Source organism: Mobula birostris, chromosome 7, assembly GCF_030028105.1.
Source record: "Mobula birostris isolate sMobBir1 chromosome 7, sMobBir1.hap1, whole genome shotgun sequence".
NCBI classification, from domain to species: Eukaryota; Metazoa; Chordata; class Chondrichthyes; order Myliobatiformes; family Myliobatidae; genus Mobula; species Mobula birostris.
The window spans coordinates 175717234-176244055 of record NC_092376.1 but is presented as its reverse complement, the minus strand read 5'-3'; the positions used below and the strand labels follow the sequence as shown (position 1 = coordinate 176244055).

Here is a 526822-nt window from a genome sequence, read left to right as displayed (position 1 = left end):
GAAGGATCCTAAGGGGAGTAAGGGGAGGCCGTGGCTGACAAGGGAAGTAATGGACAGTATAAAAATAAAAGAGAAGTATAACATAGCAAAGACGAGTGGGAAGCCGGAGGATTGGCAAACTTTTAAAGAACAACAGAAGGTAACTAAAAAGGCAATACACGGAGAAAAAATGAGGTACGAAGGTAAACTAGCCAAGAATATAAAGGAGGATAGTAAAAGCTTCTTTAGGTATGTGAAAAGGAAAAAAATAGTTAAGACCAAAATTGGGCCCTTGAAGACAGAAGCGGGTGAATTTATTACGGGGAACAAGGAAGTGGCAGACGAGTTGAATAGGTACTTTGGATCTGCCTTCACTAGGGAAGACACAAACAATCTCCCAGATGTAATAGTGGCCAAAAGACCTAGGGTAATGGATGAATTGAAAGAAATTTATATTAGGTGGGAAGTGGTGTTGGATAGGCTGTTGGGTCTGAAGGCTGATAAGTCCCCGGGACCTGATGGTCTGCATCTCAGGGTACTTTAGAAATCATGGACACATTGGTAATCATTTTCCAATGTTCTATAGATTCAGGATCAGTTCCTGTGGATTGGAGGGTGGCTAATGTTGTCCCTCTCTTCAAGAAGGGAGGAAGAGAGAAAACAGGGAATTATAGACCGGTTAGCCTGACGTTGGTGGTGGGAAAGATGCTGGAGTCAATTATAAAAGATGAAATTACGACACATCTGGATAGCAGTAACAGGATTGGTCCGAGTCAGCATGGATTTACGAAGGGGAAATCGTGCTTGACTAATCTTCTGGAATTTTTTGAGGATGTAAATATGAAAATAGACAAGGGAGATCCAGTGGATGTAGTGTACCTGGACTTTCAGAAAGCCTTTGATAAAGTCCCACAGAGGAGATTAGTGGGCAAAATTAGGACACATGGTATTGGGGGCAGAGTACTGACATGGATTGAAAATTGGCTGGCTGACAGGAAACAAAGAGTAGCGATTAATGGGTCCCTTTCGGAATGGCAGGCGGTGACCAGTGGGGTACCGCAGGGTTCAGTGCTGGGACTGCAGCTGTTTACAATATATATTAATGATTTAGATGAGGGAATTAAAAGTAACATTAGCAAATTTGCTGATGACACAAAGCTGGGAGGCAGTGTGAAATGTGAGGAGGATGATATGAGAATGCAGGGTGACTTGGACAGGCTGGGTGAGTGGGCAGCTGCATGGCAGATGCAGTTTAATGTGGATAAATGTGAGGTTATCCACTTTGGTGGTAAGAACGGGAAGGCAGATTATTATCTAAATGGAGTCAAGTTAGGAAAAGGGGAAGCACAATGAGACCTAGGTGTTCTTGTACATCAGTCACTGAAAGTAAGCATGCAGGTACAGCAGGCAGTGAAGAAAGCTAATGGCATGCTGGCCTTCATAACAAGGGGAATTGAGTATAAGAGCAAAGGGGTCCTTCTGCAGCTGTACAGGGCCCTGGTGAGACCACACCTGGAGTACTGTGTGCAGTTTTGGTCTCCAAATTTGAGGAAGGACATTCTTGCTATTGAGGGAGTGCAGCGTAGGTTCACAAGGTTAATTCCCGGGATAGCGGGACTGTCATATGTCGAAAGATTGGAGCGATTGGGCTTGTATACTCTGGAATTTGGAAAGCTGAGATGGGATCTTATTGAAACATATAAGATTATTAAGGGATTGGACACGCTGGAGGCAGGAAGCATGTTCCCGCTGATGAGTGAGTCCAGAACCAGAGGCTACAGTTTAAGAATAAGGGGTAGGCCATTTAGAACGGAGTTGAGGAAAAACTTTTTCACCTAGAGAGTGGTGGATGTACGGAATGCTGTGCCCCAGAAGGCTGTGGAGGCCAAATCTCTGGATGCTTTCAAGAAAGAGATGGATAGAGCTCTTAAAGATAGTAGAATCAAAGGTTATGGGGATAAGGCAGGAACTGGATACTGATTGTGGATGATCAGCCATGATCACAGTGAATGGCGGTGCTGGCTGGAAGGGCCGAATGGCCTACTCCTGCACCTGTTGTCTATAAGGTGTCAGCGCTGATGCATGGGGATGCTGCGCTGCATGCTCCAACAAATGGTGTGAGCGGTTGTCTTGAACGTTTTTGTTGTGATCGCAAAGCCCTGTTAGACATTTGTAATGTACAAAATTGTGAGGTTGATTCACTGATCTGTTGACGAGACCGACGGCGGGGGAACCACTTGGCCTCGGTTGTGGCACGGACCAGGCCCTTGTGCCTTGGAGTTGTCTGCGGCAGCCACCGGGAAGGAGATACCAGAGCTGGCTGCGAGCCACTGGATCCTGTGCTGGGCTGGGGACAGGCCCCTCCAGTGTTCGCTCAGCGGAAGACAAGCTGGATTGCTTTCATCTGCAGCTGCACTTGTGTGAGATGAGGAACTGTTGCGTGCTTGTTCTTGCAGAAACCTGGCTCCAGGACTGCATCCCATGCACCATCAATGTACAGGCCATGACACTCAGAGGCTTGGGCTATTTTACTATTTTTAAAATATATTTTTGTAAGTATGTTTTTCTGCTGTAAATGCTGTGTGTACCTTGGCCCTGGAGAAACTCTGCTTTTTTTGACTGTATAAAGTGGGCATGCAAAAGTTTGGGCACCCCTGGTCAAAATTTCTGTTACTGTGAATATTTAAATGAGTAGAAGATGAACTGATCTCCAAAAGTCATAAGGTTAAAGATGAAACATTCTTTTCAACATTTTAAGCAAGATTAGTGTATTATTTTTGTTTTGTACAATTTTAGAGTGAAAAAAAAGAAAGGAGCACCATGCAGAAGTTTGGGCACCTCAAGAGATTTGAGCTCTCAGATAACTTTTACCAAGGTCTCCGACCTTAATTAGCTTGTTAGGGCTATGGCTTGTTCACAGTCATCATTAGGAAAGGCCAGGTGATACAAATTTCAAAGCTTTATAAATACCCTGACTCCTCAAACCTTGTCCCAACAATCAGCAGCCATGGGCTCCTCTAAGCAGCTGCCCAGCACTCTGAAAATTAAAATAAATGATGCCCACAAAGCAGGAGAAGGCTATAAGAAGATAGCAAAGCGTTTTCAAGTAGCTGTTTCCTCAATTCGTAGTGTAATTAAGAAATGGCTGTTAACAGGAACGGTGGAGGTCAAGTTGAGGTCTGGAAGACCAAGAAAACTTTCCGGGAGAACTGCTCATAGGATTGCTGGAAAGGCAAATCAAAACCCCTGTTTGACTGCAAAAGACCTTCAGGAAGATTTAGCAGACTCTGGAGTGGTGGTGCACTGTTCTACTGTGCAGCGACACCTGCACAAATATGACCTTCATGGAAGAGTCATCAGAAGAAAACCTTTCCTGCGTCCTCACCTCAAAATTCAGCATCAGAAGTTTGCAAAGGAACATCTAAACAAGCCTGATGCATTTTGGAAACAAGTCTGTGGACTGATGAAGTTAAAATAGAACTTTATGGCCAGAATGAGCAAAGGTATGTTTGGAGAAAAAAGGGTGCAGTATTTCATGAAAAGAACACCTCTCCAACTGTTAAGCACGAGGGTGGATCGATCATGCTTTGGGCTTGTGTTCCTCTCCACATCCACTCTACTGAGGCCTTTCAATATTTGACAGGTTTGAATAAGATCCTCACTCATTCTTCTAAACTCCAGTGAGTACAGGCCCAGAGCCATCAAATGCTCCTCATATATTAATCCTTTTATTCATGCGATCATTCTCATGAACTTCCTCTGAACCCTTTCCAATTCCAGCACATCTTTTCTTAGATAGGTGGCCCAAACTGCTCAAAAAGCAAAAGCCTTGCTTTTATTTATTTATTACTTACAGTGCCTATAAAAAGTATCCCCTCACCCCCAGAAGTTTTTATGTTTGATTGTTTTACAACATTGAATCACAGTGGATTTAATTTGGCTTTTTTAATATTGTTCAACAGGAAAAAGACTCTTTCGTGTCAAAGTGAAAACAGATCTCTACAAAGTGATCTAAATTAATTACAAATATAAACACAAAATAATTACATGCACCGTGATTCAATTTTGTAAAACAATAAAACATGAAAACTCCTAAGGGGGACAAATACTTTTTATAGGCTCGATATTTATTGAGATACAGCATGGAAAAGCCCCTTCTGGCTCTTCGAACCCTGCCATCCAGCACTCCAAATTTAACCCTCGCCTAATCACAGGGCGATTTACTGTGATCAGTTAACTTGCCAACCAGTATGTCTTTGGACTGTGGAAGGGAACTGGAGCACGCAGAGAATGTACAAACTCCTTACAGGCTGCGGTGGGAATTGAACCCAGGCTGCCTGTACTATAAAGCACTGTGCTAACCATGCCGCCCCAGAGAAAAACTCTCATTACATTCTAGTCCTTTTGAGATCGCGATCGAACCTGCATCCAGGGAGATGTGAAATCAGTTCAAAAGTAGTGATTAACTGGGAGTTACTTTGAAACATCACAGGAAGAAATTTAGACCACATTAAACCAGTTCACATCCATAAGTTTATATATATATACCAGAGCATTTCACTTACATATAAAAATGTTTGCAATCTTTTATAATTCCAAATCTGCTAGACAGTAAGGTGCGTAGACAGTAAAGTTTGATGTGGTAAGTGTACATGTTACATCTCAAATGGAGAAAGCAGGATTAAAGGTGTATATTGTGCAGTGACAAGTTAAAAAAGGCTGATTTCAGAACGGTTAAATCTAACATTGGAGTGCTTGTTAAGAAGAACAGGGTTTTTGCCCTTTGCTTCCATTACCCACAATGCATTGTTTGTTTAATATATCTTCAGGTGCACACTTTTATTTAGAGATACAGCGTGGCCAACGAGCCGCCCTGCCAAGCAAGCCAGCGATTTAATCCTAGCCTATCACAGGACAATTTACAATGATCTATTAACCTACTAACTGGTACGTCTTTGGACTGTGGGAGGAAACTGGAGCACTTGGAGGAAACCCACACGGTCATGAGGAGAACGTACAAACTCCTCACAGAGGACGCTGGAATTGAACTCTGAAATGCCCCACACTGTAATAGTGTTGCGCTAACTGCTGTACTACCATGACGCTCTATTTTAGACCATTGATAACCAGATTCCATTCAGTACTGACAATCACAAAACGTAGCCTGGAGTCAATCATGTTAGAATTCAGTCCTTACAGAAATTATAAATTAAAACCAGTCTTGGTCTACATTACTTGCAGTCCATTCAAGCCATACCCGCCAATCCCATTCTCCTCTCTTTCCCGTGTAGTCTCTTACCCATGCTCACTCATTTGGCACCGACTCCCTTTTGAATTTTTTTTTCCTCTTGGTTCTCTCCACCCCTCTCCCATCGGGCAGAAGATACAAAAACCTGAAAGCACGTCCCACCAGACCCAAGGACAGCTCCTACCCCACTGTTATCAGACTCTTGAACAGACCTTTAATACAATAAGATGGACCTCACAATCTTCCACCTTATTGTCTGCCTGCACTGCACTTACTCTGTAACTGTGACACTTTATTCTGCATTGTTATTGTTTTCCCTTGTTCTACCTCAGTGCACTGTGTAATGATCTGATCTGTATGAACAATGTGCAAGACAAGCTTTTCACTGTGTCTCAGTACATGTGACAATAATAAACCAATGCCAATTCCAGTGGCATATCCACTAATCTTTAGGATGTGGGAGAAAACTGACACACCAGGTCATAGAGAGAACATGCAGACTCCACACTCACACACACTCACACTGAGCTCCAGAGACTAAGACTGAACCTAGGTCACTGGTGGTACGTTGTAGAAACAGTAGCCACTGTGACACTTTGTCATTTGCCTGGATTCAGATGTGCATCAAATGGTTTGCAACCCATGTTTTGTACCTTTGGTTAAAGATTAAAGATTAGCTTTATTTGTCACATTTACATCAAAACTTACAGTGAAATGCATCGTTTGCATCAACAACCAACACCATCTGGGAATATGTTGGGGGCAGCCCACAAAGGTCGCCACTTGGCACCAGCATAGCACGTCCACAACTCACTAATCCTGACCCGTACATCTCTGGACTGTGGGAGGAAACCAGAGCACCCGGAGGAAACCCACACGGTCACAGGGAGAACGTACAGACAGCAGGGAGAATTGAACTCCAATTGCAGGCGCTGTGAAGTGTTACGTTAACCGCTATGCTACTATATGGCCTTGCACTTGAGCGCATTACAATAAACTCGACTTTAAATTTGAACTTTTTTTTACTCAGAGGGTGGTGGGTGGTGGGTAGATGGAATGAGTAGGGGTTTCCAACCTTGTTTTACGCCATGGACCCCTACCATTAACCAAGGGGTCTGCAGACACCAGGGTGTGAACCCCTAGTGTAAAGATGCATGGGCTGAACACAGGTAAATCGCCTGGCTCAGGTTAACAGCTTGCTGCCTCTTAAAAGAAAACCGAGATCTTAACCTCAGGTAGTCCTATTTGCCAGCGAATGGGTTATATCCCTCTAAGCCAGGGATTCCCCCAGCTAATGGTAGGGGTCCAAAGCATTAAAAAGCATTGGGAACTTACTGCTTTAAACCTTACGGAGAGGAACCTGTCAATAAACACTCACAAAGAGCAAACATTACGGGATCTTCTGCTGTGATCACACCACTCCATGAAGCAATTGCAGAACCCGAAAGGTCGAACGTTCCTTTCCTCCCACCAATGCTGGTCAAGCCATTGAGTTCCTCCTCCTCCTCCTCCTTCTTCTTCTTCTGCTTCTGAGCCCATCACCCCTACTTGAGCATAGGCCATTAACAGCAGCTCTCCAGAATCCTCTGTCCTGGAACGGTCTTTTACGTTGTCTCCAGGTGTAGTCCATCTTCTTGGCCTTTCCTTCCTCTCCCAGGGATGATGCCTTCAGAGCTTCTGCTGGCGTCTCTGTAGCTCTGGGTTTTCATGGGATGGGTTTGCTAACCGCATGCCCAACCCTCCCACTTTTCCACCAGCTTTGGGATCATCATGACAGAGTCAGCTGAATTCCTCCACATTCACTGCTCCAGATCCCAGCATCTTCTATCCCTTGCGTCTCCAGTAACATGGGAAACCTCCTTATAGCTGTGTAGCCAAGGTTCCCAAAACTGGCCCTTTCTGCAAAGGATTTCAACTGAATTTAATCCTGGGTGTCCACTTGTCTGGTCATAGGGGAGAGCTTCAGCCAAAGGTGATCCATCACCTTGTCACAGAGGAGTGATCTTGGAATAGGTTAACAGATTGGCACAACGTTGTGGGCCTGTGTAAAGCAGAGCAGTGGCCAAGGGCAGGCGAGGGAAGTGGTGATAGGAGAGGTAGAGGAGGGGGTGGTCATGTGATGGAGGATTGGAAAAATGGACAGTGGCTTACTGATGGTCAGTAAGGCAAGAGCTGAATGAAAACCTTAAAGAGAACGGTCCTCCAGAATTAAAGCACTGGTGATCGGGGTCCAAGGTGAAATAGAGCCAGTGATCTTTAGTACAAGGTACTTTTGCACCTTTTTCTGAGTATCAAGAATCACTAATAATAATTTCTCACCCATAACCATTGCAGAGGTGGGCGGGGCAGGAGAGGTGAGCTGCCATCTTGAACCACTATGGTCCTTCTGAGGAAGGTGCCTATCCCCCACGTGCTAATGGGGAGGGAATTCCACGATTTAGGCTCAGTGCTAATGGGGAGGAAGTTCCACGATTTAGGCTCAGTGCTAATGGGGAGGGAGGCCCACGATTTAGGCTCAGTGCTAATAGGGAGAGAGGGACAGTAATGCACTTCCGAGCCAGGACAGTCCGGGACCTGGAGGTGAATCTGTGGAATTCGTTGCCACAGGCAGTTGTGGAGACCAAGTTGGTGAGTATATTCAAAGCAGAAGCTGATAGGTACATGGAGAAGGCAGGGAAATGGGTTGAGAGGGATAATAAATCAGCCATGATGGAATGGCAGAGCAGACTATTTGGGATGAATGGCCTAATTCTGCTCCTACATCTTATGATCTTGTGAAACTGGTACTGTGGGAGGGTTGGGGGTAGATTTTCCAATGCATCTGCTGCCTTTGTCCTTGGCATCTTTGGTGGGTTTGTGAGGTTTTGTTGGAGGGGTCCGGACAAGTAATCACAAAGCACCCTCCAGAAAATGGCAGTGGGGCGGGCAGCGAATGCCTGGGGTAGTAGAGGGACTAATAGTGCAGCAGAATGGACTTGAGAGGGGTTCTATACCGACCACAGTGGAATGGTGGAGCAGACTCGATTGACCAAATGGCCTAATTATGCTCCTATGACATGGTTAGGAATTCAACCTAGCTAAAAATGCTGTCCCTCTCCGCTGAGTGTTTCTGGCATTTTAATTCCTGGTTTCCTGCCTCTCCCAGTGTGCATACACCTTATTGTCTGCCTGCACTGCACTTTCTCTGTAACTGTGACACTTTATTCTGCATCCTGTTACTGTTTTACCTTGTTCTACCTCAATACACTGTAATGATCTGATCTGTGTGAAGAGTGCGCAAGGCAGGAGTCGGACCAGATGATCGGAGGATGGCAAATGTTATTCCTTTGTTCAAGAAAGGAAGTAGGGACAACACAGGGAATTACAGACCAGAGAGTCTTACTTCAGTGGTGGGCAAAGTATTGGAGTGAATTCTTAGAGACAGGACTTACGAGCATTTGGAGAAGCATTGTCTGATTCGGGATAGACGGCATGGCTTTGTGAGGGGCAGGTCGTGCCTCATGAGCCTGATTGATTTCTGTGAGGACGCGATAAAGCACATTGATGAAGGTAGAGCAGTGGATGTGGTGTAGACAGATTTTAATCAGGCGTTTTATAAGTTTCCCCATTCAGAAGGTCAGGAGGCATGGGGTGCAGGGAAACTTGGCGGCGTGGATTCAGAATTGGTTTGTCCATGGTAGGCACATAGGTTAACAGGTTGGCACATTGTGAAACTCTGCCATGGACGGTCCCAAGCCTGGCAGCGAAAGGAGAAGGGTTGGACATGGGGCTAATAATCCCATTCTGTAAAACCCCCGTGCTGCAGAAACGACAGCAGAAGCTCTGAAGACCTCATCCCTATGAGTGCAAGGAGAAGATGGACCACACCCAGGGACAACGTGAAAGACTGACCCAGGACAGGGGACACCGTCGAGCTGCTGTCAGTGGCCTGTGGCCCAGAAGGGGTGGTGAGCTCAACTAACTGAACTACAAACTTGCAGGCTGAGGAGTCTGTCCTGTTCTCTGTTATCCCAATGCACCGTGTCTCAGCACGCGACAATAATGAATCAATGCCAATTATAGATGGACTCCAGCTCAAAATCAACTTTGCATCTTATTGTCGGCCTGCACTGCACTCTCTCTGTAACACTCTATTCCGTGTCCTGTTACTGTTTTACCTTGTTCTACCTCAATGCACTGTAATGATCTGATCTAGAACACCAGACACATAGAACAAGTACAGGAGTAGTCCTTCTAGTCCTCATTGTTGTGCTGAACCACTTAAGTTAGTAAATAAACTACTCCCTCTGCCTACACAATGTCCGTATTCTTCTATTTCCCTCACATCCATGTGCCCATCTAAACGCCTCTTAAAAGTTCCTAATGTTTCAACCTCTGCCACCATTCTAGGCCGTGCACTCCGGGCACCCACTACTCTCTGTGTGAAAAAAACTTGCCCCTCACATCTCCTTTGAAATTACCCCCTCTCATCTTAAATGCATCCCCTCTGGTATTAGGCATATCAACCCTGGGAAAAAGATACTGTCTGTCCACTCTATCTATGTCTCTCATAATCTTATAAACCTCTATCTGATCTCCCTCAGCCTCCGCAACTCCAGCGGAAACAACCCAAGTTTGTCCAACCTCATGTTTAGCCCATGACCTCTAATCCAGACAGCATCCTGGTGAACCTCTTCTGCACCCTCTCCAAAGCCTCAGCATCCTTCCTATAGCGTGGCGACCAGAACTGTATGCAACAGTCCAGCTGTGGCCTACCTAGAGTTTTATAAAGCTGCAACAGAACTTGCTGACTTTTGAACTCAGCACTTGACTAACAAAGGCAAGTGTGTCATACACCTTCTCAACCACCCTATCTGTATAAACAGTATGCTAAAGACAAGCTTTTCACTGTATCTTGGTACATGACCAATAACCCAAATCCAATGGTTCCCTTCTCGTCTTCATTGACCCTCTTCTATTTTGCCTCCTTAGGGAAGTTCAGATGGGATAAACACGCCTTCACTGCCCTCCCTCAATAAGCTCCTCTTCACTCATTCTGCCATTTAGATCTCCCGCTCTCTGCCCTGTAACGGACGATCACAGCCACTTAAAGCACACCCGATTTCCAAGTTTGCTCCCTCCTGGGCCTGCCTCCGTGGACGCCGCCTGCCTTACCGTGCACCCTCTAGCGTGGTCTGGTTTGGTGTCAGATCCCACTCCTTTGGAACCCCGACACAGACAGTCCCAAGTTCCGGCTGTGAACGGACGAGGGTTGGGCAAAAGGCTAGCGACCCCCATCCGGTAACCCAGTGTGACAGAAATGCCAACAAAAGCTCTAAGGACCTCGTCCCTGGGAGAGGAAGGAGAAAATAGGTAACACCTGGCAACAACATGGCCAGGGACAAAGGAACCTGGCAAGCTGCTGTTGGCAGCCTGTGCCCCAGTAAGCCAATCCCTTAGCCTCGCTTCACCGCCTGACATCTATTCCGTCCCCACCGTGCGTCTCCATCTCTCCAGGCGGTGGGGGCAGTGTTTTAATCACTGCTCACTCTGCCTCACCCTGCTCCCTGTCCACCCCCTGGGGCAGAAGTTGTGGTAGCCAGGGGACCGGGGTCCGGAGCCCTCTGGCCCTAGTGAGAACTCAGAGTCGGTCAGGGAGCGACGGTAGAGCCGGAGTGGGGAGCGGACGTTAGCGGTGGGGGAGAGAGAGCCGGGCGAGGGCGGGGTGGTGAGGGGCGACAGGCAGTCACTGCGAGGGCTGAAGGGGGAGAGAATCTCCGACGGGCTGCCGGGGGAGGTGGCCGATCTGCTCAGCTTCTTGCGGCGGGCGGCACTGACCACGTTCTTGGCCAGCAGGTCCTTCAGTCGCTGGCCCTCGCTCGGGCCAGGCGCTTGCTCAGTGGGCGGGGTGCAGCTGTTGGGTGGCAGTGAATAGGAGGGGGTCTGGGGACTCTGCGGAGTGGAATCGCTTGCCCGGTCAGGCTGGATGGTCTCCAGGTAGGGCCTGGGGATGCTTGTTCTCTGAATGATGGTGGTCTTCCAGGGTGGAGTCACTGGAGATGTCCAACCCTGCTGGGAGAAGGAAAGAAGACATTAGATCTCCTAATTCCACTTACAAACAGAGCAAAGACCTGTTCTATGGACATCACAGGAACAAGCCTCCCCTTTTAAACTTCTCACGGCCTCAGTAAACCAACCAGCATAATCAGGCAGAAGATACAAAAGCCTGAAAGCACGTCCCACCAGGATCAAGGACAGCTTCTACCCCACTGTTATCAGACTATTGAACAGATCTCTGGTACGATAAGATGGACTCTTGGTCTCACAATCTACCTCGTTATGACCTTACACCTTGTTGTCTGCCTGCACTACACTTTCTCTGTAACTGTGACACTCTATTCTGCATTCTGTTATTGTTTTCCCTTGTTCTACCTCAATGCACCGTGTAATGATCTGCTCTGTATGAACAGAGTGCAATAACAAACCAAGTTAACAAAACTCTTTACAGTCAATCATGATAGAAAAGGCTGAAAGCACATTCCACCAGGCAGAAGGACAACCTCTATCCCACTGTTGTCAGACTCTCAAACGGACTTCTGGTATAATAAGATGGACTCTTGGCCTCACAATCTACCTCATTATGATCTTGCACCTGAGATTTACCTGAACTGCACTTTTTTGGTAATTTTTACTCTTTAAAGATGAACCCTATTTGTCACATGCACATCAAAACACTGAAATATACAGTGAAGTGCATCAGTTGTGCTGAGGATATGCCGGGGGAAGCCCATAAATGTCGCCAGATTTCTGACGCCAACATAGCATGCCCACATTCTACTAAGCCTCACCATATGCCTTTGGACTGTGGGAGGAAACCGGGGCACCCAGAGGAAACCCACACGGTCACAGGGAGAACAGACAAGCTCCTTACAGACAGTGGCAGGAATTGAACCTCAATCTTACAGCCATCGCACTGTAAAGCGTTACCCCAACTACTATGTTACTGCACCGTTCTGAACACTTTATTCTGCACTGTTATTGTTTTACCTTGTTCTACCTCAATGTACTGTGTAACGATCTGATCTGAGCACTATGCAAGAGCAACTTTCCACTGTATCTTAGACCTCTATCAGATCTCCACCCAGCTGCGCCACTGCAGAGAAAACAACCAAGTTTATCCAACCTCTCATTATTGCACATGCCCTCTAATCCAGGCAACATCCTGGTGAACCTCTTCTGCACCCTCTCCAAAGCCTCGACATCCTTCCTATAGCGGGGCGAGCCGAACTGTACACAATCCAGGCAGCATCCTGGTAAATCTCTTCTTCAGTCTCTCCAAGCCTCGATGTCCTTCCTGTACCGGGGTGACCAGAATTGCACAAAATACTCCATGTGAAAGCCTATCCAAAGTTTGGCCATAACACGACCTCCTGACTCTTATACTCAATGCCCGCACTAAGGAAGACAAGCATGTCATGTGCTTTCCTTATCACCCTATCAACTTCTATGGCCACATTCAGCAAGCTGTGGACTTGGACCCCAAGGCCCCTTTGCTGTTGAAGTGCAACGCCTCACATTAAACTTCAGCTGCCACCTCTCCACCCATATCTGCCCATTTTCTCCACCTGCGCCCTTCATAATTTTACACAACTCCATTAGGTCTTCCCTCAGCCCTCTCGGTTCCAAACAATCCCCGCCTCTCCAATCATTCCTCTTTCTAGACATTGATTAGATCCTTGTAAAACTCCTCTGCATCCCCTCTAATCAACCTCATCTCTCCTGTAGCGTGGTGACCAGAACTGTGGGCTGTGCAAAAGCTGATGTGCAACTAGGGTAACCTTCTTGCTCTGATATTCTCAGCCTCAGATAGTGAAGGGACAACATCCTATGTGTGTTTTTCAACCACCTTACTGACCCTCTTCTTGTTACTGACAGGCAAACACTGGGGCTGAGCCATGTGAGGAGATATTTAAGTTGGTGACCAAAGGCTTGTTCCGATTTTAACAAGAACTTATAAGTGAGGTAGAGAAGCAGAAAATTTGAGCATCGATCTCTGGAAACTGAAGACGGGGATCTTAGAGGTTTATCTGGGTAATTCCCTCTTCTCATTATGACCATCAGGGAGGAGGTACAGGAGCCTGAAGACCCACACTCAATGGTCCAGGAACAGTCTCTTCCACTCCGTTATCAGATTTCTGAACTATCATGAACACATGATCCCTATCTTTTTCTGCCCTATTTATTTTGTAATTCATAGTAATTTTATGTATCACTCTGTACTGCTGCCACAAAACAGCAGATTTCTCAACATATGAGTGGCTATCCAGAGACTTTTTCCCATGGCAGAAATGGCTGATATACATAAATGGCAAAATTTTAAGGTGATTGGAGGAAAGTACAGGGGGAATGTCAGAGATATCTATGGGGTGGTGGGTGTGTGGAACACACTGCCAGGGGTGGTGGTAGAGGCAGATACATTAGGGACATTTAAGAAACTCTTAGATAGGCACATGGGTGACAGAAAAATGGAGGGCTATGTGGGAGGGAAGGGTTAGATTTTTCTTGGAGTAGGTTTAAAGGTCAGCACTACATTGCGGGCTGAAGGGCCTGTACTGTGCTGTAGTGTTCTGTGTTCTATGAGTTGTTATTGTTCCATTCCGCGCTTGCGGCACGTCAGGTGGCAATCTTGCCGTTTCTGTGGTATTTTTGTCTGTTTTTTATGAGGCTGAGTTGCTCGCTCAACACTCAGCCCAGCATGGGTGGAAAGCTGCAAGGAGCCAGCCGGACTCCAACTAGGACCACCTGCCTTGCAGTCCCGTGCAAAGCCATGACAGCACCAGCTGAGTGTTCTGTGAATGTGGAGGTTACAACTGGCCAGTCAGGGTGTTATGACAGGCGTTCTAACCCAATGATTAACTTCAGCTCTTCTGCCGAGCATTTGTAAGCAAGTGCGCGAGCTGCCGCCCAACTCCACTCTCTTGCTTGGTCTAGTATCCTCGATATCTGACAGCCTCAGCCCTTAATGGGTTTAGCCGTGACTGCACCCACAGCTCTGTGTGGGAGAGGACACTGAGGCCCCATATTATCTCAGTCTAAAATGGACAAATGGATAGGTTTCTTCTTGCTGCTGCCATTGGGAAGAAGATATGGGAAGTTCAGGACCCGCACCATTGGGTTCAGCAACAGTCCTTAGCCCTCAACCATCAGGCTCTTGAACCAGAGAGACAACTTCACTCAGCTTCACTCGCCCCATCAGTGAACCGTTCCCTAACCTAAGGACTCAGTTTCAAGGACTCTTCATCTCACGTTCTCGATATTTATTGCTATTGATTATCACTATTTTTGTTGTCTTTTGCACATTGGTTGTTTGTCCTGTTGGATGTGGTCTTTCACTGATTCTATTGTGGTTCTTGAACTTACTGAGTATGCCTGCAAGAAAACATACCTCCAGGTTGTATATGGTGACATATATGTAAGACCATAAGACCGTTAGGTATTTGAAGAATTAGGCCATTTGGCCCATCGAGTCTGTTCTGCCACTTCATCGCGACTAATCCAATTTTCCTCTCAGCCCCAGTATCCTGCCTTCTCCTCTTAACCCTTCATGTCCTGTCCAATCAATAATATAGCAACCTCTGCCTTATATATACACATAAAGACATGGCCTCCATAGCTGCCTGTGGCAAAGAATTCCATAGATTCACCACTCTCTGGCTGAAGAAATTCATCCTCATCTCCGTTCTAAAAGGATGCCCATCTGTTCTGAGGCTGTATGCTCTGGTCTTAGATTCTCCCACCATAGGAGACAACCTCTCCACATCCACTCTATCAAGGTCTTTCACCATTCAAAAGATTCAATGAGGTCACCCCTCATTCTTCTGAATTCCAGTGAATACAGGTCCAGAGCCATCAAACGCTCTTCGTATGACAAACTATTCCAAAGTGGAATCATTTTTGTGAACCTCTTTTGAACCCTCTCCAGTTTCAGCACATCCTTTCTAAGATATGGGGTCCAAATCTGCTCACAATACTCCAGGTGAGGGCTCACCATAATCCAAATCATTGACACACAATGTGAAAAGAATCGGTCCCAACACACACCCCTGTGGAACACCGCTAGTCACCGGAAGCCAACCAGAGAAGTCTCCCTTTATTCCCACTCTATGCCTCCTGCCAATCAGCCACTGCTTTATCCATGCCAGGTTCTTTCCTGCTCGTAGCTTGTTAGGCAGCCTCATGTGTGGCACCTTGTCAAAGGACTGATTCTTCTTTGTCTATCCTGCTTGTTATTTCTTCAAAGAATTCCAACAAATTTGTCAGGCAAGATTTTCCCTTGAGGAAGACATACTGACCACGGCCTATTTTATCATGTGCCTCCAAGTACCCTGAGACCTCATCATTAATAATCAACTCCAACATCTTCCCAACCACTGAGGTCAGACTAACTAGCCTATAGTTTCCTTTCTTCTGCCTTTCTCCTTCTTGAAGAGTGGAGTGACATTTGCAATTTTCCAGTCTTCTAGAATCACTCCAGAATCTAATGATTCTTGAAAGATCATTATCAATCTCTTCAGCCACCTCTTTCAGAAACCTGGGGTGTACACCACCTGGTCCAGGTGACTTATTTACCCTCAGACCTTTTAGTTTTCCAGGAACCTTCTGTCTAATTATGGTAACTTCACACACTTCATGCCCCGACACTTGGAACATCCACCATACTGCTAGTGTCTTCCATAGTGAAGACTGATGTGAAATACTTATTCAGTTTGTCCACCATTTCCTCGTACCCACCCCCCCCCCATTACTACCTCTTCAGCATCACTTTCCAGTGGTCCAAAAGTTGACTCTTGCCTCTCTTTTGCACCTTATGTATCTGAAAAAACTTTTGGCATCATCTTTAATATTATTAGTCAGCTTACTTTCATATTCCATATTTCCCTTTTTAATGACTTCTGTTGATTTTTAAAAGCTTCCCAATCCTCTAACTTCCCACTAATTTTTGCTCTCTTATATGCCCTCTCTTTGGCTTTCATGTTGGCTTTGATTTCTCTTGTTAGCCATGGTTGTGTCATCTTTCCTTTAGAATACTTCTTCCTCTTTGGGATGCATATATCCTGTGCCTTCCAAACTGCTTCCAGAAATTCCAGCCATTGCTGCTCTGCCATCATCCCTGCCAGTGTTCTTTGCCATTTCTGGCCACCTCCTCTCTCATGCCTCTGTAATTCCCTTTACTCCACGTAATATTGATACATCTGACTTTAGCTTCTCCTATTCTCAAATTTCAGGATGAATTTGATCATATTATGATTACTTTCCCCTAAAATTTCTTTTACCTTAAGTTCTCTAATCAATTCTGGTTCATTGCACAAGAACCAATCCAGAATAGCTAATCCTCTAGTGGGCTCAACCACAGGCTGCTCTAAAAAGTCATCTTGTAGGCACTCTTAAAATTCTCCTTCTTGTAATCCAGTACCAATTTGATTTTCCGACCCATCACCTCTTATTAATGATTTGAGTTCACTTTTTACCAACAGAGCAATGCCACCCCCTCTGCCTTCCTGCCTGCCATTCGATACAATGTGTATGCTTGACCATTAAAGTCCTAGCTACAATCTTTCAGCCATGACTCAGTGATGCCTACAACATGATAGCTGCCAATCTTTTAACTATGCTACAAGTTCTGTACCTTATTCCATACTCTGTAAGCATTCAGATACAACACCTTCAGTCCTGTATTCACCCTCCCTGATTCTGTCCACCTTTTACATTGTAACTCATCCTGTTGACTGCAATTTTGCCCTATAAACAGCCTCTCCTCACTACACATTGCCTGGTTTGTAAACCAGCTACCTCATCTTCAGCACTATCATCCGCCTTTCCTGCGATACTTTTTGCATTGAAATACAGGCAGCTCAGGACACTTGTCACACCATGCTCAACCTTTTGATTCCTAACTTTGTCTGAGGTCGTACCAACATCTGCCTCCACAACCTCTCCACTAACTGTTGTGGCACTCTGGTTCCCATCCCCCTGCAACTCTAGTTTAAACCCCACCGTGCAGCATTAACAAACCTTCCCGCTAGCATATTAGTCCCCATCCAGTTCAGTGTGCAAACTGTTCCTTCCATACAGGTCCCACCTTCCCTGGAAGAGAGCCCGATGATCCAAAACCCTTATGCCCTCCCTCCTACACCAACTCCTTAGCCATGATTTAAACTGTATAACCTTCCTAGTTCTGGCCTCACTAGCGCATGGTACATGTAGCAATCCTAAAACTCCCTATGCAGAATCTCGTCACTCGTCCCACCCATGTCATTGGTACCTACATAGAACATATTAACCCTCCTACTTAAGGATGCTGAGGACTCAGTCCAAGATATCGCAGACCCTGGCACATGGGAGGCAATATGCCATCCAAGAATCTCGTTCTTACCTGTTGTTGAGGGTATGGCCACAGGGGTACTCTGCACTGGCTCCTTAACCCCCTTCCCCTACCTGACTGTCATCCAGATTCCTGTGTCCTGCACCTTGGGTGTAACTACCTCTCTATATATCCTATCTATCACCCCCTCAGCCTCCCAAATGATCTGGAATTCATCCAGTTCCAGTTCAGGCTCCTTAACGCGGGTTGTTAGAAGCTGCAGTTTTCACAGTTGCAGTCATCAGGGACACCGGAGGTCTCCCTGTCTCCCCACATCCCACAGGAAGAGCATTTCACTATCCTGCCTGGCATCTCTACTGTCTGAGCTGGGCAGATATAAAGAAGGAAAAGAGTTTGAGCTTTTCTTTCCTTCACTTTCTCTGAGAGAGCTGCCTTTCTGTGAAAGACACTTGAGGGCTAAAGCCTTAAGGTCACGACTCTGACTACACAATGATGGCCGCTGCACTTGCCCCTGCCCTTCTTTATCCTCGGGCTGCGGACCTGACTGAAGTCCCTTCCTCTCCTAACTTCCGATATCTGGATTGGCCACTGGTCAAAGCCCTATATACTTTCATAATAAATTTACTTTGAGCTTTGTAATTTTCCTGAGACCTCTGTCGAGCTTTACATACTATCTTCTTGAGCACCAAACCACAACAAATAGCTCTCCTTCATTAGGAGTTAAAGAACATGTGATGGTATGATGCCGAATACTCCAGCAAATTTCTACAAGGGTACGGTGGAGAGGATTCTGACCGGTTGCATCACCGTCTGGTGTGGAGGGAGCCACGGCACAGGATCAGAAACAGCTGCAGAGGCTGTAAACTCAGTCAGTCCATCATGGGCACAACCCTTCCCACCACCAAGGGCATCTCCAAAATGAGATGCCTCAAGAAGGTGGCAGCAGTCGTGAAGGACCCTGCCCATCCAGGACCTCCTCTTCTCATTAATATAATACCATCAGAGAGGAGGTACAGCGGTTTGAGGGGACACACGCACTTGACCTTGTTATGACCTTGACGTTGTAAGACTATTGAGTGACAAGATGGACTCTTGTCCTCACAATCTGCCTTGTTATGACCTTGTACCTTATTGTCTGCCTGCACTGCACTTTCTCTGTAACTGTGACACTTTATTCTGCATTCTGTTATTGTTTTCCCTTGTTCTACCTCGACGCACTGTGTAATGATCTGATCTGTATGAACAGTGTGCACGACAAGCTTCTCACAGAATCTTGGTACGTGTGACAATAATAAACCAATTCACCAATTTAAAGCAGACCTTTCACATCCTTGACTTTATCATCCAGTCCTTTTTTCGCCCTGGCGAGTAGTGAGAACAGTAACTACGAAACAGTGTCTTCACAAAGGCAGCGTCTGTCATTAAGGACCCCCACCACCCAGGACATGCCCTCTTCTCATTGCTACCATCAGGGAGGGGTACAGAAGCCTGAAGACACACACTCAGTGTTTCAGGAACAGCTTCTTCCCCTCCGCCACCCGATTTCTGAAAGGACAAAGGACCCATGTACACTAGCTCACTGATTTTTTTCTTTTGCTCTCTTTTTCCAGTTATAATTTCATTTTATACATCTTTCTTATTGCAATTTATAGATTCTTAAATTATGTATTGCAAGGTATTGCTACCACAAAATAACATATTTCACAACATATACCACAGCAGCTGTCACCATGGAACGTCACCAGCGCCATATCGGATATCAAAGCTGATTCTGCACCTCAACCACGACCACCAGTCTTTTCCCTCATCCCCTATCCTTAATATTTTTTCATTTTCTGTTGCAGAGTCACTGTGGAAAGTGAATGTGATAGCGAGCGAGAGAGAGAGAGCTCTTGGAGTAAAAGTCATTAGGTTGTGAATGAGGCCGATAGACACGAAGAGGACAGGAAGAGAGAGAGAGAGAGAGATTGAAAGAAATAGCTTTATTAAAGTGCAGAGTACAATCCAAATGAGGTACAGTAGAATTTATAGATTACAGGAGAAACCGATAAGGCCACAAGCCACAGGCGTACAATTGGGCTATTCGGCCCACATCATGGCTGATTTATTATCCTTCTCAATCCCGTTCTCATATCTTCTCCCCGTAACATCTGACACCCTGACTAGTCAAGAACCCAAGAGGAACAGAATCACAATTCATTGCAAAATATTCAGTAAATTACAGAAAGAGAATAAAAAGCAAGATGAAGGGTTTTTAGCAGAGTGAATTACCCAGCAAGTCAAGCAGAAATACATTTACTCCAGGGTCACAATGACTGCAAAAGTTTGGGGGACACTGCTACAAGTTCCAGATCCTGAACAGGTCGGATCCCAAACCTTGCACATAATTTAATGTTGTTCATTCACAAAATTTCAACCTGCAAAGCCCCCACCCCATCCTCTCACTGGCCCAAACATGAAACCCTGTCTCTCACACTGGAGTCTGTGCTCAGCTTGGGCCACCTTGCTACAGGAGAGATGACACGGAGTCAAAAGGCCACAGAGGAGATTTACGAGGATGTTGCCGGGACTTGAGGGACAGAGATGGTGGGAGAAGTTGAGCAGGGTAGGACTTTATTCCTTGAAGATAGAGGGGTAACCTTACACAGGGATATAAAACCATGAGGGTCTGGATGCAATGAGTGTGTACAGTCTTTTCCACAGGTAAAGGGAATCAAATATTCTCTCACCCCCACCCCCCCCCATTCTCCTGGCTTCAGAGGGCTCAGCCTCTGAATAGAGGGACGTCCATTTTGTACACAGATGAGGAGGAATTTCCTTAGCCAGAGGCTGGTGAATCTGTGGAATTCATTGTCACAATTTGCTGTGGAGGCCAGGTGACTGAATGTGTTTAAGACAGAGGTTGATAGATTTTTGATCAGTCAGGGTGTGAAAGCGAAAGCTTATGGAGAGAGGGCAGGAGGTTGGGGTTGAGAGAGAAATGGATCAGTATGATGAAATAGCAGAGCAGACCTAATTCTGCTCCGATGTCTTATGGTGTAAATATGGATAAGTACTGTACCTGGATGGGAGGGATATGGAGAACTATGGTCCAGGTGCGGGTCGATGGGACCAGGCAGAATACCAGTTCGGCATGGACTAGAATGGCCCTGTTTCTGTGGTATGATGAGAGGACATAGGTTTAAGGTGAGAGGGGAAGAGATTTAAAAGGGTTTTAAGGGGCAACTTTTTCACACAGAGAGTGATGGGTATCTGGAACGAGGTGGTTGAGGCAGGTATCATAATATTAAAAGGTGTTTGGACAGGGACACAGACAGGAAAGATTAAAAGGTGTTTGGAGAGGTACACAGACAGGAAAGGTTAAAAGGTGTTTGGACAGGTACACAGGAAAGGTTAAAAGGTGTTTGGAGAGGTACACAGACAGGAAAGGTTAAAAGGTGTTTGGACAGGTACACAGGAAAGGTTTAAAGGTGTTTGGACAGGTACACAGACAGGAAAGGTTAAAAGGTGTTTGGACAGGTACAGAGGAAAGGTTTAAAGGTGTTTGGACAGGTACACAGACAGGAAAGGTTAAAAGGTGTTTGGACAGGTACACAGGAAAGGTTAAAAGGTGTTTGGACAGGGACACAGATAGGAAAGGTTAAAAGGTGTTTGGACAGGGACACAGATAGGAAAGGTTAAAGGGTGTTTGGAGAGATACACAGACAGGGAAGGTTAAAAGGTGTTTGGACAGGGACACAGATAGGAAAGGTTAAAGGGTGTTTGGACAGGTACACAGATAGGAAAGGTTAAAGGGTGTTTGGACAGGTACACAGATAGGAAAGGTTAAAAGGTGTTTGGACAGGGACACAGATAGGAAAGGTTAAAGGGTGTTTGGAGAGATACACAGACAGGGAAGCTCAAAAGGCACAACAACTGGTACATGGATAGAAAGGTTTGGACCAGAGGTTCCCAACCTTTTTTATACCATGGGCCAATACCATTAGCCGATGAGTCCATGGACTCCAAGTTGGGAATCCTGGCAAAGTGAAGCTGAGTTGGCCAGTTTGGTCGGGATGGTCGAGATGGACGGAAGGGCCTGTTTCTGTGCTGTCTGGCTCTATGATTCCTGCACACCCTCCTTCCCCACTTCAGTCAGTGTAAAGTAAGCTCACTATGGTTTACAAGAGATCCCACATTCCAAAGATATACGGGTTAGGGTCAGTGAGTGAAGCCCAGCAGCACATCCTTGGCCCTGTGAACCACACTGCCCAGTAACCCACCGATTTAACCCCAGCCTAATCACAGGACAATTTACAATGACCAATTAACCCGCCAACCGGTACGCCTTTGTGGGAGGAAACTGGAGCATCGGCAGGAAACCCTGGCATATACAGGAAGGAGCGTATAAACCTTTCTTACAATGAACCCCAGAAGTGAACTCGAATCCTGACGTCCCATGCTATGGTAGCATCGAGCTAGCCGACGCGCTACAGTGGCGCCCCTTCAACGAAAATTTGTCAACACAAGTGGCATTTCACTCCATGTACATGTGACAAATAAAGATGATCTTGTTCTAAAATTTCTTTACGTGGAAGCCTCGAAGGGAAGTTTCTGGGGGGAGGCGTCAGATATGCGGAAGGGAGGGGTGGGGAGAAGAGGGAGGCTGGGACGGAGTAGTGGCTTCACAAGAGACGGCAGACACTGGAATGTGGGGCGACACACAATCTGCCGGTCGAACTCAGCAGGCCGAGAGGCATCCACAGGGAACACTGAGAGCCGAGAGCCTGGGTCAGCACTGACTGAAAGAAAAAGCAGGGAGAGCCCGTAGGAGGCGGCGAGGGGAAAAGGCGGAACAACTTATGCCGGAGGAACTCAGCAGGCCAGGCAGCATCTACGGAAAAGAGTAAACAGTCAGCTTTTCAGACTGACACCCTTCTTCAGGCAGCGTCAATGGAGGGAAATGGGCATTCGATGTGCCATACCGAGACTGAAGGTGGAAAGATAGTCAGTATAAAGTGATTGGGGGAAGTGGTGGAGTAAGAGCTGGGAGGTGATGGGTTGATAGGGAGATGGAGGAGTGGGGAGCGGGAATAGTGACGGAGGCTGGGAGATTCTCCTGCCTTCTCCCCATAACCTTCCATACCCTTATGAATAAAGAACCTATCAACCTCTGCTTTACAACCATGTGGAGGATGCGATGAGAGTGGGCCTGAGTACATGAGGAGATAATGTGTGCGAGGTATGCATGCACACCTGGGAGAGGGAGGGGAGGGGCAGAAGGGAGGAGGAGAAGATGAAAGGAGTGGAGAGCGCAGAGGGAGTAGGGAAAGAAGATGGGAGAAAGAGGAGCTGGCCCGCCTCCAGAGGGACAGCTGAGGCCAGGGTGGGGCCGACTGCTCCATTCGGGCTGGCACTGGGTACACTGTTCTCCAAACTCTACACCATTGGGTACGTAAACCGCCCCATCCTCAGACAGATGCATTCCCTTCCTACACCCCACGGGAACATGCACACGCCATTAACACTCCCTTTCAGAGAGACAGGCCACAAGGCCTCCACACCTGGGCCTCGAGTCCGGCTCTCCGTGCCGAGAAGGTGGGCCGCGGGGCCTGCGTTGCTTCTGACGACCTGGGGGCAGTTGGTGGAAGCGTGGCTCTGTCAGGAGGGGAGGCATGCACCGGCTGGAACTCCTGGCTTCGGTTTTCACTGGTAGTGAACCCATTAAGCCTCAGGCGTTGTGGCTTTGCGGCAGTTGGAGGAGGAGGTGATGGCTTTGAGTTGAGTTTGGTGCCTGTGGCCATGGGTGGAGGCGAGAAGACAATGGAGGTCGAGCTGAGGTGGCGGCGGCCCGATGAGGGAGCCGCCTTGATGTCGGAGGCTGAGGCCTCGGGCTTGGTGCTGCATTTCCAGCCAGCGGGCAGTGAGGCAGTGGGTGAGGGAGGCCGTGGCGGTGGGGTTGGGGCTTCCAGCGTATAACGTTCCATCCGTGTTTGGCGCCGGGCAAACAGCTCAGCCCCTTTGCCCCGCACCTCAGCCAGGCCATGTGGAGTGGTGACGGGCCTGCGGGTAGGCCGCAGCTCGGGTGGCTTCAGGCACGAGGCCCATTCAGGTGACGGCCGCTCCTCACCCGCGGTGACGGCTGGGGCCGGGGCTGGAGCCGGGCCCTTGGCCTGTGCCAGCATGCAGGCTTCAGCACCCAGGCCCAGCCCTTCATCTCCTCCAGCTTCTCCTCTGCCTCCTCCCTCAGCCTTGCGCTGCACGTCGGCGCCGTGGACCAACGACAGCAGCTCAGGGTTGGGTGCTAGCCTTGGCCTCTCGTGGAAAGTGAACATTGGCTTCCAGCCAGCCTTCCGTATCTTCGACTGTTCCAGGATGCCTGTTCGGCCGGGTGGCAATGGTGGGGTTGGCAGAGGAGGCCGAGCAAAGCACGAGGCCTCGGCATCCCTCCGGGCCTCGACAGGCATCTCCAAGTAGGCCTGAGCAGGTGGCGGCCTCACTGGAGTCAGAGGGGCCTCAGGTCCTGTTTCAGACTGGCGGTTCTCCACCTGCACCACAGCCTCGGCCTCGGCTGCCACCTCTTTCACCTCCTCCTCCTCCTCCATGCTGGCCCGCTGCTCAAAGTAAGGCACGGCAGCCTCCTCGTCAGCTACACGGGCCCGGGGTTGGCCAGCGTCTCCATCCAGCAGTCTGCCGGCCCTGGGGCTGCCCAAGGTAAGCTCGTCAACCCTCTGCTTGCGGCGGTTGAATAGCAGGACCCCCTTGGAGCTGGGGCCAGGCGGGGAGCTGAGCTGGGCGGCAATCTTTTGGCCCTGGAGCTGGGTCCCTCTTGTCTCCTCCTCGCTGGCACCCTGGGGACCTGTGGGAGGGACAAAAGCCAAGGTTAATCACTCGCAGACACCAGAATCGTCTCAACCCCCCCACCAAAAAAACACTGCATACTTATGGAGGGGTGAGGGGTCCCCATCCTGGACCAACACAACAGCCCCAGACTCCAGATAACCCTCTACGCCTACCTACCGAATATTGAATAGAGTGGCTGTGGAGAGGCTGTTTCCTTTAGGGGGGGAGTTAGGACCAGAGGGCACAGCCTCAGAATAGAGGGACGTCCACTTAGAGCAGAGATGAGGAGGAATTTCTTCAGTCAGAGGGTGACCTCAATTCACACCACAAAAAGGCGGCTCACAGGCTCAGCTCTGGAAGGAATGTTGATTGCATTGATCGTATCCAAGAGAAAAATGTGATTAACACAGTAATTTATAGTTCTGTTTGTTTTCTTTGCTACCAGCAAGTCGTCACCACAAGACATAGGAGCAGAATTGGGCCATTCAGCCCATCGAGTCTGCTCTGCCGTTCCATCATGTCTGATCCCAGATCCCACTCAACCCCGTACACCTGCCTTCTCGCCATATCCTTTGATCCCCTGACCGATCAGGAAACGATCAACTTCCGCCTTAAATATACACACTTACTTGGCCCCCACTGCAGTCTAAGGCAGAGCATTCCACAGATTCGCTACTCTCTGGTGGAAAAATTCCTCCTTACCTCTGTTCTAAAAGGTCACCCTTCAATTTTCAGGCTATGTCCTCTAGTTCTGGATACCCCCACCAGAGGAAACATCTTCTCCAGGTCCACCTTATCTAGTCCTTTCAACATTCGGTAGGTTTCATGAGATCTCTCTGCATTCTAAATTCCAGTGAGTACAGGCCCAAAGCTGCCAAACGCTCTTCATATGTTAACCCCTTCATTCCCGGAATCATCCTCATGAACCTCCTCTAGACTCTCTCCAATGACAACACATCCTCTCTGAGATATGGTGCCCACAACTGTTGACAATACTCCAAGTGTGGCCTGACTGGTATCTTATAAAGGGTCAGCATTATCTCCTTGCTTTTATATTCTATTCCCTTTGAAATAAATGCCAACATTGCATTTGCCTTCTTTACCACAGACTCAACCTGGAAATTAACCTTCTGGGAGTCTTGCACGAGGACTCCCAAGTCCCTCTGCACCTCTGATGTTTGAACCTTCTCCCCATTTAGATAATAGTCCACACTATTGTTCCTTTTACCAAAATGCATTGTCATATATTTCCCAACACTGTAATCCATCTGCCACTTTTTGCCCATTCTTCCGATTTGTCTAAGTCCTACTGTAATTGCATTGCTTCCTCAGCACTAACTACCCCTCCATCTTTGTATTATCTGCAAACTTTGCCACAAATCAGTGACAAACAATGTGAAAAGTAGCAGTCCCAATACTGACCCCTGAGGAACACCACTAGTCACTGGCAGCCAACCAGAAAAGCCCCCTTTATTCCCACTCACTGCCTCCTGCCTGTCAGCCATTCCTCTATCCATGCCAGTATCTTTCCTGTAAAGCCACAGGATTTTATCTTGTTAAGCAGCCTCGTGTGTGGCATCTTATCAAATGCCTTCTGCCTCTCCTCTAAATGACATCCACTGCCTCTCCTTTGTCCGCCTTGCCTGTTACTTCCTCGAGGAACTCGAACAGATTTGTCAGGCAAGATTTCCCTTTACGGAAACCATGCTGAGTTTCACTTATTTTATCATTAGTCTGCAGGTACCCTGAAACCTCATCCTTAATAACAGACTCCAACACTTTCCCAACCACTGAGGTTAGGCTAACTGGCCTATAATTTCCTTTCTTCTGTCTTCCTCCCTTCTTAAAGAATGGAGTGACATTTGCAATCTTCCAGTCTTCTGGAGCCATGCTAGAATAAAGATCATGACCAATGCATCTGATATCTCTTCAGCAACCTCTCTCAGGACTCTGGGATCTAGTCCATCTGGTCCAGGTGACTTCTCCACCTTAAGACCTTTGAGTTTGCCTCACACTCTTTCCTTTGTGGCACTCACTCCTGCTCCCTGACACTCACACACCTCCGGCACACCGCTAGTGTCTTCCACAGTGCAGACTGATGCAAAGTACTCATTAAGCTCATTCGCCATTTCTTTGACCCTTATTACTACCTCACCAGCATCATTTTCCAGTGGTCCAATATCAACTCTCACCTCCCTTTAACTCTTAACATAACTGAAAATACTTTTAGTATCCTGCTTTATGTTATTTGATAGTTTGCCCTCATATTTCATCTTCTCCCTTCTTGTAGCTTTTTTAGTTGCCTTTTTGTTGGATTTTAAAAGCTTCCCAATCATCCAACTTCTCACTCACTTTTGCTACATTATATGCCCTTTCCTTGGCTTTTATGCAGTCTTTAACTTCCTTTGTCAGCCACGGCTGCCTCGCCCTGCCACTTGAGAACAACTTCTACTGTGGGACATATCAATCCTGTGCCTTGTGATTGATTCCCAGAAACTTCAGCCATCTCTGCTCTGTCGTCATCCCCACCAGTATCCTCCTCCAATCCACCTGGGCAAGCTCCTCTCTCATGCCTCTGTAATTCCCTCTATTCCATTGGGATACTGATCCATGGAATGATGCTTGTCACTCTCAAATTTGCAGTATGAATTTGATCATATTATGATCACAGTCTCCTAAGGGTTCCTTTACGTTAAGCTCCCTAATAAAACCCAGATTACTACACAACACCCAATCTAAGAGAGCCTTTCCCCCGAGTAGGCTCAAGCACAAGCTGCTCTGAAAAGCCATCTCACAGGCACTCAACAAATTCCCTCTCTTGCGATCTGACACCAACCTGATTTTCCCAATCACTTTGCATATTGAAGTCCCCCGTTACAATAATCTCATTACCTTTATTACGTGCCTTTTCCAGTTCCCTCTGGAATCTCAACCCCAACATCTTGACTACTATTTGGAGGCCTATATATGATTCCCATAATGGTTTTCCTTTATCTTTGCAGCTTCTTAACTCCACCCACAAAGATTCAACATTTTCTAACCCTATGTCACCTCTTTCTAAAGATGTAGTTCCATTTCTTACCAACAGAGCCACACCACCGCCTATGCCTTCCTGCCTGGCCTTTCAGTATCCTTTGAAGTTACACTCCCAACTACGGCCTTCTTTCAGCCACGACACAGTGATGCCCACGACATCATACGGACCAAACTCTAATTGTGCCACGCGTTTGTCCACCTTATTCCGAATGCTACGCGCATTTAAATACAGCCATCTTAAACTGGAAGTTAAACAGGTCAGGACTTTATGTCCTGGGGCGTAGGAGGAGAACGAGGGGAGATTTGATCGAGGTATACTATTTATTTATTTACTTGTTTATTTCGCGATACAGCGTGAGTAGACCCTTTCAGTTCTTGGAGCCATGCTGCCCCAGCAAATCCAATTTAACCCTAAACTAATCACGGGACGATTTACAAAGACCACTGAACCTACCCAGTACACCTTTGGGCTGTGGGAGGAAACCAAAACACGCGGAGAAAACCCACACGTTCCACGGGGAGAACGTACAGAGACTCCTTATAGAAAGACACCGGGATTGAACTCCGAGCTCCGACGCTCCGAGCTGTAATAGCGTCACGCACACCGCTACGCTCCTGTGTGCCCCTGAATGACGGGTATGCGCGTGGGTAACTGCAAGCAGGCTTTTCTGCAGAGGGTTGAGTGAGACGATTCTAGGGTCATGGTCTAAGGGTGAAAGGTGAAATATGAAGGCCCCTTTCCTCCCTCCCACCCACCCACTCACACAGGCAGTTCTCCATCCCCAGCACAGGAGACCTTCCGTTGGCAGACCTCACTCGCACTTCAGCCGAGGCCTGCTTGTGGTAAATTGGTTCATTACTGTCACATGTAACAACCTGCCCTGCATTCTGCCTGGACGTTATACAGTGCATCGAGGCGGCGCAGAATCGGGGTTATTGTGACCGACACAAGCAAGGACGTAATGCTGAGGTTTTATGAGGCACCGGTACGACTGCATTTGGAGCACTGAGAGCATTTTTGGGCCGCTTATCGAAGAAAGTATGTGCTGGCTTTGGAGGTGATTGGGAATGACTCTGGGAATGAAAGGGTCAACTTATGAGGAGCATTTGATGGCTCTGGGTCTGTACTGACTGGAGCTTAGAAGAATGAGGAGGATCTCACTGAAACCTATCGAATATTGAAAGCCCTTGATAGAGTGGATGTGGAGACGTCTCCTATGCTGGGGGAATCTAGGTCCAGAGGGCACAGCCTCAGAACAGAGAGACATCCATTTAGAGCAGAGATGAGGAGGAGTTTCTTTAGTCAGAGGGCAGTGAATCTGTGGAATTCATCGCCACGACGTCTGTGGAGGGGAGGTCACTGAGTATATTTAAAGCAAAGGATGATAGGTTCTTGATTAGTCAGAGCGTCAAAGGTTACAGAGAGAAGCCTGGAGATTGGGGCTGAGGGATAACAAATCACCCATGATGGAATGGCAGAGCAGACTCGATGGGCTGAATGGCCTCATTCTGCTTATGGTCGTATTGTCAAAGAGCACCAAGGAAGCACAAGGGAAAAGAGACAATCAGATAGACTGGTTATCCACATAAAGTCCATGAACGGGGAGCTGATTCTAGCAGGCTTTGGCTCTCTATCCAAGGATACCAGCTCCCAGCACTGAGGCATGTCTGCCTTAATCCTCATAATTTTTTTATTGATTCATCACAGAAAACTTCCTGTCCAGATGCATCACAGCTTTGTACGGCAACGGCTCAGCCCGTAACCACAGGAAACCGCAGAGAGTTGTAGACACAGCTCAGCACGTCACAGAAACCAGCCTCCCCTCTATGGACTCTGTCTACACTTCTCACTGTCTCATTATGATCTTGCATCTTATTTCACCCACTAACCCACCCCTCCACACCCCCAACCACCACGACTTTATCATTTCCTGTCAGAGTCACCTTCTGTACAGACACTCCTGTGCCCAGCATCACTTTATGGACGTACAATCTATGTATACAGTATAAACTATCTTATGTATTTATATTTATTGTGTGTTTTTTATTATTATTGTGGTCTTTATTGTGGTTTTTTTGCGCTGCATCGGATCCAGAATGACAATTATTTCACTCCCCTTTGCGTTTGTGTACTGAGAATAACATTAAACAATCTTGAACCTTGACCCTTGCCTATCTTGTTATTGTTTTTCCCGTTCTACCTCAATGCCCTGTGTAGTGAATCAATCAGTATGAACAGTGTGCGAGATGAGCTTTGCACTGTATCTCACTACAGCACAGTACGGGCCTTTCGGCCCGCCATGTTGTGCCGACTCTTTACCCTACTCTAAAATCACTGTAACCCTTCCCTCCCACATAGCCCTCCGTTTTTCTATCACCCATGTGCTGATCTAAGTCTTTTAAAAGTCTCTAATGTATCTGCCTCTACCACCACCCCAGGCAGCTCATTCCACACACCCGCCACTCTCTGTGTAAAAAACTTACCTCTGACATCCCCCCTATATATTCCTTGAACCAGTTTAAAATTATACTCCCCCCGTCCCCATATCAGCTATTTCCACCCTTGGAAAAAGTCTCTGACTGTCCACTCGAACTGAGCCTCTTATAATCTTGTACACCTGTATCTCGTACACCCTCCTTCACTCCAAAGAGAAAAGGCCTAGCTCTCTCAACCGCAGACATGCTCTCTAGTCCAGCCAGCCTCACAGTACATGTGGCAATAAAAAATCCATTTCCAATTGCTTTAGCTCCCGAATCAGCAAAGTGAAGTGGCTTCTCGCTCTCGTCTTGTGTCCATATTTACCTCTGCACCAACGTCACTAAAACATCTGCTTGTTTTTGCATTGTCTCCTGAACATCCTTTGCCTGCAGGTATCCTGCGCTGAACGGTGCTGCACAAATGCATGCCCAGCATCTCTTCAAAAGTTGATGCCTCAAAATGTCGGCGTCCATTATTAAGGACCCCCATCACCCAGGTCATGCCCTGTTCTCATCGCGACCGTCAGGGAGGAGGTACAGCAGCCCGAAGGCACACACTTAACGATTCAGGAACAGCTTCTTCGCCTCTGCCATCCGAATGGTCCTTAAACCCATGAACACTGCTGTACCTCACTTTCTTTCCTGCTTTTTGCACTATGTATTTATTTAAATATAATGAACAAGTAAATAAATACCCAAGTTACGAGTAAGCTTATTAGTCATAGTCATAGTCATACTTCATCGATCCCGGGGGAAATTGGTTTTCGTTACAGTTGCACCATAAATAATTAAATAGTAATAAAACCATAAATAATTAAATAGTAATATGTAAATTATGCCAGGAAATAAGTCCAGGACCAGCCTATTGGCTCAGGGTGTCTGACCCTCCAAGGGAGGAGTTGTAAAGTTTGATGGCCACAGGCAGGAATGACTTCCTATGACGCTCTGTGTTGCATCTCGGTGGAATGAGTCTCTGGCTGAATGTACTCCTGTGCCCACCCAGTACATTATGTAGTGGATGGGAGACATTGACCAAGATGGCTTGCAACTTGGACAGCATCTTCTTTTCAGACACCACCGTCAGAGAGTCCAGTTCCATCCCCACAACACCACTGTACATAGTACATATATCTCACCATATACAACCCTAAGATTAATTTTCTTGTGGGCATTCACAGTAAATCCAAGAAACACAATCGAATCAATGAAAGGCCAGACACAAGAGGACCCGTGTGCAGGAGACAACAAACTCCAAATACACAAATAAAGAACAAGAAAAATAATGATAAATAAGCAATAAATAACGAGAACATGAGGTGAAGAATCTTTAAAAGTGAGTCCATAGTTTGTGGGAACTGTCCAGTGATGGGGCAAGTGAACTTGAGTGAATTTATTCCCTCTGGTTCAGGAGCCTGATGGTTGAGGGGTAATAACTGCTCCTGAACCTGGTGGTGTGAGTCCTGAGGCTCTGTGCCTCCTTCCTGATGACAGCAGTGAGAAGAGAGCGTGACCTGGGTGGTGGGGGTCCCTGATGGATGCTGCTTTCCTGTGACAGCGTTTCATGTAGATGTGCTCATGAGATATATATATATATACACACACACTTAGATATAATTAAATATTAAATATGTATTCCTTGCTGTAATTTATAGTTTTTAATGTATTGCAGTGTACTGCTACCGCAAAACAAATTTCACGATACTGTACTGTATACGCCAGTGAATATGATTCTGAATGGGTTGCCCCCCAGCTCTGCAGATGTCAGTACTACCAGCAGATGGCGCCACATACACAGGGAGGGCGAAACTGAGCGTCTGGTTCAGGCTGTCTCTGCCGCAGAATTAAATAGCAGAAAACAGCGAACCATTAAACGCCGCTAACCTGTCAGTAAGCGAGTCTTCAGAACGCGCACAGTCCCCGAGGAGGCGGACAACTCCTGTCTCTTCTGTTGGGAAAATAATCTCATCTAATATAATAGTGTTAAAACAGATTTCTCCTCACTACAGTCCTAATTAATAACATTTCAAAACCTATTTACCACAGTTCTCTCTCTAAAGACAAAAAAAACTTCTGATTTAACATAGCATCTAATTAATCGGAGAAATTTTATTTCATAATTAGTTCCAATTTAACGTCGGTGCCAAATTTATAACTTTTTAAAAAAGTCTTGAAACATTCTAAAGTTTATTAAGCAACGATATTTTTAACATTTACTTTTGTAAAGATCTTTATTTACTGTTTCTGTTGTTTAAAAAAATCAATGTAGGATCAGTTATTCAGTCCTAAACTTTTTTTTCTGTTCCTTACCTTCGCCTCTCAGTTGAGATCAAACGTTAAAAGTTGTCCACTGCCCTTTGGAAATCAGAAACGCCCTTTTTATCTTGCCAGGGTGCTATTAGATCGCCGGCAACAGATGTATGCGTCTGTCAAACTAACTTGCTGTACGGCGCAATGAAATCACCGGAGCGGATTAAATAGCAAAGAATCTCAAACGAACTGAATCGCGATCCAAACTTGCAGTGTTCCAGAAACCAAACCCAGACAGCGACGATTATTCCCCTCCCGGGTCATAGCGCCCGCCCTGTTACACGCCTCCTCTTAAAGCAACGAAATGCGCAACGCTAGTATTATTTTTAATTTTGATCCCAGCTCTTAAATATGTTTCAGACTGGGCTGATCTAAAATTATTTTCATTACAGGAAGACAACGTGCATTTTCGCATATTTGAGCGTTTGATGGATCTGGGCTTGTACTCGCTAGAGTTTAGAAGAATGAAGAAAGATCTCATTGAAAACTATTGAATTTTAAAAGGTCCAGATACGGTGGACATGTAGAAGATATTTCCTACCGTAGGGGAGTCTAGGACTAGAGGGCACAGCCTCAGAATAGAGGGACGTCCGTTTAGAACAGAGATGAGGAGGAATTTCTTTAGCCAGATGGTGGTGAATCTGTGGAATTCATTGCCACAGATGGTGGTGGAGGCCAAATCACTGGGAATATTTAAAGCAGAGGTTGATAGGTTCTTGCTTAGTAAGGTTAGCAGGAGATCAGTGAAAGGTTAATGGGGAGGAGGCAGGAGAATGGGGTTGAGAGAGATAAAAAATCAGCCACGAAAGGCAGAGCAGACTTGATAGGCTGAATGGCCTAATTCTGCTCTGATGGCTTATGGTCTTAAATGGCAGGCAATGAGGGGAATGTTTCAATTTCTTGAAAGTGGCATCACAGATAGATAGGGTCATAAAGAGAGTTTTTGGCATATTGGCCTTCATAAGTCAATGTATTGAGTACAGGAAATGGGATGCTATGTTGAAGTTGTTCAAGACGTTGGTGAGGCCTACTTTGGAGTATTGTGAGCAAGAGAAAATCTGCAGATGCTGGAAGTCCAAGCAACACACAAAATTCTGGAGGAACTTAGCAGGTCAGGCAGCATCTGTGGGAAAGAGTACAGTTGAAGGGTCTTGGCCCAAAACGTCGACTGTACTTTTTTCCACAGATGCTGCCCAGTCTAAAGAGTTCCTCCAGCATTTTGTTAGAGTACCGTGTGCAGTTTTGGTAACCTACCTACAGGAAAGACGTCAAAAAGGGGTTGAAAGAGTGCAGAGGAAGTTTCCACGATGTTGCTGGTCTTGAGGATCGGAGTTATCAGGAGAGGTTGAACAGGTTCAGACTTTATTTCCTGGAGTGTAGGAGAGTGAGGGGAGATTTGATAGAGGTATATTCAAGCAGGCTTTTCCCACGGAGGTTTGGAGAGATGACAACTATAGGTCATGGGTTAAGGGTGAAAGGTGAAATGTTTAAGGGGAACCTGAGGGAGAACTTTTTCACTCAGAGGGTGGTGAGAGTGTGGAACGAGCTGCCAGTGCAAGTGATAGATGTGGGGTTTGATTTCAACACTTAAGAGAGGTTTGGATAGGTAAGTGAATGGGAGGGGTGTGGAAGCCGATGGTCCAGGTGCAGGTTGATGGGACCAGGCAGGAGGACACTTTGGCACTTACTGGATGGGCTGAAGGGCCTATTTCTGCTCTATAACTCCATATCATTCGTTGTAGCTTTTCCTAGTGAGATAGACTAGGCACTGTGCTTCCTGCTTTCACAGAACATGGAACAGTATAGCACAGGAAAACAGACCGCTCGGCTGAGCATGTCGGTGCTGACCAGGATGCAAAATCAAAACTGCACAGTCTACATCTCTCCATTCCCTGTCTGTCATTGGGTCTGTCTGACTGCCTCTTATACACCTCTTTTGTATCTGCTTTCAACACTCCCCTGCCAACATGTCCCAGGCACCCAGCAGTCCCTGTGTTAAAAAATAATTGCCTCGTAAATCTCCTTTTAAACTTTTCCCCTTGTGCCTGATAGCTGTGCACATTCCCACAACAATTTGACATTCCTACCCTGGAATAAAGACTGGCTATCCAGACAGCCCCAGGCAACACACATAAAATGCCAGAGGAACACAGCAGGTCAGGCAGCATCTATGGAGGGGAATACGTAAATAATGTTATCTCTCTCTCTCTCTCTGTAATTCTACCTCAGTCACTCCCCACCTCACTTTCTACATGTTTTTCTGTCTCTCTCGTAATCTCCCTCTCTCTGTATCACACACTGTCTCTCTCTCTCTATCTCTCTCTCTCTCTCTCTCTCTATGTATACCTTTTTCTCTGTAACTTCTTCTCTCTGCAGGTACTGGAAATCCAGAGGAAAACACACTAAATGCTGAAGGAACTCAGCAGGCCAGGCAGCATTTAAGGAGGTAAACAAACTATCGACATTCTCTCTCTTTTACTGTCTCTCCCTCTCTATCTCTTTCCCTGTAGCTCTATCCCACTTTATAAACACAAGAGACTCTGCAAATGCTAGAAATTTTGTGCAACACACTCAAAACACAGGAACTCAGCAAGTCAGGCAGCGTCTATAGAAGGAAATACTGCTGAATATAAATTCGGGAAGGTAGGAACAACAGTATTTTAAAAACTTCTAATCTGTAAATATCTAAAGAAATGGGATCTAGGCAAATTATATTTATTAGATAATTGTTCAAAAGACATGAAACAATTATCCAAAAATAGATCACAAAATCTTAATAAACCTTTAGTTTTCCAAGCCAAATAGGCTTGATCCATGATAGAGGGTTAAAAAAACAAATAATAGGACTTGCTAGAATAAAATGATTCAGCCCAATAAATTTTCAAAATTGAAACCATATTTGTAAAGTATATTTTACTATTGGGTTAACCATTTATTTATGCAATTTAGAAAGAGGAAAGGGAGAGGGAAATACTGTTGATGTGTTGGGCCAAGACCCTTCATCAGGAAAGTCAAAGGGCCTGAACTGAACTGTACTGTTGTATGTTCTGTGTACCACGTTCTACGCATGGCTGTTTCTTGAATCGTGCTTTCACAGTTACTGAGACACACAGAACAGCAGGGAGGTTACTCTACAGTATCTGAGTCCAATGTTTATCCCCTTGCCCATGTTACTTAACATATTCAAAGTTCAAAGTAAATTTTATTATCAGAGTACATAAATGTCACCTCATATAACCCTGAGATTCACTTTCTTCAGGCATGCTCAGCAAATCTATAGAACAGTAACAGGATCAATAAAAGATCGAGTAGAGCACAGAAGACAACAAGCTGTGCAAATGCAAATATAAATAAGTAACGAGAACATGACCTAACAAGATAAAGGGTCTTTACAGTGCAATCATTGGTTGTGGGAACATCTCAATGGACAGACAAGTGAATGCAGTTATCCCTTTTGTTCAAGAGCCTGATGGTTGGCCAACCTGGCAGGGTCCCATCTCAAGAGAGAATGAAACCATTGATTCACCAGTTCAGCCCCGTCCATCATAGACACAGTCCTCTCCACCACTGACAGCATCTACAGGAGACTACCGTCCATAACCTGCTGAAGAATTCCAGCTCCCCACAACCACTTATATTTATCAATATCTTACTGGTGTTTGGGAGCATTTTGCCGTGTGAAAATGAGGCACCAATTAGCTGGGTATTCATTGGCTGTGAAGCATTCAGGGGTGGAGGAAGCTGGGACAGATGTTATTCTGACTGGCTGCATTACCGTCTGGTATCAGTGGTGAGGAGGGTGGGGGTTTCTTCTGCACAGGACTGAAAGAAGCTACAGAAAGTTGTAAAATTAGTCAGCTCCATCTTGGGTACTAGCCTTCGTAGTATCCAGGACATCTTCAAGGAGCAGTGCCTCAGAAAGGCAGCGTCCATTATTAACGACCCCCTTCACTCAGGACAGGCCCTGACCATCAGGAAGGAGGTGCAGGAGCCTGAAAGCACACACTGAGTGATTCAGGAACAGCTTCCTCCCCTCTGGGATGTGATTTCTAAATGGACATTGAACTCATGAACATTACCTCACTTTTTAAATTATTTCTGTTTTTGCATTATTTTAAATATACTATTATATATATAATTACTGTAATTCAGTTTTTTCTCTATTATCATGTGCTGCATTGTACTGCTGCCGCAGACAACAAATTTCACGACACGTGTGGACATTGTTATACTTGATTCTGATTGATACTGCTTTACTATTCTCACTTGTTCCAGAGCAGTTTTGCTTCGGAACGACATCTAAACTTTGATAAACTTCCGCAGATGTGTGATGGAGAGTACATCGACTGTTGCATCACAGCCCGGTATGGTACCAATGGCTTGTACAGAAAATCCTACGGAAAGTAATGGACACGGCCCAGTCCGTCACGGGAAAAGCCCTGCCCAGCACTGAGCCCTTCTATGTGAAACGGTGTCGTAGGAAAGCAGCCTCTATCATCAGGGATCTCCACCACCAGGACACGCTCGCTTCTTGCTACTGAGATCAGCAAGGAGGTACAGGAGCCGCAGGACCCTCACCACCAGGTTCAGAAACAGTTATTACCCCTCAACCATCAGGCTTGTGAACCAGAGGGGATAACTTCACTCGACTTCACTCACCCCATCACTGAACTGTTCCCACAACTAATGGACTCATTTTTCAAGGACTCTTCATCTCATGTTCTCGATTTATTCATTATTTATGTATTTATTTGCTTATTATTATTATTACTTCTTATTTGTAATTGTACAATCTTTTGCACATTAGTTGTTTCTTTGTCTTTGCTTTGTGGTCTTTCACTGGCTCTGTTGTTGCTTTGTATCTATGTGAATGCCTGCAATTAAATGAATTTCAGGATTGTATATGGTGACACATAGGTACTTTAACAATAAACTTACCTTGAACTTATAACATAGAAGAACATAGAAACATAGAAAATAGGTGCAGGAGTAGGCCATTTGGCCCTTCGAGCCTGCACTGCCATTCAGTATGATCATGGCTGATCATCCAACTCAGAACCCTGTACCAGCCTTCCCCCCCCCATACCCCCGATCCCTTTAACCACAAGGGCCATATCTAACTCCCTTTTTTTTTAAATTTTATTTTTATTTGGATAAGGAATTCACAAATATCATGTAATTTTTTCACACATATAACCTTTTCCATTTTTTTATGTGTATAAAACTACAATTATTTATACATTCTTAAGTACACATTGAGATGATATAAAAGGAAAATAAACATTTAAATAGGTAATTATGTACTGTGGTAAATCTAACCTATTAGGCTAAGTAATGGTATTAGTTGTTAAGAAAAATGGTAATAATAGTTTCCATATAACCCTTCTGGACCATTTCCACTGGTCCAAACTGGCCTCAACTGTTTCCTGTGGCAGAGAATTCCACAGATTCACCACTCTGTGTGAAGAAGTTTTTCCTAATTTCGGTCCTAAAAGGCTTCCCCTTTATCCTCAAACTGTGACCCCTCGTTCTGGACTTCCCCAACATTGGGAACAATCTTCCTGCATCTAGCCTGTCCAATCCCTTTAGAATTTTATACATTTCAATCAGATCCCTCCTCAATCTTCTAAATTCCAGGGAGTATTAGCCTAGTCGATTCAGTCTTTCATCATATGAAAGTCCTGCCATCCCAGGAATCATTCTGGTATTCAATCAATCAATCATTAACAGTAGCAATGCAGAATAAAGTGTAAGAATCACAGAGAAAGTGTGTGTGGGTAAATAATAATGTGCAAAATTATAATGAGATAGAATGTGAGGCTGAGAGTCCAAGCTATCGTACCAGAGGTCCATTCGAGAATCTGATAACAACAGGATAGAAGCTGTATTTGAGCCTAGTGGTATGAGATTTTCTGCCCGATGGGAGAGGGGAGGAAAGAGAATGTCTGGGGTGGGTGGGGTTTTTGATTGTGCTGGCTGCTGTACTGACGCATTGAGAAGTGTAGACAGAGTCCATGGAGGGGAGGCTGGTTTCTGTGACGCGCTGAGCTGTGTCCACAACTCTCTGCAGTTTCCTGTGGTCATGGGCAGAGCCGTTGCCGTACCGAGCTGGGATGCATCCGGATAGGATGCAGTCCACGGCGCGTCGATAAGAATGTGAGTTCTCTGCCTCTGCGACGAATGTACACTCAGAGCAGACTCACTTTATTAGTACATCCCATACCTAATAAAGTGGCCATTGTGTATGCCTGACGTCTTCTACTGCTGTAGGTTTGACATATTCTGTATTCAGAAATGCTGTTGTAACTTGTGGCTACTTGAGTTACTATCAACTTCCTATCAGCTTCAAAGTTCAAGGTTCAAGTTCAAAACTTGAACCAGTCTGGCCATTCTCCTCTGACCTCTCTCATTAACAAGGTGTTTTCACCCACAGAACTGCCGCTCACTGGATGTTACATGTTTTTTTGTTTCTCGCACCATTCTCTGTGAACTCTAAACTGTTGTGCGTGAAAATCTCAGGAGATCAGCAGTTTCTGGAATACTCCAACCACCCCGTCTGGCACCAACAATCATTCCACGGTCAAAATCACTTAGATCCCCATTCTGACATTTGGTCTGAACAACTGAACCTCTTGACCATGCCTGCATGCTTTTATGCATCGATTTGCTGCCACATGATTGGCTGATTAGATATTTGCATTAACCAGCAGGTGTACAGGTGTACCTAATAAAGTGGCCACTGAGTGTGTAAATAGCAAGATCAAGCACTTAGTTATTTTTTTATTTGCAGAGTTTGTCTGTTGCATATTGGTTGTTTGTCAGTCCCTGTTTCTGTATAGTTTTTCAATGATTCTGTTGTACAGTATTTCTTTATTTTCCTGTAAATGCTACAAGAAGATGAATCTTGAGACAGTTTACCCAGGACATGCCCCCTTCTCATTTCTACCCCTGGGGAGGAGGTACAGGATCCTGAAGACCCACACTCAGCGACTCAGGAACAGATTCTTCTCTGCCATCCGATTTCTGAATGGACATTGAACCCAGGAACTACCTCCCCACTTTTCCACTTTCTGCACTATTTGTTTAATTTATCATATTTATAGATACTTGTTATTGTCATTTATAGTATTTTCTTATGATGTATTGCTCTGTACTGTGGCCGGAAAACAACAAATTTCACGACATATGCCGGAAATATTAAATCTGATTCTGACTCTGACATATGCACTTTGATAATAAATTTACTCTGAATTTTGAAGAAATCCATGGATTTAAGGGTTTCTCGTTCCAATGTTCTAGAGATTACATGCTGTAAAACTAAAGCTCCCAAATTCACTCCTCTTTTGGCTGTCCAAGTGCCACGTGCCGTCTCCCTTGTAACTTTAATTGTCTAGTGACGTGACGCACGCCTAGCTGGTTTACAATGTCAGTACTTTGCTGACCAGTGTTTAACAAGCGCACTGTCGTTTGCAGTTTGTCACCAGTCACAGAGAAAAGCAAACTATTGTTCCAGGAGACACGTGGCTCTTGGAATATTTGTTCTCTCTAATCCTCCAGCCCTCATCTGCCAGATTAAATCACCAGATGTAATACCCTAGAGTGGTTTAAATTAGCAGCGTCGATGATCCCTTTTAAATACTGTATGTTCTCCTCTCCCATTACAAATCCGTACTTTCACCTCTAACTCGAGGGTTCCCAGCCTGGGGTTCACAGTCCCTCGGATAATGGTAAGCGTCCATGACATAAAGAAGGAAGGGAACTCCTGTCTTAAATTTATTTTGATATAATTCTTCATTCTTTATAATTGTTGAATGTTGTTTTTTGTTCAACACACCACACACCGACACACCACAGCAAATTCCTAATCCATGTAAATGTGTATATCGAATAAAGTTGATCCTTGATCCCTATTCACCTTGTGTGTCTATGCCCTTCATGATTATAGGAACTTCTATAAGGTCATCCTTGCCCTCGTATACTCCAGGGAAAGACAAGTTGCAACAGGTTCGTTCCTGCATTGGCAGATTTGGTGGATGATAAAATCGTGTAGATTAGTCCTGTCTAGGCCTCAGCCTCTCAGAGTCATAGAGCTGTACACCATAGAAACAGGCCCTTCAGCCCATCACATCTATGTTGGCCATCATGCCTATCTACACTAATGCCACTTGCCTGCATGAACTCTACAGCACTGTGCAAAAGCCTTAGGCATGTATATATACAGTATATCGAGGTTGCCTAACACTTCTGCACAATGCTGTAGTACAGTGCCTATAAAAAGTATTCACCGTCCTTGGAAAGTTTCATGTTTTATTGTTTTACAACATTGAGCCACAGTGGACTTAATTCGGCTTTTTTGACACTGATCGACAGAAAAAGACTTTTGTGTCAAAGTGAAACTAGATCTCTACAAATTAATTACAAATGTAAAACACAAAATAATTGATTGCATAAGTAGTCAAGAACATAAGAAATAGGAGCAGGAGTCAGCCACCTAGTCCGTCAAGCCTGCTCGGCCATTCAATAAGATCATGGCTGATCTGGCCATGGACTCATCTCCACCTACTTGTCTTTTCCCCGTAACCTTTAATTTCCCCTTCAAGTCAGTATTTAGCAGATGCACCTTTGGCAGCAATTACAGCCTTGAGTCTGTGTGGATAGGTCTCTATCAGCTCTGCACACCTGGCTACTGCATATTTTCCCCACTCTTCGTGACAGAGCTTGAGCAGTTCTGTCAGATTGCAGGGGGATCGTGAGTGAACAGCCCTTTTCAAGACCAGCCACAAATTCTCAATTGGATTGAGGTCTGGACTCTGACTTGGCCACTCCAGGACATTAACCTTTTAAGCCATTCCTGTGTAGCTTTGGCTTTATGCTTGGGGTCATTGTCTTGATGGAAAACAAATCTTCTGCCAAGTCACAGTTCTCTTGCAGACTGCATCAGGTTTTCCTCCAGGATTTCCCTGTATTTTGCTGCATTCATTTTACCCTCTACCTTCTCAAGCCACCCGGGGCTGCTACAGTGAAGCATCCCCACAGCACGATGCAGCCACCACCATGCTTCACAGTAGGGATGGTGTGTTTACAATGATGTCCAGTGTTTGGTTTATGCCAGACATAATGTTCAGACTGAAAGCTTAATTTTGGTTTAATCAGACCACAGAACTTTCTTCTAACTGACTCCAGAGTCTCCCACATGCCTTCTGGCAAACTGTAGCCAAGATTTCATGTGAGTTTTTTTTTCAACAGTGGCTTTCTCTTTCCAACTCTCCCATAAAGCTGTGACTGGTGAAGCACCCAGGTAACAGTTGTTGTATGTACAGTCTCTCTCATCTCAGCCACTGAAGCTTGTAACTCCTCCAGAGTTGTCATAGGTCTCTCGGTGGCCTCCCTCACTAGTCCCCTTCTTGCACGGTCACTCAGTTTTAGAGGACGGCCTGTTCTAGGCAGATTTACAGCTGAGCCATATTCTTTCCATTTCTTGATGATTGACTCAACTGTACTCCAGGGGATATTCAGTGACTTGGAAATTTTCTTGTATCCATCTCCTGACTTGCGCTTTTCAATAACCTTTTTGTGGAGCTGCTTGGAGAATTATTTTGTCTTCATGGTGTAGCTTTTGCCAGGATACTGACTCACCAGCAGTCAGTCTTTCCAGATACAGGTGTATTTTCACTACAATCAATTGAAACAACTTGACTGCACACAGTGATCTCCATTTAAATAATTATGTGACTTCTAAAACCAATGGGCTGCACCTGTGATACTTTTGTATGTCATATTAAAGGGGATAAATACTTATGAGACACTGGGAGGTGATAGGTGAGACCAGGTGAGAGGGAAGGGGGGTGGGGGTGGGGGGATGAAGTGAGACACTGGGAGGTGATAGGTGAGACCAGGTGAGGGGGAAGGTGGGTGGGGTGGGGGAGGGGGATGAAGTGAGACACTGGGAGGTGATAGGTGAGACCAGGTGAGGGGGAAGGTGGGTGGGGAGGGGGGATGAAGTGAGACACTGGGAGGTGATAGGTGAGACCAGATGAGGGGGAAGGTATGGGGATGGGGATGGGGGTGGGGGTGGGGGTGGGGGAGGGGGATGTAGTGAGACACTGGGAGGTGATAGGTGAGACCAGGTGAGGGGGAAGGTAGGTGGGTGGGTGGGGAGGGAGGGAGGGGCGATGAAGTGAGGCACTGGGAGGTGATAGATGGAAGATATAAATGGCTAAAGAAGAAGGAATCTGATAGGAGAGGAGAGTGGACCATGGGAGAAAGGGAGGGAGGAGGGTCACCAGAGGGAGTTGATGGGCAAGTGAGGAGAAGAGAAGGGGTGAGATGGGAGCCAGAATGAGAAATGGAAGAGAGAGAGGTGGAAATGGGGGAAGAAATTACTAGAAGCTAGAGAAATCAATGTTCGTGCCATCAGGTTGAAGGCTAACACCCCCCCACTTCACATTCTGGTTTCTGCCCCTCCCTTTCCAGTCCTGAAGGGGTATGACCCATAACATCAACTGTTTATTTCTCTCCTTAGGCACTTTTCCCTCTCACCTGAAAACAATGCCCTTCAGTTGTTGGTTCCCTTTCCCTGAGAAGAAGACTGTACGTGCTCGCCTATCTACGTCCTGTACAATTTTATAAACCTTGAGACCTTTTGATGGTCGGGGTCAACTATGGATGTTGCATCCCGCCGGTCTACACGATACACAAGCCAGGCAGTTCGATACGGAGAGCAAGTGGTGCCCATGTAGCAAGCTGCCCCTCTCCACGCTGCTGATGAGTCCAAAGAGACCGATACAGTCTGGTACCAGTGGTGCCACAGGAGTTGTCATCAGCATTCAACCCAACATCAGACTAGCTCAGGAACTCCATCTCTAGACTTTCCCTCAGGGTTTACTCCCGAAGCCTTCCCCATGGCTGGGTATAGCCGCAAGGTTTGAGATCAGAGATTTCCTTCTCCTGGATGACCCGCCAGCCATAGCTGACGTGACCCGTCTGCCCAATGTGACTGGTTTTAAGGTGCCAGTAAACCGCCTTTGCCCCTTCTCCTGTCAGTAGAAATAGTTCCATCAGGCTTCGTAGCTAAGCCAAATGTGAAGGCCAGGATCTGCACTTGGCCATCAGAGACTATTTGAGAGGCACGCCAGTGGGAGCTTATCTCTACCACCACTGCAGGCAGTAACAATCTTCAGGAACCTTGGTCTCCTACGCTCCAAAGAGCAAAGTCCCAGCCTGCCCAACCCTCTCCCTAGAAGTCAGGCCCTTGAGTTCTGGCAGCGTTTGGAATGCTCTTTGAACTCTCTCCGACTTAATAACGTTCTTACTGAAGTAGGTGACCGCCACTGTAGAGAATCCTACCGTTCAAAGTTTAGTATGCCTCCTCAAGGTTGTCACTGAGGCTAGCATTCTTTAAGGTTAAGGTTGAGGATTGGGATGACCCCTTTGGCGGTGCGCTTAATTGGTCTTTTTCATATTGGAGGCAATTCTCTAAGAGATACAATGAACCTTTTGATGTTCCTCAGGGAAGCTGTCTTGGCCCCTGCTCGTCTCCTTACACATACTCCCCTTCAGAGACATCATTCAAGAACATAAACTTTATTTGCACAGCTGTACGGAAGACATATAATTGTATATCTCGGTTGGGCCTGATGACAGCAATAAACAAGTCAATGAGCAACAATTCTAAAAACTAAGTGAAGATAACACTAAAGTACTTCTGGCTGGTCCAAAAGCTAAGAGATAAACTTCTAGATAAATTTTCCAACTTGGCTTCCTTTGTAAAACCAGAAGTAATGAGCCTGCGTGTTATCTTTGATTCCGATTTGAATTTTAAATCCCACAAAGAAAGTGAGCAGAGCAGCATTTCTACACTTAACAAATATTGCAAAGGTATGTTCGCTTCTGTCACATAATGACGCTGAAAAGCTAATTCACACTTTTATTTTAAATAGATTAGATCACCGCAAGGCACTTCTTACTGGCCTTCCAGAGCAATCTATTGACAAACTTCAACTCATTCGGTACACCGCTGCGAGACTTTTAACTGAAACAGGATGAAGGAACATTCCATTCCTGTATGAGCTACTCTGCAATGGCTTCCTGAATCTTTTAAAAATTATTTATAAGTTCTCTCACTTGTTTTTAAAGCTCTCAATGGTCTGGGATCACGGAATCGTTTTTGTTTTATAATCCAGCGAGCTGCCTTAACGACTATCGCCCAGTAGCTCTCACATCTACGGTGATGAAGTGCTTCAAGAGGTTGGCTATGGCTAGAATTAACTCCTGTCTCAGCACGGACCCACTGTAATTTGCCAATTGCCACAATAAATCCACGGGAAACGCGATCTCATTGGTTTCTTCGGGTGCCGTGGATTATCTGGACAATACTAATACTTATGTCAGGCTGCAATTTATTGACTCGCACAGAACTCAGCAGGCCAGGCAGCATCTAGGGAAAAGAGTGCAGTCGACACTTCAGGCCGAGACCCTTCACCAGGACTGGAGACAAAAAGAGGAGGAGTGAGGGTGAGGAGGTGGGGGGGAGGGGAAGGGGGAAGAAACACAAAGTGATAGGTGAAACCGGGAGGTGGGGGGGGTGAAGTAAAGAGCGGGGAAGTTGATTGGTGAAAGAGATACAGGGCTGGAGAAAGGGGAATCTGATAGGAGAGGACAGAAGGCCACGGAAGAAAGGGAAGGGGGAGGAGCACCAGAGGGAGGTGATGGGCAGGTCCGGAGATAAGGTCGAAGAGGGAAGTGGGAATGGGGAATGGTGATGGCATTACCAGAAGTTAGAGAAGTCGATGTTCATGCCATCAGGTTGGAGGCTACCCAGATGGAATATAAGGTGTTGCTCCTCCAACCTGAGTGTGGCCTCTTTGTGACAGTAGAGGAGGCCACAGACTGACACTTTGGGTTGGGAATGGGATGTGGAATTAAAGTGGCCTCTGGGCAATCCCACTTTTTCTGGTGGACGGAGTGCAGGTGCTCGACAAAGCAGTCTCCCAATCTACGTCGGGTCTCACCAATACACAGGAGGCCACACTGGGAGCACCAGGTACAGAAGATGACCCCAACATTCTCACAGGTGAAGTTAAAAATGCAAACACGAGGAATTCTGCAGATGCCGGAAATTCAAGCAACACACATCAAAGTTGCTGGTGAACGCAGCAGGCCAGGCAGCATCTCTAGGAAGAGGTACAGTCGACGTTTCAGGCCGAGACCCTTTGTCAGGACTAACTGAAGAAAGGGTTAGCGTTCACCAGCAACTTTGATGTGTGTCACAGATGAAGTGTTGCTTCGCCTGGAAGTACTGTTCGGTGCTCTAAGTGGTAGTGAGGGAGGAGTTGAAGGACATCTTCCAGGTGAGGCGACACTTCACCTGTGAGTCCGTTGGGGTCATTTACTGTATAGAACATAGAACAGTACAGTCCCTTTGGCCCACGATGTTGTGCCTACTCCAAGATCAATCCAACCTTTGCCTCCCACATAGTCTTCCACTGGGGGCAGCACCAATACAGTGTTACTACCATCTTTGAGCTGTTTTATGTTCTCTCCTGTTATTACCACCCACCTCCACCTTCCCCTTTAGAGCCTTCATGGTGAAAAATTTCTTCTGGATTTACCAGTAGATCAAAGAGACGTCAGGAGTGACAGCCCATCACTCGGCTCCTCAAAACCCTTCTGATCGAGGAGACCGTGTCGTCCCTCTTTAATGCACATCCCTGTCTAACTCCTCGGTTTCTGTCAGCGTCACAGAACATTACAACAGTGATATTGCCCAGCCCCACGTATAAAGCAGATAATGGTAGCACGTGTTCCTACAATGAAGGTGTGTCCCCTCACTACCAAAGGTCAAAGTTCAAAGTAAATTTATTATCGATGTATGCATTTGCAACCATATACAGTGTCACCTTCAGATTAATTTTCCTGCAGGGATTTATAGGAAAATAAAGAAATACAATGGAGTTTCTTACAAACTATACATAGACAAAGACTAACGAGCAACAAATGTGCAAAAAAGCCAAACCTGTGCAAATAAATAATGAATAATAAATAAATAATACTGAGAGCATGAGTTGTAGAGTCCTGTCCGTGACAGAGAGTCCATTGGGTTGAGGAATCAGTTCAAAGTTGGTGTGAATGAAGTTATTCCCTCTGGTTCAGGAGCCTGATGGTTGAGGGGTAATAACTGTTTCTGAACCTGGTGGTGTGAGTCCTGAGGCTCCTGTACCTCCTTCCTGATGGCAGCAGCGAGAAGAGAGCGTGACCTGGGCAATGAGGGCCCTTGGTAATGGATGCTGCTTTCTTGTGGCAGCACCTTGTAGATGTGCTCAGTGGCCACTCCAATAGTACAACGGTTTACAGCGTGAGCCCCCTCAGAACCTCCCCTCCCTCAGTACCACCCCTCCCACGGCGAGACCCTCCCTCAGTACCACCCCTCCCACAGTGAGACCCTCCCTCAGTACCACCCCTCCCACAGTTTGACCCACCCTCAGTACCACCGCCCCACAGTGTGAACCCATTCGGTACCACCCCTCCCACAGTGTGACCTCATTCGGTACCACCCCTCCCACAGTGTGACACTCCCTCAGTACTGCCCCTCCCACAGTGTGACTCTCCCTCAGTACCACCCTCTCACACAGTGTGACCCTCCCTCAGTACCACCCTCTCACACAGTGTGACTCTCCCTCAGTACCACCCCTCCCACAGTGTGACCCTCCCTCAGTACCGCCCCTCCCACAATACCACCCCTCCCTCAGTACTGCCCCTCCCTCAATACCACTTCTCCCTCAGTACCACCCCCCCACAGTGTGATGCTCCCTCAGTACCGCCCCTCCCACAATACCACCCCTCCCTCAGTACTGCCCCTCCCTCAGTACCACCCCTCCCACAGTGTGACCCTCCCTCAGTCCTGCCCCTCTCACAGTTCTGTGCTCACATGGGACTCTGGGACTTTTATTGTGAATAGCCCAGGATTTAGTGAGCTCCCATTGTCAGGTCAGCTGTGAGCTTCTAGTGATCTGTGCATGCACGGTGTGAGGTACCTACTTTTACTGCCTGGAGTCCGCCAAGGTTCGATCTGTCCATTTCCACCCAGATTCCGCGTCCGAGAACACTTCTCTTCGCTCGCTTCCAGCGAGCAGTGGGCAGGGAGGGAGTTTTCCTCTGCCTCCCTGGTCACCATCTCGCTGATAGTGGGACATGTTGCTCTGTATCCAAAGATACCAGCTGGGGAACTCTGCCTGTCCACGTCCGTCTCTCCAACCTTATGTTCATCCACGTCCTCCCAGCTCCTGGCATCCGATGGAGGTGAGTCAGCCTCTCCCGTGGACCATCCAGACTTCGGACTCTGTCTGATGTAACTGTACACACGTACATCACCCTCCACCTGCATCTGCCTGGGGTCTTCCGAACAGACAAGCCAACAGGAGACAACAGAACGTTCTCGTCCAGGCTCCAACGTCTGGCTATGGAAGAAAAGACCTTCAACAGGAATCGAGTTTTCTTTCTGATTGCCTCAACTGTACTGCCTGAATTTGTTGGTGTGCGCACCTCCAATCTGGCTTCAGAGTGTTGGGAATGACTCACTTCAGTTGTCTGGCAAAGGAGATACCAGTAGGGTCCGCGTCTTCAGGAGACAAGCTGTAGGAGAGGCGGGAAATGAAAGAATGGTTTAATGAAGTTTGTGTGGATATTTTATCTTGTTTTCAAGATCAAATTCAAGTTTAATTGTCGTTCAACCAGACATGAATACAGCCGCATGAAATGGTGTTACTCCAGGGCCAAGATGCTAAACACAGTACCAACAGTTATTCACAGCACAATGCTTGTACAGCACATATACAATATCAGAAAAATATAGTCTCACAAAAAAATATATAGTCCACGATTGTTGCAGCAGTGTGCAGTCGAATGTCACACAGCTTGTCTTCCACCGAGCAAACACTGGAGGGCAGCACCAACACCAGTGTGGACTCCGCACCACACCACCTCTGGGACCAGCTCCGCCGCTGGTCCCACCAATGAACAGTGAATCAGACCTGCCAGCGGTCCACAGTGCCGACGCATTCCACGTGTCTGTTCAAGGGCACTGCTGTCTCCATAGCAGGCCATAATGCAACCAAACAGTGTCACCATCTGACGATGCTTGTGAGTTCCTCCAGTACTTCGTGTGTGTTCATCTGGATTTCTAGCATCCGCAAGATCTTATGTTTCTCTTTCGTATTCGCCTCTACCACCACCCCCAGGCAGCACATTCCAGGCACACACCACTCTCCATGTAAAAAACTGCCCTTCACATCTCCTTTGAAACTACCCCTTCTCACCTTAGATGCATGCTCCTGGTATTAGGCGTTTCAACCCTGGGAAAAAGATACTGTCTGTCTACCATATCTATGCCTCTTGTAATCTTCTATCAAGAAAGAAAGATTCGGTTTATTTGTCATGTGTAGACTGAAACATCAAAACACAGTGAAGTGTGTTGCTTGCGTCAACAACCAGGATGTCCTGGGGGCAGCCCGCAAGTGTTGCCGTGCGTCCAGTGTAACATAGCGTTCCCACGACTCACCAACCCTAACCCGTACATCTTCTCGGAACGTGGGAGGAAACCGGAGCATTTGGAGGAAACCCAGCAGGTCACTGAGATAACATACAAGCTCCTTACAGAGAATGGACCGTGAGCTTACGATCACTGGTGCTGTAACAGCGTCATGCTCTCCGCTACGCGAGTGAGCCACACTTCAGCCTCCTTTCAGCCCTGCCGCTCCAGAGAAAACATAGTCATAGTCATACTTTATTGATCCTGGGGGAAATTGGTTTTCGTTACAGTTGCACCATAAATAATGAATAGTAATAGAACCATAAATAGTTAAACCAGCCTATTTGCTCAGGGTGTCCGACCCTCCAAGGGAGGAGTTGTAAAGTTTGATGGCCACAGGCAGGAATGACTTCCTATGACGCTCCGTGTTGCATCTCGGTGGAATGAGTCTCTGGCTGAATGTACTCCTGTGCCCAACCAGTACATTATGTAGTGGATGGGAGACATTGACCAAGATGGCATGCAACTTGGACAGCATCCTCTTTTCAGACACCACCGTCAGAGAGTCCAGTTCCATCCCCACAACATCACTGGCCTTACGAATGAGTTTGTTGATTCTGTTGGTGTCTGCTACCCTCAGCCTGCTGCCCCAGCACACAACAGCAAACATGATAGCACTGGCCACCACAGACTCGTAGAACATCCTCAGCATCGTCCGACAGATGCTAAAGGACCTCAGTCTCCTCAGGAAATAGAGACAGCTCTGACCCTTCTTGTAGACAGCCTCAGTGTTCTTTGACCAGTCCAGTTTATCGTCAATTCGTATCCCCAGGTATTTGTAATCCTCCACCATATCCACACTGACCCCCTGGATGGAAACAGGGGTCACCGGGACCTTAGCTCTCCTCAGGTCTACCACCAGCTCCTTAGTCTTTTTCACATTAAGCTGCAGATAATTCTGCTCACACCTTGTGACAAAGTTTCCTACCGTAGCCCTGTACTCAGCCTCGTCTCCCTTGCTGATGCACCAACTATGGCAGAGTCATCCGAAAACTTCTGAAGATGACAAGACTCTGTACAGTAGTTGAACTCCGAGGCCCCAAGGTCCCTCTGAATATCAGTGCTGTTTTAAAGATTGGCTTTAGTTAACACACATACATCGAAATATCAAAACATACAGAGAAATGCATGCAACACACATCAAAGTTGCTGGTGAACGCAGCAGGCCAGGCAGCATCTCTAGGAAGAGGTACAGTCAACATTTACAATCGTACCTCTTCCTAGAGATGCTGCCTGGCCTGCTGCATTCATCAGCAACTTTGGTGTGTGTTGCTTGAATTTCCAGCATCTGCAGAATTCCTCGTGTTTACGTAGAGAAATGCATTACTTGATTCAATGGTCGAGGATGTGCTGGGGGCAGCCCACAAGTGTCATCAGGCTTCAGGCACATTGCAGCATGCCCACAGTTCATCATCCCTATCCGATACACCTTTAGGATTCCGGAGAACCACAACTCATCATCCCTTTCCGGTACATCTTTAGGATGCGGGAGAAAACTGGAACACCTGAAAGAGACCCACATGGAAACGCCATTGTTCCGCCTCGATTTTTCTGGTTTTATTTCAGGCGTGCCGCAATTGTTTTGCTTTTCAAAGGCTAATGGAGATGTGGTTCTGACAGGACTGACTTTGTCACCTGACTTGGTACGTCATCAAGGACTCGCGCAAATTTCTACGGATGTAATGTGGAGAGCGTTCTGACCAGTTGCATCACCGTTTAGTGTGGAGGGGTCGCTGCACAGAATCGGAAAAAGCTGCAGAAAGTTGTAAATTCAGTCAGCTCCATCATGGGCACTGACCTCCCCCATCCCCCCAACGTCCCACCACCATCAACCCTCCCTCAGCATCGAAGACATCTTCGAAAGGCGATGTCTCAGAAGGCTGACATCTGTTATGAAGGACCCTAGTCACCCAGGACATGCCCTCTTTTCATCAGGGAAGAGGTACAGGAACCTGAAGACACACACCCACCATTTCAGGAACAGCTTCCTCCCCTCCACCGTCCAACTTCTGAACGGACAATGAACACTAACGAGGACTAACGAAGGGTCCTGACGAAGGGTCTCGGCCTGAAACGTCGACTGTACCTCTTCCTACAGATGCTGCCTGGCCTGCTGCGTTCACCAGCAACTTTGATGTGTGTTGTTTGAATTTCCAGCATCTGCAGAATTCCTGTTGTTTGCAAAATTTCACAAAATATGCTGGTGATATTAAATCTGATTCTGATTTTGATTCACCCTCTTAACTGTTCTCTTTCCAAAGTTCCAAGGTTGGGAGTGCCTTCCTGCAGGGAGGGGATGTGAGGGATCATGGTCCTGCCCTCCCACTGCCAGTCAGCGCACCTCCTCTGACCGCAGAAACCATGGTAAAGCTCTGTGAGAGGAGACGTCAGCAGAGACACAACCTCTCTGAAGGTTGTTTACCCCTGGGGGCACCTTTCGGTTAGTAGCTTATTCATTATTTATCTATCTGTGCAGGGGTTTCCAACCTTTGTTATGCCACGGGCTTCAGAGACACAGAACTGAACAGGCCCAACCAGCCTCACTGCCCAGCAACCGCCCGATTTAACCCCAGCCTAATCACAGGACAATTTACAAAGACCAATTAACTTACTAACCAGAATGTATTTGGAGTGTGGGAGGAAACTGGAGCACCTGGAGGAAACCCACACGCTCAGAGGGAGGACATACAAACTTCATACAAGGACGCTGAAACTGAACTCTGAACCCTGACAAGCCAAGTTGCAATACTGTAGTGTCGCGTTAACCGCTACATTACCGTGATGTGCCAGGTTTCCTATCATCCCGTGTACCAAGGTACAGTGAAAATGTTTGTTTTGTATGCCACCCATACAGGTCAGATCATTACACAGTGCATTGAGGTAGAACAAGGGAAAACAATAACAGAATGCAGAATAAAGTGTCACAATTACAGAGAAAGTGCAGTGCAGGCAGACAATAAGGTGCAAGGTCATAACGAGGTAGATTGTGAGGTCAAGAAACCATCTTATCGTGCCAGGAAACCATTCAATAGTCTGATAACAGTGGGCTAGAAGCTGTCCTTGGGCCTGGTGGGACGTGCTTTAAGGCTTTTGTATCTTCTGCCCGATGGGAGGGAGAGGGGGGAAGAGAGAATGTTTGGGGTGGGGTCTTTGATTCTGCTGGCTGCTTTACTGAGACAGTGAGAAGTGTAGACAGAGTCCATGGAGGGGAGGCTGGTTTCTGTGGTGTGCTGAGCTGTGTCCACAACTCTCTGCAGTTTCCTGTGGTCTCGGACAGAGCAGTGGCTGGACCTAGCAGGGTGCATCCGGAGAAGATGTTTCTGTGGTGCATTGATTGAATTTGGCGAGGGTCCAAGGGGCATGGCAAATTTCTGAGGTGTATCCGGGGAGGATGTTTTTGTGGTGCATTGATAGAAATTGGTGAGGGTCAAAGGGACACGGCAAATTTCTGTGCAACTGACACAAAATGCTGGATGAACTGAGTAAGTCAGGCAGCATCTATGGACGGGTATAAACAGATGGCATTTTGGGAATATCTTCTTCCCTTCCACCATTAGATTTCTGAACAGACAATGAACCCATGAACATCTGAGACAGAAGATATTTATCATCAGCTGCCATGCTAAACGTTACCAGAACATCTGCTACTGGTCTTTACCTGCCTCCCACACATTCAGTTTAACATACTTCTCATATTTTGCATATGTTTTCAAAGTTAAAAAAGTTCAAAGCAAATTTATTATCGAAGTACATATATGTCATCATTTACAACCCTGAGATTCATTCTCTTATGGGCATTCACAGTACTTACAAAGAAACAAAAAAAACTAATAATAGTAAATTTAAAATCAATAAATATCAAGAACATGAGATGGAGAGTCTTTGAAAGTGAGTGCATAGGTTGTGGGAACAGTTCAGTTTTGGGGTGAGTGAAGTTATCTTCTCTAGTTCAAGCTTCGAGAAGCTGTTCCGCCCAAAGGATGAAAGGTTAGAGCAAGAACTCTTCCGGGGAAAAATTCTCCCCCTAATGGACAAGCAGGCTCGAGGGCTGAGTGGCCTAATTCTGCCCCTGTGTCTGATGGTCTAAATCCCCAGCATGCCGGAGCTGTCGATGAGATCACAGTTAGACAGCACTTCGGCCTAACATATCTGTGACAACAATCGCGCACACACACATCTCTACTGCCTGAGCTGTGGAGAGAGAGGGGACAGGCTGGGACCGTTTTCCCTGAGGCACGGGAGACTGAGTGAGGGGTGACATCATAGAGGTTCATAACATCATGAAGGGTGTGGATAATGTGACTGGCGAATTCCTCTGCTTTCTGAGGAGGTTGAAAAGAGCTGGGCTTTACACATCTTTTATTCACCTTCTTCTACAGATGCGCAGTAGAGAATATCCAAACATAATGCATCACTACATGGTGCAGAAACTGCACTGCAGAGGATGAGAAGGCTCAACAACAGGTGGTCAAGCTGCCAAACACATCTCCAGCTCTAGCCTACCCACCATCAAGGACATATATACAGAGAGGTACCGGGAAAGAGTCAGTAACGTCATGAAGGATCCCACCCACCCTGGTCATAGACTGTTTGTCCCACTCCCATCAGGGAGGAGGCTACGTAGCATCCACACCAGGACCACCAGACTCAAAAACAGTGACTTTCCCCCAAGCAGTAAGGCTGGTCAACACCTCCACCCACTAACCCACCCCTCCACACCCCCAACCACCGCTACTTTATCATTTCCTGTTAGAGTCACCTTGTGTACAGACACTCCTGTGCCTAGTGTCACTTTATGGACATACAATCAATCTATGTACTTAAATAATTTTATGTATTTATATATTTTTTAATTATTATTGTGTTTTTTATGCTGCATCAGATCCAGAGTAAAATTATTTCATTCTCCTTTACACTTGTGTACTGGAAGTTACATTAAACAGTTTTGAATCTTGATTTTTCCAGAGAAAAATTCTTCCCTTAATGGCAGAGCAGACTTTATTGGCTACTTGGCCTAATTCTGCTCCTGTGTTTTACGGCTTTATGGTCTAAGTCCCCAGATGGAGGGAACTGTCTAGGACACTGATATCAGAGTCAGACGTCCCTTCGGCCTACCGTATCCATGACAATCATCTCAACTGCTTGAGTTATAAGGAGAGGCCGGATTGGATGGGACTGGAGCGCAGGAGACGTTGGAGAGGTTCAGGCCATCATGAGGAGTGTGGATAAGGTGACTGGTCACAGACTCTTCACCAGCGTAGTAAAACTAGAGAGTCAAGCTTTAAGCTGAGAGGGGAAAGATTTTAAGGAGTTTTGAGGATCAAGTTTTCGCACAGTGAGTGATGTGTGGATGGAATGATCTGGCGGAGGAAGAGGTAGAAATGAGGACAACTTAATTGTTTAAACCAGCAGTACCAGGCCATTTGGCCCATCGAGTCTGCCCCACCATTCCACCATGGCTGATTTATCATCCTCTCAACCCTCCTCTCCTGCCTTCTCCCCGTTAACCTTTGACACCCTGACCAAACAAAAACCTATCAAACTCTGCTTTAAACGTACCCAATGATTAGGCCTCCACAGCCGTCTGTGGCAATGAATTCCACAGATTCACCACCTTCTGGCTAAAGAAATTCCTCCTCACCTCTGTTGGAAAGGAACATCCTCCTGTTCTGAGGCTGTGCCCTTTGGTTCTAGATTCCCCCCACCATAGGAAACATCCCTCTCCACATCCATTCAATATTCAAGAGGCGTTAATGAGATGCCCTCCATCCCACCTCCCCCCTGTCCTTCTAAACTCCAGCGAGTACAGGCCCAGAACCATCAAACACCCCTCATGCATTAACCCTTTCATTCCTGGGATCATTTTCTTGAACTCCTCTCCAATGCCATCACATCCTTTCTTAGATAAGGGGCCCAAAACTGCTCACAATACTACAAGTGGGGCCTGAGGCCTTATAAAGCCTCAGCCTGGATCCCAGTAGACATGAACAACATTGCAGGTTCAGAGGAACCTCCTGTTTCTTCGCACTGGTTGTCAAAACAAACAAAGTCACTGTAATATTCTTGTGAATATTATCAGCACCCTTCCCAGATTAATCACATCCTGCCTCCAGCTGGGCAGCCGGAACTGCACACAATTAATTCTTCAAGAGTGGTCACACCAAGAACTTGGGACGGCACGGTTGCTTAGCAGCAATCATGGCACTTTACAGCACCAGCGATTGGGACTCAAGTCCTCCCATTGTCTGGAAGGAGTTTGTACGTTCTTCCTGTCACTATGTGGGTTTCCTCCCACTGTCCAATCACAGTGAGGATTAGTAAATTGTGGGCATGCTATGTTGGTGCCAGAGCATGTCAGCACTCGCGGGCTGCCCCCAGCACATCCTCACACTGTGTGAATCTTTAACATGAACAACATATTTCATTCTATGTTTCCTGTGACAAATAGTTAATATTTATCTGATCTTTATTACTCATCTGAACTTCCCTTACAATCGAAATCAGATCCACCACTTCTGCTGGCAGCTTGTTCCACACTCTCACCACCCTCTGAGTGAAGGAGCTCCCCCTCAGGTTCCTCTTAGACATTTCACCTTTCACCCTTAACCCATGACTTCTAGGTCTAGTTTCGCCCAACCTTAGTGGGAAAAGCCTGCTTGCTTTCACCTTCCATTGGTCAGGATTGACCATGGACGTTGCATCCCGGCCGTCTACATGATACACAAGCCAGGGCAGTACGATATGGGGAGCGAGCTGTTGCCCATGCAGCGGGCTCCCCCTCTCCATGCAGCCGATGAATCCAAAGGAACGGCAGAGACTGATACAGTTTGGCACCAGCGGCGTTGCAAGAGTTGCCAGTCAGCACTGAACTCAATGTACGACTGCCTTAGGGACTCCAGCTCTGGATTTTTCCCTGGGGGTTTACTCCCGAAGCCTTCCCCATGAATGGGTATAGCCGCAGGGCAGCGGAGGTTTGAGATCAGAGTTTTGCTTCTCCAAAATGAGCTGCCAACCACAGCTGATGAGCCCCTTTTTCCCCAAAGCAACTGGTTTTAAGGTGCCAGTAGCTCACTTTTGTCCCTTCTCCTGTCAGTAGAAATGGTTTCCCCAGGCTTAATAACTAAGCCACACACGATGGCCGGGAGATGGACTTGGCTGTCTGAAGCTATCTGAGTCACACACTAGTGGGAGGATTTTAATGGTAGGTAGTGGGAATTTATCCCCATTACCACCCAGGCTATAACAACTAGAGGGAACCACCCTATCTATATCACTCATAATTGTGCAAATCTTCCCTCATTCTCCTATGCTCTAGAGGGTAAACTTGCCCTGTTCAGCATGGAAAGGGGCTCATTGTCCATGCCAGCGTGACCCAGCGTAAACTTGCCCTGTTCAGCATGGAAAGAGGCTCTTTGTCCATGCCAGCGTGACCCAGCGTAAACTTGCCCGGTTCAGCATGGAAGGAGGCTCTTTGTCCGTGTCCGTGCTGGGCTGAGGGCGAGCCCCTCCGACTAGTGCTGCTGTCCAGTGGATAACAAGCTGGAGCGTCTGTGACTGACCCAGCGTGAGATGAGGAACTGCTGAGTGCTTGTTCTTACAGAAACATGGCTCCAGGACAACATCAATCTGCAGGCCATGACACTCAGTGACTTGGGCTATATTGATTTTCTTTGTTTCTCTCCTATTGTAATTACATGGCATATACTGTATATGTCTTGTGTGTGACTGTTGGCTCTGTGTTTTTCACGTTGATCCCGGAGTAACACTGGCTCTTTTGGCTGTATTCAGGTACGGTTGAATGATAATTAAACTTGTCTACTTGAGCCAGTCCCATTTCCTTGTGTTAAGTCCATGCTCCTCTCAATCTTTTGAACATCTCATGTAAGTGTACTCGCTGGAGTTTAGAAGAAAGAAGGGGGAATCTCATTGAAATCCATTGGATAGGAATATTCCACTGTTTACTCTTTTCCAGAGATGCTACCTGGCCTGCTGAGTTCCTCCAGCATTTTGTGTGTATTGCTCAAATATTGAAAGGGCTCAATGGAGAGGATGTTTCCTGTCGTGGCTGAGTCTAGGACCAGAGGGCACAGCCTCAGGATAGAACAAAGATGAGAAGGAATTTCTTCAGCCAGTGGATGGTGAATCTGGGGAACTCATTGTTACAGACAACTGTGGAAGCCAAATTGTTTGGTATATTTAAAATGGAGGTTGATAGGTTCTTGATTAGTCAGGGTGTTAAAGATTACAGGGAGAAGGCAGGAGGATGGGGCTGAGAAGGAAAATAAATCAGCCATGATAGAATGGCAGAGCAGACTCGATGGGCTGAATGGCCTCATTCTGCTCCTATGCCTTATGGTCTTATGGTCAGTCACAGGCACAGAACTGCTGTCCGCTGCTGTGGACAAACTCTCTGACACCGTTTCCATTCCTGAGGAAATTGCATCAATTTAGCCGGAATGCACTGGGGAGATTAAACCGCAGACTTGCGGGTTCAGCTTGTCGTGTCCTCTTCTGAGCATTTGTCAGAAGGTACAAAAGTCTCAAGGTAGCGGGGAGGGGCAGGAGCACGTTCGCAGGTGATAGGTGAGACCAGGTACATGGGTGGGGGAGGGAGGGATGGTGAGAAGCTGGGAGGTGATAGGTAGAAAAGGCAAAGGGCTAAAGAAGAAGGAATCTGATAGGAGAGGAGAGTGGACCATGGGAAAAGGGGAAAAAGGAGAAGCACCAAGGGGAGGTGAGAGGCAGGAGAGCTCAAGGGGTAAGATGCCAGAGTGGAAAATAGAAGAAGAGATTCTGCAGATATTGGAAATCTTGCACAACACACAGACCAGATAGCCTGACCTCAGTGGTTGGAAAGATGTTAGAGTCAATTGTTGAGGATGAGGTTATAGAGTACTTGGTGACACAGGACAAGATAGGACAAAGACAGTAGGGTTTCCTTCAGGGAAAATCCTGCCAAACGAACCTGTTGGAATTCTTTGAGGAGATTACAAGTCGGATAGATAAAGGGGATGGAGTGGATGTTGTATATTTGGATTTTCAGAAGGCCTTTGACAAGGTGCCACACATGAGGCTGCTTACCAAGTTATGTGCCCAAGGTATTACAGGAAAGTTATTAACATGGTTAGAGCATTGGCTGATTGGTAGGAGGCAGCAAGTGGGAATAAAAGGATCCTTTTCTGGTTGGCTGCCAGTGACTAGTGGTATTCTGCAGGGGTCGGTGTTGGGACCACTTCTTTTTATGCTGTATATGAATAATTTAGATGATGGAATAGATGGCTTTGTTGCCAAGTTTGCAGATGATACAAAGATTGGTGGAGGGGCAGATAGTGTTAAAGAAACAGGTAGGATGCAGGAGGACTTAGATAGATTAGGAGAATGGGCAAGAAAGTGACAAATGAAATATAATGTTGAAAAATGCATGGCCATGCACTTTGGTTGTAGAACTAAATGTGCAGACTATTTTCTAAATGGGGAGAAAATCCAGGAATCTGAGATGCAGAGGGACTTGGGAGTCCTTGTGCAGAACACCCTGAAGGTTAACTTGCAGGTTGAGTCTGTGGTGAGGAAGACAAATGCAATGTTAGCATTCATTTCAAGAGGTCTAGAATACAAGAGCAGGGATGTGATGCTGAGGCTTTATAAGGCACGGGTGAGGCCTCACCTTGAGTACTGTGAACAGTTTTGGGCCCCTCATCTAAGAAAAGATGTTCTGGCATTGGAGAGAGTTCAGAGGAGGTTCACAAGGATTATTCCGGGAATGAAACGGTTACCATATGGGGAACATTTGATGGCTCTGGGTCTGTACTCATTGGAATTCAGAAGGATGAGGGGGGATCTCATTGAAACCTTTCGAATGTTGAAAGGCCTGGACAGAGTAGATGTGGAAAGGATGTTTCCCGTGGTGGGGGAGTCTAGGACAAGAGGGCACAGCCTCAGGATAAGAGGGGTGCCCTTTCAAAACAGAGATGCGGAGAAATTTCTTTAGCCAAAGGGTGGTGAGTTTGTGGAATTTGTTGCCACAGCAGCTGTGGAGGCCAGGTCATTGGGTGTATTTAAGGCAGAAATTGATAGGTTCTTGATTGGACATGGCATCAAAGGTTACGGGGAGAAGGCCAGAAACCGGGGTTGAGGAGGAGAAAAAGAGGATCAGCCATGATTGAATGGCGAAGCAGACTCGATGGGCCAGACGGCCTAATTCTGCTCCTATGTCGTATGGTCTTATGGTCCTTTAATGCTGGAGGAACTCTGCAGATCAGGCAGCTTCTTATGGAAAGGAATAAAGAGTCGAAGTTTCGGGCCAAAGTCTGACTGTTACATCTTCCCTCAAATGTTAAGTGGGCAGGGTATGACACCCCGACACTCTCTGATGTAAATGAAAACAGGCTGTCTCTTCAGCAGTAACTGAGACCTCTCCTCTGGGCTTTAAATCTACAGATGGAATCTATTGAATGTCTAATTAGAGGTGGCAGGCTTCCCACTGGATAATTGGATCAAACAGTTGAAGGCAACATGAACGATCTGGGGTGACCCTTGGGGTTTGCAAGACCATAAAATCCTCATTAGCCAAGTAGTGCCCAGCGATTTCTGCATTCAGCGATGCTCTCCTGCACACCACTGTTGTAATGTGTGAGTTATTGTCGCCTCCCTGTCAGCTTGAACCAGTCTGGCCATTCTCCCTTGACCTCTTTCATTAACAAAGTGTTTTCACCCACAGAACTGCCGCTCACTGGATGTTTCTTGTTTCTCACACCATTCTCTGTAAACTCCAGAATGCGTGAAAATCCCAGGAGATCAGCAGTTTCTGAGATACTCAAACCACCCCGTCTGGCACCAAAAATCATTTCATAGTCAAAGTCACAATTCTTCCCCATTCTGATGATTGGTCTGAACAACTGAACCTCTTGATCATGTCTGCATTGAGTTGCTGCCACATGATTGGCTGATGAGATAATTGCATTAAAAGCAGGTGCACCAGTGTACAGGTGTACCTTTGTACAGGTATGCAGGTGTAGCTTTGTACAGGCGTACAGGTATACAGGTGTACCTTTGTACAGGTATACAGATATACAGGTGTACCTGGTGGATGTTACTATATTTATTTAATTATTTGAATGCCGAGTGGAACAAGGTCCCTTCCGGACCTTCGAACCGTGCTGCTCAGCAATCCCCGCTATAACCCTAATCACAGAACAACTTACAATGTACCAGCTGGGACGTCTTTCAGCTGTGGCTGCTCCAGAGCCCCCAGAGTAAACCCAGGCGGTCACGGGGAGAACGTACAAACTCCTTACAGACAGCGGAGGGATTTGAACCCGGGTCACTGGTGCTGTAAATTATTGTGCTAACCGCTATACCACCGTGCCGTCTGAGAGTCATTTTCTCGCAGACATTCACAGTAGAACAAAGAAATACACAGAATCTACAAAAAACTACACACAAAAACTGACAAACAACCAATGAGCAAAAGAAGACAAAATCTGTAAATACAAAACCAAACACACAAATAAATAAATAATACTGAGAACGTGAGTTGTAAAGACATTGAAAGTGAGACTGTAGTTATGGAATCAGTTCAGTGTTGGGGCCGGTGAAGTTATCCACCCTGGTTCAGGAGCCTGATGGCTGTAGGGTAATAACTGTTCCTGAAGAATAAACGATGAACAATGCCTCAAAAAGGCGTCATCTATCGCTAAGGACCCCCAGCACCCAGGACATGCCTTTTTCTCATCACTACCATCAGGAAGGAGGTACGGGAGCCCGAAAGCACACACTCAACGATTCAGGAACAGCTTCTTCCCCTCTGCCATCCGATTCCTAAATGGACATTGAACCCATGAAAACTACCCACCTTCTTTTTAAATTGATGCACTACTTATTTAATTTAACTATATAATATAATATAATAATTTATTTACTGTAATTCACGTTTTTTCTCTGTTATTATGTATTGCATTGTACGGCTGCCACAAAGACAACACATTTCATGGCCTATGTCGGTGATATTAAACCTGATTCTGATACAGGTTCTGAACCTAGTGGTGTGGGACCAGAGGCTTCTGTACCTTCTTCCTGATGGCAGCCCCAAGAAGAGGGCACGGTCTGGGTTGTGGGGGTCCCTGATAATGGACACTGCTTTCCTGAGGCTTAAACAAAGTCCCAAACTAAGGGACAAACTTATCAGTTTAGGACTGAGGTGTGGAGAATTTCCCACAAGCTGAGGTTGTCTGAGTTTAGATAAGTGAAACTGTAGATAATGAGTTATTAATATCTTGGTGCTGAAGAAGCATAATGCAAGGCCAACGTTCAAAGTAAATTTGTTATCGCAGTATATATATATACCGTCATATCCTGCCGAGACTCACTTACTTGCTGGCATTTACAGGAGGATAAACACATACAGTAGAATCAATGAAAGACTACCCACAAACAAGGACAGACAAGCAACCAACTTGCAAAAAAAAAGACAAATTGTGGAAATAAAAAGTAATTTTTAAAAAATGAGTTGCCAAGAGTGTTTGAAAGTGAGTCCACAGGTTCAGGAATCAGTTCAGCGTTGAGATGAGTTCAGTTATCCACGCTGGTTCAGAAGCCTGATGGTTGAGGGGTGATAACTGTTTCTGAACCTGGTGGTGTGGGACCTGGGGCTCCTGTGCCTCCTTCCTGATCGTAGCAGCGAGGAGCGAGCATGGCCCGGGTGGTGGGCCATGTACGTGACTGAGAGGGATTCATGACTGGTTAGAACCCGGAGCCAGAGAGTCTGAAAGTTTCTGAACTTCACGTTCTTTCCCTGGAAGACAAATCAGTTTGCCTTCAGCTGTGTCATCATGGGTCACTGCCTCAAAAGGTCAAGGGTTCAAGGGCCTCAGGGCACCTAAATCTAGGCTGGGCTCCTAGCAAGCAAGGTGCTGGAGCAAGTCAGCAGGTCAGTCAGCATCTATGGAGAGCAATAAACATTGACATTTTGGGGAAGATGCCAGAATAAGAAGTTTGTGTGTGGGGGCGGGTGTGGGAACACAAGCTGGAAGGTGACAGGAAATGGACTGCTGACACTCTCTGGGACTGGAAAGAGAGAGGACAGGCGCCCAGATGGAAGGGTAGAGGGAGGGGAAGCATGCGTTAGCAGGTGATAGGTGAATGCAGGTGAGGGGGAGAGGTAGGAACATGGGGAAGGGGGGGAGTGGGAATAATGTACCTTGATATGTTTGACAATATCAATTAGTAACAAATACTGAGCTTCACCAGACTGCTTCCTGGGGTAAAGTGATTTACAGATTAGTTTCATTTGTCACATGTGCATCAAAACAGTAAAGCATTAAAAAAGTGAAATGTCTCATTTGGGTCAACTACCAACGCAGTCCAAGGATGGTTTGGGGACAGCCTGCAAATGTTTCAATGCTTCCTGTGCCACTGCTCACTAACCCTCACCGATATGTCTTTGGACTGTGGGAGGAAACCGGAGCACCCGGAGGAAACCCACGTGGTCACGGGGAGAACGTACAAACTCCTCAGAGACAGCGGAGGAACTGAACCCCAATCGATGAACACTGGCACTATAATAGTGTTATGCTAACCTCTACACTACCATGCTGCCTCATTACAGGAGAGGGTGCTGAGGAGATTTACCAGGATGCTGCCTGGATTAGAGATCAAGTCTTATGAGGATAGATTGAGCGAGTTAGGGCTTTTATCCTTGGAGTGAAGGAGGATGAGAGGTGACTTGATAGAGGTGTACAAGATGATAAGAGGCAGAGATGGAGTGGACAGTCAGAGACTTTTTACCAGGGCGGAAATGGATAATATGAAGGGGGGCTAATTTTACAGTGATTGGAGAAAAGTATCGGGGGATATCTCTTACTCACTCTTCCTTCAGTTAGTCCTGATGAAGGGTCTCGGCCTGAAACATTGACTGTACCGCTTCCTAGGGATGCTGCCTGGCCTGCTGCGTTCACCAGCAACTTTGATGTGTGAGGGATATCAGAGGCAGGTTTGTTTACACAGAGAGTGGTGTGTGTGTGTGTGTGTGTGTGTGTGTGTGTGTGTGTGTGTGTGTGTGTGTGTGTGTGTGTGTGTGTGTGTGTGTCTGTGTCTGTGTGTGTGAGTGTGTGTGTGTGTGAGAGTGTGTGTGTGTGTGTGTGTGTGTGTGTGTGTGTGTGTGTCTGTGTGTGTGTGTGTCTCTGCCGGGGGACATGAGGTACATTTAAGAGACCCTCAGATAGGAACGTGGATGATAGAAAGTGGGGTCTACGTGGGAGGGAAGCTACAGAAATGCCAGCAGATGCTCCGAAGATCTCATCCCGGGGAGAGGAAGGATCTTTGTCGATGTGCGACACCTGGGGACAACGTGAAAGTCTGACCCAGGATGGAGGTCTCTGGTGAGCTGCTGTTGGCAGCCCAGGCTACTGTAGGAGAGATGGGCGTAACTGACTGACTAATGTGGGAGGGAAGGGTTAGATTGATCTTGGCGTTTGTTAAAGGGTCGGCACAACATTGTGGGCCGAAAGGCCTGAGCTGTGGTGTTCTATTCTACGTTCTAACTCCAACATCTGTCCAGAGGGTGAGCAATCACTGAGCTCAGCACCTCCTCACCGTGCACTCTCCATTCTTGTAGTACACCTGTGCTCTCCCCAGAGCAGAGAATAAACCACAGGAGGAATTCAGCAGCTCGAGCAGCGTCAGAGGAGGTAGAAGGTCGGTTGACATTTTGGGTCGAGGCCCTGACCATTCAGAGCATCGAGATGCAAGTCCATGATGTGAAATGTTGACCATCTCTCTCCCTCCACAGATGCTGCCTGACCTGCTGAGTTCCTCCCAAAATGTGTTGTTTTAACTTTCTCTGCTGTTGCCCGGCCACTAGAGGGCACATGACTGCATCAGCACAGTGGTCTTAAAGTCACCTCCCGCATATCACACTGATCACCTCAACCGTGAGGGTCTGCCTTGGGAGGGTTCCTTCAGTCATCAACCCAAAGCTCTGGAACACCCCCACTGAACCTCTCCCTTCGTTTCTAAAGTCCATCCTCTTTGATCGGGGCTTTGCTCACCCAATCAGTCCACCCTGGTTATCGAGGGGTTTACCAATACCACACCATTTACCAAGGGCTTTACTAATACCACACCCAGTTATCAAGGGGTTACTAATGCTACACCTGGGGGTTAATAAAAAGTACATCTGGTTATGAGGGGGTTATTAATACTACACCTGGTTATAGAGGTGTTTACTAAAACTACACCTAGTTACCAAGAGGTTACCAATACTACACCAGGTTATGGAGGGGTTCACTAATACCATATAGACCTGGTTACCTCTTCTCATCGCTACCATCAAGGAGGAGGTACAGGAGCCTAAAGACACATACTTTATGTTTCAGGAACAGCTACTTCCCCTCACCATCAGATCTCTGAATGGGCAATGAACCCATGAACATTACTTCACTATTATATATATAAATTTATTCATTATTGTAATTTTTGCATGTATTGCAGTATGCTGCTGCCACAAAACAATGAATTTTACAACCTATATCAGTGATAGTAAACCTGATTCAGTGGCCGTCTTGGGGCAGGGGGGCTGTATCTTATATTTTAGTGAGCCCCACTTTGACTTGGCTGCTCTTCCAGGACCCCAGCACTCCAGTCCAATCCCAGAATCCAGGCTGAGTTCCTGGCTCACTGCACTGTGCTCCTCTTATTCTACACTGTCATCAGCGACAGCATCCTCACGTCAGACATCACTGTCTGGTTTGGTGACTCCATCTTCCCCAGGACATCCTGGTGTAATTCTACACTCTCATCACACACAGCATCCTCACGTCAGACATCACTGTCTGGTTTGGTGATTCCATCTTCCCCAGGACACCCTGGTGTAATTCTACACTCTCATCACACACAGCATCCTCACGTCAGCCATCACTGTCTGGTTTGGTGATTCCATCTTCCCCAGGACACCCTGGTGTAATTCTACACTCTCATCACACACAGCATCCTCACGTCAGCCATCACTGTCTGGTTTGGTGATTCCATCTTCCCCAGGACATCCTGGTGTAATTCTACACTCTCATCACACACAGCATCCTCACGTCAGACATCACTGTCTGGTTTGGTGATTACATCTTCCCCAGGACACCCTGGTGTAATTCTACACTCTAATCACACACAGCATCCTCACGTCATCCTCCTTGGGTGGTGTAGGGCTAACTAGAATGATTGATCAGATTAACTGCCTGAGGGAAGGAATTTTTAAAATGGTGTGAAGTTCTTGTTGGGTGGTGGTGTGGAGATACGTCTCTACCAAAGGAGGTGCAAGGCGCTCCTTCCCTCCGCTAGCTCTGCTAGCTTGCAGGTCACCCTAGGACAAGGTGTAGCACCTACCTAGCCCCCGATCAGGGTCACGTGAAGCCACGGGATTAGGTGGTGGATGGTCGTATGAGCAGTCGGTGCAGATCAAAATCCTGGTTATGTGACTGCTGACACCAGGCAGACAATCTCTGAGGAGTATTGATAATGGCTGGAATCATCTGTCTTGTAAAGTCACTGCCCAGAAGGCAGCAATGACAAACCACTTCTGTAGAAAAATTTGCCAAGAACAATCATGGTCATGGAAAGACCATGATCACCCATGTCAACACCACACAGCACAGAATGATGAAGACCTCCCTCTTAGTATCACCCCCATCACTACTCTGTAATCTGGAGGAGAGGAGAAGATGGCGGCACGACGCAGCTCACAGCAGCCACTCCGGTGGTGATGTCTGTTATCTGTCAAGTAGGGTGCCGTGCACAATCCTGATTTGATGGGGACGGACGTGACAGCACGGAGGAACATCTGGAGAAACTTCTGAAATGCCTGCTTCGCTGCTGCTGCTACTGTGTGGTCCAGAATCTCCGGAGGGGAAGGCCCCGCGTCCTCGGCTTTGCTTGTTGCTCGGCGGCCGGGGTGGGGTTGAAGTGCTCAGTGTCGGAGGGCTGGTCGGAAGCTCGAAGTTTTCGGACGGACTGAGAGTCCGCTGCGGTCGGGTGCTTCCAATGGCGCTGCATCGGCAAGATTGCGGCGCTTGGAGGTTCATGGCAGGGAGAATTTCTCCCTCCTACCACCTGCGTGAGGTGATGGGGCTATTGGGACTTCGAGACTTTTGTTTTACCGTGCCCATGATCTGCTCGTTATCAAATTACAGTTTTGCTTTGCACTGTTGTAACTATATGTTATAATTATGTGGTTTTGTCAGTTTTAGTCTTGGTTTGTCTTGTGTTTCTTGTGAGATCATTCTGGAAGAACATTGTATCATTTTTTAAAGCATGAATTTCTAAATGACAATAAACGAGGACTGAGTGTCCTCATAATCTAATCTAAATACTTTAAACCATTGTTTATAACGTTGTTGGCAGTGTAAACACACACTGGTATTCAGGTACAGTATTTATGGACATTTTATTCCATATCCATGCTTCTGGAATTATTTTTATACAATTCTTTACTTATTGAATGTTGTATTTAGTTGTATGTTATACCCTGACCAACACAGCACAGCAAACTCCTAACACACGTCAGTGTATGTGGTGCATAAAGATAATCCCTGATCCTTGGTCATTCTCCATTGCCGCACTCCTCCAGCCTGGAACACTGAAGAGCAGAGGGCCTCGTTCCTCTCTGAGCTACGTTGTTACAGGGAGTTTTCTAGCTTCAGGTTACCGCAGAGTAACAGCAGCCTGCAATGATATAGCACCACGCTTCTCAGGAACAGCACCAAGCGAATACAGGTGTTCAGCCATGTGGGGAGGTATTTAAATTGGTGACTAAGAGGCTTGTTCAGACTTTAGCGAGACCTTATGAGTGAGGTAGAGAGGCAAAAAAGAAATTTACAGCATAGATCCCTGCTAGATGAAGTCAGGGATCTTTGTGGTTTATTGACCATTTGAGTCTGAAGATACACACACAACGTTTCAGGAACAGCTTCTTTCCCTCCACCACCAGATTTCTGAATGGAGACTGAACCCATCGACACTACCTTTCTTTGACCCGCTTATTTAGTAATCCATATTAATTTTATGCCTGCACTGTATTGCTGCTGCAAAACAAAACGGATTATTTTATTTTTTAAATTATTATTTATAGACACAGTGTGGAACAGGCCTTTCCAACCCAATAAGCCACACAGCCCAGCCCACAACTCACCGATTTAACCCGAGGCTAATCACAGGACAACCCACAATGACCATTTAACCTACTAACACCTACGCCTTTGGACTGTACCCAGAGGAAACGCTCGCACACTCAGGAAGACGGCCCCAGGATTAAAATCTGAACTCGGACACGCTGAGCTGTAACAGTGCCACATGAACCACCACATTGTTATATCAGTGAATACGGCCCAGTCCATCACGGGTAAAGCCCTCCCCTGCATTGAGCACATCTACATGAAACACTGTGGCAGGAAAGCAGCATCCATCACCAGGGACCTCCTTCATTCAGGCCACGCTCTCTTCTCACTGCTGCCTTGAGGAAGGAGATACTGGAGCCTCAGGACCACACCACCAGGTTCAGGAACAGCTATTACCCCTCAACCATCAGGCTGTTGTTACCTACCTCATGGATATCTTGCGACTGTCTTGTGTGGATGATGTAATGGTCTTTTGGAGGTCACCTTATGTAATTTTCCCGCCGATGTGAGGTCACGTGATGACATGTGCACCACGGGTATAAAAGGAGATCCCTGGGGTGATGCAGTTAGTTTTCCAGTTAGAACGTTAGCCAGAGACTCCACTCCGCTGCATTTTTGTTTTATGATCCAGTTTCAATTTTAAAACAGAGTTTTACGCCCTATTATAAGGTACAAAAGTGTTGGGCCGGCAGTTTAACCAATCGCTGCCAGGTTTGTTGATGTATCTTTTCAGTAGTGTTGGAGAGTGAAGACAGGAACCTGAAGGAGTCGTTCGACGGTTGAAAGGATCGACCATCATTGAATTTGTTCAAGAAAGAGTGATCTGCATGAGATAGCCTCTGCTAAAAGCGGCGGAAAAGGCTGTGCTGGATCTAGTATTAAAAGGTAAAGGTCAGTGTCTTTAAACCGTTTTATTTCCATCGTTGTGAATCCTGCGGACAAGGCAGGATCCGGCTGGGACTGGCGTGATGTCGTATCTTCGAGGAATTTTGTACTTCAGGAAAGTCTCTCCTAATTGACTGTATAAATCTCTTGGACTTTCGAATTTACCATTCTAAGAACTGTGTTTGAATTTACCACTTTAAGAACTGTTTTCGCACTTATCACTTTAAGAACTAGTACTGAGAGGCAGTTTGTTAAATGGCCGCATAGCAGTTAACTTCCGGTTAAGATTTTCGTTTGTTTAATTTTTTTATATTGGGCAGAGTTTAATAAATGTTTGATTGTTTTTATAAAACCTGACTCAATTCAATTCTATATTCATTGTTGCCGGTCACCTGACACTGTGGGGATAACTTCACCCACCTTAGAACTTAACTGATTGCACAACCTATAGATTCGCTTTCAAAGACTCTTTACAACTCATTCTGTATTTGCACAGTTTGTATTCTTTTGCACATTGGTTGTTTGTCAGTCTTTGTGTGTCGTTTTTCATTGATTCTGTTGTATTTCTTTGTTCTACTGTGAATGCTCACAAGAAAGCAAATCTCAGGGTTGTATACAGTGACATATATGTACTTTGGTCATAAATTTCCTTTGACTTTAACCTAATCCCACAGAGGATCTATCTGGGCACAACACATTGGTGCAATCACAAAGCAGGCACAACAGTGTCTCTACTTCATTAGGAGTTTGAGGAGATCTGGTATCTCGACGAAGACTCCAGCAAATTTCTACCATGGAGAACATTCTGAGTGGTTGTATCATCATCAGGTACGGAGGGCCACTGCGCAGGACGGCGAGGGGTGTGAGCTCAGTCAGCCCCATCATGGGCAAAGCCCTCCCCACCATTGAGGACATCTTCAACAGGTGGTTCCTCAAGAAGGTGGCATCTGTCACTAAGGAGCCTTCTGGGACATGCCCTCTTCTCGTTAATACCATCGGGGGGAGGTACAGGACATGCCCTCTTCTCGTTAATACCATCTGGGGGAGATACAGGACACGCCCTCTTCTCGTTAATACCATCAGGGGGAGGTACAGGACATGCCCTCTTCTCGTTAATACCATCGGCGTGGGAGGTACAGGAGCCTGAAGACACACACTCAACGTTTCAGGAACAGCTTCTCCGCCTCTGCCGTCAGATTTCTGAATGGACAGTGAACCCACGAACCCACACATCCTTATTCTATTTTTGCACTATTTATTTATTTTGTCATTTATAGTAACTTTATGTCTTCGCTCAGTACTGCTGCCACAAAATGACAATTCTCACATCATATTAGACAGAGCTAATAAACCCGATTCTGATTTGAATATTTCATCAGCATGCCAGCCAGAATTCACTTTTGTGTATTTCATTCCTCTTAATTACTTGTGGCACAGGACTCCATTCAGCCCATTGAACCCATCGAAATTCCTGTCCCCCACTAATTTTACCTGAAACTATTCCCCTCACACTCCCATCAATGCCCCCAAACAGAGACACAGATTCCACCCCTCACCCACCAGCTGGGCCAATTTACACACTAACCCCGCACATTATTCCTGACAACTCTGGACAATGTTTCTCACCCTCTGCATGCCACCATGTCTAACAAAGGAGCACTTTCAGTAACAGATGAAGACAACTGCGCTACGCCGAAGCTATACGAGGTCATTCTTACCCTCAGCCATTAGGCTCTATAATGAGTCGACCTCCAGCCGGGGAAGTGATGACCCCCTCCTGTTAGACTGTTTGTGGTAACTTATTATTTTATTAATTGTTACTTCTCTTCTAATATTTGTATATCTGTGCACTTGTAATGCTACTGTGATCTGTAATTTCCTTTGGGATCAATAAAGTATCTATCTATCTATCTATCTATTGGGATGTGGGATCAATAAAGTTTCTATCTATCTATCTATCGATTGGGATGTGGGATCAATAAAGTACCTATCTATCTATCGATCGGGATGTGAGAGGAAGCTGAAGCATCCTATATTCCATTGTTATAAGACTATTGAACCATTGCCTGGTACAACAAAACAGATTCTTGTCATCACAATCTACCTCAGTGTGGTCCTTGCACCTTATTGTCTGCCTGCACTGCACTTTCTCGGTAACTGTGACACTTTATTCTGCATTCTGTTATTGTTTTCCCTTGTTCTACCTCAATGCACCGTGTAATGATCTGATCTGTGTGAACAGACTGCAAGACAAGCTTTTCACTGTATCTCGGTACGTGGGTTAATAATAAACCAATTTACTGATTACCGCGAGGCTTCCAGAAAGAAGATGGGATACAGTCACTGAACACTCCAGCACAAAAACAGGCTCTTCAGCCCATCTAGTCCATGCTGAACCATTAATCTGCCTGGTTCCATCAACTTGCACCTGGACCATAGACCCCATATCCCTTCCATCCATGTACCTATCCAAATTTCCCTTCAATGTTGCAATCGAACCTGCATCCATCACTTACACTGGCAGCTCGTTCCACCCTCTCACCATCCTCTGAGTGAAGAAATTCACCCTCAGGTTCCCCTTAAACATTTCACCCTTCACCCATAATCTCAGTGGAAGAAGCCTGCTTGCCTTTACCCTATCTACACCCCTTATAACTTTGTATACCTCTGTCAAATCTCCCCTCAATCTTCTACACGCCAGGGAAAAAAAGTCCTAACCCATTCAATCGTTCCCTTTAACTCAAGTCCCCCAGTCCTGGCAACAACCCTGTGAACTTTCTCTGTGCTCTTTCAATCTTATAGGTACCTTTCCTGTAGGTGGGTGACCAGAACATCACACAATAGTCCAACTACACACAGTACTTTGAATACGTGGGATGTGGGAGAAAAATAGATCATCCTGCTATTCGATTGTCATGAGTATTGAACGGTTACCTAGTACGATAAGATGGAATGTTGACCTCACACTCTAACTCGTTTTAACCTTGCAACTTATTGACTGCTTGCACTGCATTTTCACTGTAACTGTATCACTTTATTCTGTTATTGCTTTCCCTTGTTCTCCCTCAGCACAATGATGTGATGAAATGATTTGTATGGATGGCATACAAAACAATCTTTTTCACTGTGCCTCGGTACACATGACAAAATTAAGAAATTTACAGATTACTGTGAGGCTTGAATCAGGAAATTCGACTGCTCTTACTTGGTTTGGACTGTACCTGACCCACCTTCTCAAGATTCAGGATGACAGCTTCCCAGCAATTATTATCCAACTCTAACTGGCAATGACTGACCCGGCCCAACAGAATCTGTAAAACAACAGATAGAGACACAATGATCGACCCGGCCCTGGCAAACCTTTGTAACTTACTTTATTTTACTTAGAAATGCATCGTGGTCAGGCCTTCCTGCCCAAGGAGCCAAACCGCTCAACAACCTACCTATTTAACCCTAGCTGAGTCACAAGTTTGGTTCCTCAAGGGCCCCTCTTCTCTCTTCTCTAATTCCCCACTCTGGCCTCTTACCTCTTCTCCTCACCTGCCCATCACCTCCCCCTGGTTCCCCCCCCTCCTTTCCTTCCTCCCATTTCCATTCTCCTCTCCAATCAGATTCCTTCTCCTCCAGCCCTTCACTGCTTCCACCTATCACCTCCCAGCTCCTTGCTTCATGCACCCTGCCCCACGCACCGGGCTTCACCTATCACATCCTAGCTTGTCGTCCCCCTCCCCACCGCACCCCACCTTCTTATTCTGATTTCTCCCCCCTTCCTTTCCAGTCCTGATGTAGCGTCTCGGCCCAAAAAGTCAACCGTTTACTCTTTTCCATAGATGTTCCCTGGCCTGCTGAGTTCCTCCAGCATGGTGTGTGTGTTGATCTGGATTTCCAGCATCTCAAGAATCTCTTGGTTTATTATATTCCAATACTCGTTTCCACCTTGAATATTCCATGCAGCAGGGCCATTGTCTGCTGAGTCCTAGCCAGTGTTCGAAAACTTGACACCACGCATTCTGTCAGCGATAGCCAGCTGCTTCTTTCAGAACCTTTATCATCAGCGACCCAGCTCAGGCCGAAGAGCAGCAGGGACAAGAAGCCTTGGATCCGGGCAGAAAGCAGACAAGCAAGAGCCACAGAAAGATTACAGGGCAGATCCAGGCAAGATGACCGAAGGTCTGCAAAGCACTTTTGCCTGATCCGGGACTCTCCGTCCCGGGCAGCGAAGGGTTCAATTACGTGGATATGTTGCACAGACTGGGAATGAGTCCAGGGATCTGATTGAGGTGCTCTAAGTCCATTAAAGGAGGTAAAAGAATTCAGAGAGAGGTGTGTGAGAAGTAGAAAGAGGGAAGAGAGTGAGAGGGATGAGATAGAGAGAGAGAGAGAGGGAGAAAAAGAGGGAGAGAGAGGGAGAAAAAGAGGGAGAGAGAGGGAGAAAAAGAGGGAGAGAGAGGGAGAAAAAGAGGGAGAGAGAGCGCACGAGAAAGAGGGGAGAAAGAGGGAGAGAACAGAGAAAACAGGAGAACGAGACAAAGAGAAAGAAAAAGTGATTAAGATTAAAGGCGAGAAAATTTGCAAATGCTGGAAATCCGAACAACACACACAGGATGCTGGAGGAAGTCAGCAGGCCAGGCAGCGTCTATGGAAAGGAGTACAGTCGACATTTCGGGCCAAGAGCCTTCATCAGCACTGGAAAGAAGAAGGGGAGGTCAGAGTAAGAAGGTTGGGGGAGAGTAGGAAGAAGTACAAGGTGGTGGGTGATAGGTGAAACGAACAGGAGCTGGGAGGGGTGATGCAAAAAGCTGGGAAGTTCATTAGTGAAAGAGATAAAGGGTTGGAGAATGGGAAATCTGACAGGGGAGGACAGAAGGCCGTGGAAGAAAGGGAAGGGGAGGAGCACCAGAGGGAGGTGATGGGCAGGTAAGGAGATAAGGTGAGAGAGGGAAACAGGAATGGGAATGGTGAAGGAGAGGAGGGAAGGGACCATTACTGGACGTTTAAGAAAACGATGTTCATGCCATCAGGTTGGAGGCTACCCAAATGGAATGGAAGGCTCCTCCAGCCTGAGACTGGCCTCATCCTGGCAGTAGAGGAGCCAGGGACTGATGTGTCAGAACGGGAATGGGAAGCAGAATTAAAATGGGTGGCCACCAGGAGATCTGGTTTTTTGTGTCCGATGGAGCCAATTAAAGATTAGCTTTACTTGTCTCATGTACATTGAGATATCGAAACACACAGCGAAATACATCGTTTGCGTCAATGACCAACACAGTTCGAGGACGTGCGGGGGGCGGCTCGCAATGCTGCCATGCTGCTGGTACCAACATAGCATGCCCACCTTTACTCGCCCTAACCGGTACGTCTTTGGAATGTGGGAGGAAACCAGAGCACCAGGAGGAAACCACGCGGTCACAGGGAGAACGTACAAACTGCATTCAGACATCAGCGGGAATTGAATGTTCAGTGAACCGCCACACTACCGTGATACTATTGCAGACATAAAGTGAACACGTGTGTGGGTGAGTGGGCCAGTGGACTGGGGAGTGATCCAGAGACAAGAGGTCCAGTTCCCTGTACAGACAAGTTCAGGTAATGTATTTAATAAATCAGGAATCTGAAGAAATGATCAGCTGTTAGGGTTGTTGCCTCACGTACACAGTTATACGGTTGAACAGCAGACCCTTCAGCCCTTTTCTTTCATGCCAACTCTGATGCCTACCGACATCATGAAGGACTGTCACCATGCCCACTTCTCATTGCCACCATCAGGAAGGAGGTACAGGAGCCTGAAGGCACACACTCAATGTTTAAGCAGCAGAAATCTTCCCCTCAGAGTTTGGAACAGTCCATGAACACCACTGTACCGCACTATTTTTTGCATAAACACACACAAAATGCCGGAGGAACTCAGCAGGTCAGGCAGCATCTATGGAGAGGAATAAGTAGTTGACATTTCGGACTGAGACTCTTCATCACTATCTTTGCACTATCTATTTTATATATATTTCTTATCGCAACTTACAATAATTTTTTAAAATTTCACAACACACATCAGTGATCATAAGCCTGATTCTGAATCTGAGAAACAGAAAGATGACAGTCTCAGAATGTTGAGTGTCTCCATCCGTACAGATGCTGACTTATGGCAAATGACATGCTCTGTAACCCTCTGCTGTTTGATTACATTCAACGTAGTGAAAGGTCTAACTCTCCTTTCTGCTTCCATTTTCCACATTTCTGTGTGAGGGACAAGTTTTAAGTCTCTTTGGGGAGATTTGGTATGTCACCAAAGACACTCGGAAATTTCACGGAGAGCATTCTAACTGATTGCATCATTGTCTGATATGGAGGGGCCGCGGCACGGGATTGAAAAAGCCGCCAAAAGTTGCAAATGCAGCCATCTCCATCATGGGCGCAAGCCTCCCCATCACCCAGGACGTGCCCTCTTCTCGTTACTACCCTCAGTGAGGTGGTACAGGAGCCTGAAGACACACACTCAATGTTTCAAAGCACAAAGTAAATTTATTATCAAAGTACATACATGGCACCATATACAACCCTGAGATTCATTTTCTTACGAGCATATTCGATAAATCTGTAGATGAATAACCATAACAGAGTCAATGAAAGACCACGCCAACTTGGGTGTTCTACTAGTTTTACGAACCCCTCCGCCATCAGGTTTCTGAAGAGACAATGAACTCACGAACACAACCTCACTATTTTTCCTCTCTTTACACAACTTATTTAATCTCATTTAACTTTATATAAGAGGAAATCGGCAGATGTTGGAAATCCGGAGCAACACACACAAAATGCTGGAGGAACTCAGCAGGTCAGGCAGCGTCTACGGAGAAGGGCACAGCCGACGTTTCGGTCCAAAACCCTTCAGCATATACATGTTTTTTTTAATTGTTTTTTATTACTATATTCTGCAATGTACTGCTGCAGCATAAAAACAAACGACACGACGGATTCAGAGTTGGACCCCTGCTTGATAAGCACCGTTACGGACACTGCAAACCTGCAGTGCCTCTATCCCAGGCGGCCAGCTCAACGCGTGCAGCCTGGGTGGAAGTGCTCCTGTGGTTTTACAGCACGCTCCTTGGGGGGACGCACTGCGAGTGGAACAGGACTTTGCGCCGTTACAAGGGCGAGCGAGCGAGCAGGGGTGGGGGGCAGAGAGTGAATAAAAGGCTGCAAAACCTCATTTGAAAGGAATGATTATGAGACCATGTGCGATCAGTTAGAGGGTTTTTACAAGCTCTGATTGGAATTTGGTGCAAATGGGAAGCATTTAGAGCTTAACATGGGCACCTTGCTTCAATAAAGGTACTTTATTCCGGCACAAGTCCAAAACTGAGGCTGTTGTTGGAGAATGCCAGGTCTGTACATAAGCCAACACAGTGGCTTGTTCCAAATACAGCCCATTCTACATAGTTCAACAACAATCTTCTTTTTCTCTCTCTCTCGCTCATTCTCCTATTTTGGGCAGATATTTTTCCAGGCATCAGAAGCCATCCCGGTTATTCCTACCCTTGCTGTGTCAATCCAAGGCTATCCGGACAACTGGAACTCTGATGCAGTCTCCTCTACAATGGCACCTTCGCTCCATCTGAAACAAGCAAGATTTCCCAGAGGCCAATCATTTTAATTCCAATCCCCACTCCCATTCCAATATGTCAGCCCGTGGCCTCCACTATGGCATAAGGAGGCCACTCACAGGTTGGAGGAGCCACAATTCATATTCCATCTGGGTGGCCTCCAACTTGACGGCATGAGTAACTCTAAATTCAGTAAATTTTCACCCCACCCCTTCCCACTTCTTTCATTCCCTGCTTTGACTCACCTCTTATCTCTTCTCCGCACCTGCCCATCACCTCCCCCCGGTGCCCCTTCTCCTTCCCTTTCTCCATCGATCCTCTCCTATCAGATTCCTTCTTCTCCAGCCTTTCACCTTTTCCACCTATCACCCGTCAGCAGGTTCTCCTTTCCCTCCCCACCTTCTTAATCTGGCTTCTCCCTCCTTCCCTGCCAGTCCTGATGAAGGGTCTCGGCCCGTGTGTTTATTCCTTTACATAGATGCTGCCTGACCGGCAGAGCTCACCCAGCATTTCGTGTGTGTTTCTCTATATCCTGACAATCTATACGAAGAAATATACCTGGTTTATCCCGTAATCACTAATGCGACCTTAAGTTGCTGTCTCGGACGCCTTGGGCTGAGGTCTACCCTCTTACATTCAAGCCCCAGCAAGGGAGAATTTACATCAACATTCAGAGAATTACGCAACACCAGTCGAGGATGTACCTCAATGTGGGGCGAGGGGTTACTGAGGGAGGGTCACACTGTGGGAGGGGCGGTACTGAGGGAGGGTCACACTGTGGGGGGGGGGTGGTACTGAGGGAGGGTCACACTGTGGGAGGGGTGGTACTGAGGGAGAGTCACTCTGAAAGAGGGTGGTACTGAGGGAGGGTCACACTGTGGGAGGGGTGGTACTGAGGGAGGGTCACACTGAGGGAGGGGTGGTACTGAGGGAGGGTCACACTGTGGGAGGGGTGGTACTGAGGGAGGGTCTCACTGAGGGAGGGGTGGGACTGAGGGAGAGTCACTCTGAAAGAGGGTGGTACTGAGGGAGGGTCACACTGTGGGAGGGGTGGTACTGAGGGAGGGTCACACTGAGGGAGGGGTGGTACTGAGAGAGGGTCACACTGTGGGGGGTGGTACTGAGGGAGAGTCACTCTGAAAGAGGGTGGTACTGAGGGAGGGTCACACTGTGGGAGGGGTGGTACTGAGGGAGGGTCACACTGTGGGAGGGGTGGGACTGAGGGAGAGTCACTCTGAAAGAGGGTGGTACTGAGGGAGGGTCACACTGTGGGAGGGGTGGGACTGAGGTCAGGCCCCACTTGGAGTATTGTGCACAGCTACGATCGCCCCATTACTGAAGGTGGTGGAGGTTTTGGAGACGATGCACAAGAGTTTCACCAGGATGTTGTCTGTTTTACAAAGTATCAGCTACAAGGAGAGGATGGACAAAGTTAGATTGTTTTGTTCTGGAGCTGCAGAGGCTGAGGGGGAGAACCAGTATTTTTAAATTGTGAGAGGTGTAGATAGGATAAATGGGCAGAATGTTTTCTCTGGGGTACAAATGTCAAGTATAATACTGATCATAGAACATAGAACAGTACAGGGCAAGGAACTTGGCAGGTCAGGCAGCATCTTTGGAAAGGAGTAAGGAGTCGATGTTTGGGGCTGAGACCCTTCATCAGGACAGGAAAAGAATAGATGAGATAGTACAGGTTAGTACAGGCCCTTTGGCCCAAGACATTGTGCTGATCTTTTAACCTATTCCAAGATCAATCGAACCCTTCCCTCCACACATCCCATGTGCTGATCCAGAGTCTCTTAAATGTCCCTAAGTACATCACTGTGCAAATTCCTTAGGCACAGATATATAGCTAGCGTGCCTAAGATTTTTGTGCGGTACTGTAGGAATTTTATGAATTGCTCTGTACTGATGCTGCAAAGATAAAACAAATTTCATGACAGATGTGAGTGATGATAAACCTGATTCTGATATGGGTCTCTGTTGTGGACTGAGAGTGGGAAGGGGACAGGGAGAGGGGAATCGTGGTTGGAAAAGGTGAGGGGAGAGGGGAGGGAGCAGGAAGCACCAGAGAGACGTTCTGTAATGATCAATAAACCGATTGCTTGTAATCAAATGACCTTGCCTGGTGTCTCTGGGCTGGGTGTGTCTGCATCACGCACACCCTCCGTCCCTGGCACTCCTTCTCTGCCACCTGTCCCACACCCCTCCCACAGCGCCCTACCCTCACCATTCCCAACATTCTCTGTTCCCGCCAGATTTACAAACTTGCTCTCTGCTCCACGTTGCCAAATACAGTACGGTGCAAAATTCTTAAGCGCCCTAGCTGTGTATACCGCGTGTGCCTAAGACTTTTGCACAGTACTGTACTAGACAACATGCATTTATGGTGAGGGGCATCAAAGGTGGCGCGAGGGGCAAGTCCGTTTACACAGCGAGTGTTGGGTGCCTGCAATATGCTGGCGGGGTGGTGGTGGAGAGGTGTTTAAGAAGCTTTTAGATCCATGAAAATGAAGGAAATGGAGGGATGTGGGTCAAGTGTGGGCAGAGGCATTAGTTTAATTCAGCGTCACGTTTCACATAGGCATTTTGGGCTGAAGGGCCTGTGCTATACTGCTCTGTGTTCTGTTTGAATTGGTATGTCACCAAAGACACTCGCAAACTTCTACAGATGTACTGTGGAAAGCATCCTGACTGGCTCATCACTGTCCTGCACGGGGGCTGGGGCATGGCTACCGCACAGAGTGAAAATAAGCTGCAGAGAGTAGCAAACATAGTCAGCTCCATCATGGGCACTAACCTCTGTAGATTGCAGGGCATCTTCAAGGAGTGATGCCTCAAATAGGCACAATCCATCATGAAGTCTCCCCATCACTCAGGACATGCCCTGTTCTCAGGGACAGACACACACTCGATGATTCCAGAACAGATTCTTCCCCTCTGTCATCAGATTTCTGAATGACCATAAGATAGGGACAGAATAAGACCATTCGGCCCATCAAGTTTGCTTTGCCATTTTATCATGGCTGATCCAATTTTCCTCTCAGCTCCAATCACCTGTATCCCTTCATGCCCTGACTAATCAAGAATCTATTTACCTCTGCCTTAAAAATACATAAAGAATGGGTATTGAATCCATGAACACTACCTCACCACTTTTTAATTTTTATTTTTGCACTAATTATTTAATGTAACTATTTATATATATATATATACACACACCTACAGCAATTCCCTTTTTAAAAATTATTTTGTATTGCAATGTACTGCTGTCACAAAGACACCAAGTTCCACAATACACGTCAGATATATTAAACCTGGTTCTGATTCTACGTTCTCCCACTCTCAGCACTTCTCTCCCAGGTGAAACTCTGCCACGATGGAATGCAGAGGAGGCAGGTGTGGGTCTTTATTGGTTGTAAAAAACTCTTTAAGCTATTAGCCAATAAATAGAGCACTCAGACACAGCTGCTTCAGAACGAGGAGAATTGAACATCTGGAAAGACTTTGCAGAGAAGGTCAGAGGTGAGAGAGCAAACAAGTTCAGAGGATAGCTGGGTCATTACCTGGCAGAGGGAACCGAAGCTGGAATCAGAAAGCACTAGGGATTCTGCAGGTGCCGGAAATCCAGAGCAACACACACAACATGCTGGAGAAACTCAGCAGGCCAGGCAGCATCTATGGAGAGGAATAAACATTTGACGTTTCGGGACTTCAGGACTGGAAAGGAAGGGGGAAGAAGCTAGAATAGGAGGGTGGGGGGGGGGAAAGAAGGCACGATAAAAGGTGATAGGTGAACTCAGTTGGGTGGGGGGAATGAGGTAAGAAGCTGGGAGGTGATAGGTGGAAGAAGTTAAGGACTGAAGAAGAAGGAATCTGATAGGAGAGGACAGTGAACCATGGGAGAAAAGAAAGGAGGAGGGGCACCGAGGGGAGATGATAGGCAGGTGAGGAGAAGAGGTAGGAGGCCAGAGTGGTTTATTATTGTCACATGCACAGTGAGAAACTTGTCTTGCACACTGTTCGTACAGATCAGATCATTACACAGTGCATTGAGGTAGAACAAGGTAAAGCAACAACAGAATGCAGAATGAAGTGTCACAATTACAGAAAGAGTGCAGTGCAGGCAGACAATAAGGTGCAAGATCAAAATGAGGTAGATTGTGAGGTCAAGAGTCCATCTTATCATACTTGGGGACTGGTCAACAGTCTGATAACAGTGGGGTAGAAGCTGTCCTTGAGCCTGCTGGGACGTGCTTTCAGGCTTTTGTATCTTCTGCCCGATGGGAGAGGGGGGGAAGAGAGAATGTCTGAGGTGGGTGGGGTTTTTGATTCTGCTGGCTGCTTTACTGAGACAGTGAGAAGTATAGACAGAGTCCATGGAGGGGAGGCTGGTTTCTGTGACGTGCAGAGCTGTGTCCACAACTCTCTGCAGTTTCCTGTGGTCACGGGCAGAGCAGTTGCCAGACCGAGCTGTGAACTCCCTGCTACCACCCAGTACACATTATTTATGACAATGCCAGCGGCAGTATACAGTTATGAGTTTAACTATTGAACATATATTCACTATGACAACTTGTACATCCACAGAATTTTTTATTACCCATTAATATTGTTGTGTTAATATTTAATGTGCCGTGTGTGACTGTAGGTACTATGTTTTGTACCTTAGTCCATGAGGAACGTTGTTTCATTTAGCTGCATATATGTGTAGTGTTGAACATCAGACATCCAGATAGATTGCACTGCCCTACCCCTCACTCCGAGAACCATAAGACAGGAGCGCTGATTAATGGAGAACCTATCAACCTCCGCTTTAAATACACCCAGTGACTTGGCCCCCACAGCCCTCTGTGGCAATGAATTCCACAGATTCACCACCCTTTGCCTAAAGAAATTCCTTCTCATCTGTTCTAAATGGACATCCTTCTATTCTGAGGCTGGGCCCTCTGGTCCTAGACTCCCCCACTATAGGAAACACCTCCCCTCCTCCTTCCCCACTCCCACTTCACCCCTGTGGGGAGAGGTTTGGGGACGGGGATGGGTAAGAGGATGTTCGAAGTGTTGATTGTCCTTTCCTCTCTGCCCAAAGATGTTGTGTTTCTTCAGCATTACTCGTGTTCCTCTAGTGACAGAGGTTCTGCAGCCCAAAGAGTTAACAGCAGGGCAGAAGAACCACTTCACAAAATGTTCCACAAAGTGGGCACCATGGCAGAGTAGTGATGAGCACCACACTACTGCAGCTTGGGGCGTCGGGGTTTGGAGTTCCATTCCAGCGACGACTGTGAGGAGGTTTTACGTTCTCCCCATGGAACGCATGAGGCCCCTCCGGGTGCTCCGGTTTCCTACCACAGTCCAAAGACACACCGGCTAGTAGGTTAATTGGTCATTGTAAGTTATCCCATGATTAGGCTAGGATTCGATAGATGGGTTGCTGGACAGGGCAGCTCATTGGGCTGGAAGGGGCTGTTCCACACTGAATCTCTAAATAAATACAGTACTGTGCATCTTTGGCATCTTAGATTTTCCATCTTAGATTTTTGACGTGGTTTCAGATGGTCTGGCCTCCACCGAGCCCTGATCTCAACATCATCGAGGCTGTCTGGGATGACTGAGACAGACAGAAGCAAGCAAGACAGACAAAGTCCACAGAAGAATTTTGGCAAGTTCTCTAAGATGCTTGGAACAACCTACCAGATGATTTTCTTATAAAACTGCACAGCAGCGTACCTAAGGAAATTGATGCAGCTTTAAAGGCAAAGGGTAGTCACACCAAATATTGACTTGATTTAGTATTTTTACGGTTTACTGCTCTTCATAGTAATTTTATTGATATTTAGAAACTCATCATTTCATTATTTTTGAAAGCACCTTCACCTTACAGAATTGCTTTACACATGCCTAAGACTTTTGCACAGTACTGTAAATAATTACATTATTATATAAGAGCCAAAGAATTGGTTGCTCTGGAAATGATGGATTGTCGTCAAGGGAGTCACAGAGGATGGAGTTCAATAGAGTCAGCAACAGATCTTTTTAGAACCAAAGCTGTGCACTATAGAGTTTCTCTTGTTGCAGAGAGTGTGTCATGGAGTCATAGAACACTACAGCACAGAAACAGGCCCCTCGGCCCATCCAGTCCATTCTGAACTAGTCCCATCGACCCACACCCAGACCATGGTCCTCCAAAAAGCTCCCATCATGTACCTATCCAAACTTCTCTTAATTGATGAAATCCACCACTTCCACTGGCAGCTCGTTCCACACTCTCACCACCCTCTGAGCGAAGAAAATCCCCCTCAAGTTTCCCTTCAGTATTTCATCTTTCACCCTTAACCCATGACCTCTAGTTGTAGTCCCCCCCAACCTCAGTGGACAAAGTCTGCTTGCATTTACTCTATCTATTCCCTTCATTCTCTGACCCTCTAGGGAATAAAGTCGTAACCAATTCAACCTCAGATCCTCAAGTTGCAGTAACATCCTTGTAAATTTTGTTTGCACTCTTTCAATCTTATTTACACCTTTTCTGCAGGTAGGTGACCAGAACTGCATGTAGTACTCCAAATTATCCCTCACCAATATCCTATATAACTTCATCATAACGTCTAGCTCCTGTATTCAATACATTGATATGAAGGCCAATATGCCAAAAGCTCTCTTTTTGCCCTTATCTAACTGTGACACAACTTTCAGGAAATTATGGTCTGCATTTGCAGATCCCTCCTTTTGTAAGACAGTGAAGGTGTAAGTGGGGATGGGTTGAACAAATGGGCTATGGATATAGGGATCAGAAGGGACGAGGCAAAGACTTTGGCCACACAGTGGACGACAGACTTGACCCGACAACACACAGAACCTCTCAATTTGCAACTTCTCAGATTCAGATTCATTTATTTCTCGCACATGCAGTGAAATGTGTAATCTGTGTTAACAACCAACACACACAAAGATGTGCTGGGGGCAGCCCACAAGTGTCACCACACATTCCGGTGCCAGCACAGCCTGTTCACAATGTTCAGCAGATCAACACAAACAAAACAACACCAACAGCGAAACAACCCCTTTCCCACCCACTCACACACGTAGACAGATCTCCAGCCACAGAACAGCCCTATCTGGGCCTCCAACAACCAGTCTACGGCCCTAGAATCATAGACTCGAGCTTGGAGATTCTACCTCCCAATGCATTGACTTTAGCCTTCAACTTCATAGCCTTCCCCCCTCCCCCACCCACCCACCTTCCCCCTCACCTGGTCTCACCTATCACCTCCCAGTGTCTCACTTCATCCCCCCTCCCCCACCCACCCACCTTCCCCCTCACCTGGTCTCACCTATCACCTCCCAGTGTCTCACTTCATCCCCCCTCCCCCACCTACCTTCCCCCTCACCTGGTCTCACCTATCACCTCCCAGTGTCTCACTTCATCCCCCTCTCCCACCCACCCACCTTCCCCCTCACCTGGTCTCACCTATCACCTCCCAGTGTCTCACTTCATCCCCCTCCCCCACCCACCCACCTTCCCCCTCATTTGGTCTCACCTATCACCTCCCAGTGTCTCACTTCATCCCCCTCCCCACCCACCTTCCCCCTCACCTGGTCTCACCTATCACCTCCCAGTGTCTCACTTCATCCCCCTCCCCGACCCACCCACCTTCCCCCTCACCTGGTCTCACCTATCAGTGTCTCACTTCATCCCCCTCCCTCCCCCACCTTCCCCCTCACCTGGTCTCACCTGTCACCTCCCAGTATCTCACTTCAACCCCCTCCCCCACCCACCCACCTTCCCCCTCACCTGGTCTCACCTATCACCTCCCAGTGTCTCACTTCATCCCTCTCCCCACCCACCCACCTTCCCCCTCACCTGGTCTCGTCTATCACCTCCCAGTGTCTCACTTCATCCCCCTTCCCCCTCACCTGGTCTCACCTGTCACCTCCCAGCTTGTACTCCTTCCACCTTCCTATTCTGGCTCCCTCCTGCTTCCTTTCAAGGCCCAGGGTACATTTATTCTCAAAGTATGTATACAGTACAGAACTCTGAGATCCGCCTTCTCCCAACAGCCACAAACAAAGAAAACCCTGGAAGCTGTTCAGAAAAAACCAACAACACCCTCCGCAAAAAAAACACAAATCACACAAATAGCAACAAGAACATCAAACCCCACCCCTCATGTGGAAGAAAAGTCTAGTGGTACAAATGCAACAAGAAAGGACAGATGAAAACACAGAATATAAAAACATAAAACTGAAAGAGTCCGATTGAACTACAGTCCCGAGAGGGGTCTCAGTCTGAAGCATCGCCTGTTTATTCATCTCCACTGATGCTGCCTGACCTGCTGAGTTCCTCCGGCATTTTGTCTGCGTTTTGCTCCGGGTTTCCAGCATCTGCAAGAATCTCGTGTGACACGGAACCTGCAATCATCTATATCAGGTTACAGGTATCACACTCATTATATCAACGCCGACACTGAACGCAGCAGTCAATGGATGCATTGATCTCGCTCTCGATTGACTTGTATTTATCTGCTGCCAAGGTGGGTGATGTTATAACTGAAGGAAGGAACTCCAGCATTCAATCTTAAAATGGCAAACAACATCTTCCCCCCAGTCCATGAGACTACTGAACTCCCTGCCACCACCCAGGTCACCACGGCAATAGCTTTACACTATGCACCTCATGATAAATATCAGCATTCTTGAATATATTTTATTATTTGTTAATTGTTTGTGGTAATATAACTTCATGTATTACATGTGAGTTATATGTAAGATCATAAGACACAGCAGCAGAATTAGGCCATCTGGCCCATTGTGTCTGCTCCGACATTCAATCATGGCTGATCCTTTTTCTCCTCCTCCTCAACCCCAGTTCCCGGCCTTCTCCCCGTAGCCTTTGATGCCATGTCCAATCAAGAACCTGTCAATCTTTGCCTTAAATACAATCAACGACCTGGCCGCCACAACTGCATGTGGCAACAACTTCCACAAATTCACCACCCTTTGGCTAAAGAAATTTCTCTGCATCTCTGTTTTGAAGGGGTGCCCCTCTATCCTGAGGCTGTGCTCTCTTGTCCTAGACTCCCCCACCATGGGAAACATCCTTTCCACATCTACTCTGTCTCGGCCTTTCAACATTCAAAAGGTTTCCGTGAGATCCCCCCTCATGCTTCTGAATTCCAGCAAGTACAGACCCAGCGCCATCAAACATTCCTCGTATGATAACCCTTTCATTCCTGGAATCCTCCCTGTGAACCTCTTCTGGACCCTCTCCAATGCCAGCACATCTTTTCTAAGATGAGGGGCCCAAAACGTGTTCACAATACTCAAGATGAGGCCTCACTCATGCCCTATAAAGCCTTAGCATCACATCATTTCTAGACCTCTTGAAATGAATGCTAACATTGCATTTGCCTTCCTCACCACCATCTCAACCTGCAAGTTAACCTTCAGGGTGTTCTACACAAGGACTCGCAAGTCCCTTTTCATCTCAGATTTTTGGATTTTCTCTTGGAAAAAATAGTCTGCACATTTATTTCTACTACCAAAGTACATGACCATGCATTTTCCATCATTACATTTCATTTGCCACCTTCTTGCCTGTTCTCCTAATCTGTCTAAGTCCTTCCGCACCCTACCTGTTTCCTCAACATGACCTGCCCCTCCACCAATCTTCGTATCATCTGCAAACGTGGCAACAAAGCCGTCTATTCCATCATCTAAATAATTGATCTACAGCATAAAAAGAAGTGGTCCCTACGCCGACCCCTGCGGAACACCACTAGTCACTGGCAGCCAACCAGAAAACGATCCTTTTATTCCCACTTGCCGCCTCCTACCAATCAGCCAATGCTCTAACCATGTTAGTAACTTTCTTGCAATACCGTGGGCTCTTAACTTGGTAAGCAGCCCCTTGTCAAAGGCCTTCTGAAAGTCCAAATATACAAAATCCACTGCATCCCCTTTATCTAACCTACTTGTAATCCCCTCAAAGAATTCCAACAGATTTGTCAGGCAGGATTTTCCCTGCAGGAAAGCATGCTGACTTTGTACTATCTTGTCCTATGTCACATCTTTCTACGTATTTGATGCCATTCTTTACCAGCCGAGCCACGCCATTCACTCTGCCAACCTTCCTATCCCTCCAATATAACATGTAACCTCGGACATTCAGCTCCCAACTACAGCCGTCCTTCAGTCACAATTCAGTGACGGCCACAACATCATACCTGGCAATCTGTAATATTGCAACAAGATCATTGGGATGTAATGTTGAATTTGTATAAGGCATTGGTAAGGCCAAATCTGGAGTATTGTGTACAGTTCTGGTCACCAAATTATAGGAAAGATGTCAATAAAATTGAGAGAGTAGAGAGGAGGTTTACTAAGATGTTGCCTGGGTTTCATCTCCTAAATTATAGAGAAAGGTTGAACAAGTTAGGTCTTTATTCTTTGGAGTGTAGAAGGTTGAGGGGAGACTTGATAGAGGTGTTTAAAATTATGAGGGGGATTGATAGAGTTGACGTGGTTAGACTTTTTCCATTGAGAGTGGGGAAGATTCAAACAAGAGGACATGGGTTGAGAATTAGAGGACAAAAGTTTAGAGGTAACATGAGGGGGAACTTCTTTACTCAGAGTGGTAGCTTCTTCCAGCAGAAGTGGTTGAGGCAGGTCCTATGTTGTCGTTTAAAGTTAAATTGGATAGATATATGGACAGGAAAGGAATGGAGGGTTATGGGCTGAGTGCAGGTCGGTGGAATAGGATAGGATAAGAGTTCGGCACGGACTAGAAGGGCCGAGATGGCCTGTTTCCGTGCTGTAATTGTTATATGGTTATATCATCCATCTTATTTCTTATGCTACGTGCATTTAGATGCAACACCTTGAGTACTGTATTTGCTGTCCTTTCTGATTCTGCATCCCTAATGTTTTGATACCTAGCTGCAACTAAGTCCCATCACCTGCCTGCCCTTCCTAACAGTCTGACCGCACACTATCTTTACTTTTTTACCATCTGTCCTATCCTGAGTCCCTTCACTCCAGTTCCAACCCTCCTGCCAAATTAACTTAAATCCTCCCCAACAGCTCTAACAAACCTGCCCGCAAGAATATTGGTCCCCCTCGGGTTCAGGTGCAACCTGTCACTTTTGAACAAGTCATGCCTCCCTCAGACAAGATCCCAATGATCCAAGAACCTGAAGCTCTGCCCCCTGCACCAGCTTCTCAGACACGCATTTATCTGCCAAATCATCCTGTTTCTACCCTCACTGGAGCGTGGCACAGGCAGCAATCCAAAAATTACTACCCAGGATGTCCTGCTTCTCAGCTTTCTACCTAGCTATCTAAATTCTTTTTTCAGGACTTCATTGCTTTTCCTTCCTATGTCATTGGTACCAATATGTACCAAGACATCCAGTTGCTCTCCCTTCCTCTCCAAAATACTGTGGACACGATCTGAGATATCCCTGACCCTGGCACCTGGGAGGCAACATACTATCTGGTTGTCCCATTCATGTCCACAGAATTTCCTGTCTGTCCCTCTCACTATCGAGTCCCCTATCACTACCGCACCCTTCTTCTCTCTCTTTCTCTTCTGCACCACGGACCCGTGATCAGTGTCTGTAGCCCGGTCGCCGTGACGTTCCCCCGGGAGGTCATCCCCACAAAAGTACCCAAAGCGGTATGCTTGTTTCTGAGGGGAATGGTCACAGGGGGGCTCTTCCCTAACTGCCTGTTTTCATTTCTCCTGACGGCCGTCCAGCTACTTGCCTCCTGTAACTTCAGGGTGACGACTTCACTGTAACTCTGATCGCAGACCTCCTCACTGTCCTGTACAAGCCAAACGTCATCCAGTTGCCGCTCCAGATCCCTAACACGGTCTTCAAGGAGCTGCAGTCAGATGAACTTCACGTAGATGTAGTCCCCCAGGAGACTCCGGGTCTCCCAGTTCTCCAACATCCGGCACGAAGAGCACACCACAGCCATTTAAATGGTACATTAAGCGAGGGGGGAAAAACCTAAAAGGAAACCTTAAACACGAGGAAATCTGCAGATGCTGGAATTTCAAGCAACACACATAAAAGCTGCTGGTGAACGCAGCAGTCCAGGCAGCATCTCTAGGAAGAGGTACAGTCGACGTTTCAGGCCAAGACCCTTCGTCAGGACTAACTGAAGGAAGAGCTAGTAAGAGATTTGAAAGTTGGAGGGGGAGGGAGAGATCCGAAATGAGAGGAGAAGACAGGAGGGGGAGGGATGGAGCCAAGAGCTGGACAGGTGATTGGCAAAAGGGATATGAGAGGATCATGGGACAGGAGGCCCAGGGAGAAAGAAAGGGGGGGGAACCCAGAGGATGGGCAAGGGGTATAGTGAGAGGGACAGAGGAAGAAAAAGGAGAGAGAGAAAAAGAATGTGCGTATATAAATAAATAAAGGATGGGGTACGAGGTTAGTCCTGATGAAGGGTTTCGGCCCGAAACGTCAACCGTACCTCTTCCTAGAGATGCTGCCTGGCCTGCTGCGTCCACCAGCAACTTTAAAGGAAACCTTATCAGACACTTTACACAGAACCAACAGCTCCTCCGCGCTGAAGCCCCTGCTGAGCCGAAGCCTGTTGCTTCTACTCTCGCCACTGGCTTACTCCTGACAATGGCTGCTCCGCTTATCCCTTCTGTACTTTCATTTAGTTCACAGAGTTCTGCTGATGCTGCTGATAGGCCCCTACAAGGTAGTGTGTAGAGCACCTTGGTCCGGAGGAACGTTGTTTCGTTTGGTGGTATCCATGTGGATGGTTGAATGAGAATAAACTGAACTTACATCGTCAGCAAGACCAAGGAAGTGATTGTGGACTTCAGGAAGGGGAAGAGAGGAAACACACACCAGTCCTCATTGAGGGATGAGCAGCGGAAAGGATGAGCACTTTCATGTTCCTGGGTGTCAATATATATATTGTGTGGCTGTATTTTACCGATATCGTATATGCTTACTGCTCTCTTACACGTGCTTTGTGCTGTGTATGACTGTTGGTGCTGTGTTTTGCACCTTGACCCCGGAGGAACACTGTTTTGTTTGGTTGCATTCATGTATGGTTGAATGACAATTAAACTTGAACTTGAACATCTTTGAAGGTCCACCCTAGGTCCAAGATATCGGTGCCATCATGAAGGCATGCCTGTGGCTATCCGCCATTAGGAGTTTGAGGAGATTTGGTAAGTCACCAAGGACTCGAGCACATTTCTACAGGTGTACCGTGGAGATCCGTCTGACTGACTGCGCCACCAGTGCACAGGACTGGAAAACGCTGCAGAGGGTTCTAAACTTATCCAATTCCCTCACAGGTACGAGCCTCTCCACCATCGAGGACAAGCTCGAGAAGGAGGAAGAGCCCTCACCATCCAGGACAAGCTCCTCCCTGATGGTAGTAATGAGATAAGGCCATGTTCTGGATGGGGAGTGCCCTTCATGATGGATGCCACCTTCTAACCCATCCCTCCTACACAGCCCTTCACTATTCCATCATCCATTCGCCTATCCAAGACTCTCTTAAATATCCCTATCATATCTACCTCTACCACACACCCACCACTCTCAGTGTAAAAAAACCTAACTCTAACATCCCCCCCCAATAATACTTTCCTCCAATCACCTTAAAATTGTGCCTCCTTGTATTAGCCATTTCCAACCTGGGAAAAAGTTTCGGCATGTCCACGTTATCTATCCCTCATCTTGTATAGCTCTATCAAGTCATCTCTCATCCTCCTCTCCCAAGAGAAAAGCCCGAGCTCACTCAAACTATCCTCATAAGACACACTCTCTAATCCAGGCAGCCTCCTGGTAAATCTCCTCTGCACCCTCTCGAAATCTTCCATGTCCTTCCTATAATGAGGCGACCAGAACTGAACACAATGCTCCAAGTGTGGTCTAACCAGAGTTTTATAGAGCTGCAACATTACCTCATGGCTCTTAAACTCAATTCCCTGAACAAAGTTATGATTTTGGATATTTCAAAATTCATATTATGCTCATCTCCCACGCGAAGGAAATAGATTTAGCAGATTGTACTCTTCACTCTCATGAAGTAGTTCATTCCAGCTCTGTATAACCACAAGTTTCCCTGACTCCAATCTGCCTTGAAACCTGATCAGGAGACAGCGAGAGTTTAACATCACTGGGAGCACTGGAGAGGGGAAAGGACAAGAGCAGAGCAATGCGGGAGTGATGCCGACAGGGTGTGAGAACACTCCTTGGAAAGAGAGTGGGAGTAAGCTGCGGGCACCATTGCAGATAGGATGATATAGGGTGGGGAGGATGAGCAACTGACCACATTACGGACAATAGTGTGGGGCAATACTCGAAGATCCAGCACCGCACAATGGGCTGAACAGCCTCATTCTGGGTCTGGAATTCTAATTTCTTCACAGCAACTTACTGAGCACGTCACACATGACCTCAATCAAAAGGTATTTGGACACAATCTCTCCACTAATCTGCTTTGCAATAAATCACATCACATTTTAATGACTGAACTGTTCTAATAATTGAGCAAACTAGGGCTTTTCTCTTTGGAACAAAGGAGGGTGAGAAGAGACTTGATAGAGAAGTACAAGATGCTAAGAGGTATAGTTCAAGTGGACAACAAAAGACTTTTTCCCAGGATGGCAGTGGCTAATACCAGGGGGCATAATTTTAATGTGTTTGGAGGGAAGTGTCAGGGGAATGTCAGAGGTAGAATTGTTTACACTGAGAATAGTGGGTGTGTGGAACGTGCTGCCGGGGCGGTGGTGGAGGCAGATACAATAGAAACATTTAGAACACTCTTAGATAGGCACATGGATGAAAGGAAAATGGAGCATTACGTGGGAGGGAAGGGTTAGATTGATCTTAGAGTTAGTTATAAGGCTGGCACAACATAGTGGGCCGAAGGGTTGGTACTGTGCTGCACTATTCTATGTTGTTTGCAAGTTTCTAATTCTCTGTGCTTTCTGCTCGCTGACTTACATAGGTAACCGTTCATTGCTCATTGACAGCTAACAGTGCTGGTCTCTCCAGTAACCTGCCCTGTCCTCTTGTTACCTGGATCTTGCTCATAACTCCGCTGTCCCGCTCCAAATTGCACCCAGTACTGTTTACAAACTGCACCCAATTCACTGGTATCCACATCGGCAACAACCTGGCTCTTTGAAAGTTTGTCATTCTTGTCCTTCCATGAAATCATAAGGCAAAGGAGCAGAATGAGGCCATCCAGCCCATTGGGTCTGCTCCTCCATTCCACCACGGCTGATTTATGCTCCCTCTTCGTGGGCATGCTGTACTCTGTGTCCTATGTTCCACGTTCTACATTCTGTGTCCTACGTACCACACGCTGCGTCCTGCGGTCTGTGTTTTAACATCCCTGTGAAATGAGGGTTAGAATAGCCAGAGGGGATTAATAATAATAATAAACTTAATGGATATTGCCACTCCAACCACATATAACTTACCAAAATCAATAAGTGAAAAACACCAGAAATATGCTGAACTAAAAGAGGAAATTGAAAGACTTCGGAACATGAAGAGGGTATACACTGTCCCAATAGTAATATCTACAGCTGGTACCATCCCAAAGTCACTACACAATAGCATTAAACAACTAGACCAACCAGCAATATTTGTGTAAATCTCCAGAAAGCCACAATACTAAACACCACTAGAGTAGTCTGAAATTCCCTATAGCAATGGACCAATGGATGTGCTTGGCTATGCAATATCTCAGGTTTTGTGCTGGCGCGTGTGTCCTTGAGCAAGGCACTTAACCACACATTGCTCTGCGACGACACCGGTGCCAAGCTGTATGGGTCCTAATGCCCTTCCCTTGGACAACATCGGTGGTGTGGAGAGGGGAGACCTGCACCATGGGCAACTGCTGGTCTTCCATACAACCTTGCCCAGGCCTGCGCCCTGGAAACCTTCCAAGGCGCAAATCCATGGTCTCATGAGATTAATGGATGCCTATATCTCAGGTTTAACCAGCATGAGCTGAAAAAAATATAATAATAATAGTAACTTCAGAGAGCTTTTTTCATGCAAATGAGGTAGTTCAAAGAGCAAACATGAAAATAAAAATCAGAAAGATGTTCATTAAAATCCAAGTTAAATAAATAAGTTTTGAGCTGGCCTTTGAAGTTAAGAACTGAATCTGCATCCCTTTTAGATATTGCAATCCACACTTTAGGAGTGTAGTTCAGAAAAGCTGAGCTGACCATCATCTTTTGAGGGAGAGTGTTTAAATTTAAGAGACTGGCAGAAGAATTCTGGAGAGCTTCAGCAGGATTACAAAACAAAAAATGATTCTGTGATGTGCCCCAGTTCCAGACTATTAAAAACAAGTAAGAGAACTTTAAAATCAATTGTAAAAGATACAAGAAGCCAATTATTTTTTGTGGAAGGTTGTTTAGGTTTAAGAGATATTTATAAGATATCTCCGCACCACCTTCTCGAGGCATCTGGGCATGGTTAATAAACACGGGCATTGGCAGACATGCCTAAATTGCAACTCCAAATTAAGTACAGAATATAACTTGCCTCTGCCTGTTATCCTTTGTTCTGATGGGAAGACTCAGACTGGATCTGCAAGAATTAGTTTAATGCGCTCAGGAGGGATGGGCGCAGTTCTTGAAGATTGAACCTTTCGCAATCCCGTTCTGCCAGAAGCATCTACTGGATGAACCACATCTTGAGATTCCCTGCTGCCACAGACGGCAGTCTCCAGACACTTTGACTCGCTCTGTGTGAGATGGTGAAACTGCCGAGATTAAAGGCTACAGTGGAGAGGTTTTAAATGACTATGTATTGCAATGTAGGTCCCTTAGCCAGGGGAGCTAGCGGAGATACACTCCCACTGCCTATTAAATGCTCCCAATGGCGTGTGTCTCAACTAGCCTCTGACGACCAAGTGCAGCTCCTCGCCTTCATATCGCACTGCCCTGGCATGTTCACTGGTTTGCGTATCTCGTAGACAGCAGGGAAGCAATGTCCATGTTCATTGTCGACCCCAACCAATGGAGGGCCTTCTGATAGGTGGAGACAACATCCCTGTGGTAGTCAGGAGCCGAACTGAAGAAGTAATTGTGTTTCTAACCAAGCTGTTCCAGTTCAGTTACAACATCTGTATCTACCAGATATGTGGCCAAGGTAATTCCTGATCAAAAATAAGCAGAATAAAATCAAACTGACTACAGGTTATCATGGAAGACATCCCAACTGGATGCATCGCAGTGGAATGACATCAATGATAGTCCTGCCTCGTCCAACCCTATAGACACCTCGCCAAGAAGGCTCACCTACTCTGCTTCCTCGGGAGGCTAAAGAAATCTGGTATGTCCTCCTCGACCCTCACCAATTTGTATTGATGCACCATAGAGAGCATCCTATCCAGAGATACCATGGCTTGATTTGGCAACTGCTTTTCCTGTGACTGCAAGGAACTGCAGAGAGTTGTGGACACAGCTCAGCACATCACGGAAACCAGTCTCCCCTCCATGGACTCTGTCTACACTTCTCAGTGCCTCAGTAAAGCAGCCAGCAGAATCAAAGACCCCACCCTCCCCAGACATTCTCCCTTCCCCTCTCTCCCATCGGGCAGAAGCTACAAAAGCCTGAAAGCACATCCCACCAGGCCCAAGGACAGCTTCTACCCCACTGTTATCAGACTATTGAATAGTTCCCTAGTACAACAAGATAGGCTCTTGACCTCACAATCTACCTTGTTATGACCTTATTGTCTGCCTGCTCTGCACTTTGTCTGTAACTGTAACACTTTATTCTGCATTCTGTTATTGTTTTCCCTTGTTCTACCTCAATGCATTGTGTAATGATCTGATCTGTATGGATGACGTACAAACAAAGAACATCGGTACATGTGATATTAATAAACTAATTGACCAGTTTACTCTCCAAGCTGACATTGAATCCTGTTTTGTGCACGGTTAGGGGTCTATACATTCTCAGAATTCTGATCCTAGTCTGTGCTCTCTCCCCACTGCACTTTCTCTGTCTGTAACACTTTCATCTGCACTCCTGTTGCGGTTTTACCTTGTTCTTCCGGGGTGGAGATACGTCTCTACCAAAGGAGGTGTAAAGCATGCCTTTCCTCCCCTAGCCTGCAGGTCACCCTTGGGGTGTAACACCTGCTTAGCACCCCCCCCGAATCCCCCCCCCCCATTCAACACCACGTGAAGCCATGGGAGCAGGTGGTGGATGGTCGTATGAGCAGCTGGTGCAGATCACAAGCCTTGGTTATGCGACCACTGGCGCCAGGCAGACAATCTCTGAAGAGTATTGATAATGGTTTGTAAAGACACTGCCCAGAAGTAGGCAGTAGCAAACCACTTCTGTAGAAAAATTTGCCAAGAACAATGATGGTCAAGGCCCTGATCGCCCATGTCATATAACACAGCAGATAATGAACAAACCTCAGTACATTGTGGTAACAAAATGGTACTAATCAAAACATTCTTTTTCCTTAGTATATGTAACAATAATAAACAAATTTAACAATTTACCAATGAGTTTAATGCCATTGAAGGGAGCACACTCCAGTGTACAGTAGTTAATGGAGGTCAATCATCCCAACCACAGGACATCACTGACAGACTGCCTCAGGGCAGAGTTCAGCCCCTGACCACCTTCGGCCTCTTGGTCAGTGCCCTTCCTTCCACGCAAGGCCAGAGGTGGGACATTGGCTGATGTCCAGGCTCCTGCATCTCCTCCCCGAAAAGGAGTAACAAGAAGAGGGCACAGCCCAGGTGGTGTGGATCCTTAATAATGGATGCCCCCTCCAGGAGGCATTGAAGATGTCCTCGATGGAGGAGATGGAGTTGCCTGTTTGTCAAAGTCTCCATACCAGCCTGTGATCCAACCAGTCAGAATGCTCTCCATCTTTTGAAAATGTTTACAGCAGTGGTGCTAGACCAAAAGGTAAGAGGGCTTAAAGGTCTTAGTTGTCAACATCACCAATAGCCTGCCCTGGCCCGACTACATAGATATCATGACCAGGAAATCTCACTAGGACCTCACGAGGCTGAAGAGATTTGACGTGTCGCCATCGACCCTTACAATTTTTACTGATGCAGCATAGAAAGCATTTGATCTGGATGTATCGAGAGTGGCATGATAGTGCGGCGGTTCATGGATCATTCAGAAATCTGGTGGCTGAGGAGAAGAAGCTGTCCCTGAATTATTGAGTGTTGGTCTTCAGGCTCTCTGATGGTAGCAATGAGACAAGGGCATGGCCCAGGCGATGGGGACCTTAAGTGATCGAAACGTGGATTCGATCAGACCATTGAAACAGAATTGCTGAGCCCTAACTAAAAGCCTTTTCTTACTTAAGCCTATCACCCACACTGGGGTGTCAACCACCGACAGCAGCTTGCCAGAGTCCTCTGTGTTAGGCTAGTCTTTGCAGTTGTAGCCCATCCAAGATCCTTCCTCTCTCGGGGATGGGGTCTTGGGAGCTTCTTGTAGCTCTGGGCCAGCCCTCCTCCTCTTGCAGCCGGGCTTGGGACCGTCCATGGCAGAGTTCAGAGCCCCTGGATTGCATTTGCTGCTGTCTGTTGAGTTTGCCCGTTCACTGTGTGGCCATTTGGGTTTCCACTGAGTTCTCTGGATTCCAAAGGCGTAAGTTGTGGGCATGGTACCGTGTGTTGGTTAGGTTAGGGTTAGTTAGTAAGTTGTGGGCATGGTACCGTGTGTTGGCCCCCCAGCACATCCTTGGTCTGTGTTGGTTATTGACACAACTGACGCATTTTGCTGTATGTTTCCATGTACGTGTGACAAATAAAGCTAAGCCTTGTCTTTTCAATTCCATTTGTGACCCTCAGCAGAAGCAGCCCAGGTCTGTGCCAGGCTTTGGATAGGTCTGCCCCCACTGCACAGGATCAGAAGGGCTGTAGTCTCAGCCACCTCCATCACAGCCAGAAGCCCCCCCAGCATCGAGGACATCTTCAAGCAGCAGTGCCTCAGGAAGGGGCGTGCATCCTGGAGGACCTTCACCATCCAGGACATGCCCCTTCTTGTTTTGTCAACAGGGAGGAGATACAGGAGTGTTGTAGAAAAAAAACATGGTGTACTCTTTTTTGTGCTGTTAATTTAGTCATTTATAATCATTTCATGTCCTTGCACTGCACCGTTGCTACAAAGCAACACATTTCATGACATCTGTCAGCAATAATAAACCTGATTCTGCGTCTGAGCTGATGGAGATTGTCGGGATATTATTACTGGATTAACATTGTCACGCATACTGAGATCTAGTGAAAAAGTTTTATTCCGCGTGCCGTCCTGATGGGGAGGTCTTAATTGTTCCCATTTGCTTGAACCACAATAACCTCCCTGTTCCTTTCTCCTCTGCCCCCCCCAGGACACAGACTTCTCCAGGAACTTTGATGTGTGTTGTCTGAAGTTCCAGCATCTGCAGAATTCCTCGTGTTTACACAGACTTCTCTTGTAAGGCTGAAATTTAACGTCCCTCCCTGGTTGCCCTGGTAAGCTATCTTCTAGAACCGAAGGCCAACCGGAATCCCCTGACAGAATCTGTTCCCATGTCCCCATTCCCTCTAATAGTCTTGTTCTTTGGTCGTATTAACCCAAGCCCACAGGACATGTCCTTTTCTCATTGTTACCGTCAGGGGGGAGGTACAGGAGCCTGAAGACCCACACTCAAAGTTTCTTTCTCTCCATCAGATTTCTGGTTGGACAATTAACCCATCAACACTACCTCGCTGCTTGTCTTTTGCACTATTTATTTATTTTGGAACTTATAGTAATATTTTATGTATTGCACTGCACTACTGCCACAAAATATATCTCATGACATATGTCAGTGATAATGAACCTGATTCTGATTCTGAAGTCAAGTCACCAAAGTGACAAGTATTCACCATCTCCACAGGGGACATAAAAGATTTCAGATGCTGGAATTATGAGCAAAAATCAGACTACTGGAAGACCTCAGCAGGTCGAGCAGGATCTAGGGAGGGAGAAGAAGTGATAGGAACAGCTGAGACCCTGCATCAGGACCTGAAACGTCCCAGTCCATCACGGGTAAAGCCCCCTCCGCCACTGAGCACATCTACATGGAGTGTTGTCACAGGAAAGCAGCATCCATCATCAAAGACACCTCACCACCCAGGCCATGCTCTCTTCTCACTGCTGCCATCAGGAAGAAGGTACAGGAGCCTCAGGACTCACATCGCCAGGTTTAGAAACAGTTATTATCCCTCAACCATCAGGCTCTTGAACCAAAGGGGATAATTTCACTCACCCCGACACTGAACTGTTCCCACAGCCTATGGACTCACTGTCAAGGACTCTTCATCTCATGTTCTTGATATTTATTGTGTATTTATTATTATTATTTCTTTTTTTCCTTTGTTTTTACACAGTTTGTTGTCCTTTGCACGTTGAGTCCTGGCATTTCCTGGTGGCGCCTTGTGAACTGCCTGTCAGCCCTTGTGTAGAATCTGTGATGCAAGGTATCGACCCAAACCCTCAACCATCCCTCTGCCCCAAGGACGTGAGGGCTTGTACAGCAATTCATATTAGACTCAGCTCTCCAGGAGAAAAGACAGATACCAATCACCTTATCTCTACCCCTCAGCAACTCATAATCATTAGAAGACTTGGTAGGCACGAGGGTGAGCAGGTGGGAGGGAGGATCAGGGCTGATATTGTTGCTTGTTGTGTTCTGCTGAACACTGTGGGCACGCTGTGTTGGCACCAGAATGTGTGGCGACACTTGTGGGCTGCCCCCAGCACACACTTGGGTTGTGTTGGTTCCTGACACAAATGACACATCTCACTGTTCTAATCACCCAGGACATGTTCTCCTGTCATTGCTACCATCAGGGAGGAGGTACAGGAGCTGAACACACACACTCAATGTTTCAGGAACAGCTTCTTCCCCTCTGCTATCAGATTTCTGAGTGGAAAATGAACCCATGAACACTTCCTCACTATTCTTTACCTTTATTTGCTCTCTGTTCACACTATTTAATTAATTTCCTTTATATATTTATTTCTCATTTTTAGTAATTTATAGTTTTATAATATATAATATATAACATCTAGTAACATATAGCTTTGAAATTATGTACTGCAATTTACTGCTGCCACAAAACAATAAATTTCATGATGTACACCAATACTGTTAAATCTGATTGGATTTGGATGTACACATGATAAAAAAAAATAAGTGTATCTGTGTTGTATTTAATTAGGAGTTGTTGGTTTAGTTAGTTGGGCTTTGTGGCAGAAAGGTCTTTCATATGCTGTACTGTTCTACATATGGAGACAAAGGGAGGTGAAAGGATTTCAGGATGGAAACCTGGCCCTAGGAATACTCTGATCTGCATCAGGATTTCAGGATGGAAATCTGCCTCGGGAACGCTGTGAGTTGGTCAGGATTTCAGGATGGAAATTTGCCTCGGGATCACTGTGATCTGGTCAGGGTTTCAGGATGGAAACCTGACTCAGGATCACTGTGATCTGGTCAGGATTTCAGGATGGAAACCTGCCTCGGGAACGCTGTGATCTGGTCAGGATTTCAGGATGGAAACCTGCCTCGGGAACGCTGTGAGCTGGTCAGGATTTCAGGATGGAAACTTGCCTCGGGATCACTGTGATCTGGTCAGGGTTTCAGGATGGAAACCTGACTCAGGATCACTGTGATCTGGTCAGGATTTCAGGATGGAAACCTGCCTCGGGAATGCTGTGATCTGGTCAGGATTTCAGGATGGAAACCTGCCTCGGGAACGCTGTGATCTGGTCAGGATTTCAGGATGGAAACCTGCCTCGGGAACGCTGTGAGCTGGTCAGGATTTCAGGGTGGAAACCTGCCTCGGGAACGTTGCGAATTCGCTCACGATTTCAGGATGGAAACCTGCCTCGGGAACGCTGTGAGCTGGGTTCCTCCAGCAGTTCACCTTATTTTGCTTCAGATTCCAGCATCTGCTTTTTTCTGCGTCTCTGAGGTTATAAAAATCTGACCCACGAGAGAGTCAGTATTACAAACTCTTGCCGGGCAAATAATCTTTTCCTTAATGTCAACAAGACAAAGGAGATAGTTATCGACTTCAGGAGAACTCACACCCCAATTGACATCAGCGGCACAGCAGTAGAACTGCAAGCAGTTTCAAACTCTGGGGGTGCTCATCTCGCACAACCTCTCATGGTCCCAGAACACATCCTACACAATCAAGAAAGGTCATTAATGCCTCCACTTTCTGAGGAGGCTGAAGAGAGCTGGACTATACATATCTATGCTCATGTTACTCTACAGATATGCAGCAGAGAGCATTGTAACAAGCTGCATCACTGCTAGGTACAGAAACTATGCTATGGCGGACAGGAAGGCTCGACAACGGGTGGTCAAAACTGCCCAAGCATCTCCGACACCAGTCTACCCACCATGGACATATATACAGAGAGGTGCCGGAAAGGGGCCAGTAACGTCATGAAGGATCCCACCCACCCTGCTCATGGACTGTTTGTCCCACTCCCATCAGGGAGGAGGCTACGTAGCATCCACACCAGGACCACCAGACTCAAAAACAGTGACTTTCCCCAAGCAGTAAGGCTGATCAACACCTCCACCCACTAACCCACCCCTCCACGCCCCCAACCACCACTGCTTTATCATTTCCTGTCAGTCACCTTATGTACAGACACTCCTGTGCCCACTCTTACTTTATGGACATGTAGTACAATTAATCTATGTATTTAAACTATCTAATGCATCTGTATTTGTTGTGTTGTTTTAGTTAATGCGCTTTTATTTTGTGTTTTTTGTGCTGTATCAGATCTGGAGAAGCAAATTTTTTGTTCTCCTTTACACTTGTGTATTGGAAATAACATTAAACAATCATGATAACAAGGCTGGGAGACCAAGTTTCTTTCTCGGAGGCAGCATGGAATAATCCTGGGATAGGTGAAACCAAATTTTGCTTCAAGCGACAGAGATGTCCCAAACCACACTTTGCAAACTTGGCTGAGTTCACACGGCAGATGTGACCCAACACGTCTGTACAGACACCCCTATGAATCAGTGAAATTTACCCTTGGCTTTGACTTACAGCCGAAAAGAGTTTTACGGAGTCAGAATGATCACTCAGATCTTTTCAGATAACAGAAAACAGATGGAAAATGAGTGATTTTTATCTCTCCTGCTTCCTCTTCCCATCTGTGGGTCAGTCTGTACCTGATCACAGAGCAGTGTGTAGACAGAGGTCAGACAGGAATGGAGGGAGAGGAGGAAGCAGTTTATTCTGGGGTTCAACAGGCAGGGAAGAAAGGAGACTGCAAATCCCGAGTTATAGAACATAGGACAGTACAGCACAGTACAGGCCCTTCAGCCCACAATGTTGTACTGACCTATATACATATTCTACGAACAATCTAACCCTTCCTCCTACACAGCCCATAACCCTCCATTTTCCTATCATCCCACTGCTTATCTAAGAGTTTCTTAAATGTCCTTAATGTATCTAATCTCCTTAATGTCCCAATGCATATATATTTTTTAAAAATATGAATAAACACAGAACACTACAGCACAGTACAGGCCCTTCAGCCCACAATGCTGTGCCAGCCTTTTAATCTCCAAGATTAATCTAACCCTTCACTCCCACATAGCCTTCCATTTTTCTATCATCCACCTGCCCATCTAAGAGTTTCTTATTTCCCACAATGTACCTGCCTCGACCACCACCCCTGGCAGTCTGTCTTACACATCCAAAACTCCCTGTGTGAAAATCCCTACCTCGGACATCCCCCCTATACTTTCCACCAATTACTTTACAATTATGCCTCCTCGTGTTATTTCCCGATTTCCTCTCACATCCAATCCTTTTCAAGTTCAAGTTTATCGTCATTCAACCGTACATATGTATGTGGCTAAACAAAACAATTCCTTCTGGACCAAGGTGCACTGCACAACACAGTACGTATAACCCACACACAACTCTACACATGTATACCACCAAATGAAACAATGTTCCTCTGGACTAGGGTACACAACACAGCATATTTGACTCACACACATAACACAAAGTAGTATTACCACAAGTAAATTAACAAATAATAAGGTGCATTTACCATACAAGTTAAAAAGTAAACAGTATAATGCTACTGGTGCTTCATACTTGATGAGACCTGGGTGGTGGCAGGGAGTTTATAGTCTCACAGCCTGGGTGAAGAAGCTGTTTCCCATCCTACAATCCTTCTCCTAATGCTACAGTACCTTCTGCCTGATGGTTGGGGGTCAAAGAGATTGTTGGACATATGGGAAGGATCATTGACAATGTTAAGTGCCCTCTGGACACAACTCTCTGGATAAATATCTCTGATAGGTGGAAGAGAGACCCTGAGGATCCCCTCAGGAGTCCTCATTATCCTTTGTCAGATGCCCAACAATTTCTGTACCCGTGATGCAGTTGGTCAGGACACTCCCAATGTGGCGGCTGTAAAAATTGGTTAGAAATGGAGGAGGGGGGCGCTTTTTAACCTACTCCAGGATCAATCTAACCCTCCCCCCTCCCCTCCCCTCCCCTCCCACATAGCCCTTCATTTTTCCTGTCATCCATGCACCTATCTAAGAGTCTCTTAAATGTCCGGAATGTATCTGCCTCAACCACCACCCCTGGTGTTTCAAAAACCTCCCTCTGACATCACCCCGCCCCACCACTTTCATCCAATATGTTTCAATAATATGCTCCACCCTTTCCCCTAAGCTCCAGCGAGAGCCACCAAACGTCCCTCATACGTTAGACCATAAGACCATAAGACAAAGCAGAAGTCAGCCATTCGGCCCAACGAGACTGCTCCACCATTTTATCATGAGCTGATCCATTCTCCCATTTAGTTCCACTCCCCCGCCTTCTCACCATATCCTTTGAAGCCCTGGCTGCTCAGGTACCTATCAATCTCTGCCTTAAATACACCCAATGACTTGGCCTCCACTGCTGCCCGTGGCAACAAATTCCATAGATTCACCACCCTCTGGCTAAAAAAATTTCTTCGCATTTCTGTTCCGAATGGGCGCCCTTCAATCCTTAAGTCATGCCCTGTCGTACTAGACTCCCCCATCATGGGAAACAACTTTGCCATATTCACTCTGTCCATGCCTTTCAACATTTGAAATGTTTCTATAAGGTCTCCCCTCAATTCTTCTAAACTCCAAGGAATACAGTCCAAGAGTGGAGAAACGTTCCTCATATGTTAACCCTCTCATTCCCAGAATCATTCTAGTGAATCTTCTTGGTACCCTCTCCAACGTCAGCACATCCTTTCTTAAATAAGGAGACCAAAACTGCCCACAGTACTCCAAGTGAGGTCTCACCAGCGCCTTATAGAGCCTCAACATCACATCCCTGCTCATATACTCTAGAAATGAATGCCAACATTGCATTCGCCTTCTTCACTACCGACTCAACCTGGAGGTTAACCTTAAGGGTATCCTGTACAAGGACTCCCAAGTCCTGTTGCATCTCAGAACTTTGAATTCTCTCCCCATTTAAATATTAGTCTGCCCATTTATTTCTTCTGCCAAAGTGCATAACCACACACTTTCCAACATTGTATTTCATTTGCCAATTCTTTGCCCATTCTCCCAATCGATCCAAGTCTCTCTACAGACTCTCCGTTTCCTCAGCACTACCGGCCCCTCCATCTATCTTTAACCCTTTTATTCCCGGGATCATTCTCGTGAACCTCGCCTGGACCCTGGTCGAACGGCAGAGAGGTCACTCAGTGGACAGAGGAGACAGGAGAGACAGAGAGGGTGGGTCTCCGGAGAAACGCAGAGACGCCGAGGAACTCAGCGGGTCAGGCAGTAACCGTGGAGGTACACGGACTCGCCGTCTGGTACGGAGGGGCCACTGCTCAGGATCAGAAAAAGCTTCAGAAAGTTGTAAACTCTGTCAGCTCCATCATGGGCAATCAAGGCGGTGCCTCAAAAAAATCCATCATTAAGGACCCCCATCACCCAGGACATGTCTTCCTCTTGATATTAAACCCGATTCTGATTATCTCCTCTGAGAAAGATTACCCGGTCTCCTTACCTCACCGACCTCCTTGCGCTAGACACCTCAACCCTCACCCCCATCCCACCCTCCCCCCTCCCCCGTCTCCTCGCCCATCTGTCCCTCTGTTTGTATCGTATCGTCTGCATATTCTGGCCCCGAACAGGTAAATAATTCTCGGGCGAGCCCCGCTCGCGGCTGCAAGGTATTTGAGGGGCAGCATGGGTGTGTCGGGCCGAAAGCCGCGATCGGACTCTTGTGTTGCTGACTATGTGGGCCTGACGAAGGGTCTCGGCACTGTTTATTCCCCCTCCAGGGATGCTGCCCGACCTGCCGAGTTCCCCCAGCAGTTTGCGCGTTCTGTGTCGAGCCGGGGCTCGCCCTGTCCTCGCCAGCGCGCCTCCCCCGCTGTTTCCAGCCCGGTTTCTGCCTGCGAACCCGCTCCGTACGCACCGCTGACATCCTACCTGGTCGGTTCCAAAGGGGCCGTGTAGCTCGGAGCCGAGACACAGAAAGTGAGTGAGTGGGTGAGAGAGAGAGACAGACAGCCAGACAGACAGACAGATGTGTGGCTTCTGTTAGCGGTAAGTCTGTCTCTCCCTCTTCGCTGCCACTTACACAGGCGGGGAGGAGAGTGCGGAGGGGAGGGAGGTGAATCTGAAACACTATTTCCTTTGTTGACCTAGTTAGCAGTCCAACTGGGGTTAAAAAAATCCAAACTAGTTACAGCTGCCGTAGGGTTGCTGACACCTCTCGCTCTCTCTGACTCTCTCGCTCTCTCTCTCCTTCTCTCTCTCCCTCTCCCCCTCCCTCTTTCTCTCTCTGTCTCTCTTGCCCCTCTCTCCTCTTTCTTTCTCTCTCTCGAAAATATCTTTCTTAGAGAGGAGAGCCAAAAAGAACTCAGAATTTTTAGATCCACATTCAAGATAGTTTAATGTAATTTCCAGTGCACAGGATGAAGGAGTTGAAATAATTGTTGCTCCAGATTTAATGGAGCACAAAAACACAATAAGATGAAGATTGCAATAATAATAGAAAAACACAATAAATATGAATACATGATATCTTATACACATAGATTGTATGTCCATAAAGTGACACTAGGTTCAGAAGGTGACTCTGACATGAAATGATAAAGTAGTGGAGGGCTGGGTTAGTGGGTGGAGGTGTTGGTCAGCCTTACTGCTGAGGGAAAGTCACTATTTTTGAGTCTGGTGGTCCTGGGGTGGCCCACCTGATTGGAGTGGGACAGACAGTCCATGATCATATCTTCTCTGCTGAATATGTCTTTGTTAGAGAAGAAAGCAAATGACCTCAGAGTTTTAAAATGTTTGGGTTACAAGGTTTGAAGAGCTCAAACCTTTACAGTGGTGAGAGGGGACGAGCGAGAACTTGTCTTGAAGTTAGTCATCGCTCTGTGTCTTGGCCAGGTTACCAGCTGGTAGCTGAAGGGTTTTAACTTTCGTTGGTTGCTCATGAGTGCCTTAACCTCTCTAGTGAGACCGTATCTCCCACACCAACAGTGGGATCAGCCCGTCTTTCCCCTTGGTTAGCTCATGGGGAAAATATCAAAATCGGAGAGAAAAGAGAGCCCACCCCAGGACTCCCTAAGAAGAGGTTTAGGAGGCTGCTGCCAGGACTATGGGGCCTGGGTTACAGGGAGAGCTTGTCCAGGCCCAGTCTTCATTCCTTGGAGTGTAGGAGATGGAGGGGAGAGGCCACCTTACAGAACTGTTAGAATTATGAGAGGCATAAGGTAAGAGTATTTTCCCCAGGGTAGGGAAGTCCAAAACTAGGGGGCATAGATGTAGGGTAAGAGGGAAAAGATCTAAAAGGGACCTGAGGGGCAACGTCTCCACCCAGAAGGTGGTGAGTTTACAGAACGAGCTGCCAGAGACAGTGGTTGAGAAGCACTTGGACAGGTACATGGAGGGGCAGGGCCTGGAGAAATCTAAAATGCTGAGGAGGCTTGATTTGTCACCTAAAACACTCACAAATTCCTACAGATGCTCAGCGGAGAGCATCCTCACTGGTTGCATCACTGTCTGATATGGGGGGTGTTACTCCACAGGATCGGAATAAGCTGCAGAGAGTTGTAAGGTCAGTCAGCTCCATCACGGGCACTAGCCTCCCCAGCATCCAGAACATCTTCAAGGAGCGGTGCCTCAAAACAGCAGCGTCAATCATTAAGGACCCCATCACCCAGGACATGCCCTCTTCTCATTGCCACCATCAGGGAGGAGGTACAGGAGCCTGAAGACACTCACTCAATGATTCAGGAACAGCTTCTTCCCCTCTACCATCCGATTTCTGAATGGGCATTGAACCCATGAACACTACCTCACTATTTTCTAATTATTATTTTTTGCACTACTTATTAATTTAACTATTTAAAAATAAATATATTTATACCTTCACAGTTTTGTCTCTATAATCGTGTATTGCATTGTGCTGCTGCCGCAAAGTTAACAAATTTCATGACGCATGGCAGAGACACTAAACCTGATTCTGAATCATCAGTCAGGCTGTTAAAGTTTAAGGTGTACAAGACGATAAGAGGCATAGATCATTGGACCGCAGAGATATTTTCCCAGGGTGGAAATGGCTAAGGCGAGGGAGCATAACTTCAAAGTGACTGGAGGAAAGTGTAGGGGGGATTACAGAGGTAATTTTTTTTACACAGAGTATATGCATGTGTGCAACACACTGCCAGGGGTGGTGGTAAAGGCAGATACACAGAGACATAGAAAACCTGCAACACAATGCAGACCCTGCGGCCCACAAAGCTGTGCCGAACATGTCCTTGCCTTAGAAATTACCTAGGGTTATCCATAACCCTCTGTTTTTCTGAGCTCCATGTACCTGTCCAGGAGCCTCTTAAAAGACTCTATTGTATCCGCCTCCACCACTATCGCTGGCAGCCCATTCCACGCACTCACCACTCTCTGCGTAAAAAACTTACCCTTAATGTAAACTACATTAGGGACATTTACGAGACTTTTAAACAGGCACATGGATAATAGAAACATGCAGGATTATGTGGGAGGGAAGGGTTGGATTAATTTTGAGTATGGTTAAATGGTCAGCACAACATCGTGGGCCAAAGGAACTGCACTGTGCTGTACTGTTCTCGGTTTTATGAGTACAAGCTGGCAGGTGACAGGTGTGGCTGAGTCCATCTTATGGTACTAGGTTATCGTTCAATCATGGGGGTGAGTCTAGGACCAGAAGGCACGATGTCAGAATACAAGAACATCCGTTTAGAAGAGAGATGAGGACTCAGCCAGAGCGTGGTGAATCAGTGGAATTCTTTGCCACAGACGGCTGTGGAGGACAAATCATTGGGTGTAATTAGGGCAGAGGACGATAGGTTCTTCATTAGTGAGGGGTCAAAGGTTACGGGGAGAAGGCAAGAGAATGGGATTGAGGGGATAATAAATCAGCCATGACAGAATGGCAGGGCCCTCGATGGGTTGAGTGGCTTAATTCTGCTCCTATATCTTATGGTCAATGGTCAATAGTCTTCCAACAAAGTGCTCTCAGGGATAAGAGTATATCAATATAACCACAGCTGTGCTGTTAATAAGCCTAATTATCTGCATATTTCTGAAGTTAGGTGAGTTGGAAAAAGTCTGCGTAATAACCCTGATTCATTTGAGCTTTATGACATATTTAATAACAAACTGTTTTTGCTTGCAGGAGTCCCAGAGGGTGCAGGTCTTAACGAGATGCCGGCTCCATATCCTCACACGGTGTTGCTTGCCAAATGCTGAAACAAAGAAATGTTCTATTTTTGTCGTCTTGGCTAATTACCTGGCTCAGCACACTGGAGGTTCATTTCTTGCTGTTAGATTTTCCGGTCTGGACCACAAGACATAATAGCAGAATCGGGCCATTCAGCCCGTCCAGTCTGCAACGCCATTCCATCATGGCTGATTCATTGTCCCTCTCAACCCCATTCTGGGCTGCCTTCTCCCTGTAACCCTTGATGCCCTCATTAATCAAGAACTATTTTCAGGAGCAGCCTCTTCCCTTCACCATCAGATTTCTGAATGGACATTGACCCCATGTACACTTCCTTTTTCTTTTTTTTACGCTCTTTTTGCACTAGTTAGTTTAATGTTTTAACATACAGTATTTCTTACTGTAATTTATAGTTTATTATTATGCATTGCATTGTACTGCTGCCACAAAATAACAAATTTCACATATGCCAGTGATATTAAGCCTGATTGTTATTCTGAAGCTATCAACCTCTGCTTTAGATACACCCAATGACTTGGCCTCCACGGCTGTTTATGGCAATAAATTTCACAGATTCACTACTCTCTGGCTACAGAAATTCCTCCTCATCTCTGTTCCAATGGGATATCCTTGCATTATGAGGCTGTGCCCTCTGGTCCTAGACTTCCTCATTCCATCTGCGAAGCCTCCAACTTCATGGCATGAACATCGGTTTCTTGAACACCACCCCCCCACTTTCCTTCACCATTCCCCGCTCCCTTTTCCCTCCCTCACCTTATCCCCTTATCTGCCGATCACCTCTCTCTGGTGCTTCTCTTTCTTCCATGGCTTTTTGTCCTCTCCTAGCAGATTCCCCCTTCTCCAACCCTTTATCTCTTTCACCAATCAACTTCCCAGCTCTTTAATTCACCTTCCTTCCTTCCTGGTGTCATCTGTTGCTTTGTGTTTCTTCCTCCCCCCCCCACCTTCTAACCCTGACTCCTCATCATTTTTTTACTCCCGTCCTGATGAAGGGTCTCGGCCCAAAACATCAACTGTTTACTCTTTTCCATTGATGCTGCCTGACCTGCTGAGTTCCTCCAGCATCTGCTGAATTTCTCTTGTTTGTGATAGGAACTATCCTCTCCACATCCACTCTATCAAGGCCTTTCAATATTTGGTAAGTTTCAACGAGATCCGCTCTCATTCCTCTGAACTCCAGTGACTACAAGCCTAGACAGAGATGAGAATCTGTCTACACATCCCACTGCCCCAGAAAACCAGCCAGCAGAATCAAGGATCACTTCCACTCACACATTCTCTCTTCTGCCCTCTCTTTCGGGCAGAAGATATTGAGCAGAATGAGGCTGAAGAAATTCCTCCTCATCTCTGTTCTAAAGGAACCATCTGATTGGCCTATCAGAGTTCTCTTTGGGAACTAGTCGACTTGATCAGCGTTTCTGATCTGACTATCGTTCCCGATTGCACTTAATATAAAAAGGGGACATCCCTGTATTTTGAAGCTGTGCCCTCTGGTCCTAGACTCCCTCCCTCTCCACCTCCGCTCTATCCAGGCCGTTCAATATCAGACAGGTCCACGGTTGCGTGTGAGTTGGTCCATAGATCTTCATTGACGAGTTAGGGTTATGGTTGCATCAGTGGCAGATTTGTATTTCAATCTGATTTCCCATTTCCGTTATGGTGAAGGACGGGTGAGGAGATTCCCATTCTGACATGCCAGTCCATGTTCTTCTCTACCGCCACAATGAGGCCACTCTCAGGGTAGAGGAGCCACGGCCAGTGTAACCTCCAACCCGATGACCTGAACATCAAGTCCTCCAACTCTCGGTAATTTCTTCACGCCCCTCTCTCTTTCCATTCCCCATTCTGGCTCTTCTCCCACCTCCCTCTGGTGGCCTTCCACCTTCACTTTCTCCCACGGTCCACTCTCCACTCCTATCAGATTCCTTCATCGTCAGCCCTTTATCTCTTCCACCTATCCACCTCCCAACTTCTCACTTCCCCTCCCTTCACCCACTCACTCAGATCCCTCCTCCTCCACCCACCAACCTTCCCCAAGAAGGATTTCAAGAGGAATAGTGTATAAGAGTAAGGAGGTGTTGATGAGGCTCTATGGGGCACTGGTGAGACCACATTTGGAATACTGTGTGCAGTTTTGGGCCCCCTATCTTAGAAGGGATGTACTGATGTTGGAGAGAGTTCAGAGAAGATTTACAGGATGATTCCTGGAATGCTGGGGCTAACATGTGAGGAGCGGTTGTCAGCTCCTGGATTGTATTCATTAGAGTATAGAAGAATGAGAGGGGATTTCATAGAAACATTTCGAGTGTTGAAAGGGTTGGACAGAGTAGATATGGAAAGGTTGTTTCCCTTGGTGGGTGAGTCCAGGACAAGAGGCCATAGTCTAGGATTAGAGGGTACCCAGTTAAAACAGAGATGAGGAGAAATTTTTTTAGCCAGAGGGTCGTGGACTTGTGGAATTCGTTGCCACATACAGCTGTGGAGGCCCGATCATTGAGGGTGTTTAAGGAGGAGATTGACAGGTATCTAATTAGTCAGGGTATCAAGGGGTATGGGGAAAAAGCCAGAAATTGGAACTAGATGGGTAAATAGTTTAGTTCATGGGGGAGCTGTGGAGCAGACTCGATGGGCCAAATGGCCTACTTCTGCTCCTTTGTCTTGTCTTGTCTTGTGAACCCTTCCCCTGGTTTCACCTATCACCTGCCAGCCTTTATTTCTTCCCCTTCCCCACCCTATTCCGGCTTCTTTCCCCATTCTTTCCAGTCCTGAGGTGAGGGCCTGGGTTGAAAACATTTCTGTAGACGCACCTGACCTGCTGAATTCCTCCAGCATTTTGTGTGTGCTGACCCTGTTCAAGAATCTGATGATTGTAAGAAAATAACTGTTCCTGAAACGAAACACACGTGATTCTGCAGACGTTAGAAATCCAGACGTGAGCTCCTCCAGCACTTTGTATGTGTTCCTGAACCTGGTGGAGTGGGTCTACAGGCTTCTGTACCAGCTGCCCAATGACAGTATCCAGAAGAGGACATGGTCCATAAGGTGGGGATCTTTGATGATCAATCGATACCATCGTCTTCAGGCAGCACCTCCTGTAGATGCTGCCACTGGTCGGGAGGGCTGTGTCTACTCTCTTCAGCCTCTTGTGTTCCTGTGCATCCAAAATACCGTATCAGCCTGGCAATGAATCAAAGCTGAGCTCACTTATTCCAGGTTAGGTTGGCCATTGGTTAGAATGGACGAGTTGGGCCGAAGGGTCTGTTTCTGTGTTGCAGAAGTCAGTGAGGGCCTGGAGTTGTAAGGATTGGGGCAGGCCCATCTCGTGAGATCAATGAGGGATTTTGACAGTGGGAATTCACGAAAAGCAGATGGAATAAATGTTGGAACAAAGTGTTTCAGAACTCCCTGCTGAGAAGCCTGCCTTTAATCTTTCGATTATTCCCAGTCCTTTCGTCCCCAAAGAACCGTTTCTCTCCATCCATCTAATATATTCTCATTAAAATCCCAAAACCTAATTATATCGACACTTAATATTCCAGTGAACACAACCCAGGTTGTGCAGTCTCTGTAATTCTATCTCCAGTAGTATTCCATTTATTTATTTATTTTAAATGTCAGACTTGCATGTCGCAACCAAGGATTCAGCGGTGGAGTCTGGGCACCCTCGCAGGTGGGCAGCTGAACGGGGTTGACAATAACACTTGTGATAGACTGCACGTTCCAGTCTATTAGAGTTTCGCTGTGTTTGTATTTAACTCCCTTCCTTTCATTTCAGTCTTGTCAAGTCTGGACCAAAGCATAGCCTCGACAATGTTCCCAGCTTATTCCCAGCAATGTTCCAGGAACGTTCCGCATTCCAGGAAAGTAGATAACAATTTAGATCAATGCTATAAATGAGCAGCATTAGTTCATTGTTAAGATATTGCTTCCAAGCTGCAGTGACAATGGTAGGCTTTATTTTAAGAGTTTTAGTCTTCGTTTGAGTTTCCTTTTGTGCTGTACAGTTCTTATTAGACGTCAGTGACGTGTTCTTTCTGCTGCTATGCCTGTCCTCTGCACTTGGGCCAACACCGAACAGCGTGGAGCAGGCCCTTCTGACCGTCAGCCCTGTACTTAACAACAGCCTAATCCGAGGACAATTTACAATGGACAATTAACCTACGTCCACCGGAGCACCAGGGGACACCCACACACTCACGGAGAGAAGGTACAAACCTCTTACAGAAGATGTCAGAATTCAACTCCAATACCTCAAGCTGTAATAGTTTCGCACTAACCACTATGCCACGGTAGCGCCCATAGAAAATCACCGCTTAATATTCTAGTGAATACAACCTTAATATTTCCAGTGAATAGAAAGCTTTTGGCACATTGACCTTCATAAATCAACGTATTGAATACAGGAGATGGGATGTTATGTTGAACTTGTATAAGACGTTGGTGTGGCCTCATTTGGAGTACTGTGTGCAGTTTTGGCCACCTACCTACAGGAAATATGTAAATAAGACTGAAAACAAACAGAGAAAATTTATAAGGATGTTACCAGGACTTGAGGACCTGAATTAAAGGGAAAGATTGAACAGGTTCGGACTTTATTCCCAGGAGTGTAGGCGATCGAAGGGAGATTTGATAGAAGTATACAAAATTATGAGGGGTATAAACAGGGTAAATGCAAGCAGGCTTTTTCCACTGAGGTTTGGTGAGACTAGAACTAGGGGTCATGGGTTAAGGGTGAAAGGTGAAATGTTTAAGGGCAACTTCTTCACTCAGAGGGTAGTGGGAGTGGAATGAGCTGTCAGTGGGAGTGGCGGATGCAGGTGCAATTGTAACACTGAAGATAAACTTGGATAGGTACATGGATGGGAGGGGGATGGAGGGCTGTGGTACAGGTGCAGGCTGATGGGATGAGGCAGGTTAATGGTTTGGCACTGGCTAGATGGGCTGAAGGGTCTGCTTTTGTTGTGCAGTGTTCTATAACTCCATGACTCTAACCCAGGTAGTGGAGCCTCTCTAATTCTATCCCTATTAGTAATGACACTGTATTATTCTGGCAAACACACCCAATGGAAGTCCCAGTTGTATAAAACAGCACCCCATCTCTTGTCAGTTTCCAGAGCTGGAGACTGAAGCAGACACATTCGGGAGTGAAATTCACACCCCGCGCCCCCCCCCCAACGTTCCTCCAGGAGGACCCCAATCCTGTCGTAGGGTCTGGAGGCCTGTGTGCCTCAGTGACCTATAGAGCTATGCTGGCTGGAGTCAGGGCTTTATGCTTTGGCTCTTGGTAGGGTCGCCCATGCCAAACAGGTCAAAGGGCAGAGGCCAGACTAAGAGCGGTCCACCAGGGGGTCAAATGTTTCCATCCAGGGGGTCAGTGTGTACATGGTGGAGGATTACAAAATACCTGGGGATACGAATTGACTATAAACTGAACTGGTCAAAGAACACTGGGGCTGTCTACAAGAAGGGTCAGAGCCATCTCTATTTCCTGAGGAGACTGAGGTCCTTTAACATCTGCCGGACGATGCTGAGGATGTTCTATGAGTCTGTGGTGGCCAGGGCTATCATGTTTGCTGTTGTGTGCTGGGGCAGCAGGCTGAGGGTAGCAGACACCAACAGAATCAACAAACTCATTCGTAAGGTCAGTGATGTTGTGGGGATGGAACTGGACTCTCTGACGGTGGTGTCTGAAAAGAGGATGCTGTCTAAGTTGCATGCCATCTTGGACAATGTCTCCCATCCACTACATAACGTACTGGGTGGGCACAGGAGTACATTCAGCCAGAGACTCATTCCACCGAGATGCAACACAGAGCGTCATAGGAAGTCATTCCTGCCTGTGGCCATCAAACTTTACAACTCCTCTCTTGGAGGGTCAGACACCCTGAGCCAATAGGCTGGTCCTGGACATTTCATAATTTCCAGGCATAATTTACATATTACTATTTAACTATCTATGGTTTTATTACTACTTAGTTATTCATGGTGCAACTGTAACGAAAACCAATTTCCCCCGGGATCAATAAAGTATGACTATGACTATGACAGTCCTCCAGGTTCGGGGGTTCAGCTCAGGGCTAACACCCCCGACTGGTCAAACAAAACTGTTACAGAAAGAGCAAGGAAGAATCATTCTACCTCTGAGTGTGACGGTATTCCTGAGTCTCCAGTAGTGAAAACGGAGAGGAAGCCACTGGCATGTTGAAGGAAGTCATGAACATTGACAAGACCAAGACCAAAATGGCCAAGAGCTGGTAGAGAAGGAGGATGTTCATTGCTGCCGTAAGTGCGAGAGGCATAACGGGCAGTAAGAAAGTACACCCCTCACTTTACTGATCCCCCGGAAATGGTGAGGGAGGGATCCAATTTTGCTGTTGTTTTGCTGGGGTCTGCAAGGGATCTCACACCAAGATTAAGGCAGACGATTGAGACAATCCCTAAGGAAACTTAACCTCATGAATAGCTTCTGTATACCTAAGTTCAAGCAGAGGCAGTGCACATGCTCCTGTCTACATCAATGGTGCTGACATTGTGAGGGCTGACAGCTTTAGGTTCCTAGTAGTGAACATCAGCAAATGCCTCTCCTGGTCCAACTTCATTGATGTCAGAGCCAGGAAAGTTCACCAATGCCTCTGCTTCATCAGGAGGACAAAGAAATTCAGCTCGTCCTCATCGACGCTTCACAATGTTCAGCAGTGCACCATAGACAGTATCCTATTGGGATGCGTCACAGCTCAGTACGGCAACTGCTCTGTCCGAGACCACAGGAAACTGCAGAGAGTTGTGGACACAGCTCAGCACGTCACAGAAACCAGCCTCCCCTCCATGGACTCTGTCTACACTTCTCACTGTCTCAGTAAAGCAGCCAACAGAATCAAATACCCCATCCACCCCAGACATTCTCTCTTCCCCCCTCTCCCATCGGGCAGAAGATACAAAAGCCTGAAAGCAATTACCACCAGGCTCAAGGGCAGCTTCTATCCCAGGGTTAGCAAATGCTTAAACTGAATTCTTGTGTGATAAGATGGTCTCTTGGCCTCACAAACTACCTCGTTATGACCTTGCACCTTGTCGTCTGCCTGCACTGCACTCTCTCTGTAACTGTGACACTTTATTCTGCATTCTGTTATTGTTTTACCTGGTTCTACTTCAATGCACTGTGTAATGATCGGATCTGTATGCACAGTGTACAAGACAAGCTTTTCACTGTATCTCGGTATGTGACAATAATAATCCAATTCCAATTCCAATATCATTGTTCCTTCATTGTCACTGGGTATAAAAGCTGGAACCCCCTCCCTAAACAGCACCATGGGAGCACCTTTCCCAGAGGCTGAAGTGGCCCAGCCACAACTTGTGAAGGGTGGGTGTTTTGTTGTTGTTGTTGGTGTGTTGCTCTGCTGAACATTGTCGACATGCTATGTTGGTGCCAGAATGTTGGCAACAGTTGTGGGCTGCCCCCAGTGTATCCTGAGGTTGTGTTGGTTATTAACAAAGACAACCCATTTCACCATACGTTTCGATGTACTTGTGATAAATAAATCTGAATCCTCCCATAATTTGACTTTTTTTTTGTCTAAGGAGACACGACAGCAGCTAGATTTCTTTTGGAGTTTGAGGAGATCTGCTGTGTCAGCAAAGACACTTGCAAGTTTGTACAGATTTCCCAGGAGAGCATTCCAACTGGTTGCATCACTATCCGGTACGGACGGGCCGCTTCACAGGATTAGGAAAAAGCTGCAGAACGTTGCAAGCTCAGCCAGCTCCTTCACAGATACTCGTCTCCCCAGTATCAAGGACATCCTCAGAAGGCCATGCCTCAAAAAGGCAGCATCCATCATTAAGGATCCCCATCACCTGGGAAATGTCCTCTTCTCATTGCTTCCGTCAGGGAGGAGGTACAGGAGCCTGATGACACACACTCAATGATTCAGGAACAGCTACTTCCCCTCGACTGTCAGATTCCTGAATAAACATTGAACCCATGAACACTACCTCACAGTTTCCTTTTCTTTTGTTTTGCTCTCATTTTACACTACTAACTTAAATTACTTTCAAAAACATACGTCTTATTGTAATTTATAGTTTTATTATTATGCATTGCCCAGTACTGCTGTTATGTAACATCAGATTTCACAACGTATGCCAGAAATGTGCCTGAGGAAACAACCCAGAGTTGTCCACCCTTTTGTGCCCTATCACATCCTGAGGTTATGCTGGTCGCTAATGCAAATGACAACATTTCGCTGCATGTTTTCAGGTATATGTGATAAATAAATGAATTTGAAAAAGTTCAAAGTACATTTATTATCACAGTACACAAACATTATACAATCTTGAGATTCGTTTCCTTACAGGCAACCACAAAACAAGAAATCCAAAAGAACCCATAAAAAAATCCAACAAACACCCAATGTGCAGAGAGAGAAAGGTAATACAGACCGTGCAAACAATGAAAACAAACAAACAACATTCAGAGCGGAAGAATGCAAGTGAGTCCACAGGCATGAAGCCCAGAGCAGCCGGTGGAGGCTCTCAGCCTCCGTTCACACTCAGCGGAGCAGGCCCTCAGCCTCCGCTCACACTCAGTAGAGCACAGACATCCCACCCTGCGAAAACTCATTTCAGGGAGGTAGCACCATCAATTTGCGGGAGACTTCCGAGAGAGGTAGGATGTCTGCAATAGAGTAGCTCCTGAGCAGCTAGCCAGCTAGTTTAAATAACGTTAGCTATGCTAATGAACGAATGACACCTGTTAAACTCACCTCAACATGTCTTTTACAGTCTTAACCCACCACGGGCAATAGAAAAGTCACTGTTGCAAACAGTGCAGCGAGCAACACTGTCATTATTTATGACCCCTATTAGGCAGGGGTACACTTCAGTGTAGTCTGGGGTGACGTACGTTTCATATTTTCTTTTTTTGGAACACTCTGCCACTCTGACTTTTTTTGGAACTCTCTCGCGCTTGCTTTCTCGCTGTTGCTCTTGCTCTCTCTTTCTCTCGCACATGCTCTCACACGCTCTCTCGTGGTCACTCTCACTCGTGCTTACTTTCTTGCTCTCGCTCACTCTCTCTCTCGTGCACGCTCTCACGCTCTCTTTCTCGCTCTTGCTCTTGCTCTCTCTCTCGCGTGCGCGTGCGCTCTCACGCTCTCTCTTGTGGTCGCTCTCACTCGCACTTGCTTTCTCGCTCTTGTGCTCGCTGACCCTCAAAAAAATTGATTTCCCTGATATTGTATATAATTTGCAGGCACCAGGGAGCCACTATTAATATGTGGGAACTTCCGGGAGAGGTGGGATGTCTGGGAGCAGGCCCTCAGCCTCAGTTCACACTCAGCGGAGCAGGCCCACAGCCTCAGCCTCAGTTCACACTCAGCGGACGAGGCCCTCAGCCTCAGTTCACCCTCAGTGGACGAGGCCATCAGCAGCCTCAGTTCACACTCAGCAGAGGAGGCCCTCAGCCTCAGTTCACACTCAGCGGAGCAGGCTCACAGCCTCAGCCTCAGTTCACACTCAGCGGACGAGGCCCTCAGCCTCAGCCTCAGTTCACACTCAGCAGAGCAGGCCCACAGCCTCAGTTCACACTCAGCGGAGCAGGCCCACAGCCTCAGTTCACACTCAGCGGAGGAGGCCCTCAGCCTCAGTTCACACTCAGCGGAGCAGGCCCACAGCCTCAGTTCACACTCAGCGGAGGAGGCCCTCAGCCTCAGTTCACACTCAGCGGAGCAGGCCCACAGCCTCAGTTCACACTCAGCGGAGCAGGCCCACAGCCTCAGCCTCAGTTCACACTCAGCAGACGAGGCCCTCAGCCTCAGTTCACACTCAGCGGAGCAGGCCCACAGCCTCAGTTCACACTCAGCGGAGCAGGCCCACAGCCTCAGCCTCAGTTCACACTCAGCGGAGCAGGCCCACAGCCTCAGTTCACACTCAGCGGACGAGGCCCTCAGCCTCAGTTCACACTCAGCGGAGAAGGTCCTCAGCTTCAGCTTCAGTTCATACACTGGAGCAGGCCCACAGCCTCAGAGTGCAATGTCTCAGAAGTGCGAGTAGGACCAGCCTGACCCTTGCCTCCGGTCCTGTCACCCTGCCTTTTTAATCCATCCAGCCCAGCGTTTAAATCATCTTTTAAGTCTGAATATTAAATGATTCATTGGTCGGTGATGCCCAGATTCCGAATACGAATTTTAAAAGAGTGCAAATTTGGCATTGATTAGGGACAGGGTTATGGAATGGAGGAGAAGGTTTGAATCTGGAGTCATTGTCAGAGTAACACCACGCCTGGCAAGAAACAGGCAGAAAGATTCCTGAGGCTTTAAAGCCTGATATAAATTCCCCTTGTTTTCTGCAGTTTATACGAGGTACAAGTAGCTCTTTCTGTGAGCAATTCCAGACATATGGCTGCAAATTAAATCCAAATGTGAATTTCTACCAGCATTATTGTATTTCAAAGCAAATGGGTTTGTCCTTGAAAGGAACTGTCTGTGAGAATGAATAACTCGCTCTGTGTATTCTGTATTTTTGCAAATTCTCCAGTGGATCTGGAGGACTCCAGCCGACAGGACAGATAACAGCTCAAGGGTCATTGTACAAATCTCAGCGTCAGGACTGGAGACCAGTGGCAGTGTTCCTGGAAATTCCAAAATTCCTTCAGATATTTTGTGTGTGTGTGTGTGTGTGTGTGTGTTTGTTTGAAAGAGTGTGTGTGTGAGAGTGTGCACGTCTATGAATGTGTGTGTGAGTGTGCCTCTGTGTGTATGTGTGTGAGAGTGAGAGAGAGAAAGAGTGTGTGTGAGTGAGTGAGAGAGAGACACACACTGTTTGTGTATATATGTATCCTTAACGGTGTATTGGGTTCTGCCTGTGCACAGTTGTAATGTGTCTAAACATCTGCACAATCATCTTTGTGCACGTGTGTTTGTGAATGTGTGAGTGCTTGTCTGTAAGTGGCTGTGTGCTTGTGATGTGAGTGTGTGTAAGTGTGAGTGTGTGTGTGTAAGTGTGAGAGTGTGTGTGTGTGTGTGTGTGTGTGTCTGTGTGTGTCTGTATGTGTATGTGTGTGTAAGTGTGAGAGTGTGTGTAAGTGTGAGTGTGCGTGTGTGTAAGTGTGAGAGTGTGTGTAAGTGCGAGTGCGTGTGTGTGTGTGTGTGTGTGTGTGTGTGTGTGCGCGAGTGTGTGTATCTGAATGGGAGAAGGTACAGACCAAAACTCAACACCTTAGCAGCAGCTTCTTCCACTCCACTGTCGGGTTTCTGAATGGTCCACGGACATGATCTCATTTCTCTTTCTTTTTCACTATTTATTGATTTTGTAACATATTTATGTCCTTGCACCATACTGCCACAAAACAATATACATACACTCTTTATTAATGCAGGTATTTAATCAGCCAATCATGTGGCAGCATTTCAATGTATAAAAGCATGCAGACATGGTCAAGAGGTTCAGCTGTTGTTCAGACCAAACATCAGAATGGGGAAGAAATGTGATCTAAGTGACTTTGACTGTGGACTAATTGTTGGTGCCAGAGAGGGTGGTTTGAGTATCTTGGAAACTGCTGATCTCCTGGGATTTTCACTCACAACAGTCTCTGGAGTTTACAGAGAATGGTGCAAAAACAAAGAAAAACATCCAGTGAGTGGCAGTTCTGTGGGTGGAAATGCCTTGTTAATGAGAGAGTTCAGAGGAGAATGATCAGATGGGTTCAAGCTGACAGGAGAGCAACAGTAACTCAAATAGCAACACATTACAACAGTGGTGTGCGAAAGAGGGAGAGTCACATTGAGTCAGAATCACCTGATTCTGACCTTGTATTCCACCAGTCCTGATGAAGGGTCTCAGCCCCAAACATTGACTGTTTATTCCTCTCCATAGATGCTGTCTGACTTGCTGAGTTCCTCCAGCAATTTGTGTGTGTTGTTTTGGGTTTCCAGACACTGTACTGGAACCACTCAGAGAATTGAGCAGACACATTCCTTTCCTTGAGAAAGGAATGGCCCGACCCATCACCCTTGACTTTTCTCCACTTCTCAAACCTGAGGAAAGGCCTTACCCTGTCAATCCCTTCTATTTCAAACCGCCATGAGGTCACCTCCAAATCTGGTGAAATCCACTCAGTTATTCCTCCAAAGAGTTCCTGAACAATGTTAGATTAGATTATGAGGACACTCAGTCCTCATTTATTGTCATGTAGAAACGCATGCATTAAAAAATGATACAACGTTCCTCCAGAATGATATCACACAGGACAAACCAAGACTAAAACTGATAAAACCACATAATTATAACATATAGTTACAACAGTGCAAACCAATACCATAATTTGATAAAGAGCAGATCATGGGCACGGTAAAAAAAAGTCTCAAAGTCCCGATAGACTCATCAGTTGGTGGCAGACCTAAGGAGAGCTAAGGTACCGGTGACACCTGTTTCCATCCAGGTGGTCAGTGTGGACATGGTGGAGGATTACAAATACCTGGGGATACGAATTGACAATAAACTGGACTGGTCAAAGAACACTGAGGCTGTCTACAAGAAGGGTCAGAGCCATCTCTATTTCCTGAGGAGACTGAGGTCCTTTAACATCTGCCGGACGATGCTGAGGATGTTCTACGAGTCTGTGGTGGCCAGGGCTATCATGTTTGCTGTTGTGTGCTGGGGCAGCAGGCTGAGGGTAGCAGACACCATCAGAATCAACAAACTCATTCATAAGGCCAGTGATGTTGTGGGGATGGAACTGGACTCTCTGACAGTGGTGTCTGAAAAGAGGATGCTGTCTAAGTTGCATGCCATCTTGGTCAATGTCTCCCATCCACTACATAATGTACTGGGTGGGCACAGGAGTACATTCAGCCAGAGACTCATTCCACTGAGATGCAGCACAGAGCGTCATAGGAAGTCATTCCTGCCTGTGGCCATCAAACTTTACAACTCCTCCCTTGGACCGTCAGACACCCTGAGCCGATAGGCTGGTCCTGGACTTATTTCATAATTTACTGGCATAATTTACATATTACTATTTAACTATTTATGGTTCTATTACTATTTATTATTTATGGTGCAACTGTAACGAAAACCAATTTCCCCCCGGATCAATAAAGTATGACTATGACTATGACTATGACTATCATCTCACGCAGGCAGCAGAAGGGAGAAATTTTCCCTGCCATGGACCTCCAAGTGTCACCAACTTGCCGGTGCAGCACCATTGGGAGCACCTGCCCACAGCGGACTCTGAGTCCGTCCGAAAACTTCAAGCCTCCGACACAGCCTCTTCGAGCACCATCCTCGGCTGAGCCCCTCGACCCCGCCCCAGCTGCCAAGCAACAAGCAAAGCTGAGGACTCGGGGCCTTCCCCTCTGGAGATTTCAGACCACACAGTAGCAGCGGCAGCGAAGCAGGCATTTCAGAAGTTTCACCAGATGTTCCTCCGTGCTCTCACGTCTGCCTCCATCAAATCAGGATTGTGCATGGCCTCCTACTTCACCATAACAGACGTCACCACCGGAGTGACCGCTGCGAGTTGCATCGCGTTGCCATCTTCTCCTCCCGCCGATACAAAGCTTACAAACCTGGGACAGGGAATCATTGGATGTGTGATCAGGTTCTGCTCTAAGTCCATCTACAAGTTCACAGACAACACCACCATGGTGGGTCATCTCTCAGAATGTGAATCAGGTTTAACATCACTGGCAAATGTGAAATTTGTTGTTTTGTGGCAGCAGTATATTACAATATATAATAATAATAACTATAAATTACAATAAGTATATAATTTTAATATATTTTAATGGATATTTTATTCAATTATATGTATATTTGTGTGTGTGTGTGTGTGTGTAATTAAATAAATAGTGCAAAAAAAGAGCAAAAAATACATAGTGAGTTCATTGTCCATTCAGAAATCTGATGGTGAAGGGGAAGAAGCTGTTCCTGAATTGTTGAGTGTGGGTCTTCAGGTTCCTGTACCTCCTCCCTGATGGTAACAATGAGAAGAGAGCATGTCCTGGATGTCGAGGGCCCTTAATGATAGATGCCGCCTTTTTGAGATATTGCATTTTGAAGATGTCATGGATGCTAGGAAGACTAATACCCATGATGAAGCTGCCTGAGTTTACAACTTCGTGAAAAAAACATCTCAAACTATGACGAGTTGGAGTACAGGAAGGAGATAGAGAGCTTAGTTACACATTGTTATGACAACAGCCTTTCCCTCAATGTCAACAGAACAAAAGAGCTGGTCAATGACTTCAGGAAATTGGGTCCCGCTTACACCAGCGGCGTTGGGGTGGAGATGTAAGAGAGCTTCATGTTGCTTCATATAAACATCACCAATAGCCGGTCCCAGTCAAAACATGTTGATACTACGGACAAGAAAACTCATAACTGCATCCACTTCTTCAGGAGGCTAAAGTAATTTGGCTGGTTCCCTTAATCTCTCACCGATTTTTATTGTTGCACCATAGCTAACATAGATAACATAGTTCTACCTTGGAATTATCAAAGGTGGTGATGAATCAGCACACAGGGGGGAGACTGAAAATTTGGCTGAGTAGTGTAATACCAACAACCTCTCCCTCAACGCCTGCAGCCCAAGGAACTGATTGTAGATTTCAGGAGAGGGAAACGGGAGGTCCATGAGCCAGTAATCATCAGAGGGTCTGAGGTGGAGGGGGTCAGTAACGTTAAATTCCTGGGTATTACTATTTTACAGGGCCTGTCCTGGACCCAACAGATGAATGCAATTGTGAAGAAAGCACAGCAGTGCTTCTATCTCCTCAGGAGTCTGCGGGGATACGGCATGACATCTAAAACGTTGGGAAGGTGCTAGTGCCTCGGGACTCGCGTCACCAGGTTCAAGAACAGTTACTACCCCTCACCCTCAGGCTTTTGAGTAACACTCACCTGCCTATCCGCTGAGATGTTCCCACAACCAATTATCTCACTTTAAAGACTCTTTATCTTCTTATTTCATGTTCCTGTTATTAATTTATATTTGCATTTGCACAGTTTGTTGTCTTCTGCACTCTGGTTGATCTTTCACTGACCCTGTTATAGTTACTATTCTATTGATTTGCCGAGTATGCCCGCAGGAGAATAAATCTCAGGTTGCATGTGGAGACATTTGTGTACCCTGATAATAAAATTTACTTTGGACTTTGGATGCATCATGGATTGGCGCAGCTACTGCTTTGCCCGAGACCATCAGAAACTGCAAAGAGTTGTGACACAGCTCGGTGCATTATAGCAACCAGCCTCCCCTCCATGGACTCTGTCTACACTTCTCCCTGTCTCAGTAAAACAGCCAACATATTCAAAGACCCCACCCACCCCAGACATTCTCTCTTCCCCCCCTCTCCCATCGGGCAGAAGATACAAAAGCCTGAAAGCTCGTCCCACCAGGCTCAAGGACAGCTTCTATCCCGCTGTTATAACAATATTGAATGGTTCTCTGGTATGGTAAGATGAACTCCTGACCTCACAATCTACTTCATTATGACCTTGCACCTTATTATCTGCCTGCACTGCACTTTCTCTGTAACTGTGACACTTTATTCTTCATTCTGTTATTGTTTTACCTTGTACTACCTCAATGCACTGTGTAATGAAATAATCTGAACGGTCGGTATACAAAACAAAGATTTTCACTGTACCTCAGAACATGTGACAAGAAAGAACCTGTTGGTTCTTTGTACTCATAGCCAGGTGGGGATGAGCTCCCAATAGCGTGCACCTCAAATGGCCTCTGACACCCAATTCCATCTGCTGGCCTTCACGTGTGGCTTAGCTACTAAACCTGACAGAACCGTTTCTACTGATAGGAGAAGGGGCAAAGGTGGGTTACTGGTGCCTTAAAACTTAGGGCAGATGGGGCTCGTCAGCAGTGGTTGACAGTTCGCCTCGGAGAAGGAAAACTCTGATCTCAAACCTCCACTGCCTTCTGACCATACCCACTCATGGGGAAGGCTTTGGGAATAAACCCTGAGGGGAAGATCCGGAGCTGGAGTCGCTAACGCAGTCCTACGTTGTGTTCAACACTTGACTGGCAACTCCCACAATGCCGCCAGATCCAAACTTTCTGCCGTCCCTTTCGATTCATCGGCTGCGTGGAGAGGGGGAGCCTACTGCCCGGGCAACAGCTCGCTCTCCCTACCGTACTGTCCTGGCTTGTGTATCACGTAGACGGCTGAGATGCAACATCCATGGTGGACCCTGCCCAACGGATGGCCAATTATGGACTGCTGCCGATGTGGAGAGCAGGATTAGTGGTGAGGGGAGCCAGGGTCATCGGCAGGGAGCTACAATCACTGCACATCCCTTTCTCAGCGAGACTCAGATTTAGCAGAGTAAACATACCAGTGAAGGAAGGAGATAGGAGCATTGTGTGTGAGAGCTTCACCTTGTCAGAACTTGTTGGATTAAACAGATGCTTCAGTCTGTTTTAGGGTGCGCCTTCTGATCAAAGAAGCTTTTGTTTCGGGCTTCTCCCCGCCCTTTTGGAAGGAGTTGATCGTGTAGCCTGGTGCTGCACTCTCCCCACTCCTGCCCTTGGTGTTTCGACAGTGAGGAGCCGGGGAATAGGCATGCATTGGGTTAGAATTGCCAAGTCTTAACTCTGTCCTTGTCCAACTGTGTATCTGAGTGTGGAATGTGTAGAATCCCAGCACACTGTGGTGCAACTGGATATGTCCCAATGCAATCCAGTGTGGCCTAGTGCAGTCCAGTGTAGCCTAATGTAACCTAATGTACCTGGTGTGACCTGGTCAGTTAGGATAGGTCCTGCTGTGGTCTAGCATTTCCTAGTGTGGCCTAACGTGTTCTGGTGTGGCCTAGAATGGCATAGTGCATCTTAGAGCATGCTAGTGAGGCCAAGAGTGTCCTTGTGCAGTCTCGCGTGGCCTTAGCATTTCCTTGCATATGCTAGTGAGGCCCAATGTGTCCTAGTATTTCCTCATTAGGTCTGTTATATCCTGGGGTGGCCTTCTGCAATCTGGTGTGGTCTAGTGTACCCTAGTGTGGCCTGTGTGGCCTAGTGTATCCTAGTGTGTCATAGAGAGTCCTGGTGTATATTAGTGCAGCCTAGTGTGTCCTAGTGCCACGAATGCAATGACATAATCCCTTCCCTTCCTATGACAGGGTTCTGTTCCTGAGAACTCTTCAAAACCAGAGTAGTTTGCAAGCTGGAAATGTGGCCCATGGCAATATATTTAAATTTTAAAAATTGGCTATCCAAATGCAATGTGTAAATAAACCAGGGAAATAAACTTAACCCATTAGATATTGCTGAGAATTGAGTTTCCAATGGGCAGAAGATGCCTGCAATACTGCAGTAGTCAGCAAGTCCATCCAGCTCGTGTCCCACATGTAGGTTTGCTCGTGTGTATAAGGGGAAGCTGATTTCCATAATGTGCTGTGCTGTGTCCAAAACTCTCCTCTTTCAGTCCTGATGAAGGGTCTTAACCCAATACATCGGCTGTTTATTCCCCTCCGTAGCTGCTGCCTGGCCCGCTGCGTTCCTGCAGTGGTTTGTGTGCGTGTTACTCTTGATTCTGGCTTCTGCAGAATCCGGCTGTACAAATTGTTGGGTTGGCCGCACGTATTGCGTGTTGTGCAGTTCTGGTTGTCACTGAGCAGAGAAGCAGTGCAGAAAGTATGCTGCTGGAACTGGAGGACCTGATTTATGAGGAGAGAACAGACAGGCTGGGACAATTGCCTTTGGAGAGAAGGAGCTGAGGGGTGACCTTATAGAAGTTGATAAAATAATAAAGGCTGTAGGTAAGGTGGGTGGTGACGGTACTTTTCTCAGTATGGAGAGTCTGAGAAAAAGACCATAAGACATTCGGCCCTTTGAGTCTGATCTGCCATTCCATCATGGCTGATTTATTTTCCCTCTCAATCCCATTCTCCTGCCCTCTCCCCAAAACGTTTGACCCCAGACTAATCAAGAACTTAGCAGCCTCTGCTTTAAATATACCCGATGACTTGGCCTCCACAACTGTTGCGGTAATAAATTCCACAGATTTTCACCACTCTCAGACTAAAGGAATTCCTTCTCATCTTTGTTCTAAATGAACGTCCCTCTATTCTGATATTGTGCCCTCTGGTCCTAGACTCCCCCAGTAGTGGAAATATCTGGCCCTAGACTCCCCCAGTAGTGGAAATATCTGGTCCTAGACTCCCCCAGTAGTGGAAATATCTGGTCCTAGACTCCCCCAGTAGTGGAAATATCTGGTCCTAGACTCCCCCAGTAGTGGAAATATCTGGTCCTAGACTCCCCCAGTAGTGGAAATATCTGGTCCTAGACTCCCCCAGTAGTGGAAATATCTGGTCCTAGACTCCCCCAGTAGTGGAAATATCTGGTCCTAGACTCCCCCAGTAGTGGAAATATCTGGTCCTAGACTCCCCCAGTAGTGGAAATATCTGGTCCTAGACTCCCCCAGTAGTGGAAATATCTGGTCCTAGACTCCCCCAGTAGTGGAAATATCTGGTCCTAGACTCCCCCAGTAGTGGAAATATCTATTTTATCTAGGCGTTTCAATATCTGATAGCTTTCAATCAGCTCCTCTCCCATTCTTCTGAACTGCACTGAGTGCAGGCCCAGAGCCATCAAACGTGACTCATATGTTAACCCTTTCATTTCCAGAGTCACTCTCATGAACCTCCTTTGGACCCTCTCCAATGCCAGTGGTTCTTTTCTTAGATAAGGGGCCCCAAACTGCTCACAATATTCCAAGTGCAGTCTCACCAATGTCTCATAGAGCCTTGCACCTTATAGTCTATCTGCATTCAGCTTTCTCCCAGTTTTGGAAACATCCTCTCCACGTCCACTCCATCTAATGTTTATATTTCAATATCGAATATTGAAATATAAATCTTTCAATATTCAATAGGTTTCAATGAGATCCCACCACATTCTCTGGTCTAAAGGGACGTCCCTCTATTCTGAGGCTGTCCCCTCTGATCCTTGACTCCCCCATTATTTGAAGCTTGGAAGTTCATTCTTCTAAATTCCAGTGAGTACAGGCCCAGAGCCACCAAAAGCTCCTTATTCATTAACCCTTTCAGTCCCGAATCCAAAGTACATGTTTAGGATGAGAGGGGAAACTTTTCAAGGTGTTCTGAGGATAGTGTGTAGGAGGTGGATACAATTAGCCTACCTTTTAGCTTTCTTTATGTGTCACATGTACATTGAAACATACAGGAACTCGCCTCGTTGCGTCAACAGCCAACACAGTCTGAGGATGTGCTGGGGGCAGCCCACAAGGGTCGCCACACTTCTATAGCATACCCGGACTCACTAACCCTAACCCGTACGTCTTTGGATGTGGGGGAAACTGAGGCACCGGGAGAAAGCCTATGCGGTCACGGGGAGAACGTACAAACTCCTTACAGATTGTGGCGGGAATCAGAGTCCAATCTGCGATTGCCAGTGCAGTAAAGTGAGCACACCAGCTGCTATGCTACCATACAAGAGTCTGATAACAGCAGAATTATATAGCAGTTCTTCATCCTGGTGGTACATACGTTCAAGTTTTTCGTAAGACTATAACATACAGGAGCAGAAATGGCCATTTGGCCTGTTGACTCAGGTCCGTCATTCAATCATGATTGTCTTTTTTAACACCCCCCCCCCCCATTCTCACACCTTCTCCCAGTAACCCTTAACTCCCTCATGAAACTGCTTACCATGGGCACCAGTCTAAACATCACCAGGGCCTTTGAATCTTGTCCAGGCAGAGTAGATTTCTTACAGGAGTTCAGCTCCCAGGAGACCCTTGTTATTACTGCCTGGAATGAGCCAATTCCTTCCCTGTGTAAACAGCAGGATATCTCAGCATGGACAGTTATGTTCATTGGAAAGCTACCCTCTGTATCATAAACATAGGCTTCCTGTCACACTCCTGATAGGCCTTGGCCCCCAAGGAGCATGACCTCATGGTATACAAGTTCTTTTCCATTATATTCCTCCAATAATTATATTTTACAGCCCAGTCTTTTAGCCCTGCCCTGGGTATAACAAGGTACACCCGTACACTTGCTCATTAATGCAACCCATCATGTGGCAGCAACTCAGTGTAAAATCATGCAGACATGGTCAAGAGGTTCAGTTGTTGTTCAGACCAAACGTCAAAATGGGGAAGAAATGTGATCTAAATGACTTTGACCATGGAATGATTGTTGGTGCCAGATGGGGTGGTTTGAGTATCTCAGAAAATGCTGATCTTCTGGGACTTCCACACACAACAGTCTCTAGAGTTTACAGAAAATGGTGTGAGAACCAAAAGATACCCAGTGAGCGGCAGTTCGGTGGGCAAAAGTGCCTTGTTAATGAGAGAGGTCAGAGGAGAATGGCCAGACTGGTTCAAGCTCACAGGAAGGTGACAGTAACTCAAATAACCACATATTATAACAATGGGGTCTCTGAACATCTCTGAACGCACAATATATCAAACCTTGAAGTGGACGGGCTACAGCAGCAGAAGACCACAAACCTACACTCAATGGCCACTTTATTAGGTACAGGAGGTATCTAATGAGGTGGCCAGTAAATGTACATAGAATCCTGTTCTCCTGGCTGTCAACACTGACCACTCCTCCTTCACTGACCCTTTACCGCAAAGAGTTTTGTATACAGCCCAGTCCAGCACCCAAACCAGCTTCGGGAGAATTATTTTACTTCCTCAGGAGTCTAAAGAAACTTGGTGTGTCCCCTGGACCCTCACCAATTTTTATCGATGCACCGCAGAAAACATCCTATTCTGATGCACTCTGCTCGGTACGGCAACGGCTCTGCCCGTGACCACAGGAAACTGCAGAGAGTTGTGGACACAGCTCAGCACGTCACAGAAACCAGCCTCCCCTCCATGGAGTCTGTCTACACTTCTTACTGTCTCAGTAAAGCAGCCAGCAGAATCAAAGACCCCACCCACCCCAGACATTGTCTCTTCCCCCCTCCCATCAGGCAGAATATACAAAAGCCTGAAAGTATGTACCACTAGGCTCAAGGACAATGTCTACCCCACTGTTATCAGACCATTAAATGGTTTCTTAGTACGATAAGATGGACTCTTGACCTCACAATCTACCTTGTTGTGACCTTGCACCTTATTGTCTGCCTGCACTGCACTTTCTCTGTAACTGTGACACTCTATTCTGCATTCTGTTATTGCTTTACCTTGTTCTACCTTAATGTCCTGTGTAATGATCTGATCTGTGTGAACAGCAAGCTTTTCCACTGTATCTTGATACACGTGACACTGATAAACAATTTATCAATTTAGTCATCTTCAGCCTTGTGAATCTTTAATATAATCTCTCTCGGTCTTGGAATAGCAACAAGTCTTCTGGATCAAAGACCCCTTTTCTTCAACTCTACTGTATAAAGTTCATGTAGTACTGTCCTGTTCCTGATATCAGATATCTCTTTAAAAAGCTAGTCTGTACAAGATGGGCTGGATAGCTGGAGCTGTTTCTTTGTAAAGGGAACAGGGAGAAAGTGAGTGAAGACAAGCCTGTGGGATCGTGCAGTGGAGGCATGCTCATGACAGCCAGTCTCACCCATTCATTCATGAACAAATCCATTCTGGCAGAAGCAGTGACATCATTTGCAATCAAAAACCGCCAGGAAGTGCGGTGCCTGCAGATAAGCCAAGCCAGCTCAAAACAGTCAGCTTCCGAACTGTCAGGAATGTCAGCAGCTCACCAGGCTAATCAGAGTGACAGGTTAATCTGGCTGTGCGGTGTATTCAGGCCACACACTTTCCCTCTCTTTCTCTGTGTCTTTCTCTCCCTCTCCCTTCCTTTCTTTCTCTCTTTGGCAGTCTGTCTGTCTCTGTTTCCATCTCCCTCCCTCTTTTTTCACTTTTTTCATTCTTTCTCTTCATACTCTCTCTCTCTCTCTTTGTCTTGTTTCCTTTCTCGGTCTCTCTCTCTCTTTCTCTTCAGTTCTGGTTGCGCTGCTATAGGAAAGATGTCATTCAGCTGGAAAAAGTGCAGTGGAGGTTTATGAGGATGTTGCTGAAACTGGAGGAACTGAGCGACGGAGAGAGGGTGGGCAGTTTTGGAGAAGGTGACCGTACAGAGGTGTACGAAACCACGAAGGGCACAGTCAGTGTGAATGCACACAGCCTGTTTCCCCAGAGCTGGGGAAATTAACGAGAGGGCAGTGGTTTAGGGTGAGAGGGGAAACATTTAATTGGAACCTGAGGGGCAGCTTTTCCACCAAGAGGGTGGTCAGTACACGGAACGAGCTGCCGGAGGAACTGCTTCACACAGGTACATTAACAACATTTAAAAGACACTTGGACAGACGGATCGAGGGATGGGAAAGGTTGGGGGTATATGAGCCAAACTGTGGAACGAGTTGCCAGCGGAAGTGATGGATGCGGGCGATTTCACCATTTAAGAGAAATTTGGATAGGTATGTGGATAGGAGGAATGTGGAGGGCAATTGCCTGGGGGCAGGTCGATAGAACTAGGCAGATGAATGGTTCGGCATGGACTAGATGGGCTGAAAGGCCTCTTTCTGTACTGTAGAACTCAATGACTCTAACACAGGCAAATGCAACTGGATTAGATGGGAATCTTTGTTGGCTTGGGACAGCTGACCCAAAGGATCTGTTTCCAAACAGTGGAACTGCGAGCCGTTTCAGACTCCTGGGAGTGCTCATCTCACACAAATTCCCATGGTCCCAGAACACATCCTACACAGTCAGGGAAGCTCACCAACACCTCTACTTTCTGAGGAGGCTGAAGAGAGCTAGGCTTTGCACATCTATACTCAAGTCATTCTACAGATTCACAGTAGAGAGCATCCTAACAAGCTGCATCACTGCTTGGTACAGAAAAAGTGCTGCAGCAGACAAGAAGGCTCTACAATGGGTAGTCAAAACTGCCGAATGCTCCCCTGGCACCAGCCTATCTGCCATGAAGGACCTATATACGGAAGGTAACATCATGAAAGATCCCACCCTCCCTGCTCATGGACTGTTTGTCCCACTCCCATCAGGGAGGAGGCTACGTAGCATCCACACCAGGACCACCAGACTCAAAAACTGTTTCTTTCCCCAAGCAGTAAGGCTGATCAACACCTCCACACCCCCAACCACCACTACTTCATTATTTAAGTCAGTCACCTTGTCGTCATAGTCATAGTCATAGTCATACTTTATTGATCCCAGGGGAAATTGGTTACAGTTGCACCATAAATAATAAATAGTAATAAAATCATAAATAGTTAAATAGTAATAATGTAAATTACGCCAGTAAATTATGAAATAAGTCCAGGACCAGCCTATTGGTTCAGGGTATCTGACCCTCCAAGGCAGGAGTTGTAAAGTTTGATGGCCACAGGCAGGAATGACTTCCTATGACGCTCTGTGTTGCATCTCGGTGGAATGAGTCTCTGGCTGAATGTACTCCTGTGCCCACCCAGTACATTATGTAATGGATGGGAGATATTGTCCAAGATGGCATGTAACTTGGACAGCATCCTCTTTTCAGACACCACCGTCAGAGAGTCCAGTTCCATCCCCACAACATCACTGGCCTTACGAATGAGTTTGTTGATTCTGTTGGTGTTTGCCACCCTCAGCCTGCTGCCCCAGCACACAACAGCAAACATGATAGCACTGGCCACCACAGACACGTAGAACATCCTCAGCATCGTCCGGCAGCCTAACGTCACTTTATGGACAGATAATCAATCTATTTATATAAGCTAACTCATGTATTTATATTCTAGTGTGCTTATTATTATTGTTGTTGTGTTCTTTATCTTATTTTGTGTTTGTTTGTGCTGAATCTGATCGAGAGTAACAATTACTTCATTCTCCTTTACTCTTGTGTACTGGGAATGTTATTAAACAATCCTTAATCTTGAATCTTGAAGTCGTGCAGAGAGTGAGTGAATGTAAGTATTTGAAATAATGGCATCCATCTGCTCTCTCGCTGGAGACCAGAGCTAGTTTCAACTCTTCAGTGTCCTGTCCGGCATATTAAATCATGATTTATGGGGTTAGGTGTTCAGAGCGATGACAGGAAACACTTCTTTACACAAAGAGAAGAGGATATTTGGATGTCTTTCCCTCAAAACTACTGTTGAAGGTGAACGTTTCCGCATCAGAATCAGAATCAGGTTTAATATCACTGGCATATGTTGTGAAATTTTTTGACATTGCAATACATAATAATGATAACTATAAATTACAAAAAGAAGTATAAATAAAAATATAACTTAAATAAGTAGTACAAAAAGAGAGGGAAAATAGTAGGGTAGTGTTCATGGGATCAATGCCCATTCAGAAATCTGATGGCAGAGGGGAAGAAACTGTTTCTGAAGCTTTGAGTGAGTGTCTCCAGGCTCCTGTACCTCCTCCCAAATGGTAACAATGAGAAGAGGGCATGTCCTGGTTGAAGGGGGGGTCGTTAATGATGGATGCCACTTTTTTGAGGCATTTGAAACGTGTCCTCGAATGCTGGACTTTACAACTTTCTGCAGCTTTTTCTGATCCTGTGCTTTGGAGACTCCATACCAGACAGTGATATAACCATGTAAACACGAGGAATTCTGCAGACGCTGGAAATTCAAGCAACATACATCAAAGATGCTGGTGAACGCAGCAGGCCAGGCAGCATCTCTAGGAAGAGGTACAGTCGAGGTTTCTGGCCGAGACCCTTCGTCCTGACGAAGGGTCTCGGCCTGAAACATCGACTGTACCTCTTCCTAGAGATGCTGTCTGGCCTGCTGCGTTCACCAGCAACTTGATGTGTGTTGAGTGACATAACCAGTTAGAATGCTCTCCATGGTACATCTGTAGAAATTGGAATGAATCTCTGGTGACATCCAATTGATGAAAATGAAGATTGATAGCCTTGTGTTGGCTGTGGATCAGTGGCCAGCAGCTTCTTTTAAGGCACCAATTAGTTTTGATCTAATTGCACAACATACGCAATTAGTTCATACCAAATATGTATCTGAATGGGTTAAAAAAAAAGCTCAAGAAACGATGTTTTATTTGTCACGTGTTTATTGAAGCATCAAAACATACGGTGAAATGTGTTGTCTGCATCAGTGACCAAAACAGTCCAAGGATAATAAATCAGCCATGGTGGAATGACTGAACAGACTTGATGGGCCGAGTGGCCTAATTCTACTCCTATGTCTTATGGTTGAAAACATTGTGCAGGTTAGACCCAATGTTATTATCAATGTGAATTATCATCCAGACGTGATACGTCCTGGGCAAATCCTTCATAGTTCAAAAGCTGGACAAGTGCACGGCTTCCCAGAGCCCTCGCTGCCAGCTGCCAGCTGCCCACTGCCCATCCATGTGAGCACAGCTGAGAAGGAAAGCCGCTCAGGGTTTGCCCCAAACCGGAGTGAGAGGCCCCACCACTCACTCACTCATAGAGTAAATGTCTTTCTTTTTGCCCGTTTACACACCAGGGGTGAAACAGCCTTTTTGTGAGCGCAGCAGGCCAGGCAGCATCTCTAGGAAGAGGTACAGTCGACGTTTCGGGCCGAGACCGGGACGTCGGCTGTACCTCTTCCTAGAGATGCTGTCTGGCCTGCTGCGTTCACCAGCAACTTTTATGTGTGGTGCTTGAAATTCCAGCATCTGCAGATTTCCTCGTGTTAGCCTTCTTGTGTGGAGGTTTTGAGAGACTGTATGTTCTCTCCATGTCCATGTGTTACAGACTTCAAGGACTGAATGCCCTCGTCCAGTTTCTGGAAAGAGTAAAATTTTCTGTAAAGTTCTTTGTATCTTGCAAATGAACGAGGAAGGTATTACAGAAGTGCATCTCCCTCTTTGGAGTTTGTAGTGACTGGCAGATAATTACATCAGGAGATATTACTGTCTCTGGGAGATATTGTGGAAGCCACGTCATTGGTGTATTTAAAGCAGAGATGGATAGGTTCTTGATAAGTAAGGGTGTCTGGAGAAGGCAGGAAAAATGGGGTTGAGGTAGAAAATTAGCATGTTGGTTAGTATAACATTATTACCGTGCCAGCGCCCTGGGTTCAATTCCCCCCACTGTCTGTAAGGCCTTTATACGTTCTCTCCGTGTGTGTGGGTGGGTGTTACTGTGCTGTCTCTCTAAAGAAAAACAAATTCATTCATTTAACCTCTCTGTGAAACCTGATGATGTGGCCTTAATTTAAAGCTCAAATGATATTTTGCCTCTGGGCTTTGTTAGGGCCTGATTTGCAAAAGAGAATAATTGTAAAAGATAATTAATTGCATTTAAACACTGATCAGAATAGTGCATTTTATATGAATCCATGGAGAGCAGGATTTTTTCACTCTTTCCAGAGCTTGTTTGATTGCCAAGCCACCCAAAGTTTAAGGTCTCTTCTGCAGGCAATTACTTCTCCCCTGACAAATGATTTCCGGATTTTGTTTACTTGTCAGATCTTTGCTGTGTCCTTCTTGATAAAGAATGAGATTCTTTCCAAAATCCCTGACCATAAATCACAGTTAGATTGGGACAACAGTTCAGAAGGGGGCCTGAATGAAAATATGCTTCCAAATCCACTGATAAACCAGGGAAGGACTACAAGACCATAAGACCATAGGAGCAAAGTTAGGCCATTCGGCCTATCAAGTCTGATCCATCATGTCTGATTTATTATCCCCCTCAACCCCATTCTCCTGCCCTCTCCCTGTAACCTTTGACACCCTGACTAATCAGGAACCTATCAAACTCCACTTTAAATTTACCCAATGACTTAGCCTCCACAGCTGTCTGTGGTAATGAATTCCACAGATTCACCGCACTCAGATTAATGGAATTCCTTCTCATCTCTGTTCTAAATGGACGTCCCTCAATTCTGAGGCTGTGCCCTCTGGTCCTAGACTCCCCCACTGTAGCAAATAACCTCTCTACCTCCACTCTACCTAGGCCTTTCAATATTTGATAGATTTCAATGAGATTCCCCCTCATTCTACTGAACTCCAGGAGTACAGGCCCCAGGGTCATCAAACTCTCCTCGTACATTCCCGGAATCATTCTCGTGAGCCTCCTCTAGACCCTCTCCAATGCCAGCACATCTTTTCTTAGATAAGAGGCACAAAACTGCTCACAATACTCCAAGGAAGTGTGGATGACAAAAGACCAAATATTTACTGAAGTGGTCGAAGAAGGATACCTCGCTACAAGAGCCCAACACTCTCAAAACACAGTCCTTCCCGGTCAGCATCTCTCCCAATATTCAAGTCAAGGTCACGTTCATTGTCTAATGTGTTATGAATTCCACGGGTTCCTGTAGATGCTTCCCAGGACAAATACTGGCAAACGGCGTGAGCTTGAATGGGCACCCTGGTCGGCGTGAGGACTAGCTGGCAGATAGCATTGTCATTGGGAGTGGTGTAGAAGGTTGTCGAAGTTCAAGTTTAATTGTCATTCAACCATACAGCCAAACGAGCAACCTTCCTCGGGGGACAAGCTGCAAAACACGGTGCCAACCATCGTACACAGCGTCAGCATCATTGTGTGCCGTGTTGTGGGACCTGGATGGCCATGGTCTTCTATCCATCTCTAATCTGCGAGGGATTTCTGCCTGTGGGGACGTAGCCCCTCACACTGCTGTTCCCATTCCCTTCTCTATCCATGACCTTGATTGATCTTGGCAAATTTTTCGGAAGTGGTTTGCCATTGCCTTCTTTTGGTCAGCGTCTTTATAAGGTGGGTGACCCCGGCCATTATCAATACTCTTCAGTGGTCACATAACCAGGACTTGTGATCTGCACCGGCTGCTCATACGACCATCCACCACCTGCTCCCATGGCTTCATGTGACCATGATCAGCGGGGGGTGGGGGGAGGTGGGAGTTGCAGGGTAAGCAAGTGCTACACCTTGCCCAAGGGTGACCTACAAGCAAGCAGAGGGAAGAAGCACTTTACACCATCTTTGGCAGAGACATCTCCACCCCACCATCCATGGATTAGAGGACATGAGCTATAAAGACAGTTTAGACAAACTTGGGATGTTTTCTCTGGAGTGCTGGAGGCTGAGAGGAGATGAGACAGAAGTTTATAAAATTATGAGAGGCAAAGATAGGGTAGACAGTCATAATCTCTCTACCAATGTCTAGAGCAGGGGTTCCCAACCTTTTTTATGCCTTGGGCCAATACCATTAAGCAAGGGGTCCATGGACCCCAGATTGGAAACCTCTGCTAGAGGGCATGCATTTGAGGGGGAAACGTTCAAAGCAGATTGCATGGAGCAAGATTTTTCCAGAGGGTGGTGAGCGCCTGGGGTGGTGGTGAAGGCAGAATCGATAGAGGTGTTTAAGAGGCTCGTGAATATACAGAGAATGGACGGATATGGATCATGTGCAGGCAGAACAGATTAGTGTAATTAGGCATTATTTGCATAATTAGTTTGGCACAGCGTTGTGCATTGAAGAGTCTGTCCCAGTGCTGTACTGTTCTATGTTCTATGTTCTAATTGCCCCTACGTCAACTGCCAAAGAGAGTTCCAATTTTTTCTTGGCCTTTGTGCTAAGAGGTTCTCCCAAAGGACTGGCTCTGGCTTTTGGATGTTATGATAGGAAGTAATGTTTTGCTCGAGGCTGTGGGTGTGGGAGGGTCCCCCAGCGACAAGATGTGGCTGATTTTCTTCAGACTTGGCGTGAGATTCTTACCGTTCTTTTCCAATCCCTGCTTGCTCTCATTCCTCTCTCTGTCTCTGCATTCAACATGTTTCTCTCTGTCTGATTTCTTGATCTGATGTTGGAGAACTTCCCGGCCTTGGGTTTCCCATGGAATATCTCTAACTCTCATTTCCCGTGTAAAAGTGTTACAGTGTTTTATGACTCTATGAATCACGATCCAGTTTTGGAGATTCGGAGATTCGCCTGGCAGAATTGGGGAAGATTCTGCGAGTGGAGATACTCTAAATCATCTTCCCATGGGTCAGAATCCCAGATCAGAACGGAACAGAAAAGGGCCATAGGGCCCATCAAGATCATGCTGAACTGCCCCATCCCAGACCATAGCCCTCCATTACATAATAACATAAGACCATAAAATATGGGAGCAGAATTAGGCCATTTGGCCCATTGACTCTGCTCCGTCATTTCATCGTGGCTGATCCAATTTTCCTCTCAGCACCAAACCCCTGCCTTTTCCCCGTATCCCTTCATGCCTTGACCAATCAAGAATCTATCAACCTCTTCTTTAAATATACATAAAGACTTGGCCTCCACAGCTGCCAGTAGCAAAGGATTCCACAGATCCTCCTCATCTGTGTTCTAAAAGGACGCCCCTCTATTCTGAGGCTGTGTCCTCTGGTCTGAGACTCTCCCACCATAGGAATTATCCTCTCCACATCCACTCTATCAAGGCCTTTCACCACTTGATAGGTTTCAATGAGGTCACCCCTCATTCTTCTGAATTCTAGTGAACACTTTTCATATGACAAGCTGTTTAATCCTAGAATCACTTTCATGAACCTCCTTTGAACCCATTTCAGTTTCAGCACATCCTTTCTAAGATAAGGGACCCAAACCTGCTCATAATATGCCAAGAGAGGCCTCACCAGTACTTTATAAAGTTTCAGCATTACATCCTTGTTTTTAGATTCTAGTCCTCTAGAAAGTTAACCTTTAGGGAGTCCTGCACAAGAACTCTCAAGTCCCCTTGGACCTCAGGTTTTTTGTATTTTCTCTCCATTTAGAAAATAACCAACTCTTTCACTTCTACCAAAGTGCATGACCATACACTTCCCGACACTGTATTCTATCTGCCATTTCTTTGCCCATTCTCCTAATCTGTCTTCTTTCTATAGCCTCTCTATTTCCTCAAAACTACCTGCCCTTCCAGCTATCTTCACATTGTCTGCAAAATTTGCAACAAAGCCATCAATTCCATTATCCAAATCATTGACATATAACATAAAAGATTCGGTTCCAACTCACACCTCTGTGGAACACTACTAGTCATTAGCAGCCAGTCAGAAAAGGCTCCATTTATTCCCACTCTTTGTTTCCAGCCAATCAGCTTCTGCTTTACCCATGCTAGAATCTTTCCTGTAAAAGGAGATGTCAGGGGTAAGTTTTTTACGCAGAGAGTGGTGAGTGCGTGGAATGGGCTGTCGGCAACGGTAGTGGAGATGGATGGTTTTAAGAGGCTCCTAGATAGGTACATGGAGCTTATAAAAATAGAGAGCCCTAGGTAATTTCTAAAGTAAGTACATGTCCGACACAGCATTGTGGGCCGAAGGGCCTGTATTGTGCTGTAGATTTTCTATGTTTCTATGTTTTTATGTTCCATGTTCCTAATACCATGCATTCGTAGCTTGTTAAGCAGCCTCATGTGCAGCATCTTGTCAAGGACCTTCTGAATATCCAAGTACACAACATCCACTGATTTTCCTTTGTCTATCCTGCTTGTTATTTCTTCAAAGAATACCAACAGATTTGTCAGGCAGGATTTTCCCTTGAGGAAACTGTGCTGACTACAACCTATTTTATCATATGCTCAGAAGTACCCTGAGAGCTCATCCTTAATAATCGATTCCAACATCTTCCCAACCACTGAGGTCAGACTAACTAGCCTTCCTCCAGAGTGGTGTGGCACTTGCAATTTTCCAGACTTCCAGAACCATTCCAGGATCTAGCAATTCTTGAAAGATCATTACTAATGTCTCCATGATCTCTTCAGCTACCTCTTTCAGAACTCTGAGGTGTAGTCCGTCTGGTCCAGGTCCACTTTCAGAACTCTGAGGTGTAGTCCGTCTGGTCCAGGTCCACTTTCAGAACTCTGAGGTGTAGTCCGTCTGGTCCAGGTCCACTTTCAGAACTCTGAGGTGTAGTCCGTCTGGTCCAGGTCCACTTTCAGAACTCTGAGGTGTAGTCCGTCTGGTCCAGGTCCACTTTCAGAACTCTGAGGTGTAGTCCGTCTGGTCCAGGTCCACTTTCAGAACTCTGAGGTGTAGTCCGTCTGGTCCAGATCCACTTTCAGAACTCTGAGATGTAGTCCGTCTGGTCCAGGTCCACTTTCAGAACTCTGAGGTGTAGTCCGTCTGGTCCAGGTCCACTTTCAGAACTCTGAGGTGTAGTCCGTCTGGTCCAGGTCCACTTTCAGAACTCTGAGATGTAGTCTGTCTGGTCCAGGTCCACTTTCAGAACTCTGAGGTGTAGTTCGTCTGGTCCAGGTCCACTTTCAGAACTCTGAGGTGTAGTCCGTCTGGTCCAGGTCCACTTTCAGAACTCTGAGGTGTAGTCCGTCTGGTCCAGGTCCACTTTCAGAACTCTGAGGTGTAGTCCGTCTGGTCCAGGTCCACTTTCAGAACTCTGAGATGTAGTCTGTCTGGTCCAGGTCCACTTTCAGAACTCTGAGGTGTAGTTCGTCTGGTCCAGGTCCACTTTCAGAACTCTGAGGTGCAGTCCGTCTGGTCCAGGTCCACTTTCAGAACTCTGAGGTGTAGTCCGTCTGGTCCAGGTCCACTTTCAGAACTCTGAGGTGTAGTCCGTCTGGTCCAAGTCCACTTTCAGACCTTTCAGTTTCTCAAGAACCTTCTCTGTAGTTATGGTAACTTCACACACTTCAAGCCCTCTGACATCTAGGACTTCTACCATACTGCTAGTGTCTTCCACGGTGCAAACTGATGCAAAATACTTATTCAGTTCATCTGCAATTTCCTTGTTCCCATTACTACCTCTCCAGTATCGTTTTTCAACAGAATGATGTCCACTCTTGCCTTTATGAATCTGAAGAAACTTTTGGTATCTCCTTCAATATTATTGGCTAGCTTACTTCCGTATTCCATCTTTACCTTCTTAATGATCTTTTAGATGTCTTCTGTTGGTTTTTAAAAACTTCTCAATCCTCGAATTTACCACTAATTTTTGCTCTATTATATGCCCTCTCTTTGGCTGTTACGTTGGCTTTGACGTCCCTTGCTAGCCATGGTTGTGTGATCTTTACTTTATAATACTCCTCCTCTTTGGAATGCACAGTATATATCCTGTGCCATCTGAATTGCTTTCAGAAAGTTCAGCCATTACTGCTCTGCCGTAATCCCTGCCAGTATTCTTTTCCAATCAATTCTGGCCAACTCCTCTCTCATGTCTCTGTAATTACCTTTACTCCACTGTAATACTAACACATCTGAAACCCCTCCCATCCAGGTACTTATCCAAACTTCTCTTAAATGTTGAAATCAAATCCACATCTACCACTTCCACTGGCAGCTCATTCCACACTGTCTCCACCCTCTGAGTGAAGATGTTCTCCTCAGATTCCCCTTAAACCTTTCACCTTTCACCCTTAACCCATGACCTCTGTTTCCAGTCTCACCCAACCTCAGTGGAAAAAGCCTGCTTGCATTTACTCTATCTATACCCCTCATAATTCTGTATACCTCCATCAAATCTCCTCTCATGCTCTACGCTCCAGGGAATAAAGTCATAACGTGTTCAACCTCTCCCTATAATTCTGGGAAACATCTTTGTAAATTTTCCCTGCACTCTTTCAACACCTACCATAAACGCTGCCTGGGCAGGGTGAAAAGCATGATTAAAGATGCATCTCACCCTAACCATGGACTTTTTACTCTCCTCTCATCCGGTAGGCACTACAGGAGCCTCTGCTCCTGCACCAGCAGACACAGGAAGAGCTTCTTCCCTGAGGCTGTGACCCTGCTGAACCTCACATCACAGCGCTAAGCAGTATTGCACCCATATTGTACTGTCTCAGTACTTTTATATTTTTGTGCTGTAGCACTTACTTTTTATTCCATAGGCATCCATTAGTCTCGTGAGACCATGGATTTGTGCCTTGGAAGGCCTGGGCAAGGTTGTATGGAAGACCAGCAGTTGCCCATGCTGCAAGTCTCCCCTCTCCATGCTACCAATGTTGTCCAAGGGAATAACTTACTTTTTATTCGCAGTTATTTTGTAAATAACACTATTCTTTGCATTTCTGGTTAGATGCAAATTGCATTCATTGGCTTTGTACCTGTACTTGGCACAATGACAATAAAGTTGAATCTAATCTAATCTGTCCTGTAGGTGGGTCACCAGAACTGCAGACAGTACTCTGAAGTGTAGAACAAGGTGAAAGAGTATCAGCACAGAATGGTTCTTGGGTGTAGAGCTGAGGTGTGGTGATCTATAGGTGTATGGACCTCCGACACGGATGCAAAGTCAGATTAACTGGGTGCCACAGTAGCGTAGCGTGATGTTATTACACTCAGGGCATTGGTGTTCCGAGTTCAACTCCTACATCATCCGTGAGGAGTTTGCGCTTTCTTCCCGTGGCTACGTGGGCTTCCTCCGGGTGCTCCGGTTTCCTCCCAGTGTCCAAAGACGCACCAGTTAACAGGTTAATTGGTCGCTGTAAATTGTCCGGTGATTAGGCTAGTGTTAAATCGAAGCTAGCTAGACAGGCGGCTCATTACGCTGTTCCATGCTGTACCTCCAACAATCTAACTAATAGGCTCCTCTTTGGTCATCACGAACACCGAACGCTTGCTGTACCTCAAACTTCTGCGTTTGTACGTACACTTAGTGGCCATTTTACTACCTGTAGACCTGATTGTTAATGCAAAAATCTTATCAGCCAATCACGTGGCAGCAGCTCAAAGCATAGAAGCATGCAGACATGGTCAAGAGGTTCAGTTGTTGTTCAAACCAAACATCAGAATGGGGAAGAAATGTGATCGCAGTGACTTTGACTGTGGAATGATTGTTGGTGCCAGACAGGGTGGTTTGAGTATCTCAGAAACTGCTGATTTCCTGGGATCTTCACACACAACAGTCTCAAGAGCTTACAAGAAATGGTGCAAAAAACAAAAAAAAAAGCACCCAGTGAGCGTCAGTTCTGTGGGTGAAAATGCCTTGTTAATGAGAGAGGTCAGAGGAGAATGGCCAGGCTGGTTCAGACTGACAGTAACTCAAATAATCACGCGTTACAACAGTGGTGTGCAGAAGAGCATCTCTGAACACACAACACGTCAAACCTTGAAATCGGTGGGCTACAGCAGCAGAAGAGAGTTTGGACAAACGTGGTTTGTTTTCTATGGAACGGTGGAGGCCGAGGGGAGATCTGATAGAGGTTTATAAGATTACGAGAGGATGGGTAGAGCAGACAGACAGTATCTGCTTCCCAGGGTAGGAATGTCTAATACAAGAAGGCATACATTTAAGGTGAGAGGGGGTAATTTCAAAGGAGGTGTGGGGGCAAGTCTTTTACGCAGAGATTGGTGGGTGTCTGGAATGAGCTGCCTGGGGTGATGGTAGAGGCAGATACATTAGAGACTTTTAAGAGACGTTTAGATAGGCAGATGGATGTGAGGAAAATGGAAGGATATGGACATTGTGTAGGCAGAAGGGATTCATTTAGTTGGCCACTTGATTGCTAATTTAATTGGTTCGGCACAGAGTTGTAGGCCAAAGGGCCTGTACCTGTGCTGTACTGGTCTACGTTCTGAGACTATGAACAGACGTTTAGTGGCCACTTTATTAGGGACAGGAGGAACCTGATGAAGTGCTACTGAGTGTAAGTGTCTCAAAAAAATGCTCTGATTTTAGAGGGAGCCTGTCTCCATCTCCCTGTTCTAGACGTCTAAATGAGTGCATTTGTCTAAATAAACCCAGAGCCCCACTTTCATGTGTTTGTACAAGGCAGAAGAGCGAAATTCATTCTGGGGAAAGAACAGAGAGAGTTTTGTTTGACTTCAGATGTATAACAAGCTCCAATTAAGGCCATGACTGAAGGAAAATGGTGGTTTTCAATGTGGAACGTTTCACAAGGGGGTGAAATATGTCCAGATGAATCATGCTCAAATGGACGAAACTGCATCTATTCCAATTGGCGTAAACTGAACTGTAGATCTTTAACTCTTTCACTGCCTGCATCATTTGGACTAACACACACAAAATGCTGGAGGAACTCAGCAGGTCGGGCAGCATCTATGGAAGAGAATAAACAGTCATTGTTATCTCTTCCTCTCTTTCTCTGTGATTCTGTCTCAATCACTCTCCACATCTCTCAGTCCCTCTCTCTGTATCTGTATTACACTCTCGCTCTCTCTTTCTCTGTAGACCTACCTTTATAAACACCAATGTTTCTGCAAATGCTGGAAATCTTGCACAATACACAAAATGCTGGAGGACCTCAGCAAGTCAGGCAGCATCTATGGAGGGAAATAAACAGTCGACATTATCTCTCTCTCTCCCCCCCCTTCTCTGTAACTATCTCTATCTCTCTTCATTTCACTCCATATTTTTCTCTCTCTATCTTTCTCTCCCTTTACCTCTCTCTCTATCTCTCTCTCTGTCTCTCTCTCTCTATCTCTCTCTTCTCTCTGTCTATCTCCCTCTCTATCTCTCCCTCTCTCTCTCTCTGTCTATCTCTATCTCTCTCTCTCTCCCTCACTCTCTCTCTGTATCACTGGATGGGAGGAAACCAGAGTACCTCTTGCACAATAGTAAGAGCAACAAGATGGCGTGGTCTAGTTGGTGGGGATCTTTGAGGGAGCGCCTCCTGTAGATACTACAGACGGTGGGGAGGAGTGTTTCACTGACGGTGGGGAGGAGTGTTTCACTGACAGTGGGGAGGGGTGTCTCCGTGATGGTGGGGAGGGGTGTTTCACTGACGGTGGGGAGGGGTGTTTCCATGACGGTGGGGAGGAGTGTTTCCGTGACGGTGGGGAGGGGTGTTTCACTGACGGTGGGGAGGGGTGTTTCCGCGATGGTGGGGAGGGGTGTTTCCCTGACAGTGGGGAGGGGTGTTTCACTGATGGTGGGGAGGGGTGTTTCCGCAATGGTGGGGAGGGGTGTTTCACTGACAGTAGGGAGGGGTGTTTCCGTGACGGTGGGGAGGGGTGTTTCACTGACGGTGGGGAGGGGTGTTTCCATGACGGTGGGGAGGGGTGTTTCACTGACAGTAGGGAGGGGTGTTTCCGTGACGGTGGGGAGGGGTGTTTCCCTGACGGTGGGGAGGAGTGTTTCACTGACAGTAGGGAGGGGTGTTTCACTGACGGTGGGGAGGGGTGTTTCCCTGACAGTGGGGAGGGGTGTTTCCGTGACGGTGGGGAGGGGTGTTTCACTGACAGTAGGGAGGGGTGTTTCACTGATGGTGGGGAGGGGTGTTTCCCTGACGGTGGGGAGGAGTGTTTCACTGACAGTAGGGAGGGGTGTTTCCGTGACGGTGGGGAGGGGTGTTTCACTGACGGTGGGGAGGGGTGTTTCCGCGATGGTGGGGAGGGGTGTTTCCCTGACGGTGGGGAGGAGTGTTTCACTGACAGTAGGGAGGGGTGTTTCCGTGACGGTGGGGAGGGGTGTTTCACTGACGGTGGGGAGGGGTGTTTCCGCGATGGTGGGGAGGGGTGTTTCCCTGACAGTGGGGAGGGGTGTTTCACTGACAGTAGGAAGGGGTGTTTCCGTGACGGTGGGGAGGGGTGTTTCACTGACGGTGGGGAGGGGTGTTTCCGCAATGGTGGGGAGGGGTGTTTCACTGACAGTAGGGAGGGGTGTTTCCGTGACGGTGGGGAGAGGTGTTTCACTGACGGTGGGGAGGGGTGTTTCCATGACGGTGGGGAGGGGTGTTTCACTGACGGTGGGGAGGGGTGTTTCACTGACAGTAGGGAGGGGTGTTTCCGTGACGGTGGGAAGGGGTGTTTCCGCGATGGTGGGGAGGGGTGTTTCCCTGACAGTGGGGAGGAGTGTTTCCGCAATGGTGGGGAGGGGTGTTTCCGTGACGGTGGGGAGGAGTGTTTCCGTGATGGCGGGGAGGAGTGTTTCACTGACGGTGGGGAGGGGTGTCTCTGTGACGGTGGGGAGGAGTGTTTCCGTGATGGCGGGGAGGAGTGTTTCACTGACGGTGGGGAGGGGTGTCTCTGTGACGGTGGGGAGGAGTGTTTCACTGACAGTAGGGAGGAGTGTTTCCGTGATGGCGGGGAGGAGTGTTTCACTGACAGTAGGGAGGGGTGTTTCCGTGACGGTGGGGAGGAGTGTTTCACTGACGGTGGGGAGGAGTGTTTCCGTGACGGTGGGGAGGAGTGTTTCACTGACGGTGGGGAGGGGTGTCTCTGTGACGGTGGGGAGGAGTGTTTCCGTGACGGTGGGGAGGGGTGTTTCACTGACGGTGGGGAGGGGTGTCTCCGTGACGGTGGGGTGGGGTGTTTCACTGACGGTGGGGAGGAGTGTTTCCGTGACGGTGGGGAGGGGTGTTTCACTGACGGTGGGGAGGGGTGTTTCCCTGACAGTGGGGAGGGGTGTTTCCGTGACGGTGGGGAGGAGTGTTTCCGTGACGGTGGGGAGGGGTGTTTCACTGACGGTGGGGAGGGGTGTTTCCGCAATGGTGGGGAGGGGTGTTTCCGTGACGGTGGGGAGGAGTGTTTCCGTGATGGCGGGGAGGAGTGTTTCACTGACGGTGGGGAGGGGTGTCTCTGTGACGGTGGGGAGGAGTGTTTCACTGACGGTGGGGAGGAGTGTTTCCGTGATGGCGGGGAGGAGTGTTTCACTGACAGTAGGGAGGGGTGTTTCCGTGACGGTGGGGAGGAGTGTTTCACTGACGGTGGGGAGGAGTGTTTCCGTGACGGTGGGGAGGAGTGTTTCACTGACGGTGGGGAGGGGTGTCTCTGTGACGGTGGGGAGGAGTGTTTCCGTGACGGTGGGGAGGGGTGTTTCACTGACGGTGGGGAGGGGTGTCTCCGTGACGGTGGGGTGGGGTGTTTCACTGACGGTGGGGAGGAGTGTTTCCGTGACGGTGGGGAGGAGTGTTTCACTGACGGTGGGGAGGGGTGTCTCTGTGACGGTGGGGAGGAGTGTTTCCGTGACGGTGGGGAGGGGTGTTTCACTGACGGTGGGGAGGGGTGTCTCCGTGACGGTGGGGTGGGGTGTTTCACTGACGGTGGGGAGGAGTGTTTCCGTGACGGTGGGGAGGGGTGTTTCACTGACGGTGGGGAGGGGTGTCTCCGTGACGGTGGGGAGGGGTGTTTCACTGACGGTGGGGAGGGGTGTCTCCGTGACGGTGGGGTGGGGTGTTTCACTGACGGTGGGGAGGAGTGTTTCCGTGACGGTGGGGAGGGGTGTTTCCGTGAGGTTTCTGGCTGAGTCGACTACTCTCTGCAGTTTCTTACGTTGCAGCACATTCGAAATCCTGTATCAGGCTGTGATGCAACCAGTCAGGATAATATCAACATTACACCTAAGAACTTAAAACCACAGCAGCACAGCCCCTTCAGCCCCTTCAGCCCATGGTGTTGTGCCAGCCACTTAACGTCAGTCTAACCCTTCCCTCCCACAGAACCCTCCATTTTCCTATCATCCTTGTGCCCACCTAAAAGTTCCTTAAACGTCCCTAATGTATCTGCCCCTACCATCACCCAAGCAGGGTGTTCCACACACCCACCACTCTCTGTGTGAAAAACCAACCTATGACACCCCTGCCATGCTCCAATCACCTTGAAATGATGCCCCTGGTATTAGCCATTTCTGCCTGGGGAGAAGGTCTCTGGCTGTCCACTCATCAAAGCCTCTATCAAGTCACCCCTCATCCTCCTTCACTCCAAAGAGAAAAACCCTAGCGCACTCAATCCATCCTCATTAGGAGGTTATAGATGAAGACAGGTGTGCTGGAGAAGAGGGAATTTGATAGGAAAACATATTCCATCTAGGTAGCCTCTAACCTGCTGGCATGAGCATCCATTTCTTCTTCCGGTAACTTTTTTTTCTTTTTTTCTTCTATTCCCCACTCTGGCCTCTGACTTCTTCATCTCACCTGCCTATCCCCTCCCTCAGGTCCCCTCCTTCTTCCCTTTCTCCCATGGTCCACTCTCCTCTCCAATCAGATTCCTTCCTTTCCTGCCCTTGACCTTTCTCACTCACCCGGCTTCACCTTTTAGCTAGCCTCCATCCCCTCCCCCCACCTTTTATTCCGGCATCTTCCCTCTTCCTTTCCAGTCCTGAAGAAAGGTCTCTGCTTGGAAAGTCAACTATTTATTCAACGCTGCCTGACCTGCTGAGTTCCTCCAGCATTTTGTGTCAGTTGTCCTTTCCTATAACACTTGCACCACACAACACGTTTGTTGTGCTTTTAAACTCAAGGTTGAAATTTAAACAAGCTGTGACTGGTTTCTGACTCCCCAGAATCTCTGCTCCGTAACATGTTTTTTTCCATTGCTCAGTATATCCTGTTTGTGTTCTAGTTATACAGCTTCGAAACAGGCCCTTCAGCCCATCTTATCCATGTTGATCATGATGTCCCACCTACAGTAATCCCATTTGCCTGTGTTTGATCCATGTCCCCCTCAACCTTTCAGACCCCAAGGTCAATTGGAGCCCAAAGCTTGATTGGAAATCCACGCTAAAGGCCCAATGGCCAAGTCTGCGAATCTTTGGGACTGTGAAACCACGAGTCCGGAGGGGGCCGAAGGCAGAAGACAGCTCGCCCTGGGGTTAGATGTCTTTGGACTGTGGGAGGAAACCAGAGCACCTGGAGGAAACCCATGCAGCCACATAGACAAACAGTTCCGGAAATGAACTCTGAACCCCAGGATCCCCCTGAGCTGTGACAGCAATGCGCTAACTGCTACACTACCGTGCTTTGTGCTTGTTGTGCTCTGTGTTGACCTGCTTAGCGCTGTGGGAATGAATGTTACGTTGGCACAGGAACGTGGGCGAGACTTGCTGGCTGCCCCCAGCACACCCTTGAGCCTGTTGGGTGTTAATACAAACCACACATTTGCCACATGTTTGTATGTACCTGTGAAAATAAGTGAAGCTGAAACTGTATGTAAATCTGAATTGATAAATGCAAATGTCTTTTAAACGTTTTTATTGCACTTGACTCAACCACTTGCTCTGGCAAACAGTTTTATCTACCCATCAGTCTCTGTGTGTAAAACTTGCACCTCACGCCTCCTTTAAATTATCCATGCAAATTTAAACTCCACGGTATTATCATTTCAGAGAATCAGTCCTGCCCCAGAACGTAAGTGCAATTACAGAGAAAGTGTGGCAGCACCTCTACTTTCTTAGAAGATTGCGAAGGTTTGGCATGACGTCCAAAACTTTGACAAACTTCTAGAGATGTGGCGTGGAGAGTATATTGGGTGCGGTCTTTCACTGATCCAATTCTGTTTCTTGTATTCACTGTGACTGCCTGCAAGAAAATGAATCTTCCTTTCCTTGAAATGAAAATGTACTTTGATAATAAAGTTACTTTGAACTTTGAGCTTTAATTCATAACCAGTACATATCTGGAATGTGGGAGGAAACAAGAGTGCCTGGAGCAGATAAGATGAAAGCATGCAGCTTTTTTTTCCCAGAGCTGGGGAATTAGAGAGATGCAGGTTTAAGGTGAGGGGGGAAAGACTCCAGAGGAACCTGAGGGGCAACTCGGGTTTACCCAGAAGGTGGTCTGCCTGTGGAATAAGCTGCCAGAGGAAGTGACTGAGGCGGGTACGTTAACAGCTTTTAAAAGGCATTCGGACAGGTACACAGAGGTTTGGAGGTAGGTGAGCCAAACTGTGGAACGAGCTGCCAGCAGAAGTGATGGATGCAGATTTGATTGCAGCATCTAAGAGTAATTTGGATAAGTACCTGAATGGGAGGGACATGGAGGCTTACGGTTCAGGGGTGGGCCGATGGGAGTAGGCAGATGAATATTTTGGCACGTAACGTCGACAGTTTATTCATTTCCATAGATGCTGCCTGACCTGCTGAGTTTGTATGTGTTGCCTTGGTTTAAGGTGAGAGGTGAGAGATTTCATAGGGACCTGAGGGACAACATTTTCACCCAGTGAGTGGTTAGCGTATGGAAGGAGCAGCCAGAGGAAGTGGCTGAGGCAGGTACATTAACAATATTTAAACAGTGGTTGGACAGGTACATGGATAGGAAAAATTTAGAGGGAAACAGACAATATGCAGGCAAATCAAACTAGCTTTGTTGGGCATCTTGGTAGGTATGGACTTGTTGGGCCGAACGGCCTGTTTTTATCCTATTCGACACAATGAATTTATAAGGTTACTGTTCTGCTTCCTTCACTTTGGGGAAAACAGTCCCTGCCTGTCTAGTCTCTTCTTATAACACAAGCCCTCCGGCCCTGGTAACACCACAGCTCAGAAAAGGCCCTTCAGCCCATCTAGTCTGTGCTAAACTGATTTTCTGCCTAGTACCATCATCCCACAACCAGACTGTAGCCCTCCAAAACCCTCCCATCCATGTACCTCTCCAAATTTCTCTTAAAAGTTGCAATCGAACCCATATTCGCCACTTCCACTGGCAGATCGTTCCATACTCCCACCACCTTCTGAGTGAAGAAGATCCCCCTCAGGTTCCCTTTAAACATTTCACCTTTCACCCTTAACCCATGACCTCTAGTAGTCCCACCCATCCTCAGTGGAAAAAGCCTGCTTGCATTTACCCTCCCTATACCCCGCATAATTTTGCATAACTCTATGAAATCTCCTCTCAATCTCGTACTTCAGGAAGTGAAGTCCTAACCTATTCAACCCTTCACTATAACTCAGATCCTCCAGTCCCAGCAACATCCTTGTAAATTTTATCTATGCTCTTTCAATCTTATTGATATCTTTCCTGTATGTAGGTGACCAGAACTGCATGCAATACACAGAATTAGGCCTCACCAACATCTTATACAACTTGTTGTACAAGGGAACTATTTAATAATTTGTTACCAGACTATCATACCTCTCATATACCTCTCTAGTTCACTGGTTCATTGGAGAGACCGATGGCGGGGGAACTGCGTGGCCTCGGTTGTAACGCAAACTGGGCCCTTGTGCCAGAGGGTCGCCTGTTGCAGCTACCCAGAGGAGACACCGCAGGTAGTGTGGGAGACCGCAAAGGCTCAGTGGGTGCGCTGGAGTCCATGCTGGGTTGGGGTCTGGCCCCCTCCCTTCGGTGCTGCCCTCCAGGGTCCGCTGGGTGGAAGACAAGCTGGATTGGATTCATCTGTAGCTGCATTTGTGCATGATGACCAGACTGTGGTGGGCTTGCTCTAGATGACAACATCCATGCACCATCTGCTCTACAGACATGACCTCCACTTGGACTCCACTATGCATTTTGGTGACTGTGCAGTATATGGGCCTTTGCTGTGTGTGACTGTCGGTACTGTGTTTTGCACCTTGACCCGGGGGAACACTGCTTCATTTGGCTGTATTCATGGGTATTCATGTATGGTTGAATGATGATTAAACTTGAACTTGTTGTTTGTGCTTTAGAGATTGACCCTTATTTATTCACTGTTTAAATCAGTTAAGGAATAAAGAAACATTACAGGTACAGAACAGTTTTCCCGCTTGCTCAGATAAGACACAGCTGTCCCAGATGTTGGGTTTGGATCAAGCTCTTGTGCATTTTGAAACACATCACTTACCAGAAGAAAATACTACAAATTACCCCTTGTGTCAAAACATTTAAGGATTGCTTCCTTTAAACATGTTGTTGCAAATTCCTCCAAACAGCTGGGTATCCAAAAGGCCTAACCTCACAATGCCACTACAGAATTTAGCCTAGTTCCCCATCCACTCACCAAACCACATGCCTGGGTCTGTTCTCACTTCTCCCCACAGCTGGCTATCTGCAAGGTCTAACCTCATAGCCCTGCTACAGAGTCCAACCCAGTTCCCTGTTCCCTCAACAAACCCACAGCCTGGGCCCTGTTATAACTGCTCCAAACAGCTGGGTGTCCTCAAGGTCTAACCTGACTGTCCCACTACAGAGTCCGGCCTAGTTCCCCGTCCCCTCACCAAACCATAGCCTGGGTCCTGTTCTCGCTGTTCAGGGCTATGGAGGGGACGGTGTAGCGGGGGTGTGGGGCATCAGTAACCGCAGCTCACAAACAGGACACAGAGCTGAAGGAATATCTCCTTCTGTGAGGGAAGTGGCCCCCTCAACATGAGCCCTGTGGCCTAATGGGATCCTGGTGTGCACTGCATGAACACAGACCAGGCTGAGATGATACCGTCTGTGTAGGTTGTGCCTGTAATCAGAGGCCCGGGATATACACAGGCCTGAAGTCTGGCATAGACGCAGGCCTAGGATTCTAGTGTATACACACAGGGGATTCCCATGCGTACACAGGTAGGGGATTCTAAAATTAGAGGCAACAGGAGAATAAAGGAGGATATGAGGGAGTGGGAAAATGGAACGAGCTGCCAGAGGAAGTTGAAGAGTAGGTACAATCACAACAGTTAAAAATCACTTGGGCAGGTCCATGGATAAGAAAAGTTTAAAAGAGTATGGGCCAAACAGAGGAAAGTGGAACTAGTATGGTTGATTTGGGCTGAAGGGCCTGATTCCACGCTGTATTTGGGTAATTACCTATCGGGCCAAATGACTTTGCAGACTGCTGCCATGAGCCTCGCAGTTCCAGAGAACCCGGTTCAGTCCCGGCCTTGGCCACTGTCTGAGTGGTATTTGTATGTCCTCCCTGTGACCGTGTGTGTTCCCCACAGGTGCTCCGCTTTGTTCCCCCATCCCAAAGGATCGAGAATCAGTGGGTTAATTGGCCGCTGGCTGTGTCAATGTCAGTCAGGGGGAATTGATGGGAGTGCTGGGAAAAGCAACATGGGATTAGCGTAGATACGTTGTCGACACACGGCTGAAGTGCCTCTTTTCAGCAGTCTCTTCGACTCCCAGATCTGGATTTACAGCTCAACACCACCTCATTGTCATAGTTCTCCAGATCAACTCATTGTCTCTCCCCTCCTTCCCTTACTGACTCGCTACCTCTCTCTCTCTCCCCCCTGTTCTCTCTTTTCCCTCTTTTCCCTATCCCTCTCCATCCCTCACTTTCCCTATACCCTCCCTCTCTCATTCTCTCTCACTCTCTCACACCCACTCTCTCTCTTTCTTTCTCTCCCTCCCTTTCTCTCTTTCCCTATCCCTCTCTCACTCTTCTCACTCTCACTCACTCACTCTCTCATTCCCTTTCTCTTTCTCGTGCTGTCACTCACTCTCTCACCCTTTCTCTTTATCTCTCCCTCCCTCTCTCTGTCCCTCTCCTCTTTCTCTCTCTCTCACTCTCCCTCCCTCTCTCTCTCTCCGTCACCCTCTTGGGAAACTGCAAGGTCTGAAGGGGGATAAGTCACCTGGACCAGATGGTGTACACCCCAGAGTTCTGAAAGAGATCATGGAAGCACCAACAGAATCAACAAACTCATTCGTAAGGCCAGCGATGTTGTGGGGGTGGAACTGGACTCTCTCATGGTGGTGTCTGAAGAGAGGATGCTGTCTAAGTTGCATGCCATCTTGGACAATGTCTCCCATCCACTACATAATGTACTGGGTGGGCACAGGAGTACATTCAGCCAGAGACTCATTCCACTGAGATGCAGCACAGAGCGTCATAGGAAGTCATTCCTGCCTGTGGCCATCAAACTTTACAACTCCTCCCTTGGAGGGTCAGACACCCTGAGCCAATAGGCTGGTCCTGGACTTATTTCCTGGCATAATTTACATATTACTATTTAACTATTTATGGTTTTATTACTATTTAATTATTTATGGTGCAACTGTAATGAAAGCCAATTTCCCCCGGGATCATTAAAGTATGACTATGACTATTAGTAATGATCTTTACCGGAAGACTGGAAAATTGCAAATACCACTCCACTCTTCAAGAAGGGAGAGAGGCAGAAGAAAGGAAACTATAGGCCAGTTAGTCTGACCTCAGTGGCTGGGAAGATGTTGGAGTTGATTATTAATGATGAGGTCTCAGGGTACTTGGAGGCACATGATAAAATAGGCCATAATCAGCATGGTTTCCTCAAGGGAAAATCTTGCCTGACAAATCTTTGAAGAAATAACAAGCAGGATAGACAAACAACTGTTGCGTACATGAATTTTCAGAAGGCCTTTGACAAAGTGCCACACATGAGGCTGCTTAACAAGCTACGAGCCCATGGTATTACAGGAAAGATTCTAGCATGGATAAAGCAGTGGCTGATTGGCAGGAGGCAAAGAGTGGGAATAAAGGGAGCCTTTTCTGGTTGGCTGCAGTGACTAGCGGTGTTCCACAGCGATCTGTGTTGGGATTGATTCTTTTTACGTTATATGTCAATGATTTGGATGATGAGATTGATGGCTTTATTGCAAAGTTTGCAGATGATATGAAGATAGGTGGCGGGGCAGGTCATTTTGAAGAAGCAGAGAGGCTACAGAAGGACATAGACAGATCAGAAGAATGGGCAAAGAAGTAGCAGATGGCATACAGTGTTGGGAAGTGTATGGTCATACACTTTGGTCAAAGAAATGAAAGGGTTGACTATTAGAAAATACAAAAAAACTGAGGTGCAAAAGAACTTAGGAGTCCTTGTGCAGGATTCCCTAAAGGTTAATTTGCAGGTGGAGTCTTTGGTGAGGAAGGTAAATGCAATGTCAGCATTCATTTCTAGAGGACTAGAATATGAAAGCAAAAGATGTAATGTTGAGGCTTTATAAAGCACTGGTGAGGCCTCACTTGGTGTATTGTGAGCAGTTTTGAGCCCCTTTTCTAAGAAAGGATGTGCTGAAGCTGGAGAGAGTTCAAAGGAGATTCAGGAAAATGATTCCAGGATTGAATGGCTTGTCATGTGAAGAGTGTTTGATGGCTCTGAGCCTGTATTCACTGGAATTCAGAAGAATGAGGGATGACAGTGAAACCTATTGAATGGTGAAAGGCCTTGATAAAGTGGATATGGAGAGGATGTTTCCTCTGCTGGGAGGGTCTAAGACTGGAGGGAACAGTCTCAGAATAGAGATAAGGAGGAATTTTTTTAGCCAAAGAGTTGTAAATCTGAGGAATTCGTTGCTCCAGGCAGCTGTTTAGGCCAAGTCTGTATGTACATTTAAGACAGCAGTCGATAGATTCTTGATTGGTCAGGGCATGAAGGGATACTGGGGGGATGTGCGAGGAGGTGGATGTAGGAGATTGGAGCAGTGAGGAAAATTGAATCAGGCAGAGCAGACTCAATGGGCCAAATGGCCTAATTCTGCTCCAATGTTTAATGGTTTTACTCTCTCTCTCTCTCTCTCTCTCTCTCTCTCTCTCTCTCTATCCACCCCCCCAAATGTTTTATGTGAACCCGGCCCTCTCCCTGTCTGTTCCTCGCACCTTTACTTTGTGTCTGACTGTGTTGTGAGACACACCCCGGCTAACATTTCACCACATGGCAATCGCCCACAAAGCTGCTTCCATCATCTCCGTGTGTTTTATAATCTTTGTTCTTCATGACAACAGCTGGCAGAATGAAAGGGCTAGGTTCAGTTTCCTGTTCAAACAACCTAATTGGAAGCCAAAAAAAAAGTTATACTTCTGCCAAGTATTCCTCCCACATCCTCCAGCAGCAACGCATTGCAATAGACACAGCCCAGCCGCCTTCTGTATAATAAAACATACCAAAGAGAGAAAGTTTGCCATTTCAAAAGCCTCTTGTGACCCCACCAACTACGAAGTGTTTTATGGTCAGCGAGAGACAGATCAGCTGGCTGAGTGCTGTCGCAATAACAACCTTGTGCTCAAAGTCAGTAAAACCACGGCCTTTGCGGACTTCACGCTGGGGAAATTAAGAGAACACACAACTGATTACAAAAGAAGCTGGTCTGGAAACACTGATGCCCAAGAACGGAAAAGACTAAAATATGTGGTGGACACGGCCCAGTCCATCACGGGTAAATCCCTGCCCACCATTGAGCACATCTACGTGGAGCACTGTTGCAGGAAAGCAGCATCCACCATCAATGGTGCCCATGGTCCAGCCCATGCGCTCTTCGCGTTGCTGCCAGTGGGACGGAGCTACAGGAGCCTCATGTCCCACAGCGCCAGGTCCAACCACCAGGCTTTGAACCAGACGAGATAACTCTGAACTGATTCTGTAACTCACTTGCAAAGACTTTCAACAGCTCATGTTCTCAGTATTTTCCTTTCACTATTTACACAGTTTGCCTTCTTTTACACATGGGTTGTTTGTCAGTCTTTGTGTGTCGTTTCTCATTGTTTCTATTGTATGTATCAGTCCTTCTGTGAATGCCTGTAAGAAAATTAATCTGAAGGTAGTGAATGGTAACATATACAGTACATAAATTTCAACCATAAGCTCACAAGTCATCAGAGCAGAATTAGGCCATTTGGCCATCAAGTCTATCCCATCATTTACACTGAGAAACCATCATCCCACATCTACTCTGCCAAGCCTCACCTGAACTGTAGCAGCTTCTCTGATCTTGCAAGTGGTTTAAATTCAGAAGTTCAAATTAAATTTATTATCGCAGTACATACACGTCACCATATACAACCCTGAGATTCATTTTCTTGTGGGCATACACGGTAATTAGAAAGAAACATAAAGGAATTGATGAAAACCCACATGACTGACAAACAGAATGCAAAAGACAACAAATTGTGCAAATACAAAAAATGAATAACAATAATAACAGTAATTATAATAAATAAGCACTAATTATCAAGAACACGAGATGAAGAATCCTTGAAAGTGAGCCCAGTGGTTAGGGAACAGTTCAGTGACAGACGAGTGACGTTGAGTGAAGTTATTCCCTTTGGCTTAAGAGCCTCTGTCTGATACTGTGGGTCCTAAGGCTTCTGCACCTTCTTCCTGATGGCAGCCGTGAGAAGAGAGCACGGCCTGGCTGGTGGGGGACCCTGATGCTGGATGCTGCTTTCCTACGACAGCGCTCTGTGCCCAAAGGTAGAGAGAGCTTCACCCGTGATGGACTGGGCTCTAGTCACTACTTTTTGCAGGATTTTCTGTCCAAGGGCATTGGTGTTTCAGTATCAGGCCGTGACGCAACCAGTTGATATACTCTCCACTACTCATCTATGGAAGTTTGTCAAAGTTTTAGATGACATGGTGTCTGTGGGTGGCGGGGTGGAGATATGTCTGTACAAAAGGAGGTGTAATGTGCTCCTTCCCTCTGCTCGGTCTACAGGTCACCCGTGGGCTCAGCCCCTGATCAGGGCCAGGTGAAGCCACGGGAGCAGGGGCAGGATGGTCGTGTGAGCAGCTGGTGCAGACCACAAGTCCTGGCGCCCGGGAGACAGTCTCAGAGGAGTTTTCATACTGGCTGGGGCCACCCCTCTTGGAAAGACACTGCCCAGGAGAAATCAATGGGAAACCATTTCTGAAAAATTTGCCAAGAACGATTATGGTCATGAGAACATGGTCGCCCACGTCACACGACACGGCCCATAATGACGATGATGAAGGTGTCTGTGGCTGCATTATTGTCCATCAAACTGAAGTTCCATCAAATTAACTGAGGAATTTTGTCTTCCATAACACCAAATACATGCCAACAGAACATTCAAGATTAAAAGTGTATTTATTATCAATGAATGTATAAATTATTGAGATTTGATTGCTTACAGGCAATCGTAAAGCAAGGAACCTGAAAGAACACAAAGAAAATAAAACCAACCCCCAGTGCCCACAGAGAAAGAAAAAAAACAAAACAAATCACGCAAACAACAGAAGCAAGCAACAACACCAGCCTTCTGAACCAAATTAAGTCCTTAGATCCAAATCCCTGGAGCAACTCAGAGTAGGCCCAAGGCCTCAGTATTCAGTTCATCATATTAGTGGGGTAGATCACCACAAAGTTCGCAGACACAAAGCACAGTGGTCGGGAGCAGTCTCACAATCTTAGCGTTGTAGAGAAAGGAGCCCCCAGACTATCTGAGACGGCATTTAAATTGTCCGAAACTCGCACTGGGACCTGGCCCCACTGCAACAAATCATCCCAGGCCTGGATTTCACTGCCGGAGAAGCTATTCTCAACCTCTCCAAATCAGCTCAGCACTTAGAGCGATCTATCTTCACCCAACTCTCGACGTCCTGCCTTTCTGGATGGTCTGGGGCAGCGTTTAGGTGGTGCAAACAATGCATTGTGGGAAGCATTCGGTCCATGGCGGCAGACAAGAAGAGCCTGGACCCGACCCCTTCTGGGACAGGCAAGCGTCACATCAGTGCATAAACAGCTCCATGTCCTGCCAGTACCCAGGCCAATCGAAGCATTTACGCAGCCTGCCCAACGTCTTTGCGACCCAAAATAGCCAGCCCCCACCAGCCCGTTGTCCAAACCGCAGCACCGTGGCGCAGAGCCCCCCGGGGGACCACCAGTGGAAAGAAACGTCTTTCACCATCGGAAAACCGCTACCATCCGAACAGCAACCTGTCATGCACCTCCAGCGTGCCCCACTGAGAGTATAGAGCTTTGGTCTCTGGATCCAGCGCAGAGACCGCTGCCCGCTCTATCCACCGTCCCACGCTCAGCCGCCTCCTCATTCAGGCCAGCACGGCATCGCTCTCCTGCTCACTGTACAGCCACTGGTCGAGGCTGGGGAAGTCCACCTTGCCCCCGGCTACCACCTGAGGCCCAGCCACCATCACTTGTCCCTGGTTCCACTGCGTTGCGTTGGGCTGCTGCGGAGTGTGCTGCATTGCAGCAGGCCGCTGTGAGAACGGTGGTGGTTGTTGCTGGGCCTGCCTGGAGCTGCCTTGCTGGAGAGCTGAGGTTTCAGGCACTGAGGTAGTGTGTCCTCTGTGACACATCCACACCCTCCTGCCCCACGCCTCTCCCTCACCCCGGCCGGAGAGCAGGTCCAGCCCAATGATGCAGGACTCCTGGATGTCAGCGAGCCACACCTCGTGCTCCACTCTGTTTTTCCTCGCTGCGATGCACAGCCTCCTCTTCCCTTGCATCGCCACACAGTCACTGCTGTCGTCCACCCAGGCGGGGATGGTTTCAGTATCAGTAGCTACATTCTTCCTATGACGCTATCAATAGCGTCATAGGAACACATTCCTGCCTGTGGGCATCAAACTTACAACTCCTCCCTTGGAGGGTCAGACACCCTGAGCCAATAGGCTGGCCCTGGACCTATTTCATAATTTACTGGCATAATTTACATATTACTATTTAACTATTTATGGTTCTATTACTATTTATTATTTATGGTGCAACTGTAATGAAAATTCCCCCGGGATTAATAAAGTATGACTATGAATATAACTACATTTAATGTCAGAGAAATGTGTACAATATACATTCTGAAATTCTTTTTCTTCACAAACATTCACGAAAACATAGGAGTGCCCCAGAGAATGAATAATAGTTAAATGTTAGAACTCCAAAGCCCCCCCACTCCCCCTCCCACACACAAGCAACAGCAAAGCAACATACCCCTCCTCTACCAGCAAAAAAGCATCTGCACCCTCCACCGAGCACGCAAGCAAGCAGCAAAGCATCAATAAACACACAGACTTGCAGTACTCCAAAGGCTACTCGTTCACCCAGTATTCAACATACTACAGGCTCTCTCTCTCCCTAATAAGGGAAAAAGAGGTGTCCCTATTTCACAGCGAGAGGGGGGGGACATAACAAAATAACTCGCTGATTTATGGTGTTAAAAGTCTGTTGCATTGCTTTTTCCGAGCCCTGTGCCCAAAGGACTCGTGTCTCTGGGCACACAGCCAGCAGCCAGCTCACTGCTTTTGATCTTCCGATGGCTGGTCTGCGTTGGGGAGGACACCCGGATGGATGATGGGGATGGTTGACCCCGTGTCCACCAACGCACGGCATCTGATACCCTCCACCGTGCCTTCCACGTATAGTCAGTCCTTGCTCTTCACCCAAACAGACCACCTGGAGAGGCGACAAAGGGGGGATTCTGCTGGCGGTCTCGTACGGCACCGCCCGCGTGGTGTTTCCCAATGGCTGTGCTGGCCAACGGCGTGGCAGTCTGAGCTGCGAAGGCCCCGTGGTCATGCTGCTCAGTCAGCATTAGGCCGAGGAGGGTTCGTGGGACTGAGGTATCACTGTATCTGGGGAGGCTCAAGGTGGACCTTGTGGCGTTAATTGCAGGGGCCCATTGGTCCTCCTCTTTCTCCAGTGGCATTGATGGTGCCTGCCGCACTGCCTGTCCTCCCATGGCTATGGCGTCTTAGATTCCCCAGCATGGGCCGCGAGGGAGGCAGGGTTGGGAGCCAGGATACACCCGCCCCGTTGGGGTTCCCTAGGAAGGCATGATACTCCATCCCCAGGATCCTCCTCCGGGTCAGCGTCCCATCTTTGGGAGCCCGGCCCAGGGGTGTCGGGGAGGTATACCGCCCCGTCCCTCGACTTATTCACCGATTCTTAAGGTGCTCCACCTGACGTCGTGTAGCTCTTCAATTCTGCCATCAATTTCTAATCCCTATCCTGACACTAGTGTGGTGAGCTTTTGGTCTATGGTGACACACAAGACGAGCTTGTTTATCTCAACTGCCTTTTTTATGACAACAAGCGCAATAACAAACAGAGCACCATCACTCCATGACAGCCCACTCAGTCTCATACAGATGGGGCAGGTGATTATTACTCACCCCGGTTACAGTCAGGGTCCCCCATAAACACACATGTGAATAACTGTGTAACCCAAGCTAAAATGTATCAAGAAATGATCTTGAACCTCTCACCATAATCCCACAAAAATGTTTTAGACGAGAACAATAAGTAGCGCTGGCTGCTAGGAATGCTGGGAGAGCTGTCGACCACGCCTCCGGAGTGCCACGGTATTGTGTCTCATAATAGGACCCGTACCCCACTGCAGGCCCAGAACACACCGCCCAGCGATTCGGTTCGGACCTGGCTTTCGCTGCCAAAGAAACCATTTGATAGGTGAGGGGGATGAACTGGGAGGGGATCGGTGGAAGAAGTAAAGGGCTGGAGAAAAGGGAAGCTGTTAGGAGAGGAGAGTGGGCCATGGGAGAAAGGGAAGGAGGAGGCGCAGAAGGTTGCTGTTTTTCAGATGCCAACATAGCATGCCCACAACTCACTAAACCTAATTAGACCATACGACCATAATTTATAGGAGCAGAATTAGCCCATCATTTCATGGGCTGCTCCACCATTTCATCATGATTGATCCATTTTTCCTCTCAGCCCCAGTCTCCTGCCTTCTCCCCGTACCCCTTCATGCCCTGACTGATCAAGAATCTATCAACCTCTACCTGAAGTATACATAAAGACTTGGCCTCCACAACTGCCTGTGGCAACGAATTCCACAGATTCACCACTCTCTGGTTAAAGAAACTCCTCCTCTTCTCCATTCTAAAAGGACACCCCTCTATTCTAAGGATGTGTTCTCTGGTCCGAGACTCTCCTACCATCTCCACATCCTCTACTCTATCAAGGCATTTCACCATTCGATAGGTTTCAATGAGGACACCCCCTATTCTTCTGAATTCCAGTGAATTCAGGCCCAGAGCCATTAAACGTTCTTCATATGACAAGCCATTCAATTCTGGAATCATTTTTGTGAATCTCCTTTGAACCTTCTCCAGTTTCAGCACACCCTTTCTAAGATAAGGGACCCAAAACTTCTCACAGTACTCCAAGTGAGGCATCACCAGTCGTTTATAAAGTCTCAACATTACATCTTGCTTTTAAATTCTAGTCCTCTTGAAATGAATGCTAACATCAAATTTGCCTTCCTCACCACAGACTCAACTTGTATATTAACCTTGAGAAAATCCTGCACAAGGACTCCCAATCCCTTTGTGCCTCAGATTTTTGTATTTTCTCTCCATTTATAAAATAGTCAACCCTATCATTTCTTCTACCACTGTGCATGACAATACACTTCCAGCCACTATATTCCATCTGCTATTTCTTTGCCCATTCTCCTAATCTGTCTCAGTCCTTCTGTAGCCTCTCTACTTCCTTAAAACTACCAGCCCCTCCACCTGTCTTAGTATTGTCAGCAAATTTTGCAACAAAGCCATCAATTCCATTATCCAAATCATAATAAAATAAATAGAATCGGTCCCAACATAGAAGACCCCTGTGGAACACCACTAGTCACCGGCAGCCAACCAGAAAAGGATCCCTTTATTCCCACTCTTTGTCTCCTGCCAATCAGCCACTGCTTTATCCATGATAGAATCTTTCCTGTAATACCATGGGCTCATAGTTTGTTAAGCTGCCTCATGTGCGGCACCTTGTCAAAGGCCTTCTGAAAATCCAAGTACACATCAAATGATTCTCCTTTGTCTATCCTGCTTGTTACTTCTTCAAAGAATTTCAACAGATTTGTCAGGCAAGGTTTTCCCTTGAGGAAACCGCACTGACTATGGCCTATTTTATCATGTGCCTCCAAGTACCCCGAAACCATTTCCTTAACATTCTTTAACACCTTCCCAACGACTGAGGTCAGACTAACTCCTTATAATTTCCATTCTTCTGCCTCTCTCCTTTCTTAAAGAGTGGACTGGTATTTGCAATTCTCCATTCTTCTGAAACCATTCCAGAATCTAGTGATACTTGAAAGATCATTACTAATGCCTCCACAATCTCTTCAGCAACCTCTTTCAGAACTCTGGGGTGTACACCATCTGGTCCAGGTGACTTATCTACCTTCAGACCTTTCAGCTTCCCAAGAACCTTCTCTCTAGTTATGGTAACTTCACACACTTCATGTCCCCGGACACCTGGAACTTCCACCGTACTGCTAGTGTCCTCCACAGTGCAGACTGATGCAAAATAATTATTCAGTTCGTCTGCAATTTCCTTGTCCCGCATTACTACCTCTCCAGCATTATTCTCCAGCAGTCCGGTATCCACTCCCACCTCTAATTTACACTTTATATATCTGAAGAAACTTTTGCTATCCTCTTTAATGTTGTTGGCGAGCTTACTTTTGTATTCTATCGTTACCTTCTTAATGACCTTTTTTAGTTGCCTTCTGTTGGCTTGTAAAAGTTTCAGAATCCTCTAACTTCCCACTAATTTTGCCCTATTATATGCCCTCTCTTTGGCTTTTATGTTGGCTTTGACTTCTCTTTTTAGCCACAGTTGTGTCATCTTTCCTTTAGAATACTTCTTCCTTTTTGGGATGTATATATCCTGTGCCTTCCGAATTACTTCCAGAAATTCCCGGAATTTTTGCCATCATCCCTGCCAGTGTTCTTTTCCAATCAATTCTAGCCAACTCTTCTTTCATGCCTCTGTAATTCTCTTTACTCCACTGTAATACTGATACACTTCTCCTTCTCAAATTTCAGGATAAATTTGATTGTATTATAATCAAAAAACACGAGGAGTTCTGCAGATGCTGGAAATTCAAGCAACACACATCAAAGTTGCTGGTGAACGCAGCAGGTCAGGCAGCATCTCTAGGAAGAGGTACAGTTGACATTTCGGGCCGAGACCCTTCATCAGGACTAACTGAAGGAAGAGCTAGTAAGTTCATATCAGTTACCCCTAAGAGTTCTTTAACCTTAAACTCTCTAATCAATTCCAGTTCATTGTGCAACACTCAATCCAGAATAGCTGATCCCCTAGTGGGCTTAACCAGGGAACTGCTCTAAAAAGCCATCTTGTAGCCACTCCAGGAATTCTCCCTCCTGGAATCCTAGATTTTCCCAATCTACCTGCTTATTGAAATCCCCCATGATTATTGTAACATTGCCCTTTTGACATCCATTTTCTATCTCCCATTGTAATTTGTAGGGCATATCTTTAATACTGTTTGGGAGTCTGTATACAACTCCCATCATGGTCTTTTTACTTAGCTCTATCCACAATGATTTAACTCCTTCCCAATCTATGTCACCTCTTTCGAATGATTTGATTTCATTTTTTACCAACAGAGCATTCAAATATAACACCTTCAGTCCTGTATTCACCCTTTTCAATTTTGTAATTGTACACTGGTATGTGGGAGGAAACCAAAGCACCCAGAGGAAACCCACACAGTCACGGGGTGAACTCCTTACAGACAGCTGCGGAAATTAATTGCGACCACTGGTGTTGTAATGTTGCAACGAACGAGGCGAACCCAAACACAGGACACAGGCACGGAGATTGAGTTAGGATGCAGGCGCGGGCGTGAGTGTTGAACGGCAAATGGGAGGGAGTGCAGGAAAGCAGGAAGCAGGCAGAACTTATCTTGACACGGAGCGTAGAAGGAAAAATGTCAGACAAAACTTCTCTTAGCACGGAGAGACCGAGTTTCACAGACAAGTCTCGGTGCTGAAGCAAAACGTAGAACACACAATCCTAAGCGGCCAGGAAACATTAATTACCACACTGGCAAAACCAACGATCTGGCAACTAGTGAGTGCAAAGCCAGGGTTATAATGCTGCAGGTCTTGATGACAACCAGGTGTGTCGCCATCAAGGAAATTAGGAGAAAATGGAGAATTAACGGTCGGGACCGTGACATGAAAAGCATTGAACTAATTGCTAAAATGCCCTGCTGTCTCTGTGGTTTTCACAGAAGTCTGGAGGATTGTGCGCAGTTCTAGTCGCCCAGCTGGGGAGGGTGCTGAAAAGATTCATGAGGATGTTACAGTGACTTTGTTTGTTTTGACAACCAGTGTGAAGAAACAGGAGGTTCCCTTGAACCTGCGTATTGTTCATGTCTTCCAAGTTCCCGGTGTCAATATCTCTGAAGATCTACCCCAGGCCCAAAATATTGATGCAATTACAAAGAAGGCATGACAGAGGCCTTAGTTCATTTGGAGTTTGAGGGGATTTGGTATGTTACCAAATATTCTCACGAATTTCTACAGACGCACCATTCTAACTGGTTGCACAATATCAGTTTTGGAGGCCACTTCACAAGAATAATGGAGCCACTTGTGTTAAGCCCCCTGCAGCTTTTTCCGATCCCGTGCACTGGCCCCTCCATACCAGAAGGTGATGCAACCAGTTAGAGTCTCTCCATGGTATATCTGTAGGAATTTGCTGGAGTCTTTGATGTCATACCAACTCACCTCAAGCTCCTAATGAAATAGGACACTTCTCAAGCTCTCAATCTCCTCACTAACTTTCAATTCCCTGGCCCTAACTGCCTTTTTTTCACCATGGATGTCCAGTCCCTACACACTTCTATCCGCCATCGAGAAGGCCTTAAAGCTCTCCACTTGTTTCTTAATAAAAGAACCAACCAGTTCCTTTCCACCAACACCCTCCTCCATCTGGCAAAACTAGACCTCAGTCTCAATAATTTCTCCTTCAGCTCCTCCCACTTTCTCCAGACTTGAGGGGTAGCCATGGGCACCCGCATGGGCCCCAGCCACTTCTGGTTCTTCGTTGGTTTTGTAGACCAGTCCATGTTCCAAGCCTTCTCCAGTAATGCTCCCCAGCTCTCCCTCTGCGACGTTGACAGCTGCATTTGTGCTGCTTCAAGCACCCATGCTGAGCTCATCGATATCACCAACTTCGCCTCTAACTTCTGCCCCTCCCTTAAATTCTCTTGGTCCATTTCTGGCACTTCTCTCCCCTTTCCATCTTTCCGTCTCCAACTTTGGAGACAAACTATTGACCGACATTTTTTATAAACATACAGATTCCCACGGTTACCTTGACTACACCTCTCCCCCCCCCACCCCCCCGGTCTCCTGTGAAAATGCTACTCCCTTTTCACAGTTCCTTCATCTCCACCACATCTCTTCCCAGGCTGTGGGTTTCAGTTCCAGGACCTTTCTTTAAAGAACGGAGTTTCTCTTCCTCCACCATAGTTGCTGCCCTGACCCACATCTCCTCCATTTCCCAGACATCCGCGCTTACCCCATCTTCCCACTGCCTAAACAATAATAGAGTTCCTCTTGTACTTATCTACCACCCCAACAGCCTCCGCATCCAACACATTATCCTCCACAATTCCCACCATCTCCAAAGGGATCCTACCACTAAACATACCTTTACCTCACCCCCACCCCCCACTTTCCACAGGGATCGCTCCCTGCACGATTCCGTTGTCCATTTGTCCCTCCCCACTAATCTCCCTCCTGGCACTTCTCCCTGCAGGCAGCCCAGGTGCTACACTTGCCCATATACCTCCTCCCTCGACTCCAGTCAGGGCCCCAGACAGTCTTTCCAGGTGAAGCAACACTCCCGTGGCAAACTCCCGTCTGTTGTGCCTGGCGCTCCCATTGCAGCCTCCGGTGAAACCTGTTGTAAATTGGACGACTGAATCATCGAGCACCTGCACGCCATCCGTCAAAAGCTGAACTTTCCTGGTGGCAAGATATTTTAATTCTGATTCTCATTTCCATTCCGACATGTTGGCCCATGGCCTCCTCTTGTGCTGGGACGAGGCCACCTTCAGGGGGTGGAGGAGCAGCACCTCGTATTCTGTCTGGGTAGCCTCCAATCGGGATAGCGTGAGCATTGACTTCTCGTTCCAGTAAACAAATATTCCCTCCCCCACCCCTCCTCTTCTATTCCTCACTCTGGCCTCTTACCTCGTCTCCTCACCTCCTCCTGTGTCCCCTCCTCCTTCCCTTCCTCCCATCAGATTCCTTCCTCTCCAGTCTTTGACCTTTCCCATCCTCCTGGTCTCACCTGTCACCTTTTATCTATCCTCCATCCCCTCCTCCCACCCACCTTCTTATTCTGGCATATCTCCCCTCCTTTCCAGTCCTGATGAAGGGTCTCAGCCCGAAACATCAACTGTTTATTCCCCTCCGTAGATGCGGCCTGACCTGCTGAGTTCCTCCAGGATTTGTGTGTGTTACTCTGAATGAAATATTGCCTATCCCCCTCACATACCTGCCCCAGATTCTGCTCCTCACTCACACACCAGGGGAGATCAGCAGCTGACTGGCCCACTGACCAGCGTCTCTCTGGGATGTGCTGGGAGGAAACGTGAGGGGAAATTAGGAGAGAACGTGCAAACTCAGCACACAGGCAGTGCCAGGGGTGGGGATCGAACCCCGGGATCTGGGGTTGTGAGACATCGGCTGCATTCGCTGCACCTCCATGCCACGACCTTTGTCTGCAGAAAACATCACAGCCGCACAGTGCACAGGGGGAGTGAGCAGATACAACGCTGTCACTCAGGAGGTTGTTAGACAGACAAAACGATATTCAAGTATTGATTACTGAATATTGAAAGACCGAGATAGAGTGGGTGTGGGGAGGATGTTTCCTGTGGAGGGGGAGTCTAGGACCAGAGGACACAGCCTCAGAAAAGAAAGATATCCCTTTAGAACAGTGACAAGGAGGAATTTCTTTAGTCAGAGGGTGGTGAATTTGTGGAGGCCAAGAATTTGTAGGTATATTGAATGGAAAAGCAGATCAAATGGCCTAATTCTGCTCCTATGTCTTGTGGTCTTACGGAATATGCAGGGAATGGAGGAATACTACTCTCACTGTTAGAAGGACTCCTTCCACCTAGGCCATACTCTCTTCTTCCTACTTCCATCAGGCAGGAGATACAGAAACCTTAGGACCCACACCGCCAGGTTCAGGAACGGTTGTTACCCTCAACCATCAGGCTCCTGAACTGGTGTGGATAACTTCACTCACCCCAGCATTGAACTAATTCCACACCCTACTGGCTCACTTTTAAGGGCTTCACAACTCAGGTTTTCAGTCACTTTTGCACAATATGTCTGCTTTTGCACATCGGCCATTTGTCACTTCGTTTATGTAGAGTCTTTATAAATTCTATTGTAAGTTTTTTGCTTCCCTGTAAAAGTCTGCAAGCAGGATCCTGTCAGTCCTTGAGTCAGTGGGGGGGGGAGGAGTGGGGGGTTTGAAGAGGCAACATCTGAAAATCATGTCATCCGACCAGCAAGCTGCTGGTCTCTGCTCTTGTTATTGCAGAAGCCATCTCTTTCTCCGTCGATGGAGAGCGAGTCTGAGATTGCGAAATGCTGGGTTATGGATTAGAGTTTTCGATGGACTGTTTTCAAGATCTCTCTGGGGGCTTTAGCCTTTGCTTGCATGGTGGAGGGGGGGGGTGCTCCTGTTGCTGCTTGTGCATGGGGGTGAGGGGTCGATTTGGGATTCAGTCATTCAATGGGGGTTCCTTGTTTGGTGGATGTCTGTGAAGAGTAAGAATTTCAGGTTGCATACTGTATACATTCTCTGACATTAAATGGAACCATTTGAACCATTTGAGAATGCTTGGTAGCATTTGGTGACAGGTACGTACTTCAATAATAAATTTACTTTGAATATGGACTATATGCAGGCAGAAGAGATTAGTTCAACTTGACATCACGATCAGTATATACAGTGTGGGCTGAAAGGCTGTTCCTGTGCTGTACTGTTCTACGTTCTATAGATAATTATGCATCCCCTAGTCACCCCCACCAGAGCTGGGTCCGCAGACCCATGAGATCATCCTTAGTTCACTGTCAAACACACAGAGACTGTCAGGGGACCCAGCAGGCCAGGCGGCATCGATGCAAATGAATACACAGTCGACGTTTCAGACCGACATAACTTCATCAGGATTGTAAAAGAAGAGGGTAGAAGCCAGAATGAGAGGTTGTGGAGGAGGAGGGGAAAGCAGACGACAAGCTAGCAGCTGGCAGGACCATGCGTGAAAGAGAAGGAGGCAGGGCATGAGGGAGGTGATGGGCAGTGAGGAGAAGAGAGGGTGGGTGGGGGGGGGAGAACCAGAATGAGGAATGGAAAAGGAGGGGAGGGTGAGGGGGAGAAATGACCAGAAGTTAGACAAGTTGATGTTCATGCCATGGAGCTGGAGGACACATCTATGGAATATGAGGAATTGCTCCTCCAGCCGGAGAGTGACCTCACCGTGGCTGAAGAGGGGCTATGAACCCCTCCAGAGGCGCTGCCTGGCCTGCTGAGTTCCTCCAGCATTTTGCGGTGCGTTGCTCTGGATTTCCATCACCTGCAGAATCTCCTGTGTTTCTCCTCTCTGTGAGCCACTCCTCCATTCATCACCTCCGAATCCCTGAGCCAGAAGCTAAATTAACACACCCAAAGAAACTATTTCCCCTAACAACAGAGCAACATTTAATTTATATTGTTTCTGGAATCAAAAACAGAACCTTATACTTCGGAAAGCCTTTGATTTCAGGCAGTTAGGCGTTAAAAGGAACAATTTCTGCCCGGGGCCTTTGCTTAACCCTCACGCAATGTCACTAAAACAGATTATCTTGTCATCATCACATTCTCCTGAAATTGTCCTGTTTCCTACAAGTGGCATCAATCCCTTTGACAGTAAAGGGCTCTGCTGGAGTTTGTGAAAGGATTGTGGAAGAATTGGCCTTGCCTTGCTTCTCCCGGGCATGTTCTTCCAACAGAGTCAGAATCAGGTTCAATACCATCGGCATATGTTGTGAGATGTGCTGTTTTGCAGCAACAGTAGATGGTAATATATACTAATAAAAATCATGCATTTTAATAACATGTATATTAAAAAATAAATTAAATAGGTAGTGCAAAAGAGAGGGAAAGAAGTGAGGTAGTGTTCTCGGTTCATTGTCCATTCAGATAGCTGATGGCAGAGGGGAAGAAGCTGTTCCTGAAAAGTTGAGTGTGGGTCTTCAGGCTCCTGTGCCTCCTCCTTGATGGTAGCAATGAGAAGAGGGCATGTCCTGGGTGGTGGGGGTCCTTAATGATGGACACAGCAATTCTGAGGCATTGCCTTTTGAAGATGTCCTTGATGCTAGGGAGGTTAGTGTCCATGATGGAGCTGGCTGACTTTTCAACTTTCTGTACCTTTATAGACAATAGACAACAGGTGCAGGAGTAGGCCATTCAGCCCTTCAAGCCAGCACCACCATTCACTGTGATCATGGCTGATCATCCACAATCAGTACCCTTTTCCTGCCTTCTCCCCATATCCCTTCACTCCGCTATCTTTAAGAGCTCTATCTAACTCGTTTTTGAAAGAATCCAGAGAATTGGCCTCCACTGCCTTCTGAGGCAGAGCATTCCACAGAACCACAACCCTCTGTGTGAAAAAGCTTTTCCTCAACTCTGTTCTAAATAATATAATTATTATTATATGATAGCTATAATCTATAAATGGTTATAGAGTTTACGAATGATATCTAATGATAAAATTAAACGCGCTTGGGAATTGGAACTTCAAGAGTCATTTTCAGATAATCAATGGAGTAAAATTTTGCATTTGGTTAACAACTCATCTATCTATTTGTGCCCGTCATTCCTTGATACAGCTCAAGATAGTGCACCAGGCCCATATGTCAAAGGATAAACAAGCGCATATTTTCTCCAATATCAATCCTATTCGTGACAGATGTAATACTGAGCTGGCCATTATAAGTCATGTGTATTGGTCTTGTATAAAGCTACATAACTTTTGGAGAGATGTTTTTAAAACACTATCAAGAGTTTTGGACCTGGATCTACAACCTCACTTGCTTACAGCAATTTTTGGGATTATCCCATAGGAAGCAGGAAATATTCCTGTTTCCGCTCAACGTATGATAGCCTTTTCAACCTTACTGGCTAGGAGAGCCATTTAATTGAAGTGGAAGGATTCTAATCCACCTACGATCTTTTACTCGCTCTCCTCCACCATGTCCTGTTTAAGTTTAGAGAAAATAAGGAGTCGGACATTTGATACATCCTTTAAATTTGAACAAATCTGGCGACTTTTTATCCAATATTTTCAATTAATTTGATTTATTACTCTTCCAAGTTTTTTTCAAGGTTTTAGATTTGATCAGAAAGTTTCTCTCTGCTCTTTTTTTGGTTGTATCCTCAAAGTAGGCTGCCCTGTGCCTTATTTTTGTTGTTTTGTTTGTTCCGTTTTATTATATAGTGTAGTGGTTTTTTTTCTATTTAAAACCCAGTGTTTTTTTTTTCCTTTCTGCTTTTAACTGGTAAAAGGAGAATTGTTATTTTCTTTTTTTTTATTATATATTTTATACTAGTTTAACAATATCTATGATTTTGACAGTGTCTATTTTAATCTTGGTTACTGATATATATATTTGAACTAATTCTCTTCTTGATTGTAGCAATGTTTTTTTAATCAATAAAAAGATTAATAAAGGAAGAAAGAAGGCATACGGTGCATTGGCCTTCATCAATCGCGGGATTGCATTTAGGAGCCGAGAGGTAATGTTGCAGCTATATAGGACCCTGGTCAGACCCCACTTGGAGTACTGTGCTCAGTTCTGGTCACCTCACTACAGGAAGGATGTGGAAACCATAGAGAGGGTGCAGAGGAGATTTACGAGGATGTTGCCTGGATTGGGGAGCATGCCTTATGAGAATAGGTTGAGTGAACTCGGGCTTTTCTCCTTGGAGCAACAGAGGATGAGAGGTGACCTGATAGAGGTGTACAAGATAATGAGAGGCATTCAATGTGTGGATAATTAGAGGCTTTTCCCCAGGGCTGAAATGCTAGCACAAGAGGGCACAGTTTAAGGTACTTGGAAGTAGGTACAGAGGAGATGTCAGGGGTAAGTTTTTTACGCAGAGAGTGGTGAGTGCGTGGAACGGGCTGCCGGCGGTGGTGATGGAAGTGGAATTGATAGGGTCTTTTAAGAGACTCCTGGATGGCTACATGGAGCTTAGCAAAATGGAGGGGCTATGGGTAAAGCCTAGATAGTTCTAAGGTAGGGACATGTTCAGCACAGCTTTGTGGGCCGAAGGGCCTGTATTGTGATGTATGTTTTCTATGTTTCTGTGTCCCACACCACCAGGTTCAGAAGCAGTTATTACCCTGCAACCATCAGGCTCTGGAACCAGCGTGGATAACTCCACTCACCTCAACACTGAACTGATTCCACAACTACTCACTATTATTTATTTGCAGTTTGTCTTCTCGTGCACATTGTTTATTTGTCAGTTTTTGTTTGTGTACAGGTTTTCATAAATCCTATTGTATTTTGTTTTGTTCCTATGAGGCCCACAAGAGAACCAATCTCCAGTTGGTATATGGTAACATATACATACAATGAAAATAAGTTTACTTTGAGCTTTGAACTTTGAGATAGATTGTGGAGGTCAGGCGTTAGTTTTATTGCAATAGGGAACCATTCAATGGTCTGATAACAGTGGGGTAGAATTTGTCCTTGAGCCTGGTGGGACGAGCTTTCAGGCTTTTGTATCTTCTGCCCGATGGGAGAGGGGAGAAGAGAGAATGTCTGGGGTGGGTGGGGTCTTCGATTCTGCTGGCTGCTTTACTGAGACAGTGAGGAGTGTAGACAGAGTCCATGGAGGGGAGGCTGGTTTCTGTGATGTGTCCACAACTCTCTGCAGTTTCTTGCGATCACGGGCAGAGCAGTTGTCAGATGAAGATGCGATGCATCTGGATAGGATGTTTTCTGTGGAGCATTAGTAAAATTGGTGAGGGTCAAAGAGGTCATACCAAATTTCCTTTACCTCCTGAGGAAGTAGAGGTGTTGGTGAGCTTTCTTGGCCATGTGGCCTATGTGGTCGGACGAGGACAGGCTATAGGTGATGTTCACTCTGAGGAACTTGAAACCCTCAACTCTCTCAGCTTCAACAACTCTGATGTAAACAGGAGCATGCAGATCACCCATCCCCTTCCAGAAGCCAATGACCAGTCCTTTCATTTTGTCAACAATCTTCATCTTCATTCTTCAACTTTGAGGGATCTACAGGCATGGACCCCAAGAACTTATAAGCATAACATTTTTCGCCAGAGCCTGCACTAGTATAAATTGATTATTCCATGGATTTGGAGATGAATGCTTCCTCTCATGCATCAGACTGGCTCCTCTTTTATCACCTCTAAACTTAATGTAAACGGTTTGTGTTTTTTCCACCAGGATTTTGAGGTTGTTTAATATTTGTGTGGCAGCAAACATTTTAATCTATAATTCATCTCCCATAACAACCGAAGGCTTTACTGAACCTGTGTGTGACTCTCTGCTCTATTTGTCCTCTGTAATCCTTATCTTGCCTTGCTAAAGCTTTATCACGTCAGCACAGAACACATAAACCCTTTCAATCAGAAGCTATGACTCTTTTCCATCAAAGAAAAAAGGATGGAAAGAACGTCGATGACAGGTCAATATCGCAACCCTCCATCTCTGAAACATCCTGATAACACCGCACGCAGCTTAATCAGTGTTTCCAGAACAACCTGGATTTGGTTAGTTGGTCATTTTGTTATAACTTCAGATTTACTGTAATGTCTCAGCCTTAAGTCGTATAATCAAATAAACTATTCTATACTACCCAGCATTAACAAATACACACAGTACTATGCGAACGTCCCAGGGCCAGGCTAGTGACATACAGCCAGAGTGATGAGACCCATCGCTACCCTCCACAATGGGGAGACCTGTCGTAAATTGAGGGACCACTTCATCAAGCACCTCCACTCCTTCTGCCAGAAGCAGAACTTCCCTGTGGCCAAACATTTTAATTCTGATTCCCAATCCCATTCTGACATGTTGGTCAATGGCTTCTTCTGGGCCACTCTCAGGGTGGAGGAGCAACACCTCATATTCTGCCTGTGTAGCTTCCAAACTGATGGCATGAAAATTGGTAAGATATTTTCCCTCCCTTTCCCCTCTTATTCTATTCCCCATTCTGGTTTCTTACATCTTCTCACCGGCCTATCATTTCTCCCTGGTTCCCCTTCTCCTTCCCTTTCTCCCATGGTCCACTCTCCACTCCTATCGGATTTCTTCTTCTCCCTCCTTTAACCTTTCCCACCCACCTGGATTCACCTATCACCTTCTAGCTTATCCTCCTGCCCCTCTGTTGTCAGTGAGGAAACAGATTCGGTAGGTCTCAAAGGCAAGGACTCTGGACACACAGTCTTGGTAGTAAAGGGTTTTATTTACAGAAAGCAAACATTGGAAAATGGCAACAGAAGCAACAGGCATATGGGCACAATTTACAGCAGTCGTGGGAAAAGTCAGATCAGCAATAGAACACAGGCAGACAATTTGTAACGAACATGGGAAAATCGCGTGTGAACAAAGTATACACACGCACACACATACAACCAAGGGAAAAGTCAATACAATACCCGTCACTCCTTGACCCTGTGCAGGCATGGCTCTATGCTATTAGGGACAATAATCAACGGTCCCAACCCTATTCAATGCACAGCTCACCAACAGTTTCTCCAGCGCCGTTCCACAGTTCTCAGCCTGGAGTGAAGCAGGATGGTCCCTCGGAGATGGCAACGAGAGAGAATCCAGCACACGTGGCACCCTTTTAGTGCAGGAGGGCTGGAGGGTCCAGCCCAGGTAATTCACAGGGGGGCCAATGGCTCGGTGCCAGCAGAGTTAAGCTGATTACAAAGGCCAATTGCCCGAGGCTAATTAAAGGGCCAATGGTGAGGTGTGCATTGATGGGCGAGGAGGGGGTCAAACCTTGTTTGGCAGGTGGCGTGTCTTCCGACCAGGTAGTGGACAGTGCTGTCACGTGACAGTCCCGACCCCTCCAATACAGAAGGTAACAGGGATCTGTCTGACCTTGCTGTACGTTCTGTGGAAGTCAGGAAAAGCATATTGTTTTTAAAGATATTACCAGACAGAGGAGCGGTCCAAAAGTGAGACCTTTAATGGAAAAACATCTGGTTGATATTAGTACTAAGGGCACTGACCCAACACAAATTACCAGGCTTTTGGACGGAACAGAATTGCTGAAACTTATCCCAGCCATTGTCCAATGCAACTGGAGGAACTTGAGAGTCAGGAAACATCTATGGAGGGAAATAGACAATCGACTTGTCGGGTTGAGACCCTTCACTTGAAATGTCGACTGCCCACTTCCCTCTTGACCTCACAATCTACCTTGTTATGACCTTGTACCTTATTGTCTGCCTGCACTGCGCTCTCTCAGTAACTGTGACACCACATTCTGCATTCTGTTATTGTTTTACCTTGTTCTACATCAGTGCACTGTGTAATGATCTGATCTGTATGAACAGTGTACGAGACAAGTTTTTCACTGTGTTTCTAAGTACATCTGATAATAATAGACCAATTCCAATTCCATAAATCTTCCCTAGCCCACTGAATTCCTCCAGCAATTTGTGTGTGTTGCTCCAGATTTCCAACATCTGCAGAATCTCCTGAGTCTGCAGCCAATCTCTGAATGACTTGGCCCAAATCATACCCAATGACTTGGCCTCATCAGACATATCCGTCAATGAATCCTACAAATTCGTCACCTTTTGGCTGAAGAAATTCCTCCAAATCTCCATTCCAATGTGAGTTCCTTTTATTCTGAGACCGTGTCCTCTGGTTCTAGACTCCCTAACTACAGGAAACATCCACTTCTTGTCCGTTCTATCTAGACCTTTCAACATTCGATAGGTTTCACTAAAATCCCCCCAATTCTTCTAAACTCCAGCGAGTACAGGCCCAGAGCCATCAAGCACTCCTCATATGTTAACTCTTTCATTCCTGGAATTATTTTGTGAACCTTCTCTGGAATTTCTCCAATAACAGTGCATCTTTTCTTAGATATGAGGCCCAAAACTGCTCACAATACTCCAAGTGTGACCTGACCAATATCTTACAGAGCCTCGGCGTCACGTCTTATATTCTAGTCCTCTCGAAATTAATACTAACATTGCATTTACATTTGCCTTTCTTAGCAGCAGCTAACAGTTAAACTGGGGGATGAATTAAGAGGCCAGTATTGAAGGAGGATTGAGATCTCAGTTGCAAGGCGAGAGGAGGTGGAGAAAAAGTGGAGGGGTGGCAGATGGAGGTGTAGTGACAGGGAGGCAGTGAGAAGGAATAACATCAAGGATAAGGTAGTGGAAACCATCTCAATGTTATAACACATAACACTTAATACAAGGAAATAGCATCTCCTCCTTGCTGACAATTAACTCGGGCACATCTCAAGTATGGGTGCTTAGCCCGCTGCTCTACTCTCTCTATACCCATGACAGTGTTGTCAACAGAACCTCAGATGGTGACGGAGAGGGGTACAGGAGTGATCAATCAGCTGGTTGAGTGGTGTCACAACAACTTTGCACAATGTCAATACGACCGAGGAAATGAATGTGAACTTCAGGAAGAGGAAGTCGAGGAAACACACACCAGTCCTCATCCAGGGGTCAGCAGCTTCAAGCCAACATCTCTGAAGATCCATCGTAGTCCCAACATAGTGATGCAGTCACAAAGAATTACAAATTTCCTTCTTCATGATTACATCGATGTGTTGGACCCGGGTCAGATCCTCCGTGGGCTTAGGTTAAAATCAAAATTAAAGTCAAAGAAAATTTATTGTCACAGCATGTATGTATCAGCATGTACAACACTGAGATTCATTTTCTGTAGGCACTTACAGGAACATGCAGAAATAGAACAGAACCCATGAAAAACTATATATAAGCAAAGAGTGACTAACAACCAACGTAGTCTGTGAGCCCCCAGGACCCCAAATTTGGGCCACCAGTACCATCTGGGGGAAATAATTCTTACAGTGATTTTTGGCAAGGTATACACCCCTAGTGCTAGAAAATATGTGATAGCATTGCAGCGGTGGTAGCTTTCTGTGAGGGGGTCTGGGAGTTGCACCTCCATGCTATAAGAAACATGATCCCATGGTGCTTTGCCTATGATAAGATGAATTATGCCAGGTACCTGTCCCCTTACTTTGCTCAGATGATGAATCTCCCAGAGAAGAATCCTTCTGTGTATGAGGCCTTCAAGACAGGCCAATTCTCAGTGCAGCTGTCAAGTAACAACCCCTTTGGGCAGATCTCTGTGAATAAAGACACACAGACTCCTGGAGGCACATCACGGTTCAGCCTGAATGCTGGAGCTATCAAGCGTTACTACATAACAGCTGAGCACCACAGTGCATTCCTGGGACAGTTAAGGGAGATGGTGCAGGGCAACAAATCAGAGCTTTGTCACGCAGAGCTACAGCAGCCAAGAATCCAGGACGATGAGGAAGCAGTTTCAGCAGAGGTTAGCCTCATACATGCGTGGGTCAACCCATTTGCTGAGAAGTGGGACCTCATTAGCATCTCTACAGCAAAGGCAGCCCCCAAGGACATTGCCTCCGACCTGATGAAGGCATATGAGATTGGTGAGCAATGCTATGCAACCTTCAAGGACGAGAGACTACAGGAAGACCCACCAGCAAAGAAATTCCATGACCCAATGAAAACCAACAAGCTGAAAACATTCAGTGATATGTGTAAGAAGAGAGAAGTGAAATCAAATGGGAGGGCGATCATCTTGAAAGCAGATAGGTCTTTGTTTAGACGCATCATAGTGATGGTGCAAGGGTGCAGTCTACGTATGGAGGATATCCTTTCTCATCCCCTTGGACCATTGCCCTGGGCCCTGCCACACCAGAACGATTGCTGAGAAAGACAAGTAAAGCTACTTTAGCCACAACCTTGCAGAAAAATGTAGCAGTAGAAGAGCAACTCCCAGGAAACTCTGCTACAGTGGTTGATGGAATGAACTTGGTCCAAAGAGTGAAAGGTGATCAAGTTACTTTCAGAGATGTTGCCACAACAATTCTGGTATGGCTCTGAGGGAAGGCAGTCAGAGTAGCAGAATAGATGTTGTGTTTGACACATACAGGGAGAACTCTATCAAGAATAGTGAAAGATCTCTACGGGGTGAAGAGACTGGACATGAGTTGCAAGGTATCACAGGCACACAGATGGTGAGGCAGTGGAGGAGCTTCCTGACCAAAGTCAGTAACAAAAATAGTCTCATTAGCTTCATAGTCCCTGCATGGAGGAAGGCGGAGTACAGAGCAAAGCTACAGGAGAAGATTCTGTTTGCAACTGGGAATGACAAATGTTACAGAATCACATCTCAAGACAGTGAGGAGGTGTCAGCTCTTCAGTGTCAACAAGAAGAAGCAGATGGCCGCCTACTTCTCCATGCTGCCCATGCCACCAATCTGTAGTGATCTGCTCAGAAGACACAAATGTCTTTACCATGTCTTTAGCATTTTGTGACAAGGTTGAGGCCCCATTGTTCCAGAAGTGTGGCACTAGAACCCGTACAAGGCTTGTAGACATCAGGAAGGTTGCTGCCACTGTTGGCATAGAGGTTTGTAGGGCTCTCATCGGGTTGGACGCATATACAGGATGTGAGACTGTAAGCGCTTTTGCAGGCAAAGGGAAGACAAGTGCCCCAAAACTTCTGACCAGCAACAGGGAAACTCGGGACACATTCTTAGAGTTGGGTCAGGAATGGGACCTCTCCCCAGAACTGATGGACAAACTGGAGGCATTTACATGTCTCCAGTATGCCCCTAAAGCATCGACTACCAAGGTCAATGAGCTCAGGTATCACCTTTTCTGTGCCAAAAAAGGTGAAATCGAAAGTCATCAACTCCCACCATGCAAGGACTGCTTAATAAAACATGCACAGTGAGCCAACTACCAGGCTGATAGATGGAGAAGATGTTTGGAGAAGGACCCACGAGTGCCAAACCGTGCTGGCAGAGGATGGAAGATGGAGAGAGAAGAGGAAACTGAACAGTTGGTGGTGTACTGGATGGAAGGCCAGCCAGCACCCGATGCCATCCTGGATCTACTGGCCTGTAACTGTCCAAAAAAATGTTCACTCCACTCCCAAGATGTATGTGTGTTGCAAATGGCCTCAGGTGTACTGACATGTGTAGATTGGCAGACTGTGAGAACCAGGCAACCACCTCAGAGAGTGTGGAAAGTTCAGATGAAGATGTGGAAGACATGGAAGACTTGGAGAATTATTATGATTATTAATAGGTTACGAAATTATGGAAAACAAAGTATGGAAAGCAGTCTTTGATTAAATATATTCATTTTACAACCAAATGTGGCCTAGGTTATGGCTGTATGGAACCCCACATTTGAATTATTGTACAGTAATTCTATATGGTATGACAAAAGCTTAAGATTGTTTTGATTTGATACAATAATATGGAAAATATCATGACATTGATAAAACTCCAGAAATCTCTCCAAGTGAGGTTTTTTACCTTTTGGGGGGGAGGGTAACATTTTCTGCTGTACTGATGTTAATATGGAATATATACAAAAAGTGATTACTTATTTGAAGTAATAAAGCTACCACTGGTGCAATGCTATCACATATTTTCTAACTCTAGAGATGTGTACATTGCCAAAAATCACTGTGAGCATTATTCCCCTCAGATGGTATCGACCAACCCTGCTGGCTCACGGACTAAAGTGCAGAAGAAGACAAGTTGTACAAATGTATAACACTGAGAACATGAGTTGGAAAGCCCTTGAAAATGAGTCCATAGGTTGTGGAATCAGTTAAGAGTTGTGGTGAGTGACTTTATCAAGAGCTCGATTTTTGTAGGGAAATAACTGTTCTTGAAACTAGTGGTGTGGGACCTAAGGCTTCCTTCCCGCCTGATGGTAGTAGCAAGACAAGAACACGAGCTGGATGGTGAGAACTTCCAAGCAGTGAGATTAGTATTCCTCCATTCCTTCATATTCCATAAGACCACAAGATATAGGAGCAGAATTAGGCCATTCAGCCCATTGAGTCTGCTCCACCATTTGATAATGGCTGCTTTATTACCTCTCTCAACCCCATTCTCCTGTCTTCTCCCAGTAACCTTTAATGCCCGGACTAACCAAGAACCTATCAACCTCTGCTTTAAATATCCCCATTGACCTGGCCTGCACAGCCATTTGGAGAAATGAAATCCACCGTCTGGCTGAAGAAGTTCCTCCTCATCTCTGTTCCTAATGGACATTCCTTTATTCTGAGGCTGTGCCCTCTGGTACAAGACTCCCCCACTACAGGGAGCATCCTCTCCACATCCACTATAGTGAGGCGTTTCAATATTCGGTATTCAATATTTCAATATCCTTGTGTCTATCGAACAATCGCTTGAGTGACAGTATCGTATCTGCTTCCGCCACCACCCCCGACCCCGCCCCGTTGACCGTGTGGCTGCAATACGTTCTACGAACAAAAGTGTGCCTCGGTGGCACAGCAGGAGAGCCACCGCCTCACAACCCCAGAGACCTGAGTTCGATACCGATCTGTGGAGATGTCAGTGTGCTGCTCAAGTCTTGAGGAAATCAATAAGAAAGTGGGAGTGGATATATTTCATTAGGAATTTGAAGAGATTTGGTACGATATCAAAGACACTTGCAAATTTCTACAGATGTACTGTGGAGACTAACTAGTTGCATCACCAGCTGGTTTGGAAGAGCCACTGCACAGAATCTAAAAAAGCTCCAGAAAGTTGTAGGAACATAGAAATATAGAAAACCTACAGCACAATACAGGCCCTTCGGCCCACAATGCTGTGCTGAAAATCTACTTACTTAGAAATTACCTAGAGTTACTCATAGCTCTCTATTTTTCTAAGCTCCGTGTACCTATCCAGGAGTCTCTTAAAAGACCCTATCGTATCCTCCTCCATCACCGTTGCCGACAGCCCATTCCACACGCTCACCACTCTCTGCGTAAAAAACTTACTCCTGACATTTCCTCTGTACCTACTTCCAAGCACCTTAAAACTGTGCCCTCTCGTGTTAGCCATTTCAGCCTGGGAAAAAGCCTCTGACTATCCACACGATCAATGCCTCTCATCATCGTATACACCTCTATCAGGTCACCTCTCATCCTCCGTCGCTCCGAGGAAAAAAGGCCAAGTTCACTCAACCTATTCTCATAAGGCATGCTCCCCAATCCAGGCAGCATCCTTGTAAATCTCCTCTCCACCCTTTCTATAGTTTGCACATCCTTCCTGTAGTGAGGTGACCAGAACTGAGCAGAGTACTCCAAGTGGGGTCTGACCAGGATCCCATATAGCTGTAACATTACCTCTCGGCTCTTGAACTCAATCCCACAGTTAATGAAGGCCAATGCACTGTATGCCTTCTTAACCACAGAGTCAACCTGCTCAGCTGCTTTGAGCAGCCTATGGACTCGAACTCCAAGATCCCTCTGATCCTCCACACTGCCAAGAGTCTTACCATTAATGCTATATTCTGCCATCATATTTGACCTACCAAAATGAACCACCTCACACTTATCTGGGTTGAACTCCATCTGCCACTTCTCAGCTCAGTTTTGCATTCTGTCAATGTCCCGTTGTAACCTCTGACAGCCCTCCACACTATCCACAACACCCCCAACCTTTGTGTTATCAGCAAATTTACTAACCCATCTCTCCAGTTCCTCATCCAGGTCATTTATAAAAACCACAAAGAGAAGGGGTCCCAGAACAGATCCCTGAGGCACACCACTGGTCACTGACCTCCATGCAGAATATGACCCGTCTACAACCACTCCTTGCCTTCTGTGGGCAAGCCAGTTCTGGATCCACAAAGCAATGTCCCCTTGGATCCCATGCCCCCTTACTTTCTCAATAAACCTTGCACGGGGTACCTTATCAAATGCCTTGCTGAAATCCATATACACTACATCTACTGCTCTACCTTCATCAATTTTTAAATTCTTCACCACTTTTTAAAAAAGGAGGGCGAGAGAAACCGGGGAATTATAGACCGGTTAGCCTAACGTCGATGGTGGGGAGACTGCTGGAGTCAGTTATCAAAGATGTGATAACAGCACATTTGGAAAGCGGTGAAATCATCGGACAAAGTCAGCATGGATTTGTGAAAGAAAAATCATGTCTGACGAATCTCATGGAATTTTTTGAGGATGTAACTAGTAGAGTGGATAGGGGAGAACCAGTGGATGTGGTATATTTGGATTTTCAAAAGGCTTTTGACAAGGTCCCACACAGGAGATTAGTGTGCAAACTTAAAGCACACGGTATTGGGGGTAAGGTATTGATGTGGATGGAGAATTGGTTAGCAGACAGGAAGCAAAGAGTGGGAATAAACGGGACCTTTTCAGAATGGCAGGCAGTGACTAGTGGGGTACCGCAAGGCTCAGTGCTGGGACCCCAGTTGTTTACAATATATATTAATGACTTGGATGAGGGAATTAAATGCAGCATCTCCAAGTTTGCGGATGACACGAAGCTGGGTGGCAGTGTTAGCTTGAGGAGGATGCTAAGAGGATGCAGAGTGACTTGGATAGGTTGGGTGAGTGGGCAAATTCATGGCAGATGCAATTTAATGTGGATAAATGTGAAGTTATCCACTTTGGTGACAAAAATAGGAAAACAGATTATTATCTGACTGGTGGCCGATTAGGAAAAGGGGAGGTGCAACGAGACCTGGGTGTCATTATACACCAGTCATTGAAAGTGGGCATGCAGGTACAGCAGGCGGTGAAAAAGGCGAATGGTATGCTGGCATTTATAGTGAGAGGATTCGAGTACAGGAGCAGGGAGGTACTACTGCAGTTGTACAAGACCTTGGTGAGACCACACCTGGAGTATTGTGTGCAGTTTTGGTCCCCTAATCTGAGGAAAGACATCCTTGCCATAGAGGGAGTACAAAGAAGGTTCACCAGATTGATTCCTGGGATGGCAGGACTTTCATATGAAGAAAGACTGGATGAACTAGGCTTGTACTCGTTAGAATTTAGAAGATTGAGGGGGGATCTGATTGAAACGTATAAAATCCTAAAGGGATTGGACAGGCTAGATGCAGGAAGATTGTTCCCGATGTTGGGGAAGTCCAGAACGAGGGGTCACAGTTTGAGGATAAAGGGGAAGCCTTTTAGGACCAAGATTAGGAAAAACTTCTTCACACAGGGAGTGGTGAATCTGTGGAATTCTCTGCCACAGGAAACAGTTGAGGCCAGTTCATTGGCTATATTTAAGAGGGAGTTAGATATGGCCCTTGTGGCTACGGGGGTCAGGGGGTATGGAGGGAAGGCTGGGGCGGGGTTCTTAGTTGGATGATCAGCCATGATCATAATAAATGGCGGTGCAGGCTCGAAGGGCCAAATGGCCTACTCCTGCACCTATTTTCTGTGTTTCTATGTTTCTAATGTGTTTAGTCACATCCTCAAAAAAATTCAGTCAGGCTCATAAGGCACGACCTGCCTTTGACAAAGCCATGCTGACCATTCCTAATCATATTATGCCTCTCCAAATGATCATAAATCCTGCCTCTCAGGATCTTCTCCATCAACTTACCAACCACTGAAATAAGACTTACTGGTCTACGATTTTCTGGGCTATCTCTACTCCCTTTCTTGAATAAGGGAACAACATCTGCAATCCTCCAATCCTCCAGAACCTCTCCCTTCCCCATTGAAGATGCAAAGATCATCGCCAGAGGCTCAGCAATCTCCTCCCTGGCCTACCATAGTAGTCTGGGATATATGTCGTCCAGTCCCAGTGACTTATCCAACTTGATGCTTTTCAAATCTCCAGCACATCCTCTTTCTTAATGTCTATATGCTCAAGCTTTTCAGTCCGCTGTAAGTCATCCCTACAATCGCCATGGTCCTTTTCCGTAGTGAGTGCTGAAGCAAAGTATTCATTAAGTAGAAACATAGAAACATAGAAAATAGGTGCAGGAGTAGGCCATTCGGCCCTTCGAGCCTGCACCGCCATTCAGTACGATCATGGCTGATCATCCAACTCAGAACCCTATACCTGCCTTCTCTCCATACCCCCGATCCCTTTAGTCACAAGGGCCTTATCTAACTCCTCTTAAATATAGCCAATGAACTGGCCTCAACTGTTTCCTGTGGCAGAGAATTCCACAGATTCACCACTCTCTGTGTGAAGTAGTTTTTCCTCATCTCGGTCCTAAAAGGCTTCCCCTTTATCCTCAAACTGTGACCCCTCGTTCTGGACTTCCCCATCATCGGGAACAATCTTCCTGCATCTAGCCTGTCCAATCCCTTTAGAATTTTATATGTTTCAATAAGATCCCCCCTCAATCTTCTAAATTCCAGAGAGTATAAGCCTAGTTGATCCAGTCTTTCATCATATGAAAGTCCTGCCATCCCAGGAATCAATCTGGTGAACCTTCTTTGTACTCCCTCTATGGCAAGAATGTCTTTCCTCAGATTAGGAGACCAAAACTGCACACAATACTCCAGGTGTGGTCTCACCAAGGCCTTGTACAACTGAAGTACCTCCCTGCTCCTGTACTCGAATCCTCTTGCTATAAATGCCAGCATACCATTCGCCTTTTTCACCGCCTGCTGTACCTGCATGCCCACTTTCAATGACTGGTGTACAATGACACCCAGGTCTCGTTGCACCTCCCCTTTTCCTAATCGGCCACCATTCAGATAATAATCTGTTTTCCTGTTCTTGCCACCAAAGTGGATCTCACATTTATCCACATTAAATTGCATCTGCCATGAATTTGCCCACTCACCCAACCTATCAAAGTCATCCTGCATCCTCTTAGCATTCTCCTCACAGCTAACACTGCCACCCAGCTTCGTGTCATCCGCAAACTTGGAGATGCTGCATTAAATTCCCTCGTCCTCTGTTATCTCCTCTGGTTCCACACACACTTTTCCACTGTCACACTTGATTGGTCCTATTTTCTTACGTCTTATCCTCTTGCTCTTCACATACTTGTAGAATGCCTTGGGGTTTTCCTTAATCCTGCTCACCAAGGCCTTCTCATGGCCCCTTCTGGCTCTCCTAATTTCTTTCTTAAACTCCTTCCTGCTAGCCTTACAATCTTCTAGATCTCTATCACTACCTAGTTTTGTGAACCTTTCGCAAGCTTTTCTTTTCTTCTTGACCTGATTTTCAACAGCCTTTGTACACCACGGTTCCTGTACCCTACCATCCTTTCCCTGTCTCATTGGAACGTACCTATGCAAATATCACCTGAGCATTTACCATATTTCTGCCGTACATTTCCCTGAAAACATCTGCTCCCAATTTATGCTTCCAAGTTCCTGCCTGATTGCTTCATATTTTCCCTTACTCTAATTAAGCATTTTCCTAACTTGTCTGCTCCTATCCCTCTCCAATGCTATGTAAACTCGGCCACCTCGATTATGAGCACTAGCCACCCCCAGTATCGAGGAGACCTTCAAAAGGCAATGCCTCCTGAAGACCCACACTCAACGTTTGAGGAACAGCTTCTTCCCTCTGATTTCTGAACTGACAATGAAGTCATGAACGAGCATTCGGTCGATATGTCCCATGTCGTATTTCATGGGCGTTCCTGGTCTTTCCACGAACATCATTGTTCTTGGCAAATTTTTCAACAGAAGTGGTTTGCTTTGCTGCCTTCTGGGCAGTGTCTCTACAAGATGGGTGACCCCAGCCAATATCAACATACTTCAGAGACTGCCTGCCTGGTGCCAGTGGTCGCATAACCAGGACTTGCAATATGCACTGGCTGCTCATACGACCTGCAGGATAGTGGAAGGAAGGAGCGCCTTACACCTCCTGTGGTCAAGACACATCTCTACCCCTACCTCACTATTTTCGCTGTCTACTTGCACTACTGATTTTAGATTATGAGAACACTCAGTCCTCATTTATTGTCATTTAGAAATGCATACATGCATTAAGAAATGATACAATGTTTCTCCAGAGTGATATCACAGAAAACAGGACAAACCAAAGACTAACACTGACAGAACCACATAATTATCACATATAGTTACAGCAGTGCAAAGCAATACCATAATTTGATAAAGAACAAACCATGGGCACGGTAAAAATAGTCTCAAAGTCCCCGAGCCGATCAACTCCCGAGTCCCTGACAGCAGCGGCAAAAGGGACTTTGCCCTAAACCTCCATAAACTGCCATAAACCTAAACCGTCAACTTGCCGATGCCTTGGAAGCAGCCGACCACAGCCGACACTGAGTCCATCCGTCCGAAAACTTTGAGACTCCGACCAGCCTCTCCGATACAGCCTCTCGAGCACCTTCGACCTCGCCCCGGCCGCTGAAACACGCAAAGCCGAGGATTTCAGGGCCTTCTGCTCCGGAGATTCCGGTTACCACACAGTAGCAGTGGCAGCAAAGCGGGCATTTCAGAAGTTTTACAGACGTTCCTCTGTACCCTCACATCTGTCTCCATCAAATCAGGATTGTGCACAGTCCCCTACTTGACAGATAACAGATATCATTCACCGGAGAGGCCGCGCGTGCTGCCGTCACGTCGCCATCTTCTCCTCTCCTCTGCATAACTGATAACTCACCTCTCATTTAATTCATTTTTTGTGTATATTCTTGTATTTACAGTGCCTGTAAAAATTATTCAACCCCCCCCTTGGAAATTTTCATGTTTTATTGTTTTACAACATTGAATCGCAGTGGTTTTAATTTGGCCTTTTTTTTTACACTGATCAACAGAAAAAGACTCTTTTGTGTCAAAATGTAAACAGATCTCTATAAAGTGATCTAAATTAATTACAAGTATAAAACACAAAATAATTGACTGCATAAGTATTAACCCCTCCCCTTTGATGTAACACACCAAATCATCACTGGAGCAGCCAATTGGTTTTATAAGTCACATAATTAGTTAAATGGTGATTACCTGTGTGCAGTCAAGGTGTTTCAATTGATTGTAGTAAAAATACTTCTGTATGCAGAAGGTCCAACTGCAAGGCTGGTTGTGCTTGAGGAATGAGTGTTGGACGTTGTGAGTAGGAGAGCGGGAGTTGATTGTGGAGCTCACTGGAAAATGGCGGAGAGAGAGGACATCAAGGAAAGAGCCAAGCTGTTGAAGGAAGTTTTTGGCGAAAGTGGAAGAAAACTAGATATGGAGGTCGGCAGGAAAGAGGAATGGAATGGAAAGAGGAAGAAAAGAAAGCAGAGGTACGGGATATCAAACTCTGAGGAATCAGCTGATGATCCAAACAGGATCATTTGATGGAGACAGATGTGAGGGTACAGAGGAACGTCTGTAAAACTTCTGAAAACAATGGAAAGAAGATGAGATTAAAGTAATTATAAAACAATGATCAGTCTGTAAAACAATGGAAAGAAGATGAGATTAAAGTAATTATAAAACTAATTGAAGATGGGGCGTCTTTTGGTGATTGGAACCCCATTCGTTTGACAAAGATGCTCAACAAAATTATAGACGAGATTAAAAGAGCAAAGATTTTATGAAATGGATCGCTATTAGTGATTTGTTGGGATAGTGCTCAGCAAGGCAAAGTGATAAGATTAAGTAAAATAGACGGCAAAGAAGTACAATGCTCAATAAAGTGGACTAGGGGAGTTATTTCGGGGATACTAACAGAAGTTACTATGGATGAGATTAAACAGAACGTAAAAGGAGCAAAAGTTATTGAGGCCAAACGTTTGAAAGTTACAGGAAACGGGAAAAAGTGTGATAGTTTATCGGTAATGACTAACTTTGATGAAGAGAGATTGCTGACTAATGTTTACTTAGGGTATATGTGTTAGGCGGTTAGAATATATATACCACCACCTTTAAGATGCTATAAATGTCAGAAATTTGGGCACATTGTGGCAGTCTGCAGCGGAAAACAAAGATGTGGGAGATGCGCTGGAGAACATGAATATGGGAAATGAGAAACGGGCGCTGGGCTGAAATGCTGCAATTGTGGCGAGGAACAGCGCAGCTTATCGAGGGTGCATTTATAGCAAGAAGGCGGCTGAGATACAACATGTAAAAGTAACTCAAGGAATCAGTTATGCAGAAGCAGTGAAAGAATTCGCTGAAAAAAGGCTGTCAAGCAAACAAATACAGGGAATAATAAACTGGTGAATTGTGAGGGCTGTAATATGAAAAATAAGGATACACTATTAATGAGTAGAAAGGATTTCATACTTTTTATGGTGGATACAATTAATTGTTCAGTGCAAACAAGCAAAAGAACTGAAAAAATTAAAATTATTGTCAAGTCTGCAGAAAAGTATCTTGGCATTAAAGGAATTAGGTGGGAAGAAGTCAAAGAAACGCTGAATGGAGGATCCAACAGTTCACAGGCAGGGGAGATGGAATCTTAATGGCAGTATATTTATCGCAAATGGTCAAGAATTTAAGAAATATGTTTCAGAACTTCAGGAAAATTCTCAGATTTTATGGTTGAAGCCCAGGGTAAATGTGCAGAACTCCAACAACAAATCGAAGTACCTGGCAAGAACAACTGTGAGTTGGAAAAGAGATTGGAAAATGGAGGAAATTATTACAAGGATACAAAAGGAAAAGGAATTTGTTGCAAAGTGAATTATCTACATTTAGATTATGAAATGGAAACATGGAAGCAAATGAAGAAGAACTCTGAGGTCTCAGTAAACAGCTGCAGGCTACGATCCAAGAAAAGGAAAACCTGAAAAAGCAGATAGACTTGGAAAAACAGCAATTTTTAAAGTATAACGTGCGATAATTACTATTCTTTAACAAGACGATTTTAGTTTTACAAGTGACGTAGATGAAATCAATGTAATTGAGGTGATGCAACTACGTGAAAACGTGACAAAATTAGGGGAGAATAACAGTTTACGGCATTATCTAATGAGCATATTAAGCATTCATGAGGAATTGCAACTACAGAGTGATGCTAATAGAGAACTGCAGGCTGACCTAGATTGTCTAAAGTAGAGAACTCCAGGACATATTTGGTTGGAACACAAGAAGTCTAGTAGGGAGCGACAATGTGCTGAAAAACTGGTTGCCAACCGCCATAAAACAAAAAAGAAGAAGAAGAAGAAGGTCCAACTGCTGGTGAGTCAGTATCCTGGCAAAAATGACACCATAAAGGCAAAAGAACACTCCAAGCAACACCGTGAAAAGGTTATTGAAAAGGACAAGTCAGGAGATGGATACAAGAAAATTTCCAAGTAACTGAATATCCCCTGGAGTACAGTTAAGTCAATCATCAAGTGGGAACTAGTGAGGGAGGCCACCAAGAGACCTATGACAACTCTGGAGGAGTTACGAGCTTCAGTGGCTCAGATAGGAGAGACCGTGCGTACAACAACTGTTGCCTGGGTGCTTCATCAGTCGCAGCTTTATGGGAGAGTGGCAAAGAGAAAGCCACTGTTTTAAAAAAAACACACATGAAATCTCAGCTAGAGTGTACCAGAAGGCATTTGGGAGACTCTGAAGTCAGCTGGAAGAAGGTTTTATTGTCTGATGAAACCAAAATTGTGCTTTTTGGCCATCAGACTAAGTGCTATTTTCAGCCTAAGCCAAACACTGCACATCATCAAAAACACACCATCCCTACCGTGAAGCATGGTGGTGGCTGCATCATGCTGTGGGGATGCTTCACTGCAGCAGGCCCTGGCAGACTTGTAAAAGCAGAGGGTAAAGTGAATGCAGCAAAGTACAGGGAAATCCTGGAGGAAAACCTGATGCAGTCTGCAAGGGAATCGTGACTTTGGAGAAAATTTGTTTTCCACTTTGACAAGAAAGAGACTTCTCTGTTGATCAGTGTCAAAAACACCAAATTAAATGCAATGTGATTCAATGGTGTAAAACAATAAACATGAACAATTCTCGGGGTGGGGGAGGATATGAATACTTTGTTTGGATACTGTGTATTTCATATATTGCACTGTACTGCACCCACAATGACAAATTTCACCACATAACACATTGATCTGGCTTCTCTCAATGGGCGATCGGTAAATGGTTGGAGGCAGTGAACCTGTTTCCATCCTGTAGAATTTGCTGACGTCATGGCTGGAGAATTCAAATACAATCGTTGGGCTCAGCCAGAAGAGAAGGTGGAGAGATGCAAGTTGTTTCATCTTGAAACATGAGAAGTGTTAAACCACGTGAGGAACTTCAGATCACCAAGTAACTGTGTGGGGTCTGACAGAACCAGCCCCTCTACACTAGGCCCAGAGCGATGGAAAAAACAAGGTGAGAGGCATCAAATCCAACAGCTAGTCACCCTATCCTCACTCCAGCATTCCAGAGGCAGTGAGCTCTTCGCCAGAGACTTTTTCAGACTGCACAGACCTGACAGTCTGAGACCTCCGCAGCACGATGCCCCAGCATCAAATGCCTTTGCCAATCTAGGAATTTCTTAAATGGCTCTAATGTATCTGTCTCTACCACCACCCCAGCAGAGCATTCCACACACCCACCACTCCCTGTGTAAAATACCTACCTCTGACAATCCCTGATGCTTTCCTCCAATCACCTTAAAATTATGCCCCCTTGTATCAGGCATTACTGCCCTGGGGAAACTCTCTGAATGTCCACTCAATCCATGCCTCTTACCATCTTGTACACCTCTGTCAAGTCACCTCTCATCTTTCTTCGCTCCAAAAAGAAAAGCCCGAGCTCACTCAACCTGTCCTCATGACGCGCTCTCTAATCCAGGCAGCATCCTGGTAAATCTCCTCTGCACCCTCTCTAAAGCTTCCTCATCCTTCCTGTAATGAGGTGACCAGAACCGAACACAATATCCCAAGTGTGGTCCTGCCAGATTGTTATGGAGCTACAACACTACCTCACGGCACTTGCGCTCACTCCCCCGACTAATGAAGGCCCCAACTAGGAACGTGCTGCCGGGGGTGGTGGTAGAGGCAGATAAACCAGGGACATTTGAGAATCTCTTGAACAGGCACATGGATGATAGAAATTGGGGGGGCTGGGCCGGCTGGTGGCGCAATGACATCGGCGCCGGACCCGGGAGCGGAGGTTCCCGGGTTCGAAACCAGTCGGGTCCACTCCCGGGTACACTTTCCATCTCTGCCTGGTTGAGTGTCGAGATCGCAACTTGAGCTCGTAAAGTAAAAGGGAGAAAGACTACGAAAATGTCTGTGTGAGGAATGGCACGCCACACAGTCTCTCTCTCTCGCTCCGCGCCTTGTAAAAGCCATGAAAAAGACATCATCACGGACGGACGCACAGACTCGCACGCATGCAGGCACGCGCAAAAAAAAAGTAAAGAAATTGGGGGGCTGTTTAGGAGGGAGGGAAGAGTTAGATTGATTATGTTACCAGATACAACCTTGAGATTCTTTTTCTTGCACAAGACCACAACCGGTTTCAGCAGCTCAGTAGAAGGAAGTGGATCAAGGAGACACAGGTCTAAAATGTTCGACAGAGGTGCAGAGAATCTGTGGGGACAAAGCTGGTTATGATGTGGAACTGTGTACCAGGAAGCAGACAAAACCAAAGGGGAATAGAGGAGGTTTTAGAAACAGAACAATTTCTATGTTACAGGGGGAATGGGAATGAACATCAAACATAAAGCTGGATGGTTGTGTAGCCGTTACTGTGACAGTGAATGGGGTTCAATTCCCACTGCTGTCTGTAAGGAGTTTGTACGTTCTCCCCGTCACCATGCAGGTTTCCTCCGGGTGCTCTGGTTTCCTCCCAGAGTCCAAAGACGGACGGGTCAGTAGCTTAATTGGTCATGTGTGTGTAATTGGGCAGCACGGGCTTGTCACGTTGGGTCAGAAAGGGCCCATTACCGTGCTGACTCTCTAAAACTTGGTAAAGTTCTGCAGAGAACCGCTCCTTCAGCCCACAATGTTGTGCCAAACTTTGAAACTACTTCAGGATCAATCTAACCCTTCCCTCCCACATAACCCTCCGTTTTCCTATCATCCATGTGCCTGTCTAAGAGTCTCTTATGCATCTGCCACTACCAGCACCCCTGGCAGGACGTTCCATGTACCCACCACTGTCTGTGTGACGTCCCCCCTGTACTCTCCTCTAATCACCTGAACATGATGCCCTGGTATTAGGCAGATGCAGTGGCTATTGCTGCCCGAGGAAGAAGTCTCTGGCTGTCCACTCAAACTAAGCTTCTTATTATTTTATAGTCTTCTATCAAGGCACCTCTAATCTTCCGCTCAGTATCTCCACTTATACCAAGGCACATAAACACACACGTACTGGCACATACCTTTGCTAGCAATATTAAACCTGATTCTGATTGTGAAGGTTGAACCTCCCTCTGACACTCCCTCCTACACTTTCCTCCAGACACCTTAAAAGTATACCCTCTTGTTTTCGCCATTTCCACCCTGGCTGTCTTCTTATCTCCTTGTACACTTCTATCAAGTTACCGCTCATCTTCCTCTGCTCTCAAACAATAGTGTGTGTGGCTGTGTGTTCATTCACAGGACAGCCTCCAGATTCTCTAGAGCAGTTTCACACATCTCAGAACTGAGAGCAAGCTATTTCATCCCTACTGTGTTAATAATAAGACCATAGGATACGGGAGCAGAATTAAGCCATTTGGCCCATCAACTCATTTTATCCGTTTCCCTCTCAGCCTTATCTCTGTTCTAAATGGACATCCCTCTATTCTGAGGCTGTGCCCTCTGGTCCTAGACTCACTCACTGTAGGAGACATCCTCTCCTTCTCCCCATAACCTTTGACACTCTGACTAATCAAAAACCTATCAACCTCCACTCTAAATATACCCAGTGTCTTCACAGCCGTCTGTGGCAATGAATTCCACAGATTCACCACCTTCTGACTGAAGAAATTCCTCCTCATCACAGTTCAAAATGGATATTCCTCTATTCTGAGGCTGTGCTCTCTGGTCCTAAACTCGCCCACTACAGGAAACATCCTCTCCACATCAGCTCTATCTAGGCCTTTCAATATTTGATAGGTTTCAATGAGATCCCCCCTCATTCTTCTAAACTCCAGCAAGTACAGGCCCAGAGCTATCAAATACTCCTCTGTGTTAACCCTTTCATTCCCAGGATTATTTCATGAACTTCCTTTGGACCTTCTCCAATGCCAGCATGTACTTTCTTGGATAAGGAGCACAAAAATGCTCACGATTCTTCTCTCTATACCCATGACTGTGTGGCTAGGCATAGCTCAAATGTTATCTTTAAACTTGCTTAAATTTGTTACCTCTAAATTGTCGGCAGAATCTCAGATGGAGACGACAAGGTGTATAGGAGCAAGATATGCCTGCTAGTGGAGTGATGTCCCAGCAACAATTTTGTACTCAACGTCAGTAAGACGAAAGAGCAGATTGTGGACTTCAGGAAAGGTAAAACGAAGGAACACAAACCAATCCTCATAGAGGGATCAGAAGTGGAGAGAGTGAGCAGCTTCAAGTTCCTGGGTGTCAAGATCTCTGAGGATCTAACCTGGTCCCAACATATTGAAGCTATAAAGAAGGCAAGACAAAGTGTCTATACTCTATTAGGAGTTTGAGGAGATTTGTTGAAAACTTCTACAGGTGTACCATGGAGAACATTCCGACAGGCTGTATTACTGTCTGGAATGGGGGAGGGTGGGGGCACTAGTGCACAGAATTGAAAGAAGCTACTGAAAGTTGTAAAATTATCAGCTCCATCTTGGGTACTGGCCTCCGTAGTATCTAAGACAGCTTCAAGGAACGATGCCTTAGGAAGGAAGCATCCATTATTAAGGACCCCCACCACCCAGAACTTGCCTCTTCTCATTGTTACCGTCAGGAAGGAGGTACAGGAGCCTGAAGACACACACTCAGTGATTCAGGAACAGTATCTTCCCCTCTGCCATCCTATTCCTAAATGGACATTGAGCCCATGAACACTACCTGGCCTGCTGCGTCCACCAGCCTAGAGATGCCGCCTGGCCTGCTGTGTTCACCAGCAACTTTGATGTGTGTTGCTTGAATTTCCAGCATCTGCAGAATTCCTCGTGTTTACATTTTTAAATTCACTACTGCGAAGCCTCTTCCGTGATGCCTACACTGAAGAAGTTTAAATCTTCTCTTCGACGGGAGTTCAGTGAAACCATCTCTCACTGCTCCCCATCTGTAATTTCTTCGGCTCTTCAACTTTTTGACCACATTTTGACTCAGACTTGCATTTCGGATCTCCCCCTCCCCCTCCCACTTTCAAATCTCTTACTAACTCTTCCTTCAGTTAGTCCTGACGAAGGGTCTCGGCCTGAAACGTCGACTGTACCTCTTCCGAGAGATGCTGCCTGGCCTGCTGCGTTCACCAGCAACTTTGATGCGTGTTGCTCACTACTTTATTTGTTTTGTTTTTGCACTACTTAGATTAACTATTTAATAGACAAATTATTGTAATTGAGTTTTTTCTCTATATTTTTCATTGTGGGTATGCTAAGTTGGAGCTAGGGATTGTGGCAACACTTGCAGGCTGGCCCCAGCACATCCTGAGGTTGTTAACAGAACTTAAGCATTTCACCGCATGTCCTGATGAAGGGTCTCAGCCCGAAAACGTCAACTGCTTATTCCTCTCCGCAGATGCTGCCTGACCTGCTGAGCTCCTCCAGAGGTTTGCCTGTGATGTATATGTGACACATAAATGAATCTAAATATGAGTCGTTCCGACACACTCTGCTCAGGAAACATCCAAGCCCGGAGTCAGATCACTCTGGGCAGCAATCCTCCACGTTGCAGGCAAGATCTCAGCACATGAGAATTTGCCACAGGGTGCCGGTCCCAAGTCGTTACTCAGCAGGATATTATTCTTGGCCTGAGCCCCTCCCACCAGCTCTCACAACAGCGAGGATCGGAGGCACCACAACTGTCTTCACTCCTTCGGAGAGTGAGGGAGGAAGGGAATCTGCCATTTCCCAGCTTTTTGAGAAGGTTAAGTGAAGAGTGTTGGCTCGTGGCCAAGTGGTTAAGGCGTCGGTCGAGCCTCAGCTGAGGCAGCGTGTTGTGTCCTTGAGCAAGGCACTTAACTACACATTGCTCTGCGACGACACCGGTGCCAAGCTGTATGGGTCCTAATGCCCTTCCCTTGGACAACATTGGTGTCGTGGAGAGGGGAGACTTGCAGCATGGGCAACTGCTGGTCTTCCATACAACCTTGCCCAGGCCTGCGCCCTGGAAACCTTCCAAGGTGCAAATCCATGGTCTCACGAGACTAACAGATGCCTGTAAATGAAGAGAATTTGTTCTAAAAGAGACACAGCACAGAACAGGCCCACTCAACCCACCAAGCTGCTAACAACTGGACCCATCTTTTTAATCACAGGACAACTTACCATGACCAATTAACCTACTAACCGGTATGTTGTTGGACTGTGGGAGGAAACCACAGCACCCTGAGGAAACCGCTGTTGGTCACTCCTTACAGATGGCACCGGAATTGAAGGCTGAACTCCAGCCCTCCCAGCTCTGTAATGGAGTCTGTGGCGCCCAAGATAGACTCCAAGTGGACGTGGAGAAGATATTTCCTGTACTGGGAGAGTCTAGAAGCAAAGGGCACAGCCTCAGAATAGAATGACATCGCTTTGGAACAGAGATGAGCAGGGGTTTCTCCAGCCAGAGGGTGGAATTCAGTGCTGCAGGTGGCTGAGGAGGCCAAGTCATTGGGTATATTTATAGCACTGATTAGTCAGGATGTCAAAGGTCACAAGGAGAAGGCAGGAGAATGGGATTGAGAGGGATAATAAATCAGCCAGAATGGAATGGCAGAGAAGAACTGATGGGCCAAATGGCCTAATTCTGCTCCTATATCTTATAGTCTTATGATCCCATGGCGAGTCACCGTCATACAGTTATACTGTATGGAACAGGCCCTTCAGCCCAACTCATCCTTGCCAACTGTGTTCAATATCCAAGATTCAAGGTTGTCTAATGTCATTTCTTGTACACAAGTGCAAAGGAGGATGAAATAATTGTGACTCTGGATCCGATGTAGCACAAAGTAAAACACAATGAGATAAAGAACACAATAATAAAAAGCACAATAAATATAAATACATAAGTTAGCCTGCATACACAGATAGACTGTATGTCCATAAAGTGACACTAGGCACAGGAGTGTCTGTACACAAGATGACAGACAGGAATTGATAAAGTAGTGGTGGTTGGTGGGGGTGGTGGAGGGGTGGGTTGGTGGGTGAAGATGGTGATCAGCCTGACTGCTTGTGACTGACCTAATCGCATCTGACCGTGTTTGGCCTGAAGTCCTCTAAACCTCTCCTCTCTAGTATATATGCAGCTTTTTTTGAAACGCTGGCCTCTCTGGTGAATGATATCTGTAATCTGTCAAGTAGGGGACCGTGCACAATTCTGATTTGATGGAGACAGATGTGACAGTACGGAGGAACATCTGGAAAACTTCTGAAATGCCCGCTTCGCTGCCGCTGCTACTGTGTGGTAACCGGAATCTCCGGAACAGAAGGCCCCGAAATCCTTGGCTTTGCTTGTTTCAGCAGCCAGGGAGAGATCAAAGGTGCTTGGCAGAGGATGGCACTCGGGAGGCTGTATCGGAGAGGCTGGTCGGAGGCTCAAAGTTTTCGGACGGATGGACTCAGTGTCGGCTGTGGTCGGCTGCTTCCAAGGTATCGGCAAGTTGACGGTGCCTGGAGGTTTATGGCCCGGAGTTTCTCCCTTTCGCCGCCTGCTATCAGGGGGCTCGGGAGTCGATCGACTCGGGGACTTTGAGACTTTTTTTACCGTGCCCATGGTTTGCTCTTTATCAAATTATGGTATTGCTTTGCACTGCTGTAACTATATGTTATAATTATGTAGTTCTGTCAGTGTTAGTCTTTGGTTTGTCCTGTTTTCTGTGATATCACTCTGGAGAAACATTGTATCATTTCTTAATGCATGTATGCATTTCTAAATGACAATAAAAGAGGACTGAGTGTTCTCATAATCTAATCTAATCTAATCATGTGCCCATCTCAATCACTGTCTCTGGCAGTTTACTCCAAATACACAATACCCTTCGAATGAAGAAGATGCTCCTGAAAACCAGAATAGGGAATAGAAAAAAGAGCGAAGGAGGGAGATGGGAGAGATTATGAGAAGCTGGAAAAGTTGATGTTCATGCCATCAGATTGGAGGCTACCCAGGCAGAATACGTGACGTTGTTTCTCCATCCTGAGTAACCTCCTGCTCCTCTTAGCCCTCCACAAGTTTGGACTCTAACCCCCTTTGTACTGAACATCCTCATGTCATTTTGTGTGACCCTGTCTGCCTGTGCAAAAACAGCTACTTTCCCCAAGCAGTGAGGCTGATCAACACCTCCACCCACTAATTCCACCACTAATTTAGTATTTCCCATCAGTCACTTTATGGACACAAAATCAATCTCTGTATATAAGCTACTATACTAATTATGTTTTTATTATTATTGTGTTCTTTATCTTTTGTGTTTTTTTGTGTTGCTTTTGATCCGGAGTAACAATTACTTTGTTCTCCTTTACCCCAGTGTACAAGAAATGACATTAAACCATGTTGAATCTTGAAGCATGGCGGTAGAGAAGGCCGTGGGCAGACATGTTGGAATGGAAGTACGAAGTCGAATTGAAATAGATGCCACCGGGAGATCCTGCTTTTTGTGTGAAGATGCTTGACACATTGTTAGCACGAAACGCAAGAGATTCTGCAGATGCTGGAAATCCAGATCAATACACACAAAATGCTGGAGGAACTCAGCAGGTCAGGCAGCATCTATGAGGAGGAATAAACAGTCGACGTTTTGGGCCAAGACCTTTCATCAAGGCCTTCAGCATTTTATGTGTGTACATTATTTACCACATTGCTTGGTAGGATCAGTCAGGTTTCTGTTGTGCATGCACACTGCAGCCTAAGGTGCTGATCAAACGTGTGTGGGAAATAGGGTTGCCAACTTTCTCACTCCCAAATAAGGGACAAAAGTAGCAGTCAAATACAGGACACTTGTGTTTACCCCGAGAAAGACTACCATGACCATGAAGCCTTGCGCGGGCACCTGTGAGCGCATTGCTCATGCGTTTACGTGCCGATTTTTTTCTACAAATCGGTTTTGGCTTAATCTTCCCGACTACACTGTACATACATTATTTCTACTTTATATAGGCTGTGTATTTATCATATCATTCCTGTTTTAACTATATGTTAGTGTTATTATTTTAGGTTTTATGTGTTATTTGGTATGATTTTGTAGGTTATTTTTTGGGTCTGGGAACGCTCAAAAATTTTTCCCATATAAATTAATGGTAATTGCTTCTTCGCTTTACCCCGTTTCGGCCCGGAAGGTTTCATAGGAACGCTCTACCTTAGCGGGGGAAATACGGGACAAGGGCGGCCCCGTATGGGACAAACCAATTTAGCCCAATATACGGGATGGCCTGGCTAATACGGGACAGTTGGCAACCCTAGTGGGAACTTGGCCAGCTCTGGAAACCAGGCCGAAAGCCTTACTGGATTTCACAACAGGTTAAGTTCTTCTTGAGCACTGAAATTCAAAGTTCAAAGTAAATTTATTACCTTGGAGAGGAGAAGATGGCAACGCGACGCAGCTCACAGCGGCCACTCCGGTGGTGATGTCTGTTATTCGTCAAGTAGGGTGCCGTGCACAATCCTGATTTGATGGAGACGGACGTGAGAGCACGGAGGAACATCTGGTGAAACTTCTGAAATGCCTGCTTCACTGCTGCTGCTACTGTGTGGTCCAGAATCTCCGGAGGGGAAGGCCCCGAGTCCTCGGCTTTGCTTGTTGCTCGGCGGCCGGGGCGGGGTTGAAGTGCTCGGCAGAGGATGGTTCTCAGAGTGGCTGTATCACAGGGGCTGGTCGGAGGCTTGAAGTTTTCGGACGGACTCAGAGTCCGCTGCGGTCTGGTGCTTCCAATGGTGCTGCATCGGCGAGTTGGCGGCGCTTGGAGGTTCATGGCAGGGAGAGTTTCTCCCTTCTGTCGCCTGCGTGAGATGATAAGGCTATTGAGACTTTTGTTTTACCGGTCCATGGTCTGCTCTTTATCAAATTACAGTTTTGCTTTGCACTGTTGTAACTATATGTTATAATTATGTGGTTTTGTCAGTTTTAGTCTTGGTTTGTCCTGTGTTTCTTGTAATATCATTCTGGAGGAACATTGTATCATTTCTTAATGCATGTATTTCTAAATGACAATAAACGAGGACTGAGTGTCCTCATAATCTAATCAAAGTATATATATATGTCACCATATACAACCCTGAGAATCATTTTCTTGCAGGCATTCACAGTAAGTAGAAAGAAACACAATACGATCAATGAAAGACTGCATCCAACAGGACAGACAACAACCAGTATGCAAAGGACAACAGATAGTGCAAATACAAAAAGAGAAAAAATATATATTTTAAGAAATAATAATGATAAATAAGCAATAACTATTGAGAACATGACTTGAAGAGTCTTTGAAAGTGAGTCCATAGGTTGTGGGAACCTTTCAGTGATGGGGCGAGTGAAGCTGAGTGAAGTTACACACACAAAATGCTGGAGGAATTCAGCAGGCCAGGCAGCATCTATGCAAAAGAGTGCAGTCGACGTTTCCGGCCAAAACCCTTCGGCAGTCTTACAGCATTTCGTATATGTTGGATTTCTAGCATCTGAAGATTTTCCCTTCTTTTTGAACGTAGTTAGCCTCTTTGGTTGAGGGGTAATAACTATTTACAAGGATGTTGCCTGAATTGGAGAGCATGCCTTTTGAGAATAGGTTGAGTGAAGTTGGGCTTTTCTCCTTCATGCGATGGAGGATGAGAGGTGACCTGATAGAGGTGTATAAGATGATGAGAGGCATTGATCATGTGGATAGTCAGAGGCTTTTTCCCAGGGTGGGTGGGTTGCCAGCGGCGGCGTTGGTGGAAGCAGATACGATAGGGTCTTTTAAGAGACTCTTGGGTAGGTACATGGAGCTTAGAAGATCAAGGGCTCTGCAGTAGGGAAATTCTAGGCAGTTTCTAGAGTAGGTTACATGGTCGGCACAACACTGTGGGCCGAAGGGCCTGTAATGTGCCGTAGATTTCTATTCCTGAACCTGGTGGTGTGGATCCTGAAGGTCCCGTACCTTCTTCCTGATGGCAGCAGCAAGGGGAGAGCATGGCCTGGGTGATGGCGGACCCTGATGATGGATGCTGCTTTCCTGCGACAGTACTCTGTGTAGAAGCGCTCAGTGGACCTTACCATCGGTAGAGACGGATGGAGACAGCAGCTTGCCACCGCTGGCATTGTGCTTGGTTCGATATTTGACTTGAGACACAGGCAGTTCTTGTGCAGCAAGCTTACAGCGTAGGAGAATGTCCCGGCAACCTCGCAGAGAACAAGGTGGGTCTGAGAATCAGAATCTGGTTTATTATCACCGAGATATGTTGGGACATTTGGCGTCTTGCAGCAGCAATACATAAAAAGTTCTCCAAGTTACAGTGAGAAATATAAAAACGTAAGTAGTGCAAGAAGAGAGCAAAAAAATAGTGTTCATGGGTTTACAGACCGTTCCGATATCCGATGGCAGAGGGGAAGAAGCTGTTTTAAAAACTCTGAGTGCCTGTCTTCAGGCTCCTGCACCACCTTCCTGATGGTGGAAATGAGAAGGGGGTATGTCCTGGGTTGTGGGGGTCCTTCGTGATGGATGTAGATCATGCACCTCGTGTAGATGCTGTCAGGGGTGGGGAGGGATGTGCCTGTAGCGGACCAGGCTGTGTCCACCTCTCTCTGCAGCCTCTAGTGTTCCTGTGCATTGGAACTGCCATACCACGTCAGGATGGTTTCAATGGTGGCACTGTAGAAATCTGTAAACTGGTCAGATCACCATTTCTGTATCCCTCATAGTCCCAATGAGGAGTCTTGACCTGAAACATCGACCGTTTATTCCTCTCCACAGATGCTGCCTGACCTGTTGAGTCCCTCCAGCATTTTGTGTGTGCTGCTCTTGACGTGCAGCATCTGCAGAATCGTGTGTGTTTACTGTACACCCCTCATACTGAACCCTCTGGCCAGCTCTGTAGAACTAGTGCAGTGACAACCTCGGAGTGGACAGCCAGAGTGGATACGAGGGGGCATAACTTGAATGAGAGGAGCTGGTGTCACAGCAACAACCTTACACCCAACATCAGTGAGCAGTCATAATGTTGCATCTACTCAAAGACTTACTTGTTTTTCTTCTAAATGTCCAGTAACAATAAAAGCACTGACCCGCTGATAAGCCATCTTTTCTGGAAAATGCATCCAAGGAATGTGAGTGATATCCTGGCCGTACAGACAGGGTCTGCTGTAAGTGGTAACAGATGTGCTTAGGCCATGGGGTGGTGTTTACAGTTCTGGCACAGGAATATCTCTCAACATACTTGTACTGATTGAACTATTGTGTATGTGCCATGGCTCGCCGCACAAAATTAGGGCTCCTGGAAAAGGGAGACTGGAGCAGGGCACGCAAACTGGGTCACGAGAGGCTTAATGCCAGCTGATCTGGGTCTGAGGTTACCGAGGTAACAAAGGCGCTGTGTTACTGGGCAGTGACCTCGACAGCCCCACTCGTGACCCTCACCAAAGTTAAGTCATCGCCACACACTCTGTCTACACTTTTCACTGCCTCAGTAAAGCAGACAGCATAATAAAAAACCCCACCCTCCCCAGACATTCTCTCTTCTCCCCTCTCCCGTCAGACAGAAGATTCAAAAGCCTGAAAGCACATCCCACCAGGCTCAAGGACAGCTTCTATCCCTCTGTTATGGGACTCCTGAATGTTTTTTTTTAAGTGATTTAGAGATACAGCAGGGTAACAAGTCCCTTCGGCCTAACAATCCCATGACACCCAATTACACCCATGTGGCCAATTAGCCCACTAACCCGTGCATCTTTGGACTGTCGGAGGAAACCAGAACACCCAAAGGAAGCCCGCGCAGTCACGGGGAGAGCGTACAAACTCCTTACAGACAGCAGCAGGAATTAAACATGGCTTGATAGTGCTGTAAAGCGTTCTGCTAACCACACGTGAGCCACCCTATAGCCACCGGAACGGTTCTCTAGTACAATAAGATGGACTCTTGACCTCACAATCTACCTCGTTATGACCTTGTACTTTATCGGTTATTGCTCTGCACTTTCTCTGTAACTGTGACACTTTATTCTGCATTCTGTTATAGTTTTCCCTTGTTCTATCTCAGTGCACTGTGTAATGATCTGATCTGTGTGAACAGTCTGCAAGACAGATAGCCAATCCATCCCAGCCATTGGTTTTCCCTTGGACCATCTCGATGTTCTGATGGAATAGAATGATTATCATGGATCAGTATTAGAACTGAATATTGGTTTATTATCGACACGTGCTGAGAGACAGTGACAAGCTTGTCTTGCACACTGTTCATACAGATCAGTTACAGAGAAAGTGAAATGCAGGTAGACAATAAGGTGCAAATTCATAAAGAGGTAGATTGTGAGGTCAAGAGTCTGTCTTATTGTACTACGAAACCACTCAATAGTCTGTAACAGAGGGGTAGAAGCTGTCCTTGGGCCTGGTGGGACGAGCTTTCAGGCTTTTGTATCTTCTGTCCCATGGGAGAGGGGAGATGAGAGAATGTCTGGGGTGGGTGAGGTCTTTGATTCTGCTGGCTGCTTTACAGAGGCAGCAAGAAGTGTAGACAGAGACTATGTTGATGACTTAACTTTGGCAGGAGTCACAAGTGGGGCTGTCGAGGTCACTGCCCGGTAACACAGCGCCTTTGTTACCTCGGCAAACTCAGTCCCAGATCAGCTGGCAATGATCCTCTCATGACCCAGTTTGCGTGCCCTGCTCCAGTCTCCCCTTTCCAGAAGCCCTAATTTTGTGCGGCGAGCCATGGCACATACACAATAGTTCAATCAGTACAAGTATGTTGAGAGATATTTCTGTGCCAGAACTGTAAACACCACCCCATGGCCTAAACACATCTGTTACCACTTACAGCAAACTCGGTCTGTACGGTCGGAATATCACTCACATTCCTTGGATGTGTTTTAATACAGAGTTTTATATTGGCTCAGGGGGAACACAGAGAGTCAGAACGAGGTAAAACAATAGGGCTGCACTGTAGGATAGTGATTAGCACAATGGTTTACGGTACAGGCAACCCGAGTTCAATTCCCAATGCTCCTGTAAGGAACTTGTATGTTTGCCCCTTGTTGCGTGGGTTTCCTCTGGGTGCTCTGGTTCCCTCCCACAGCCCAAAAAACATAGAAACATAGAAAGCCTACAGCACAATACAGGCCCTCTGGCCCACAAAGTTCTGCCGAACATGTCTCGACCTTGGAAATTACTAGGCTTACCCATAGTCTATTTTTTTAACCATTATAATTAGTAGTTAATTGCCATTAGTAGGTTAATTGGTCATTGTAAATTGTTCTGTGAATAGGCCAGGGTTAAATTGGGGGATTGCTGGGCTGCGCAGTTTGAGGAATCACAAGGGCCTATTCCACCCCTGTATCTCAATCAATCAATAAATGAATGAATAACAATGCAGAATACAGTGTAAAAGCTACCCAAAAAAGTGCAGTGCAGGTAAACAATAAGGTGCAAGATCATAACAAGGTAGATTGTGAGACTAGGAGTCCACCCTGTGATACAGGAAGTCCATATGTCCAGGGTAGGTGGGGTCTTTGATGATGGGTCTTTACTGAGAGAGTGAGAAGTGTAGACAGAGTCCATGGAGGGGAGGCTGGTTTCTGTGACGTGCCGAGCCGTGTCCACAAGGCTCTGCAGTTTCCTGTGGTCACGGGCAGTGCAGTTGTTGGACCGAGCCGGGATGCATCCCGATAGGATACTGTCAGTGGTGTATCAATAACAGCTGGCCAGGGTCAAAGGGGACATGCCGAATTTCTTTAGCCTCCTGAGGAAGGTGAGCTTTTGGTGAGCAGAAAACCACATGGTCGCAGAATCAGAATCAGGTTTATTATCATCATCATATGTCATGAAATTTGTTGTTTTGTGACAGCAGTACCGTGCAATACACAAAAAATAAATAAAAAATATAAATACTATAAATTACAGTAAGAAATATATATTTTAAAAAATTAAGCAGTACAAAGAGAGAGCTAAAAACAGTGATGTACTGTTCATGGGTTCATTGTGCATACAGAAATCTGATGGCAGAGGGGAAGAAACTGTTCCTAAAACACAGAGTTCTGTCCTCAGTATCTCCTCCCTGACGTTGGTAATGAGAAGAGGACATGTCCTGAACGTTGATGATCCTTCGTGATGGACGCCACCTTCGAGAGGCCTCGAATTTTGAAGGTGTCCTCAATACTGAGGAGGCTGGTGCCCATGATGGAGCTGGCTGAGTTTACAGCTTTCCTGATCCTGTGCAATGACCCCCTCCAGGGATGCGACCCAAAACCACTTTCTCAGTTGCCAATGAGCAACTGAGAAAGGAATAAGGTTGCTTCCATCGTACGCCGCTGTGATCAGTCCTATCACCATTAAATGTTTCAAACCCCACAGCGCCTACGGTCAATCCTGTCACCATTGACTAGTTTCTAAAGTTTCAATCCTTCGCAACCATCCATCAAAACAGAGGGGTGACCCCAAAGAATGAACAACAGTTAACTGTTAGAACCCCAAAGTCCCCTCTAGCTCCCCTCTTTTCCCATGCATAAGCGGTAGCAAGCAAAACAGCAAATGTGGTCAGTCCAGTCGCCATTGACTAGCTCAACCTCCATGGTCTCTGTGGTCAGTCCAGTTGCCATTGACTAATTCAGCCCCCATGGTCTCTGTGGTCAGTCCAGTTGCCTTTGACTAATTCAACCCCCATGGTCTCCGTGGTCAGTCCCATCGCCATTGACTAGTTCACCCCCCCCCCACAGCATCTGTGGTCAGACCCATCACCAATGACTCGTTCATCCCCCACGGTCTCTGTGGTCAGTCTCCTCGCCATTGATTAATTCAATCCCCCACAGCGTCTGTCGTCAGTTCCCCTCGCCATTAACTAGTTCATCCCCTCACAGTCTCTGTGGTTAATCCCCTCACAATTGACTTCATCAGCCCCCATGGCCTCTGTGGTCAGTCCCCTCGCCATTGACTACTTCAGCCCTCACGGTCTCTGAGCAGTGCCCATGATCCAGACTCACTCTGGATGTGAGTTCTGACTTGGGGCTCACCATCCCATGCAGTTCTAAAGCACTGAGACCTTAAATTATAATTTTTGTTGCTCCTCTCCATGCTTTGTGGCGCATCAGGTGGCAACCTTCCTGTTTCTTTAGCATTTTTGTCTTTCTTTAAAATGAGAATGAATAGCTCGGTCAGCACTCAACCCAGCACGTGGAAGGAGCCGACCAGTTTCGAACCTGGGCCCACCTGCCTCGTAGTCCAGTGCTGATGCCACTACACCATCAGCAGGCAATTGTATCTCTTTACTCTCCCATATATCATAGTTAAGACCTGCTAATTAATTCTCTCTAGCTGTTACACTTCATTCTACATTGCTATTGTTTTACCATACCACAGTAGGATTGTGGTCAGCGCTTCGTTATTACAGTTTGGGGTGTTGGACTTCAGAGTTCTATCTCAGTGCTGTCTGTAAGAGTTTGTACTTCGAGCCGCTGACCCCTATGGCGCTCTGGACCCCTCCCACAGGCCAACCAGTACGTCTGGTAGGTGAATTGGTCGTTGTGATTAGTCTAGGGTTAAACAGGTGAATTGCTGGGCGATGTGGCTCGTTGGGTCAGAAGGGTCTGTTCTGCACTGCATCTCTAAATAAAATTAACACTGATCATCGCTGAGTGTGTGTCTTCAGGCTTGCAATGGTGAGGAGGCACCGTCTATCAGAACACAGAACATAGAGAGGGTTATACTGGTTCAGGAGGAACACTGCGAGGTGTAAGGGTAGAACATAAAACATAGAACATTATGACAAAGTACAGGCCATTCGGCCCACAATGTTGTGCCAGCCTCTCAACCTACTCCAAGATCAATCTAATCCTTCCCTCCCACATAATCGTCCAGTTTTTCTATAATCCTCCATTTTTCTATCATCTATGTGCCTATCAAGAGTCTCTTAAATGTCTCTAATGAATTGTAATGGGAGATTTCAAAATGCAAGGGGATTGGGACAATCAGGTTGGAGTTGGATGGCAAGAAAGGGTATTTGTTGAGTGCCTGTGAGATGGCTTTTCAGAGCAGCTCGTGCTTGAGCCTACTTGGGAAAGGCTATCTTAGATTGGGTGTTGAGTAATAATCCAGATTTTATTAGGAAGCTTATCATAAAGGAACCCTTAGGAGACTGTGATCATAATATGATCAAATTCATACTGCAAATTTGAGATGGAGAAACATCAGTCACATGTATCAGTATCACAATGGAATAAAGGGAATTACAGAGGCATGAGAGAGGAGCTTGCCCAGGTGGATTGGAGGAGGATTCTGGCAGGGATGACAGCAGAGCGGAGATGGCTGAAGTTTCTGGGAATCGGTCACAAGGCGCAGGATAGATATGTCCCACAGAAGAAGTTATTCTCAAATGGCAGGGCTAGGCAACTATGGCTGACAAGGGAAGTTAAGGACTGCATAAAAGCCAAGGAAAAGGCATATAAAATGGCAAAAGTGAGTGGGAAGTTGGATGGTTGGGAAGCTTTTAAAATCCAACAAGGCAACTAAGAAAGCAAAAAGAAGGGAAAAGATGAAATATAAGAGCAGACTAACCAATAATATAAAGCAGGATACCAAAACTTTTTCAGTTATATAAAGAGTAAAAGAGAGGTGAGAGTTGATTTTGAACCACTGGAAAATGATGCTGGTGAGGTAGTAATGGAGGGCTATAAGAATCCACAGTGATGAGGGCGTATTTTTAGTAACATTTGAAAGTCTTTTTGTGTGAAGTTCCTTCATCTGATTTCCCTGTGCCTCACAGTCATCATTACCCTCTGATGTTTTGCTGTGCTTGCGGCTGCACCCAAGGGTCCCTACCATCAGGCAATCCTCTCTTCCCACTGCTACCATCAGGAAGAAGGAACAGGAGCCTCAGGACTCACACCACCAGGTTATTACCCCTCAACCATCAGGGTCTTGAACCAAAGGAGATAACTCCAGTCAATTTCACTTGTCCCATCACTGAACAGTTCCCACAACCTATGGACTCACTTTCAAGGACTCTTCATCTCATGTTCTCAGTATTATTTATTGCTTATTCATTTATTATTATTATTTCGTTTTATTCTTTTGTATTTGCAGTTTGTTGCCTTTTGCAGATTGGTTGTTGGTCTGCCCCGTTGGGTGTTGATTCTATTGTGTCCTATAGTTACAGTAATTTACTGTGAATGCCTGCAAGAAAATGAATCTCAACGTTGTATATGGTGACGAATATGTACTTGAAAATAAATTTGCTTTGAACTTTGAACTTTGGTTTATGGAGATGAATGATCCCACGTGTACCATAGCCCACATATCCCGAATGCCAAGGCCATTAAATCTTTGATGGTCTGTTGGTTTCATACAGATGTTATTCCCAACAAGCCACTTCAAAACAATCAATCTCTACAAGAGGAAAGGTGCTTACATCATTGTTGTTTCCAGTTGTGGCATTAGCTTGCATTTAATCAGAGTTTTGGAACTGAAGGCTGAGATGTTAAAAGCGATATGGCAGGGATGGTGGGGGGGGGGCGTGGGGGCATGGTTGGCGAGATGGGGATCTCACTGAAACCTTCCAGACACTGAAAAACATGGATGAGTGGACATGGAGAAGATGTTTCCATCAGTGGTAGAGTCCAGGATCCGAGCCTTAAAATATTCATCTATTTACCTATTTCTCTGTCTATCTATCTACCTGTCTATCTGTCTCTCTATCCCTCTATCTACCCATCTATTTATTTACTTACATATTTACTTATTTATTCAGATTCAGCACAGTAACAGGTGCTTCCGATCCAATAAACCCACATCATCCGATTACACCATGTAACAAATTACCTACTAACCTGTACGTCGTGGACTGTGGGAGGAAACTGGAGCACCCGAATGAAACCCACACAGTCACAGAGAGAACGTACAAACTCCTCAGACACAGTGGTGGGAATTGAACCCGGGTCACTGGCACTGTAACAGCGTAACACTACCCCCTATCGACGTGGCTATCCCTTGAGGTCGAGGATGATGGTCTTCATTCTGTTGATCAAGTGGCCCACAGAGCGAAGACGCCACTATACTACTGTGCCGTCCATTATTAGAGGGACAACCCTTTTGAACAGAGGTGAGGAGAAATTTCTTCATCGGGGAAGGGGGGGGTGGTGAATCTCTGGAATTCATTGATTCATGGCCGCAGACGGCTGTGGAGATCAAGTCGTTCGGTGTATTTAAGGTAGACTGAGGAAGGCCTTTAGAACTGAAGGCCCTAGGCGTGAGTTGACGTAGAAGTAGTAGTAGAGGAAGGTGGAGGGGAAGGAGCTGTTCCCAGATCATGGAAGGGAGATCTTCAGGCTCCTGTACCTCCTCCCCAATGGAAGTATGAGAAGAGGGCATGTGCCAGAGCAATGCTGAGTGGAATGACGGGGACAGCATTTCTCCACAGGTCAGTAAACAAAAGGTCCAGTCAGCAGCAAGTTTTGGTAAGTGTATTAACCACTCGTCTCATAGAACACAGAACAGAGAGCATATAACACAGACACACTGTCGAACATAGAATCGGAATCAAATATCATAAATGGTGTTTGGCAACAGGAGTACAGTACAATATATAATCATAAAAACCAGTGAATTACAATAGGAAGATTTGTATTAATTAAATTAAATATGTAGTGCAAAAAGAGAGCAAAAAAAGTGGTGAGGTAGTGTTTGTGGTTTCATTGTCTATTTAGAAATCTGATAATGGGCAGGGGGAGAGCTGTTCCTTGGTGGTAGCGATGAGAAGGGGGTATGTCCTGGGTGGTGAGGGTCCTCAATGATGGAGCACCAATGACGTGGACAGGAGCATGTGCATTGCTCCCCTTTCTGAAGACAATGACCGGCTCTGTTGTTAACACTGAGGTAGTTGTCGTGACACCAGCTCACCAGACTCTCTGACCCCTTCCTGTGCTCCACCTTATTGTTTTCTGAGAGTTGGCATGCTACAGAGGTGTCATCTGTAAACTTGTAAATTTACAAGAAGCTAACTTAGATTCAGATTCAGATTCAGCTTCAGATTTACTTTATTAGGTACACCTGTACACCGGTTTGTTAATGCAAATATCCAATCAGCCAATCATATGGCAGCATCTCAACGCATAAAAGCATGCAGACATGGTCAAGAGGTTCAGTTACTGTTTAGACCAAACATCAAAATTGGGAAGAAATGTTATCTAAGTGACTTTGACCGTGGAATGATTGTTGGTGCCAGATGGGGGTGGTTTGAGCATCTTTGAAACTACTGATCTCCTGGGATTTTCATGCATAATAATCTCCGGAGTTTACAGGAAACAGTGTGAGAAAGAAAAAAGCATAAAGTGAGCAAAAGTTCTGTGGGCCTTGTTAATGAGAGGTCAGAGGAGATTGGCCAGACTGGTTCAAGCTGAAGTCTGCCTCTGTGACTCAGAGGGGAAGGGGAGAGAAGAGGCACGCTGTGGTGATAGGGGATTCATTAGTTAGGGCAATGGACAGGAGGTTCTGTGGGCGAGAACAAGATTCCCAGATGGTATGTGATCTCCCGGGTCCCATGGTCCGGGATGTCTCAAATCGAGTCTTCAGTGTTCTTAAGTGGGAGTGTGAGCAGACAGAAGTCGTGATCCAGATGGGTACCAACGACATGGGTAGGATGAATGACAAGGGAGTTCACGGAGTTAGGTGCTAAGTTAGAAGGCAGGAACTCCAGGGCTTCAATCTCAGGGTTGCTACCCAGGCCACAAGCTAGTGAGGCCGGAACTAGAAAGATTATACAGTTTAACACGCCACTAAGATGTTGGTGTAGGTGGGAGGGCATAAGATGTTTGGATCATGGGCTCTCTTCCAGGGAAGGTGCGATCTGTTCAGAAGGGACAGTTTGCACCTGAAGTGGAGGGGGAGGGGACTAATATCCTAGCAGGAAGGTTTGTTAATGCTGCACGGTGGGGTTTAAACTAGAGTTGTAGGGGGATGGGAACCAGAGTGCCAGAACAGATAGTGGAGAGGTTGGTGAGACAGATGTTGGTATGTCCTCAGACAAAGTCAGGAATCAAAAGGTTGAGCATGGTGTGACTAGTGTCCTGAGATGCGTGTATTTCAATGCAAGAAGTATCGTAGGAAAGGCAGACAATAGCGATGAAGATGAGGTAGCTGGTTTACAAACAGAGGCAATGCGTAGTGAGGAGAGGTTGTTGACAGGGCAAAACTGCAGTCAACAGGATGAGTTGCAATGTAAAAGGCAGACAAAATCGAAAAAGGTGAATACAGAACTGAAGGTGTTGTATCTGAACGTGTGCAGCATACGGAATAAGGTACAGAACTTGCAGCATAGTTGCAGATATGATGTTGTAGGCATCACTGAATCATGGCTGAAAGAAGATTATAGCTGGGAGCTCAATGACCAAGGATACACATTGTATCGGAATGATACGCAGGAAGGCGGAGGGGGTGGCATTGCTCTGTTGGCAAAAAGTGAAATCAAATCATTAGAAAGAGGTGACAAAGGTTCAGAAATTATTGATTCATTGTGGATAGAGCTAGGGAAGTTGTATACAGACCCCCAAACAGTAGTAAGGATGTGGTCTACAAATTACAACGAGAGAGAAAATGCGTGCCAAAAGGGTAATGTTACAACAGTCATGGGGATTTCTATATGCAGGTAGACTGGGGAAAACCAGGTTAGTGCTGGATTCCAGGAGGGAGAATTTCTAGAGTGCCTACGAGATGGCTTTTTAAGAACAGCTGGTGGTTGAGCCCACTAGGGGATCCGCCGTTCTGAATCGGTTGTTGTGCAGTGAACCAGAATTGATTAGAGAGCTTAAGGTAAAAGAACCCTTAGGGATAAGTGATCAGGATATGATCAAATTCACCCTGAAATCTGAGAAGGAGAAGCTAAAGTCAGATGTATCAGTATTACAGTGGAGTAAGGGGAGTTACAGAGTCACGAGAGAGGAGTTGGCCAGATTGATTGGCAAAGAACACTGGCAGGGATGATGGCAGAGCAGCAATGGCTGGAATTTCTGGAAGCAGTTTGGAAGGCACAGGATATATACATCCCAAAGAGGGTGAAGTATTCTAAAGGAAGGATGCCACAACTGGAGCTAACAAGAGAAGTCAAAGTCAACGTAGAAGCCAAAGAGAGGGCATATAATAGAGCAAAAGTTAGTGGGAAGTTAGAGGATTAGGAAGTTTTTAAAAACCACCAGGTCAAATAAAAAAGTAATTAAAATGTAAAGATGGAATACGAAAGCAAGCTAGCTAATAGCATTAAAGGAGATACCAAAAGTTTCTTCAGATACATAAAGTGTGAAACCCCTTTTCACTGGGCATCTCTAGAAATGTGGCTCATTAGCCCCTCACTAATAGCCAGTTAACTCCATGGTGAGCAAACCACCTTTCTCAGGCTCCACACATCTAGGATGTACATATACAACTTTGGTCCCACCAGACCCATGAGCTTGGGATGTCTCACCCACCCAAACCCCACCGAGGCGGTGTGAATACTGTGTGATTTAAGGCCCCATGCAATTGCCTGTCAGCAAGAAATCACAGACTGCACACTGCATACTATTACAAAAAAAAGTATATTTATGAATGTTAAATCAGCCAAAGTGTTATTAAAGGAAAGAAAAGGGGCCCATTATAATTAAACAGTCAAATGTGCGCAGGTGGAGCTAAAACCTTCCAAAAGCCATTGTGTCTGATGTGTACTCACTGCTCCAATTCATATTCACCACTCCCCAGTAGGAGCCCCGTCTTGGGCTCCATCGGGTCGCACGTTTCCACCAGATTGAATCCTACAGCAGGTTGTCTCAATCTCCTTCTCTTTCCATCTCCCACCAAAAATGACTAACCCACACCAGTGTCTGTCACAAAAGCTGCCCCCCCAGCATTCTGTAGAACCTTCTCCCAGTTCCACCCTCCTGACTGGATGACACACACATTCCTAAGCATCCTTTATCTTTAACGGTAGCCCAAACACTTCCAGCAGAACACCCAGCTTCACAGAAAAACGATCACTTGAAGTAGCCTGCAACATTAGCAGTAAGACCTTTACCAGGAGTTACAAGCATAATACAGAGGTGAGAGTGGATATCAGACCGCTGGAAAACGATGCTGGAGAGGTAGTAATGGGGGGACAAGGAAATGGCGGACAAACTGAGTAAGTATTTTGTACCGGTCTTCACTGTGGAAGACACTAGCAATATGGTGGAAGTTCCAGGTGTAAGGGGGTCATGAAGTGTGTGAAGTTACCATACCTAGAGAGAAGGTTCATGGAAAACTGAAGGTAGAAGAGTCACCTGGACCAGATGGTGTAAACCCAGGTTCTGAAAGTGGTGGCTGAACATATTGTGAAGGTATTAGTAACGATCTTTCAAGAATCACTAGATTCTGGAATGATTCTGGAAGACTGGAAAATTACCAATGTCACTTGACTCTTCAAGAAGAGAGAGGCAGAAGAAATTTTAGGCTAATTAATCTCATCTCAGTGGTTGGGAAGTTGTTGGAGTCGATTATTAAGGATGAGGTCTCTGGGTACTTGGAGGCACATGATAAAATAGGCCTCAGCATGATTTTCTCGAGGGGAAATCTTGCCTGACAAATCTGTTGGAATTCTTTGAAGAAATAGCAAGCAGGGTAGACAAAAGAGAATCGGTTGGTGTTGTGTACTTGGATTTTCCGAAGGCCTTTGACAAGATGCCACAGATGAGGCTGCTTAACAAGCTACGAACCCATGGTATTACAGGAAAGATTCTAGCATGGATAAAGCAGTGGCTGATTGGCAGGAGGCAAAGAGTGGGAATAAAGGGAGCCTTTTCTGGCTGGCTGCCGGTGACTAGTGGTGTTCCAAAGGGGTCTGTGTTGGGACAGATTGTTTTTATGTTATCTGTTAATGATTTGGATAATGAAATTTATGGCTTTGTTGCAAAGTTTGTAGATAATACAAAGATAGGTGGAGGGGCAGGTAGTTTTGAGGAAGTAGAGAGGCTACAGAAAGACTTAGACTTTAATATCCCTACTTTTCCCTTTTAAAGACCCTGACCTGGAGTTACACACTGACCTTGGTTCTTTGCAGGAATGGGACCCACTCTCGGGATTTCATGACTGGCCGTTATTCGACATGCTGAGGATGCAGCCTAAGAGCTTAGCTCAACTTCAGAGGTCCGAGGTCTCATGGCTCTAGAGACGGGCGGATTGAAGGTCGGTGTCCCGTCAGGAGATCGGTGTGTCATGGGAGTCGAAAAGTCCTGGCTGTGTGCCCAGAGTCCTGAGATCTTTGAGCACAGAGCTCGGAAAAAGCAATGCAATGGACTTCTAACAATGTAAATCAGCGAGTTGTTTGTTATGTCTCCCCTCTCATTGTGAAACGGAGACACCTCTTTTTCCCTTATTAGGGAGAAAGTGAGCGTGTGGTGTGTCAAATACTGGGTGAACGAGTAGTCTTTGGGGTACTGCATGTCTGTGTCTTTGCTGTTGCTTTGCTGCACGCTTGAGTGCTTGGTGATGGGTGCTGATGTTTTTTTTTGCTGGCTCGAGGAGGGGATCGTTGCTTGCTGCCGCTAATGCGTGGGAGGGAGGAGAGCTGGGGGGGGTTTAGGGTTCTAACATTCAACTGTCACCCATTCTTTGGGGCACTCCTCTGTTTTCGTGGATGGTTGTGAAGAAAAGCATTTCAGGATGTATATTGTATACATTTCTCTGACATTAAGTGTACCTTTGAAACCTTTGAACCCTTGAGACAGATTAGGAGAATGGGCAAAGGAATGGCAGATGGAATATCGTGTCAGGAAGTGTTTGGTCATGAACTTTGGTAGAAGAAATGAAAGGGTTGACTGTTTTCTAAATGGAGAGAAAATACAAAATACTGAGGTGCAAAGGGACTTGGGAATCCTTGTGCAGGATTCTCTAAAGGTTAATTTGCTTGTTGAGTCTGTGGTGAGGAAGGCAAATGGAATGTTAGCATTCATTTCAAGAGGTCTAGACTATAAAAGCAAGGATGTAATGTTGAGACTTTATAAAGCACTGGTGAGACCTCACTTGGAGGATTGTGAGCAGTTTTAGGCCCCTTAACTTAGAAAGGATGTGCTGAACCTGGTGCGGGGTCAAAGGAGGTTCACGAAAATGATTCCAGGATGAAAGGCCTGTCATAGGAAGAGTGTTTGATGGCTCTGGGCCTGTATTCACTGGAATTCAGAAGAATGAGGGGTGACCTTATTGAAACCTATTGAATGGTGAAGGCCTTGATAGAGTGGATGAACAGAGGATGTTTCCTATGGTGGGACCAAAGAACACAGACTCAAAATAAAGGGGTGTACTTTTAGAACCTAGATAAGGAAGGATTTCTTTAGCCAGCAGGTGGAGAATCTGAGGAATTCTTTGCCACAGGCAGTTGTGGGGCCAAATCTTTATGTATGGTTAAGGCAGAGGTTGATAGATTCTTGATTGGTCAGGGCATGAATGAATACAAGAAGAAGACAGGAGATTGGGGCTGAGAGGAAAATTGGATCAGTCATAATGAAATGGCAGAGCAGACTCGATGGGCCATATGGTCTATTCTGCTGCTATGTTTTATGATCTTATGGTTACAACGGTGGTGTGGAGAAGGGCATCTCCAGGTGCACAATATATCAAACCGTGAAGTGGATGGCTACAGCAGCAGAAGTCCTCAAACATACACTCAGTGGCCACGTTGTCTGGTAGAGGAGGTAGCTGATAAGTGGCTGCTAAGTGTATTTATCACGTGTACATCGAAACATACAGTACAATGCGTCATTTGTATTCAAAACCATCGCAACCTAAGGATGTGCTGGGGGCAGCCCGCAAGTGTCGCCACACATTCCGGTGCCAACGGAGCATGTCCACGACGCTCGGCAGAACAACACAAACGTTTGGCAGAACAATGCAGAAACAACAGCAAAACAAACCCTGTTCCTCCCTCCCACACTCACAGCCCTCCAACCCAACAACAGGCCGTTTTCAGCCTCCAGCCTTCAGTGGACTTGTGGAGATTCACACACTTGGGGTTCTGGCCATCAGACTCAGTAGATTGACATTCAGGTTCCAATCTTTAGTATCGACCCAGAACTCATAACTGATAATGTATAAGGACCCTAGATAAGAACATGAACTGCAGGCCTAGAACTCCAGACCTGCCAATGCTGGGACCCCAAACACTTGGCCTCGAGCTCTGATCTCGCCAACAATGGGACCCAGAGCACCAGGCCTCACTTAGGTCTTGTCAAATACTAAGCTGTGAAATCCAGACTTACCAATGATGGGACCGAAACACTAGGCCTCAAACACCAGTCTTACCAATGACTGCATCCCGAACACTAGGCCGCAAATTCTGGACTCACCATTGACCACACTCCAAACGCTAGGCCATGAAATCCAGACTCACTAATGACCACACCCCAAACATTAGGCCTCATGCTCCAGTCTCACCTTTGACCCACCCTGAACACTAGGCCTTGAAATCTGGACTCACCAATGACAGGAACCAAATGCTAGACCTTGAACTCTGGTTTCACCAGTACTGCACCCTGAACACTAGGCCTGTCTGTCTGTATCTTGTTTTACGGCGGTTGGCATCCAGCTTAATGGTGCATTACCGCCACCTGAACACTAGGCCACTGTGGTAAGCCATATATAGAGGTTGTAACTGGGTTACCTGTCTGGACACGCCCCTCTGCTGACTGCTCCTGTGGCTCCTCCCACAGACCCCTGAATAAAGGTGATTGTGTCACTGCTCCTCCCTCAGTCCAGGACAGATACTCAGCATGGATGTTGGTCCATTTACTGTTAATAAAGGCCTTTCAGTATTTACTCTACTTCCAGTCTTTTGGAGTAAGTGATAGTGCATCAGCCACAAACTCCTGACTTGCCGATGACCTCACCCCAAACGCTAGGCCTCAAGCTCCAGACTTGTTGATGACCACACTGCAAACACTAGACCTCCAACTCAGAACACTAGGCCTGGAGCTCTGGCTCCATCGATTCACATAACTAGGAGTTCACTGGCCCTCGTGCCTCCTGCCCGTACAGAACTCTGATCTTGGAACCACTGTTAACTCTCACTGTGAGCCTACAATGAACCATGAAGAAAAGCAAAGAGTGGAACGTTCTCGTACTTTATTTTAGTTTTATTTTGAGATACAGCATGGTAACAGGCCCTTCCGGCTCAGTGAGCCCACATTACACAATTACACCCACGTGACCAACTACCTGCTGATACGTCTTTGGACTATGGGAGGAAACCAGAGCACCCGGAGGAAACGCACACGGTCATGGGGAGAATGTACAAACTCCTTACAGACAGCGGTAGGAAATTAACCAGGGGCCCTGGCATTGTAAATGCTACCGTGCCCCCTTCGAAGTCAGTAAAAAAGGGTTAACTCAACGTGCACAGGCTAACAAAAGGGAGTCTGTGTCTGCCAGTCATTATGCCAAAGGTAGCTGTAATGCAGAGCAGACCCAGCAACAGTTCAAACCCCTGCCTATTCAAAGGCACATTCCTTGAAACATAAACATTTCCACAGAAGTGATTAGATTGACACTGAGATTAAGCTCAGGGGGAAAGGGGTAAATTCAGAACTCCTTGGGAAGCTTGTCAAAATAGAAACTGAAGGATAGCCGGACGAGCAGGGAAATAGAAGCAGCAGACTCTCAATGGACCTCATTCTGTGTGATGGCAGCTTTCACCCGGCAGGAGCCCAAATTACCGTCCGCAGCTCCCTGCTAATCATTCAACACCACCATTGCCACTGACGGGACAACCGTATGGATTAAAATATTTTCTCTGGAGCAGAATTGTGACTAAACAGACCGTCATGGCAAGGTGGGACGGCAAGAAGTGAGAGACATCCGTTACTGTACCGTCTGCAAACCCACGAGTCTCCTTCTCATTATAAACCCTGTTTCTATTAGAGACACAGTACAGAACAGGCCCTTCCAGCCCAACGAGCCCAATCCACCTATTTAACCCCAGCCTAATCACAGGACAATTTACAATAGTTCATTAACCTACTAACTGCTATTGTGGGAGGAAACTGGAGCACCCAGAGGAAACCCACACGCATATGGGAGGGACATACTAACTCCTTACAGACGGCGCCAGAATCGAACTCTGAACTTGGGAATGCCGCGAACTGTAATAGCATTTCACAAACTGCTATGCTACCGTGGCATCCTACGCCGTCAGGACCATTTGAGCCAATTTCATTCCAATGTATTGAATCACTGCATACGTACACTCAGTTGTCACTTTATTAGGCACGGGAGTGAAACCTGCTGTGATCTTCTGCTGCTGTAACCCATCCACTTCAAAGTTCGACATCTTGTGTGTTCAGAGATGCTCTTCTGCACACCACTGTTGTAACACATGAATTCTAAAGCTCCTGTTGCTTTCCTGTCAGCTTGAACCAGTCTGACCATTCTCCTCTGACCTCCCTCATTAACAAAGTGCGTTTGTCCACAGAACTGCCGCTCACTGTTTTCCTTCACACCATTCTCTGTAAACTCTAGAGACTGTTGTACATGAAAATCCCAGGTGATCAGCAGCTTCTCAGATACTCAAGCCACCCTGTCTGGCACCAACAATCATTCCATGGTCAAAGTCATTTAGATGACATTTCTTTCAAGTTCTGCTGTTTGGTCTGAACAACAGTTGAACCTCTTGACCATGCCTGCATGCTTTTAAGCGTTGGGTTGCTGCCACCTGATTGGATGTTTACATTAACGAGCAGGTGTACAGGTGAACCTAATGAAGTGAGTAGGCCTCTCATAATTTTACATATTTCTGTCAGGTCCCCCCTTGGGCTCAGATACTCCAGAGAAGACAAGATACATTTCTCCGCCCCCAACTAATTGCAAATTCTCTAATCCAGCCAACATCCTGCTGAACCTCTTCAAAGCCTCCATGTGCTTCCTCGTGGTGACCAGAGCTGACTGCAGACAGTACTCCAGATATGTCCAAGCCCCAGTTTTAACCGGCTGCAACCTGACTTCCCAATGCCTGGACTCAATGTTATGAAGGCAAGGACGTTGTAGGCTTATTAATAACCCTAAAGGCCAGCAGTTATCATAATAATAATAATTCTGTGTTAGAGTTGGTGGGCAACTCTCTAAGCCCGCTATGGTTTAATCTAGCTTTAAACCCATTCTCTACTGAATCAGATGAAAATAGGGTATCAAATCCGAAACAAACAAACGAATTATACCTTGAAACTCCTTCTATACATGGACGATGTGAAATTGTACGCTCCTTCATCAGTGAAGCTAAAGCAATTAATGGTAGAAGTATTTTTGAAAGATATACACAAGAACTTTGGACTGGATAAATACAGAACATTAAACATCATGTAAGGTGCAACAGAGCTAATAGAATACAAAACAGAGCAGCAGGATACAACACAACCGATGGACAAATATGAAACTATAAGTATTTGGGATATCAACAAGCAAAGAAAATAGATCACAGTACGATAAAGGAAAAACTTTTGACAGAATTTACTTCAAGGCTTAAGAGAATCTGCCAAACAGTTAAAATATTGCAAAGGCAATAAACACTTTCACTACACTCATATTAACGTATTCTTTTGGCATGATATCTTGGTCTGAAACCAATCCAGAAAATTTATATAGAAAAATAAGAACTGAAATTACAAGTTTTAGAAAGCACTATGTACACTCAAACACACTTGGATTAATACTACCTGGGGCAGAAGGAGAAAAAGCAATAACAGACATCAAAAATTTACACAACAGCCAGATAAAACGTCTGAGGATATAATTTCATCAACGAACACAGGATTCAGCACTCCACGCAAGGATTCGGATAAGAAGTACACACCACTAAACTTAAGTGAAAGCACAATGCAGAAAAATGAAGAAATTATCATTATGGAAGAAAATTTTAACCAATGGAAGAGCATGACCCTCCATTGAAGACATCCCCAGCAGACTAGATGTCAACAAGGAGGTGTCAAGCACCTGGCTCAGAGTTCGAGACGTCTTCCCAGAAACAGAAGGGTTTCCTTGTGGCAATAAAGGGCCAGGTGATTAACACAAAAAAAATATCAGAAATACACAATAAAAGACCAACAGATTCAAGATGATAAATGGCAGAAAATGCCGACAGAACCAGAAACAGTCCAACACATTCAGGATCCTGCAGCAGCTTAACTCAATCAAATGGCAAATACCATTCACCAAAATCTCCCTTTAAAATACAAACTCGTAAAAGAAACCACACAAGCCTGATCCAGTTTCAGAGTCCGAGTCCTACAAATTATATTACAACCGATCCATTATTACAGATAGGACAATCCATAATGACCATCTGGATATAATAATACAGGATAAACAAGCAAGAAAAAGTTACTTAGTAGATATCGCCATTCCAGACACACATAACAATCAGAAATCAATAAGTGAAAATCACCAGAAATGTGTTGAATTAAAAGAGGAAATTGAAAGACTATGGAACATGAACAGAGTATACATTGTCCCAATAGCAATATCTACAATTGGTATCACTCCAAAGTCACTACACAACAGCATTAAACAATTAGGGCAACACAGTAATATCTATATAAAACTTCAGAAAGCCACAGTACTAAACACCACTAGAATAGTCCAGAAGTTCCGAGCAATGGAGAAAAATGAGCGTACCCGGAGTTGTCTGCCTATACCTCAGGTTTTACCAGCTTGAGCTGAGAAAGAGAATAAAAATACAAGCATAATAAGAATAATGATAACTTTACTTATCGAGCACTCTTCATGTAGATGATGTAGTTCAAAGTGGGATAAAAGTACAAATACTGAAATAAAAAACAATAAAATAAAAATAAACATGAAAATAAAAGAAAAAAAAGATGTTCACCAAAGCAAGGTTACACACATTCTTTCTCTCACTCTCCTTTTTCTCCCTCTGTCCCTCTCACTATACCCCTTGCCTATCCTCTGGGTCCCCCCCCCACCCCTTGTCTTTCTTCCCGGACCTCCTGTCCCATGATCCTCTCATATCCCTTTTGCCGATCACCTGTCCAGCTCTTGGCTCCATCCCTCCCCCTCCTGTCTTCTCCTATCATTTTGGATCTCCCCCTCCCCCTCCCACTTTCAAATCTCTTACTCACTCTTCCTTCAGTTAGTCCTGACGAAGGGTCTCAGCCTGAAACGTCAGTGGTGGAGGCAGATACACTAATGAAATTTAAGAGAGTACGAGACAGGTATATGGAGGAATTTAAGGTGGGGGAGTTATATGGGAGGCAGGGTTTAAGGGTAGGCGCAACATTGTGGGCCGAAGGGCCTGTGCTGTGCTGTTCTGTTCTATGTTCTATGTTCTAGAGATGCTGCCTGGCCTGCTGCGTTCACCAGCAGCTTTTATGTGTGTTGCTTAGGTTTTGAGCTGGTGCTTAAAAATGCCAACCAAGTCTGCATCCTTATAGTTTTAGATATTGAATTCTGCAGTTTTGGAGCTTAGTTCAAAACAGCTGACCTGACCATTATCTTTTGAGGAGGATAGTTTAAAATTCAGAGATTGGCGGAAGAAACATGAGATCGCAAACAGGATTACAACAAGAAAATGATTCTGTGATGTACTCCGGTCCCCGACCATTGAGAGCTTAAAAAACAAATAAGAGAACTTTAAAATTATTTGTAAAAGTTACAGGAAGCCAATGCAGAGTAGCTCGTACAGGAATGATATGTTCCCTCATCCTGGCTTTGGTTAAAAGTCTCGCAGCGGTGTTCTGAATGAGTTAAGGTTTGCTTTGGAAGGCCAGTAAAAAGTGCATTGCAGTAATTTAGTCTATTTGATATAAAGGTGTGAATTAGTTTTTCAGCATCATTATGTGACAGTTTAGTGGGTGAAGGTGTTGATCAGCCTTAGATTGGGGAATGTAACTGTTTTTGAGTCTTGGTTCTCCTGGTGTGGATGCTACATAGCCTTCTCCCTGATGGGAGTGGGACAAACAGTCCATGAGCAGGGTGGGTGGGATCCTTCATGATGTTACTGACCCTTTTCCGGCACCTTTCCGTATATATGTCCTTGCTGGTTGGTAGGCTGGTGTCGGTGACAGATTGGGCAGTTTTGGCTACCCATTGTCGAGCGTTCCTGTCCGCTGCAGAGCGGTTTCCATTCCATGCAGAGATGCAGCTTGTTAGGATGCTCTCTACTTCACATCTGTAGAATGATGTGAGAATGGATGTGCAAAGTCCAGCTCTCTTCAGCCTCCTCAGAAAGTAGAGGCATGGGACAGCTTCCCTGATTGTGTAGGATGTGTTCTGGGATTAGCATCAGCGACCAGAAGACTGGGGTTCAATTCCCCCCGTTCAAATCTCCCTTCAGCCTCTGACCACCAGAGAAAACAGTTAGAGTTTGTCCAGGGTCACCCCCGAACTTAGAAAGCATCATGGTATCGTAGCAGTTAGTGGAACGCTTACAGCACCAGATACTAGAGAATAGGGTTCAATTCCTGCTGCCGTCTATAAGGAGGTTGAATGTCCTCCTTGTGACCGTTGGGTTTCTTCCCACATTCTAAAGATGTACAGGTTAGGGTGAGCAAGTGCTGGGCATCATATGGTAACACCAGAAACACACTGACACTTGTGGGCTGCCCCCAGCACATCCTCAGACTGTGTTTGTCATTGACACAAACAACACATTTCACTGTGATTCCATGTGCATGTCACAAATAAAGCCAATCTTTCTTTGTGGTCTGTGTTCTAAATGTGCAGATATAGATGGAGAGATAGAGAGAGAGGTAGATGGAGAGAGAGAAATAGATAGATCGAGAACCAGACAGTTAGACAAAGATAGGTAGACAGATAGCGAGATAGTGAGATAGATAGACATGGATATCTATAGATAGATATTGATATAGACTGAGAGGCGGACAGACAGACAGACAGAGAGGTAGATGAATAGACATGGATACAGATAGGTAAATCAGAATCGGAATCAGATTTATTATCACCGGCATGTGATGTGAAATTTGTTAACTTGGCAGCAGCAGTTCAATGCAATACATAATCTAGCAGAGAGAGAAAAAGTAATAATAATAACTAAAATAAAACATAATAAATAAACAAGTAAATCAATTACGTATATTAAATAGATTATTTAAAATGTGCAAAAACAGAAATACTATATATTAAAAAAGTGGGGTAGTGTCCAAAGCTTCAAAGTCCATTTAGGAATCGGATGGCAGAGGGGAAGAAACTGTTCCTGAATCGCTGACTGTGTGCCTTCAGGCTTCTGTACCTCCTACCTGATGGTAACAGTGAGAAAAGGGCATGCCCTGGGTGCTGGAGGTCCTTAATAATGGATGCTGCCTTTCTGAGACACCACTCCCTAAAGATGTCCTGGGTACTTTGTAGGCTAGTACCCAAGATGGAGCTGACTAGATTTACAACCCTCTGCAGCTTCTTTCAGTCCTGTGCAGTAGCCCCTCCATACCAGACAGTGATGCAGCCTGTCAGAATGCTCTCCACAGTACAACTATAGAAGTTTTTGAGTGTATTTGTTGACATGCCAAATCTCTTCAAACTCCTAATAAAGTATAGCCACTGTCTTGCCTTCTTTATAACTACATCAATATGTTGAGACCAGGTGAGATCCTCAGAGATCTTGACACCCAGGAACTTGAAACTGCTTGCTCTCTCCAGTTCTGATCCCTCTATGAGGATTGGTATGTGTTCCTTCGTCTTACCCTTCCTGAAGTCCACAATCAGCTCTTTCGTCTTACTGACGTTGAGTGCCAGGTTGTTGCTGCGGCACCACTCCACTAGTTGGCGTATCTCACTCCTGTACGCCCTCTCGTCACCACCTGAGATTCTACCAACAATGGTTGTATCATCAGTGAATTTGTAGATGATATTTGAGATGTGCCTAGCCACACAGTCATGTGTATGTAGAGAGTAGAGCAGTGGGCTAAGCACACACCCCTGAGGTGCACCAGTGTTGATTGTCAGCGAGGAAGAGGTGTTATCACCAATCTTCACAGATTGTGGTCTCCCAGTTAGGAAGTCAAGGATCCAATTGCAGAGGGAGGTACAGAGGCCAGGTTCTGCAACTTCTCAATCAGGATTGTGGGAATGATGGTGTTAAATGCTGAGCTATAGTCAATGAACAGCATCCTGATGTAGGTGTTCGTGTTGTCTACGTGGTCTAAAGCCATGTGAAGAGCCATGGAGATTACATCTGCCATTGACCTATTGTGACGATAGGCACAGTGGATAGATAGATAGATAGATAGATAGGTAGGTAGACAGATAGGCAGATAGAGAGAGAGACATAAGCAGATAGATAGAAAGACAGAGAGAGACATATATAGACAGATAGATAGAGAGGGACAGATAGGCAGATAAATAGAGAGGGAGAGATGGATACAGATAGATCAAGATATAGACAGACAGATGGATGAATAGAAAGACCGGCAGACTGATAGGCAGATAGATAGATAGATTATCAGACAGATAGATAGGTAGAGGGGGAAGTGAGAGAGAGAGAGAAATAAATAGGTAATATTCTGAGGCTCGGATCCTGGACTCTCCCACTGATGGGAACATCTTCACCATGCTGGAGGAACTCGGCAGGCCAGGAGCATCTATGGAAAAGAGTAAACAGTCAACATTTCTGGCTGAGACCCTTCATCACGACTGGAAAAACAGATGAGGAGTCAGAGTAGGAAAGTGGGTCCTCATAATTTTTTCCAGTCCAGATGAAGGGTCTCGGACCGAAACATCAACTGTATTCTTTTCCATGGATGCTGCCTGACTTGCTGAGTTCCTCCAGCATTTTGTGTGTGTTGTTCTGGATTTCCAGCATCGGCAGATTTTCTCTTGTTTGTGATGAAACATCCTCTCCATGTCCACTCTGTCCAAGCTTTTCAGAGAGAATGGCCAGACTGGTTCAAGCTGACAGGAAGACGACAGTAACTCAAATAACCACACGTTTCAACAGTGGTGTGCAGAAAAGCATCTCTGAATGCATAACATATAGAAACCTCGAAGTGAATGACTACAGCAATGTATTAGTGTGTGTGTGTCTGTGTCTGTGTGTGCGCGTGTGTGTGTGGGGGGGGCTTGTTATTTTGTTGTGCTCTGTGGAACATTATGGATACACCGGAATGTGTGCTGACACTTGTGGGCTGCCCCCAGCACGTCATTAGGTTGTGAATGTTTTTACATTTCACTGTGTGTTTCGATGAACATGTGATAAATAATCCTGAATCTAAATCAGTTTTGCACCGTATGTCGGCACGGTAGGGCGCGCCACGATGGCATAGTGATTAATGTAACACTATTACAGCTCGGGCCATTGGAGTTCGAGGTTTAATTCTGGCATCTACTGTCAGCAAGTCTGTATGCTCTGCCCATGAGTGTGTGGGTTTCCTCCGACAATCCAAAGACTAGCCGTTTGGTAGGTTAACTGGCCATTGTGAATTGTCCTGTGATTAGGCTGGGGTTAAATCAGTGGGTCACTCGGTGGTGTAGGTTGAAAGGCCGAAAGCCTTTCTACACAAAAAAAAGTAATACTCAAAGCTCGTCCCTCCCCACAAACACTGCCTTACCTGACATCACAGGCAATGGGGATGTGGGAGCACCACCCCTACATGAGACATCACCCCTACATGAGAGCATCACCCCTACATGGGAGCACCATCCCTAAATGAGCATCACCCCCTTCCTTGTCGCACACCATCCCAGCTTGCATTGCTGCCCCCCCCATCCCATCTCCACTGGGTCAAATTCCTGGATCTCTCTCCCCACCAGCACTGTAGGAACATCTTGACCTGGAATATTGTGGTTTCATGGGGTCAAACAGCATGAAAAGAAGGCTCTTTGACCCATTCGTGTCCATGCCAACCAAAATGTATGTTCAAGCTATTCCCATTTCCCAGCACTTGGAGATTTGGTGTGTCACCAGAGAATCTGTCAAATTCCTACAGATGTACCGTGGAGAGCATTCTGACTGGTTGCTTCATCATCAGGTGTGGATGGGCCACCGTACAAAACTGGAAAACGCTGCAGAAAGTTGCAAACTCAGCCAGGTCCATCATGGGCACTAGTCTCCCCAGCATCAAGAACAAGATCTTCAAAAGGCAATGCCTCAAAAAGGCAGCATCCATCATTAAGAACCCCATCACCCAGGACATGCCCTCTTCTCATTGCTACCTTCAGGTGGGAGGTACAGGAGCCTCAAGACACACACTCACCATTTCAGGAACAGCTTCTTCCCCTCTGCCATCAGATCTGTGAACGGACATGGAACCCATGAACACCCCCTCACTGTATTACAAACACTGGAGATTCTGCCTAATGCTAGATATCCAGAGTAACCAAATCATTGGGTGTACTTAAAGTGGAGGTTGATAGATTCTGTGTTAGCGCGTGGCTAAGTGGTTAAGGCGTTCGTCTAGTGATCTGAAGGTCGCTAGTTCGAGCCTTGGCAGAGGCAGCGTGTGTGTCCTTGAGCAAGGCACTTAACCACATATTGCTCTACCACAACACCGGTGCCAAGCTGTATGGGTCCTAATGCCCTTCCCTTGGACAACATCGGTGGCGTGGAGAAGGAAGACTATTATATATATAATAGGTCTTGATTAGTCAGGGCATCAGAGAAGGCAGGAGAATGGGTTGAGAGGGATAATAAATCAGCCATGATTGAATGATGGAACAGGCTCAATGGGCCGAATGGCCCAATTCTCCTCCTGCGTCTTATGGGCTTATAGCTCAGAGGCTCGAGTCCAGGCAACATTCTCCAAAGACCTTTCTGAACGACAGCATAATGTACTGTTTGCTTATTTTTGGAAGTGTGCTAAATTTCTACTGCTTCACATATGGTGGAGAGAGTTCTGCCCAGTTGTTCAGCCAACATCAATAATGTCTGAGATTCTTTGCTTTCTTTTATCTGATCTGCATTTCTTGGCTGTGATTAAAACCATCACTCAGTATCAGGGTCTCATCTTCAGGTCTGTGACATCACGTCTGAGATTCCCGGAGATAATCTCACACTCAGCCACCGTGTGACTGCAGATATGGAGGGAACTGCAGTTTTACACAGGATTAAAATGCGTAGCTTCTGGTGAAGCAGCCAGAGGCCACGTTTTAGTGATGAGTTTGAAGTTTTACCCAAGCACTCCACAACAATTTTGGTTCCTTTCAGAGATGCTCAGGGCGTCACACTCAGGTGGTGGTCAGCAAGATGCTGTTACAGCTCAGGGCATTGGAGTTCAGAGTTCAATTCCAGCGTTCCCTGTCAGCCAGTTCACACATTCCTTCACGTGTGCACGACGGGATTTCTCCGCGTGCTCCTGCTTCTTCCCACAGTCCAAAGACGTCCTGGTAAGGTTAATTGGTGATTGTGAATTGTCCTGTGATTAGGCCGGGGGTAAATAGATGGGGTGCAGGGCAGTGAGGCTTGTTAGGCCTGAAGGCCCTGTTCCACACTGCATCTCGAAATAAATAAATAGATTTTGGGGCCGGCTGGTGGCACAACGACATCGGCACTGGACCCGGGAGCGGAGGTTCCTGGGTTCGAAACTAGCCGGGTCCGCCCCTGAGTACACTTTCCATCCGTGCCAGGTTGAGAGTGGAGATCGCAACTCGACCTCGTAAAATGAAAGGGAAAATACTGCGAAAATGTCTGTGTGAGGAGTGGCGCGCCACACAGTCTCTCTCTCGCTCCGCGCCTTGTAAAAAGCCATGAAAAATCCATCATCACGGACGCACGGACACGCAGACGCACACACACAGATTCGCACGCACGCAGGCACACGCCAAAAACAAACAAATAAATAGATAAATAAGTAGATTTTGTATTCAATGAATCAATCCTGAATATTATCGTGGCAAAATTCAGCGGCCAACGTGCGCACAGCAAGTTCCCCTCGGGGTGATCTGTGCAGGGCAGGTCTGGGGGAGTGAGGCCGGTTGTCACTTCCTGAGGTAGGAGGTCATTCTCCTCCAGGTCCAGACTCCAGCCATTCTGGAGGATGGCAGGCAGTGACAATGAAGACCTACAGCCCCTGAGCTCAAGGACCACAGTCAGCGAGGACAAGGGCCAGTGACTCCCCATAGGTGGGTGAGGGGGTTGAGGATAGGGAGTGGTTTTGCTATTGTTGAGTCTGTCTTGTTGTACGTTGGCTCCGTGTTATTCTGCTGAATGCTCTATTGAAGCATGGCGACACTTGTGGGCCCACCCGCCAATCGGCAACAGGAAAGAAAATCACAGAAAACTGAAGGAGACCAATATAAACTACAATCCAATAACCACATTAATCTCAGAATATCGAAAATGTCCTCCCGTTAGCATTCGAGGAGAGTAGCCGCACAAACTCAGTCCTTCCATGGAGAGCGACCGCCACGCCTGGTCTGAACGCCGCTGACCTGGCTACCGACCACCCCGTGGCCTCCATTGAGAGCAACTGCTGACCTCTTCCGCGCCTGCCTTGATGCTTCAATCTTCCTCGACCCTCGAAATGGAGTCGTTCATGACCCTGATCATCTCCACAGGACAGCTTGTGCTCATGCTCTTGGTCCCCTCCGGGCACAGATCGTTCGATCAAATCCCAAACTGCACGTCACAGCTCCAAGAGTTTCTGTAAAACAAACAAGACAAAAAGAACAAGCAGCAGATGTAGAGAAAGTAAAATAATTGAAGAGATTGGCTATCTGGAAGAAGTTGGCCAAGGAATCATTGTTCATGGGCACCATCGTCACCAGCGTCATCTTTTATCATTATTATTATTATTATTACTTGTTATTTCTTTCTTCTTTATTTACACATTTGCACACTGGTTGTCAGCCCTGTTGGTGCAATCTTTCACTGATTCTACTATCGCTATTGGATTTTTAAATGTATTTATTGAGATACTGTGCAGAATAGGCTCTTCCAGCTCTTTGAGCCGTGCTGCCCAGCAACCCCCAGTTTAACCCGAGCCAAATCGCAGGACAACTTACAATGACCAATGAAGCTACTAGTTGGTACGTCTTTAGACTGAGGGAGCAGACTGGAGCACCCGGAGGAAGCCCACATGGTCACAGGAAGAACATACAAACTCCTCACAGTTCATTATCATCAGCATCATCATCAGGTGCCGAGCTTTGACTGCCATGACTCACACACTCCTGTTTCGGGTCAAGTGGATCAATTCATTGGTATTCATTTCCAGTTCTCTGGCTGCTGTCTCCATCATCATTTGTCTTTGTCTTCCTCTTGCTTTCTTCCCTTCAATCTTTCCCATAATTACCGTGCATTCTAACTCCTCTTTGCTAATCACATCTCCAATGAAGTCACGTTGCCTTTTCACGATCTCATACATTATTTCTCTTTTTGTGTTTGCTCTGTTCATGACATCATCATTAGATATTCGTTTCGTCCATGATATTCTTTGCATCCTCCTCAAAAACCACATCTCTGCTGCTTCAATTCATTTCCTCAGCCTAGATATTGTCCAACATTCTGATCCATATAACATAATCCTTACAGTTGGCGTCAGGAATTGAACCCGGGTCGCTGGTACCATAAAGCGATGTGCTAACCACTACACTACCATGCTGTCCTGCACGAAAATGAATCTGAGGGTTGTAAATAGTGACAGATATGTACTCTGATAATGAATTGACTTAGAACTTTGAACGGACCTCTTGCTCAATTAAGATGATCCCTCATTCAACCTTGACATGACCTTGTACCATATTGTCTGCCTGCACTGCACTCTGTCTGTAACTGTAACACCAGATTCTGCATTCTGTTATTGTTTTCCCTTATTCTCCCTCAATGCACTGAACAATGATCTGATCTGTATGTACAGTAGGTGTTGTTTTGTAACTTCAAAACATTACACTAGCTCAAAGGAAGACATGTGAGTCGAGCTTCGAGTTTACTCGAAATGTGAACATATCACGTGGTAGCGTGATGATGTACGCAATTCGCATATTTACACGTATAGCTCATAATTAATTATTTAAATGAACAGGCATGCTTAATCATACAATATATATCTATAAGATTACTCACATATTACTGAAACATCTCTCTGTCACAGTGGTGTCAAGAAAACAACCTCTCCCTCAATGTCGCAAAATCAAAGGAGCTGGTTGTGGACTACAGGAGGAATGGAGACGGGCTAACCCCTATTGACATCAATGGATCTGGGGTTGAGAGGGTGAACAGCTTTAAGTTCCTCGGCATCCACATCACTGAGGATCTCACGTGGTCTGTACATACCGGCTGTGTGGTGAAAAAAGCACAACAGCACCTCTTTCACCTCAATTGGATGAAGATGTTTGGTATGGGCCCCCCAAATTCTAAGAACTTTCTACAGGGGACAATTGAGAGCATCCTGACTGGCTGCATCACTGCCTGGTATGAGAACTGTACTTCCCTCAATCGCAGGACTCTGCAGAGAGTGGTGCGGACAGCCCTGCGCCTCTGTAGACGTGAACGTCCCACTATTCAGAATATTTACAGAACAGGTACGTGAAAAGGGCCCGAAGGATCATTGGAGACCTGAATCACCCCAACCACAAACTGTTCCAGCTGCTACCATCCGGGAAACGGTACCACAGCATAAAAGCCAGGACCAACAGGCTCCAGGACAGCTTCTTCCACCAGGCCATCAGACTGATTAATTAACGCTAACACAACTGTATTTCTATGTTATATTGACTATCCTGGTGTACATAATATTTATTATAAATTACTATAATTACACATTGCACATTTGAATGGAGACGTAACGTAAAGATTTTTACTCCTCGTGTTTGAAGGATGTAAGAAATAAAGTCAATTCAATTCAGGTATTAAATACACAACAGTACACAAGACAGGTTTTTCACTGCACCTTGGGACGTGTGATAATAGAACATAAAACAGTACAGGCCTTTCAGCCCACAATATTGTGCTGACCCTTTAACCTACTCCAAGATTGATCTAGTCCTTCCTTCCGACATAACCCTTCATTTTTCTGTCATCCATATGCCAAACTAAGAGTCTGTTAAATGTCTCTTTAATGTCTTAAATGTATCTGCCTCTACCACCACCCCCGGCAGGATGTTCCACGCACTCAAGACACACTGTATAAAAAAACTTACCTCTGACATCACCCCTACACCTTCCTCCAATCACCTTAAAATTATGCCCCCTCATATTAACCATTTCTGCCCTGGGAAAAAGTCTCTGACTGCCCACTCAGTCTATGCCTCTTATCATCTTGTACACCTCAATCAAGTCACTTCTCATCTTCCTCCACTCCAAAGAGAAAAGCCCTAGCTCGCTCAACCTGTCCTCTTAAGACATGCTCCCTAATCCAGGCAGCATCCTGGTCAATCTCCTCTACATCCTCCCTAAAGCTTCCACATCCTTCCTACAATGAGGTGACCAGAACTGAACACAATACTCCAAATGTGGTCCACCGGAAATTTACAGAGCTGCAACATTACTTTGCGGAACTTAACTCAATCCCCTGAATAACGAATGCCAATACACCATATAAACCACCCAATCAACTAGCACTAGAAAACACTGAGGGATCTTTAGATATGGACCCAAGATCCCTCTGTTCATCCTCACTACCAAAACTATTCTGCCTTCACGTTCCACCTTACTAAGACAATGTCTTTGATAAATACCTTCCAGTTGTGCTTCCAACATTACAACAGTTGAAAGTATCTCATTGCTAGTCAGTCAGGCTAGGATGTTTCGTTCCACCTGCTGTCCCCTCCCACCTTCCGGTCCCTGATGTCCACTCCCACCTTCCAGTCCCTAATGTCCCATCCCACCTTCTGGATCCTCCTGTCCCCTCTCACCTTCCGGTCCCTGCTGTCCCCTCCCAGCTTCCGGTCCCTGATATCCCATCCCACCTTCTGGATCCTGATGTCCCCTCCCACCTTCCGGTTCCTGATGTCCCCTCCCACCGTCTGGTCCCTGATGTCCACTCCCACTGTCTGGTCCCTGATGTCCACTCCCACCGTCTGGTTCCTGATGTCCACTCCCACCTTCTGGATCCTCCTGTCCTCCTCAATCTTCTGCTTCCTGCTCTAAATTTTTCTCAGATCGGTGAGGGGTCCTGAATCTGAGATTGTTTCTCATTTCATAAGGATGGAAGAGGAAATACTGAAGGGGGACCCTGATGGGGAACACCTTCACTCCGATTGCAGTCTTCCCATCCTAAATGTATTGTTCCGTGGCGTTAAAAATGTAGAGATATACAAAATGATGAGGAGTACAGAGAGGATAAATGCACGTGAGGTTGGGTGAGACTGGAGCTAGAGATCATAGGTTAAGGGGAACACGAGGGGGGAATTCTTCGCACCCGAGTGAGTTGAGAATGCGGAGCAAGCTCCCAGCGAAAGTGGCGGATGCAGGTTCAATTGTGGCAGTGAAGAGAAGTTTCAATAAGCTCATGGATGTGAGGGCAATGGCACGTTATGGAATGGTATGGAGAGCTATGGAGGGGTATGAATGGGTATGGAGGGCTAGAGAAGAGTATGGAGGGGTATGGAGGGAATTGGAGGGTTATGGAGGGCTAGGGAGGGAATGGAGGGGTATGGAAGGCTATTGAGAGCTAGGGAGGCTATGGAGGGGTATAGAAGGGGATGGGGAAATGGAGAGCTAGGAGGGCTACGGAGGGGAATGGAAGGGAATGGAGGGGAATGGGTCAGAGTCGTCTCTATTTCCTGAGGAGACTGAGGTCCTTTAACATCTGCCGGATGACGCTGAGGATGTTCTACGAGTCTGTGGTGGCCAGTGCTATCATGTTTGCTGTTGTGTGCTGGGGCAGCAGGCTGAGGGTAGCAGACACCAACAGAATCAACAAACTCATTCGTAAGGCCAGTGATGTTGTGGGGATGGAACTGGACTCTCTAATGGTGGTGTCTGAAAAGAGGATGCTGTCCAAGTTGCATGCCATCTTGGTCAATGTCTCCCATCCACTACATAATGTACTGGTTAGGCACAGGAGTACATTCAGCCAGAGACTCATTCCACCGAGATGCAACACAGAGCGTCATAGGAAGTCATTCCTGCCAGTGGCCATCAAACTTTACAACTCCTCCCTTGGAGGGTCAGACACCCTGAGCCAACAGGCTGGTTCTGGACTTATTTCCTGGCATAATTTACATATTACTATTTAACTATTTATGATTTTATTACTATTTATTATTTATGGTGCAACTGTAATGAAAACCAATTTTCCCCTGGGATCAATAAAGTATGACTATGACTATGTCTATGACTATGGAAGGGAATGGAGGGAAATGGATGGGAATGGAGGGGTATGGAGGGGAATGGAAGGGTATGGGGGTAGGGAGGTGTTTGGAGGGGTATGATGGGGAATGGAGGGGTATGGGGGTATGGGGGCTATGGTCCATGTGCATACTGATGGGACCAGGCATAATGACAGCTCAGCACAGACTAGATAGGCTGAACAGCCTGTTTCAGTGCTGTAGTGTTGTGTGACTCTCTGGCCTGATGAACGTTTCCAGCATTTTCTGTTGTATTTACAGCTACATATAAAACAGGGCTTTCCCCCTTCCTTTCCCATCCCGATAAGGGGTCTTGGCCCAAAACATCGACTCTTTATTCCCCTCCATAGGTGCCGCCTGACCTGCTGAGTTCCTCCAGCATTTTGTGTGTGTTGCTCTGGATTTCCAGCATCTGCAGAATCTTTTGTGTTAGTAATATTAATGCCCCAGACCACAGATATTTAAAAGTATTAAAACAAAAAGTTTCTTCAAAGTCCTTAATGTATCTGCCTCTACCATCACCCTTGGCAGTGTATTCCACACACCCACCACTCTCTGTGTAAAACTCCTGACTCTGGCATCTCCAGTCACCTTAAAATTATACTCCTACCCCAATTTCTAAAATTCTTCATCCGTTCTTTGAAATATCTCTTCAGATACTCCCACTCGTTACCTCTCACCCGAAACACTGTGACTTTTAGATCCACAACATTGATTTATTCCTTTGAAACAGAAATTGGAAGGAATATTTTAGTGATTCAATGGATAACACAGATTGCTCCTTCCAGAACCAATATTCCAGTCACAGTATCGAATACAGTTGAGCCTTTGTGTATTATGTGTTGAATGATATCAGTCCAATCAGATTAACATCTGATACACTCAACATCGCCTAAACTAGCGCACACCTTTCAATGAATCATAGCCTTGTACGCCACCCTCAAAGGGACGGGGGGGGTGCTGTATTGAACACTTGCAACCCATTCAAGGCTAATTGGGAATGAGGGAGCAGTGGAATCTAAATTGTCCCTTTCAAAAGTATACGCTGGCATAGAGACGGTCCAGAGGAGGTTCCCGAGAGTGATTCTGGGAATGATAGGGTTAATGTATGAGTTGTCTTTGATGGCCCTGGGCCTGTACTCACCGCAGTTCAGAAGTGAGAGGGGATCTCATTGAAACCTATCGAATATATACCTATATACAGTGGATGTGGAGATAACAGAGAGGAGGTTTTCTATAGGTAGGACCAAAGTTAGAAGTCAATGTTCCAAGAACATTTATTATCAATGTATACTATATACAACCTTCAGATTCATCTCCTTACGGGCAGCCACAAAACAAAGAACCCCAATAGAACCCATTTAAAAACAACCGTCAAGCACCTAATGGACAGAAAAAAAACAATAAAAGTAAGCAAATACCATTCAGAACTGAAGCTCACTGAAGTGAGTCCACAGCCACGAAGCCAGTCTCAGCCAGTCCAGGGGCCTGGTAGTTGCAGGCCACAGCCTCAGCTCAGCACAGAGACGAGTAAACCTCGCGGAGCAGCGAGCTGAACACTGGCCCATCCCTCCCCTCTATCCCCGACACCCTGACCTTATCAATCTGGCCTGGCACTTAAATCAGCCTAAGCTCACCTTGTCCCTCACTCTAGGCCCCAGGCCTCAGGACCCACCGCCTCAACTCTGTCTCACCAGGGAGCACAGCCTCAGAACAGGCGGGTGTCCATTTAGAACACGGATGAGGAGGAATTTTGTTAGCCAGAGAGGATGGAGAATCTGTGGAATTCGTTACCACAGATGGCTGTGGGGTGGGGGGGGGGCAGTAAGTCCTTGGGTATATTTAAAACGGAGGCGGAGATTCTTCATTAGTCAGGGTGTCGAAGGTTACAGGGAGAAGACTGGAAAGTGGGGTTGAGAGGGATAAATCTGCCATGATGGGCCAAATGGCCTGATTCTCCTCCTATATCTTATGGTCTTAAGGAAAAGGACACTCAGATCTTCACAAAGGAGAAAATCACAGGGTTACGAGGCGAGAGGTAACGAGTGGGAGTATCTGGAGACGAATCAAAGAACGGATGAAGAATTTTAGAAATCGGGGTAGAAGTATAATTTTAAGGTGATTGGAGGAAAGTATGAGGGGAATGTCAGAGGTAGTTTTTTTTTACACAGGGAGTGGTGGGTGTGTGGAACATCAACAGCATTGTGTGAGGGCAGTCCATTACCTGCACTAGGTGTCTGCACTGATTCTGTTCAATTACAATCAGTGAAAAGAACACGGCAGCGTACACTGCGTACATTCCTCTGTCGTTAATTATTATGAATTAATGCACAGTTTTTTAGTACTGTAGTAGTATTGGTAGTGTTCTAATTTGTTCTGTATTTCATTTAAATACACAATTTGTTACTCAGTGAAACAGTAGTTTGTATTTTTTATATTTTTTAACTATTACCATGAAAATTTGGCTAATGGGACAGCAGCCGAACTGGGCCAAAACGTATTGGTCCTGATGTGTCCCGATTAACCGGAATCCACTGCATATTTATTTCTCATTGTAATTTATAGTTTGTAATATGTATCACACTGTACCGCTGCCACTAAAGAACAAATTTCACAACACATATCAGTGATAATAAACCTGATTCTGGTAGAGGCCAGACCGAGAGTGGTCAACCACTCCTCCAGGTTCGGGCCGTCAGCTCAGGGATGACAACGCTGTAACGGAAACAGAATCCATCGACATCTGACTGGCCAAGGACTGACAGAGATGGAGGACGTTCATTGCTGCTAAGAACGACAGCAGCGAAACGGGCCAGTATGATTCTGACAGGTGTTAGGGAAAGGCAATGGTAGTGTTTCTTTGACCTCGAACCTGGAGCTGAATATTCTCTGAGTCTCAGTGCCACTGGCCGTGAATCAAGCATTAGTCATTTCAGCTCGGCCGGGAAACAGGGAGTTGGTTTGGGAAACCGGATGACAGGGCTGCAGAAGAGGAAGGGAGTGTAATAATGAGAGCTGGGGTCTGGAGGTTGAACAGATTAACAACGACTTGAGCTTGGTTGATGAGACAGGAAATCTCCACAGGGGCCAGTTTATTAGCCACTTAAAGTTCCCAGAGATTTGACCAGCCTGGTTGGGTGAAGTCAGTTCCTCGTACAACTGATTACAGAAGTCCGTAGGGATATTATGAGACGGTGCTAATCATGGCCTGCAGACTCCGGGCTGGAACAGCTGACCCACCTTTCAGCGGCTTCTGAGCTGTGACCCAGTAGCCGGTTACATTCAGCCACGTCTGCAGGGATTTCTTCTTCATACTAAAGGCATACACCCCTGAGTACAAACACAGGAATTTCAGGATGAAGGGTCTCGGCCCAAAACATTGCCTCTCTATCCCTCTCCATAGACGCTGCCTGGCTTGCCGAGTTTCTCCAGCATCTTGTGTGTGTTGCTCAAGGTTCTGCAGATGTTGGAAATCCAGCGCAACGCACACAAAACACTGGAGAAACTCGGCAAGCCAGGCAGCATCTATGGAAATGAATAAACAGTCGATGTTTCAGGCTGACACCCTTCATCAGGACTGGAAAGGAAAGGGGCTGAACCCAGAATAAGAAGATGGGGGGGAGGGGAAGGAGTGCAAGCTGGCAGGTGACAGGTGAGACCAGGTGAGAGAGAAGGTGGGTGGGGGAGGGGGGATGAAGTGAGACACTGGGAGGTGATAGGTGAGACCAGGTGAGGGGGAAGGTGGGTGGGTGGGGAGGGGGATGAAGTGAGACACTGGGAAGTGATAAGTGAGACCGGGTGAGGGGGAAGGTGGGTGGGGGAGGGGAGGATGAAGTGAGACACTGGGAGGTGATAGGTGAGACCAGGTGAGGGGGAAGGTGGGTGGGTGGGGGATAGGGGGGATGAAGTGAGACACTGGGAGGTGATAGGTGAGACCAGGTGAGGGGGAAGGTGGGTGGGTGGGGGAGGGGGATGAAGTGAGACACTGGGAGGTGATAGGTGAGACCAGGTGAGGGGGAAGGTGGGTGAGGGAGGGGGGATGAAGTGAGACACTGGGAGGTGACAGGTGAGACCAGGTGAGGGGGAAGGTGGGTGGGTGGGGGAGGGGGATGAAGTGAGACACTGGGAGGTGATAGGTGAGACCAGGTGAGGGGGAAGGTGGGTGGGTGGGGGAGGGGGGATGAAGTGAGACACTAGGAGGTGATAGGTGAGACCAGGTGAGGGGGAAGGTGGGTGGGTGGGTGGGGAAGGAGGATGAAGTGAGACACTGGGAGGTGACAGGTGAGACCAGGTGAGGGGGAGGTGGGTGGGTGGGTGGGGGAGAGGGGGGATGAAGTGAGACACTGGGAGGTGACAGGTGAGACCAGGTGAGGGGGAAGGTGGGTGGGTGGGGGAGAGGGGGGATGAAGTGAGACACTGGGAGGTGACAGGTGAGACCAGGTGAGGGGGAAGGTGGGTGGGTGGGGAGAGGGATGAAGTGAGACACTGGGAGGTGAGGGGTGGACAAGATAAGGGGCTGAAGAAGAAGGAATCTGGTGGGAGAGGAGAGTGGACCGAGGGAGAAAGGGAAGGAGGAGGGTCACCAGAGGGAGGTGATGGGCAAGTGAGAAGGGAAGGGGTGAGAGGGGAACCAGAATAAGGAATGGAAAAAGAGAGAATGAGGGAGGAGGAAGAAATTGTCGGAAGTTAGAGAAGTATTCCGTGTGGTATCATCAACAACGTAATGCTTCTACTCCTCGATCAGAATTAATCTCGGTTTTCGTATCACCGACACACTGCATGTCGTGACATTTGTTGTCTAAGTGGTAAAAGATTACAGCACGCTGCTGTGCAGAGGGACTTGGGAGTGTTTGTGCATGAATCACAAAAGGTTGGTTTGCAGGTGCACCAGGTTATCAAGAAGGTAAGTGGGATGTTGGCCTTCATTGCCAGAGGGATTGAGACGGGAGGTTATGTTGCAACTGACAGGGTACTGGTGAGGCCGCACCTGGAGTACTGTGTGCAGTTCTGGTCTCCTTACTTGAGGAAGGATTTACTGACTGGCTTTGGAGGCGGTGTGAAGGAGGTTCATTAGGTTAATTTCCGAGATCAGGGGATTAGACTATGAGGAGAGATTGAGTCTCCTGGGACTGTACGCTCTGGAACTCAGAAGAGTGAGAGGAGATCTTATAGAAACATATAACATTATGTAAGGGATAGATAAGATAGAGGCAGGAAAGTTGTTTCCACTGGTAGGTGAGACTAGAACCAGGGGACATAGCTCAAGATTCGGGGGAGTAGATTTAGGACGGAGATGAGGAGGAACTGCTTTTCCCAGAGAGTGGTGAATCTGTGGAATTCTCTGCCCAATGAAGCAGTGGAGGCTACCTCAGTAAATATGTTTAAGACAAGGTTGGATAGATTTTTGCATAGTAGTGTAATGAAGGGTTACGGGGAAAAGGCAGGTAGGTGGAGATGAGTCCATGGTCAGATCAGCCAGGATCTTATTGAATGGCGGAGCCGGCTCGACGGGCCAGATGGTCAACTCCTGCTCCTAGCTCTTTGTGGCAGCAGTGCATTGCAATGCAATACATAACAACAGAGAAAATCCTGAATTACAGTCAGTATATATATTAAATTAAATAAGTAGTACAAAAATTTTAAATTAAAAATCATGGTATATATCATGAAATTTGCTGTTACCCCTAAAGTCGATGCCCAGACTCCAGACAAATTACCATATGTGTGTCAGTTATATATATTGTGTTGTGCACCCTGGTCTTGCTTCGTTTGGTGGCATACATGTGTACAGTTGAATGACAATAAACTGAATTTGGTTTATTAATTTATCTATCTACCTATTGATCAGTCTATCCACCATCCATTTATCTATCTATTTACCTATCCATCTATCTATTTATCTATCTATCTATCCATCCATCCCTTCTGGCCCGACAAGCCACACCGCCTAGCTTCCCCAGCCTAATCACGGATAGTTTACAATGACCAATGAACCGTTGCGTATTTGGACAGTGGAGGAAAGCTGAGCACGCGGACAAAACCTACGCACACAGCTTGAATGTCCAAAGTCCTTACAGACAGAGTGGAATTGAACTCTGAACTCCGACACCCTGAGCTGTAATTGCGTCATGCCAACCGCTACACTACGCCCATGGAGTTGAATAATTCTCCACGGGGAATTAGCCTCTGGAATACACTGCTCTGTTCTCAGGAGGCCGTTATTTCCCATGTAAGCCGTGTGGAGTCTGAGCTGGTAAAGTGTGCTGTTTCCATGCGGTGGCTGGGCAGCACTACACCGTTTCGAGGCTCCCTGACCTTTCATGTCTCCCAAAGCCTAATGATCTCAGGGATTATCATTCCAAGTCATTGGATGTATTGAAAGCAGAAGCGGATTGGTTCCTGATTAGTCAGGGCGTTGAAGGTTACAGGGAGAAGAACGGAGAATGGGACTGAGAAGGGTAATGAATCAGCTGTAACGGTGTGGCGCAGCAGACTCGATGGGCTGAGTTCTGCTGCTCTCTTATGAACTTCAAAGTACAGGCAAGTAAGCAGCATCATCCATCATCAAGGATCCCCACCACCCAGGGGCTCTCATCCTCACCACCCAGGGGCTCCAATCCCCACCACCCAGGGGCTCTCATCCTCACCACCCAGGCCACCCTCTCATCCCCACCACCCAGGCTATTCTCTCACTCCCACCACCCAGGCCATTCTCTCATCCCCACCACCCAGGGGCTCTCATCCCCACCACCCAGGCCATTCTCTCATCCTCACCACCCAGGCCATGCTCTCATCCTCACCACCCAGGGGCTCGCATCCCCACCACCCAGGCCACCCTCTCATCCCCACCACCCAGGCCACGCTGTCATCCCCACCACCCAGGGGCTCTCATCCCCACCACCCAGGCAACCCTCTCATCCCCACTACCCAGGCCACCCTCTCATCCCCACCACCCAGGCTATTCTCTCACTCCTACCACCCAGGGGCTCTCATCCCCACCACCCAGGCCATGCTGTCTTCACACTGTTACCGTGAGGCAGGAGGTACAGGAAATGTGGGCTCAGGAACAGTCATTACCCATCAACCATCAGGCTCCCAGGCCAATGTGGCTAACGTCACACTCAGCCCCACACTGAACACAACCTACAGACTCTCTTCCAATGGCTACAGCTCGTGTTCAGCATTATTTATTTACGTTCTCAGTTAACTGCATTACTTGTCTTCTTTTGCTCAGTTGTCTGTCCTAAATTCTATTGCACTTCTTAATTTTCCTGTGAATACCCGCAAGAAAATGAATCTCAGGGTGGTGTTTCGGTATTTCTGTGCTATATTGACTGTCCTGTTGTACATACTATTTATTATAAGTTAATATAAATTGCACATTGTACATTTAGATGGACACATAAAAAAGATTTTTACTCCTCGTGTAAATGATGGATGTAAAGTCAATTCAATATTATGTACTTTGACAATAAATTTCTTTGAGCTTTGAAGTATTTCTCTTCTGTGAACAATCCTGCAACGTAATTGTTTTAGACGTGATAGGGTGTAGGGTGTTGCGTTTCGTCACGTTAAAACATTAAACTAATTCAAAGGAAGACATGGGACCCTGGAATGCGACTCTAACTCCGAGTCTGCCTTAATGGAGGCTCGCACATATCACGTGGTGGCGCAACAACGTATGCAACTCACATATTTAGACATATAACCCATAATGAATTATCTAAACGAACAAGAATGCTCCGTCAAACAATAAACGTACAAGATTCCTCAAATATGAAATACACGACAGGAGGGGTTAAAGGGGCAGTGGCAGGTCGATGGGACCAGGTACTTCAATGGTCCAGCATGGATAGATGGGCCGAGGGTCCTGCCTCTGGGCAGGCTTGCTCTACAATTCTATGACTCTGCTGAAATTGTAGACGATGTTGGTGAGACCTAATTTGGAGTATTGTGCGCAGTTTTGGTCACCAGCCTACAGGAAGGATGTAAATAAGTTTGAAAGAGTACAGAGAAAATTTACAAGGATGTTGCTGGGTCTGGAGGACCTGAGTTATATGGAAAGGTTGAATAGGTTAGGACTTTATTCCTTGGCAGGCAGAAGATTGAGTGGAGATTTGATAGAGGTATACAAAATTATGAGGGGTATAGATAGGGTAAATGCAAGCAGGCTCTTTCCACCGAGGTTGGGTGGGACTACAACCAGAGTTCATGGGTTAAGGGTGAAAGGTGAAATGTTTAAGGGGAACCTGAGCGTGATCTTCTTCACTCAGAGGGTCGTGATAGTGTGGAACAAGTTGTCAGCACAAGTGGTGCATGTGAGATCAATTTCAATGTATAAGAGGAGTTTGGATAGGTACATGGATAGTTGGGGTATGGAGGGCTGTGGTCCCAGTGCAGGTCGATGGGACCAGGCAGTTTAAAATGGTTTTGGCATGGACCAGATGGGCTGAAGGGCCTGTTTCTATGCTGTATTCTTCTATGATTTTACAACTCTATAAACAGCCCAGAACCCAATTTATTCTCTTCTCTGCCTTCAGCTCCTTTTGAAAGCAGTATCTTTGAACTTCCACGAGACCTACCATTCCCTGAATTCCCCACATTCCAGCTGTCAACATTAATCTTCTGAGGGATGTGTTGCTAAGCTGAAATGGTAGCAAGGAGGAAGAACGTGTGATCGCTGGTTTTCAGAAAACGAGATGGTGCTTTTTAAGATCCCTGTTTGACCTTATACAGTGAAATGCAGGATGAGTTCGCCTCATTAAACGGAGGAGGCCCAGTTGTCAAATGTTCCAGCACAGCAGGGTGGGAAACAGCGACAGAAACAGGAATGTTGGATCACGGAGACCTCAACTCAGCGTTCACACAGAAAATGCTGGACGAACACTGCAAGCCAGGGGGGCATCTGTGGAGGGGAAGAAACATTTGGTGTTTCAGGCCGAGGTCCCTCACCAGGATTGGAAAGGAAGGAGCAGAAACTAGAAATATGAAGGTAGGGGCAGGGGGAGGAGAACAAACTGGCAGGCGAAAGGTGAGACCAGGTGAGGGGGAAGGTGGGAGGATGTAAGAAGCTGGGAGGTGATAGGTGGAAATGGCAGTGGGCTGAAGGAGGAAGGAGTCTGATAGGAGAAGAGAGTGGACCATGGGAGGGGCACCACAGAGAGGTGAAGGGGAGGTGAGGAGAAGAGAGGGGGGGTGAGAATGGTGCCAAAATGGGGAACGGAAGAAGAGAGAAGGAGGGAGGGGAGAAATTACCAGAAGTTAGAGAAATCGATACTCATGTAGTCAGGTTGAAGGCTACTGAGATGGAATACGAGATGTTGCTCCTCCAGTCTGAGTCGTGAGCTTTCCGTAGGGGAAGTTGACCAAACGGCTGCCTGGACCGAGATGGCATGGTCCCGTAAGGGAAGAGTTGATAAACTTGCGTTGTTTCTCTGGAGTGTCAGCGGCTAAGAGGAGACCTGATAGAAGCTCAAAGTTCAAAGTCAAATTTATTATAAGAGTTCATACATATCACCACATACAGACCTGAGATTCTTTTTCTGTGGGCATACTTAGCAAGTCTATAGAACGGTAACTGTAGACAGGATCTGCAAACTATAAACATCAGGAACTGTAAACTGTATATAATCTGTGGAAGTGCAGATATAAATAATTTGCAATAAATAATGAGCAGGAAATAACAATATAACGGAATCCTTTTATTCAAAAGCCTGATGGTTGAGGGGTAGTAACTGTTCTTGAACCTGGTGGTGTGAGTCCTGCGGCTCCTGTACCTTCTACCTGAAGGCAGCAGCGAGAAGAGGGCGTTGGGAGACCTGGGGGTGTGATGGGTCCTCCCGGTTCTGGTGGTCAAAGTGAACATTGAGCTCATCTGGAAGTGAAGCTCTGCTGTTCCGTATGTCGCAAGATTTAACTTTGTAGGAGGTTATTGCGTCAAACCCTGCCACAGCTGTAGAGCATCATAAGATTATGACAGGCAAAGAGAGGAGGCCTGATAAACTTTTATAAATTATGAGGGTCCGGACAGAGTAGACAGTCAGGATCTTTGTCCCAGGGTAGAACGTCCTGTCAGATTCCAGAGGATATGCATTTAGGGTGAGCGTTGGTTCGTTCGTTATGGGCCGAGTCGTATTATGCGGGCGATCATGATTGTTCTTGACAAATTTTTCTACAAATGTGGTTAGCCATTGCCTTCTGCTGGGTGGTGTCGTTACAAGACTGGGTGACCCCAGTCATTATCAATTATCAATACTGTTCAGAGATTGTCTGCCTGGCGTCGGTGGTCACATAACCAGGACTTGTGATCTGCACCGGCTGCTCATACGACCGTCCACCACCTGCTCCCATGGCTTCATGTTACCCTGATCGGGTTGGGGGCTAAGCAGGTGCTACGCCTTGCCCAAGGTGACCTGCAGGCTAGCGAAGGGAAGGATCGCTTTACACCTCCTTTGGTAGAGACGTATCTCCACCCCACCACCCGATTAGGCGAGCAGAGGGAAGGTTTAAAGGAGGTGTGCAGAGCAAGTATTTTTTTAAAGATTAGTGATAAGATAGATTAGCTTTATTTGTCATGTACATCGAAACACATGGTGAAATTTGTCATCTTACACAATGGTGGTGGATGTGTACATTTGGCTGTCAGGGCTGGTGGTGGAACCAAATATGATACAAGGCATTTTGACACAGAAATATACAGGAATGCAGGGAGATGAACCTTGTGCAGGCAGGAGGGATTTAGTTCAACTTAACACAGATATTGTCATCCACAGGGATATGCTACAGTACCGTAGCAGTTAGTGTAACACTGTTACAGCGACTGCTGTATGAGCCGGGTTCAGTTCCAATGCTGCCTGTAAGGAGTTTGTACATTCTCTCCATGACCGCGTGCGTTTCCTCCGGGTGCTCCTGTTTCCTCCCACAGTCCAAAGACGTGAAGGTTAGGGTAGTGAGTTGTGGGTGTGCAAAGACGCAGAGGTTAGGGTTAGTGAGTTGTGGGTGTGCAAAGACGCAGAGGTTAGGGTTAGTGAGTTGTGGGTGTGCAAAGACGCAGAGGTTGGGGTTAGTGAGGTATGGGTGTGCAAAGACGCAGAGGTTAGGGTTAGTGAGTTGTGGGTGTGCAAAGACGCAGAGTTTGGGTGAGTGAGTTGTGGTGTGCAAAGACGCAGAGGTTAGGGTGAGTGAGTTGTGGGTGTGCAAAGACATAGAGGTTAGGGTTAGTGAGTTGCGGGAAGCGTGACAACACATGTGGGCTGCCCCCGGCACAATCCTTACTAATCTGATTTAATGAAGAACAACACATTGTTTTCATGTACATGTGACCAAAAAAAAAAGCTAATCTAATCTAAACTGCTCTGTTCTAAATTCTACCCCCACTAGCATACACAGTCTTGGGCAGATTAGGAACAGAATCAGAAAACCTCACTAAATCCAACCCCACCGTCGCTCCAAATCTATGTGGGTGAGAGGAATGGCAGATTATATAGGCCCCATCAATCCTGGGCAACTAAGTTGCTTGCAGTCTAGGGTAATGGGGAGTCCCAGGGGACTTGCTACTGTTGTTTTGGGGGATGTCAGAGGTAGGTTTTTTACCAGGAGTGGTGGGTGTGTGAAACGCACTGATAGATAGGTGGTAGGTAGATTCATAGAGCACTACAGCACAGAAACAGGCCCTTCAGCCCATCTACTGCATGTTGAACTGTTACCCTGCCAGCCCCATTGACCTGCACCTGGACCATAGCCCCCCACACCCCTCCCATCCATGTACCCATTGAAACTTTTCTTAAATGTTGAAATTGACCCCGCATCCACCACTTGTGCTGTCAGCTCGTTCCACACTCTCACCACCCTCTGAGTGAAGAAGTTTCCCCTCAGATTCCCTTTCAGTATTTCACCTTTCACCCTTAACCCATGACCTCTAGTTGTAGTCTCACTCAACCTCAGTGGAAAAAGCCTGCTTACATTTACCATATCTGTATCCCTCATAATTCTGTATACCTCTATCAAATCTCCTCTCAATCTCAGACATCCCACCTCTCCCGGAAATTCCGGGAGTCTCCCGCATATTAACAGTGGCTCCCTGATGCCCACAAATTATATACAATGTCCCGGAAATCAATTTTTTTGAGAGCAAGCGTGCGAGACAGAGCATGAGAGAGAGCGAGAGTGCGCGAGAGAGAGAGAGAGAGAGAGAGAGAGCGCACCATGGCAGTGTTCCAAAAAAAGAAAATATAAAACGTACGTCACCCCAGACTACACTAAAGTGTACCCCTGCCTAATAGGGGTCAAAAATAATGACAGTGTTGCTCACTGCACTGTTTGCGACGGTGACTTTTCTATTGCCCATGGTGGGTTAAGACTGTAAAAGACATGTTGAGGTGAGTTTAACAGGTGTCATTCATTCATTAGCATAGCTAACGTTATTTAAACTAGCTGGCCAGCTGCTAAGGAGCTACTCTATTGCAGACATCCCATCTCTCCCGGAAGTTCTGGGAGTCTCCCGCAAATCGATGGTGCTACCTCCCTGAAATGAGTTTTTGCGGGGTGGGATGTCTGCAATCTTCTACATTGCAAGGAATAAAGTCCTGACCTATTCAATCTTTGCCTATAACTCAGCTCCTCCTTGTGAATTTTCTCTGTACTCTTTCAATCTTATTTACATCTTTCCAGTATGTCGGTGACCACAACTGAACACAATACTCCAATTTAGGCCTCAATAACTTACACAATTTCAACATAACATAACTCCTGGCAATGTTCTCCTAAATTTTCTTTGCACTCCTTTGAGCTTAGTCATGCTTCAGTCTATCAGTCATTCCCCAGATCATAGTTTTATGCCAACAGTTAGAGTTTGAACAGATTTTGTAAACAATATTACATCATTTCCCCACATCAGAACAGAAACCATACCTGGAGAAGAGCGCCATCGAGTGGCCATTTGTAGCACCACACACACAGGAGCCCAGAAAATGAATATAATATCAGATAGCGTTTGATAGGTTCTTGATTAAAGTGTAAAATTCAAAGTAAATTTATTATCAAAAGTATACATATGTCAAAGGTTACATGGAGAAACAGGCGAAACTTGCTGGAGATTACAAGAATGAGGGGGAATCTCAGTGAAACTGATCGAATCTTGAAAGGTCTAGATCGAGTGGATGTGGAGAGGATGTTTCCCGTAATGAAGGAGTCCAGGAGCAGAGGGCACTGCCTCAGAATAGGGGGTCTCAGCCAGGGGTCCATGGACACCTCGGTTGATGGTAAGGCTCTGTGGCATAAAAAGGTTGTGAACCCCTAGAATAGAGGGACATCCCTGAGGAACAGAGATGAGGAGGAATTTCTTTGCCAGAGGGTGGTGAATCTGTGGAAGTCATTGCCACCAACAGTTGTGGAGGCCAAGTCACTGGGTATATTTAAAGCGGAGGTTGACAAGTTGATAGGTAAGAGTGTCAAAGGTTACAGGGAGAAGGCAGGAGAATGGGGTTGAGAGGGATGATAAGTCAGTCATGATGGAACGGTCAAGCAGACTCAATGGGCTGAATGGCCTAATTCTGCTCCTGGTCTTATGGTCTCTTAAACAGTGTTCATGGACTGTTCAGAAATCTGATAGCAGAGGGAAAGAAGCTGTTCCTGAACTGCTGAGAGCAGGTCTTCCGGCTCATGGTATCAAGGGGAGGGTAGCTGCAGATGAAGAAACCAGGTGCCTTTCTGAACGGTGGAGAGCTTCTAACTAGTGTCAGTCATGTGCACTTGTGCGGGGGTTAGACACCACACTGTGCTTCGAGTGAACAGTTCATAAATAGCGTCAGATGTGTGTGTTTGTGTTCAAAAAGCAGTGGTTTTCGACACTACTTTGTGCCGGAAGTCAATATAGGCAGTTCGTGATCTACACGAGGTGTCTGTGTTAACTTTGTTCATTTACAGTCAATCAAAACAACGCAGCAGTGTACACTGTGTGAATTCCTCCATCCATAACTCTGAGGTTTCACAGCACTCTAGTACTGGCAGTGTTTCAATTTGTTCTGCATTTCATTTCAATACATTATTCGTTTCTCACTTAGGCCTAGTTTGTCTTTTTTTAAGTGTTTCCATGAAATTTCAGCTAATTGGCACAGCAGCCTAATTGGGCCAAAATGTACTGGTCCCGATATGTCCCAATTAACTGGAATCCACTATGTTATATGATTTATGTATATATTATGATGTTATTGTATACAAATATTATAACATTTAGGTTCTTGGTTAATCAGGGTGTGAAAGGTTATGGGGAGAAGGCAGGGGAATGGGGTTGAGAGGGGTGGTAAATTGGCCATGTTGGAATGGTGGCGCAGACCCTGGTTCTGCTCCTGTGTCTTATCGTCCAAACGTCACACGTGCTGCTTTAAGGAAACGTTGCCTCTCTGTGACTGTTCTAACCACTCGGCATTTTAATTCCTCCAAAAGCTCTAGATTTATTTGTCTGCGAAGCCATCAAATGAGTGTGTGGTTTGAATAACTTGTTTTTAAGACTTTTTCAGGGAATGGAGTTTTGGTTATGTGCTTCCAGACCCAACTCTATACTTGAGAAATCAAATTAATCGTGCCCCCCCCCCAAATTAAATACGATCTGGTGACTGGGATGCGGGGGCTGGGGAGGGGGCTGTGAAATTTCGTTCTTGCCTGGGCTGTTGAACCGAGAGTTCACACAATACTTCCATGATTGTATGGTCTGTTCAGAGGAAGCGAGTTTCTCCTTGGAGTCTTAAGAACAATACACCTGTAAATGAAGATCAATACGTATTATTTTTGTGACTGTATGTTTTATGGCTATTGAAATTGTACATGCCTTGCGCTGTGTGTGACCGTTGGTAATGTGTCTTGTATCCTGGCCCTGGAGGAAAGCTGGTTCGTTCGGCTGTATTCATGGGTATCTGGGAGTGGTAATGGGGACAGGCTCCCACTACTTATTAAACGCTCCCAATGGTGTGCGTCTCAAATAGCCTCTGACAACCAAGTCCAGTTCCTGGCCTTCATGTGTGGAACCATTTCTACTGACAGGAGAAGGGGCAAAGGTGGGTTACTGGTGCCTTCAAACCAGTTGCTCTAGGCAGCCATGGTTAGCAGCTCACCTTGGAGAAAGAAAACTCTGATCTCAAGTCTCTGCTGCTTTACCCCTATACCCACTCATGGGGAAGGCTTTGGAAGTAAACCAAGAGGAAAAATCCAGAGCTGGAGCCCCTAAGGCAGTCTTAAGGCATCCTACATTGAGTTCAACGCCGACTGGCAACTTCTGGTGCCAAACTGCATTGCTTTGGATTCATCAGCTGCATGGAGTGGGGTGCCTGCTGTACGGGCAACAGCTTGCTCTCCATATCGTACTGCCCTGGCTCGCGTGTTATGTAAACAGCTGGGACACAACTTCCAATGCCAGCACCAAAGGAGTGTCTCATTCATGTGTATGGTTGGATAACAATTCAACTTGAAGCCTGAACTGCAGTAAGACTGAAAAACAGCTTCTTCCCGAGGGCAGTTGTGCAGCTGAGTAATGCTATGCCCCTGCTTGCCAAAGGCCTTTGAGCATTACGGACTATCGAGGTCATCTGTTCCATGTAAATATGGGATTTTCTTTCATTAAGCCGTGCCACATGCTGTGTAAAAATTGATCACAATACGTTTGAGTTCAAGTTGAAATTTGATAGGCAGAGAGTAAAGTCTGACAAAGCAGTATTTCAGCAGAGTAAAGGGCATTACAGTGGTATGAGAGAGGAGTTGGCCAAAGTAAGTTGGAAGGAGTTGCTGGCGGGAACGATAGCAGAGCAGCAATGGTTTGAGTTTCTGGGACAAATGAGGAAGGTGCAGGATAGATGTATTCCAAAATCAAAGAAATACTCAAATGGCAAAATAGTACAACCGTGGCTGACAAGGGAAGTCAAAGCTATTGTAAAAGCAAAAGAGAGGGCATATAACAAAGCAAAAATGAGTGGGAAGACAGAGAATTGGGAGACTTTTAAAAACCTACAGAGAGCAACTAGAAGAATCATTAGGAGGGAAAAGATGAAATATGAAAGCAAGCGAGCAAATAATATCAAAGTGGATAGTAAAAGCTTTTTCAAGTGTGTAAAAAATAAAAGAGAGATGAGATTGGATATAGAAAAACTAGAAAATGAGGCTGGAGAAATAATAATGGGGGACAAGGAGGTGGCAGATGAACTAAATGTGTATTTTATACCAGTCTTCACTGTGGAAGACACCAGCAGTGTGCCAGATGTTGAAGGGTGTGATAGAAGGGAAGTGAGCGCAGTTACTAGTACAAGAGAGAAGGTGCTCGAAAAGCTGAAAGACCTAAGGGTACATAGGTGACCCAGACCAGATGAACTGCACCCTCGGGTTCAGAAGGAGGTATTGTTAGAGATTGTGGAATCATTAGTAATGATCTTTCAAGAATCATTGGACTCTGGCATGGTGCCAGAGAACAGGAAAATTGCAAGTATCACTCCACTCTTTAAGAAAGGAGGAAGGCAGCAGAAAGGAAATTATAGACCAGCTAGCCTGACCTCAGTGGTTGGGAAGAAGTTGGAGTCAATTGTTAAGGATGAGGTTATGGAGTACTTGGTGACACAGGACAAGATAAGACAAAGTCATCACGGCTTCCTGAGGGGAAAATCTCGCATGACGAACCTGTTGGAATCCTTTGAGGAGATTACATGTAGGATAGATAAAAAGGATAGAAAATAGAAACATAGAAAACCAACAGAACAATACAGGCCCGTCGGCCCACAAAGCTGTGCCAAACATGTCCTTACCTTAGACGTTACCCAGGGTTACCTATAGCCCTCTATTTTTCTGAGCTCCTTGTACCTGTCCAGGAGTCTCTTAAAAGACCCCATCGTATCCACCTCCACCACTGTCACCAGCAGCCCATTCCATGCACTCACCACTCGCTGCGTAAAAAACTTACCCTTAACATCTCCTCTGTACCTACTTCCAAGCACCTTAAAACTGTGCCCTCTAGTTCTAGCCATTTCAGCCCTGGGAAAAAGCCACTGACTATCCACATGATCAATCTCATTATCTTATACACCTCTATCAGGTCACCTCTCATCCTCTGTCGCTCCAAGGAAAAAAGGCCGAGTTCACTCAACTTATTCTCATAAGGTGTGCTCCTCAATTGGGGCAACATCCTTGTAAATCTCCCCTACACCCTTTTTATGGTTTCCACATCCTTCCTACAGTGAGGTGACCAGAAATAAGCACAGTACTCCAAGAGGGGTCTGACCAGGGTCCTATATAGCTGCAACATTACCTCCCGATGAGGTACTGGATGTTGTAAATTTTGACTCTTAGAAGGCCTTTGACAAGGTGTCACACAAGGCTGCATACCAAGTTAAGAGCCCATGGTATTACGGGAAAGTTACTGGCATGGTTAGAGCATTAGCTGCATTAGGAGGCAATGAGTGGGAATAAAAGGATCGTTTTCTGGTTGACTGCCTGTGACTGGTGGTGTTCTGCAGGGGTCAGTGTAGGGACCACTTCTTTTTCTGCTGTACATCGATGATTTAGATGATGGAATAGATAGCTTTGTTGCCAGGTTTGCAGATGATACGAAGGTTGGTGCAGAGGCAGGTAGTGTTGAGGAAACAGGTAGGCTGCAGGAGGACTTAGACAGTTTAGGAGAATGAGCAAGAAAGTGGCAAATGAAATACAATGTTGGAAAATGCATGGTCATGCCCTTTGGTAGTAGAAATAAATGTGCAGACTATGTTCTAAACAGGGAGAAAATCCATAAATCTGAGATGCAGAGGGACTTGGGAGTCCTTATGCTGAACACCCTCAAGGTAAACTTGCAGGTAGAGTCAGTGGTGAGGAAGGCAAAATGCAATGTCACCTGGGACATTCATTACTAAAGACCCTCATCACCTGGACATCCATCACTACAGACCCTCGTCACCTGGACATCCATCACTACAGACCCTCGTCACCTGGACATTCATCACTCAAAATCCTCGTTACCTGGACATCTACTACTAAAGACCCTCGTCACCTGGACATTCATCACCAAAGACCCACAGTATCGTAGTGGTGTCACATTGCTATTTCAGCATGGGGTGTCAGGGTTCAAAGTTCAGTTCCGGGGCCATCTGTACGTTCTCCCTGTGACCACATGGATTTCCTCCAACAGCCTGCAGGCGTACCGGTCAGTGGATTAATTGGTCCTGCGATTAGGCCAGGGTTGAATTGGTGGGTTTCTGAGCTGCGCAGCTTCTTGACCCAGAAGAGCCTGTTCTGTGCTGGATCTCGAAATAAAAACAAAGTGAAGTAATAAATCTGATTCTGATCCTGGAGGTAATTTATACCAGTCCGCTGGATTTATTTAGTCACTCTGTGACTTCCCACAAGGATTCCAACCTGGTGGCCTCAATCTGAAGTAAAATAATTTCAAAGAAAACAAAATTTTTGAATCAAATCTTGAACGGGGAAAGGACTTTACTCCCTGGAGTGTGCGTAGGAGATCAAGTGAAGATTTGATAGAGGTATACAAAATTATGAGGGGTATAGATAGGGTAGATGCAAGCAGGACTTTTCCACTGAGGTTGGGTGAGACAAGAACTCGAGGTCATGGGTTAAGGGTGAAAGGTGAAATGCTGAAGGGGAACATGAGGGGAAACTTCTTCACTCAAAGGGTGGTGAGAGTGTGGAACGAGCCTCCAGCAATTGTGATTGATACGAGTTCAATTGTAACATTTAAGAGAAGTTTCAATAAGTACATAGATGAGAGGGCTATGGGGGGACTCTGGTCCAGGTGCTTTTCAGCACTGACTAGATGGGCTGAAGGGTCTTTTTCTGTGCTATAGTGTTCTCTGAATCTATGATTCTGACACTGCAAGATGCACATTCCACTTCTCTTGCTTTAACAAATGCTGTTTATTTTTGTCATCTAATTTTTTAAGACCAGGAGACTATAAGACATCGGAGAAGAATTAGGCCATTAGGCCCATTGAGTCTTCCCTGCCACTACATCATAGCTGTATCCCTACTATCCCTCTGAACCCCATTTTCCTGCTCTCTCCCCACAAATTTTGACACCCTGATTAGTCAAGAACCTATCAACATTCGCATTAAATACACCCAATGACTTGACTTCCACAGCGTCTGTGGCAATCAATATCACAGATTCACCACTCTCAGGCTAAAGAAATTCCTCCTCATCTCTGTTTGAAATGGGTGTCTTTCTATTCTGAGGCTGTGCCCTCTGGTCCTAGGCTCCCCGACTGTAGAAAACCTCCACTCTATCTAGGCCTTTCAATATCCGATAGGTTTCAATGAGGTTCCCCCTCATTGTTCGAAACTCCAGTGAGTACAGGCCCGGAGCCATATGTGGAGTTGATTAAAGCTAACCATTGCAGCAGCAGGTAAACTAGGCCAAGAATAAAATATTAATCCTGGCAATTATGTGGGAAGTAAAGTGATTTCAGATGTTCTCACATCACGTTAAAGTACTTAGTGCACAATATCTATTTTTAAACTCGTGACGTTGGTTTTGAAGGCTGACAAATACAGGGCACCCTTGTCAGCCTTAAAGCAGTCTTTACATTGGTTGATGGTACTGCTGTAATGATGAGGAATATTAGTAAAAAGATAATTGTTCACCGTCTGGTACAGAGGGGCTACCGCACGGCATCAAAAAAAGCTGCAGCAAGTTGTAATCTCAGTCAGCTCCTTCATGGGCACCAGCCTCCGCAGTATCGAGGGCATCTTCAAAAGGTGGCATCTATCATTTAGGATCCCCAGCACCCAGGGCATGCCCTCTTCTTATTGCCACCATCAGGAAGGAGGTACAGGAGCCTGAAGACACACACTCAACATTCCTCCCCCCCACCCTCAGATTCCTGAATGGACTCCTAACCCAACAACACGACCTCCACTTATTCCGTTTTGTATATACAGGAGGGAGATTGAAAACCTGCTTAGTGGTGTCACAACCTCTTACTCAATGTCAGCAAGACAAAAGGGGCTGGTTATAGTCTCTAGGAGAAAGAAACCAGAGGTCTATGAGCCAGTCCCCATCGGACGATCAGAGGTGGAGGGAGTTAGTAACTTTAAGTTATTTCAGAGAATCTGTTCTGGGACCAGCACGTAAATGCAATGACAAAGAAAGCACGACGTTAGGAGTTTGCGAAGGTTCAGTGTGACATCTAAAACTGTGACAAACTTCTATAGACGCAGAGAGTATATTGACTGGTTGCATCACAGCCTGGTATGGAAATACCACTGCCCTTGCATGGAAAGTCCTATTAAAAGTAGTGGATATGGCCCAGTCCATCGCAGGGAAAGCCCTCCCAAACATTGAGTACTTCTGCACAGAGCATTGTTTCAGGAAGGCAGGGTCCATCACCAGGGATTCCCACCACCCAGGCCATGCTCTCTTCTCACTGTCACCTTCAGGAAAAAGGTACAGGGTCCTCACGACTCACACCAGCAGGTTCAGCAACTAATACTATCCCTCAACCATCAGCCTCTTGAACTATAGGCAGGATGTGATACTACAGAGAGACTGCAGAGATTTACAAGGATGTTGCCTGGATTGGGGAGCATGCCTCATGAGAATAGGTTAAGTGAACTTGGCCTTTTCTCCTTGGAGCGACGGAGGATGAGAGGTGACCTGATAGAGGTGTATAAGATGGTGAGAGGCATTGATTGTGTGGATAGTCAGAGGCTTTTTCCCAGGGCTGAAATGGCTAACATGAGAGGGCACAGTTTTAAAGTAGGTACAAAGGGGATGTCAGAGGTAAGTTTTTTCACACAGAGTGGTGGGTGCATGGAATGCACTGCCAGCAACAGTGGTCGAGGCAGATAGAATAGGGTCTTTTAAGAGACTCTTAGATAGATACATGGAGCTTAAAAAAAGAGGGCTATGCATTAGGGAAATTCTAGGCAGCTTAGTCATAGTCATAGTCATACTTTATTGATCCCGGGGGAAATTGATTTTCGTTACAGTGGCACCATAAATAATTAAATAGTAATAAAACCATAAACAGTTAAATAGTAATATGTAAATTATGCCAGTAAATTATGAAATAAGTCCAGGACCAGCCTATTGGCTCAGGGTGTCTGACCCTCCAGGGGAGGAGTTGTAAAGTTTGATGGCCACAGACAGGAATGACTTCTTATGACGCTCTGTGCTGAATCTCGGAGGAATGAGTCTCTGGCTGAATGTACTCCTGTGCCCACCCAGTACATTATGTAGTGGATGGGAGACATTGACCAAGATGGCATGCAACTTAGACAGCATCCTCTTTTCAGACACCACCGTGAGAGAGTCCAGTTCCATCCCTACAACATCACTGGCCTTCTAGAGTAGGTTACATGGTCAGCACAAGATTGTGGGCCGAAGGGCCTGTAATGTGCTGTAGATTTCTATGTTCTATGTTCAAAGGGGATAACATCACTCAACTTCACTCACCCAATCATTGAACTGTCTTTTATATATATATTCTGGTTAATTGGGCCACCAGTTAATGAGGACAGCTGCTTATTCGGGACAACTCTTAAAGAACAAAAACTAATTGAGAAAATAGCCAGGATTCCTTCTAGTTACTTGGGACACTGTGCTTGCAGGAGACTGATGTCAAACCATTTCTAACTATCATCCGTCATGCGCACTTTCGTAGCCGTCAGACATTACGCCGTACATACAGAGATTAGATTTTAAACAACATCAGGGGCAAGTGTTTATGTTCAAAAAAACAATGTTTTTTTTTCACTGATAGTTGGCAAGAAATAAGAAGTAAGACAATTCAGAACTGTTTTGCTCACTATGGTTTCAAGCATTCAGATGGAGTAAAGGCTGGGAGTGAAAATGAAACAAGTTCACCACTTCAGCAAGTTAGGAACTATGTAGAACTTCAAGGTGTTGACAATCATCTTGAACGATTCGATGAAAATGAAGATTTGGAGGATGCAATGGTGAAGGCAGCCCATTATCTGCACTAGGTGCCTGCACTGATTTTGTTCATTTACAGTCAACCAAAAGAACATGGCAGATGAATTCCTCTGCTGATGACTATTAGGAACTAATACATAGTTTTATAGTACTGTAGATGTGTTGGTAATGTCCTAATTTGTACTGTATTTCATTTAAATATGTAATTTGCTACTCAGTTAAATGGTAATTTGTCTTTTTTATTCCTTTTTAACTATTTCCATGAAACTTCGACTAATTGGGGCAGCTGCTTAATTGGGCCAAAATGTACTGGTCCCAATGTGCCCGATTAACCGGAATCCACTGTAAATCTTATTGTAATATATAATTCTTTATTATGTATTGCACTGTACTGCTGCCACAAAACATCATATTTCACAACAGTGAAATATTAAATCGGTGATATTAAAACTGATTCTGGGGCTTGCCAGGGAGTAATAAATATTTAAATTATACAAGACCACAGCCAGGTTAGACATGGTAAGTAGGAACATGAACTGTTCTCACTAGCAGATGTTTCAATCAGTGGATTACGGAGATTTTTTTTTAGAAACTTATTGAGTAGGTAAGATAGAAACACAATCAATGTTTTTGAAAAATATTAGAAGGCACTTCTGAGCCAATAGGCTGGTCCTGGACTATTTCCTGGCATAATTTACATATTACTATTTAACTATTTATGGTTTATTATTTCTATTTAATTATTTATGGTGCAACTGTAATGAAAACCAATTTTCCCCGGGGATCGATAAAGTATGACTCTGACTTGACAGAGAAAAGTTACCAGGACAATCGGAAAAACAGGGATATAAACTGGATTTCTTTGCTGTTAGCCGGCAGTTGTGGGCTGAATGGCCTCCTCTAGTGTGATCATCTTTCATTCATTTCTTCCGAGCTACAACAGTCCCCACCTGTAAATGTGAGTTAGACGAGGCTTGGTCTGATACCCACAGATAACAGAAGGTGGCGCTACTGTGGCTGCAGACCAAAGTCTGTCATGCTCTCTTTCACTACCTCTTTCTCTCTTGCTCCCTCTCTCACTGTCTCTCTACCTTTATTTCTGTTTATCTCCAGCTGTTACTCCCTGTCCTCCCTCCTTCCCTCTCTCCATCGCTGTGTGTGTGTCTATCTCTATCTCCTCCCCTTCGCTCTCTCTCCCGACCTCTTTCTCTCTCACGCCCTCTCTCCATTTCTCTCTCTCCCTCACTCTCTCTCCTCTCTCTCCCCTTTCCCCTTTCTCTTTCTCTCTCCATCTCTTTCTCTGTCCTTACTCTCTCACTCTGTCCCTCTCTCCATCCCGCACTCTTCCTCTCTCTCTCTCTCTATTGCCAACAGCTCAGTAGAAGTGCTTGTGAAGGCAATTTGAATTGAATTGACTTTATTTCTTACATCCTTCACATACATGAGGAGTAAAAATCTTTACGGTACGTCTCCATCTAAATGTGCAATGTGCCATTATAGTAATTTATAATAGCTTATAATAAATAGAACAGTCAATGTAATACAGAGTACATTCAAGTCAGCGTGAGTTCATCAGTCTGATGGCCTGGTGGAAGAAGCTGTCCCAGAGCCTGTTGGTCCTGGCTTTTATGCTGCGGTACCGTTTCCCGGATGACAGCAGCTGGAATAGATTGTGGCTGGGCTAACTCGGGTCCCCAATGATCCTTTGGGCCCTTTTCTCACACCTGTCCTTGTAAATGTCCTGAATAGTGGGACGTTCACATCTACAGATGCACTGGGCTGTCCGCACCACTCTCTGCAGAGTCCTGCGATTGAGGGAGGTACAGTTCCCATACCAGGCAGTGATGCAGCCAGTCAGGATGCTCTCAATTGTGCCCCTGTAGAAAATTTTAGGATTTGGGGGGCCATACCGAACTTCCTCAACCGTCTGAAGTGAAAGAGGTGTTGTTGTGCTTTTTTCACCACACAGCCGGTATGTACAGACCACGTGAGATCCTCAGTGATGTAGAGGCTGAAGTGGGAAGTCAGGGAGCCCTCCGGTGTCCCTGACAACGACACCTGCAGGAAGTGCATCCAGCTGCAGCTCCTAACAAACCGCGTTAGGGAACTGGAGCAGGAGCTGGATGACCTGCGGATCATTCGGGAGAATGAGGAGATTATAGATCGTAGCTACAGGGAGGTAGTTACGCCAAAGGAGCAGAGGACAGGAAATTGGGTCACTGTCAGGCGAGGGAAGGGGAAAGGCCGGGCAGAGCAGGGTTCCCCTGTGGCCATTCCCCTCAACAACAAGTATACCGCATTGGATACTGTTGGGGGGGATAATTTACCTGGGACTAGCTGCAGTAGCCGGATCTCTGGCACTGAGTCTGGCTCTGCAGTGCAGAAGGGAGGGGGGAAAAAGAGGAGAGCGGTAGTGATATGGGACTCGATAGTTAGAGGTGCAGATAGGAGGTTCTGTGGTCGTGACAGAGAATCCAGGATGGTTTGTTGCCTCCCAGGTGCCAGGGTCAAGGATGTCTCTGATTGATTGCATGACATTCTGAAGTGGAAGGGTGATCAGCCAGATGTCGTGGTGCACATCGGTACCAATGACATAGCAAGGAAGTCAGGAGGTCCTGGACAGTGAGTATGGAGAGCTTGGTAGGAAGTTGAAAAGCAGGACCTCAAGGGTGGTAATCTCAGGATTGCTACCTGTGCTAGGTGCCAGTGAGGGTAGGAATAGGATGCTCTGGAGGAGGAACAAATGGCTGAGGAACTGGTGTAGGGGGCAGGGTTTCAGATTTCAGGATCATTGGGACCTCTTCTGGGGCGGGTGGGACCTGTACAAGAGAGACGGGTTACACTTGAACCACAGGGGGACCAATATCCTTTCAGGGAGGTCTGTTAGTGCTACTGGGGAGGCTTTAAACTAGATTTGCGGGGGGATGGGAACCAGAGTGCCAGAGCTGACAGTGTGGCTGGGGTGAAAATAAATGATGTTGAAAGTTTAAGCAAATCCGCTGATAGAAAGGTTGTGAGTGGTGGTAAAACTCTTCTGAGGTGTATATATTTCAATGCTAGGAGTATTGCGGGGAAGGCGGATGAGTTGAGGGCGTGGATTGACACGTGGAATTATGATGTTGTAGCAATTAGTGAAACTTGGCTACAGGAGGGGCAGGACTGGCAGCTTAATATTCCAAGGTTCCGATGTTTCAGATGTGATCGAGGCAGAGGAATGAAAGGTGGGGGAGTAGCATTGCTTGTTAGGGAAAATATTACAGCAGTGCTCAGGCAGGACAGATTAGAGGGCTTGTCTACTGAGTCCTTATGGGTGGAGCTGAGAAACAGGAAAGGTATGGCCACATTAGTGGGATTGTATTACAGACCACCCAATAGTCAACGAGACTTGGAAGAGCAAATCTGCAGAGAGAGAGCAGGCAACTGCAGGAAACATAAAGTTGTGGTGGTAGGGGATTTTAATTTTCCATACATTGATTGGGACTCCCATACTGTTAGGGGTCTAGATGGTTTAGAGTTTGTAAAATATGTTCAGGAAAGTTTTCTAAATCAATATATAGAGGGACCAACTAGAGGGGATGCAATATTGGATCTCCTGTTAGGAAACGAATTAGGGCAAGTGACAGAAGTCTGTGTAGGGGAGCACTTTGGTTCCAGTGATCATAACACCATTAGTTTCAATTTAATCATGGACAAGGATAGATCTGGTCCTAGGGTTGAGGTTCTGAACTGGAAGAAGGCCAAATTTGAAGAAATGAGAAAGGATCTAAAAAGCGTGGATTGGGACAGATTGTTCTCTGGCAAAGATGTGATTGGTAGGTGGGAAGCCTTCAAAGGGGAAATTTTAAGAGTGCAGAGTTTGTATGTTCCTCTCAAGATTAAAGGCAAATTGAATAGGAATAAGGAACCTTGGTTCTCAAGGGATATTGCAACTCTGATAAAGAAGAAGAGGGAGTTGTATGAAATGTATAGGAAACAGGGGGTAAATCAGGTGCTTGAGGAGTATAAGAAGTGCAAGAAAATACTTAAGAAAGAAATCAGGAGGGCTAATAGAAGACATGAGGTTGCCTTGGCAGTCAAAGTGAAGGATAATCCAAAGAGCTTTTACAAGTATATTAAGAGCAAAAGGATTGTAAGGGATAAAATTGGTCCTCTTGAAGATCAGAGTGGTCGGCTTTGTGCGGAACCAAAGGAAATGGGGGAGATCTTAAATAGGTTTTTTGCGTCTGTATTTACTAAGGAAGCTGGCATGAAATCTATGGAATTGAGGGAATCAAGTAGTGAGACCATGGAAACTGTACAGGTTGAAAAGGAGGTGCTTGCTGCCTTGAGGAAAATTAAAGTGGATAAATCCCCGGGACCTGACAGAGTGTTCCCTCGGACCTTGAAGGAGACTAGTGTTGAAATTGCGGGGGCCCTGGCAGAAATGCTTAAAATGTCGCTGTCTACGGGTGAAGTGCCGGAGGATTGGAGAGTGGCTCATGTTGTTCCATTGTTTAAAAAAGGATCGAAAAGTAATCCGGGAAATTATAGGCTGGTGAGTTTAATGTCAGTAGTAGGTAAGTTATTGGAGGGAGTACTAAGAGACAGAATCTACAAGCATTTGGATAGACAGGGACTTATTAGGGAGAGTCAACATGGCTTTGTGCGTGGTAGGTCATGTTTGACCAATATGTTGGAATTTTTCAAGGAGGTTACCAGGAAAGTGGATGAAGGGAAGGCAGTGGATATTGTCTACATGGACTTCAGTAAGGCCTTTGACAAGGTCCCGCATGGGAGGTTAGTTAGGAAAATTCAGTCGCTAGGTATACATGGAGAGGTGGTAAATTGGATTAGACATTGGCTCGATGGAAGAAGCCAGAGAGTGGTGGTAGAGAATTGCTTCTCTGAGTGGAGGCCTATGACTAGTGGTGTGCCACAGGGATCAATGCTGGGTCAGTTGTTATTTGTCATCTATATCTGGATGATAATGTGGTAAATTGGATCAGCAAGTTTGCTGATGATACAAAGATTAGAGGTGTAGTAGACAGTGAGGAAGGTTTTCAGAGCCTACAGAGGGACTTGGACCAGCTGGAAAAATGGTCTGAAAAATGGCAGATGGAGTTTAATACTGACAAGTGTGAGGTATTGCACGTTGGAAGGACAAACCAACGTAGAACATACGGGGTTAATGGTAAGGCACTGAGGAGTGCAGTGGAACAGAGGGATCTGGAAATACAGATGCAAAATTCCCTAAAAGTGTCGTCACAGGTAGATAGGTTCGTAAAGAGAGCTTTTGGTACATTGGCCTTTATTAATCGAAGTATTGAGTATAAGAGCTGGAATGTTATGATGAGGTTGTATAAGGCATTGGTGAGGCCGAATCTGGAGTATTGTGTTCAGTTTTGGTCACCAAATTACAGGAAGGATATAAATAAGGTTGAAAGAGTGCAGAGAAGGTTTACAAGGATGTTGCCGGGACTTGAGAAACTCAGTTACAGAGAAAGGTTGAATAGGTTAGGACTTTATTCCCTGGAGCGTAGAAGAATGAGGGGAGATTTGATAGAGGTATATAAAATTATGATGGGTATAGATAGAGTGAATGCAAGCAGGCTTTTTCCACTGAGGCAAGGGGAGAAAAAACCAGAGGACATGGGTTAAGGGTGAGGGGGGAAAAGTTTAAAGGGAACATTAGGGGGGGCTTCTTCACACAGAGAGTAGTGGGAGTATGGAATGAGCTGCCAGACGAGGTGGTAAATGCGGGTTCTTTTTTAACATTTAAGAATAAATTGGACAGATACATGGATGGGAGGTGTATGGAGGGATATGGTCCATGTGCAGGTCAGTGGGACTAGGCAGAAAATGGTTCGGCACAGCCAAGAAGGGCCAAAGGGCCTGTTTCTGTGCTGTAGTTTCTATGGTTCTATGGTTCTATAACTTAAAGCTGTTTACCCTCTCAAGCCCGGATCCATTGATATCAATAAGTGTTAGCCTGTCTCCATTCCTCCTGAAGACCACAACCAGCTCCTTTGTTTTTGTGACATTGAGGGAGAGGTTGTCTTCTCGACACCACTGTGTCAGAGAGATGACTTCTTCCCTTTAGACCACCTCATTGTTGTTTGAGATAAGGCCAATCAAAGTAGTGTCATCGGCAAATTTAATCAGCAGATAGGAGCTGTGGGTGGTGATACAGTCATGGGTATAGGAGTAAAGGAAGGGACTCAGTATGCAGCCCTGAGGGGCTCCTGTATTGAGAGACAGAGAGTTGGAGGTGAGGGAGCCCACTCTTACAACCTGCTGGCAATCTGACAGGAAGCCCATGATCGAGCTGCACAAGGCAGGGTCAAGGCCGAGGACTCTGAGCTTGAGATGTCATGTTTGATCTGTTCTGACGAAGACAAGCCTAAGAGATAACCCCAGCACGCAGAGCCTGCAGGGCTGGAATACGGAAATGCCACTGGAATTGGTAAAATGGTTTACTATGGTCACATGTACTGTCATGTCAAGTTTGGTACTCAACCTATTTTCATAAGACATGCTCTCTAATCCAGGCAGCATCCTGCTAAATCACCCTCTCTGAAGTTTCCACATCCTTCCCACAATATACTGAGTGTGGTCTAACCGGGGTTTTATAGAGCTGCAACATTACCTACCAAAGGGCCTCGACCCAATACGTCGACTGTACTTTTTCCATGGATGCTGTCTGGTCTGCTGAGTTCCTCCAGCATTTTGTGTGTGTTGCTTGGATTTCCAGCATCTGCAGATTTTCGCCTTTGTAACATTACCTTACGGCCCTTCAGCTCAATTCCCCACATAAAGAAGGCCAGCACACCATATGCCTTTTTAACCACCCTGTCAACTTGCCCGGCATCTTTGAGGGATTTGAGCAGAGAAGGATGCCAGGAGACAATCAAAATATAGAGTATACATTTGAGAGGGAACTACAGTATGCACAGCCGATATTGAGGGGTTATCACTCCGACTTGTGTTAGTATTATTTTGTGACTATAGGTGCTATCGTAACTGCACAGGATGTGGGGTCTGCTGTGTGTGTCTGCAAGTGCTGTGTTTGTCGATGAGAGTGGTTTCTGTGCCGCAGTTACTTCTATTCTGAACGTTATGAACACTTCTACAGACAAGAAAGTCGTAGAAAATTACCACATCCTACAATTGACTGGGTTCATAGTTCATCAAAATGAGTTGCTAAGATCTTGAAATCAAAAGAATCTAGGCTTATGGAAAAAAAGCAGGGATTTTGGCACATTTGATTTTGTTATTCGGGGAACACATCAAAGGTATCTGTGCTAAGATTGTAAAGCCCATGTAATTATAAGCGTTCATGGTCTTTCACGTCTTCTCAAACCAGCTCTGCCTAGGAGTGGACATGCGCAGACTGGCCGTCCGGGACCTTCACAAACACGCATGCGCCGGATGGTCTCGCCTCCTCCCCCCCCCCCAGCAGTCAAGTAACGGCGCAAGCGCACCGGGGCACTGACGCTCGCCCACGTGACCAACGCCTTCACTCTGCCCCGCCGGTCAACGCGGGGATAATCACTCGCCCCGCCCACGCCGGTTGCCATTGTCTGCAAGGCCCCGCCCCTTAATCCGCGGCGTATCCATAGCAACCAGCCCTCCGAAAAGGGCGGGGCAGGGCGGGTACTAACCCAGCACAGCAAGATCCCACAGTCCACTGAGACCCGTATTTTCAGCAATGATGTCTGTTACTTCAACAAGTGATTAGCATGACCACCCGCATTAGTATTGTTTATCATGTATTCACACTGTGTATCCATTTACAAAACTGTGAATTCCTTCATTATTGTCACTCGAGGCCCTCCGTTGGTCCCGGCTGTCTACAGGCCGGGGCAGTTTGATGTGGAGAGCGGGCTGTTGCCCATGCAGCAAGCTCCCCCTCTCCCCGCGGCTGGTACAGGAGAGACCCATGCAGCTTGGCATCCACGCCGTCGCGGCGTTGAACTCACCGTTGGACTGCCTTAGGGACCCCAGCTCCAGGTCTTCCCTCGGGGTCTCACTCCCGAGGCCTCCCCCGCGAGTGGGTATGGCCGCAAGGTAGCAGAGGTTTGAGATCAGGGCTTTACTTCTCCGAGGTGAGCTGCCAACCACGTCCAATGAGTCCCATCTGCCCGAAGCTACTGGTTTCAGGGCGCCAGTGGCCTGCCTTTGCCTCTTCTCTTGTCAGTAGAAACAGTTCTGTCGGACTTAGTAGCTAAACCACATGTGAAGGCCAGGAGCTGGACTTGGTTGTCAGAGGCTAGTTGAGACACATGCCATTTGGGGAATTTAATAGGCAGTGGGAGCTTGTCCCCATTACCCCACCTCCCCCAGCTATGAGAGCCTTAAAGAACCAATGGCCAATCTATTGTCACTGAGTAGCACAATAGCATACAGTTATCATAACTCTCTGCAGTCCCAGCGATCAGTGATCGGAGTTCAATTCCTGATGCTCTCCGTAAAGTTTCCTCTCTCGTTTCAAAGATGTACGGGTTAGGGTTAGTGAGGATTTTTTTTATTTGGAGGCACAGTCTTCCCAGATCTTTTAGCCGCACCATCCAGCAACCCCTAACAATCCCCAATTTAACCCTAATCCAATCACAGGACAATTTAGGATGAACATTTGCCCACTAACCAGTATGTTTTTGGACTGTGGGAGGAAACTGCAGCTCCCGGACAACGTACAAAATGCTTAAAGGGTGGCCGGGATTGAACCCTGTAGCCTGACAACCCGAGCTGTAATAGCATCTGCCAACTGCTATGTGACAGTGGTGCCCGGAGTGGTGGATTGAGAGACGTGGATGTGCCATGTTGGCAACAGAAGCATAGCAACGTTTGCGGGCTGCCCCCTCCACATCCTCACTGTGTGTTTCAGTGTATACGAGACCAACAAAACTGATCTTTGAGCTCCTGGGGTGAACTCTCTGGTGTAATTCTACACTCTCGTCATAGACAGCATCCTCACATCAAACATCACTGCCTGGTTTGGTGATTCCATCTTCCCCAGGACTCCCTGGTGTAATTCTACACTCTCATCACACACAGCATCCTCACATCAGCCATCACTGTCTGGTTTGGTGCAGCACCCTCCCACAATATATGAAAATTACAGTGAACTCAGGTCAGCAGAAAAGGTCATTGGCTGCAGTCTACCATCACCGCAGGACTTGTACATGTTCAGGACAGAAGCGGACATTACCCACCCCGCAAATTGCCTTTTCCAAAAGCTCCCTTCCGGAAAGTTCCGTACGGCTATCAAACAAGAACTTCACACCATCTTAAAAGTTTCCTACCCCAGGTAGTCAATCTGAGCAACCATTCTAGTTAGCTACCGAACCCCCTCTATCTATTACCCCCGTCACTTCACAGCACTGTAAGCACTTCATTGGGTTCATTTGCAGGGGAGCTGCGTGGCATCATTGATGCATGGACCAGGCCTTCACGCTGCGGGGTCGCCCTGGAGAGGAGATGTTGGAGGTTGTGTGGCGCGGCGAGCGTCCGCACAGGCTCCTCCCGTCAGTGCTGCCCTCCAGAGCTCGCTTGGTGGAAGACAAGCTGGTTTCCGATCATCTGCAGCTGCACTAGTGCGAGATGAGAAACTGCTGCGGCTTGTTCTTGCAGAGACGTGGCTCCAGGACAACGCCCCATGCTGCATCAATCTACAGGATGTGACTCTTGGGGACTTGGGCTAATGTTTTTTGTAAATGTATATCTATATTTGCTATGTGCTGTGTGACTGTATGTACTGTGTTTCATACCTTGGCCCTGGAGAAACTCAGTTTCATTTATCTGTATACATGTGTAAGGTTGAATGACAATTAAGCTTGAACCACTTTTTATAATGCCATTTACATTGTAAATACATGCTAGTGCTTATGTATTTACAGTCATAGTCATAGTCATACTTTATTGATCCCAGGGGAAATTGGTTTTCGTTACAGTTGCACCATAAATAATAAATAGTAATACAACCATAAATAGTTAAATAGTAATATGTAAATTATGCTAGGAAATAAGTCCAGGACCAGCCTATTGGCTCAGGGTGTCTGACCCTCCAAGGGAGGAGTTGTAAAGTTTGATGGCCACAGGCAGGAATGACTTCCTAAGACGCTCTGTGCTGCATCTCGGGGGAATGAGTCTCTGGCTGAATGTACTCCTGTGCCCACCCAGTACATTATGTAGTGGATGGGAGACATTGACCAAGATGGCATGCAACTTAGACAGCATCCTCTTTTTAGACACCACCGTCAGAGAGTCCAGTTCCATCCCCACAACCTCACAGGGCTTATGAACGAGTTTGTTGATCCCGTTGGTGTCTGTTACCCTCAGCCTGCTGCCCCAGCGCACAACAGCAAACACGATAGCACTGGCCACCACAGACTCGTAGAACATCCTCAGCATCGTCCGGCAGATGTCAAAGGACCTCAGTCTCCTCAGGAAATAGAGACGGCTCTGACCCTTCTTGTAGACAGCCTCAGTGTTCTTTGACCAGTTCAGTTTATTGTCAATTCGTATCCCCAGGTATTTGTAATCCTCCACCAAGTCCACCCTGACCCCCTGGATGGAAACAGGGTCAGCATCCATCATCAGAGACCTCCACCAACCAGGCCATCTCACTGCAGCCGTCAGGAAGGAGGTACAAGAGCCTGAATCAGTAGGGATAACTTCACTCACCCCACCACTGAACTGTCCCCACAACCTGTGGACTCACTTTCAAGGACTCTTTATCTCATGTTCTCAGTATTTATTGCTTTTTTTATTTATTATTATTTTGTTTTCTTTTTGTATTTGCACATTTCTTTGTCTTTTGCACATTGGCTGTTTTGTCTGTCCTGTAGAGTGTGGTCTTTCATTGACTGTATTGTGTTTCTTTGTGTTTTCTGTAAATGCCCACAAGAAAATGAATCTCAGGGTGCATATGGTGACATATAATGCACAGTACTTTGATAATAAATTTACCTTGAACTTTGAATGAAGTTGATCTTGATCCTTGTGATCACTTCCTGAAAATGACTTGCCAAAACCACTCGGCCTTGTGGACGTCCTGCAATACGTCAGCTGTTCCTCACCCTCGTCCAGCTGATGGCTCTTCCTGCAGCTGCTGGCCAGCACTGGGGAAGTTTCGCCGAATCCCCCCCAAGGCTCGTGTTGGAGGTGGACTTCCGTGTTTTTATTCACCAGATTAACTCTCAAAACAGAAAGAAACGAGTAGAACACCAGCTGTTTCCCCCAAATCACTTTTTACCAGATATTTGATACCTCCATCAAGAAGGAGGTACAGAATCCTGAAGACACACACTCAACATTTCAGGAACAGGTTCTTCCCCTCTGTCTTCAGATTTCTCACTATTTTAATCCCTTGTTTGCACGACCTATTAAATTTATATATGTATATTTTATATATTGCACCATCACATGAGCACAGCCTCGCTTTTGCTCTGCTTGTTCATTTCTGAATATGTATTATTTTATGCCTTGTACTGCCACTAAGCAATATATTTCACAACATAAGCCAGTGATATCAAACCTGATTTTGACTCTGGTCAAGACAGATACGTTAAGAACATTTAAGAGACTCTTAGTCAGGCACGTGGATGATAGGAAAATGGAGGGCTGTGTGGGAGGGGAGGGTTAGATTGATCATGGAGCAACGCACACAAAATGCTGGAGGAACTTAATAAACAGTCAACGTTTTGGGCCGAGGCTCCTCATCAGGACTGGGAGAGAAGAGGGCAGAAGCCAGAATGAAAAGGCAAGGGTAAGGGTGAGAATTACAAGCTGGGCGTTGATTGGTAGAAGAGGTAAAGAGCTGAAGAAGAAGGCAATTGATAGGAGTAGAGACCGGAAGAAAGGGAAGGAGGGGAACCCAAAGGGAGCTGATGGGCAGGTGAGGAGAACAGAAGGAGTGAGAGGAGAAACAGAAAAGAGAATAGTTTATTTAGAGATACAGTGTGGAACAGTCCCTTCTGACCCTTTGAACTGCACTGCCCAGCAATCTTCCAATTTCACCCTACCCTACTCACAGGATAACTTACAATGACCAGTCATTGTATGCCAACTGGTATGTCTTTGGATGTGAGAGGACACCAGAGTACCCAGAGGAAACCCATACATACACAGGATAAATGTTCAAATCTGACTTACAGAGGATGCCGGAACGATGCCCAAGCTATGATAGCAATGGGCTAAACGCTAGGCTTCCGTAGTGCCCCAATTCCCACAACTTACTAGCCCATTGGCCTTTGGAACGTGGGGGGGAACTGGAGCACCTCAAACCTACAGGGAGAACGTACAAACTCCTCACAGACAGTGATGTAAATTGAACCCCCATCGCTCACACCATAAAGTGTTACGCTAACTGCAACGCAACTGTGCTATTGAAAGAGAAGGAAGGAGAGAACCTTCTTGTTCTGGCACCTTGCCCCTTCCTTTCCACTCCTGATGAAAGGTCTCGGCCTCAAACATTGATTGTTTATCCCTCTCCATAGATGCTGCCTGACCTGCTGAGTTCCTCCAGCATTTTGTGTGTGTTGCTCAAAATTTCCAGCATCTGAAAAATTTCTTGTAATTATGAGGTTGATCTTGGAGTTGGGTTATATAGGTTGGCACAACATTGTGGGCTAAAGGGCCTGTACCGTGCTGTAATATTTTATGTTAGACAATAAAACAGAGGAGCAGAATGAGGCCATTCAGCCCCTCAAGTCTGCTCTACCATCCCATCACAGATGATTTATTATCCCTCTCATCCTCACTCTCCTGACTTCTCCCCGTAGCCCTTCACACCCTGATTAATCAAAAACCTATCAACCTCCTCTTTAAATATACCCAGTGACTTGGCCTCCACAGTTGCCTGTGGCAATGAATTCCACAGATTCACCACCCTCTGGCTCAAGAAATTTCTTCTCATCTCTGTTCTAAAGGGACATCCATGTATTGTGAAGAGGTGTCCTCCAGTCCTGGACTCCCCCAATATCCAAAACATCCTCTCCACATCCACTCCAGATGCGGAATGACCAGATCAGGTTTCAGGATTAATTCGAGTCAACTTGAGTTAATATGGTGGAGTATGCATTATAATTAACTCCTCATGGTGCGCAGACGTGACAGTTCTGTCTCAGTCCTGCTCACCCAACCTGGAACATCTAGTGCTCAAGTGTCGTCCATTTTCTCTGCTGAGGAGTGATCCTGGTAGCAGTGTACGTTCTGCCGCAGGCCGATGTCAGGCAGGCTCTGGAGGAGCTGAACACTGTAATCAGCAGGCACAAAACAACGCACCCTGACGCCTTCCCTACCATTCCAGGGGATTTCAAGCAGGCAGCTTGACGAAGTATCTGAACAGGTACCACCTGTCGAACCACAGAAGCCAACACACTTGACCACTGTTATACCATCATCAAGCGCACTTACTGTGCAACACTACAGTCCAATTATCTGACTGTACTCTACTTCCATTATATAAACAGAGACTAAAGACAAGCAGCACCAATGGTGAGGACCAAGCGGGTACGGACAAGGGACGCAGAGGAGGACTTACGGAACTGATCTGAGTCGGTGGACTGGACATCTTCAAATCTGAATGGTTACGCCACAGTTGTCACTGACTTCATCAAGACCTGTGTCAATGACAGTGTGCCTTCGAGAACATACCGGACGTACCCAAACGAAAGCTGTAGATGAAACAGGAGGCTTGTAGTCTGCTGAGGGCATTCAGAAACAGTGATCCAGAACTATACAAGAAGTCCAGGTACAACCTATGGAAGGCTACCTTAAGGGTGAAAAAACAACTCTGATTCAAGTTAGAGATGGAGTTGGATATATGTCAGCTCTGGCAGGGTTTGTACTTCCTAGAAGGCAAAACCTAACATCATGAATGGCTTCATTCCCAGACGAGCTCAATGCCTTTTACGCACGTTTTGAAAGGGAGAATAAAACCACACCGGTGTGAACCCCCCACAGCAACTTTCTCACTGCTGAAGTCGGGAGTTTGAAATCAGTTTCAAAATTGGGGTTTAATATCATCGCCATTTGTCGTGAAATTTGTTAACTTAGCGGCAGCTGTACAATGAAATACATAATAATTTTTAACTGATAAATTGCAATAAGAAATATATATAAAAGGTTAAATTAAGTAAGTGGTGCAAAAAGAAAGCAAAAAATACTGAGGTCATGTTCTTTCTTTCTTTCTAAATCTTTTTATTGAATAAGTATACAAAAAGGTAAGCCATATAGGCACTAATACACTGTTAGAATATAATAAAATTACAGGAGATATTAATACAGAAAAAAAAAGTGATACAAACAATGTAATTTAACCATAACATACTAAGGTAACATAATAGTATACTAATTTTTATATATATATATCAATAGAGAAAAGGAAAAAAAAACCCAAAAGAAACCCACAGTGCAACTAAACTAAAAGCAAAGCAAAGCAATGGGCTAACTTGGAACCAAGTAGAGTTAAAGAACTTAAAATCATGTCCTCAAACCCGACCTCCATTAAAAACAGTAAAAAAAAACAAGAAGGGTAGAGGTCATGTTCATGAGCTCATTGCCCATTCAGAAATCTCATGGCAGAGGGGAAGAAACTGTCCCTGAAATGTTGAGTGTGCGTCTTCAGACTTCTGTACCTCCTCTGTGATGGTATTAATGAGAGGAGGGTATGTCCTGAATGATGCGTGCCACCTTCTCGAGGTGTTGACTTCTGAAGGTGCTTCAAAAGGACAACAATCATACCAGTGTCCAAGAAGAGGAGGGTGAGCTGTCTCAATGACACTTGCCCAGTTGCACTTGTATCTACTGTGATAATTCTACTGTGTGGAGAGCTTTCTGACAGGCTGCTTCACTGTCTGGTATGGCGGGGGGGGCTACTGCACAGGACCAAAGTAAGCTGCAGAAGGTTGTAAATCTAGTCAGCTCCACCTTGGGTACTAGACTACAGAGTACTCGGAACATCTTCATGGAGCAGTGTCTCAGAAAGGCAGCATCCATTATTAAAAACCTCCAGCACCCAGGGCATGTCCTTTTCTCACTGTTACCATCAGGTAGGAGGTACAGAAGCCTGAAGGCACACACTCAGCGATTCAGGAACAGCTTCTTCCCCTCTGCCATCTGATTCCTAAATGGATATTGAAGCTTTGGACACGACCTCACTTTCTTAAATACACAGTATTTATGATTTTTGCACATTTTAAATCTATTCAATGTACGTATACTGTAATCGATTTACTTATTTATTAATAAATAAATAAATAAATAAATTTATTCTGCTCTCTTTTATAAGTTAACAAATTTCACATCACATGCCAGTGATAATAAACCTGATTCTGATGTGCTTTGAGAGATTGGTCATGGCTAGAATCAACTCCTGTCTAAGCAAAGACTTGGCCCCACAGCAATTTACCTGTTGCCAAAATAGCTCTACAATGAACAACAGGAATTCTGCAGATGCTGGAAATTCAAGCAACGCACAACAAAGTTGCTGGTGAATGCAGCAGGCCAGGCAGCATCTGTAGGAAGAGGTGCAGTCGACGTTTCAGGCCGAGACCCTTCGTCAGGACATAGCTCTACAGTGAGTGCAGTCTCATTGGCTCTCCACTTGGCCTTGGAACACCTGGACAATAGTAATTCCTATGTCTGGAATGGAGGGGTCACAGTGCAGGATTGGAAAAATGAGATGCAAACTGGGGCAGTACGATATGGAGAACAAGCTGCTGCCCATGTCGCAGGCTCTTCCCCACCCCCACCACCCCACGCAGCTGATAGATTCAAAGGAACGGCAGCGAATGATGCAGTTTAGCACCCGCAGTCAGAGTATGCAGGATAGGTTTTTCACTGTAACCTTGCTGCATGTGACAAAGTCAGTACCAATGCCAAGTTTAGACAGAGGGGTGTCTGCTCTCCGTGATGTGCTTAATTGTGTCTACAACTCTCTGCAATTTCTTGTAGTCACGGGTAGAGCAGATGCACTGATGCATCCGGATAGGATGTTTCCTGTGGTGCGTTTACAGAATATGGTGTACCCAGTCTTCGAGAGGGTGCAGAGGAGATTTACCAGGATGCTGCCTGGATTAGAGAGCATGTTGTACGAGGATAAATTGAGCAAGCTAGGACTTTTCAGAAGACTGTAAGGCATTCAGCCCATCAAGTCTACTATACTATTCTACCCTGGTTGATTTATTCTTCCTCTCAACACCACTCTCCTGCCTCCTCCCCGTAACCTTTGACACTCTCACTAACCAAGAAGCATTCACTTTAAATATATCCAACAATGTGGCCTCTTCAGCCATCTGTAGCAATGAATTCCACAGGTTCTCCACCCTCCGGCTAAATAAATTCCTTCTCATCTCTGTTCTAAATGGATGTTCCTGTAACCTGAGGCTGTGCCCTCTGGTCCTAGACTCTCTGACTACGTCTTGGCCTTTCAAAGTTCAATAGGCCCAATGAATCCCACCTCCCCATTCTTCTAAAACTCTTGTGAGTTTCTGCTGCCTTCTCCACCTAACCTTTGACATATAATATGTACAGGCCCAGAGCTATCAAATGCTCCTTATACATTAACCCTTTCATCCCCAGAATCAGTCTCTTGAACCTGCTCTGGCCATCTGTAGTGGGAGGTGACTTGACAGGATGATAAAAGGCAGAGATGGAGTGGACAGCCAGGGACTTATTCCCAGGGCAGAAATGGCTAATAGCGGGGGTACCATTTTAAGGTGATTGAAGGAAAGTGTAGTGGGGGCAGGGGGATGTCAGAGGTAGGGTTTTCACACAGGGAGTGGTGGGTGTGTAAGACACACTGCCTGGAGTGGTGGCAAAAGCAGACACATTAGGGACATTTAGCAGACTCTTAGATGGGCACATGGATGATAAAAAATGGGGGTTGGGTAGATAGATCTTTGTCTAGGTTTAAATGCTGGCACAACATTGTGGACCCACTGCTCCATAATCTATGTTCCACATTGAAATATTGCAAATGGAATCCAATTATATCAACGGACTGTTTTAAGTTTGGTGTGGCGTAGAGATTTTAAAACCTCCCTCAATTTTTAATCAATGGATCAGATATTATGAAATATTAAAAGCCAGTCCACTCTATCTGCTTTTTGACACAGGGTGCCAACAAAAGCATATTTTATGCTCCTATGTCTTCCCGTCAAAGGTTACGGGAAGAGGGCAGGAGAATGGGGTTGAGAGGGATAATAAATCAGCCATGATAGAATGGCGGAGCAGACTCGATGGGCCGAATGACCTAATTCTGCTCCGATATCTTATGATCCATGGCCTTATCGTCTTGTCAACAGGTAGTCAGGACGTTGAAGGAAAAGGGCAGCTATTGAGCAGTCTAACTGCGGCGAGCCGTCTGGTGAGGAAGCGGTTAAACCGGCGGCCGCTGTCATGTCTCCGAGATGCCCTCTAGTGAGTATTGCGCTTTCACCGGCTGCTGTTCCCTTTGTGCGGAGCGCAAGGGCCTCTTCGCCTGTTCCCTCTGAGATGCTTCGAGAGGCAGACATTGCTTTCAGTGGGAAGAGGAGTTCAGTGTTCTGAAGACTGCTGAGGCGGTGAGTACCGTGTTGCCTTCCGACATGGTGATGAATCGCTGCCCTGTATGTGTGTCTAGGTATCCATATCCATCTGTGTGTGTGTGTGTTCTGCGTGTGTGTATGTTCCTCTGCCTGTGTGTGAGAGGGGGACGGAGGGAGGCGGAGAGAGCACTCCCCGGCCTGTGCGCTATTTTAACATTTTATTGAAAGGCGAACCAGGCGCTGAACACGAGGCGGCTGAAAAGCCGAACCTCCCCCATTCCGCAAACCAGAAAGGTGGGTTCGAGAGATGGAAGTGACAGTGGGACTGGGGAGAGGGCGGACAGCCCGGGGGAACGGGCTCTGCACTGTTACACACCGACTCCCGGTCCCGCTGAGCAGCCTAACAAACGCTGCGAGTGCGGCGGACCGTTTCGATGTACGGGACCGTACCGGACCGGACTGTCAGCAGCGGGTATGGTCCCGAGCCCAGGCGTTATTGTCGATAAATGGCCGATTACTTCTGTAACTCAAAACATCGCAATCCTCAACCCAAAATTAAATATTAGCAAGCAGAAATAATTAATTGCAGTAATAATCAAAACTCGAAGCAGTTGGAATTAAGACAAAATGCCGGAGGAACTCAGCAGTTCAGACAGCGTCTATGGAAGGGAATAAAAAGTCGATGTTTCAGTCTGAGACCCTTCATCAGGACTGGAAAGGAAGGGGGAAGATGCCAGAATAAGAAGACGGGGGAAGGGAGGGATTGTGAGACACTGGGAGGTGATAGGTGAGACCAGGTGAGGAGTAAGGTGGGTGGGTGGGGAGGGGGGATGAAGTGAGACACTGGGAGGTGATAGGTGAGACCAGGTGAGGGGGAAGGTGGGTGGGTGGGGAGGAGGGGATGAAATGAGACACTGGGAGGTGATAGGTGAGACCAGGTGAGGGGGAAGGTGGGTGGGTGGGGAGGGGGGATGAAGTGAGACACTGGGAGGTGATAGGTGAGACCAGGTGAGGGGGAAGGTGAGTGGGGGTAGAAGTGAGAAGCTGGAAAGTGATAGGTGGAAAAGATTGAAGAAGTAATCTGATAGAGGAGAGTGGACTGTGGGAGAAAGGGAAGGAGGAGAGGCACTGGGAGAGGTCATTGGCAAGTGAGAAGAAAAGGGGTGAGAGGGAAACTGGAAAATGGAATGGAAAACTAGGTCGTTGGACAATGATGGGGGTGTTGAGTGCGAGGTTGTTTCTGCAACAGCACTTAACCAGTTGCTCTGTCTCACTCCTGTACACCACCTCATCACCATCTGAAACTCTGCCAACAATAGCTGTGTTGTTGGCAAATTTATGGATGATATTTGATCTGTGCCTAGTCACACTGTTGTGGGTGTAGAGAGAGTAGAGCCATGGGCTAAGCACTCATCCCTGAGTTACGCCAATGTTGATTATCAGCGAGGAAGAGATGTTATTTTTGATCTGCACAGACTGTGAGGAAGTCAAAAGGTCCAGTTGCAGAGGGAAGTACAGAGGCCCAGGCTTTGGAGCTTGTTGGTTAGAACTGAGGGTATGATTGTGTTGAACACTGAGCTATAATTGTAGGTATTCCTGTTGTCCAGTGGAGAGCCAGTGAGATTGCATCCACCGTGGACTTACTGGGGCAAGAGACAAATTTCAGTCTCTTGCTTGGGCAGGAGCTGGTTTTGGTCATGACCAAAGGCTAGAAACTATGGCTCCATGACTCCACTCAAAAGTGGCCACATTTATAGTTTGTGCTCTGGACCACTCCTATGTGATGATTCAGTTCAGTTTGGGAGGGTAGCAATTGGAAATTCCCGAGGGTAGGAGGTCCTACTGGTGCTGGGCTTCCTGGCAGGGTGGTGATAGTTCTCGAGGATAATCAGTGTTGAACTGAAGTGATGCTGAAGAGGAGGCGTGCAGGAGTGAGATAGATCAGCTGGTTGAATGATGCTGCAACAATCTCACTCTCAGTGACAGTAAGACCAAGGAACTGATTGTGAACAACAGAATGGGGAAGTCATGGGAACACATACCAGTCCTCATCAAAGGTCTGGTGGTGGAAAGGTTGACCAGCTTCAAGATCCTGGGTGGCAACATCTCAAATCTGAACACTTTAATGCAACTATGAAGGAGAGATTACCGGCAGCTACACTTCATTTGGAGTTTGAGGAGATTTGGCATGTCATCAAAATCTCGTAGATGTGCCGTAGAGGGTGTTCTGATTGGTTACATCATCGCCTGGTATAGAGGGGCCTGTGCACAGGGTCGCAAGAGGCTGCAGAGGGCTGTAGACTCGGTCAGATCCATCATGGGCACAGCCCTCCCACCATCGAGAACGTGGATCAGTACGTGATGCTAACCTACTTCAAGCTCAATCTAACCCTTCCTTCCCCCATAATCCTCCATTCTTCTATCATAATTGTCCCTATCTAAGAATCTGTTAAAAGTCCCTAATGTATCTGTCTCTGTCGCCACCCCGGCAGCACATTCCACACACCCACCACTGACATCGTCAAGAGGCAGTCCCTCAGGAAGGCAGCATCCATCCCTAAAGACCCTCAAGAAGCAGATTCGATGGGCTGAATGGTCTGATTCTACTCCAGTGTCTCACGGTCCTATGGTGTCACCATCTGGGACAAGTCCTCTTTGCATTGAGGAGAGGGTACAGAAGCCTGAAGATCTAGGGTCCTGTACCTTCTCAATAATATTTTAGGAACAGCGTTTTCCCCTCTGCCATCAGATTTCTGAACTGACAACGAATTCATCAACACTATTTATTTCTCTAACAGAGTAATTATACATTCGTAATTTCATTCGTAAGGCCAGTGATATTGTGGGGATGGAACTGGACTCTCTGATGGTGGTGTCTGAAAAGAGGATGCTGTCCAAGTTGCATGCCATCTTGGACAATGTCTCCCATCCACTACATAATGTACTGGGTGGGCACAGGAGTACATTCAGCCAGAGACTCATTCCACCGAGATGCAACACAGAGCGTCATAGGAAGTCATTCCTGCCTGTGGCCATCAAACTTTACAACTCCTCCCTTGGAGGATCAGACACCCTGAGCCAATAGGCTGGTCCTGGACTTATTTCCTGGCATAATTTACATATTACTATTTAACTATTTATGGTTTTATTACTATTTATTATTTATTGTGCAATTGTAACAAAAACCAATTTCCCCTGGGATCAATAAAGAATGACTATGACTATGACTAGGACATTGTTCTCTACTGCTGCTTCAAAAGAAAAAAATTCCTGAGGTGCGTCAGTGATAATGAACCTGACTGAGATTCTGAGCAGCTCAGGGCTGTAAATCAGCTGTATGATGTGGGAATATTCTAAATGTGGACACCAGCTACCACTGGCAAGACATTTACCCTGAGGGACAATAGTGAACTCACTGTGTTTTATAAGACCATAAGACACAGGCACAGAATAGGCCATTCACCATTCCATCAGGGCTGATTTATTAACCCTCTCAACTCCATTCACCTGCCTCCTTCCCGTTACCCTTAACACATTGATTAATCAAGAATCTTATCAACCTCCACTCAAATATACCCACTGACTTGGCCTCTACAGCCATCTGTGGTAATGAATTCCACAGATTCACCAGCCTCTGGCTAAAGAAATTCCTCCTCATCTGTCTTGAAAATGGATGTCCCTCTGTTACTGAAGAACATGTATGTCACCATTTACAACCCTGAGATTCTTGCGGGCATTTGCAGTAAATACAAGAGCCATAATAGAATCAATGAAAGACTGCATCCAGAGCTATAGGGAAAGATTGAATAGGTTGGGACTTTATTCCTTAGAATGTAAAAGATTGAGAGGAGATTTGATAGGGGATACAAAATTATGAGAAGTAGAGATAGGGTAAATGCAAGCAGGCTTTTTCCCCTGAGGTTGGGTGGGACTACAACCAGAGGTCATGGGTTAAGGGTGAAAGGTGAAAAGTTTAAGGGGGGCATGAGGGGAAACTTCTTCAGTCAGAGGGTCACGAGGGTGTGGAATGAGCTGCCGACACAAGTGATGGATGCGAGCTTGATTTCAAAGTTTGAGAAGTTTGGATAGGTACATGGATGGGAGGGTTATGGAGGGCTGTGGTCCTGGTGTAGGTCAATGGGAGTAGGCAGTTTAAGTAGTTTGGCATGGGTAAGATGGGCCGAAGGGCCTGTTTCGGTGCTGTGTTTCTCTGTGAGTCTATGGCTGTAAGTATCGAGAACATGAGATGAAGAGTCCTTGACAGTGAGTCTTTAGGTTGTGGGAACAGTTCAGTGATGGGGTGAATGAAGCTGAGTGAGGTTTTCCAGAGTTTGATGGTTGAGGGGTAATAACTGTTCCTGAACCTGGTGGTGTGGGTCCTGAACCAAGCAGTGAGGAGAGAGCACGGCCTGGGTGCTGGGGGTCCCTGATGATGATGCTGCCATCCTGTGACAGCGCTCCGTGCAGATGTGGTCAGTGGTGGGGACAGCGTTACCCATCATGGACTGAGCCATATCAGCCAACATTTGCACTTTATTTGTCTGCCTGCCCTGCACTATAATGCTGCGTTTGGATCACCTCCATACGGAATGGCCTGTTCAGAAGGTATGCTAACAAAACTTTTTTCACTCATCAGTATGTGACAATAATAAATCAATTATCAAATGGAAAATTGAATAGAGCTGTGAAAAGTAAATCAAATAAATCAATTTGGCAAATCTGTTTATTATTGAGGTGCAGTAACAAACTTTGATTTGTTTGCCAACTGTACTGCTAATTTGAAAACTGTCCTCAACTTCACTTGCTCCATTACTAAACTGTTCCCACAACCTCTGCTCTCACTTTCAACGACTCTTCATCTAATGTTCTAGATATTTATTGATTTTTGTTTTGTGTTTTTTTTTATCTTATTGTATACGCCCAGTTTATTGGCTTTTGCCCTCTGGTGCTCGTCCGTCCTATTTGAGTGCGATCTTGTGTAAACACAATTATATTGTGTTTCTTGTGTTTACTGAGAATGCCCACAAGAAAACAAATCTCAGGGTTGTATATGGTGACAATACTTTGATAATAAATTTACTTTGAATTTTGATGAAGGGTCTTTGACTCCACAGATGCTGTGTGTTGCTTTGTACTTGTTGCATTTGTAGAATCCCTTGTGTTTATGAAATTCTTTGTCTTTCTCAAAGGAGGAAGCAAATAGGAATAAAAAGGACTTTTACAGTAATAAATATGAAATGGACAAAGGGTTACAGTGTTTTAGTAAATTCAAAGTTGAGTTTTGTCATTTGCACAATTCCATGTACACACAGGTGTGATGAGAAACAGATTCTTCTTCAGCCCTTTACCTCTTCCATCTACCCATTTCATCCCCCTCTCCCCCACCCACTTTCCCCCTCACCTGGTCTCACCCATCACCTCCCAGTGTCTCACTTCATCCCCCCACCCACCCACCTTCCCCCTCACCTGGTCTCACCTATCACCTCCCAGTGTCTCACTTCATCCCCCCTCCCCACCCACCTTTCCCCTCACCTGGTCTCACCTATCACCTCCCAGTGTCTCACTTCATCCCCCTCCCCACCCACCCACCTTCCCCCTCACCTGGTCTCACCTATCACCTCCCAGTGTCTCACTTCATCCCCCTCCCCTACCCACCCCACCTTCCCCCTCACCTGGTCTCACCTATCACCTCCCAGTGTCTCACTTCATCCTCCTCCCCCACCCACCTTCCCCCTCACCTGGTCTCACCTATCACCTCCCAGTGTCTCACTTCATCCCCCTCCCCCACCCACCCACCTTCCCCCTCACCTGGTCTCACCTATCACCTGTTTGTTCTCCTTCCCCTCCCACCTTCTTATTCGGGCTTCTTCACCCTTCCTTTCCAGTCCTGATGAAGTGCCTTGGCCTGAAACATCAACCGTTTATTCCTCTCCTGCCCTGCTGAGTTCCTCTAGCATTTTGTGTGTGTGTGTTGCTGAAGATTTCCGGCATCTGCAGAACGTCGTGATATTGAGGTAGTTTGTTACAAATGTTCCCCGTGGAAGCCAGGGCCTCAACGCAGTGGGAATTTCCTCTGGGTTCCCTAAGGGAATTTTGAGTCTTACTTCAGTGGTGGGCAAATGATTGGAAGGGGAAATGATAGGCTGATAGAGAGATGGAGGGGTGTGTGGGAGGGAAGGGTGGATTGATCATAGAGTCGGTTAAAAAGCAGACACAACACTGTGAGCCGAAGGGTCTGTACGGGGCCATAATGCTCTGTGTTCTATGGTGAGTTGCAAATGCAGCTCAGTCCATCATAAAAACCAGCCTCTCCTCCATCTTAACCTCCTGCCCAGCCCTCCCCTCCCTCCACCTGAATCCTTCTATCACCTGCCAGATCTTTCTCCACCCTTCCCTCCGCCACCTTTTTATAGCAGCTAACTCCCCACATCCTTTCCCATTCTGATGAAGGGTCTTAGCCTGAAATACTGACTCTTTTGCATAGACGCTGCCTGACCTACTGAGTTTGTCCAGAGTTCTGTCTTCGTCGCTGCAGAAACCCTAGTTTTTTTTCCCTATATTCTTCATTCTGTGTGTTATTTAATTGCCTCGATGCGCTTTTGTGTGGAATGATCTATTTGGATGGCACACAAATAAAAGCTTTTCACTGTATCTCGGTACATGTGACAATAATAAACCAATTCCAGTACCAGTAACAGGGCTGTCATTCTCCAGAGCGAGGGTATCCAATAGACAATAGGTGCAGGAGTAGGCCATTCAGCCCTTCGAGCCAGCACTGCCATTCACTGTGATCGTGGCTGATCATCCACAATCAGCACCCTTTTCCTGCCTTCTCCCCATATCCCTTCACTCCACTATCTTTAAGAGCTCTATCTAACTCTTTCTTGAAAGAATCCAGAGAATTGGCCTCCACTGCCTTCTGAGGCCGAGCATCCAATTTACTTATTTAGCAGTACACCTCAGGGTCGGCACTTCGAGCCACACCACCCAGCAACCCCAACAACCCTAACGGGACAACTTACAGTACTGTGCCAAAGTCTTAGGCTCATACAAATGGCTATATCTGTTCTTTACAGAGAGTGGTGGGTGTGTGGAACACCCTGCCGGGGTGATGGTAGGGGCGGGTACATTAGAGACATTTAAGAAACTCATAGATAGGCACATGGATGATAGGAAAGATGAAGGGTAATCTGGGAAGTAGGCTGATTTTAGAGAAGGTTAAAAGTTCGGTACAACATTGTGGGTCGAGACGCTTGTACTGTGCTGTTCTATGTTCTGGTCCCTTGTAAATGTTCTCTGTACTCTTATTTATATTTTTCCTGTTGGTAGGTGACCAGAACTGCACACAATAATCCAAATTAGGTCTTGCACAACTTCAACATAAGATCCCATCTCCTGTACTCATTACATGGATTTATGAAGGCCAGTACAGTATGCCAAACACTCCCTGTCTACCTGTGGCACCAGCAAAGTCTTAGAGTCACAATTTGAGTATTAGAGCGTTCTAGTTGTTCTACGTACAATGAAGATCCCTGTATATCAACTTGGATAGTTGCCAGATAATCAATATTTCTGATTGAGTGCTGGGAGGAATCCGATCACTGGAAACTTCTCTGTTCCTGGAGCAGGTCAATGGTCTTGGCACTGAGCCGAAATGAGAAGCGTCGGCTGGACATTCCTTCCTGTACATCTGATTCTCAGTTACCTGTCGGGGCTTGTTGTGGGAACAGGATGAATAGTCTGGTATCCTGAGTTCAGATAAGTGGTGATATTAATGAGAAGATTAATGTACACTCAGTGGCCACTTTAGTAGATGCCTCCTGTACCTAATAGAGTGGCCATTGAGCGTATGTTTGTGTTCTTCTGCTGTTGTAACCCTTCACTTCAAGGTTCGACGGGCTCAGAGATGCACCTCTGCATGTTTGTAATGTGTGGTAATTTGAGTGACTGCGAATCATAATTAGGTTTAATATCACTGGCAGTTGTTGTGAAATTTATTGTCCTGCGGCAGTAGTACATTACAATACGGAATAAAAACTATAAATTACAATAAAGGTGTGTGTGTATATATAATATTTAAAAGTGTTAAATACGTAGCACAAAAAGAGAAAAAGTAGTGAGGTAGTGTGCGTGGGTTCATGGATCATTCAGAAATCTGATGGCAGAGGGAGGGAAGCTGTTCCTGAAACAGTGAGTGTGTGCCTTCAGGCTCCTGTACCTCCTCCTTGTTGGTAGCAATGAGAAGAAGGCATATCCTGGGTGATGGGGGTCCTTAATGATAGATGCTGCCTTCTTGAGGTATTGACTTTTGAAGGTCTTGTTCTTGTTGGGAAGGCTAGTGCCCATGATGGTGCTGACTGAGTTCACAACGTTCTGCAGCTTATTTCAATCATGTGCAGTGCCCCCACTCCTGCAACCTGCAAATTAACTGTTAGGGCATCCTGCACGAGGACTCCCAAATCCCTTTGTGCCTTGGATATTTGTATTTTCTTTCCGTTTAGAAAATAGGCAGCCCTTTAATTTCTTATACCCAAGTGCTTGAGTCTTCCTGATGCTGTATTCTATCTGCCACTTTTTTGTCCGTTCTCCTAATCTATCTAGATTCTTCTGTAGTCTCTCCATTTCCTCAAAACTACCAGCCCCTCCACCTATCTTTGTATTGTCTGTAAACTTTGCAACAAAGCCATCAATTCCATCATCCAAATCATCGACATATAACGTAAAAAGAATTGGCCCAAACACAGATCCCTGTAGGCACTGGCAGACAACCAGAAAAAGGCTTTCTTTCCACTCTTTGCCTCCTACCAATCAGCCACTGCTTTATCCATGCTAAAATCTTTACTGTTAAACAGCCTCATCTGTGGCATCTTGTCCAGGCCTTCTGAAAATCCAAGTACACAACATCAGCCAAATCTCCTTTGTCTACCCTGCTTGTTATTTCTTCAAAGAATTCCAACAGATTTGTCAGGCAAGATTTTCCCTTGAGGAAACCATGCTGACTATGGCCTATTTTATTATGTGCCTCCAAGTTCCCCAAAACTACATCCTTAATGATTGACTCCAACGTCTTCCCAACCACTGAGGTCAGACTAACTGGCCCATAATTTCCTTTCTTCTGCCTTTCTCCCTTCTTCAGAGTGGAGTGACATTTGCAATTTTCCAGTCTTCCAGAACTGTTCCAGGATCTAGTGATTCCTGAAAGATCATTTCTAACACCTCCACAATCTCCTCAGCCACTTCTTTCAGAACCCTGAGGTGTACACCATCTGATCCAGATGACTTATCTACCTTCACACCTTTTAGTTTCCTAAGAACCTTCTTGGTAGTAATGGTAACTTCACACACTTCATGACCCCTGACACCTGGAACTTCTACCATAGTGCTGGTGTCTTCCACATAGAAGACTGATGCAAAATACTTATTCGGTTCATCTGTCATTTCCTCGTCCCCCATTATCTCCTCTCCAGCATTGTTTTCCAGTGGTCTGATATCCACTCTCACCTCTTTTACACTTTACATATCTGAAGAAACATTTGATGTCCTCTTTACTGTTATTGGCTTGCTTACTTTCATATTCCATCGTTTCCTTAATGATCATCTTAATGAAGGGTCTCGGCCTGAAATGTTGATTGTTTACTCTTTTCCATAGATGCTGCCTGGACTGCTGAGTTCCTCCACCATTTTGTGTGTGTTGCTAATGACTTGTTTTAGTTGCCTTCTCTTGGTATTGAATAGCTTCCCAATCCTCTAATTTCCCACTAATTTTTGCTTTGTTATCTGCCCTCTCTTTGGTTTTAATGTTGACTTTGACTTCCCTTGATAGCCATGGTTTCATCATCTTGCCTTTAGAATACTACTTCCTCTTTGGGATGTATATATCCTGTGCCTTCTGAATTGCTCCCAGAAATTCCAGCCATTGCTGCTCTGCCATCATCCCTGCCAATGTTCTTTTCCAATCAGTTCTGGCCATCTCCTCTCTCATGCCTCTGTAATTCCCTTTACTCCACTGAAACACTGATACATCTGACTTTAGCTTCTCCTTCTCAAATTTCAGGGTGAATTTGATCTTGTTATGATCACTTTCTCCTAAGGGTTCTTTTACCTTAAATTCTCTAATCAATTCCAGCACAACACCCAATCCAGTGTAGTTGGTTTGTTGTGGACTCAACCATGAGCTGCTCTTAAAAAGCTATCTCATAGGCGTTCTAGAAATTCCTTGTCTTGGAAGCGCGCAACTACCTGATTTTCCCAATCTACCTGCATATTGAAATCCTCCATGACTATTGTAAGTTTGCCCTTTCAGCATTCATTTTTTTAAGATCTCCCATTGTAACTTGTAAACCACATCCTTACCAGTGTTTGGGGGTCTGTATATATCTCCCATCAGGTTCTTTTTACCCTTGCAGTTCCTTAGCTCTATCCACTAATGACATGGGGAGACAAGATGACGAGGTCCTGAAGAGAGATTTTTGGGAGCTGAGAAACAGGACCTCTAGGGCAGTAAACCCTGGATTGCTGGCTGTGCCAGGTGCCAGTGAGGGGAAGAATAGGATGATTTAGCAGGTGAATGCGTGGCTGAGGAACTGGTGTAGGGAACAGGGGTTCAGATTTAAGGATCCTTGGGATCTCTTCTGGGGAAGGTATGACTAGTACAAAAGGGACGGGTTACAGCTGAACCTGAGGGGGACCAATATCCTTGCGGGCAGGTTGGCTAGGCTTGTTTAGGGGAGTTTAAACTAATTTAGCAGGATGATGGGAACCAGAGTGATAGGATCTGAATCAGGTTTATTATCACCAGCAAGTGATGTGAAATTTGTTAATTTAGCAGCAGCAGTTCAATGCAATACATAATCTAGCAGAAAAAAATAATAAATAAACAAGTAAATCAATTGCAGTATGCGTATATTGAATAGATTAAAAAACATGCTGAAACCGAGATACTATATATTTAAGAAAAAGTGAGGTAGTGTCCAAAGATTCAATGTCCATTTAGGAATCGGATGGCAGAGGGGAAGAAGCTGTTCCTGAATTGCTGAGTGTGTGTCTTCAAGCTTCTGTATCTCCTACCTGATGGTAACAGTGAGAAAAGGACATGTCCTGGGTGCTGGAGGTCCTTAATAATGGACGCTGCCTTTCTGAGACACCGCTCCCTGAAGATGTCCTGGGTATTTTGCAGGCTAGTGCCCAAGATGGAGCTGACTAGATTTACAACCTTCAGTCCTGTGCAGTAGCCCCTCCATACCAGACAGTGATGCAGCCTGTCAGAATGCTCTCCACAGTACAACTATGGAAGTTTTTGAGTGTATTTGTTGACATGCCAAATCGCTTCAAACCCCTAATAAAGTATAGCCACTGTCTTGCCTTCTTTATAACTGCATCAATATGTTGAGACCAGGTTAGATCCTCAGAGATCCTGACACCCAGGAACTTGAAACTGCTTGCTCTCTCCACTTCTGATCCCTCTATGAGGATTGGTATGTGTTCCTTCGTCTCACCCTTCCTGAAGTCCACAATCAGCTCTGTCGTCTTACTGACGTTGAGTGCCAGGTTGTTGCTGTGGCACCACTCCACTAGTTGGCTGAAGATGAAGTAGTTGGGTTACAAACAGAGGCAATGTGTAGTGAGACTCCTGGCAAGGAGAAGCAGATGATCCAGCAAAATTATAGTCAACAGGATGAGTTGCAATGTAAAAAGTGGACAAAATCGAAAAGGGTGATTACAGGACTAAAGGTGTTACATTTGAAGGTGCACAGTATTTGGAATGAGGTCGATGAACTTGTAGCACATCTACAGATTGGTAAGTATGTTGTTGTAGGCATGGCTGAAAGAATATTTTAGCTGGGAGCTTAATGTTCAAGAATATAGGTAGACTCTGCACTGTTTGCACATTATCCCTTCCTCCTCCTGACACTCACCTGTTTCCTACAACCTCAGGGTGACTACCTCCCTGTAGCTCCTGTCTATCACCTCCCCATTGTCCCGTGGGTCAGCGAGCTGCAGCTCCAGTTCCTTAATACGTTCCCTCAGGACCTGCAGCTCAATACACCTAGTGTAGATGTGTTTATCTGGGAGACTGGAGGTCTCCCACACTTCCCATATCCCACACACAGTACAAAACACTGCCTCAGACCCATTCTCACCATACTATGGACTAATATATATGCCAGGAGCGAGATTAGTGAGGAGGGATGAATGGACGAAATCATGGAGGAAACGATCCCCGTGGAAAGCGACGGGAGGTGGTGTGAGGTGAAGATGTGTTTGGTGGTAGGATCTGCTGGCACTTGTAGAGAATGATTAGTTGATACAGAGTACGACTGAGTGGTAGGAGAGGACCTAGCAGGGCAGTCCATTCACCCACCACTCCGTTTAATCAAAAACTTACCTCACACGTCTCTTTTAAACTTTGCACTCTCACCTTTTCCTGATTCATTGTGCTCTTAACCATTGTGATATTCTAAAGTTATTTCCTAATGGGACTCTCGGTTCATGTCTAATGCCCATCCATAGAGCAAAGAATATTACAGCACAGTCCAGGCCTCTCGGCCCACAATGTTGCACTGATCCTTTAACCTTCTCTAAGGTCAATCTAGCACTTCCCTCCGACGTAGCCCTCCATTTTCTGTCATCCATGTGCTATCTCAGTCTCTTAAGTGTCCCTAATCTATCTGCCTGTACCACCACCCCTGGCAGGGCATTCCACACACCCACCACTCCGTGTAAAACAAAAAAAAATACTTCTGACACCCCCCCCCCCCACTAATACTTTCCTCCAATCACCTGAAAACTATACCACGTCATATTAGCCGTTTCCACCCGGGAAAAAGGTCTCTGACTGTCCACTCTATCTCTGCCCCTTATTATCTTGTACACCTCTATCGAGTCACCTCTCCTCCTCCTCCCCACCAAAGAGAAAAGCCCTAACTCATATTCTCAACCTGTCCTCATTAGACATGCTCTCTAATCCAGGCAGCATCCTGGTAAATCTCTCTAAAGCTTCCTCATCCTTCCTGTAATCAGGGTTTTATAGATCTGAAACATTACTTCACAGCTCTTGAACTCAACCCCCCGACTAATGAAGGCCAACACACCAAACGCCTTCTTAACCACCCTATCATATTGCACAGCAAATTTGAAGGATCTGTGGACGTGAACCCCAAATTCCCTCTGTTCCTCCACACTGTTATAAATCCCACCATTAACTGCGTACTCTGCCTTCTGTTGTCCTCTCAACTTGTGATGTGACAACAACTTACATTTATTTAGGACCTTCATCACCTCGAGATACTCAAGATCATGCAAGATAAGGAGATGTTAAGGTGGACACGTGAAAGTTTGGTCTAGAATGACAGAATCATAAGACATAGGAGCTAATCCCTCTCAACCCCATTCTCTTGCCTTCTCCCCGTAACCTTTAATAAGACAGTAAGGAGATTATGATCTCCTTACACTGAGGAGGGAATTTTGCAAGAAGGTGAGCCGAAAGATCTTTGCAATTAAGTTTGTTCTAATTGTTTCTTTCAACTATATTTTATGGTCTTGTACTCCCATGATGGTATCCCACCCACCCACCTTCCCCCTCACCTGCTCTCACCTATCACCTCCCAGTGCCTCACTTCATCCCCCTCTCCCCCACCCACCTTCCCCCTCACCTGGTCTCACCTGTCACCTCCCACTGTCTCACTTCATCCCCCCTCTCCCCCACCCACCCACCTTCCCCCTCACCTGGTCACACCTATCACCTCCCAGTGTCTCACTTCATCCCCCTCTCTCACCCACCCACCTTCCCCCTCACCTGGTCTCACCTATCACCTCCCAGTGTCTCACTTCATCCCCCTCCCCCACCCACCCACCTTCCCCCTCACCTGGTCTCACCTATCACCTCCCAGTGTCTCACTTCATCCCCCTCCCCCACCCACCCACCTTCACCCTCACCTGGTCTCACCTATCACCTCCCAGTGTCTCACTTCATCCCCCTCCCCCACCCACCCACCTTCCCCCTCACCTGGTCTCACCTATCACCTCCCAGTGTCTCACTTCAACCCCCCTCCCCCACCCACCTTCCTCCTCATCTGGTCTCACCTATCACCTCCCAGTGTCTCACTTCATTCCCCCTCGTCCACCCACCTTCCCCGTCACCTGGTCTCACCTATCACCTCCCAGTGTCACTTCATCCCCACCCCCACCCACCCACCTTCCCCCTCACCTGGTCTCACCTGTCACCTTCCAGTGTCTCACTTCATCCCCCCTCCCCACCCACCCACCTTCCTCCTCACCTGTCACCTCCCAGTGTTTCACTTCATCCCCTCTCCCCACCCACCCACCTTCCCCCTCACCTGGTCTCACCTATCACCTCCCAGTGTCTCACTTCATCCCCCCTCCCCACCCACCCACCTTCCCCCTCACCTGGTCTCACCTATCACCTCCCAGTGTCTCACTTCATCCCCCTCCCCACCCACCCACCTTCCCCCTCACCTGGTCTCACCTATCACCTCCCAGTGTCTCACTTCAACCCCCCTCCCCCACCCACCTTCCTCCTCATCTGGTCTCACCTATCACCTCCCAGTGTCTCACTTCATCCCCCCTCGTCCACCCACCTTCCCCCTCACCTGGTCTCACCTATCACCTCCCAGTGTCACTTCATCCCCACCCCCACCCACCCACCTTCCCCCTCACCTGGTCTCACCTGTCACCTTCCAGTGTCTCACTTCATCCCCCCTCCCCACCCACCCACCTTCCCCCTCACCTGTCACCTCCCAGTGTCTCACTTCATCCCCTCTCCCCACCCACCCACCTTCCCCCTCACCTGGTCTCACCTATCACCTCCCAGTGTCTCACTTCATCCCCCCTCCCCACCCACCCACCTTCCCCCTCACCTGGTCTCACCTATCACCTCCCAGTGTCTCACTTCATCCCCCTCCCCACCCACCCACCTTCCCCCTCACCTGGTCTCACCTATCACCTCCCAGTGTCTCACTTCATCCCCTTCCCCCTCACCTGGTCTCACCTATCACCTCTCAGTTTCTCACCATCCCTCCTCCCCCACCCACCTTTCCTGTCATCTGTTCTCAGGTATCACCTCCCAGCCTGTGCTCCTTCCCCTCCCCCCCACCACTTTATTCTGCCTTCTCACAAACAAGAGAAAATCTGCAGCTGCCGGAATTCCAGAGCAGCACACACAAAATGCTGGGCCTGGGGTCTCAGCCCGAAACGTCGTCTGCACTCTGTTCCAAAGATGCTGCCTGACCTGCTGAATTCCTCCTACATTCTGTGTGTGTTGCTCTGGATTTCCAGCGTCTGCAGAATCTCCTGTGTTAATGAATTGACGGGCTTTTATCTCATTGGTGGTGTTGAAGTTCTGGTCAGATGGGGCACATCATTCGTGGTTGGCAGCTCATCTAGTAGTCAAATTCTGATCTCAGACCTCCGCTGCCTTGTGACTATACCCACTCTTGGGGAAGGCTTTGGGAGTAAAGCCCGAGGTAACAAAATCTGGAGCTGGAGTACGTCAGGCAATCCTACGTTGAGTTTATCACTGACTGGCAACTACTGCGACACCGCTGGTGCCAAACTGTATTGGGATGCTGCCTGGCACGCTGAGTTCCTCCTCTATTTTGTGTTGCTCAGTCTCTGCCGTTCCTTAAGATTCATCAGCTGTGTGGAGAGAGGGAGCTTGCTATGTGGTAACTGCTTGCTCTCCATATCGAACCGTCCTGGCTTGTATATCCAGACAGCTTGAACACGACATCCATAGCTTGGTTACTGAAGTCCCTCTGCAGGTAACTGGTTCCGCTACTGACAATTTCAAAAGTAAGGAATTATATTGTGGATGTATAAATGTAAAATCTGTTCTGTAGAGCGTGATTAGGGAGATGAGTAAGGTTTATGTTTAATCAGCAAAAAGCAGAGGAACTGGAAAGTGATGACCGCAAGATGATTATTTTCTTGGCTTACCCGGGAGGAAAAATTACCCAGAGAATGAAGGACAGGCCAATGGAAAAGATTTGTAGTTTTGGTTTGAGGTTTAAAATGACTGTTTTGGGCTGAGACAGACAACTCTTTATCACTGAATGTCTTTGCCAGGCTCTGCCGCTTAATCGGTGTGCTTTCTAAATCAAAATTTACTAGACGTTAAGGCGACTGGATAGAATCTGTAATTTGCTTCCATCATAGAAGAGCAAGCTAACTGGAAATTAATTTGCCAATCTCATCCCCCACTTGAATAGACTTTAATGAATTGTGCCTATTTGGAGGCAAAAAGATTACAATCTACTACATGAGTAGGAAGGGTACTTATTTATTGCAATAAAGGAGGAGGCCATTTGGCCCATCAACTCCATGCCAGAACCAGGCAGGAGACGAAGGGTCTCAGCCTGAAACGTCGACTGCACCTCTTCCTAGAGATGCTGCCTGGCCTGCTGCGTTCACCAGCAACTTTTATGTGTGTTGCTTGAATTTCCAGCATCTGCAGAATTCCTGTCGTTTAGGAGAATCCTATCCTCATTCTCCCTTCTCATTGGTTTCTTATTGTTGCATGATCTGAGGTACAGTGAGCAATTCAGTTTTGCAGGCCACATGGGTCATTTTATTGTACAATGCAAGGGAAAACACGAACTGAATGCAGAATGAAGTGTTTCAGATACAGACTTAAGTGCAGCACAGGCAGATGATAAAGTATAAGACCAGAAGACATAGGAGCAGAATTAGGCCAGTCGGCTGCTGAGTGCTCTGCCGTTCCATTTTGGCTGATTTATTATCCCTTTCAACTTGTAACCTTTGACAAACTGACTAATCAAGAATCTACCTGATGACTTGGCCTCCACGACCATCTGTGGCAATGAATGCCACAAATTCACCACTGTCTGGCTGAAGAAATTGCTCCTCATTCCTGTTCTAAAAGGGATATCTTTGTATTCTGAAACAGTGCCCTCTGGTCCTAGACTCCCCACTATAGGAAACATCCTCTCCATATCCACACTATCAAGGCCTTTCAATATTCAATAGGTTTCAATGAGATGCCCCTCATTTTTCTAATCTCCAGTGAGTACAGGCCCAGAGTCATCAAATGTTAACTTTTCATTCCCGGGATCACTCCCATGAACCTCCTCTGAACCCTGTCCAACCAGTTCACAATATTCCCAGTGTGGTCTGACCGGTGCTTTATAAAGCCTCAGCATTACATCCCTGCTTTCATATTCTAGCCCTCTTGAAATGAATGCTAACAATGCATTTGCCTTCCTCACCACCAATTCAACCTGCAGAGTTACAAAATACACATGGACTAAGATGTTAACTGTCCTGTGCTATCACCAGTGGGATCATCAGTTGATCTGCCACCTGTCTTCAAATTAACCTTTAGGAAATCCTGCACAAGGCCTCCCAGGTCCCTTTGCATCCCTGGTTTTTGAATTTTCTCCCCGCTTAGTAATTAGTCCACACCTTTACTCCTCCCAAAGTGCTTGATACACTTCCCTACGTTGCATTCCATCTGGCACTTCTTTGCCCATTCTCCTAATCTGTCCAAGCCAAGTCGCTCTATAGACTCTACTTCCTCAACACTACCTGCCCCTCCACCCAAGTTCATATCGTCTGCAAATCTTGTCACAAAGTCACCAATTCCTCCATCCAAATCATTGACATATAACGTGAAAGGAAATGGCCTCAACTCTAAACCCTGTGGAATGCCACTAGTCGCCAGTAGCCAACCAGAAAAGGCTCCCTTTATTCCCCTTTCCTGAAATCAAGAGACTTTGCTGAATGCTCATAACCTTAAGGACTCTATTTTAATTTCATATGAGTGTCAATAATAAGGTCGGCATCTGTTCCCCATCCTCAGTTGCCCTGGGGAAACCTAATGAGGAGAAGTGCCTCCTCCTCATTTCATCCATCAGGGAGGAGGTACGGGAGCCTGAAGACACACACCCAACGTTTCAGGAACAGCTTCTTTGACTCCGCCATCAGATTTCTGAATGGACAATGAGACCATATACACCACCTCATTACTTTGCTCCCTTATTGCACTAGTTATTTATTACTTATTAATATACAAATTACTTATTGTAACTGATAGTCATTCTTTATGTCTTGCACTGTGTTACTGCAAAATTGATCCTCTGGAAGATCAGAATGGTAATCCATTTGTGGAGCCAAAAGAGATGGGGAAGATCTTAAGTGAATTCTTTGCATCTCTATTTACTGAGGAGATTAACACCGAGTCTATAGCAGTGAGGCAAAGCAGCAGTGAGGTCATGGACCCGATACAGATTACAGGGGAGGAGGTGTTTGCTGTCTTGGGGGCAAATTAGGATGGATAAATCTCCAGGGCCTGACACGGTTTTTCCTCAGATGCAGGGGGAGGCAAGTGCAAAAACTGCAGGGGCCGTAGCAGAGATATTTAAAGCATCCTTAACAGCAGGTGAGGTATTGGAACATTGGAGGATAGCCAATGTTCCACTATTTAAAAAAGGCTCTAAGGATAAACCAGAAAGTTATAGGCTGGTGACCCTGACATCAGTAGTGGGAAGGTTATTGGAAGATATTCTAAGGGACTGGATATATGAGTATTTGAATAGACATGGACTGATTAGGGATAATCAGCATGGCTTCATGCATGGTAGGTCGAGGAAGTTACCAGGAAAGTTGATGAAGGCAAGGCAAATGTCATGACATTTGTCAGTGATGATAAACTTGATTCTGAGAGTGAGCTGCCTTCTTGACCCACTCCAGTCTTAACTACAGTTATGGAGGGATGAATCTTCAACTTCTAGAAGTTACCTAAACTTCAAAATATCATCCACAGCCAGTCAAAAAGTTCAATGCTTTACCTTACTAGGAACATTATCATAGACAATCACTTTCTTTGACATGTACTTAAAAGTTTTTATTCCAGGAATGAATTTTGGCAGACAAGTAGCAATTTCTAAAATGAATTTCCTCATTTTACCTACTCTAATTACAATAAAATTTGAGAATGCTATTGAAATTATATATATTATCTGTCCAGTGAGCTTCTCAATAATGAATTCTGTGTGAATCTTTTTATGTTTCTGCTGTAATGAGGTACCAGACATTGATGGTTTTGTTAAATGGTCTATAGTTAATGAGTTTTAGTCCAATTTAATAACTTTTGGGTGAGTACTCCCACTGAAAATAAGCTTTTCAATTTTCCCAGTGACCATGCAATTATAACTCATCTCTCCATCTTCAAATTCAAGTTTAATTATCGTTCAACCATACATGAATATAGCCAAACAAAACAGTGTTACTCCAAGGCCAAGGTGCAAAACTGGTTACCAACTGCACACAGCACACTGCACACAGTACATACAGTTACGATTTCAGAAAGACATACAGTCACACAAAAAGTAACATAGCCAAGTCCTTAAGTGATATGACTGTGGATTTGTGGTAAGTTGTCCTCATCCAGTGTGTTCTTCCAGTGAGTGAACACTGGTGAGCAGCATGGGCCATACGCCAGCAGACAGCACTCAACATTGAGATTACTCTAGTACTTAACCTGCACAGTAGTGTAGCAGTTAGCGTACTGTTTTACAGCAGCTAACTACGAGATCGCAGTTCAATTCCAGCCAGTGTCTGTGAGCAATTTGTACATTGTCCCTTTGGCCGTGTGGGTGCTTTGGTTTCCTCCCACGGTCCAAAGACATACAGGTTAGTGTTGGGGCTGGAAGCATGGCGACATTTGCGGGCTGCCCCCAGCACATCCTCAGACTGTGTTAATTGATGATGCAATTGACACATTTCACTGTGTGTCTTGATGTCCGTGTAACAAACAAACATTGAAAATGCTTTTAATATGTTGATCTTGTCTTACCTGTTCTTCCTCTGTGATTTAGTGCATTCAAATTTATTTAACTCATTATTTCTGTTGTTTTGGTTTATTATGATCGGATGCAAAGGAGCAGTGAAAAGCATAATGGAGGTAAACAATCATCTGCAAGGTCACAAGACCATAAGACATCGGAGCAGAATTAGGCCATTTGGCCCATCGAGTCTGCTCTACCATTTCATTGTGGCTGACCCATTTTTCCTCTCAGCCCCAATCTCCTGCCTTCTCCCCGTATCCCTTCATACCCTGAACAATCAAGAATCTATCAACCTCCGCCTTAAATGAGCTGGCCTCCACAGCCGCCTATGGCAACAAATTCCACAGATTTACCGCCTTATGGATAAAGAAATTCCTCCTCATCTCTGTTGTAAATGGACGTCCCTCTATTCTGAGGCTGTGCCCTCTAGTCCTACGTACCCCACCACAGGAAATGTCCTCTCCACATCCACTCTATCCAGGCCTTTCAGCTTCGATGGGTTTCAATGAGATCCTCCATCATTCTTCTGAATTGGAGCGAGAACAGGCCCAGAACCTTAAATCACTGCTCGTACATTAACCATTTCATTCCCAGAATTATTCTCATGAATTCCTTTGAACCCTCTCCAGTTTCAGCACATCCTTTCTTAGACAGGGTACCCAAACCAGCTCGCAATACTCCGTGGGGCCTCGTCAGTGCTTTATAAAGCCTCAACATTACATCGTTGCTTTTATATTCTAGTCCTCTCGAAATGATGAGATTGATCCTTCATTTTGTTTTATTTTTTCTTATTTGGAGATGCGGCACAGAATAAGCCCTTCCCGCCCTTTGAGCTATGTCATCCCAGCAACCTCTGACAAACCCAATTAGCCCTAACCTAATCACGGGACAATTTACAATGATCATTTAACCTACCCAGTACGTCTTTAAACCGTGGGAGGAAACCGGAGCACCCTGGGGAAAACCCACACATTCCTTATGGAGGAGGTACAGAAACTCCTTACAGAACGGCATCAGAATTGGACTCTGAACTGCGGAGTACTCGGAGCTGTAATAGCATCACACAAACCGCTACACTACCGTGGGGGTAGCAAGGAGTATCCGAGGCCAAGAGTCCATCTTATTGTACAAGAGAACCATTCAACAGTCTGGTGACAGTGGGGTAGAGGCTGTCCTTGAGCCTGGTGGGACGTGCTTTTAGGCTTTTGTATCTTCTGCCTGATGGGAGGGGGGAGACGAGAGAATGTCTGGGGTGGGTGGGGTCTTTGATTATGCTGACTGCTTTACAACAAGGTGCAAGGCCATAATGAGGTAAACTGTGAGGTTATCGTACTGAAGGTCCATTCAAGAGTCTGTTGGCAATGGGGTAGATACTGTCCTCAAGGCAACAATTTTTGTTTTTCAACATTTTCTTGTTCGATTTCTCAGCCTGAGGTTAAAGATTTAAAACTAATAAAAATACCAGTGGCATAATCAGTGTAAAGACTCAGAGTATATTTTCCCAGGGTATAATTGTCAAATATTTGGTCATCAGGAAGGAGGTACAGGAGCCTCAGGACCCACACCACCAGATTCAGGAACCCCTCAACTATCAGACTCGTGAACCAGAAGGTTAACTTCACTCACCCCATCACTGAACTGTTCCCACAACCAGTCCTTTCAAGGACTCTTCATCACATGTTCTTGATATTTATTGTTTTTTGTTACTATTATTTATTTTTCTTTCGTATTTCCTGTTTTTTACACATGGGTTGTTTGTCCGTCCTGCTGGGTGGGGTCTTCCATTGATTCTGTTTTGTTTCTTTATCTTTACTGTGAATGCTGTAAGGAAAAGAATCACCGGGTAGTTCATGGTGAACAGGGGATCTGTGGCTTACAGAGAGCATTGGGTGCCTGGAACGTGCTGGCCAGGTGGAGGCAGGAACATATCAATGGCATTTAGACAGGCACCTGACCAGGCCAGGCCGGGCAGGGGATGGAGGGGTATGGACCATGTGGAGGCACCTGGGATCAGTTTTATTTGGTATCATGGTCAGCAGAGACATTGTGGGCTGAAGAACTTGTCCTGTGTTCTGTGTTCTTCCAATTTTGCCCAGAATACTCTATGGATGTGTGTCAATAGTCAAAGTAAATTTATTATGTAAGTGTGTATGTGTTACCATGTTCAGTGGATTCCAATCAATGGAGACACATCAGTGTCAGGACATTTTGGCCCAATTAAGTGACTGCCCCAATTAGCTGAGTTTCATGGAAATAATTAAAAATGCCTCATAAAGACAAACTGCTGTTCCACTTAGTAACAAATTATGTATTTAAATGAAATAGAGGACAAATTGGAACACTATGAAAACTCCTACAGTATTATAAAGCTGATTATTAGTTCCTAATAGTTATTGATGGGGGAATTCATTCAGTGTATACTGTCATGTTCTTTTGACTGACTGTAAATGAACAAAATCAGTACAAACACCTCGTGTAGATAATAGACTGCCTTCTTGCAATGCTTTTGACGATTGCATCCTCCAAATCTTCTTTTTCATTGTAACATTCAAGATGGTTGTCGTTACCTTCAAGTTTTTCATAATTCCTAACTTGTTGAGGTAGTGAAGTTGCTTCACTTTCACCCCTGGCCGTTTCTGACATCTCCAAGCCTGAATGCTTGAAACCGCAGTGAAGGAAACGGTTCTGAAAGGCCTACACAGGGAATCTATAAACACACATAGAGCCCCCACCACATGCCCGAGACTGTTACTCTTCCTGGAATGAAAGGGTTTACATATGATGAGTGTTGGATGACTCTGGGCCTGTACTCAGAAGAATGGGGAGTGTTGTTCATGAATTTGTTGATTTAGTTTCCCTCATTATCATCAAAATCACCAGTATAGATCGCAAACAGAGATATCAAAGACTGTGACTAATATAATTAAGTAGAAATTGGGATTGGACTATTTTCAACTTGTCAGAAATCCTATGATCTTTCCCAGCCTTGCCTCGAGGTATTATCCTGCATGTAGAGAAGTGCTTTTGCAATGAGTGATCAAAGTTCAAAGTACAAATATGTCACCATATACAACCCTGAGACTCATTTTCTTGCGGGCTTTCACAGTAGAACAAAGAAGTACAATAGAATCATTGGAAAACTAAACAGAAAGAATTTGCAAAGAAAAAGAATTTCAGGATGTATATTGTATACATTTCTCTGACATTAAATGTACCTATTGAACAAAGAATGACAAGCAACCAATGTGCAAAAGACTAATTGCCTTTATACAAAAATAATAATAATAAATAAATAAATAAGATTGAGAACATGAGTTGTAGAGTCCTTGAAAGTGAGTCTGTAGGTTGCAGAATCAGTTCAGAGTTGAGGTGAGTGAAGTTATCCCCTCTGGTTCACGAGCTTGATGGTTGAGGGGTAATCACTGTTCCTGACTCTGGTGACATGGGTTCTGAGGCCCCTGTACTTCCTGCCTGATGGCAGCAGCAAGGAGAGATCATGTCCTGGGTGGTGGGAGTCCCTGATGATGGATGCTGCTTTCCTGTGACAGCGCTCTGTGTAGATGTGCTCAATGGTGGGGAGGGCTTTACCTGCGATGGACTGGGCCGTATCTACTACCTTTTGTAGGATTTTCCAGACATTCCACCTCTCCCGGAAGTTCCGGGAGTCTCCCGCATATTAATAGTGGCTCCCTGATGTCCGCAAATTATATACAATGTCCCGGAAATTGATTTTTTTGAGAGCGAGCGCGAGAGAACGCACGAGAAAGAGCGAGAGAGCGAGTGCAAGAGCAAGAAAGCAAGCGCGAGACCGAGCATGAGTGAGAGAGTGAGAGAGAGAGAGAGAGAGAGCAAGAAAGCAAGTGCGAGTGAGAGCGACCACGAGAGAGAGAGAGCGCGCGAGAGCGAGAGCAAGAAAGCAAGCACGAGAGAGCGAGTGCGAGTGAGCGACCACGAGAGAGCACGAGAGCAAGAGCGAGAGTGTTCCAAAAAAAGAAAATATGAAACGTACGTCACCCCAGACTACAGTAAAGTGTACTTCTGCCTAATAGGAGTCAAAAATAATAACAGTGTTGCTCGCTGCACTGTTTGCGACAGTGACTTTTCTATTGCCCATGGTGGGTTAAGACTGTAAAAGACATGTTGAGGTGAGTTTAACAGGTGTCATTCGTTCATTAGCATAGCTAACGTTATTTAAACTAGCTGGCCAGCTGCTAAGGAGCTACTCTATTGCAGACATTCCACCTCTCCTGGGAGTCTCCCGTAAATTGACGGTGCTGCCTCCCTGAAATGAGATTTTGCTGGATGGGATGTCTGATTTGCCATTCAAGGGCATTAGTGTTTCCATACCAAGCTATGACTCAACCAATCAATACACTCTCCACTACACATCTGTAGAAGTTTGTCAAAGTTTTAGATGCCGCACTGTATCTTCGCAAAGTCCTAAGAAAGTAGTGACTGAGCAGAAACAGGGAGCGGCCTATTTTACGCCCATTACAAACTGCATGACTTTTAGAAATCCTGCTTCAGGGCTTTATCCTACACGCAGAATAATGTTGCTGCAACGAGGGATGTTCCAGAAATCACCAGCTGTCACCTTCCTCTGCCTGAATCAGCAGCTCCATCAAGCGCAACGAGGGAGGCTCAGCTGGAATAGCCTTTAAACCACGTCGGCATTCAGTTTGCGCTTGTAACTTTCAAAACCAGCTGTGGACCATAAATCACTGCAGCCAGCAGTTCCCAGAGGCTTGCCCTTGCTAACTGCAATAGGAGACTTCCCTCAGTAACAGTGAGTATTGGAACAAGAATGAAACACAAAAAGAGAATCAGCAGAGGATTTTTTTACTTTTTAAAAGTTGCTCTCAAGTTCCCATTTTGACTTTGTGGTTTAAGTGGCTACACAGATGGGTTAAGAAGGCAAACGGCATGCTTGCCTTTATTAGGCGAAGCATTGAGCTCAAAGGTCAGCAGTTTGTGTTGCAGTTTTATAAAGCTGGTTAGGCTGGGTCTCGAGTGTGGCACACAGTTCTGGCCGCCTCGCTATAGGAAGGATGTGGAGGTTTTGGAGAGGGTGCAGAAGAGGCTTACCAAGGTGCTGCCTGGTTTAGAGGACTTGCATGAGAGGTTGGACAAACGTGGGTTGTTTTCTCTGGAGCAGTGAGGGGAGATCTGATAGGGGTTTTTAAGATTATGAGAGGCATAGACAGAGCAGACAGTATCTTTTCTCAAGGATTGAAATGTCTAATACCAGGAGGCGTGCATTAAGGGTGAGAGGAGGAACTTTCAAAGATGTGCGGGGTACGTTTTTTTACACAGAGACTGGTAAGTGTGCTGCTTGGGGTGGAGGTAGAGGCAGAAACATTAGAGACTTTTACTGTACATAGGCACTTGAATGGAAGGATATGGACATTGTGTAGATAGAAGAGATTAGTTGACCATTTGATTACTAATTTAATTGGGTTGGCACAATATTATGGGCTGAAGGGCCTGTTCCTGTGCTGTATTGTTCTGTGTTCTGAATCATGGGCAACACAGTAATGTAGTAGTTAGCGCCAGCGACCCGGGTTCAATTCCTGCCGTCGCTCAGGAATTTGTACATCCTCCCCACGACTGCGTGGCTTTCAAAGATCACAGATCAAATTTATTGCAATTCGCCTACCAGAGCAACAGGTCAACGGCAGATGCCATCTCTCTGGCCCTACATTCCTCCTTAGAACACCTGGAGAATAAAGATGCATACGTAAGGCTCCTTTTCATTGACTACAGCTCTGCCTTTAATACCATCATTCCAAATAAACTGATTCCTAAGCTTTGGAACCTGGGCCTTAGCACTCAGATCTGCAGCTGGATCTTCAACTTCCTCACAGACAGGACCCAGGCTGTAAAAATAGGGGACAAGCTCTCCTCTACAATCACTCTGAGCACCGGTGCCCCACGAGGCTGTGTACTCAGCCCCCTGCTGTACTCACTGTACACCCATGATTGTGTAGCCAAGTCTCCATCGAACTCAATATATAAGTTTGCTGATGACACAACAATTGTAGGCCGTATCTCGGGTAATGATGAGTTTGAGTACAGAGAGGAAATTAAGAACCTGGTGGCATGGTGCGAAGACAATAACCTATCCCTCAACGTCAGCAAGATGAAGGAATTGGTTGTTGACTTCAGAAGGAGTAGCAAACCGCACGACCCAATTTACATCGGTGGTGCGCAAGTGGAACAGGTCAAAAGCTTTAAGTTCCTCGGGGTCAATATCACAAATGACCTGACTTGGTCCAACCAAGCAGAGTTCACTGCCAAGAAGGCCCACCAACGCCTTTACTTCCTGAGAAAACTAAAGAAATTTGGCCTGTCCCCTAAAACCCTCACTAATTTTTATAGATGCACTGTAGAAAGCATTCTCCTAGGGTGCATCACAACCTGGTATGGAAGTTGCCCTGTCCAAGACCGAAAGAAGCTGCAGAAGATCGTGAACACAGCACAGCACATCACACAAACCAATCTTCCATCCTTGGACTCACCTTAGACTGCACGCTGTCGGAGCAGTGCTGCCAGGATAATCAAGGACACGACCCACCCAGCCAACACACTTTTCGTCCCTCTTCCCTCCGGGAGAAGGCTCAGGAGCTTGAAGACTCGTACGGCCAGATTTGGGAGCAGCTTCTTTCCAACTGTGCTAAGACTACTGAACGGATCCTGACCCGGATCTGGGCCGTACCCTCCAAATATCCGGATGTGCCTCTCGGTTTTTCTTGCACTACCTTACTTTCCATTTTCTATTTTCTATTTATGATTTATAATTTAAATTTTTAATATTTACTATCGGTTTGTAATCCAGGGAGCAGGAAGTGCAGAATCAAATATAGCTGTGATGATTGTACGTTCTAGTATCAATTGTTTGGCGAGTATAAAGTATTTGCCAAATTAGGAACTTGCTGTAGCGTGTTGGTCAGGGCACGACATGCAACAATAACAACAGCATTCAGCAATTATAAAGAATAAATAATTATTTAAAAATAAATTTCTAAGTACAGATAATGGAATAAAATGTTCACAAATACGTAATACCAGTGTGTGTTGGCAAAGTAAACAGCTTTATAAACAGTGGTTTACAGTGTTTACAGTGCAGTGATGGGTAATGGATAGAGGGGTGGTTGGGGGAGGCTGACTAGAATGGTTAATCAGATTAACTGCCTGGGGAGAGAAATGTTTAAGATGGCATGAAGTTTTTGTTTTAATAGCACTGTAGCATTTTTCATAAGGGAGCAGTTGGCAGAGTGGGTAGTGTCCACAATAATTTTTCCTGTCCGCCTCTTCGCTCTAGAGACTTACGGATTAGTAGGTTAATTGTTCACATGGGTGTAAATGTTTAAACAAGTTGTTTTGCACCTTGGCCCCAGAGAAATCCTGTTTTGTTCGGCTTTACTCATGGGTATTCATGTATGGTTGAATGACAATTAAACTTGAACTTGTGCGGTGTGGGCTCATTAAGGCCGGAAAGACCTGTTATCACGCTGCATCTCTAGGTAAAGAGAAAAGCACCACACCGAGGCTGTGTCCAGTGGGAGCTGTACGCTAAAGACTTCATCTTTGTGCCCCGAACATCTCATGCCTTTATCTCTGGTTCTTCAATTTGTCGAGGCAGGTGTTCCTGATTTTGCTGTGGGACAGACTGTGGGTCTTCCCATTTACCCCAGTGTTGCTTCTAGAGCTGTCTGATCCTGATCACACTCTCACTGAGAATCAAGTTTATTTCCCTCCATAGATGCTGCCTGACCCACTGAGTTCCTCCAGAATGTTTTTTAATCTATCAATCTGTCCATCTATCCATTCATCCATCAATCTCTCCGGTACGAAATAGGCCCTTTCACCCTTTCAAACCATGTGGTCCCAGCAACCCCAACAAAACTGCGGGAGGAGAAGATGGCGGTGCGTCTGCGTGTGCGCAGCCCTCCGGTGAAAAATGATATCGTATCCGTTAAATAGGGGCCGTGGACAATTCTGATTTGATGGAGAATGGACGTGAAAGCACAGAGGAACATCTGGAGAAATTTCTGAAATGCCTGTTCGCTGCTGTCGTTACTGTGTGGTCGTGAACCTTTCGGAGGGTAGGCCTCAAAATCCCCGGCCTTGCCTACTTTTGGCGACTGAGAAGGAGGTCGAATCGTTCGGACAGAGATGGCGCTCAGTACTCGGTGTCAGAGAGATGATCAGAGCTCGAAGTTTTCGGATGACTCAGAGTCGGATTGTGGTCGGCATGGCAGGGAGAGTTTTTTTCCTTCTCCTATCTGTGTGAGATGTGGGACATTTGAGAAACTTTGAACTTTACTGTGCTCACGGACTTTCTTCATCAAGTTATGGTATTGTGCACTGTTTGTAACTATGTGTATAATTATGTGGTTTTGTCGGTATTTTCAGTCCTAGACTGTCCTGTGTTTTGTGATACCACACCGGAGGAAATAATGTGTCGTTTCTTAATGCATGCATCACTAAGTGACAATAAAAGACTGTAAAATTACTGTACATTACAAAGATAAATAAATAGTGTTTTACAAAAAAACTAATGAGTTGGTGTTCATGGACCAGTGAGAAACCGGATGGCGGGGGGAAAGAAGCTGTTCCTGAATTGTCAGGTGTGGGTCTTCTGGCTGTCAGTGGTGAGGGTCCTTAGTGACGGATGTAGAGCCATAGTGACCTTCTAGAGCCACCACCAATTGGAACACAGAACAGCACAGTACAGACCCTTTGGCTAACCGACCTTTTAACCTACTCCAAGATCAACCTAACCCTTTCTTCCCATGTAGCCCTCCAGTTTTTCCATCATCCATGTGCCTATCTGTGAGTGTCTTGAATGTCCCTAATGTATCTGCCTCGACAACCACCCCAGCAGAATGTTCGAGGCAGTCACCACTCTGCGTGTAAAAAAAAAACATCTCCCATCTCCCCTATACTTTGCTCCACTTACCTAAAAAGGATGCCCTCGCGTTTTAGGTACTGCTACTCTGGGGAGAGAGGTTGTCCACTCTATCTATCTATGTAATCTTCTATCTATTTATTTATCTGTAAGTTATTTGTCTATCACTTTATTTATTGCTTATTTCTTTATTATTTTTTGCATTTGCACAGTTTGTCTTTCGCACATTGGTTGTTCGTCAGTCTTTGTGTTGTAGTTTTTTATTGATTCTATTGTATTCCTTTGTTCTGCTGTGAATGCCAACAAGAAAATGAATCTCAGGGTTGTATATGGTGACAGATACGTACTTTGATAATAAATTTACTTTGAACTTTGAACTTTGTGATGTCCTGAGCAAGACTGGAAAAGGTTGTGCAGTTTTTAACAGATCTAAAGTAGCTCAGGGTAGTGTATGGTGACATTTACGAAATTTGATAATAAATTTATTTTGAACTTGCAGGGAAAATCATAATTTAAATCACAACTTAACTCTAATGCAGCACTGATTAACCATTTTCCGAAGCTGAGAGAATTGCCCCTTAAGACACTGCCTTTGCTTTGGGCCTTCTCTCCGGGGCCTCTGTCAGTCTGGTCCCCAACAGACTCGATGAAGATAGCATCTGCGTTTTGCTGGGCTGATTGACAGTATTTTTAAGCATTCATAAGTATCATTGGGTCAAAAGTCACTGCTTGTAGAATCAGGAACACTTTGACCTTAAAGATAAATAGACTGTAGGTGCCTGCCTGAAAACTCATGAATAATAATCCAATTCCAGAATCAATATATTTGCCAGTTTTGTTCGGCCGCATAGAATAACATTATTACAGTGCATCTAACCAGAGCCTGACTGATTGAATCGTAGTCTGGTATGGTATGTATGGTAATTTGAATGCACAGGGACAAAAAGCAATGCCTCAAAAAGGTGTCATCTATCATTAAGGACCCTCATCACCCAGGACATGCCCTCTTCTCACTGAGGAGGTACAGGAGCCTGAAGACACACACTCAACATTTCAGAACAGCTTTTTCCCTCTGCACCATCAGATTTCTGAATGGACAATGAACCCATGAACACTACCTCAGTACTTTTTTCCTCTCTTTTTGCATTATTCATTTAATTTAAATTGATAGATATTGTAATTTATAGAGTTTTTAAATTATATGTACAGTATTGCAATGTACTGCTGCTGCAAAATAACAAACTTCACGACATATTAAACCTGATTCTGAACCTCAGTTAGGTCAATGGTCACTGACAGACAGTCCTGTGCAAAAGTCTTAGGCACATAAATATAGCCAGTGTGCCTCAGACTTCTGCACAGTACTGTATTGCACTGTTCTGCTGCTGCAAAAATCAACACATTTCATGACACGTGAGTGATGATAAACTTGATTCTGATATGGGTCTCTGTTGTGGACCGAGAGTGGGAAGTGGGCAGGGAGAGGGGAAGGAGTGGGAAAAACCAGAGGGACATTCTGTAATGATCAGTAAACAAATTGTTTGGAATCAGATGACTTTGCCTGGTGTTTCAGGGCTGGGTGTCTCTGCACCTGTACCACTCCCCACCTCTGGCATTCCTTCTCTGCCACCTGTCCCACACCCCTCCCGCAGCGTTCCACCCTCGCCATTCCCAACATTCTCTGTTCCACCAGATTTACAAGCTTGCTAAATACAGTGCCGTGCAAATGGCTTGGGCACTCTAGCTATATATGACTTTTGCACAACATTGTATATATTGTAGCAACACACATCTAAGTTGCTGGTGAACGCAGCAGGCCAGGCAGCATCTCTAGGAAGAGGTGCAGTCGACGTTTCAGGCCGAGACCCTTCGTCAGGACTAACTGAAGGAAGAGTTAGTAAGGGATTTGAAAGTTGGAGGGGGAGGGGGAGATCCAAAATGATAGGAGAAGACAGGAGGGGGAGGGATGGAGCCAAGAGCTGGACAGGTGATTGGCAAAAGGGGATACGAGAGGATCATGGGACAAGAGGTCCGGGAAGAAAGACAAGGGGGGGGGGACCCAGAGGATGGGCAAGAGGTATATTCAGAGGGACAGAGGGAGAAAAAGGAGAGTGGGAGAAAGAATGTGTGTATAAAAATAAGTAACAGATGGGGTACGAAGGGGAGGTGGGGCATTAGCGGAAGTTAGAGAAGTCGATGTTCATGCCATCAGGTTGGAGGCTACCCAGACGGAATATAAGGTGTTGTTCCTCCAACGTGAGTGTGGCTTCATCTTTACAGTAGAGGAGGCCGTGGATAGACATGTCAGAATGGGAATGGGATGTGGAATTAAAATGTGTGGCCACTGGGAGATCCTGCTTTCTCTGGCGGACAGAGCGTAGATGTTCAGCAAAGCGATCTCCCAGTCTGCGTCGGGTCTCGCCAATATATAAAAGTCCACATCGGGAGCACCGGACGCAGTATATCACCCCAGCCGACTCACAGGTGAAGTGTTGCCTCACCTGGAAGGACTGTTTGGGGCCCTGAATGGTGGTAAGGGAGGAAGTGTAAGGGCATGTGTAGCACTTGTTCCGCTTACACGGATAAGTGCCAGGAGGGAGATCAGTGGGGAGGGATGGGGGGATGAATGGACAAGGGAGTTGCGTAGGGAGTGATCCCTGCGGAATGCAGGGGGGGGGAGGGAAAGATGTGCTTAGTGGTGGGATCCCGTTGGAGGTGGCCGAAGTTACCGAGAATAATATGTTGGACCCGGAGGCTGGTGGGGTGGTAGGTGAGGACCAGGGGAACCCTATTCCTAGTGGGGTGGCGGGAGGATGGAGTGAGAGCAGATGTACGTGAAATGCGGGAGATGCGTTTAAGAGCAGAGTTGATAGTTATTTCCCCACCAGCCTCCGGGTCCAACATATTATTCCCCACCAGCCTCCGGGTCCAACATATTATTCCCCACCAGCCTCCGGGTCCAACATAGTATTCTTCCTCCACTATCAACTCTGCCCTTAAACGCATCTCCCCCATTTCTTTTACCTTAAGCTCTCTAGTCAATTCTGCTTCTTTGTGCAACACCCAATCCGGAACAGCTGTTTCCCTACTGGGCTCATCCATGAGCCGCTCTAAAAGAGTCATCTTGTGGGCATTCCCCTCTTGCGACCCAGCACCAACCTGATTTCCCAATCTACCTGCACTTTGAAATTCCCGTGACTATTGTAACATTGCTCTTTTGGCATGCATTTTCTATCTCCCGTTGTAACTTATAGACCTCTTCCTTACTACTGTTTGGGGGTCTGTATATAACTCTCATCACGGTCTTTTTACCCTTGCAGTTTCTTAGCTCCATCCACAATGATTCAGCACCTTCGTACCCTATGTCACCTCTTTCTAATGATTTAATCATACATGCCAATTTGTATTTGTGCTACAGGTTGATCAACCTTATTCTGTATACAGCACACATTCAAATATAACGTCTGCAGTCCAGTATTCGTCCTTTTGTCTGCTTTTTACATTGCAGCTCATCCTGCTGACAGCAGTTTTGCCCTGTGGACAGCCTCTCCTCACTACACATTGCCTCTGTTTGTAAACCAAAGTCCTCATATTCAGCACTATCACTCTGGTTCCCATACCCCTGCCAAGTTAGCTTAAACCAACCCGAACAACTCGAGTCAACCTGCCCAGGAGGGTATTGGTCCCCCTTGGGTTCAGGTGTAACTCATCCCTTTTGTACAGGTCATACCTTCCCCAGAAGAGATCCCAAGGATGCTTATATCTGAGCACCTGCCCCCTCCACCAGTTCCTCAGCCACACATTCACCTTCCAAATCATCCTATTCTTACACCTGGCGCAGGCAGCAATCCCGAGATTACTACCCTGGAGGTCCTGTTTCTCAGCTTTCTACCTAACTCCCTAAAATCTCTCTTCAGGACCTCCTCATCTTGTCTGCCGATGTCATTGGTGCCAAAATGTACCAAGACTTCTGGCTGCTCACCCTCTCTCTTGAGAATGCCATGGACATGATCTGAGGCATTCTCGACCCTGGCACCAGGGAGGCAACATGCACCTGTGTCTCTCCATTGTGCCTACAGAACCTTGTCTCTGTTCCTCTAACTAATTCACCAGAGAAGGTGCTACAGCAACTTGCATTTATGTAGTGCCTTCAGTCAGTATGTCAGGAGGCCCAAGGTTCAGTCACAGGATTTAAACTGGGGCTTAGAACAGGAAGGAGAGGCATGTGAGTATGCTGGTAAAATGGTTTATTATTGTCACATGTACTGAGGGACAGAAAAAATACTTTGTTTTGCAGACTAGCACACACAAGACATGCTGGAGGAACTCAGCAGGTCAGGCAGCACCTACAGTATACTGGGGAATAACAGTTGACATTTTTGGCTGAGACCCTTCATGAGGACTTTGCTTTGCATACTGTCCATACAGGGCCTGGGATATCAGGAAAGATTAAATAGGTTGGGTCTTTATTCCCTGGAACAGCGAAGATTGAGAGGAGATTTGATATACAAAATTATGATGGGTATAGATAGGGGTAAATGCATGCAGGCTTCTTCCATCGAGGTTGGGTGGAATTAGAACTAGAGGTCATAGGCTAAGGGTGAAAGGTGAAAAGTTTAAGGGAGCATGAGGGGAAACGTCTTCACTGGAGGATGAACGTATGGAATAAACTCCCATTGTAAGTTGTGCATGTGAGCTCGATTTCGATGTTTAAGAGAAGCTTAGATAGCTACGTGGTTGGTAATGGCATAGAAAGCAATGTTCCCAGTGCAGGTCAATGGGAGCGGGCAGTTTAAATGGTTCAAAATGGACTAGATGGGCTGAAGGGCCTGTTTCTGTGCTGTACTTTTCTATGACTCTATAACTGATCACCCTGTGCATTGAGATAGAACAAGGGAAAGCAATAACAGAATGCAAAATAAAGTGTTACAGTTACAGAGACCTCGTTACAAACTTGTGCCTTATTGTCTGCCTGCACTGCACTTTCTCTGTTCTGTGACACTTTATTCTGCATTCTGTCATTGTCATTTAAAAATTTAAATTTTTAATATTTACTAATTTTTACTATTTTTAATATTTAATATTTGTAATCCAGGGAGTGGGAAGCGCAGAATCAAATATCGCTGTGATAATTCTAGTATGAATTGTTTGGCGACAATAAAGTATAAAGTTTTGCCTTGTTCTACCTCAATGTGCTGATAACGGGTGAGAGAGAGGAGAGGCAGAAAAAGAGGGAGGAACAGAGATTAATTCCCAGTGGGAGAAGAACCTTTCTCAAAAATGTATTACTCTGTATGAGATGCCCTGATCCCATGATGATAATTCCCCACCCTACCCATATCCTCATATCTGACAGTGGACTCAGCCCCGGTACTGTTAAGTGAAGGGGATAACCTCACTTGCCCCAACACTGAACTGAACAGTGGATTCACTGTTCACTTTCAAGGACTCTATGTATCATGTTCTCGATATCTATTGTTTATGTATTTATTTATTTTTGTCTTTTGCACACTGGTTGAACAGCTGGGCTGGTATGGTGTTTCACTGACTATTATCGTTATTATTCTATTATAGATTTATTAAGAATTCCTACAAGAAAGTGAACTTCAGGGTTGTTTCTGGTGACACATGTGTACTTCGATAATAAGTTTGCTTTGAACTTTGAGCCAAAGTGATTTGGTGTTTCTTTGCTACGGTTCTTTGTCTTTTAGGTGTGGCATCCTCAGTGTGATTTGTGTGTGGAGAAGATGTGCTCCAGTCTCTGAAGATGCTGCACAAGAACTTGAAGTGATGCAGACAGCAAATGCTACACCAACGAACAGGCTGGCGAGCTTCAGGACCGGTAAGTAAATCTGACTGTCTCCCAGCCAGCTCACGTGTACCATTAACTATTTAAGTGTTGCAGTCATGATCTCTCGTATGGGGAGCACGGTAGCGCAGAGGTTAGTGCAATGGTTTTACATTGCCGATGATCTCCAACTGGGGTTCAATTCCCACCGCTGCCTGTGCAGAGTTTGTAAGTTCACCCCGTGACTGTGTGGGTTTCCTCCGGGTGTGCTGTTTTCCTCCCACATTCCAAAGGTACACAGGTTGTGGTCAGTTTGGACAACCTTGTGATCATACTTGCGGGCTACCCCCAGCACATCCTCGGACTGCGTTGTTTGTTGATGCCAACGTTGTACTTCACTGTATGTTTCAACGTACGTGTGGCTAATGAGGCAGGCACTATGCATAATTCTATACCGGCACTTTGTACCAGTAAGTAACTGCATTTTAAAAAAATATGTCACATAGAACAGCACAGCACAGCACAGTACAGGCCCTTCGGCCCACAATGTTGAACTGACCTCTGAACCTACTCCAAGATCAATCTAACCCTTCCCTCCCACATAGCACTCCACTTTTCCTTCATCCATGTGCCTGTTTAAGAGTCTGTTAAATGTCCCTAATGTATCTGCCTCTGCCTCCACATAGTCAGGCGTTTAAAGGGAAGACCTCTGAAAATGCTCACAGCTCAGTTCGTTCAATTGTTGCTGGTAAAAGCAATTGGTGCTGAACAATCATGCAGTCAGTCAGGCTTCAGGTGAACAAAACTGCCAGAAACACAAGGTATTCTGCAGATGCTGGAAATCCAAAGTAAACACACAAAATACTGGAGGAAATCAGCAGGTCAGGCAATAGCTATGGAGGGAAATAACATTCAACAACTGGGGCCGAGCCCCATCATTAGGACCGCAAAGGAAGGGTATCAAAGCCAGAATAAGAAGGTGTAGTGGGGAAAGACAAGATGGGAAGTGATAGGTGAGACCAGGTGAGGAGGAAGGTGGGTGGGGAGGGGGGATGAAGTGAGATGCTGGGAGGTGATAGGTGAGACCAGGTGAGGGGGAAGGTGGGTGGGTGGGGGAGGGGGATGAAGTGAGACACTGGGAGGTGATAGGTGAGACCAGGTGAGGGGGAAGGTGAGTGGGGGAGAGGGGGGGGGATGAAGTGAGACACTGGGAGGTGATAGGTGAGACCAGGTGAGGGGGAAGGTGGGCGGGTGGGGGGGGATGAAGTGAGACACTGGGAGGTGATAGGTGAGACCAGGTGAGGGGGAAGGTGGGTGGCGGAGAGGGGGGATGAAGTGAGACACTGGGAGGTGATAGGTGAGACCAGGTGAGGGGGAGGGGGGATGAAGTGAGACACTGGGAGGTGATAGGTGAGACCAGGTGAGGGGGAAGGTGGGTGGGTGGGGGAGGGGGATGAAGTGAGACACTGGGAGGTGATAGGTGACACCAGGTGAGGGGGAAGGGGGGATGAAGAGAGACACTGGGAGGTGATAGGTGAGACCAGGTGAGGGGGAGGGGGGATGAAGTGAGACACTGGGAGGTGATAGGTGAGACCAGGTGAGGGGGAAGGTGGGTGGGTGGGGGAGGGGGATGAAGTGAGACACTGGGAGGTGATAGGTGAGACCAGGTGAGGGGGAAGGTGGGTGGGGGAGAGGGGGGATGAAGTGAGACACTGGGAGGTGATAGGTGAGACCAGGTGAGGGGGAAGGTGAGTGGGGGAGGAAGGATGAAGTGAAAAGCTGGGAAGCGATAGGTGGAAGAGGTGTAGGGCTGAAGAAGAAGGAATCTGAGGAAAACTTCCACAGTTATTCTCCCTCAGAGTCCTTGCACTTACTGTTGGATCAGTTTTGTGGTCAATCTCATTAAGATGTAAGTGTTTGACAAGTAGGAAGTGGGAATAGCCATTCCACTTGCATTATAAGACTGTACCGCAGAGAGGTATAGTTAGGGATTTTGGCCTGTTCTGTCTTCTCTGCCATTCTGTGGAAGCAAGTTTAAAAGTAAATTTTCACTTGCAGTGTGATGCATCGAGAGAAACGATGAGCTGCTTATTGAGACACTGGGGTGCACCAGTACCTCTCAGCGGTAACTGTGTACGATCGTAGAGTACACAACGTCAACCAGAGCACGTTTGATTTGGCAATCTGAACTGCACAGGGCACTGACTCTGAAAGACCATCAGACATAGGAGCAGAACGAGGCCATTCAGCTGTCGAATCTGCTCTGCCATTCCATCGTGACTGATTTATTACCCCTCTCAACCCCATTCTCCTGCCTTCTTCCCGTAACTTTTGACGCTGGGACTAATCAAGAACCTATCGACTTATGCTTTAAATAAACCCAATGACTTGGCAATGAAATCCACAGATTCACCACCCTCTGGCTAAAGAAATTCCTCCTCATCTCTGTTCTAAATGGATGTCCCTCTATTCTGAAGCTGTGTCCTCTGGTCCTACATTCCCTCACAAGAGAAAATTTCCTCTTCACATCCACTCTTTCCAGGTCTTTCAATATTCCATAGGTTTCAATGAGATCCTCCTCCTCATTATTCTAAACTCCAGCGAGTACATGCCCAGAGCCATCAAACACTTCCTACACATGAATTCTTTCATTCTTGAAATTATTCTCATGAACCTCCCTCCAGACCCTCTCCAATGGCAGCACATCTTTTCTTGGACAAGGGGCCCAAAACAGCTCACAATACTCCAAGTGCAGTCTGACCAATGCCTTATAAAGCCTCAGCATTGCATCCTTCTTGTAGTCAAATCCCCTGGAAAGGAATGCTAACATTGCATTTGCCTTCCTCACCACCGACTCAACCTGTAAGTGAACCTTTAGGGAGTCTTGAACTACGGTATCCAGTTCCTTCAGCATCTCTGATTGCTGAATTCACTCCCCATTTTGAAAATACTCTCTATCTTTATAATAAACCTGATTCTGATGATTAATCAGAATCGTTTAATATCACTGACATATGTCAAGAAATGTGTTGCTTTTTGTGGCAGCAGTACAATGCAAGGCATAAAAAATGCTGCAAGTTACGATCAGAAATGTACTTTAAAATAATTAGTGCGGAAAGTGAGGTAGTGTTCTTGTGAAGACCTACAATACATAAAATACTGTAAATTACGACAAGAAAAATCTAAAATGAAATGAGTTCTGCAGAAAGAGAACAGAAATAGTGAGGTAGTGCTCATGGTTCATGGATTATTTGGGAATCTGATGGAGATGAGGAAGAAGCTGTTCAGGAATCATTTTGTGTGTCTTGAGGCCCCTGTCCCCCCTCCCTGATGGTAGCAATGAGAAGAGGGCATGTCCTGGGTGATGGGGGTCCATCGGTGATGGATGCTGCCTTTTTGAAGCATTGCCTTTTGGAGATGGTCCTCAATGCTGGGGAGGCTGGTGCTCCTGTGAAAGTGTTGGGAATTATCTCCGGGGAATTAAGTTCTGCTGTTGTCACCGGTTGTCTGTTCTCCTTCAGTGCGGAAAACCCTCAGGAGTTGGGATAAAAGAGCTCTGGGGTTCTGGAACTGCTGAATTATTCAGGGAGGGTCGGAGGGTCTGATGTCCTGGCTGTGATGAGCAGCTAAAGCGTGTGTAAGCGTGTGAATTCCCTGCAGTGTATGAAACAGTCACAACATGGCACATCTCCAGCTGACGGTATAACACACCTTCAGAATCTGAATCAGCTTTCTTATTGATTTCTGTTAATTTTATTAATTTATTTGTGTGGCGATACATTGTGGAACAGGTGCTACCAGCCCGACGGGTCACATTGTCCAGTGATCCTGTCTTTTAATGTTCGGCACAGCATTGTGGGCTGAAGGGCCTGTATTGTGCTGTAGGTTTTCTGTGTTTAATCATGGGACAATTTACAATGACCAGTTAACCGGCTAGCCCGTGTTTCTTTGGACTGTGGGCGAAAACTGGAGCACCAGAGGAAACCCACACATTCACACAGAGGATGTACAGCTCCTTACAGAGGACATCGGATCTGAACTCCGACACCCTGAGCCGTAATAGTGTTGTGCTAACCTCTCGCTTCACTTGGAGTTTAAGGAGATCTGATATATCTCCAAAAACACTTGAAAATTTCTACAGATGTACCGTGGAGAACATTCCAACTGGCTGCAACACCATCTGGTGCTACACAGGACGGAAGTAAGCTGCAGAGAGTTGTAAAATCCATCCTGAGCACTGGCCTCCGTAGTATCCAGGACATCTTCAAGGAGCAATGCCTCAGAAAGGCAGAATCCATCATTAAGGACCCCCATCATGCCCTCTTCTTATTGCAACCATCAGGTAGGAGGTACAGAAGCCTGCAGGCACACACTCAGTGATTCAGGAACAGCTTCTTCCCCTCTGCCATCAAACTTCAAACAGATTCCAAACGAAGTCAACAAATTTCCCAACATTTGACGTATGCCGGTGATGTTAAACCTGATTCTGATCTCCAACGCCCTGATCTTTAGTAAAGTCACGCTAACCGCCATGCCACCCTGTCGCCCAATTTAATGTTTTTTGCTCAGATATGCAGCACGGTAACAGTCTAACGACGCCCACGTGACCGATTAACCCAAAAAGCCTTGTGTCTTTGGACTGTGGGAGGAAACAAGAGCATCCTGAGGAATCCTACATGGTCGCGGGGAGAACGTACAGACTCCTTACTGATAGCAGCAGGATGCTGGCTCTGTGATAGGAATTGAGTCTAGATCGTTGGTGCTGTAATAGTGTTACGCTGAGTGCTACACAAACGTGCCCCATGTTAATTTAAGACAATTTTTAAAGTTGTGCAGAGCAATGCGTTAAGGAGGGAACGTCGACTCAGACCACGAGAGGCCATTTTCATGCCTTACAAGGCGCAGATTGGAAGTCTGTGTGGAGTGCCATTCCTCGCACAGACTAGAGAAATGTGTGGTTGAGTGCCTTGCTCAAGGGCACAAACACGCTGCCACAGCTGAGTCTTGAGGTAACAGACAAACACCTTAACCACTTGGCCACATGCTCAGTGCATTAAAATTACCATAAATTACAATAAAAATATAAATATGCTAACAGGGAGCAAAAATACTGAGGAAGTGTTCATGGGTTCATTGTCCATTCAGAAATCTGTTGGCAGTGGGGATACATTAGGGACAATAAGAGACTCTTAGATAGGCACACAGCTGATAGAAAACTGGAGGATTTTTACGTGGGAAAGAAGGGTTAGGTTGATCATAGAGTAGGTTAAGCATTGTGGGCCCAAATGGTTTCTACTGTGCTGGACTGTTTTATGTTCTTTGTTAATAACTGCAATGTCACAACCAGGAGAAATTAAAGCGGTTTAAAGATCTGTCACGTCATTTGTCACATGTACATTGAAACATCGAAACACACAGTGAAATGCATCATTTTGCATCAACAGCCAGCACAGTCTGAGGATGTGCTGGGGGCAGCCTGCAGGGGTTGCCAACATAGCATGTCCCCCACAACTCTCGAACCCGAACCCATACGTCCTTGGAATGTGGGGGGAGGGTACCAGAGCACCCACAAACTCGTTACAGACAGCAGCAGGAATTGATCACTGGCACTGCAATGCGTTTCGTTAACCACTACGCTACCGAGAAATAAAAGCATGGACTATTTCCTAAATAGAGAGGAAATTCAAAAATCTGAGGTGCAAACAGACTACGGAGTTCTCATGCAGGATTACCTAAAGGTTAATTTTCAGGCTGAGTCTGTGGTGAGGAAGGCAAATGTAATGTTAGCATTCATTTCAAGAGGACTAAAACATGAAAGCAAGGATGTAGTGCTGAGACTTTATAAAACACTGTGAGACCTCACTTGGAGTATTGTGAGCAGTTTTGGGTCCTTGATTTTAGAAAGGATGTGCTAAAACTGGAGAGGGTTCAAAGGAGGTTCACTAAAATGATTCCAGGATTGAATGGCTTGTCATATGAAGAGCATTTGATGGCTCTGGTCCTGTATTTAGTGGAATTCAGAAGAATGAGGGATGACCTCATTGAAACCTATCAAATGTTGGAAGGCCTTGATAGAGTAGATGTGGAGAGGAAGTTTCCTATGGTGGGATAGTCTAAGACCAGAAGACACAGCCTCAGAATAGAGGAGCATCTTTTTGGAACAGAGATGAGGAGGAATTTCTTTCGTCAGTGAGTAGTGAATTTGTGGAATTCATTGCCACAGGCAGCTGTGGGGGCCAAGTCATTGAGTATATTTAAGGCAGAGATTGATAGGTTCTTGATTGGTCAGGATATGAAGGGATATGGGAGAAGGCAGGAGATTGGGGCTGAGAAGGAAAAGGATCAGCCATGATCTGCTCCTCTTATGGTTTTATTCCGCCCCAGTAGATATCTCAATCTAGGTCCACATGAGGTACCTCTCTGGCGAGCTTCATGATCTCACTGTTAGATGTACAAATCAGGGTAGTGGAAGTATAATATTTAAGCAGTTATGTAACAATAGTTCAGTTTAGTTTATTAAGGAATTATTAGGGCATTGTCAACACTTCCAGTAGAAAATGGATAACATGATATGGTGAGTGAGGGGAAAAAGCAGAAATTATACAACTGTTGATGCAAGGTGTCTTCAAATACCAAACAAAAATGATGAAAAAATAAGGAAGTAATTCAGTGGATGAGTTGCAGAGCCCTTGACAGTGAGTCAGTAGACTGGGAATCAATTCAAAGTTGTGGTGAGTGAAGTTATCCCTTCTGGTTCAGGAGCCTGATGGTCGAGGGGTAATAACTGTTCCTGAACCTGATGGTGTGGGACCTGAGGCTCCTGTACCTTCTTCCTGATGGCAGCAGTGAGAAGGGAGCATGGCCTGGGTGGTGGGGATCCCTGATGGAGAATGCTGCTTTCTTGTGCTTCTATCTGTTGCTAAGATATGCAATCTGTGAACAATAGCACATCAACTTGTCGAGAGATTTTTGTAAGTTCATGTTCTGTGGTAATTAGCCCATTGAATGCGTGTGCCATCATTGGAGCTGTTTAATTGAATGTCTTTTTATGAGTTTTGTAATTGTCCAGACTATTATTTCTGTCTTTCCTCTCATTAAGCTACTGCTGCATGGTTCTTGCAGTGGAGTTCTCAGCACTTGGTTTGTGTGGCTGTTCTACAGTTGATCCTGGGATGTATTATCATTTTGAAGGCTCAATCAGACATTCACTTAGTGGCCACTTCATCAACAATACCTGTACACCTGCTTGTTAATGCACATATCTAATCAGCCAATCATGTGGCAGCCACTCAATGCATAAAAGCATGCAGACATGGTCAAGAGGTTCAGTTGTTGTTCAGACCAAACATCAGAATGGGGAGGAAATGTGATCTAAGTGATTTTGACCGTGGAATGATTGTTGGTGCCAGATAGGGTGGTTTGAGTATCTTTGAAACTACTGATCTCCTGGGATTTTCACATACAACAGTCTCTGGAGTTTATAGAGAATGGTGTGAAAAAACTAAAGCAAGTAAGCAGCATTCGTCACATGGAACCACCCAGGCCATGCAGAAAGGAACAACCACAGCAGCAATGTTTACAGTGGTGTGAGAAAGTTTGTGAACCCTTGAGAATTTTCTATTTCTGCATAAATATTGACCTAAAATGTGATCAGATCTTCACGTAAGTCCTAAAACTAGATAGAGAACCCAATTAAATAACAAAAAAACATACTTGTTCATTTATTTATTGAGAAAAATGATCCAATATTTCATGTATTTATTGGAAAGAATATGTGAACCTTTACTTTCAGTAACTGCTGTGACCCCCTTGTACAGCATTAACTTCAACTAAACTTTTGTGGTAACAGTTGATCAGTCCTGCACATCGGCTTGGAGGAATTTTAGGCCATTCCTCCTTACAAAACTGCTTCAACTCTGGGATGTTGGTGGGCTTCCTTGCAGGAACTAGTTGCTGCAGGTCCTTCCACAACATTTCTATAGGATTAAGGTCAGGACTCTGACTCGGAATGTGTGAAAGTGAGGTTTCTTCTCCTTCATCGGTAGACTGACTTGTGTGCCTAGGGTCACTGTCTTGCTGCATGACCCACTTTCTCTTGAGGTTCAGTTCACGGATGGATACCCTGCTATTTTCCTGTAGAATTTGCTGGTACAGTTCAGAATTCATAGTTCCGTCACGGGTGCAAGCTGTTCTGAAGCAGGCCCAAACCATGTCACTGTCACTGTCACCACCACCGCCACCTTTCACAGATGGGATGAGCTTCTTATACTGGAATGCAGTGCTTGCTTTTCACTAAACAACATTTCTCATCCATCCATCCACAGAACATTCTTCCACTAGCCTTCTGGCATATTCACATGGCCTTTAGCAAACTTTACATGGGCAACAATGTTCTCCTTGGAGAGTAGTGGTGTTCTCCTTGCAATCCTGCCATGCACACCATTGTTCAGGGTTTGCCTGATGGGTGACTCAGGAACACTGATATTAGCCAGTGCAAGAGGCCTGTAGCTCCTTAGATGTTCCCTGTGGTTCTTTGTGACCCCCTGGAATAGTACATGCCTTGCTGTTGGAGTGATTTTTGTTGGTTGACCACTCTTGGGGAGAGTAACAATGGTGTTGAATTTCCTCCATTTGTACGTCATCTGTCTGACTGTGGACTGGTGGAGCCCAAACTCTTTAGAAATGGTTTTGTATCCTTTTCCAACCTGGTGAGCATCAACAACTTCTTTTTCTAAGATCCTCCTTTGATGGAGCCATGGCACACCTCCAAAAACCTATGTGGTGAAGACCAGACTTCGATAGTGAAGACCTAGGTTTATGTTTTTTAAATAGGGTAGAGCCTCCCACACTCACACCTGATTGTCATCCCGTTGAATGAAACACTGGACTCTAATTTCCCCTTCAAATGAAATGATAATCCTACAGGTTCACATACTTATTCCAACAAATACAGTTAATATTGGATCATTTTTCTCAATGAATAAATGAACAAGTATGTGGTGGGCAAATGGCCTGTTGATGTGCTGTATTGTTCTGTGTTCCATTAAATATGTTCAATAACAAGCTGTTGAACTTAGGATAGGAACAATCAAGGAATACAGTGAAAAGCAGGAACAGGGACTGAATTTGCATGCCACTGTATTGGGGAAGAGGACAGGGGGAAGACAGAGAAATGATTGATGCATGTGCTCGAAGTCACCCTGAAGAAGTGCAACATCCCAGCTGCCTCCCAGAATCTCTGGCTGACAAGGACAAAGTGAGACCTGCAGACTCTTCCCTTATGGGCAGATAGCAGAGGTACTTAATGAATACCTTGCTTCAGTATTCACTATGGAAAAGGATCTTGGCGATTGTAGGGATCACTTACAGCAGACTGAAAAGCTTGAGCATGTAGATATTAAGGAGGAGAATGTGCTGGAGCTTTTGGAAAGCATCAGGTTGGATAAGTCACTAGGACCGGATGGGATGTACCCCAGGCTACTGTGGGAGGCGAGGGAGGAGATTGCTGAGCCTCTGGTGATGATCTTTGCATCATCAATGGGGATGGGAGAGGTTCCGGAGGATTGGAGGGTTGCGGATGTTGTTCCCTTATTCAAGGAAGGGAGTAGAGATAGCCCAGGAAATTATAGGCCAGTGAGCCTTTCTTCAGTGGTTGGTAAGTTGATGGAGAAGATCCTGAGAGGCAGGATTTATGAACATTTGGAGAGGCATAATATGATTAGGAATAGTCAGCATGGCTTTGTCAAAAGCAGGTTGTGCTTTACGAGCCTGATTGAATTTTTTGAGGATGTGACTAAACACATTGATGAAGGTAGAGCAGTAGATGTAGTGTATATGGATTTCAGCAAGGTATTTGATAAGGTACCCCATGAAAGACTTATTGAGAAAGTAAGTAGGCATGTGATCCAAGGGGACCTTGCTTTGTGGATCCAGAACTGGCTTGACCACGGAAGGCAAAGGGTGGTTGTAGACGGGTCATATTCTGCATGGAGGTCGGTGACCAGTGGTGTGTCTCAATGATCTGTTCTGGGACCCCTACTCTTCGTGATTTTTATAAATGACCTGGATGAGGAACTGGGGGGATGGGTTAGTAATTTTGCTGATGACACAAAGGTTAGGGGTGTTGTGGATAGTGTAAAGGGCTGTCAGAGGTTACAGTAGGACATTAATAGGATGCAAAACTGACTGAGAAGTGGCAGATGGAGTTCAACCCAGATAAGTGTGAGGTGGTTCATTTTGGTATGTCAAATATGATGGTAGAATATAGTATTAATGGTGAGACTCTTGGCAGTGTGGAGGATCATAGGGATTCTGGGGTCCGAGTCCATAGGACGCTCAAAGCTGCTATGCAGGTTGACTCTGTGGTTAAGAAGGCATACGATGCATTGGCCTTCATCAACTGTGGGATTTAGTTTAGGAGCTGAGAGGTAATATTGCAGCTGTATAGGGACCTGGTCAGACTCCACTTGGAGTACTGTGCTCAATTCAAGAATAGGTTGAGTGAAATCGGCCTTTTCTCCTCGGAGCGACAGAGGATGAGAGGTGACCTGATAGAGGTGTATAAGATGATGAGAGGCATTGATCATGTGGATAGTCAGAGGCTTTTTCCCAGGGTGGAAATGGATAGCACGAGAGGGCCCAGTCTTAAGGTGCTTGGAAGTAGATGCAGAGGAGATGTCAGCGGTAAGTTTTTTACACAGAGAGTGGTGAGTGTGTGGAATGGGATGCCAGTGACAGTGGTGGAGGCGGAAACGATATGGTCTTTTAAGAGACTCCTGGATAGGTACATGGAGCTTAGAAAAATAGAGAGCTATGGATAACCCTAAATAATTTCTAAGGTAGGGACATGTTTGGCACAGCTTTGTGGGCCGAAGGTTCTGTATTGTGCTGTATGTTTTCTGTTTTTATACTGGTTTTTTTAAATTATTTAATTGGGTTGTCTTCATATAGTTTGAGGACTTGCATGAAGATCTGATCACATTTTCAGCAAAATGTGGGGAATAAAAGAAGAGAGAAGGGGGAGGGAGAAAAAATTCTGGGAAGTTGGAGAAATCGATATTCATGTCATCAGGTTGCAGGCTACCCGGATGGAATATGAGGTGTTGCGCCTGCACTCTGAGGGTGGCCTGATCGTGGCTGAAGAGGAGGTCATGGACCAACATGTCGGCAGAGGAAGTCAAATGATTGGCCACTGGGAAATTCCTCATGTTGCAGATGGAGCGGAGATGTTTAATGAAGGGGTCTCCCAGGTTACGTCAGAGCTCACCTGTGCAGAGGAGGCTGCATCAGGAGCACCAGATGCAGTAGACAAATCCAAGATAGTTATTGATTTAGAGATACAGTGCAGTAACAGGCCCTACCAGCCAACGAGCCCATACCGCCCAGTTACACCCATGTGACCAATTAACCTTCTAGGTGCAAGTCTTTGGAATGTGGGAGGAAAGCAGGGCACCTGGAGGAATTTTTCGTGGTCACGGGGAGGACGTACGAACTGCTCACGGGTGGCGAGAATTGAACCGGGTCACTGGCGCTGTAAATCATTTTGCTACCCGCGACACTACCGTGCCATCAATTCCAAAGGTGGTAATATAAAGATAAATTTAGAAGTATGGACTTGTAATAAAGTGTGCATAAGTACATAAATACCAGCTTGTATTGACAACGTGAACAGTGGTTTAAAGTGTTTACAGTGCAGTGATGGGGTAGAGGGGATGGTTGTGGGGAGGTCTAACTAGAATGGTTGATCAGATTGACTGCCTGGGGAAGAAACTTTTAAGATGGTGTGAAGTTTTTGTTTTAATAGCCCTGTAGTACCATCCAGAAGGGAGCTTTCGGAAAAGGCAGCTTACAGGGTGGGCAGTGATTTTCCTTGCCTGCCTCTTTGTCCTGGACACACAAAAGTCCTGCAGTGATGGTAGACTGCAGACAGTGACTGACAGTTCACCTTGAGGCATCACCTTTTGAAGATGTCCCTGATGCCAGGCAAGCTGGTACCCATGACCAAGCTGGCTGGGTTTACAAACCTCTGCAGCTTTTTCCGATCCTGCGCAGCGGCCCCTCCATGCCAGACAGTGATGCAACCAGTCAGAACGCTCTCCATTGTACGCCTGTAGAAATCTGTGAGAGTCTTTGGTGACATACCAGATCTCCTGGCTGTACTCCTGACGCACTGCTGTGAGGGGACCCCCCTCAGCCTCCAGTTAATGACTTTGGCTGAGAGCATTTAGTTGCTAGATTGTGATTTTCATATCTAATTAGAAACTGTTTTAAGACAAGGATTAGCACTATTAACATCTAATATTTCTTGTTTACATTAAGTGGTGGCTACGTGCCTATATCCAATATGAGTGGGGGAATGGTATCATAGCGTAATGCTTTACAGTACCAGAGATCAGAAGATACAGGTTCAATTCCTCCCACCGTCTATAACGAGTTTGGATGTTCACCGCGTGATCGTGTTGGTTGCCTCCAGACGCTTCGCTTTCCTCCCACATTCCAAAGTCATGCAAGTTAGGGTTAGCAGGTTGTGGACATGCTGTGTCGGCACTGGAAGCATGGGACACTTGCGATCTGCCCCCAGCACATCCTTGGACTGTGTTGGTCCATGAGATATGGAAGCAAAATAGGACATCTGGCATATCAAGTCTGCTCCGCCATTTCATTATGTCTGATCCATTTTTCAACTCAGCCCCAATCTCCTGCCTTCTCCCCTACCTCTTAATGCCCTGTCTAACTAACAATCTGTCAACCTCTGCCTTAAATACACAAAATGACTTGGCCTCCAAAGTCACCTGTGCCAATGAATTCCACAGATTCACCACCCTCTGGCCAAAGAAATTCCTCTTCAACTCCGTTCTAAAAATACGCCCCTCTAATAGAATGGAGATGAGGAGGGATTGGTCATTGATGCAAAAACAGCACATTTCATTGTATATTTCAATGTTTCGATGGACATAAAAAACATAAAGCTAATCGTTAGATTGGGCGATCATGGCCACAGTCTGTTGACATTGTGTAGGTATGGAAGACGGTGGCACTACCATGGCAACAGAAAGCTCAGTGCTCTTTGGTTGGTCTTCACAGTTATTTTCATAGTCTTTGTTAGAACACATTGCACCTCAGATCTACACACACAGAGCTGGAGGAACTCAGCAGCTCAGGCAGCACCTATGGAGGGGAATAATAAATCAACATTTTGGGCTGAGACTCCTCAAAAGGACCCATTTAAAGGGTACCCATTTAAAACAGAGATGAGGAGAAATTCTTTTGGCCAGAGGGTTGTGGATTTATGGAATTCGTTGCCACATACAGCTGTGGAGGCCCGATCATTGAGAGTGTTTGAGGAGGAGATTGATAGGTATCTAATTAGTCAGGGTATCAAGGGATATGGAGAAAAAGCTGGAAATTGGAACTAAGTGGGAGAATAGTTTAGCTCATGGTGGAGTGGTGGAGCAGACTCGATGGGCCAAATGGCCTACTTCTGCTCCTTTGTCTTGTGATCTTGTGACCAGAAAGACAGGGGGAAGAAGCTAGAATGAGAGGCTGAGAGAGGAGGAGGAGTGGCTGGGAGGTGATAGGTGAGACCAGGTGAGGGGGAAGGTGGGTGGGTGGGGGAGGATGAAGTGAGACTCTGGGAGGTGATAGGTGAGACCAGGTGAGGGGGAAGGTGGGTGGGTGGGTGGGGGAGGGGGGATGAAGTGAGACACTGGGAGGTGAGGTGAGACCAGGTGAGGAGGAAGGTGGGTGGGTGGGGGAGGGGGATGAAGTGAGACACTGGGAGGTGATAGGTGAGACCAGGTGAGGGGGAAGGTGGGTGGATGGGGGAGGGGGGATGAAGTGAGACACTGGGAGGTGACAGGTGAGACCAGGTGAGGGGGAAGGTGGGTGGGGGAGGGGGATGAAGTGAAACACTGGGAGGTGATGGGTGAGACCAGGTGAGGGGGAAGGTGGGTGGGTGGGGGAGGGGGGGATGAAGTGAGACACTGGGAGGTGGGAGGTGATAGGTGAGACCAGGTGAGGGGGAAGGTGGATGGGGATGAAGTGAGACACTGGGAGGTGAGGTGAGACCAGGTGAGGAGGAAGGTGGGTGGGGAGGGGGGATGAAGTGAGACACTGGGAAGTGATGGGTGAGACCAGGTGAGGGGGAAGGTGGGAGGGGGATGAAGTGAGACACTGGGAGGTGAGGTGAGACCAGGTGAGGCGGAAGGTGGGTGGGGAGGGGGGATGAAGTGAGACACTGGGAGGTGATGGGTGAGACCAGGTGAGGGGGAAGGTGGGTGGGTGGGGGAGGGGGGGATGAAGTGAGACACTGGGAGGTGATAGGTGGGAAAGGTAAGGGGTTGAAGAAGAAGGAATCTGATAGGAGAGGAGAGTAAAACATGGGAGAAACATGGAGGAGGGGATCCAGAGGTTGGTGATGGACAGGTAAGGAGAAGAGGAAGGGTCAGAGACAGGGGAGATAGAATGGGAAATGGAAGAAGAGAGGAGGAGGAAGTTAGGTAGATCAATGTTCATGCTGCCAGATTGGTTGCTACCCAGACATCTCTGATCTACATTGTGTTCTATTGTGCTTGCTTTCATTGGTTAGATCATTGAGGATGTATAATGAGATCACCTTGCAGCTGTGTAGAACTTCGGTTAGGCCATGGTTGGGGTATCTGTGTCGTTCTGGTCGTCCCAGTATGGGAAGGATGTGGAAGCTTAGGAGATGGTTCAGAGGAGGTTCATCAGGAAACTGCCCGAATTAGACGGCATGAGCTACAAAAGAGAGGTTGGACAAGTTGAAATGTTTTCCCTAGAGTTTCAGAAGCTGAAGGGAGATCTGTTTCTAAAATTATGGGCATTGGGTGTACAGTCAGAACCTTTTTGATGAAAGATCTCAGCTCGAAGCATTGACTGTTTCTTCCCCTCCACAGATGCTCCTGGACCTCTGACCTGCTGAGTTCCTCCAGCATTTTGTGTGTGTTACTCTGGATGTCCAACATCTGAAGAATCTTCTGTCTTTATGAGTCTGCATTCTGTTACTGTTTTAAGCTGCAGTATGTCGGTGCACTCTTGTAATGAAATTATCTCTGTGGACGAGGATTTCCAATAATAACCCACATTATCAAGGAGGATCTGCCAGAGGAACTTGGGCAGGTTGCACGGCATGAGTTGATCAGTCTGATGGCCTGGTGGAAGAAGCTGTCCCGGAGCCTGTTGGTCCTGGCTTTTATGGTGCGGTACCGTTTCCCGGATGGTAGCAGCTGGAACAGTTTGTGGTTGGGGTGACTCGGGTCCCCAATGATCCCTATCAGTGGACACCCAGAGACTTGTTACCAGGGTGGAAATAACTAATACAAGAGGGCATAATTTTAATGTGATTGCAGGAAAGTATAGGAAGGTAGGTTTTTCACATGGTGGGTGTGTGGAATGCCCTGCCAGGGTTGGTGGTGGAGGCAGATACATTAGGGTGATTTAAAAGTCTTAGATAGGCACATGGATGATAGAAAAAGGGAGGAGTATGGGAGAGGGAAGAGTTAAGCCTGATTTATACTATGGCAACGCAGACCGTAACAGCTGTGATTGGTCCGCTTGGTAGCATCGCATTTCCTCCTACGCTGCAATAGCTTCCCGTTGGGCGACTGAAGGGCAGGGAAGGAACTCTGGCTGCAATGCTTTCCATAAAGCTTTACAGATCTCCAAAATTATGGAGGACACATTTCGCTTTTATGAAAAATGATGCTCGCTTTAAACTTGTTTACCCCGAGAAAGACTATCATGGCCATGAAGCCTTGCGTGGGCATGTGTGTGCGCATGCGTGACATGCGCGAATTGCAGAGCAACGCAAACACACCAACGCACAGGTGTAAATGCTCACAACACGCGTAAGTCATGGCATCGAGTTAACGCAGAAGTATAAATCAGGCTTTAGGTTGATCTTAGAGTAAGTAAAAAGTTCAGCACAATATTGTGGGCCAAGGGGCCTGTACTGTGGTGCAATGCTCTATGTCAATATTGATACCTTTCCTGTAAATACTGACTCAGACATGATTTCCCTTTGCTTGGCCTTCCGGCATCTGCCAGAAGGGGAAAGATGAATGGCTTGGTATTCCCGTCAACACTCCTCACATGCTGCTCCCGGGAATGGATAGAAACAGCCTATGTTTGAGAAATCCGGGATTGGCACATTGTTGAGCTCCGCGTAGGGTGGTGTCAAGTTACACTTTGGCTTTATCACCATCCAGCCAATGACAGAATACTTTATCAACAGAAACGATTAACTACGATTTCTATTTCTATAATCACCTACTTAACTTCAACATGTGGAATCTACTCGGGTACATTTACAGAGTTGAAAGTGTACAATGGTAACACATCCCACTAGCAGAACCCCTTAGAATATTCAGTACTGGTATGTGTTTCAAAAGCATGTATGATTCAACACAATCATACCCTCAGTCCTTATCAATCTCAAAATCATAAACACATGAGATTCTGCAGATGCTGGAAATCCAGAGCAACACACACACAGAATGCTGGAGGAACTCAGTAAGTCAGGCAGCATCTATGGAGGAGAATGAACAGTTGAAGTTTTGGGCCGAGGCCTTTGGAATTGGTTTATTATTGTCACATGTACTGAAATACATTGAAAAGCTTATCTTGCCTACTGTTCGAACAGATCAAATCTGTTTGAAAAAGCTGTAACGTGCATCGTCAATACTCTCAGATTTTGAGATTAGTTCAGATGTTCTTAAAAGTTCAAAGTAAATTTATAATCAAAGCACATGCATGTCACCATATGCAACCCTGAGATTCTTTTTCCAGTGGGCATTCACAGTAATTCCAAGAAACACAATAGAATCAATGAAAGACTGCACATAACAGGGTGGACAACCAGTATGTAAAAGACAGCAAACTCTGCAAGTACAAGAGAAAGAAATGATAGTAAATAAATAAACAATAAATGTCGAGAACGTGAGAGGAAGAGTCCTTGAAAGTGAGTCCATAGGTTGTGGGAACATTTCAGTGATGGGGTGAGTGAAGTTATCCCCTTCAGTTCAATGGCTGAGACCCTTCAGGCTCCAAAATCTGGGCCTCTGGACCTCCCACTGAAACTGCATCCTTGGGAGGCCAGAGTCTGTGGAGATTGGAAATCTCATCTCATCCTCGCTGACAATCAACACTGGCACTCCTCAAGGATTTGTGCTTAGCCCACTGCTCTGCTGAACTACACCTGGGGTACCATCCAGAAGTTAGCCCAGAACAAACAGAAGTGGAGGACCTTCGTTGCCGCCCTACATGCCTGTTAGGTGTAATGGGCACCAAAGAAAGAAGACTGCTCTGCCCTCTCTACACGCACGACTGTGTGGCCAGGCACAGCTCAGATGCCATCTATAGATTTATCAACAACGTGACTGTTGTTGGCAGAATTTCAGATGGTGGTGAAGAAGCATACAGGACTGAGATAGATCAACTGGTTGAGGTGTGTCGCAATAACATGTTTGCACTCAATGTCAATAAGACCAAGGACATGATTGTGGACTTCAGGAAGGTGAAGTCAAGGGACATTAAGGACCCCCATCACTCAGGACATGCCCTGTTCTCATTGCCATCATCAGGAAGGAGGTACAGGATCCTGAAGGCACATACTGTACACTTTAGGAACAGCTTCTTCCCCTCTGCTAACAGATTCTCCAGACACCCAAAATATACCCTTTTTGATACAGTGTCAAGGAATGGCTCCATGAATATTCAACTAATCAGAAGGCTAAGAAGGTTGTGACAGACAGGAAGTGCTACTGGGGATAAGCTCCCACTGCCTATTTAATGCTCCCAATGGCGTGCGTCTCAAATAGCCTCTGTAAACCTAGTCCAGCTCCCCGGCCTTCACGTGTGGCTTAGCTACTAGAAGGGGCAAAGGCAGGTTATTGATACCTTAAAACCATTTGCTTTGTGCATAGAAAGCATTCAGTCTATCAGGAAGGGAGACATTGCTGTGTTGACGTGCAGGGTGGGCTTGTAGTTGGTCATGGTTTGAATCCCTTGCCATGTCATCATGTATCCTTGTTTAACGAGATTGTCCTTCAGGCTGGGGGTACACTGTCCTCTTTGGGACTCAACGCCCCTCTCTGTAGCTGGATCTTGGACTTCTTGAGGAGAGACCCTAGTCAGCGCGAGTTGGCAGTAACATCTCAAGCTCCGTCACACTGAACACTGCTTCCCCCCAGGGTGGTGAGCTCAGCCCCTGCGACTTTTCTGTCCATACGCACACGCTGCCTTCCCGATGGCATGGGAGATCACGGCTCTTGCTGACCTTAGTCGTCCTGTCCCCTGATCTAAAGGCAGCTTCTTGATCCCCAAAGCAGTGCATGAGCCTCTGCAAAGGGCATAGCATCAGAATTAGAAGGGTGTCCCTTTAGAACAGAGACGAGGAGGAGTCTATTTAGCCAGAGGGTGGTGAATCTGTGGAGTTCATTGCCACAGACAGCTGTGGAGGCCAAGTCACTGGGTAAATTTAAAGCAGAGGCTGAGAGGCTCTTGATTAGTGAGGATGTCAAAGGTTACGGGGAGCGGGCAGGAGAGAGGGGTTGAGAGAGTTAGTAAATCAAACACAACAGAATGACAGTGAAGATTTAGTGGGTCACACGGCCTGGTTCTGCTCCTCTGTCTGATGGTCTTATCGGAGTTATTATCCAGTGCCTTTGCTCGATTTGGCCAATTCAGATAGTTTTTGAACAAAATAAACTATATTCATAATTTTAAAAATATTTACAAGAACAGACTGTTCAATGCCTTTTTCTTCTTTATATACTGTGGGACAGCACGGTAGCATACTGGTTAGCACAACGCTTTAGAGTATTCAATTCCTGCTGATGTCTATAAGGAGTTTGCACGTTCTCCCTGTGACCATGTGGGTTTCCTCCAGGTGCTCCGGTTTCCCAACACCCATTGTGAGTCAGTAGGTTAATTGGTCATTGTAAATTGTGCTGCGATTAGGCTGGGATTAAACGAGGGAGAGCCGGGCAGCACTGCTCAAAGGGCCGGACGGGTCTGTTCCACGCTGTGTCCCAATAAATAAATACTTGGTCAAAGCTCCCGTACTGTTCGATTACGTTCGTACACATTAATAGCTGCCACTCACGTGGCACAGATTTCTTTTAAATTGCCAAATTCAGAGTTCTCTGGTTGACGTTGTGGACTCTGCGATCGTAGACGGTTACCGCTGAGAGGTACTGATGCACCCCAGTGTCTGATTAAACAGCTCATTGTTCCACTCGATGCATCACACTGCAAGTGAAAATTGACTTTTAGTCTTGCTTCCATAGAAACCGTTGTACCCCTGGGAGTGTGCTTGCCATGATAATTTGATCTAAATTACTACCTGTTAATTCCTAGATATTCGGACACCTGTTAGTTTAGGCGGCAGTAACGTAGTGGTTAGCTTAGCTGCTAACAGCACCGAGTCTACAAGAAGAGTCAGAGCCGTCTCTATTTCCTGAGGAGACTGAGGTCCTTTAACATCTGCCGGAGGATGCTGAGGATGCTCTACGAGTCTGTGGTGGCCAGTGCTATCATGTTTGCTGTTGTGTGCTGGGGCAGCAGGCTGAGGGTAGCAGACACCAACGGGATCAACAAACTCATCTGTAAAGCCAGTGATGTTGTGGGGATGGAACTGGACTCTCTGACGGTGGTGTCTGAAAAGAGGATGCTGTCCAAGTTGCATGCTATCTTGGACAATGTCTCCCATCCACTACATAACGTACTGGGTGGGCACAGGAGTACATTCAGCCAGAGACTCATTCCACCGAGATGCAACACAGAGCGTCATAGGAAGTCATTCCTGCCTGTGGCCATCAAACTTTACAACTCCTCCCTTGGAGGGTCAGACACCCTGAGCCAATAGGCTGGTCCTGGACTTATTTCATAATTTACTGGCATAATTTACATACTACTATTTAACTATTTATGGTTCTATTACTATTTATTATTTGTGGTGCAACTGTAACAAAAACCAATTTCCCCCGGCATCAATAAAGTATGACTATGAGATTAGGGGTTCAATTTCCACTGTTCTGTAAGGAGTTTGTACATTCTCCCCGTGACCGTTTGGGGTTTCCTCCTGGTCCCACAGTCCAAAGACGTACGGTGGTTTTACCACCACAAAGTGTAAAAATTAGAATAAATCACAAAATAAATAGATAGGTTCAACACGGTAACGTAGCGGTTAGCACGACGCTTTACAGTGCTGGTGACCTGGGTTCAAATCCCGCCACTGCCTGTACGGAGTTTGTACACCCTCCCCGTGATGGCGTGGTTTCCTCCGGGTGCTCTGGTTTCCTCCCACAGTCCCCAGCCGTACCGGTTGGCAGGTTGTGGGCGTGCTATGTTGGTGCTGAAGCTTGCTGACACTTGTGGGTTGATCACCGGCACCTCCTCGGACTGTGTTGGTCATTGACGCAAATCCCCCCGCATTTCACTGTATGTTTCGATGTTTTCAGAATCAGCCTTATATCACTGGTATATGTCATGAAATCTGTTGTTTTACAGCGGCAGTACTTTGCAATTTACAATTTTAAAAACCTGTAAACTACAATAAGTAGGGTGCGAGGTGGATATACTGTATCTCTCTACCAAAGGAGGTGTGAGGCACTCCTTTCCTCAGGTCACCCTTGGGGGCAAGGTGTAGCACCTGCTTAGCCCCCTGATCAGGGTCATGTGAAGCCATGGGAGCAGGTGGTGGACGGTCGTATGAGCAGCCGGTGCAGATCACAAGTCCTGGTTGTGTGACCACTGACGCCAGGCAGACAATCTCTGAAGAGTATTGATAACGGCTGGGGTCACCAGTCTTGTAAAGACACTGCCCAGGAGAAGCCAATGGCAAACCACTTCTGTAGAAAAAATTACCAAGAATAATCATGGTCATGAAACCATGAAAGCCACGTCATATGGAAAATAGCGAGGAAGTGTTCATTGTCCGTTCAGTAATCTGATGGTGGAGGGGAAGAAGCTGTTCCTGAAACACGGAGTGTGCATCTTCAGAACTTACTGTACATGTGACAAATAAAGCTCGATTTTAACCTTTAATCTCAATATTTGGATGACTGCTCTGAAGCAGATGTTAGTTTACCCTCCTCCAATTTGTCATCGATGTGACCTAGCCAAGTCCATATCTGTGTCCAGGGACCTGTAAGTCACTCCCCGCAGTATCTCTTTACTTATAGAGCTCTTGCGATGAACTCTGTTGTTTTGTGCAGCTTTATGCAGGAACTCACTTGCCGTGATGCTACAAAGAGACTCCCTTGTCAGGTGATGCATGTGTCACGTTCTTTTGCTGCAATGAGATTTATGGAAACTGCATTGTTCACACAGCGGGGTAGCAAGACAGAAAATCAGCGCGTCTTCTTCATGTCGTGGAATGGAGACACGAGAGACTGCAGATCTGAAATCTGGAACAAATTTCTGCAGAAGCACAGGAGATTATCAACATGCTGGAAATCTAAAGTCACACACACACACACCCACACAGAGAGAGAAAGAGAGAGAGAGACAGACACACGCACGCACCACACACACGCGCACACACACACACACACACACACACACACACACACACACACACACACACACACACCCATGCACCCACACACACCAGAAAGACACAGACACACATGCACACGCACACGTGCACAGACAGACCACAGACACATGTGCACACACACACCACCCAGACAGACACACACACACACACACACACACACACACACACACACACACTGTTTATTTACTTTATAGATACAGGGCAGGACAGGGCCTTCTGGTCCAACGAGCCTCACCACCCAGAATCTCACCGATTTAACCCTGGCCTAATCACAGGATAATTTATAATGACAAATTAAACATCATAATTTTGTGCCATATCATATGATGTGGGTGATCACGGTCCTTCCATGACCATGATTGTTCTTGGCAAATTTTTGTAATCATCTGGTTTGCCATTACTTTCCTCTGGGCCATTTCTTTACAAGACAGCTGACCCCAGCCATTATCAATACTCTTCAGCGATTGCCTGGTGTCAGTGGTCACATAACCAGGACTTGTGATACGCACCAGCTGCACATACAACCATCTACCACTTGCTCCAATGACTCACGTGACCCTAATCAGGGGCTAAGCAAGTGCTACACCTTGCCCAAGGGTGACTTGCAGGCTAGCAGAGGAAAGGAGCGCCAAAACCTCCTTTGGTAGAGACGTGTCTCCACCCCACATGGAGTACCTTATCAAATGCCTTGCTGAAGTCCATATACACTACATCTACTGCTCATCAATGTGTTTAGTCACATCCTCAAAAAATTCAGTCAAGCTTGTAAGGCATGACCTGCTCTTGACAAAGCCATGCTGACTACTCCTAATCATATTATACCTCTTCAAATGTTCATAAATCCTGTCCCGGCTAATACAGGACAATTAGCAACCCTAACCTTGAGGTCTGAGTCCACAGGACACTCAAAGCTGCTGCGCAGGTTGACTCTGTGGTTAAGAAGACCTACGGTGTATTGGCCTTCATCAATTGTGGAATTGAATTTAGGATCCGAGAGGTAATGTTACAGCTATAGGACACTGGTCAGACCCCACTTGGAGTACTGTGCTCAGTTCTGGTCACCTCACTACAGGAAGGATGTGGAAGCCATAGAAAGGGTGCAGAGGATGTTGCCTGGATTGGGGAGCATGCCTTATGAAAACAGGTTGAGTGAACTTGGCCTTTTCTCCTTGGAGTGATGGAGGATGAGAGGTGACCTGATAGAGGTGTATAAGATGATGAGAGGCATTGATCGTGTGGATAGTCAGAGGCTTTTTCCCAGGCTGAAATGGTTATCACAAGAGGACACAGGTTTAACATGCTGGGGAGTAGGTACAGAGGAGATGCCAGGGGTAAGTTTTTTACTCAGAGAGTGGGGAGTGCGTGGAATGGGCTGCCGGCAATGATGATGGAGGAGGATACTTTTGGATAGGTACATGGAGCTTAGAAAGATAGAGGGCTATAGGTAAGCCTAGTAATTTCTAAGGTAGGGACATGTTTGGCACAACTCTGTGGGCCGAAGGGCCGGTATTATGCTACAGTTTTTCTCTGTTTCTGTGTTTCAGTCAACAACTAACACACCCAAGGATGTGCTGGGGGCAGCCTGCAAATATCACCACAGATTCCAGCACCAACTTAGCATAGCAATGATGTTCAGCAGAACAACACAGAGCACAACAAGTAAATGTTGCATTCATCCGTCCCCATTACTGCTGATGACTCGCCCATAACTACTGATGAGACCTGAAGCCAGGAGATGGAACAAAAATCTCAAAACTCAACAGTTCATCCTAGATGGTTTACCCAAAATCATTTGAGATATTGATAAATGAAAGTCGGTCTGGGATTGGTTGCCAGCTGATCAATAGGAGTTGGTTGTTTCAGCTCATCGTACAGTAAAACAAGCCTCTTGCCTCCCTCTCTCCCTCTCACCATCCTACCCACTCTCACACACATACACACACAGGCTGGCCTCTGGGATAGACCTCCAGGCCTCCAGCCTCCAACCTCCATTCCCTGGCCTGGATTCACAGACCCGCAGACATCAGGCCTGCAACATCGAGACCTGTCAAACCAGAGGCCTGAACTGTTGGGCCTTGATCTGCAGACTCACCACGTGGAGAGGGTGGGGGTCAACCCTGGCCAGGACTCATGGACATTGGGCCTTTGATTCTGGACATAACAATTCTGAGGCCTCAACTACTGGACCTCCGCTTCTGAACTCACCAACCAGGGAGGTATCGTCTCTGGTCCGAAATCACAGACTTGCAGGCATCTGGGGTCACTGACTTCAATCTGTGATCTTCGGAATTGAGCCTGGGATTTGCTGACCTTGGGGGGGGCAGTGGGCACCAGCCCCTTGGCCACAGGGTCTGTCAACCTCGGTTGACCATGGTGATCACAGATTTTGATGTTTTGATCCAAGGTTCTTAAAGAAATGAGGAGTAACTGTGTGGCTAAGCACAGTTCCAATGCCACATCTAAGTTAGTTAATGACACCACTGTAGTTGGCCAAATCAAAGGTGGTGATGAATTAGCCTATAGGAGGAAGATTGAAAATTACAAAGCCTCTTAAGGCTGATTTATACTTCTCCATCAACTCGACGCTGTAACCTACACAAGTGGCCTACGCACGTTGTGAGCATTTATACTTGTGCGTTCACAACACGCTGGAGGAACTCAGCAGGTCGGGCAGCATCCGTGGAAACGATCGGTCGACGTTTCAGACCGGAACCCTTCGTCAGGACTGTAGGGGGAAGGGGTAGAGGCCCTATAAAGAAGGTGGGGGGAGGGTGGGAAGGAGAAGGCTGGTAGGTTCCAGGTGAAAAACCAGTAAGGGGAGAGATAAAGTGGTGGGGGAGGGGAAGCGGGGGTGATAGGCAGGAAAGGTGAAGAAGGAATAGGGGAAAACACAATGGGTAGTAGAAGGAGGCGCCAAACAGTACTTCCAAGTGAGGCAACACTTCACTTGTGAGTCTGTTGGGGTCATCTATTGCATCCGGTGCTCCCGGTGCGGCCTCCTCTACATCGGTGAAACCCGACGCAGATTGGGGGACCGCTTCGTCGAGCACCTCCGCTCCATCCGCCACAACAGACAGGATCTTCCGGTTGCCACCCACTTCAACTCTGCTTCCCACTCCCATTCAGATATGTCCATACATGGCCTCCTCTACTGCCATGATGAGGCTAAACTCAGGTTGGAGGAGCAACACCTCATATACTGTCTAGGTAGTCTCCAGCCCCTTGGTATGAACACTGAATTCTCCAACTTCTGGTAATTCCCTCCCCCTCCCTTCCTCTATCCCTATGTCACTCTGCCCCCTCCCCCAGCTGCCTATCACCTCCCTCATGGTCCCGCCTCCTTCTACTACCCATTGTGTTTTCCCCTATTCTTTCTTCACCTTTCCTGCCTTTCACCTCCCTGCTTCCACTCCCCCACCACTTTATCTTTCCCCTTACTGGTTTTTCAGCTGGAACCTACCAGCCTTCTCCTTCCCACCCTCTCCCCACCTTCTTTATAGGGCCTCTGCCCCATCCCCTTACAGTCCTGACGAAGGGTTCCGGCCCGAAACGTCGACTGATCTTTTCTACGGATGCTGCCCGACCTGCTGAGTTCCTCCAGCGTGTTGTGAGTGTTGCTTTGACCCCAGCATCTGCAGATTATTTTGTGTATACTTGTGTGTTGGTGTGTCTGCGTCATTCTGCGATTCCGGCACGTCACGCATGTGCACGCATCTGCCCGTGCAAGGCTTCATGGTCATGGTAGTTTTTCTCAGGGCAAACAAGTTTAAAGCGAGCGTCTTTTCTCGTAAAAGCAAAATGTGTCCTCCATAATTTTGGAGGTCTGTAAAGCTTTATGGAAAGCATTGCAGCCAGAGTTCCTTCCCTGCCCTTCAGTCGCCCAACGGGAAGCTATTGCAGCGTAGGAGGAAATGCGATGCTACCAAGCGGACCAATCACAGTTGTTGCGGTCTGCGTTGCCGCGGCGCGTAGTTACATTTTGGGAGAGGTGCGCGTCAGGCTACAACGTAGGGATCCGCGTAGGCTCTGCGTAGGGTTTGCGGTGACGCCGTACCTACGGCGTCGATTTGACGCAGAAGTATAAATCAGCCTTTACTCAGTGTCAGCAAGACCAAGGAGTTGATTAGTGACTTCGGGGGAGGAAACCAGAGGTCATGAGCAGGTCCTCATCGGGGGGATCAGAGGTGGAAAGGATCAGCAACTTGAAATTCCTCGGTGTTATCACTTCCGAGGGTCTGTCCTGGGTCCAGCACGTAAGTGCTGTTATGAAGAAGGTATGGCAGTGCGTCCACCTCATCGGGTGTTGGGAAGATTTGGCATGACTGTGTGGTGTGGTGGAGAGGTGTTGCCTGGCATGGAAACACCAATGCCCTTGAACGGAAAATCCTGCAGAAAGCAGTGGATACAGCCGAGTCCATCACAGAAATGACTTCCCACCATTGAGCACATCTACGCAGAGCATTGCCACAGGAAAGCAGCATCCATCATCAGAGACCCCCAGCACCCAGGCTATCCTCTTCTCACTGCTGCCAGCAGGAAGACGGTACAGAAATTGAATTGACTTTATCTCCTACATCCTTCACGTACACGAGGAGTAAAAATCTTTACGTTATGTCTCCGTCTGAATGTGAAAATTATAGTAATTTGTGATAAAAAGTATGTACAGTAAGATATACAACCGAACAGTCAATATAGCTTAGAAACACAATTGTGTCAGTGTGATGGCTTGGTGGAAGAAGCCCTCCTGGAGCCTGTTGGACCTGGCTTTAATTCTGCAGTACTGTTTCCCGAATGGTAGCAGCTGGGACAGTTTGTGGTTGGGGTAACTTGGGTCCCCAATGATCCTTCTGGCCCTTTTTACACACCTGGTGGTATGGAGCCTCAGGACCCACACTACCAGGTTCTGGAACAGTTATTACCACTCAGTCATCAGGCTCCTGAACCAGAGGGGATAACTTCTTTCAACGAAGGTAAAATAACCCTTGGGGACAAATGATCATAATATGATCAGATTCACCCTTAAATTTGTGAAGGAGAAGCGAAAATCAGATGTATCAGTATTACAGTGGAGTAAAGGGAATTATAGAGGCATGAGAGGGGAGATGGCCAAAGTTGATTGGAAGGGAACACTAGCAGAGATGACGGCAGAGCAGCAATGGCTGAAATTTCTGGAAGCAATTTGGAAGGTGCAGGACATAGACAATGCTTATAAGAAGTATTCACCCCCTTGGAAGTTTTCATGTTTTATTGTCTTACAACATTGAATCACAATGAATTTAATTGGCTTTTTTGACACTGATCAACAGAAAAGACTCTAGTGTCAGAGTGAAAACAAATTTCTACAAATTGATCTAAATTAATTACAATTATTAAATACAAAATAGTTGATTGCATAAGTATTCACTCTCTTTGAGTCAGTATTTAGTAGATGCAGCTTTGTTAGCATCTACAGTCCTGAGTCTGTGTGGATAGGTCTCTATCAGCTCTGCACACCTGGCTACTGCATATTTTCCCCATTCTTCGTGACAGAGCTTGAGCAGTTCTGTCAGATTGCAGGGGGATTGTGAGTGAACAGCCCTTTTCAAGACCAGCCACAAATTCTCAATTGGATTGAGGTCTGGACTCTGACTTGGCCACTCCAGGACATTAACTTTGTTGTTTTTAAGCCATTCCTGTGTAGCTTTGGCTTTATGCTTGGGGTCATTGTCTTGCTGGAAAACAAATCTCCTAAGTCATAGTTTTCCTGCAGACTGCATCAGGTTTTCCTCGAAGATTTCCCTGTATTTTGCTGCATTCATTTTACCCTCTACCTTCTCAAGCCTCCCAAAGACCTGCTACAGTGAAGCATCCCCACAGCCTGATGCAGCCACTACCATGCTTCACAGTAGGGATGGTGTGTTTTTGATGATGTGTGGTGTTTGGCTTACATCAAACATAGTGTTTAGTCTGATGGCCAAAAAGCTCAATTTTGGTTTCATTTGACCATAGAAGGTTTTATCAGACAATAGAACCTTCTTCCAGCTGATTTCAGAGTCTCCAACATGCCTTCTGGCAAACTCTAGCAGAGATTTCCTGTGATTGATGAAGCATCCGGGTAACAGTTGTTGTATCACAGTCTCTCCCATCTCAGCCACTGAAGCTGGTAACTCCTCCAGAGTTGTCACAGGTCTCTTGGTGGCCTCCCTCACTAGTCCCCTTGCACAGTCACTCAGTTTTTGAGGACTGCCTATTCTCGACAGATTTACAGCTGTACCATATTCTTTCCACTTCTCGATGATTGACTTAACTGTACTCCAGGGGATATTCAGTGACTTGGAAATATTCTTGTATCCATCTCTTGACTTGTGCTTTTCAGTAACCTTTTCATGGAGCTGCTTGGAGTGTTCTTTTGTCTTCATGGTGTAGTTTTTGCCGGGATACTGACTCACCAGCGGTTGGACCTTCCAGATACAGGTGTATTTTTACTACAATCAATTGAAATACCTTGACTGCACACAAGTGATCTCCATTTAACTAATTATGTGACTTCTAAATATAAAAGTTGCTGGTGAACACAGCAGGCCAGGCAGCATCTCTAGGAAGAGGTGCAGTCGACGTTTCAGGCTGAGACCCTTCGTCAGGACTAACTCCCTTACTCACTTTTCCTTCAGTTAGTCCTGACGAAGGGTCTCGGCCTGAAACGTCGACTGTACCTCTTCCTACAGATGCTGCCTGGCCTGCTGCGTTCACCAGCAACTTTGATGTGTGTTGCTTGAATTTCCAGCATCTGCAGAATTCCTGTTGTTATGTGCCTTCTAAAACCAGTTGGTTGCACCAGTGATGATTTGGTGTGTCATATTAAAGGGGATGAATATTTACATAAGCAATTATTTTGTGTTTTATATTTGTAATTCATTTAGATCACTTTGTAGAGATCTGTTTTCACTTTGACACAAAAGTATCTTTCTCTGTCGATCAGTGTCAAAAAAGTCAAATTAAATCCACTGTGATTCAATGTTGTAAAACAATAAAACATGAAAACTTCCCAGTGGTGAATATTTTTATAGGCACTGTGTATGATAGAATTGATGTCCTTGTTGTAAAGTTTGCGGATGATCAAAGATAGGTGAAGAGTTATGTAGCTTTGAGGAAGTAGAGATGCGACAGAAGGACTTGGACAGGTTTGGAGAATGGGCAAAGAAGTGTCAGGAGGTTTACGGTCATACACTTTGGTAGAAGAAATAAAAGGGCAGATTATTTTCTAAGTGGAGAGAAAATTCAAAAATCTGAGATGCAAAGGGACTTGGGAGTCTTTGTGCAAGATTCCCTAAAGGTTAATTTGCAGGTTGAGTCTGTGGTGAAGAAGGCAAATGCAATGTTAGCATTCGTTTCAACAGGACTAGAATATAGAAGCAAGGATGTAATGTTGAGACTTTATAAAGCACTAGTGAGGCTTCACAGAGTATTGTGAGCAGTTTTGGGCCCCTCATCTTAGAAAGAATGTTCTGAACTGGAGAGGGTTGAAAGGAGATTCACAAAAATGACTCCAGGTTTGAATGGTTTGTCATATGATGGTGGCTGTGGGCCTGTGTTCACTGGAATTCAGAAGAATGAGGGGTGACCTAATTGAAACCTATCTAATGGTGAAAGGTCTTGGTAGAGTGGATGTGGAGAGGATATTTCCTGTAGTGGGAACGTCTAAGAGCAGAGGACACATCTCAGAATAGAGGGATGTCTATTTAGAACAGAGATGAGGAGGAATTTCTTTATCCAGGGGTGTAGTGAATCTGTGGAATTCTTTGCCACAGGCAGCTGTGGAGGCCAAGTCTGTATGCATATTTAAGGCATAGGTTAACAGATTCTTGACTGGTCAAGGCATGAAGGAATATGGGGAGAAGGCAGGAGATTGGGGATGTTAAGAAAAATGGATTAGACATGATGAAATGGTGAAGCAGACTTGATGGGCCATTCTGCTCCTTTGAAATGATCTTCTGATCTAAGTTCACTTGCTTCATTACAGAACTGTTCCAAAAAACTTAAACTCTCTTTCAAGGAATCTTCATCTCATATTCTTGATACATATTGCTTATTTATTCATTAGTATTATTTTTTTCTTTTATATTTGCACAGTGTTGACTTTTGCACACTGGTTATTTGTCCATTTTGTTGTGGGTAGTCTTTCATTGATTCCATTGTGCTTCTTGCATTTACTGTGAATGCCACCAAGAGAACGAACCTCAGGGTTGTATATGGTGACATATTTGTACTTTGAACAACCCTGTCCCCAAAACCCTAACCTGTCCCCAAATCCATTCTGACAAACCTAAACCAGCACCAAAATTCTGAGCCACGCCATCTTCTCCCTGGTAGATATTTTGAGATACAGAAACGGAGCACAGAACGGGCCCTTCCGGCCTGCTGAGCCAGGCCACAACCCACCTACCCTACACACGTGACAATTTACAATGACCTGTTAACCTACTAACGGACGCATCTTTGGCCTGTGGGAGGAAACCGGAGCACCTGGGGGAAACTCACAGTCACAGGGAGGAGCGTACAAACCCCTTGCAGACAGCGGCGGAGTTGAACCTGGGCCGTTGGCGCTGTCATAGCGTTACGCTAACCGCAGTGCCGCCATGCTGCCCATGCCGATCTGTTGGAGAATGGGAAATTGTAATCTGAGATTGTACCCAGATCTGCCCCAGTGAGGAAACCTCCGCAGTGGGGTAACTTACAGCTTAGATACATTGTTTTATTTGTTTGCTTTTCATTTCGATAGAGCTTTATTTGTCACATACACCGAAACGTACAGTGAAATCCTTCGTCTGTGTCAATGACCAGCGCAGTGCGAGGATGAGCTGGGGGCAGCCCACGCTAAGAATTCTGAATGAATTAGCCTATGATCTCCTGCTTGAGTCCGTAATTAATAGACTGAATGAACAATTCGAAGTTAGGAAAGGAAACAAGCTGCAGATGCTGGAGGTGTTACACCAGATCAGCTGAAAATGCTCAGGCTTCACAGTTTGATAGGGTTGTAAAGAAAGCTTTTGGCACATTGACCTTCATAAATCAAAGTATAGGACTACAGGAGTTGGGATGTTATGTTGAAGTTGTATAAGACGTTGGTGAGGCCAAATTTGGAGTATTGTGTGGCGTTTTGGTCACCTACCTACAGGAAAGAGGTAAGCAATAGTGCAGAGAAAATTTAACAGTTAACTTACTAACAGGTTCATCTTTGGACTGTGGGAGGAAACTGGAGCACCCGGAGGAAACCCACACGGTCATGAAAAGGAACGGGCAGACTTACTTTCAGAGAGATCGGGAATTGAACTCCACACTCTTAACGCCCCAAGCTGTAATACCATTGCGCTAACTGCTACACTGCCGTGGCGCCCCACACAATTCAGAATTTAGAATTTTGCAACCTGACTTGAGAAAATGTTTTGGCTTTTTGAGAAATAATCTAAGTGGTGAACACGGTATTGTCTAGATATAGAGAGGCAAAAGGCATTTTATTAAATAAAGATGCCTCTCATGGAAATGAAGTCATATTGTTGATAGGGTTATGAAACTTGCTAGATTATACCTTTTATTACCTCTCAACCAGAGGGGATAACTTCACTCACCCCATCACTGAACTGTCCCCACAAACTATTGACTCTCGCTGTTCCATTGGTAGATTTTTTTCTTCTATAGTGATAATTTGTTCATTTTTCTGGGTTGTGTTTTCATGTAAGTTTAGTGGTGTGTATTTCTTATCAGAATTGCACATTGATTGCATGGAGTGCTAAATCCTGTGTTCGTTGATGAAAATATATCCTTAGAAGTTTTATTTGACTGTTGTGAAAATTTTTGATGTCTGTTATTGCTCTTCCTCCTCCTGCCCCAGGTAGTGTTAATCTAAGTGTGTTTGAGTGTACGTAGTGTTTTCTAAAAATTGTCATTTCAGTTCTTATTTTTCTATGTAAATTTTCCAGATTGGTTTCAGACCAAGATATCATGCCAAAAAAACACGTTAATATGGGTGTAGCGAAAGTGTTTGTTGCCTTTGTAATATTTTAACTGCTGAGATCTGTTTGGCAGATTCTCTTAAGCCTTGAAGTAAATTCTGTCAAATGTTTTCTTTATCGCACTGTGATCTATTTTCTTTGCTTGTTGATATCCCAGGTACTTGTATGTTTCATATTTGTCCATCGGCTGTGTTGTATCCTGCTGCTCTGTTTTGTATTCTATTGGCTCTGTTGCACCTTTCATGATGTTTAATATTCTGTATTTATCCAGTCCAAAGTTCTTGTGTATATCTTTCAAAAATAGCCCTATTATTTCTAAGAGCCCTGATGAAGAGTGAAGCCTGAATTGTCGACTACTCTTTTCCATAGATGCTGCCTGGTCTGCTGAGTTCCTCCAGCACTTTGTGTGTGTTGCTCTGGATTTCCAGCGTGTGTAGATTTTCTCTTGTTTGTAATTGGATTACTATTTTAATGAATTGCTTTAGCTTTACTGAATAAGGAATATATAATTTCCAATAGTCCATATATAGAAAGTGTGTCAAGGTATAATTCATTTGGTTGTCTCTGATTTGATATCCAATTTTCATTCAATTCAGTAAATTAGGGAGCGGGTTTAAAACTTGACAAACCGCAGTGGGCTTAGAGAATCGCCCTGGAAAATGCCTCAATTCATTTTGATCATGGTGGCTGTTCATTTTTGGTTGCTAATAGGTGATTGTACACCAATGCTTCATCAGGTGTTGAAGAATTTTCACAGGTGTTGGGTGTAGTTTAGAAAGATTAAGAACTTCTATCAACCAACCATGCATTTGGGACAGAATCATATCCTTTATAGTTGTCAGCGTAGCCACAGAGCAGCATGAAAGATTTCTGCTTTTTCGCTGGGCTCGATTTAGATTTACAGAATCTATTATCAGTTGTTCTTTACATCCTTTCACACCCTCACAGCATCCTTTCTGCTCTTCTGTAAGTTTATTGTGGATATCTAAGTGAGTGGTGATTAGTTGTGAGATGCAAGGTGTTACAATTTTATATCTAGTTTGTAAACAAGTAATAGGACGATATTTTGATGGGTTGTTTATAATTTCTCCTTTAAGAGATATATTTTACCTTCTGTCAAAAATTCAGGCACTTTTTCAGGATTTTTAAGAAAATTGTTGATGTTTATTAATAGGTACAGATGAAGGCAAGTAAAGTTTTTATACCAATAATTATGAATATTATCACTGCTGGTGCTTTTCCAGTTGTGGGCACTATTTATAACCTCTTTCAGCTTATCCATTGTCACTTCAGGTATTTGCATGTCTTCAATTTTGTGAGTGTGTTCTTTTTCCTCCCGAATCCAGCTTGGTCCTTGATAGTGCGTCACCCTGTTGACCGGAAGTTCATTATCTCTGTGTTTGTTAGTGTGGGTTCACTTACTGTCCTGCCCACTGTTAGTTCCAGGAATTGTTTCCATTTTTATTACTATTTTTTTCTTTTTATATTTGCACAGTTTGATGTCATTTCCACACTGGTTATTTGCCCGTCCTGTTGGGAGTGGTCTTTCATTGATTCTGTTGTGTTTCTTTTTATTGGCGGTGAATGCCCACAAGACAATGAATCTCGGGGTTGTATATGGTGACGTACATGTAATTTGATAATAAATTTACTTTGAACTTTGGGTGGAAGGAGAGAGAGAGGGGTGTGCTGGCAAGCATGGTCTCGTGTGCAGAGCAGACACGAACCTGGGTGTGCCTCGATGGAGTTTGTACACTCTCCTTGTGAGGCACGGGTTTCATCCGGGTGCTCCGGTTTCCTCCCACAGTCCAAAGACATACTGGTTAGTAGGTTAACTGGTCATTGTAAATGGGTCTGTGATTAGGCTGGGTGGCTGGGCGGTGGGTTCATTGGGCCATTGTAACTCTCAGTAAGATAAAACTGCAGCCACTGGAACCTGGGGCGTGGGGCCCCGCACAAACCGCTGAGGAACACAGCAGGCCGAGCAGCGTCTGTGGAGGGAGGGGCGTGGGAATCAGTCCTTCGACAATTTCTGTCCTCTCACTGAACCTACTGTTCTCGCAGAGGTTGTGTGGGGTCTAGTTTACATTCTTGTATGGGTCAGAATCCTACATCATGAAATTGGTTGTTTTGTGGCAGCAGTACATTGCAATACATAATTTTGGAAATATATAAATTACAATAAGAACTATATTAAAAAAATGAATTAAGTAGTGCAAAAAGAGAACAAAAATATAGAGGTGGTGTTCGTGGGTTCATTGCCCATTCAGAAGAGAAAGAAGCCTTTACTGAAATGTTGAGTGTAGGTCTTCAGGCTCCTGTATCTGTTTGGTACTTCCCGCTCCCTCCTCTCTTTCACCGTCTTTTCCCAGCCATGATTCCCATCTCCCTGCTCCCTTCCCACTCTCAGTCCACAACAGAGACCCAGATCAGAATCACACTTATCATCACTCACATCTGTCTTCAACTTTTTTTTTGTGGCAATAGCACAGTGCAATACATATAATCCCTACAGTACCATGCAAAAGTCTTAGGCACCCTGGTTATATATGTGTGCCCAAGATTTTTGCACAGTATTGTGTGTGTATGTGTGTAAAACCCTTCTCTACGTACAGAGGTGGAGGACCTTCATTGCTGATCTAGATACCAGTAACAGGCAGTAAGTAAATACAGTACACAGATGGGAGGGCCATGGTCCAGGTGTGGTTCGTTGGGACTAGGCAGAATAACAGTTCAACATGGACTAGATGGGCCAAAGGGCCTGTAGTGAGGATAACTCTAAAGTACCAGTACATTTTACATTCGAGTATTGCTTAAGGTTTCCAGCATCTACAGAATCCTTCATGTCTTGCATTTTAACTGTCCATGCCAGTTGAGTGCATGATTGGAATCAGTAATTTTTAAAAGTTTTAAAAATTGCTACTCTCAGATTCAGATTTATTTATCAAGTGTACATGTTAACGTACAGTATTTATCAACATACAGTGAAATGTGTCGTTTGCGTTAACAGACAACACAATCTCAGGATAAGCTGGGGTCAGCCCACAAGTGTCGCTACACATTCTGGTACCAACATAGTATGTCCACAATGCTCGACAGAACCACACAGAACACGACTGACAAAATCTACGCCTGCTACCCTTCTCAGTGGTATAGCTTGCTGTTTTTGGGAAGTGATATTGGAGGAATCCGGGCTTGTATCTACAGTGCAATTAGCTGATGATATTATCTCACAATCTGGTAGGGCTGGAACAGGGGTTCCCAACCTGGGGTCTACGGATCCCTTGCATTGGTATTGGGCCATGCCATAAAAAATGTTGCAAATCCCTGGGCTAGATCCCAATCTGAATCTGAATCAGGTTTAATATCACTGACATACGTCATGAAATTTGTTGTTTTGCGGCAGCAGTGCATTCCAATTCATAAAAGGTAATATAAATTATAATAGAAAATGTGAAATGTATATTAAAAAATCAAATTAACTAGTGCAAAAAGGAGGAAATAGCAAGGTAGTGCTCATGGGTTCATTGTTTATTCAGGAACCTGGTGACAGAAGGGAAGAAGCTGTTTCTGACTGATTGAGTATGTCTTCGGGCTTCTATACCTCCTCCCTGATGGTAGCAACGAGAAGAGGGCATGTCCTGTGTGACGAGGGCGATAAGTGACCCAAATATGGATTCCGAATGGGCCATAGATTCTTTACTCTCAGCTTTCACAATACTCATCACCCCTACTGGACAACAGCTCTCCCGAGTCCTCTGAACTGGGCCATTCTTTCACATTATCCCCACGTATGGCCCATTGTCAAAGATCCTTCCTCTGCCAGGGATGAGGTTTTGCGCATCTGTAGCTCTGGGTTTTTAGGGGATGGGGTTGCTATCCCCATGCCTAACCCTCCTTTTGCAGCCGGGCCCGAGACCGGCCATGGCTGAGTTATAAGCTTTTGGACCTTTACCTGTTCTGTTGAAACTTGTAATTTTAGATTCAAATTCAGTTTGTGTAGATAGGGTAGTTTGAAATGATTTCCCACGGTGGAAATGTCAAGTACGAGAGGGCGTGCATTTATAGTACCAGGGGAAAGTGGGGAGAGTTTAAAAGAGATGTGGGGAAAGGTTTTTTTCACACAGCCTGGGACAGGCTCCAAGGGGGTGGGGGTGGCAGCAGATGCAATAGTTTTGTTTAAGAGGCTGTTAGACATGCACATAAACATGTAGAGAATGAAGGGATACGGATAAACACGGGAGATTCTGCAGATGCTGGAAATCCACAGCAACACACACCAAATGCCGGAGGAACTCAGCAGGTCAGGCAGCCTCTATGGAGAGGAATAAACAGTCGACATTTTGGGCTGAGACACTTCGTTGAGTTGAATTGACTTTGTTACTTACATTTCTTAAATATACATGAGTAAAAATCTTTACGTTATGTCTCCATCTAAGTGTGCAATGTGCTTTTTAGTAATTTACATTAAATATTCTGCACAATAGGATAGTCAATTTAACATAGACATACAGTTGCATCAGCATGAATTAATCAGTCTGATGGCCTGGTGGAAGAAGCTGTCCCGTAGCCTGTTGGTCCTGGCTTTTATGCTGCGGTACCGTTTCCCGGATGGTAGCAGCTGGAACAGTTCGTGATTGAGGTGACTCAGGTCTCCAAAGATCCTTCGGGCCCTTTTTACACACCTGTCCTTGTAAATGTCCTGAATTGTGGGAAGTTCGCAACTACAGATGCGCTAGGCTGTCTGCACCACTCTCTGCAGAGTCCTGCGATTGAGGGAAGTACAGTTCCCATACCAGGCAGTGATGCAGCCAGTCAGGATGCTCTCAATTGTGCTCCTGTAGAAAGTTCTTAGGACTTGGGGGCCCACACCAAACTTCTCCAACCGTCTGAGGTGAAAGAGGTGCTGTTGTGCCTTTTTCACCACACAGCTGGTGCGTACAGACCACGTGAGGTCCTCGGTGATGTTTATGCCGGAAGCTTAAAGCTGTTCACCCTCTCAACCCCAGATCCAGCAATGTCGATAGGAGTTAGCCTGTCTCCATTCCTCCTGTAGTCCACAACCAGCTCCTTTGTTTTTGCGACATTGAGGGAGAGGTTGTTTTCTTGACACCACTGTGTCAGGGTGATGACTTCTTCTCTGTAGGCTGCCTTGTTGTTATTTGAGATTAGGCCAATCAGTGTAGTGTCGTCAGCAAATTTAATTAGCAGATTGGAGCTGTGGGTGGCGACACAGTCATGGGTATACAGAGAGTAAAGGAGGGGGCTTAGTACACAGCCCTGAGGGGCACCTGTGTTGAGGGTCAGAGGGCAGAGGTGAGGGAGCCCACTCTTACCACCTGCTGGCAATCTGACAGGAAGTCCAGGATCCAGCTGCACAAGGCAGGGTGAAGGCCGAGGCCTCTGAGCTTCTTGTCAAGTCGTTGTGCCGTCTGTCGATCGGTTGTGTCGGTAGGCGAATTGTAGTGAGTCCAATGTGGGTGGCAGCATGCTGCAGATGTAAACCTTGACCAGTATCTCAAAGCATTTGCTTATTATTGCGGTGAGTGTGTCAGGACATTTAAGAGTCGCCGCGCTACCAGAGCCAACGTAGCGTTCCCACACCTCTCTGACCCTAACCCACGTCCACACCTCACTGGCCCTAACCCATGTCCACACCTCTCTGACCCTAACCCACGTCCACACCTCACTGGCCCTAACCCACGTCCACACCTCACTGGCCCTAACCCACGTCCACACCTCACTGGCCCTAACCCACGTCCACACCTCTCTGACCCTAACCCACGTCCACACCTCACTGGCCCTAACCCACGTCCACACCTCACTGGCCCTAACCCATGCCTACACCTCACCGACCCTAACCCACGTCCACACCTCTCTGACCCTAACCCACGTCCACACCTCACTGGCCCTAACCCATGCCTACACCTCACCGACCCTAACCCACGTCCACACCTCCCTGACCCTAACCCACGTCCACACCTCACTGGCCCTAACCCATGCCTACACCTCACTGACCCTAACCCACGTCCACACCTCTCTGACCCTAACCCACGTCCACACCTCACCGACCCTAGCCCACACTCACACCTCTCTGACCCTAACCCACATCCACACCTCACTGGCCCTAACCCACGCCTACACCTCACTGGCCCTAACCCACGCCTACACCTCTCTGACCCTAACCCACGTCCACACCTCACTGACCCTAACCCACGTCCACACCTCTCTGACCCTAACCCACGTCCACACCTCACTGACCCTAACCCATACATCTTTGAACTGTGGGAGGAAACCAGAGCACCCGGAGGGAATTCACAGGGTCATGGGGAGAAGGTACAAACTCTGTACAGGCAGTGGCAGGAATTGAATCCCGATCGCTGCTGCAGTAAAGTGTTATATAAGCCTTTGATGGACTAGTCAGTGCTTACTGAATGGTTCTTAGACAGTTGTAAATTTGCCTTGCACACTGACATTTCTGACATTGATTCTAAATGCAAGACCATAAGACATAGGAGCACAATTAGGCCATTCAGCCCATCAAGTCTGCTCTGCCTTCCATCATGGCTGATTTATTTTCCATCTCAACCCTATTCTTCTGCCTTCTCCCCAAAACCTATGACACCCTGACTAATGAAGAAGCTATCAGCCACCACTTTAAATATACTCAATGATTTGTCCTCCACAGCTGTCTGTGACAACAAATTCTACAGATTCACCTGCCCCTGGCTAAGGAAGTGACTCCTCATTAAAGTGCTCTTATACCGAGGAATTTGGTGATTCAGCTTCGGTTTTACATGAAAGCAGAATGTTTCCTGCTATTTCTCTCAAGCCTCATCTCCACGAAGCGATGCGCTGTCTCTGTCTGGGGTCAACATGCGTCTTCTCACTGCATAGATTAGAGAAATAGGCTGTAGTGGGCGGGACGTTGTTAATGGCAGGCTGGAGACCTTTGTGTGCAAGCCCCCAACCTTGAATTGATGTTCATCTTTAATTATAAATAATAGATTGTGGTATTGTATTGAAGTAGACAGCCTATTTTTAAATTTGCTTCATTCACTAAGAATGTGGGGTTTGGTTATGCTATGATATCTACTTTCTTTAGAGATGCAGTGCAGAACGGGCCCATTGTGCCCAACAAGCCACACTGCCCAGCAACCCCGAGCCAAATTACTGGATAATTTACAATGACAATTAATTGATTTACTGGCACGTGTTTGGACTGTGGGGAAAAAACCAGAGCACCCGGAGGAAACTTGTGCAGCTCACGGGGAGAATGCACAAACTCCTTAAGATTGTGTTGGAATTGAACTCTGAACTCTGAACTCTCTCATCCCAAGCTGTAGTAACATCGTGCTGACCTCTAGGCTACCACAGCCCTCCAGTAATATCAGCATTGCTCTCATTTCCCCTGACTTATTTCAGTCGACAGACTGTAGTTTAACACTGTGGATGCCTGCAGTTCCCAAGCACATTGTTTTGTATAGATTTTTCTCTCATAAGAAGGTAAAAGCAGTATTTGGCCATTCGGCTAATTGTTTCCCTCCTGCATGTCTTTGGCCTGTTCCCAGGTGCGGACCCCCTAGAGCTTCTCGCTGCGGAGGTGTGGAAGGCCACTTAGGCCTGGTGTTTGAAGCCAGCGATCAGAGATGGCCCACATCCCAGCCCCCACAATCCCCCTGTTCACGCCCAAACAGCAAGGACAGGTTTTTCTTTTGTTTAAGCAACTTTGCTTTCAAAGTCTCACTTCAATACCTGAGGGTAGCATCCTTTACATCCCACAATTCCCTCCGCTTCCCCTGCACGCACACGTAACAAGTTAAGAGCCTGTGGTATCGCAGGAAAGTTTCTAGCGTGGAAGGAGCATTGGCTGATTGGTAAGAGGCAGTGAGTAGGAATAAAAGTCTCTTTCTCTGGTAGGCTGCCAGTGACTAGTGGTGTTTCACAGGGGATCAGTGTTGGGACCGCTGCTTTTTATGCTGTATATCAATGATATATCATTGTTTTAAATGATGGAATAGATTGCTTTGTTGCAAAGTTTCCAGATGATATGAAGACTAGTGGAAGGACAAGTAGTGTTGAGGAAACAGGAAGGCTGCAGAAAGACAGATTAGGATAATGGGCAAGAAAGTGGCAAATGAAATGCAGTGATGGAAAATACATGCTCATGCACTTCGGTATGAATCACAAAAGGTTGGTTTGCAGGAGGCAGTGAGTGGGAATAAAAGGGGTCTTTTCTAGTTGGCTGCCAGTGATTAGTGGTGTTCCTCAGGGGTCAGTGTTGGGACCGCTACTTTTCACATTGTCTGTCAATGATTGAGATAATGGAATTGATGGCTTTGTGCCAAAGTTTGCAGATAATATGAAGATAGGTGGAGGGGTATGTAGTGCTGAGGAAGCAATGTAATTGCAGCAGGACTTAGACAAAAGGCAAAAAAGTGGCAGATGGAATACAGTTTTAGGAAATGTATGATAATGCATTTTGGTAAAAGAAACAATAGTGCAGACTATTATCTAAATGGGGAGAAGATTCAAACATCAGAGGTGCAAAGGGACTTTGGAATCTTCGTTGAAGACTTCCAGAAGGTTAATTTACAATTTGAGTCTGTAATAAAGAAGACAAATGCAATGTTGGCATTTATTTCAAGGGGAATAGAATATAAAAACAAGGAGATAATGCTGAGTCTTTATAAGACACTAGTCAGGCCGCACCTGGGGTATTGTCAACAGTTTTGGGCCCCGTATCTCAGAAAAATTGTGTTGTCATTGGAGAGGGTCCAGAGGAGGTTTACAAGGCTGATGCTGGGAATGAAGGAGTTAACATAAGAGGAGCGTCTGGCAGCTTTGGACCTGTACTCATTGGAATTTAGAAGAATGCATGGGGATCTCATTGAAGGCTACCAAATGTCGAAAGGGTTAGATTAGTCATAGTCATAGTCATACTTTATTGATCCCGGGGGAAATTGGTTTTCATTACAGTTGCACCACAAATAATAAATAGTAATAAAACCATAAATAGTTAAATAGTAATATGTAAATTACGCCAGTAAATTATGAAATAAGTCCTGGACAAGCCTATTGGCTCAGGGTGTCTGACCCTCCAAGGGAGGAGTTGTAAAGTTTGATGGCCACAGGCAGGAATGACTTCCTATGACGTTCTGTGTTGCATCTTGGTGGAATGAGTCTCTGGCTGAATGTACTCCTGTGCCCACCCAGTACGTTATGTAGTGGATGGGAGACATTGCCCAAGATGGCATGCAACTTGGACAGCATCCTCTTTTCAGACACCACCGTCAGTGAGTCCAGTTTCATCCCCACAACATCACTGACCTTCCGAATGAGTTTGTTGATTCTGTTGGTGTCTGCTACCCTCAGCCTGCTGCTCCAGCACACAACAGCAAACATGATAGCACTGGCCACCACAGACTCGTAGAACATCCTCAGCATCCTCCGGCAGATGTTAAAGGACCTCAGTCTCCTCAGGAAATAGAGACAGCTCTGACCCTTCTTGTAGACAGCCTCAGTGATCTTTGACCAGTCCAGTTCATTGTCAATTCGTATCCCCAGGTATTTGTAATCCTCCACCACATCCACACTGACCCCCTGGATGGAAACAGGGGTCACCGGTACCTTAGCTCTCCTCAGGTCTACCACCAGCTCCTTAGTCTTTTTCACATTAAGCTGCAGATAATTCTGCTCACACCATGTGACAAAGTTTCCTACCGTAGCCCTGTACTCAGCCTCATCTCCCTTGCTTAGATTAGGGTGGATGTGGAAAGGATGTTTCATATGGTGGGAGTACTGTATCCACAACTAGACAGTACAACCTCACAATTGAGGGGCGACCTTTTAGAATGGAGGTAAACAGGAATTTTTTTCGCCAGGGGAATAGTGAACCTGTGGAATGCTGTGCCACGGACTGTGGTGGAGGCCAAGTCTGTGCGTGTATTTAAAACGGAAGTTGATCATTTCCTGATCGGTCAGGACATCAAAGGATATTGCGAGAAGGCAGGTGTACGGAGTTGAGTGGGATCCAGACTCAGACATGATGGAATGGTGGAGCAGATTCGATGGACTGAATGGCCTAATTCTGCTCCTCTGGCCTTATCTATTGAAATGTGTCCAAACTGCTTGTGAAGTTTGTGCAACACCTTGCATTTCTCATCTATGGTCACATTTTGTGTGACAGTTAGTACTTCCTTCTCACATTGGTTCTCAGTAATGTCTTTATCTCGAAAGTTTACCCAGTAATGTCCAGAGCTCGTGAGCTCAAGAGACTCTGGCTGTTGAAATATCATAGCTGAGTCATTCTCCATATCCAGTACTGTCCCCACTTTCTCTAGGGAAGATCTGATCAAGGGTAATGGAATTTTCATTGATACCACCTCCCTTTCAACGTAACATTTTGTCTGCCCTATTTTTGCAGGAATTTTCACTCTTTTGGTGGGAGGTACAAATTTTTCATCTCCAAATATGAATGCTTTGTTACTAAGTGTATCTGTGTTCACCAGTTTCTGCACTTCATTCAGGTTTACTACTTACGTAGCTTTCAAGCCATTTCTCTCCACACACTATGTGTGTGTGCATGCTCTGCTTATAACAGCAGATCTTAGAGATCCCATCATCAAAATCTCTGCCTCAGATGTCTCTGAATTACTAAGTGATTCCTTCACAAGCAATGTGATATGGTACTCTTCTACATCTTCAGATTTGCTATTTACTTCAGTTCACCTAACTTATTCAGTTCTGTGCAGACATTTTCTTGCCCAGCGATGCACCGAACATTTCGATCTCCAACCGTACTTGTCTACTGGATTTGTGCCAGGTAATGGTACCCTTGTCTGGTCACTCTGGGATCTACGCTTGCTATACTCTTGTCTCTGAGACAAGTCCATATTCCAATTTCATTTTTCCAGCTTTCATAAGGCTTGTTCTTATCAAATGTTGGTGGATCCTATAATTGGAAGCTACCCTCTGCTACCACTGCTAACGTCCAAAGAACACGTTTTTCTTTTGTTTAAACAACTCTTCTCCCTCCTGCCATCTGGCAAAAGGTACTGAAGCGTTCGGGCTCTCATGACCAGACTGAGCAACAGTTTCTTCTCCCAAGCTATCAGACTCCTCAATACCCAGAGTCTAGACTGACATCTACATCATTTATTATTATATCGTAATTTGTCCTCTACTGTGCCTGTTGTCTTGTTTATTAATTATTGTACTGCCCTGCACTGTTTTGTGCACTTTATGTAGTCCTGTGCAGGTCCGTAGTCTAGTGCAGTTTTTATGTTGTTTTACATAGTCTAGTGTAGCCTTGTGTTGTCTCACTTAGTCTAGTGTAGTTTTGTGTTGTTTCATGTAGCACCAGGGTCCTGGAGGAACATTGTTTCGTTTTTACTGTGTACTGTACCAGCAGCTTATGGTCGAAATGACAATAAACTTGACTTGACTACTTTCAACGTCTCCCTTCAATACCTGAGGGCTGCCTCCTTTACATCCCACAATTCCCTGCCACTGTTCTCCCACGCGCACGCACTTAACAGGGGGAGTGTGCGTGTGTATGGAATACTTACATAGACCAAATGAACAGAACTCAATGCCCTGGTTTCCGAAGGATTGGTTTTACCTGAAACCACCTAGCAGGTTGAAGCAGCCTCAGCTAAGCTCTCATGGTCACGATCTGTATCGAAATGATAGATTGACATGGTTGTACCCAAACTGATCATTAAAAGACATTCCAACCACCAGCAGTATACTCGATGTCTGAGTGAATATCCCTGTACATTCCAACTGCTTCCTCTCCTCTTTAGGAAATAGAACAGTACAATACTGTACAGGCCCTTCGGCCCACAATGTTGTGCAGACTCTTTAACCTACTCCAAGGTCAATCTGAAAATGTGTGTGTATGTGTGAGACAGACACTCAGTGGCCACTTTATTAGGTACTCCTGTACACCTTGTTAATGCAAATATCTAATCAGCCAATTGTGTGGCAGCAACTCAATGTGTAAAAGCATGCAGACATGGTCAAGAGGTTCAGTGGTTGCTCAGACCAAACATCAGAATGAGGAAGAAATGTAATGTGTGTGACTTTGATTCTGGAGTGATTGTTGGTGCCAGACAGGGTGGTTTGAGCATCTCAGAAACTGCTGATCTGGGATTTTCATGCACAATGGTCTCTAGAGCAGGGGTTCCCAACCTGGGGTCCATGGCATACTTGCTTATGGTATTGGTCCATAGCACCAAGAAGGTTGGAGCCCATGCTTTGGAGCCTGCAGCGAATGGTGTGAAAAACAGGAATCATCCAGTGAGCTGTAGTTCTGGGGGTGAAAACACCTTGTTAATGAGAAAGGTTCGGAGGAGAATGGCCAGACTAGTTCAAGTTGACAGAAAGGCATCAGTAACTCAAATATCCACGCGTTACAACAGTGGTGTGCAGAAGAGCATCTCTGAACACACATGGCAGCAGAAGACCACAGCGGATATACCTAATGAAGTAGTTACTAAATGTATTTGCTTGCTTTGTCATTTACAAATTGTCCCACACCACCAGGTTCAGGAACAGTTACTTCCCTACAACCGTCAGATGTTTGGCCGACCTGCAGAACATCTGCCCTACCTCAGCAATGGAACACGATGAATCACCTGATGATAGGAGGTGGCAACCGAATGGACAACCCGAAAATTCTTCCCAGGGCGGAAATGGTTAATTTTAAGATGATTTGAGGAAAGTATGGTGGGGGGGGGGGGCAATGTCAGAGGCAGGTTTTTTTACACAGAGTGGTGGGTGTGTGGAACACACTGCCAGAGGCGCTGGTAGAGGCAGATACATTAGGGACATTTAAAAGACTCTTAGATAGGTACATGGATGATAGAAAAATGGAGGTTTATGTGGGAGGAAAGGGTTAGATTGATCTTAGAGTAGGTTAAAATATCACCGTTAGCTGTGTTGTTCTATGTTTTGCATCAGGGGTTCCCAACATTTTTTATGCCATGTACCCCGACTATTAGCCGAGGGCTCCATGCCCAGGCTGGGCCCCATGTTCCAAGTTCAGCTCTTTGCCTACCCCAGACTTCTCTCTCTGATTGTTGCTTTCTTTCCACTATTGTCCTGTTGTGCACAGTCTTTCTCTCTGTCTCTCCTCCTTCACTGAGGGAATCAGAGGATTCAGGAAATGGAAAGGAAGTAGAGTTGAGAATAAACTCATACAAAATGCTGGAGGAACTCAGCAGGTCAGGCAGCATCTGTGCGAATGAATAAACAGTTGATGTTGTGGCCCGAGGCCCTTCATCAGAGAGAATCCAGAATAAGAAGGTGAGGGTGAGCGATACAAGCTGGCAGGTGATAGGTGAGACCAGGTGAGGGGGAAGGTGGGTGGGGAGGAGGATGAAGTGAGACACTGGGAGGTGACAGGTGAGACCAGGTGAGGGGGAAGGTGGGTGGGGAGGGGGATGAAGTGAGACACTGGGAGATGATAGGTGAGACCAGGTGAGGGGGAAGGTGAGTGGGTGGGGAGGGGGATGAAGTGAGACACTGGGAGGTGATAGGTGAGACCAGGTGAGGGAAAGGGTGGGATGAAGTGAGACACTGGGAGGTGATAGGTGAGACCAGGTGAGGGGGAGGGTGGGATGAAGTGAGACACTGGGAGGTGATAGGTGAGACCAGGTGAGGGGGAAGGTGGGTGAGTGGGGGAGGGGATGAAGTGAGACACTAGGAGGTGATGGGTGGCAGAGGTAAGGGGTTGAAGAAGAAGGAATCTAATCGGAGAGGAGAGTGGACTGTAGGTGAGAGGGGACAAAGGAAACAGACCAACAAATTTTATGATGTACACACAGTGATATTAAACTGATTCTGATTCTGTGATGGACAGGTGAGGAGAAGAGAAGGGGTAAAAGGGGAGCCTGAGTAGGGAATAGAAATTGTGAGGAGAGAGGGGGTGAGATTACTGGAAGCTGGAGAAATCAGTGAGGCTACCTAAGTTGAATATGATGTGTTGTTCCTTCAACCTGTGTGCGGCCTCATTATGGCAGCAGAGGAGGCCAAGGACAACCATATCAATAACAGAATGCCAAATAAAGTGTTACAGTTACAGAGAAAGTTCAGTGCAGGCAGACAATTGGTGCAAGGTCATAATCAGATGTATAACTATGCAAATGTCTTAGGCACATACATATATAGCTATGGTGCTTAAGACCTTTACACTGTACTGTAGTAATTATATGTATTGCACTGTGCTACTGCCACAACAAAACATACAGTATGTGAGTGATGATAAACATGATTCTGATATGGGTCTGTTGTGGACTGAGAGTGGGAAGGGGGCAGGGAGAGGGAAATCATGGTTGGGAAAAGGGGAAAGGGTGGGAAACACCAGAGAGACATTCTGTAATGATCAGTAAATCAATTGTTTGGAATCAAATGCGTGTGCCTGGTGTCTCAGGGCTGGGTGTGTCTGCACCCACACCACCCCACGCCTGTCAATCCTCCTCCGACTGTCCCACACCCCTCCCACGGAGCTTCACCCTCGTCACTCCCAACATCCTTTTACAAACTGGCTCTCCACTCCACATCCACAAATACAGTACTGCGCAAAAGTGTTGGGCACTCTAGCTGTCCGTATATGCTTAAGACTTTTGTCAATTGTGACACCAAGTCTCCATTTTATCATCGCAAACACGAGGAAATCTGCAGATGCTGGACATTCAAGCAACACACACACAAAGTGCTGGTGAACGCAGCAGGCCAGGCAGCATCTATAGGAAGAGGTACAGTCGACGTTTCGGGCTGAGACCCTTCGTCAGGACGTTGACTGTACCTCTTCCTATAGATGCTGCCTGGCCTGCTGCATCCACCAGCGTTTTGTGTGTGTTGCTTCCATTTTATCATGTTGGAATTGGTCTTATTTGTCATATCCAATCCAGGGCAGCTCACTCAGCCTGGGTCCCTACCTGACACTCAGCTCCAAGTAGCTGTCTGCATGCGACAGTGGCCACATCCCAGTACTCCATGTCGACAGGTGGGTTAAACCAGGTGAGGCCAGCCAGCGGGCATCATACCCTGGTGAGGGTAGGCAGCAGGCATCATACCCCAGTGAGGCCAGCCAGCAGGCATCATATCCCAGTGAAGGTAGCCAGCGGGCATCATATCCCAGAGAGTGTAGCCAGCAGGCATCATACCCCAGTGAGGCCAGCCAGCGGGCATCATACCCCAGTGAGGCCAGCCAGCGGGCATCATACCCCAATGAGGGCAGCCAGCGGGCATCATACCCGCATGTGAAGTCAGCTGTGGTGCACTGGACAAATGGCACCTAGAGTGAAATCCTGAGGCCAGGAAGGTGGCTTTGCAATCCTTTGTGGAGAGCAAAGGACAAGACAATGGACAGACGAAGTCATGGCTATCCACTGCAACCAAGAAAGACCCCAGTTCTGACGACTACTCGTACCACTGGACCCAGACTTCCAAGATTGAGAGAGTGGAACATTTCCAGTGTAGTGGGTTTCCCACTTTAAAAACAGTCCCGCACAGGTCTCCTGTCATCGTCAGACATGATGGATGACCAACCGTTTGTCACATGTACTGAGATACAGTGAAAAGCTTGTCTTGCACACTGTTCATACAGATCAGATCATTACACGGTGCATTGAGGTGGAACAAGGTAAAACAATAACAGGATGCAGAATAGAGTGTCACAGTTACAGAGAAAGTGCAGTGCAGGTAGACAATAAGGTGTTAAAATCATAACAAGGTTGATTATGAGGTCAAGGGTCCATCTTATCGTACTAGGGAACCATTCAAGAGTCTGATACCAGTGGGGTAGAAGTTGTCCTTGAGCCTGGTGGGACGTGCTTCCAGGCTTTTGTATCTTCTGCCCGATGGGAGAGGGGGGAAGAGAGAATGTCTGGGGTGGGTGGGTTTTTGATTCTGCTGGCTGCTTTACTGAGACAGTGAGAAGTGTAGACAGAGTCCATGGAGGGGAGGCTGGTTTCTGTGATGTGCCGAGCTGTGTCCACAACTTTCTTGTGGGCATTCAGAGAGCAGTTGCTCACTAAGCCATGATACATCCAGATTGGATGCTTTCTAAGGGCATTAGTAAAAACTGGTAAGGGTTGATATAGACATGCCAGATTTAGAGTATTAGCAGTCTATTGTGTCTAGGGATCGGGTAAGATTGAAACGAATGGACAAAGGTGTTATGTGCTGGGCATCCTGTAGTGAATGATTATTCTGGCTTTTACTTAAATAATCACACTTCTTCAACACCTTTAACGTGTCAAAGTCGCTCAGTCCCTGAAGAACAAATATGCCAGATGGCAGGCTAAAAAAAAATCACTAGGTTTTTATGATAATGTGGGGCATGGAACCTGACCCAGATCTGTGTAGCTATCAAGTAATTTAGCAAGACAATTAATGAGAATTGAGTTTTATATAACTATTCCGAACTCACAGGAACTCAATCATACAAATGATTTTATGATGTACAAAAGGCATTGAACTGGATAATTAATAAGCACTCCCTCCGTTCCTCTAAATTGGCCACATTACCATCAGTGGCCACTTTATTAAGTACCTTCATTACCTAATAACGTGATCTCTGACTGTGTGTTCGAGGTCTTCTGCTGCTCTAGCCCATCTACGCAAAGATTTGATGTGTTGTGCATTCAGAGTTGCTGTTGTAACGGGTGGTTATTTGAATTCCTGTCACCTTCCTGTCAGCTTGAACCAGTCTGGCCATTCTCCTCTGACCTCTCTCATTAACAAAGCGTTTTCACCCACAGAACTGCTGCTCACCGGATATCTTTTGGATCTCACACCATTCTCTGCAGACTCTGGAGATTGTTGTGTGTGAAAACCCCAGGAGATCAGCAGTTTCTGAGATACTCAAACCACCCCATCCGACACCAACAATCACTCCATGGTCAAAATCACTGAAATCACATTTCTTCCCCATTTTGATGTTTGGTGTGAGCAAAAACTGAACCTCTTAACCATGTCTGCATGTTTTTGTGCATTCTGTTGCTGTCAGATGATTGGCATTAACGAGTAGGGGTACAAGTGTACACTGAGGGTCTAGTCCTGGAACACTTATCCATTCTGCACCATCTTCAGACTTTCTGCTGTTCCCCACTTCCCTGCGAATCTGAGGGCCTACCCCATCAAGTCCAGGCACTGTGTCTGAATCAGAATGAGGTTCATTAGCACTGACATATGCTGAGAAATTTGCTGTATTGTGGCAGCAGTACATTGCAAGACATAAACATTACCATATGTTACAATAAGAATATATTTTAAAATACTGAGGTAGTGTTCAAGGTATCTAATGGCAGAGGGAAAGAAGCTTTTCCTGAATCTTTGAGTGTGCGTCTTCAGACTCCTGTATCTCCTCCTTGACAGTAGTAATGAGAAGTGGGCAGGTCCTGAGCAATGGGGGTCCTTAATGATGGATGCTGTCATTTTGAGGAGCACGCACTGCACTCAAAGATGTCCTCAGTGTTGGGGAGGGTGGTGTCCACAATGGAGCTGCCTGAGTTTTCATCCCTCCGAGGCCTTTTTAACCCTGTCAGTTGGAGCCTCCATACCAGACAGTGATGCAATCAGACAAGATGCTCTCCATTGTACACCTGTAGAAATTGGCCAGATCTTTGGTAAAATACCAAACCTCCTCAAACCCTTTGATTGCATCAATGTGTTGGGCCTGGGATAGATCTTCCGAGACATCCATGCCCTGGAAACTCAGATTGTTTACTCTTTCTGCTCCTGATCCCTCAATGACAGCTATAAGACCATAAGACACAGGAGCAGAATTAGGCCGTCTGGCCCATCGAGTCTGCTCTGCCGTTCAATCATGGCTGATCCTTCTTTTCTATCTCCTCCTCAACCCCAGTTCCCAGCCTTCTCCCCGTAACCTTTGATGCCATGTCCAATCAAGAACCTATCAATCTCTGCCTTAAATACACCCAATGACCTGGCCTCCACAGCTGCATGTGGCAACAAACTCCACAAATTCATCACCCTCTGGCTAAAAAAATTTCTCCGCATCTCTGTTTTGAAAGGGTGCCCCTCTATCCTGAGGCTGTGCTTTCTTGTCCTAGACTTCCCCACCATGGGAAACATCCTTTCCACATCTACTCTGTCTAGTCCTTTCAACATTCGAAAAGTTTCAATGAGATCCCCCCTCATCCTTCTGAATTCCAGCAAGTACAGACCCAGAGCCATCAAACGTTCCTCGTATAATAACTGTTTCATTCCTGGAATCATCTTTGCGAACCTCCTCTGGACCCTCTCCAATGCCAGTACATCTCTTCTGAGATGAGGGGCCCAAAACTGTTCACAAAACTCAAGGTGAGATCTCACCAGTGCCTTATAAAGCCTCAGCATTACATCCTTGTTCTTGAACTCTAGACCTCTTGAAATGAATGCTAACATTGCATTTGTCTTCCTCACCACTGACTCAACCTGCAAGTTAACCTTCAGGGTGTTCTGCACAAGGACTCCCAAGTCCCTTTGCATCTCAGATTCTTGGATTTTCTCCCCATTTAGAAAATAGTCTGCACATTTATTTCTACTACCAAAGAGCATGACCATGCATTTTCCAACACTGTATTTCATTTGCCACTTTCTTGTCCATTCTGCTAATCTGTCTTAAGTCCTTCTGCATCCCACCTGTTTCCTCAACACTACCTACTCCTCCACCAATCTTCGTATCATCTGCAAGCTTGGCAACAAAGCCATCTATTCCATCATCTAAATCATCTATATACAGCATAAAAAGAAGCAGTCCCAACATCGACCCCCGTGGATCACCACTAGTCACTGGCAGCCAACCAGAAAAGGATCCTTTTATTCCCATTTGCTGCCTCCTACCAATCAGCCAATGCTCTAACCATGTTAGTAACTTTCCTGTAATACCATGGGCTCTTAACTTGGTAAGCAGCCTCATCTGTGGCACCTTGTCAAAGGCCTTCTGAAAGTCCAAATATACAACATCCACTGCATCCTCTTTATCTATCCTACTTGTAATCTCCTCAAAGAATTCCAACAGGTTTGTCAGGCAGGATTTTCCCTGAAGGAAACCATGCTGACGTTGTACTATCTTGTCCTGTGTCACCTCATCCTTAACAATTGATTCTAACGTCTTCCCAGCCACTGAGGTCAGACTAACTGGTCTGTAATTTCTTTTCTGCTGCCTTCCTCCTTTCTTAAAGAGTGGAGTGACATTTGCAATTTTCTAGACCTCTGGCACTATGCCAGAGTCAAACCATTTTTGAAATATCATTGCTAATGCCACCACAATCTCTAATGCTACCTCTTTCAGAACCTTAGGGTGCAGTTCATCTGGTCTGAGTGACTTATACACCTTCAGGTCTTTCAGCCTTTTGCGCACCTTCTCCCTTGTAATAGTAACTGCACTCACTTCCCCTTCTTCACACATTACAGCATCAGGCACACTGCTAGTGTCTTCCACAGTAAAGACTGACACAAAATACTCATTTATTTCAGTAGCCATCTCCTTGTCCCCCGTTATTATTTCTCCTGCCTCATTTTCTAGCGGTCCTATATCCACTGTTGCTTCTCTTTTATTTTTAACAATCTGGAAAAAACTTTTACTATCCACCTTGATATTATTTGCTAGCTTACTTTCACATTTCATCTTTTCCCTTCTAATGACTTTTTTAGTTGCTCAATGTAGATTTTTTTAAAATTTCCCAATCCTCTATCTTCGCATTAATTTTTGCTTTGTTGCCTGCCCTTTCTTTTGCTTTTACATTAACTAGTGTATGTTCTCCTGCCTTGTCCTTCCAGAAATCCACAATCCATTCCTTGGTCTGACCAGTGTTGAGTGTAAGGTTGTTTTGACACACCAGATCATTTCCTTACCCAGTGCATGAGGCAGAACCAGGTACAAGGTCATTAGGGGTCGGTTGTGAGGTCAAGAGTCCAAAGTATCATACTCGGGGACTGCTCAATAATCTTGTAACAGTGAGGTAGAAGCTGCCTTGAGCCTGGTGGTATGTGCTTCGGGCTTTTTTTGTCTTCTGCCCGGTGGGAAAGGTTGAAGAGAATATGTCTGGGGGGTGTGTCTTGCTGAGGCAGTGAGGAGTGTAGACAGAGTCCATGGAGGGGAGTCTGGCCCCTGTGATGTGCTGAGGTGCGCCTACAAATCTCTGCATTTTCTTACGCTCATGGACAGAGCAATTGCCATACCAAATTGTGAGGCATCAGGATAGGGTGCCTCTATGCTGCTTCGATAAAACTGGTTGAGGGTCAAGGGGGACATGCTGAATTTGTTTAGCCTCCTGAGGAAGTAGAGGTGCTGGTGAGCTTTCATGGCTGTGACATCGACACGGATTGACCCAGAGAAGCTGTTCTGTTCACTCCTGGAAACTTGTAGCAATCGATCCTCTCAATCTTGTTTGATCTGGGGATATTGATCCAGAATTCAGACGTGAAGAATGAGGTGATTATGGCTGTTTTGTGAAGTGTTACAAGAACAAAGAGGGTAAAGAAAAAAATAGTTGTGGTCCCCTCTATCATCTCGTGCTCAGATTAGAAATAACAACATTCCAGTGACAACAACTCACCGATGAAGTTGCCGGATTTCAATCCCGTGGTGCCTGCAGTAGAAAACCTGAGGAGCTTTTAGAAAAGCAGTACACGGCGGTAGTGTGGTGGTTAGCATGACATTAGTACATCTCAGGCTGTCAGAGTTCGGAATTCAATCCCATATCCCCTGTAAAGACCCCGAGCATTGTCCCCGTAAGGTGCATAGGTTTTCTCCAGGTGATCCTGTTTCCTCCCACAGTCAAAGACACGCTGGATAGGTCAATTGGTCATTGTAAATTGTCCCACAATTAGGCGAGGGTTACATCAGGCTTGTGCGGTTGCTGGGTGGTGCAGCTTGAAGGGCCGGAAGGGTCTATTCTGTGCTGTATCTCTAAATAAGTAGAGTACAGAATCACTGATACTCTAGTTACTCTGAGCTATTACAAATATAAGGCCCTCCATTAGTCCGGGTCGACCATGGATGTGGTGTCCCAGCTCTCTATGTGATGCACAGGCCAGGGCAGTACAATATGGAGAGCGAGCTGTTGCCCATGCAGTAAGCTCCCCCCACCACCCCCCCGCCGGCTTCCATGCTGCTGATGAATCTAAACAGCAAAGACCGATACAATTTGGCGCCAGTGGGGTCGCAGGAGTTGCCGTCGCGGCGTTGAACTCACCGTTGGACTGCCTTAGGGCCTCCAGCTCCGGGTCTTCCCTCGGGGTCTCACTCCCGAAGCCTCCCCCGCGAGTGGGTATGGCCGCAAGGTAGCAGAGGTTTGAGATTAGAGCTTTACTTCTCCGAGGTGAGCTGCCAACCACGTCCAATGAGTCCCATCTGCCCGAAGCAACTGGTTTTAAGGCGCCAGTGACCCACCTTTGCTCCTGCTCCTGTCAGTAGAAACGGTTCTGCTGGGCTTAGTAGCTAAGCCACACGTGAAGGCCAGGAGCTGGGCTTGGCTGTCAGAGGCTATTTCACATGCACTCCACTGGGAGCATTTAATAGGCAGTGGGAGCTTATTCCCTACTAGCTCCTATGACAACTTAAGGAATCAATAAATATGTATGTGATTATATAAAAATATCAGCAAGCATAGGAAAGTTAAACTACAAGGAAAGTACTAGAAAGTGATCAATTCTACACCCTAATCCAACATCCTCAACACCATGGACGTAGACAGGAGTATATGCACCTGAAGCCAAGGACCAGCTCTTTTGCTGACATTGACGGTTTTCCTTAGAGCAATGAGGACCAAGCCAGGGATGCGTGCGCAGTAGCAACTGTACTACCCACATGAGGTAGCTAACTAGGTGGCCACTGAACGCACATCCGTGGTCTTCTGCTGCTGTAGCCCGTCAAGTTTCGATGAGCTGTATGATCAGAGACGCTCTTCTGCACCTCACTGTTGTAACGCGTGGTTATCTGAGTTACCGCTGCCTTCCTGCCAGCTTGAAGCAGTCTGACCTTTCTCCTCTGACCTCCCTCATTAACCAGGTGTTTTCACCCACAGTACTGCCACTCACTGGATATTTTTGGTTTTTTGCACCATTCTTTGGAGACTCTAGAGACTGTTGTGGATGAACCCCCCCCTCCCCCAGGAGATCAGCAGTTTCTGAGATACTCAAATCACCCTGTCTGGCACCAACAATCATTTCAGGATCAAAGTCACTTAGATCACATTTTTCTCCCATTCTGATGTTTGGTCTGAACTACAACTGAACCTCTTGACCACGTCTGCATGCTTTGAATTGCTGCCACATGATTTGCTGATTAGATATTTGCATTAACGTACAGGTGTACATGATAAAGTGGCCGCTGAGTGTTTATTGTACCAGGCAGAGATGTGGATGTGCTTTCTAACTCTAATCTCTGAGTTCTCTGACAGTTATAAATGACTCGAGCTTCACTCTCTCAGTCTGCCATCTGCGCTCTCCATAAAGCTCTTGCCTTCTCATTCCCAGAATAGCCGTTCTCCCTCTGCATCATTAATTTTGTTTGATTTTCAGCCACCTTGATGAAGTGCCTGTCTTGGAGCTTGTAGGTGCACACCTGAGTTGCTGACTCTACATGCCTTACCAGCTGCGAAGCGATCTAGAGGATAGTGTTGGTAAGAATAGCAATGCGGCATTTGCAATGTGTGTTTCTTCTCCAGGGTGGAGTTAGACCAGCAATGCTGGGCAATGTTAAAGTGGTCCATGCATCCATCTCGACTAGGGCTTCCCAACCTGGGGTCCGCAGACCCCTTGCTTCATCGCATTGGTCCTTGGCATAGAGAGGGTTAGGAGCCCCTGATAAAGAGGAAGAGACGCCAAAAAGTCGAGGCCACCCTGTTCTCAGAACGTGTGGAGATGGAAAACCATTATAAGATGATAAGACCATAAGAGATAGGAGCAGAATTAAGCCATTCGGCCCATCGAGTCTGCCCTGCCATTTCATCATGGCTGATCCATTTCCCTCTCAATCCCATTCTCCTGCCTTCTCCCCATAACCTTAACCCTGACTAATCCAGAAACTATCAACCTCTGGCTTAAATTCACCCAGTGATCTGGACTCCACAGCCGTCTGTGGCAGCAAATTCGACAGATTCAGCACCCTCTGGCTAAAGAAATTCCACATCATCTCTGTTCTAATTTGAGACTGTGCCCTCTGGTCCTAGACCAAAGGAAACATCCTCTTCAAATCCACGCTATCTAGGCCTTTCAATATTCAATTGGTTTCAATGAGATCTCCTCTCATTGTTCTAAATTCCAGTGAATATAGGCCCAGTGCCTTCATATGATAAGCCTTTCATTCCTGGAATCATTCTCATGAACTTCCTCTGAACCCACTGCAATGTCAACACATCCTTTCTTAAATAAAGGGCCCAAAGCCTCTCACAGTTCTCTTAAGTATAATCAACAACACAATAGATTCTACAGATCACAATAACCTGTTGGACATTGGTAATGTAGATAACTGCAAGCTTGGTTCATTGGCGAGATGACGGTGGGGGAGCAGTGTTGCCTGAGTTGTTGTGTGGACTCGACTCTCCTGCTGCGGTGTCACCGGGGAGGAGACGCCATAGGCAGTGTAGAGAGAACAGAGGCCTCTGTGGGCCAGCAGGAATCCTTGCTGGGCTGGAGTCGGGGCTGGGCCTTCTCATCAGTGTTGCCCTCCAGTGTTTGCTCTATGGAAGACCAGCTGGACTGCATTGGTCTGCGTCTGCACTAGCGCGTGAAGAGGAACTGCTGTGGCCTTGTTCTTGTGGAAACATGGCTCCAGGACAACATCCCATGCACCATTGGTCCTCAGGCCGCGACATTCAGGGACTTGGGCTATATATTTTTTGTAACTGTGTTTCTGCTGTATGTGCCTTGTGCCGCGTGTGACTCTTGGCACTGTGTTTTGTACCTTGGCCCCAAAGGAACCCTGCTTCATTTAACTGTCTAAATGTGTATGGTTGAATGAGAATTAAGCTTTTGAACTTGAGATGCTGGAAATCTTGATCTCTACATAAATGTACTCAACGATGGGGAGGGCTTTGATCTGGAACGATGCCTACCAAACTCAAGTGTGCGTTTACACACCAAAATGCTGGAGGCACTGTTAAACCGGTAGAGATGAGCACAGTCTGCACCACTACAGAAACATAACTCACCCAAATATCTCTCAGTGGGAGGGAAGTTTGATCTTATTCTGGCTGCTTTCCCCCTTCCTTTCCGGCCCTGATGTAGGATCTCGGCCCAAAATGTCCCTTCTATAGATGCTGCCTGACCTGCTGAGTTCCTCCAGCATTTTGTGTGTGTTGCTCTGGATTTCCAGAATCTGTGGAATCTCTTGTGTTTAGGATTGATCTTAATGTTGGTTAAACAGTTGGCACAACATCATGGGCTGTTCTATGCTCTGTGTAACTCAGCAGGTCAGGCAGCGTCTATGGAGGGGAATAAACAGTTGATGTTTCAACCTAGGCCTGACTCGACGTCGTAGTAGTTTCGGGCCAAGACCCTTCATCAGGACTGGGAAGGAATGGGGCAGAAGCCAAAACAAGAAGGTGGGTGAGCGGAAGGAGGACAGACTAGAAGGTGATAGGTGAAGCCAGATGGTGGGGGAGGGGGGATGAAGGGAGAAGCTGGGATGTGATAGGTGGAGGAGGTGAAAGGCTAACGAAGAAGGAATGTGATAGGAGAGGAGAGTGGATCATGGCAGAAAGGGAAGGAGGGGAACCAGAGGGGAGTGATGGGCAGGCGAGGAGAAGAGGAGGGGTAAGAGGGGATCTGAGTGGGGAATGGAAAAAGGAGAGGAGGGGGTGGCAGGGAGAGATTACCAGAAGTTGGAGAAATCGATGTTCATGCTGTCAGGTTGGAGGCTACACAGATGGAGTATGAGGTGTTGCTCCTCCAACCTGAGCACGGCCTCATCACGGCACCATGGACCAACATGTTGAAATAGGAATGTCTATTGCCTTAATGACCATCGCCCAGTAGCTCTAACTCCATCACAAGGTGCTTCAAGAGGCTGTTCTTGGCACTCATCATCTCCAACTTTTCAGGCAGCTTCAAGCCAGTGCAATTGGCCTATCGCCCTACACTCACCTCTGGAGTAAGGACACTTGCGTTAGAGTTCTTTTATTGACTACAGCTCCATCTTTAATTCTGTAATTCAAAGCAAGTTCCTTACCATACTCTGGTCTCTGAGAGTTACTACCGCCCTCTGCAATGGGATCCTTCACTTCCTGTCCAACAGACCAACATCGGTAATCATAGACAGCTTCCCCAACATGATTATTTGAAACACCGGTACCCCACAAGGCTGTGTCCTCAGCCCCCAACTCTACTCCCCGTACAAGCATGACTGTACGGCCAGGTTCTGCTCTGACTGTAGCTGAGAGCCATCACAGTGGGCCGTATCTCAAATAACGATGCATTGGAGTACGGGAAGAAGATAGAGAGCCGAGAGACACCTTTTCTCCTCAATGTCTGCCAAGCAAAAGAGCTGGACATTGACTTCAGGAAGGGGGGAGGAGTGCTGCATGTTCTCCCGTCTACATCAGTGGGGCCGAGGTTGAGAGCATTAAGATGGTGGGTGTGAGCATCACCTGTCCTTCTCCAACCATGATCATGTCACGGGAAAAAAACAGCTCACCAACGTGCCCACCTCCTCAGGTGGTTAAAGAAATTAGATATGTCCCCACTGAATCTTAGCAACTTTTATTGATGTATCATAGAAAGCATTATGATTGGGTGCATCACAGCTTGCTACGGCAGATGCTCTGCACGTGACCACAAGATCACATCACACGAACCAGCCTCCCCACCAAGATCTCTGTCTACGCCTCTCACTGCCTCAGAGAAGCAGCCAAAGACCACACCCATCTTCCCCCCTCTCCCATCGGACAGAAGATACGAAAGTCTGAAAGCACGTCCCACCAGGCTGAAGGACAGCCTCTATTTCATTATTATGGAACTCTGAAGACAAGATGGATTCTTGACCTCCAAATCTACCTCGTTGTGATCTTGCTCTTTATCAGTTACCCGCAGTACACTTTTTTGGTGGTTTTCACACTTTATTCCATACTGTTTACTGATCTGATCTGTAGCAATAATATGCAAGACAAGGTTTACACCATATCTCAGTACATGTAACAAAGAATTTCACTGGAGTAAAGGAAATTACAGTGGTGTGAGAGAGTAGCTGGCCAAGGTAAATTGGAAGGAGATGCTGGCAGGGATGTCAGCAGAGCAGCAATGGTGTGTGTTTCTGTGGAAAAATGAGGAAAGTCCAAGACAGATGTATTCTAAAAACAAAGAAAAACTGAAATGGCAAAATAGTACAACCATGGCTGTCAAGAATTCAAAGCTAATGTAAAAGCAAAAGAGAGGGCATGCAACAAAGCAAAAATTAGCAGGAAAAAAGAGGATTAGGAAGCTTTTAAACACCTACAGAAAGCAACTAAAAGAGTCATTAGGAGGCAAAAGATGAAATATGAAAGCAAGCTTCAAACAATAGGAAGGTGAATAGAAAAAGCTTTTTCAAGTATATAAAAAATAGAAAGAGAGATGATAGTGGATATAGGAATGCTAGAAAGTGAGATGGAGGAATAATAATGGGGGACAAGGAAATGGCAGATGAACTAAATGAGTATTTTATACCAGTCTTCACTGTGGAAGACACCAGCAGTGTGCCAGATATTGAAGGGTGTGAGGGAAGGGAAGTGGGTGCAGTTACTATTACAAGAGAGAAGGTGCTCAAAAAGCTGAAAGACCTAAAGGTATATAAGTCACCCAGACTAGATGAACTGCACCCCAGGGTTCTGAAAGAGGGAGCGTTAGAGATAGTGGTGGCATTAGTAATGATCTTTCAAGAATCATTAGACTATGGCATGGTGCCAGAGGACTGGAAACTTTTCGAATGTTGGAAGGCCTAGACAGTAGATGTGGAAAGGATGTTTCCCATGGTGGGGGCGTCTAGAATGAGAGGGCACAGCCTCAGGGTAGAGGGGCGTCCATTTAAAACGGAGATGTGGAGAAATTTCTTTTGCTAGGGGATGGTGAATTTGTGAAATTTGTTACCACATGCAGCTGTGGGTGTCAGATCATTGGGTGTATTTAAGACGGAGATTAATAGGTTCTTGATTGGCTGTGGCGTCAAAGGTTACAGGGAAAAGGCCTGGGAGTTGGTCCAAGGAGGGGAGAAAGCGATCAGCCATGATTGAATGGTGGAGCAGACTCAGTGGGCCAAATGGCCTAATTCTGCTCCTATGTCTTATGGTCTAATTTTTTTTTAAAGTTCCATTACCGGTTCCAATTTAGCAGCATAGGCTGAAGTTCTGTTCCTCTACTGCACTGGTTTATGTTCAAAGACTGCCTAGAAGAGTCTGGGACCAGAGGGCACAGCCTCCGAATAGAGCAGGGGCTCCCAACCTGGGGTTCACAGACCCCTCGGTTAATGTCAGGGTCCATGGCATAGAAACAGCCGGGAACCCCTGGAGTAGAGGGACGTGCATTTTGAGAATAGAGATGAAGAGGAACCTCTTTGGCCAGAGGGCGGTGAATCTGTGGAATTCATTGCCACAGACAGCTGTAGAGGCCAAGTCATTGCGTATACTTAAAGTGCAGCTTCTTGATAAATGAGGGCATTAAAGGTTCAGAGAGTGGCAGAAGAATGGGGTTGAGGGGGATAATTTATCAGCCAACATGGAATGGTGGAACAGACTCGATGAGCCAAATGGCCTAATTTTGCTCCTATGGTCTTTATTCATTTCTATAAATGCACAGCAGACTCGATGGGCAGAATGGCCTGATTCTGCTCCTACATCTCATGATTTTATAGCCTAAACCTTGAGATTCATGGGATATCTAATGGTACGGAATGGAATTGTGAAAGCAACTTTAACTGTGTTATGCATTACCTGACCGCAGGAGTTTAACACTTTCATTCTATACCACAGATTGTCTCCATGGCAACCAACACAAATGACATGAAATTAATGAATTTGAGTAAAATCAATGAGGTGTTCTATTCTCCAGAAGCGCCTGAATAAATCTGGAACGATCTTAGAGCAATAATTTCTTTGTTGGAGCAATATTCTCATATAGTAAATCCACTTGTGTGAGGTTTCTAGATATACAGGTTAATCCATACCTGTAATACTGATCAGCCCTGTAGAGAGACATTGAGTGATAACTAAAGTTCATAAATTCTGCCCTTTAAATTTGAGCAAATTCAATTTCTCCATTAAATGAGTAAAGTAAATCTACTGATCTGCCTTTTCCAATATCACTTTTCCTGTTAAAAAGCCTGTGTGACTGCACACTATGCCATAGTCGCATACTGGCTGGAGTAACCCTTTACAACACCAGCTGTAGGATCATGGTTCAATTCCTGCTACTGTCTGTAAGGAGTTTGGACGTGCTCCCTGTAACCGTGTGGATTTCCTCCAGGTGCTCTGGTTTCCCCCACATTTCAAAGATATATGGGTTAGTGGGTTAATTGGTCACGTGTGTAATTGGACGCTGTGGACTTGTTGGGCCAGAGACCCAGTTACCATGCTGTTTCTCTCAAAAAAAAATATTTGAAGAAGTTGCTCTTTTTGTAATGTAAAATTATTTCTTATTTTTAAATTTTGGTTTCCTCCCTCATTCCAAAGACATACGGGTTAGTGTTAGTGAGCTGTGAGCCTGCCACGTTGGTGCTAGAAACTTGGTGACACTTGCAGGATGCCCCCAGCTCAATCCTCACTGATTTGATTTGCTGCAAATGACACATTTCACTGTGTGTTTCGACGTGTACGTGACAAACATACAGGAGTCTTGGGTCCCACACCACCAGGTTCAGTAACAGTTATTACCCCTCAACCGTCAGGATTGTGAACCAGCATGGATAACTTCACTCAGCCCACCAGGGAATTGATTGCAGAACCTACAGACTCACTTTCAACATCTCTACAACTCATGTTCTCAGTATTGTTTATTTAGCTGCCTATCTACTTGTTTTTTTTTGCATTGTCAGTCATTGTTATATATAGTTTTTCGTAAATTCTATTGTATTTTTTTAAATTTTCCTGTAAAGGCCTGCAAGTAAATGAATCTCAAAATAGTACATGAAGACATGCATACTTACATAATAAATTTACTTTGATCTTCCAACTTTTACATTTCCAGTCCTGATGAGGAGCCTCAGTCCAAAGCACTGACTGTTTATTCATTCCCATAGATGCTGCCTGACCTCTGTTCCTCCAGCATTGTGTGTGTTGCTCTGTTTCCAGCATCTGCAGAATTTCTTGTGTTTATGATAAGTTAATCTTTTGATCTTCCTGAGATACAAGCCATGACAGAAAAATTCCTTCAGTGATTGCACACCGAATGATTGTAATGGGATATCAGTCCTTGCCATCCACCCTGCAGCAGGATTGCTAACTGGTCTATTATTAACACGTGCACCAATATAGAGTGAAATGCTTTCTTTTGCATGCCATCCACAAATCATTTCACCACAGCAAGGTCTTGGTGGTTGTCCTTCATGTCCGACGATGACAGGAAACCTGTGAGGGAGAGTTGTTACAGTGGAAAAGCCGCTGCACTGGGGCAGTCCCACTCTCTCGACCTTCAGACGTCCAGGTCCAGTGGTACGAACAAGCGTCACAAGCTGGGCCGTCTTTGCTGCAGTGGATGACCAGGACACCTTCTGTGCCTCGTCATGCCCTTGGTCACCACGGAGCACTGCGTGAGTGTCTTCCCATCCATTGGATCTCACTGCGGGTCTCATCCGCCCAGTCCACCAGAGCTGACTTCACATGCCCGGACAGGCATGTCCCTATCTCACCGGGGGTATAAGGCCCACCGGCAACCCGAACCTGGTTCAGCCCACCTTTCGAAGCAGTGTACCGGGGGTGTGGCCGCTGTTCCGTGCAAACAGCCACAGGTGGGATCTGAATGTCCGGTTTGGGCCACAGGTGAGTGAGCTGTCCCAGAATGAACATGACAAGCCCCACCACCAGAGAAGATACCACCCCGCCCCCCGGACACCCCATGCACATCAAGGTAGTAGAAGATAAAACAGTAACAGAATGTAAAATAATGTACTACAGTTACAGAGGAGGTGCAGTGTAGGCAGACAATAAGGGTAACGGCCATGATGAGATAGGTAGTGAGGCCAATAGTCCATTTTGTGTACAAGAAGTCTATTTAAGTGTTTTATAACAGTGGGACAGAAACTACAGACCATAAGCACGAGATTCTGCAGATGCTGCAAATCTAGAGCAACACACACACACAAAATGCTGGAGGACCTCAGCAGGTCAGTCAGCGTCTGTGGAAAGGAAGTGGCAGAATCTGTCCTACGGTCCGGTGGGATGTGCTTTCGGGCCTTTGTATCTTCTGCCCGATGGGAGGAGGAGGAGGGAGAATGGGGAGGACGGGGTCTTTGATTTGCTGGCTGCTTTACTGAGGTGGTGTGAAGTGTGGACTATCGATGGAGGGGAGGCTGGTTTCTGTGATGTGCTGAGCTGTGTCCACAACTCTGCAGTTTCCTGTGGTCACGGGCAGATAGTAAAGTGCAAGATCATAATGAGGTAGATTGTGAGGCTAAGAGCGTATCCATCTTGTCATATTCGGGGACCATTCAATAGTGTTATAACAATGCGATAGAAGCTGACCTTGAGCCTGTTTTTTTATTAGATTAGATTATGAGGACACTCAGTCCTCGTTTATTGTCATTTAGAAATGCATGTATTGAAAAATGATACAACGTTCCTCCAGAATGATATCACAAGAAAACACAGGACAAACCAAGACTAAAACTTACAAAACCACATAATTATAACATATAGTTACAACAGTGCAAAGCAATACCGTAATTTGATAAAGAGCAGACTGTTGATATGTGTTTTCAGGTTTTTGTGTCTTCTGCCCATTGGGAGAGGGAGAAAGAGTGTGTCTGTCAAGGAAGATATGCTGGACATGTTGTATACATTAACATTTTCAGAGCAGCGAATTTGATGCCTAATTAATCATTGTGCTTAACTAGGCTGTAGATGCATCCTTGATATTGGGCCTACTTGGTTTATCACTGGAATACAAACTTCTTGGTAGAAAATTTAAATTTGAAATTTCCTGGGGAAATCTAATCTGCTTGTCGGCCTCTTGACTGTTAATGAAAGATGGAGGTTAGATTGCAATAGGGCGACACATCAGCATTGTGCTTTACAGCACACTTACAAAATAGCGGTTCAATTCCTGCTGCTGACTGTACACTCTCCCCGTGACTGCGTGAGTTTCCTCGGGGGGGGCTCCAGTTTCCTCCCACATTCCAATGATGTATGGGTTAGGATTATTAAATTGTGGGCATGCGATGTTGGCACCAGAATGTGTGGCAGCTCTTGCAGGCTGCCCCCAGCACATCCTCAGACTACTCTAATCGTTGACACAAACAACGATTAAGATTTCACTGAAGATTTCAATGTACGTGTGACAAATAAAAATAACTTTAATTTATTGCAAATTCCACCCGCTCCATGATGTACTTTTGGGATCTTGCTGTACACAAATTTTGTGGGTCTTTCTCTACACAACAGCAATGATTACACTTGAAAACGCCCATCATTAATTTAAGGTGCTTTAAGTGAACCAAGGCATTGAAAGGCACGGTATGAATTCTATTTTCTTTCTGACATAAAAATCAACAATATGTCGTGTTGTTGCGTGCAGGCATTTTGCCAGGGATGAAAATTTTACTCCATCTAGCAAGAGACTTACATAAATGCAGATAAATGTCACTGTCTAAGCAAGTCACGGTTGCCAGAACAGATCACAAGATTCAAAACATTTGTCCAATATCGTTTCCAGTATACAGAATCAAAATGAAATAATTGTTACTCGGGATCTGATTCAGCAGAAAAAATACACAATAAGATAAAGAACACAATAGTAATTTAAAAAAAACACAATAATTGTACAATACTCTGCAAAAAGCCTTAGGCACACATATATACAGCTAGGGTGCTGAAGACTTTTGCACAGTACTGTATTTGTCAATGTGGAGCAGAGAACGAGCTTGTGAATCTGCTGGGAGCAAACGATGTTGGGAATGGCGATGATGAAACATTGCTGGAGGGGTGTGGGACAGGTGGCAGAGAAGGAGATCCAGAGGCCAGGGGTGGTGTGGGTGCAGACACACCCAGCCCTGAGACACCGGGCAAGGTCATTTGATTCCAAACAATTGGTTTATTGATCATTACAGAATGTCTCTCTGGTGCTTCCTGCTCCCTCTCCTCTCCCTTCCCCTTTTCCCCAACCATGATTCCCCTCTCCCTGGCCCCTTCCCACTCTCAGTCCACAATAGAGACCTATATCAGAAACAGGTTTATCATCACTCACATAGGTCATGAGATTTGTTTTTTTATGCAGCAGGAAGCACCAGAGACAAACAACCAAGTGAAAAAGACATAAATATGTGCAAATACAAGAGAGAAAAGATAATAAATAAATAAATAAATAAATGAGCAATAAATATCATGAACATGAGATGAAGAGTCCATGAAAGTCATCCTTTCATTGATGGAATGAGTGATATCTGCTGCGTAACATAAGACCACAAGACATAGGAGTAGAATTAGGCCATTCAGCCCATCGAGTCTGCTCAGCCATTCAGTCATGGCTGATTTACTATCCCTCTCAATCCTATTCCCTTCCAAAGCTGCTGCCTGACCTGATGAGTTCCTCTGGCACTTTGTGCATCTCCTGCCCCACTTGTGCCCTTCATAACATTAAAAACCTCGCTTAGGTTGCTTGATAACTTCTCCCTACTTTATCTCTGTTGAAGTTGGGAACTCAGTCAGCCAACTGTTAGGAGGCTGGTCCTTTAATATGGGTTGAAGGCGTTCGTTCTTGGAGGTTACATTTTCCGATCTCCGTCTCCTTTCTGTGTCTGAGCGAGGGTAGGTCCATAGACATAGGAGCAGAATGAAGCCATTCAGCCTCTCGAGTCTGATCCACTATTCCATCATGGCTGACTTACTATCCCTCTCAACCCCATTCTCCCCGTAACCTTTGACACCCTGACAAATGAACCTGTCAGCCTCCGCTTAAAATATACCCAGTGACTTGGTTTCCACTGTGAGCTGTGGCATTGAATTCCACAGATTCACCACCCTCTGGCTAAAGAAATTCCTCCTCATCTCTGTCCGAAAGGGACATCCTTCTGTTCTGCGGCTGTGCTGTCTGGTCCTAATCTCCCCCCACTATCGGAAACATCCCCTTCACGTCTACTCTATCCAGGCCATTCAATATCCAGTAGGTTTTGATGAGAATATCCCCTCATTTTTTTTCTGAACTCTACAAATTACAGGTCCGGAGCCATCTTGTGTTAACCCTTTCATTTCAGGGATTGTTCTCGTGAACCTTCTATTGGACCCCTCCAGTGACAGCACATCTTTTCTTAGATAAGGGGCCAAAAACTGCCCCCAAATGCAGTCTGATCAATGCCTTATAAAGCCCCAGCATTACCATTTTGCTTTTATATTCTAGACTGCTGGTCTGTTCAAAGGCATCCGAAAACACCTTTAACCGTCTGGGCGTCGTCCGCTGACGGTTGAGCAAAGATGGTGTTTATATTCTTAGCTCAGTGAACGGTGGGAGATGTACAACTTTTCCCTTGGCTGTGGGTTGTAGTTTATAACTGCCTCTATCTCCAATCCCAGCATAAAAGGCTGATCTGATCTCTCACTGCCTTCACACCCCAGTCTCGAGAGAGCCTGTTTGTTCAGTGAGTGGATGCACACAAAACTTTGCAGCAAAATGTGAAAACATCAGACAGCCGCAGGGAATCCATCTGGTATGGTACTCAATAAGGAGAGAGGGAGAAGTCTCAGAGGAACTTGAGGGGCAACATTTTACACAAAGCTGTCCATACTCAGTGATCGCTTCAGTAGGTACAAGAAGTGGAACCCAGTGTGGTCTTCTGTTGATGTAGCTCATCCACTTCAAGGTCGATGTGTTGTGCGTTCAGAGCACACTCTACTGCACACCACTGTTGTAACGTGAGGTTATTTGAGTTACTGTCACCTTCCCGTCAGCTTGATCCGATCTGGCCATTCTCCTCTGACCTCTCTCGTTAACAAGGTGTTTTCACCCACAGGACTGCAGCTCACTGGATGTTTTGTTTGTTTATCGCACCATTCTCTGTAAACTCTAAGAGAGTGTCGTGCATGAAAATCCCAGGAGATCAGCAGCTTCTGAGATACTCAAACCACCCCATCTGGCACCAACAATCACAAGCATTCCACAGTCGGCTCTGGATTTCCACCATCTGCCAAATCTTTTGTGTTTGTGCTTTTGCATGGAACCAGCCTGAGGTCAATGGGCAGAATGGCCTTTTAAAAGTGCCACAACCAGTGCACAATGCCATCAAGCAGTGAAACCTCACGCTTCAATGCGTTTCAGTGGAACCTGTGACAGTTTTGCAAACAGGAATATTTAGCTTCCCCGATCTAACTGCACACCTAGAGTCCTTGCATCCTTTACAGATAGGGTAAAGGCAAGCAGGCTTTATCCACCGAGGATGGGTGGGACTACAGGCAGAGGTCGTGGGTTAAGGGTGAAAGGTGAAAATATTAAGAGGAACTCAGATGGTGATGAGACTGAAATGAACTGTCAGTATAAGTGATGCACAGAGCTCGACTTCAAAGTTTAAGAGAAGTTTGGATAGGTACATAGATAGAAGGAATATAGAGGGCTATGTTCCCAGTGCAGGTTGATGGGAGCAGGCATAAATGGTTTCGCCATGGACTAGATGGGCCAAAGGGCCTGTTTCAGTGTTGTACTTCTCTATGACAGTCAGATCACTATCAAGCAACCCGCTGATGGGATCGTCCTGCAGTCTTGATGGTCTTAGTACCCAGCAGTGACTTGTGATCTTAAAAAAGACATTTAAGACAAACTAAAGCACCTTTGATTGGACCCAGAGTGGCCACGCTACTATTGTAAGGCCATTTTAAGAAAGATGCCGCCTACGTACAAAGTCGGGAATCAAAAGGCTGAGCATGGTGGGACTAATGTTCTCAGTTACGTATGTTTCAATGCAGGATGAGCTTAGGGCATGGATCAGCATGTGGAATTATGATATTGTAGCCATAAGTGAGACTTGGTTGCAGGAGGGCAGCACTGGCAGCTCAGTATTCTGTGGTTCCACTGTTAAAGACAAATGCAAGCAGGCATTTTCCACTGAGGTTGGGTCAGTCTAGAACTAGAGGTCATGGGTGAAGGGTGAAAGGTGAAATATTTAAGGGGACCCTGCAGGGGAACTTCTTCACTCAGAGATTGGTGAGGATATGGAACGAGCTGCCAGCGGAAGTGGTGGATGAAGGGTTGATTTGAACATTTGAGAGAAATTTGGATAGGTATGTGGCCAAGTGGTTAAGGCGTTTGTCTAGTTACCTCAAGGTCCCTAGTTCTAGCCTCAGCTGTGGCAGCGTGTTTGTGCCCTTGAGCAAGGCACTTAATCACACATTGCTCTAGTCTGTGCGAGGAGTGGCGCCCCACACAGACTTCCAACCTGTGCCTTGTAAGGCATGAAAATGCCCGACGCAGGCCTGTCATGGCCTGAGTCGACATTCCCCCTTGGATAGGTAGATGGATGGGAGGGCAATGGGGGGCTATGGTCTGAATGCAGGTCGATGGGACTCAGAGGATTAATGGTTCAGCATGAGCCCAGTGGGCTGAAGGGCCTGTTTCTGTGATTCCATTACTCCTTCCATGAAGGATACTGGTGATTCAGATGGATTTTTATGACGATCCAGTCATTTCAGGATCAAAAACACAAGAAATCCAGAGCAACACACACAAAATGCTGGAGGAACTCAGCAGATCAGGCAGCGTCTGTGGAGAGGGAATAAACAGTCAACAGTTCAGGGTGAAACCCTTCATCAGGACGGGAAAGGAAAGGGGAGGAAGTGTACAAGCTGGGAGGTGATAGGTGAGACCAGGTGAGGGGGAAGGTGGGTGGGTGGGGGAGGGGGATGAAGTGAGAAGCTGGGAGGTGATAGGTGAGACCAGGTGAGGGGGAAGGTGGGTGGGGGAGGGGGGATGAAGTGAGACACTGGGAGGTGAAAGGCGAGACCAGGTGAGGGGGAAGGTGGGTGGGTGGGGGAGAGGGGGGATGAAGTGAGACACTGGGAGGTGATAGGTGAGACCAGGTGAGGGGGAAGGTGGGTGGTGGGGGAGGGGGATGAAGTGAGACACTGGGAGGTGATAGGTGAGACCAGGTGAGGGGGAAGGTGGGTGGGGGAGGGGGGATGAAGTGAGACACTGGGAGGTGATAGGTGAGACCAGGTGAAGGGGAAGGTGGGTGGGTGGGGAGGGGGGATGAAGTGAGACACTGGGAGGTGATAGGTGAGACCAGGTGAAGGGGAAGGTGGGTGGGTGGGGAGGGGGGATGAAGTGAGACACTGGGAGGTGATAGGTGAGACCAGGTGAAGGGGAAGGTGGGTGGGTGGGGGAGGAGGTGAAGTGAGACACTGGGAGGTGATCAGTGGAATAGGTAAGGGGCTGGCGTGGAAGAAATCTGATAGGAGAGAAGAGTGGACCATGGGAGAAAGGGAAGGAGGAGAGGAACCAGAGTGAAGTGATGGGCAGGTGAGGAGAAGAGAAGGGGTGAAAGGGGAACCAGTGTGGGGAATGGAAAAGGTGAGAGGGGTGAGGTGGGAGAAATTATCAGTGCTAGAAGTATGGTCATTCACAGAGAAAAACTGCAGATGCTGGAAATCCACACAAAATGCTGGATTAACACACACAAAACGCTGGCGGAACTCTGCATCTATGGAAAAGAGTACAGTTGACATTTTGGGCTGATACCCTTCATTCAGACTGATTAAGGGTCTTGGCCCAAAACAATCATTGTTGCTGGGATGGGAATTTTTTTTTAATTACACATATTTTTTAAATCAACAGCTCAGTCCATTAACCCACCACCCCTCTACCACTGCTTTATCATTTACTGTCAGAGGCCCTTTATGTACAGACACTCCTGTGCCTAGTGTCACATACAATCAATCTCTGTACCTAAGCTAACGCAAGTATTTATGCGTATTGTGTTTTTTTCGTGCTGCAGCGGATCTGAAGTAACAATCGTTTTGTTTTCCTTTTCACTGGAGTGCTGACAAATGACAATAAACAATGTTGAATCTGGAGCGCCTGGCCGTCAATCTTGTGCACCGACTGGACCAGCGATTCGAAAGCTGGCTGCCAGCCCGGTAATTTAACCATTACACAGCCAGTCACTCATCACTGGGCTGCTCACTGCCTCTCCCCCGTGTGACACAGTTCGTCACAGGATGAGTGCATCATTCCAGGAAAAATTCCATCAGAATCCCGGCTGGTTCCTGGAATGTTTATCATTCTTGCACTGTGAAAAGCTGCTTTCTTTCTGCTGACAAATTGATCAGAAGTCTTTTGTAGAGGTGTTCCAGATTATCAGGGCAATACAGCACAGTACAGGCCCTTCAGCCCACAATGTTGTACCGACCCTGTAACCTACTCTAAGATCAATCTACCCGTACCCTCCAACATAGCCTCTATTTTCCTATCATCCAGGTGCTTGTTTATGCTTGCGGGCTGTCTCCATCATTAGCTTGTGAGGCAGCCTCTCTTTTGGGGTTGGAGAACCGTGTGTGTGTGTGAGAGATAGATCATTTCTTAGATAAGTGGCCCCAAACTGTTTCTTCCTTTCCCTAGATGCTGTCTGACCTACCCAGTTCCTCCAGCATTTTGTGTTTATATCCATTGATTGTATGTCCATAAAGTGACACTAGGCACAGGAGTGTCTGTACATAAGGTGACTGACAGGAAATGATAAAGTCGTGGTGGTTGGGGGTGTGGAGGGGTGGGTTAGTGGGTGGAGGTGTTGATCAGCCTCACTGCTTGGGGAAAGTAACTGTTTTTGAGTCTGGAAGTCCTGGTGTGGATGCTACATAGCCTCCTCCCTGATGGGAGTGGAACAAACAGTCCATGAGCAGGGTGGTGGGATCCTTCCTGATGTTACTGACTTCACAGAGTAACACCGTGTTGCTTCTCACTTTGATCCCCAGCTTTTTTTTTGCACGGCAATTCCTTGCATACTTGTATTCGGCCGCCGGTCATATGCCTTGCGTGCTACTGACTGCGGTGAGTTAAAAGCACAGATCTTTTGAAAGGTAGAATTGCCAGTAATTTGCTCCCAAGTGAGTGAGCTGCCTGTCAGACATTTGCTCACTTGCAGGACTGAGTATAATGTGTTATCAAGGGGTAGATGCTGCATGGTTTAACCATGGGGCAGTTTGTAGTATTATATAGTATAAAGTGTTAACAAGGGGTAGGGTGCTGCGTGGTTTAACCATGGAAATCGAGGCAGTTTGTAGTATTGCCCGTGTTGGTTCTCCCCCACGTCACAGTGAACTGGAATGGTGGGTTTTAAGCCCCAGTGACTGAACAGTGTTCGCTTTCCCCTCCTCTCCATCCATCTCCGCTTTCTTCTCGAGTCTCGATGGGGCTGAGCGAGTGAGTCAGCCACGCTCCCTATTAATAATCTGTTCACATCTCAGCCAGCAGGGAGCCCAGACCCCTTCTTGTTAAGCTATGCAGCTGGAAACAGCTTTCCTTAAAACTCCACGGAAGAGAGGAGAGGGAAAGTCCGGTGTGTGGCCCAGGAATCGGGCTGCCTGAGAGACAGGCAGGGGCCGCCCTGGATCCCTGCAGTCGGTGAAACGACGTGCATTCTCAGGGGGCTTTGGTGAGTAGTGTCTGGTGCACGCTTGTTGGCCGTCATACAGCACGGACACACACGCACGCACGCATACACACACACACACACACACACACACACATTCATATATGCATGCATACACACACACACACACACACACACACACACATATATGCATGCATACACACACACACACACACACACACACACATACATACACAGACATGTGGTGGTGTATATCAGCTATTAGAGGAACTGAGGCTGTCACTGGGCTTGTCAGCAGCTGGCTCATTTCACCTCCTGTGATTGTGTCTTGGCATTGTAGGGACACTATAGCACAGAAGCTAGCCCTTCAGCCCATCTAGTCGTGCTGAAATACTAATCTGCCTGGTCCCATTAACCCACACCCAGACCATAGCCCCTCGATAATCCTCCCATCCATGTACTTCTCCAAACTTCTCTTGAACATTGAAATCAAAGCCGCATCCACCGCTTCCACTGGCAGCTCGTTCTGCACTCTCCCTTAAACATTTCACCTTTCACCCTTAACCTGTGACTTCTGTTTCTAGTCTCACTAACCTCAGGGGAAAAAGCTTGCTTGCATTTACCCTATCTACACCCCTCATAATTTGTATATCTCTGTCAAATCTCCCCTCACTCTCCTAAGCTCCAGGGTTATTCTGGCCGCTCCCACCAACCCACACCTGGACCACAGCCCTCCATCTTCTCCCATCCGTGTACTTACCCAAATCTCTCTTTAACATTGTAATCAAACCTGCATCCGCCACGTCCGTTGGCAGCCTGTTGCACACTCTCATCACATTCTGAGTGAAGGAGCCCCACCAGGTTCTCCTTAAACATTTCACCTTTCACCCTTCACCTAACAAACTTTCACCCTTTAAACTTAGTGGGAGTCCTTGTAACTTACTAACCTCTCGCATCGGCTCTCGGCATCATTCCTTCATAGTGGAATTGCCTGATTCGAGGTTATAAAATTGGAGAAATTTAGCTTGTTCACCCTAGAGCGGAAGGAGAGGGGAGACCTGATGGGGGTTTTTAAAATTCAAAAGCAGGTTTAATATCACTGGCATTTGTTGATTTTATGTAGGTGAAAAGAAAAAAAATAGTGAGGTACTGTTCATTGTCTGTTCACAAATCTGATGGCAGAGGGGAAGAAGCTATTCCTGAATCGTTGAGTGTGTGTCTTCAGGCTCCTGTACCTCCTCCCTGACGGTGGGAATGAGAAGAGGACAGGTCCTCAGTCGTGGCTATCCCTCGAGGTCGAGGATGATGGTCTTCGTTCTGAAGAAGTGGCCCACAGAGTGAAGATGCCTGTGCGTGTATTTGTTTAACGTGTACTTGATGTTGCACTCCAAGAAGCACACGATACTTCACAGATCAACCAACTGATTCCAATGGCATGGAAACCACGACGATTGGAGATAATGGATTTGTTGCGGCCTTCATCCGTCTTCACAGCCGTTGAGTTCGAAGTAACTTCGTCCGTCTGTTCCACCATTGAGGTCTTGGTTGGATTGTTCTTTGTCAGGGACCTCACCCTTGACCTTACCGCCATGGGTGACCCTACCAGGAGCAGAGCTCCAGACGGCATCGTCTCGGGATCTCAGGACCACACAAGCCTCTCCACCGCGACAAGGTGACAATCCACAGAGAAGAGGTCCTCAGTGCTGAGGGTCCGAAATGACAAGATGCTGCCTTTTTGAGGTATCGCCGTTTGAAGCTGTCTTGGATGCTGGGGGGACTAGTGCCCATGATGGAGCTGGCAGAGTTTACAACTTCCTGCAGCTTTTTCCGATCCTGTGCAGTGCCAACTGCGCACCCGGCCATACCCATGGGTGATGCATCCAGTCAGAATGCTCTCCACAGTACACCAGTAGAAATTTGAGAGAGAAATTATGAAAAGCATAGATAGAACAGTGATTCAGAATCTTCTGCCCTGATTAGTAATGTCACTTGGCAAGGTTAACTCGGAAAAGGTGCTTGAAGCTTGGGTTGAGTTGTTCCCTGATCTTGGCAATTTACTTGCAAAAGTTCCGTCGCCATACGAGGAGACATCATCAGTGTGCTGTTAACTGGGGCAAGGTTAAAGGCAGTGTGAGGGTAGACAGAAAGCAGTAGGTACCTGGAATGAAATACCAGGGGTTGTAGTGAAAGCCGGCGGTCTGGTGGCTTTAGATAGACACGTGAATGTAAAGGGAATGGACGACCGAGAATGGTACAGGAGGAGCACATTCAGTATAAATTCACATCAGGATATGCACAACACTGTGGCTGAATGGCCTTGCAGTTCTCTACCGTTCAGAGGTGTACAAGATGATCAGAGACATCGATCGAGCGGACAGTCAGATACACTTTCCCAGGGTGGAAGTGGCTAGTTTGAGAGGGGATGATTGTCAGGCGATTGGAGTAAAGTATAGGGGGGAAGTCAGAGGTAGGTTTATTTACAGAGTGGTGGGTGTGTGTCAGGGGTGGTAGTAGAGGCAGGTACATTAGGGACATCTAAGAGTCTGTTAGATAGGCACGTGGATCACAGACCATGGGGAGTTAAGAGTTAGATTGATCTTACAGTAAGTTAAAAAAGTGGGCCAAAGGGCCTGTACTGTGTTATACTCCTTCATAACCACCCTGTCAACTTGCCCAGCAACCTTGAAGGATCTATGGACATGAACCCCAAGACTCCCCTGTTCCTCCACACTGCTAGGAATCCTGCCATGTACTCTGCCTTCAAGTTCGACCTTCTAAACTCTCCTGGACCGAGCCCCCATCTGTCAGTTCTCAGCCCAGTTCTACATCCTGTCGATGTCCCATTGTAAACTACAGCAACCTTCTACACCCTCCACAACTCCACCAACCTTCACGTCATCTGCAAATGCAGTAATTCTACTGTACTTTCCACTTGCCTGCACTTGCCTCGTCATTTAGGAGAAGTTTGGGTTTGGAAGGATATGATATGAGTGCAGGTAGAGGGAACTAGCTAGAAGTTCGGGTCAGCCTGGACCAGAAGGGGTGAAGGGCCTTCTTCTGTGCTGTAGTGCTCTATGACTTGACATCTCCTTTGACCTTTCCCCGCTCACCTTAAAAGCATGCCCTATAAACTTTGATTGTTTATTCATTGCCATACATGCTGCCTGACTTGAGTTCCTCCAGATTTTGTGCGTGTTGCTTGAGATTTGTAGAGTGCAGCAGAGAAAGGGCAAATGTAATTAAATCATCTGAAATGTGGAACAGAGAGATGATTTACACTGGATAGGGAATTCCATGAAAGGGCAGACTAGATTAACTAGAACGTCAAAGTCAATGTATTAGCAAAGAGTGTATATGTCACCATATGTAGTGGTGTGGTGGTGGCATCCGTTAGTCTCGCGAGACCACGGATCTGCACCTGGAAAGTCTTGCTTCAGTCTGTGTTAGAGCAGCGTCTGTCGTGGCTGTAGAGTCCCACACGGGAGTGACAGTCTCGACTGCAGCGACTGCACTTGAAGGCGCTGTCCTCCAGTGTTGTCTTGGTGCTGTTTTTCCGACAAGTGCACTTTTCTTCAGCAGCAAGCCTCAGCTTCTCTTCTCTTTTTAGACCTCTGTGTAGTTCCAGCCTCCAGTGAGAGCGATCGCTTGCGATGTCCTCCCACCTCTCGATGGTCATTTTCAGTGACTTCATGTCTCTCTTGCAAACGTCTTTGAAACGAAGATGGGGCCGTTGATGGTAATGGCAGGGGGGTGCTCAACGCCTTGGCCCAACACGTTGGTTTTCTTCAGGCTGATGGTCAAGCTGAAGTCCTGGCAGGCTCTTGAGAAGCTGTCCATGAGGCGTTGCAGTTGCTCTTCAGAGTGTGTTGCCAGTGCCGCGTCATCTGTAAACAACATGTCCCCGATGAGTACTTCACGAACCTTGGTTCTTGCCCTCAGCCGGGACAGACTGAACAGCCTCCTGTCCGATCTGGTGTGGAGGTAGACACCATCAGTTGATGTTCCAAAGGCGTGCTTCAGCATGCCTGTGAAGAAGATGCCAAACAGGGTGGGGGCAACACACAGCCCTGCTTCACACCGCTGCGGATGTTGAAGGCCTCCGCAGAAGAGCCATCGAACTGAACGACGCCCTTCATGTCTGTGTGGAACGACTGAACTATCCTGAGGAGCCTCGGGAGACAACCAATCCTGGCGAGGATTTTGAACAGGCTGTCTCTGCTCACAAGGTCAAAGGCCTTCGTAAGGTCAATGAAAGCGATGTAGAGTGGTTGCCTTTGCTCTCTGCATTTCTGCTGTAGCTGCCGAAGGGAGAAGATCATGTCAGAACGCTCTACAATCGACCTGAAACCGCAGTGAGACTCGGGATATACCCTTTCGGCTATTTTCTGCAGTCTGTTCAGGATCACACAGGCGAAGACCTTCCCAACGATGCTCAGCAAGGAGATTCCCCTGTAGCTGTTACAGTCGCTTCTGTCCCCTTTGTTCTTGCATATGGTGACAATGTTGCAGTCTCTCATGTCTTGCGGCACTGCTCCCTCTGTCCAGCACTGGCACAGTAGTTCGTGCAGGTGGTTTAGCAGGACGCCCTTTGCGCACTTGATGGCCTCTGGTGGAATGCCATCCAATCCTGGTGCCTTCCCAGTGGGCGGGCTGTCGATGGCTTTACTCAGCTCTTCGGCAGTCGGCAATGCATCAAGTTCCTCCACGACAGGCAGGCATTCCACGGCATCCAGCGCGCTGTCCGAGATGCTGTTTTCTCTGGAGAAGAGTTCAGAGTAATGCTCCACCCATCTCTCCATCTGCTTGCCTTTGTCCTTGATGGTCTCGCCTGTTATGGTTTCCAATGGTGCTGTCTTGCTCTGGGTTGGCCCGATGGCTTTCTTGATCCCCTCGTACACTCCCTGGATGTTGCCTGTGTCAAATAATGACTGAATGCTTTTGCATAGTTGTAGCCAGTAGTCATTTGCACAGCGTCTGGCTGTTTCCTGGGCCTTGCTTCTTGCTGTCCTTAGCACTTGCAGTGTTGCCTGGGTGGGGTGGCGTTTGTGCTCTGGTAGTGCAACACGCTTCACCTCGATGACGGGGGTGAGCTTACTTGATCTCGCTTCAAACCAGCCCTGTGTCTTTCCCCGTTTCTTCCCGAAGGCCTTGAGTGCAATACTGTGGATAGTGTCCCTGAGAGAGTCCCATCTCTGCTGAGCATCTCCTTCTGGTGGGTCTGCAAGGGGAGCATCCTCCAGTGACTTGGTGAACTCTGCAGCTTTGTCTGGGTGTTGTGTCTTACTGGCATCGATGCGCTGCTTGCCTGGAGGCTTGGCACAGTGCATCTTCTTTGGCCGAAGTCTGACCTTGCAGCAAACCAGAGAGTGATCCATGTCGCAGTCAGCACTCTGAAAGGAGCGAGTCATGAGCACGTTTACGTAAACTACCTGGAAAATCATTTTCTTGCAGCTATACTAGAATATAAAAGCAAGGATGTAATGTTGAGGCTTTATAAAGCACTGACAAGGCCTCACAGAGTACTGTGAGTAGTTTTGGGACCCTTATCTAAGAAAGGATGTTTTGAAACTGGAGAGGTTCATGAAAATGATTCCAGGATTGAAAGGCTTGTCATATGAAGGGCGTTTGATGGCTCTGAACTTGTATTCACTGGCATTCAGAAGAATGAGGGGTGACCTCTTTGAAACCTGTTGAATGGTGAAAGGCCTTAATGGAGTGGGTGTGGAGAGAATGTTTCCTATGATGGGAGAGTCTAAGGCCAGAGGACACAGCCTCAGAATAGAGGGGTATCCTTTTAGAATGGAAATGAGGAGGAATTTCTTTAGCCAGGAAATGATGAATCTGTGTAATTCTTTGCCACAGGCAGCTGTGGAGGCCAAGTTTTTATGTATAGTTAAGGCAGAGGTTGATAAATTCTTGATTGGTCAGGGCATGAAGGGATATGGGTGGGGGGAGGAGGAAGGCAGGAGATTGGGGCAGAGAGGAAAATTCCACGATGGAATGGCAGAGCAGACTTAATGGACCAAATGGCCTAATTCTGCACCTATAACTTATGCTCTTATTTACAGGGAAAAAAAATATAGAATTTATGAAAAACTGTACATTAACACAAACTGGCAAACAACCAATGTGCAAAAGATATATTGTGCAAATTTGAAAACTAAATAAATAATATTGAGCATGTGAGTGTAAGGAGGCCTTGAAAGTGAGTCTGAAGGTCATAGAATCAGTTCAGAGTTGAAGTGAGTGAGGTTATTATCTGGACTCGTTTCGAAACCTGATGGTTGGGGGGTGTAACTGTTCCTGAATCTGTCAGGAAGGAGGTACAGGAGCCTGAAGGCACACACTCAGTGATTCAGGAACAGCTTCTTGCCCTCTGCCGTCTGATTTCTGAATGGACGTTGAACCAGTGAACGCTACCTCACCGCTTTGCCTGTTTTTGGGTTTTTTTGCACTACTTAGTTTAACTTAACTATTTAATAGACGTATACGTTTACTGTAATTCAGTTTTTCTCTATACTTATTTCTTATGCATTTCATTGTACTACTGTCACTAAATTACCAAATTCCACAACATACGCCAGTGATATTAAACCTGATTCTGATCCTGTACCTCCTTCCCGATACCTGCAGAGAGTAGAGAGCACAGCCTGGATAGTGGGGTCCTGAGGCTCCTGTACCTCCTGCCTGATGGCAACAGTGAGTGGAGAACACAGCCTGGACAGTGGGGTCCTGATCACGGATGCTGCTTTCTTGTGGCCATCAGAGTTTGGAATAGCAAAGGTTAGCTGCTCTGTCTTCAGACATTTGCATCCTCCACTACCCGTAACCTTTAAGAAGAAGACGAATGCAGACCTCGTGGCAGCATTAGAGACTGGATGGTTGACATTTGGTGCTTATTGAAGCTGTGGACTTCAGCTGGCTTTTAGTATTTCTGCCTGGCTGAAGTTCACACAGCTCGAGCAGTGGCTGCTTGTATTCCCCAAGCCTCCCTAGCACTGAGGACATCTTCAAAAGGTGATGTCTCGAAAGGGGGCATCTGTTATTAAGGACTCCCGTCACCCAGAACATGCCCTGTTCTCACTGTTACCGTCAGGGAGGAGGTACAGGAGCCTGAAAACACACACTCAATATGTCAGGAACAGCTTCTTCCCCTCCACCATCAGATTTCTGAATTGACAATGAACCCATGAACTTTACCTCAGCATATTTTCTCTCTTTTTGCACTACCTGTTTACTTAATTTTTAATATATTTATTGTAATTTATAGCATTTTTATTATTAAGTATTGCAAGTACTGCCGCATCACAATAAATTTCACAATGTATCAGTGATATTAAACCTGATTCTGTGATGAGGTCAGACTATGCTCTACATTCTTGTAGCTAGCAGACATCTTCACTGCCCGGTCATTTATTGGTTTCTGCTTTTGGGCATAGTTAGCTGGGAACACAGGAACATCAGGGCCGTCTGAAACTTGCACAGCAGGTTTATAGTTTTAACCCGAGTAAGAATCGGGTTTATCGTCACCGACAGCGATCGTTGACTGTTTATTCATTTCCGTTGATGCTGCCTGACCTGCTGAGTTTTCTGTTCCAAAGAGCTTGGTGTTGGGACCAGTTCTTTCCGTGTTATTTGTCAATGATCCTGATGACGGAATTGATGCCTTTGTGACCAAGTTTGCGAGTGATACAAAGGTAGGTGGAGGGGCAGGTAGCCCACACAGGATGCTGGAGGAACTCAGCAGGCCAGGCAGCATCTATGGCAAAGAGTACAGTCGACGTTTCGGGCTGAGACCCTTCATCAGGACTGGAGGAAAAAAAACATGAGTCAGAGTTAGAAGGTTGGGGGAGGGGTGAAGTGAAGAGCTGGGAAGTTGCTTGGTGAAAGGATACAGGGCTGGAGGAGGGAGAATCGGATTGGGAAGGACAGAAGTCCATGGAAGAAAGGAAAGGGGAGGAGTATCAAAGGGAGCTGATGGGCAGGTAAGGAGATGAGGCGAGAGAGGAGGCTAACCAACCTAATGGCATGAACATCGATTTCTCAAACTTCTGGTAACGCTTCCCCTCGCCCTTCACCATTCCCCATTCCCATTTCCCATTTCCCTCTCTCCATCTTATCACTTCCCTCTGGTGCTCTTCCCATTTTCTTTCTTCCATGGCCTTCTGTCCTCTCCTAACAGATACCCCCTTCTCCAGCCCTATATCTCTTTGGCCAATCAACTTCCCAGCTCTTTACTTCACCACACCACCTCCCTTCCCGGTTTATCACCCTATGTTTCACCTCCCCTCCCCTCTCCTCCCCTCCCCCACCTTCTAACTCTGACCCCTCCTGTTTTGCTCCAGTCCTGATGGAGGATCTCATCCCGAAATGTCAACCATCCTCTTTCCCATAGATGCTACCTGGCCTGCTGAGTTCCTCCAGCATTTTGTGTGTGTTGCTCGGATTCCCAGCACCTGCGGATTTTCTCTCATTTGTGGAGGGTTCCCTAAATGTTAACTTGCAGGTTGAGTCAGTCCAGAGGAAGGTCAGGAAAAGGATCCCAGGATTGAAAGGGTTCATGTATGTGAAGTGTTTGATGGCTCTGGGCCTGTGCTCGCTGGAGTTTAGAACTCATTGAAGCACATTGAATATTGAAAGGGCTAGAGAGTGGATGTGGAGAGGATATTTCCTACTGTGGAGGACCCTGGGACCAGAGGGCACAGCCTCAAAATAGAGGGACGTCCATTTAGAGCAGAGATGAGAAGGAATTTATTTTGCCAGACGCTGATGAATCTGTGCGATTCATTGCCACAGAAGGTCGTGGAGGCCAAGTCACTGTGTATATTTAAAGCGGAAGTTGATAGGTTCTTGATTAGCCAGAGTGTTAAAGGTTACGGGGAGAAGGCAGGAGAATGGGGCTGAGAGGGAAAATAAATCAGCCATGATGGAATGGCAGAGCAGACTCAATGGACCGAATGGCCTAATTCTGCTCCTATGTTTTGGTAATAGATAATCTTGAGAGTTCAGGTTAAACGTTGTCTTCAAACCCTCCACACTGAATCCATTGCACGTTGCAAACTAGATAAAGCCATTGAAAATGAGACAATGCGGTTCTGCTGAGTGAAAGCCGGATGAAGCTTTTTCATTGGGAATATTTATTAAACAGCACAAATTAAAAACTGGATCTGCATTTGCAGATAAAGTCCTCCCTGATGCGGTCTTCAGCTACTGGCAATTAAATAGTCTCAATATCGTACCCTTGAAGTGTTTACACTTTTCAATCTTGATGCTTCAGTGGTTCTCTCTGTCAGTCGTGTTTTGAGGAAAGTAGCAGGCTGAGCGGGTGACACTTTAACTGTGACATTTGCATTAGGTGAACTGGTGTTGTCAATATTCCAAATGCAATGAACACAGAACTTTAAAGGCCCTTTGGCCCACAATGTTGTGCTGACCTTTTAACCTCCAAGATCAATCTAACCCTTCCACATGGCCCTCCGTTTTTCTATCATCCAAGTGCCGATCCAAAGATTTGTTTTGAAGATTAGCTTTATTTCTCAGATGTACATCGAAACACAGGTTGAAATCCAGACAGTCCGAGGATGTGCTGGGGGCAGCCGGTAAGTGTCACCACATTACAGTACCAACAAAGCATACCCACAACTCTCTAACCCTAACCCGTACGTCTTTGGACTGTGGGAGGTAACCAGAGCACCCAGAGGAAAGCCACGTGGTCACGGGGAGAATGTACAAACTCCTTGCTGACAGACCACGAACGCTGATCACTGGTGCCTGAAGTATTACAATTGCTGCTACGTTACCATGCCGACAGTAGAGTTTCTTAAATGTTCCTAATGTATCTGCCTCTACCACCACCCCTGGCAGAGCATTCACACACCCACCACTCCCTGTAAAAAAAAAACAAACCATCTCCAACATCCTCCCCGCCAACGAGAGAAAATCTGCAGATGCTGGAAATCCAGAGCAACACACACAAAATGCTGGAGGAACTCAGCAGGCCAGGCAGCATCTATGGAAAAAGCACAGTAGATGTTTTGGGTCGAAACCCTTCGGCAGGACTGAAGAAAAAAGGCTTTTTTTTCTCCAGTGTAGCTGAAGGGTTTCAGCCCGAAACGTCAACTGTGCTTTTTCCATCGATGCTGCCTGGCCTGCTGAGTTCCCTCAGCATTTTGTGTGTGTTGCTCCAGCATCCCCCTATACTTTCCTCCAATCACCTTCAACTTATTCCCTATGATATTAACCATTTCCACCCTGGGAAAAAGTCTCTGACTGTCCACTCAATCTCTGCCTCTTACCGTCTTGTACACCTCTATCAAGTCACCTCTCATCCTCCTTCACTCCAAAGAGAAAACCCCGAGCTCACTCAACCTATCCTCATAAGACGTGCTCTCTGATCCAGGCAGCATCCTGGAAATCTCCACTGCCCCCTCTCTAAAGCTTCCACATCCCTCTAAAATGAGGCGACCAGAACTGAACACAATACTCCAAGATACTGGGTGTATTTAAAGTGGAGGTTGATATGCTCATGGTTAATAAGTGTGTGAAAGGTTATGGGGAGAAGAATAGAGTTGAGGGTTAATAAATCAGCCATGATGAAATGCCAGAGCAGACTCAAAGGGGGAATTGGCCTATTTCTTTTCCTGTTACAAGACCATAAGACATAGGAACAGAATTAGGCCATTGAGTCTGCTCTACCATTCCATCATGGCTGATTTATTATCCCTCTCAACCCCACTCTCCTGCTTTCTCACCATAGCCTTTGATACCCTGACTAATCAAGAACCTATCAACCTCCACTTGATATCTACCCAATGACTTGGCCTCCACAGCTGTCGGTGGCAATGAATTCCACAGATTCACCACCCTCTGGCTAAAAAAATTCCTCCTCATCTCTTCTAAGTGAACATCCCTCTATTGTGAGGCTGTGCCCTCTGGTTCTAGACTCCCCTGCTATCAGAAACATCCTGTCCATATCCACTCTATTGAGGCCTTTCAATGTTCAATAGGTTTGAATGAGATTCCCCCTCATTCTTCTAAACTCCAGCAAGTACATGCCCAGAGCCATCACACAGACCCCATACATTAATGCTTTCATTCCCTGAATCATTCTTGTGAACCTCCACTAGACCCTCTCCAATGCCAGCACATTTTTTCTGAGGTAAGAGGCCCAAAACCACTCACAATACTCCAAATGCGTTCTGACCCAATGCCTTTGAGAGCCTCAGCTTTATAAGGCATTGGTCTATGGTCTAAAAACAAGAGTTCAGACCTTGGACTCCTGGTCCGTAGGTGAAAAAATTTGCAGAAATGAATAGTTGACTTTCTGAGTCAGGATCCTTCATCTGAAACAAACACTGTTTACTCCTCTCCACGGATGCATTTGTGGAATCTCATGTTAAATGGTGAAATGATGTGTATCACAGATACAGGTGCCCCCCGCTTTTCAAACGTTCGCTTTACAAAACCTCACTGTTACGAAAGACCTACATTAGTTCCCTGTTTTCGCTAACAGAAGGTGTTTTCACTGTTACGAAGAAAGGCAGCACGCGATAAAAAGCGCGCGGAAAAAAAAATCAGCGCGTGCCCCGAGCAGCCGCTCTCCCCGGATTCGGTACGGCATTCTCGCCGGCATTGCTTAAACATGTGCCTGTGAGCAGCCGTTAGCAAGATGAGTTCTAAGGTATCGGAAAAGCCTAAAAGAGCTCGTAAGGGTGTTACACTTAGCGTAAAACTAGATATAATTAAGCGTTTTGATCGTGGTGAACGAAGTAAGGACAACGTGAGTTTGGCTTGTGGAAGTTGACGAAGATGATGTTGAAGAGGTTTTGGCATCCCATGACCAAGAACTGATAGATGAAGAGCTGATGCAATTGGAAGAGGAAAGGGTAACAATCAAAACCGAATTCAGTAGCGAAAGTAAAGTTGTCCAGGAGCTGAACGTGAGGCGACTGCGTGAGATTTTCGCTGCAATGATGAAGTACAACTTTAATTTTGAAAGGGTACGTCGGCTTATTGCAAGATGGTTTGAGTGCTTACAAAGAACTGTATGATAGAAAAATGCACGAGGCTCAGCAGTCAAGCAAGCCTTCCACATTAGCCACAGCAGATGACGAACCTCAACCTTCGACATTGAGGCAGGCAGTCATAGGAGAAGATGACCTGCCTGCCCTGATCGACGATGAGGTGACACCCCAGTGTCCCACCACCCCAGCCCCTGGGCCCCAGACAGATACGGATTTGCAGAGAATGCAGCGGTAGCCGGAACTCACTCAGTACGTCTTTAAGAAAAAAAGCCGAAATAAACAAGCTAATTAATTAGGTGCTGCCCGGCATGTACATGTCGGCCCAGATCAGAGGCGATTGCCGATTGCGTTGCCTCTGATCTGGGCCGACATGTACATGCCGGGCGACACTTAATTAATTAGTATGTTTATTTCGGCTTTTTTCTTAAAGATGTGCTGGGTGCGTCCCGGCTACTGCTGGACCCCTGCATGTTTCGCGGATCGGTATCGGTTCGCTGCCCGGAGGGTGGGGGCCACTGCACCACCCCAACTCCGATGACTCAGCCTAACACACCATCATCAGTGTGCTCGGTGTCTTCCCGATTCCCGTAAGTGATACTACACTGTACATACATTATTTCTACTTTATATCGGCTGTGTATTTTTACATGTTATTTGGTATGGTTTGGCAGCTTCATAGCTTAAAGGTTACTGGAGAGCGCTTGCACCGTGTTTTCGCCAACAGCGCTTGAGTGAGATTTTCGCTACGGAGAACAGTTCAGGCAATGATTGTGGAAAGGTATTTCTACTTTATATAGGCTGTGTATTCATCATATCATTCCTGCTTTTAGTATATGTTACTATTATTTTAGGTTTTATGTGTTATTTGGTATGATTTGGTAGGTTATTTTTGGGTCTGCGAACGCTCACAGAATTTTCCCATATAAATAAATGGTAATTGCTGCTTCGCTTTACGACATTCCGGCTTACGAACCATTTCATAGGAATGCTCTACCTTCGGATGGTGGGGGAAACCTGTAGTGTTAGGGCATAAGACATAGGAGCAGAATTAGGCCATTCAGCCCATCGACTCTGCTCCGCCATTCCATCGTGGCTGATCCCAGATCCCACTCGACCCCATACACCTGCCTTCACACCATATCCCTTGATCCTCTGACCGATCTGGAAATGATCAACTTCCATCTTCGATATACGCATGGACTTGACTTCCGCCACAGTCTGTGGCAGACCATTCACAGATTCACAACTCTCTGGTTAAAAAAATTCCTTCTTACCACTGTACTAAAGGGTCGCCCCTCAATGTTGAGGCTGTGCCTTCTAGCTCTGTATACTCCCACGATAGGAAACATCCTCTCCACATCTACCTTATCTAGTCTTTTCAACATTTGGTAGGTTTCTATGAGATCCCCCGGTATTCTTCTAAATTCCAGTGAGTACAGGCCCAAAGCTGCCAAATGCTCCTCATATATTAACCCCTTCATTCCTGGAATCATCCTCGTGCACCTCCTCTGGACTCTCTCCAATGACAACACATCCTTTCTGAGATATGGGGCCCAAAACTGTTGATGATACTCCAAGTGTGGCCGACTAGTGTCTTATAAAGCCTCAGCTCCTTGCTTTTATATTCTATTCGCCTTGAAATAAATGCCAACATTGCATTTGCTTTCTTTACCAACGACTCAGCCTGTAAATTAACCTTCTGGGAGTCTTGCATGAGGACTCCTAAGTCTCTCTACGCCACTGATGTTTGAACCTTCTCCCCATTTAGATAATAGTCTGCACTATTCCATCTGCCACATTTTTGCCCATTCTTCAAATTTGTCTAAATCCTTCTGCAAAATGCATTGCTTCCTCAGCACTATCTACCCCTCCACCTATCTTCGTATCATCCACAAACTTTGCCACAAAGCCATCAATTCCATTATCTAAATCATTAACAAACAATGTGAAAAGCTGTGGTCCCAATACTGACTCCTGAGGAACCACCACTAGTCACTGGCAGTCAACCAGAAAAGGCCTCTTTTATCCCCACTCACTGCCTCCTGCCTGTCAGCCATTCCTCTATCCATGCCAGTATCTTTCCTGTAACGCCACAGGATTTTATGTTGTTAAGCACCTCGTGTGTGGCACCTTATCAAATACCGTTTGAAAATCCAAGTAAATGACAGCCACTGCCTCTCCTTTGTCCACCCTGCTGATTACTTCCTTGAAGAACTCTAACAGATTTGTCAGGCAAGATTTCTCCTTACAGAAACCATGCTGATTTGGACTTACTTTATCTTTAGTCTCCAGTGTTCTTTGACCTTTGGAGAGAAGAGTGAATGTATGATTAGCAAGTGTGAATGTGACTGTGGTTATCTGTGACATTCATCCCCACCCACATCGTTAGACCATTACTGTAAGTTCAAGGAATCAGAATCGTTTTTATTAAAAAGGCTCAAATGGTTCGAAGGTTCATTTGTTATCAAAGTATACAACTCTGAAATTCTTCAATTCTCTGGCTAGCCTTGAAACCAAGAAAGACAAGAACATCAGTGTGATCACCGACCCCCAAATCAAACCTCCCCAAAAAAAAAGAAGCAAAAAATGGAATAGGGACATCAACTCCCAAATCCCTTCTCCCACACAAAAATCGAGCAAAACTGATCAGGAATATCATCCCCAAATCTCTTTTCCCACATAAAAAGAAACAAGAAGATCGGGTGAAAAAACACAGAATTTTTTAAAAGTCTATAGTCCAAGTCTACATCCAAAATGCAGAAAAAACCTGGGCAACACGCCTGAGGCGCTGCAGCAGGCTCTTCCCCCTCCGTTACCGAGCAACTGATCAAATCACCATCTGCTTCAGTCTCCCTTGTTGCTTTAATCGGCGAACAATGGAAGCTATTATTGGGGAAATGGAGCCAAACCTCAGCTCGTGCCCTGTCCCACAGCCTGCCCGCCACGATGTTCGCGCACACTGCCAATGCCTCCCAGAATCCTCTCGGAGACTCCAGAGCACCGAATCACCCAAATGATCTCCAAACTGCAAAACGTAGGCTCCAACTGTACCAGAATCACATTCAAGGCAAGAAACAAACATTTAAAAAAATGCAAAAGAAGTGAAAAAGGTGGTTCCATGATCTATCCAGAAGATGTCGACCAAAGGAGTGTTGTACACAGATGCCATCTTGACCCGATAATCACGGACGTATATTGTGAAATTTGTTGTTTAGCATCAGCAGTACAGTACAATACATAATAATTACTATGTATTACAAAATACGTAAATAATGGAAAGGAACAGGAGTGGTCAGGTAGTGTTCGACAGTTCAGGGGCCTTTCGGAAATCTGATGGTGGAGGGGCAGAAACAGCTCCTGAATTGTTGAGAGGGGGTCTTCAGGGTCCTGTACATCCTACCGGATGGTAATAATGAGAAGAAGGCATGGTGGGGGTCCTTAATGAGAGATGCTAACAGGGATCTTAGCGTCCAAGTTCATTGATCCTCAAAGCTCATACACAAGTTGATAGGGTGATTAACAAGCTGGGTCGGCACAACATTGTGGGCCAAAGGGCCTGTACTGTGCTGTACTATTCTATGTTCTAAGCTGTATGGTGTGTCGGCCATCATCAGTGGGTGGGATTGAGTTCAAAAGCCACGAGGTAATGTTGCAACTCTATAACATTGTTACACCACACTTGGAGCATTGTCTTTAGTTCTGGTTGTTTCATTATCAGAAGGATACGGAAGCTTTAGGGAGGGTGCAGAGATTTACCAGAATGCTGTCTGGATTAGAGAGCATGTTTTATGAGGATAGGTTGAGCGAGCTGGAGCTTTTCTCTTTGGAGCGAAGGAGGATGAGAGGTGACTTGATAGAGGTGTACGAGATGATGAGAGGCATTAATAGAGTGAATGCCCAACACCTTTTCCCCCAGGGCAGAAATTGCTAATACAAGGGGGCATCATTTCAAGGTGATTGGAGGAAAGTATAGTTGGGTGGGGGGGGGAATATCAGAGATTGATGGATGTGTGGAACGGGGAGTGGCGGTAGAATCTGTTGTTGCCAGTACAATCTTCTTTGTGGTTGTGTACTGTGATGCCAACAGGCTCAATAAACTGATCAGAAAGGCTGGCTCTGGCTCTGTTATAGCAGTCAAACTGGACACACTGGAGGCTGCGGTAGAACAAAGGACCCCACATAAAATCCTGACAATTCTGGACAATGTTTCTCACCCTCTGTGCGCCACCCTGTCTGAACAGAGAAACACTGTCAGTAATAGACCAAGACAACTGGCACTGCTCCAAAGAACACCATATGAGGTCATTCTTACCCTCGGCCATCAGGCTCTATAATGAGTCAACCTGTAGCCAGGGAAGTGATAACTCCCTTCTGTTAAGGTTTGAGATTACTTTTTTAAGAATTCTTTCTTACTTCGTATTTGTATATCTGTGCACTTGTAATGCTATTGTGATATTGTAATTTCCTTAAGGATCAATAAAGTATCTATCTATCCAGAGGCAGGTATGTTCGGGACATTTAAGAGACTTTTAGGCAGATAGATGATAGAAAAATGGAGGGCTACGTAGGAGGGAAAGGTTAGATTGATCTTGGAGTAGGTTAAAGGGTCAGCACAACATCATGGGCCAAAGAGCCTGTAGTGTGCTGTTGTGTTCTGTGTAACTGTTGACTCTCACATTCTGCTCTGCAAAGCATTTTGCAGATTTTGTTTAGTTTTGCAAAGGATTAAATGGTGCAGATTACATTTACCACAGATACCTCTCAGCACTATTACTGAAACCCCTGAACCAAATATTAATTGTAGAATGATTTGTGAATTCAAGATTTATGATCATGGGTTAAGCATCTGTGTCTGGAGATAGTGTATTTATCTTGCATTTACATCTCTGAGCATGCAATAGCAAGGTATCATACTTGAGTAAGATCACAGATTGAAGGAGGACCTGAGTTATCGGGAAAGGTTGAACAGGTTTGGACTTTATTCCCAGGAGTGTAGGTGATCGAGGGGAGATGGGTATAGAAAATAGGTGCAGGAGTAGGCCATTCGGCCCTTTGAGCCTGCACCGCCATTCAGTATGATCATGGCTGATCATCCAACTCAGAACCCTATACCTGCCTTTTCTCCATACCCCCTGATCCCTTTAGCCATAAGGGCCATATCTAACTCCCTCTTAAATATAGCCAATGAACTGGCCTCAACTGTTTCCTGTGGTAGGGAATTCCACAGATTCACCACTCTCTGTGTGAAGAAGTTTTTCCTAATCTCGGTCCTAAAAGGCTTCCTCAGACTGTGACCCCTCGTTCTGGACTTCCCCAACATCAGGAACAATCTTCCTACATCTATCCTGTCCAATCTCTTTAAAATTTTATACTTTTCAATAAATTCCCCCTCAATCTTCTAAATTCCAGAGAGTACAAGCCTAGTCGATCCAGTCTTTCATCATATGAAAGTCCTGCCATCCCAGGAATCAATCTGGTGAACCTTCTTTGTACTTCCTCTATGGCAAGGATGTCTTTCCTCAGATTAGGGGACCAAAACTACACACGATACTCCAGGTGTGGTCTCACCAAGGCCTTGTACAACTGCAGTAGTAGCTCCTTGCTCCTGTACTCAAATCCTCTTGCTATAGGTGCCAGCATACCATTCGCCTTTTTCACCCCCTGCTGTACCTGCATGCCCACTTTCAATGACTGGTGTATAATGACACCCAGGTCTTGTTGCACCTCCCCTTTTCATAATCGGCCACCATTCAGATAATAATCTGTTTTCCTGTTCTTGCCACCAAAGTGGATAACCTCACATTTATCCACATTTAATTGCATCTGCCATGAATTTGCCCACTCACCTAACCTATCCAAGTCACCCTGCATCCTCTTAGCATCCTCCTCACAGCTAACACTGCCACCCAGCTTCGTGTCATCCGCAAACTTGGAGATGCTGCATATAATTCCCTCGTCTAAGTCATTAATATATATTGTAAACAACTATAGATAGGGTATAATATAGATAGGGTAAATGCAAGCAGGCTTTTTCCACTGGGGTTGGGTGAGACTACAACTAGAGGCCATAGGTCAAGGGTGAAAGGTGAAATATTGAGGCAGCACAGTAATGTCCAGCTTTGCGTAATGCTATTAAAGCACCAGCAATTGGAGTTCGATTTCCACCACTGTCTGTGAGGAGTTTGTACACTCTCCCCGTGACCGCGTGGATTTCCTCTGGGTGCTCTGGTATCCTCCCACAGTCCAATGACGTACGGGTCGGAGGCTTCATTGGTCACATGAGTGTAATTGGTGGCTCTAGGCCTGTACTCGCTGGGATTAGAAGAATGAGGGGGAATCCCATTGAAACCAATAAAATATTGCAAGGCCCAGATGAGTGGATGTGGAGAAGATGTTTCCAATAGTGGGAGTCTAGGACCAGAGTGTTCAGTCTCAGAATAAAGGGACGTCCATTTAGAACAGAGATGAGGAGGAATTTCTTTAGCCAGAGGGTGGTGAGTCTATGGAATTCATTGCGACAGATGGCTATGGAGGCCAAGTCATTGGGTATATTTAAAGCAGAGGTTGATTGGTTCTTGATTAGTCAGGATGTCAAAGGTTATAAGGAGAAAGCAGGAGGGTGGGGCTGAAAGGGAAAATAAATCAGCCGTGATGGCATGGCAGAGCAGACTCGATGGGCCAAATGGCCTAATTGTGCTCCTGTACCTTATGGTCTTATGGCATGTCAGTCCACAGTCCACATGGATGTTCGCACATTGAGAGAGAGACGCCATGCTGGAGATTGGTGACTGTGACTCGATGTTTGGAGTACAGATGCAATGAGTAACAGTGTTGTGAATAACTGATGTTTTGTCCTGACGGGAGCATGAACTGACCTCTGTCTCTCCTCGTTACAGGAAGCTCTTGCCTTCACTAAATTGTGATTGATGGTGTTGACGCTTCGGGCTTGGTACCTCTCCCATGTTCCACCGTCCTGTGACCCTTCCCGTTCGCAGTTCCATTCTCAACACATGCTCGATTGGAACGAAGAGCGGAAGACATCAACCCTGCCACACCAGAGCCCTGAGGAATCTTGAGCAACTTTGCACTCTTGGTTTTATGGCCATTAATGGTTTGCAATGGTGACATGAAAGGCAAGCGAGGTGAAGAGGGTCAATTGCTACTTTCCTGAAGAGAAGGAGTTCCGACGGGAAGGTCGCGCTTAAAGCATGAGTTTGCTGAGCCGATTCCGCCGAGCGTTCCGCCAACTCACGCTGCAAGGAATCCTCCTCCTGCTCTTCGCCTTCTGCACAGCGACAGTATTCATCTCCGGCTATTTCCTCTACATCGGCACAAAGCAGGAAACGGAGCCGTCGAGCGAAGTCGGGGGCTCAGACTGCGATGACTCCAGGGTCACTCCCGCTAGACTGCTCCCGACCAAAGCGGTCAGGCGGGCAGAATCGTCCCGGACGGACCCCGTGGTGCTGGTCTTCGTCGAAAGCATGTACACACAACTCGGGCAGGAAATCGTGGCCATTCTGGAGTCCAGCCGCTTTAAGTACCACACTGAAATCGCACCTGGGAAAGGAGATATGCCCACCTTGACGGACGGAGACCGGGGGCGTTTTACCCTCATTGTATATGAAAATATTTTGAAGTACGTGAACTTGGACGCTTGGAACAGGGAACTCCTCGACAAATACTGCATAGAGTACAGTGTTGGTATCATTGGCTTCTTTAAAGCAAACGAAAACAGCTTACTGAGCGCCCAACTCAAAGGATTTCCTCTCTACCTGCATTCCAACCTTGGTCTCAAAGACTGCAGCATCAACCCAAGATCCCCACTCCTCTACATCACCAAGGCAAAGGAGATGGAGAAGGGAAAGGGATTCCTCCCAGGAGATGACTGGACCGTCTTCCAGTCCAATCATTCAACCTACGAACCTGTCTTGCTCGCAAAGACCAAATCAGCGGAGAAGATCCCTCACATGGAGGTGGATGCAGCTCTCCACACGACGGTGGTGCAGGACCTGGGTCTTCACGACGGCATCCAGAGAGTTCTCTTCGGCAACAACATGAACTTCTGGCTCCACAAGCTTATCTTCGTCGACGCTGTCTCCTTCCTGACAGGGAAGCGGTTGTCTCTCTCGTTGGACAGGTATATCCTGGTGGACATCGATGACATCTTTGTTGGGAAGGAAGGGACCAGGATGAAAGCAGAAGATGTGAAGGTGAGCATGCGTTTCACTGCATGGTTTGAAAGGAGGTGCAGAATCGCCACCTGTACCAAAATACAGATCAGGTCACCACACAGAACAAGGGAAATCAGCAACAGAACGCAGAGTGAAGTGTGACAGGTGCAGAGAAAGTACAGTGCAAAGTTCAAAGTAAGTTTATTATCAAAATATTAAAGAGAAATAATAATGAATAAGCAATAAATATTGAGAACATGAGATGAAAGTGAGTGCATAGGCTGTGGGAACAGTTTAGTGATGGGGTGAGTGAAGTTATTCCCCTCTGTGCAGGCAGACTATAAGGTGCAAGGCCATAACGAGGTAGATTGTGAGGTCAAGGGTCCATCTTATTTTACTAGGAAGCATTCAATAGTTTACAGCAGTGAGGTGGAAACTGCCCTTCAGCCTGGTGGTACGTTCTTTCAGGCTTTTGTATCTTCTGCCTGATGGGGGGGAAGAGAGAATGTCTGGGGTGGGTGGGGTCTTTGATTGTTGACTGCTTTACTGAGACAGTGAGAAGCGTAGACAGAGTCCATGGAGGGGAGGCTGGTTTCTGAGATATGATGTTTGGTGCATAGATTTAAAAGTAGGTATCCCAGAGGAAGGGATGGGCAGAATTGGTAAATCAGTTGTACAGTGAACACAAAATACGCTGCAGATGCTGGGGTCAAAGCAACACTCACAACACGCTGGAGGAACTCAGCAGGTCGGGCAGCGTCCGTGGAAACGATGAGTCGACGTTTCGGGCCAGAACCCTTTGTCAGGACTGTAGATGGAAGGGGCAGAGGCCCTATAGAGAAGGTGGGGGGAGGGTGGGAAGGAGAAGGCTGGTAGGTTCCAGGTGAAAAACCAGTAAGGGGAGAGATAAAAGGGTGGGGGAGGGGAAGCAGGGAGGTGAAAGGCAGGAAAGGTGAAGAAGGAATAGGGGAAAACACAATGGGTAGTAGAAGGAGGTGGAACCAAGAGGGAGGTGGTAGGCAGCTGGGGGAGGGGGCAGAGTGACATAGGGATAGGGGAAGGGAGGGGAAGGAAATTACCAGAAGTTGGAGAACTCTATGTTCATACCAAGGGGCTGGAGACTACCTAGACGGTATATGAGGTGTTGTTCCTCCAACCTGAGTGTGGCTTCATCTTTACAGTAGAGGAGGCTGTGAATAGACATATCAGAATGGGAATGGGACGTGGAATTAAAATGTGTGGCCACTGGGAGATCCTGCTTTCTCTGGCGGACAGAGCGTAGGTGTTCAGTGAAACGATCTCCCAGTCTGCATCAGGTCTCGCCAATATATAGAAGGCTGCATCGGGAGCACCAGACACAGTATATCACCCCAGCCGACTCACAGGTGAAGTGTCGCCTCACCTGGAAGGACTGTCTGGGGCCCTGAATGGTGGTAAGGGAGGAAGTGTAAGGGCATGTGTAGCACTTGTTCCACTTATAAGGATAAGTGCCGGGAGGGAGATCGGTGGGGAGGGATGGGGGGGACGAGTGGACAAGGGAGTCGTGTAGGGAGTGATCCCTGTGGAAAGCGGGGCGGGGGGGGAGAAAGATGTGCTTGGTGGTGGGATCCCGTTGGAGGTGGCGGAAGTTACGGAGAATAATATGTTGGACCCGGAGGCTGGTGGGGTGATAGGTGAGGACCAGGGGAACCCTATTCCTAGTGGGGTGGCAGGAGGATGGAGTGAGAGCAGATGTGTGTGAAATGGGGGAGATGCGTTTGAGAGCAGAGTTGATGGTGGAGGAAGGGAAGCCCCTTTCTTCAAAAAAGGACATCTCCCTCGTCCTAGAATGAAAAACCTCATCCTGAGAGCAGATGCGGCGGAGACGGAGGAATTGCGAGAAGGGGATGGCATTTTTGCAAGAGACAGGGTGAGAAGAGGAATAGTCCAGATAGCTTTTCTATCTCTGGAGACAGTATATCTACCAAACCTATTCTGGTATCTGCCCCCCACTTTTCCTTTGCTACATCGACGACTGCATTGGCGCTGCTTCCTGCACACATGCTGAGCTCGTTGACTTTATTAACTTTGCCTCCAACTTTCACCCTGCCCTCAAGTTTACCTGGTCCATTTCCAAATCCTCCCTCCCCTTTCTAGATCTTTCTGTCTCTATCTCTGGAGACAGCTTATCCACAGATGTCTACTATAATCCTACTGACTCTCACAGCTATCTGGACTATTCCTCTTCTCACCCTGTCTCTTGCAAAAATGCCATCCCCTTCTCACAATTCCTCCGTCTCCACTGCATCTGCTCTCAGGATGAGGCTTTTCATTCTAGGACGAGGGAGATGTCCTTTTTTAAAGAAAGGGGCTTCCCTTCCTCCACCATCAACTCTGCTCTCAAATGCATCTCCCCCATTTCACGCACATCTGCTCTCACTCCATCCTCCCGCCACCCCACTAGTAATAGGGTTCCCCTTGTCCTCACCTACCACCCCATCAGCCTCCAGGTCCAACATGTAATACTCTATAATTTCCGCCACCTCCAACGGGATCCCACCACTAAGCATATCTTTCCCTCCCTCCCCCCGCTTTCCGCAGGGATCGCTCCCTACGCGACTCCCTTGTCCATTCGTTCCCCCCATCCCTCCCCACTGATCTCCCTCCTGGCACTTATCCTTGTAAGTGGAACAAGTGCTACACATGCCCTTACACTTCCTCCCTCACCACCATTCAGGGCCCCAGACAATCCTTCCAGGTGAGGCGACACTTCACCTGTGAGTCAGCTGGGGTGATATACTGCGTCCGGTGCTCCTGATGTGGCCTTCTATATATTGGCGAGACCCAACACAGACTGGGAGATGGTTTCGCTGAACACCTACGCTCTGTCCGCCAGAGAAAGCAGAATCTCCCAGTGGCTACACATTTTAATTCCACGTCCCATTCCCATTCTGATATGTCTATTCACGGCCTCCTCTACTGTAAAGATGAAGCCACACTCAGATTGGAGGAACAACACTTTATATTCCGTCTGGGTAGCCTCCAACCTGATGGCATGAACATTGGCTTCTCAAACTTCTGCTAATGCCCCACCTCCCCCTCGTACCCCATCCGTTATTTATCTATATACACACATTCTTTATCTCTCTCTCTCCTTTTTCTCCCTCTGTCCCTCTCACTATACCCCTTGCCCATCCTCTGGGCTTTTTGCCCCCCTCCCCTTTTTCTTTCTCCCTAGGCCTCCTGTCCCATGATCCTCTCATATCCCTTTTGCCAATCACCTGTCCAGCTCTTGGCTCCATCCCTCGCCCTCCTGTCTTCCCCTATCATTTCGGATCTCCCCCTCCCGCTCCCACTTTCAAATCTCTTACTCACTCTTCCTTCAGTTAGTCCTGATGAAGGGTCTCAGCCCGAAACGTGGACTGTACCTCTTCCTAGAATGTTGCCTGTCTTGCTGCGTTCACCAGCAACTTTGATGTGTGTTGCTTGAAATTCCAGCATCTGCAGATTTCCTCGTGTTTGCGATAATTTACACCAACTTTGATAAAGAACTTTCAACTTTCAGCTTAGACCTGTTGAGTTCCTCCAGCATTTTTGTGTGTTACTCTGGATTTTCAACATCTGCAAAATCACTTGTGTCTTACTTTCTTAGCAGTTGTTTTGAACAAGAAAGATCAGCATTGAAAAAGCTGTATGAGTGTGCATGGGCAATACAGATTTCTGCAGGCATGTTTCGAGCCCAGAATAATCACCACCTCTCATCCCCCCTCCCCCCAGGTTTTTCTACTACAGGACACGTATCAGTTTGGACTGCAGCTCACTGCCAGCCTCTCTGCGGCTTTGTAATGTGCCCGAGGCTCTGAAGCAGCGGGTGGCCATCACGTCAATTCATAACCATTAGAACTCAAATACTTGCTGCCAAAAAGCTCATGAGCAAAAGAAAGGGGAAAAGAGATGAAAGAGAGAGAGAGAGATGGGAGAGAGAGAAGGAGAGACGCAGGGAGAGAGAGAGAGATAGTAGGAGCAGAATTAGGCCATTTGGCCCATCGAGTCTGCTCCACCATTCAATCATAGCTGATTTCTTTTTCTCCTCCTGAGCCCCATTCCCCAGCCTTCTCCCCATAACCCTCGATGCCTTCGCCAATCAAGAACCTATCAGTCTCCGCCTTAAATACATCCAACAACCTGGCCTCCACAACTGCCTGTGGTAACAAATTCCACAAATTTACCACGCTCTGGCTAAAAAAATTTCTTCATACCTCTGTTCTGAGTGGACTCCCCTCTATCCTGAGGCAGTGCCCTCTTGTCCTAGACTCCTCCACCATAGAAAATATCCTTTCTACATCTACTCCATCTAGGCCTTTTAACATTTGAAAAGTTTCAGTGAGATCCCCCACCCCCATCCTTCTTAATTTCACCGAGTACAGGCCCAGAGCCATCAAATGTTCCTCATATGATAACCCTTTCATTCCCAGAACCATCCTTGTGAACCTCCTCTGGACCCTCTTATCTTTTCTTATATTCTAGACTTCTTGGAATGAATGCTAACATTGCATTTGCTTTCCTCACCACCAGCTCTACCAGCAAGTTAACCTTTAGAGTATTCTGCACAAGGACTCCTAAGTCCCTTTGCATTTCAGATTTTCTCCAGATTTAGAAAATCATCAGCACATTTATTTCTACTACCAAAGTGCATTACAATGCATTTTCCAACATTGTGTTTCATTTGCAACTTTCTTGCCTGTCCTCCTAATCTGTCTAAGTCCTTCTGCAGCCTACCTGTTTCCTCAACACTACCCACCCCTCCACCAGTCTTCGTATCACCTGCAAACTTGGCAACAAAGCCATCTATTCTATCATCTAAATCATTGAGATACAGCATAAAAAGAAGTGGTCCCTACGCCGACCCCTGCGGAACATCACTAGTCACTGGCAGCCAACCAGACAAGGATTGGCCAGACATTGCCTCCTACCAATCAGTCAATGCTCTAACCATGTTAGTAACTTTCCTGTAATACCATGGGCTCTTAACTTGGTAAGCAGCCTCATGTGTGGCACCCTGTCAAAGGCCTTCTGAAAATCCAAATATACAGCACCCACTGCATTCCCTTTATCTATCGTACTTATCTATAAGTTCCTTTCTCCTGCCTCCCTCCTTTCTGAAAGAGCGGAGTGACATTTGTAATTTTCCAGATGTCTGGAACTATGCCAGAGTCCAGTGATTCTTGAAAGATCATTACCAATGCCTCCACAATCTCTAACGCTACCTCTTTCAGAACCCTAGGGTGCAGTTCCTCTGGTCCGGGTGACTTACATACCTTTAGGTTTTTTAGCTTTTTGAGCACCTTCTCCCTTGCAATAGTAACTGCACCCTCTTCACTTCCTTCACACCACTCAACATCTGGCACTCTGCTAGTGTCTTCCACAGTGAAGACTGATGCAAAATACTCATTTAGTTCATCAGCCATTTAGTATGGCCTTTAAAAACTGCCATCTCTCATGTCTTCATTATTATTTCTCCAGCCTCATTTTCTAGCAGTCCTCTATTCACACTCGTCTCTCATTTATTTTTTATGTACTTGATAAAAGCTTTTTCAATCCACTTTAATATTGTTTGCTAGCTTGCTTTCATTTTTCATCTTTTCCCTGGTAATGATTCTTTTAGTTGCTCTCTGTAGGTTTTTAAAAGCTTACCAATCCTCTATCTTCTTGCTAATGTTTGCTTTGTTGTACGCCCTTCCTTTTGCTCTGACAATAGCTTTCACCTCCCTTGTCAGCCACGGTCGTACTATTTTGCCATTTAAGTATTTCTTTTGTTTTCGGAATACATCTAACCTGCATCTTCCTCTTTTTCCCAGAAACTCATGTTATTGCTGCTCTGATATCATCCCCGCCAGCATCTCTGTGCAATTTACTTTGGCCAATTCCTGTCTCATACCACTGTCATTTCCTTTACTCCACTGAAACACTGCTTCATCAGACTTTACTCTCTCCCTATTAAGTTCCAAGTTGAACCTTTACATTAAGCTCCCTAATCGCCTCTGGTTCATTACATAACACCCAATCCAGTATAGCTGATCCCCTAGTAGGCTCAACAACAAACTGCTCTAAAAAGCCATCTCATAGGCATTCAACAAATTCACTCTCTTGAGATCCATTACCAACCTGATTTTCCCAATCGACCTGCATGTTAAAATTTCCCATGACTATTATAACATTGCCCTTTTGACATGCCTTTTCTATTTCTTAAATCAACCCACGTGGATTCAACATCTTCCGATCCTATGTCACATCTTTCTACGGATCTGATGCCATTCTGTACCAGCAGAGGCACGTCACCCCCTCTGCCTACTTTCCTGTCCCTCTGATACAATGTGTAACTTTGGACATTCAGCTCCCAACTACAACCATTTTTCAGCCATGATTCAGTGATGGCGCCAACATCATACCTGGCAATCTGTAAAAGTGCAACAAGATCATCCACCTTATTTCCTATACTCCACGCATTGAGATATAACACTTGACTCCTGTATTTTGCGATGTCACAGAAAGGCAGCATCCATTATTAAGGACCTCCAGCACCCAGGGCATGTCCTTTTCTCACTGTTACCATCAGGTAGGAGGTACAGAAGCCTGAAGGCACACACTCAGCGATTCAGGAACAGCTTCTTCCCCTCTGCCATCCGATTCCTAAATGGATATTGAACCCCCGTGAACACTACCTCACTTTTTTAACATATTATTTCTGTTTTTGCACGTTTTTAATCTATTCAATATACGTATACTGTAATTGATTTACTTATTTATTTATTATTATTTTTTCCTTCTACAGGATGTATTGCATTGAACTGCTGCTGCTAAGTTAACAAATTTCACTACACATGCCGGTGATAATAAACCTGATTCTCAATCTGATTCCTGTTTGATTTCTGCATCGTTAATGCACTGATACTCACCATGCTGACTGCAATTATGTCCTGTCATCTGCCTGCCCTTCCTGACAGTCTGGCTGCATGCTATCTTTGCTTTTTTTTACTATCCATCCTATCCTGAGTCCCTTCATTCTGGTTCCCACCCCCCTGCCAAATTAGTTTAAGCCCTCCCCAACGACTGTAACAAACCTCCCTGCAAGAATATTGGTCTCCCTTGGGTTAGGTGCATTCTGTCTCTTTTGAACAGGTCATACCTCCCTCAGAAGAGATGCCAGTGATCTAAGAACCTGCACCAGCTTCTCAGCCACACATTTATTTGTGAGATTATCCTATTTCTACCCTCACTGACACGCGGCACAGGCAGCAATCCAGAAATTACTACCCTGGAGGTCCTGCTTCTCAGCTTTGTGCCTAGATCTCTAAATGCTCTCTTCAGGACCTCTTTGCTTTTCCTTCCTATGTCATTGGTACCAATATGTACCAAGAGATCCGGCTGCTCCCCCTCCCTCTCCAAGATGCAGTGGACATGTTCTGAGATGTCCCTGACCTGGGCACCTGGAAGGCAACATACCATTTGGGTGTCCCGTTCATGTCCTCAAAATCTCATGTCCGGTCCTCTGATGATTGAGTCCCCTGTCACTACCATTCCCCCTTCTCCTTCTTTCCCCTTGTACACCACGTACCCCTGTTCAGTGCCAGTAACTTGGTCACCGTGGCATTCCCCTGGGAGGTCATTGCCCACAGTATTCTCATAATTGAGGGGAATGGCCACAGGGGTGCTCTGCGCTAACTGCCTGTTCACTGTCCCATTTCTCCTCCTGACGGTCACCCAGCTACCTGCCTCCTGCAATCTACCTCCCTGTAACTCTGATCGAGGACCTCCTCACTCTCCGGTACAAGCCAAAGGTCATCCAGCTGCTGCTCCAGATCCTTAACACGGTCTTCGAGGAGCTGCAGCTGGATGCACTTCATGCACATGTCGTTCCCTGTGAGACTCTGGGTCTCCCAGGACTCCAACATCTGGCATGAAGAACGCACGACGATCACTTAAACTCTACTGAGTACCCCTGAAAACAGTGAGAAAAAGGGAAACTTACCCGGACAATTCACCCAGAGCAAATGCCTCTTCCGAGCCGAAGCCTCCTTTGAGCCAAAGTCTGACACTCCTATACTCTCCACTGACTCACTCCCAACAATGGCTCCTCTGCTTGTCCATCATCAGAGACCCCACCACCCAGGTCATGCTCTCTTCTCTCTGCTGTCATCAGGAAGGAGGTACAGGAGTGTCAGGACTCACACCGCCAGGTTCAGCAACATTCATTACCCCTCATCCATCAGGTTCTTGAACCAGAGGGAATAATGTCACTCACCCCATCACTGAACAGTTCCTACAACCAGTGGACTCACTTTCAAGGGCTCTTCATGTTCTCAATATTGTTTGTTTGTTTGTTTATTTACTATTTGCACAGTTTGTTGTTTTTTGCACATTGGTTGTTTGTCCATCTTGTTGGGTGTGGTTGGTCATTGATTCTATTGTGTTGTATGTCCACAAGGAAACGAATCTCAGGGTTGTAGATGTACTTTGATAATAAATTTACTTTGAACTTTGAGAGCATCTGAGCTAATGTCAGGGTCTGGGAGTATTGACGATGCACGTTACAGCTTTTTCAAACAGATCTGATCTGTATGAACAGTATGCAAGACAAGCTTTTCACTGTATCTCAGTACATGTGACAATAATAAACCAATTCCAAATGTCTCAGCCAGGAATTGCGACTGTTTATTCCCCTCCATAGATGCTGCCCGAGTTCCTCCAGCATTTTGTGAGTGTTGCTCTGGATCTCCAGCGTCTGCAGAATCTCTTGTGTTTGCAATTCTATTTGCAGCTGCTGATATTAATGTTCTCAGTGTGAGTAATTGAATCTTGTTCATTGTGTTCTTCGTAGGCTCTGCTTGAAGCCCAGAATCAGCTTCGGGTCCATGTTCCGAACTTCACCTTCAATCTGGGCTTCTCTGGGAAGTTCTACTACACTGGTGGGTCTCACATCTGAGCGCCGTTAGATGCAGCATGGTAGCAAAGTGCTTAGTGCAATGCTGCAGCACCAACCGTCAGTGACTGGGGTTGGCAAGCCGCCTTTTACTGGGCACCTCTGGAAATGTGGTTCGTTAGCCCCTCACTGACAGCCGACTGGATTCCACGGCGATAAACCACCCCCCCCCCCTTCCCCGACTTCGTACATCTAAGGTGTATATGACTTTGCTCCTGCCAGATCCATGAGATTGGGATGTCTCGCCCACCCAAACCATGGTTTGTGAGAATACTGTGTGATTTCCTGTCCTGCACGAAATAACAGATCGCACACTGCATAAAGAAGTATATTTGTGAAGGTTAACTTAACCAAAGAGTTAGTAAATAAAAGGAAGAAAAAAAGCAAAAGGGCCCATTATAATTAAACAGTCAAATGTGCACAAGTTGGAGCTTAACATTCATCAATCTTTAATAGACCTCCATGCCTGGGCTCCGTCGAATCCTACGACCAGTTCTTTCCAACGTCTTCTCACTTCATCTCCCGTTGAACAAAGACAAAGACCCACCATCGATTTCAGTCACAAAGCCCCTCTCCCAGCCTTCTCCAGAACCACCTTCCCATCCCACTCTCCTGATTGGATGGCCCACATTCCTAAGCATCCCGTTATCTGCCACAGTAACCCAAACACTGCTTCTACAGAAAGACCATTACATGAAATCGCCTACAACATTAGCAGTGGCATTACATATGTATCGTTAAGGTAACACACACAAACTGCTCGAGTGTGTGTTGCTCGGATTTCCAGCAATCGCAGATTTTCTCTTGTTTGTATATATTTAAGGCAGAGGTTTATCGATCCTTGATTAGTCGGGTTTGAAAGGGTGCAGGGAGAAGGCAGGAGATTGGAGCTGAGGGGGGGACATGGATGAGCCATGGAAATGGCAGAGCAGACTCGATGGGCCAAAGGTCTAATTCAGCTCCTGTACTTCTTACAGGCAGTGGCAGGAATTGAACCAGAGTCACTGGCGTTGCAATAGTGTTACACTAACCACTACACTGCCTTGTCTCCCAACGGATTGTTTTTGTAATTGGTTAGTTTTTCCAAGATTCGAACTGACTTGGCGCGCCGCTCTGAGAGAGGCTTTACTTAAAGACGCTACGCAAATGTATATCGTTGCGTGTTGCGACTCCACTCGGAGCTCCGTTAACTGTGAGTCTACCTTTGTTCAGGAACTGACGAGGAGGACAAGGGGGACAACCTGCTGCTGTCCAACGTGAAGGAGTTCTGGTGGTTCCCGCACATGTGGAGCCACATGCAGCCCCACCTCTTCCACAACCAGTCCGTACTCATCGAACAAATGCTCCTCAACAAGCAGTTTGCAGTGGTGAGTTCAAACAGATCATCAAAAAGCACGCTGTTCTAGTTTCCCCAGTTGCATTGTAAAATTTGCAATTTAAATTCAGTGGACATTTTACTACCTACCCTCCTGTACCTAACATAGTGGCCACGGAGTGTATGTTGTAACACATGGTTATTTGAGTTACTGTTGCCTTCCTGTCGGCTTGAACCAGTCTGGCTATTCTCCTCTGATCTCCCTCATTAACACGGCGTTTTTGTCCACAGAACTGCCGCTCACTTGATGTTTTTTTGTTTTTCGCACCGTTCCCTGTAAGCTCTAGAGACTGTTGTGTGTGAAAATCCCAGGAGATCAGCAGTTTCTGAGATACTCAAACCTCCCCATCTGGCACCAACAATCATTCCATGATCAAAGTCACTTAGAGCACACTTCTTCCCCATTCTGATATTTGGTCTGAACAAAAACAGGCATACCTAATAAAGTGGCCATTGGGCATAAAAGGTGACGAGTGAAGACATCCAGCATGTTACTCTGATGAGCTGATTGTTATCCTGTCCCCAACACCACACTGAACTGAGGTTCAAAACCAGACTCTCCTGTCTCCCAGTTGATGGTGTATGGAAGGAGCTGCAGGAGGAAGGGGAATAGGTGGAAACAATTACAACATTTGGACGGGTAGGTGGGTTGGAAAGGTTGAGTGGTACAGTGCCTATAAAAAGTTTTCATCACCCCCCCCCCCCCCCCGGAAATTTTCATGTTTTATTGATTTATAACATTGAATCACAATGGATTTAATTTTCTTGTTTGATACTGGTCAACAGGAAAAGACTCTTTCATGTCAAAGTGAGAACAGATCTCTACAAAGTGATCGAAAATAGTTACAAATATAAAACACAAAATAATTGGTTGTATAATTATTCTCCCCCTTCAAATCAGTATTTAGTAGATGCACCTTTGGTAGCAATTACAGCCTTGAGTCTGTGTGGATAGGTCTCTATCAGCTTTGTATATCTGGACACTGCAATTTCCCTCCATTCTTCTTTACAAAACTGCTCAAGCTCTGTCAGATTGCATGAAGATCATGAGTGAACAGACCTTTCAAAGTCCAGCCACAAATTCTCAATTGGATTGAGGTCTGGCCACTCCAGGATATAAACTTTGTTGTTTTTAAGCCATTCCTGTGTAGCTTTGGCTCTATGATTGGGGGTTTTTGTCTTGCTGGAAAGCAAATCTTCTCCCAAGTCACAGTTCTCTTGCAGACTGCATCAGATTTTCCCCCAGGATTTCCCTGTATTTTGCTGCGTTCATTTTACCCTCTACCTTCACAAGCCACCCGGGGCTGCTGCAGTGAAGCATCCCCACAGCATGATGCAGCCACCACCATGCTTCACGGTAGGGATGGTGTGTTTTGATGATATGCAGTGTTCAGCTTATGCCAAACATAGTGTTTACTCTGATGGCCAAAAAGATTAATTTTGGTTTCATCAGACCACAGAAGCTTTCTCCAGCTGACTTCAGAGTCTCCCACATGCCTTCTGGCAAACTTTAGCCGAGATTTCATGTGAATTTTTTTCAACAGTGGCTTTCTCTTTGCCAGTCTCCCATAAAGCTGTGACTGGTGAAGCACCCAGGCAACAGTTGTTGTATGCGCGGTCTCTCCCATCTCAGCCAAGGAAGCTGGTAACTCCTCCAGAGTTGTCACAGGTCTCTCGGTGGCCTCCCTCACTAGTCCCCTTCTTGCATATTCTTTCCATTTCTTGATGATTGACTTAACTGTACTCCAAGGGACATTCAGTGACTTGGAAATTTTCTTGTATCTATCTCCTGACTTGTGCTGTTCAAGGAGTTGTTCGGAGTGTTTTTGTCTTCATTGTATAGTTTTTGCCAGGATACTGACTCACCAGCAGTTGGACCTTCCAGATACAGGAGTATTTTTACCACAATCAATTGAAGCACTTTAACTGCACACAGGGGATCTCCATTTAACTAATTATGTGACTTCTAAAACCAATTGGCTGCACCAGCATTAATTCAGTGTGTCATATTAAAGGGGGTGAATACTTATGCAATCAATTACTATGTTTTATATTTCTAATTAATTTAGGTCACTTTGTAGAGATCTGTTTTCATGTTGACATGAAAGAGTTTTTCTGTTGATCAGTGTCAAAAAATAAACAAATTAAATCCACTGTGATTCAACATTGTAAAATAACAGAAACTTCTAAGGGGGGGGTGAATACTTTTTATAGGCACTTTATATGGACAGACACAGGGTAATAATTAACAACAATAGGAATAACTTTATTGAGCACTTTTTATACCAGTTGTGGAATACAAAGTGCTTTACAGATGGTCGTACGACCATCCACCACCTGATCCCATGGTTTCATGTGACCCTGATCGGGGGTGGGGTGGGGGGGGAGGCTAAGCAGGTGCTGCACCTTGTCCAAGAGTGAGTTCCAGCTAGCGGAGGGAAGAAACACCTAGCTCTTCTATAGTAGAGTTGTATCTGCACCCCACCACCCATTCCTACATTACCACCTTAAACCATCTCCAGCACATATCCCTTCAACTGTGAAGCCAATGTGGTGTCCGAACAGTGATGGAAGATCTGGTATTCAGTCTGGTCTTTTTTCCCTTTTCAGATTCAGATTCTGATTTATTTATCTGAAATGTGTTGTTTGCATTAACAACCAATCTGTTGCTTCATGATAGTTTATTAAGCATTGATAGAACAGGAACTGCAATAGTGTGGCAGTTCCATTATTACAGCGTAGACAATCCGCAGTTTGATCATTTGATTCCAAACAATTGGTTTATTGATCATTACAGAATGTCTCTCTGGTGCTTCCTGCTCCCTACCCCTTTTCCCAAACACGATTCCCCTCTCCCTGTCCCCCCCCACTCTCAGTCCACAATAGAGACCCAGATCAGAATCAGCTTTATCATCACTCACATAGGTCATGAAATGTGTTTTATTTTGCAGAAGCTGTACAGTACAATACACAAAATTACCACAAAACTGTGCAAAAATCCTAGGTAACCACCCAAACTATATAGTAGCAGACAATAATTGTTAAACTGCAAAGAAAATAATTAAACAGATCCAACAAACCCACCCAACTTCCCCCTCACCTGGTCTCACCTATCACCTCCCAGTGTCTCACTTCATCCCCCTCCCCCACCCACCCACCTTCCCCCTCACCTGGTCTCACCTATCACCTCCCAGTGTCTCACTTCATCCACCTCCCCCACCCACCCACCTTCCCCCTCACCTGGTCTCACCTATCACCTCCCAGTGTCTCACTTCATCCACCTCCCCCACCCACCCACCTTCCCCCTCACCTGGTCTCACCTATCACCTCCCAGTGTCTCACTTCATCCCCCCTCCCACCTACCCACCCACCTTCCCCCTCACCTGGTCTCACCTGTCACCTCCCAGTGTCTCACTTCGTCCTCCCTCCCACCCACCCACCTTCCCTCTCACCTGGTCTCACCTATCACCTCCCAGTGTCTCACTTCATCCCCCTCCCCAACCCACCCACCTTCCCCCTCATCTGGTCTCACCTATCACCTCCCAGTGTCTCACTTCATCCCCACTCCCCACCCACCTCTTCCCCCTCACCTGGTCTCACCTATCACCTATGACCTCCCAGTGTCTCACTTCATCCCCCCTCCCCAACCACCCACCTTCCCCTCACCTGGTCTCACCTATCACCTCCCAGTGTCTCACTTCAACCCCCACCCCACCCACCCACCTTCCCCCTCACCTGGTCTCACCTATCACCTCCCAGTGTCTCACTTCATCCCCCTCTCTCACCCACCTACCTTCCCCCTCACCTGGTCTCACCTATCACCTCCCAGTGTCTCACTTCATCCCCCCTCTTCCCACCCACCCACCTTCCCCCTCACCTGGTCTCACCTATCACCTCCCAGTGTCTCACTTCATCCCCTCCCCACCCACCCACCTTCCCCCTCACCTGGTCTCACCTATCACCTCCCAGTGTCTCACTTCATCCCCCTCCCCCACCCACCCACCTTCCCCCTCACCTGGTCTCACCTATCACCTCCCAGTGTCTCACTTCATCCCCCACCCACCCACCTTCCCCCTCACCTGGTCTCACCTATCACCTCCCAGTGTCTCACTTCATCCCCCTCTCTTACCCACCCACCTTCCCCCTCACCTGGTCTCACCTATCACCTCCCAGTGTCTCGCTTCATCCCCCTCTCTCACCCACCCACCGTCCCCCTCACCTGGTCTCACCTATCACCTCCCAGTGTCTCACTTCATCCCCTGCCCCACCCACCCACCTTCCCCCTCACCTGGTTGCCCTTCCCCCAGTTTTTAATCTACCTTCTGTCCCCTTCCTTCCCAGTTCTGATGAAGGGTCTCAGCCTGAAACATCGGCAGTTTACTCCTCTCCATAGATGCTGCCTGGCCTTCTGCGTTCCTCCAGCATTTTGTGTGTGTCGCTCCCATTCCTCTCTCCGACCCAGCCACCCACCCACCCACTCAGGCCCACCGACAGCCTCCCAAGCCGAAGCCAGGCTGCCACCTGGCCTCTCGCCTTCTGTGGGCAGTGGCAGAGTGGTCTGTTTAAACAGAACTATTGCCTGAGAGAGTTAACCTGGTAGAGACGGGGAGAGAAGCCCTTTGTAGTCGGCTCGTGTGGCGGGTTAGTCAGCATGAACCTTGGATCTCATTAACAGCTCGCTACTGAGAGGCAGCCGGGGAGAAGTGTGATCACAGAACTCAGCTTTTAGTCATTAGCTCCCCCATCACTCTCTCTATGAGCCCACTGCAGCCCTTTAACCCACGCGTTTGCAGAGTCCAGTCCTAATGTTCCGGCAAACTCGTTTTCCTGGAGAATGTTTCCCATAGGGGGAGAGTCTAGCACCAGAGGGAACAAACTCAGAATAGAGGGGCATCCTCTTAAATTGGAGATGAGGAGGAATTTCTTTACCGGAGAGTGGTGAATCTGTGGAATTTGTTGCCAATGTGGAGGCCAAGAAATTGGATATATTTAAAGCAGAGATTGATAGGTTCTTGACTTGTCAAGGGTGTCAAAAGCTGAAGGGAGAAGGCAGGAATTTGGGGTTGAGAGGGATAATAAGTCAGCCATAATGGAATGTTGGAGCAGTCTCCATGGCTGAATGGGCTAATTCTGCTCCTGTGACTTCTGGTCTAAAGATTAAAGATTAGCTTTACTTGTCACTGGTACATCAAAACATTGAAACACACAGTGAAATGAATCACAGTTGTGCTGGGGGCGGCTTGCAAGTGTCTCCACACTTTGGTACCAACATAGACAGCCTGCGCATAGCTTACTGACCCTTGTCCAGTACGTCTTCAGGTGCCAACATAGGTAGCCTGCCCACAGCTTACTGACCCTTGCCCAGTACGTCTTCAGGTGCCAACAAAGACAGCCTGCCCATAGCTTTCTGACCCTTGCCCAGTACATCTTCAGGTGCCAACAAAGACAGCCTGCCCATAGCTTACGAAGCCTTGCCCAGTACGTCTTCAGGTGCCAACAAAGACAGCCTGCCCACAGCTTACTGACCCTTGCCCAGTACATCTTCAGGTGCCAACAAAGACAGCCTGCCCATAGCTTACGAAGCCTTGCCCAGTACGTCTTCAGGTGCCAACAAAGACAGCCTGCCCATAGCTTACTGACCCTTGCCCAGTACGTCTTCAGGTGCCAACATAGATAGCCTGCCCATAGCTTACGAAGCCTTGCCCAGTACGTCTTCAGGTGCCAACAAAGACAGCCTGCCCACAGCTTACTGACCCTTGCCCAGTACGTGTTTGGAATGTGGGAGCAGACCGGAGCGCCCAGAGGAATCCCACACAGTCATAAGGAGAACGTGCAAACTCCTTACAGACAGTGCCAGGAATTGAACCCTGATCTTACCACTGGCGCTGTAAAGCGTTACGCTAACTGTGACACTAACATGACGCCCCACTGTTGCCTTTCCAACGGTAAGGGCACCAATCTTTTTAATGCACAATTTTCCTAAACCCAGTTTTTTAAAATTGTTTTTATCGATTCTTACTGATGACATGATATCGTAGCGGATTATGCGATGCTTTGCAACACCAGCAATTTACAACACCAATAAATTCCTGCCAGTTGGAGAGGCGGATACATTAGGGACATTTAAGAGACTCTTAGATCGGCCCATGGATGATAGAAAAACGGAGGGCTATGTGGGAGGGAAGGGTCAGATTGATCTTAGAATCAGTTAAAAGTTTGGCACAACATTGTGGGCCGAGGGCCTGTACTGTGCTTTATGTTCTCTGTTATGGAGGCCTACATTTGGAAGACCATGCCAGATTAATTTGGAATCTTTGCCTCACTTTGAAGACCACTTACAAATCTCTTTCTATCTGGCAGGAGCATGGAATCCCCACGGACATGGGCTACGCGGTGGCACCTCACCACTCTGGGGTGTACCCCGTCCACCTGCAGCTGTACGAGGCTTGGAAGCAGGTGTGGGGGATGAAGGTGACGAGTACAGAGGAGTACCCCCACCTGAAGCCAGCCCGTTACCGACGGGGCTTCAAACACAACGGCATCATGGTAGGCCGGGGTTCATCACAGTCACGTACCGTTGCGGCTGGGGATGGGGTGTATCTCCATGGTAGGCCAGCATCAGTCACAACTGCTAACCATTCTGGTCATAAGACATTGGAGCAGAATTTGGCCATTTGGCCCATCGAGTCTGCTCTGATTCATTATCCTTCTCAACCCCATTCTCCTGCCTTCTCCCTGTAACCTTTGATGCCCTGACTAACTTTAAATATACCCAATGACTTGCAATCCACAGCTATCTGTCTCCACCATTCTCTTCATCTCTGTTCTAAAGGGACGTCCTTCTATTCTGAGGCTGTGCCCTCTGGTCCTAGCCTCCCCCCATCTCCACTCAATACTTATTGCTGTTTTTTCCACTTTTGCATGTGCAGTTTGTTGTCTTTTGCACATTGGTTGTTTGTTCGTCCAGTCTTTCGCTGATTCTATTGTGTTTCTTGGATTTACTGTGTACTTTTCCCCCTGCTGTACTCACTTTCACCCATAGCTGTGGTCGAGTACAGCTCCAACACCATATACAAGTTTTCTGATGGCACCCCACTGTTGTGGGCCAAATCAGTGTACAGGAGGGAGATTGAAAAATTAGCTGAGTGGTGTCATAACAACAGCCTCTCCCTCAATGTCAGCAAGACCAAGGAACTGATTGTAGGCTTCAGGAGAGGGAAACCAGAGGTCCATGAGCCAGGCCCTATAACTGGATCAGAGGTGGAGAGGGTCAGTAACTTTAAATTCCTGGGTGACACTATCTCAGAGGACCTGTCCTGAACCCATCAGATAAGCGTAATTGCAAAGAAAGCACAACAGTACCTTGACTTTCTCAGGAGGCTGCAGAGATTCAGCATGACATTAAAAACTTTTACAAACTTCTACAGGAGTGTAGTGTATAGTGTATTGACTGGCTATATTATGGCCTGGTAGAGAATCACCAATGCTTTTGAATGGAAAATTCTACAAAAAGGTAGTGGATTTGGCCCAGGACATCACGGGTAAAGCGCTCACCACCACTGAGCACATCCACATGAAACTTCGCCAGAGAAAAGCAGCACCCATCATCAAAACTCCTCACCACCCAGGCCATGCTCTCTTCTCGCTGCTGCCATCAGGTAGAAGATACAGGAGCCGCAGGACTCACACCACCAGGTTCAAGAGCAGTTACTACCCCTCAGCCACCAGGCTCTTAAACAAAAGAGGATAGCTACATTCATGCTGCTTCTGGTATTCTCACAATTATCTCACTTTAAGGACTCTTTATCTTGTTACTTCATGCTCTTATTTATTGCTACAGTGTCTATAAAAAGTATTCACCCCCTTGAAAGTTTTGTTGTTTTATAATATTGAATCATAGTGGACTGAATTTGCTTTTTTGACATTGATCAACAGAAAAAGATTCTTTCGTGTCAAAGTGAAAACGGATTCTACAAAGCGATCTAAATTAGTTACAAATGTAAAACACAAAGTAATTGATTGCCTAAGTATTCACCCCTTTCAGGCCAATATTTAGTAGATGCACCTTTGGCAGTAATTACAGCCTTGAGTCTGTGTGGATAGGTCTCTATCAGCTTTGCACATCTGGGCACTGAAATTTTTCCCCTTTCTTCTTTACAAAACTGTTAAAGCTCTGTCAGATTGCATGGGGATAGTGAGTGAATAGCCCTTTTCAAGTCCATCCACAAATCCTCAATTGGATTGAGGTCTGGACTCTGACTTGGCCACTCCAGACGTTGACTTTGTTGTTTTTAAGCCATTCCTGTGTAGCTTTGGCTTTATGCTTGGGGTTTTTGTCTTGCTGGAAAACAAAACGTCTCCCAAGTCATAGTTCTCTTACAGACTGCATTAGGGTTTTCCCCGTATTTTGCTGCATTCATTTTACTCTCTACCTTCACAAGCCTTCCAGAGCCTGCTGTAGTGAAGCATCCCCACAGCAGGATGCAGCCACCACCATGCTTCACGGTAGGGATGGTGTGTTTTTGATGATGTGCAGTGTTTGCTTACGCCAAACGTAGTGTTTAGTCTGATGGCCAAAAAGCTCAATTTTGGTTTGATCAGACCATAGGACATTTCTCTAGTTGACTTCAGAGTCTCCCACATGCCTTCTGGCAAACTGTAGCTGAGATTTCATGTCAGTTTTTTTCAACAGTGGCTTTCTCTTTGCCACTCTCCCATAAAGCTGCGACTGGTGAAGCACCTGGGTGACAGTTGTTGTATGTGCCATCTAGGGTTGGCAACTGTCCCGTATTAGCCAGGACATCCCATATATTGGGCTAAATTGGTTTGTCCCATAAGGGACCGCCCTTGTCCCATATTTCCCCCGCTAAGGTAGAGCGTTCCTATGAAACCGTTCGTGCCGACATGGCGTGAAGCGAAGAAGCAATTACCATTAATTTATATGGGAAAAATTTTTGAGCGATCCCAGACCCAAAAAACAACCTATCAAATCATACCAAATAACACATAAAACCTAAAATAACACTAACATATAGTAAAAGCAGGAATGATATGATAAATACACAGCCTATATAAAGTAGAAATAATGTATGTACAGAGTAATTTCGCTGAACAGAATCGCCAAAACCGATTTGTAGAAAAAAATCAGCACGTACACACATGCGCACGTCATGTGTGTGCGCACACAGGTGCCCGCGTAAGGCTTCATGGTCATGGTAGTCTTTTTCAGGGTAAACACAAGTGTCCCGTATTTGACTGCTACTTTTGTCCCTTATTTGGAAGTGAGAAATTTGGCAACCCTAGTGCAATCTCTCCCATCTCAGCCACTGAAGCTTGTAACTCTTCCAGAGTTGTCACAGGTCTCCTGGTGGCCTCCCTCACTAGTCCCCTTCTTGCACGGTCACTCAGTTTTTGAGGACGGCTGCTCTAGGCAGATTTACAGCTGTGCCATATTCTTTCCAGTTCTTGATGATTGACTTAACTGTACTCCAGGGGACGTTCAGTGGCTTGGAAATATTTTTGTATCCATCTCCTGACTTGTGCTTTTCAATAAACTTTTTGTGGAGCTGCTTGGAGTGTGCCTTTGTCTTCACGGTGTAGTTTTTGCCAGGATACTGACTCACAAACAGTTGGACCTTCCAGATACAGGTGTATTTTCACTAAAATCAATTGAAACACCTTGACTGCACACAGGTCTCTATTTAACTAATTATGTGACTTCTAAAACCAATTGGCTGCTCCAGTGATGATTTGGTGTGTTATATTGTCAATGTTTATGCAATCAATTATTTTGTGTTTTACATTTGTAATTAATTTAGATCATTTTGTAGAGATCTGTTTTCACATAGACACGAAAGAGTCTTTTTCTGTTGATCAGTGTCAAGAAAAGCCAAATTAAATCCATTGTGATTCAATGTTGTAAAACAATAAAACTTGAAAACATCGGTGGGGGAGGAGGACACATTTTATAGGCACTGCATTTATTTATATTTGCATTTGTGCTATTTGTTGTCTTCTCTGTTTACTTGATCTTTGGTTGATCCCGTTACTGTTCTATAGATTTGCTAAGTATGCCTGTAGGAAAAACAGTCTCAGGGTTGTATGTGGTGACACGTATGTACTCTGATAATAAAATTTAATTTGGCTTTGTATGCCTGCAAGAAAATAAGTTTCAAGGTTATATATAGTGACAGTGGTAGGCTGTGTTCTGTCATAACACAGACTTGTTCCAGTCACCGTTACAGAGAGGCGTGTTACACTATCTAAGGCTGGGGGCAAGTTTGAGGAATCAAAGCCTATAGGGGTAGTAGGAATCTGACGGTAACTTTTTCACCCACAGGTAGGCGAGGGAGGTACAGCAACAATATTTTTTTTAAATTAGAGATACAGCACAATAGAGCCTAACAAGGCCCTCCCACCCAATTACACCCCTGTGACCAGTTTAACTTAACAACCCGTACTACCCGTACTGGTGCCAACGTAGCGTGCCCACAACTTGCTCACCCTAGCCAGTACATCTTTGGAATGTGGGAGGAAACTGGAGCACCCGGAGGAAACCCACACGGTCACGGAGAGAACGTACAGACAGTGATGATTGAACCTGGGTCCGTGATACTGTAATAGTGTATGTTTGTTTATTTGCTTGTTTGGCATCACTTCCAGTACTCAAATGTGAAGGGGAACAAAATAATCGCTACTCCGGATCCGATGCAGCACAAAGAATATACAAAAGATAATGAGCACAACAATAAATATAAATACATAAGATAGCTTATATACTGTACATAGATCGATTATATGTCCACTGTGTTAAATGCTCACAAAAGAGATCGAGTTACAAGTTCAAGAACATGGCAGCCCCATAGGGAGCAGGGGGTGTGAAAGAGGCGACTGGTTCAGGAGTCTGACTGTAGTGGGGAAGAGGGGACTGGTTCAGGAGTCTGACTGTAGCAGGAAAGAGGCGACTGTTTCAGGGGCCTGAATGTAGCAGAGAAGAAACATACAAAACCTACGGCACAGTACAGGCCCTTCGGCCCACAATCCTGTGCCAAACATGTACTTACCTTAGAAATTACCTAGGGTTACCTATAACCCTCTATTTTTCTAAGCTCCACGTACCTATCCAGGAGTCTCTTAAAAGATCCTATTGCATCTGCCTCTACCACTGTCGCTGGCAGCCCATCCCACGCACTCACCACTCTCTGCGTAAAAAAACTTACCCCTGACATCTCCTCTGTACCTACTTCCAAGCACCTTAAAAATGTGCCCTCTCATGTTAGCCATTTCAGCCCTGGGAAAAAGCCTCTGACTATCCACACGATCAATGCCTGTCAACATCCCATACACCTCTAACAGGTCACCTCTCATCCTCCGTCGCTCCAAGGGGAAAAGGCCGAGTTCACTCAACCTAATGCATGCTCCCCAATCCAGGCAACGTCCTTGTAAAACTCCTCTGCACTCTTTCTTTGGTTTCCACATCCTTCCTGTAGTGAGGCGACCAGAACTGAGCACAGTACTCCAAGTGGGGTCTGACCAGGGTCCTATATAGCTGTAACCTTACCTCTCAGCTCTTAAACTCATTCCCATGGTTGATGAAGACCAATACACTGTATGCCTTCTTAACCACAGAGTCAACCTGTGCAGCTGCTTTGAGTGTCCTATGGACACAGACCCCAAGATCCCTCTGATCCTCCACACTGCCAAGAGTCTTACCATTAATAGTATATTCTGCCATCATATTTGACCGACCAAAATGAATCACCTCACACTTATCTGGGTTGAACTCCATCTGCCACTTCTCAGCCCAGTTTTGCATTCTATCAATGTCCTGCTGTAACCTCTGACAGCCCTCCACACTATCCACAACACCCCCAACCTTTGTGCTATCAGCAAATTTACTAACTCATCCCTCTACTTCCTCATCCAGGTCATTTATAAAAATCACAAAGATTAGGGGTCCCAGAACAGATCACTGAGGCACACCACTGGTCACCGGCCTCCATGCAGAATATGACGGTCTACAACCACTCTTTGCCTTCTGTGGGCAAGCCAGTTCTGGATCCACAAAGCAATGTCCCCTTGGATCCCATGCCTGCTTACTTTCTCAATAAGCTTCACATGAGGTACCTTATCAAATGCCTTGCTGAAATCCATATACACTACATCTATTGCTCTACCTTCATCAATGTGTTTAGTCACATCCTCAAAAAATTCAATCAGGCTCGTGAAGCATGACCTGCCCTTGACAAAGTCGTGCAGACTATTCCTAATCATATTATACCTCTCCAAATGTTCATAAATCCTGCCTCTAATGATCTTCTCCATCAACTTACCAACGACTGAAGTAAAACTCACTGGTCTATAATTTCCTGGGCTATCTCTATTCTGTTTCTTGAATAAGGGAACAACATCCCCAACTCTCCAATCTTCCGGAGCCTCTCCCGTCCTCATTGATGATGCAGAGATCATTGCCAGAGGCTCAGTAATCTCCCCCCTCGCTTCCCACAGTAGCCTGGGGGTACATCTTGTACAGCCCCAGTGACTTATCCAACTTGATGCTTTCCGAAAGCTCCAGCACATCCTCTTTCTTAATATCTACATGCTCAAGCTTTTCAGTCCGCTGTAAGTCATCCATACAATCGCCAAGATCCTTTTCTGTAGCGAATACTGAAGCAAAGTATTCATTAAATATCTCTGCTATTTCCTCCAGTTCCATACACACTTTTCCACTGTCACACTTGATAGGTCCTATTCTTTCACATTGTACCCTCTTGCTCTTCACATACTTGTGGAATGCCTTGGGGTTTTCCTTCATCCTGCCTGCCAAGGCCTTCTCATGGCCCCTTCTGGCTCTCCTAATTTCCTTCTGAAGCTCCTTCCTATTAGCCTTATAACCTTCTAGATCTCTAACATTACCTAGCTCTCTGAACCTTTCGTAAGCTTTTCTTTTCTTCTTGACTAGATTTACTACAGCCTTTGTACACCACGGTTCCTGTACCCTACCATAACTTCCCTGTCTCATTGGAACGTACCTATGCAGAACTCCACACAAATATCCCCTGAACATTTGCCATATTCCTTCCGTACCTTTCCTTGAGAATATCTGTTCCCAATTTAAGCTTCCAAGTTCCTGCCTGATAGCCTCATAATTCCCCTTACTCCAATTAAATGCTTACCTAACTTGTCTGTTCCTATTCCGCTCCAATGCTATGGTAAAAGAGATAGAATTGTGATCACTTTCTCTAAAATGCTGTCCCATTGAGAGATCTGACACCTGACCAGGTTCATTTCCCAATTGCAAATCAAGTGCAGCCTCTCCTCCTGTAGGCTTATCTACATGTTGTGTCAAGAAACCTTCCTGAACACACCTAACAAACTCCACCCCATCTAAACCCCTTGCTCTAGGGAGTTGCCAATCGATATTTGGGAAATTAAAATCTCCCATCACGACAACCCTGTTATTATTACACCTTTCCGGGATCTGTTTCCCTATCTGCTCCTCGATATCCCTGTTACTATTGGGCGGCCTATAAAAAACACCTAGTAGAGTTATTGACCCCTTCCTGTCCCTAATCTCCACCCACAGAGACTCCGTAGACAATCCCTCCATGGCGTCCACCTTTGCTGCAGCTGTGACACTATCTCTGATCAACAGTGCCACGCCCCCATCTCTTTTGCCTCCCTCCCTGTCCTTTCTGAAATATCTAAAATCCGGCACTTGAAGTAACTATTCCTGCCCCTGAGCCACCCAAGTTTCTATAATGGCCACTACATCATAGCTCCAAGTACCGATCCACACTCTAAGCTCATCCACTTTGTTCACAATACTCCTTGCGTTAAAATAGACACATCTCAAACCGTTGGTCTGAGCACGTCCCTTCTCTATCACCTGCCTATCCTCCCTCACACACTGTCTACAAGCTTTCTCTATTTGTGAGCCAGCCACCTCTTCCCCAGTCTCTTCAGTTCGGTTCCCAACCCCCCAACAATTCCAGTTTAAACTCTCCCCAGCAAACTCCCTGCCAGGATATTGGTTCCCCCTGGGATTCAAGTGCAACCCGTCTTTTTTGTACAGGTCACACCTGCCCCAAAAGACGTCCCAATGATCCAGAAATCTGAATCCCTGCCTCCTGCTCCAACCCCTCAGCCACGCATTTATCCTCCGCCTCATTCTATTCCTATACTCACTGTCGCGTGGCACAGGCAGTAATCCCGAGATGACTACCTTTGAGGTCCTGCTTCTCAACTTCCTTCCTAACTCCCTAAAGTCTTTTTTCAGGACCTCTTCCCTTTTCCTACCTGTGTCATTGGTACCAATATGTACCACGGCCTCTGGCTGTTCTCCCTCCCACTGCAGGATATCGTGGACGCGATCAGAAACATCCTGGACCCTGGCACCTTGGAAGCAAACTACCACCTGTATTTCTTTCCTGCGTCCACAGAATCGCCTGTCTGACCACCTAACTATCGAGTCCCCTATCACTGCTGCTATCCTCTTCCTTTCCCTACCCTTCTGAGCCACAGGTCCAGACTCTGTGCCAGAGACACGGCCACTGTCGCTTCCCCCAGGTAGGCTGTCCCCCCCAACAGTACTCAAACAGGAGTACTTATTGTTCAGGGGTACAGCCACAGGGGTACTCTCTAGTACCTGACTCTTCCCCTTCCCCCTCCTGACTGTTACCCACTTGTCTGTCTCCCATGGCCTCGGTGTGACCACCTGCCTGTAACTCCTTTCTATCACCTCCCTGACCAGATGAAGGTCATTGAGCTGCATCTCCAGTTCCCTAACGCAGTCCCTTAGGAGCTGCAGCTCGACACACCGGGTGCAGATATGGCCGTCCGGGAGGCTGGGAGACTCCAGGACCTCCCACATCTGACACCGAGCACAGAACACTGGCCTCACACACATACTTCCTTTCCGCAAAGTGGTGACAGAGGATTCGTTAGTCAGGGGAATGGACAGGAGTCTCTGCGGGCAAGAACAACATTCCCAGATGGTATGTTGCCTCCCAGGTGCCAGGGTCTGGGACATCTCGGATCAAGTCCTCCGCATTCTCAAGTGGAAAGGTGAACAGCCAGAGGTTGTGGTTCATGTAGGTACCAATGACATGGGTAGGACGAGTGACGAGATTTTGCACAGGGAGTTAGGCGCTAAGTTTAAGGGCAGGATGTCCACCGATGTGATCGCAGGATTGCTACACGTACCATGCGCTAGTGAGGCCAGAACTAGGAAGGTAATACAGTTTAAATCATGGCTAAGGAGTTAATGTAGGAGGGAGGGCATAAGGGTTTTGGATCATTGGGCTCTCTTCCAGGGAAGGTGGGACCTGTACGGAAGGGACGGTTTGCACCTGAACTGGAGGGGGACTAATATCCTAGCAGGAAGGTTTGTTAACGCTGCACGGTGAGGTTTAAACTAGAGTTGCAGGGGGATGGGAACCAGAGTGCCAGAGCAGTTGGTGGAGAGCTTGTGGAGGCAGATGTTGGTAAGGCCTGAGACAAAGTCAGGAATGGAAAGGTTGGGCATGGTGCAGCTAGTGTCCTGAGCTGCCTGTATTCCAATGGAAAAAGTATCGTAGGAAAGGTGGATGAGCTCAGGGCACGGATCAACACCTGCTCTAGTGATATTGTAGCCATTAGTGAGACTTGCTTGCAGAAGGGACAGGACTGGCAGCTCAGTATTCCAGGGGTCCGTTGTTTCAGTCAAAACAAAGTGGAGGGATTAAAGGTTGGATTTACTGGTCAGGGAAAATGTCACAGGAGTGCTCCGTCAGGACAGACTGGAGGACTCTTCTAGTGAGGCGTAATGGATGGAACTGAGAAATAAGAAAGGTATGTCCACTTAAATGAGGCTCTATTACAGACCACCCAACAGTCCTAGCAATTTAGAGGAACAAATTAGTAAAGAGATCGCAGACTGTTGCAAGAAACATAAGTTTGTTATAGTAGGTGATTTTAACTTTTCACATATTGGCTGGGACTACCATATTGTAAAAGGACTAGATGGGATAGAGTTTGTCAAAGTGTTCAGGAAAGTTTCCTTCGTCAGTTTGCAGAAGTCCCAATGAGAGAGCGTGCGATATTGGATCTGCTATTAGGGAATGAGACAGGGCAGGTGACAGAAGTTTGTGTAGGGGAACACTTTGCATCCAGCCACAGCGATGCCATTAGTTTCAAAGTAAGTATGCAAAAAGATAGGTCTGGTCAGCAGGTTCAAATTCTACATTGGAGAAATTTTGATGGTATCAGAAATAATCTGGCAAGTGTGGGTTGGGACGAGCTGTTTTCTGGCAAAGGTGTACTTGGTAAGTGGGAGGCCTTCAAATGCAAAATTTTGAAATTGCAAAACTTGTATGTGCCTGTCAGGATAAAAGATAAAGATAACAAGTGTAGGCAACCTTGTTTTTAAGAGATATCAAGTTCCTGGTTACGAGAAATAAGCAAGTACTGGCAGGTAGGATCAAATGAGGTGTTTGTGGAGTAAAAGGAATGCAAGAGAACACTTAAAAAGGAAATCAGGAGGGTTAAAAAAGGCATGAAGTTGCTCTAGCGGACAAGGTGAAGGAGAATCTTAAGGGACCCAACGGGTATGTTAAGAGCAAAAGGTTTGCAAGGGACAAAATGGGTCCTCTGGAAGATCAGAATGGTAATCCATGTGTGGAGCCAAAAGTTAAAAATACACTTGGACTAAGATGTTAACTGTCCTGTGCTATCACCAGTGGGATCATCAGTTGATCTGCCACCTGTCTTCAGGAGTTTCAGCCCGCTTATGATCAAGACTCCCTCGAGGTGGTGGGCCAGCAGTGCTAAAGCACCACCTCCCACTGGTGAGCTTAAAAACTTGGCATCTGCCTCCATCAGAGTTGTTGGTCACTTCCATCCAACAGATGTCCGCTCTTCAGGTGTCTATGCAACTACTGAAGGGTTTGCAAAAGATGTATACGCTGTCTGACTACCTGCCCCTCTGGACATACTTGGTCCACACCCATGCTGATCCTTTCTCTGCTGCCTCAGCTACAGCCCTGCTGGTTGACTTGATCTCTCTTCTAGTGAAGCCAAAGTCATGCAGCCACTTCTGGAAAGTGAATGCAATAAACCCACGGCAGCTACTTCAAATGGATAGCATGAGACCTTCCACCCTCTGTCTCTGCACTCTGATCTTAATTCTGCATACTTGGTTAACTTGCGCTCATGGGCTTCATCGATGTTGTCTTCCCAGGTGACTGTGAGTTCACCAATAACCGCTTCTCTACTGGTGTCAGACCATACGATTATATCTGGACGCAATGTGGTGAAAGCTATTTGCTCCGGGAAACTGCCTTTCCCGTCCAGGTCGGCCTTGACACACCAATCATTGGCTGAAGAAAGTATGCTCGATCGTGAGCCTGTGCTGTACACCCTTGACTTGGAGCCCTCTTTCACAAACAATATGCGATGTTCTGTGCAGCATGGGGCATGAGATAAGTTGTGCTGCAGTACTCTCTGCTCAGCCGCTTCTGTCACAATTTTGAGAACGTTGTTATGTCTCCAAGTGTACAATGCACTGGAAAGATTGACTCTGCATGCACTCAAAAAACAAAGGGGGAGATATTCAGGATTTTTTTTGCATCCGTATTTTGTCAGGAGATGTACAAAGAGTCTATAGAAGTGAGGCAAAGCGACATCAATTTCATGGACTCTATACAGATGACAGAGGAGGAGGTGTTTGCTACCCTGAGGCAAATCAGGGTGGATAAATCCCCAGGGCCTGACAAGGTGTTCCCTCAGACCATACGGGAGGCAAGTGCAGGATTTGCCAGAGCCATCAGAGAGATAATGGCCTGGTCCATGTTGTACCCAAATAAACTAAAAATAAAATAGGAACCTAACAACCTTTGCTGTACATATACCCAGTGACTTGGTCACCACAACTGTCTGTGGTAATGGCTTCCACAGATTGAACACCCCCTGGCTAAAGAAATTCCATCTTATCTCCATTCTAAATAGGCATCCCTCTATCCTGAGGCTGTGCCCTCTGATCTTCGACTCCACCGCAACAGGAAACAGCCACTCTATGTATTTAAAACTGAGGTGTAGAAACGTATATCTTTGCTGTGTATGCCCTGGTTAAGCGATTGTGAGTGTGTCCCCTGTTCCCAGGGTCAGCATATTTAAGGCAAGGAGGGAAAGGTCAAAGGAGATGAGGGAAACAAGTTTGATACATGTAGAAAATGGCTGTTAGCTGGAACATGGGGAGGAAAAGGGAAGGGGTGACAGGGCCACTAAAATGGGGAATAGAAAGACATACAGGTTTCCCCCGGGTGCTCCAGACGTACGAGTCAACACCCCCGGGTGTTCCAGATACCCACATTGCAGATGTACGAGTTCCTCCCCCACCGCCGGGGAATCCAGACCCCCACATTCCACATGTACGAGCTCCCCCCCCGCCCCGGGAATCCAGATCCCCACATTCCAGACGTACGAGTCCCCCCCCAAGGGAATCCAGACCCCCATATTCCAGACGTACGAGTGTCCCCCCCCCCCCCCGGGGAATCCAGATCCCCATATTGCGGACGTACGAGTCCCCCCCCCCCGGGAATCCAGACCCCCATATTCCAGACGTATGAGTCCCCCCCCACCCCCAGGGAATCCAGGCCCCCATATTCCAGACATACGAGTCCCCCCCCCCAGGGAATCCAGATCCCCATATTGCAGACGTATGAGTCCCCCCCCCCCCGGGAATCCAGATCCCCACATTCCAGGCGTACGAGTTAATGTTTAATTTTATTTGGAGTTACTGGGTGAAACAAGTCCTTCTGGCCTGACGATCTGTCCCGCCCAGCATCCTGGCAGTTTAACCCTGGCCTCATCACAGGACAATTTACAATGACCAGTTAACCCCTGACCAGGTTGACTGTGGATAGTGGGAGGAAACCCATGCGATCCCTGGAAGGATATACAAACTCCTTGTGGACAGTGTCTTTGGACTGTGGGACGCGACCGGAGCACCGGGAAGAAACCCGCGTGCTCACGGGAAGGAATGTGTAAGTTTGCTTACAGAGGACGCCGGATTCGAACTCTGAACTCTGACGCCCTGTGCTGTCAGAGCATTGTGGGGTGAGGAGGTTCATGGCTGTCATTGGGTGGCTGAGCTGGAAGTGCCTGTTTCTGTGCTGTATCTCTAAATAAATAAATGAGAGAGATTTCCGGAAGTTGGAGAAATCGGTGTTTATGACATCAAGTTGCAGGCCACCCAGAGGTATATGAGGGAGCTCTTCGAAGATGCCATCATTTCTCAGTTTCTTTTCCCCTCGTGCACAGGTTCTCCCTCGTCAGACATGCGGCCTTTTCACGCACACCATATTCTACAACGAATACCCCGGAGGACCCCGGGAGCTGGACAAGATCATTAATGGGGGAGAGCTGTTCCTCACCGTCCTGCTGAACCCTGTGAGTATCTGATCCACGATGTCGTGTCCGCTCTGCTGGCAGCAAAGAGACTCAGAGTAGGAGCAGCTAGTGCAACTGGAATTGGTTTACGATTGTCACGTGTACCGAGATACAGTGAAAAACTTTAGCCTTCCCTGCCATGCAGACAGATCATTTAAAACCTTCAACAGACTGAGATGGTACAGTGGACAAGGCATAAGAGATTGGATTGGATGGGAGGGTATGGAGGGCTGTGGTCCGAGTTCAGGCCGATGGGACTGGGCAGTTCTGCGTGGACTAGATAGGCTATTTCTGTGCTGTGCTTCTCCTTGACTCTATTTCTCCATAACATGGTGTTGTAGATACAGAGATACCGAGATAGAGTGAAAAGCTTGTCTTGCACGCTGTTCATACAGGTCGGATCATTACACAGTTCATTGAGGTAGAACCAGGTAAAACAATAACAGAATGCAGAATAAAGTGTCACAGTTACAGAGAGAGTGCAGTGCAGGCAGACAATAAGGTGCAAGGTCATAACGAGGTAGATTGTGAGGTCAGGGATCCATCTTATTATAATAGGGGTCTGTTCAATAGATAGATAACAGTGGGGTAGAAGCTGTCCTTGATCCTGGTGGGACGTGCTTTCAGGCTTTTGTATCTTCTGCCTGATTATGCTGGTTGGTTTACTGAGGCCGTGAGAAGTTTAAAAGGGGAGGCTTGTTCCTGTGATGTCCATAGAACAGGTCCATAGTACAAGAGTCTGATAAACACAAGAGATTCTGCAGATGCGGGAAAGAGTCTGATGACAATGGGGTAGAAGCTGTCCTTGAGCCTGGTTGGACGAGCTTTCAGGCTTTTGTATCTTCTGCCCGATGGGGGGGGGGAAGAGAGAATATCTGGGTTGGGTGGGGTCTTTGATTATGCTGGCTGCTTTACTGAGACAATGAGAAGTGTAGACAGAGTGCATGGTTTCTGTGACGTGGCTTTTAGTGCATAGATTATAAAGCTGATATCGCAGAGTGACCACAGGATATAAGCAGGACCCTTTCACTCATTGCCCTTTAAGGCACTAGGCTTCACACTCGCTGCTGGACTGAACATCCCGTCAGCAGGAGTGCCAGTTCTGTGGGGAATTGCCTCGTTGATGTGAGAGATGAGAAGAGATTGGTTAGACTGGCTCAATCTGACAGGAAGTGACACCACCTCTACCAGCTAGAAGGTGGATCTATAGACATGCACCCCAAGATCCTTCTGTCCCATCACCCTGGAACAATCTTGCCATTAGCCCTCTGCTCTGCCTTCAATTTTGAACCATTTCAGACTTTTCTGGATTGAACTGCATCTGCCTCTTCTCAGCCCAGCTCTACGTCCTGTCAATGTCTTGTTGCAACCTACAATTGCCTTCTTGCATTAGTCTCCATCGGTTGGGGGTCAACCATGGATGTGGCTTCCCAACTGTCTCCGTGACATGCAAGCCAGAGCAGTACAACATGGAGAGCAAGCTGTTGCCCGTGCAAAAGGCTCCCCCTCTCCACGCAGTTGATGAATCCAAAGGAATGGCAGAGACCGATACAGTTTGGCATCAGCAGCATCACAGGAGTTGTCAGTCAGCGTTGAACTCAATGTAGGACTGCACTAGGGACTCCAGTTCTGGATTTTTCCCTCTGGGTTTACTCCTGAAGCTTTCCCCATGAGTCGGTATAACTGCAAGGCTGCAGAGGTTTGAGATCAGATTTTTCCTTTTCCTAGATGAGCTGCCAACCACGGCTGATGAGCCCCATCTGCCTGAAGCGACTGGTTTTAAGGCACCAGTAACCTGTCTTTGCCCCTTCTCCTGTCAGTAGAAATAGTTCCGTTGGGCTTAGTAGCTAATCCACACGTGAAGGCCGGGAGCTGGACTTGGTTGTCAGAGGCTATTTAAGATGCATGCTATTGGGAGAGTTTAATAGGCAGTGGGAGCTTATCCTCATTACCACCCCCAGCTATGACAACCGTAAGGAACCAATAACCTTCTACACACTATCCATAACTCCACCAACCTTTGTGTCACCTGCACACTTACTGATCCTCCCTTCCACTTCCTCATCCGTCATTTATAAAGATCACAAAGTGCAAGGCTCCCAGAACAGATCCTTGTGGAAGTTTGAAAAGGTTAAAGGTTATTAAAAATTAGTTTTATTTGTCACATGTACATCGAAGCATGCAGTGAAATGCATCATTTGTATCAACGACCAACGCTGTCTGTGGATATGCTGGGGGCAGCCCACAAGTTTCACCACACTTCTGGTGCCAACACTGCAAGCCCACAACTACCGGAGCGCCTTTGGAACGCTGCAGGGGAGACCAGAGCAAGGGGAGAAAGTGCAAACTCCTTACAGACAGCGTCAGGAATTGACCGTTGTTCACTAGTGCCCGTAGCTTGTTCCATTAGATCCTTTGCTACTTTACCACAGTCCAGTAAAGGACATAGAAAACATCAGCAAAAATTACAAAAATAAGTAGGTAAGTAAGGAGATCGAAAGAGGAATAGTGAGGTGATGTTCATGGACTGTTCAAGAATCTTATAGTGGAGAGGAAGAAGTTGTTGAGTGTTTGTTCTCGGGCTCCTGCACCTCCTCCCTGATGGGGCAATGAGAAGAGGTCATGTCCCTGATGGTGAAGACCCTTAATGATGGGGATGCCACCTTCCTGAGTCCCCACCTCTTGAAGATGTGCTTGATGTCGACATTTCGTGTTAAGGATTCTCTGATCTTTCCAATGAAAGAGAGATGTGCCCTGTAGACGAGGTAATTTTTCATGGTTGAGGCCTTGAAACATCAGCTTGTATCAATTCCCTGTGATGGGAGTCATGTGGTTTGTAATCTGCTCAACTCTGCCTCGGGCTGTATGAGGGTCGATAAGTCCTGCAACACCTGTCTCCCGCAATGATTGAATGAGGCGAATCCCAAAATCTTTCAACATCCCGAGCTGAGCTCGTTTCTCAACTGCCTGTGGCACTCTGTCGTTCAAGCAAGAGAGTGTGTGTGTGTTTGTATGTCTCTGTGTGTGTGTGAGTGTGTGTGTGTGTGTGTGAAAGAGAGTGTGTCCGCATGTGCATGTGTGTGAGGGTGTGATTTTGTGTGGGTTGTGTGTTTGAGTTTGTGTGTCCGAGTGTGTGTGAGTTTGTGTGTGAAAGTATCTGTGTGTGTGTCTGTGCGTGTGTGAGCATTGTGTGTGTGTGTGCATGTCTGAGCGTGTCTGTGTGCATCTGTGTGTGTGTGCGCGCGTCTGTGTGTGTGTGTCTGAGTGTGTGTGTGTGTGCGTCTGTGTGTACGTGTGTGTGTCTGAGTGTGTGTGTGTGTATGTCTGAGTGTGTGTGTGTGTATGTCTGAGTGTGTGTGTGTGAGAGAGAGTGTGTGTGTGTGTGTCTCTGTGTGTGTGAGAGAGAGACTCTGTGTGTGAGTGTGTCTCTGCTGTCTGTGTGTGAGTGTGTCTCTGGGTGTGAGAGAGAGTCTGTGTGTGTGATTGTGTCTCTGTGTGTGTGTGAGTGTGTCTCTGTCTGTGTGTGAGTGTGTCTCTGTGTGTGAGAGAGAGTCTGTGTGTGTGAGTGTGTCTCTGTCTGTGTGTGAGTGTGTCTCTGTGTGTGAGAGAGAGAGTCTGTGTGTGTGAGTGTGTCTGTGTGTGTGTGAGTGTGTCTCTGTCTGTGTGTGTGTCTCTGTGTGTGTGAGTGTGTCTCTGTGTGAGTGTGTCTCTGTCTGTGTGTGAGTGTGTCTCTGTGTGTGAGAGAGAGTCTGTGTGTGTGAGTGTGTCTCTGTCTGTGTGTGAGTGTGTCTCTGTGTGAGAGAGAGAGTCTGTGTGTGTGAGTGTGTCTGTCTGTGTGTGAGTGTGTCTCTGTGTGTGTGAGTGTGTCTCTGTCTGTGTGAGTGTGTCTCTGTGTGAGTGTGTCTCTGTGTGAGTGTGTCTCTGTGTGTGAGTGTGTCTCTGTCTGTGTGTGTGAGTGTGTCTCTGTCTGTGTGTGAGAGCCTTTGACGGGACTACAAACCGCTGTTACCTGGAGGTTTTACAGACACTGAACTTCACCCCTCGTATGTAACAATGCGACAGCTGTAGTGGGGAGGTCAGTGCCCTGGATTGAATGCCAACTGTGGTGTTGACGTGACAACCACGATAAGGCTAATTTGCCGACGACACAAAAGTTATTGTCAGAATCTCAGGCGGTGATATGGAGTCAGGTGCACGGGAGTAAGGTAGAGGTGCAGTGCAGTACATACAGATACTAGATATTCATTATTGAATTGAATAGTAAGTCTTATATCTTGCAAAATTCTGCTGCTGCAAAACAGCAAGTTGTTCTGCATGTCAGTGGAATTAAACCCGATTAGTGGCATTTCGACAGCAACCTTGCACTTAATGTCAGTAAGACCAAGGAATTGATTGTGGACTTCAGGAGGGTTAAGTTGAGGGACCAGACACCAGTCCTCATCAAGGAGTCAGCAGTTTCTAGTTCCTGGGTGTCAACATCTCTGAGTATCTATCCTGGGCCCGACATATTGATACAATTACCAAGAAGGCACAGCAGTGGCTATATTTCATTAGCAGTTTGGTATGTCAGCAAAGACTCTCAGATTCCTACAGATGTACAATTGAGAGCATTCTAACCGGTTATGTCACCGTCACCTCCCTCTGGCGCTTCTCCCCCTTCCCCTTCTTCCATGGCCTTCTCTCCTCTCCTTCTCCAGCCCTTTATCTCGTTCACGAATCAACTACCCAGCTCTTTACCTCATTCCTCCCCCTCTCCCAGTCTCACCTATCACCCGCCACTTTGTACTTCTTCCTCCCCTCCCTCCTTCCCAACTTCTTTCTTTGACTTCTCTGCTTCCTTTCCGGCCTGCTGAAGGGTCTTAGCCTGAAATGTCGACTGCTCACTCTTTCCCATAGATGCTGCCTGGCCTGCTGAGTTCCTCCAGCTATTTTTTCAGTATTGTTTTGAAATTACACGCATCTATAGATTTTCTCATCGTCGTATCACGGCCGGGTACGGAGGGGCCACTGCACAGAATCAGAAAAAGCTGCAGAAAGTTGTAAACTCAGCCAGCTCCAGCATGGACACTGGCCTCCCCAACATCGAGGACATCTTCGAAAGGTGATGCCTCAAAAAGGCAGCATCAATCACCAAGGACCCCATCACCCAGGACATGCCCTCTTCTCATTGCTACCATGGAGGAGGAGGTACAGGAGCCTGAAGACACACACTCACCATTTCAGGGGCAGTTTCTTCCCCTCTGCTAATCAGATTTCCTCACCTGACGATGACCTCGTTATTTCTTTCATTCATTTACTTTTGAGATTAATGTAATTTTAATGTTTTACACTGCACTGCTGCCACAAAACAACAAATTTCATGATACAGGTCAGTGGAAATAAACCAGGTTCTGCTTTGACCTGAATCAGTTATAGGTCTGTGGATGTACTTCTTAAGGAAAGGGTTCCCAACCCGCGGTCCATGGAGCCCTCAGTTAATGGGTGGGGTCCATGGCACAGGAAAAGTTGGGAACCCCTGCTCTGTCTGTCTGGAAGCCAAAGTTGGAGTACTGTGTGCAGACCTGGTCACTACACCACTGCATCACCATTAACTGCTGGGACAGGCTGAGGGGCAGGTTCCAGATTCATATATTCCTATAGATTGGCAAGTTGGTTTATTATTGTCACATGTACTGAGATACAGTGAAAACTTGTCTTGCACACTCTTCACACAGATCAGATCATTACAGTGTATTGAGGTAGTACAAGGTAAAACAATAACAGAATGCAGAATAAAGTGTCACAGTTACAGAGAAAGTGCAGTGCAGGCAGATAATAAGGTACAAGGTCATAACGAGGTAGATTGTGAGGTCAAGAGTCCATCTTTTCACACTGAGGACTGTTCAAGCATCTGATAACAATGGATTCTTGAGCCTGGTGGGACGAGCTTTCAGGCTTTTGTATCTTCTGCCCGATGGGAGAGGGGGGGAAGAGAGAATGTCGGAGTAGGTGGGGTCTTTGATTCTGCTGGCTGCTTTACTGAGACAGTGAGAAGTGTAGACAGAGTCCATGGAGGGGAGGATGGTTTCTGTGATGTATCCACAACTCTCTGCAGTTTCCTGTGGTCACGGGCAGAGCCGTTGCCGTACCGAGCCAGGTGCATCCGGCCAGGATGTTTTCTGTAGTGCATTGAAACAAATTGGTGTGGGTCAAAGGGGACATGCCAAATTTCTTTGGCCTCCTGAGGAAGTAGAGGTGTTGGTGAGCTTTCCTGGCCATGACGTTGACATGGTTGGATCTATTGGTGATGTTCCCTCCTAGGAACTGGAGCTCTGAACATTTTTGAACCTTTAAATAACAGCATTTGAAATAGTTTTCCATTCTGTATTTTGGTTCCCCTCTCACCCCTTCTCCTGTCTTGCCTATCACCTAGTTCAGGTGCCTCTCCCCCTGCCCTTTCTCCCATGGTCCACTTCCTTCTCCTATCAGATTCCCCCTTTCAGCCCCTTACCTATTCCACCTGTCCCCTTCTGGCTTCTCACCTCATCCCCATCGTCACCCACTCACCTGGTCTCACCCATCACCTGCCAGCTTGTCCTCCTTCCCTTCCCCTCACCTTCTTATTCCAGCTTCTTCCCCCCTCCTCTCCAGTCCTGATGAAGGGCCAAAACGTGGACCGTTTATCCATTTCCACAGATGCTGCCTGACCTGCTGAGTTCCTCCGGCATTTGTGTGTGTCGGTCCGGATTTCCAGCATCTGCGGGATCTCTTGTGTTTATGAAGATGGGAGAGGGTTCTGCTTTGCGAGTTCTGGTTATTTTCAAAGTACTTGAGGAAGGTGGACGATTGATGGTAGTTTTCCAGCTGTGCCTAGAAAGATCTCCAACTCTCTCTGCATCCTGGAGTCCTGTGGTCAATGCCTTCTCTCTGCCATCTGTGTTTGGCAGTGGCCTTAAACCCCTCCTGCCGAGGAAGCATAATTAGTTTTCTCGCCTCTACCCAGCTCCATCTGTAGCTGCCTCTTGGCGTGACACACTCGGGAGTGCTGGCTCATTTCTCATCTGTGGCAGGAATGAGGCGTGAATCAGTGCCTGCCAGAGCCTGCAATATAAACCTCCCAATCTGCCGGTAGGTCCAAGTGCGAGTCAGTGATTGCCTTCCTGCAGAGAAACCATTCCACACATCAACTGAGGTGCGATTTTCTCAGATTTCATCCACAACTGCCCAGCTAATCCTCGAAGTGCCGCTGTTTCCCTTTCAAATCAAGACAGGTTAGTATTTGATTTGAAAGGGAAACAAACGTTAGAAGAAATTTAAAAAACAAATTATTTAACAAGCAACTCACATCAAAGTTGCTGGTGAACGCAGCAGGCCAGGCAGCATCTCTAGGAAGAGGTACAGTCGCCGTTTCAGGCCGAGACCCTTCGTCAGGACTAACTGAAGGAAGCGTGAGTAAGAGATTTGAAAGTGGGAGCGGGAGGGGGAGATCCGAAATGATAGGAGAAGACAGGAGGGGGAGGGATAGAGCCAAGAGCTGGACAGGTGATTGGCAAAAGGGATATGAGAGGATCATGGGACAGGGGGTCCGGGGAGAAGGAAAAGGGGGAGGGGGAAAAACCCAGAAGATGGGCAAGGGGTATAGTCAGAGGGACAGAGGGAGAAAAAGGAGAGAGAAAGAAAGAATGTGTGTATATAAATAAATAACGGATGGGGTACAAGGGGGAGGTGGGGCATTAGCGGAAGTTAGAGAAGTCGATGTTCATGCCATCAGGTTGGAGGCTACCCAGACGGAATATAAGGTGCTGTTCCTCCAACCTGAGTGTGGCTTCATCTTTACAGTAGAGGAGGCCGTGGATAAACATGTCAGAATGGGAATGGGATGTGGAATTAAGATGTGTGGCCACTGGGAGATCCTGCTTTCTCTGGCAGACAGAGCGTAGGTGTTCAGCAAAACGATCTCCCAGTACCTAGAGATGCTGCCTGGCCTGCTGCGTTCACCAGCAAATTTGATGTGTGTTGCTTGAATTTGCAGCATCTGCATAATTGCTGGTGTTTACGTTATTTAACAAGCGTTTTGCACAATGCTCAGGGTGTTCCAGAGTTCCGAGTTCAATTCTGGCGTTGTTCTGTAAGGAGTGTCTGTACGTCCTCCCTGTGGAATCCACCCGAGTGCTCCGGTTTCAACCCACAGTCCAAAGTAACCTGCATACCGGCCAGGTTACTTGGTCGTTGTAAACTGTCCCGTGACTAGGTTAGAGTTAAATCGGGTTTGTTGGAGGTTGCTGGGGTGTTGTATGACGAGCCGGAAGACTCTAGATCAATAAATCATCACTAAATAAATACATAAGACAAGCTCTGGTCCTCCCCAGGATAAACAAGGTTCCTTCCATTCATAGAGTCAACGAGCCACTCAGGACAGAAACAGACTGCTCCACGCTGACCAGTTTTCCCAGATCAGCCAGTCCCATTTGCTTGTGTTCGGCCCATAAACCCCTGAACTTTTCCTGTCCATCCACCTGCCCAAATGTCTTTTAAATGTTAAACGCGAGATTCTGCAAAGGACTCTTCATCTCATGATCAGAATATTTATTGCTTATTTAGTTAATTATTATTTCTTTCTTTTTGAATTTGCCCAGTTTGTTGTCTTTTGCACGCTGGTTGAACGACCACGTTGGTGCTATCATACAGTGATTACATGTCATGGTTATGATTCCAGTGTGGATTTACTGTGTATGCCTGCAAGAAAATGGATCTCAGGGTTGTGTATGGTGACGTATATGAACTTTGATAATAAATTGACTTTGAACTTTGAATTTTGATAGGAGAGAAGAGTGGGCATTGGGAGAGAGGGAAGGAAGAGGGGCACCAGGGGGAGGTGATGGGCAGTTGAGGAAAAGGGTTGAGTAGGGGACCAGAATAGGGAACGGGAAAAGAAGGAAGGGAGAGTGTGGGGGGGTGAACTCGGTGATTTTGTGCTTCACGTTGCCCACTCCTAATGCCCACCCCAATATTGTTTGCTGCCCAGAGCACAGGAGAATTGGGGGGGGGGGGGGAGATTTGATGGATACAAACTTATGAGGGATATAGACAGGGTAAATGCAAGCTGGATTTTTCCACTGAGGTTGGGTGCGATTAGATTTAGAGCTATGGGTTAAGGGTGAAGGGTGAAATACTTAGGGGAACCTGAGGGGGAATTTCTTCACTCAGAGGGTGGAGAAATGAGAGAGTGACAGTGTGGAACGAGCTGCCAGTGGAAGTGGCGGACGTGGCTTTGATTTCAACATTTAAGAGAAGTTTGGTGAAGTACACTGGAAGGGAGGAGTATGTAGGGCGACGGTCCAGCTGTAGGTCATTGGTACTAGGCTTGGGCTAGATGGGCCGAAGGGCTTGTTCCTGTGCTGTAGCATTCAATGATTCTATGACCGTATAACACGGTGTGAATGTGTGTCTGTCTGTGTTTGAGGGTTGTGTGTGAGTGTGTATGGGTGTGTGTATGTGTATGGATGTGTCTCTGTGTGTATGGGTGTCTGTGTGTATATGGGTGTGTGTCTGGGTGTGTGTGTGTATGTGTGCATGGGTGTGTGTGTGAGTGTGTGTGTGTGAGATGGGTGAGTGTGAAATACTGATCTCTCCCTCCCCTCTCTCCTAGATCAGCATCTTCATGACTCACCTGTCCAACTACGGCAACGACCGGCTGGGCCTGTACACCTTCAAGAACCTGATCAGCTTCGTGCAATGCTGGACTAACCTGAAGCTGCAGACTCTCCCTCCTGTTCAGCTGGCCGAGCGGTACTTCCAGCTCTTCCCCGAGGAGCAAGACCCCTTCTGGCAGGTGAGAGCTCGCTGCCCTGGGATCAGGCGGGAGTGCGAGAGAGTTAGACAGACAGAAAGAGAAAGAAAGTAAGAAAAGAGAGAAAGAAGGAAAAGGAAGCTATCCTTACTTGTCACGTGTACATAGAAACACACAGTGAAACGCATCGTTTGCGTCAACAACCAACACAGTCCAAGGATGTGCCGTGGGCAGCCGGCAAGTGTCACCGCGCTTCCAGCGCCAACATAGCACGTCCACAACTCTCAAACCTTAACCCGTACGTCTTTGGATGTAGGATGAAACCGGACCACCAAGAGGAAATATCCATAATAATTCAGAGCTTCAGGTACTGGCGTTCTACCCCCATCAGAGAGATCTTCATTAGCAGAGGAGCTGGGAGAGAGGACTGTGCGGACCGTGTACGGAGGGACGTCGGACTCAGTGTGCAGTCTAGCAGCAAGTGGTCGTCTTCTTGTGATCGCAAAGCCCTGTTGGACGTTGGTACTGTGGAACGCTGCAGGTCCAGTTCACTAGTTTATTGGTGGGACCAACACCAGAGGAGGTGTGTAGCCTTGTTTGTAGCGCGGACTTGGCTTCACACCACGGTGACGCCTGTTGCAACCACCCTGGAGAGGTGATGCTGGCGTCGGTGTGGCGCGATGCCTACGCTGGCGTCAGTGCTGCCCTCCAGTGCTGGCTCAGTAGAAGACAAGCTGGATGCATTCGTCTGCAGATTCTGTGGGCTTGTTCTTGCCAACAACATTCATGAACTCAGGGACTTGGACTGTATTTCTTTTTGTGTGATTGTATTTTACAGCTGTCGTATACGTGCTTTGTGCTGTGCATGACTGTTGGTACTGTGTTTTGCACCTTGGCCCAGGAGGAACGCTGTTTCGTTTGGTATGCGTGTGTAACACGCACAATGCTGCAGACCAGGCAGCATCTATGGAAAGGAGTATGGTTGACATTTCAAGCCGAGACCCTCCAGCATTGTGTGTGTGTGTTGCTCTGAGTTTCCAGCATCTGCAGAATCTCTTGTGTTTTCATGTGTGATTGAATGACAGCTAAACTTGAACTTGAAGCTCACACAGTCACTGGGGACTGTACAACAGTCATTGGCTCCGGTGTCACACTCTACGGTTGCATTGTGCAGGGAGTGAAGGATTTCATTTCCACAGACAGGCTACTGGTCGTGTGGGTTTATTCTTGTGCCTCGTGAAGGAGCCTTCCACAACACCTTTGACAAAACTACCTTACCTCACATCTCTGAAACCCCTTCATTACCCAACATGTTTTTGTAGGCCCCCCCCATCCCTATCTGCACCCTACTTTCCACAGCTACACAAACACCACAAACCCCTCTCCCCCACTCTTCCGTCCTCCATACCCTCCCTTTGTAAATCCCCCATCTTTCGCTCCCCAATATCTCTGCAGCATTCCCTAACCCTCCAGCATTTAGTGTGTGTGGTTCTGGATTTCCAGCATCTCTTGTGGTTATCGTGCTGCTCCTCTGTGAAGTATCTTTGAGGTTTGCCTCCCCTGAACAAGTTCAAAGTAAATTTATTATCATCCTCAGTAAATCCAAGAACCATAATAAAATCAATGATAGGCCACACTAACAGGGCAAAGAACCAGTGGGCAAAAGACAACAAACTGTGAAAATATAAAAAGAATGAAAAAATTATAATAATAATAATAAATAAATAAGCAATAAATATGGAGAACATGAGATCAAGAGTCCTTGAAAGTGAGTCCATAGTTTGTGGCAATGGTTCAGTGATGGGGTGAGTGAGGTTATCCCCTCTGGTTTAAAGGCCTGATGGTTGCGGGGTAATAACTGTTTCTGAACCTGGTGTTGTGAATCCTGAGACTCCTGTACCTTCCTCCTGATAGCAGCAATGAGAAGAGAGGATGTTCTGTGTGGTGGGGCCCCTGATAATGGGTGCTGCTTTCGTGCGATAATGCCAGAGAGTGGTGAATCTGCGGAGGTCAAGTCACTAGATTTGCATAAGGCAGAGGTTGATAGGTTCATATTTAGTCAGGGTAACAAGGGTTACAGGGAGAAGGCAAAAGAATGGGGTTGAGAGGGATAGTAAATCAGCGCTGATGGAGTGGCAGAACAGATTCGATGAGCTGAATGGCCTAACTCTGTGACAAGGTCTTATGACAAGTTTAAGTTAACATAGTTAAATTGGAATAAGTTTCACATAAAGTAACAACGTTCTGCTCCTATACCCGGTGTTATTGATTTGTAGGGAATTATATCGGCATTCTTTCTGCTCTCTGCTGTGTTCTCCCGGGCTCTGTGCTTCTTCTCCTCACTCTCCTGTTAATGGCCTCCCACTGACCCAGTGCACAGGACAACATTCACATACATCACTGTTTCCCTTCTCTTGGGAGACAGAGTAGCTGACAGGACGTCTTTTCGAGCCCAGAGAATTCCCTGGTTGTCGTTGGGCCTCGGATGGGGAGCTGATGTCACCTTACAGTCATTAGGCTCCTGAGCCGGTGTAGATAACTTCGCTTCCCTCAACACTGAATGATTCCACCTATGGACTCATTTTCAAGGACCTACAACTCATTTTCACATATTATTTACCTATTTAGCATTTATTACTCTTTTTTGTATTTGCACAGTTTGTCTTCTGCACATTGGTTGTTTGACAGTGTGTGTAGTTTTTCGCACACATAAAAGTTGTTGGTGAATGCAGCAGGCCCCCTCCTGTCTTCTCCTATCATTTTGGATCTCCCCCTCCCCCTCCCACTTTCAAATCTCTTACTAACTCTTCTTTCAGTTAATCCTGATGAAGGGTCTCGGCCTGAAACGTCGACTGTACCTCTTCCTAGAGATGCTGCCTGGCCTGCTGCGTTCACCAGCAATTTTTATGTGTGTTGCTTGAATTTCCAGCATCTGCAGAATTCCTCGTGTTTGCGTGTGTCGTTTTTCATTGATTCTATTGTGTTTCTTTGTTCTACTGTGAGCGTCTGCAAGAAAGTGAACCTCAGGGTTGTATATGGTGACAGATACATTCATTGATAACAAATTTAAGTTTTAAGTTCAAGTTTATTGTCATCTGACCTTACATAAATGTATCCTGGTTGCATCACAGCCTGGTATGGAAACACCAATGCCCTTGAGCAGAAAATCCTGCACGAAGTAGTGGATACGGCCCAGTCAGTTGCGGGTAAAACCCTCCCCACCATTGAGCACATAGAGGAAAGCTGCATCCATCATCAGAGACCCCCACTACCCAGGTCATGCTCTCTTCTGGCTGCTGTCATCAGGAAGGTACGGGAGCCTCAGGACCCACACCACCAAGTTCAGGAACAGTTATTACCCCTCAACAATCAGGCTCCTGAACCAGAGGCGATAACATCACTCAACTTCACTTGCCCCATCACTAAACTGTTCCAACAAACTATGGACTCACTTTCAAGGGCTCTTCATCTCATGTTTTTGATATTTATTGTTTTTCATTATTATTAGTATTATTTCCTTTTTTTCCTTTTGTATTTGCACAGTTTCTTGTCTCCTGCACACTGGTGTTTGTCCATCTTGTTGTGTTTCCTGAATTTACTGTGAATGCCTGCAAGAAAAAGAATCTCAGGGTTGTATATGATGACATACAGTATACCTACTTCGATAATCTATTTATTTTCTCCATATACAACCAAACAAAACAGCGTTCCTCCAGACCACAGTGCACCCACAAGACATACACCATACACAGTACTAAAACAAAATATTATCACAAATAAATTAATAAAATGCCATTCAAACTGCATGTCATGCACAGCACAGGTAAGCAGTAAACAGCTCGCTGTCCTAGTGACGAGACCTCGGTGGTGACAGGGTACTCATCAGTCTCACAGCCTGAGGGAAGAAGCCGTCACCCAGTCTGACAGTCCCAGTTCTGATGCTCCTGAGGGTAGTGGGTCAGAGAGATTGTGGGACGGGTGGTAAGGATCAGGCCCTTCGTCTGCAACGTCACCTTGCAGCTTCCGTACCACACAGTTTGAACTCTGAATATACACCTGGCTCTTGTATCCATTCTGTTTCAGGATCCTTGTGAAGATAAAAGGCACAAGGACATCTGGTCCAAAGAAAAAACATGTGACAGACTTCCGAAACTTCTAATTATTGGCCCTCAGAAGTCTGGTAAGTGTGCATGCTCAGGCTGGAACTGTTCAAATATAAGTCTGATCGGTCCAGCTTCTGTATAAAGTGTCAAAATCGAGTTTCTTGTTATCTGCACAAGTCAATGTATGCACAGTTGCAACAAAAGTGTACTTGCTTGAGATCCTCCTTTTCACGTTGTGAGTCAACGATTGGGAGGACAGAATTGACGGTCTTGCGGCCAGGTTTGCGGATGGTGGTGAATCCAGACGGCTGTGGGGGCCAAGTCATTGGGTGTACTCGCAGCAGAGGTTGGTAGGTTCTTATGGGAGAAGGCAGGCATGGCAGAGCAGACTCGATGGGCTGAATGGCCTAATTCTGGTCTTATGATCTTGCAGCAACATCACAGGCACATATCACATGATAAGCAGCATTCACAAGATACGTATAAATGATAGATACATTGGAATTGGTAAATTGTTTATTATTGTCACATGTATCGAGATACAGTGAAAAGCTTGTCTTGCACACTGTTCATACTGTCATGAGCCCCGTGACGGGTTAAAGAACCAGCAGAAATAGAAAACACTTTGGAGTCCAGTATTGCTATTAACTAATAATATTTATTAGTAACTATGCAATACAGTAATATAAATGTAGATAAATCAAACAGGTTAGCAATGATTTTATATATATATATATATGTAAGTATATCAGTAAGTGTGGAAATATATGTATGAAAAAACCAAGCTTCTTTAGTCTAGGGGTAAAAAGATACAGTCTTACGATGATGAGTAAAGTTCAGTTCAGTTCGTGGTATTTATACAAAACCAAAGTCCATTTTAGTGCAAAGTGATCAGAGTGGCCATTGTGTTACTAAGCTGTAGTGATCAGTGTTGTGCCAGTTGGTTCAGGAATCAGATGGCCGGAGGGAAGCAGCTGCCCCTGAACCCAGTGGTGTGGGATTTCAGGCTTCTGTACCTCCTGCCCGACGCGATGGGAGCTGAGAGGAGTTGGCGGGGCCTGGATGCTGGCAGTCTTTGATGATGGATGTTGCCTTTTTGAGGCAGTGCCTCCCGTCAATACTACCGATGGTGGGGAAGGATGGATTAGGCTGAGTCCATCACCATCTGCATCTCCTGGCATTTCAGACCAGTGGAGCTGTCATACCAGAGCAGGCTGCAGCCAGTCAGGTGGGGATGGACTGAGAAACGTTCCCTGCTCTGACTGAAGTGCTCAGTGGGCTCTTGCTTTCTGGGCACTGATAGCTGTGCTGCACAAGCTCTGCCTACTGAATCAAGCCGTCGAGTCATAGAACACTGCAGCACAAAACCAGGCAGTTTGGCCCATCTAGTCTGTGCTGGACTATTTATCTTCCTGGTCCCATCGACCATATCCCTCCGTACTCCTCCCATCTGGGTACTTATCCAAACTTCTCTGGAACATTGCAATCAAACCCACATCCACCACTTCCACTGGCCGCTCGTTCCACACTCTCACCACCCTCTGAGTGAAGAAGATCCCCCTCAGGTTCCCCTTAAACATTTCACCCTTCACCCTTAACCCATGTCCTCTAGATCTAGTCTCACCCAACCCCAGTGGAAAAAAACCTGTTTGCATTTACCCTGTCTATACCCCTCCTAATTTATCAAACCTACCCTCAGTCTTCTGTGTTCTTAGGAATGAAGTTCTAACCGATTCAGACTTTCCCAATAACTCATTTCCTCAAGTCCTGACAACATCCTTGTAAGTTTTCTCTTGTGAGGAAGCAGATTGCTGATTATATCTTAAACCTGCATTCAGCAATGTCTTTACTCATTAGTGTGGACAGCCACTGTAGAGTGATGGCCAGCACCTTTTCCCAGGGCAGAAATGGCTGGAGGACGTCCAGTTAAGGTGAGTGGAGGAGAGAGTAGGGGGATGTCAGCGGTAGGTTTTTCACACAGGGAGTGGTGGGTGTGTAGAACACCCTGTCAGGGGTGGTGATAGAGGTGGATACGTTAAGGACATTTAAGAGACTCTTAAATAGGCACATGGATGATAGAAAAATGGAGGGTTATGTGGGAGGGAAGGGTTAGATTGATCTTAGTGTAGGTTGAAGTGTCAGCACAGCACTGTGGGCCGAAGGGCCTGTACTGTTCTGTGTCCAATATTATCAGGGACTTTAGTATGGAAAGAATTAAATCTCTCCATGCTCTTCAGGACTTCTTTTTAAGGTGATTGTAGGAAAGTATGGGAGATTGTCAGAGGTAGGTAATTTACACAAAGAGTGGTGAGTACGTGGACCGCCCTGCCAGAGGTGCTGGTAGAGGCAGATACATTAGGGACATTTAGAAGGCTCTTAGATAGGTAGATGGATGACAGAAAAACTCATCTTGGAGTAGATTTATATAGGTTAGTATGTTTAGAATGGGGGAGGAAACCAGTTACAAGCTTAATGTACAAATTCCTTACAGGCAGCAGTGGGAATTGAACCTCTGTTGCCGATCACTGTTAGATTAGCTGGACAAAATTATGAGGGGTATAGATAGGGTAAATGCAGGCAGGCTTCTTCTACTGATGTTGGGTGGGTCTACAGCCAGCGGTCGTGGGTTAAGGGTGAAAGGTGAAAAGATAAAGGAGAACATGAGGGGAAATGTCTTCACTCAGAGGGTTGTGAGTGTGTAGAACGAGCTGCCAGTGCATGTGGTCCATGGGAGCTCGATTTCAACGTTTAAGAGTGGTTTGGATAGGTACATGGATAGTAGGGATATGGAGGGCTATGGTCCCGGTGCAGTTCAATGGGAGTAGGCATAGACTAGACGGGCCAAAGGGCCTGTTTCTGTGCTGTACTCTATGACTCAGTGATCATGGAATTGGTTTATATAGGTCAGTACAATTATTTTATTTAGAGATACAGCATGGAATAGGCCCTTCTTACCTTCCAAGTTGGGCCACCCACTGACACCCCCCCCCACCCAATCTAACCCTAGCAAAATCACAGGACAATTTACAATGGCCAGTTAACCTACTGTGGAATGTGAGAGCACTCAGAGGAAACCCACGCGGTCACGGGGAGAACATGCAAACTTGTTACAGAGGACACCAGAACTGAACTGCAAACCCCAACGTTTGGAGTTGCGGAACAGAAAGAGCATCGTTACCAGGCACTCTTATATACCGTAGTCAGTACTGAGCTGTACCATCTCTGTTCAACTGGTTATTGAGGAAGGCTCCTTTAACGAAAGGCTGCTTTCTCTCAGTCTCTGGTCATTAGGGCATTTCCTCATCTCCACAGCTGCCTTGGCTGAGTGATTTTCGTAGTATACAGTCAGCTCAGGGACAGGCTGCTAACATCTGGATCTGCCCCACTCCTAGGCATCGTGGGTGTTTTAACAACTGTCTGATGGGCCTCCAGCCCTCCAGAGCTCTATGCTCCTCCCTTTCCCAGCTGTTGACAATTATGGCAAGGATACGTGGAGAAAAATGTCTTCCACTGCCTTGCTGTTCGGTGTTGGTGCAGTGGGACCTCACAGCGGCCACTGCGATGCACGCCAAGTGATGTTAGCCCTTTAATGCAACATCTCACTCAAATCCATAAGTGAATTCATTGAAAATTTCCCTGCAACACTAATTATTCTTGCTGGGGCCTAGTTGCAATTAAAGTGGGCGCCTCAGTGGTTAGCAAAACACTGTTACAGCTCTGGGACTCTGGAGTAAAGGGTTCAATCCTGGTGCCCTCTGTCAATAGTTTGTACGTCCTCCCCGTGACCACGTGGGTTTCTTCCGGGTGCTCCGGTGTCCTCCCACGGTCCAAAGATGTGCAGGTTGATAGGTTAATTGGTCATTGTAAACTGTCCTGTCATTCGGCTGGGGTTAAATAGGTGGGTTGCTGGGCGGCGTGCATTGTTAGGCTGGAAGGGCCTGTTCTGTGCTGCATTTCTTATTTAAGATGAAATATCACGGTGGAAGCTGCCGATGCTCACCAAGTTCAATGGTTTCATTTAACATCAGAGAATGCACACAATATACAGCCTGAAATTCTTACTCTTCACAGACATCCTCGAAACAGAAAACCCCAAAGAATGAATGACAGAAAAAAGATGTAAGAACCCAAAGCCCCCGCCCCCCTCCCACGCACATGTATCATAAAGCATCCCTCTCCCTCCCCCAGATTATTCTAGCATGAAGCATCAGCATTCACACCACCCACCATGCAAGCAGGAGCACTAGTGACAATAAATTCTTTATTGCAACATCTTACTCAGATCCTCGAGCAAATTCAGTGAGGATTTCTCTTCAACAGTAATTATTCTTCTTGTTGGGCCTGGCAGAAACTAAACTGCATGTCCTTCACCTGGGATTCTCCATCAACTTCCATGCAAGAGCAGGAAATTACAGGATGCAATTGTACCCAGGTTGGACTCAGAGCGGAAGTGGCTAATGCGAGGAGGCATGATTATACACTGATTGAAGGGAAATGTAGGGGGTATCAGAAAGAGAGTGGTGGGTATGTGGAACACACTGCCGGGGGTGGTAGAGGCAGATACAACAGGGAGATTGAAGAGACAATTAGCTATGCTCATGGATGATAGAAAAATGGAGGGATATGTGGGAGGGTTAGATTGGCCTTGGAGTAGGTTAAATGGTCAGCATAATATTATGGGCCAAAGGGCCTGTACTGTGCTGTAGTGTTCTATGTATTTTTTGGAGATAGAGCAGGGTAACAGGTCCTTCTGGCCCAATGGGCTCGCACTGTCCTATAAAACCCATGTGATCAATAAACTTACTAACCGTGTGTCTTTGGAATGAGGGAAGAAACTGAGGCATCCGGAGGAAACCCACGCAGTCACGTGGAGGACGTACAGACAGCAGCAAGAATTGAACCCAGGTTGCTAGCACGGTTATAGTATTATGCTAATCACTACGCTACTGTGCACCCACGTCATTCTATATTTATGTAGCCCCCTGGTAAGCCGCAGACTCGCTCAGCTCGCTTTCATCTCAGGGGAGCAGCCTTCAGCCCCGCCAAACTGGGTAATTAGTTTGTGTGGATGCTGTGTGATGTACCCCACCCCGCCCAAATAACAGACAATACACCATATGTGATTAAATGATTACACTTTATAGATCTTACTGGAACTATGCAATTAATAGAGATAAAGTATAAAAGGAAAGTAAAAGGCGCCAAACTTCTCAAAGTTCAACCACTTCGTGCACAACAGTTGGAGCTCAAGTAACGGGGTCCTGTTTCCAGCATTCGATCCTCTCCGACCGCCTTGACCCACCGCCTGGGACCAACCACGGTGGTCAACCAGGCGCTCCACATGAGTCTGTCTTCGTCTCCTGTCCTCACCGAAGACCCTGGGCCTCGGACTCCCGCTCGGGGTCTGTCCCTTCGGCCAGCTCACAGCATCGCGTCCACTCTCTCCGTCCCCATCGCGTCTTCTCCCCCAAAGCCCGCGCAAACAATAGCTTACAGACACACAAGAAAGAGTAACATCTATCCCAATTGGTTCATTCCCTCTCTTATCAATAATATAACCCAAACAAGCAGAGAGAGAGAGAGAATTCCTTACATCGCAGTTATTTCAGAAAAGCCATTTTAATTATAACATAACAAAGAAGCCATTTTGATTATAACATAACAAAGAAGCCATTTTGATTAGCCTACGCAGTAACATAAAAGAAGAAACCCCTTACACTTACTTCCTGCCCATTAAGCCACTGACGTTTAGGGCAGCAATGACAGTCCTCCAGTTCCGTCTGTCCTTGGCCATCTTCTCTATTGTGCCCCAGGTGTGGTTCAGGGTCCTCATTTCTGCCTCTGTGATAGAGAGTGAATTTGCCTTTGGTCTCCTGTGTTTCCTCTGCCCTTCAGGGGTCCGATGAAGTGCTGGCTTGATGGTGGAGTCGGCCTCTCTTCTCGTCACGTGTCCAATCCATCTCCAGCGTTTCCTCATGAGGATTGTGGCCATGTCCTCCTGTGACACTGAAGGAGTAGGGCGTGGTTGGAAATCTTTCTTGGCCAGAAAATACCGAGCACATTCTGGAGTAGAACGAAGAGCTCGTGGTGGAGAATGACGACAGCCTGGCAAGGTCACCCTCTGTCATGTGCCAGGATTCTGACCCGTCCGTGGTGTGGACAGAACAAACGGGAAATTGTAATCTGAGACTGCACCCAGTTCTGCCTCAGTGGACAATTTCAGTTTAGATACATAGTTTTATTTGATCACTTTTCACTTAGAGATAAAGATTAAAGATTTGCTTTATTTGTCACATGTACTGTACATAGAAATGCACAGTGGAATGTGTTGTTGGCATCAACGACCAACACGGTCCAAGGATGTGCTCGCAAGTGCCAACGTAGCATGCCCACAGTCACTAACCCTAACCTGTACAGCTTTGGACAGTGGGAGGAAGCTGGAGCACCCGGAGGAAACCCACATGGTCACATGGGGAGCGTACAAACTCCTCCTAGACAGCAGTGGGAATTAGATCCAGGTCACTGGTGTGGTCAAACGCTGTGCTAACCACTACACTACCGTGCCCTCCTTTCTGTGGAGGTTGGAACAATGGCCACTTTAATTATAAAATCCGTTCCGTGTGGAACAGTTTGAACTGCCATCCTTGTCAGGACTGAAGAAGAAAGAGGGGTCACATTCGGTCAAACGCCAAATATAGTGGCAGAAACACTAGAAAATCTGCAAATGCTGGAAGTCCAAGAAACGCACAAAATGCTGGAAGAACTCAGCAGGTCAGGCAACTTCTATGGGAAAAAAAATACCATTGACGTTTCAGGCCAAGACCCTTCATCAGGACTGAAAGGAAAGTGGAGAAGTCAGACTAGGAAGGTGGGAGGAGGGGAGGAAGAAGTACAAGGTCATAGGAGATGGGTGAGTCCTGGAGTGGGGAGGGGTGAAGTAAAGAGCTGGGAAGTTGATAGGTGGAAGAGATAAAGGGCTGGAGGAGGGGGAATCTGATAGGAGAGGGTACAAGACCATGGAAGAAAGGGAAGGTGGGGGAGCACCAGAGGGAGGTGATGGGCAGGTAAGGAGATAAGTTGAGAGAGAGAGATTGGTGAAGGAAGAGGGCAATTACTGGAAGTTTGAGAAATCGATGTTCATGCCATCAGGTTGGAGGCTACCCAGACAGAACATATGGTGTTTCTCCTCCAACCTGAGTGTGGTCTCATTGTATCAGTAGAGGAGGCCATGGACTGACATTTCGGAATGGGAAATAATCAAACACAGTAATTTTGCAAACATGTCGGTGTCAGTCGTATGCATCGTGTTACCCAGATGCAGTAACTGGGAAGTTAATCATGGAGTAGTTCTATATCAGTGGGCACAACATCATGAGCTGAAGGGCCCATACTCTGCTGGACTGTCCTATGTTGTAGCATCATGAACAAAGCGGAGTGTGGATCAGTACTGGAGATATGATGTGGCCATTACAGAGACTTGGATGGCTCAGGGGCAGGAATGGTTACTTCGAGTGCCAGGCTTTAGATGTTTCAGAAAGGACAGGAAGGGAGGCAAAAGAGGTGGGGGCGTGGCACTGTTGATCAGAGATAGTGTCACGGCTGCAGAAAAGGAGGAAGTCATGGAGGGATTGTCTATGGAGTCTCTGCGGGTGGAAGTTAGGAACAGCAAGGAGTCAATAACTCTACTGGGTGTTTTTGATAGACCACCCAATAGTAACAGGGACATCGAGGAGCAGAGAGGGAGACAGATTCTGGAAAGCTGCGATAATAACAGGGTTGTCGTGCTGGGAGATTTTAATTTCCCCAATATTGATTGGCATCTCCCTAGAGCAAGGGGTTTAGATGGGGTGGAGTTTGTTAGGTGTGTTCGGGAAGGTTTCCTGACACAATCTGTAGATAAGCCTACAAGAGGAGAGGCTGTACTTGATCTGGTATTGGGAAATGAACCTGGTCAGGTGTCAGATCTCTCAGTGGCAGAGCATTTTGGAGATAGTGATCACAATTCTATCACCTTTACCGTAGCATTGGAGAGGGATAGGAACAGACAAGTTAGGAAAGCGTTTAATTACTTCCTTCTCCCATCTGCGTGAGATGTGGGACTTTCGAGAGACTTTGAACTTTTTTACCGTGCTCACGGCCTGTTCTTCATAAAGTTACGGTATTGCTTGCACTGTTATAACTATATGTTATAATTATGTGGTTTTTGTCAGTTTTTCAGTCTTGGTCTGTCCTGTGTTTCTGTGATATCCCACCGTAAGAATATTGTATCATTTCTTAACGCATGCATTACTAAATGACAATAAAAGAGGACTGCGTGTCCTCATAATCTATTAAAAAATTGGAGTAAGGGGAAATATGAGACTATCAGGCAGGGAAGCATAAATTGGGAACAGATGTTCACAGGGAAATATTCGGAAGAAATGTGGCAAATGTTCAGGGGATATTTGTGTGGTGTTCTGCACATTCCAATGAGACAGGGAAAGGATGGTAGGGTACAGGAACCATGGTGTACAAAGGCTGTTGAAACTCTAGTCAAGAAGAAACAAAAAGCTTACGAAAGGTTCACAAAACTAGGTAATGATAGAGATCTAGAAAATCATAAGGCTAGCAGGAAGGAGCTTAAGAATGAAATTAGGAGAGCCAGAAGGGGCCATGAGAAGGCCTTGGTGAGCAGGATTAAGGAAAACCCCAAGGCATTCTACAAGTATGTGAAGAGCAAGAGAATAGGACCAATCAAGTGTGACACTGGAAAAGTGTGTTTGGAACCGGAGGAGATAGCGGAGGTACTTAATGAATACTTTGCTTCAGTATTCACTACAGAAAAGGATCTTGGCGATTGTAGAATGACTTACAGCGGACTGAAAAGCTTGAACATGTAGATATTAAGGAAGAGGATGTGCTGGAGCTTTTGGAAAGCATCAAGTTGGATAAGTCGCCGGGACCGGATGAGATGTACCTCAGGCTACTGTGGGAGGCGAGGGAGGAGATTGCTGAGCCTCTGGCGATGATCTTTGAATCATCAGTGGGGATGGGAGAGGTTCCGGAGGACTGGAGGGTTGCGGATGTTGTTCCTTTATTCAAGAAAGGGAGTAGAGATAGCCCAGGAAGTTATAGACCAGTGAGTCTGACTTCAGTGGTTGGTAAGTTGATGGAGAAGATCCTGAAAAGCAGGATTTATGAACCTTTGGAGAGGCATAATATGATTAGGAATAGTCTGCATGGTTTTGTCAAGGGCAGGTCATGCCTTACGAGCCTGATTGAATTTTTTGAAGATGTGACTAAACACGTTGATGAAGGAAGAGCAGTAGATGTAGTGTATATGGATTTCAGCAAGGCATTTGATAAGGTACTCCATACAAGGCTTATTGAGAAAATAAGGAGGCATGGGATCCAAGGGGACATTGCTTTGTGGATCCAGAACTGGCTTGTAAAGAGTGTTTCTAGACGGGTCATATTCTGCATGGAGGTCGGTGACCAGTGGTGTGCCTCAGGGATCTGTTCTGGGACCCCTACTCTTTGTGATTTTTATAAATGACCTGGATGAGGAAGTGGAGGGATGGGTTAGTAAATTTGCTGATGACACAAAGGTTGGGTGTGTTGTGGATAGCGTGGAGGGCTGTCAGAGGTTACAGCAGGATATTGATAGGATGCAAAACTGGGCTGAGAAGTGGCAGATGGAGTTCAACCCAGATAAGTGTGAGGAGGTTCATTCATTTGGTAGGTCAAATATGATGGCAGAATATAGTATTAGTGGTAAGACTCTTGGCAGTATGGAGGATCAGAGGGATCTAGGTGTCCGAGTCCATAGGACACTCAAAGCTGCTGTGCAGGTTGGCTCTGTGGTTAAGAAGGCATATGGTTCATTGGCCTTCATTAACCGTGGGATTGAGTTTAAGAGCCGAGGGGTAATGTTACAGCTATATAGGACCCTGGTCAGACCCCACTTGGAGTACTGTGCTCAGTTCTGGTCACCTCACTACAGGAAGGACGTGGAAGCCATAGAAAGGGTGCAGAGGAGTTTTACAAGGATGTTGCCTGGATTGGGGAGCATGCCTTATGAGAATAGGTTGAGTACCTTGGCCTTTTCTCCTTGGTGCGACGGAGAATGAGAGGTGACTTGATAGAGGTGTACAAGAGGCGTTGATCGTATGGGCAGTCAGAGGCTTTTTCCCAGGGCTGAAATGGCTAACACGAGAGGGCACAGTTTTAAGGTGCTGGGGAGCAGGTACAGAGGGGATGTCAGGGTAAGTTTTTTATGCAGAGGGTGGTGAGTGCGTGGAGTGGGCTGCCAGTGATCGTGGTGGAGGCGGATGGGGTCATTTAAGAAGCTCCTGGATAGGTACATGGAGCTTAGAATCGAGGACTATGGGTAACTCGATGTAATTGCTAAAGCAAGTACACGTTCGGCACAGCATGGTGGGCCGGAGGGCCTGTATTGTGCTGTAGGTGTTCTAAGTTTCTAAGTTCTACAACAGGACAGAATTTTTAGGTGACTGGAGGAAAATATGGAGGGGTATGTCAGAGGTAGGTTTTTACACAGAGCGTGCTGGGTGTGTGGAACACGCTGCCAGGGTTGGTGGTAGAGGCAGATACATTCGGGACATTTAAGAGGCTCTTAGATAGGTACATGGACAATAGAAAAATGGAGGGCTACTTAGGAAGGAAGGGTAAGATCAGTGGTTCTTAAGCTGAGGTGCACAGACTCCTCAGTTACTGCTAGGGGTCCATGGCATTGAAAAAAGGGTTGTGAACCCCTGGGTTATATCTTAGAGTAGGTTAACAGATCGTTACAACATTGTGGACCGAAGGGCCTGCACTGTGCTGTAATGTTTTAGTCATAGTCATACTTTATTGATTCTGGGGTAAATTGGTTTTTGTTACAGTTGCACCATAAATAATAAATAGTAATAAAACCATAAATAGTTAAATATTAGTATGTAAATTATGCCAGGAAATAAGTCCAGGACCAATCTATTGGCACAGGGTGTCTGACGCTCCAAGAGAGGAGTTGTAAAGTTTGATGGCCACAGGCAGGAATGACTTCCTATGACGCTCTGTGTTGCATCTCGGTGGAATGAGTCTCTGGCTGAATGTACTCCTGTGCCCACCCAGTACATTATGTAGTGGATAGGAGACATTGTCCAAGATGGCATGCAACTTGGACAGCATCCTCTTTTCAGACACCACCGTGAGAGAGTCCAATTCCATCCCCACAACATCACTGGCCTTACGAATGAGTTTGTTGATTCTGTTGGTGTCTGCTACCCTCAGCCTGCTGCCCCAGTACACAACAGCAAACATGATAGCACTGGCCACCACAGACTACAAAGGAGCAGTCTATGTATGTTCTACAAGGAAGCAGTCACGGAATATTACAGCTTGGAAGCAGGCCCTTTGGCCCATCTAGTCCATACTGAACTATTAATCTGCATAGTCCCATTGTCCTGCACCCAGAATGTAGCCCTCCACACCTCTCCCATTCGTGGACCTGTCTAAACTTCTCTTCAATGTTGAAATCGAAGCCTCGTTCAGCACATGCTATGTAGGCTCGTTGCACATTGGAGAATGAAGGAAAGTGTGGGGGGATGTCAGAGAGTGGTGGGTGGCGGTAGAGGCAGCTACGTTGGTGGTGCTGGTTGTCCATCGTATATGGCGATGACAGGAAACCTGTGCGAGAGTTGCTAGAGTGGAAAAGCCAGTGCACTGGGTCATTTCCACTATCTGAACCTCGGAGTCCGGGTCCAGTGGTACGAGTAGTCGTCACAACTGGGGCTTCCTCGGTTGTAGTGGATAACCGCGACTCCTTCAGTGCCTTGTCATGCCCTTCGCTCCCCACACAGCGTTGTTCAGCCACCTTCCAGACCGTTGTTGATCTCACCTGCCCAGTCTGCTGGAGCTGACCTGCATGCTGGGGCAGGCATGTCCCTATCTCACTGGTTTAACCCGCCTGTCGAAGTGGTGAACCGGGATGTGGCCGTTGTCACATACAAACAGCTGCCTGGAGTCACAGGTGTGAGGTGAGTGTCCGCTGGGAACGAAAGGTGAGTGGGCTCACCTAGATTGCACAAGATAAGCCCCATAACCAGAGGTGCGACCCCTCCCTGGACACCCCATACACCTCAGGTACGCTGGAGAGATTTAAAAGACTTAGATCGGCACATGGATGAATGGAAGTCGAGGGTGATGGACTATGTAGGAGGAAAGGGTTCCATTGATGGTGGTGTAGGTTAAAAGGACAGCACAGCATTATGGGCTGAAGGGCCCATATGTTCTGCATTCTAATCCCTTTCCCCACTCCAAGATGCAGCTCGACCCTCTGAGTTTCTCCAGCTGGGATTCCTGTCTGTGTCCGTAGTTCTGAGAGCAATGGGGTTCTGTTTTCAGAAGTTGCCACCTTATGTAGCTGCTGACTTACGTAAGACTGAACTGAAGAACTTTTCCTCCACAGGTACCACGGCTCTCTACCTTTTCCTGTCTATGCACCCGGACGTCATCAGTAACAGTCCAAACCCAGACACCTTCGAGGAGCTGCAGTTTTTCAACGGCCCAAACTATCACAAGGGCATTGACTGGTAAGGCGGCAAAAGAGACAGCAGACAGATATTCCACAGCCCCCACCCACATGTAGCAGAGACACATTGTCTAAGCCACCACCTACGGCCTGGTATGGAAACACCAAATCCCAAGAATGGGAAAACCTATGAAGAGTGGTGGATATACCCCAGCCCATCACGGGTAAAGCCTCCCCACCACTGAGCACATCTACACGGAGCGTTGCTGCAGGAAAGCAGCGTCCACTGTCAGGGACCCCCACCATCCAGACCGTGCTCTCTTCTCACTGCTGTCATCAGGAAAGTGGTACAGGAGCCTCAAGATTCACACCACCAGGTTCAGGAACAGTTATTACCCCTCAACCATCAGGTTCATAAAGCAGAATGGACAACATCACTCACCACTACTCTGAACCGATTCCACAAACTATGGACTCACTTCCGAGGAGTCTTCATCTCATGTCCACTGTATTATTTATTTATTTATTTATTTATTTATGTTATATTTACATTTGCACGGTTTGTCTTTTTTCGTACGTTGGTTGGTTGCCAGTCTTCGTGTGTAGTTTTTCATTGATTCTATAGTGTTTCTTTGTTCTACTGTGAATGCCTGCAAGAAAATGAATCTCAGGGTGGATTCATTTTCTTGCAGGCATTCACAGTAGAACAAAGAAACAGACTCGAATAGTAAATTTACTTTGAACTTTGAACTGTGAATCTCTGCGTCCAATCGTTTCTGTCTGTACTTCTGATGAATTGTTCAAAGTTCAAAAGTAAATTTATTACCAAGGAAAGAAAGATTTAGAAAGATTGGCTTTATTTGTCTCAAAGCATACAGTGAAACGAATCATTAGTGTCAACAACCATCATAGTCTGCGGATGTGCTGGGGGCAGCCCGCAAGTGTCACTATGCTTCTGTCACCAACATCATGTTCGCAACACCCTGACCCTAACTGCTACGTCTTTGAACTGTGGGAGGAAACCGGAGCACCCCGGGGAATTCCACACGGTCATGGGTAGAACGTACAAACTCCTTACAAACAGTGGCAGAATTGACTCCAGATCACTGCGCTGGAAAGCGCAACACTAACCGTTATGCCAGCTTGCCACCAAGGTACGTATGTTTCTATATACTGCCTTGAGATTCATCTTCTTGCAGGTCCTGACAGGGAAAATAGATATACAATAGAATTTACAAAAAAACCATAAGTTTGAAGTTCAAAGTTCAAACTATATTTATTATCAAAGTATGCTTACTGTATACGACCTTGAGAGTCATCTCCTTACAGGCAGCCACGAGAAACCCAGTAGAGCTTATTAAAAGAAGACCAGTAATTACCCAAAGAGCAGAAAAAAACACAATAAAAGTAAGCAAATAACAGTCAGAACTGAAGGTGACAAAAGTTAGTCTACAGCCATGAAGGCAGTTCTTCACTGCAGCTGACCCAGGAGCCTGTCTGTCGCAGGCTACAGACACAGTTCGGTGCAGACACGAGTAGCAAGCGGAACGCCCTCGTCCAGCCCCAACACCCTGACCACCATCGAGCAACTGGACACTGACCCGTCTCCCTCATCCAGCCCCGACACCCTGACCACCATCGAGCAACTGGACACTGACCCGTCTCCCTCGTCCGGCCCTGACGCCCTGACCATCATCGAGCAAACTGAACACCAGTCTGGCCCCAACACCCTGACCTTCCAGTCTAGCCTGGCACTTAAATCAGTCAAACCTCAGCTAGTTATTTGCTCTAAGGCCCGGACTCTGAGCTCGACACTACCTCGCCTCACCTTGGATCCACTGCTTCAAATCAATCTCCAAGTCCGCTCCAAAAAGGGCCAAACGCTTGCTTGCTCCCCACTCTTGGGCCCAGGCCTGAAGATGCCACGCCACACCGTCCTGCACCTGGATTCAGTCCACAGCGCAAAAATGCTGGGTCATATGGTGGTTCAAAAGCTCAACTCTGAAAGGGAAGTTACAGACTACTCATTGCAGTGATCGTTTACCAGAAACAGTGAGAGTATAAAGTAGTTAGTAGATTTGTTTGCTGCCAGCAAATCATTGCTGTGTTTCACCACTGCCATCTTAAACCGGAAACCTAAACAGACAGGGACTGACAAGTAAACTGACAGGCAAATAAAAATAATATTGAGCAAATGAATTGTAAAGGGCCTTTGAATGTGAGTCTGTAGGTTGTGGAATCAGTTCAGAGTTGAGGTGAGTGAAGTTATCCCCACTGGTTCAGGAGCTTTATCGTTCATTCCTGAACCTGGTGATGTGGGACCTAAAGTTCCTGCACCTCTTGCTGATGGTAGCAGTGAGAAGAGAGAATGGACTGGGTGGAAGGGATTCTTCATGATGCAAAACAGATCGAATCTGTTGGGATGTACTTTCAGGCTTTTGTATCTTCTGCCTGATGGGAGAGGGGGGAAGAGAGAATGTCTGGGTGGGTGGGGTCTTTTATTCTGCTGGCTGCTTCACTGAGACAGTGAGAAGTGTAGACAGAGTCCATGGAGGGGAGGCTGTGATGTGCTGAGCTGTGTCCACAACTCTCTGATGGGCTTTGTTAATGTTGTTTTGTTCTGGGACTCTGCTGTTACCTTCCTGAAGACCCAACAGAGAGTTATAACTGTTCAGTGATCCCATTACAGGACACCTCGCCTTTCCACTCCCAACATGACTGACCTCTGTCTCCCTGTGACAGGTACATGGAATATTTCCCAATTCCCTCCAACACCAGCTCGGACTTTTTCTTCGAGAAGAGCGCAAACTACTTTGACTCGGAGGTCACTCCAAGGCGGGCGGCAGCTCTGTTGCCCAGAGCTAAAGTCATCAGCATCTTGATCAGCCCTGCAGACCGAGCCTACTCCTGGTACCAGGTACGTCCACCTCAATTCTACTCCTGTGTCTCCAATCCCGTATCCCTCCTCCTGTGTCTCCCCTCCCATGTCTCCAGTCCTGTGTCTCCCTTCCCGCGTTCCCCCTCCCATGTCTCCCTTCCTGTATCTCCCCTCCCACGCCTCTCCTCCCGTGTCTCCCCTCCCGCGTTCCCCCTCCCATCTCCCCTCCCACGTCTCCCCTCCCATCTCATCTCCCGTGCCTCCCCTCCCACGCCTCCCCTCCCGAGTCTCCTCTCCTGTCTTCCCTCCCGCAGACTCCCCTCGCGCGTCTCCCCTCCCACGTCTCCTGTCCTGTGCTTCCCCTCCTGCTGCTCTGAATACCCAGAAGGATTAGAGGGTGGGATGTGCCCTGATGTTACCGTGTGGCAGTGTTGGTAGTTAGCTGTGCAGTGAGGGGTTTGGAGGAGAAATGGAATTGGGTTATGATTGTCACACATATAAATATCAATGTGACATTTCACAATGTTATTATCGTCAAATGAATGAATGAAAAATTAAATAAAAATGAAGAGCGCACGTATTGAGATGCAATGAAAAGTTATCTTGCACTCTGTTCATACAGATCAGATCATTACACGGTGCATTGAGGTAGAACAAGGTAAAACAATAACAGAATGCAGAATAGAGTGTCACAGTTACAGAGAAAGTGCCGTGCAGGCAAAGGATAGGTTGCAAGATCAAAAAACATAGAGCATTACAGCACAGTACAGGCCCTTCAGCCCACAATGTTGTGCTGACCTTTAACCATCTCCATGATCAATCTAACCCTTCCATCCCACATAACCCTCCATTTTTCTTTCATCCTCGTGCCTATCTAAGAGTTCTTTAAATGTCGCTAATGTATCTGCCTCCACCACCACGCCTGGCAGTGTGTTCCAGGCGTTCACTGCTCTCTGTGTAATAAAAAAAACAGCCTCTGATATCAACCCCATACCTTCCTCCAATCACCTTAAAACAATGCTCCCCACCTCGTACTAGTAACTTCCACCCTGGAGAAAAGCCTCTGGCTGTCCACTCTGTCTATGCCTCTTATCATCTAGTACACCTCCTCTCATCCTCCTTCACTCCGAGGTGAAAAACCCGAGCTCACTAAACCTGTCCTCATCAGATACGCTCTCTAATCCAGGCAGCGTCCATTAGTTTGGATGGGGTACACTGGCTATCAGAGCCCTGATGGGCCGAAGAGCTAGTTCTGTGCTGTGCAGCGAGGTGGCAACCATTCAGCCCTGTAAGTTTAACGGAAGAGAACGGAAGGATACGGGTGATACCCAGGACGAGGACTGTTAGTAAAATCTAGCAAAACATCATGGGCTGAATGGCCTGTCCTGTCCTGTACTGTTCCATGTGATTTATTGTTGAGAGCCACACTGTCGCTGGAAGTTGGGGCTTAGGGAGCGTACTGAGTGGAGGTAATACTAAAGATAAAGGTGAGTTTTATTTGCCACGTGTACATTGAAACACACAGTGAAATGCACTGTTTGTGCCGATGACCAGCACAGTCCGAGGATGTGCTGGGGGCTGCCCTCAAGTGCTACCACTTAGTGCCAATGCAGCATGCCCACAACTTACTAACCCAAACCCGTACCTCTTCAGGATGTGGGAGGAAACCAGAGCACCTGGAGGAAACCCACATGGTCACTGGGAGAACGTACAGACTCCTTATGGACAATGGCGAGAACTGAACCACACAAAGTGTGCCCCTGCCACTACCCAGGATCACCCTCTGCTTCAGTGCCCTTTGCAGGTCGCTAGTGGTGTAAAGCGTTACGCTAACCACTACTCTATTGTATCACCTTGGTGTTGGTCAAGGGTTCCCCTTCATGGTGTGTTAGACCATGAGACGTCGGAGCAAAATGAGGCCGTTCAGCCCATCAAGTCTGCTCTGCCATTCCATCCTGGTTGATTTATTATCCCTCTCAACCCCATTCTCCTGCCTTCTCCCTGTAATCTTTGACACTCTGACTAATCAAAACCCCTGCTTTAAATATAACCCAATGACTCTCCTGCACAGCCATTTATGGCAATGAATTCCACAGATTCACCACCCTCTGGCTAAAAGAAATTCCTCCTCATCTCCGTTGTAAGTAGACGTCCCTCTCATCTGAGGCTGTCCTTGTACTGAAGCTGTGTCCTCTGGTCCTAGACTCCCCCACTCCACACCCACCCATTGAAAACATCCTCTCCACATCCACTCTATCGAGGCCTTTCTCTATTTGATAGGTTTCAACGAGATCCCCCCCTTCTTTCTTCTAAACATCAGCGCGTGCAGGCTTATCAGCTTTGGCAGAACTCTAGCATGCCGCTCTCAGGTGGGTCAGGTGTTACCCCGCTGTACGCAGTGTGTAACTGGTACCTGTCTTCCTGCCAGCACCAGCGAGCCCATGATGACGCGGTGGCCCTGAGGTACAGTTTCCACGAGGTAATCACTGCTGGAGCAGACGCGATGCCCAAGCTGAGAGCTCTCCAGAACCGATGCCTGGTCCCGGGGCGATACGCAACCCACATTGAGCGCTGGCTTCAGTATTACCATACCAACCAGGCAAGTCCGGAATCTGCGTCAGAAACAGGCTTATTATCGTTGACACACGCAGTGGCGTTTATCAGTGACACCTGCTCACTAATCTAATCAGCCAACCACACAGCGGCAACTCGATGTACAAAAGCGTGCGGACATTGTCAAGAGGTTCAGTGATTGTTCAAATCAAACGTCAGAGTGGGGAGGAAATGTGATCGAAGTGACTTTGACTGTGGAATGATTGTTGATGTCAGATGGGGTGGTTTGAGTATCCCAGAAACCGCTGACCTCCTGGGATTTTCATGACCAACAGTCTCCAGAGTTTACAGAGAGTGGTACAAAAAACATCCAATGAGTGTCAGTACTGTGGCTGAAAACACCCTGTTAATGAGAGAGGTCAGAGGAGAATGGCCAGACTGGTTCAAGCTGACAGGAAGGTGACAGTAACTCAAACAATGTCATGTTACGACTGTGATGTGCAGAAGAGCTTCTCTGAATGCACAACACATCAGACCTTCAAGTGGATGGGCTAAAGCAGTAACTGTGGAGAATTCCCACCCACTGCCATCAAACTCATAGTTCCCTTATCCTGCACTGCTCACTTCTACCTCCTACTCAATATCTACAAATCGGATTGTCTGGGTAGGCCTATTGTCTCTGCCTGCTCCTGCCCGACTGAACTCGTGTCCTCATATCTTGACTCCATTCTATCCCCTCAGTTCAGCCCCTTCCCATCGACATGCATTACACTTCTCATGTCCTTGATCTCCGTATTAATTTTCAATTCTCTAGACCTGACTGCCTCTTTTTCACATGGATGTTCAGTCTCTCAACACTTCAAACTCACATTAGGAAGGCCTCAAACTCTCCACTTCTTTCTTAACATAAGAACCCACCAATTCCCCTCCACGGCCGCCAATTCCCCTCCACCGCCATCAGTTCCCCTCCACTACAACCAATTCCCCACTGCCACCAGTTCTCCTCCAGCGCCACCAGTTCTCCTCCAGCGCCACCAGTTCCCCTCCAGTGCCATCAGTTCCCCTCCACTACAACCAATTCCCCTCCACCACCACCAGTTCCCCTCCACCGCCGCCAGTTCCCCTCCACCCCCGCCAATTCCCCTCCACCCCCGCCAGTTCCCCTCCACCCCCGCCAATTCCCCTCCACGGCCGCCAGTTCCCCTCCAGTGCCACCAGTTCCCCTCCAGTGCCACCAGTTCCCATCCATCGCCACCGATTCCCCTCCACTACCGCCAGTTCCCCTCCACCCCCGCCAATTCCCCTCCACCGCCACCAATTTCCCTCCACCACCACCCCAGTCTGTCTGCCACAACTGATCTTCATACTCAACAACTTTGGCATCGACTCTTCCAACCTTCCCCAAACTTAAAGGATAGCCATGGGCCCCAATTATGGCTGCCTCTTTGCTGGTTCCACAGAATAGTCCATGTTGCAAGCCTCCCCCGGTAGTGCTCCCCTGCTCTCCCTCTGCTACATTGACAGCTGCATTGGTGCTGCTTCCATGCACCCAGGCTGAGCACATCGATTTCATCAACTTCACCTCTAAGTTCTGCACTCCCCTTAAATTCATTTCTGACACCTTCCTCCCCTTTCTCAAACATCTGTCTCCATCTCTGGAGACCAACTGTTAGCTGAGATTTTTTATAAACCTACAGATTCCCATGGTTGTTCCTCTTCCCACCTTACACAAACGAGAAAATCTGAAATGCTGGAAATCCGAGCAGCACACTCAAAATGCTGGAGGAACTCAGCAGGTCAGGCAGCATCCATGGGAAAGAGTACAGTCGACATTTCAGGCTGAAACCCTTCGGCAGGACTGGAGAAAGAAAAGTTAAGGAGTGGATTTAAAAAGTGTGGGGGGGTGGGTGGAGAGAAACACAGGGTGATAAGTGAAACCGGGAGGGGGAAGGATGAAGTAAAGGGCTGGGAAGTTGATTGGTGAAAGAGACAGAAGGCCATGGAAAAAAGAAAAGGAGGGAGGAGCACCAGAGGGAGGCGATGGGCGGGCGAGGAGATAAGGTGAGAAAGGGACAAGGGGATGGGGAATGGTGAAGGTGGGGTGAGGGCATTACTGGAGGTTTGAGAAATCAATGTTCGTGCCATCAGGTTGGAGGCTACCTAAACAGAATTTAAGGTGTTGTTCCTCCAACCTAAATGTGGCCTCATCACAACAGTGGAGGAGGCCATGGATGGACATATGAGAATGGGAAGGGCATGACCACAGGGAGATCCCGCTTTTTCTGGCGGGTGGAGCACAGGTGCTCAGCGAAGCGGTCTCCCAGTCTACGTTGGGCCTCACCAATATACAAGAGCACTCAATGCTGCCTGGCCTGCTGAGTTCCTCGAGCATTTTGTTTGTGTTGCTCTTTCCACCTTATCTCATTGTAAAAATGAATTTCCTTCTTCTCTGTTCCATTGGCTCCATTACATCTGTTCTCAGATGAGGCCTTCCTTTCCAGGACATCAAAGATGTCTTCCTTCCTCAAAGAACGGAGGCATCTGCATCTCCTCCATTTCCCAGACATCTGCGTTCACCCCATCTTCCCGCAGTCTTAACAGTGATTGAGTTCCGCTTGCCTTTACCTACCACCCCCTCAGCCTCTGCATCCATCATGTCATCCTCCTGTCATCTCCAAAGGGATCCTACCACTAAACTGTCTCTGCTTTCCACAGGAATCGCTCCCTCCACAATTCCCTTGTCTATTTGTCACTCCCCACTAATCTCCCTCTTGGCACCTATCCCTGGAAGCGGCCCAGGCGATAAACAGGCCCATTCGCCGCCTCCCTCACCTCCATTCAGGGCCCCAGGTGAGGCAACACTTCACCTGCTGGGGTTGACTGTAGTGTCTGGTGTTCCCGATGCAGCCTCTGCTACCTTGATGGGACCCATCGTAAACTGGGGGAGCCATTTCATTGAGCACTTCCACTCCATGCACCAAAAGTGGAACTTCCCGGTGGCCAAACACTTTAATTCTGGTCCCTATTCCTGTTCCAACATGTCGGTCCACGGCCTCCTCTTGTGCCGAGATGAGGCCACACTCAGGGTGGAGGGCAACACCTTATATTCTATCTGGGTAGCCTCCAACCTGATGGTATGAATATCAATTCCTCTTTCCAATAAAAAAAAATTAACCTCCCCAGCACCCTTCTTCTATTCCGCACTCTGCCTCTTACCTCTCCTTCTCTGTCTATCACCTTCTCCGTCTCTTTCCCTTTCTCCTCTGGTCCACGCTCCTCTCCTATCAGATTCCTTCCCCTCCACATACCTCTTTATTCTGGCAAGTTACCCCTTCCCTCTCCATCCTGAAGAAGGGTCCTGGGCCAGAGACGTTGACTGTACGGATGCTGCCTGATGGATCCTGTACGGATCCGTGGATGCTGCCTGACCTGCTGAGTTCCTCCAGCATTTTGTGTGTGTTGCTCTGGATTTCCAGCACCTGCAGATTTTTTTCACGTTTGTAATCACGGGGCAATTTACAATAACCAATTAACTGACTAACTGGTAAGTCTTTGGACTGTGGGAGGAAATTGGAGCACCCGGAGGAAACCCACGTGGTCACAGGGAGGACATAGAAACTCCTTACAGAACGGTGCCAGAATTGAACTCGGAACTCCGGAACACTCCGATCTGTAGCAGCATCGTGTTAACGGCTACACTACCATGGCACCCAAAAGGTGCGAGCTGTTCCTGATTGAATGCTGGAACAGACTCGATGGATTCGAATCGAGAAATGCTGAATTCTGCCCCTGTGTCTTATCATCTAGGTGTTAAATGCTGACCTCATCCAAAAAAAACAAATAGTTGTAAGTAGATGATATTGGAATATGCAGTAAAAACTTTGCTGGTAAAAATTAATTGGGGTCAAGGAACAGGCTGTGGAATCAGTAAATATAGGATGTTGCCTAACGACTGCCAGTAATTCCCTAGCCTCTCGCTTTATTTCTGCACACACTGAGATTAATATACAGTCTGTGCCCGGTGAATAATGATGCTGTCAATATGGCCCACCATAAAATCATAGGTGATATTAATACTCTCAATACCAGCCTCACTACACACAGAATGCTGGAAGAGCTCAGCAGGTCAGGCAGCATCTGCGGAGGCTACTCCTGGGTGCACGGTAGCATAGTAGTCAGTGTGAAGTTATTACAGCTCGGGGCACTCAGAGTTCAGAGTTCAATTCCGACACCATGAGTGAGGAGTTCGTACATTCTCCCCGTGAGCCTCATGAGTTTCCTCCCAAAGCCCAAAGTCCATACCGGCTAGTCGATCCTGTGATCAGGCTAGTGTTAAATCGGTGAGTTACTGGGCAGTGCAGCTTTTTGGACCAGAAGGGTCTGTTCCACACCATATCTCGAAATGGTTGGCATCCGTCTGTCTCGAAGGAAAATGGGTGATGATGATGATCATCACAAGCCTGGGCAGAAGGTATGGAGATCCTGAGATACCCAGTCGTCAAGATCCCCCTCTCGGCCTCACCAGTGTCGTCCAAAGGAAAGCTTATGAAGCAATATGCTTGGTACCAGCTTGACTGCAGGAGCTGCCGGAAGGATTTTCAATGACATCCAGCTGCCTTAGGGGCTCCACTTCAGATTTGCTGTCTGGGTTTACTCCCATAGCCTTTGTCTCTCCCGAGGCTGCCCACAAGGCAGTGGGGCTGTTCACCCATAGCTGGGGACCAGGGTGTGCTCACATATCGGTGGGCCTGCTTGCTACGTGTGCAGGGGCCAGACCACCTCCCAGTCCTCTGTAGTTTACCCAAGTCCAAAAGGAGTTCAGTTTCCGTGTGTTGCCAGTGAGGAGGCACGACAGGGGGCTTGCTTCTGGAGAGGCTGTGTACTGGCAGAGAGAGACTTACACACTCAGCTTTCCTTTTCGCGAGACTGCTAGCCGGCGGTGGAAGCTGAAGGTGAGGGCGACAAGCACTACCCACTACACTACCACACTAGACGCATCACAGCAACCATTTTGACACCACCTCTAAATAAAAAAATGAAGTAAAGATCAAGTTAATCCTTCCCTCCCACGGAGCCCTGTGGGTGCTCCAGTTTCCTCTCATTCTAAACCTACTGACCTATATAACCCCACTCCACGATCAATCTAGCCCTTTGCTCCCACTTAGCCCTCCATTTTTCTGTCATCCATGTGCCCATCTAAGAGTCTCTTAAATGTCAACTAATCTATCTGCCTCTATCACCAACCCTGGCAGTGTGTTCCACACACCCACCACACTGTGTAAAACAAACTACTTCTGACTTGCCCCCCTATACGTTTCTCCAATCACTTTTAGATTATGGCCTTAAAAAACTCTTAGACAGGCACATGAATGGTAGAAAAAGGAGACTATGTAGGAGGGAAGGATTAGATTGATCTTGGAGTAGGTTAAAAGGTCGGCACAATATGGGCCGAAGGGCCTGTACTGTGCTGTCGTGTTCTAAATTCTAAATGAACACGGTCAATCGCTGCACTGTCAGATATATCAATTAGTGAGAACTGTGTTTCTGACATGTACGTACCTTGCAACATGAAACATGTCATTTGCGTCAGTGACCAGCACAGTGTGAGGATGTGCTGGGGCAGCCTGCCAGTGCCCCCACGCGTGCAGTACCAACGTAGCATGCCTACAGTTCACTAACCCAACCCATATGTCTTTGGAATGTGGGGGAAACCCACGTGGCCATGGGGAGAACATTCGATCTCCTTATAGACAGCGGTGGGAATCGAACCCTGACCTACTACGATACCGCACCGCCCTCACCATGACTGGCCCAGCTACATCTTCCTGTCTCTTCCCATCTCTGCTCAGATCCTCGTTCTCGATGGACACCTCCTCCGGGCGGAACCTGCAGCGACAATGGAAAAGGTGCAGAAGTTCCTCGGACTCCGGAACATTCTCAATTACCACAAGCTGTTGGTGTGAGTAACATTTCCGTACTTGCAGTTTCTACCGGAGGAAGAGGTTCAAATTCACATGATGGGCCTGCTAGTGTTTTGGAATCGTGTATATAGCAGATAGACATATGCTAGTGATATTAAACCTGATTCTGGTTTATCAGGACTCATAAAGAATGAGGGGTGACCTAATTGAAACCTATTGAATATTGAAAGGCCTTGATAGAGTGAATGTGGAGAGGATGTTTCTGATAGTGGGGGAGTCTAAGACCAAAGGATACGTCCTCAGAATAGAGGAACGTCCTTTTAGAACAGGTTCTTGGATTTTCAGAAGGCCTTTGACAAGATGCCACACATGAGGTTGCTTAACAAACTATGAGCCCATGGTATTACAGGAGATTCTAGCACGGATAAAGCAGTGGCTGATTGGCAGGAGACAAGGAGTGGGAATAAAGGGAGTCTTTTCTGGTTGAATGCCAGTGACTAGTGGTGTTCCACAGGGGTCTGTGTTGGGACTGATTCTGTTTACATTATACTGTACATCAATGATTTGGATGATGGAGTTGATGACTTTGTTACAGAGTTTGCAGACGATATGAAGATAGTTGGAGGGGCAGGTAGTTTTGAGGATGTAGCAAGGCCACAGACTTAGACAAATTAGGAGAGTGGGCAAAGAAATGGCAAATGGAATACAGTGCCCGGATGTGTATGTTCATGCACTTTGGTAGAAGAAATTAAAGGGTTCACTTTTTCTAAGTGGAGAGAAAATTCTTGAGCAGGATTCCCTAAAGGTTAGTTGTAAGGTTGAGTCTGTAGTGAGGAAGACAAATGTAATGTTAGCATTCATTACAAGACTAGAATATAAAAGCAAGGATGTAATGCTAAGACTATAAAGCACTGGTGAGGCCTCATTTGGAGTATTGTGAGCTGGTTTGGGCCCCGTATCGTAGAAGGGATGTGCTGAAACTGGAGAGGGTTCAAAGGAGATTCACAAAAATGATTCCAGAATTGAATGGTTTGTCATGTGAAGTGTTTGATGGCTCTGGGCCTGTATTCACTGCAATTCAGAAGATTGAGGGGTGGCCTCATTGAAACCTATCGAATGCTGAAAAGCCTTGATAGAGTGGATGTGGAGAGGATGATTCCTGTGAGGAATTTCTTTAGCCAGAGAGTGGGGAATCTGTGGAGGCCAAGTCTTTAGGTATATTTAAGGAGAGGTTGATAGATTCTTGATTGGTCAGGGCATGAAGGGATATGAGGAGAAGCCTTAAGTGTTCATAAATACAGATTCACCAGCCTCTGGCTAAAGATATTCCTCCTCGACTCTGTACTAAAAGGATGTCCCTCTATTCTGAAGATGTATCCTCTGGTGTAGACTCTCCCACCATCCGAAACGTCCTCTCTACATCCACTCTATCGAGGCCCCTCATTCTTCGTGAGTCCTAATAAACCAGAATCAGGTTTAATATCACGAGCATATTTTGCAAAATTTATTATTTTGGGCATTAGTACTTTGTAAAACATAATAATAAAAAAGCAATAAATTACAATAAGAATTATCCATAAATGTCTTAAAACGATTTTGCTCACCAAAGTACCCATGGCTCTGACTGTAGTTGTCCCACACGGGAATGCTTAACGATTCCCATCGGAGCTGCACGCCACTTAATGGCATCATTTTTGAGGCAATGTCGACTCTTTACTCCCCTCCACACATGTTAAATGTTTACTCCCCACCCCCCTCGCCACCCTCCGCCTGACCTGCTGAGTTCCTCCATCATTTTGTGTGGGTTTCTCTGGATTTCCAGCATCTGCAGAAGCTCCTGTGTTTATCACAGAATCAGATTTATTATCCCTGACATGAAATGTGTTGTCTTATGGCATCAGTACATAAAATTACTAAAAGAAATATTCCGTATCTAAAAAGTATAGTGAGGTAGTGTACGTGGGGTGACGGGCCATTCAGAATCTCATGGTAGAGGGAAAGAGGCTTCTCCTACAGCTTTGTGAGAGGCAGGTCATGCCTCAGGAGCCTGGCTGAATCCTGTGAGGAAGTGACAAAACGTATTGATGAAGGTAGAGCAATGGATGTGATGTGTAAGAACTTTAGTAAGGCATTGAATAAAGCTCCCCATGATTGGCTCACTCAGAAAGTCAGGAGGCAAGGTATCCAAGGAAAGCTGGCTATGTGGATTCAGAATTGGATTACCCACAGAAGGCAGAGGGTGGTAATAGATGGAGGGTATGCTGCCTGCAGGTCAGTGACCAGTGACCTTACTCTGGGATCTGTGCTTTTCGTGACTTTTATCAATGACTCGGATGAAGGAGGGTGGGTTAGTAAGTTTGCAGGTGACATGAAGTTTGTTGTGCATGGGACATTGACAGGATGTAGAACTGGGCTGAGATGTGGCAGATGGAGTTCAATCTGGAAAAGTATGAAGTGACAAAGACCAGAGTTTCTGCAGATGCTAGAAATTCAGAGCAACACACACAAAATGCTGGAGGAACTCAGCGGGACAGGGACAATCAATGGAAATTAATGAACAGTCAACTTTTCATACTGAGACTCTTCTTCGGGTTTGAAGAGGAAGGGGGAAGACATCAGAATGAAAAGGTGGTGGGAGGGATAGGAGGATAGCCAGAAGGTGATGGGTGAAGCCAGGTGGATAGGAAGGGTAAAGGGCTGGAGAGGAAGGAATCTGATAGGAGGGGAGAGTGGACCGTGGGAGATAGGGAAAGATGAGGGGACCCAGGCGGAAGTCATAAACAGTGAAAAGAGGTAAAAGGTCAGAGTGGAGAATAGAGGAAGTGGCGTGTGGATAAATACGTTAACCGAAGGAGAAAATGATATTCATGCCAGCAGGTTGGAAGGTACCCAGGCAGAATATAAGACATTGCTTCTCCACCCTGAGGGTGGCATCATCGTGGCACAAGAGGAGGCCATGGACCGACACATCAGAACAGGAAAGGGAAACACTAGTGAAGTTTAAGAGACTACTAGACAGGTATATGGAGGAATTTAAGGTGGGGACTTATATGGGAGGCAGGGTTTGAGGTTCGGCACAACATTGTGGGCCGAAGGGCCTGTACTGTGCTGTACTATTCTATGTTCTATGTTCCATGAATCGGAATTAGAATGTTTGGTCACCAGGAACCTCCCACTTGTGACGGATGTGAAGAGATTCACTTTGGCAGGTTGAATTTGAATGCAGAATAGAAAGTTGATGGCAGAATTCTCAGCAGTCTTAAGTTGATAAGGTGATTTAGAAGGAATATGGTGTGTTGACCTTCGTTACTTGGGATTTAGTTCAAGAGCCGTGAGGTAATGTTACAGCTGTATGAAACCCTGGTAAGAACACACTTGGAATATTGTGTGACTCCCTGGTCCATTCGAAACTCCCCACTGATCTCCCTGCTGGCATTTATCCTTGCAAGTGGGACAAGTGCTACACCTCCTCCCTCACTACCATTCAGGGCCCCAAACAGTCCTTCTAGGTGAGGCAACACTTCACATGTGAGTCTGTTGGGGTCGTATTCTGTGTCTGGTGCTCCTGGTGTGGCCTCCTGTTTATCGGTGAGACCCAACATGGATTGGGAGACCGTTTCGGCTGAGCACCTACGCTCTGTCCGCTAGAAGAAGTGGAATCTCCTAGTGGCCACCCATTTTAATTCAATTCCCATTCCGATTTGTGTATCCATGGCCTCCTCTGTCACAATGTTGGAGGAACAACACCTTATATTCTGTCTGGATAGCCTCCAATCTGATGGCATGAACATCAAGTAATCAAATTTCTGATAATTCCCCCCCCCCCCTTTTACCATTCCCCATCCCCTTTTTCCGTCCCTCACCTTATCTCCTTGCCTGCCCATCACCTCCCTCTGGTGCTCCTTCCCCCTTTTCTTTCTTCCATAGCCTTCTGCCATTAGATTCCCCCTTCTCCAGCCCTGTATCTCTTTCACCAATCAACTTCCCAGCTCCTTACTTCATCCCTCCCCCTCCCAGTTTCACCTATCACCTTGTCTTTCCCTCCCCCCTCCCACCACCTTTTAAATTTACTCATCTTTTTTTTCTCTCGTGCAGCCGAAGGGTCTCAGCCCAAAATGTCAAGTGCACTTTTTGCCATAGATGCTGCCTGACCAGCTGAGTTCCTCCACCACTTTGTGTATGTCACTTGGAATATTGTGTTTAGTTCTGGCCACCTCATTATAGGAAGGATGTGGAGCTTTAGAGAGGGTGCAGAGGAGATTTACCAGGATGCAGCCTGGATTAGAGAGCATGTCATGAGGATAGATTGAGTGAGCTCGGGCTTTTCTCTTTGGAGTGAAGGAGGATGAGAGGTGACTTGATAGAGGTGTACAAGGTGATAAGAGGCAAAAATCGAGAGGACATCCAGAGAGTTTTTCCCAGGCCAGAAATGGCGAAATCAAGGAGGCATAATTTGAAGGTGATTGGAGGAAAGCATTTTGGGGGTATGTGGAGGTGGGTTTTTTTACACAGACAATGGTGGGTATGTGGAATGCTCTGCCAGGGGTGGTGGTAGAGGCATTTAAGAGGTAAGCACATGGATGAAGGGTTGTGTGGGAGGGAAGGGTTAGATTGACCGTGGACTGAAGGGTTGGACTCTACTGTAGTGTTCTGTGTTCGGTGACCAGGTACTGATACAACTTTCCTTTCCGGATTTCAGATTTGACCCCAAGAAGGGTTTCTGGTGTCAGCTTCTGGAGAGCAATAAAACCAAGTGCCTGGGAAAAAGCAAAGGCCGCAAGTACCCGGAGATGGACCCTGATGTACGTATCCAGTCTCCCAAACGTCTGATGTACACCATAGTTCCAACAGTGTGAGCGGGGCAACAGGCTGCTTCTCGCTGGTCGTGGGCATTCCCGTAGGGTTGGCTGGCCAGCCTGGGCTGGGTGGGCATTATGATGCTGTGAGCTCTCCCAAGATTTTCACTGGCCTATGGTTTCCTTGCAGTTCCCGAAGATGTACCGGTTAGGGTTAGTGAGTTGTGGGCGTGCTGTGTTGGTGTTGTAAGTGTGGTGACGTTTGCCCCCAGCACATCCTCAGGCTGTGTTGGTCATAGTTAGGCATGTGCATGTGAGCAAAATGGAAGGATATGGACATTGTACAGGCGGAAGAGATTAGTTAGGTTGGCCATTTGATTACTAATTTAATTGGTTTGGGACAACATTGAACACTGAAGGGCCTGTTCCTGTGTTGTATTGCTCTATGTTTTATGTTCCATCTCTTGTGGTCTAGTGTTTCTGTGCCTTTACAATGCTGCTTTTCTCCCTACAGTCCAGGGCCTTCCTGAGAGAGCACTACAGGGATTCGAACATCGAACTGTCCAAGCTGCTGTACAAACTGGGACAGACACTCCCCACGTGGTTAAGAGAAGAGCTACAGAACAGCAGGTAGCTGTCCCCACGGCGCAGAGTGTGATTCAGACCCTTCCCTGAGGAGTTCAAGCTGTGATCCCACTCCCATCCATCTTCATACACCGAGGGCCAGATCCACTTCCTCTGAACGAACCTCCAGGCACATGCATGGAAACGTTGCTGTTGGGTTGTGACCCTGTGAGGACCATGGTGCTTACTGTTCAAGCGTTGACTGGATGCTTGAGAAGATTGTTGTACATTTCTATCTAGGTGCTTCTGCAGAACCAGGTGGCACCGACGCCTATGAACAGTAATTGGTTCCTGAACGTACTGAATGATCTCATCACTAACCTGCATCTTCTCCTGAACGGCTTTCCAATACAAAGCCCTTATTCCTTCACCCGTTCCTCTCTCGGGTAAGATGTTAGCTGTGACTTTGGAGATCACAAGAGATTGAAGATTAACTTCATTTGTCACGTACATCGAAACATCAGAACATACAGTGAAATGCGTCTTTTATGTCGACGACCAACTTAGTCCAAGCATTGTTCTGGGAAAAGTCTGCAAATGGGAGGAAACCAGAGCACTCGGCGGGAACCCACGCAGTCACGGGAAGAATGTACAAACTCTTTACAGACAGTGGTGGAAATTGAACCCTGTAACAGCGTTACCCTACCATGCCATCTCCTCTATTGTCCAATGAAAGGGAGAGTCTACGGTTCTTCAGCACAGTCTGTGGTATGGTTTCAGTTGAGGGAGGTCACTACACAACTCTTGTTTCCCCGCTCTCCCTCCCTCCCACCACACAAACAGTCTTCTGCACTCAGAAAGAGGTGGTCTGCAGAAGCCTACTCTGATTGCTGCCCCCAGGAAGCCCCTGTGTTGGAGAGTTTGGCATGTACCCTTCAGCAAGGATTTACAGTGGAAGACAGCCATGTACAGAGCCAAGCTGGGAGCCATGAAAACCAGCAGGCAAGGCCCCCTCCATCAAAGGAGATCTGTAGGTGTACGGCAGGACCAGGCTCGTGTTAAGGAACGAGACGAGACAACCACTGTTCCCTCAATCCCACTCCTAACATTCGCACTAAAATTTAAGCAGCATATCCGCCACCACATTAGATTTGTATTCGCGTCTGAAGAAATTCTGTGACTTTTGTATGCATGGACTGTTTTACAGAAAGCCACTGCAAATAATTTGAGATGGGTGTCCATGTCCCAGCCCTCCTACTCTTCTTCTGAAGCCCATCGCCCCTGCTGCTGCATAGGCCACCAATACTGGTTCACCAGAGTTCTCTGTCCTGGGCCGATGGAAGGTTGATTGGCCCTGTGGCCTCTGCTTTCACCCCACAGTGTCATTTGTCCTCTAGGCGAAGACCCTTCCTCTCCCAGGGTTGGGGTCTTCGGAACTTTTGTAGCTCTGGGTTGTTCCAGGATGGGGTTGCTAGTCCTATGCCCAATCCTCCTCCCCTCACAGAGAGCTTGCAACCATCCATGGTGAAGTCTCCTGGTGTTCAGTGGCTACGAAATTGCTACCTGATGCGATGATACCCAGTGTGAAAGGTTCACATTCTTGCATGTACATGGAAACATACAGTGAAATATGTTGTTGCGTTAACAACCTAATGATATGCTGGGGACAGCCCGCAAGTTCTCTCCGGTGTTCAGCAGACAGAATTAACTTCTCCAGGGACAGAGTGTGGGTTTGAAGTACTTACTTTACATCAAAAAAGAACTTTGACTTATTCCTCACAACTGTTTGAGTAATTGTGCAGCTGATAAAGATTGGCAAAGACCCGCAAAAACGTTGGGCAAGATGTTCCACATAGGTGGGTAGTAAAGCTTCTCCAATGATTTTACCCAATGGCAGGGAGTTGGGGGTTATCTACAAGTTGCTTGAAGTGAAATGGGACCACGCAGACCCCAGTGACAAATGATATTTGGGAACGTTCTTTTGCGTGTTGAAGATTAGCTTTTTATTGGTCACATGGACATCGAAACATACAAGGAAGTGGTTCGTTTGCATCAATGACCAACGCAGTGTGAGGATGTGCTGGGGAGCAGCGCACAAGTGTCGTCACCAACATAGCATACCCACTACGTACTAATCCTAACCATGCTTCTTGGGAAGGTGGGAGGAGACGAGAGCACCGGGAAGAAACCAACATGGCCACAGGAGGATGTCCCGTACAGACAGTGTTGGAGTTGAACCGGGGTTGGTTGAACCCAGAACTGAGCACGGTCGCAGGGAGAACGTCTGAACTCCTTACAGACAGCGGCATGAATTAGATCTCGACCTTCTGCTCGCTGGCACTGTAAAACATTAGGCTACTGTGCCAAACACTGCTCTTTTTTTCATGAGAAAGTAGAACCTTCAGGGTCGTTGGTTGGACGTGGATAGCAGGCGTTGAAGCTGCCTTTACTCCAGAACAGTCTGGTAGCGAACACCATCAATGTACATTTATTATCAAAGTATGTATACCATATACAACTGTAAGATTCATCTGCTTGCAGGCAGACACTTTGAACATCAGGATTTGATGGTCTTGGCCCCAGCGACACCCACATCCTGGTGATGAACTGGCTGAAGCGGGTAGCAGCTCCCTTGGTCTCTGTTGGCCGAGGATGAGGATGAGGATGAGGCAGGGATATGCAATGAAGACTTTGTCCTCAGAGTGATTGAGGCTGCCTGGTGTGCAGCTAGGACACAGCAAGACAAAGGGCAATGCTACCTCCTACTGGAACACACTGGCTTGCACCTCGAGCTGAACTCCCAAAAGTGGATCCTCCCTTTAAGGACTTGAAAACAGCTGCTTCTTGGCAATAAATCTTCCGTCCCACACACCACAACACCCCTACCCTCCCAGCAAATGTAACTGTGTGTGAGAAGGTGATATGTCTTAAGAACAATCTCTCGTCTGTGGCTGGATCTGTGCTTGAAAAATAATGAACATTGAAAACTACACGGAAAATAATGTTTACATCTGTAAAACCTTTTAGAAAGCTGTTGTCTTGGTAATTTATTAGTTTAACGTGTTTAAATCTGTACTTTAAATCTCCTATAATGTACTTACCTGCCGTAAGTTCAGTGTTTTTATCACTGGAAAATGAAACAAACTGAAGTGTAGATGTTTTCCTTCTATCTACACTGGATTTACAATCTGGTGTGAACATTGAACATAGAACATCGCACAGTACAGGCCGTTCGGCCCACAGTGTTATGTTGACCCTTTACCCTACTCCAAGATCAATCTAACCCTTCCCTCCCACATACCCCTCCATTTTTTTTTTATCATCCATGTGCTTATGTAGGAATCTTGTAAATATCCCAAACTAATGCCCTCTGCATACATAACGTCCATATCCTTCCATTTTCCTCACATCCATTTGTGAAATTAAAAGTTTCTTAAATGTCCCTAAAGTACCTGTCTCTACCACACCCCTGGCAGGGTCCAACAGCCTGTGTAAAATGACACCCCCCTATACTTTCCTCCAATCATATTAAAATTATGCTCCCTCGTATTAGCTGTTTCCACCCCAGGAAAAAGTCTCTGGCTGTCCACTCTAATTATGCCTCATCATTTTGTACACCTCTGTCATCCTCCTTCACTCCAAAGAGAAAAGCCCTGATTCATCCAACATGCTCTTTAATCCAGGCAATATGTGCCATTTCCCACCCCAATTCTACATCTTGTCAATGTCCTGATGCAGCCTACAATAACCCCCTATACTGCCCACACCACCACCAACCTTCATGATATCTGCAAACTTACTAACCCTCCCTCCCATCCCACACACATCCTATTGTTTTAATATTTCTGTGGCTTTGTCAACGTGCTTCAGCACTGAACTGTCTCTGTGACTGGGACCTGCAGCCATTGTCACTCACCTCAGCACTGAACTGTCTGTGTGACTGGGACCTGCAGCCATTGTCACTCACCTCAGCACTGAACTGTCTCCGTGACTGGGGCCTGCAGCCATTGTCACTCCCTCAGCACTGAACTGTCTCCGTGACTGGGGCCTGCAGCCATTGTCACTCACCTCAGCACTGAACTGTCTCCGTGACTGGGGCCTGCAGCCATTGTCACTCACCTCAGCACTGAACTGTCTCCGTGACTGTGACCTGCAGCCATTGTCACTCCCTCAGCACTGAACTGTCTGTGTGACTGTGACCTGCAGCCATTGTCACTCACCTCAGCACTGAACTGTCTCCGTGACTGGGGCCTGCAGCCATTGTCACTCCCTCAGCACTGAACTGTCTGTGTGACTGTGACCTGCAGCCATCGTCACTCACCTCAGCACTGAACTGTCTCCGTGACTGGGGCCTGCAGCCATTGTCACTCCCTCAGCACTGAACTGTCTCTGTGACTGGGACCTGCAGCCATTGTCACTCACCTCAGCACTGAACTGTCTCTGTGACTGGGACCTGCAGCCATTGTCACTCACCTCAGCACTGAACTGTCTGTGTGACTGTGACCTGCAGCCATTGTCACTCACCTCAGCACTGAACTGTCTCCGTGACTGTGACCTGCAGCCATTGTCACTCACCTCAGCACTGAACTGTCTCCGTGACTGTGACCTGCAGCCATTGTCACTCACCTCAGCACTGAACTGTCTCCGTGACTGGGGCCTGCAGCCATTGACCTCAGCACTGAACTGTCTCCGTGACTGTGACCTGCAGCCATTGTCACTCACCTCAGCACTGAACTGTCTCCGTGACTGGGGCCTGCAGCCATTGACCTCAGCACTGAACTGTCTCCGTGACTGTGACCTGCAGCCATTGTCACTCACCTCAGCACTGAACTGTCTCTGTGACTGGACTCACTTTCGGAGACTCTGCGGTTCATGTTCTGTGTGTTATTTCTTTTCTTTTTTATTGTTTGCGTGATTTGTTCTTTTTTTCACACATTGGGTGTTTGATAGTCTTTGTTGTAGGCGTTTTAATGGGTTCTATTGTGTTTCTTTGTTTTGTGGCTACCTGCAAGAAGATGAAACTCAGGGTTGTATATGGTATACATACTTTGATAATAAATGTACTTTGAACTTTCTACTTCCTCATCCAAGTCATTTATAGAAATCACAAAGAGCAGGGTCCCAGAACAGATCCCTGTAAAACACTCCTGGTCACTGCTCTACAGATTACACTCCATCTACAACCACCCTCTGCCTTCTATGGGTAAGCCAGTTCTGAATCCGCACTGCCAGCTTTCCCTGGATCCCTTGCCTCCTGACTTCCTGAATTTTTAATTTTTGAGGTTCAACATGGCATATAGGCGCTTCCAGCCCCTTGAGTCACACTGCCCAGCAATCACCCAATTTAATTGTAACCTAACCATGAGAAAGGTTACAATGACCAATTAAACCTACCAGCCTCAAATGGTACGTCTTTGGACTGCGGGAGGAAACCTACACAGTCACAGAGAGAATATACAAGCTCCTTACAGGCAGACATGGGAATGAGATTACCATGGAGAACCTTATCAAATGCCTTGCTAAAATCCATGTATACCACTTCCACTGCTCTACTTTCATCAATATGTTTTAATAGGTTCTCTTCTATCTCCTCAAAGAATTCAAACAATTCAATTCAATCGGGCAAGTGCTTTACTATTGATTAAGTTACAAGATTGTTGAGTGTCATTTCCAGTATACAAATGTAAAGGTGATCGAAATAATTGTTACTCCAGATCTGATTCAGCACAAAAAAAACCACAATAAGATAAACAGCACAATAATTTAAAAAAACAATAAATGTAAATACATAAGATAGCTTATACGCATTGATTTTATGTCCATAAAGTGATACTAGGCCCAGGAGTGTCTGTACAGAAGGTGACTCTGACAGGAACTGGTAAAGTCGTGGTGGTTGGGGGTGTGGAGGGGTGGTTTAGTTAGTGGAGGTGTTAGTCAGCCTTACTGATTGGGGAAAGCAGCTGTTTTTGAGTCTGGTGGTCCCGGCATCCCAGTTTACCAGTTTACACTCACTTTCTGCAGTCTTTAAGTATCCTTGCCCTGGTCACCAGTTACAGAGGTATATTTCAAAGTTCAAAGTCAATTTATTATCAAAGTACATACATTATTGTGCAAAAAGCCTTAGGCACATATATAGCTAGGATGCCTAAGACTTTTGCACGGTGCTGTATATTGGTTAAAATAGGAAGGTAATTGGGGAACAGAAATAAAGAGTACTGAGCTTTGTATTAGGTCAGTAGTATTAAGTGTTATTTGGTAACTGGAAAGACATAATGTACAGTACTGTGGAAAAGTCTTAGGCACCTGAGCTACTGCATATATACATGCCCAAGACTTTTGCACAGTACTGTATATGTCACCATATACAACCCTGAGATTCATTTCCTTATCGGCATTCACAGTAAATGCAAGAAAAACTACACACAGCAGAGAGGAACAAACAACCAATGTGCAAAAGACAACAAACTGTACAAAATTAATTTTTAAAATAATACATAAATAAATCAGCAATAAATATTGAGACATGAGATGAAGAGTTCTTGAAAGTGAGTCGATAGGTTGTGGAAACAACCTCATCTTAGAAAGGATGTGCTGAAACTGGAAAGGGTTCAAAGGAGGTTCATGAAAACGATTCCAGGATTGAATGGCTTGTCATATGAAGAGTGTCTGATGGCTCTGGGCCTGTATTCACTGGAATTCAGAAGAATGAAGGATGACTTCATTGAAACCTATCAAATGGTGAAGGCCTTGATAGAGTGGATGTGGAGAGGATGTTTCCTATGATGGGAGAGTCGAAGTCCAGAGGACACAGCCTCAGAATAGAGGGGTGTCCTTTTAGAACGAGATGAGGAGTTATTCCTTTAGCCAGCGAGCGGTGAATCCATGGAACTCTGCCACAGACGCTGTGGAGACCAAGTCTTTCTGTATATTTAAGGCAGAGGTTGATAGATTCTTGATTAGTCAGGGCTTGAAGTGATACGAGGAGAAGGCAGGAGATTGGGGCTGAGAGGAAAATTGGATCAGCCATGATGAAATGGTGGAGCAGACTCGATGGGCCAAATGGCCTAATTCTGCTCCGATATCTTACAGTCTTATGGAAACAGTTCAGTGATGGGGGTGAGTGAAGTTATCCCCTTTGGTTCAAGAGCCTGATGGTTGTGGTGTAATAACTATTCCCGAACCTGGTGGTGTGGGTCCTGAGGTTCATGTACCTCTTTCCTGATGGCAACAGTGAGAGGAGATCATGGCCTGGGTGGTGGGGACCCTGCTTTATTCACAATAGCACTGAGAAACTGTTTACCTGAAACAGGAAACACAAACAATGAAAAACTACACACGAACGATGAAAATCTATACACAATGATAAACTACTGACAATGAAACACTACACAGTGAAAAACTACAGACTGATAAACTACAACTTTGAAAAACTATTAACAATGTAAAACTAAACACGAACTGAAAAACTGTACACAATGAAAAACTACTCAAAAAATGAAAAACTGTACACAAAACAATGAAAAACAATATACAACCAAAGATGGACAACAACCATTATTATTATTACCTTTTTCTCCCTTTTTTTTGTATTTGCACAGTTAGTTGTCTTTTGTACACTGGTTGTTTGTCCATCTCTGCTTGTGTGGTCGTTCATTGATTCTGTTGTGTTTTTTGCATTTACTGTGAATGCCTGCAAGAAAATAAACTCTGCAAATACAGAATATAAAATATAAAAAGCAATACATTTCGAGAACATGAGATGATTGGAGTATGGTGCAGACACAAAGGAGTGTTCCCGTGCAGGCCCAGCAAAAATTTTCCATGGAAAACCCAGTCTCTATAAAAGAGAAGTACTACCTGGTGGAGCGGTCATTGTGGGAGCGGTCGCCATTGGAGTAGTCTTGAGTCAGAGTAGTAAGGCTTTGGCTCAAACAGGGTTTTGGTAAGAACAGGCAGAAGCAAGGTAAGTTTATTCCTTATTTCTTATTTAACTCCGGAGAGAATGGGGGTTATGCCACAGAGCTAGTGTTCTGCTCTGGGTGTCAGATGTGGGATTTCCAGGAGACTCCCAGCCTCCCCAGTGGCCACATCTGCACCAGGTGCATCGAGATGCAGTTCCTTAGAGACCAAGTTAGGGAGCTGGAGCTGCAGCTCGATAACCTTCGGCTTGTTAAGGAAAGTGAGGCGGTGACAGATAGGAGCTACAGGGAGGTAGTCACCCCGAGGCTACAGATAAGTGGGTGAGAGGGAAGGGAGAAAGTCAGATAATGGAGAACACCCGTGTGCCCATCCCCCTCAACAATAAGTACTCCATTTTGAGTACTGTTGGGGGGGGGGTGGAATGACCTACCCTGGGGGAAAGCAACAGCGGCCGAGCCTCTGGCACTGAGTCTGGCCCTGTAGCTCAGAAGGGTAGGGAACTGAAGAGGAGGGCAGCAGTGATAGGGGGCTCTATAGTTAGGAGGACAAATAGGCGATTCTCTGGATGCAAAAAAGAAACATAGATGGTAGTTTGCCTCCCAGGTGCCAGGGTTCGTGATGTTTCTGAACATATCCACGTTATCCTGAAATGATAATTTTAAGCAGACTGATGTCGTGTACGTACTGGCACCAATGACATATATAGAAAAAGGGAGGAGGTCCTGAAAAAAGAATACAGGCAGTTAAGAAAGATGCTGAGAGCAGGATCTCAGGATTGCTGCCTGTGCCATGCAACAGTGAGGATGAGGTGACAGATAAATGCATGGCTGAAGAATTGGAGCAGGGGGTAGGGATTCAGATTTCTGAATAATTGGGACCTCTTCCAGGGCAGGTATGATCTGTACAAAAGGTACAGGGTGCACTTGAATCTGAGGGCGACCAATATTCCTGCTGGCAGGTTTAGTAGAGCTGTCAGGAGTGGTTTAAACTAATATGGCAGGTGGATCAAAACCAGTATGATAGAGCTGAAGATGATCCAACGGGTTTACAAGTAGATGATGGGTGTAACATGAATGTAAGGAAGGACAAGCCAATGACTGGGTACAAATGCAGACAGAGCAAAGGGTCAAATTGCACCACAGAGGCAAAATTAAAAAGGACAATGAATGCAGGACTGGAGGTGCTAAATTTAAATGACCATAGCATTCAGAAAAAGGTGGACGAATTCATGGCACACTTAAGAGAGTGGTTGGTATGATATTACGGGCATCAGTGAGTCGTGGCTGAAAGAAGGGCATATTTGGGAGCTTAACAGCAAGCAATATGCTTTGTATCGTAAGGACAAGCAGGAAGGCATAGGAGGTGGTGTAGCTCTGTTGGTAAGAGATGGAATTACATCTTTAGAAAGAGGTGACATAGAGTCAGAGAATGTTGAATTCTCGCGGGTGGAGTTAAGAAATTGCAAAGGTAAAAAAAATTAAGGGAATCATATATAGGCCTCCAAATAGTAGCCAAGATGTGGGGTTGAGATTCCAAAAGGAGCTGTAAAAGGCATGTAATAAAGGTAATGACATATTTGTAATGGGGGCTTCAATATGCAAAATGAATTGGGAAAATCATATGTGTGTGAGATAACAAGACAAGGATTATGTTGAATGCCTACAAGATGGCTTTTCAGAGCAGCTTGTGCTTGAGCCTACTCTGGGAAAAGCTATCTTAGATTGGCTGTTGTGTAATAACCCAGATCTTAATAGGGAGCTTTATGTAAAGGAACCCTTAGGAGGCAGTAATCATAATATGATTGACTTCATACTGCAATTTGAGAGGGTTAAGTCACATGTATCAATAACGCAATGGAATAAATGGAATTGCAGAGTCATGACAGAGGAGCTTGCCCAGGTGGATTGGAGGGGGATACTGATGGGGATAATAGCAGAGCAGAGATTCTGAAGTTTCTGGGAATCCATCACAAGGCACAGGATAGATATGTCCCACAGAGGAAGAAGTTGGCAGGGCGAGGCAGCCGTGGCTGACAAGGAAAGTTAAGGACTGCATAAGAGCCTCAGAAAGGGCATATAAGGTAGCAAAGTGAGTGGGAAATTGGACAATTGGGAAGCTTTTAAAATCCAACAAAAGACAACTAAAAAAGCTATCAGAAGAGAAAAGATGAAATATGAGGGCAGACAAGCCAATAATATAAAGCAGGGTATCAAAAGTTTTTTCAGTTATATAAAGAGTAAAAGGGAGGTGAGAGTTGATATTGGATCACTGGAAAATGATGCTGGTGAGCTAGTAATGGGGGACAAATAAATGGCGGATGAGCTTAAATGGATATTTTGTGTCTGTCTGCACTGTGGAAGAAACTAGTGGTGTGCCAGAAGTCCGTGAGTGTCAGGGAGCAGGAGTGAGTGCCATTGCTATTTCAAAGAAAAAAGTTCTAGGCAAACTCAAAGGTCTTAAGGTGGAGAAGTCACATGGACCAGAGGGACTACATCCTAGAGTCCTGAGAGAGGTTGCTGAAGAGATAACAGATGCATTGGTCAGGGTCTTTCAAGAATCACTTGATTCTGGCATGGTCCTGGAGGACTGGAAGATTGTAAATGTCACTCCACTCTTTAAGAAGAGAGAAAGGCAAAAGAAACGGAGTTATAGATCAGTTAGCCTAACCTCAGTGGTTGGGAAAGTGTTGGAGTCTATTATTAAGAATGAGGTTTTGGGGTACTTGGAGACTAATGATAAAATAAGTCAAAGTCAGCATTTTGCCTGATAAATCTGTTCTTTGAGGAAGTATCAAGTAAGGCGGACAAAGGAGAGACAGTCGCTGTCATTTACCTGGATTTTCAGAAGGCATTTGATAAGGTGCCACACGTGAGGCAAGATAAAATCCTATGGCGTTACAGGAAAGATACTAGCATGGATAACGGAATGGTTGACAGGCAGGAGGCAGTGAGTGGGAATAAAAGGGGCCTTTTCTGGTTGGGTGTCGGTGACTAGTGGTGTTCCTCAGGGGTCAGTATTGGGACCACTACTTTTCACATTGTTTGTCAATGATTTAAACAATAAAATTGATGGCTTTGTGGCAAAGTTTGCGGAAGATGCGAAGATAGGTGGAGGGGTGGGCAGTGCTGAGGACGGCAGGACTGAGACAAACTGGAAGAATGGGCAAAAAAGTGGCAGATGGAATACAGTGTTGAGAAATGTATGATAATACATTTTGGAAAAGGAACAAAAGTGCGGACTATTATCTAAATGGGGAGAAGGTTCAAACATCAGAACTGCCGAGGGACTTAGGAGTCCTCCTGCAAGACTCCCAGAAGGTTAATTTGCAGGTTGAGTCTGTGGTAAGGAAGGCAAATGCAGTGTTGGCATTTATTTCAAGGGGAATAGAATATAAAAGCAAGGAGATAATGCTGAGCCTTTATAAGACACTAGTCAGGCCGCACTTGGAGTATTGTGTGTGTGTGTTGTCATTGGAGAGAGTTCAGAGGAAATTAATGACGATGATTCCAGGAATGAAGGGGTTAACATATGAGGATCATTTAGCAGCTTTGGGCCTGTACTCACTGGAATTTAGAAAAATGCGTGGCAATCTCATTGAAACCTACTGAATGTTGAATGGGCTAGACAGTATGGATGTGGAAAGGATGTTTCCTATGGTGGGGGTATCCAGAACTAGAGGGCACAGCCTTAAAATTGAGAGGTGACCCTTTAGAACAGGGATAAGGAGGAATTTTTTTAGCCAGAGAGTAGTGAATCTGCAATGGAGGCCAAGTCCCTGGGTATATTTAAGGTGGAAGTTGATCGTTTCCTGATCAATCAGGGCATCAAAGGATACAGTGAGAAGGTAGGTGTATGGGGTTGAGTGGGATCCAGGATCAGCCATGATGGAATGGTGGAGCAGACTTGATGGGCTGAATGGCCTAATTCTGCCCCTATGCCTTATGGTCTTATGGATGAAGAATCCTTGAAAGTGGTGAGGAGGGCTTTACCCATGATGCACTGGGCTGTATCCTCTACTCTATGTCGGATTTTCCATTAAGTTTGGGGCAAATGGGACCAATTCAGGTGGACACCTTGGTTGGTATAGAAGAGTTGAGCCAAATGGCCTGTTTCTTTGCTGTCTGAATCTATGACTCTGAGAATCATCTCTTAAAACATCTCAAACCAAAGGCAAGATTCCAAGTTCAAACTAAAATTATCAAAATATGCAGTCACCATGTACTACCTCAAGATATATTTTCTTGAAGGCATTTATATTAAAATAAAGAAACACAGTAGTATTTATGAAAAACTATACATAAACAAAGACTGACAAACAACCAATGTACAAATATTTAGGGGTGCCAAGTTAGCATATCAGTTAGCACAATAGTATTACAGCTCAAGTCGTCGGAATTCGGAGCTCAATTCTTCCACCCTCTGTAAGAAATTTTGTACGTTCCTTCCTGTGAGTGCTCCGGTTTCCTCCCACCGTTCAAAGACATACTAGTTGGTCATTGTAAATTGTCCTGTGATATAGGCTAGGATTAATCAGTTGGGTTGCTGGGTGGCGTGGATTGTTGAGCTGGAGAGCCTGTTCTTTGCTGAAATCTCTAAATAAATAATAATGTGGAAAACAAGAAAGTTGCAAAAGAAGGGGTCTTAGAATTTTACAAAGCAAGTGAGGATAATTCTGTATTATGTTGATAGTGTACAGTTCTTGAGTGGATCTTTTGCTTAACTAATCTGGCCCCTTCTGTCCCTACAGGATCATCCCTCATCTGAACACTCCTCCTTTAAGTGTGGTTTAAAAAGCATACTGACAAAACCGACACTATATGAGGAAGGTGACAGTAATTTAAATCCTTGTGGTTTGTGTATTCCGATCCATACTGTAGATCTATCAGGCAGGAACTTGGAAGCATAAATTGGGAAACAATGTTCTCAGGGAAATGTACGGGAGAAATGTGGCAAATGTTCAGGGGATATTTGTATGGCGTTCTGCATAGGTACGTTCCAATGAGACAGGGAAAGGATGGTAGGATACAGGAACCATGGTGTACAAAGGCTGCTGAAAATCTAGTCAAGAAGAAAAGCTTACGAAAGGTTCAAAAAATGAGGTAATGAGAGAGATCGGGAAGATTATAGGGCTAGCAGGAAGGAGTTTAAGAATGAAATTAGGAGAGCTAGAAGGGGCCATGAAAAGCCCTTGGTGAGCAGGATTAAGGAAAATCCCAAGGCATTCTACAAGTATGTGAAGAGCAAGAGGATAAGATGTGAGAGAATAGGACTAATCAAGTGTGACAGTGGAAAAATGTGTATGGAACTGGAAGAAATAGCAGAGATATTTAATGAATACTGTCCTTCAGTATTCACTACAGAAAAGGATCTTGGCAGTTGTATGGATGATTTATAGCAGGCTGAAAAGCTTGAGCATATAGTCATTAAGAAAGAGGATTTGCTGGAGCTTTTGGAAAGCATCAGGTTGGATAAGTCTCCAGGACTGGACGAGATGTACTCCAGGCTACTGTGGGAGCTGAGTGAGGAGATTGCTGAGCCTCTGGCAATGATCTTTGCATCATCAATGGGGATGAGAGAGGTTCCGGATTGATGGGTTGCAGATGTTGTTCCCTTATTCAGGAGAGGAAGTAGAGATAGCCCAGGAAATTATAGACCAGTGAGTCTTACTTCAGTGGTTGGTAAGTTGATGGAGAAGATCCTGAGAGGCAGGATTTATGAACATTTGGAGAGGCATAATATGATCTGCTCCTATATCTTATGGTCTTATTGTCTAACAGATCACTGCGGAACACCACTGGTCTTCAACCTCCATGCAGAATATGAACCATGTACAACCACTCTTTGCATTCTGTGGGTAAGCCCATTCTGGATCCACAAAGCAATGTCCCCTTGGATCCCATGCCTCCTTACTTTCTGAATGAGCCTTGATTGGGGATACTTATCAACAATTGCCCACAATTGCCAAGGTCCTTTTCCCTGGTGAATGCTGAAGCAAACTATTCATTAAGTACCTCTGCTACCTCCTCCGACTCCATGCACACGTTTTCACTATCGCACCTGATTAGTCCTATTCTCACAAGGCTCATCCTCTTGCTCTTCACATACTTGTAAAACGCCTTGAGGTTTTCCTTAATCCTGCTCACCAAAGCCTTCTCATGGCCCCTTTTCGCTCTCCTAATTTCATTCTGAAGACCCTTCCTGGCAACCTTGTAATTTTCTAGAGCTCTAACAGTTTCTTGAACCTTTCATAAGCTCTTATTTTCATAACTAGATTTTCCACATCCTTTGTACACCACGGTTCTTTTACCCTACCATCCTTTCCCTGAACATACCTATGCAGAATGCCACACAAATGTTTCCTGAACATTTGCCACATTTCTGCCATGCATTTCCCTGAGAACATCTGCTCCCATACAGAATACAGAATAAGAGGGCACAGCTTTAGAGGGATGTCTATTTAGAACAGAGATGAAGAGGAATTTCCTTAGCCAGAGAGTGGTGACTCTTCGTGTTCTCTCTTAGCCACAGGCGAGGTCCCAGAGGACTGGCGCGTGGTTATTGTTGTACCTCTATTGTATTTAGGAGGGGAACAAGGGAAAATATGCGAACTGTAGACTGGTGAATCTCCTGTCAGTTGTAGGGAAATTGCTAGGAAAAAATTCTTAGTGATTATATGAGCATTTGGAAACCCCTGGCCTTAATTAGGGAAAGTTAGCATGGCTTGTCGTGTCTTACCGTTTTTTTTGAGAAGGTGACGATAGATTGACGAGGTTAGGGCAGTGGATGTTGTCTACATGGATTTTAGTAAGGCATTTGACAAAGTCCCTCATGGGAGGCTAATCCAGAAGATTAAGATGCATGGGGACTGCCTGTTCGGATTCAGAACTGGCTTACGCGGAGAAGTCGGAGGGTAGTGGTTGAAGGCAATTATTTATGCTGGAGTTCTGTAGTTAGTGGAGTTCCAGAGGGATCTGTGATGGGACCTCTGCTGTTTGTGATGTATATAAATGACCTGGATGAAAATGTAGATGGGTGGGTTAGTAAATTGCGGATCACTTCAAGATTGGTGGAGTGGTAAGTAGTGTAGACTGGCAAAGAATACAGTGCGATATAGATCAGTTCCAGATCTGGGCTGAGAAATGGCAGATGGAGTTTAACCCAGATAAATGTGAGGTGTTGCACCTTAGTAGTGCAAATGCAAGCAGACAAGTTGATCTACTTATGGGCTCTCAAGTGGTTTATGAGTCCAATCTTGGCTTTGAAAGGTGACAGTGTAGGTCCAAGGGGGATGTGAGAGTTAAGTTTTTTTCACTCAGAAAGTGCTGGATGCCTGGAATGTGCTACTTGAGACTTTTGGGCTGACACATAGATGTAATTGTAGGCTATGGACATGGTGGAGGCAGGAGGTATTAGTGTTTGGGTGTTTCTGATTTGCACTCTAGCTGGTTCAGCACAACACTGTGGGTTGCATGGCCTGTTCTGTGCTCTAATCTGTGTAATTTATTGCCAGACAGCTGTGGAGGACAAGCCACTGGGCGTATTAAAAGCAGAGGTTGATAGATTCTGGATTAGTCAGGGTGTCAAAGGTTATGGGGAGAGGGCAGGACAATAGGGTTTTGAGGGATAATAAATCAGCCATTATGAGACCCAATCGGCCAAACAGCCTAATTCTGCTGTTCCGTGGTCTTATAATACTATGAGAGCCATAGTCTTGTGTGGATAGGAGAGCATTTCTTTGTCAAATATTAGAGAGCACACATTTGAGGTAAGAGAGGGAAAGTTTAAAAGCAATTTACAAGTCCCTTTTTTAAAAATCATCCATCGAAGACATCTTCAAAGGCGATGCCTCAAGGTGGTGGCACGAAGGACTCTCACCATCCAGGCCCCCCTTTTCGTTGGCACCATCAGAGGTGGTGAAGACCCACAGCTTTTTCCCCTTTCATCATTAGATTCAGAACAGCCCATGAACACTACACATACACACTACCCTGCCACCACCAACCTTGTACCTCTGCTGCACACTACATGCATTTTGAAATATACTAACTTATTTGTGGTAATATTTTGTGTGCCGCGTGAGTTATGTATTGTGGGTGCACTGCGGTCCAGAGAAATGTAGTTTCTTTTGGTTGTATTAATGTACAGTCTGATAACAAAGTTCTTGAATAGGTTTTTTTTTGACTCAGAAACCAGTGAGGGACTGATGGTCAAAGTCATGAGACTAACACCTCTCCAGAGAGAGGACTGGGAAAATGAATAAGGGATGTGTATCGCAACAGTTCAGAACGAAACATGGGCTGGCTGTCAGTGCGCTCAGCAACCATTTACTGTTCATAGACATCACACCCGCCTGGTCCTCTCTTTTCACAACCTTGCAAGTTTATTGAATCACAAAATACCGTACATACAATGGGCAGGGGTTTACAAATCTAATAACAATTTCAAATTAAAATACAATTCCCATTGTCTACAAAACATTCAATTCTGGGAAGAGAGGGGCACCATTCTCATAAATCCCCCATGTCCATAGATCCTCTCCAAGGAGACCCAGGTATGGACACAACCCCGAAGAGGAGCAAGCAGCCCGCTGCCTGAACCCATGTATGACCATATTGGCCAGCCTCAGGAGCAGGCCTACCAGGTAATCCCCTGAGCAACCCACACGCCCTCTGTACTGCAAGCCCATAGATCAGGAGTGCTGGGATGAAGTGCTGCCAGAACTGGAGGAGCAGCCCTTTCAGATAGTCAACAAGGGCTGTACAGGGGAAAAAACCCCTGCCCAAAGATCCAGCTTAGTCCTCCTGAAGCACAGAGATGGAAATGTATGTCTATCTTCACAAGCGTCCAGTGCAGCACCAGGGTTCTCACAGCATCATAACCCATCAGCAATGCTTCCACATCATCTGTGCAGGGGAACAGTTAACATTTCAGGTCAGAGACTTTATCAAGACTGAGAAAGACAGTAAGCTGAAGCTGCAGAGATGAGGTAAGAAGGAATGCAGGGCACAATTGTTTACAAGACGATCACGGCTACCATGGTGAAAGGCAGATGAGAAAGATTGGCAGTTTTTGGTCAGTTAGATTGATCACATTGGAAATACATGTAACAATCCTGTAGCAGTTATCATAACGCCTTGTTTCATTCAGGTAGAAGGGATTAGGTAGCTGTTTCATTAAAATCCGTTTCATTAAAATTCGTTTGGTACAACATTGTGGAACAAAGGATCTCTTCCTGTGCTGTATGCATGTTCTGTGTTCTATGTTCATGGTAGGACAGCACGGTAGCATAGGGGCTAGTGCAATGCAGTGCCAGAGATCGGGTTCAATTCCCGCTATTGGCAGCAAGGGGCTTGTATGTTTCCCCCCATTAAGGCAGTTTTCCTTTGGGTGCTGCAGCTTCCTACCACAGTCTAAAGTCATACTGGTTATGGGCATGCTAAGTTGGCACTAGAGGCAAAGCAGCACCTGCAGGCTGCACCCAGCTCATCCTTGGGTTGTGTTCATTGTTAACACAAACAACGCATTTCATTGGCAAATCTGAATCCGATATGGGTGGTGCTGGTAATACAAGTGTGCAGCCGTGTTGTCCCTGGAGGTGGCGGCACTGACAGCCGTCTAGGTGGGTTAAAGGTCACAGTTAGGCCAAACAGGATGTAGGGATGGCATCTCTCCCAGAAAGAGTGGACCAGATGGATTTTCACCACAATTTAGTTGTTCTATAGGAACAGCTTTGTTTTCTTCTACTTTTCAGGTTGAGATCCCTTATCTGGGTGCAGATGAAGGGTCTCAAGACAAAACATTGTCCCACCGAGTTCCTCCAGCATTCTGCATGTTGCCCAAAATTCCAGCACCTGTACTCATGTGTGAAACCACCCCCCCCATCTTTTTATTCTTCAGTGTCTTGAATAATCTGTATAATTTATGTATATTATTTTAGAGATACAGTGCAGAACAGGCCCTTTGAGCCCAATGAGCTGCATGGCCTAGCACACCACCAACTTAACTCCTAGCCTAAACATGGGACAATTTACCATGACCAATTAACCTACTAACCAGTACATCTGAACTGTGGGAGGAACCTGGAACACTCAGAGGAAACCTACAGACAGCACCAGAAATGAGCACTGAACTCCAACGCCCTGAGCTGTAATAGTGTCATGCTAACCACTACGTGACCGTGACGCCCCGTTATATCTGTGCTGCCACTATCTACAAGCCTGCAATGATGCTGCCAGCAAGCTTTCCACTGTCCCTGTGCCTCACCGTACTTGTGCACACAATAAACTGTAAATTCACACAAAGTTCAGGGGAAACTCAGGTCAGGCACCATCGATGGAAATGAATAAAGGGACATTTCGAGCCGGGAGGGACCTTTCTTCAGGACTGGAAAGTACGGGGGAAGAAGCCAGAATGAGAAGTTGGAGGGAGAGGGAGGAGTACAAGCTGAGAGGTAACAGGGAGGGCGAGGGTAGAGGGGATGAAGTTGGCCGGGGGGGGGGGGGGGGTAAGAGGGTGATAGGCAGAAAAGTTAAAGGGCCGAAGAAGGAATCTCAGAGTAGACCAGACCATGGAAGAAGGGGAAGGAGGGGTACCAGAAGATGATGGCCAGGTGAGTAGAAAGGGTGAGAGGTGGAACCAAACTGGGCAATAGAAAGAGAGAAGATGGTGGTAACTACAGGCAATTTCTCTGCACCCCCTCCACATCATCACTTTCTCCAGTCTCATTCCTCGTACGCAAGTAATTTTTCTATTGTCCTCAGTGTTGGCACACCAGGCCACAGAACAGGTAACTGTAATGTACGAGATCCAGCGTCCCTGTCAGCCGGGGTTACTGGACTGACAAGGATAGTAAGAAAACGAGTTCCTCTCTGCAGGGGGAAACGACACCCACAGCACTGAGCAGCTGGGATAAAGCTGATCCTGCAGTCTGAACACTTCACGTAATCCTCACCAGCATCTTTACATCTACTGGCAACGTTAAACACTCACACTCAGTTCTAACCATCTGGTTGTGCACTGGGGTCTGGAGAACTGAGCACAGCATAGTGCTCACCAATTCCCCTCCTGTCCCCGCGATGGCCAACCCAGTGTGTACCTCCAGCTGCCGACACCCCATGTTGCTGTCTGATGTTTTTACCCCACTGCGCCTGCCGAGAGACTGTGTCATCGGTTACTCACTTACCGGACAGGTCCGTTACGTGGGCAGAGGTGTCACTGAAGGAAGCAATGATGTGGCAAACTCCGAATACATTCTCCCCATCAGCCAACCGAAGTCCCAAACCGATCATCTGTTCTCCTTTCTTCTGTCATTTTTGGGGAGTCATTCAGAAAGAAAGCAGCACAGCAATCATTAAAACTGTAAGAGCATAGAGAAAATTTACAAGGATGTTGCAGGGACTTGAGTACCTGAGTTACAGAGTAAAGCTGAATAGGTTAGGACTTGATTCTCGAGAACTTACAATATTGAGGGGAGATGTGAGAAGTGTACAAAATTATGAGGGGTAGATGCAAGCAGGCTTTTTCCACTGGGGTTGGTTGAGACTACAACTTGAGTTCATCGGTTAAGGGTGAAAGGTGAAATGTTTATGGGGAACATGACAGGGCACTTCTTCACTCAGAGGGCTGTGAGAGTGTGGAATGAGCTGCTAGTGGAAGTGGATGTGAAAACGATTTCAACAATGAAGTTTGGGGAAGTACATGGATGGGACGGGGAGAGAGACTCTGGGTGCAGGTCAATGGGACTGGGCAAAATAACAGTTCACAACAGACTAACTGGGCCAAAGGTGCTGTTTCTGAGCTGTACAGATGTATGACTCAATGCGACAGGAACTACAGAAATGGACACAGAGGCAGAAGATGATCCCATGACACCTGATGATATCTCTAAGCTGATTAAATACCGAAGGTCTGGCCACTAGAGAAAACACAATTTGTACATGGTAAGGTACTACAGCAACATGGAAACTGAATATGGCTTAGCAAGGGAATCAGGTGAGTTTCACCACACAGTCACAGATTAATTACACACACAATATAGGCTACCTCATTCTTGCCAATCACAAAGCCCACTTATGCCAGTCCCATTGGCCTATATCCTTCCAAATCTTTCCTAACCACATACCTGCCCAAATAACTTAAATCTTGTTAGATCTTCGCCAACCACCTCCTCTGACAGCTCACTCCACATAAGGATCTGCTCTATCGAGTGCCCCTCAGCTTTTTGTAAATTTTTCCCCTCTCACCCTAAACCCTTCTGCCAGATTTTGATTCCCTTTCTCATGGAAAAAGACAGTGCATCCATCTATATCCCTCATGATTGTACACAGCTCTATTAGGCCACTGATGTTTCCAAAACTTTGGAAGTCCCAAAGTGACACCCTCTCCCTATAACTCAGGCCCTCAAGTCCTGGCAAAATTATTGAAAATCTTCTTTGCTCTCTTTCCAGCATAAAGACTGCAATACAGCAACCAAGGGGCTATTTACATCCAGACTTAGGTAACACCAAATAACAGCGCACTCCCCCCACCCCCGACACTGTCACTGATAGCACAGGAAATGAACAGATAAGAGGACTTTCAGCTCTTTGAGCCTCATCTCTATGCAATTACAAAAGGTTTCTGTCAGGAAAGAGTTCAACCTGATTCCTCCTGGTATGTGCCAGGATGTGCAAGGCAAAATGGAAGTTTGTAAAACAAAATGGTGCCTAGCTTGTAATGTGGTGGCAGTGTGGAGACGCGCACGAAGACTAACCCGAGACTGGATACCAAAGAAGAATGCTTTCCTCTTTACAGAGTCACCCAGACCAAGCAGAGCTAGGGGCAAGGAGCCACAAAGAAATAGAAAGTGTTGGCGTGAAAGTTATGTTAGATTTTTGAAGGGTATAAAAAGGGACAATTTCTTTGTGCAAGGTGGAATTTTCTCTTTGGCTGGGTCGCAACCACTGCTAGGAGCTCAGGATAGATACAAGGACGTTAGGAGGGAGAGTGGAAGAGCTATCAGATATTCGCAGTTCCCTCTAGCAGAATATTGTGAAGCATGACTTAATGAACGGTTGAGATGTAGTGTTATGTCTCTTTCACTACTTCACTAAATCACTTTCTTTACTTCATTGTTTAAACAAGTCTAATGAAATAATCTTATTACCTTTAACATGTGTACAGTCCAGTTCCTCTTTTGTTGACACCTCTTGTGGCTGAATCAAAAAAAAGCAAATATGTCAGAATATTTGTTACAGTTTCTTCTGCAAACACATCCATATCCCCCACCCAAATTACTAAATGCGTTGTGACAAAACTCTCTCTTCATTTAAAATACTCAGCAACATCACCTCCAGAACAGAGATGGAGAACTGCACCAGATCAACAACTACTACTTAAAGAGATCACTGGGTTTAATTGTAAGTGACGCCCCTAATATCACAAGATTGAGCTCTCCCCGCTTGTAGACACCCCTCAGGGAACCCTCCTCTTTGCAACCAGCCTGTTGACCCATGCTGAACGGTCTAAAGCAGAAGATCAGAAACCTTGCCTCAGTGACAGATTAATTCAGCGGATCTCTGAATGGAGGTGGAGGGCAGCTCACTCTGCGGCTGACCGTCTGAAGTCAGCCCCCAGTCAAGTCATGAAGCTAGAACACAGCACAGTACACAATCTTGTGTCAAACTTAACCTACTCTAGATCAACCTAACAACCTAACCTTTCCCTCCCACATAGCCTCCATTTTTCTATCATCCATGTGCCTACCTGAGAGTCTCTTAAATGTCCCTGAAGTACCTGCCTCTAACACCACAGGGCATCCACTTACCCACCACTCTGTGTGAAAAACCTAACATTCCACCTATACTGTCCTCCAATCACCTGAATCAGACGCCCTCTGGTATTGGCCACTGTCACTCTAGGAAAGAGATGCTGTCTGTCCACTCTATGCCTCTTACAACCCTATAAACTTCTATCGAGGAATGTCCGAGATCCAGCGTCCCTGTCAGCCGGGGTTACTGGACTGACAAGGATAGTAAGAAAACGAGTTCCTCTCTGCAGGGGGAAACGACACCCACAGCACTGAGCAGCTGGGATAAAGCTGATCCTGCAGTCTGAACACTCCACGTAATCCTCACCGGCATCCACCTTTACATCTACTGGCAACATTAAACACTCACACTTGGTTCACAATCTGGTCGTACAGTGGGTTCCGGGGAACTGAGCACAGCAGAGTGCTCACCAATTCCCCTCCTATCCCCACGATGTCCAACCCAGTCTGTACCTCCAGCTGCCAACACCCCCATGTTGCACTGCCTGGTGTTTTTACCCCACTATGGCTGCCAAGACTGTGTGACATCGGTTACTCACTTGCCGGACAGGTCCGTTACGTGGACAAAGGTGTCGTTGAAGGAAGCAGAGAGGCAGCAAACTCCGAATACAATTTCCCCCTCGGCCACCTATGGTCCCAAACTGATCACCTCCTCTTTCTTCTTCTCCTTCCCTTTCTAGAGGGCCATTCTGAAAGAGGGTAGCACAGTAGCAATGTAACAGGGGCTGTGGAAGAGAACACTGACACAGAATGTGTATCCTTCACACCCGAGGGTAGCGCATAAACACTCTACAAACAATTCAATACTCAACATCAGGTCAACACAATAGAGAGAACACAACCAGCAATTCGTACACATAAAGGTCTCATGAACAGTAATGTGGGAACCATGCAATCAGAGCCCATAGTCACAGAGATGAATGCCACAGAGAAACAGGCCGCTGAGCCCAATGCATTCATACTAGCCAAGATTCGCACATACTATCCCATTGTTCCAAATCCCTTTTAACATTTCCTATCTATGCACCAGTCCAAGTCCCCAAGTAGCTTTTAAATATTAGCACTGCACCTGCCTCAACTCCCCCTGGCAGCTTACTGCACGTAAGCACCACCCTCTGTATCAAAATATTCAAAACTAATTTGTTAAGTATGCCCACAGAAAGAATCTCAGGGTCATATGTGGTGATGTGCACGTACACTGATAATAAATTTAACTTTGAACTGTTTGCCCTCGGGTCTTTTTTAAACTTTTTCTCTCACCTCTAGGTCAGCCTCCAGTCTATGCTACAGATTTATTAAAGATTAGCTTTATTTACGTCGAAACATAAAGCGAAATGGGTGGTTTTTGCACCAACAGCCGACAGTCTGACAATGTGCCGGGAGTAGCCCGCAGCGTCGGTATGTTTCCTGTGCCAACACAGCAGGGCCACAGCTTACTAATGTGTTCTTGGAATGTGGGAAGAAAGCGGAGCACTTTACATGGAATCAGTCCCAGCCTGCTCACACCTCCACATAACTCAGACCCTCAGCTTCTGACAGCATTAACATAGATCTTCTTTGCTCACTTTCCAGCTTAATAACGACTGCAAGTCAGCCACCACAGGGCAGCTGACATCCAAAGGGAGATAAAGCCAAATAAATGACACTGAGTGATAAACCCCACCACCTCCCCGACATATTCTCTAACTGATACCAGTAATGGGATATGCAGCATGTCAAGGCTCATCACAATACAAACCCGGTGGTCTCCAACACAAACATCATTTCTGTGTTCACTCCCCGACATTCTTGCAAGCTTTTTTCCTTCTCTATATTCAGCAACTTGGCCATCACATTGCAGACAGAGAACTCCCCACCTCTAAATGAAGAGAATTCACAGCTCATTCCTAAAAGACCTTTCATGCATCTCAAGATTGAATTCTGGCTGTAGACAAGCCTTTGCCAAGCGAAAACTCTCTGTATCCAGCCTGCAGCCTGAGTCTACGGATTGCAAACCTCGTCTCAGAGACAGATTAATTCAGAACCCTGAAGTAGGTGGAGGGGCAGCTCACTCTGCGGCTGACCGTCTGAAGTCAGTGCACCGGCCCCCAGTCAGAAGGTCATGAAGCTAGAACACAGAACACTACAGCACAGTACAGATCCTTCGGCCCATGATATGGTGCCAAACTTCTAACCTACTCTAGATCAATCCAACCATTTCCTCCAACATAACCTCTAATTTTCTATCATCCATGTACCTATCTGACAGTCTCTTAAATGTCCCTAATGTATCTGCCTCTATCACCACCCTCAGCAGGGCAGTCCACTTACCCACCACTGTGTGTAAAAAAACCTAATATTCCACCTATACTTTCCTCCAATCACCTTAATTAAATGCCCTCTGGTATTGGCCACTATCACTCTAGGAAAGAGATGCTGTCTGTCCACTCTATGCCTCTTAGAACCTTTTTACACTTCTATCAAGGAATGTACGAGATCCAGCGTCCCTGTCAGCCGGGGTTACTGGACTGACAAGGATAGTAAGAAAACAAGTTCCTCTCTGCAGGGGGAAACGACACCCACAGCACTGAGCAGCTGGGATAAAGCTGATCCTGCAGTCTGAACACTCCACTTAATCCTCACCGGCATCCACCTTTACATCTACTGGTAACGTTAAACACTCAGACTCGGTTCACAATCTGGTCATGCGCTGGGTTCTGGGGAACTGAGCACAGCAGAGTGCTCACCAATTCCCCTCCTATCCCCACGATGTCCAACCCAGTCTGTACCTCCAGCTGCCGACACCCCATGTTGCACTGCCTGGTGTTTTTACCCCACATCTCCTGTGACAACGTGTGTCATTGGTTACTCACTTGCCAGACAGGTCCATTATGTGGACAAAGGTGTTGTTGAAGGAAGCAAAGATGTGGCAAACTCCAAATCCAATTTCCCCCTCGGCCACCTGTAGTCCCAAACTGATCACCTGCTCTTCCTTCTTCTCCTTTCCTTTTCAGAGAGCCATTCTGAAAGAAATCAGCGCAGTAGCAATGTAACAGGGGCGGTGGAAGAGAACACGGATACAGAACGTGTATCCTTCACACCCGAGGATAGCACATAATCACTTTGCAAACAATACTTAAGATCAGGTCAACACAAGAGAAAACACAACAAACAATCTGTACACAGCAAGATCCCACTAAGAGTAAAGTGGGAACAGAACATGTACAGTATCACTAGGGGAATCATCAGATACTTCTTGTAGTCACAGAGTAATGCCGTACAGAAACAGGCCATTCAGCCCAACACATTCACACTAACCAAGATGCACACCCATGTTACAACTGAGTACAAGAGTTTATGTTAAAAGTAGTATATGACGTCGGTGAGGTTGAATTTAGAATATTGTGTGCAATTCTAGTCACCTATGTGCAGGAAAGATAGCAATAAGATTGAAAGAACGCAGAGAAAACAGACAAGTATATTGCCAGTACTTGAGGACCTGAGTTATAGGAAAAGACTGAATGGATTAGCACTGTAATCTCTGAAGTGTATCAGACTGAGGGGAAATTTGATGTAAGTATACATGGATATGGATGCAGATTAATTGTTCAGCTGGAGTAGATGGCTTGAAAGGCCTGGTTCTATGCTGTAATGTTATACGACAGCCCAAAGATGTGCTGAGGGCAGCCCGGAGTTGTCAACATGTTTCAGATGCCAACATAGCTTACCAGCCTTAACCTGTACGTCCACTGGGGTGAGGGAGGAAACTGCACCTCTTACAAGGAATCAAGCCCCAGCCCGGCCAACCTCCCCTTATAACTCAGGCTCTCAAGTCCCGGCAACATTCTTTTCAATCGTGTGCCCTCTCCTTCCAGATTAATGACTACAATACAGCAGCCACAGGGCCGCTTACATCGCAAGCTAGATAAACCTCAATCAAGCATGTGAGTGGTAGCACCACAAATATTGTGTTACGATTCCCATACACATTGAAACCTATCGAATTCTGAGAGGATGTGGAATGGATGTTTCTACTGGTAGGGGAAACCTAAGACCAGAGGACACAGCCTCAGAATAGATTTTGAACAGACCTGAAGAGGAACTTCTTAGCCAGACAGTGGCGAATCTGTGGACCACATTGCCACAGGTAGCAGTGGAGACTATAAGGCAGAGATTGATGTATCTAGATTAGTCAGCACATGAAGGGACACTGGCAGAAGGCAGGAGATTGGGGCTGAGATGGAAAATGGATCAGCCATGATGAAATGGTAGAGCAGACTGAATAAGCCAAATGACCTAATTTTGCTCCTATCTTATGGTCTTACTGTCCAGCCAACAGATACATTAGCCAGCCACTGTCACCCTAGGAAAGAGGTACTGGTTGTCCACTCCATACCTCTAACAACCCTATACACTTCTATCAAGGAATGTACGAGATCCAGCGTCCCTGTCAGCCGGGGTTACTGGACTGACAAGGATAGTAAGAAAACGAGTTCCTCTCTGCAGGGGGAAACGACACCCACAGCACTGAGCAGCTGGGATAAAGCTGATCCTGCAGTCTGAACACTCCACGTAATCCTCACCGGCATCCACCTTTACATCTACTGGTAATGTTAAACACTCACACTCGGTTCACAATCTGGTCGTACACTGGGCTCCAGGGAACTGAGCACAGCAGAGTGCTCACCAATTCCCCTCCTATCCCCACGATGCCCAACCCAGTCTGTACCTCCAGCTGCCGACACCCCCATGTTTACCCCACTATGGATGCTGAGAGACTGTGACATCGGTTACTCACTTGCCAGACAGGTCCATTACATGGACAAAGGTGTCGTTGAAAACCCTCTCAGCCACCTGTGTTCCCAAACTCATCACCTGCTCTTTCTTCTCCTCCTTTCCTTTTCGGGGAGCCATTCTGAAAGAAAGCAGCACAGTAGCAATGTAACAGGGGTTGCAGATGAGACGTGTATCCTTCACAATCGAGGGTAGCACATAAATACTTTGTAAACAATTCAATACTCAACATCAGGTCAACACAACAGGCAATCTGTACACAGCACGATCCCATTGACAGTAGCGTGGGAGTAGAACATGTATCACTAAGGGTATCATTGGATACTTCTCATAATCACAGAGAGTAACGCCACACAGAAACAGGCCATTCATTCGAGATTGTACAATGTCAATCCAGTACACAAGTGTAAAGGAGAGTGACATCATTGCACATTGGATATGCTGAAGCACAAAAAACTCAGTAAGAACACAATACTAATAAAAAAAATATAAAAACATATGGCATAGTCTGTATCGATTGACTGTATGTCCATGAAGTGGCTCTAGGCTGTACATGAGGTGACCGATGGGAAATAATACATTAGTGGTAGAGTTAGTGGTTGGAGGTGTTGATCAGCCTTACTGCTTAGGGAAAGTAACTGTTTTTGAATCTGGTGGTCCTGGTCTAGATCCTACATAGCCCCCTCCCTGACGGGAGTGGGATAAACAGTCCATGAGCAGGGTGGGTGAGATCCTTCATGGTGTTCCTGAACCTTTTCCAGCACCTCTCAGTATACATGTCCTTGATAGTGTATAGGATGGTGCCAGTGATGCTCTGGACAGTTTTGACCTGTTGTAGAACCTTCCTGTCTGTCGCAGTGCAGTTTCTGTACCATGCAGTAACGCAGCATGTTCGGATGCTCTCTACTACACATCTGTAAAAAGACGCGAGCACGGATGTGCAAAGTCCAGCTCTCTTCAGCCCCTCAGAAAGTAGAGGTGACTTGACTGTGTAGAATGTGTTCTGGAACCATGAGAGGTTGTGCGCGACGAGCTCTCCCAGGAGTTTGAAACCCACTAAACAACATGCCCAACTGTGCTAGCCACAAGACACTTTGCAAGAATTAAATACTCAAGGTCAATTGTCTGCAGTCGAGTGACTGAACTCCACTGATTTACCAACCATGATGTAAACTAAGTGACTTTTCTTAGACCCCAAAACGGAGTTTTGGTTCTAGTTCAGCACACAGGGAAATATATTCTGTATCCAGCCTGTTGAGCGCTGTACTGAGCTGTCTACAGCAGAAGATCGCAAACCTTGCTCAGAGACGAGTGCTGTGTAGTCAGCCTTATGCAGACCAGTCAGCACATTGTTCGTCTCAGTTCTGTGTTTTTTCCATTGATTCTGTTGTTTTGTTGTATTTATTGTGAACGTCTGCAAGAAAACAAATCTCACAGTGACATCTATGTACTTTGCTAATTGTTGTTGGCACTGTGTTTTGCACCTTGGCCCTGATGGAACACTGTTTCATTTGGCTGTGTTCATGTATGACAAACTTGAACTTGCTAACAAATTTACTTTGAACAACGACAGCTCGTTCTACAGTTGACAGGCTGAATTTTCAGCGCACCAGCCAGCACTGAGCGGGCCCGCACATGAACAGCTAACAGGAATGTACGAGATCCAGTGTCCTTGTCAGCCGGGGTTACTGGACTAACAAGGATTGGAAGAAAACGAGTTTCTCTCTGCAGGTTGATCGACACCCAGAGCACTGAGCAGCCTGGGCAGAACCTATCCTGCATAAAATCTGAGATGCCCTCCTCCTTCAAAGGAAAAAGTTTTCTTTTCTCCGCCATCAATGCTGCCCTCACCCACATCTCCGCCATTTCACAGTTCAACTTTTTTAAAGAAAGGGGCTTCCCTTCCTCCACCATCAACTCTGCTCTCAAATGCATTTCTCCCATCTCACGTACATCTGCTCTCACCCCATCCTCCTGCCACCCCACTAGGAATAGGGTTCCCCTGGTCTTCACCTACCACCCCACCAGCCTCCGGGTCCAAGAGATAATTCTCCGTAACTTCTGCCACCTCCAAGGGGATCCCACCACTAAGCACATCTTTCCCTCCCCCCCCCCCTGCATTCCGCAGGGATCGCTCCCTACACAACTCTCTTTTCCATTTGTCCCCCCCCATCCCTCCCCACTGATCTCCCTCCTGGCACTTATCCGTGTAAGCGGAACAAGTACCACACATGCCCTTACACTTCCTCCCTCACCACCATTCAGGGCCCCAGACAATCCTTCCAGGTGAGGCGACACTTCACCTGTGAGTCGGCTGGGGTGATATACTGCGTCCGGTGCTCCAGATGCGGCCTTCTATACATTGGCGAGACCCGACACAGACTGGGAGACCGCTTTACTGAACATCTACGCTCTGTCCGCCAGAAAAAGCAGGATCTCCCAGTGGCCACACATTTTAATTCCACATCCCATTCCCATTCTGACATGTCTATCCATGGCCTCCTCTACTGTAAAGATGAAGCCACACTCAGGTTGGAGGAACACCACCATATATTCCGTCTAGGTAGCCTCCAACCTGATGGCATGAACATTGACTTCTCTAACTTAATGCCCCTCCTCCCCTTCTTACCCCATCTGTTACTTATTATTTTTCCCCTTTTTTCTCCCTCTGTCCCTCTCACTATAAGTCCTTGCCTGCTCTCCATCTTCCTCTGGGCTCCCCTCCCCTTTTCTTTCTCCCTAGGCCTCCCATCCCATGATCCTCTCCCTTCTCCAGCCTTGTATCCCTTTTGCCAATCACCTGTCCAGCTCTTGGCTCCATCCCTCCCCCTCCTGTCTTCTCCTGTCATTTTGGATCTCCCTCTCCCCCTCCCACTTTCAAATCTCTTACTAGGTCTTCTTTCAGTTAGTCCTAACGAAGGGTCTCAGCCCAAAACGTTGACTGTACCTCTTCTTATAGATGCTGCCTGGCCTGCTGCGTTCCACCAGCATTTTGTGTGTGTTGCTTGAAGTTCCAGCATCTGCAGATTTCCTTGTGTTTGTGAACTATCACCTTTCAGCTACGACTCAGTGATGCCCATGTTATACCAACCAATCTCTAATTGTGTCACGAGTACATCCACCTTATTCCGAATGCTATGCGCATTTAAATACAGCACCTTCAGTACAGTCCTGCATTCTTCACCCTTTTGAATTTTGCCTGTGGTACAATTTAACTCTGCTCTGTTTGCATTTGTACCTTGTCCTTCCTTACATCATCTACTTGGAAACCTGCTATCTCATCCTCAGCGCTTGTCATACTGCTTCCCATCCCCCTGCCATATTAGTTTAAACCAATCCCAACAGCTCTGGTAAACCTGCCCGCAAGAATATTGGTCCCCCTCAGATTCAAGTACAGGTCCCGCCTGCCCCGGAAGAGGTTCAAATGATCCAGAAATCAGAATCCCTTGCCCCTACTCCAATTCTTCATTCATGGGGTCTTGACAAGTTAAAAAAAAAACTTGTTTAAGTGGTGAATCTCGGGAATATCTTCCCTAGGAGAGGGTGGTAATTCAATCATTCAGTACTCAAGAGAGTTCGATCATTTTTTACACCGTAATCCAGGAAAGGGGTTAGCGAAAGGGCAGGACGGTTGGATATCAGCACACGTAACAATTTACTGCACCAGTATCCCAAAGACATACGGACATGCCCTTTTCTCATTACTGCCATCAGAGAGATGCAGCAGCCTGAAGTCACACTCAATTCAGGAAAAGCCTCTTTCCCTCCACCATCAGTTTTTTGAACCACTACTCAGTATTTTGCTGCTTTTGCAGTTTTTTTTATATATAGCCATATTGTACTGTACAGTGTTTTATGTATTGCAATGTACTGATGCTGAAAAACATATTTCACCACATAATTCAGTTCCACACGCTCCATCTCAATAGATAATATAAAATTAAAAAGTAAAGGAAATCTCTCACTTTTATGTGACTTCAAACAGACATTTAAATGGATGACGACCAAGATAACTTCAAGCAACCTTGTTTAATGAATGCACACGTGGTCATGGAAGAGGCAGCCGTTCGGCCCCTTGAATACATGCTGACTTTGACAATAGCTTACCTTCCTTGCCGACATCATCATGCTCCCACCTTCCAGGTCCCTGATGAAAGACAAAGTTCATTTTAGTGAACAATGTTCACATCGTTTGCTCGGTAGTGTTAACTACAACTGATTAATTAGCCCGAAACAATCAATTACCGAAAGGGCTCCTGTTAGCGGCGGCACCCGTTCCCGACGGATAATCGGGAATAAACTCCGCCAGATAGGGATCAGGCGAGGAGGATGGGTATCTGCCGGGTGCAGACAGGGGCCAATGGGGTCCCGGTCACCGCTCCCGCCGCCGATGGACGCGGATCCCGAGCAGCCGGTTCTTACCCGCAACTCCTGCCGCAGAGCAGCAGGCCGAGAGAGCGAGGCTAGAGGTCAGCGCGCCGCACAGCCTCACGGGAGCGACACACACCACCCTGTCCGCAAGCTCAAAGTGGTTCAGTTTCGGCTCAGCCGGCACTAATAGACAGACATATACGTATTTAACACGTCCATAATAAAAAATAAAATAAATGTAAATATTAACTTTCCGGGTTTTTAGCCTGCCCCGCACAAACATGGCACCCATAGCGGGGCAAGTCGGAAGTTCGGGGTGCAACCGAGGACAAACCATCGCAGGAACGAAATTCAAAAGTCGGCTTTATTGTCATATACACAAGTACATTTGTGCATACGTGCAATTAAAAGTTGATAGCAGCAAGGCAGGCACAGAGCATTCATATAAAATAAGCAGAAATAATACCCAATTTTTACAAGAAAGAACACGATTAGAACTAAATTAGATTAGAACATGTAGTACAGGGTGGTCAAGGTGTTGCTAAGTTCAAAGTAAATTTTATATAGTTAAGTTTAAAGTAAATGGATCCAGCATGTAAGTGCCATTACAAAGAAAGCACAGCAGTGTGTCTACTCTGTTAGAAGGTTGTGAAGATTCAGCATGTCATCTAAAAGTTTGACAAACTTCTATAGACGTACGGTGGAGATATCAATGCCCTTGAACAGAAAAGCCTACAAAAGCCAGGCATTGGTGTTCCCATTCCAGGCTGTGTTGCAACAGTCAGTATGTTCTCCACTGGGCTTCTGTGGAAGCTTGTCAAGGTTTTAGATGACATGCTAAATCTTCACAAATTTCTAAGAAAGTAGAGGCTCGGCCATGCTTTCAGAATCAGGTTTATTATCTCTGGCATGTGACGTGCAATTTGTTAACTTAGCAGCAGCAGTTCAATGCAACACATATATAGCAGAAATAAATAAATCAATTACAGTATATGTACATAGAATAGATTAAAAATCATGCAAAAACAGAACTAATATATTTTTTAAAGTGGTCAAAGTCCAATTAGGAATTGGAGGGCAGGAGGAAGAAGCTGTTCCTGAATCGCTGAGTGTGTGCCTTCAGGCTTCTGTACCTCCTACCTGATGGTAACAGTGAGAAAAGGACATGCCCTGGGTGCTGGAGGTCCTTAATAATGGACACTGCCTTTCTGAGACACTGCTACTGGCTACTTTGCAGGCTAGTGCCCGAAATGGAAGTGACTAAATTTACAACCCTCTGCAGCTTCTTTTGGTCCTGTGCAGTAGCCCCTCCATACCAGACAGTGATGCAGCCTGTCAGAATGCTCTCCATGGTACATCTGTAGAAGTTTTTGAGTGTGTTTGTTGACATGTCGAATCTCTTCAAACTCCTAATGAAGTATAGTCGCTGTCTTGTCTTCTTTATAACTGCATTAATATGTTGGGACCAGGTTAGATCCTCAGAGATCTTGACACCCAGGAACTTGAAGCTGCTCACTCTCTCCACTTCTGATCCCTCTATAAGGATTAGTATGTGTTCCTTTGTCTTACCCTTTCTCTTTAAAATGCTTTCTTTGTCACAACCTATGGACTTACAGTACATTCAAGTACTTTAACAAGTTCAAAGTACATTTATTTTCAAAGTATGTATACACTATGCAACATTGAGATTTGTCTCTTTACAGGCAGCTGCCAAACATAGAAACACAAAGGAACCCATAAAAAAGACCATCAAACAGCCAATGTCCAGAGAGAAAAAAACACAAATCGTGCACACAATAAAAGTAAGCAAATAGTGTTCAGAACAAAAGTGAGTCGATAGACACCAAGCCCAGAGCTGCTGGAGCCGAGTAAACGTCACAGAGCATTGAACAGAACAGACCTGATCCCCGCCTCTTGCCCGACACGGCCCAGCGTTTAAATTGTCCAAATATCGGGACGTTCCTCATACTAGGACCCAGGGCTTATCGCATCAATACGCTCTGGGCCAGGACACCGTCTCCACTTCTGGTCCATACATGACCTTTCCAGATCGGCCTTGCACTCAGTTTAGGTGGATGGGCCTCAAATCTGCCATGACTCTACAACTCAGGTTCTTAGCATTATTTATTTAATTGTTATTTCTTTCTTAGTATTTGCAAGTTTGTCTTCTTTTGCACATTGGTTGTTTGACTGTCTTAGTTTGTGTGTAGTTTTTCACTGATTCTATTCAATTTCTTTGTTCTACTGTGAATGTCCTTGAAAAGAAAATCCTACAGAAAGTAGTGGATACGGGCCGGTCCATCACTGGTAAAGCTCTCCCCAGCACTAAACAAATCTACATGGTGCTCTGTCGCAGGAAAGCAGCATCTATCTTCAGGGATCCCTACCAGCCAGGCCACGCTCACTTCTCACTGCTGCCATCAGGAAGGATGTACAGGAGCCTCAGGACCCACACCACCAGGTTCAGGAACAGTTATTACCCCTCAACCATCAGGAAGGAAGTACAGGAGCCTCAGGGCTCTCACCACCAGGTTCAGGAACAGTTATTACCCCTCAACCATCAGGCTCTTGAACCAGCGGGGATATTTTAACTCAACTTCACTTGTCCCATCACTGAAAGATTCCCACAAGCCTTGACTCACTTTCAAGGACTCTTCATCTCATGTTCTCCATATGTACTACTTATTTATTTATTATTATTAGAGACATATAGAAGTACAACCCTGAAACAGGCCCTTTGGCCCATCTAGTCCATGCCAAAACATTTAAACTGCCTACTCCCATCGACCTTCACTGGGACCATTGCCCTCTATATCCCTACTGTCCATGTACCTATCCAAACTTCCCTTAAACATTGAACAGAAGAAAATAGCAGGAGTAGGCCATCTAGCCTGTTCAGCCTACTCCACCATTCAATAAGATCATGGTTGATCTGGCCATGGACTCATCTCCACCTTTTGCCCATAACCCTCAACTCCCGTACTGTGTAAAAATCTATCTAACCTTGTCTTAAATATATTTAGTGATGTAGCCTCCAATGTTTCATTGGGCACAGAATTCCACAGATTCACCTCTCTTTGGGAAAAGCAGTTCCTCCTCATGCTCATCCTAAATTTACTCTCCCTAGTCTTGAGACTATGTCCCATGGTTCTAGTCTCACCTACCAGTGGAAACAACTTTCCTGCCTTATCTTATCTATCCCTTTCATAATTTTATATGTTTCTATAAGATCTCCTTTCATTCTTCTGAATTCCATTGAATACAGACCCAGGCAACTCAATCTCTCCTCATAGTTTAACCCCCTCATCTCTGTAATCAACCTGGTGAACCTCCTCTGCACCGCCTCCAAAGCCAGTATATCCTTCCTCAAGTAAGAAGACCAGAACTGTACGCAATACTCCAGGTGCAGCCTCACCAGTACCCTGTATAGTTACAGCATAACCCGCCTGCTCTTAAATTCAATCCTTCTAGCAATGAAGTCCAACATTTCATTTGCCTTCTTCATAGTCTGCTGCACCTGTAAACCAACCTTTTGTGATTCATACACAATCACTCCCAAGTCCCTCTGCACAGAAGCATGCTGCAATTTTTACTATTTAGATAATAATCTGCTGTTATTTTCCCTTCCTTCACATTTACCAACATTGTACTCCACCTGCCAGACCTTTGCCCACTCACTTAACCTATCTATATCTCTCTGCAGACTCTCCATATCTTCTGCACCATTTGCTTTTCCACTCAATTTAGTATCATCAGCAAACTTAGTTACACTACACTCAGTCCCCTCTTCCAGGTCATTAATGTGTATCATGAACATTTGCGGGACCAGCACCAACCCCTGTGGCACACCATTCACCACTGATTGCCAACCAGAGTAACAGCCATGTATTACAACTCTCTTCTTTCTATTGGTTAACCAAGCCTCTATCCAAACTAATATATCACCCCCTAATACATCCATGCCTATGTATCATTATCTTATGGATAAGTCTTTTATGTGGCACTTTATCGAATGCCTTCTGAAAACCTATGTAAATAACGTCCACCGGTTCCCCTCTATCCATTGTGCTCATTATATCCTCAAAGAACTCCAGTAAGTTTGTCACACAGGACCTGCTCTTGCTGAATCCATGCTGCATCTGCCTGATGGATCCATTTCTGTCCCGATGCCTCACTATTTCTTCTTTAATGATAACTTCAAGCATTTTGCCAAGTACAGATGTTAAACTAACTGGCCTATTGTAACCTGCCTTTTGCCTACATCCTTTTTTGAATAGCGGCGTGACGTTCACCATCTTCCAATCGGCTGGGACCTGCCCAGTGTCCAGAGAATTTTGGTAAATTATCACCAAAGCCTCTACTATAACTTCTGCTATTTCCTTCAGTACCCTGGGATGCATTCCATCAGGACCAGGGGACTTGTCTATCTTCAGGCCCACAAGTTTATTCAGCACTACCTCTTTGGTTATAGTTATTGTGTTGAGTTCCTCACCTCCCATTGCATCCATAACATCTCTCTTTGGCATATTAGATTGGTCCTACACCATGAAGACCGACACAAAATAGTCATTCAAAGCTTCAGCCATTTCCTCATTACCCAATATCAATTCCCCCTTCTAGTCCTCCAAGGGACCTACATTCAGTTTGGCCACCTTTTTCTGCTTTATATAATGATAAAAATTTTTATTATCTGTTTTTATATTTTGTGTTGGTTTATTTCCATAATCTATCTTCCCTTTCTTTATTGCTCACTTAGTGGTTCATAGCTGCTTTTTAAAGTTTTCCCAATCTTCCAGTTTCCCACTATTCTTGGCAACTTTGTATGCACGAGATTTTAGTTTGATGCCTTCCTTTATTTTCTTAATTATCCATGGCTGGCTCTCCCCACCCTTACTGTCCTTGCTCTTAACTGGAATATACTTTTATTGGCACCATGAAAATCTCTTTGAAAGTCTTCCACTGTTCCCCCATATAGCCTGTGTTCCCAGTCTACCCTGTCCAACTCCTCCCTCATCCCATTGTAGTCTCCATTGTTTAGGCATAATATACTGGTTTTTGATTGAACTAATGCACCCTCCATTTGTATGGGAAACTCAATCATACTGTGATCACTCTTTCCAAGAGGAGCCCTAGCTACAGGATCACTAATTTTACCTGTCTCTTTGCACGTTCCCTGTAGGTTCAATAACATACTGTTCAAGAAAGCCATCACGGATGCATTCTATGAAGTTCCTCCTCAAGGTTGCCTCGACCAACTTGACTCACCCAATCCATGTGCAAGCTGAAGTCCCCCGGGATAACTGCTGTTCCATTCTTACATGCACATAGAACCATAGAACATTACAGCACAGAAACAGGCCTTCTGGCCCTTCTTGGCTGTGCCAAACCATTTTTCTGCCTAGTCCCAATGACCTGCACCTGGACCATATCCTTCCATACACCTCTCATCTATGTACCTGTCCAAGTTTTTCCTAAATGTTAAAAGTGAGCCCACATTTACCACTTCATCTGGCAGCTCATTCCACACTCCCACCACTCTCTGTGTGAAGAAGCCCCCCCTAATGTTCCCTTTAAACTTTTCCCCCTTCACCCTTAATAGATAGATAGATAGACATACTTTATTGATCCCGAGGGAAATTGGGTTTCGTTACAGTTGCACCAACCAAGAATAGAGTATAAATACAGCAATATAAAATCATAAATAATTAAATAATAATATGTAAGTTATGCCAGAAGGAAATGTCCAGGACCAGCCTATTGGCTCAGGGTGTCTGACCCTCCAAGGGAGGAGTTGTAAAGTTTGATGGCCACAGGCAGGAATGACTTCCTATGACGCTCAGTGTTGTATCTCGGTGGAATGAGTCTCTGGCTGAATGTACTCCTGTGCCCACCCAGTACGTTATGTAGTGGATGGGAGACATTGTCCAAGATGGCATGCAACTTGGACAACATCCTCTTTTCAGACACCGCCGTGAGAGAGTCCAGTTCCATCCCCACAACATCACTGGCCTTACGAATGAGTTTGTTGATTCTGTTGGTGTCTGCTACCCTCAGCCTGCTGCCCCAGCACACAACAGCAAACATGATAGCACTGGCCACCACAGACTCGTAGACCACCCTCAGCATCGTCCGGCAGATATTAAAGGACCTCAGTCTCCTCAGGAAATAGAGACAGCTCTGACCCTTCTTGGAGACAGCTTCAGTGTTCTTTGACCAGTCCAGTTTATTGTCAATTCGTATCCCCAGGTATTTGTAATCCTCCACCATGTCCACACTGGCCCCCTGGATGGAAACAGGGGCCACCGGTGCCTTAGCTCTCCTCAGGTCTACCACCAGCTCCTTAGTCTTTTTCACATTAAGCTGCAGATAATTCTGCTCACACCATCTGACAAGGTTTCCTACCGTAGCCCTGTACTCAGCCTCATTTCCCTTGCTGATGCATCCAACTATGGCAGAGTCATCAGAAAACTTCTGAAGATGACAAGACTCTGTGCAGTAGTTGAAGTCTGAGGTGTAAACGGTGAAGAGAAAGGGAGACAAGACAGTCCACTGTGGAGCCCCAGTGCTGCTGATCACTCTGTCGGACACACAGTGTTGCAAGCACACGTACTGTGGTCTGCCAGTCAGGTAATCAATATTCCATGACACCAGGGAAGCATCCACCTGCATCGCTGTCAGCTTCTCCCCCAGCAGAGCAGGGTGGATGGTGTCGAACACACTGGTGAAGTCAAAAAACATGACCCTCACAGTGCTCGCTGGCTTGTCCAGGTGGGCATAGACATAGTTCGGCAGTTAGACGGTGCCATCCTCAACTCCAAGTCGGGGCTGGTAGGCAAACTGGAGGGGATCTAAGTGTGGCCTGACCATAGGCCGGAGCAGCTCCAGAACAAGTCTCTCCAGGGTCTTCATGATGTGGGAGGTCAATGCCACCGGTCTGTAGTCATTGAGGCCGCTGGGGCGCAGCGTCTTCAGCACAGGGACGAAGCAGTACGTCTTCCACAGCACAGGAACCCTCCGGAGCCTCAGGCTCAGGTTGAATACATGGCGAAGTACTCCATGTAGCTGAGGGGCACAGGCTTTGAGCACCCTGGTACTGACACCATCCGGTCCTGCAGCCTTGCTTGGGTTGAGACATTTCAGCTGTCTTCTCACCTGTAGAGCTGTGAAGCCCACCGTGGTGGTTTTGTGTGGGGAAGGGGTATAGTCATGAGAGCAGGGTGGGGGACTGTGAGGAGGGGTAGGAGGGGAGAGTGGAACATGTGTTGGTTGGGGGCCGACACAGATGGGGGATGGGCAGGGGCCACAATGTCAAATCTGTTGAAGAACAGGTTAAATTCATTGGCCCTGTCCACACTGCCTTCAGCTCCTCTGTTGCTAGTCTGCCAGAACCCGGTGATGGTTCTCATCCCCCTCCAGACCTCTCTCATGTTGTTCTGCTGGAGTTTCCACTCAAGCTTCCTCCTGTACCTGTCTTTAGCCTCCCTGATCCTGGCTTTCAGGTCCCTCTGTATTGCCCTCAGCTGCTCCCTATTTCCATCTCTAAACGCCCTCTTTTTAACGTTCAGGATGTCCTTAATGTCCTTTGTCACCCATGGCTTGTTATTTGAATAACAAAGGACAGTTCTTGTTGGAACATTGCAGTCCACACAGAAGTTGATGTAATCAGTGATGCACTCTGTGAGCCCATCAATATCCTCTCCATGTGGCTCACAGAGTGCCTGCCAGTCTGTCACCTCAAAACAACCCTGGAGCACCTCATAAGCCTCCTCCGACCATTTTCTCACTGTCCTCGAGGTTGCAGATTTACTCTTCACCAGAGGCACGTAGAAGGGTTTTAGATGCACCAGGTTGTGATCTGACCTTCCCAGTATACTCTCCATGTATACCTAGCAACTGAATCTTCCTAACTAACCTCCCATGCGGGACCTTGTCAAAGGCCTTACTGACATCCATGTAGACAACATTCACTGCCTTCCCTTCGTCCACTTTCCTGGTAACCTCCTCGAAAAACTCTAATGGATTTGTTATACATGACCTACCACATACAAAGCCATGTTGGCTCTCCCTAATAAACCACTGTCTATCTAAATACCTGTAGATCCTATCTCTTAGTACTCCTTGCAATAATTTACCTACTACCAACGTCAAACTTACCAGCCCATAATTTCCTGGATTATTTTTAGAGCCTTTTTTAAACAACAGAACAACATGAGCGATCCTCCAATCCTCTGGCACCTCACCCGTAGATACTGACATTTTAAATATATCTGCCAGGGCCCTGGCAATTTCAACGCTAGTCTCCTTCAAGGTCCGAGGGAATACCCTATCAAGTCCTGGGGATTTACCTACTCTGATTTGCCTCAAGATAGCAAGCACCTCCTCCTCATCAATCTGTATAGGTTCCATGACCTCACTACTTGTTTGCTTATTTCAATTGACACCATGCCAGTTTCCCTAGTAAATACAGACGCAAAAAAAAATTTAAGATCTCCCCCATTTCTTTTGGTTCCATACATAGCCGACCACTCTGATCTTCAAGAGGACCAATTTTATCCCTTACTATGCTTTTGCTCTTAATATACCTGTAGAAGCTCTTTGGATTATCCTTCACCTTGACTGTCAAAGCAACCTCATGTCCTCTTTTAGCCCTCCTGATTTCTTTAAGTATTTTTTGCACTTTTTATACTCCTCAAGCACCTTATTTGCTCCCTGTATCCTATACATGTCATACATCTCTCTTTTCTTCTTTATCAGAGTTTCAATATCCCTTGAGAACCAAGGTTCCTTATGTGTGTCGTTCACCAGCAACTATTATGTGTGTTGCTTGAAATTCCAGCATCTGCAGGTTTCCTAGTGTTTGCGTTCTTTATTCTTATTCACTTTGCCTTTAGTCCTGACAGGAACATACAAACTCTGCACTCTCAAAATTTCTCCTTTGAAGGCCTCCCACTTACCAATCACATCCTTGCCAGAGAACAACCTGTCCCAATCCACGCTTTTTAGGTCCTTTCTCATTTCTTCAAATTTGGCCTTTTTCCAGTTTAGAACCTCAACCCGAGGATCAGATCTATCTTTATCTATGATCAAGTTGAAACTAATGGCGTTATGATCACTGGAACCAAAGTGTTTCCCTACACACACTTCTGTCACCTGTCCTAACTCGTTTCCTAATAGGAGATCTAATATTGCATCCTCTGTAGTTTGTACCTCTATGTATTGATTTAGAAAACTTTCCTGAACTCATTTTACAAACTCTAACCCATCTAGACCTTTATCAGTATGGGAATCCCAATCAATATGTGGAAAATTAAAATCTCCTACTATCACAAATTTATGTTTCCTGCAGTTGTCTGCTATCTCTCTGCAGATTTTCTCTTCCAATCCTCACTGACTATTGGGTAGTCTATAATACAACCCCATTAATGTGGTCATACCTTTCCTGTTTCTCAGCTCCACCCATATGGCCTCAGTAGACAAGCCCTCTAATCTGTCCTGCCTGAGCACTGCTGTAACATTTTCCCTGACTAGCAATGCCAACCCTCCCCACCCTTCATTCCTCTGCCTCCACCTCCATCATGTTTGAAACATCAGAACCCCGGAACGTTAAGCTGCCAGTCCTGCCCCTCCTGAAAGCCTCAGATATAACACTGTAATGTTATTATTTGGTGGCCTACAGACAACTCCCACCAGTGATTTTTTTAATCCCTTCACTATTCCTTGGCGTGTGGCCAAGTGGTTAAGGTGTTGGTCTAGTGATTTGAAGGTCGCTAGTTCGAGCCTTGGCTGAGGCAGCGTGTGTGTCCTTGAGCAAGGCACTTAACCACACATTGCTCTGCGACAACACCGGTGCCAAGCTGTATGGGTCCTAATGCCCTTCCCTTGGACAACATTGGTGGCGTGGAGAGGGGAGGCTTGCAGTATGGGCAACTGCTGGTCTTCCATACAACCTTGCCCAGGCCTGTGCCCTGGAAACCGTCCAAGGCGCAAATCCATGGTCTCATGAGGCTAACGGATGCCTATTCCTAATCTCTACCCAGATGGATTCAGCATTCTGCTCCTTCGATCTTATATCATCTCTCACTATCGCCCTGATCTCATCCTAATTAAGAGTGCTACCTTCCAGCCTATCCTTCCAGATTACCTGATATCCTTTGATATTTAATTCCCAATCCTCTCCAACCTGCAACTACATTTCTGTAATAGACACTAAATCATACCCCTTTGTACTGATTTGTGCCATAAGTTCATTGACCTTGTTAAGCTGCCAGTCCTGCCCCTCCTGAAAGCCTCAGATATTTCTCTGTTTATTGCCTGTGCCATTGTAATGTTATTATTTGGTGGCCTACAGACAACTCCCACCAGTGATTTCAGATAAAGTGCCCTTACACTCATTGTATCTTTAAAATCTAGTAATCTTTGTCTCTTATGCACTTGACTTTTCTGCACTCCTTCCTTACTCTTTATTAGCTTTTGTTTTTTTTTTACCTTATCTTTATCCACATTTCTCCAAGCTGTTGCACCGATCCCGCTGCTATTTGGTTTAAAGCCCTCTCCACAACACACACAAAATGCTAGAAGAGGCCAGACATAATCTATGGAAACGTTTCGGGCCAAAACCTTTCAGCAGGACAATATTCAGTACAAATGACAGTAATATTAAACCTGATATCCTGACACTAAGGAATAAGCAGATAACATTGTATTTTGCTGCTGTGATGGTTGGTGCCTCACCGCAGTTCCTTATCCCGCCCTGCCCCGCAACGGGGGCCATTTTTGTGTGGGGCAGTTTAAAATCCGGAGATTTAAGATTTACAGTTAATTTAACTTTTATTTAAGTCGAGGGTAAAACAAATGTAAATTTGCCTAAAGAAAGCTGTTGAGTTGAAACTGAAAAATATTGAGCGAGTGGAGGGTGTAGTGGGTGTTGCTCCCGTGAGCCTATGCGGCACGGTGACCCCTGAACTCCCTCTCTGGCCGCTGCTCCGTGAGACAAGGCGCAGGTAGGAATCGGCCGTTCCGAATCTGCGTCCATCGGCGGCGGTAGCGGTGATCGGGAACCCATCGGCCGCCTGCGGCAGCCGCGCTTATCCACCTTTCTCATCCTGCTGGGTTTCTCCGCGGCTGGATGCGAAATTTTGAGCGGAGGGTTCCCGCGGGCTGGGCCGCAGGCCTCGGTTGTCGTGGCGGAGGGGAAGCGGGGTGGGAGAGGGGCGGGTAGGGATGGAGGGAAGTTTAGAGCCGGGTCCGGTGGCTTGGAGGAAAAGAGAGGGATGGAGGAAGATAATACAAGGATCGGAAGGACCGAGAGTATTGTATCGGGACCGGTACCGTGTCCGTGGGGAGGGAGGGAAGGGGGGGTGGTGGTGGGGAGCGTGAGTGGAATTCAGTGAAGGGAGGGGGACGGAGGACGGGAATACGGGATCGGAGGGAGTGAGGGTTCTACTGGGACCAGGTTAAAGTCTGAGGAGTGGGTCAGGAAGTGGGGGGGGGGGGAAGAGAGCGAGGACTTGATGGGGTAGAGGGATCGTGGGATGCAGTGGAGTGTTGGGGTTGAGGAGGTTGACCCGGGGCTGGGAGAGACGGGCAGTGGAATTTAATGGGGCAGAGGGTGTTGCTGTGTGGATGAAGGGAAGGTGAGATGAGGGTGGAGAGTAGACTCCTGTCTATTTCTATGGCCACCTGTCAAAAGCACAGGAGTTTCTGCAAAGCTGGGAATCCAGAGCAACACACTCAAAATGTTGGAGGAACTTGGCAGGTCCGGCAGTATCTATGGAGGAGAATACATTGTCAGCATGTTGTGAGTGTTGCTTTGACCCCAGCATCTGCAGATTATTTTGTGAATACATTGTCAGTTTTGGGCTGAGACCCTACAGGACTGGAAAGGAAGGGGGCAGAAGACAGAATTGGTCTGTAGTTTTTAGTGAGCCGTGTCTGTACTTATCTATTTGAATAACTTGGCCGGGGGTCATTTTAAACATGAGATTGACATTAGGAGCAGAGAGAACTGTGGTCCCTGATGCTGAAGAACTTGACTGGACTGATGTAGAGAAGGAGAAACAGGGAGGTGTGGCTTTGGAATCAGTGGTCAATTATTTGAGACCACGATGAAGAGGGATGATTTCTGTACCTCTGGAATGTTCCAAATGGCTTTGGGAACTGCAGTTGTAATGTGTGGATAAGCGCGTTAGTTGTTACCATGTGTGGAGTGATGCAGCAAAAGAACCTACAGGAAGATGAGAAGTGTGGAGGTTCAGTACTTGCAGAACCTTGCTGGAGAGGTAGACAAGGAGGTTAAGGGGGGAAAATTGGATGTTTTGGTGTGGGCACAGGTTGTCAGAGCTGTTGTGGGATGATATCTTCTGCAATGATTTGTAATTCCTGTACCTGGCATCCATATGGATGTTTTACCAATAGAAAGTTTGTTGAGATATATGAGGATGTTTTTGGGAGAGGAAATTAGTTTTGGAGAAAGCACATCCAGGAGAGGTTCCTTCTTCTGTAGCTGAATCAGATTTGGTATCACTGGAATATCTTGTGAACTTTGTGTTTGTGGCCATGTTGAGGCAGAGTCCTCTGTCCTGGGCCAGTCTTTCAACTCATCGCTAGGTGTGGTCCATCTTCGAAGATCCTTCCTCTCCCATGGGGAGAGATCTCCGGAGCTTCTGTAACTTGGGGTTTTTTTGGGATGTGGTTCTAGCTCCATGCCTGAACATCTTTTCACAGCCATGCCTGGAACTGTCTGTAGTGGAGTTAGTAATAAAAAAACACTCAAAATTACAAAAAAGTAGTGAGGTAGTGTACATGGCTTCATTTTCCATTCCAAAATCTGATGGCGGAGGGGAAAAGGGTGTTTCTAAATCACTGAGTGTGTGTCTTCAGGCTGCCATACCTTCTCCCTGATGTTAGCAATGAGAAGTGGTCATTATGACTGGGACTCTAAAGTTGAGAGATGTTGACAGGACCTCACAGCTTATTGGGAAGTGTTTATAGTCAGGGAGCAGAACTTAAGGTAATTGGTTGAAGGAACAGAGAGATTGTAACTACCATGCTTTCACCAAGAGTTAATAGGGTCAAGGAATCAGTTATGGTGGATGTTTGTGGTGTGTGTGTATACATGTATATTTCAGATTTCCTGTATCTGTAGTTTGGAACACCCTTGGCAATCAGTGATCACCAGCTTCTGTGAGACAAGTTAGTCTTTACAACGCTGGCTCAGTACCTGAACATTTAGAGTAGTAGAGAACTACAGCACAGAAACAGGCCCTTCAGCCCATCTAGTCCGTACTGAACTGTTATTAACCTAGTCCCATCAACCTACACCTTGTCCAAACCCCTCCCACCATTCTCTTAAAGGTTGCAGTCAAACTCGCATCCGCTATTTGCACTGGAACCCTATTCCACACCTGCACCACCCTCTGAGTGAAGTCCCCCCTCATGACCCCTTAAACATTTCACCTTTTACTCTAGCTCTAGTCTCACCAAACCTCAGTTTGAGCAGTTAAGGGGAAGGAGGAGTGCAATTAGAGCTGAAACATGCACAGCACACCAACGGGCCTGATGGCCTATAATGTGTCTACAGAGCATTAATTAATTCTTTTTGCCTGCCATGAATAATACTGGATAGAGGGATATGAATCATTTGCCTAACCAAAGGCCTGTTAAATTTCTCTGTCGCATCTGCTTCCACCAGCACCCCTGGCAACCTGTTCCATGCACCGCGGCTTCTCCAAACCAGGGCTTCCCAGCCTGGGCTTTACAGACCTCTCAGTTAATGTTAGGAGTCCATAGCATAAGAAAAGGTCGGGAGCCCCTGGTGTAAAACAAAAGAATGCGGTGTTTCAACCTGGAACCCTGATATGAGATTCTGCAGATGCTGGAAATGCACACAGCCTGCTGGAGGAACTCACGTTTATGGAGAGGAATACACAGTTGATGTTTCGCGCCAAGACCCTTCATCAGGACTGACCGACAGACAAGTTCCATAGATGCTGTCTAATGCACCGAGTTCTTCCAGCATTTGTAGTCTGCACACATTCTCTTTAAACTTGCCCCCCTCACCTGAACATATTCGACCTCAATGTCTTCCAATATCTATTTTACTAAATAAAACTACTGGGGGTTCAGTAGGGAGCTTTCGATTTTTTGTTAAAGCACAGTTCAACTCTGAGACAAGTTCAATTTCTACCGCAGGAGTTTGTACGTTTTCCGCGTGACCATGTAGGTCTCCTCCAGGAGCTTCGGTTTCCTCCCACGTTCCAAAGACATGGGTTAATGGTCACATAGATGTGATCGGCTTGTTGGGCTGGAAGGCCAGTTAGAATTAAGTTCACACACAGTGGGATATCTCAGCTTCTGACCAGACCATTGAAGGTGCTCTGGCTTAAATGCAGGATGGGTTCTGTTCAGTGCTCTGGGTGTCCATCATCCGACAGAGAGGCACTCCTTTTCTTCGTATCCTTGTCAGTCCAGTAACCGTGGCTAGCAGGGACGCTGGATTACGTACACTCCTGTTACCTGTTCACCCATGGCCTAACCGCATTGACACTCGGATGCTGGCGTTTCAGACGGTCGGCCACAAAGCGAGCTGCTCCTCTACTTCTGTTCAGGGGTCTGCTGAAGCCTCTTTACACAGCACTCCCCGTCTCTGAGACAAGGTTTGCAGTCTTCTGTAGACTGTCCGGCACAGGGCTCAGCAGGCTGCATGCAGAGAGGTTTCCCTTAGCAGGGGTGTCTACAACCAGAATTCAGACTTGAAATAAGGAGGATTTAGCTTTGAGCTGTGAGATCTTGAGATCGGTCATCTGGTGGAGTCCTCAGTCTAGTCTGGAGGTCAAGTTGCTGAATATATTTAAAGAAGAGATTTGGTGTGAAATGTGGAGAGAGATTAATCTGCCTGGACTGCACTGAGGCTTGGTGAGTTGCATTTCCCACTATAAACAATGCTGGAGACATGCGGCAGACTTTATGGAAGGGAATAAAGAATCAACATTTCGGGCTGAGACTCTTCCCAGTCCTAATAAAAGGTCTCAGCCTGAAACGTTGGCTCGTTATTCCTCTCCATAGACGCTGCCATATGTGATGTAAATTGCCCTTTGCTGTTTTGCAGTCAATAAGGCAAAGAAGATTGTTAGGACTGTTGCCGGGACTCAAGAGCCTGAGTTGTTTGGGAGAGGTGGGCAGAGTGGACTTTATTCCTGGTCACATGGAAGGAGATAGCTTCCTAACGGGTGACCTGATACAGGTGTATGAGGGGTATACGTCAGGACAATGCACTCAGACTTTTTCCCGGACAGAGGGAATTAAATCTGAATGAAAAGAGAGTGGGGAAATACCTAAAAGGATCTGAGGTACAACTTAACACAGAGGTAGGTGGAGTGAGCTGCCAGCGGAAGGGGTTGACACAGATGCAATCACAAAATGAAAAAGTTGCACGGATAGGAAAGGGTTAGAGCAGGGGTTGGTGACCACGTTTAATGGTTGGGGTCCATGGCATAAGGGTTGGGAACCCCTGGTTTAGAGTGATATGGGCCAATGGGACTAGCATAGGTCAGCATGTTGATTAGCATGCGTAGGTTGAGCTGAATGGCCTGTTTCTGTGGGTCTATGGGAGTTTCTCCTGATTCTGGTGCTAATTGTCATTCTGCTCTCGTGTTACTGTTAATGAGACCTTATTGTGTGCAGAGTGTTTATGTGCCACCTTTCGGTGTGAAGGATACACGTTCTGTATCCATGTGCTCTTCCACAGCCCCCGTTACATTGCTACTGTGCTGTTTTCTTTCAGAATGGCTCCCCGAAAAGGAAAGGAGAAGAAGGAAGAGCAGGTGATCAGTTTGGGACCACAGGTGGCTGAGGGGGAGAATGTATTTGGAGTTTGCCACATCTTTGCTTCCTTCAACGACACCTTTGTCCACGTAACGGACCTGTCCGGCAAGTGAGTAACCGATGTCACACAGTCTCGGCAGCCATAGTGGGGTAAACATGGGGGTGTCGGCAGCTGGAGGTACATACTTGGTTGGGCATCGTGGCGATAGGAGGGGAATTGGTGAGCACTCTGCTGTGCTCAGTTCCCCGGAGCCCAGTGTACGACCAGATTGTGAACCGAGTGTGAGTGTTTAACATTACCTGTAGATGTAAAGGTGGATGCCGGTGAGGATTACGTGGAGTGTTCAGACTGCAGGATCAGCTTTATCCCAGCTGCTCAGTGCTGTGGGTGTCGTTTCCCCCTGCAGAGAGGAACTCGTTTTCTTACTATCCTTGTCAGTCCAGTAACCCCGGCTGACAGGGACGCTGGATCTCGTACATTCCTGTTAGCTGTTCCTCTGCAGGTCTGTGTGCTGCACTATAGATGGTTAGACACAGAGCAAGCTGTCCCTCACTCCCTTTCAGGGGTCAGCTGAAGCCAGATTACGCAGCCGTCTCTGTCTCTGTGGCAAGGCTTCCAAGCTTCTGCTCGAGATTGTTCAGCGCAGAGCTTGACAGAATCAGGTTTAATGTCACTGGCATATTTTGTCAAAATTGTTGTTTTGAGGCAGCAGTACTTTGCAATACATAATAGAAAAAGCTGAATTACAATAAGATAGAGGAAGATTAATTAAATCTAAAGAGAGCACAAAAAGGGTGGGAGGGGGGGAAGGTAAATGTTCATGGACTCAATGTCTGATGGCGGAGGGGAAGAAGTTGTTCCTGAAACATGGAGTGTTGGTGTTCAGGCTCCTGTACCTCCTCCCTGACGGTAACAATGAGAAGAGGGCATTTCCTGCGTGATGGAGGTCCTTAATGAAGGATGTTGCCTTTTGAAGATGTCCTGGATGTTGGGGAGCCCAGTGCCCATCATGGATTTGGCTGAGTTTGCAACTTACTACAATTTTTTTCGGATTGTGTGTAGTGGCCCCTTTGTACCAGACAGTGATTAAACAAGCTGGATGCAGAGGGGTAGTTTTCCTTAGCAGGAATAAAAAAAAGTTAGCATTCACTTTTTTGGTTCCTGCACATCCAAATCACTAGAAACACGACCTGGTCTCTTCTCACTGATGTGATCCAGAAAGCAAAGATAAAGCTTAGCTTTATTTGTCACTGTGAAATGCCTCATTTGCATCGACATCTCACAAGTGTCGCCATGCCTCCTGCTTCCTATTAACCCTAACCCGTACAACTTTGGCCTGTGGGAGGAAACGAGAACACCCAGAAGAAACTCATGCAGTCATGGGAAGAATGTACAAACCCTTACAGATAGCGAGGGAATTGAAATCCCATCGCAGGCGCTGTAAAATAATATGCTCCTGTGCCACTCCATTGAAGGGGAACATCTCTCTGCATCCACTTTTTCACGTCTCTTCAGAATCCGGGACGTGGGCTTCTCCAACAGCCTGGGATTGTTGGATTAGGGAGGATCCCCTGTTCTCAGGAAGGAGGTACAGGAGCATCAGGACTAGGACTGCCAAACTGGGTAACAGCTTCTTCCCTCAGGCTGTGAGACTAATGAATACCCTGCCACCACTGAGGTCTCATCACTAGGACAGCAAGCTGTTTACTGTTTACCTATGCTGTGCACGACATGCAGTTTGAGTTATATTGTATTAACTTGGGGTAATATTTTGTTTTATGTATTGTGTGTGATATATGATTTGTGGGTGTAGCCGTGGTCTGGAGGAATGTTGGGTTGTACGTATGTACAGTCAGATGACAATGAACTTCAACTAAAGCAAATAAGTTTTTCTTGGTGTATGTGTTTGGGCTCATTGAATCTCTGTTGTGACCCAGTTGCCTTCTTGTTGCAGGGAGACCATCTGCCGCGTCACGGGTGGGATGAAGGTGAAGGCCGACAGGGACGAGTCCTCCCCGTATGCTGCCATGTTGGCGGCTCAGGATGTGTCTCAGAGGTGCAAGGAGCTGGGCATCACTGCTCTACACATCAAGCTGCGAGCCACTGGCGGCAACAGGTCAGTAACCCGGGGTGGGGGGGGGGGGGCACTGCACTTTCAAACTTATCCTAGCTTGGTCAGTGAGTGTTAGTTGTAATCCCTTATTTAAAAAAAACCTTTAAACCATCTCACATAAATTGCTGGAGGAACTCAGCAGGTCAGTCACCATCTGGAGGGGAATAAGCAGTTGACATTTTAGGCTGAAACCCTTCATCTGAATCAGGTTTAATATCACTGGCATATGTCGTGAAATATGTTGTTTTGTGGCAGCAGTACATTGCAAAACATCGTAAAATTGTTAAGTGTTTTATTATGTGTTGCAATATGTATATAAATAAAATGTAGTAATTCAAAATACAGAAAACATGTCTTCCAGGCTCCTGTCTTCTTGCTGATACCAATGAGAAGACAACATGTCTTGCGTAATGGGGGGGAGGGGTCCTTAATGATAGATGCCACCTTTTTGAGGCATTGCCTTTTGAAGATGTCTTTGCGGCTGGGGAGGCTGGTGCCCGTGATGGAGTTGGAATGAAAGGGGCAGAAAGAAACCAGAATAGGAAAGGGGAAATAAAGGGAGGTGGTGTGTGACCAAATGGAGGGTTGTGGGGTGGGGGGGGGGGAGGTAGGCTGGGGATAATGTTGGAAGTATCAAAACAAAGTTGCAGATGTTGGAATCCAGAATGAGAGCAGAGCTGGGGGAACTCGCTCAGCTAGTGAATCCCCATGTGGAGAGAGGGCAGAACTGCTCCAGAGTGTATAACTTCCCCATTAATACTCCTTGTTCATTCATGTGCCCAAGTCTCTAAATATTCCTAATGTACCTGCCTCTACCACCAGCCCCAGTAGTGTGTTCCACACAGTCTATATAATAAAGTACCTCTCTGACATCTCCTTGATACTTGTCTCTAATCACCTTTAAAATTATACCCTCGTGTATTAGTCATTGCTACCATGGCTGTTCACTATTTCACCTTTCATCCTCCTTTGCTGCAAAGAGAAAAACCCTACCTCACTCAACCTTTCCTCAAGACATGCTCTTATCCAGGCAGCATCCTGGTAATCTCCTCTGCCCCCTCTCTAAAGCTTCCACATCAACGACGTGACCTGAACAGAGCACAGCACTCTGTGGTCTAACCAGGGTTTTATAGAGCTGCAACATTACCTTACAGCTCTTGAACTCACCCCCCTGACTAATGAAGGTCAACACATCGTACACCACCTTAACCACCCTATCAGCTTGCGTGGCAACTTTGAGTCGTCTGAATTTGGGCCCCAAGATCCCTCTCTTCCTCCACACAGCAAGGAATTCTGCCACTGACCTTAGTCTGCCTTTAAGTTCGACCATACAAAGTATGATTTTCCACAGATGTTTGGCTAAGATCTTCTGCATTTCTGCTTCTCCTGAATATCATCGTCATTATGTGCTGTGTCGTATGATGCGGGTGATCATGGTCTCGAGACAATGACTGTACTTGGAAAATTTTTCTATAGAAGTGGTTTGCCATTGCTGCCTTCTGGGCAGTGTCTTTGCAAGACGGGTGAGCCATTATCATTACTCTTGAGGTTGTCTGGCTGACGTCAGTGGTCGCATAACCAGGACTTGTGATGCTCATTTGACCATCCACCACCTGATCCAATGGCTTCATGTAACCCTGGTCAGAGATGGGGGGGCTAAGCAGGTGCTACACCTAGCTCAAGGATGACCTGTAGGCTAGCGGAGGGAAGGAACGCCTTACACCTCCTTTGGTAGAGACATATCTCAGTCCCGCCACCTGGCCAGACTATATAACTTCAATAATGCTTCACCATTAATTGCTTTTACACAGTGCATGGAATGCAAGCTAATTGAGTTACCTTTAACGTTGCTGCTGCAACGGAGTCCTCACGGTTGATGTGAAGCGCTCTCTGTTAAATGCAGGACTCGGTACATCTCAGCTGTATGGTGCTGAGATTGTCGTTCCCCCTGCTTTAAAAAAAAGTCGTTTCACACTATCCTTGTCAACCAGAACTGCCATTGGCAGGGATGGTAGTCACGTACATACTGTTGAAGGGTTCTGAGGGATGGTGTGTGTTAACAGTCTCAGATGTAAAGCAGTGATGGTTGAGGGGTGTGAAGGGTAGTGATGGGAGTGTTGGTCAACCTTGCTGCTTGAGGAAAGTAACTGTTTCTGAGTCTGGTGGGCCTGCTGTAGCCTCCCTGATGGTTAGGATAGGTTTAGAGCAGGGGTTCCCAACCTGGAGTCCAAAGGCCCTTTAGATAGGGCTAGGAGTCCATGGTATAAAAGAAGGTTGGGGTCCCCTGGTTTAGAGGGAGACAGACCAAATGCAGGCAAATGGGACTAGTATAGATGGGAATCTGGGTCAGCATGGAACAATTGGGCCGAAGAGCCTGTTTCCACGCCAGGTGACTGGTTATGACCAACTGTCGATGTCTGTATCTGGCTAATCCTCAGACATCCCATTCCAAAGGGCTGCGGATCAACTTTGACCCCACAAAGGAAGGTGTATAATGTGTTGGTCTTCATCAGAAAACACTTGGAATATTGTGTTCAGTTTTGGTCATTCATTATAGAAAGGATGTGGAGCCTTTAGAGAGGGTGCAGAGGAGATTTCAACGAGCTAGGGCTTTTCTCTTTGGAACGAAGGAGGATGAGAGGTGTACAAGATGATGAGAGATATCAACTGAGTGGACAGCAGAGACATTTTCCTAGGGCGGAAATAACTAATACGAAGCGGGGTGGGTGTCAGAGACAGGATTTTTTTTTACAGAGAGTGGAGAGTGTGGAATGCACTGCCAGGGGTGGTGGAAGAGGCAAGTACATTAGGGACATTTAAGAGATGTTTAGATAAACACATGGATGATAGAAAAATGGAGGGCTGTGTGGAAGGGAAGGGTTAGATTGATTTTGGAGTTGGTTAAAATGTCGGCGCAGCATCATGGGTCAAAGGCCTGTAGGATGATGTAATGTTCTATGTTCTACGAAGGCCTGGATTCACAGGGGTACTGTTGCCAGCAACCCTAGGAGATGAGTTACCAGCCTGTCGGGTACGTGTTGTCAATCTACTGAGCATAACATGTCAGGTACAAGTTGATGGTGGCAGGCTGCTCAAGCCATTCCTCGCACATCAGCACAGCCACCTTCCACACTAAACCTGTGTTCAGAGATGTGCAAACCAGAGGCCCGACAGACTGGTTGTTTTCATGTCTGCCTGGAGAAGGGCCTGTATGTCTCTGTATTTTAAGAAAACAGCTGGCTGGGGGGGAAATGATGTGGTTTGGTTAAAAATTGCAGGAAAAGAAAATTTGTGTAGGAATACAGTTTTCTGGGCTGTGTTCAGAGGTGGAAAATTCAGCCAGCAATTCTTCCAAACCACAGGCAGGGACAACTCATGCAAAGTCAGTGTACTGTCTCAAATACTGACGTCAGCAGGCCAGCTGTAAGTATTGGATCTCCACCCACCTTAGCTCAGTCCCAGAAGGTCTGGACCTTTGGAAAGTACCTCGGTGAGAAAGGCAAAAATACGTTCCATCAATAACTTTTAGCTTACAAGTGGCAGCACTGTTCCCGCGAAACTCCGCGTATACGCAGCCACTCAGTAACTGAAATGCTCCTGCACACGGAATCTTTGTTGCCGCGGAGCTGGAATTTTCTTTTATATAATGTGCCGCAGTTTTCAGGCGGTATAAGAACTTCCTGCTCAGAGCAATGGTTGGCTTGCACAGCTGTAAAAAAAAAATTAGAGGGAACACTGACTGTCAGCCACGGCTGATGCGCCCCATCTGCCTGGAGGGACTTGTTTTAAGATGCTGTCGCCTTTTCTCCTATTAGCTGAAGCTGTTGCGATGGGCTTAGTTACTTGGCCACACATGGAGGCCAAGAGCTCTGCTGGCTTACAGCGTGAGTAAATGGGTCAGAAGGGAGTTTGCAGACCTGGCTCTGATGCTGTCCGTGAGACCGGGCACTATGTATGGACACAATGCTTCATCCCCAAGTTATAATCAACACTTTGATAACACCAGTAGAGATGCGCAAACTCCTTGGTATGTCCAGCTCAATCAGGTTTATTGCCACTGACATGTTGTATGTTGTGAAATTCTAAACATGAGATTCTGCATTTGCTGGAACTCCAGGGCAACACGCACACAAAATGCTGGAGGAACTCAGCAGGTCAGGCAGCATCTATGAAGGGAAATAAACAGTAGGCATTTCAGGCCAATACCTTTCATCCTGGGGAGAAAACATCGACTGTCCATTCCTCTCCATCTTCCTCAGCCTGACCTGCTGAGTTCCTCCAGCACTTTGTATGTTGCAAAATTTGTCTTGTGGAAGCAGTACAGTGCAATACATAAAATACACTATGAATTATAATAAGAAATAAGAAAATATACAAATAATGTAAGAAACAGCCAAAATAGTTGGTGTTCATAGGTATATGGACCATTCAGAAATCTGATGGCTGAGGGACAGAAGCTGTTCTTAAACATTGTGTGTAAAACATTAAGTGTGAAATTTCCCAGAAATACCCAGTATAATACAATAAATTTCCATATAAAAGATAACGTAGTACAAAAAGAGAAAAAGCAGTGAGGTTATCGACAGGTGCCTGACAAAAGTATTTTCTAATTCCTCCTAGGACCAAAACCCCTGGACCAGGTGCACAGTCGGCCCTGAGAGCCCTAGCTCGATCTGGGATGAAAATCGGGCGTATTGGTAAGTGGGTGCATTCACCAGATGACACCAGATTCCGTGCCGGGGAATTGCGCCCAGCTGCTGAGGGTGTCGTCTATCTCCCCTGACTGTTCGTGCTGCTCCCATCAGGGAGGAGGCTACAGAGCATCCATGCCAGGAACACCAGACCCAAAAACAGTTACTTTCCCCAAATAGTAAAGCTGTTCAACACCTCTACATCCACTTCAACCATTCCTCTCCACCGTCCCTCACCACCCTCTTCATCCCTCCCCCATTCACTGTCACTTTACACTGACTCCCCACACCTCATACCCACACTGACACACTCCTCTCCTGTCCCTCACCACCCCCTTCATCCCCTCATTCACTGTCACTTTACACTGACACTCCACACCTCATACCCATGCTGACACACTCCTCTGCACAGACCCTCACCGCTCATTCACTGTCACTTTACACTTCACACCTACACTGGCACAGTTATTGTTCTGTGTTTTCATTTGCCCTGCTGCTACTCTTGCCAAGAGTCACTTTCATCAGTCACCTTATGTACAGATGCTCCTGCACCAAGCATGACTTCATGTGCATACAATCAGACTGTATGTAAGCCAGTCGTATGTGTATACAGGGTGACATGGTAGTGTGGTGGTTAACATGCCACTATTATGGCTTGGGGAGTCGGTGTCCTCTGTAAGGAGTTTGTACATTTTCCATGTGGAATGTGTGGGTTTTCTCTACTTGCTCCGGTTACCTCCCACAGTCCACAGGTTTAGTAGATCATTGTAAATTGTCCCGTGATTACGTTAGTGTTATGTCGGTGTTTGCTGGATAGTGCAGCTCAAGGGGCTTTATCTCTAAATACAGCTGCATTCTGTTTCATTATATTTTAGTTGTTTTTATGTGCTTATTGTGCTTTTTAATGCTACCTTGGTTCCAGAGTAACAATCACTTCATTTTCCTTTGCACTCGTAAATGACAATAAACAACCTTGAATTGGCCTCCCACTTTTTGCCAAATCACAGCTGTAGAAATTGCTTTCCCAAGTGCCACCACCATCACAGTAAGGCCAGTGAGTGAGGGGCAGTGACTGCTGGCTCTCCCCTAATGCCTACAGATGTATTCTGATCTGAGTAGGCAGGGTAGTGGAGCAGTTAATGTAACAATTTACAGCACCAATTCCTGTCGCTGTCTGTGAGAAGTTTGTACGTTCTCTCTGAGAGCGTTTGGGTTTTCTCCGATGTCCTCCCACTGTCCAAAGACAAAAGGGTTAGTAATTTGTCCTGAGGAGGGTCATGAGAGTGAAAGGATTAATATATGATCAGCGTTTGATGACTGGGCAAAACCTATTGAGTATTGAAAAGCCTAGATAGAGTGGATGTGGACAGCATGTTTCCTGAGAGCACAGCCTCAGAAAAGGGAAGAGATGAGGAGGAATTTCTTTAGCCAGAGGGTGATGAATCTGGAATTCAGATTTAAGCAGTTCCCCCTCCAAATCCTTTTAAAACATTTCACCTTTTACCCTTAACCTATAACCTCTAGTTCTAGCCTCACCCAACCTCAGTGGATTGTTAGGTGGTGATTCAACTCTCTCTCTTGCCATTCTCCTTCCACCCCCATCCTGCTCTGCACTTTCTCTGTAACTGTAACATTTTATTCTGCATTCTGTTACTGTTTTACCCTGTAAAACCTTAATGATGTTGTGATGAAACAATCTGTATGGATGGCGTGCAAAGCAAAGGATTTTCACTGCACTTCGGTACGTGTGACAACAAGAAATTGCCATCAAAAGTGGTGGATCCCAGTATTCTTTTCTAGTGCTTCCCTTCGTCGACCCTGTCAGTGCTTCTTGGTGAAAAGCAGCCAGCATAATCAAAGACCCAAACCACCCTGGACTTTCTCCCTCCCTCCCCACTGGGCAGAAGGTGCAAAAGCCTGAAAGCTTGTGCCCCCAGACTCAGTGGCAGCTCTCTCCACCCCACTGTTATCAGACTATTGAACAGTCCCTTAGATGGACTCTTGACCTCAGTCTGCCTCATTGTGATGTTCCACCCGCACTTACTCTAACATTTTATTCTCCATTCTTTTCCTTTCTCTTGTGGTGCAATCATCTGTGTTGGTGGCATGCTAAAGGTTTCACTGTGTGGGGTATGTGACAGTAATGTTCTGATTGTGTCTATTGGCATTAACCACATTACTGTTCCTTGGCAGAGGACGTCACTCCAATCCCCTCGGACAGCACTCGCAGGAAGGGAGGTCGCCGTGGTCGCCGCTTGTAGAAAATCTACGTCCCTCACAGTATAATTAATAAACATTTCTGTTAATAACTCTGGTATGTTTTAATTCCTGTCTCCTCGGAAGTACAATTTGTAGTCACTTTATTGGGTACACTTGTACACCTGCTCGGTACTGCAAATATCTAATCCACCAGTCAGGTGATGGCAACTGGATTCACCAAAGCATGCAGACCTGATCAAGAGGTTCATTTGTTGTTGAGACCAAAAATCAGAATGGCAAAGAAATGTGAGCTAAGTGACTTTGACTGTGGAATCACAAATGAGAAAATCTGCAGATGTTGGAAATCCAAAGCGTGCACACAAAATTCTAGAGGAACCCAGCAGGTCAGGCAGACGACGTTTCAGGCCAAGAACCTTCATCAGGTCATTCCCGATGAAGGGTCTCGGCCTGAAACATTAATTGTCTACTCTTTTCCATAAGTGCTATCTGACCTGCTGAGTTTCTCCAGCATCTTGTGTGTTTTGTTTTGACCGTGGAATGGTGCCAGGTGGGGTGGTTGGAGTATCTCAGAAACTGATCTCCTGAGATTTTCATACACAACGGTCTAGAGTTTACAGAGAATGGTGCAAAAAAACATCCAGTGTTTTGGCAGTTCTGGGTGAAAACACTTGAACGAGAGAGTTCAGAGGCGACTGTTTCAAGCTGACAAGAAGGTAACCTAGTAAACTAGCCACTCTGATTCCTGCCTGGTGTACACAAATACCAGTAGCTAAAAGTATTTGCCTGCCTGCTGGGGAATGGGAGCTAGAGCTCGCCCATGAATATGGATAACTCTTAAGTTACAATAAGAAATATAAAAATCCAGTAGGTTCCTGGAATTGGTTCCCACTTGTGATGAGCAGTTTGGTGGTGTTGAAGTCTTTTGGACAGATATGAGGGATATGGCTGATACACAGGAGCAGGACATATAGTATTAACAATAGGATCAATACAATCGGGTTTATTATCACTGACAATGCAAAAATTGTTTTGGGGTCGCAGTGCAGCAAATAACAGAATGGCAGTTCAACCCCGGCATCCTTGGTAAGAAGTCTACCTCTTCTCACGTGGAATGTGTGGATTTTCTCCCATATTCCAAAGACATATCAAGTTGAAGGACCTATTCTGTGCTGTATCTTTAATAAAATTTATGTATATATAGTGCAAAGAGCAAAATAAGTGTTCATGGACTGTTTGGGAATCGGAGGGGAAGAAGCTACTTCTAAAGCATCTGTCAGTAATGTGGAGAGTAATCCTGAGTAATGGCGTCTTTTGAAGATGTCTTTGAGGCTGGTGCCCCTGATACAGCTGGATGAGCTTACAACTTTACACTTCGTTCCTGCTCCTGATCCTGTGCAGTGGCTCCTCCACACCAGATGGTGATGCGGTACAGGGTTTTTTTTATAGGATATGACGGATAAGCAGGAATAGAGTATTAGGATGGTCAAAGATGGGGGATAAAGTTGTAGGTTAGGGTGTGTGTGTGATTGGGTGAAGAATTTAGAATGTAAGTCTATTGCACACTCCGGAGCAGAAGGTGGCGGTAATGCACCACTAAGCTGGGTGCCCACTGCCGTAAAACGAGAGAGAGATGGTGATGCAATCGGTAAACTGATGGAATATAACCATTGTCATGCTTTCTTTGTAATTGCATCAAAATATTAGGCCCAGAGTAGATCCTCAGAGATCTTGATACCCAGGAACTTGAAGCTGCTCACCCTTTCCACTGCTGACCCCTCAGGGGGGCTGGTCAATGTTCCCTCAAAACGTCCCCTTCCTGGACGTGGGGGCTATGAACTCAACTGGGGGAAGTGTGAGATGATGTATTTTGGGCATTCAACCTTTCTTGTGTTGGAGTGTCCAGTAAAATTTATTACTTAGTCTGAGTTTGGCTTTTGAATCAAAGCTGATAACTTCCTTCAACTTCACTTTCCCCATCATTGCAATATTCCTACAACCAATGGCCTCGCTTTCAAAGAACCTTCATCTCAGGTTCTCATTATTTTTGAGAAAGCAGGATCTCCTAGTGGCCACATATTTTAATTCCAGATCCCATTCCCATTCTGACATGTCTATCCATGGCCTCTAAAGATGAAGCCACACTCAGGTTGGAGGGACAACACCTTATATTCCGTCTGGGTAGCCTCCAACCTGATAGCATGAACATTGCCTTCTCTAACTTCTGCTAATGTCCCACCTCCCCCTCGTACCCCATCCGTTATTTATTTTTATGCACACATTCTTTCTCTCACTCTCCTTTTTCTCCCTCTGTCCCTCTGAATATACCTCTTGCCCATCCCCTGGGTCCCCCCCCACCCCTTGTCTTTCTTCCCGGACCTCCTGTCCCATGATCCTCTCATATCCCCTTTTGCCGATCACCTGTCCAGCTCTTGGCTCCATCCCTCCCCCTCCTGTCTTCTCCTATCATTTTGGATCTCCCCCTCCCCCTCCCACTTTCAAATCTCTTACTCACTCTTCCTTCAGTTAGTCCTGAGGAAGGGTCTCGGCCCGAAACGTTGACTGTACCTCTTCCTAAAGATGCTGCCTGGCCTGCTGCGTTCACCAGCAACTTTGATGTGTGTTGCCTGAATTTCCAGCATCTGCAGAATTCCTGTTCTCATTATTTTTGTTTGTTTATTATTGTTTATTTCTTTTTGTACTTGCACAGTTTGATTCTTCTGCACTCATGTTGAACACCCAAGTCCGGCGGTCTTTCATTGATTCTGTTATGGTTATTATTCTATAGATTTATTGAGTATGCCCTCAAGAAAATCAATGACATTTACATACTTAGATTATTTTTTCAAGTGGAGGATGGTGCAGGGAGTTTGTCTATTCTACAGCAAACACAACCAGCTTAACGAGTAAACTATCTGCCTCTACCACCACCCCCGGCATTACCTCTAACATACCCCACCTTACATTAAATTATGCTCCTTTGTATTATTCCACCCTGGGGAAAAAGTCTGGCTGTCCACTCTATGCCTCTTACCATCTTGTACTCTTGTCAAGTCTATGAATTAATCTGCATAAGCAGTACGTATGCAAGACAAGCTTTTCACTGTACCCCAGTCTAGTACAGCACAACACAGGCCCTTTGGCCTACAATGTTATGCCAATTTTTTTAACCTACTCCATGATCAATCTATCCCCTCTCTCTGACAGCTCTCCATTTTTCCATCATCGATGTGCCATTCTAATGGTCTCTTAGATGTCTCTAATGCACAGTGTTTATGAAAAGTGTTCACCCATCCCAGGAAGTTTTACTGTTTTACAACATTGAATCACTGGATTTAATTTGGCTTTTTTGACACTGATCAACAGAAAAATGACTTTCTTGTCAAAGTGAAAACAGATCTCTACAAACTGATCTAAGTTAATTTCAAGTATAAAACACAAAATAATTGATTTCATAATTACTAAGCCCCTTCAAGTCAGTATTTAGTAGATGCACCTTTGGCAGCAATTACAGGCTTGAGTCTGTGTGGATAGGTCTCTATCAGCTTTGCACATCTGGACACTAGTTTTTTCCCATTCTTCTTTACAAAACTGCTCAAGCTCTGTCAGATTGCATGGGCATCGTGAATGAACAGCCCTTTTCAAGTCCAGCAAAAAAATTCTCAATTGGATTGAGGTCGGGACTCTAATGTATGAGGGGGGATCTCATTGAAACCTATGGAATATTGAAAGGCCTAGATGAGGTGGATGTGGAGAGGATGTTTCCTGTGGTGGAGGAGTCTGGGTCCAGAGGGCACAGTCTCAGAAAAGAGGGACTGTACAGAACCGTAATGGTTAGCGCGACACTATTACAGCTCAAGGTGTTGGCATTCAGAGATCATTTCCAGCATCCTCCATAAACACGTTTGTATGTACTCCCTGTGACTGCATGGGTTTCCCCCAGGTGCTCTGGTTTCCGCCCACAGTCCAAAGATGTACCAGTTAGTAGGTGAACTGGTCATTGTAAAATTATCCTGTGATTCGGCTGGGGTTAAATTGGTGAGTTGCTCGTCAGAAGGGCCTGTTTCACACTGTATCTCTAAATAAACAAAATTAATAAAATTCTAGAAGTCACAATGCAGCTGTATAAAGGTTTTGGTTAGGGCCTCATTTGGAGTATCGTGCAGCTCTGGTCACCCAATTACAGGAAGGTTGTGGAGAGTAGTAAAAGGGGTTCAGCTGGATTAGAGAGTATTGGCTGTAGATACTTTATTGATCCTAAAGGAAATTACTTTGTAGCAGTAGCATTACAAGTGTGCAGATATACAAATATTAGAAGAGTAGAAAGAATAAAATATAAGTTACCACAAACAGTCTAACAGGAGGGGGGTCATCACTTACTCGGCTGCAGGTTGACTCATTATAGAACCTAATGGCCGAGGGTAAGAATGACCTCATATAGCGCTCTTTGGAGCAACGCAGTTGTCTCAGTCTATTACTAAAAGTGCTCCTCTGTTCAGCCAAGGTGGCATGCAGAGGGTGAGAAACATTGTCCAGAATTGCCAGGACTTTTTGTAGGGCACAGCCTCCAGTGTGTCCAGCTTGACTTGAAAAACAGAGCCAGCCTTTCTAATCAGTCTATTGAGCCTGTTGGCATCACCCGTGTTGATGCCATTGCCGCAGTATAACACTGCAAAGAAAATTGTACTGGCGACAACAGACTAGTAGAACATGTGAAGGAGAGGCCTGCATACCCGAAAGGACCTCAGTCTCCTCAGGAAATAGAGGTGACTCTGGCCCTTCTTGTACACACCCTTTCTGTTGGTGCTCCACTCAAGTCTGTCATCCAGACGCACACCCGGGTACTTACAGGTCCTCACCACAAACATGTGGAGGAGTTCAGGCTTGGTCTTCCTGAAATCCATCACCATCTCCTTCGTCTTACTGATGTTGAGCTGCAGATGATTCAGCTTGCACCATTTAAGAAAGTCCTCCTCCAGGCCCCTGTATTCATCCTTCCTTCCTCCCTTTATAAGTCCAACTATTGCTGAGAC

The 526822-nt window shown here is 46.3% G+C and overlaps 3 protein-coding genes and 2 long non-coding RNA genes across 17 annotated transcripts; 2 read left to right on the top strand and 3 right to left on the bottom strand.

Moving 5' to 3' along the window:
• Window positions 1-4368: 4368 nt before the first annotated feature.
• On the bottom strand, window positions 4369-103136 carry LOC140200596 (uncharacterized). Of its 8 annotated transcripts, XM_072264134.1 has the most exons (6): window positions 102971-103136; window positions 79027-79138; window positions 71090-71170; window positions 47268-47861; window positions 23132-24426; window positions 4369-11278 (listed from the first exon to the last, which is right to left on the bottom strand). In XM_072264134.1, exons 4-6 carry the CDS (start codon window positions 47611-47613, stop codon window positions 10745-10747), a joined length of 2175 nt encoding a protein of 724 aa, XP_072120235.1. In that variant the 5' UTR covers window positions 47614-47861; window positions 71090-71170; window positions 79027-79138; window positions 102971-103136; the 3' UTR covers window positions 4369-10744. The 8 variants fall into 8 exon arrangements, 7 of the variants coding, with proteins under 7 accessions (XP_072120235.1, XP_072120240.1, XP_072120238.1 ...); XM_072264139.1 differs by lacking the exon at window positions 71090-71170; XM_072264137.1 differs by lacking the exon at window positions 79027-79138 and having other exon boundaries at window positions 71065-71170.
• Window positions 103137-268092: 164956 nt separating this feature from the next.
• ndst1b (N-deacetylase/N-sulfotransferase (heparan glucosaminyl) 1b) lies at window positions 268093-471148 on the top strand. Of its 3 annotated transcripts, XM_072264130.1 has the most exons (16): window positions 268093-268237; window positions 302647-302777; window positions 356835-356935; window positions 391943-393256; window positions 402075-402162; window positions 403389-403543; window positions 409912-410097; window positions 422851-422979; window positions 432608-432790; window positions 436832-436928; window positions 449300-449423; window positions 452105-452279; window positions 454669-454839; window positions 460643-460752; window positions 465414-465516; window positions 466025-471148. In XM_072264130.1, exons 4-16 carry the CDS (start codon window positions 392255-392257, stop codon window positions 466142-466144), a joined length of 2643 nt encoding a protein of 880 aa, XP_072120231.1. In that variant the 5' UTR covers window positions 268093-268237; window positions 302647-302777; window positions 356835-356935; window positions 391943-392254; the 3' UTR covers window positions 466145-471148. The 3 variants fall into 3 exon arrangements, with proteins under 3 accessions (XP_072120231.1, XP_072120230.1, XP_072120232.1); XM_072264129.1 differs by lacking the exon at window positions 356835-356935; XM_072264131.1 differs by lacking the exons at window positions 356835-356935; window positions 432608-432790.
• LOC140200595 (uncharacterized) lies at window positions 442057-460718 on the bottom strand. Its single transcript, XR_011886673.1, has 6 exons — window positions 460595-460718; window positions 454654-454852; window positions 451191-451363; window positions 450660-450715; window positions 450494-450564; window positions 442057-442857 (listed from the first exon to the last, which is right to left on the bottom strand). It is a non-coding gene; the product is annotated as an uncharacterized lncRNA (long non-coding RNA).
• On the bottom strand, window positions 470751-497044 carry LOC140200594 (uncharacterized). Of its 4 annotated transcripts, XR_011886671.1 has the most exons (9): window positions 496820-497037; window positions 496682-496721; window positions 492579-492695; window positions 490654-490803; window positions 488341-488490; window positions 487139-487187; window positions 485177-485350; window positions 473642-473764; window positions 470751-473374 (listed from the first exon to the last, which is right to left on the bottom strand). It is a non-coding gene; the product is annotated as an uncharacterized lncRNA (long non-coding RNA). The 4 variants fall into 4 exon arrangements; XR_011886672.1 differs by lacking the exon at window positions 473642-473764 and having other exon boundaries at window positions 470753-473374; XR_011886670.1 differs by lacking the exons at window positions 470751-473374; window positions 473642-473764 and adding an exon at window positions 482356-482897 and having other exon boundaries at window positions 496997-497044.
• A 10822-nt stretch (window positions 497045-507866) lies between these two features.
• rps14 (ribosomal protein S14) lies at window positions 507867-521881 on the top strand. The gene is made up of 5 exons (XM_072264127.1): window positions 507867-507945; window positions 512727-512876; window positions 514723-514884; window positions 519502-519578; window positions 521766-521881. The coding sequence occupies exons 2-5, from the start codon at window positions 512728-512730 to the stop codon at window positions 521831-521833; spliced, it is 456 nt and encodes a 151-aa protein (XP_072120228.1). The 5' UTR covers window positions 507867-507945; window position 512727; the 3' UTR covers window positions 521834-521881.
• Window positions 521882-526822: the final 4941 nt, after the last annotated feature.

Bases quoted from the DNA above. Each gene is read 5' to 3' on its own strand.
- ndst1b (XM_072264129.1), top strand. From the start codon at position 392,255: ATGAGTTTGCTGAGCCGATTCCGCCGAGCGTTCCGCCAACTCACGCTG. The intron at 436,929-449,299 runs GTAAGTGTGCAT...TTTCCTCCACAG, and splicing joins TATTGGCCCTCAGAAGTCTG to GTACCACGGCTCTCTACCTT. The intron at 465,517-466,024 runs GTACGTATCCAG...TTCTCCCTACAG, and splicing joins ACCCGGAGATGGACCCTGAT to TCCAGGGCCTTCCTGAGAGA.
- rps14 (XM_072264127.1), top strand. From the start codon at position 512,728: ATGGCTCCCCGAAAAGGAAAGGAGAAGAAGGAAGAGCAGGTGATCAGT. The intron at 512,877-514,722 runs GTGAGTAACCGA...TTCTTGTTGCAG, and splicing joins GTAACGGACCTGTCCGGCAA to GGAGACCATCTGCCGCGTCA. The intron at 514,885-519,501 runs GTCAGTAACCCG...AATTCCTCCTAG, and splicing joins CGAGCCACTGGCGGCAACAG to GACCAAAACCCCTGGACCAG.
- LOC140200596 (XM_072264134.1), bottom strand. From the start codon at position 47,613: ATGCAGGTGGAGGGTGATGTACGTGTGTACAGTTACATCAGACAGAGT. The intron at 24,427-47,267 runs GTAGGTACCTCA...TCCCTCCCACAG, and splicing joins GCGGACTCCAGGCAGTAAAA to GTCCCCAGGGTGCCAGCGAG. The intron at 11,279-23,131 runs GTGTGGAGGCCT...TCCTTCTCCCAG, and splicing joins GAGCCGGACTCGAGGCCCAG to CAGGGTTGGACATCTCCAGT.